Here is a 518,790-nt window from a genome sequence, read left to right as displayed (position 1 = left end):
TGGGAAGCTTTCTAGTTAAATTTGAAAAAGGCTTTGTGGGGGAAGAAAAGTAGAAATACTGGCAGAAAATAGAAGGGGAGACAAAAACACACCCCCTCCAAAGAATTACTGTAAAACTTAAAATAATTGATGCCAGTTAAAGTTTTTTGTTTTCACTCATTTAAAAACTAAATGAAACACCTCTTCTAGTTGCACAGGATACTCATTGCAAAAAGAAATAAACATGAATCAAATTTTTGAGTCAAGTTAACAATTACAGGGTGAAGTCTTTTTTCTCTAACAAAAATGCCAAAAACTTAATATCCTATAACCATAGAGGTCTATTGTACCAGGTGAATGTATAGACCTTTACTATATAGTGAATGATGTCAATTTTTAAATCTACATCAGGGGTTCCCAAACTTGGTTCAAGGCTTGTTCAGGGTAAGCCCCTGGTGGGCCATGAGACGCTTTGTTTACCTGAGCGTCCACAGGTATGGCCGCTAGCAGCTCCCAGTGGCTGCGGTTTGCCGTTCCTTGCCAATGGGAGCTGCAGGAAGCAGTGGCCTAGCCCGCGCTGCTTCTCGCAGCTCCCATTGGCCGGGAACAGTGAATCGCAGCCACTGGGAGCTGCGAGTGGCCGTACCTGCGGACGCTCAGGTAAACAAAGCGTCTCGCGGCCTGCCAGGGCCTTACCCTGAACAAGCCGCGAACCAAGTTTGGGAACCCCTGATCTATATGTATCAGCATCTCTAGGGGAAAGACAATGGACCCAAACTAATTCCTAGACAATTTGATCACACCAGATCAGTGGTGCTGGAACAATTTTTACAGTGGCAGTGCTGAAGGCAGAAACCATGTATTTGGGTTGTTGTTACTAATGCAAGCCAAGGGTGCAGCAGCACCCACACCAGTCCTAGTTCTAGCACCTACGCACCAGATATGAATTTGGCCCACTGTCTTCTCCTTTCTGAGCTGGCAGGTCAAGAAGGCAAATATTGTGTCTACAGACCTAGTATTCAAGACTTTTAAGTTAACAGATTAGAGCTTTGCTCTCCCTAATCATAGATGACAGAAGTACTGTAAGATGTTCAAGCTTCTTTCACAGTAATGTTCATCCAAGAAGGATTCTGCTGAGTTGCACCCATTTGGTCCTCTAAGGCATTGACACTTTGGGACTGTGCCATCTAATTTAGAAGCTGTGTTCCCATGGTAGATTGATGCAAGTAGGTTTTGCTGCCAAATTGCTCATGTAGCTGTTGAATGCTATTCCCTGATGTTTAGGGTCTGGCAGAAAGCAGAAGAGTGCATGTTTCTGAACTATCGTGTGAAAATGCCATCTTCCATTGCATAGGGTCTGAGAAAGTCCGGACCAGTTGCTTTGTTCATACTCTTGTGGCCTGATCTGTTCTCATTGAAGTCAATGACAAAAGGCCTCTGGACTTTTATGGGAGCAAACTCAGGACCTCTGTGTAAGGATTCCCCTCTAGTGGCCAGTGTACAGTGGTGGGGCATGTATGACTCATAACTGTGGGGTGCTCTTATAGATCATTCTGTCACTCCTCTACTGGTGGTTTAGAAGTTAGTAACCTGATCCCTTTCAAGTAGTGAATATATAAAACTTGTTGATCTGACTATTCGATGTCTTATTTATGGGCCTTGTCCGAGATCTTTGCTTTAGGCATTCTTATTACACTATATTTCAGCAGGCTTAATAAAAAATTGCACAAAATAATATGTATTTGGCAGTGTACTATGGGACATCTCACTGTGAGCACATGATACTGATTGTCCATGAGCTACATTGACTGTTTTGACCTATGAAGTCACAGGTGGTTTGGGGCTAGGCTATTCAAAAGTCTCCTTCTCTACCTATGCCACATATCCATAGCTGAGATCAGAAAAGAATCCTCAGGGAGAAGCAAAAGTGAACTCCTTGACTTTGGAATTATTTCCCTACCTTGACACCAAAAAGCCTAAGTTTGCTGGCCTTCAGGGTTTGCTGTGTTAATTAATTTCAAAACCCAACTATTTGTTCAGGCATTTGTGGAGGGATAATTTGTTTTGTTTTATTTTGTTTTGTTTTGTGAGGGATGGATTCTGGAGAAGGTGGGAAATATGTTTTCCTGATTTTTGTTGTATGTAGGTTTAAATATATTGCTGGGTGGTTATTTTTTTATTTTACATCCCTTCTTAAAAATATTACAAGCATCTATCATTTTGAGTAGTTTTTAAAAAAAATATTTTAATCAAAATAAATACATGAATTAAGATGTGTTATGCACCTACTCATTAACTGGATTGATTAGAAATAAGCTTTTTAAAATCCAGTGCAAAAGCAGCAAAAAAGCTGGATTTTGCCAGAGTTTACAAGAGTTAACAAACTACATTTTGATTGATTGTGTTTGACTATAATTTGTAGAGGAAGTTCTGAACACAGGCAAGTGAGATGCACTTTCAACTTTACAAAAAGAACAAAAACAATTCAGTTCTCCTGGAACCAAATAGTCATCTAATTACAATATTTTTACCAATTCAAAGGCAACTCTATATTTGTCCTAATCAGTCCTGATTAGCAGGATTCTTTATGATTTGCATACCGCCCAGAATTGCCTCCAGAACTACTGAACTTTGAAGGTTCACATGCTGAACGTTAAAATCTTCTGAGAACCAACACCATGGTTTTGGTATCCTTTTCTGATAGGGTATTTTCCTGATGGTGGCAACCTTTGAACCCCCATGCAGACATTGCTCTGTCACTCAAGATTGCCCCCTTCCCAGACTCATCTAGTCCTAAATATCAAGCAATAAAGCTCATGACATTCAAACCTGAAGAGCAAGAGTTTTTCACCAGCTGAATGTCAGTCATCTGGGGAAGAGTTTTAAAGCAGCTACAGCCCAAAGATATACAATAAGCTTTCCCTGGCTGACATCTGTTTTGGAGCTGAGACAGGAGTCTGCTTCTCCATTGCCTTGCACTGGCAGTCACTCCTGTGCAAAGAAAATGCAGAACAAATGCCAATGTGAGACCATAAAGACTTAGCTCAAGAAAAGGGAGTGGATTCATGCAGCCCAAAGACTGAACACCATTATTTAAAAAAATACTGATGAGAAAAATGACATACACATATACATGCACAACTCATAGCAAACCCATGTGAAGGGTTTTAGGAGGTAATTGCATGCATTCCCTATCCATCTCCCCTTCTAGGTACATTTTAAACATTTTAAAGGAGTTCTTGCAGATACCTCCAAGATGCAGAATGTGGATAAGGCCATTTACACAAAAGCTCCTTTAAAAAACTAAGGCGTTGTCTAGGCCATAGAATTGTGTTGATTATAAATGCTAATGTAAACATAAGTTAACTGGCAATTTCTACTTAACGCATAATTGGCAATCTATTAACTCTTGATACAATACAATCAAAAACTCTCCTCTAGAAAGGTCCTAAATAACAAGTATGGTAACAAACTTCATACAGCAGAATGCAGTGAAATCAGATATAGCAAAAATCTTATATTGAAGTAGAAAATTCCAAATTATTTCAATGTATTGTAATGTGCAAATTTCAATTCTGCTTATAGTGAACCTCCATTGAGAAGGCCACGTTCTGCTCATGGGTGTGTACATGCAGCACCTATTAGATTCATGCAAACATGCATCAAGAACAGACTTTAACCCATAGTGAAGTTCTGTTTAAATTTTGTTTAAAAAATCTTCACAGTATGTAGGTTCCAGGGAAATACGGTTAACATTTTCTGCAAAAACATCAGACTTATTTTGAAGGCAACATTTTACAATTCTGACTTTTGCTACTGCTTCTAAATGGTTTGATTTTTAGTCTAACCACTGGTGTTCACTTTCTCTCTCTCTCTTTAATAGTAGGTTTCTCTACCTAGAAATGGGATCTAGCGGGTGGGGCAGGCAGGGAGGGACAAAAGCTTTGGCTGTGAAGTATTCTTTAGAAGAGTGGGTGACTTTGCTTTTCCAACTTGCCAGTCACCATTAATTAACATGGCATCCCCTCTAAGTATATTGTCAGCACATATCCCTAAATTCAAATTAAAACAGTTGAAAGAAAAATCCAATTTAACTTCAAAAAAGCATAATTTTTCAAGTTGTACAGTATACTGTGTTTGTGTGCATAGGGAAAGATCCAAAGCCCATTGAAATTAATGGGAGTCTTTTGGATCAGGCCCCAAAACCTTTGGAAAATCCATTGTTTAACTATCTAATTTGTCTCTGCAAATCGTTTAGTTGGATGTCTAAATTCTGTCATTTATATCCACAATATGGCACCCATAATCAATTACGCTCAGTAATGTAGATGCAAATCTGTAAGTATAGGCATTCATCTTAAACTAGTGAAGGATTTCTGAAACCTTTGGGAAAATGGCCCTTGGACGAGCTAGAAATGGACTATCCAATTGCAGTCTCTCTCTCCTACCCCAGAGAACAGAGAAGAAAAGACACTGACTAGCTGTGCTCTGGGTTCAACTACAGCAAGGCTGCACTCCAAAGTCTGAGTCTGAGAGGTGATGAGCACCTGCAACTCCAGTGAGTATCCAGGAAAACTGCATATGTTCAGTACTTCCCCAGATAAGGCTCTAATTTTCCAGCCCTGGAATGTGCTGAAGAGATGCTCGAAAAGTGTGAGGCGGTCACCTTTCCAGAGACGCTGGGGTGGAGGCAGATCAGGGTATGTCTTCACTGCAGTCAAGTTGAGTGATGGGCACATGGATTAGCCTAGCCCCGGTGTGAGCAGCCACATTGCACAGCCATACAGGAGTTACTGTGTTCTCACTGGTACTACGCTCATTCCTGAGTGTTGTTTCAATTTCTGGGGCGTATCCCCATGGTTCTTTAAGCTGCAATAAATTGAGCTGCTCCATGATTCTTTCCCAGTGAACTGTAGAAGACCTTGTCTATCCTTCTGAGCCCCGGGGGGAGGAATTGTGGGAAGCCACTGGAATACTATCAGCACTTGAGTGGTTTAGCCTGTGTCCTCACAGCAAAATTAATAGGTTACTAGCCCAAGTGAAAGCTTCAATTGGTCTTTAGAATGCAACTACAGACAAGCCAGTTGGTCCAGGTTGAAATCACTGCCACGCTCGCATGAGAGAGTTTTGTGTGTGGATGGGAGTCAAATTAGGGGCGACTCCCGAGTAAGAGCCCAAATTAACTCTGCAGTGAAGATGCGTCTTTAGAGTAAACAAAGTGGGTTTTGCCTCTTGTTGTGAATCAAAAACATGATCTTTACCCCCTGAGGTAAACTGGGGCCTGCTCCTGCTCCACATAAAGTCAATGTGAGTAGGATTAGGCCCTTAGTTTACATGTTAGTGTTGCCTACTGTCTTTCAGATGTTACAGGCCTCCTCTCAGGTCCCTGCATATCATTACAACTCCTGGGGACATAACCAATCTGTTATAACCAGGAGTTTCAGTGCACTGGAGTTTGGTAAAACTGTACATCATTCTTACACAATAAGAAACACATGTAAGGAAAGAAAATTATTAAAATACTGCATACAGAGAAAAGAAGGAAATTTTCTCTTTTCAAAATGGTTACTCTTTTGCTTTTTCTTTACTGCAGGCTTCTTTACTTAAAAAAAAAATCAAAATACTCAAAGTATTTAGGAAATCATTTATAGTCTGATCCTGAGAGGTGCTGTGCGTCCACTATTCACCCTGCAAACTAAGTACGTTGCTTCTGCTGAGAATCTATCAAGCAGAGATGGCTAGGAAACTGAATTTCAGCTCAACAAAAAACATTCTGAGGTTTTGGAAAAGTTTTCAGCGCAACTTGGGACAAAATGCCAAAACCTCAAAATTTTTTGCAGAACTAAAATTCCACAAAACTTTTTTTCAGAGACATCACAGTGTTCCCACAGCAGGAATATTTTGGTGCTTCCAGAATGAAATATGCTCCCTGGGAGCCTGGAAGTTCTGGGAGCCCATGCACCATAGCAACCCACCTGGCAAGCTGCTGAGAAGCCTGGAAGCTGGCCAGCTGGGGTGTGGGCCAGGCCAGGGAACCAGCCACCCAAGAAGCTGGGGAGCTTGGGGAGTTGGCTAACAGGGGATCCCAGGAAGGTTGGGAGCCTGGCAGCCCATCTGGCAAGGTGCCATGGAGCTGAGAAGATCAGACTCCACAGCAGCCCATCTGTCAGGCTGCTGAGGAGCCATGTGCCTGAAGGGTTTGGGGGGCCCAGCACCTAAGCTCCCTGCTAGGTGAGGTGCTGAGGAGGCTCCCCAGCAACCTGCAGGTTTCCACGGAAAGTTTTATCGAAAGTTTTAACCATGTTCCCACAGAATGTTTCAGTTTCAACAAATCTGCATTACCAATTACCAGCTCTACTTTCAAGATCAAGCCCTTTGTACAGGCATAGCTACATAGTACATGATGCTTGTTCAGCATTAAGTTGCATTAACCCCAACCAAGCTTTTGGTTTGGTTTCATTTTATACAGCCTCTTCTAGTAAAAGTGCTGCGCTGTCACTGCTCTAAAGACAAATGTAAATTCTGCTCTCAGAGTATGTCTACACTATGAAATTAGGTCGAATTTATAGAAGTCGTTTTTTTAGAAATCGGTTTTATATATTCGAGTGTGTGTGTCCCCACAGAAAATGCTCTAAGTGCATTAAGTGGATTAACTCGGTGGAGTGCTTCCACAGTACCGAGGCTAGAGTCGACTTCTGGAGTGTTGCACTGTGGGTAGCTATCCCACAGTTCCTGCAGTCTCCGCTGCCCATTGGAATTCTGGGTTGAGATCCCAATGCCTGATGGGGCTAAAACATTGTCACGGGTGGTTCTGGGTACATATCGTCAGGCCCCCCTTCCCTCCCTCCCTCCCTCCATGAAAGCAAGGGCAGACAATCGTTTCACACCTTTTTTCCTGAGTTACCTTTGCAGACGCCATACCACGGCAAGCATGGAGCCTGCTCAGCTCACTGTCACCGTATGTCTCCTGGGTTCTGACAGACGCGGTACTGCATTGCTACACAGCAGCAGCAACCCATTGCCTTGTGGCAGCAGATGGTGCAATAGGACTGGTAGCCGTCATCGTCATGTCCGAGGTGCTCCTGGTTGCCTCTGTGAGGTCGATCAGGAGCGCCTGGGCAGACATAGGCGCAGGGACTAAATTTGGAGTGACTTGATCAGATCATTCTCTTTAGTCCTGCAGTCAGTCCTATTGAACCATCTTATGGTGAGCAGGCAGGTGATACGGATTGCTAGCAGTCCTATTGCATCATCTTCTGCTGGGCAGGCAAGGGATGAGGATGGCTAGCAGTCCTATTGTACCATCTTCTGCCAAGCAGCCATGAGATGTGGATGGCAAGCAGTCCTTCTGCACCGTCTGCTGCCAGCCAAAGATGTAAAAGATAGATGGAGTGTATCAAAACAAGAAATGGACCAGATTTGTTTTGTACTCATTTGCAAACCCCTCCCCTCCGCCCCCAGTCTAGGGGACTCATTCCTCTAGGTCACACTGCAGTCACTCACAGAGAAGGTGCAGCGAGGTAAATCTAGCCATGTATCAATCAGAGGCCAGACTAACCTCCTTGTTCCAATAAGAACAATAACTTAGGTGCACCATTTCTTATTGGAACCCTCCGTGAAGTACTGCCTGAAATACTCCTTGATGTAAAGCCACCCCCTTTGTTGATTTTAACTCCCTGTAAGCCAACCCTGTAAGCCATGTCATCAGTCGCCCCTCCCTGCGTCAGAGCAACGGCAAACAATCGTGTATCTGAGTTGAGAGTGCTGTCCAGAGCAGTCACAATGGAGCACTCTGGGAGAGCTCCCGGAGGCCAATACCGTCGAATTGTGTCCACAGTACCCCAAATTCGACCCGGCAAGGCCGATTTAAGCGCTAATCCACTTGCCAGGGTGGAGTAAGGAAATCGATTTTAAGAGCCCTTTAAGTCAAAATAAAGGGCTTCATCATGTGGACGGGTGCAGGTTTACATCGATTTAACGCTGCTAAATTTGACCTAAAGTCCTAGTGTAGACCAGGGCTCAGTTACATTCATGACACCTCAGTGATTTCCATGTGTTTGTACAGCTGCAACAAAGGACAAAATTTGGCCCACTAAATTGTTCCATTGCAATGTTGCAAATTACACTGGGCCATATTCTCTGTTGCCCTGTGCCTTTTGTATTCATTTACACCATTATAAAAGGAAATGCAATGTGAGTTTACTACACTACCAAATCAGAATAGCAGCATTTTACACAGGTGAGAAATGCAGGTATTTATCCAGATTCTAAACACCCATCCCACGCCACCCCACCCCAAAATTCTGGAGAATTTAGAATTGAAGCCATCCGTATTCAAAATAGTGTAAACTAAAATGCTGTTCAGAACATTTGGGGTGTTTGTTACACTCACATCTCATGAGTGTAAGTGTTTCATCTTGCCTTTGGTTAGATTGAAAGTTCCTTAAAGGAAGGACTGTGGGCCAGATATCTAGCAGGTGTAAATCAAATAGTTCCATTTACTTCAGGGGAGCTACGCTGATGTACAGCATCTAAGTATCCGGTCCTATGTCTTAATACATGTTTTTACAGCAAATCAGCAGAAGGGGGCCTTGGCTGAGGCACTTAGATGCTACTACAATACAAAAACCAAAATAATAAAAAATAAATTATTAAGAAGGTATAATTCACAATTATTTGTTGGAATGCACTTCTTAACTAAATCATTGTTTTCCCTACACTAGCATTTCACTCTATGCTACAGAGAGACTCACTAGTCATCAGGACTGCAATTGCTACATTGTTCTGATGCAATTCACAGTTATTAAGGTATACTAGTGAAATTCTGAGGGCAGAATTTGTGGAGAATAGCTTCATATACAGTAATATGTATGTAATAGCTTCATATATGCCAGATTTGCATTAGTATACTTGAGAGCAGAATTTGTTCCATTGACTTCAGTCGAGTCCCTCTGTGTTTGCACTAGTATAACAGAAATTTAACCTAGAATTTTTGCAAGAATGTGACTGAGGCAAGGCGAAAACATAGTTTAGTATAACAAGTATCGACAGAGAGGGTTTAAAAATAAAAAAACCCTTTTGTTTGATCTCATCTGAGTGATTTTTTGGATCATTTGCAATTGCAGTGGTAGGTAATAGAGCCTGATACACAGTTCCAAGCAAGGAAACACATTTGTTTATTTTGGAGAGTTTATGCCACTAGATAGAAAACTTACAGGAAGATTGAAAACATGCAACAGTGATTTACGTCTAAAGGGAAGAGAGAAAAGTCAAAGAAATGCCCTCATTTTAGACACAGCCAGATTGTCAGTTAATGTAAAGTTGCATACCTCCATTGAAAACAATGGAACAAATTCATGTTATATATCCATTCAAGTTAATGGAGCTGTGCTGATTTACATCATCTGGGGATCTTCTCCCTTCAGTTTGATCCATCAAAAAGACAAGATGAGTGAGCTAATATCTTTTATTGGACCAACTTTTGTTGACGAGAGAGAAAAGCTCTCGAGCTGAGCTTTGTGTAAGCTCAAAAGCTTGTCTTCCTCACCAACAGAAGTTGGTCCAATAAAATATATTACCTCACCCACCTTCTCTCTCTAATATCCTGGGACCAACATGGCTATAACAACATTGCATACCATCATTCATCATGGCATTACCGATTTTGTTGTCGTCGTTTTTTTGCTGATCTATTGCACTAGTTTAAAACTGGTCATATAGTGATGAATCAGATGATCTTTTCCTTAATTCTCAAGATTCAGTAGCTTCATTTTTCCCCAACCTCCTCAATATGTTTTTTGTGGATTGCATTATTCATTTGTTAAATATTTCTTTACACATTTCAGAGTAACAGCCGTGTTAGTCTGTATTCGCAAAAAGAAAAGGAGTACTTCTGGCACCTTAGAGACTAACCAATTTATTTGAGCATGAGCTTTCGTGAGCTGCTCACGAAAGCTCATGCTCAAATAAATTGGTTAGTCTCTAAGGTGCCAGAAGTACTCCTTTTCTTTACACATTGTGTAGTCCGAAGCACCAAGACCCTTCATGAGGGTTTCATCACTCTCTAGGAATTGCACATATAAGTCACTGACATCCAATATGGATTGTCGGATAGCTGCTGACATAATATGCAACAGAACAGGAATGGATAATATTTTACAACACTTCACTATTTTTAAAGCCTTTTTAAGGGGTTTTAGAAAATATACAGCAATTTCAAGTGAAAGGAACTATGGGCTAAGTACCCTATGAGTCATTGATATATAAGCACCCAGGATGAAATTTTCCAGAGAAAGAGTTAAAGATGCCATGCAGTAACTGCACTCAGAAAATTGTTAAGGGCACTGTATGCGTTAACACTCTGTTTTTTGTCTGGGTTCTTATACCTTCTGAATTTCCATTGTATCACTGATCTGTGGCACAAAAAGAAGGGTTAATTGGCCAGGCTGCTTTTCCAGACCATTTGGTCAGACAGAAATCTTGAACTAGGGATTTCCTATGTGTAAAATGCAGGGACTGAGGGAGGGAAAGAGGCACAAAATGTGTTTAAACAGCATGATTTGTCTGAGTTTGTAAAAGTCCTGAAGTGAGACAGAAGCCCAAGTCACCTGTTTCGTGGTATAAGGCAGTGGTATCTTATCTGAAGTTTCAGCAAAAGATTGTGGACTGATTGTGTGCAGTCTGTTACTGTCCCTGTTCAAGGAAACACAGTACATGAAGAAAATACCTGACTCAGCATCAGTAGGAAACTGTCCTACATAGCATCAAAGTCTGCTACCACTTGTAAAAGGGCAAATATATTTTAGTTGAATACACATGGGGCCAAATGCTGTCCATGTAGTTCCACTGGCCTTGAGTCTTCTCTCATCTACACCAATTTTGCACTCAGGTAATGCCAATGACTTCAGTGGAGTTACTCCTTATTTACACCAGTGGAAATGAAAGGGAGAAATCCTGTCCAGTGGAACTGCTCCTATGAGCAAAGCAAGAAGGATTTGGCCCCAATATTGTATTAATTTAACAGATTCCTCCTTTTATCTGACTAATTTTTCTGTTGAAAAGGGATAGTCTATTTCTGCGTACTTATCCCTCTAAATCTGTTTATTCCTTTAGCTGATACTCAGATCTTATTGTATGACTCATGTGAAACTAGACAGGATACTGTATTGTAAGGACAATCCTTCCATCAGGGAAGGGGAATGAATGAGATAATCCAATAGATTTTTCCCATCTCTAATATCTATGATACAAAGATCTTCGCTGTATTTCTTTAATTTCACTTGGCACATGGAACATTTATTCTTAAAAAGTATTCACTGAAATAATTAGCACATAAGAGGACCTCAAAATATTTATCCTCTTGACTTGGCTGTACAGAAGTGCCTCTTCCAACATCTGTAGATACAAGGAATGATGGAGGGACAAGGGATACAAACAGAAAACTATATTTGAAAAGGCATTGTGATCAGTAACATTACACATCTCAATAAACTGCATTTTGCTAATGACATTTGTGCACCTGTATCAATACAGTCAAGAACCTCCATAGACATAAGATAGCACACTAAGCAATGCCTATGATTTCCTATCACTTTCACACAGTATGTTATTTCAGAGTCTGAGGGCTACTCTCAGTTACACTTATGTAGCCCGATAGTTATTCTCTATTACTTCTTGTCTATAGCATCCAGAGCTGAATGAGAGGGAAAAATTAAATTTCTTTTACAGTTACTTTTCTTATCCGTCTTATTTTGTCCAGTGACTCCTGTAAAACCTGCTTTTTACAGGGACAGATATTTTTGAGGAAATGCTGTAAATGCAGAGATGAACAGTTTACCAAGAGATGAACAACTTTGTTGGGATATACAAATGCACATACAGTTCTTGAATAATTAGAATTAGGAATCAGTTCACAAACAAACATTTGGCCAGCCAAAGACCTCAGTAAAATAAAAATCCAGCTAATTCTTTTTAGCCAAAGAAGTGTTAATTTCATAGGTCCTTACATTTTCTTCCCACTTAAATGTCCATCTCCAATTACATAGCTTTTGTGGCCCTCAAATCTGTTCATTGGATAGCTGATCATCATCATTATTATTATTATTTGTGTTGCTCTTCCCTTAACATTCTGTATCTTCAAAGGCATCTGAATCTTGGAAAACCAAGGGCTGCAATGACAATTGGTTGATAGCATGAGGAGCCCCTCAAATTCGTGTATCCTTTGCATCACAAATGATGCACACTCCCATAGTATTTACTTGTATGTGCATCTGTCCTTAATAGGTAAATAGAAAGATGATGAGATGTATGGCCTTGTGATTAAGATGCAAGCCTAGGAGTCAGGAAGTCTGGGTTCTATTTTTAGTTCTGCCATAGACTTTACCATTTGACTTTAGGCAGGTCACTTAAATTATCTGTCCTTCACTTTCTCCATCTGGAAGAGTATGTCTCTGGCTTCTGACATTTGGTTTCATGGAGCAGAGAGGATTCCAGTAGGATGTGCACTTTTGAAAAGGATACAGTCAGGGTCTTGGCTAGGTCCTTAAGTGTTTCCCTCTTCCTGTGAGCATCACTTCCCTCTTTACTGGGATGAGTTGTTTTTCGCATCAGGTTCTTATTGTTTGAAAGCACTGTGTCATGTGTATGAAGGCATTGCTCATGCCAACTGAAAAGGGGTTGTGAAAATGTTTGTTGTTAGAATATGGGTTTCAATGTAGTCTGTGGCATTGCACAACCTCTCTTGGGGCTTTCATATATATGTTAGAAAGGAGAGTGGACAGGATTGACTCTTGTGGGTCTCCACACATAAGGGAGTTTGAGGACGAGGAGCTGCTGCTCACCTCCATTCTGCAGGATCTGTTTGAAAGGAGGCCCACTGAGTGTTATGCCATACATTCCCATTTGGTCTTGTATGTGGGCTTAGTAGCACTCTGTGATCAATAATGCTGAAAGCTACTCACTGGCATGAGCAGTCAGAACATTGGGGAGGGCTTAAACAACATTAATAGATTTGTGATCATCTATTCCAATCTCCTGCATAACTCAGGCCAAAGAACCTCATTAGTCATTTCTGTGTCAAGGCCATAGCTTCTGGTTGAGATTATATTCCCCAAAGGAGCCCATCTTTTAATGCTAGTAAATCCATCTCTATGACATGCCTGGGTCTCAATCCTGATCGTGTAAGGATCTAAGATGTTAAAGGAGACACAAAGTGATATAAGAGACACTTTTTCAATGAGTTGCCATGGCCACCATCAGAGACCACAGGACATTTGTCTGCCTCCAGTACTGGTGCTGTGAGGAACAGCTGTCGGGGGCAGAGGGAGGGGGAGCCAAATAGACAGATACTTCATAAAGGGGCTAGGGAGGGAGCAGATGTAAAACAGAAAGATTTTCGATATATGGAAGGTGGATGGTGATGGATTTGGTTGTGGAAGAGTATGGAGTTGATGGATTTTGGTGGGAAGGGAAACTATTGGATTGATGGATGGGGGGACAGGAAAGAAAATAATATTGGATACATGATTGCTTTTGATGAAGAAGAGTACCTTAACCAGGGAATATCACATGTACTGCTGTCCAAGGTAAAAGAAGTGAGGGAACCCCTCATGAAATTCTGACAGCACATCACTGTTGGTAGAGCTCTTTGAGATCCATGAATGGGTGATAGTAAAGGGTGCAAAGTGTTATTATAGAAATGGTGGTTGTTCTTCAGAAATAAAAACCTGCCCTTGATTCCCCTGTCCTCATACTACAATTACAGGGAGAGTATGATCATGGAAGGCAGAGTTTAGGACACCATGGGACATATTTAGCCTCCAGGCTGTACTTTGAGCACCCTCACATACATAATTAGTAGAGACTACTAATGTTTATTTAGGCCTTGTGGTTGTGAAATTAAGAACTAAAAGTTCTTTCTGGGTGGGAAATGGGCAAAGCAATCAAGATCTGCTCTTTCTTTCTCTCTTGCCTTTTCTCTCAACTTTCCTATAAAAGAAATAAAAACACTGTTATTAAATTCACTTACCTAACATTTTCTTCCTGGTAAAAATATACTAATACCAGGGTTGCTCTTTTATAGGCTTCAAGTCTGCCGTTACTTTCTTTCAAGATCACCTTCACTATTCTCACTGGTAGTTAGAAGACCTCATGATTTCACACAGGTTATGAGAGTTTACAGTCAATGGCAAGAAGGCAGCAGGGAATGAGCTTAGCTTGCTATTTTTCTTAATAGTTTTCCTTGATATGTAAATTTCTTGCTGCCACAAAGCATCTTAAAGAAAATTTAAAAACAGCTGACTTGCTTTGGCAGATTTTTTTTCTTTTGTCTACAGATTTTTTTCCTGATTTTTTTTTTTTTGTTCTCCTACCTCAAGGACCCAATATAATCTTATATCACTTCTTCACAGCCTTTGTTTTAACAGAGATATGACCCAGCTTTAGACAAAATCCCAGATCCAAACACCTCTGAACTTTGGGATGTGTGGGAGCTTTGGGAACAGTCAGAGATGTTTGGATCTGGGGTTTTGTGTAAGGTTCATTCTTCCGTTAAAAGGAAGGTGTTGAAGAACACTGGGGAGTGATATAAGGTGAACCGAACTTTGGGAAAGTTCAGCTCCACATTGGCATCTGAACTTTATGGCTAGGGTCTCTCTCTTTTTTAAAACTTCAATCCAATTGAACTGAGGTCTTAAAAATCATTGGGGAAAAAAATCTAACTTGTGGCATCAAATTCAGTTTTGAAGAGTATATGTAATTAAGAAAATTGAAAATGAAAATAATTTATGGTAAATAAAAGTGTAAGCATGGCAAAGGGGTATAAGTAAGTTATATTAAAATATTATCAGATAAAATCCTGTTCAGCTAATGATATCAACACAGTTTAAAGGGATGCAAGCCTAGCGTGACTTTTCAGTCAAGTGAAGAGATTCTGGTTTTAGTTTCTTTGATTTAAGGAGAAATTGGATATAGGCTGGCTGGTTTAGTAGCAACTTTATTAGATTTGGATAATAAGTGGTAACCAGATAGTAAAATATTATTTAATATTCATATTAATCTAGTGCCCAGAGGCCCACTGTGGTAGACACTATACCAGTGGTTATCAACCTATTTACCATAGTGAGCTGCATATACAACTCTCTGTGTGTTATGTGGGCTGCATCCACACAATATATATACTACCTCTATGGCCTTGAGGATGTCATATGGGCCACAGCTGTGTGTGATTGGGATGCTAGCATCCCATGTGTCACGGGTTGAGAACCACTCTACTGTACAAACACAGAAGATATGGTCCCTGCCCGAAGAATCTAAGAAGATAAGCAATGTACAAAGCGCAGCAAAGAGAAAGGGAGAGAGAGAGACCCCAATCCAATGTGAGTCTTTCCATTGACTTTAATGGGGTTTGTATCAGGCCCATATACATTTACTATTTCATTTGTTTAGACCTCAGTCCTGCAATTTACCATGTATGTGCACAGGAGTGCACCCAGATGCACTGAACTGTAGAACCGAGCACTCATTGGTAATGACCTAAATAAACCAGTATTGACTTTCTTTAATTGCCACTCTGCCACTTTCCTCAAATGCATCTCAGTCTAGCCATTATTCTTTTGCTGATTTCTTCTACATTTCATGGCAGAAGTGAGTCTTGATGAAAGATCTGAAATAAAAGGAAGGTAGTAACCTAATAGATTTGTTCAGGGATATAAGACACTTAAAGAGAACAACAAGCATATACTTTTTTCCCTCATTCACAAAAGCTCTGCTACCAGAGTTTAATATTAAATATTTAAAGTTTAAATATTAAACGCTCAATCTTTTAGACCCACGTCTTGGCTGAGGCACTTAAACCCTTGACTGAATGTGTGAGCTACAAAGATTTGCTTTGCAAAGCAGAGTGTTAGCTATGTGGGAGCTGGGCAAGAATGTGTCTTTTCTTTAGCAGAGCTTCAAGAACTAGATCTCATGAATACTTGAAATATTTTGTTTAGTATTTTATGAAGTCACATCAGGAATTTTCCCCCTCCTCTTCTCCTTAAGAGAGGCGGCTATTGTCTTTTCAAAGCACATTCCTTTCAGTGGTAAATTTGTAGTGATGAGAAAATCTGAAGAAAATTTGGAAATTTGGATCAATTAAGACTCTATTTTGGGGATTAAAGAGGGGCCCAAATCAGTACTCCAGAAATCTGGGAAACTCTGGCTCCAAATTGTGGGCATAAAAATGGAGTTCATCATTTAGAAATCTGGTACACGAGGTCCAGTTTTCAAACATGGGCATCAAAGATAGGTGGTTAATGACTAGGGCTCTTATGCCATATGGTAATTAATAAATAATAACAGATGCCCAAATCCCACATAGGAGGGATCCTCAATGAGTGACTAAGTACCAACATTAAGAGGTTAAGTGCAGATTTGAGCACTCAGATACAGGATTTGGGGCCCACAGTTGAAAGTTAGATTCCCTTTCTATGGGTGCAATCCTCCTGCCCTTTCTGAAGAAAAACACTTCCCCCCACCCTCCACCCCCACCCCAAGTATAAGGATGTTAATCTCAAACTCCTGGCTAAACTCCAACTGGTAATTGCATTCTGCCTTCCTAAAGTCCCCCTACCATTTTTCAACTGGATAAAATATTGCTACATAGCCTAAACGGTTGTGTAGTAGTGTTGTGTACAGTTAAACAAATGCACACAATTCCAAAGGTTATATCTTAGTGGTGGGTAAAGCAATTGCTCAGCACATAACATTTATAAGTGGCTGTGGAATCCTTTGGCCTGAAACAGGCTACATAACTGACATATCAATTAATATGTTTGCCTCTTTATTTAAGGCCATTTGTTCTTTCATATTATTGTCTTCATACTAGTGTGAATTGTTTTGTCACTATTGCCTTTTACAGATTGGGCGTGAATGATGACAACAAAATGACTTATGATTTATATGCTGTGTAATTTGAGCCATGTCAGTCCCAGGATATTAGTGAGACAAGGTGGGTGAGGTAATGTCATTTATTGGACCAGCTTCTGTTGGCAAGCGAGATCAGGTTTTGAGCAACACAGAGCTCTGTGTGGCTTGAAAGCTTGTCTCTCTCACCAACAGAAGCTGATCCAATAATAGACATTACCTCACCCATCTTGTCTCTTTGATGACCTATAGTTTATTTTAAAGCTTTACACTATGCTTGCAGATATATATAAACAAACACACATATTGTATATCATATATATATACACACACACACATATACAAACTGAGGAGTATTAATAATTTTTTATATATATATACATATATATATATATAAAGTAAAGCTGACAGAGCATTGTCATTGCAATACTCAAACTATTTTTAAAATGCAAGATCTGGGGGATCTTTTCAGAGGAAAATGGTTGGGGAATGCATGTTAGTTTTACAAAACCCCCAAATAGCTGGTGACCAACTAATACGCCTTGTGTTTATTGTTAGCTGACCCTATCTGAATTCTGGGAGGGTGACCTAAGCCCACTTAGGCCAAAAGCCCACACCCTCAATCAAGAAAGGGGCAACAGAGTCCAGAAAACAACAAAATGTCATGGACCACAAAGCAAAACCCAAAAACAGAAATGTGGTTCAAAAAACAGTGAATGGACAGCGAATGGGCAACTGAGCAGAAAACAGTGCCCTCTGCTCCACAAAAGAGTGTGAGGAGTTAGTCAATGCTGCCAAAAGAAGAACTCTTCTTGGATATGTGGGATAACTGGAGTGGGGAAATAATCCTTACAATCACAGAGAACCTCCCCATAGAGCTTCCTCTTCCTGGACTAGTAAGTGGCCATTATGGTCAATGCCAGGAAGAGACTGAGGACGAGGTCTCTTGATTTCATGGAGTCATGGATAGGGTGCGTAGATGAGTAGATGTGGGAAAAAGTGCAAGAGGTCCTGCAGGATCCAGAACACGGCCTGTTGCCCGGAACACTGGAGCAATGATCTCCTTCTTGCCGAAGGGGCAAGTGTCCAAGAATTGCACTATTGTGCTAAAGGAGTTGGCGGATGTGGTTGCAGAGCCATTGGCCATTATCTTTGAAAACTCATGGCGATCGGGGGACATCCCGGACGACTGGAAAAAGGCTAATGTAGTGCCCGTCTTTAAAAAAGGGAAGAAGGAGGATCCTGGGAACTACAGGCCAATCAGCCTCACCTCAGTCCCCGGAAAAATCATGGAGCAGGTCCTCAAGGAATCAATCCTGAAGCACTTACATGAGAGGAAAGTGATCAGGAACAGTCAGCATGGATTCACGAAGGGCTAGTCATGCCTGACTAATCTAATTGCTTTCTATGACAAGATAACTGGCTCTGTGGATGAGGGGAAAGTGGTAGACGTGTTGTTCCTTGACTTTAGCAAAGCTTTTGGCATGGTCTCCCACAGTATTCTTGCCAGCAAGTTAAAGAAGTATGGGCTGGATGAATGGACTATAAGGTGGATAGAAAGTTGACTAGATTGTTGGGCTTAATGGGTAGTGATCAATGGCTCCACGTCTAGTTGGCAGCCGGTATCAAGTGGAGTGCCCCAAGGGTCGGTCCTCAGGCTGGTTTTGTTCAATATCTTCATAAATGATCTGGAGGATGGTGTGGATTGCACCCTCAGCAAGTTTGCAGATGACACTAAACTGGGAAGAGAGGTAGATACGCTGGAGGGTAGAGATAGAATACAGAGGGCCCTAGACAAATTAGAGGATTGGGCCAAAAGAAATCTGATGAGGTTCAACAAGGACAAGTAAAGAGTCCTGCACTTAGGACAGAAGAATCCCATGCACCGCTACAGACTAGGGACCGAATGGCTCGGCAGCAGTTCGGCAGAAAAGGACCTAGGGGTTACAGTGGACAAGAAGCTGGATATGAGTCAACAGTGTGCCCTTGTTGCCAAGAAGGCCAATGGCATTTTGGGATGTATATGTAGGGGCATTGCCAGCAGATCGAGGGACGTGATCGTCCCCCTCTATTCGACATTGGTGAGACATCATCTGGAGTACTGTGACCAGTTTTGGGCCCCACACTACAAGAACGATGTGGAAAAATTGGAAAGAGTCCAGCAGAGGGCAACAAAAATGATTAGGGGACTGGAACACATGACTTATGAGGAGAGGCTGAGGGAACTGGGATTGTTTAGTCTGCAGAAGAGAAGAAGGAGAGGGGATTTGATAGCTGCTTTCAACTACCTGAAAGGCGGTTCCAAAAAGGATGGATCTAGACTGTTCTCAGTGGTAGCTGATGACAGAACAAGGAGTAATGGTCTCAAGTTGCAGTGTGGGAGGTTTAGGTTGGATATTAGGAAAAACTTTTTCACTAGGAGGGTGGTGAAACACTGGAATGTGTTACCTAGGAAGGTGGTGGAATCTCCTTCCTTAGATATTTTTAAGGTCAGGCTTGACAAAGCCCTGGCTGGGATGATTTAGTTGGGGATTGGTCCTGCTTTGAGAAGGGGGTTGGACTAGATGACCTCCTGAGGTCCCTTCCAACCCTGGTATTCTATGATTCTATGCACTAGCCACATGCCCATGCTCACAGCCCCATGGAGGAGCCACCAATATTTGTCCCCAGTGGGCTGTGGAACCAATATGGAATAGAGGCTGGCCCACTGGGCATCCTTACCCTCGCTAGGTGGAAGGACATCCTGTCACTTGGTGTCAGAGTGGGACAAAAGGGCACGGAAATGCACAGTATGGTGCACAAGTGCTTAGATATGGTCTCTGAATGCAGTCTAGAGATAGATCATCTGAAGATTGAGCAGCCTACTGAAATGTTGAGCTGGGGATGAGCAGGGGAGCTTATGTGCAGGGGCCCTGATTTTGAGCTCCAGAAGACGAGCCAGGTAGGGAGCACCCTTCTGCAGGACTCGCTCAAGGTATGCAAGAGAGGTACGGGAAGAATGGCCTTTGCCTCTTGGAGCATACAGAGGGAGACATGAAGTTGGTCCTCCCCATGCACTGGGCAAGTGCTATGGGGTCCACCCAATCCTACGGGCTGTAGTCCACAAGATCTCCAATTGTGGTGATAGCAGCCAGGACCAGCAGCTGGTGCTCCGAGGGGGTCTCCACCATCTGTGTATCATTGCCAGGTGAGAGTGACAAACCTATAGGCTGAAATCCTAGCCCCATTGATTGTAATAGCAAAACTCCCATTGACTTCAATGGGGTCAGGATTTCATCCACAGTACAGTAGCTACAGGGACGCAACTGAACAACAGACAAATGCCTGCTGCAAGCACTCATTATGAGTCCACTGAGTGACTTCAAGATTTGGCAATGCCATCAATTAGCCTTCATTATTTCATTTATGGCAGTGGTGGGCAATCTGCAGCCTGCGGACCGCATGCGGCCCATCAGGTAATCCACTGGCAGACCACCAGACTGTTTGTTCACATTTGCACGGCCGCGTGCAGCTCCCAGTGGCCGCGGTTCGCTGTTCCCAGCCAATGGGAGCTGCAGGAAGCGGATTACCCTAATGGTCAGTGTGCGGCCCATGGGCCAGAGATTGCCCACCACTGACTTCGGGCATGGAAGATTTTTGGAAACAGAATCAGTTAAAATTGTTACTTTTAATTTTGTTGTTGTTGTTAAAGTGTCTTGTCTTTTAATGGTCTGAGTTCTGATGCATTCTTAAGAGGCCTTTGTATCTGCATATTTATATCTAGTTTTTATAGACTGCATTCGCTAAGGGGAAAAAATATGTTTCCTCCTGAGACATAGAAGAATCTTGTGGATCTTGGCACCAGAGATGGCCAAGTTATTTTATACTTAGACAATAAATCTATTTTTCATGGATTTGTAACTTGGCTGTAAAAATATGCTTGCGGACTTGAAACTTGGCAGTCAAAGCCCTCACACCAGGAGAATATTTTTAGCAATATTTTTAAAGAGAAAAAAAGTGTTAATAACTCAGTTTTCAGGATTAAAAAGAAAATAAGAAGACAGAGAGATTGGTTTGGGCCAATTTTTTCTATTCATATAATTTTTTTTTTAAAATCTGCTTCCATTCTGACAGAGAAAGAAATTTGAGATCAGCAAGTCCCCTCCCTCTTTAAATTGATCACAGGCTGGGATGCTGGAACGTTATTTATAGTGGGGGTGTTGTGAGCCACTGAACCATACTGTAAACCCTGTGTATAATGGAAACCACTTCAAGCCAGGGGGTGTAGTAGCACTCCCAGCACCCCTGGTTCCAGCACCTATGTTCACAGGCCTCTTTCACATTCAAGAATAACTGTTTTACGTAATAATCCTTAAACATTGAAGCCTAGGTAATGTGAATTTTAATACTAATATTTTATGGCCATATCCTCAGCTCATATAAATTGGCATAGCTCCATTGAAAGCAAAGGAACTACATCAGTTTGTATTAGCTGAAGATCTGGCCAGTATGTGTATACAGTACCTTCCAACCTAAAGCATTTGTTAACACAATCATACACAAACAGAACCAATGAAATGCAGCTAGCTTTGAGAGGCGATCAACCAACCAGCATACACCATGCCATATAACAGCATGGGGAGGGGACATTTTGGCTCAGAACTCAGAGACAAACCAAAATTGCCATGAGATTTTTGATCTCCCACAGAATGTTAGTGTTAAGGTCTCATCCAAATCAGTTCCATGCAAACTACATGGACTCAGTTTGCCTACCTTGGAAGTATAAAGGGCCAAGTCAATCCTTCTAGGGTTTGAATTTTTGGTTCCACAGAGTCTAGGGGCCAAATTTAGAGGTGGATCTAACTGAATCTCAGCTGGTGTGATTTACATTCTGAGAGGTCAGAAGATGTGCAGAGCAGGAAAAGCAAACAGGAAGGTATAAGTAGATGTAAATTAAAGTAGGCCACCTCTTACTTTAACTTACATCTTCCTGTTATCTTTTTCTGCTACCCCCTTTTTATGGCCCCATCCTCAGGTCAGTTACACCAGCTTATACTCCGTTAGACTCAGTGTGACAAATGCAGGAGTGATGTGTAAGAAGATGCAAGATACACACACCTTAAGTAGATGCAAGTCCAAGTGCCATCCCCTGGACCTTAGCTTCATCCCCTTTGCATTGCTCTAGTAGCACAAAGGTGACAAAGAGCTGCCCTAAAATGGCATTGGGGGAGTCCTCTGACATAAAAGGAATATACATTTGGTGTAAAACTGGCACAGTCAGTTTTATGCCACCTGCTTCACCTCCCCCCATCCCCCCCCAGACATAGGGGCTGTTCTTAGGCTGGCTATTGATTGCTCACTGCCCTCCAGCAACCCCTAGCTGACAGAACAATCCCTAGGGGACCATTTTAGCTGGTGCAATATAGAGCAGCCTTTTGGCCCCTGGTCAGTCAAAGGATCAAGGGAGTAGAAAGGTAGCTTAAGCCGCGGCTACACTACCGTGGGATAAATGCTGCTGCGATCGATGCACCGGGGGTCTTTAGTGAAGAGCCACTAAATCAATGGCAGAGCGCTCTCCAGTCAACTCCAGTACTCCACCGGGAACGAGAGGAGTAAGGTAAATTGATGGAAAAACGTCTCCCTTTGACCCAGCGCAGTGTAGACACTGCAGTAAGTCAACTTAAGTTACGTGGACTCCAGGTACGTTATTCACATAGCAGGAATAGTGTAACGTAGGTCGACTTACTGCAGTAGTCTAGACATAGCCTTAGAATCATCTTCCTCTTGCCTCATGTCCTCTGCTGAGTGCAGCTCAGCTGAACCCAGGGACTCGGCCCTAAAAGGCTGACTGAGTTGGTGGCTGAGAGGCCAGAAGAAGGTGTATGTTACACCAGTTTTGACCCCCTAAAACTCACCTCTGAATTTGGCCCTTGATGTTTCACACCTGATGATTAGGATTCTAAGCTACCTGTCCAGCACCATCCTTGAAACTGTGTCATCATTGGTTCAAATCTCAATTTAGGTCACAAGCTGTAGGGCTTGGGGGCGATATTTTGGGGAAAGATGTCTCCAAGTGGTCTCTTTCCCTGTTCTTTGTTTAAAACACTTGGTGGTGGCAGCATACTGTTCAAGGACAAGGCAAAGTTTGTACCTTGTGGAAGTTTTTAACCTAAGCTGGTAAGAATAATCTTAGGGGGTCTTTCATGTGGGTCCCCCATCTGTACCCTAGAGTTCAGAGTGGGGAAGGAACCCTGACATGGTGGCAGAGCAGTGGGATAATTTTGAACCAGAGATCATTTTGAACCAAAAGCACAGACCTGAAGAGGTTTATTTTTAAACTGAGAGCAGCTAGAGGGTTTTCTGTCTATTTGCCTGGAGACAGAGGTGTTAGTTTTTTTACAAAGGGATTTTTCTTTTTTGAGCTGGAGTTTTCTCTACCTAAAGGCAGGGTAGTTAACCTCCTGCAGGGAAATTCACAAGTTTTTTTTTTTTCCCTAACTCTCAGGTATAGCTAGAGTTAAGCACAAGAAAGCAGGAAAATGACTACCAATGAAGCAGCTAATAAACTAGAGCTGGCCAGATTCGAAGCTGAAGAGAAACAAAAAGAGCATGATAGACAGATGGCCTTAAGGCGCTTGGAGATGAAGGCAGAAAAAGCCAGGGTGGAGGCAGAGGAAGCTGCCCACAAGAGAGCTATGGAGGCAGAAAAAGCCAGGGCGGAGGCAGAGGAAGCTGAGAAAGAAAAAGAGAGGAAGCATGCACTGGAGGTGGAGAAGGCAAGGGCTCAGCAGAATATACCAACCGACCCGAGCAATCCTTCTCCAGGTACCGCTTCCCATCCCAGAAAGCTCCCCACCTACAAGGCAGGCGATGATACCGAGGCCTTCTTAGAAAACTTCGAAAGGGCCTGCCTTGGGTACAGCATCTCTACAGACCAGTACATGGTAGAGCTGAGGCCTCAGCTCAGTGGACCCTTAGCAGAGGTGGCGGCTGAAATGCCTAAGGAACACATGAACAGTTATGAACTTTTTAAAACCCAGGTGAGAGTCAGAATGGGGCTAACACCCGAGCATTCCCGTCGGCGGTTCAGAGCCCTAAGGTGGAAACCAGACATGTCATTTACCTGACATGCCTACCACATTGTGAAAAATTGGGATGCCTGGATATCAGGAGCAAGTGTTAAATCTCCAGAAGAGTTGCCCTTCCTAATGCAAATGGAGCAGTTCTTAGAGGGTGTTCCTGAGGAAATAGAAGGGTACATCCTAGACGGAAAGCCCAAAACTGTAATCGAGGCAGGTGAGATTGGAGCCAAATGGGTGGAAGTGGCAGAAAAGAAAAAAACTAGTAGCAGTTGGGGTGAATATCAGAAGGGGCAACCCGAAACAAAACCCTATCACTGGGGGCAACCCAAGGCCCCACCAACATCCCAAGGAAAACCCCAGACACTTTATCATCCCACCACACCATTCTCCAGCAACCCACCTCACCCCAGTGACCAGTCAACTGGGTGATGTTTTAAATGTAATGAGCTGGGGCATGTGAAGGCCAACTGCCCCAAGAACCCCAACAGATTACAATTCATTGCACTGGGGTCACAACAAAGGTGCTCAGGCCCAGATGCCTCCCAGATACCTTTAGAGCGAAGGAAAACTGTGATTGTGTGTGGGAAGAAGGTTACAGCGTGGAGGGACCCTGGAGTGCAGGTGTCAGCTATCCATCAGTCCTTAGTGGACCCCAACTTAATCAACCCAGAGGCCCAAGTGACGATTCAACCCTTCAAGTCCAACTCTTTCGATTTGCCTGTTGCCAAGTTGCCTGTCCAGTACAAGGGCTGGTCAGGAATGTGGCCTTTTGCAGTCTATGATGATTATCCCATCCCATGCTGCTGAGGGAAGACTTGGCCAACCAGGTAAAGCTGGCCAAGAGGGTGGGAATGGTCACCCACAGCCACACTAAGCAAGCTTCCACACCTATCCCTGTTCCTGAGCCTTCCACCAGGGCCCTGTCTGTGTTACCAGAGACCCAGATGGAGGTGGTGGAACCGGATCGCCTGCCAATGACTGCAATGGTCACAGTGGATCCAGTCCCAGAGACCCAGCCAAAGTTAGTCCCTGAACTGAAACTGGCAAAGCAACCAGCACCAGAACCATTGCCAGCACTGAGTCCAGCACTTACAACCCCGTCTGGAGCTCCAACACCAGAGGGCACCACCGAGCCTGCACTGGCAGCAGCAAGGAGATGACCCTACACAAGAGGCTCAGCCAGAGCCTGAAATACCCCATAGTGCACCAGCGGAGAGCGGTGCACCATCAATGGAAACAGCCCCATCACCTGCATCGCTTCCAGAGGGACCAAGCCCAGGTCCACAATCCAGTGAGGAATGGATGTCTCCAGCATCAAGGGAACAGTTCCAGACCGAACAGGAAGCAGATGAAAGCCTCCAGAGAGCTTGGACGGAGGCACGGAGCAACCCACTGCCTCGCAACTCTTCTAATTGATCCCGGTTTGTTGTAGAAAGAGGACTTTTATACAAGGAAACTCTTTCTGGTGGGCACCAGGAAAACTGGCATCCTTAGAGACAGTTGATAGTTCCAACTAAGTACTGGGAAAAGTTCTGAGCTTAGCCCACTTTCATCCTAGTGGCCATGCTGTGGTGAACAGGACCAAAGACCATTTGGGGAGGTCATTCCACTGGGAGGAAATGGGCAAGGATGTTTCTGCCTATGTCCAATCTTGTGAGGTATGCCAAAGAGTGGGAAAACCCCAAGACCAGGTCAAAGCCCCTCTACAGCTACTCCCCATCATTGAGGTTCTATTTTGGTGAGTAGCTGTGGATATTCTGGGTCCTTTTCCGAAAAAGACACCCAGAGGAGTACATACTGACTTTCATGGATTTTGCCACCCAATGGCCAGAAGCAGTAGTTCTAAGCAACACCAGGGCTAAAAGTGTGTGCCAGGCACTAACAGACATTTTTGCCTGGGTAGGTTGGCCCTCCGACATCCTTCCAGATGCAGGAACTAATTTCTGGCAGGAACTATGGAAAGCCTTTGGGAAGCTCAGGCGGTAAATCATTTGGTTGCCACCCCTTACCGCCATCAAACAAATGGCCTGGTGGAGAAGTTTAATGGAATTTTGGGGGCCACGATACATAAATTTGTAAACAAGCACTCCAGTGATTGGGACCTAGTGTTGCAGCAGTTGCTCTTTGCCTACAGAGCTGTACCACATCCCAGTTTAGGGTTTTCACCATTTGAACTTGTATATGGCCACAAGGTTAAGGGGCCATTACAGTTGGTGAAGCAGCAATGGGAGGGGTTTACACCTTCTCCAGGAACTAACATTCTGGACTTTGTAACCAACCTATAAAACCACCTGCCGAACCTCTTTAGCCCGTGCTAAAGAAAACCTAAAAGATGCTCAAAAAGAGCAAAAAGCCTGGCATGATAAACATGCCAGAGAGCGTTCCTTCAAAGTAGGAGACCAGGTCATGGTCTTAAAGGCGCTCCAGGCCCATAAAATGGAAGCATCGTGGGAAGGGCCATTCATGGTCCAAGAGCACCTGGGAGCTGTTAATTATCTCATAGCATTCCCCAAATCCAACAAAAAGCCTAAGGTGTACCATATTAATTCTCTAAAGTCCTTTTATTCCAGAGAATTAAAGGTTTGTCAGTTTACAGCCCAGGGAGAAGATGGGGGAAGCAAAAGTGGATGGGAATCTGGGAGGCAGTGACCATGAGTTGGTTGAGTTCAGGATCCTGACACAGGGAAGAAAGGTAAGCAGCAGGATACGGACCCTGGACTTCAGGAAAGCAGACTTTGACTCCCTCAGGGAACGGATGGGTAGAATCCCCTGGGGGACTAACGTGAAGGGGAAAGGAGTCCAGGAGAGCTGGCTGTATTTCAAGGAATCCCTGTTGAGGTTACAGGGACAAACCATCCCGATGAGTCGAAAGAATAGTAAATATGGCAGGCGACCAGCTTGGCTTAACGGTGAAATCCTAGCGGATCTTAAACATAAAAAAGAAGCTCACAAGAAGTGGAAGGTTGGACATATGACCAGGGAAGAGTATAAAAATATTGCTCGGGCATGTAGGAATGAAATCAGGAGGGCCAAATCGCACCTGGAGCTGCAGCTAGCAAAAGATGTCAAGAGTAACAAGAAGGGTTTCTTCAGGTATGTTGGCAACAAGAAGAAAGCCAAGGAAACTGTGGGCCCCTTACTGAATGAGGGAGGCAACCTAGTGACAGAGGATGTGGAAAAAGCTAATGTGCTCAATGCCTTTTTTGCCTCTGTCTTCACTAACAAGGTCAGCTCCCAGACTGCTGCGCTGGGCAACACAGCATGGGGAGTAGGGGCTAGCCCTCTGTGGAGAAAGAGGTGGTTAGGGACTATTTAGAAAAGCTGGACGTGCACAAATCCATGGGGTCGGACGAGTTGCATCCGAGAGTGCTAAAGGAATTGGCGGCTGTGATTGCAGAGCCATTGGCCATTATCTTTGAAAACTTGTGGCGAACGGGGGAAGTCCCAGATGACTGGAAAAAGGCTAATGTAGTGCCAATCTTTAAAAAAGGGAAGAAGGTGGATCCTGGGAACTACAGGCCAGTCAGCCTCACCTCAGTCCCCGGAAAAATCATGGAGCAGGTCCTCAAGGAATCAATCCTGAAGCACTTACATGAGAGGAAAGTGATCAGGAACAGTCAGCATGGATTCACGAAGGGCTAGTCTTGCCTGACTAATCTAATCGCCTTCTATGATGAGATTACTGGTTCTGTGGATGAAGGGAAAGCAGTGGATGTATTGTTTCTTGACTTTAGCAAAGCTTTTGACACCGTCTCCCACAGTATTCTTGTCAGCAAGTTAAAGAAGTACGGGCTGGATGAATGCACTATAAGGTGGGTTGAAAGTTGACTAGATTGTCGGGCTCAACGGGTAGTGATCAATGGCTACATGTCTAGTTGGCAGCCGGTGTCAAGTGGAGTGCCCCAGGGGTCGGTCCTGGGGCCGGTTTTGTTCAATATCTTCATAAATGATCTGGAGGATGGTGTGGATTGCACTCTCAGCAAATTTGCGGATGATACTAAACTGGGAGGAGTGGTTGATACGCTGGAGGGCAGAGATAGGATAAAGAGGGACCTAGACAAATTGGAGGATTGGGCCAAAAGAAATCTGATGAGGTTCAACAAGGATAAGTGCAGGGTCCTGCACTTAGGACGGAAGAACCCAATGCACAGCTACAGACTAGGGACCGAAAGGCTAGGCAGCAGTTCTGCGGAAAAGGACCTAGGGGTGACAGTGGACGAGAAGCTGGATATGAGTCAGCAGTGTTCCCTTGTTGCCAAGAAGGCCAATAGCATTTTGGGATGTATAAGTAGGGGCATAGCAAGCAGATCAAGGGACGTGATCGTTCCCCTCTATTCGACATTGGTGAGGCCTCATCTAGAATACTGTGTCCAGTTTTGGGTCCCGCACTACAAGAAGGATGTGGATAAATTGGAGAGAGTCCAGCGAAGGGCAACAAAAATGATTAGGGGTCTGGAACACGTGACTTATGAGGAGAGGCTGAGGGAACTGGGATTGTTTAGTCTGCAGAAGAGAAGAATGAGGGGGGATTTGATAGCTGCTTTCAACTACCTGAGAGGTGGTTCCAGAGAGGATGGTTCTAGACTATTCTCAGTGGTAGAAGAGGACAGGACAAGGAGTAATGGTCTCAAGTTGCAGTGGGGGAGGTTTAGGTTGGATATTAGGAAGAACTTCTTCACTAGGAGGGTGGTGAAACACTGGAATGCATTACCTAGGGAGGTGGTAGAATCTCCTTCCTTAAAAGTTTTTAAGGTCAGGCTTGACAAAGCCCTGGCTGGGATGATTTAATTGGGGATTGGTCCTGCTTTGAGCAGGGGGTTGGACTAGATGACCTCCTGAGGTCCCTTCCAACCCTGATATTCTATGATTCTATGACACTTAGTGGCCTGAAGGTGTCTACTACGAAGGGAAAAGTGATGGTGGCGTGGAAGAGGTGAACCTCTCCATGACCCTTGGGCATATGCAGTGACAGCATATCCAGGAGCTGTGCACTAGCTACGTGCTGACTTTCTCAGCCACCTCAGGACTGACTGAACGGGCATACCACGCCATTGACACAGGTAATGCTCACCCAATTAGGGTCCAACCTTACCGGGTGTCTCCTCAAGCTAAAACTGCTATAGAACGGGAGATCCAGGATATGCTACAGATGGGTGTAATCCGCCCCTCCCGCAGTGCATGGCCATCTCCAGTGGTTCTAGTTCCCAAAGCAGATGGGGAGATATGTTTTTGCATGGACTACCGTAAGCTAAATGCTGTAACTCGCCCAGACAACTATCCAATGCCATACACGGATGAACTATTGGAGAAACTGGGATGGGCCCAGTTCATCTCTACCTTGGACTTAACCAAGGGGTACTGGCAGGTACCGCTAGATGAATCCGCCAAGGAAAGGTCAGCCTTCATCACACATGTCGGGCTGTATGAATTTAATGTGCTCCCTTTCGGGCTGCGGAATGCACCCGCCACCTTCCAAAAACTTGTAGATGGTCTCCTAGCGGGACTGGGAGAATATAGAGTCGCCTACCTTGACGATGTGGCCATATTTTCAGATTCCTGGGCAGAACCTGTCTGATTTTTCCATTGTTTCAAGATACAGGGGTTTGGGTCTTTGATGATTTTGTAACAAATTGGTTTGGATATTATTCTCATGCCTCTCCAGGAAAAGGGGTGTGTAGGGCTTAGGGGGATATTTTGGGGGGAAGACATCTCCAAGTGGTCTCTTTCCCTGTTCTTTGTTTAAAACGCTTGGTGGTGGCAGCATACTGTTCAAGGACAAGGCAAAGCTTGTACCTTGGGGAAGCTTTTAACCTCAGCTGGTAAGAATAATCGTAGGGGGTCTTTCATGCAGGTCCCCACATCTGTACCCTAGAGTTCAGAGTGGGGAAGGAACCCTGACACAAGCAAAAAGGCATCTGGTAGCTCATCCTATTTCCCATTTGTCTACATCACAAAACCACCAAACACTTGGGGTCAGCTGGCCAGGTCTACCTACAAGAAGTCCTTGAACAACCCTGGATGTCACAAGCCTGAAGTGAGAGGCATTAACAGAGTTGTGCGGGGAAGCTTGCATAGCACCTGCCTGCACTTGCAGCATCTAGCCCGGGGGTAGGGAAGGTGAAACTCTCCTATATGAAATGTGGTAGTGTAAGTGGCATTATATTTCCCTGGGTTCTTTTCTCTCTTGGGATGGGATCGATGTCGGCTCTTCAAACAAAAATAAAGTTGTGCAGAAAGTTGCTCCTGTGACAAGAAAATGACTTTGGTGGAGACACCTCGTAAATGATTTCAGCAGACCAGCACTGCCAAGAATATATCCTTTTCCAAAGTGTCAAGATGTTTTCACATCCCACTCAGAGTGGCAGACTTTTACAAGTTTCTATTAAAAGAAACCACTTCATCATTATACTAAACCGCAGCCCAAAATACAGTAGACTAACATGGATGATGACTGTGCAAGTTTGTAGGTTATTACTGATGGGTTTGGCTTCATGGAAAACAAAAAGGGGGGAGAGTAGCTATGGTAATTTCATCCTGCTTGTAATTAACAAGGTGACTAACTGCAAGGATGTTTATGCGAGCATCAGCATGGACCAGAAGCTACTGTTCTGCTAATGATCACCATTTAGGTGGAGAATTTCATAATCAAGCTGTTTAAGCTGGTGTCAGTGCTGCTGAAGGAGTTATCAGATTCTATCTCAGTACTTATAGAGTCCCCTGAACTGTAGTAGAGAAGCACCTACCAAGTATTTAAAAATAGAAATCAAATAACAATCTCCCTTTCTTCTTTGGCAGACTGTAGGAGAAATAGTTAGGTGTAGCTTACAGGTTTATTTGCATGTTGGTGGGTGGTGGGCGTTATTTGTCTACGTGTGTGGGGGAGGAGGAATTTAGCTTTCCCTCAATAAGTTGAAACAAATTTTGCATTTAGTTTTAAAAATGGTGACTTCTATGGCAATTTCACAAGGAGACTTCACCATGTATGCAGAAAGCAGCTCAATCGGTTGCCATGAATCCTCTTGGAAAGCATGGGTTCTCTAGGTTTTACCCAGAGGGCTAAGGTGTGGCCAGGACACCCTCTGGACTTTGTTACTGTTGTTATTCAACTGGTGGGGCTCTAACAACCTGAAGCACTTTTCACCTTCTCCATTCCCCTCCAGGGCAAAGCACACTACTTCTGATATGCTTCTATGTCCTGAGAATGGAAAAAAAGGGCAGAAATGCGGATACATTTTTTGCTAAGTTGTATGCTTAAAATCTGCGAGTGTAAATCTGCAGCAATATGATGAATCTATAGTTAAACACCTGGCACCCTCCCCGTTTTGGAGTATCCAGTGGTGCCTTGACTTATCCTGTCCTTGGGTCTAGCAACTGCTCTGTGCCAGATGCAAGGCAAGCTCCTCACTCTGCCTTTTACTTCTGTGATTATTAGTCTTCTTTTGGATGATCTTTTCACTGGTACCTTAATGACAAAAATACTTAGGACTTTACAAGTGTTTTTCATCTGTAGGGTGCTTTACTCGTGTTAGTTCATTAATTAATTCATCTTCACAATTTCCCCATAAGGTAGATAAGTAAGTAGAATTATTCCCATTCAACAGAAATGGCATGAGGCACAGGCTAAAAAGGAAAGCCTCAAGGCCACAGAAAGTCAATGTCAGAATACCTGGCTTCCACTCCTATCCTAAGACTACTAGACCATACCTCTCAAAGCGAACATCCTATGTAAGCAGCAAGAGACCTGAGACATCCCCACAAGGCTATTTGTTCACAGGCTCTGTCTCTGTAAGCACCCTTGACAACAGCTTTTGTTTTTTATTGTAGGTTAATAGAAAAAGTAAATAGCTCGTGGGAAGGAACAGATTCATGTTTATCTTTCTTTTATGTTCCACCATCTACTGTACCTGATACCAAACCAGACATCAAACAGGTGCTAGAGTCTTAAACTTTACTCACTAACAGTAAATGCTGACTCATAGTTACATGAACACACTATCTGCAGATCTTTTGGTACAGATGCAAGAATGCAAATGTCACATTAAAGAAAGACTGTCAGCCCTGTGGGTCTCTTAGCGAACAAAGTTTGACTGTAAAATGGATACTGATTTAATTTCTGTAGCAATTTTTTGAAATTATGCTGCTGCTACCCTGTATAAAAAACAATTAAGCTTCCCTCTACCACCCACACGGACCAATACCCAAAATAGAGCTTTATGGAGCAAATCTAATAATCCTCACTGGGCAAAATTCCCACCAGAGGCCATAGGCGCCGAACTTTCCTCTGCCCAGTGGGGGCTCGACCCCCCCGCCGGACCCCCCCCGACTCCTCCTCTTCCCACACCTGCACCGCTCTCTCCCCACCCCATTCTACCCCTTCCCCAAAGTCCCCGCCCCCTTCCCATCCCCATTCCACCCCTTCCCCAAAGTCCCTGCCCCTTCTCTGCCTCCTTCTCTGAGCACGCCATGTCCCCGCTCCTCCCCCTCCCTCCCCGAAAGTCCTAAGCGCCGCCAAATAGCTGTTAGGCGGCCGGGGGGAGGGGGTGTTGGGAAGCACTGGGAGGGAGGGAGGGGGAGGAGTGGGGACGCGGTGCACTGGGATGCAGTAGAAGGATGGGGGAGCTCGGCTTCCGGTGGGTGTGGAGCACCAGCTTTTTTTTCCCCATGGGTGCTCTAGCCCCGGAGCACCTGCAGAGTCGGCGTCTATGCCAGAGGCAATGAAAGTTTAGTCTGAGTAAAGACTGCATGATTTGGCTCAGAGTTTCCAAAGCCAGAGCTTGTGTGGTATATCAGAGGCAGATGGGCATGACAGCCAGGAACATAGGTTCACATTCAGATGCTCATTCTGTCCATAATGGGCTTTTTCAGGGTGCAAACATAGAGTTTTCTTATTTCTAGAGTACAAACTGAGCTATCAAGCCCTTCCCTCTCCATCTTGAAACAACCCCTACCCGCTTCCTTTATATAACTGGCAGCTGGACCCCAGCTGAAAAGGTTCTCCAGCATTTTAACCACTACCAGTCTGTTTTTCTATCCTGCAGGCTTGGTTGCCATATTGGGCTGAGGTTTGACCCTACCTGGCTGACCCTAGACCAGCTGACTGGAGAGAGTTATAAGATCTATGCAGCCATACTGCTATGTTGTCACAAGAGAGAGAATCAGTGATACACATTCAAGTTTAGGCATAATATTTTGCATTTTCATAATGCTTTGTGATCTTTCGCTGAGAAGTGTTTTTTATGAAGAGAATATTATCATTCCAATTTTAAAGATGGGGAAACAGATGCACAGGATTTAAATATGTTGCCTACATTCACATACCAAGTTAGTAGCAGAGCTGCAAATATATCCCAGGTCTCTCAGTTCCCACATTCTCGGCTGTAACCTGTAGACAACACTCCCTCCCATAAAAAATATGCAATAGAATCTACTCAATTTGAATGGCTTATTGTCATTACTTTAAAAGTTGAAAAAGAATGCTCTACATGGTAAAAATACAAGCACAAAAGCAATATAGAGTCTCACGTTCCATCTTTATGTCTTCTTTCTTTAAACTTTATACAGCAATTTCTTTATTACAAGAGGGATCTGCGAATTTAATACCTAATCCACACCTGGTTAAGCAACACTTAACTCTTCAACACCCACCAAATGCATTTCATCCGATGAAGTGAGCTGTAGCTCACGAAAGCTTACGCTCAAATAAATTGGTTAGTCTCTAAGGTGTCACAAGTACTCCTTTTCTTTTTTTGCGAATACAGACTAACACGGCTGTTACTCTGAAACCTTTCAATTACATGGAATTTATACTAATACTCTTCCAGTTAAGCAAGACTCACTATTATAATTATTAGGCTTAATCTATTCCCTAGGAGACAACCTAATTAAGTGATGTATTGATTAAGGTCATGTCTTCGTGTATAGCGCTACAGCAGCACACCTTCACCAACTAGGGTGCCCTAGCTATGCCATTATAGTCCCTGTAGTGTAGACATGGCCTTAGTAAAACAGAGAGCCTGCCAAACTTTGAGGTATTATGTTTCAGGGGTGGCAATGCAAAAAGAATTTTTGCCAGCTATGGCCCTCATCCTGCAATCTATAGCAGGCAGGCAATGACTTCAATAGGACTCGGTAGTGGTGAGGCAGTCGCCCCACATGCTACACATTGCAGTGCTGGAGCGAAAGATTGTACCCCCTGGCAGACCGGGGGATGATCTGATTCTGTCCTGTGATGATGATATCCTAAAGAATTCCTACTCACCAAAAGTATTTCCTTCCTTCTTTCTCTTCTTTATTTTTCAGATCTTTGGTCCCTCTCTCAGCACATTATGAGTCCCACTGGCTCCCCCATCTCGGGCTGTCACATAACAGCCACTACCTCTGCTTCTGTTTCCACGCTGCCGAATGTCTCTGAAGGCTATCCAAAGACCACATGGACATCCTGCTCTACAGAATCCTGCTCTCCTCCTTTAGTACTGCCATCTTGCATGTCGTGCAACAATCCTCCTCCTCTCTCATGGAGTCAATGTCATATATACAATAAACATATCAAGTAACTTGGCTGGGTGCTGGGAATCTCCAGAGAAGGAGTGGGGAGGAATCTGCCTCAAAAACATGGAGCAGATCTGTGGAGGCTACTCTACTGTTAGATGCTGAACTAGCCTCTATAGCAGGGGTGCCAAATTTACTGACCCTCCGAGCCGCATATGAATCTTCAGAAGTTCAGGAACCAGGCGTGCCTGCCAGGGCTTCTGCCCTGCAGTGTGGTGGTGGGGCTCAGGGCTTTTGCCCTTTGGGGAGGGGAGTCTCAGGGCTTCAGCCCCGTGAGGCATGCCTTCTGGGACTCGGGGCTTCTGCCCTGCAGCGGGATGGTGGAGCTAGGCTTCAGATCCACAGGAGGGGCCTGCCAGGACTGGGCAGGCCTACTGCGGCTCGGGGTTTCAGTCCCACAGGAAGAGCCTGCTAGGGCTCGGGGCTGAATCCCCACTCCTGCTGAAGCCCTGAGCCCCGGCAGGTGCCTTCCATGAGGCTGAAGCCCCATCACCCCATCGCAGGGCAGAAGCTCCAAGCTCTCCTCCCACCCCCTGTCTGGTAGGGGGAGAATGGTGGGGAGGAGCATGCTGGGCTCTGCGAGCCACACCTTAACTGTAAAAGAGCTTCATGCAGCTCGGGAGCCATGGTTTGGCCACCCCTGCTCTATAGCCTAATGGGTCCCTTTTATGGGACAGGAGAAAAACTGACAAAACGTTGGATTCTATGGCCGTAACAGCCAATTCAAACTCATTGTATCTGGCTGCAAGGGAAACCTTCTCACAGATAGACTCTAAGGGCAGGTCTACACTTCAAATGCTACCACTGTAGCACTTTAATGAAGATGCTCTAAACCGATGGGAGAGAGCTCTCCCATCAGCATACGAGAGCATCAGCATATGAGAGCATCAGCTCTCCCTCCACGAGAGGTCGTAGCTATGTTGGTGGGAGAAGCTCTCCTACCAACATAGTGCTGTCTACACCGGAATTTAGGTCAGAATAACTACGTCACTCAGGGGTGCAGATTATTCACACCTCTGAGCCACGTCATTATACCGAAGTAATTCTTTAGTGTAGTCCTGCCTATACCATTCAGGAGGGGTGTGTCCACTGCACAGCCTTCTGAAATTCTGTACCCACTTGTGCAGTGAAACTGCCCCAGTTCTGATGCCAGAGGAGCTGCTGCACCTGCACAGGAAGGGGGCAGACATCTGTGGCAGAAAAAGTTCTTCTAAACCCTCACAGGAAGGGTGTATTCCTGAATGAGCAAGTACTACCAGCGTGAGAATGCCCCTGCCAGCATAAGCTCTCACACATGGTATGTGCAATGTCATGGTGTGCAAAGGATGCGATTTTGATAACAAAATGGAATCCTCCATGTGGCAAAAATGCCAAAATACTGTTCTGGTTAATTCCACCCCAGCTCAAGGGATGGACCCCAGCATAACCCATGGAGGACTCCCCCAGGATTCTGGGAACCCAACTTTGGGAACCACTGAGCTAGATGCTAGTGGGTATGACTGTGCAAGAAAGCATCTCAGCAGATGTGTTCTCAGCAATAGCTTACATACTGTGCTGTACGTGTCTCTGAGGAAGTGCATGTTGGCTAGGACATTAGGGTTACCTTCTGACCCTGAGAAGTGCTACTGGAGAACAATCCATAGAAGAAGAACAATTTGCACTTTTAGTAGCAGTTTTCATAGATGGATGTCAAATCATTTTGCAGAATTGCTTAATTAAGGCTAAAACATGCTTGTCTGGTGGATGGTCTCCATTTTGCAGCTGGGGAAACTGAGGCACAGACATTTTGAGTCATTTGCCCAAGATAACACAGTAAATCAGCAACAGGCTAAGGAATAAGACCCAGAAGAGATGTGTCATAATGACAGGAATGGTCTGCTCTTTGCATTATTTTCTCACTACTTCATTGTTCAGTGAGGACTCCATTACAGAAACAGCTTAATTCAATTTGAAATTTTTAGTGTTAGAATGAAGTATCTAATATACCAGTCAGTATCTGCCTTTACTTATAACATGTAGTCTGTGATTTTGCTTCCACACTTTATTTCTCTGAATAAAAATCAGGGATTGATGGGCTTAGAATGTTCTGTTCGTGCACATGAGAACTCAAGGGTACGTAGTGACCATTAGAGCTGAACGGATAATGCATTTTTTAAATCTATTCATTCAAGTTGTTAAATGAATTTTCTTTGTCCATTTTCACACCCCTTTTGTGTTTGCTTTCTGCAGATATCTGAGATGTTGAGCAAATGTCATAGTTGTATACATCAAGTATTTGCAGAAAATGAATTTCAAAATTGAATGTGCAAGTATTCATGTTAGAAGTGCTTGCACACACTTCATCCAGTCAGTGAACAGAAATAACATCTTGATCAATCACAACTCAGTCATTGTGTTAGAGAAACACCATCTCAGTAAAACAAGATATTCTTTCTCCATGTATTAGCCCTTCCTCCACCCCACACATAGACATGTTCTCCCTGCTTTACAAAAGCTAATTTTCTCTAAGATTTAACAGCTTCTCTCCAGATTAAACAGTGATTCTCATTATTATTGTTTTGCTGTCACTGATAGGGTATATTGTAAGCACTGGGCCAAATTCAACCCTGGTGCAGTTCCACTTACTTCACAATTGAGCAATTCAAAAACAAAAAACCACCTTTTGCCAGTAACAGTCATGGTCCATGCAAATGATCATGAGTATGACACACTAAATATTCAAAACCAATTCTGTGGTTTAGTCTTGGGACTATCCAGGCACTGCAGGCCTCTATTACATTCTAGCCTGAATGTAGAGGACTGAAAGTCCTTGCTTTGAAAACCAATGAGAAAAGAGGTTTAGTAAGTCTTATCTGAGGAAGCAAGGACCTATTCTTGCAACTTTTACTTACATGATTTGTCAATGGAACTACTCAAGTAAGCAGGTTCAGGCAGCTTTTCATTTGGCAACTGTCATTCTGTTTTAAGGTGTCAGAATAAAAACCAGTCTCACAAATGGAATGGATTTGCTGCTTCCTACTCTTTCCATAGGTCTGAGAAGTCTACAACCAAAAGAGCCAGTTTCTCAGCTTGTGTAAATTAGCATAACGCCACTCCAGGTAATCTATATCAACTAAAGATCTGGCACGAAAACCGCCCTATATCCAGGAATCCAAAATACAATTTTGATACCTTAACCAATGCGATTCCCTATCCTTGAGAAATCCAGAACTATTGCTTTCTTTTATTGATAGCAACAAGAACCCAGGAAATGCTGAGACCATTAGCAAAGGAGTGCAAGTTACTATAGTTCACGGTGTGGTAGCATCCACCCTAACCTATCTAACAGGTTTTCTTTAACTGTAAAATAAATGAGTCCTAACATTAAAGAACACATTAAACAACAGCACTGCTGCTTTTTTATTTGGGAGAGCTTTTATTGTTTACTTTCACTGAAAATGCAGATGGAAAACTTATTTTTACTTGGGTAAACTCCTTATTATTTTCTCAGTGAAAGGTCTCTTCTAACTACCAATACTAATATTTGTTCACTGAGGGCCAGATTCTGCCACCCATGTCCTTGCTGAGTAGTACCTTAGTCCACAAGTAGAATCAATGGGGCTATTCACAGCTACTTACTCAGGTTGAGTATCTATCAGAATCCCGCACTGAATGAGCTACCTAGTCTTAAAGAAATACAACATTAGGGGAAATACAACTTGCAAAACTATATTTTATAGTTTGTTATAATGGACTTGAATATAATGTACTGGCAAATTTCATCCCAGTGTTTGAAATATGATATTTCACACTGGGGGAGCGTAGGTAGGGTTGTATTACTGATGCAGAAGGAGGACAAAGAAACAGTACTTCTGAATTCTACCCGCTGCCTGGCTCTCTGCCATTTATGTGCTGGGATACTTTGGGGGAGTCATATAGGACCACTTTCAAAACTGCTGTCTAATTTTGAGTTTCTCAATTTTTGGGCAACAAACTTTGAGTCATCCATTTTCCAACTTAGCTACCCAAAAACTTAAACACCCATGATGGGAGCCACTTTTGGCCAATATTTTCCCCGGCTTTCATATCTGAAAAAAAAGTGCAATATCATTATGTATTTAGCTCAGAATGGCAATGCCAGGATTAACTAGCATATGGGCTTGATCCTGCAAACCCCTACTTATATGAGTAGTCTTACTTATGGAAGGGGGACCATTTTGGGACTACTCACATGAGTAAGTGTTTGCACAATAGGATCCTATATTTATAAAGTGTTGTGAGATCATTGGATGAAGGGTCCTATATACATACAAAATATGACAATTATTTTTATTATTTTTGAGAAAACTAAACTAAAGAGATAGATAAACCATATCTTGGAATTAACTTATGTGGCAGAAACACAGATTTGCATTCTATTTAAAATCACATCTAGATTGCTTCAACTAAGCAAAGAGCATTCGCTCACAAAATTAATAGGTAAGAAGTTATGCACAGAAATCAAGATTCAGTTCCAGCAAAACACTAGTTCCAATACTAGATTTATTTTTCCCTTCTAATCAGCTGCACATATTGAAAAGATAGCAAAGTGCACATGAATCTGAGGTCACTTTACTAATCCCTAAGCAAATGTCTTTAGTGAGGTCTTATATCCTTACATGCAATACTTAGACTGCAAACCTTCCCTCTACACAGCTTGAATTTATTTCTAGAATTCAAGCTCTCATAAAGGAATAATTATAGTCCACAGATTTATAGTGCAAGGCTGCGAAAAGTCTCCCAGAATGGAAGAAGATGGGAGGAGTGTGGTTCCCAATGACAAGAATGTAGCACCCAACACACTGGATTCATAATTAACTTAATTGTTTTGAAAGCCTATCATGAAAACCACACCAAGGACTATCTCCACCAGGCAAATCTCATTTTTATATTGCCACTTTAAAGTATACCTGATTCTATTACAATTTGTTCACCCATTAGCGAGAAGCACAACCATCCCCATCCTTTCTCAGGAATCTCCACTGGCTCTCTCCTTGTCAGGATCCTGCCCTACAATTATCCTTGTTCTGCACAGGCCGTGCTCCAAATTCACTGATGTAAAGTAGACTTCCTTACATTCTGGCTTCTTTACGCTCAGATGCCCTTTGACCTACTTACATTGACTCTAATGATGTGTAAAGGAATGTAAGTTGGTGCAACTTGCATGCTGACGTAACAGAAGATTTAAGAAGGTGTAAGTTAAAGTAGTGTTGGTGGTGAGGGCTACTCTAAGAACTTCTCTGCACAGATTTTCTTCCAGTATAACTATTTTGGTTAGGTGGTCTGATGTTTTACTGAAATGGTTATACCAGTACAACCCCCAGATGGATGCAGTTGCCTTACAAAGGTGCCTTAGACCAGTACAGCTTGTTCCCTTTTCTATACAGGAATAGCTACACTGGTAATAAAGCACCTTTATACCTGTATAACTGTGTCCAGATTAAGCAGGTAGCATTGCTTTAACAATGCTGGTATAGTTAAAAGAGATACAACTTTTGGGTTTAGACAAGCCCTATCTTCTTCCTTCATGAAACACTGGCAGAGACTCAGACCTGGTGTACACTGTTACATAGTACACAGTTACATTGCTTTGAGGTATGAAAAATCCATACACCCCTGACCTAAGTAGTTCTGTTGCCCTTCCCCCAAGCATAGACGCCGCTATATGCATGGAAGAGCACTTCCATCAATGTAGCTAATGTCATTCGGAGCGGTGCTGTTCCTACACCATCAGAATCATAGAATCATAGAATCTCAGGGTTGGAAGGGACCTCAGGAGGTCATCTAGTCCAACCCCCTGCTCAAAAGCAGGACCCATACCCAATTAAATCATCCCAGCCAGGGCTTTGTCAAGCCTGACCTTAAAAACTTCTAAGGAAGGAGATTCCACCACCTCCCTAGGCAACGCATTCCAGTGTTTCACCACCCTCATAGTGAAAAAGTTTTTCCTAATATCCAACCTAAACCTCCCCCACTGCAACTTGAGACCATTACTCCTTGTCCTGTCCTCTTCGACCACTGAGAATAGTCTAGAACCATCCTCTCTGGAACTACCTCTCAGGTAGTTGAAAGCAGCTATCAAATCCCCCCTCATTCTTCTCTTCTGCAGACTAAACAATCCCAGTTCCCTCAGCCTCTCCTCATAAGTCACGTGTTCCAGACCCCTAATCATTTTTGTTGCCCTTCGCTGGACTCTCTCCAATTTATCCACATCCTTCTTGTAGTGTGAGGCCCAAAACTAGACACAGTATTCCAGATGAGGCCTCACCAATTTCGAATAGAGGGGAACGATCACGTCCCTCGATCTGCTTGCTATGCCCCTACTTATACATCCCAAAATGCCATTGGCCTTCTTGGCAACAAGGGCACACTGCTGGCTCATATCCAGCTTCTCGTCCACTGTCACCCCTAGGTTCTTTTCCGCAGAACTGTTGCCTAGCCATTCGGTCCCTAGTCTGTAGCACATGCATTGGGTTCTTCCGTCCTAAGTGCAGGACCCTGCACTTATCCTTATTGAACCTCATCAGATTTCTTTTGGCCCAATCCTCCAATTTGTCTAGGTCCCTCTGTATCCTATCCCTGCCCTCCAGCGTATCTACCACTCCTCCCAGTTTAGTATCATCCGCAAATTTGCTGAGAGTGCAATCCACACCATCCTCCAGATCGTTTATGAAGATATTGAACAAAACCGGCCCCAGGACCGACCCCTGGGGCACTCCACTTAACACCGGCTGCCAACTAGACATGGAGCCATTGATCACTACCTGTTGAGCCCAACAATCTAGCCAACTTTCTACCCACCTTATAGTGCATTCATCCAGCCCATACTTCTTTAACTTGCTGACAAGAATACTGTGGGAGACCGTGTCAAAAGCTTTGCTAAAGTCAAGATACAATACATCCACTGCTTTCCCTTCATCCACAGAACCAGCAATCTCATCATAGAAGGCGATTAGATTAGTCAGGCATGACCTTCCCTTGGTGAATCCATGCTGACTGTTCCTGATCACTTTCCTCTCATGTAAGTGCTTCAGGATTGATTCTTTGAGGACCTGCTCCATGATTTTTCCGGGGACTGAAGTGAGGCTTACTGGCCCGTAGTTCCCAGGATCCTCCTTCTTCCCTTTTTTAAAGATTGGCAATACATTAGCTTTTTTCCAGTCATCCGGGACTTCCCCCGTTCGCCACGAGTTTTCAAAGATAATGGCCAATGGCTCTGCAATCACAGCCGCCAGTTCCTTTAGCACTCTCGGATGCAACTCATCCGGCCCCATGGACTTGTGCACGTCCAGTTTTTCTAAATAGTCCCTAACCACCTCTTTCTCCACAGAGAGCTGGCCATCTATTCCCCATGTTGTGATGCCCAGCACAGCAATCTGGGAGCTGACCTTGTTCATGAAGACAGAGGCAAAAAAAGCATTGAGTACATTAGCTTTTTCCACATCCTCCGTCACTAGGTTGCCTCCCTCATTCATTAAGGGACCCACACTTTCCTTGGCTTTCTTCTTGTTGCCAACATACCTGAAGAAACCCTTCTTGTTACTCTTAACATCTCTCGCTAGCTGCAGCTCCAGGTGCGATTTGGCCCTCCTAATTTCATTCCTATATGCCCGAGCAATATTTTTATACTCTTCCCTGGTCATATGTCCAACCTTCCACTTCTTGTAAGCTTCTTTTTTATGCTTAAGATCTGCTAGGATTTCACCATTAAGCCAAGCTGGTCGCCTGCCATATTTACTATTCTTTCGACACAACGGGATGGTTTGTCCCTGTAACCTCAACAGGGATTCCTTGAAATACAGCCAGCTCTCCTGGACTCCTTTCCCCTTCATGTTAGTCCCCCGGGGATCCTGCCCATCCGTTCCCTGAGGGAGTCAAAGTCTGCTTTCCTGAAGTCCAGGGTCCGTATCCTGCTGCTTACCTTTCTTCCCTGTGTCAGGATCCTGAACTCAACCAACTCATGGTCACTGCCTCCCAGATTCCCGTCCACTTTTGCTTCCCCTACTAATTCTTCCCGGTTTGTGAGCAGCAGGTCAAGAAAAGCTCCCCCCCTAGTTGGCTCCTCTAGCACTTGCACCAGGAAATTGTCCCCTACGCTTTCCAAAAACTTCCTGGATTGTCTATGCACCGCTGTACTGCTCTCCCAGCAGATATCAGGGAAATTAAAGTCACCCATGAGAACCAGGGCATGCGATCTAGTAGCTTCCGCGAGCTGCCAGAAGAAAGCCTCATCCACCTCATCCCCCTAGTCCGGTGGTCTATAGCAGACTCCCACCACTACATCACTCCTGTTGCTCACACTTCTAAACTTAATCCAGAGACACTCAGGTTTTTCTGCAGTTTCGTACCGGAGCTCTGAGCAGTCATACTGCTCCCTTACATGCAGTGCTACTCCCCCACCTTTTCTGCCCTGCCTGTCCTTACTGAACAGTATATAACCATCCATGACAGTACTCCAGTCATGTGAGTTATCCCACCAAGTCTCTGTTATTCCAATCATGTCATAATTCCTTGACATCACCAGGACCTCCAGTTCTCCCTGCTTGTTTCCAAGGCTTTGTGCATTTGTATATAAGCACTTGAGATAACTTCAAGATAACTTGAGATAACTTTGAGAAAAACCCCTTCTGTTGGTATCGGCTGTGCCAGCATAGCTATGCTGGTAGAGTCTCCATTATGTAGACATATCCTCAGGCCTAGTCTGCATGAGAAAATTATAATGGTATAACTAAGCTGGTTAGGCATATGATTTTTAATGATATGATTAAACCAGTATAAGCCCTTGTGTGGACGTAATTATACTGGTATAGCTTACGCTAGTTCCCAAAGCAGTATAAGCATTTTTATACTAGTATAACTGCATCCGCACTAGAGGGGATCTACCACTTTAACTACACTGGTACAGTTAGCCGCAAAACTTTCAGGCTATGTCTACACTTAAGGGCTTACTGTGCAGCAGCGTTGCTGTAAGCTCTCTCATGTAGATGCCCTATGCAGATGTGAGAGAGCTCTCCCGTTGACCTAATTAAACCATCCCCAACAAACGGTGGCTACTATGCTGGTGGGAGAAGCTCTCCCACCGATGTAGCACTGTACACATTACCACTTAGTGGTAGCAGGCAAAACTTATGTCACTCTGGGATGTGTTTTTTTGCCTAAACGTGCACCACTAACTTACACCACCTCATGCATTAGTTGTAAATTTGGCTCCTTGTCTTTCTCTCTTCTCTGCAAAAGCCTTCTTATCAACAGCTGCATCAGGAACAAACAGCCTAAGTCTCTCTGCTTCCTTGACTCTGGCCACATTTACAACACTATGGACTTCCGCTATCACAGCTGTGTTGGTCAGGGGTGCAAAAAGTCATGATAGCTGTGCTGACAAAAGCCTGTAGCCTAGATCCAGCTACAGGGTTGTGGTTTTACTACACTCGTAGAAAGCTCAGCTTTGATGGTATAACTGTATCCAAGCTAGGAGCATTTTGCCAGTACAGTGTACTGGTATTTTTGTATTGGTAAAATGCTCCTGGTCTAGACATAGCCTGTAAGCTCCTTGGGGCAGGGACCAACCTTTTGTTCTGTTTGTACAGTGCCTAGCACAATGAGGTCCTGTACCATGACTAGGGCTCCTAGGCACTATGATAATTCAAGTAATAATAATCTCATTTAATCTCTTATATTAAAAGATCTCTTTTCTTCATCACCAGTACCTCATTACTTTAACTTTGTAAAGCAGTTCATTTTGGGGAGAGGGGTCTGATTTGTATTATATTAAAAACCACAACAGGTTCTAGGTGCATGATATTTGCTGGTGCTTATGGTGGTCACTTGAGAGAAATTTTACTCTACGTTGTTTTTCTTAAAGAGAAATCATCTTATAAAGAAGCTACGTAATTACCTATCTGCACAATTTCATCCACTTAAATGTTACAGCAGTTCTCTGTGCAATGTTACGAGACCCATATATGATGAAACTGCAAAGAATAATAAATATCAGAGTTCTAAAACTGAATTACCATTGTTATTCCCATTCAAGTAGATGCTAATTAGGGTGACCAGATGTCCCAATTTTATAGAGACAGTTCCGATTTTTGAGTCTTTTCCTTATATAGGCTTCTATTATCCCCCACCCTCTGTCCCGATTTTTCACATTTGCTGTCTGGTCACCCTAATGCTAATAGGGCTGAATAAAACAACACAAGTAAAGATTATTCTATCTAGAAGAACACAGTGCTGATTTATTCCTCCTTGTCTTGGGATGATCATAGCTGATACCTATAACAAATGAGAAAACAGGGATGCGGCCTCTCAGAATGCTCATGTAAAATGCATTGACCCATCACAATATCTGTGCATACCACTTCTTTAAAGGCTTGATCTAAAGCTCATTAAAATCAGTGTCAGTCTTTCCATTGATTGCAATGGGCTTGGATGCACAACAAGGCTGAGAAATTTGCACTCCTTTCATTTACTGGTTTGTTTGTAACATTCCCCACCCCCTTCTGATCCATTTCTATTTCATACTGGAAACTAATATAGTGCTCCAGTAAAACAGGGGTTAAGTGAATCTGTTCTGACAATACCAACCCACAGCCTAAGAAAATTACTTATCAAGAGCTAACAGAGGCTGTTTGGTGTTGTTTGAAGTCATGCAGACAGCGCTCAGAATAGATTTTTCAATTATCTAAGGCATGTCCTAATGAAAGACAGGGAAACACATCAGACTGTCTATTACGCCCCCAAGCCCATGCCCCCCTTCCCTGTATTTCCATTAGCAGCGCAATCAAACTGTCTTGCCAAGTGAGTGATGTGGTAGTTTTATTCAAAACAAGAGCAAAGACATTTTCAATAGCTATGCAGTTTGTGCTTGACAATGGGGAGGTGGGGAGACGAGAGAAAACATAGGAGAATGGAATGAATGTACAAATGAGAGGATAGATATATTTTTGAAATCTAGAAATATAAGCATGGGTGCTGGAACAATATTTATAGTGGGGGTGCTGAGAGCCATTGAACCAAACTGTAAAATCTGGTTCTAGAACCTATGAATCTAAAGCCCAATTTTTCAGTCAGGGAAAATTCCCATTGACTTCAATAGGATTGCAGGATCTGTGTCAAATATTCTGTCAGAAAGCATTGTTACTATAGAGATCTAGATCATGACTCCATAGTTCCCGTCATTTCTGGGCTCATTTCTGTCAACACTCACTCAGGTGAGTAGCTATATTGTAGCCAGGATGAATCATGTAGGAAAGGGCTTGCAGGATTGGGCTCAATTCACTATTGCCCAGCCCTGCACCTTGGGTAGTCATTTACACTGGTGGTGCAAAGTGACTGCACAATGCTGTCATCATGGGCGACGAAAGCTCCCTAAAAGTATGGGGGGGGGCCACTGGTGCCCGAACCATGACCTCGGCTCCCCCCTCCACCCCGGCGCCACCCCTACTGCCTGAGGGCCCACACACACACTGCCCCTCCCCACCAAGGATCCGGCCACACACTGCCCCGCTCCCTGCTTGCTCTTCTCCACCCTCTGCGCCTGTCACTCGCCCTTATGACCCATAAAAAGTGGGAGGCCATGGCCCCCTGGCTCTCCCATTCTGGTGCCCCTGGCTGTCATTCTACTCTGGTAATATTTTACAGCCACTTTGGACTGGTATAAATTATAATAATCATACCTAGCACTTTTCATCAACAGATCTCAAAGCACTTTACAGAGGAGGTTCGTATCATTATCCCCATTTTACAGATGCAGAAATTGAAGCACAGAAGTAACTAACCCAAGGGCAAGCAGCAGGTGAGGTCACAATGTACAGGGCAACAGTAAGTAACAAAATTTGTCACCCTTCTAACTGTCTCAAACAAACAAAACTTCTTTTGTCATGACATCGGTCATTCTTAGGTTTGCAGTTTAAAATAATCTAGACTTGCAAGCAGTTACTAATGTGGCTTTGCTATTTTGAATATATATATATATATATATATATATATATATATATATATATATATATGTATGCACACACATTCTTTACCTTTCTCTCTGGAGAATGTACCTTTCTCATAGGAATTAGAAGAGGTAGTGGCTCTGGCTCTCATATGTTGCCAGAGAAATCACTAACATGAAATTGTGCTACAAACATTTTAATTCAGTCTGGTCCCAATCCTGTGAGTTGCTCCTTCAACTCCCACTGGCTTCGGTGAGAACTGGGGCTGATTTGCACCAGTGAGAAGGTGCTCTGCACTTTGTGGGATCAGGCCCGCATGTGTGTATATATATATAAAACACACACACACAAAGATTTTTTAAAAAAATACTATGCAGCTTAAAAATATTATCACTGGATCATTTTACATACAGCAATAATTATCTCCACTGTAGCAAACTTTAACAAGCTATATGTTTTAACTTTAAAATATTATAGCTCAAAATGTTGAAACAAATGGGCCAAATCCAAGTGTGCCGGCTGGTGTATATTAGTGTTGCTCTAATGAAGTCAATGGATCTATGCTGATTTATACCAGATGAGCAGCTGATCTTACCCTTAAAAAAAAAAGAAGTATAGGGGATAACATTATAGCCAGCACCACTTTCATTTCAAAATGAGCATTTTCACTGAATGACAAAACACTACCTACAAGTACCAATAAACTATATACAGTAGAACTCTGATTTTATGAACAATATTTCTGCTGCCAAAATCATCTTTCTGCTGATGAATGTGACATCAGTCCTTCAGCCAATGTTCAAGTAGCTGTACAGGTTTGAAAGGACTGCGCTGCTGTAGCTCTTTAGTGAAGGCACTCCTACATCAACAGGAGAGCTTCTCCCATCGGCGTAGTTAATCCACCTCCCCAAGAGGCAGTAACACTATCTACATGGGGGTTAGGTCAGTATAACTACAGTATGTCAACTCAGGGGTGTGGATTTTTTACACTCCTAAGCAACGTTGTTATACTGATATAGCTCTGTAGTGTAGACCAGGCCCCAGGCCTGATCTACATTTAAAAATTAGATTTATCTGGTTTCAGAGTAACAGCCGTGTTAGTCTGTATTCGCAAAAAGAAAAGGAGTACTTGTGGCACCTTAGAGACTAACCAATTTATTAGAGCATAAGCTTTCGTGAGCTACAGCTCACTTCATCGGATGCATGCCGTGGGAACTGCAGCAGACTTTATTTGTACACAGAGAATATGAAAAAATACCTCCTCCCACCCCACTATCCTGCTGGTAATAGCTTATCTAAAGTGATCATCAGGTGGGCCATTTCCAGCACAAATCCAGGTTTTCTCACCCTCCACCCCCCCCCCCCCAAATTCACTCTCCTGCTGGTGATAGCCCATCCAAAGTGACAACTCTTTACACAATGTGCATGATAATAAAGTTGGGCCATTTCCTGCACAAATCCAGGTTCTCTCACCCCCTCACCCCGCTCCCAAAAACCACACACACAAACTCACTATCCTGCTGGTAATAGCTCATCCAAAGTGACCATTCTCCCTACAATGTGCATAATTAAGGTGGGCCATTTCCAGCACAAATCCAGGTTTTCTCACATCCCCCCCACCCCCATACACACACAAACTCACTCTCCTGCTGGTAATAGCTCATCCAAACTGACCACTCTCCAAGTTTAAATCCAAGAGGAGAGTGAGTTTGTGTATGTATGGGGGTGGGGGGGGGATGTGAGAAAACCTGGATTTGTGCTGGAAATGGCCCACCTTAATTATGCACATTGTAGGGAGAATGGTCACTTTGGATGAGCTATTACCAGCAGGATAGTGAGTTTGTGTGTGTGGTTTTTGGGAGGGGGGTGAGAGAACCTGGATTTGTGCAGGAAATGGCCCAACTTGATTATCATGCACATTGTGTAAAGAGTTGTCACTTTGGATGGGCTATCACCAGCAGGAGAGTGAATTTGTGTGGGGGGGTGGAGGGTGAGAAAACCTGGATTTGTGCTGGAAATGGCCCACCTGATGATCACTTTAGATAAGCTATTACCAGCAGGACAGTGGGGTGGGAGGAGGTATTTTTTCATATTCTCTGTGTATAAATAAAGTTTGCTGCAGTTTCCACGGCATGCATCCGATGAAGTGAGCTGTAGCTCACGAAAGCTCATGCTCAAATAAATTGGTTAGATTTATCTGGTTACTTTTTTTAGGGCATGACATTTTTCACAGCCCTGACTTCAACAGACTTATTGAGTGGCAGGCAAAAAGGATTTCTCAAAGCACAGACCACTAGGCAGAATGAAGAACAATGCCTCCAACTAATTCTTCCATTGACCTAGCTGTGACACTCTGTGCCCCAAAACAGCACCCTGGCACCCCTATATTCACCACTGTCATGTAATTAGGATATGTTTTGTATGAAGTATGCCTTGTGAGGTATCATTGTAAAAGTCTTGATCTGTTGAACATTAATATCCTGTTGGATTGTATATGCTGTCATTGTATATGAAGTTATGCTATGTGTGTGTTACTGAAATATGTTGTGAAGTTGGAAACACCCACAACCAGCCTTTCAGGTACAACGAAGAAGCTAGACAGTGCTAATGGCCCCATTAAAGGGAATCCACACTCCCAGAGACTATCTCAGGAATTGTCATGGAGCTCATAGAATCATAGAAGATTAGAGATGGAAGAGACCTCAGGAGGTCATCTAGCCCACCCCCCTGCTCAAAGCAGGACCAACCCCAACTAACTCATCCCAGCCAGGGCTTTGTCAAGCCCTGTTAAAAAACTCTAAAGATGGAGATTCCACCACCTCCCTAGGTAACCAATTCCAGTGCTTCACCACCCTCCTAGTAAAATAGTTTTTCCTAATATCCAACCTAGACCTCCCCCACTGCAACTTGAGACCATTGCTCCTTGTTCTGTCATCTGCCACCACTGAGAACAGCCTAGCTCCATCCTCTTTGGAACTCCCCTTTCAGGTAGTTGAAGGCTGCTATCAAATCCCCCCTCACTCTTCTCCTCTGCAGACTAAATAAGCCCAGTTCCCTCAGCCTCTCCTCATAAGTCATGGGCCCCAGCCCCCTAATAATTTTCATTGCCTTCTGCTGGCCTCTCTCCAATTTCTCCACATCCTTCCTGTAGTGGGGCCCCCAAAACTGGACACAATACTCCAGATGTGGCCTCACCAGTGCCAAATAGAGGGAATAATTATTTCCCATGATCTGCTAGCAATGCTCCTACTAATGCAGCCCAGTATGCCGTTAGCCTTCTTGGCAACAAGGGCACACAGTTGACTCATATCCAGTTTCTCATCCACTGTAATCCCCAAGTCGTTTTCTGCAGAACGGCCGCTTAGCCAGACCATTGCATGGGATTCTTCCATCCTAAGTGTAGAACTCTTCACTTGTCCTTGTTGAACCTCAGCAGATTTCTTTTGGCCCAATCCTCCAATTTGACCAGGTCACTCTGGACCCTATCCTCTCCCCCCAGCTTTGTGTTATACGCAAACTTGCTGAGGGTGCAATCCATCCCATCCTCCAGATAATGAATGAAGATATAGAACAAAACCGGCTCCAAGACCAACCCCTGGGGCACTCCGCTTGATACCGGCTGCCAACTAGACATCAAGCCGTTGATCACTACTCGTTGAGCCCGATGATCTAGACAGTTTTCTATCCACCTTATAGTCGATTCATCCAATCCCTACTTTTTTAACTTGCTGGCAAGAATACTGTGGGAGACCGTATCAAAAGTTTTGCTAAAGTCAAGGTATATCACATCCACCGCTTTCCCCATATCCACAGAGCCAGTTATCTCATCAAAAAAGGCAATCAGGTTGGTCTGGCTTGACCAGGCAATGAAGGATGCTTGGCCGGGGAGTGGGGAGGGAGGGGTGGGGGCAGACCCTCACGTTATAAGCAAAGAAGCTACAAAGAGGGGAAGTGACATTATCACTTGGCCTCCGTCCCCTAAAATACAACACCTGAAAACACCTGAGGAACAAAGACTGAACTGAGGAAGGAGGTCCCAGGCAGGACAGAAGAATTCCAGCCTGTGTACGCAAAAGCTGTAACCTGCTTCTACTAGCTAAGAGGGTGAGATACTGCTTGATTAAAATCCTATCTGGTTTATAAAGCCTAGATTGCATTTTGTTTTATTTCTTAGGTAATCTGCTGTGTTCTGTATGCTATTACTGATAATCACTTAAAATCTACCTTTCTGTAGTTAATAAATCTGTTTATACATTTTTACCTAAAACAGTGTGTTGTTTGAAGTGCAAAGGGAAATCTGCCAGGAATAGGGGCTGGTGCATTGTCTTCTCCATACTGAAGGAGGGGAGGACTGGGTAATAAACTAACACTGGTCAGGATTTGATTAGGGCAAAATGGTACAGCTCTGGGGTCCTAGGCTGTGGAGCTGGGGTGGGAACTGGCTGAAGCCTCTCTATTGTTAGTTCATGAGTGGCTGAGGAGAAGCATTTGTATAACTGCAGCTAGTTGTGTCCCTGCCTGCGTAAAGGTGTAAAGGTTTGTGTGAGTGCAGGACTGGGAGCGGTCTGCAGCTTGTAATAGCCTCACAGTGTGAGAGGGGCCCAGATTGGTATGTCAGAGAGCTCAGCAGTACCCCAGTTCCAGGTTGCACCCCAAGGAAGTCCATCACACTAGCTACCATCTTTCAGAGAACTGGATTAACTACTTGATGGAAAAAAGCCTTCCATCAGTGTAGGAAGTATTTACACCAGTAGTGGGCAACCTGTGGCCCCCACACTGCCCATCAGGGTAGTCCGCTGGCAGGCCGCCAGACGGTTTGTTTACATTTGCACAGCCGCCTGCAGCTCCCAGTGGCCGCGGTTTGCCATTCCCGGACAATGGGAGCTGTGGGAAGCGGTGGCCAGCACATACATCCCTGCGCTGCTTCCCACAACTCCCATTGGCCGGGAACAGTGAACTGTGAACTTTTCGATGTTATGAATTCTTCAATCCCCAGTTCTTTTGTAAAACAGGGGCTTTATTGTAGATATAAACTTACTATTCAAGCTAAACCTGATTCTCAGAGGTTTATACCAGGGTCCTTTAAAGTTGTATTGAGCCAAACCTGGCTGTTTGAGGCGTCTTCAGTAAATAAGGGTTAGCAGCCCTGATTTGCATTCTCCTGTACCACAGTTCTTAACATGATTTGTATGGCAACAGGTTGTGATGGCACCATCCACTAAATATTTTAAAATCACTTGTACATGCTTCTACAACATGTCTATTAAAATAACACATTTCTAGTGATTATTCATTGTAGTTCAATCATCCGTAAGGGTTACTTTATTTATTACAAAGCGTTCAGAGGTCAAAGAAAATTTTGCTATTGACTTCAATGGGAGCTGAGTCTGACGCTCACTGACAAAGCACAATGTCCATGGAAATGCCTTGTATGCTGTATGAAATGCAGTGGTCCTAATGGCCTGCTATTGGATTCAGAAAGCGTGCACCCATTGCTACCATTAGAATTATAATTCTGTTCCACTACTTTAAGAAGTGTTCTTAGTGAGAAGAGACTCAGGTTCATAGGAGGACTTAATAGTCCTCCAACTGAACATCAGTTTCCTGTAAAATGAAGGTTTAGGGCCTGATTCTCCATGCTCTTATAATTTGAGCAGTCATGTGCAAAGGTAGCATTTCCCAGCTATTTTGCACATGTCAGTGACTACACAAGGGGCAAGGTAATGGAGAATCACCTTTAATGCCTGATCATGGATGTCAAAGGCAATTGCAAGTGCTCATGCCTGTCAGGAGCAGGATGCTGGGGCCTGATCCCGCAAAGTGCAGAGCATCTCCTCACCGGTGGAAATCACTCCCAGTTCTCACCAAAGCCCATGGGAGCGCAACTCATGGGATTGGGCCCACAGTGAATTAAAATTGTTGTAGTACTATTTTGCATTAGTGATTTCTCTAGCAATATATGAGTGCCAGAGCCACTATCTCTTCTAATTCCTGTGAGAAAGGTACATTCTCCAGAGAGAAAGGTAAAGAATTAATTACATTGAGGGGGGAGTAATGGCCAAGATGTTTCCCTTCTGAGTGCCTAAAGTTAAGCTCCCATGTATCTTGGTTTGCAGCCTGGACTTCTTTTTGTGCTCTTCCCTAAATCAAGAATTGTACAACTAAAGCACTGTGCAACAGTGTCTTATTTAAAACTATGTAATAAAGCATGACACATTAGTTCTTGGCAGCAGCACCAGCAGCTTCAAGTTTGGTTTATTCACTGTGCTGACTTCTCTAGCCAATGTGTGCTTTTAAAGTTTCACTGCACAAATATGTGTCATGACATTGCCAGCTCTACTGATGGGATTTAATCTAATCATCCAGCAGTTTCATTCAAAAGATTCGCAAAAAGAAAAGGAGTACTTGTGGCACCTTAGAGACTAACCAATTTATTTGCGCATAAGCTTTCGTGAGCTACAGCTCACTTCATCGGATGTAACTCACGAAAGCTTATGCTCAAATAAATTGGTTAGTCTCTAAGGTGCCACAAGTCCTCCTTTTCTTTTTGCGAATACAGACTAACACGGCTGTTACTCTGAAACCATTCAGAAGATTTCCCCTTTTGCCTGTCCCTCCCCTGTGCTAATGGTGATCGCCACCCCCCCTCATCCAAATATTCTTAATACCTATTTCTTGTACCAAGCCTGTGGGTATCACCCACCTCAATCAGAAGGGCCGTATTACACCTATTACAAAAAATGCACAATGCTCTAAAACCATCTTCCTCTGCTCACTCAGGGAAATTTGTATTGCTTCTTTATTTGGCAAAGGGATGGAACAGACAATGCCTTTCATACCCGGATCCTACTTCAATTGGGAAGCGTTATGGGCGCGGAGGGAATTTAAATCCGCAGATTTTAAACTCCGTAGGAAGGATCTCCAGCCTCCTCGAAGTTTTGCACAACACTGAGTGCATCGGCAGCGTCTGACAGACACTAAAGTAACACGTTGACAAAAGAGACGGCGGCTCCATAAAGTTTCACCTTCCACCCACTGTTTCAGTAAATAGGTGGCAGCCGGTCCTACCACCCCACCCCGAAACAGTTAACAGGCCGAGTCCTGTTTCAAAGAGGCTGGGAAACCCCCGGGGGGGGGGCAATCTAGGGTTAGATTTTAAGTGCATTTCTTTTGGAAGATTTGAAGGGGGTTTTGTTTTGCTTTCCTGCCCGCGCTCTGGTTTCCAGCGAGGAAAGGGTTACAGGAGCAGCCCGGGAATTGCTTCTCTCTCCCAGCACTGGCGTGGGTGGGAAGAGCCAGGGTTCAGAGCAAAGGCACTAACCGCACCACCCCTCCCCCTCCCCAGCTGCACCAGCCCGGCAGCACGTGCGCCTGCCAGCGAGCTCCGGCTATGCCACCGCCACCACCCAGCTGAGCAAAGCGGAGACTCCCAAGGGCTCTTTAAATACCGTCTATAAATACTTCGGCGGAGGCCCGCGCCTGATTGGTCGCCACTTCCCGGCTGCTTTGCATACAGACCTCGCACAACTGGGCGGCGATCGAAGCGTCCCCGCTCCTTCCTCCCCCGCCCCCCCGGCCCAGCCGCACAGCTGGAGCCGCCGCCCTGGCTGCAGTAGCCGCCGCAGCCCGCAGAGCGCCCCGTGCCGCGGTTCGCAGCAGCGGGCGCGCGCGTGACTCCGCTGCAGGGGCCGGGCCGCGTCTGAAGTGTGGAGCCCTTTAGTCACGTGGAGGCGCCTTTCCCGGTTGGGTCCCCGCAACCTCCAGTTGTGCAAGCTCGGGGCGACCTCGATTCCGCCCAAAGAACGCGTGTGCGCCTTTGCCTTCTCCGCGCGGCAGTGGGTTGCGCCCACGGGTGAAAGGCATGAAGGAGGGAGAGAGTTAGGAACCCAAACCACCCCGACAGGGAGCCCGAACCAAAACCCAAGTTGCAAACGCTCCCTTCTACCCACCCACCCCCTTCTCTGGAGCAGTTAGGGGCCAAACTTTGGGCCGGATCCTCGACTGGGGTAAACGCCCATTTCCCCACCAAGGGGGCCGCTCTGCACTGTGTCTCTGTAGCAGGCCAGAACCAAATCTGCAAGATCTGAAAACTTTTAGAGACCTCAGCTCCAGCACCGGACTTCGTGTGAGTCAGGTCCATCGTCGCTGTAATGAATTACTTGACTTCACACATGCTCAGTGACGTATTTTTGGAATTCCTCAGGGGCGGGTGGGAAAGACAAACAAAGGTTTCCAAACTGTGGACGTCAATAGTGTGTTGTAATAATGTTCAGTAAATGACAATGCGAACCTCAGACAGAGAGGTGTCTGAGGGTTGAAGGGGGATGAGGAGGCAAGAAATACATTCCCAAGCTGGAAACTACTGCATATTTAATGCCAGATGATAAGCAAAAAGAAAAGGAGTACTTGTGGCACCTTAGAGACTAACACATTTATTTGAGCATAAGCTTTTGTGAGCTACAGCTCACTTCATCGGATGCATGCAGTGGAAAATACAGTGGGGAGATTTAGATACATAGAGAACATGAAACAATGGGTGTTACCATACACACTGTAACAAGAGTGATCACTTAAGGTGAGCTATTACCAGCGGGGGGGGGGGGGGGGCTTTTGCAGTGATAATCAAGGTGGGCCATTTCCAGCAGTTGACAAGAACATCTGAGGAACAGTGGGGGGAGTCCAGAAGAAGGTGAATTCTCTTAGCTCCTCACTCTCCACTTGGTAAATATTCCTTTCAAGAGAATGTTAAAACAGTCAGTGTCCTTGTGACCAGCCCTGCTACTACAGCAAGGGGTTAAGAACCACCCTACTTTAATTATATTTAGGCTTGGCAAAATTCAATTTTTATCTTTTTATAATTGAGGGCAAATATGAGTTTATTTATTGTCGACACAGCCTTGTCGCTAAAAGTCAGCATGTGTGAACGCTCTTTTGCTGTATTTTGTCTGCACTTTTGCCGACAAAATACTTCCAGCATCCAGCCTGGCGAGTGGCATAAGCTTTGTTAGCAGGAGAGCACTCCTGTCGACAAAGCCGCTTTCACACTGCTGCTTGCGTCGGCAAAACTTTTGTCTTTCGTGGGGGGGCTTTTTTAAGTACCCGCAAAAGACAAAAGTTTTGGCGACAACTGTGCAGTGTAAACATACCCCTGATGGCAAAGAGCAGTCAAATAGAATAGCAATGTCAACCATTAGAAAATTTGTGTATTCCGCTATGGGATGGGGGAAAAGGTCCTGGTCCAATGCCCACTGGACTTCAGTGTTGCTACCCTGATTTACGCCAGCAGAGGATCTGGCCTGAAAATGCAAGCTACTGTAAACTACATTTTTGCACTTTTTGACTTTTATATCCTGCTCTAATTGAAAACAGCTTATTTAAAAAAATATTAGCTGTCCTGCTTTTGTTCTGAAGTGTGAGGAAGATAGCCTGCCAGTTTATATAAATACACATGTATGCACACTGCAGATTCAGTTAGAAAGAGCTGCTGCTATCATCTCTTCTCTTTTGTTTTCCTTCACTTTTGTTGCTGGGAGTGGCTGTCAGTGTATTGTTTCAGGCTGGATCTGGCCACACATTTGGCAATTATCCTTTCACTTGTGTACAGAAAGGGCCGGACTCTGCTTTTACAGAGCACCCCAAACTCAGTTAACAAAAGTGGGAGTTTGGTATGCACAGGGAATGCAAGGTCAAGCGCTACAAGAGATTTGTAGAAATTTGATTGCAAGCGCCTTATGGGAATTACTACTTCAGGGGATGAATAAGCAGTGAGAGCCAAAGTCTCAATACGTGCACTTTCGTACAATTATTTTTGTAATAAAGACTGAAGTGAGGAAATACAGAAAATATACCTAATGACCCTATTCCAACTCTTTCCAAGAATGTTTTAAATACGTTTTTGCAAAACGTCAAAGGGTTTTTAAATAAGGCCATATAGAACTGCACTGATCAGCTTTCTATAGCTTGAACACAAATCATAAGCCCACATATGGTTATACATTCAGGCCAAAAGCAGTGGAAAAAAGTGAATGCATGAGACCTGGGTGGGGAAGAACATTTTCAAGAGATCTTTTCCAGTTATCTTAGAGGTTACAATGTTGGCCATTACTGTAAGTCAATACATTATCTAGGATTGTAATGGAGAGATCTTGCTATATGCTTGCTATATGCTGGGAAGCAATAATTTAACTGCAACCACGGCAACTTGGCATGCTGTTGAAGGGTTTGTTCTCAGAGGGGATGTGAGGGAGATGCAAATTAAATAAATAAAGACAGGTTTTAATGCTAATCAGAAGTGACACGTAATGGCTCTGGGTTGGGGAACCGTTTTATTTGCATGCCCAGAAAAAGAAACTGTACTCACCATTGAGCATAAGGCTGTATTCTTGTGATAAACTCCTAAAGTTAAGATCTTCCTTTGCATAGAATTCTTTTCGAATCTTTGTTGCAATACTGGTATGGGGAAATGGTGAGGAAAAAGGAGCCCAGAGCAGACTTTAACATCCCAAATTTTTAGTCTGCAACAGCAAATTATTATTTCTGGCTTTATATCCGGAAGAAATAGTATCTATTCATCAGAGGCTACTCATATGCTAGGTAAGCCAGAAATAATGATCTCAGTAAGTTGGACTTTGTAAATGCCTAGAGGTCTGACATTGCCCTATTTTTGGCATTAAATAACTTCTCCAAAAAATAGTGCAAGCCAAAAATCAGCATCAGATTGTTCAAATTGACTGATTAGTAACAAGTAAAATTATGCTCCCTCACAACTTGTGAAAGGACTTTGGATTTTAGTGGCAGAGTGCCCCCTACCTGTGAGAGGATTTCTTACTCGTCCCTGAAAAAATTAAAATTATGACCGATTAGAGAACAATACAACCCAGACGTCCCAAACAAGTCTGGCAGCCTGTTTCCTTTAGAATGTCTTGGGATGAGGTGTCTAATTTTGATGTGAACATTTAACTAAATGTAAACACGCCCTTCCCGCCAGTGAGGTCCTGTTGCAAACACTAGGAATACCATAAGTTAATGATTGGTGGTTGTAGGTTATTACAGCTTTAAAGTTATAGTTGTGTGTGTAAACGTTGGGTTTGTGAAAGGTGTTAGGTTAAGAGTCCTGGAGACTGAAGCCCTCTAGACTCAGTACAGCATGGACAGCAGCAGGACATGCTTCCCGCACACTGCCCTCCCAAAAGTGCTTTAACCTTTTCTGGGAGGGATTTTCTCAAAGGGTTATAGGGTGTCTCAGGCAGTCTCCAAGCCCATTCATTTCTTGCAAAAAGAAAAGGAGTACTTGTGGCACCTTAGAGACTAACCAATTTATTTGAGCATGAGCTTTCGTGAGCTACAGCTCACTTCATCGGATGCATGCCGTGGAAACTGCAGCAGACTTTATTTATACACAGAGAATATGAAAAAATACCTCCTCCCACCCCACTGTCCTGCTGGTAATAGCTTATCTAAAGTGATCATCAGGTGGGCCATTTCCAGCACAAATCCAGGTTTTCTCACCCTCCCCCCCCCCCCCCCACAAATTCACTCTCCTGCTGGTGATAGCCCATCCAAAGTGACAACTCTTTACACAATGTGCATGATAATAAAGTTGGGCCATTTCCTGCACAAATCCAGGTTCTCTCACCCCCTCACCCCCCTCCCAAAAACCACACACACAAACTCACTATCCTGCTGGTAATAGTTCATCCAAAGTGACCATTCTCCCTACAATGTGCATAATTAAGGTGGGCCATTTCCAGCACAAATCCAGGTTTTCTCACATCCCCCCCACCCCCATACACACACAAACTCACTCTCCTGCTGGTAATAGCTCATCTAAACTGACCACTCTCCAAGTTTAAATCCAAGTTAAACCAGAACATCTGGGGGGGGGGGGGGGTAGAAAAAAACAAGAGGAAATAGGCTACCTTGCATAATGACTTAGCACTCCCAGTCTCTATTTAAGCCTAAATTAATAGTATCCAATTTGCAAATGAATTCCAATTCAGCAGTTTCTCGCTGGAGTCTGGATTTGAAGTTTTTTTGTTTAAGATAGCGACCTTCATGTCTGTGATTGCGTGACCAGAGAGATTGAAGTGTTCTCCGACTGGTTTATGAATGTTATAATTCTTGACATCTGATTTGTGTCCATTTATTCTTTTACGTAGAGACTGTCCAGTTTGACCAATGTACATGGCAGAGGGGCATTGCTGGCACATGATGGCATATATCACATTGGTGGATGTGCAGGTATACGAGCCTCTGATAGTGTGGCTGATGTTATTAGGCCCTGTGATGGTGTCCCCCTGAATAGATATGTGAATTGGCAACGGGCTTTGTTGCAAGGATAAGTTCCTGGGTTAGTGGTTCTGTTGTGTGGTATGTGGTTGTTGGTGAGTATTTGCTTCAGGTTGCGGGGCTGTCTGTAGGCAAGGACTGGCCTGTCTCCCAAGATTTGTGAGAGTGTTGGGTCATCCTTTAGGATAGGTTGTAGATCCTTAATAACGCGTTGGAGGGGTTTTAGTTGGGGGCTGAAGGTGACGGCTAGTGGCGTTCTGTTATTTTCTTTGTTAGGCCTGTCCTGTAGTAGGTAACTTCTGGGAACTCTTCTGGCTCTATCAATCTGTTTCTTTACTTCAGCAGGTGGGTATTGTAGTTGTAAGAAAGCTTGACAGAGATCTTGTAGGTGTTTGTCTCTGTCTGAGGGGTTGGAGCAAATGCGGTTGTATCGCAGAGCTTGGCTGTAGACGATGGATCGTGTGGTGTGGTCAGGGTGAAAGCTGGAGGCATGCAGGTAGGAATAGCGGTCAGTAGGTTTCCGGTATAGGGTGACCATTGTTTGTGACCATTATGTGACCATTGTTTATTAGCACTGTAGTGTCCAGGAAGTGGATCTCTTGTGTGGACTGGACTAGGCTGAGGTTGGTGGTGGGATGGAAATTGTTGAAATCGTGGTGGAATTCCTCAAGGGCTTCTTTTCCATGGGTCCAGATGATGAAGATGTCATCAATATAGCGCAAGTAGAGTAGGGGCTTTAGGGGACGAGAGCTGAGGAAGCGTTGTTCTAAATCAGCCATAAAAATGTTGGCATACTGTGGGGCCATGCGGGGTACCCATAGCAGTGCCGCTGATCTGAAGGTATACATTGTCCCCAAATGTGAAATAGTTATGGGTAAGCACAAAGTCACAAAGTTCAGCCACCAGGTTAGCCGTGACATTATCGGGGATAGTGTTCTTGACAGCTTGTAGTCCATCTTTGTGTGGAATGTTGGTGTAGAGGGCTTCTACATCATAGTGGCCAGGATGGTGTTATCAGGAAGATCACCGATGGATTGAAGTTTCCTTAGGAAGTCAGTGGTGTCTTGAAGGTAGCTGGGAGTGCTGGTAGCGTAGGGCCTGAGGAGGGAGTCTACATAGCCAGACAATCCTGCTGTCAGGGGTGCCAATGCCTGAGATGATGGGGCGCCCAGGATTTCCAGGTTTATGGATCTTGGGTAGTAGATAGAATATCCCAGGTCGGGGTTCCAGGGGTGTGTCTGTGTGGATTTGATCTTGTGCTTTTTCAGGAAGTTTCTTGAGCAAATGCTGTAGTTGCTTTTGGTAACTCTCAGTGGGATCAGAGGGTAATGGCTTGTAGAAACTCGTGCTGGAGAGCTGCCGAGCAGCCTCTTGTTCATATTCCGACCTATTCATGATGACAACAGCACCTCCTTTGTCAGCCTTTTTGATTATGATGTCAGAGTTGTTTCTGAGGCTGTGGATGGCATTGTGTTCTGCACGGCTGAGGTTATGGGGCAAGTGATGCTGCTTTTCCACAATTTCAGCCCGTGCACGTCGGCGGAAGCACTCTATGTAGAAGTCCAGTCTGCTGTTTCGACCTTCAGGAGGAGTCCACCTAGAATCCCTCTTTCTGTAGTGTTGGTAGGGAGGTCTCTGTGGATTAGTATGTTGTTCAGAGGTATTTTGGAAATATTCCTTGAGTCGGAGACGTCGAAAATAGGATTCTAGGTCACCACAGAAACTGTATCATGTTCGTGGGGGTGGAGGGGCAGAAGGAAAGGCCCCGAGATAGAACAGCTGCTTCTGCTGGGCTGAGATTATAGTTGGATAGGTTAACAATATTGCTAGGTGGGTTGAGGGAACCATTGCTGTGGCCCCTTGTAGCATGTAGTAGTTTAGAAAGTTTAGTGTCCTTTTTCTTTTGTAGAGAAGCAAAGCGTGCGTTGTAAATGGCTTGTCTAGTTTTAGTAAAATCCAGCCACGAGGAAGTTTGTGTGGAAGGTTGTTTTTTTTATGAGAGTATCCATTTTTGAGAGCTCATTCTTAATCTTCCCTGTTTGCTGTAGAGGATGTTGATCAGGTGATTCCGCAGTTTCTTTGAGAGCGTGTGGCACAAGCTGTCAGCATAGTCTGTGTGGTATGTAGATTGTAATGGATTTTTTTACCTTCAGTCCTTTTGGTACGATGGTCCATCAGTTTGCATTTGGAAAGGAAGATGATGTCTGTCTGTAATCTGTACAAGTTTTTTCATGCAGTTGATAGATTTCCACTCCATATGGCTAAATGCAGTGCCTTGCATAATGACAGAGAGCTTGGACGGCGGCGGCACGGAGCAACCCACCGCCTCTCAGCTCTTCTAATCGATCCAGGTTTGTTGTAGAAAGAGGACTTTTATACAAGGAAACTCTTTCTGGGGGACACCAGGAAGACTGGCATCCTCAGAGACAGTTGGTAGTTCCAACTAAATACCGGGCCAAGCTCTTGAGCTTAGCCCATGATCACCCTAGTGGCCATGCTGGGGTGAACAGGACCAAAGACCGTTTGGGGGGGGTCATTCCACTGGGAGGGAATGGGCAAGGATGTTTCTACCTATGTCCAGTCTTGTGAGGTGTGCCAAAGAGTGGGAAAACCCCAAGACCAGGTCAAAGCCCCTCTCCAGCCACTCCCCATCATTGAAGTTCCATTTCAGCGAGTAGCTGTGGATATTCTGGGCCCTTTTCCGAAAAAGACAGCCAGAGGAAAGCAGTACATACTGACTTTCATGGATTTTGCCACCCGATGGCCGGAAGCAGTAGCTCTAAGCAACACCAGGGCTAAAAGTGTGTGCCAGGCACTAGCAGACATTTTTGCCAGGGTAGGTTGGCCCTCCGACATCCTCACAGATGCAGGGACTAATTTTAGAAGCCCTCTACACCAACATTCCACACAAAGATGGACTACAAGCCGTCAGGAACACTATCCCCGATAATGTCACGGCTAACCTGGTGGCTGAACTTTGTGACTTTGTCCTTACCGATAACTACTTCACATTTGGGGACAATGTATACCTTCAGATCAGCGGCACTGCTATGGGTACCCGCATGGCCCCACAGTATGCCAACATTTTTATGGCTGATTTAGAACAACGCTTCCTCAGCTCTCGTCCCCTAAAGCCCCTACTCTACTTGCGCTATATTGATGACATCTTCATCATCTGGACCCATGGAAAAGAAGCCCTTGAGGAATTCCACCATGATTTCAACAATTTCCATCCCACCACCAACCTCAGCCTGGTCCAGTCCACACAAGAGATTCACTTCCTGGACACTACAGTGCTAATAAACAATGGTCACATAAACACCACCCTATACCGGAAACCTACTGACCGCTATTCCTACCTGCATGCCTCCAGCTTTCACCCTGACCACACCACACGATCCATCGTCTACAGCCAAGCTCTGCGATACAACCGCATTTGCTCCAACCCCTCAGACAGAGACAAACACCTACAAGATCTCTGTCAAGCTTTCTTACAACTACAATACCCACCTGCTGAAGTAAAGAAACAGATTGATAGAGCCAGAAGAGTTCCCAGAAGTTACCTACTACAGGACAGGCCTAACAAAGAAAATAACAGAACGCCACTAGCCGTCACCTTCAGCCCCCAACTAAAACCCCTCCAACGCGTTATTAAGGATCTACAACCTATCCTAAAGGATGACCCAACACTCTCACAAATCTTGGGAGACAGGCCAGTCCTTGCCTACAGACAGCCCCGCAACCTGAAGCAAATACTCACCAACAACCACATACCACACCAACAGAACCACTAACCCAGGAACTTATCCTTGCAACAAAGCCCGTTACCAATTGTGCCCACATATCTATTCAGGGGACACCATCACAGGGCCCTAATAACATCAAACCACACTATCAGAGGCTCGTATACCTGCACATCCACCAATGTGATATATGCCATCATGTGCCCAGCAATGCCCCTCTGCATGTACATTGGTCAAACTGGACAGTCTCTACGTAAAAGAATAAATGGACACAAATCAGATGTCAAGAATTATAACATTCATAAACCAGTCGGAGAACACTTCAGTCTCTCTGGTCACGCAATCACAGACATGAAGGTCGCTATCTTAAAACAAAAAAAACTTCAAATCCAGACTCCAGCGAGAAACTGCTGAATTGGAATTCATTTGCAAATTGGATACTATTAATTTAGGCTTAAATAGAGACTGGGAGTGGCTAAGTCATTATGCAAGGTAGCCTATTTCACTCTTGTTTTTTCCTACCCCCCCACCCCCAGATATTCTGGTTTAACTTGGATTAAACTTGGAGAGTGGTCAGTTTGGATGAGCTATTACCAGCAGGAGAGTGAGTTTGTGTGTGTATGGGGGTGGGGGGGATGTGAGAAAACCTGGATTTGTGCTGGAAATGGCCCACCTTAATTATGCACATGTAGGGAGAATGGTCACTTTGGATGAACTATTACCAGCAGGATAGTGAGTTTGTGTGTGTGGTTTTGGGAGGGGGGTGAGGGGGTGAGAGAACCTGGATTTGTGCAGGAAATGGCCCAACTTTATTATCATGCACATTGTGTAAAGAGTTGTCACTTTGGATGGGCTATCACCAGCAGGAGAGTGAATTTGTGGGGGGGGGTGGAGGGTGAGAAAACCTGGATTTGTGCTGGAAATGGCCCACCTGATGATCACTTTAGATAAGCTATTACCAGCAGGACAGTGGGGTGGGTGGAGGTATTTTTTTCATATTCTCTGTGTATAAATAAAGTCTGCTGCAGTTTCCACGGCATGCATCCGATGAAGTGAGCTGTAGCTCACGAAAGCTCATGCTCAAATAAATTGGTTAGTCTCTAAGGTGCCACAAGTACTCCTTTTCTTTTTGCGAATACAGACTAACACGGCTGTTACTCTGAAACCTGGCATTCATTTCTTGGCATCTCTGCTGAGGCAGCCAACAAAGTTACTTATCAGTGCCATTTTTTGGTAGTTTATTTTACAAATACTTGTCTCCCAGGAGTGGAGCAAGGGTCTCAAACTCATTCACAGTCATTAAATGGTAATAAATTTCAGCCTTACTGTCATACGCTGAACTTGACCCAGCAACCTAGAGGTCAAAGGTATTTTGCTCAATTCCCAATAACAGAGCTGGTCAAAAAGGGAAAACTAATTTTACATAAATGTCAACTTTCGCACCCCTCCCTCCCCAAATATTTCATCAAAATTCAAAACACTTCAAACAACTTTTCCCAAGAATAACCACCCAGCCACAGGAACTGTAAAATTCTGTCCTACAGCCTTGAATTTGTGTAACTTATAAGTCTGCTTTGCATTTCTATCAGAACAGGGGTGGGTTTACATGGAAAAAACACTCCTGCATGTGCGCGATGCATTATAGTCTAAATCCAATTGTATTAAATCATTCCTGGATTTGAGTTTAACTCATTAGTCTCTGCACACAAGGATGTTACACGTGATCTCCCATCTTCCCCAAGAATGCTGTGGGTGTTATTATTGAAACCTGTGAGTGAGCCATACAATCAATCAGGTGGTAAGACCTTTTATCACGATTAGCTTTGCCATTCCATAAAGTTATATGAGCCTGATTCTCTATTGTGCAGTCATTCACTCTCGCATAAAGTGGGAGTCAACTGCCACTAAATCAGACGGGTGGCATTTTATACCTACTTTGCACAGGTATAAATGACTACCCAAAGTGCAGGGCAATGGAGAATCAGGTCTATGATCTTTAAATATTTATACCGTGCTCTTAGCCAAGGTCTGTCAAGCCCTACATTGCTTCTGGAGCATCTTTACTATTTTCCACTCTCTCTGGTATGCCAAAGTAGTCCAATTAATTTATGTACCGTTTTGAACATTTTAGAATGTCACATTCTCACTGAGGAACTAACTGTTGCTAACCAGATACAACTCTGACTCAAAACCTGGCACACTAAAAAATTAACCCTGAGTAGTTAGTTTTACATTTTTAGGGTCCCAGTTTGTCCTCTATCGTAGGACTGCGGCAGGGTTAATAGGAAGAGAGAGTGACTGAATTGCCTCAGCTTCCCACACCATCTTAGACCTGGTTCGCACACAGGAAGAGCTAAGTTGAACATTAGCTGCATCTGTGCTGACTCCTAAATGTAGACAATTGCAAGCTGGGTTTTGCACTGGGGGAGCTAACAAGGGATTACCCCAACTGAAAAAAGGACTAAATGTCACCTGAATTAGTATAAATTCCTGTGTGTCCTGTAATTTACTCTAAGGAGTCAGCACTGGTGCAGATGCTTCAATTGCCGTCCAACAACTGCAGAATTGTAACTATTTCCAAATAGAGACAAGGCCTAACTCATGCAAGACATACTGCTACCTCAGTCATTGAATGCATTTATTTATTAACTAACCAGTTTCATCCAGTGTCTATCATAAGCTTTATAATAATTAAAATATATAATAAAGAATAAATGACCCTAAAGACAAACTCATGCCTTACATTGATTTAAATATATAGCTATGCTGGAAGGCGCGAATGGTTGCATCAGCTGATTCTTGGATCCAAAGACCATCACAGACCTCAGTAAACGCAATGGATGTTCCAAGTACTCTTTCAGGCTCCGGAGAAGGAGAAATCAAGCCCCCTTATGTAGCAAACATAACTGCAGACAATGTGGGACCTGTCAAGGCAATAGGCTGCATGGCAGGTGAGAGCTAAGCCTGTAGGCTGAGGCGGGGTTCCTTGGTTGCAGGTGGAGGGCTAGGAGATTGGTTGTAGGCTGTGTGTGTGGGAGGATGAGGAGGAGTTGTGAGCATGAGCCATAGCAGAGATGGTGTGTCTTGTGCATATAGCTTGCTGCAGGAGCACACCGGGGCATTTCTAAGGAAGGAAACTGCATGTTGTCACTTGGTTATGCTGTGTTCAGGGAAACAGGCCTTTGTGTTCAGTTTTTGCAAATAGACAAGGTTGCACCAAGAATATAACTGACTGACTGACTTCTCTTCCAAATGGAAACAGTGCTGCAAGGCCTCAAACTTTGTCTAACTGCTTGGGGCAAAGGATAAAAATATGATCCAGTATCAAACCCTCTCCCCACCCCCCAGTACAAGTTAAACTGCCATAATACTGCAATAACCATCTTGGTGCACTAGCACGAGTGCAAACAACACCACTTCTGACCACATTATAACCTTACACTTGCCTTCATTTCAAAGGTTCAAAAGAAGAACCCTGTAGTGCCTGGATCCATTAATATGTATGTGCTTTAACCTGGATGGTGAAACAGTGGTGTACTGTTTAAGCTACACCTCCTGGTAGTCATACTGTTCTTAACAGTTTCAACCCCCATCCTCTATTTTTCTGTTCAAGGTAGTCTTGTATTTAACTGGAGCAGCAGATAGTTTGACACTGTCATTCTCACTGCTGAGTCATCTCCAGCCTATGTCACTCACAGTTCTGTTGGGGACACTGGGGCATGGCCACAGGGTAACTTGAGGAGATGGAAGACCACAAGTGTCGATGAAGCCCCCTCACACTAGGCCCAAGTGTCCTTGGCCCCCCCTCCCGCCTGGAGGCACTCGCAGCAGCTCTGCGTACTAGGCCCAAGTGTCCTTCCCCCCCCCCCCCCCCCGACTGGAGGCACTCACAGCAGTTATGCTGAGGATCTGCAACAATATGTTGCAGAGTCAGACTGCCTGAAACAAAGCAAGGCCAAACAGGGCAGATATGGAAGAACAATGCTGAATAAAGCAGCTTTATGTATGGTTTAAGAAATGATACAGAGCACAAGGGCACTAGCTGGGAATTGGATTGGCTGGCTATATGGATACTTAGGGCAGCTTGCTATTGGATAAGTATGCTGGGAAAAAGGATGTATAAAAACCTGTGTAACTTCCTACTCGGTGTGCAGGATTTGAGATTTTATTCTCCCTGTACCTTTTTGCAGCTGCAAATAAACTTTTCTGCTTCTCCACCCTGTTGTGATTATTGGGTGTAGCACACCGGGTAGCGAACCAACTCCAGGTGTTGTTTAGCCTCTCGGCACTGAGTGCCGGCAACAGTTCAAAGGTTTTCTTTTAAAGCAGCAACCTTGACCTCCACATTGGCAAACACCTGGTGCTTACACTTCCATTTAGCATCAATGCATTCTTCCAAAGCAACAAAACCCTTTTTTGGGAGAAGCAGGGGACTACAAAACTGTGTATGAAGTAACTTCTGGAGGCAAGTTCTAATGCTGCAAGTTTCCGGATGATAGAGGCAGAGCATGTACTGGAGACTGAGGCTAAATCGTCTACATTACCGCTTAAAGGGACATAAGTTACATCGCTCAGGGATGTAAAAAAATCACCCCCTGAGCGACATAACTTACATCTACTTAACGCAGTATCTACACCACCCTACGGCAGGGGGAGATGGTCTCCCGTGGACATAGCTTTTGCCTCTCTTGATGTGCATTAATTGAGTCAAGGGGAGAGGGCTCTCCCATTGATTTATTGAGTCTTCACCAGACCTGCTAAATTGATGCTGATACACCAATTGCAGTGGCGCTGATTTAGTGTGGTAGTGAAGACAAGCCCTGAGAGGTTGCAGTCGGTAAACCATCTGCAACGTCACCTGCCTGAAATACTAATATAGGTCTGCAAAAAGCTTTAAAATGCTTGTGGTTGCTTAATATACTCAGGAGGTTTTTGCATCCATCCCATGGCATATCCACAAAGCCACCTAAGAAACACAAATGTCTTCTTCAGAAAAAGTTTTTACAAACTTTTTAAGGGCAAATTCCTATCTGAAAGACCCAATACTGGCCATGGGACACCTCTGCCAAACAGCTTATTGTCCAAACACGAGCATGGCAACAGATACCATACCCAAAAAACCCTTTGTACATTCCAGTTTCAAATCTCTCTCTAGAGGTCTGCTGTCCTTGACTAACTGAAAATGTCTACCCCTTACTAGCCTCTGTTGCCTATACAGGAAGGGTACAATTCATTCCTGTACCTTGCACAAAGCGTATGCACCATTTAAGCCTCAAAATAGGCTTAAAGTGGAATTTAAGCAGAGCACAGATCTTGCATGGACCTCCTGCACAGATGTGAATTTCTCCCGGTCTGAACATTTGCTACTGTAGATTATCTGGAAGTAGAGGATGAGGAAGTGACTGCTTATTGTCTGTCAATCCAGGCCCTTCATGCTGGGTTACAAGAGCCAAGTGGTCAGTTGAAGATGGTGGGTCCAATCAGCCACACCAGGATCACGCTTTTGGAATACAAGAATACAAATACCATTTATTCGGAAACACAACCATCGAACAGCTTGGGAAAGGCTGCAGTCCAAGCAGTTTTATTTAGGGTTCAGTAAGAGATCTGCCATTTGACGTCTGTCACGTTTTGAGAAGGCTGTTTCTGTCAACATCGCTGCCTTCCATGGAGCCTGAATGTCTCTGGTTACATTTTTTATTGGCATTTTTCCCAGGGCCACCAATGCATTGTAGTTAGGATGGTGCGCCAGGCCTCTCTCAAACCCGAGAAGGAGCTATGTGCAAGTGTCACAGGGCAAACGTGCCCCATCCCCTTTTTGGGTGGGGTAAGGGTTGTTATAGCCCCTCAGCTAAGTTTGCATGATCACCCTTAGTCTTGGGGTAGTGTGGCCTAGGGGCCAAAGTCAAATATGGCTGCCCTCTCCCTGAGGGCCGTGTGGCCCAACTGCCAGAGTCAAATATGGCTGCCCTCCTTAGCAGGGCTGGGGGGCCCAATGGCCATACTCAGGGAAATGAGCAGCCACCTAGGGATGGGTGGGAGCTGGGATAGGGGGTCCCAGCCCATGGCCCTGGCAGCAGCAAGTGTGCTTGCCACTGAGTCAGTGGGGATCCAACCAAAACACGCTGATGCCACCCAGCCCAGTGACTAGTCCCCCTGGGCTACTTCCTACCTTGTTCCCTGCTGTGGTGGTCTAGGCGTCTCTCAGCTCCTCAGCCTGTGCAGCTCCCAGCAGTTCCAACCCTCCTTCGGCGTCTGCCTGGGACTTGGCGCCTCTGGCTTTCGTGGTCTGGGGCTTCAGCAGCTCTCTGGCTGGAGCCTGTGACATGAATCCTCCCTCCTTGGTAGTCAGCCCCAACTGAGCCGAGCTGCTCCTTTTTATACCTGGTTTTGAGCCGGAGCATGCCCAGCAGGGCTGAGGGGGCGTGGCCTCTTCGGCCTACAGGCTGGAGTTAACCCGTGCAGAATCAGTGTGGGACAAGCGTGCCCCTTCACAGCAAGGCTATGAAGAGCCAGGTGCTGCTTGCATACCACAAATTGAGCATCAACAAGCATCTTCCCTAGATCGCTCTCATGTTGGCCTCTTAAGGTATCTTGGTAAATCAAAGTTGCAGTGTTCAGACTGTCGATTCTACAGTTGAGCATGTTTTGGTGTGTATGTATGTACCATACAGACAGAGCCAAAGGGAAAGGTTCCAGGGCATTATGGAAGGCTCGTTTCTTTTCTCCGGCATTCAGTTAATTTGTTGCTTGTTTATAGTTGCTTTGCGTCTCACCTAACAGGTGGCCTATTAACGTTTCTTGGCAACAATTATAGTAGCAATATTTTCAGGTTTTACACCATTTATGTGTGTGGCAAATGTAATTTGTGGGTTTAAAATATTTGTAATTAGAGTGCTTGCTGCAGCTAGTGCAGTGATAAACAATATGGAAATATATAAACATGAATAATTCAATAAATGTACCCTTACAATGGATTTGCTTCTCTCTCTACTCTCGTTGTCGCCCTGTGGTCTTTGATTGCAAACCTAGGACTGCTAATCCTGGAAGCTGGCAGATTGTACAGCTGTGCACCTGCTGGGAAATTAAGGTGAATCAGAGTAAACTAAAGTCATTTTCTCTAACATAGAAAGGCATTCTATCATGTCAGCTTTTCCAATCCAGATATGCATGCTCTCAACTGCTCCCCCTACAATAAACACTCCACCCAGCCCTCAGATAACAATTACAAGCTATTACGTATCTCTATTTCTCTCTGTATTTTTGTTAACACCATCAGCTGAACTGATAACATGTTGCTTGTCTATGAAGTCCAACTATGCATACAATATGACGGGCTCTAAATTAGCTGTTCCCATTCCTGAAAGAGATCTTAGCGTTATCATCATGGATAATTCTCTGAAAACATCTGTTCAATGTGCAGCAGCAGTCAAAAAAGCTAACAGAATGTTAGGAACCATTAGGAAAGGGATAGCTAATAAAACAAAAAATATCATAATGCCACCATATAAATCCGTAGTACGCCCACACCTTGTATACTACACACAGTTCTGGTTCCCCCAGCTCAAAAAAGGCATATTAGAAGTGGAAAAGGTACAGAGAAGGGCAACAAAAATTAGTATAGGAGTGGAACAGCTTCCAGAGGAGGAGAAATTAAAAAGACCAGGACTGTGCAGCTTAGAAAAGAGAAGAGTAACAGGGTGTATGGTAGAGGTCTATACAATCATGACTGGTGTGGAGAAAGTGATTAAGGCAGTGATATTTTTCCCTTCACATAACAAAAGCGCTAGGGGTCACCCAATGAAATGAATAGACAACAGGTTTAAAACAAACATAAGTAAATACTTCTTGACACAACGCACAGTCAACCCGTGGAACTTGTTGCCAGGGGATGTTGTGAAGCAAAAAGTATAACTGAGTTCAGAAAAGAATTAGATAAGTTCATGGAGGTTAGGTCCATCAATGGCTATTAGCCAAGACAGTCAGGGACACTACCTCATGCCCTGGGTGTCCCTAAACTGCCAGCTGCCAGAAGCTGGGCCTGGATGACAGGGGATGGATCACTTGATAATTGCCCTGTTCTGTTCAGTCCCTCTGAAGCACCTGGCACTGGCCACTGTCAAAGATAGGATGCTTGGCTAGATGGACCATTAGTCTGACCCAGTGTGGCCATTTTTATGTTCTTGAAAAGTCCAGCCTCCTCTTGATCTAGTTTCAATAATTTGTCCAAGCTATATGGTGACTTTCAGTGACTCGGACTGTACATGCTGTGCTCCAGACCCTAAGTGTATGTCTACACTGATTAGACATCTGTGTCTGGCCTGTGCCAGCTGACTCGGGCTCATGGGGCTTGGGCTGCAGTGCTGTTTAATTGCGACATAGACATTCCAGCTCAGGCTGCAGCCTGAACACTCGGACCCTTCTACCTTACAAGGTCCTAGAACCTGGGCTCCAGCCCAAGCCTGCATGTCTACACCACAATTAAACAGCCCTGCAACCCAAGCCCCATAGCCCAGGCCAGCCGCAGGTTTTCAATTGCCATGTAGACATACCCTCAGGGAAGGATGCTGACTTCCAGCACCTTGTGGCGGACACAGAATGGAATGAGGTCACTCAGCGCCATAATTTTCAGCACAGTCTTAATGATCACATTAAGGATGAGCTGGCTTAGGAAAAGCCTCCGGCTAGCCTGGATACTTTTATCAATCTGTGCATTAAACTTGACAGCTGTCTATCTGAACGCTGCCAAGAAAGGAGAGTGACACGCCAAACCATGCCAGTTTTGACAGCCCCAACCAATAAATGTCCTGTCCCCACACCACAGCTCAAACCCATGCAGGTCAACATGAGCTGGAATGCCAGAGGGGAGAAGGCTTGATGCCAGGCAGGGGTCTCTGTCTCTATTATGGATAACCTGAGCATTTTGCTTTGTCCTGCCTGTGGAAGGCCCAACCCACACCTCGATTGGGCAATGCTCTGGCCATGAGAGAAGGGTCTGGGATGGGTGGATTTTCCTCCCTTCATTTTGACATGCAGAGCCTGCACCTCTCCACAGGGCCTCTCGTGGAGTCCAACCAGTGGCCCTTCTCCATGTTCTGCTTTATCTGCACGCCCTGCCATGCAGAAAGTCAGTCTAGAAGTGCTGGTCAATTCTGGCACCTCTAGTAACTTTATGGACTTGAAGTTCGCCCGAGCACATGGGATCCCGACACAGCACAAGGCCATTCCTGATCTTGTGGACTCCACTGACGGGTCCCTCCTCTCATCAGGCCCAGTCATATGAGAGACAGCACCCTTGGAAGTCCAACCATCAGAGCCATTGCAAAACCCTGCAGTTAGGCCTGGTTTGCTCCCCACCTTTCCTGGTCATTCTTGGCATCTCCTGGCTTGCTACACATGATCTGCATGTTCACTGGGAGTGGGCAAAATCTGGTTTTTCTCATCATTTTGCTGTCAGTCTTGTCTCCCCAAACCCAGTTCCGTGCCAGAGGCCATCATTAATTTAAACCTGAGGAACCCCAGCATGCGGGGAATTCTGGAATAGTGGGGATCATGTCAGGCAAACCTCTGTCAGCACCTCAGTTCCCCCCAGTAGCCCAGGCTGTACTGATGAAGTAAAGGGGTTTGGCAGAGGTGGTCAATAAGAAGAAGGATGATACATTGCTGCCACACCACTGCTACAATACCCCATTGACAACCAGCCAGGACCCAAGGTTCCTTTTGGACATATCTAATCCCTACCAGAGCTTGAGCTGCAGGCACCCCCAGAATACTTCTGAGAGAATCTGGAAATGTTCATCTGCCCATCCATGTCTCTGGCAAGCGCTCCAATATTCTTTGTGACCCAAAAAAAAAAAAAAAAAAAAACCAGCTTCCTGCACCCCTGCATAGACTATCCAGCATCAAATAAGGTAAACATCCAGAGTCAATACCCTCTGCCACTCAACACTGAGCTCTTTGAGAGACTTCACTCTGCTAAGATCTTTATCAAGCTGGACCTCCATGGTGCTTATAATGTGGTCCACATTGAGGAATGGGATGAGTGGAAGACTTCCATACCTGACAGGACACTCTGAGTATTTGGTAATGCTCTTCAGATTGTATAATGCCCCTCTTATGTTGCAACATTTCATCAGTGATACTTTTAGAGACATGTTGGATCAGTTCATCATGCTCTACCTTGACAATATCCTCATCTTCTCTGAGAACCCTCCACAACCAACATGCATGCCGTGTCTTGGAAAGGCTCCTAGAATCACCTTTATGCCTAGTTGGAGAAGTGTAAATTTGACCAGAGCACAATTGAGTTCCTGAGGTACATTGTTTTCCCTGAAGGGCTGACAGTGGAGCCAAATAAGTTACCTGCCATCTCCAAGTGGGCACTCCTGAGGGATGGGTGACGAGTACAACGATTCCTTGGTTTTGCCAACTTTTACTAGCATTTTATCAAGGGGTTTTCCCACCCTGTAGCCCCTACGATGGTGCTCCTCTGGGAGTCCGGTTTGTCTGGTCTCCTGAGACTCAAGCCACCTTTGACCAGCTAAAGAGAGCTTTCACCACAGCTCCCATCCTCATCTAGCCAGCCCTCTTCTCTCTCCATCTGGCCTGATACTGACTGCAAGTATTACAGGGCGGGGCTAGGTGGGCCCAAAGGCTCTCTTTAACCCCTTCTGTGCTGGTGGATGATTTCTCTGCTTCACCACAAAGGGTTCAAGAAAAAAACCCACCTGAACTGAATTTTCGTAAATTTCCTTCTACCCAAAATGAACTTTTGTGCTGAGCCCAAGCAAGCAAAACTCAATCCAAAACAAAATGTGAGTCAGAAAGTTAGAACGACCAAAAATGTGAGATTAAAATTGGTAGTGTAACCCAACTGGAACTATAGATTTTGTTACTAGTGGGAAATAAAAAATAGATAGGGCCAAATTCTGGTACTCCTGCTTATACTAAGTAGTACCTTGCTCTGCAAATCGCCCCACTGATTTCAATTGTCCCATGTGATTCACCGAGTAAGAGATTATCCAACATGCATAAGAGTGGCAGAATCTGGGCCATGGAATTACCTTGTTCACCACTGGACTGGAGGGCATGGATCTGCGTTCATGTTGCGCTCTCCGTCAGTACCTGGCCTGGGCAAGCTAATGATCCAGCCACTGGGCCAAATTTGGTGATGAATCCTGGTCACGTGCCACCTGACGAACATTGCGCACACGCTGAGAAGACCACTGTAATCATAGATTCACAGATTTAAAGGCTGGAAGGGACTATGACATAACTCAGAATAGAGAATTTCCCTTAGTACTTCCTGCATCAAGCCCAATAGCTAGAGGATCTCTTTTTTAGAAAGCTACCAAGAAAATAAAATGCAGCTACTCAAGAGTGCACAGAAACACTCTTATAGCCATAGGAGGAGTTTAAGTAATAGAAGGGTAATGGACCGACTTGGAATTTTCCCATAATACTCCTGCACTTGGGGGAATTTTTCATAGATTTTTGAGGCCAGAAGGGACCATTAGATTATGTAGTCTGACCTGCTGTCTAGCACAGACCATAGACTTTCAGCCACTTACTCTTGTACTGAGCCCAATAACTTGTGTTTGACTAACGCGTATCTTCCAGAAGGGCATCCAGGCTTGATCTGATGACATGAAAAGATGGAGAACCCACCACGTCCCTTGGTAGGTTGTTCCAATGATTAATTACCCTCACTGTTAAAAATTATAATGTAATCAGGAACTTGTTTACCCAAGATGTTGCCTTATCCACTAGACAAACTTTAATGGACTGTTCCTATCCAATGTACTGTAAAGCAGCAAAGTTCCTTCACAAAGAATAGTCTTTAAGTATAAATTGGATCGTGAGAGACATAATTCATATAAGACCTTAATTTTGCCAGGGGGTCTGATTAGTTCAAGATACAGATGGAATCTAAAAGTATAAGACCAAAGAGTGCATGTTATCATTTGTTCTAAAAACTCTTATGTGAAAACCCACGCAATGTGTGCTGATGGCTTATGTTTTACAGCAGAGTTTTTAGTTACCCTTTGGAAGCTATGACCGAGAAATGCCCCCATAAGATATCACAGATGGTTCTTTCCATGGACTGTTTGGCAGACATGCAGGAAAATTACACTGGAAAGTTGGCTCTCAGCGGGGCTTTGTACTAAGGCGTTAATGTATGGGTGGTAATGCTTCATAATGACATGATTTAAAAAAAATTATTTGTCAAATTATAAACCCAGTCGCAAGCTGGAAGCGTGAAATTTCACATCTTTATGAAAATGAAAGAGATGAACTAACAGATGTCACTGAAACTGGAGTGCGGCATCACACATTTAAATATAGCTCTTCTGACACATCCTTACTTGGCCACAAGAGTGCACTGTTGCCAGTGAAATGATGTAAAGCAAATTAACTAGCAATAACAACGAGGAGTCCTTGTTGCAGCTTAGAGACTAACAAATTTATTTGGGCATAAGCTTTCGTGGGCTAAAACCCACTTCATCATGATTCTCACTGAGGGGTGGGCAGGGAAACTGAGGAGAGAGCAGGGAAAGGGGCTAGTACAACCCCCGCCCCAGGTTCCAGTCTCCATCCCAGGGCCCAATCCCACAAGTGCCCCAAAGATTCTCGCTGCCTGCCTCCACTTGTAGGGCATCAATAGGTCCATAGCCTCTGGGAAGGAGAAGATCCTGTGATCCTTGAAACACATGCAGCTGGTGGAGAAAAAAAAAGGGACAGTGGTATTTAAAAAGACACATTTTATAGAATAATGGGTACACTCTTTCACGGTAAACCTTGCTGTTAACATTACATACATAGCACATGTGCTTTCGTTCCAAGGTCGCATTTTGCCTCCCCCCACCGCGTGGCTAGCCCCTCCCCGTGGCTAACAGCGGGGAACATTTCTGTTCAGGCACAGGCAAACAGCCCAGCAGGAACGGACACCTCTGAATGTCCCCTTAAGAAAAGCACCCTATTTCAACCAGGTGACCATGAATGAGATCACTCTCCTGAGGATAACACAGAGAGATAAAGAACGGATGTTGTTTGAATGCCAGCAAACATACACTGCAATGCTTTGTTCTACAGTGATTCCTGAGTACATGCTACTGGCCTGGAGTGGTAAAGTGTCCTACCATGGTGGACGGAATAAGGCTGCCTTCCCCAGAAACCTTTTGCAAAGGCTTTGGGAGTACATCCAGGAGAGCCGCGAATGCCAGGGCAAATTAATCATTAAACATGCTTACTTTTAAACCATGTATACTATTTTAAAAGGTACACTCACCAGAGGTCCCTTCTCCGCCTGGCGGGTCGAGGAGGCAGCCTTTGGTGGGTTCGGGGGGGTACTGGCTCCAGGTCCAGGGTGAGAAACAGTTCCTGGCTGTCGGGAAAAGTGGTTTCTCCGCTGGCTTGCTGTGAGCTATCTACAACTTCTTCATCATCATCATCATCTTCCTTGTCCCCAAAACCTGCTTCTGTGTTGCCTCCATCTCCTTTGAAGGAGTCAAACAACATGGTTGGGGTAGTGGTGGCTGAACCCCCTAAAATGGCATGCAGCTCATCATAGAAGCAGCATGTTTGGGGCTCTGACCCGGAGCAGCCGTTTGCCTCTCTGGTTTTCTGGTAGGCTTGCCTCAGCTCCTTAAGTTTCATGCAGCACTGCTTCGGATCCCTGTTATGGCCTCTGTCCTTCATGCCCTGGGAGATTTTGACAAATGTTTTGGTATTTCGAAAACTGGAACGGAGTTCTGATAGCATGGATTCCTCTCCCCATATAGCGATCAGATCCCGTACCTCCCATTCGGTCCATGCTGGAGCTCTTTTGCGATTTTGGGACTCCATCATGGTCACCTCTGCTGATGAGCTCTGCACTCACCTGCAGCTTGCCACGCTGGCCAAACTTTTGAAATTCAAAAGTTCGCGGGCCTTTTCCTGTCTACCTGGCCAGTGCATCTGAGTTGAGAGTGCTGTGCAGAGCGGTCACAATAGAGCACTCTGGGATAGCTCCCAGAGGCCAATACCATCTAATTGCGTCCACAGTACACCAAATTTGACCCGGCAAGGCCGATTTCAGCGTTAATCCCCTTGTCGGGATGGAGTAAGGAAATCGATTTTAAGAGCCCTTTAAGTTGAAAAAAAGGGCTTCGTTGTATGGATGGGTGCAGGGTTAAATCGACTTAACGCTGCTAAATTCGACCTCAATTCCTAGTGTAGACCAGGGCTCAGTCAGGCTCACAGGCATATTCTTCTTCCCCTCATCTGCCATGGGGTGAGGGAGCTGCTGATGGGATGGGGACAGTCTCTTTTCTTTAACCCTTTCAGGCACAGAGGGAAGCTGGCTTTCTTCCCCTTGTTCCTCCATGTGGCAATGGGAACTGGTGAGAGCCGTGCAACTGCCTACACTATTGAAAAGCCTGGATGACACCATCCTCTTGGCTGACACCAGCCCCTGCCTGCACGTACTATCTCAGCCATGAGAGAGGGGAAAAAAAGACTTGAAACAGCTTTTAATCAAGACGGGTCCCAAATTTAAAGTGAACCAAAACAATGAGCTCAAGAATTATCTTCTTTGGGGGCCTGCCTGGACAGGCTCCATCTGTTTAGAGCTCTTCTATTCTATTTAATGTCACATTAATGTCGCATCTGCCAGGATTGGGGTATCCACAGCCAAAAGTCTTGAGATTTTGGAGGTGGTACGGAGGCTGGAGAAATCCCCTCAAAGCCAAAGATTGAGGCAATATTTTGTATGCCTCCAAGTGGTGCAACAAACACAGGTACGGCTCAGGGCAAAGGCAGATTTAAGCCAGAGCACACAGCTAGGGGGATTCTGGACTGATCAGGGAACAAAACAGCTGAGTGTAAATCATGATATTGTTGTATGAAATATTGTTGTAGCCAGGTCAGTCCCAGACTATCAGAGAGGTGAGGTGGGTGAGGTAATAGCTTTTAGTGAACCAAATTCTGTTCTTGAGAGAGCCCAGCTTTTGAGCTACACAGAGCTCTTCTCAGGTCTGGGACTGAAGGAGAGCTTTGTGTAGCTCAAAAGCATGGGTCTCTCATAAACAGAAATTGGGCCACTAAAAGATATTACCTCACTCACCTTATCTCTCGTGTAAATAGGGTTGCCAACTTTCTAATGGCACAAAACCAAACACCCCTGCCCTGCCCCAAGGCCCTGTCCCTGCCCTTTCTCTGAGACTCCGCCCCCACTCACTCCACACCCCCCCGTCGCTCGCTCTCCCCCACCCTCACTCACTTTCACCGAGCTGGGGCAGAGGGTTGGGGTGCAGGAGGGGCATGAGGGCTCCAGCTGGGGGCACAGGGCCTGGGATGGGGCTGGGGATGAGGGGTTTGGGGTGTAGAAGAGGGCTCCGGGCTGGAGTAGGGATGTGGGAGGGGGTGAGGGCTCTGGGCTGGGGGTGCGGGCTCCAGGTGAAGCCAGAAATGAGGGGTTCAGAGTGCAGGAGAGGGCTCCAGGCTGGGACAGGAGGTTGGGATGGGGGGTTGAGGACTTCGGCTGGGGGTGCAGGCTCTGGGATGGGACCAGGAATAAGGGGTTTGGAGTGCAGGAGGGGACTCCAGGCTGGGGCCAAGGGGTTCAGGCTCTGGGGTGGGGCTGGGGATGAGGGGTTTGGGGTAAAGGAGGGGGCTCCGGGATGGGGCAGAGGGTTGGGGTGTGGGGTGATGGTGCGGGCTCTGGAAGGGATTTTTGGGTGCGGGAGGGGACTCTGGGATGGGGCAGGGGGTTGGGGGTTCGGGAGGGGGTTTGGGCTGCGAGGTTCCAGCAGCGCTTACCGCGGCTCCCAGGAAGTGGCTGCCAGGTCCCTGCAGCCCTAAGGCAGCTAGGGAGGCTCCGTTTGCTGCCCTCATGCCAATGGGAGCTGCAGAGCCGGCACTAGGGGTGGGGGCAAAGCGCAGAGCCAGAGCCACATGCGCCTAGGAGCCAGAAGGACATGGCGGCCGCTTCCAGGAGCCACGTGGAGCTAGGGCAGGCAGGGAGCCTGCCTTAGTCCCGGGCCCCTGTGGTGGTGCTGACCGGAGCCACCAGGGTCCTTTTTCGATTGGGTGTTCCGGTTGAAAACCAGAGCCTGGCAACCCTATATGTAAATTAGGCAGCCTCACAGCTGCTCTGGCCTATGCAGTGTCTATGCCAGGGAAATTCCACTGCAGGTAGGCAGTATTATGTCTCTCATACACTGTCATAACAGAGGATGCAGGCTGCCACAGAGGGCACCAAGAGTCAGGCAAAATTGGGTGGGTACTCTTGGGAAGCATCTGGTCTTCAGCACATTCTTCAGTCCAGGAGAAGAAGCTGGGTATATCTGGACCCTCTCAATGCTCTTTGTGCCTCTCTGCATTACTCCATTCAGTACTCCCATTTACCCGCTCATTTCTGCCTCATGTTAGTAATGACTGGGATGGTGCCCCCGGTGGCTGTTTTGGGTGTTCACATCACAGAGTGCCAGCAACCTTCAGGCAACTGGCAGCAGTAATCTACTAAAATCATAGAAGATCAAGGTTGGAAGGGACCTCAGGAGGTCATCTAGTCCAACCCCCTGCACAAAGCAGGACCAATCCCCAATTTTTTGGCCCAGATCCCTAAATGGCCCCCTCAAGGATTGAACTTACAACCCTGGGTTTAGCAGGCCAATGCTCAAACCACTGAGCTATCCCTCCCCCCAAGCTATCCCTCCCCCCATCTACCCTTGTCTCCACTGGAACAACATTACATGTGTGCTTTAGTGTGGTAAGCTGCCAAAAAGCTCTCTCTGCCTTACCAAGAATTACCAGCTCAAGCCAAGCCTCAGGATGTCTTCAACTCTTTCAGGTAAGAAATTACATTCTGTTCAGGTTCTTATCCCGCACCCATCCCCATGGTATCTTGGCACTTTCCAGGGATGTATGGTGTGACATGACTAGCATTGTATAATATATACAAGTAACATTATTATTACTGTTATTTTGAAATCATTGATTTAAAAAAATAGCCAAGGTGGGCCAATGAGTTCAGCTTTAAAAAATGACAAGAATATTACATGTATATAGCACCTGTTGTCCACAAGGATACCAAAGTGCCTTACAGACTTGATACACTAATCTACCAGAATATAGGCTCACAACTCTTTGGAGCAGGAGGTGCTGAATACTATGGCCAAAGGAAACTACAAAGGGAATTTTCAGAAGGCAAAATATAATTACCCATGTAGGCCGATTTTAATAAAAAGAAAAGGCAATCGTGCCTCCTTTTAGCAAAACTTTGGATAAAATGGAAGGAATCTTTTTATTTTTAACAGTAAATAGACCAGATCTTTAGCTGCTGTAAACTGGTGTAGCTCTGCACTGAAATCAACAGAGCTATCCTGATTTGCTGCTGCTGTTGCGGATCTGTCCTTTCAGACTCATTCCTGGAAACACTCTACTCTAATCTGGCTGGATAGAACATCCTGATGTTTCATCAATTTGCAAGAAAACTGCTGCCAGGACAGACACACATTCTGGCAGCGTTGATGAAAAAGAAAATTACTCTAAATCTCATTAACATACTTCATGTTATCCAAGTTGATTTGAAAAGCGTTTCCTAGGCTCCTCCGCTCAAAGAAACATTTTTTTCCTAGGAAGCGTCATTACTGCTTGCACTGTATTTGCAGACCAATTTTCTTTCAGAATAAAAAAGCAAACTGCAGTATGGATTACTGTAGGGATGATAGAAATTAGAGATGGAAACGACCCCTGAGGTCATTCTTGCCATTCCCTTCCAGTGCATGACTGTTCCCTACACTCAGTGCTTTGTCCTCTCTGGTTTGAAATGACTCATTGATAAGGTTTCCACCACTTCCTTTGGGAGATTATTCCACAGCCTACTCAACTTCAATGTTAGGATGTTTTTCTTGATATTCAGCCTAAATGTTTCTCTGTTCTGTTTCCTCCCTTTACCCTTAGTTACGGCTGGACCCACCCTAAACAATTTCTTTCCCTCCTTGGGTCCATATCATGTTTGTGCATATCAGGAAAAAATGTGGACAGGTTGCATTCTAGCTAGCAGAAATTAGGGTAAAGGTTCTGCCATGATGCTGTCATCAGGAGCACTGTGGGGGAGGAAGTAACGTCACACTGGTCGCTCATGTGTTTTGTGCACTCTGGGTTCAATCTACCACTCACTGTAATTAATCAGAGTTTATCCAGTAACTTCAAGGGGTACTGGATCAGGCTTTCTGTTAGAGAAGTGGGCCTTACAGAAAGGTGTAGCCAAGGCCAATTCCCTCCCACCATGCACTATCCTCCATAAACAGCATAAAACAAGCAAAGAGACAGTAGTGGAAAGGTGCCTAAGGCTCAACAAACCTGGTCAGCCTCCTCCTGGCCCTGGCTAAAGTGGCCATCTATAAAACCAGGGTGAGAAGGTTGGCCGATGGAGTCTCCTGTGACTGTGGGGCCTATTTCCGATCCTCCGTCCATTCACGTATCCGGGCAGAGTTCCTCTGGGCAGCGTCCACTGACTCCCTTGACGCCTTCGAGGAGCAGTGGGCGCTGTCCGGGGTTCTCTGCTCGGTGTCCCTGTCCAGTTCCCGTTTGACCCTTTGACCGCACTCCTGTCCCTGTTGTTCATTAGTTGTCCCCCATAATTATTTGGTTTTCCAGGTCCTGTGGACCCCCTCTTAGGCTGGGGGGGATCCTTTAGTACTTCCTGGATCCCAATAAGGCTCAATAATGAGCTAGTTTCCCCCACTCTGCACTTGAGAATGTCTTAGGACATGTCTACACTTACCTCCGTAGCGATCGATCCAAAGGGGGTTGTTTTATCGTGTCTAGTGAAGACGAGATAAATCGAGCCCCAGTGCTTTCCTGTCGACTCTGGTACTCCAAGGGGGCAAGAAGCACAGGTAGAGTCGACAGGGGAGCGTCAGCAGTCGACCTACCGCAGTGAAGACACCACGGTGAATAGATCTAAGTACATCATTTCAGCTACGTTATTCACCCCCAGTGTAGACCAGGCCTTACTGTAGCACCTACAAGCTCTAGCCATGGACCAGGAGGCACTGCACTAGGTGCTACACAAACATAGACGAAAAAGATGGTCCCTGCCCCAAAGAGCTTACAGTCTAAGTAGCCAACAGAGGCGCTGTCCTAGAGTCGCTGCTGGAGCTGAACGAAACTCAGCAATTGCAAACTGTACTTCACTGTGTTATTAGCTATGCTTTGCATGAGAAATGAACATGGTTGTAAAATGGTACCAGAGGCCACCTTGTAGGGATTAACTGGGTCTGTCCTGTCACTCTCTTCTTGACTCTCCTTTCCTTTCCCTTGCAGTAGCCTGTACTCTCTGTAGTAAGAACAGCACCAGGTAGTAAGTGTTTCCAGGTTCTGGCGCTTTGCAAGTAAGCAGATGTATTTTATTATAAAAAGTAGGAAGTTTTATGAGAAAAGACAAAATAAATCCCTCTAGATGAAATAATATATATTTTTAGAAATCATTTTCCAAGGCATTATTTATACATTGTAATAATAATTACTGAACAATAAAGATTTTAAAATTATGTTTATTGATTTCCATAAGACAGTAGTAATTTGACAGACCAAAAAAAGGCCAGACAAACCAGAGACTGTGAATACAGCATAATGAAAAGTACAGCGCAAGCAGATGTGACTTGAAGGCTGGGCACCAAACTTTTTCTTGATGTCTTTTGTGGAATTAACAAGGCATTCAAGTGGCTCACTCTGCACTACGGAAGTAGAGCAGGTTCTCTTTGATTAGCAGCTAAGCCAGTTTCCCAAAAATGGGTATCATATTTGAAAATGATTATGGGAAACCTGTCTCTAGGTCCTTTTTTCCAATTGCATTCATGCATCAATGCCTCAGTGTACAGGGTCTGATCCTGAGAGGTGCTCAGCACCTGCAATTCCCACTGATTTCAACATCAGCTCAGCATTTCCCAGCATCTGGCAAGAGGGTTTACTATGGTAAGGACAAACTCAGTGTTTAATGTTTATAAAAGGTAATAATAAGAAATGTTAATTGGCATGAAATAGCTGTTTCCTGATAGGTTGTGAGCCATGAACCTATGAAGATCATTGGTTATATGGAACTGGGAATCCTGGGATAGGTGTGGCTCTCTGATAATGTTCGGATAGATTGTTCTCTCCCAAGGTAAAACCCATGGGATTGAGCTCAGGAGAAGAAATTTCCATGAGCATCAAGTCACAGAGATCCCTCTACATTGTTCTATCAGGAGAAAGGAACTCCACAGAATATATAATATACAGCCTGGGGACTGTGTTACCTTTTCAGGAATCTCCGTAAGGTCAGACAGGGGATGACTGGTGTCACCACAGTCATGAGCCACCAACTCCTCCCCTAGCCCGCACCAGCCCCTCCTCTCCCCTGCATGGATCCTGGTCCTACAAAGCATCTTCTGAGGGTCCCTGGGGATGGACAGTGCTATTGAACTGCTTGAGTCCCCCCCATCCTTGGAGATCTGTTTGGGTCCTGTCCCTGAATAGATAACAGAGGATGAGCTGGGCTTTAGAATTAATATAGAACTTTTTGACATTCAAAATACTTTACAAACAAATAATTAAGACACCCTACTCCCTGTGAGGTGGGTAAGTAGCATTATCCCCATTTTACAGATGGGGAAATAGAGGCAAAGAGGGATAAAATGACTTGCCCAAGGCCACACAGAAAAATAAGTCTCAGAATCCCTGTGAAGGTTCAAGTAGAAATCCAATGAATGCTTGAAAAATGGATAACTGGTTTCTTTAATTCTCTTTGGTTCCGAGGCCCAAGACTTCATTCTGCAATGGGCTACTTTTCTTCATCTGCCTTGTATAATGCCAACAGACCCAGGTAATTTGTGGGCAGGATTGAACCTGGGACCACTGAAGCTTAGTGCATGAACCTCTACTGAATAAGCTAAAAGCCACATGGCTAATAGCCAAGGCTGTAGCAGACTCATCAATCCATAGCTGGGCTAGCTGCCACTAGAGGGGAACAAAGTGCCACACCAAGCAGGCATGGATTACACCCATGCAACTGCTCCTCCCAGACTCATCTGGGTATCCTCTCTGGGGCCTTCAAAGTAGGCTACCTTGTGAGACTCGGGGAGGTAAAATCTGAGGACCCAGATGCAAGTGGCTTAGAAAAATCTGACTTCAGAGGAAGAACGGGACCGGGAACTCATCACGTTATCCCAGACAATTTCAGCTGACTTTCCCCTCACCTCTGGGGGGTCCCAACTCACAGCTTGTGAACCTCTCTTCTTTGATTAAAAAATGAGGAGTACTTGTGGCACCTTAGAGACTAACACATTTATTTGGGCATAAACTTTCATGGGCTAAAACCCACTTCATCAGATGCATACAGTGGAAAATACAGTAGGAAGATATATATACACAGAAAACATGAAAAAATGGGTGTTGCCAGCTGTAACAAGACCAATTAATTAGGTGGGCTATTATCAGCAGGAGAAAAAAACCTTTTGTAGTGATAATCAGGATGGCCCATTTCAAGCAGTTGACAAGAAGGTGTGAGTAACAGTGTGTGGTGGGGGAATTAGCATGGGGAAATAGTTTTTACTCTGTGTAATGACCCATCCACTCCCAGTCTTTATTCAAGCCTAATTTAATGGTGTCCAGTTTGCACAGATTAACCATTACAATCTAAAGAGCCAGTAGGTCAGCATTGCTCCCCTGGGGATGCAGCCTCCAACTTCACAAACTCTTCCTTCATTTTCCACCATCTAGTAAACAGGAAACCAGACACTGCTCCTCTACGTCAGGCAATATCTTGCCACCAGGCTACTGAGAAAGGCTCTGGAAGGCTGTTTTTGGTGGGAGTTATTAATATATTCATAATTTGTGATTTTCTAATCCAGGCAGTGGGAAAATATCCCCAAATTTAGGTTAGATTTTAAAACAGTATACAAGAGATGGATGTCTGTGGAAGAAGTTTTGGGTAAGTTTCTCCCTGTTTTCACTGGAGATGGAAATGAAATGAAATTTGAATCCAAATATGCCAAATTTTGAGGACATTTGGATCTATATATGGATCCAAAATTTTAAAGCAGACTCCTATCCTTGTAATTGGCTGAATCAAAAGCCAGCATGTTAACATTCCCAAATCTGAAGCAAGTTAGGATCTGTCTTTTGCATCTAAAACTCATCTTTAGTTAACATGAATACTGTCCTGGGAGTAGATTTGACCAATGGAATCTTCTTACCAGGGCAGTCACAGTCTATCCTGTTTTGCCTACCCTGTTTTGATTCCATTATAGTATGATCCTTACCCACTGCTGGCCTCGAGGACACCTTTGTGGGCCAACTTTGCCTAACCATTTTCATATATCAACTGCCTCCACTGGATTTGATAGCTGTGTAAAAGGGGGGAAATAAATCATCACAGTATAAGAAATATTACATTGCAGATACTTTTAAACATCTTTTTCCCCTGTGCAACCAAAATAGGTGGTTATTTTTTAAAGGTATTTGCTTTGGTAGTTAAATGTTTCCCCCCCTTTAAAACACTGAATGATTATATAAATAATATGTAAAACATTATATATAGTATACACTCTCTCTATAATGTTTTACATATTATATACACCCTATTATCAGTCATTCCAAATATATAATCAATAAAAATGTAATGATAATAGTCAGTGAAACAAACTTTCTGGTACATATCAGTCTACATGGAAACAACATTTAAATTCTATAGTGTCACTCAACAACCTCGTCTCCTCATTCCCTGAAGCAATGACCCACATATTACTATTTTTGCTGCAGAGCATTAAGGAGCTCCCCCACCCTCCTTGTACACACACTCCTATTCATAGATCCTGTGTTAAGTGTTAGAGAAAGTGGTGGGTGTAAAAGAAGTCAGGGTTGGTAGACTGAAGATGTAAGGTGAATTGACAAAGTACTTCTGTAGAGCAGAGCCAGTGGGTGCAGGAGAACCTACGTACATCACTCCACCTAAATTAGGCTGCAAAAGAAAAACAAGATTCCTGGTAAGTTTTAGAGGTAGAGTAAGTGCATATAGTATTAAACCAATACTCTCTAAATTGCCCTTATTTAGTTAATTTAATTTTTCTTTCCCCTTAATGTTTGAAGGGCTCATGAATGGTGTAGGAGACTGAAGTCTTAGTTAGCCACAGAACGGATAGAGTAGCAATGCAAATATTCGCCATGGCAGTCAGCTGACCTGGAGAGATTATTCAACTGTCCATTCAGTTGCTGATCCTTCTGCTGAGAGTGCCGCAAGGGAGCCAGTTGGGAGGATTGTGTGAGTTCTGTGCACATTTGTTCACTAGGAACTGGACGAAGACCACCAACTCATTCACATTTTAGTCACTAGTGTTCTGAGAGAAATTCTGTGCAGCATCTTAGAAGTAATATTGGTAAATCTTAGTCTTTACCAATTCTTTGAGCCACCCAGTAACTCCCCTAGCTCCTTTCTTATAAAAGTGACACTAGACAATGGAATAAGTTGAAGGTCAATAGTTCAAAAGCCATTAGGCAAAATAATAATATATTATTAATATTAGTGGGTGACAAAAGTGACTAATAATTTTAGATATCTTGGAGAGACCTCATTTTCAGAAGGTGATGAGTGCCCATCTTTTGAAAATCAGACTCCTCTGAAGCGTCTCCAGATGAGTCCCCCAACACGGAGGCATCCAAAAAATCACTAGTCAATTTGAAAATTATTAATAAATATCGCAAAAACTAAAATGATCTGAACTGGGGAAAAACAATGGCATGTTTAAATGTACCAATATATTAAACTCTAACAAGATTATATATCAAATTAATGTATTGTTTTCCATACTGAAACTGGAAGGGGAACCGACATTTCTGCCAAAATTTTGTGCCAAGAGGCTGATATCATCATGACCTTGTAATCTATAACTGAACACCAGCTTCCAGTCAGTATACAAATATACCAATGACAAAGCCAAGGTGGCTAAGAAGCATTCTTTGATTGTTGCTTTAAATAATTATTTGGAAATTTAAAACCTAATTCTTGGACCCCTGAAAACAGGTGTGAAATCATTACAGTGATGGTGCTAATGCTAGAGCACTCACTAGGCATAGGATATAGAGCCTTGATTCAAACCCTGTTGAGGTCAATAGGAGTTCTTATATAGGCTTTGTGCTCAGGCTCTGTGTTCATTATTAGCAATAATGTTTGCAGACTTATACTGTGCTTCTTATTAGAAAGATTCCAAAAACCCCATCAGAGGCATGTTCTGTCCTTGGCTGTGCACATGTGGCTCCAATAGATTTCCAGAGGACAGGTCTGCATACACAAGGCAGAATATGGCTTTAAGTGATTGCCAGTCCCTGAGAAGCACTGCTTCTAACCTAGTGTACATACAACACATTCAGACCAACTTCAGCTCTCCACTATTTACTTAAAATGCACACTGTAAGAAACACAGATTTTTCACATCTGAAAAAATCTTGGTCACATGTCACTTTTTTGTACATACAGAGATGGGAGCTGAGTCAAGGACAGCTGCATGATCGCCTGGGAAAAAACATCCTCTGGAGGAATAAGAAAGAAATTGTATTTTGAAAGGAGGTGACCTAGTGGTTAGAGAAGATGAGTAGGTGTCAGGTGGAATCCTGAGGGCTATAACTGGCTCTGCCATTGATTTGCTGTGTGACCTTGGGAAAGTAGCACAATTTCTCTGTGCCTCAGTTTAATAATATCTAATTCATAAGGGCGTTTGTGAGACTAATTGTTAATTAATCTTGTTCCAGTGGTTTGAGATCCTCATATGAAAGGGGCAAAGAATTATTATTATAATCTGATCCCCAGGTCTGGTTATGTTTATGATCAATTACCTACCGGGATTAAAAAAAACAGTAACCAACAAACCTAAAACAAAACCACCCATTGGCAGGTATCTTGACATGCAGCTAATCTTTCATGGTCCCTTTCAGATATAGAATATTTTTAGACACAAACACACCTATTACATAACATTATAGAGTGGAAAGTATTCTCTTTTGTGAAATGTGCATCTTTTTATGTTGGGCTGTGGAATCCAAGACTGAATTTAGAAACATTGGAATTCTAATAGCAAGGCGAACCATTTGTCCAGCTAGTCCAGTATCCCATAGATGAGAGTGGCCAGTACCACTCCAGATGCTTCAAAGAAGGGTACAAGAAACACTATAGTGGACAATTATGGAATAACATCCTCATAGGATAGCTCTTGGCCTCAAATGCATATTGTAGAAATGCGTTCCTAAGATTAATTATGCATTGAGTGGAAGAGTTTCCTTTTATTTGTTTTTAATTTTAATTTTATTTAATGTCCCTTTGTTTCCTATATCAGGAGAAAGGGTAAATAGGAACACACAATTTACCTTCTCTATACCATAATTTATCTTGTCTCTCTCATGTTTCCTTTTATACATTTCTAAACCACAGTCCTAATCTTTTCAATTTAAAAGTTCTCATCTAATCATCTAAATTACCATCTCTGGACACATTTATTTCTGCAGTATTTTTTTTTTTAGATAAGATGACCAGGACTGAATACAGTATTCTAGCTGTGGTCATAACTTTGGTTTATCTACGAATGAAACCATAGCACTCTTGATTTAAAGAAAGTAACTAAGAAAGAAGTGTTTAAACAATAAACACCAGGAAAACACTGGAAATGGTTATTTGTATTTAACTATTTGTCTCATCTACATGGAGCAGTAGTGTAGATTGCGGGAGTGTGATTTCTGAAGTGCACTAACGCGTTGCAAATTAATTGATCTGTGTAGACCTAGATGGTGTGCACTAACAGTTCCTTAGTGTGCTTTAACATAGTGCTGTTTGAAACAGTGTTATGCTTATGTGCACTAAGGAATATTACAAAGAGATTACTCATTACACTGTATTACAAATAAAAAGCCCCCAAACAACTAGTTTTTGGACATCTACATAAAACTCAAAATTGCTAAAAATAACCCATCCCAAATGAAATTAATAAACCTCCCAAAATAGAATTCCTATTATTTTCTATCCACTTCCTTATATGTCCTAACATGATTTACCTTTTCGACTGCTGCTGTACATTAAGCAGAGATTTTCACTGAGCTGCCACAACAATGACTAAGTATTTTTCCTGACTGGTTACAATTAATTTAGAACTCAGCAATGGTTAAGGGCAGTTAACTTATTCCTTCCAAAGTTCATTATCTTGCATTTGACAACAGTAAATTTCATCTGCTATCATAATGTCTGTCTGCCTACATTTGTTAGATCCTTCTGAAATTCTTCAGTCTTCTCTAGTTTCATCTGGGCTAAATTATTGTGTCATCTGCAAAGGTAGTCACCTTATTGCTCTCCCTCTTTTCCATTTCATTAATAAACACCACGTTGTAGTACACAGATCCTTCAGGCACTCCACTGTTAATCTTTCACCACAGTAAAAATTTACTATTTAATCTGCATTTTGTTTTCTAACTCTTCATCAAATTTCTAACAGTACTTTACCTGTACTTTAATATATGTCTTACAATATGACCTAATAACAACTCAGAGGTATTGTATGGGAATACTTTTCAGTTAAATTCACAATGACATCACTTTTCATTTAAGCAAAAATTGACCCTGATGAGAGCCTCATGCCATTTAGATAAGATGCTTTTTAAATATTTCTAAGATTGGGTTGTACCAGACTCCATCCTTAAAATGACTGTGTCAAAGAGCACCATCAAAGCATCAGGCTGATGTTTCAAGATCATTATATTGTCACACAATACACTCAAAGAATAGTTCTGACATCTGCTGCAATTAGTAGATCACTCGTGCATACTTGGCTCCTTGCATCAGTGCTATATGTACTCCCTAGGAGTGCGTGTGGTGATGCATAGTGGAGTACACCCTGGGGAGGTAACCCAGTGTACAACCTGCCATCACCCACAACATTGCCAAAATGTCCCAAAAAGCAATGTATAGGTGGCAGAAAAGAGCTGTGCAGGGGTGACTGGGAGCAAGGGGTCAAGTTCCCGTCGTGCACCCTTTTCCATTCCATAGTTTTCACACCTTTTTTAAAATCCCACAATCCCATGTGGCGCTGTTCATCCTCTCTGACAGAAACATGGAGCCTTCGCAGCTCTGCACTATTACATCAACCGTGGCTTCAATGCTGTGCAGTGAGGTGTTGTTACTGCATCGCTGTAATGGTGTGCTTACAGCAGCGAGAGACAAATTTGAGTGTAGACACACGCACAACTAGGTTGACACAAGGTGACTTACATTGACCTAACTTCACAGTGTAGACCAGGTTTCAGTACTCCTAGCTCTAATGACCTCACTAAGGCCACTTGGCAGTGGGATAAGAGTAGGCTATAATCACAATGATATGGCTCACCTCCAAATTAAGATGTCAGGAAAAAGCCATTAGGGTAATTCTTGTAAAACTTGGGGTAACAGACATCAGCTTGATTGATGGATCTGACGCTGTAGAATAATTATCTCACTCTCCTGCCCAGTGGAGGAATCTACATGGACTACAAAAAGAACACAAAGGGACTTTCCATCAACAGATTGATGGATCTGATAGAATAATTATCTCACTCTCCTGCCCAGTGGAGGAATCTACATGGACTACAAAAAGAACACAAAGGGACTTTCCACAGGAGTAATTGCTCAGAGCAAATTGGCAGCTTTAAAAGGGAATCAGGTGGATTGCCTTTCTTCATTTTAGATTAAGGTTAAGAATGGAGTAGTCACCCTTTTATTAAATCTCTACGTGATAATGAACTGAAGGTAATGTATTCACAAAGATGATAACATCTTACATTACAGTTATGTAGACGCTTTTCATCGCAAAGGACCCCAAAGTACTTTACAAGCTATGGCTCAATCCTACAAAGTGTGGAGAACCTCCTGAGTGGAGAAAAGGACCTGGAATTCCCATGGGAATTGTGGTACCCCCACCCTCCACACCACCCAGGAGGTGGTCAGCACTTTGCAGGATCAGTCCTTTATAAATGCAACACCTTGTATGAGATAGTAAGAACAGAAGACTAGGTTCCAGATCCTCAGCTCGTGTAAATAAATTGCAGCCATTTACATCAGCTGAGAATTTGGTCCTAGGAGTCAGATTGCTGGATTTTATTCTCAGCTCTGCCACATGATCACTGGGCAATTCATTTAAACTCTCTGTGCCTCAGTTTCTCCATTTGTAAAATGGGGATTGTCACAAGGTGGCACTGCCCCCTTATGAAGGAAGAGGCCAGTGCATCTGTGACTGGTCCGCTGACTCCCAGTTGGGCTATATTGGAAGGAACATGGACAAATCAGGAAAGTGATTGAGAGAACAAACATGGGGCTTTCGCTGCACCCTAGAAAAGAGATACTGGCTACAAGTCAGGATGCCTGGGTCGTGGGAGAAGGAGACTCTGGAACAAGAGAAAGACCCAGGGGAGTGCCCCTGCGGCAACTATCCTGGGCAAAGGGCAGGAAGCTGGGAAAGAATCCAAGAGGGACATGAGATTTTATTAAGCCCAGGGTGGGTGGACATTGTTATTCCATTGTTTCAAGGAAGACTAGAGCCTGAAGAAAGTCAAGAGTGAAAAAGGTGACAGAGCATGAGGTGGTTTGAGTTACAGTATGGCACTTGAGTTTAAATCCTTGAGCCAGGTAATAATGAATTATCCCATAACGAGGGATCCTCTGCCCAGGATAGTGTTTGAGGAGTATTTGCAGTGACCTGGAGAAGGGGGGAAACTGAGACTGGGCACCTGCAGGCACCTTCCTGCCCGGAGGAGGCACTGGCAAGGGGCCTGACAAGTAACAGGGTTATTAATACTTCACAGAGTGATGTTAGGCTACAAACGTTCAATTCTTTTGTAATGCATAAATGTGTTAGTTTGCTTTTGTTTTGTCTTTAAGGATGACATTTTTAATCTCATCTGTTATCAATTACACTATACTCTTTTTACAACTCCTGTTGTATGCTAAACCTTGAGTGTAATGGAGAAGCTGCAAAGGAATGTAATTAAATTAGGAATCTTCTAACAGGCTGAGAATACATTGTAATTAGGTCCAAGCTGTGAAGTTCAGGAGCCTGCTACTGCTTCCATTGACTGAAGATGAAATGTCAATTCCACATCTGAATTTTCTCCAGTGTTCTGAGTTACAGAGTGAGCATCTGCAAAGTTTGGATCTGGAGCTGATCTTCTTTGATTTCGTGAGTGTTCTTACCTGGGGCTTTGGTTCAGGCTAGGGCTGTCAAGCAATTAAAAAAATTAATCACAATTAATCACACTGTTAAACAATAACAGAATACCATTTATTTTTGGATGTTTTCTACATTTTCAAATATATTGATTTCAATTACAACACAGAATACGAAGTGTACAGTGCTCACTTTATATTTATTTTTGATTACAAGTATTTGCACTATAAAAACCCCCAAAAGAAATAGTATTTTTCAATTCACCTAATAAAAGTACTGTAATGCAATCTCTTTATCATGAAAGTTGAATTTACAAATGTAGAATTATGTACAAAAATAACTGCATTCAAAAATAAAACAATGTAAACTTTTAGAGCTTGCAAGTCCACTCAGTCCTACTTCTTGTTCAGCCAATCACTCAGACAAACAAGTTTGTTTACATTTGCAGGAGATAATACTACCCGCTTCTTGTTTACAATGTCACATGAAAGTGAGAACAGGTGTTGGCATGGCAGTGTTGTAGCCGGCATTGCAAGATATTTACGTGCCAGATGTGCTAAAGATTCATAAAAAGAAAAGGAGTACTTGTGGCACCTTAGAGACTAACAAAGATTCATGTGTCCCCTCATGATTCAACCACCATTCCAAGGGACATGCATCCATGCTGGTGACGGGTTCTGCTCGATAACAATCCAAAGCAGCGTGGACCGACGCATGTTCATTTTCATTATCTGAGTCAGATGCCACCAGCAGAAGACTGATTTTCTTTTTTGGTGGTTTGGGTTCTGTAGTTTCCGCATTGGAGTGTTGCTCTTTTAAGACTTCTGAAAGCATGCTCTGCACCTCGTCCCTCTCAGATTTTGAAAGGCACTTCAGATTCTTAAACCTTGGGTCGAGTGCTGTAGCTATCTTTAGAAATCTCACATTGGTACCCTCTTTGCATTTTGTCAGATCTTCAGTGAAAATGTTCTTAAAATGAACAACATGTGCTGGGCCATCATCCGAGACTTCTAGAACATGAAATATATGGCAGAATGCAGGTAAAACAGAGCAGGGGACATACAGTTCTCCCCCAAGGAGTTCAGTCACAAATTTAATTAACGCATTATTTTTTTAAGGAGTGTCATCACCATGGAAGCATGTCCTCTGGAATGGTGGCCGAAGCATGAAGGGGCATATGAACATTTAGCATATATGACACCTAAATACTTTGCAATGCCAGCTACAAAAGTTCCATGCAAATGCCTGTTCTCACTTTCAGGTGACATTGTAAATAGGAAGAGGGCAGCATTATCTCCTGTAAATGTAAACAAACTTGTTTGTCTTAGCAATAGGCTGAACAAGAAGTAGGACTGAGTGGACTTGTAGGCTCTGAAGTTTTACATTGTTTTGTTTTTGAGTGCAGCTATGTAACAAAAAAAATCTACATTTGTAAGTTACACTTTCACGACAAAGAGATTGCACTTCAGTACTTGTATCAGTTGAATTGAAAAATACGGTTTCTTTTGTTTATAATTTTTACAGTGAAAAATATTTGTAAGAAAAATAATAACGTAAAGTGAGCACTGTACACTTTGTATTCTGGGTTGTAATTGAGATAAATATATTTGAAAATGTAGAAAAACATCCAAAATATTTAATACATTTCAATTGGTATTCCATTGTTTAACAATGCAATTAAAACTGTGATTAATCACAATTAATTTTTTATTACGATTAATTTTTTTGAGTTAATCGTGTGAGTTAACTGTGATTAGTTGACAACCCTAATTCAGGCTCATTTTAGGGATCTTGATTTCTTATAAAGCAGCCTTGAGGTGGCATAGACTTTTAAAAATATAGCTTTGATTTTATTTTTATTAGAGCTGGTGAAAAATTTTCCATCTGTACTGTTTTTCATTGGAAAATTGGATTTTCAACTAATTTTTTTTCCCATGAAAAGTGTTAACTTCCTGTGGAAAATTTCAATATTTCATCAAAAAAACCCCAAACATTAAAATATTTTTTATTGAAAATGACACCCCAGTGCATCATGGAAATTCTAGTTGATGCACCTTATGCTTCTGTATGGCTCTCTGGCCGGACTACATCTCCCAGGATGCATATTATCCAGGGACTCTTAGGAAGCAAAACAATTTTAAATACATCAGAAGCAGGAATCCTGCCAAACAACCAGTGAGGCCCACTGGACGATCAATGATGTCAAGGCCGTTGCAGAGAAGCTACATACATTCTTTGCATTGATCTTCACTGTAGAGGATGTGAGGGAGATTCCCACATCTCTCAGCCATTCTTTTTAGGTGTTACGACTCAAAAAAAGCGATCTAAGAGTCATTGAGAAGTCAAGGCTTCTCAAAACGTCCACTCAATGTGCAGCGGCAGTCAAAAAAGCTAACAGAATGTTGGGAACCATTAGGAAAGGGATAGAGAAAAAGACAGAAAATAGTATAATGCCGTTATATAAATCTCTGGTATGCCCACACCTTGAATACTGCGTGCAGTTCTGGTTGCCCCATCTCAAAAAAAGATATATTAAAATTGGAAAAGGCACAGAGAAGGGCAATAAAAATGATGAGGGGTAATGGAACAGTGTCCATATGAGGAGAGATGAAAAAGACTGGGACTGTTCAGCTTAGAAAAAAGAGACAATGGGGGGGGGGGGGGATAGGTTAAGGGTAGGTCCATCAGTGGCTATTAGCCAAGGTGGTCAAGGATCCAACCCCATGCTCTGGGTGTCCCTAAACCGCCAACTGCCAGAAGCTGGGGATGGATCACTCCATAATTGCCCTGCTCTGTTCATTCCCTTTGAAGCCTCTGGCACTGGCCACTGTTGGAAGACAGCACTAGTCTAGATGGACCATTGGTCTGACCCAGTATGGCCATTCTTATGTTATGACACACACCCCCTGTTCCAACCAGCTCTACTTTTTATCTTACTCCTGCAAGGGAAAAATAAAATAAATGTGAAAGTCTGACCTTAGGTGAAGGGTAAAGCTTCAGCATGCTGAGAAAGGTGGTGGACGTGGCATTGGGGGCTGGAAGGAGAGGTTCTGTACTGATTGTAAGAATTGTAAACCGGCCTTGTGCTGATCACCCAGTGTGAAGAATGTCCCTGGAAGAAGGAGTTTCAGGGTTCCTTTCCTATCCTCTTGTGTAAAGATGATATGATTAGCAGAAAATGACCTGCCTGAACCAAAACCACAGATGTAAGGCTCCCAAAACATGGGGAATGGCCAAGATATGAATCTGAATTTTGTAAATCAGTTTCGTCTCCTGAACAAGCTGATCCAGAAATGTGGACCTGAACATCCCAAACGCTGAGGTGCTTGAAACCTAAGTCAAAATTTTGCCATTAAGCCCATCTCTAATCTTTTAAAATAAAAGCTCCCTTTCTGCCAACAACATGATATAGACTGGGGCCCCACATTTTGTGGGTTTCCCAAAACTTAAGTGTCCCCAGACATCCTCCGCACAGACTCTTACTCTTAGGTCTCCCCTTCCCCTCACTCCAGTGAACTCTTTTCCTCCACTAGTAGTTCATCCGGTGTGCAAAATGTGGTATATGCAAATTTGTAATCTTTCGCTTCTTACATAGCATTGGCTCAATTGTCCATGACAAGAAAAATGGATGGAGGACCTTGAGGAGGTAAGTCATATACCAATTTCATCAGTATGCTCTGTTCACTGATAGCACACTGGGTCTCCTGGGATCTTTATGAAGCCCACAGATGGGAATTGCAGCTTGATTTCTCGAATCACTGCCTTTGGATAAGATCAAAACTTTCTCTGGAATGAGTTCCAGTGAGCTGTGACCCTAGGAATAAACTGTTTGTCTGTGTACACCTATTGCTTGTTCAATATATTTACTCCTCATGATTTGTGAGGCTTTTTTCATTGAGTTGGACACAGTGCTGTACAGCTGCATCACTGTGCAGATTGCACTGTGTGGTAGGGAAATAAATGGAAATCCTAAACCTTGGCATAGAAAAACTAGTTTGGTTCCAGACTTGCTGCAATTTACCTCCTTTCTTGCAAACACAGAAGGGGTTTTGGGCGTAACTCAAAGCCTTCTGCTACTCTTCTTGGTGGGTGTCAGATACAATAAAACTCTTTCAGAATGAAAGTGAAAGCCCTTAACGTACTGCTTTTGTATAGTTTCTAGGCGCATTTCAATATGTTTAAAAAATGAGTGAATAACTTAGTTCCTGTATGCCATTCGGTTCAGCTCACAAAGCCTCATCCTAAAAAACAGAGGCAAATTCTGAGGCTCCACAAACATCCCCCCTAAATAGGTATGCAGAGCAGATCTAATGTATGCCCATTTCATAGCTGACAGCAGCCCCAGGCAGGATCCTCTTCCCCATGCAAATGGTGCCCTTGCAAAATCTGTTGTGGGGAAACTGCAAAGGTGGGACCATTAGTTAGTTATGTAAAAACATGCAAACCCACACTTGATGTTGCTCTCACATGTTCCTCCATGACTTCTCCACAGATATTGACAGAAGCCAGAACACAAGAGTTAAATCTCCACCCTATGACCCTGACTGCTGGACATTGGTTTTCTATCTGCAACATCTGCCACAATTTTTTCCTTAAAAGGGAAAGTACAATCTCTCAACCCCAACATGGCTTCTTCTCTCCCCATTCCACTCATACTCATCATATCACTTAACAGCAAAAACAGTGCAAGTTATTAAAAAAAAAGTTTTGGCTCCTAGTATTTATTCCCCAGCCTGGTCTAACCCATTTCCCTTTCTTTCTGCCAAATCAAAGGCAATTTAAATAATTTACCTTCCCCCCCAAAGTGCTTTTATCTTCTGGGGTTTCAGCCAATTTTCCTGTCTACCTGCTCTCAAGCTAATTAAAAATAGCACTTACAAATTATCTCTGGAGGCTCACAAAACTTGAAACAAGTCTCTAAGGTATGAAATATAATCCAAAAATAACACTGGGAGTATATTCCAGAAATAACATCCCTGGAAACTTGGAGCCACATCCTTAGGTGGTATAAAGCGGCATAGGTCCATTTACCTATGGGTCCATTTACAGAGTTAGGCTCATTTACACCAGCTGAGGACTTGCATATTATTCAGTACTCATAAAAAGCGCTACACTGACTGCCCTGGGTACTGTAATCCTGTTTTATCAATAGAATACAAGCACCTGGAAGGAAAGACAGATGGACAGACATCAAGCCAAGCTTGTACACATTATCCTGCCCCACCAACGGCCTTCCGCTGGAATATGGGGAGGAATTCCTTTGAGAATAGCTCTACAGCTATTCATTCTTCAGCTTCTCTGGCAAGACTCTCAACACAGGTGGAAGGTGGGATTGGGGATGGGCGATCTGATTCAGAAAACGTAAGAAACTCTGGCACCTAGGCCACCTTTAGAATGAACTTCCTTTTAAAAAATTTATTTTAGGTTCTGAAGTGTTTTGATAACTTGGCACTTCTGAATTCTCATTAAAACAAGAGGGAAGAAAAAAATGCCACAAGGAGTGTGACCATTCTCCTGGCATTTCTCGCTGAATCTGAGGTCGCAAGAGGATCAGATGTGACATCCAAACTTGTGAGTGTTTATCTAACTTGAACATGAACTCTGAAGCTTTGGCTGTGCATCCATTGCTACTTGTCATGTGGGCAGATGTCCTCTCGGAACAAGACTGAGGCCATCATCTCATTTCATATAGAACACTGGAAAATAACAAAATGGTAACAGGCCATATCCACAGCCTTATTCCTGCCCCGCTCTGTGCCATTCTGCTGGATGACCAGCAGCCATCACTGGCCAGCTGGAGACTTCTGGATGGGGTAGAGCTGATACGGCCGGTTCTATACCACCCGCTTGCTGCCCCGATATAGGGAGCATTGCCAGGGAGAGTGGCTGTAGCTAGAGCATTGCTCTACCCTGGCAATTTTCAGCTGACATAAAGGATCGATCCCTGGGGGACTGTAACCCATGGGGCAAGCGACAGCAGACCTGAGGTAGCTCTGACTAGTGCCAGGGCTGCGTCCCAGAGACCAGCAGAGTACAAAGGTGTTGTTAAGCCATCTTTGAATTGCCAGGCCAGAGGATCAGGGACAAAGACTTGTAGCTACTATCACATGATTCAAACAGCTCTAGAGATGAAAGGCTCCATTGCCAATTCACTATTTTCTAAGGCATTCAGATAACCAGAAACTTGAATTTTTCAAAGTTACACCACTTCACTTGCCATGACAACCCCTCCTTTCATTGACCTCTGATGCTCTCTGCAAAGTTTAACACACACCTACACAACATCTCACTGGGAACCAGATTATGAAGTGCATGAGGTGAAGGTAGGGGAGCAAAGTAGTCGAATGAAGTTCTCTTATTCTGGGGCTGGTTCTCTGGCATGCTGTGATGCAATCTGTGGACTGGACTGCTCTAAGTTGTGCTGGCTGGCCATGGACACCAAGAGGCTGTCTGCCAGTCAGAGATTGCCAGAGTGCAGTACTGTCAAGCCACATCCCCTGCTTTCTCTGTCCGTAACTCCCTTTCTATTCAAACCAGCGACTCCCTCACACCAGGAGAATCCCGAGATGCAGAGATAGGGATGGTTTACATCCCCTTGGCACTGTCCTCCAGAGAACCTGTATCTATATCTCAGAGGATTCTAATCCAAGACAATCATACACATGCATCATCATTAGTATGCTAAGCCCTGTTCTAGCATATGTTATTACTTTGGTCACACATTTCAGCTGGAGAAATAGATCTACTCCAACTGGATGTAAATATTCATAGACTTTGTTTATTGCAGACTCACTAGAAGATATATGTGGAACTATCTATGTTATATGGACTATGCACCACATTGTTTAATAGGGATATAAAAATGCTCTAATTTACTGAAGCAGTGTAGCTGTGTGACACAAACACTAATCAAGCTGGTGATTCCCCTAGAGCCTGGTACAAATCACATCTCCTATTTCCCATATCTTTATTCAGCTCTTTTCTCCCCCATTTAGAAGCAGTCTTAGCACGGGTGAAAAGTGCTGGACAAACAGCCCTGGAGAATAAAGTTCTCTGTTCCTCTGCAGCGCAGTGGCCGTACAGTCTCACCCCAGCAATGTGACACCACATTATCCTCACCAACGAACAGCAGCATTATTTTCAAAGTGATCCAACCACACAAATCTGCATACAGGATTTTGTAAGACCCTACAAGAGCCATGAAATCCTGGCTGTGGTCTTTGGTTATTTCCTTTGGATGAGCAAGTCCACATAGCTTTTCTGGAAGCTTTTGAAGCTTTCTTCTCAGACCAGCTGAAAACAGGCAACATTCAGTTAGGTTTGTGCAACTGAAAAAAACTGAGCACCTCTGGGAGCTTGGGTCTCCTGAGGAGCAGGTCCAAATTGGGGACCATAAGTGGGTGTAGGAGACTTTGTCAAATACCATACTACATCTGACAGAGCCACAGAGCAGCCATGCTGTAACAGGGGCTATGATACCAGAGCACCCCCTCAAGCCAAGATGCAGCAGTGCTGGGGCTTGTCCACTCTAGCATCCCCTATTGTCAGCCAACCTGGTTCTGCAGCGTTCTGATTCTTTTGTAGCCCAGCCCTCCTGCCAGGGCACCTTTCAGTTCAATCCCCTTCCAGGCCAACAAAAGTCTAACTGAAAATCCAAACAAACATCCCAACAAATGGTTCTTCTATCCCTATTGGGCTACACTGAGGTTCCCTGGTCTTCACTCCTCCTCTCAGGCCTGCAGACTTCTTCTCTGGTCCGTAAGCTGAGCACTGTCTCCCAGGGCTTTCTCCTTGCAGACTCTTTTCTTCCTTGCAGGTTTCTCCCACTGTCTACCTGAGTGGTCTTCAAGTTATTGGAATACCACACTTCCCCTCCCCTGGGATTCCTGCAGCTTCTCCCAGGGACCTCCCTGCTTCTTACAGACCCTACCCCAGGGTCTTCCACAGGAACCTAACCTGCTCCCTGTAGGTCCTCTCCCTGCAGGAACCTCCTGTTTCTTGTATCCACTGCCATAGCTTTCTCACCACAACTGTTCTTTCTCAAGCATTTTTATGAGGCCCAGGATTCACCATGCTAACCCCTGAATCCATTATCCCACCCCCTCAGGTTGGCCCCATTTCCCGTTAAGGGCCAGTCGCCCTGTGATACACTTACAATATTACAACAGCACTCTTTTCCCCCTCCTCTGGAGGAACCAACTCTGGGGGCGAGAGGGTAGTTCAGATTCAATGTCCTTTCAGTCCTTGTCTGTCCAAATAGGTGCCAGTAATTACTAGCTGGGAGAATGTTTTTTGTCCACTGAGAACTGGACTGAGATCTGCCAAGTTATTTCACATGTGTATTTCTCATACACATGCCATGTGTATATGGCCAAGCACATTTTGGACATTATTGTAATTGAACAGCTATTGAACAGCTTTCTGTGCCACCATTTAAATCCCACTTAAAACCTAATTTGAGGACTTAAGTGAATATTAAGTTGTGCATATGCCTTCTGATAGGGTTTAAGTTGGACCTAAGGGAAGCATACACTTGGTGCTAACCAATTTATTTGAGCATCAGCTTTCGTGAGCTACAGCTCACTTCATCGGATGCATACTGTGGAAACTGCAGAAGACATTATATACACAGAGACCATGATACAATACCTCCTCCCTGTGTATATAATGTCTTCTGCAGTTTCCACAGTATGCATCCGATGAAGTGAGCTGTAGCTCACGAAAGCTTATGCTCAAATAAATTGGTTAGTCTCTAAGGTGCCACAAGTACTCCTTTTCTTTTTGCAAATACAGACTAACACGGCTGTTACTCTGAAACTTGGTGCTAGCTGTTTGCACAGGGGTGAAATTGTATTCTGGGTCTTTAAAAGAACTGGAAAATAGTATTTAAGGAAATATTTGATGGTATGTCTAATTTAGCATTTCCTTTGGACAAAACAGGTAGAAATGCCAAAAAAGTAAGCTCAGAACAAAACCAGTGAAATCATGGAAACAATGTCAGCTCACGGTGGTTTTGCAGTTATAGCGAGCGACGGCATCATGTCATCAAAGGAAACCACCAAGCATGTCATTTAGTGAAATGAAGCCTAGCTACAAGGCAAAATATTTGCCTTGCATTGTAAATGGTTTCAACAATTGTCTGTCTTCTTTGTCCTGAGGTCAGTACACAGCATGAGGTCTTGCTTGCTGAATCAGTGAAGCCCAGTCCTATAGGCTCATGAAGTAAAATCTTGATCTCCAGAGTTTCAGAGTAGCAGCCGTGTTAGTCTGTATCTGCAAAAAGAAAAGGAGTACTTGTGGCACCTTCGAAACTAACACATTTATTTGAGCATAAGCTTTCGTGAACTACAGCTCACTTCATCGGATGCATGCTGTAGCTCATGAAAGCTTATGCTCAAATAAATTGGTTAGTCTCTAAGGTGCCACTAGTACTCCTTTTCTTTTTGCAGATACAGACTAACATGGCTGCTACTCTGAAACCTGTCATTATGCAAAGCACTGAATTTAGCCGTATGGAGTAGAAATCTATCAACTTCAAGAAAAAACTCGTACAGACAGACATCATCTTCCTTTCCAAACGCAAACAGATGGACATCATACCAAAAGGACTGAAGGTGGCATGCATCCGATGAAGTGAGCTGTAGCTCACAAAAGCTTATGATCAGATAAATTTGTTAGTCTCTAAGGTGCCACAAGTACTCCTTTTCTTTTTGCTTTCCAGAGTGTGACTCAGTTTATTGCCTGGCACATTACCATCCCATTCATACTGGTTTTTATAAGCCTGCATTCTGGTTGAGGACACAATGTTCTGACCCTAAAGGCCATAGCTTCAAGTTTTCCAGACCCAAAGAATAGTTCTGTGTAGCTTGAAAGCTTGTCTCTTTCAACAATAGAAGTTGGTCCAGTAAAAGATATTACCTCACCCACCTTGTCTCTCTAATGTCTTCCCAATACATTTAGAGCAAGACTACAGCTGCTCTTTTGAAGAGGTGAAACTCTAATAGGCAATCTGCTTGATTTATGTACCATGAAGCATGACTACAGATGGGGAAGACTCTTATTCATTAGATAATGTATTTGAAATGATAAATCCAGCTTGGTTATTATAAGTTACCAAATGAAGAATAAAAGGACATTTTTGTTTTGGCCCACCTTTTGTCTTCTGTTTTCTAGGCTCAGGTGAATATTCCTCCCCAGCCCACAATTTTATTTTGTTTAAATAAATACTTCACATGATATAGCTGCATTTATATATACATGATATAGCTGCATGATATAGCTGCATTCAAGGTGCTTTACAAACATGCATTCACTTAGGCCTGGGCTTACTCAGCCAGCTCCAATTCTCCTTTCCTGATTGGAGCTGGCATGACAAAGGTCTGCCTCAGGGTTTCCTAGCCAGCACCTTGACACACACCTCCCCCCTTATGAACTGCCAGGTTCATCCTTCCTTGACATCTCCACCCCTGTCTGATGGGGTTCATCCAGGGAAGCCTCTCCCTCTCTTTTAGACAATCACCGGCATCATCTCCTGGAGATTCTTTCATTCTCCACCCACAAAAAGTACACTGGTTGGGGGTGGATGTCCCCTTAGCTCTGCTGCCACCCACAGGTCCTCACACCAATTGCACCCCTGCGGGCAACCCTTCTCCTTTATTCACTTTTCTTCCAATAGACAGTTGATGCCAATTCCAACCTCCTGCTGGACACCCTGGGCCTCGGGTTCTCCCAAGCCACCAAGTGAGGGCTCCGTTTCTTCTCCTGGGAGCTGCAGTGTGGGGAACTTCAGTTGCCCCTTTTCTTCTCTGCACCTCCTTCCCCTCTGTCTACCCTGTCCAGGCTCTGTTGTCTAGGGTTCTCATGTTCATTACCTCGAGGACCTTGCTGCTTTTCCTCTCTGGGGCTTCTCAGTGGAGGGGTCCCACTCCCTTCTTCAGGGAACCTTTCCTTTTCCCTCCGGGGGGAGGACCCCAGTCCATACCAAACACAACAGGGTATGGTAACCCCTCTACTACCCCGACCCACTTCCATTTAAAGCTGCTCCACACTTCTAGGGGCACCTGGGCCACCGGGCAGTATCTCCTGTCTCCGTGGATACACTCCAGGGCCATCTGTGCACATGGAATTATCCAGGGTGGTTTTATCAGCCCACTCTGGATAAGCAAGCAGGCTGAAGCTGTATCCACCAGGCCCCTACGGAGTTTCCTCCCCACCCTTACCGGGATGGTGGACAGCCTCTGCCCCTTTGTCCACCCTCTAGCATTAGTCCAGCTGGAAAATTTGGTCCACCCACATTCCATATCTGGGCAGTCCCCCTTTTTATGTCCTGGCTGCCCACACTGCTACCAAACAATCACACTGACTCTACTGGGAGCTCCTTGTGGTTCCTCCTTCTTCTTGGGGCCTTTCCCAGGAAGGGGTTCCCTCAGCTTCTTCCCCAACTCTCTGTCTTTATAGGGTCAGCCCTCCCTTCGGGGAATGTCTGCCTCCTGTGTACTCCTCAGTCAGCTTGACTGCTGCATTGACTGTATTTGGCTGATGTCGCCTGACCCAGACTCGGATATTCTCGGAGAGGCCCTGTAGCAATTGCTCTAGGATGAGGGCATCCATTATCTCCCCCACCATTTACTTCATTATCTCCCCCATCATCTCGGGCCTTAACCAACAGGTGGCCCAGTCCATCAGTCTCTAGGCAAATGCCCAGGGCTGCACAGCCCCCATCCATCAGGCTGACCAGAACTTTTGGCAGTATTTCTCCACCAACAGGCCCATCCGGTCTAGGATGGCAACCCTCACGGTCTCATAGTTCTGGGCTTGTTCCTCGCTCAAGGCCATGTAGGCCACTTGAGTTTCTTCCACCAGGCAGGGAACCAGCCGTAGGGCCCAGGTTGCCCTATCCCCATCTGGCGCCCATGGCTACCCACTTGAATGTACCAAGGAAGGCATCCGGGTCATCTGCTGGGCCCATTTTACAAAGTCCCAAGCCTGGCAGCCAGGTTCCATCCCCTACCGTGGGACTCACCATTTGCTGCAGGAGTTGCTGCTGCACACTGGCCTGCTCTCTTATAAAGTTCTGTAGGCTTTTCTGCTATTCTGCCTGCCAGGTTAGCAAGGCCTGTCTCTCAGCCTGGTGGGACTGCTGGAAAGCCTTGCAGGGCCTTCTGCATCTGCTCCTTCTGTTTGATGAGCCATTACAGGATTTCCTCCATCTCCAGGCTGCCAACCACATCCGTTGGCTCAAGTCCCGGACAAGTCCCCACATGTAACAGGATGCAGGTGGGCCCCTCTGTCTTCAGCCACTTCTGCACCCACAAACCAGCCAGAGACCTCTGCTTTGGTTCTATCACCAGTGCTCTTTATTTACAGTAGCAGTTCCCACCACCGTGTAGCTACAGACAGCGTCAGGCTTACAGCTTCAGGGACTGTTGGCTTCTAACACCCTAGCTCCTCCCTTTCCTCTCCTCACAGCTTCCTTCCTCCCAGCCTTTATGTAGCCCCTATGGATTTTTCCTTAAAGTCTTTAAAATAAATGACACTGATATACTCAGCTGATGCACACATCATATGTTCTTTGAAGTAAAAGCAGTTACATTGATTTACACCAGCTGAAGATCTGGTCCTGTGTGTTAAATTATATTACATTTATACAACCCTTTTAATCTTGAAGTACTCCAATGTGCTTTGGATACAGGAATCAATATACCCACGTATGAAATGTGCCTGCTTCTGGGATAGGGAACAGAAACTGCATAACAGCATACAGCAATGTAACACAGTATACAGAAAATCCATACAGCAATCATTGCAGTTGTTTGGGGTGCAGAAGGCTTGATGAGACAGATTAGAGAGTAGGTTTCAGAGTAACAGCCGTGTTAGTCTGTATTCGCAAAAAGAAAAGGAGTACTTGTGGCACCTTAGAGACTAACCAATTTATTTGAGCATGAGCTTTTGTGAGCTACAGCTCACTTCATCGGATGCATACCGTGGAAACTGCAGCAGACTTTATATACACACAGAGAATATGAAACAATACCTCCTCCCACCCCACTGTCCTGCTGGTAATAGCTTATCTAAAGTGATCATCAAGTTGGGCCATTTCCAGCACAAATCCAGGTTTTCTCACCCTCCACCCCCCCACACACAAATTCACTCTCCTGCTGGTAATAGCCCATCCAAAGTGACACCTCTCTACACAATGTACACGATAATCAAGTTGGGCCATTTCCTGCACAAATCCAGGTTCTCTCACCCCCTCACCCCCCTCCAAAAAACACACACACAAACTCACTCTCCTGCTGGTAATAGCTCATCCAAAGTGACCACTCTCCCTACAATGTGCATGATAATCAAGGTGGGCCATTTCCAGCACAAATTCAGGTTCTCTCACTCCCCCACCCCCATACACACACAAACTCACTCTCCTGCTGGTAATAGCTCATCCAAAGTGACCACTCTCCCTACAATGTGCATGGTAATCAAGGTGGGCCATGTCCAGCACAAATCCAGGCTCTCTCACCCCCCCCCGCCTTTTTTTCCGGGGACACACACACACACACACAAACTCACTCTCCTGCTGGCAATAGCTCATCCAAACTGACCACTCTCCAAGTTTAAATCCAAGTTAAACCAGAACGTCTGGGGGGAGGGGGGGGGGAGGAAAAAACAAGGGGAAATAGGCTACCTTGCATAATGACTTAGCCACTCCCAGTCTCTATTTAAGCCTAAATTAATAGTATCCAATTTGCAAATGAATTCCAATTCAGCAGTTTCTTGCTGGAGTCTGGATTTGAAGTTTTTTTGTTTTAAGATAGCGACCTTCATGTCTGTGATTGCGTGACCAGAGAGATTGAAGTGTTCTCCGACTGGTTTATGAATGTTATAATTCTTGACATCTGATTTGTGTCCATTTATTCTTTTACGTAGAGACTGTCCAGTTTGACCAATGTAAATGGCAGAGGGGCATTGCTGGCACATGATGGCATATATCACATTGGTGGATGTGCAGGTGAACGAGCCTCTGATAGTGTGGCTGATGTTATTAGGCCCTGTGATGGTGTCCCCTGAATAGATATGTGGGCACAGTTGGCAACGGGCTTTGTTGCAAGGATAAGTTCCTGGGTTAGTGGTTCTGTTGTGTGGTATGTGGTTGCTGGTGAGTATTTGCTTCAGGTTGCGGGGCTGTCTGTAGGCAAGGACTGGATTTGTGCTGGAAATGGCCCAACTTGATGATCACTTTAGATAAGCTATTACCAGCAGGACAGTGGGGTGGGAGGAGGTATTGTTTCATATTCTCTGTGTGTATATAAAGTCTGCTGCAGTTTCCATGGTATGCATCCGATGAAGTGAGCTGTAGCTCACGAAAGCTCATGCTCAAATAAATTGGTTAGTCTCTAAGGTGCCACAAGTACTCCTTTTCTTTTTATTAGAGAGTAGCAGACTTTTGGCCACTTTCCAGAAAATTAAAACCATCCATTTTAAAGGTTTACACAATTTCCGCCTTCCTCCTCCAAAGTTTTAGAAATGAAGTTTGAGATGAGGATATTTTTCTTTGGGAGAACATGGTAGATGGAAGAGTACTTGATAAATTATACCTATAAATGCTGATGGGAATTTTTTGCCTCTGCCTGAACTGATGAAACAGCAGAAGTCACTTGTATTTTTTACTGTACACAGGATATAAGACAGAATTATTGCAAGACAAAATACCTGATTTTTTTTCTGTTTTCACTTCAAACTAGAGATAAGCTCAAGCTGCAGAGCCTCAGTATGATGTACACATATTGAAGTCAAACAAGTGACACCAGCTAAGAATCTGGCCCCAGGTTTTGAAACCCTCAAATTTTGGAGCTGCTGACCTATCTCTGTTTCGAACTAAAAATATTCTGGCACAGAAAGCAAAGAGAATATCCTTCTGGGATCTCAGCATTCTATTCATTTAGCTCTTTGCCGTCTGGCCCCATGTAACTATCAGGGAGTTTGTGCACTATTTAAGATATTGAGCTCTGACCATCAGAGCGATTCCTAAAATGTGTTATTGTACGTAATGATCAGTTATGTGCTTATATAGGACACTTCCAATAAAGTACAAACTTTACAGAATTTGGAGGATTAGGAATTTTTTTTGAAGAGGAGAAGCTTTGGTTTGGGGACAAGGATCTTTGTAGAGGCTAAAGAGCTCAGAAGATGAATGATTAGGGGTATTTTTCAACCAGAAAGGAATAGTTGTTAATTTAAAGGTATACCAGAAGCAATAAATATGAATGGATTGTTGATGTGCATCCCAAGAAATTGATAAACCACAGACTTGTCATCTGTAGACTGCCTGGCTCCATATGAATGTTTACTATTATTAATTATTTATTATCTGTTTAGCATTGACACTGTACAAACTCAGGAAGACATAGTGGTACTTGCTTTCTCAAAAGCTTAATTCCACCCCTCCAAATCTGTTGCAAGTAACTTTTAAAATATAGAACTGGAAGTCAACAGACCTGGGATTCCATTTATTGCTCTGCCACACACTGCCTGATTACCTTGGGCCAGTCCATCTCACTGGGCAACAATCCTCATGAGGGTTCAATGCGATTAAATTTATCCATGCTTGTAAAACACATTGAGATCCTCAGATGTAAAGTATGCCTGGTCTGCTGAGTGGATGACTAGCTAATTCAGTATTGCCAACCTCTAAAAAGTTAAAAAAGCACAAGTCAGGTCCCCCAAATCATGAGATTTGTTTTAAACATTATGTTATTGTGGTTTTGATTTTTGAACTCCAATGCCAAAGCAACTCTCCCAAATTGATAGAGTAAGGTGATTTTGGCTTTCAATGCAGAAGCTCTCATTGGCTGCCTGATGCATACAGCTTCTCCCCATGCCCCAAAATACTAATTAATTCTGTGGACTCCTACTCCCATATCTGCCCATTCCCCATCTCAGCAATTAATTATACACCTCAACCCCCACATCAGCTTTGCTCCTCCAGTCCTACATCTGCCCCATGCCCCTCAGTGAACTATTGCTCTTCCTAGAACAGGGTGCCCTTTTCAGAGCTCGGGAAGTGGACAGTCAGCAGCAATTCCAGGAATACTTCACACTCTCTCTCCCTTCCCAAGCCAGAGCCGTCCTGAGCTGCAGGATCTTCTGCTCCTTCATCTCCCCTCCTTGGCTGAAAACTACTCTCGGCTCCTGAGGGGCAGGGAGAAGTGCTCTGCCTGCCTCCCATCAGCTCTGATTGGCTGCTCTTCCCCAAAGGTGGAAAAGTGGGGAAGGCAGCCAATCAGAGGGGGGTTTCCCCTAGGTAGGGCTGGAAATTGTGTGCGAGCTACAGCTTCTCCCACCATCCTGAGACTGTCTACAGCAAAGGCCAAAATACCATTGCTTATGATGAAACTGAAAGAGCAGACAACACTGCTAACCACTGCAAGTATCTGACTCTTGCTGCTGACTCTTACTTGATCCCTGCATCCATCTGTTGTGATTACATAATCTACATCGTGTTACCATGTAGTGCATAAAGGCTGAAGTGGTTACAAATTAAATAAGCAGCTACAATTTAACACAGCACAAGCTTAAAATAATAGAGTACTTGTTCTGTCCTATCTACAGGCTAGACGGGGGTGGACAAACTACAGCCCACGGGCCAGATCTAGCCTGTGAGCTGTTTTAAACCGGCCCATGAGCTCCAGCTGGGGTGCTGAGTTGGGGGCCGCACCACACGTAGGAGCCAGAGAAGGGACATGCCACTGCTGCTGGGAGCCACTTAAGGTAAGTGCTGTTCGAAGCCTGCACTCCTGAGCCTCTCCCCATGCCCCAACCCCCCGTCCCAGCCCTGATCCCCTTCCTGCTCTCCAAATCCCTTGATCCCAGCATGGAGCACTCTCTTGCATCCCAAACCTCTCATCCCCAGCCCCACCCCAGAGTCTGCACCCCCAGCCGAAAGCTGCACCCCTTCCCACACCCCTGCCCCAGTCCTGATCCCCCTCTGAACCCCTTGATCCCAACCCAGACCACCCTCCTACACCCCAAACTCCTTATCCCCAACCCCACCGCAGAGCCCGCACCCCCAACCACAGCCCTCACCCCTCTTGCACCCCAACGCCAATTTTGTGAGCATTCATGGCCCGCGATAAACAATTTCTATTCCCTGATGTGGCCCTCCAGCCAAAAAGTTTGCCCACCCCTGGGCTAGAGAGCTAGCATATCTGTAATAGCTCATTTTCATGTTGCAACATCATTATCCTAACTGCACCCACTGGATGAGCATCTCTGCTGCACTTCTAGGAGGATAGCTTTAAGCCACCTTTGCACCTTCCTGGACTCTGCTTGGGGGCTGGAGAGGCCCCTGAATTAATGTGAACAGCCCTGTCTAAGTTTTGGCAGGGCTGCCCGAGGGGCTGCAGCATTGCCCGGAAGCTCCATTAGTGCAGACCCCAAACATTCACCTTTGTGTCACAGGTTTGAATCTGGTTGGTAGTGACCGAAAGTTAGAGATGGTCAAATATTGCAAAGACAGTGTTCATGAATTCCTCTTGAATTCCAGAGAGCTGTTTGGTACAACCACTTTTATATTCCCTAGTTGCTGTTCCTGCACATTTGTATGCGTAGGTTTGGTTTGGGTTTTGTATCACCATGCAAATACCCATAGTCATATTGGACTAAGGCATCTGTGCACAAAACAAGTGTAATCACTATTCACCATTTGTTACTCATTGTTATCTCATTTAAAAAGTTTCAACTAACACATCAGGGCACAAAAACAATACCAGGTGATCTATAGGATCAGACAGACTCCATATACAATAACTAACTAAAATGAATAGCTGACAAACAACCCATAGCCTCAAATTTGTTTGTTAAAATATTCTGCAAATACCTATGAATGACTACTACATTCTCAAAATCCACAACAAATTCAGCAGCTCTGTTGAAATAATGGATTTAATGGCTGTTTGGTGGCCTTTGTAAATGATTATATAAGCTCAGTCCAGGTCTCCTTGGCCAGGTTTCTACATCAATAAAATCACTACACCCCCATCACTGTTTGGTACCTAAACCGATAGCCTCAGCAGAGGTACCAAGCAATGAAAGGACATGGAGATCAAAGTATAAAGAATGGGTTTAAGCTAGGAGTGGGCAAACTATGGTTCGCCAAATCTGGCCCACCAGCCATTTTAAGCCAGCCCTTGAGCTCCCACTGGGGAGCAGGGTCTGGGGCTTGCCCCGCTCTGGGGCTCCAGCTGGGGCGAAGGGTTGGGGGCCTCTCCACATGGCTCCCAGAAGCTGCAGCATGGCCCCCCTCTGGTGCTCCAGTGGGAGCTGCAGGGGTGATGCCTGTGGACAGAGCAGCATGCAGAGCCATCTGGCTGCACCTCCGCATAGGAGCTGGAGGAGAGACATGCCACTGCTTCCAGGAGCCGCTTGAGGTGTCGCCTGGAGCCTACACCCCTGAGCCTTTCCCTGCATCCAAAACCCCTGTCCCAGCCCTGATCCCCCTCCCACCATCCGAACCCCCTGAGTCCCAGCCCAGAGCACCCTCCTACACCCCAAACTCCTCATCCCCAGCCCTACCCCAGAGCCTGCACCCCCAGCTGGAGCCCTCACCCCCACCCTGCCACATCCCACTCCCCCAGCCCAGAGCCCCCTCCTGCTACCTAAACTCCTCATTTCTGGCCCCATCCCAGAGCCTGCACCCCCAGCCGGAGCCCTGCCCCCCTCCCACACCCCATCCCCAATTTTGTGAGCATTCATGGCCCGCCATACAATTTCTATTCCCTGATGTGGCCCTGAGGCCAAAAAGTTTGCCCACCCCTGGTTTAAGCACATTGGAGGGACAGTGAGAGGAAGCCTGCATTGCCACTTCTCAAGCTTCACCTGTTTTTTGGATAAATGTAAGTCTCCAGGATTGTGAGCTTGGAAATTCTGATAAACTCTAAAATTTGCGCTCACTGAAGTTTACCAAATATTGCAAATTAGGAAGATAAAAAACATGATTAAAATCATCAGTAATATTGCACCTCCAAAAGTACTTCCTTTATTTTGAAATGATAGTTTAGTTTTAATTATTTGAAATAATACTTCATAGATTGCCAGTGAATGTTCTGTGGCTGAGTTTTGTAAAAGTAATGAAGTAATAGGAGATCTGACCCCAGCACTCTTAAATCTTTATTGGCTGCCTTTTTTAGCAGAATTATCAAATCTGCAGATTAGCTAAGTGAGAACGAGCAAGGTTTTATTGCATTTAGACCTCATGTGAATTGCCCGTCGGCTGCAAAATTTGTGGATCTCTCCAGACACCTAGATAGACCTATGTGCAGTGATGCAGAGGAACTGATGGTCATGGCTCCTCCTAAACCAAAAAGGAACCAGTCTGCTGGCATGTAAATTTTAAAAGGTCACAGGAGTTTTTAAGAGCTGGGGGAAAGCCAACAGGTGCAAAGGAGCATGGGGTTTGGACAGAGACATATCTTAGGGGAGGATACAGTAAAGGGGGTAGTCTATATGCTACTAAAAAGGAGAGGATAGAAGTTGGTAAAGGACAGGTAGGACCTGAATGAAATAGTCAAATAAAAAAGAGTCCCCTTCAGTTCCATCACATGCCAGCAGACAACTAAATATTGACAAATTTTATAAGTACTTGTATACAAAGCTAGAAATCTAAATACTAAAATGGATGAGCTTGAGTGCCTGGTATTAAATGAGGATGTTGATATAATAGGCATCACAGAAACTCGGTGGAATGATGATAATCAATGGGACATAGTAATTACCAGGTTACAAAATATATAGGAATGACAGAGCTGGTCATGCTGATGGGGGAGTAGTTCTGTATGTGAAAGAAAGCATAGAATCAAATATAGTAAAAAACTTAAATGAATCAAATTGTACTGTAGAATCTGCATGAAGAGAAATTTCATTCTTGAATAATAAGAGTATACACAAGGACTATACTACAGAGAACCTGACAAGGATAGTGACAGTGACCATGAAATGCTCCAGGAGATTAGACAGGCTACAAAAATAGAAAACTCAATAATAATGGTGTATTTCAACTATCCCAACATTGATTGGGCACATGTCACCCCAGGACAGGACAGAGAGAGAAAATTTCTAGATCCCATTAATGACCGCTTCTTGGAGCAACTCGTCCTGGAACCCACAAGGGGAGAGGCAATTCTAGATTTAGGCCTAAGTAGAGCACAGGATCTGATCCAAGAGGTGAATACAACTGAACTGCTCAGTATTAGTGACCATATGTAATTACATTTAACATCCTTGTAGAGGAGAAAATACCAAATAAACCCAACAAACTAGTATTTAACTGCAAAAAGGAAAACTACACAAAAACGAGGAAGCTAAGTTAAATGGAAATTAAAAGAAACAGTCACAAGAGTGAAATACCTGCAAGCTGCATGGAAACTATTCAAAAACACCATAATAGAGTCTCAAACAAAATTTATTACCACTCCCCCACCCCAAAAGCAAACCAAAAAATGCCACCAGGGCTGAAGAACAGAGTAAAAGAGGCAGTGAGAGGCAAAAAGACGTCCTTTAAAAATTGGAAGTAAAATCCAACAGAGGAAAATAGAAAGGAGAATAAACCATGGCAAGACAAGTGTAAAGATATAATTAGGAAAAAAAGAATTTGAAGAGCAATTAACAAAACAGACAAAACTAATAGCGATTTTTTTTAAAGTACACCAGAAGCAGGAAGCCTGCCAGACCATCAGGGGGGCCACTGGGCGATCAGGGTGCTAAAGGAGCACTTGAGGAAGATAAGGCCATTGCGGAGAAGCTAAATGAATTCTTTGCCTCAGTCGTCACTGCAGATGATGTGAGGGAGATCCCTATATCCTGAGACATCTTTTTTAGGCAACAAATCTGAGAAACCGTCCCAGACTGAGGTATCAATAGAATAGGTTTCAGAACAAATTGATAGATTAAACAGTAATAAGTCAACAGGACCAGATGATATTCACCTAATAATTCTGAGGAACTCAAATATGAAACTACTAACTGGGGTATGTAAACTATTGCTTAAATCAGACGTATATATCAGATGACCGGAGGGTAGCTATTGTAGCACAGATTTTTAAAACAGGCTCCAAAGGCAATCCTGGCAATTATGGGCTGGTAAGCCTAACTTCAATATCAGGCAAACAAGTTGAAACTATAGTAAAGAACAAATTATCATAGATGAACATGATACACTGGGGGAAAGTCAACATGGCTTTAGTAAAGGGAAATCATGCTCACCAATCTATTAGAATTCTTTGAAGGGGTCAACAAACGTGTACAAGGGTGATCCAGTGGATATAGTGTACTTGGACTTTCAGGAAGTCTTTGAGACGGTCTCACATCAAAGACTCTTAAGCAAAGTAAGCAGTTATGTGATAAGAGGGAAGGATGGATCAGGAACTGGTTAAAAGATAGGAAACAAAGGGTATGAATATGTAGTCAATTTTCAGAGTGAAGAGAGGTAAATAGTAGGGACGCCAAAGGATCAGTACTGGGACCACTGCTGTTCAACATATTCATAAATGATCTGGCAAAAGGGGTAAACTGAGGTGGCAAAGTTTGCAGGGAATACAAAATTCCTCAAGATAATTAAGTCCAAAGCTGACTGCAAAGAGTTACAAAGGGATCTCACAAAACAGGGTGACTGGGCAACAAAATGGCAGATGAAATTCACTGTTGATAAGTGCAAAGTAATACACATTGGAAAACATAATCCCAGACATACATACAAAATGATGGCATCTAAATTAGCTGTTACCACTCAAGAAAGAGATCTTGGAGTCATTGTGGATAGCTCTCTGAAAACATCCGCTCAATGTGCATTGGCAGACAAAATAGCAAACAGAATGTTAGGAACCACTAGGAAAAGGCTAGGTAATAAAATATCATAATGCCACTATATAAATCCATGGTACGTCTGCACCTTGCATATTGCACGCAGTTCTAGTTGCCACATCTCAGAAAAGATATATTAGAACTGGAAAAGGTACAGAGAAAATAATTAGATGTATGGAATAATTTCTATATAAAGAGAGATTGAAAAGATTGGGACTTTTCATTTTAGAAAAGAGACGACTAAGGGGGGAATATAATAGAGGTCCATAAAATTATGAATGGTGTAGAGAAAGTGAATAAGAAAGCATTATTTATCCTTTTATATAACACAAGAACCCGGGGTCACTCAACCAAACTAATAGTCAATAGATTTAAAACAAACGTAAGGACACTATGAAACTTGAAACCACTATGAAACCACAGCACACTATGAAACTTGTTGCCAGGAGATGTTGTGAAGGCCAAAAGTATAATTGGGTTAAAACAAGAATTAAACAAAATCATGGAGGATAGGTCCATCAATGGCTATTACCTAAGATGGTCAGGGATGAAACACCGTGCTCTGGGTGTCCCTAAACCTACAACTTCCGGAAGCTGGGACTGGACAACCGGGATGGATCACTCAATAATTGCCCTGTTCTGTTCATTCCCTCTGAAGCTTCTGGTATAGGCCACTGTCAGAAGACAGGGTACTGGGCTAGATGAACCATTGATCTGACCCAGTCTGGCCATTCTTATGTTCTTAAGTAGATTAAGTTTGTTTAAACTGTAAAACTCAGTGTGTGTATAAACAATAAAACCAAAAATTAAATGCAAGTTACAAAAAATTGAGTAGGAAGTTACAATGCATCAATAAAAATTCAATTACCTCTATAAGCAGCACTTTGACTCAGTTGTATAAATACATACAGAGAATGTACAGTATGCCCTTGGACCTCCTGTTGTGTGAAGTGACTCTCTCTTCTGTGATTGGCACGCTTTGCCTCAAATCCCCGCTCTTGCAATTCCACAGGCTAAAGAAAGAGCTGTTGGCAATTTTTTAATCATCATTAGCCAGCATAATCATCTCTGCAGGGTCACTGTGCCAGCACCGATGTTACACACTGAAATGACACTCCTAAACATGCTCACTATTTCCAACATGCTCATGCGTACTGTTCCTGGACCTATTTGCTAAAACTAATTTCAAAGCCAATATAGATGGAAGCAGGATCTTTCCTAATGCTGAATCAAAGAAAAAGAAGCTGCCCTTTACCTAACCATTTGCAGTTGTTTGATTTCCACTTATATTTGACATATATTGTAAAATGGCACAACACATGCTGTGACAGCTGTATGGGAAGCGAACGACAACAGAACACGCTTAACACTAATTTCAGCTAATGGAACAAATCTATTCCCAGAATACATTTACCTCTCAGCTGTTCGACAGGTTTAAATTCAGTGTATGTTAGCAAAGGGTGAAACTATAGAGGATTGGGCACAGGTGCTGGCTTCCTCCGGGCCCCAGGGTGTGTGTGTGCGTGTGTGTGTGTGTGCAGGGCTCAAACCCACCCCCCATTAAAGTATTTCAGTGAACACTCCTTCCCCATTGTCAAAACACCCACGACCGTTATTAGGTTCCACTGTCAACTGTATTACATTCCTAGGTCATAGCCTTGTGAGCTACTGAATAGCAATCTGAACACCTCAGCTTTGTTCCTATAAGGTATGTCTACACAGCCGGTGGCAGCGAACCTCCCACCTCGAACCGACTGACTTGGGATAGTGCTAGCCCTCTAAAACTAGCTGTGTAGACAGCACATTGGGGTTGAGGCTTGGAGTGGAGCTTGGGCACTGAAGCCTACAGAGGGGGTGAGCTCAAGCCCCTGAACTCCAGCCTGAGCCACAAGGCTTGAACCCAGTTAACAGGACATGGTCAGTTCTACGCTACAACTTTGAACCAGACTCTAACCAGGTCAAGGGACAACTATATTGTCACCAGATTCAGATGCCTTGGCTACAGTTCGAGTGTCGATGGGGCCTAAGGATGACATCAGGCATGGACAAAGCCAATGGAATCTGCTTGCTTTCTTGAAATCAGTTTTCTTCCCAGCTACTTGATAGGACTGAAGATGTCGCTGAAAGAGTCTCCCATTTTTAAATGGTGAATTGGAACATGGAGTGATTTAGCTCCACTCAGGTTAAAAAAAAGGAATGCTTGTTAAGTGAAGGTGCCTGGGTATTCACTTGCCTGGACATAAGTATTAGTAAGAGATATGAAGGAACTGAGATGGAAGGAGAATTTGGTCTCTTTTTCCAGAATAGCCCTAACCTGCTCTTCAGTGCCTGTCTAAGACGGGGGTGGAGTGGAAGGAAAGAAAAGTGAAACATACACTAAGCATATCCTCACAGATCTGTATGATGACTCCATCTATTTTTTATTGCTTGAAATTAACTAAAGCTTATAAAAAAAGCAATCCTGATGGCACTTGAAACTGATTGCCATCTACCCACAGCACAGGTGGTAAGCAGGGTAAGTGTCTTCATGCTGTCCCACCAATGTGCCTCAACCCTGTCCAGGAGGGATCAGCTCTAAGGATGAGTAGATAGTTCATTCTCTACAGGGACGTCTGCACAGCAGCTGTGAGGCTACGCCCCAGACCAGGTAGACAGACATGCTTACTCTGCTTGAGCTAGCGTACTGAAAATAGCAGTGTGGCCACGGTGGCATGGGCAACAGCTTGAGCTAGCTGCTCAAATACAGACTTCCCTGACCCCTGGGGACGTACTCAGGCAATTAGACTGAGCCGCTGTGACCACACTGCTATGATTAGCGGGTAGCCTGAGCAGATCTAGTGTCTGTGTCTGTCTAGCCACACTGAGAAGCATCCTCCCAGCTGCTGTGTAGACATATCCCAGGTCTATTCCATCTTTGGCCCCATTACGGAGATTGCTACTTTAAGGTGGTGCTTTGAGATGTGCACACTTGTCCATTAGAAACTGGACTGAGGCTCACAACTCATTTGCAAACAGACTATAGCATAGCCGTAAGGTTGTAACAATCCTTGGTTATCATGACCTATGCTGGATTTGAATGGGTGGCATACAGGTGAAAGGCTCTACAGTCAATTACTGATCCATTGAGACAATGAACCCTCCCAGCTGGAGCTATTCAATCTTAATGCTAAGTGCAAATGAAACAGTTTAGGTAAGAAGGAAAAAAGAAATTGCGTTAAGCAGAACTTGAATGCTTCACCTTCTTGTCCAAACATATGAATCCGGGGTGCCATTTGTTATTTTATCACTCTGGCCAACCTAGTATGGAGGGAAGGGAAGAACAAGATAATATATCTGTGCTCAGACCTATTATGATGGATATTTATGTATGTGCTTAGAGGATGGGGGTGGGCACAATGACAATAGTGATAACAGTGGAAGTACTAAAATCAGTATTCATACAGCTATGTATGATTCCAACACTGGCCTCACTGTGATTATGGATACTTACTTATTTTATTCACCTAATTTTAATACACTATCATCTAGAAGTACATTTATAACGTTTTGAAGGTGTAGTTGGTGTGTGCATGCATATATAATACACACACAATATGCACTGTACCTTCTGTTTAGTTCAAACACTGATTAATTCAATCCTCTCTAGAGTCAATCAAGACTTCAGGAATCAAGTCACTTTTATGGAAAACAACATAATTTCCTCTTTTATTTCAATCTCTTTGGATAGGCTTGATTGAATTATTTAATTACTGTCAGAAAAAAATGTCATTTATTCAGTAGAGGGCCCTCCCTATGAAATCAAAGTATAAAGAGACAAATATCCATGCTGTTAAAGAGAGACTGAAACTTGCATTATTCAAATAATGTTATTGTCTTCCTACGTGCTACCATGCAATGTGCTAAGAAAGCTGTGATTTGTTCATTAGAGATCTCATGGGTAACCTAATCAGCTGCTTAAAGTATTTCAGTCAAAATCATAGGAATGGTTCTCATCAAAAATAAACAGAAAGCACATTGTCTGTGTAATATGGGAATTATGTGGGGAAAAAACACAGCATTTAAATCTTCTTTACATCCCAACAAAAGATGAATTGATTACTATTATTTATTATGGAGACTGTGGTAGCACCAAAAGGCTGCTGGGTGTTTTCCAAATACAGAGGAAGAGATAATCCATGCCCTGTAGAGAATAGGTCTCAACAGATTAAAAAAAGCCTTTCTCTGGGTATTGACAACATACTGTAGTTAGAAGCGGAGAACACTGGAAGTTTCATGAACAGGCCTGTTCTTCAGTCCAGTTTTTCAGATCCCAATGAAGTTTGCATAGTTCAAGTAACGAGTGGCTCATAATTGTCTGAGGTTATATATGTTGTGCTATCGATTTGCATGATACATTACAGACATGTAACAAGTCAAAACCCCTTTCTTATGTATCTTACATTCTAAATTAGTAAAACATCATCATTCGGAACGGCATCAGACAGTGGCAGGGGGATGCGCTGCACAAAGTCCACAACAGAGAATATGGGGGAAAGGAATAGAGCTTATTGGAGATCTAACAGTTTTTAAAGAAATCTGAACGTTTGATTGTTTTTGTTTCATTTTTTAAAAATTTCAAATATGGAAGGAGATAGCACTGAAGGAGAGATTAATGAGGAAAGGCAAAATGACACATAGCCTGCAGGACTCTATCACTCCGCAGGACTCTATCACTCCATCATTTTGAAAGTATCGGCTATGGGGGGGAAAAAAAGGCACTAATTCTGCAATTGGATCCATATGAGCCAGACCCTTGCACCTGCAGAGAGCCCCAGTGGGGCTTTGCATGAGAGGATGTAATTGCTGGATGGGGACCACAAATGGGAAATCCAGGGCCAGATTGCTTCTCTCCCCTTGCTTCCACAGAGCAGCTCTGGGGTAAGCCAGTCCTGTTTCCCATCCTCCGCTACTTACAGGGCCACAGAAGAATTCTGGGAAGACCTAGGAGCGCCCTCTTCACCATCCCATTCCACCCAATGGTCAGATGGCAGTGCTGGGTGAGCAACTGAACTTTTTGGCTCTGATTCTATTATCTGAGTAGCATCTTAACCTTTCAGTGCTTCCCCAACTCTAATGGCCACATAGCACTGAAGCAATCAAGCCCATTTGAGGAAGGTATATTTTTGTCATGAGAAAGTGTCTTTAAATGCAAATGTCCTTGATCACAGGAGATAGGATTGCATGGCACAATGCGCTATTGCAAAATGTGTTCCCATGAAAAGCAGAAACAGCTGCAGACGTGCTAGTGGCAAAGGGTGGAGAATGAAATTAGCACTTTCTAGGTTCTTCGGTAAGTACCAACCTAAAGAATGAGCAGACTTTTTTTTTTTGGATTAATGCCTTTTTTTCAATTAGAAAACACCTGAACCATACCATGGCCTCTGCTCCTGCTTGAGGAAGAAGATAATCTGAAGTCCCTCCCAGTGATCTCATCCTTTCCAAAATCAACAAGATTCCTTACAAGTTGCAGTCTCTCTCTCTAGAGCTGATGACTGAACCCCACACCCTGGGACATCTCATTGTTCATTAGATTTGCATTTCCTCCTCCTAAAGAAAAGTAAAATTGTAACACAAAGTAACATGTGAACAATTCTTTGTTAACTGGGCTGAATTAGGCAGGCAGATGGGATCCTGACCTCTGCATTTTCTTTCTTAGTGAATTTATGGCCGTTAAAAGGTGGTGTCAATGCAAGCTTCCCCATTCCATCCCAACAGTGGGTCTCTACCTTACCCTTGAGGAGCCTCTTCTCGAGGCCAGGGGGTACAGCAATTCACAGTCTCTCCCATTCTGTCTTTAGTCTGTCTACTGAGATGACAAACAAAGGAGGCTAGTTTGTTGCAAGAGGGACAGCTGTCCACTGGAAACAGACTATCAGTTCATTTCAATAGAGTCATCACATAGTCGCTCATTATCAGCCTGGGCTGGACTTGAACTGGTAATCAAGAGATGAAAGGCTCTGTGTGTCATTATCAAGTCACTTGAGTCATCTAACCCCCTAGTGAGAGCAGCTTTTCAAAAAATGAATATTTAGCAGAGGACGTATACTTTGAAAGCCTCTCTAAGGGACTTTGGGGGCTTGTCTAGGCAAGGAAATTTATCAGCATAATTATGCTGTTATCTTTAAATGGCTAAAGCGATACCAGTTTAACTCCCTAGCTGGACATTTTTATTCAAGAAGAAGAGTGCCTTTTCCCAGTTTAGCTGATGTCACTTTGGAACTGGTATAAGGTAAAGGCAGAAAAAGGCACTCTTATCCCACAATAAAAGTCTCCACATGGGGAGTTTCTCTGGTATAACTATAGCAATAGAATTATACTGGTAAATTTCCCTGTGTAGAAAAGCCTGTTATATGGGATCAACTCTCTAGGGCTTCTGAATTGTGTGCCTCCATTGAAGGCTATGCCAGAAGAGCTGAATCTTTGGTGCCTCTCAGAATTTCCTAGCTAGCTGGTGACATCACCATTGTACCATGCACATGCACCTGGGAGAGCATGGGCCTCATTTTTATTTACTCTAACAATGTGTTTTCACTGTGGTCACCACAAGCATAGGTGCTGGAACTAGGGGTGCTGGAGGTGCTGTTGCACCCCTGGATTGAAGTGGTTTCCACCATATACAGGGTTTAGTTTGGTTCGATGGTTCTCAGCACCTCCACTATACAAATTGTTCCAGCACCCCGAAAATAAGTGATCGGCGCCTAGGTTAGCCCAGTAGTGACCCCCCCCCCATGGCAAAGACACACAAGTTACTGTGTCCTCAGTGGTGCTGCACTCCCCCGTGTCACTAGGACTTCTGGGGGCATATCCCATGGCTTTTGGTGCTACAGTAAGTTGAACTGCTCTATGATTCTTTCCTAGTGAACTAAGAGAACTTGTCTGTCCTTCTGGGAAGGCAGTGGAGGATTATCAGCATTTGAGTGGCTAAACCAGTGCCCTGACTGCAAAGCAGGTGGGTTCCCAGCCCAAATGAAAGTCTCACTCTGGCTTTGGACTATAGCCTTAGCTACCCTGGTTGAAAGCACCAAACATAAGAGGTTTTTGTGTGTTGACAGGAAGGGAACTAGGAACAAAAGCCTGGGTTAACTCTGCAGTGAAGACATACTCTAAGGATCTGCCAGTGTAATGGGCTTTCAGTATAAATAAGAATCAGGTCTCATATCTCTGGCTGCAAATAAAGAAACCCCTACATTTCCAAAACATCACATAGGGTTATTTTTAACTGTGACAGTAAAGTTGAATTGCTCAGCTAAACCCTGAATGCTACTTAGAAAACCAAGAGATTAGAGACACAGATGTTTGGAAACAGTCTTTCTGGATAATCAGCTTCTTTGAATTCAAGTAGTATCTTGGCAAAAGCATGATTCATACTCAAAAGGACATTTTATCTAGTATTACTAATGCTAATACTTTGCACTTCTAAAGTGCCTTTCATCTGAGGCTATGAAAGCGCTTTTACAAACATTGATGAATCAAGCATCACAACACACTTTTGAGATATGCTTTATTGCCACCACTTTACAGAAGGGAAAACTGAGACACTGATATGTTTATTTACACAGGCCTATACCTAGTGGAAGAACCCTATACCATGTTAACAGTTAACAAGCAAGCACATCCAATCTTTTAAAAATTCCTCCAGGATTTCTTTTTCATTTCAGTGTAGTGTACATAGACTGGCTGTTGATAATAAACATTTTTACATCTGTGTAAATGCATCTAGCACTTTGCAGAACATTAACCATAATAGAGTTATAATAATTATTATTATTATAGACCTATAGAATATATATCATATATATAGCTCAGTATTCATTACCAGCCAAATCCCATAGACTGCAATGAGCTTTGACTCAGGTCTTAAGAAATGTGGGTCTGATACTGAAGCAACGTTTAGCATTTTCCTAGGTATCTCCTGCATTTACCTATTAGTTAAGTATTCTATATTGCAAAAAATCATGGAACTGATCTTTAGAAAAAGTTAGAGATGAACCCAAGCCAGGAAGTTTGGATTGGGAGCTTAACGTTCTCCCAGTTTGGGAATTTACAAATTTAGGGTCCTGGGATGGGTCCATTATACAGGGCTTGATTGTGAGTCTTTCTATAGGATAGTGTAAATATAGAGAGGTCTTAAAGTGGGTGAAAGTGTACAACCACTTCAAGGCCTCTTTACCCTACCAGAGCAGTGTAAACAGCCTTATTGTAAATGAGAATCAGACCCATACTCTCAAGCTGTGAATGCAAACTTCCTGCTAATACAGTGGTGTTTCTAATGGTCACATTATATAGATGTGATCAAGTTGCACTGTTTCAATACAGAGTCAGATCTGAGTCTTGAATGACTGGTTCTGATGTAGGCCTCTTAGAACACAAATAATAAAAAGAATTTTCAACAAAATTAAGTTTTTTGTTTCCTTTTCTTTATCTGAACCCTACTGTTCTTGCTTTATTGAAAAGGGAATTTGTCTTCATCTCTACTTACCCCTGCTGACCGGGTCAGCCTTCTACTTTTTCCATTAAAACTTCCTGTAGCTGTGTTTCTGCCCCGGCTGCTTCCTGCATACAGAGTGCCTGTTGGTGGGAACAAAAATTGTTTCCATACACTGATTTTAAAAGGAAAAATAAATCTCAAAAGTAATAAAGTCAACAACAAAAATCCTCATTTTCCTCTCAGTTTATGGAAAAAGGTTTAAATAAAAAGCACATTGTGATAAATCCATGGTCACCTAGACCTTCTTGGTTGTTACTAAGATGCAGGTAACTCAATTTCCCAAGAAGTTGGTGAAAACAAGTGAAGGGTGAACTTTAAATGATTTAGAGACTTGGTCATGCTTATCTAAACTGTCCAGCACTTTTGAGTTTGCAAAAGTGAATTGAAAATCTCATGAGAACAGCTCTTCCTATAGGCTGAAATCCTGACCCCATGGAAGTCAATGGGAGCTTTGACATCGATATCAGTAAGCTCAAGGTTTCACCCACAGTATTTACATCTGGGTCTGGTCAGAAACCAAAAGTAAAGAAATGGGAGAAAATGAATAATTATGAGAAAGTTTACTGATCTTTTTCAAAACTAAAAAAAGGGCTAATTTCAATTTGTGTGCACAGATTTGGGGGGACAGGGATGGGGGTGGAAGTCTTTATCCAAACCCATTCACCCACACAAAGTGAGAACTTTCTCTGGTATGCTGGACTCTCAGCAGTTGAGTCTATTTGCCAAGACCCAAATGTGGGACACAGTGTGGACTGTTAGCCAATATTACATATATGTTAGGCATACTACACACCACATTAAAAAGGTATTAGTGGCATGATATTAATAGAATATACATTACATATTGTGACAAGATGGCCAATGTTAGTCTGGTGGGTCCTGCACTTTTCTTAGCAGGGAGAAAAGATGCCACCCCTTGCCCCTGTTCTTGGGGCATCAATGGCCCTGCTAGTGGCCCGGGAAGGTGGTAAAGGAGGGAAGCAGGGGAGGGGTCTGGGTTTGCCCCTCACTCTGAGCCTCAGTCCTCTCAACCCCTGCAGGTTCTTACCCTCTTCCACCTTGGGTGGGCTACCTGCAGTCCTTAGATGCTGGGGAAGGGAGTCTCCCTCCCCTACTAGGGCAGCATCCCCCTTACTTTGGTTCTCTGATTTTCCAAGTCTCACAGCACACCTCCAAGCTCCAGCCCTCTCTCCTTCCTCCTCCTCTGTCTGCCTGGAGCAGGGGGGTTTTATTAGGTTCCTAACAGGGCCTTGATTGACTGCAGGTGCTCCAATTAACCTGCAGCCACCTTCCCTAGTCTACAGGGAACCACACCTTAATTAGCCTTGAGCGTATATATTTCCCCTCTAGCACTCTCCCACTGCTCCCTGGCCCTTCCGTACCATAATATAAATACTTGTTGGGAAATTATGTTACCTGACTGTATTATGCTCTACCCACAACTCTTGTTGCCCCATGTCCAATATCCCACAATACTTTGCAAAGCTGAAGTCAGCTTTGGAATTAGAAAATAGGACATTTGTCAAAGGTAAAATACATTAATGTTCTGCCCCAGTACAAGCCAGGAATACTAGTGTCCCTGAATGCAAGTATCCAAAACAAAGATAAGGAAGGTACAGAACAAGCAGTTAAGGATTGGTAGGAACTAGTGGGTTCAATTTTAGTGATGCATAAAAAGTTTTGTAACTTGTAAAATCATCCTACAAATACTACTAGTTGAAATGCATCTCTTTGAAGAACACCTTCTGTGCTAGGTGAACATGCTGTGAGAATTTGCTTCCCAAAAAGAGGGTGTGTATGTCTCCTTTTCTTATTGTACTGTTTCGTCTTTAGACAATACATTTGGCTAAATTCAATTATTTCATCTCGTGAACATTTTAAAGAACAAACTGCGAGAACAGTCAAACAATTGGCTATACCTTTGAGTCAACAGAACCAAATAGTCAAGACAGTAGTGCAGACGGATTAAGAGGAGGTGGTATTGAATTCTCTTTTATAAATGGCATTTTCACCTTCGCTTTTTGGTCGCTTTGTATTCCTGCTTCTAATACTTGACAGTAGAAGTGAGATAAATATTAAATCTATGCGGGATGGAGGCAATTTAGAGTTGCAACAGAAGCATGTTTAAAACAGACTTAACAGCATAATGAGGGCCAACAAATCTTTTCCTGAAAAGAGAAATGTATCGATATATCGATAATGGGAAGTGGTTGTTGTGTTATTACATCAATGCTGTTTAATGTTTAAACACTGGTTGGGAGTTTGTTTGCATGGTAAAAGCAGTTTTTAGAAAGGAAGGAAGGATGGAATATTTGCATAATACAGTTTGACATGTATTTAGGCCCCTGCTGTTGCCCCCTCGCATAGTAAAAGCCATTTTTTACTCTGATATTTCTGAGAATTTTCTTGTAGAGAACTTTCCAGTGGGAGAAAGGGGCTAGGCAGGAATGTGCCCTCTTCAGAATAGCTGCCCCAAATATCTGCATGTGACTTTGGTCATCCACACAAGGTCCTGTACTCCCACTGTGGGTCAGGATCCTGGAGGCTGCCTGCCCTTTCCTCTTGTAGGCGAAGCTCCATTGAAAATGACCTGCCAGAGAAACCCTCTGGGGGTCTCTGGTGTGGGAGGGGTCTATGAAAAGGTTAATACAGCATGAGCACCATGTTGAAGAAGTTCTGCTGCGCCAAAGGGTGGATGACGGGTATATTTCCAGTCCTGCCCCAGCCTGCCTCTCTTACCTTGGTCTGCTCTGACCCCATTTCCTTCCTATGCACAGACCCTAGCCTGCACAGAGAGAGCTCCGCACAGAGAGTCCCTGGGGGAGGGGTGGAAGAGTACCACAGAGGCACTCCAATACCCTTTCTTCGTAGACAAGGGGAGATCCACACATAAAGCGCCCCTCCATGGGGAGAGGTGGGTTAATCTGGGCCCAAACTCCAGAACATATCCCATGATCCCTGGTTGGTCAAAAGGAAGCACAGTGGGAGGAATCCGAAGTTAAGGGAGAGCTAACGAGGAAGAGGGCTTAGTTAGGTGAACGTATGTTGCTTTGTTGGGTTGGAGTGGTCATTTTTACACAGGTGAGTAATTCAAGATGGGGGGGAGGAGTTCAAACACAATCCTTTGAAAATTTGGGCAAAAAGGTATATTCAGAGGAACCACAGAGCATGATATTTGTTTTCTGCCTGTTGTTCCCTGTTTACGTAGGAGCATAGTATCCTTATTGCGTGATACCAGATGTTTTCCTTAATCAGGGAGCCAATTAAAAATAAACTGAATTTTATGCAATTAACATAAAATAAATGCAATGCATCTGGATTATACGCTGTGACTTTATACATTTCATACAACCAGTTCAGCCTGTGCACTGAACAACATTTGTGGAGGGAGAGATTTTCAAAGGCATAAATGGCTGTTTGGCACTCAGTTCCCCTTGGCTAAATGCCCTTTGTACCTTGAAAATACTAGAGTTTATTTTTGTGAGAAAAAGTCAATCAAAAGCATTTTCCCTCCCCCCGCAGTTATTATAATAAAGTATCAACTCATCTCTTGAAGACTTTGTGTGAAGAGTTTGTGGGAGCATCCGATGCTAGACAGGATTGCAGTCATGCTGGCTTTCCGTGTACAGCATACATTTTTTCAAATGCTCCACAGCTTTCGAATGTGCAGAAACTAACGTGGAGATTGTGTCCTTTTCCTCCTCACTGTCACATTCACTCTAGTTCGCTCTTTCCGTGTAGATGTCAGACTATCTCCACAACTGTCTCATCACAGAAATGGCAGTCTCCTTACTCACTGTTGTTGCAATCTACAATCCTTCACACATTCCCTATCAGAAACTGGGTCTGGTAGGAAGAAGCAAGTTTTTCACTTTATTTAGCTGAAGTTTCAACCTGAATTTTGTGTGTCTCCTCAATCTTTGGTCGAAGGCTGATCTCAGAGCCTGACAATACCCATGCTTTCTCTCCATAGAATCAGCTTTTTAATGACCCCATGGTTCTGCAAGACATGCCCAACACTTGTAAGTCTGATCGCTTGATGATTTCATAAAGTGGCACTTTCCTTTTATCATCCAAGTGCAGAGTTTTGTGGTCTTTATTTCATAACTCCATAGTATGCTTTGATTACAGCTGGCATGTTATATCAGGAGGCAGGAAAATGTGAAATACCATGAGTAGGGATGGCTCAATATAACAAGTATCAGGTTGCACTTCCAAGTTATCCAAGAGCAGAATTGCTTTTCAGAGGCAAACCTTACACTTGCAAACAGAGTTTCAACACAGATCAACTTATAAGAGTAGTAAATGGCAATGAGTGTGCCATTTGTTCAGGTCCTCTTCTGATATGTATAGTGGACCAGTCTGTTTCAATATGTTCACGTGAGAGAAGCACTCTCTAGGTCTCTCTGTCAGCAGGAGACAGAGTATGTGAGTGCCAAATCCCAGACTAGTGACAACCTTTTACTAGGTAAGTGACACCAATAAATACCAAGAAGCCTGTTTTATTGTCATTCTAAATTGGCTCATGTGACAGGCCATTATAGACATTCCATTGTCTGGCACAGGCATAGCCTAGCAACCTCATCAGCTGCTCTCATCTGTTTCCTGTACAATTTCAGCCACTTCATTCCATGTCTTTTTAAGACATGATTGCTGGTTCCTGACCATTCAGCTTCAAGCAAAACTGAAGTGCTTTCTCTTTAAGCAGGGGTCCTGAAAGAGCAGTTCCCTTCTTCTCTCTCATCAAAACCAAAGATTAAATCTTTGAATCATTCTCAGGATCATTTACTATTCATAATTTTATGTTCTTTGATCCTGGGGAGGAATCACAGGGCTAGAACAGAGCTGTGCTGATTTACATCAGCTGAGGATCTGGCCCAAAGTCTCTGCATTTTTTTCTTAATTTATGTATTCTTGAACTTCTTATGCCATATTTAATGTTCAGAATGTTCAGAATTTTTCCAAGGCTTTCCTCTATCTTGAGTTTCCAAGATAGGATCAAAGGACCCTGCTTTTTCTGGCACACCAAGGACACATAAATACAAATGGTTGCAGTCCCTTACAAGCAGTAAGCAATAAACAGACTGGACATTTTAAAAACAAACAGGCTGGCAATTTGCTTGGCAGGCAGGTAGACACACTGGCAGGTCATTGGATAATGAGGTTGAGATAGTGGAGTTTAGAAAATCAGGATTCTATTGCATTTGCAAAATAGCTGTACAGCCCCTCCAGTGCCTATGCATGAAACTGCATTCTTTTCTATAGTGTGCTTCCAGAGTGGCTATTTTTAAATGTATGGGCCTTTGCCCTCCTCAGCACCATAGTGAGATTGTGTGCTTCAGTTCGGGGTGATTGGCTTGAAACAGGGTGGGGCAGTTTCTGTGTTTCTTCATCTGAAGAGACAGTTTACAGTTTTGAAGGTTGGAAGTCTGTCCTCAAGGAATTAGAGATGACAAAGAAGACAGGCTTTCAAAACGCAAGTTAAGGTGCAGCGTGGCTGTCAGTCACATTGAATGATAGCATTTTGGAGAAATCGGGGTGCTGTAATTTGTGACTTGATGCTGACAGGAATGTTTGATTGATCTGGTGTGGTTAGTTGATCTGTCTGAGAAAACAATTAAGTTTCTTCCCCTATAGCTGTTGCCATAATAACTTGTTTAACCTTCACACTGTCATTATATATGCCCCTAGTACAGTTTATTCCAAAAGCGCAACAGTGTGTTTATATAACCTCATTTACAAGGGCACATTTTATCACACAGTCCTGTCTGCCACATGTCAGCATCCTACAATAAATGATATGGGTATGACTCGGCAACCGTTACTCATTTTAACTAGAACTTCCATGGGCAGTCCCACTGACTCCAAAAGTCACGGGAAAGCTCATGAGAGTAAGTGCTCCTCCAAGTGAGTGAGGGGTGGAGAACTGAGCCCTATGTGTTTGTGACAAAAGAGGAAAAATAACAGGGAATAAAAGATGATCCTGCTTCACTGGATAAAGATGAGGGGTGTGGGCAATGCATGGCTCCTTTTTAAAGAATGTGTGCGCAAAATCCTCTCCCTTCCCTCCCTCCCTCCCTACCCCTCGTTCTCCATTTTCCACTGAACGTTTAAGTAGTGTTTCTCAGCCACTGGCGACGTGAAAAAATTTGGATTGACAAAACTTGTGTTTGGCTGAGACTTCGAAGTGCTTGCTTTTCAACGCATGCCCTGGCTATTTGTAAACCCATTGAAAAGTTCACAGCTTAATATTTTGATTCAGAGCGAAATTCAGAAGCAGCAACAACAAAATAAGGAACCAGTGTGGCACTTTTCTGGGGAACAAGGGAGATACATTGAACTGTGTGATATAACTGAAATATAAAGAAAGTCCCTTTGGAACTTGTGAGCTGTGTCAGTAGCTGCTTTCCCCTCCCACGGGGGAGGCTGAAGGGAAAGAGGAGACACTTAGTGCATCAAGTGTATAGGAATATAATTAGGCAGATCAACAATATAAGCAGGAAATACATTACTCATCAGTCACATAAAGCAAGTTAGAGTTGAAGTGACAAAATTTGCAGTTGACAAAATTAATGAGGTGGGTCAATGTTAGAGAAAACTGAGAGAAACTGCAGAAGGAGCTAACAAAGCTAGGTGAATGGACAGCATGATGGCTGATGAAATTTGATGCTGATAAATTAACATTGCAATGAATAACTATTCATATACCTTACTGTATGGTAACTGAACTGTATATTAACCATAACCACTCAGGAACAAGACCTGGATGTCATTGTGGACTGCTTAATGAAACCTCTGTTCCATGTGCAGTGTCAGTCAAAAAGGGAAAATGTTAGGTTGCATAAGAAATAGGATGTAAGACAATACTGAAAATATTATAATGTGTCTGTGCAAATCTATGGTACACCCTTCCCTGGAATACTGTACTGTTATTATTATTAATATCTCAAAAGGGTGTAGCAGATATAGAAGTGGTTCAGAGATTGGTGACAAAAAGTATTAGCTATATGGAAAAATCTTCCATGTGAAGAAAGACTGAAAAGACTGTTGAGTTTAGGGAAGGGATGAGGAAGAGGGGACACACTAGATGTATACAAAATAATGAATGGTATATAGAAAGGAAATTTGGCATTCCTTTTTACCCTTCCTCCAAAACAAGGGACTTTCAAGGAAACTGCAAGGCAACAAATTTGAAACTGATAAAAGAAAAGACATTTTTACACATTATTATTGTATTCCCAGTACAGTAGCATCTAGGACTAGGGTCCCTTTGTACTAGGCATATTACATACACACAATAAAGAGACAGTCCCTGCCTCAAAGAGCTTATGGTTTTTATACACACAGTTAGCCTGTGGAACCCATTGCTAAGATATCATTGAGGCCAAGAGCTTGGCAGGATTTTTTTTAAAAGTACCAGATGTTTATATAATGTATAATGAAAACCGCCAGACTGTAAGCTCTATGGAGCAGGGACCATAGTGTTGTTCGTGTTTGTTCAGCACCCTACCACAATGGCTTTAAAAATCTCAGGTGAAACCTTCACCACTACCACTGGGAGACTATATTACAGACTACTAGAGCTTATTGGTAAGAAACATTCAGCCTAGAACTTCCTACGCTCAGTTTGGTCCCATTCCTCCTAGTTCTATTATCTGGAACCATGTCAGACACTTCTTCTCCCTCCTTGGTGTTATCTTTCCAAACATTTGGCAGTTATGTCTGTCCCTTGGTTGTCAAACGTATTTACTTCTGTGACAGATATGGGAATTTTCTGCAATATCTTTGGGAGATCTTACTGTATTAATTTTATGTATCACCATGGGCCATGGAGTGTATGTAATTCAATAGGGGAGGCTGCCCACAGCCCTCCAGGAATTAAGAACCATGGGAATGGGCAGAGTGATTAGGCAAATACACTCAGAATGCAACAGCTCTGAAGAGGTACCACCACCTGGACAGACCTGAATATACTGATTCAAACTGGATTCTCTAGAGACCAGCAAACAAAGACTCAGGGCCTGCTTTCTGATCCAGCAAATGGACAGGACCATCTGTCCAAGGTAGGCCCAAATCCTTCCTGGGAAGAGTTGGAAGGACTTGACCTATTCATGGGGGTCCTCGTTCTGAGCCAAGGTGGTTATGAACTGTTGTCTGGGGTTTGAATGACTGTTTACCTGCCAGAGCCCTTGTTGGTGTGAGGGGTGATCTCTTGTAACCTAATTAGAATGTATACAGGTTCTTTTGTTTTTAATATCTTCTCTGTGTAATGCTTTTAGCGTAAGAATAAATGTGCTTGCTTAGAAAGAGCTGTCTGGTAACTGTGGGCCATTATGCTGTTTATAGCCTCTGAGGAGAAGGCAAGTCAGGCGTGCTGACTAGCTGGGCTGTTCACAGTGCAGCCAGGAAACTGTGCAACCTAGAAAAACCCCAATCAAGAGAGGAGGAGAGAGAAAGGTATGTCTCTACTTAAGAAATGTGATGGCTGGGGGGGAGTTGGGGGGGAGGCCCGGAAGCCTAAGAGTGGATGCCCTTGCTGGACCACAGAGGGGGAAATACAGATGCAGTTGCCCTGAACTGTGACAACTTCTTAATCTTTCCTCATAAATCAATCTCTTCATACTCTTAATTACTTTGGCATTCTTGTCTGAATTCCTTCCAGTCTGTCAATAACTTCTTGGGTTTGAAATACCAGAGTTAAACACAGGATACTCACCAATGCTTAATTAACAACTCATAGTCAATACAAGTGTCTCTCTCTCACTGCATCTTGGTATTATGATTTTCTAAAAAAGAGTCAATCCTAACTGCAAACAACTCATATTAACAACAACAATAAACTCATGTAACGCTTATTTTTAAAAACCTATACATGCAGGATAAGTGTATGATATGAGTGATAACACATATACATTACTAATGCAGAACTACTGATCTTTTTCTTCCAGCAAATTTCAAAACATTTCTGCCTATTGAAAACAATATCTTGCATCTTGAACCTTCTACGAGCACTGCTCTCTAACTCACCTGGTGCTGGGTCAGGTTTTGCTGACTGACACCTGGACTGCCTGCATAGACTGCTGCCATCATTGCCCATGGTTAATGGTCTGAGCAGAGAAAAATGAGGATGTGTCGGAGAAGCTGGACTTCGGCACCAAGAATTCTGAGTAGGGAACAGGGTTGCTGGGATCTTTTTTTCTCTGTAAACAGAAATACAAATGATTCTATTCTGTATATTGTATATATCTTAATATATATGTATAGTACACATATTTTATATAACTTGAATTATAGGTGGAGCAGTAGCAGCACCTATATTAAGGCTAACATTTTATTATAATCCCTTATTTACAGTTGTTTATAATTTTGCCAAACTTTAACCCTTTGGGCTGAAATTTTCCATATTGACTCTTTGATTCAGGTTGAATTTCTTTGGAAATTTAAGCAAAACCTGTTCAACCATTTCCAAGAACAAGGCTAGTGAATACTAGTTAGTTTGGCCAATGTTAACATTTTTTGAATTGTCTTTTGAACAGCTCTAGCCACAGCTTGGAGCAGAAGGTTGAAATTTAGCAGAGGAATACTCCCGGGGGCAGAGAGGGGCCTTTTACTGTCCTCATTAAAAAATCTGACCTGGTTTGGTCAAATTATAAGCCACAGAAAATTGCAATTGGTACATGTAAAGTAGAACACATTTAACCCTTATCCTTTGAATTTCAAAACATTTCAAGTGCATTGCACATGTTCCCATTCTTCAGTGAGCATGCTGCAAGGATCTAACAACTAAATCTCTGGAGGCGACAGACAAAAATTGCCCATGCTGCTTTTCCCCTTCAAAATATCCTGTGGCCTAAATTAAGATGCATTGCGCTGGAGCAGGAAACTATGAGTTTTAGATCCACATTTTTCACAAACTAGTGTGAATAATTCTATGAACATCACAACCTTTAGACTATAAGCTCTTTGAGGCAGTGAATGTGTCTTTTCTGCCTGGATGTTGCCTGGCACACTTTTGTGTGCTCAGTGAGTGAATAATATATAATGAACTCAGGTTTTCTTGCAAAATGTCCTATTACTTCATTGACTGAAACTAGTGCTCTCTCGCACAGAACCTAAAACAAAGTTTGGTTTGGATTTTGTTTGAAGGTTCAGGTCAGTTCTTATTTTATCCTGCCCATTTCACCCATCCTATTAACAACTTTCTTTGCAAGACGCTCATTTTAAAAACTTTCTTTCCACAGCCAGCCCGGAATAGTGCTATATTATAATGTCAGAGTACAGTTAATAGATGGATGGTTACCTTTTAATGAAAACTGGTCCTCGTTCCTCAGTTTGACCTTGGACAGCCCCTTCCTGTTCTGTATCAATTATCACAGACTCTGGTTCCTTTTCCCATTCATCTCTTTGCATTTTTGTTGGCATAATTGGCTTTTTGCTGCTCTTAAGGTATTTATCATCTTCTTGCTCTTCCCATCCTTGCTTTCTGTTCCAGTGAATAGGTGTGTACCAAGCAACAGCCTGAAGAAAAAGATGCTACTCATTCAGTTACTTCATTTAACTAGCAAGTTTATTGTTTCTGTTACATAAGGAATAGTGTGTGCGGGGGTGAGAAAAGAGGCAAGGGAAGTAAAGGTTCTAAGATATTTTTGAGCTGACTATATTCAAAGGTGTGCGCCAGAGAATAATGGCAAGGCATCAAATCACAGCCATTGATTTGATCTTTAAAATCCATTTTCAGTTCTTAAAAGTATAGGTTGGATTCATAATGTAACAGCTTTGCAATTCAACTGCTTGACTTAAATGAAACAGACCTATTACCAATGCAATGGCAAGTTTGGCCAAACTAAGGAAGAAGAGAGGGGAAAACAGTATAAAAATTTGAATAAAAACCAGCTTGGATCAAGTAAATTAGATTAATACTGTAAAAGGGAGACTGGATAGTTTGGATGGTTTGAGGAAACTGGTCTCCAGGTCACTGGTTCAAGTCTGCCTCAGGCTAGAAATGGCCAAAAAAATCATTGCCACTGGATTACTTTTAGGATATGTCTACATAGCACAGTAAAACCTGCGGCTGGCCCATGTCAGCCAACTCGGGCTCACGGGGCTCAGGCTGTGGAGCTGTTTCATTGCTGTGTAGACACCTGGGCTCGGGCTGGAGCCTGGGCTCTAAAACCCTGCAGGATGGGAGGGTCCCAGAACCTGGACTCCAGCCTGAGCCTAAGCCCAAGCCCAAAGTCTACATAGCAGTGAAACAGCCCCACAGCTTGAGCCCCGTGAGCCTGAATCAGCAGACATGAGCCAGCTGTGGGTTTTAGTTTGCTGCTTAGACATACTCTAAGTCTGGTCTCAGTCTCATTTCTAAGTGGACAAAGGTCCACCTCACAAAACCCACCACAACTGCCAATATTGTTGGCAATTGCTAAAGGGTTTGCCCATGGACTGAATAGACATGGATAACTGAACTTCTCACCTCTATGGGGGGCTCTCTAGGTTAAGGAAGAAGCACACTGGCAAGGAGACCTGCAGAAAACTTGCACTGCCGGGGCCCATGTTGTACCTGTTCGATGCATAGTAGACCTTCGTACTGCAAGGCTGTCAATCTAGCCCCTTTCTTTAGTCCTCAAGGTCTCAGTAATTAACTCGTAAACTCACACAAGGTTCACAGCCAGGATCTACTCACATTATGTGATTTGCTCAGTTAGGGCTCATGGGCTCAATCCTGCAAAGTCCTCAGTACTGTGGCCCTGATCCAGCTAAGCACTTAAACTCATTTACCTTTCAGCACCTGAAAAGACCCATTACTGTCAACAGGATCTAGCACAAGTCCAGACTTCAAAAAGGTATGGAGGGGGGTGACACTGGGGGAAAACATTTGTCCAGTCCCACTTGCAAAGCGCAAGTATTCAATGTTACATTTTCAACGTACCCGGAACATTGAAGCTTAACAAACCCAAGACTCACATACCAGTACACCTGCCACTTTCTTGGGTTATTTGCTTGCCAAAACTTTGCATTCCATTGCTGCTCTTTACAATTATCCATACATCCGGCCATCCTTTTAAGAAGGATGAGTAGAAGAATTTAGCAATTCTATTAATTACATGACAAACAGCTCATAAGAATCAGAACACTCACTTGACCATTAGGTTCACAAAGAATGGTAGTGCACTCCGAGCCTGTTTTAAACCTATCTTGCTCCTTCCAAAGGAAATCTGATGGAGGTTTATGAAGCACTTTAGCATCTGCTGTCCATACCTGCAACAATCCAAAGGAAGTAGTCAGATATAGAGGGGATGGTCCTCAGTAAGAAGCAGCAGGTTTCCCTCTCTCAAGGCTTTTATCCATGAAATCAAAGCCAAAGGGACTGCATTTCAACATCTGTAGCAATGGCTTGGTTATACTTATTATCATCAAGACCTGCTCTAGTGGATTAATCAAGATAAATCTGAGGGCATATTCTTCAGGCACTAACCTTAAATTTTTTGGGGGGGGGGGTGTTAGCCAATGTTGCTGAGGATCAGATTAACCTCAATAGGAGGTTTCTTTTTATTTATGCTGGGTATTTTAACGGGCCTGCAACATAGGTCTTTACAATCCCAGTCCACGATTGATTTTGGAGCCTCCCAGCGTGGGAACAGGCAGTTCCAGTTGGGCAACAGTAATTTTTTCTCCTTTCGTTTTATACAGAAGATGTTAACAACATCATGCTCTGCAAACTGGATGCAATTATCTCACTATCTGTGGCCTTGATCACAATCGTAGCAGCAACAGGAACCACGATGTAAACATTTTTCTCGTGTAAAATGATCCTAATTTACTTTTGCTAGCAGCATTTCTAAAGGATTGACCTTCAGATCCACGATTTCAGTTCAGACCAATCTCTTTGTACTGAAAATTATGTTGCAGTATGGAGAGATCTTACAGAAGCAATACTTAGAGGGAAGAGTGGGAAATGGGGAAAATTCTTTATGATATCAGGCCAGAATCTTCAAACTTTCTGCAGAATTTTGAAAGCTGGGCTCCTTAATCCACATTTAGGCACCTAAATAAAAGTCCCCTGATTTTCAAAGGTGCTGAGCTCTTGCAGCTCCCGTTGAGTTCAGTGAGATTTGTGAGTGCTCAGACTTCTCAAAGTATGGATTTATGAGCCTGACTTCAAGCATTTTAAGTTTGAAATTTTGACCTTGCATTACAGTGGATGAAGAGCAACTGAGTTACAGAAGATAAACTCTTAGCTATCCCCTCTGAGTTCATTTGGCATATTCCTCTTCTGTACTCACGGTTACAGTAGAATTGGCCTTCATTCTGATCCTTGGTGGGAATCTGAATAGAGTTACTGGATGGCCGCTGACATTTTGCTGGAGTGTATACTCCCCAATGCCTTCCTCTTTATCAGGGGAACAGTTAAGGATCTTCACAAAATGACCACCTGAATGAACTTCTGCAATTTTTAAGTTGCCAATAGCACTAAATAATAAAAGTAGAATCAAAGATTTAAAAGCATTTCACAAATGAAATACACATGCCTTTAACTATAACAGCCTGCCCCCATGTCTGCATAATAAACATACTGTATGCAGACTATTTACAATAATAATAATCTGCACTTTACATAGACCCTTTCATCTGAAAGACTCAGTGTGCTTTACATATATCAACACAAACTAGCTATCTTACATATTTTTGGCCCCACATTACCATTGGAAATTGGTACTTTTTAAAAAAAATCATCATCATCTCAGTTTGCTATTTGTATTTTCTAAATGTATTTAGGTTAACATTTTTAAGGCTGACCACACAATCTGGCCATTAGAATTTATGGGAGTTGTGTGGCTAAATCCCCTTGTCAGTTCTGAAAATCTCAGTCATTGACTTCATCTATATATTTTCTCCCTCCTTTCTTGGATTTCCGCCTGTCCCTCATTTTCATTTTCCTTTGTGGAGGAAAGGGAAGCTGATATTATTAACCAATATCTAAGAAACAACACGTTAAAACAATTAAGACCTACTCTCTCTTTCATTTCAGAAATATAGCAAACAAGGGTCTGTGATTTATCTACAGAAAGCAAAGGAACTCCTTGAGTGAGCAGAGGAACACTTTATCTTCAGCAAGCACTGGAAAACAAATTTATCTCTGGAGCGTTCCTCTTCTAAGCAACTCACACATGTCAAGAAAGCTCTTTCTAAAATGCAGTTATGGACTATAATGCTCGTTACTTGTCTTATCAGACAAGTTGTGAAAGAAGTCCAAGGAATCCTCCACTTTTCCATCTGACATACACCATGATTTAGTTAATTGTTTAGCCCTTGTTGTAATGTCTTGTCAGTGTCTCCTGTCTTTGCCCTGGCTATGCATGCCTTCTTCTGTTTTGCTGATAAGTTTAATATGTAGGTGTTTGTGCCTGTATTCAAGCCTGGCCCTATAGCACAGATAGACATGGGTCTGTGTAAGGTGGCAAAATAATAACTGATGAGTGGCAAAAACCACTCACCCACCCACCCAGAAATTCATTCATGCCGCACAGTAGGGGTCATGCTTGCACATGACAGTGAGGCTGCCTGCAGTCTGCAGCACCTAGTGACAGATACGAAAGGGGTGGGGGAGCTGTCCATGATCTCCCCCAACAGGAACTAAGAATACATGCTTACTGATCGCAATGCTTACTGATCGCAATACTGTGCTATGCAGCATGTAGGAAACCCTCCCTTCCTCTCCCTTTGCTGCATCTTTGGGCCCTCTATTGAGTCCCTTCTCTCTCTGGGCAGAGAACAAGCATACAAGTCTGTTTGCTCCTCCCATCAACAGAGGGAGTCCTTTAGGGAGCTTCCCATGGAAAAAAGGGCCTGATTCTCTATGGTACCTTGCACAGTGAATCATGATTTAAACTGATGTAAAATGCTGTCCTTCTGGTCTGGTATCATTTATCATCATTATTTATTTGTATTACCGTAGTGCCTAGGAGCCCTAATCATGGACCACTGTGGTAAGTGCTATACAAACACAGAATGAGAAGATGTTCCCTGTGTTCTCACACTTGGCACAGGTGTAGATGATGACAAGTTGTGTGGCGAAAAAGACTTCAGTTGCAGCATGAGGATAAGAAGGATAAGCCATATTGCTTCCCCATGAGAAAATTTGTTAGAAGTGCCTCCCATTCCATCAAACAGAGGCTGCTACTGGAGGAAACAGGCCATGTGAAGAAACAAGAGAAAATCATGGATACCAGGACATATGGGGTAGCAAAAAAAAGGAGTTTTGAGCAGGACAGTGGCAGTGGACAGTAGGTGCTTGAGGAAGACTTGTTTCTAGACAAGACTTGAATCTGGACTTGTAGGTATAAGAAAGGTAAATAGGATAGGGGTGGGGTCAGAATATAATGGGGGCCTTTCTGACACAAGAATGGTGAAAAATGAAGAAGCAAGGGATAGGAAATGGGACTGTTGAGTGGTATGCCAGTACAAAGCTTCCAGCTCACTGGAGAATCTGGCCTTGTATTTTTAACTTAACAGTGTCCCTTTAATAGAAAACATCCCACCTTTTTCTAAGCCCAGAAGTCTTAACTTTTGAAAGGAAAGGTTTATGTTGGTACAATTACTATGACAGGAGAAATATAGGATGAAAGGTTTATTTAAATGGGTGCAAATGAAGGTCTATACATTTATTTGCCAGTGGACTTAGCTCTAGGTCTGGGACGGGGTAGAAATGGACTTGGGGAGGGGGGTATAAATATTGAAATTTGTCTAGGATTGCAAAATACCCTGTACATATTAGTGTCAGATATGCATCTGAGATATAAAGTTTGGATACAGATCCAAATTGTTTTAAAGTTTAGAGGATTGGCAATCTAGATTTGGTTTAGTTCAGCCCTAATTAGTGTATGCAGATGTACTTACTGCAAAATAGATATTGATGATTTACATTGTTTAGAGTGCTTCAACTCCATTTTTCTTACATTCAATAAAACACACAAAAACTTACTTGATTTAGAGGTAAGGTTGCTCAAGCGTGAACAGCAAGGAAATAGTTAAGATCACATCCAACACAATCCCAGTCTCCAAACATTAGCCCACTATTGTCATTATACTCTAGCACTTTTGGTGCAACAATACTACCACCTTAGCTGCATACATGAAAAAAAAAAAATGGGAAATCTCACTGCAGGGCACAACCTCAACTCCCAGCTTCCACCGCTCCATTATTTAATCATTTAGTAATGATTGCAACCGTACAATTGCAATCTTAGCATTGACGCATACCACACAGCAAATGAATTTAAAGTGAATTAAAAATTATAAAATCACACTGCTGATTAAAATATCTTAGTTTATCAAAAACAAAAACTTCTACCAAATTTCTGTGTACTAAATAATGTTACTGACATTGTGACTTCCATCAAAAAATATACACTACTAAACACAGCTATACAGAAATACTATTGAAATGTGTATATGCCACATTTCATGTCTATTCATAATATGTTATATAATACAATTATAAATCAACAGGCTGGAATTATGATTGTGCATATGATTGTGCGTAATTTCATTGGATGGGAACATCAAATTGCTAGGAACATAGGATTGGTAGGGACTTCTTGGGTCACCAAGTCTAGTCCCCTGCTAGCGCAGGCAGCCCCATTGTATAGGTGGGCACTGAGAGGGAGTATATTTTTAAAATTTCATGTGGGTGTGTGTGCTGTTGCAGTTGAGTGTCATGATGGTCGGTAATTAATCAACTGAGAATTTTTTAAAAATTGCCTATTTCATGCATTAAACAATTTTAACCACACACAAAGCAAACTGTCACCACATTTTACTCTTTATCTTCTACAGTTAGCAGAGCTAATGATTTCTCTTGCTTTCTGTGTGAGACGAGATGTGACAATCCCCCACTGGAAAATAGTTCTCACAATACAAGGAAATTCATGAAGGAGAAGGTAATCACTTATCTTTCTGTGTTTAGCTAGACTTATCCTGCCTATGCCCAGTCAAACAGTAGACATATCTCAGGATTTGGAAATGCTGTAGAATTCTGGAAACAATTTCAGCTTTCTAACTGGCTTTCAAAGCTATTTTTTTATAGCTATACTTGTAATGTCCTGAATTACACTGGTCTAGTGATAGAAACACAAGTGGTAAGTGCCATGGATTTAGGAAGACCTTATCTGCTAGAGAAATGGCTATAAAATCGAAAGCATTATAAAATTAATGAGTAAGAGAAAGCAGCAGGTAACATAGATTTGGAATTGAATAAAGCATTTGTTATAGAATCTTCTCAGAGTATTAGTTGTTCCAATTGTGGCTGCGTATGCAAAGTAAGGAGCAGGGAGGTAATAGATTCTCTTTGGACAGTTCTGTGGAGGAACCACCTGCAATATTGATCCTGATTCTCCTCTCACGTACACTAATGTAACTCCACGGACTAGAAAGAAGTTGCTCTTGATTTATGTTGGTGTAAGTGAGATCAGAATCAGGTGCACTGTGTTCATTTCTGGGCACTTAGGTAGCAGAAAAATATCAACATTTTGGAAGGAATTCTAGAAAGGTTCCAAACAAACGGATTCAGGGGCTGGCGGGATTGAGTTCTGAGAGAAGATTAAAGAGTTAAATACATATGGTTTAGCTAGTGAATCACCAAGGGGACAGGGAGACATGGTAAGAGAGCAGATATGTTTGAGGGCTGGGAATTAAAAGAAGGCAGAAGAATTACTTAGGTTGGTACAGGGGGGTTCAACTAAAAGCAATGGGATGACATTAAAAAAGGGAAAATTTAGGCTGAATATCAGGAAAAGCTTCCTAACATTAAGATGTCTGGGCCTTAAACATGATCTGTCCTGAACAAACCACTAGAAAATATACTGTACAGGACAATCCACATGCACTGGATGCACTGGACCTAATGGGGCAGATCCTCAGCTTGTGTCACTTATCCTAACTCCACTGCAGCTGATGAGCTGTGACAATTTACACCAACTGAAGATCTGGCCCAATAGGTCTTTCCCATCTCTAATATCTAAGATTCTAAATTAGAGATGGAAGGAAGATATACTGGGATAAAGAGTTTATCCCTCGGGCCAATATATTTTATGATACGGCTCTTAGTAGGTTAGAATAAATTTGGACTAACCTTGGCTAACCATCTAGGGCTCAGTTTATTCCCTGGGTTACTTCAGGTTCGGCTGGTCCAACCCAAAACTATGGGACCCCCCTCAAGCCACCTGCAACCCCAGCTCCACTCATGGGCGTGGAGCTATGAAAAATGAGCAGGTCAAGCCCAAGGGAGAGTGGGGCCAAACCAGCCAGGAGATGCAGAATTTCATTTCCTTTTCTGGGCAGCCTCCTAGAAGGGCCTCTCTAGAGCACTAACCAGAGTTTATTAGTGACCCTCCTGCAACAAAACTCTGAAAGAAGGATGGTGAATATAATTGCTGTACTCTCCCAACATCAGGGCTGTAAAGTAGGCAGATAGGCCTAGTGGTTTGCAAAGGGCCTGGTCCCCACACCAGCCAGAACCAGAAGATCAGGTGATGAGGTCAGGAACCATGGGTAAGATACAAGAAATCAGGCTGGGTCAAGAAACCAGGAGGTCAGGACCAGGACACAAGAGCAGGCAGCACCGGCTGAGTAGTCCAAAGCAGGGTGGAGCCCAGTTGTACAGATGACTTCCTGTTCCTCCTGGCTTAAGTAGGGGGAGTGAGACAATCAGGAGCTCTGGTATTTCACCAATCAGGACCCATGGTGGAGCCTCCTATTTGAGTTAGGTTTCAAGGAGTCCTGATTCTAGCTGATGCCAGTAAACCACTGGGTGGAGGGTTGGAGAGTGATGACTCCCTAGGAGCCCTGCAGACATGGTTTCAAAACCTGTAGGTCATGATAGCTAAGATCAATTCCACCTCTGGGGCAGCTGCCTGTGAAGGACTCAGTCTGACCTCTACACTTTTGGTGACTTATCTTCAGCAAACCTTCAAACCTTTGACATTCTCCTATGTCTTGTGGATAATTGCTTGGCCTTTCATTAAGTGCTGTCTTACTGCTTACCTAATGGAGATATTACAGAGGGCTGTAAAGGCACACCATCTCTGCCCTTCAGAAATAAATTGTAGGGAAGTTCCCCATAAAAACACAATTACAGAGTCTTACTGCTAAAACAAATGAAGTCTTTAGACATCTGATGGCTTAACGCTGCACCTGTACCTGGATGCAGAAGAGGTGTAGTCTTCAGCTGCTGACGGTGTCCTTCCCTGTCTCTCCAAGGGCCCGGGATGCTGGACATTCCTCTTTGAGTCAGTGAACAAAGAGCTGAAATAGTCCTGACCTTGTCCTAATGTATTCGTGTCAAGGCTGAGGGACCTAGACCTAGAACGGGACCACTTCGGTGACTCGGTATTAGTGCTGCCCTGAGCTGTTGAACAAGCAAGAGAGACAGACAACGAGTGATGTCATAGATACAAAACAACAAAATAAAAAAGAACCCAATATTTTTCATCGTTTATTTTTGTAACAAAAATTGCATAATCTCATTTCCTTCCTCTCCCTTGAGTTGTTAATGTAAAACGGTGCTCAATGAACCCTTCTCAGGAAGCTTTAAACCTATGGCTATAAAATGGAACACAGCTGGCAAAGTGAATATTTTGTTAGTGACATGTCGATTTATTACCTTAGTGGAATTATCTTGGGTAGCTCAAGAACAATAAATTATGCCACTGGCAGTATAAGTGTCATCCTGCAATTTCAGTGCTGCTATAAGGTGTAGCATCAGCTGTGAGTTGGGACTGAACATATTGAGCCTCTCTTCCACTTACAGGATGAATATGAAAATACCCTCTCCTCCTCTTTGGACTTTTCGCTGTCTGTGCAAAAGACCCCAAAACATGCATCCATGCACCACCTGGGCAACCCCACTCTCATTGAGACTGTAGGATCTGGAGCAGGGGAGAAGTGAATGCTGCTGGTGAACCCCTCTCTCACAAAGAGATCCCCTGGTCTCCCACCGAAGTCTCATCAGAAATCAGCTTCCCCCAGATCCTGTCAGTGCTTGTGACTCAGTCCTGCTTTTCAGCCCTCCCAGAGTTCTGGATCCCAAAGAGATGGGTTGGGGATGCCATGCCAGGTGGACTATCCCTATGCAGATCCTAGCCCGTGCTGAGCAGCCTCAACTCTTATTGTTTTCCATGGGAGTTAAAGCACCTGACAGGAGGTGCTCTGTACTCATAGGATCTGTCTCTTAGATGGCTAAAAGTCAAACCCTTCTTGATTTGGCAACATTACTGTGTCAGCAAAAGTAATAATGTTGCACGAATTAGCTTTTCCATTGTACTAGGAATGCTGGCTCCAATCAGGCATACTGATTTGCTTTTTCCAATGGGATTTTCTGATTGTAAAAACAAGATGTTTGAGTTTCTATTTTTCCATCTTACAGTGCATTATACCAAAGCGGTGACACAGGGCAGGCCCCCATTTCAATATCTTGTTTGTAGTTCCCGCCCTTGAGACTCTCTGTGGTAGAGTTCAAATGAAACAGCAGTTCCAGTCATTGGGCAATGAAACAGGGTCTCCTTGTCTTGGCCAGTGAAGAATTACTTGCAGCCAAATGTAATAACATCTGAGTAATAAGGAGGGTAAAAGCTACAGCACAGTGGCCTAAACAGAAAGCCATGGCAGGTGTGCAGCTTAATTGAGCGTGAATTTTGCAGAGGCTGAGTCTAACTAGGAGGCACAAAAGAATGAATGGTGTTCAGGGATTTGCCGGAGAAGAAATGGGGCAACGGCCAATGAGCTCCATAATCAGGAAGCTAGATGAGTTGTTGGACTCTGTTGCTCTGTGCATGCTAGAGTCTCTGTTAGATCAAATATTCAGAGCGGCAGAACGGGCAGCAGCAGAATGAGCAGACTGTGTTGAAGCTGGCTTTTAGTGATGTGTTAATAAGTTAGTTTGTTTCTTGTTTATAAGTTAGTTTGTTTCATCACATTGGTGGTGGCTTTTTCTGTGTTACTGAATACTGTGGGCAAAGGTTGGGCTTTTAAAAGGGGCCTAAGGGAGTTAGGCACCCAAATCCCACTAAAATCAATGGGATTCTTAGCCTAAAGTGAGGCACCTAGCCACAAGCCCCAAGTGTGAGAGGATGCAGAGTTGCACCCTCCCTGAGGACGATGAGGGACACTGCCCCAGAGGCAGACACAGTCTTCCCCCATGCTGCACTCTGTGAACAGGCGGTGCATCATTTGAATCAACTATTAGGCGGACATAGACTGCTTTCCCCAGCACGCTGGCTCCGCTCTGTAGCCTAGTGTGGTGGCTGGGCTGGACCACAGCCTTGGGTCTTCCCTACCCACTATCACCTCCCTGGGGGCAACAAGAATAAGCGTAGCTGGGACCACTATTATGGACTTCTCTTGAGCAGCCACTTTAGTGGAGGGAGGCTTCTTGTGCTTCCCTTGACCCTCAGTGTGGCTGAGCAAGGGCAGCACACAATCTGACTTTATGTAAAATGTTGCAGTTCATGTAACAATGCATGCAGCTCGCAAATACACCCAGAAGGTGGAAGATCTGGAATCAATATTTAAGTCGTGTGGTGGCCAGTCCAGAACAGACAAGGAATTATAACTAGAGCTGGTCCAGAATTTTTCATCAAACATTTTTTTCCACAGAAAATTTTGAAGTTGCTGAAACTTTTTATTTTTTTCATTGGGAAAAATCAAAGCAATTTTTTTTGTGTTTCAGGTCAACCCAAATTGAAACATTTTGGATTGCCGCACTGAATCAAAACGTTTCATTTCAGGTCAGTTTGACATTAATCTGCATCTGCCGAAACTGCCACAGTACCCCAAGGGAGTTGTAGTTTGGGTGCCTCATACCCCCATTTTTTCTTATGGGCTAGACTCCCTGGTTGGACTACATCTCCCTTGATGCACAGCTGTCTCCCCTCTTGCTGAACTGTCACCAGGCATCATGAGAGTCCTACAATCACCATGCATCATGGGAGATGTAGTCTGGCTGGGGACTCTGATCCATAGAGGACAGTGGGAACATTAGGCACCTGAACCACAACTCCCAGGAGGCACTGTGGCATTTCCGCCAGATGCAGTTCAATGTCAAACCAAGCCAAACAAAAACATTTTGATTCAGTTTGACAAACCAAAACGAAATGTTTAGATTCAGGACTGTCAAAACATTTCAGTGGAAATGAAACATCTTAACATTTACAGAATTGGTTGTTCCATGAAAAACTTCAGTATTTCAACTTCTTGTCCTAATTTAGGCTTAAAATTGTGTCAAAATATCAGAATTTCCCCACTGGATAGAAATTCCAATTTTTGACCAGCTCTAGTTATAACTGCATTCACAGAGCCATGCTATTACCCCACATTTGCAGGACTATATTACAGTTCCCTTAACATGATTGTAACATGGCTTGTTCTAGTCACCACAGATAAAAACAAAGAGTGCGATGACATGTCTGGGAACAACTATGTTGTAACTGGATTCCCAAATATGGTTCTAACCGCAGTGCAGAGAGAACATCTGTCGTAATAAAAACCAGGGTTGCCTATGCCTAACCTGCCTTCTCTGGACAAGCCACCTCTTCTTGAATGAATTCTTTCAAGGGTATAGCACAATTCTCTTTGCATTGTTATAACACAACTTGTTCTAGTTTACACAGGCAAAACTAAACCATGTAATAATGTAAACCACAAATATTTTGTAATTTGGATGTAATTGTATTGAAATGGCAGGGAAAAAAGGGACCCAGCTCAGATAAAATAGTAATACTCTCCACAATTTCAAGATGCCACCAGCCACCCCTGTAATCAAAACCAGATGATTAATCCCACCCACAGCAGGGATACAGGTTGCTTAGTTTGAAAGTTCTAATAGCTGCAGTGCATGTAAGGAAATCACTCCAACCACAGTAAGAAATCATCATGGGGCACAGCTGAAATATTAGTGAATAAGAGCATATAAAGTGCTGCCATCTTCTGTCCTAAATATGAGTTATAGAAGAGTTTTTGAGGGCTTACCTAAAACTCTCTTTTGTGTAGTCGGATCTGCTCTGGTGGATTTAGCCAGTGTGGGTGCTGCAGAAGCAGGCTGAAGTGATTGTGGTGAGAGTACATTCTCTGAAGGTTGGGGTGATGCATCTGTGATGGAATTTGAGGTAACAGGGGAGTGACCAGAGTTAGGTGCCAAATGGAAATGGGTTGCCTCCGTTCTGTATTAAAAACAGTGAAATTACATTCATTCACAATGAGTCCATGGAAATCCACATTCACTGCTCAGTGCCAGTGTATATATTGTACAACCTCATTTACTTCCAGGGGGCTGGCTGGGATGTAAAGTAGGGCAGAATCTGTTATAGGTACAAGAAACCTCAATATCAACCAGTAGAATAACATCCAGCCTGGTCCTCCTTTCAAGATGATTACTACTTGCTGATTATTGTTACAATTATTTCTTTACTTTTATTATCCTCTTTAATGTTGCATAAATTATCCAAAACATCCAGGAAGCACAACCCTCCTGTCAAGGTTCCTCCCCCACTCTGAACTCTAGGGTACAGATGTGGGGACCTGCATGAAAAACCTCCTAAGCTTATCTTTACCAGCTTAGGTCAAAACTTCCCCAAGGTACAAAATATTACACCCGTTATCCTTGGACTGGCCGCTACCACCACCAGACTAATACTGGTTACTGGGGAAGAGCTGTTTGGACGCGTCCTTCCCCCCAAAATACTTCCCAAAACCTTGCACCCCACTTCCTGGACAAGGTTTGGTAAAAAGCCTCACCAATTTGCCTAGGTGACTACAGACCCAGACCCTTGGATCTTACGAACAATGAACAATCCTCCCAACACTTGCACCCCCCCTTTCCTGGGAAATGTTGGATAAAAAGCCTCACCAATTTGCATAGGTGACCACAGACCCAAACCCTTGGATCTGAGAACAATGAAAAAGCATTCAGTTTTTTACAAGAAGACTTTTAATAAAAAATAGAAGTAAATAGAAATAAAGAAATCCCCCCTGTAATATCAGGATGGTAGATATCTTACAGGGTAATTAGATTCAAAAACATAGAGAACCCCTCTAGGCAAAACCTTAAGTTACAAAAAAGATACACAGACAGAAATAGTTATTCTATTCAGCACAATTCTTTTCTCAGCCATTTAAAGAAATCATAATCTAACACATACCTAGCTAGATTACTTACTAAAAGTTCTAAGACTCCATTCCTGGTCTATCCCTGGCAAGACCCAGCATACAGACAGACACAGACCCTTTGTTTCTCTCCCTCCTCCCAGCTTTTGAAAGTATCTTGTCTCCTCATTGGTCATTTTGGTCAGGTGCCAGCGAGGTTACCTTTAGCTTCTTAACCCTTTACAGGTGAGAGGAGCTTTCCCCTGGCCAGGAGGGATTTCAAAGGGGTTTACCCTTCCCTTTATATTTATGACACTGCATAAATTATCCAAAACATCCAGGAAGCACAACTCTCCCATTCAGGGCAATATGCTCATACATCTGACATATCTAGTACACCTTGGGGCCAATTTTGCTGTCACAACCTGACACAGTTCCACTCTCTGGATGGACACCAGTGTGTTGCAATGGGATCCAACCAGTGGGTCCTACGTGATGCTAAGCTCCTGGGGTCTGGGTAGTGTGCCTAGTTCTGGGTCTCTCAGGCATACTGCCAGGTGCAGAGTGTGTGTTTGACACCCTTCTCGGGCAGCAGTACCCCGGGGTCCTCCTGCCTAGACCCTAGAACTACTTCCACAGCCCTCCTGAGCCCCAAGTCACTTAGGATATCTCTACACGGCAATAAAAAAACTGCAATGAGTCTCAGAGCCCAGGTCAATTGACTTTGGCTCATAGCATTTTATCTGAGGGGCTAAAAATTGTAATGTAGACATTGAGACTTGGGCTGGACCCCAGGTTCTGAGACCCAGGCCCCACACCAGTTTCAGAGCCCGGGCTCCAGTCCAAGCCCAAACATTTACACTGCAATTTTTAACCCCACAAGCCCAAGACAGCTGATCTTGGCCAGCTGTGGCCATGCCATATGGATATTTTATTGCAGTGTAGATGTACCTATAGACACTTTCCCCTCCAGAATGGTAATGGGAGCTCTGGTTTCTACTTAACCCCTTCAGGGACACCATGGTAGTAAAGCAAGGAAGTAGGCTTAGCAAAGGAATTTCTTAAACACACACACTTTACTCTTAAAAAGCACAAAAGAGTTATGGATCCATGGAAAACAACAGCTCCTAGTCACAATCCCCCCAATCTCATCTACCTCCTTTTGGTTTTGGTCCAAATCCTTAGGGGAAGCTAAATCCATTCTGGCTCCACTCCTCCTTTTGGGTCATCTGTTTCTGGCCGTGAAAGGACTTCCTTTGTTTAGGAAGCAGATATCTTTAAAAAAGACTATCACCGTTTTGTAAGGTGGAGAAACTGCAGCTCTCCTAAGCATGGATTTAGACAGGGAGGGGAGAAGGATGGATTACAGCTCCTTCCCTCCAGGCAGATTTTTGTGTAGTGTCTCCATTCAAAGTCATTGGCCCTGCCAGCAGCAATCTCATTGTTTCACAAGGGCAGAGCCATTCACTGCTGATCTTTCATTGCTCTGTCACACTTTTCCAGACATAGCTTCCCAACCTCATGTCAAGTTCCTGCTACATAATGGGTGATCTCATTCACAATGATGGTTACAGTTACAAACAATGTCCATAAACCAAGTTTCAGAGTAACAGCCGCGTTAGTCTGTATTCGCAAAAAGAAAAGGAGGACTTGTGGCACCTTAGAGACTAACCAATTTATTTGAGCATAAGCTTTTGTGAGCTACGTGGAATTCTTATCTGGACAATCACATATTCCCAATATTCTCACACTCCTCTCACATACATTGGAGTAAATCAGGAGTTCTCACAGTTTTGTTTGACCCAAAATAATGTTTTTTGATTTGCTGAAATTTTTCATATTTGTTTCAACTTTGGTTCAACCCAAACTGATCCCCCCCAAATTTTTCGTAACTGCCAGCAAACTGAAAAACCAGTTATTCACCCACCTCTAATTGGGATGCCAACGAGGGTGCAGGGAAGAAAGGAAGTGAGGGAAGGTAGGGAGCATTTTACACTAACCTAATAGCTGGTGTAAGGTGTACACCCATTTTGTGAAGCCCAGGCAAAAACTATGCCTCTCTGAGGCACACTCTGATGCTCCTCCTGAAGCAGTGCTGCTCCGCACCACCCTTTAGGCAGAGCTGTAACACAGCTACCATCTAGCCCTAAGTGTCAACATTTAGCACAGCAATATATACAGCAGGGATGAGTCAGCACATGCCCTTGTGCACCTCTCCCAAAGAAACAATCCGCTTAAAGACAATGGGAAAAATTCTCTTCTTGTTTCTGCAAGTGTAAATCCTGAGTAACTCCACTGCCATCAGCAGGTTACACCAGATTTACACCAATGTAACAGACAGCAGAATTTGTTTAAGTAACTCTAGGAACCATGTGACGTTCCAACACATGGATGTTTCAAAACAAATATCTCAATTTGAAATCTTACCGTACGGTAGCATCGGTTGAAAACTACACAGGAAGAAAAAAGTGTGTGTGTATAAATAGCCCAGTGAAAACCTTTTTGATCCTGCCAACCCAGCTGAGGCTGATGTGATGTGACTCGAGCTTTCAGGCTACAGTTTCAGGAAAAGGGTTGCCCTGCCCTAAATGGGAAACCATCTGGGTTTCATTTGGCTGGAAGTTGATACACTTGCCCAGGCCATTTGTTTTATAAACACCACCTGCAGATGTATAAAACTGAAGCGTTTCAAAGTGAAATTAATTATCTACCGTCTATATCTCAGCAATATTGGTGTAAATCCAAAGTAATTCCAATAACTTCAGAAAGGTTACTCAGGGGCTTGCACAGGTGCAACTGCAAGCAGAATTTGGCCCAGAAGACTTGCTCACAGAAAACTTGCTCCAAGACAGACAACACTTCTTATTCTCCTAGCTAGTAAAGAAACCTCTGTGGCAGTGAATACCATCCACAGGGCTGAGACATAACAGTATTAGGCTTAGAACCATATAATGGAATCCTCTGTCCAGACAAAGCTTCTCTGGTTTTACTACTGGATTAAGTGGGAGGATATTAAAATATCCATCATGCTCCATCAGCGCTTAAGATGTAGAATGCGCTGACTGACTCTACTATAGTGTACTCTAAATCAGGGGAGGGCAAACTTTTTGGCCTGAGGGCCACACTGGGTTTTGGAAATTGTATAGTTAGAGTGTGCCCTGGCCCCCACCCCCATCTGCGCCCACCCCCTGCTTCTCGCCCCCTGACGGCCGCCCCCCACCCCCGGGACTCCTGCCCCATCCAACACCCCCATCTCCCTGTCCCCTGATCACCCCCGGAACCCCCGTCCCTGACTGCCCCCTGCCACCCCATCCAATCCCTCCTCTCATTCCTGAGGGCCCCTCTGGGACCCCTGCCCCATCCAACCACCCCCTCTCTCTGTCCCCTGACCGCCCCTGGATCCCCTACCTGCCCCCCACTGCCCCATCTAACCATCCCTTCTCCCTGTCCCCTGACTGCCCCTCGCCACCGCATCCACCCCCTGCCTCCTTCCTGACTGCCCCCCTGGAACTCCTGCCCCCATTCAACCCCCCTGTTCCCCGCCCTCTGACCACCCCAACCCCTATCCACACCCCCACCCCCTGACCACCACCCCGAACCCCCCTTCCCTCTATCCAACCCCACCCCCTCTTACTGCACTGCCTGGAGCACCGGTGACTGGTGGCGCTGCAGCCGTGCCGCCCAGCTGGAGCCAGCCACGCAGCACAGAGGACTGGGTCAGGTCGGGCTCTGCAGCTGCGCTGCCCCAGGAGCTCGCAGCCCCGCCACCCAGAGCATTGTGCCGGCGATGCAGTGAGCTGAGGCTGCAGGGGAGGGGGAACAGCAGGGGAGGGGCTGTGGGTAGTCTCCTGTGCTAGGAGCTCAGGGGCTGGGCAAGAGAGTCCCGCGGGCTGCCGTAGGTTGCCCACCTCTGCTCTAAATAAACAAACAGCACGCTGGGACCAAAGCAATCTGTCAGGCAGCCAAGATGTGTATTGTTTGGAATTTTTCATTACTCCTCCCCAAAAGAGAAGAGCTATTGAGGAAACACCTGCAGCCTGATGTTTTCTTAACTGAGAAAGAAGGGGGAAACTGAGGCAGCAGCAAGGCCTAAAGTCAGACTTTAAATCAAATTTTTGGATCTGGCCAGTCCAGAAGTTTGGGGAATGTTTAGATCCAGATGCAAAGTCTGTCTCACAGGCTCATATGTACTCTTGAAATAAAAATGCACCAAAGGTAACCAAAAGTAGATAGAAAAGGAGTACTTGTGGCACCTTAGAGACTAACCAATGTATTTGAGCATGAGCTTTCATGAGCTACAACTCACTTCATCGGATGCAAAAGTAGATAGTAGCTGATGTCCAGATCCTCAAAGGTAGGAGGCTTAGGCAAAATATAAGTGACAGAGATAAGTTTTAGGGAAGTTAATCAAGGGACATGTGTGCATTTACACTCCTACACTTCTAGTGGTTCCTCATATAACAATGTAAACAAGTGCTATATCATCTGGCATTTCTTTAAATAAATGGTGTCACTACAATTATGCCATTCTGTCCCCTGAGAATTCAGCCTCTGATATCTGTGGCACTTTTATGAAGGACTAAGAGCTATGATGATGGTCATGCTCTTTGGTTACCATACAAGTCACTAAAACCTGGGGCTGCAGTTACAAAGAAGGTTTAAAAAGTTTTGTTCAACAAAACTGGAGTATATGTAGTCATTAAATAGCCCTTGCTTAGTTAATGTTCCTACCCTTTTTCTCCTCCAAACGTGCTTTTAAGTGAACTGATCTCATTTTGCAGGGAAAGATTTTTCTCCTCAACAGCCTCCAGTGCTTTCATCTTGGCTAGAAGAAGCTCTTGTAATTCCTGAGAAAGAAAAAGCAGGAAATCAGGCAGTGAATATATTTGAAGTTGGTGGTTCAGTTATATAGATATATAATAGCCCTCACATATGAAATCATAAATATCTTAAATGTATCCCAACACAATACGATCCTTATATTTAGCCTTCCAACCTAAAGGATTCCCAAATGTTTTACAAACATAGCTATCTGATCTACATTTATAAATTGTACACAAGGATGCCTTTCTCTACCACTGAAATGAAATACTTAATGGGGTGGTTCATTTACTCATTAAGTCTTAAATTCAGCCGTTCGCAATCAGTCTCCAAAGCATTAGTGTTCATTACTTAGATTCTATTTAATTTTGCATTTTAAGTAGCGGCTGGATCATTTTATAATCAATAACAACAGCTGTAGTTAAACATGATGCATGAAAGGTAAAAGTATCATATTTCAGAGTATAAGCTGATTACTTCAGCAGTCAGGAGGGAAGTACTTACACACACACACACACACACACAAAGCTAGCAGTGTGTACATTTAAAAAAAAAACCTTCCAAAATAAAACTCACCATTGCACATACAATTTGCCCCATGGGGAGAGGATGAGGGAACAAACCAGAGAGGACAGAGGTTAGACACATCACTAGGGGCCACCAAATGAAATTAATGGATAGCAGGTTTAAAACAAATAAAAGGAAGTTCTTCTTCACTCAGTGCACAGTCAACCTGTGGAACTCCTTGCCGGAGGACGTTGTGAAGGCTAGGATTATAGCAGGATTTAAAAGAGAACTGGATAAATTCATGGAGGTTAAGTCCATTAATGGCTATTAGCCAGGATGGGTAAGGAATGGTGTCCCTAGCCTCTGTTTGTCAGAGGGTGGAGATGGATGGCAGGAGAGAGATCACTTAATTATTACCTGTTAGGTTCACTCCCTCTGGGGCACCTGGCATTGGCCACTGTCGGTAGACAGGATACTGGGCTGGATGGACCTTTGGTCTGACCCAGTATGGCCGTTCTTATGTTTTTATGTTCTTAATGTCCTATGGGAAGCTGCTAACATACGACAGTGATGAGAGCAGTATAAGAACTTCGATAGAATAGAATAGATACACCCCATGCGCAGCATTGCACAACTGGACCAGTGCATTATAGAAGATTTTTTTCCATGTGTTACTAAATTATGTGTTGGTCACTTCTGGAGAAGGATATGTGCCAATGATCTTACTGGGTAATGCAAATTCTATCTATCTGAAATCTCTTTTCTTAGTTTTTGTTTTGCACTGAAAACAAATTGAGCCAGGCATGCTTGGGAGAGTATTCTGCAGCCCCTGAACAGAGGTAAGAGCATTGGCGGGAAGCTCTGGGAGCACACTGTGGACAGGTAGGCTTTATACCATGCCCAATGCAGTCCAGTGCCTATCAGGCACAACTGACCCCTATGGTACTGTGTCAGCCTGAAAATATAACATTCAACACACTTTGACCTACAGTGGTGGTCACTGGGAGCCAACATTTATCAAGAGTTACCAGAAAGCTCCCTGTGAATGGGGGGAGAGGAGGTGTTAGAGAAGGAGAGAGGGGAGGTACTGAGACACATCAGGGAAGTGGGAGAAGAGGATTGAGGAAACTGGCCTCTGGCTGGGAAGGAAGATCCCAGTGGTTCCAAAAGCTCCCGGGGCCATTCCAGCCCCCCTGGGTCCCACTCCAGGCTCCCCAGCCTGATCCTAGGTCCTGTGGTGGCCACTCTAGCCCCTCTGGGTCCTGTTCTCACCTCCGCTCCCATCCCCAGGTATGTGCAAGTTTACAGAGGGACAGAGACCCCACACTATTTCCATTGCAGGAGCATTAGATCCCCCTTTCCCTGGTTCCACCACCAAAGCTGAGATACAGTAGAGTGTGTACCATGATCATAGTTGCTAGTCTAGACAGGGGATAATGGTCTACTATTGCGTTACACTAATGGAATCACTTCCTTAGTTCAAGTGGTAGAGGTCTGTACTTAGGTGCAGAAGGCCCTGGTAGGTGACCAGTGGTAGGGATCATTGCACAGTATTTCCTTGTACTTAGTATAGGAAATAACTGTGGCATTTCAACTACCACTGTGCAGGAACTATGAGCAAATGTTGATTTTTTATTGTCAGTATTTATTTTAGAGTGAAAATACCTTCCAAATGTCTGTAACACTGACAGTAACTGATTGACTTGCGAAAGTTAATTAAGTAAGGTATGATGACGACGTGCTAGAGGCTCTGTATTAAGTTTGTACACACAGTATAGGAATAATGAGAAACCATGTTTAGTTCCTCTAATAATCATGAATTCTTGACACATGATCCCATTAGTAATACTTTTAGGACCCACCATACCCAGAACTTTTTCACTTAAAAAAGCTGATATTCAAGAACATGACAGTTGCATCATTTCTGAGAAAAATCTGAAATTGCACGAGCTTGTATTGCTGCTGTTAGAAATTATGGGTCGGTTTCTCTTCATACCCTGGAGTAAATAAGGAGTAGTAATATTGAGATTTATTGAGTTCCACCACAGCAAAATCAGTATATGTCGGAAGAATCAGGCCCTGTGAATGCACAGTTAAATTTACCTAAATTTGGTAGATCTAGCTTTGCAATGTACAATATTTTGAAAATAAACAAGAACTCAGTAATAAAACTGACCTTTGACCAGTGTTGGGGACTAATAGTGGAAGTTTGATAACATAAAATCCAAAACCACCACAATAAACAGAATTAGTTGGGGTTAAAAATATTAGAAACACCAAACACAGAATCCTTCGTCATAGAAACAAGCACAAGGAATAAACTAAATACTGTAATCTAACTCATAAATACTGTCCAGGGGTCATGAATTTCATGTCTAAGGTCAATTTATCAAGCTACTCTAAAGAAAGTTCTGATGGGAATGATGCCATTTATGATCTAATTAAAAAATAGCCTATTATTCATACTTATCTTAGTCGTTCAGATCAACAACACTGAGTTAACCGGGGTAGCCTTAGGAAGAGTCAGCCCTGAGAATGTTTCCATTTTTTTCATTGTCGAAGGGTTTTTCCATCACTCCTCCCTCAACAGAATGAGAGCATGTCCACAAAGAACCTTCCCCTACACTGCTACTGCCAGGGCACACTCCTCTTCCTGTAGGAGGAGGAGTCCTGGGCCACCTCTGGCTCAGCTTTCAAGATTTAACAAGTAAGCCCTGTTCACAGTATTCACTATTGCGGGAACGTTTGAAACTTTCAAACCAGCTTTGCACTGCTGGCAGTTGGATTTCTCTGCTGATGGCTGACTTTCACAGAACGATGTATTTCCAGTTCTATTTACAAGTATTTTACAAAGAAGTAGACTATGTGGCTCGTGCAAAGGTATTAATTTAGTAAAAAGGCCACGAAGTGTTCTATCTGTGTCCATCGGTGCTGGAACTAGGGGTGCTGGGGCTTGAAGTGGTTTACCTCATATACAGGGTTCATATACAATGGTTCTCAGCACCCCCACTATACAAACTGTTCCAGCAATACCATCATCCTCCCTGTTACTCAGATCTGTATCCTGAATCATAGAATATTAGGGTTGGAAGAGACCTCAGGAGGTCATCTAGTCCAACCCCCTGCTCAAAGCAGGACCTACACCAACTAAATGAAGATCATCTTTGGCTATGTCTACTCTTATGGGGACATGTAGAGTACAGGCACTATACGTATAGCTACACATAACAGTGAAAGTCTCTTGCAATGGGTAGGGTAGGGAAGAAAGACTCCAGCAGCAGGGAGGAAGCAGGACACTACACTGCTAAAAACAGCAGAATACAGTGGGAGGCACTGCTTGAGTGTGTAGAGAAATCATGTTGGGTATATATCCTGGAGATTCATGCATTTCAGGCACTCTACTTTCCTAAGCAATGCCTTTCCGGCTACACTTCTATTTACACCTGTGTGAGCTGGGCATGCAGTGCCGTACTCTACATGCTGGCATAAGTGTAGATGTAACCGTAGACTCCACCATGTCCCCAGCCCTACACATTTAGGCCACTTCCATTTCTTTCCACTTTCTCTATAACATTTGTATGATCTTGTCGGGTTTTTTTTCTGTCTAAACAGCTGAAACTGTTTTCCAGACCCTTATCCCACTTCTCGATTACTGCAATATCACTCACTCTTGGCCTACCTAATACCATTATCAGCCCCATCAAGTCCATACAAAACTCTGCTACTTAGATCAGCTTCTTTGATCATCACTCTGACCCTGTCACCACCAACTGCAAATTGCTTCTGGACTCCTCCTTTTACAAGATTTTTGTCCTCCTTTTTCTAATCCTTCAGAACTCTGTCTCTCCATGCTCCTACGCTCTTCTCTCCTATTGTGTGGCTAGTCTCAACCTATTTGACCATCTCTCTTCCTTTGCAGCCACAGCAGGGAATGTGCTATTTTTATATAACATTGAATTTAAAAAAACCCAAACTTTATATGCTTTATCCTTCTCCTCTCCCCTCAGCTATTGCTAATCTTCTCAGATTGTAATGTTTTTGGGGCAGGAAGTGCACAACACATTGTTAGCCTATTGGAATAGAAATAAATAAATAAATAGAAGTAACTACCCAGAACCCTAGGGGCTAGGCAATCATTACAAATTCATGTTAGCTCAAAATGACATCCTCACCTAACAAAGTAAATGTCTCCCATGCCATCTACTCCTGGACCCTAATCAATCCCCAAAGGAAAAGCCTGGTAAACCTTCCAGTGGAATTAAAAGTTACCAAATCCAGTTTCTGTTAGCCCAGGCCTGTTGCCCAACCCATGTAAATAAGGAAGAGGTTAACTCAAACACCTAAATTGATAACCACAGCACCAGAATCACACTCAGAATCAGGTGGTCTCTAAGCACCTGATCCAAAGCCTGCTGAAGTCAATACAAGTCCTTCCACTGACTTAAGGTAAAATGGGTTATGTAATAGATGTTTAACTGTTATTAAACATTAAAATACTGCATATATAATTTGTAAAAAAGGCATGGAGCAGTTTAACCAGTACTTGGAAGATGGAAACCATTTTTCTCAAGAAAAATATATGTGATAAAAATTTATTCTGGTAAATATTTTAATTCCATTATGTGGTGCTAGAGTACATTATATGCTACCTAAAATTTCACAGAGATTTTTAAAAAGCTGACTGCCTATGAGAAACTACCTCTTAGGCATACCATATTTAAGACAATCAAGGATCTCAGTATCGGGAAGTGGCACATAGGTAAAGATGTAACTAACTTTCCATTATGGGATCAATTTGGACTACAGCTGGTGAGAAATTTTTCATGGAAAGTTTTCTACTGGAAAATGTTATTTTTGAGAAAACCATTTTTTGTGTGTGAAATTGTGATGAACTTCCTGCAAAATCAAAAAATGTTTGTTTAGCAACATTTGGTTTTAGGAAATTTCAAAATTTCCTTTGAAATGCAAATTTTCATTTAAAAAGTATCTTTGTTATTTGTATATATTTGTCTAAATTATTCCATGACATGTCAATAGTAGTAGTACATAATTACATGTCATGTGACATGTCATGTCATAATATGAAATGGTATTCTGTGTTACTACTGACATAATTTGAGATATTATGTAGATTCATGTGACATATTATGTAATAGTCTATATATCCATTAATTTATTTTACTGTTGTATTTTTTATTTGCATTTTTAAAATAATTAAGAACAGCTGCTACCTAATACAAATTGAAACATCTTACCACATTTTGTAGCTCAAAGTGTCACCTGTTTGTGTTGTAAGGAAACAGTTTGACAATTTGACACTTTCAACAAGAAAATAAGAGAAAGGGTCAAACTGTTTCCTTACAACACAATCAGGAGCCATCTTGATCCAGAACATAAGATGATGTGTTTCAATCTTTACAAAGTAGAAGCTGCCCTTAATTTTTTTTAATAAAATAAAAATAAAAAAGTAGACTAGAACAGACTACTTGGACTATATCATGTCACTAGACTATATCACTAGAACAGACTACTTGGACATAATTTCATGACATGTCACTAGTAGTCATAGAATCGTGGGACTGGAAGGGACCTCGAGAGGTCATCTAGTCCAGTCCCCTGCACTCAAGGCAGGACTAAGTATTATCTAGACCATCCCTGACAGGTGTTTGTCTAACCTGCTCTTAAAAATCTCCAATGACGGAGAGTCCACAAACTCCCTAGGCAATTTATTCCAGTGCTTAACCACCCTGACAGTTAGGAAGTTTTTCCTAATGTCCAGCCTAATGCATAAGATGACATCACATCATGACAAGTAATGTAATGTAAAATAATAAAAATACTAAAATGGAAAACCAATAACTATTAGAATAAAAATATGAAAGTTCAAAAACTTTCCCCAAACAAAAGTTTCAATTTTTTTTTCAGAATGTTCATTTCATTCTGAAATTTTTAAATATTTGGTTTTGCTCTGATTTAGAATAAAAACAAATTCTGAAATGACAACAATTCTCTTGAAACGGAAATTCTGAGTTTTGACTGACTTTAATTTTTATACCCTCCTTTTCCTAACTTTGCCAACGTTTAATCAATTTGCCTGAAATTTTACAAGAGTGATTTTATGCCAGGGTGGGATTATTTAGGAAATTTGAGGCAAGTCAGACTAGATACTTAGGAGCCATGAGAATTCAGATGACAAATTGTATCATTTCATGAACAGTTTCAAAGTTTTTGACTTGTATTATCATAAAAATGGCCTCGCCTAGAAACTCCAAGTTTGATTTTATCCGATAGCCTGACTTTAACTTATCTGACCACAAGCTTCCTGAAAATAGTCAAATATTCTGATGCTATATCTTCTGCCCTGCTCTGTTCACTTTCCACCACTCCAAGTAGCTCAAAGGCTACTTGAAAGCTACCTTGAAGAGTCAGCTAACAATTCCTCTTACATGGGGGAATTTCCAAGCTGTATACAGCTGGTGTAGGCAGCTCTATACCATAACAGCTGCAGCTGTATCCACTTTTGAGGAAGCACAAAATTGGCCTGGAGAGATTCTGCAACAAGCATAGCTTGGCACACACAAGGATCTGTTCCTTGAAATTACTTGATAAGATTTATGTGAACTTCAGAATGGCTGCACAGTTCTTTTCAGATATTACAATCAAGGCCTTACACAATCTACTGCACAACAATGTAGAACGCAAATCTTCAGCAAGGATCCCTTGTTTCTGCAGCTCTCCTCTGCAATGCCCTGGAAATTCTGTGGCAGCTTCAGTTAAATTTAAAAAAATAAGGGATTTGTTGACTTAAATGTGACGATGGACAATACAAGTAGTACAGTGTTCCTTGTGTCATTTATTTGTAAATAAAATATGAATTTAGTTGTTCTGCTCTTAAATAAGCATTTTCCGTGTGTGCTGCAGATTTTCATAATCACAGCACATAACTACATTCTTTAATGGACCAGGACATAAGCAGTTTGGCCTAGTGGTCACAGCTGGGCTGAGGCCTGCCCACCAGGGACAGTAGTCACCAGGCAGGAGCTGAAGGTATTGCAAGAGCGAGGTTCCATAAGCAGGAGTTAGGGTCAGAGTGAGGCCAGGGTCAAAGACCAGAGATCAGAGGCAGTATCAGGTTAGAATCAAGGCAGGAATCAGAGGCAGAGTCAGGCTGGAAATCAAGCAGAATCTGGCCTTTCAACAAGCCGAAGTCTGGATGGTTACCCAAATAAATTCCTAGGCCAATCCCTGGGGTAAAATAGGGGGCTTGGCCAATCAGAAGGTTACAGGGTATTGTGACTCTGAGTCTCTTGGGTGGCACTTCTTGCAGCACCTACTCTCCATAGTGCTCCCTCGATGTGGCTTTGTATGGTTGTCCAGTGGCACTGTGGGAATATCAGCTGTCCCAGGCTCTGCAGACCTGGATTCTAGGCTGTGAGTCCTTACACATTCTAGTAGCTACATGGCCAGGCAAAAGGTTCTGTCCACATCTATAGTTGCAGAAGGGCATTCTTGAGTGGGAGGTAGGGGACAGAGTGCACGGTCCTCATTTGGTGTGGTTACATCTCCACCCTGAACAGCAGCACATACATCCAGAAACCTCACACATAAATTATTACTGCTTAGAAAAGGAATACATTGTGTTGGAGGATGGGGAGAGATCTGTGCAGGTGGTAACTGCTAGTTAGAACAGATATGATGGTAATACTGATTTTGCTGTATATCACTCAGTGTATGCTATTTTTGTGGAACATTTTTAAAGGGGCAGAATTTGACACCTTCCTTGCAATTTATACGTTAAACCTCAGAATTCAGTACATTTTATTGAAATCTTCCAAGGAACAAATGGTCTGAATGTGAACAGAAAATTTCCCAAAGTTCAGTAGTGTTTAGATTCACAAGGGCTGGTTCAGAGCCACTGCTACAAAAGATTAATACAAAAGTTTGGGTTTTTTTTAAAGCCACTTTCCTCTTCTTACTTTTTATTTAATTATTATAATAATAATTATTATATTCTGAGAATGTGATTTAGTTCCATATTGTCTGAAAAGGACAGCAGAGGGCAGATGTGATCTTATAACAAATGAGATCTGACATAGAAGACAAAATTTTCCAGAATATAAGCTTTGGGTCATAGAGCCCCTAATTTAGCAGAAGTTCACACCCTTCTCAGAAATGTCTTTAATTGGACCCAGTAAATAGTATATACTCAAATGCTTTGCTCAATTGAGGCCTTAAATAGGAAGACAAGGGGCAGTTGGTGCTTCATGGAACAAGAGGGGTGCTGAATATACATTGTCTTATTGTTAATCTTGCAGAGCACACATGGAATTTTCTAAGATTTGGGTGAACTTTCTCATTCGAGGGTTGCTAAGGTAACTCCAGAATGCAGATCCAGCATTGCTGTAACTTAGTGCAAATCCTGATGTTTCTGAGGCAAAGTGTGGTGTTTACCTATGGCTAAGAAAGAAATTATGTTTGGGGACCTGCAAATCCAAAAGTGCCTCTTGGAGACATGAAGTTGGAAGATTCATTTCACCTTTCCTCCGTTTAGTATTTTAGATAATGATAAGGACCAGCTGGTGTTTTAGTGCAGTGTATTCTAGAGGGAGCAGCAGTGGATGCTTTAGTTAAGGTTGCATTTCTAACCTCCTGTTTTCCGTCACTTGCAACTTTCTCAAACCTTTGCCTTTCGAGCTCAATCATTATTATTATCACCTCAATCTGCCTTTTCTTTATTTGCATAATGGCACCCAAAATTTTATAAATAATACTGCATTAGAAACCTGTAAAGTTAGTAACCTTTTGGCACACGTTTTATTCCATTTACAGGTATTTGGGCCAAATTCTGGCATACACATATATGAGCAGCAGAAGGAAGATGGTTGTTCATATTCCAGCTCTTTTAAAAGTACAGTTGAAAGCCCATTATATAAGTTTGATATGACAGAAACAAAAGAAGGGCTTAATGAGCCACTGCCAAAGACTCAGGGAATATGATCGACATACATCTGCACATATACATATGTGGATAGCAAACCCCAACAATGAGCCTGGCGCACAGCTCCATGCAAAATGTATTCCTATTCCAACAGGAAATGAGTTACGCAAGACCCTCCCCTTTGGGCCTCTTCACAGCTAGGTCTTGGATGAATATTAATGCTCTAATGCACTGTGTTCATACACAGGTCTGGAGAGAATTAATGCTGGTGGGTTTTTTTTCCACTTGCTGTCCAAAATCTGGCTTCTTTCCCTTTAATGAGTACTCTCTTGTTACGGGAAATATATTTTTGCTTGGTACACATCAAATGTATTCAGCTATAGATCTTTACCAGGTTGATTTTTTTCTATTCTATTTTATTTTTTGCTCCAATGGAAACATTCTTTTGGTGAAGGTTCACTCATTTATCAGGTAGTCCCAGCATTGCTTCTTTTGGGCCTGGTTCTATTTCCACTGACTTCAGTGGGAGCAGTATGAAAATGGAAGCATCACCTGGTTGGACTGAAGTGGAAAGAAAGCAAAGGCATGGCACTTTCTTCAATTTCTCCTTCCTCTCCCAATGAGCTCCGGCCTTTAGTGCTCTCCATCTGGCTTTCAAAGAGGAAAAACTTACATGATCATTGCTGCTCTCAGTTCCAGCACTTGGGAAGCTAAGAGATCAAAATATACAGTGGGTATCCCGTGTGGCTAGTCTTTGCATGTCCCTTGTAGTGTCTCTGTTATCACCCAGTGTTTAAATCCAAGCTTGCAAACCCCTCTCGAGGATAATCCTGACTCAAGTAGTTCCACTGATGTCAGTTGTAAGTCACATGAACAAGGAGTATAGAATTGGATTGGTTAATCTGGAATGTTGTTTCATTCAGGGTTCACACTAATTTTTATGTAAAATAGTTTGGTAACAGCAGGACTTCAAGTTGCTCCTTAGTTGTGGTACTTATGGCAGTGGATGGTCAACAGTTATTTGAAAGTCTCTTCTCTGCACCCTCGCTAACAGGTAGGATTGAAAGTTTGGGCTGCTGACATTTTGATAGGCAATGGTGCCCTATCAGCACCAAACAGCCTTGGAAAGATGCAGTCCAACCACACCAGGAAGTTTTTACAAGGGTATTTCTTTGGGTTTAACCCTAAAAAGAGACTTTTTATTATTTTGAACAGAAAACGAACAACAAAATCTTGTTATGAACCACCTACAGACACAAGCCATTACATAGAGCAATTACAAAATAAAGGCTGGAATAAAACTGCATAAAAACTCTTGAGTTCAGGCTCTGAAGTCAGCTTGACACCTAGGCACAACGTCAAAGCACTGTCTACACAGCTACTTTTAGAGCACTAGCAAGAGCCCAGCTAGCCTGTCTGTCAACCCGGGCTGGGAGGCTCACTGCTGCAGCCTGTGTAGACATATCCCTAAAGGCCCCACGGAGATCAGGGCCCCATTTTGCTAGGCGCTGGAGAAACACATAGTAAGAGACAGTCTCTGCCCAGGAAATCCTACAACCTAAAGAGATAAAGCCTCCAAGGAGTGACCAGTGAAGGAGAGGCACAGAAAGGTGGGGTGGCTTGCCCGATATCAGTGGCAGAACCCGGAATAGAACCATCTCCTAACTCCTAGTCCAGTCCCTACCCACTAGACCATTATGCCTTCCTAGGTATAAGGCTGTGTTGTGGGTTTTTTCTTCCTTGCATCAAAAAAACATTATTAACTGGAGCATTAAGATTACAGCATGGAGCATTGTGCTAAATATTTGCTCTGGTGGAATCTAATGCTCATTTAGCCATCCAACAGTTGGAAACGTTTTCAAAAGGGCCTCAGAAAGGTCACTACAATTGAGCTGAGCACACAATTTTATGTGGAAAACTATTTGCATAAACAAAATCTGGTTTGCGTAAACAAATCTGGGAGTTCCACAGCCACCCACTTTGAATACACGCATACGCTTTTTCATGTGCAATTCAGTTTTCCAATGTCACACAAAGTGAAGCCATTGGGTTCTACTCCCAACTCTGCCACTGACATGTTGTGTCACTTAGGGAACATTTTTAAAAGCACCTCAGCAATTAAGGAGCCTAAGCCATGTTTTCAAAAGTGACAGATAATCAGGAGCCTAAGTGTCCTTGAAAATCACTCGGATTTAAGCTCCTGCGTGAGTTAGGCTCTTCTGAAAATATTAACCCTCACCTCTCTGTGTCCAAGCTCCCCCAGTGGTACAAAGATGATGATATTTACATTCCTTTGTAAAGCACTGTGAGACGTATGCATGAAAAATGTTATATAAACCTAAATTAGAAGCACAAAATTACAGCCAGTTTTTAAAAGCATGATTCTGTCTGTAATTTGTGTGTGTGTGTATATTTTCAGTTATGGTTTTGTTGCATTATCATGAATTGCCAAGTATGTTTTCAAATGACCTTTGTTTGAACTGCAAAAATGACATTTTAGAGGCACATTTGCTAGACTTAAGGATATATTCTGCAGTCAATGCACATGTATCATTAGCATTAACCCTTTGAAAACAATTGAGCTAAACAGGAGGAACAGGCTGGATAGAGAAATTGATTGATCAAGAAAGTCTTTTAAAATATCAACCTGACTGGCACTATGGAAAATGTAAGTATCCCAAGCATTGGTGAAAGTTACATGAATGCACTGAAAGGAAGAGAACATAGTAAAAGTTAGCACATTCATAGTACTTTTGAAGTGCTCAGTATTGGCCTGACTCTTCTTCCACTGAATGCTGAATTCAGTGGGAACCGAGTTAGCTCAATACCGAACACTTTAGAAAAACCCATCATAAATCCTCTCAACAGTATTATCACTATTTTACAGATCAAGAAACTAAAGCAGAGAGGTCAGGTCAGTAGGATTAGTTGTGTGAATGAGAACTACTTAGAGAAATAAGGTTTTGTAGGAGGAGAGAAGTTTTGTCTACCGCCCTCTCTCTTTGTCCCAAAGAACAGCTACCATGGAGGGGGAGATTATTGCTGGTTTCACCAGCATTAATTCTTGAGCAGACTTCTGTATGAAAATCCACCCGTGTCCGGGAGATTAGGCTGTAGAGAGTAGTTACTCCTCAGTTCTGTCCCCTCCCAACCATGGATCCCAAACATGCATAGAGTGGAGGGGCGTCCACAATGCTTGGGGCTAGAGGGAAGGAAGTAGTGGTGCTCTGGCTCTCCTCCTTCCACCTGTTTGAGTGCTTTTCTACCACATTTTGTTCCCCTCCATCGCATATATCAAGAAAATCATACACCCTACCATTTGTAAGAATTTAATTCTTCCAAATTTATAATATGTAACCTGACGGTGTCCTCTTGTCCGTTCCACAAATGGTTACAGAGCCCAGAAACCTTGAGCAGGGCTAGTTTTCAGAACATCAGCAATTATGAGATGGGCTTATTAGAAGAACGTGCTGATGTAATTTTATGTACATTGAAATAGGTGATTTTTAATCTTCTCTAGTTACTAGAATAAAATAAGGCCTATATAACTTCCTCTATCAGTGCTTCTTATTGCCTGTCTTTTTATGAAATTTTTCTCCTTAAAAATGGTTGATCAGCATAATACCTCCTTTGGTTTGCTAGGGATTGTGTTCTGTGTAATACACTCGGGCAAGATACTGTACTTTGACATTTCCTTTGTAAATTATTTTCATACAACCTGCTGTAAAATTTTGTTTGTTACATATTTCTAAGATGAGCTGGAGGCACAGAGTTTGGATTTGGAACTGAGCTTCCTTCAAAGTTGAGGGGTGTTTGGGTCCAGCGGCTTAATCCAGCCTATTCTAAAGAGCAGGAACAGTGTGGTTCAGTGAGTAGTGCATTGGACTGGGGATTAGAAGACCTCTATTCCCAGCTGTTCCTGATCAACTGTGTGGCACTGGACTGATTTCACCTCTTTGTCCCTGAGTTTCTCATTCTCATCGTAAAATGGAGGCTATGATAATTATATTTACCTTTCTTTATATAGCATTTCAATTTCTACAGATGAAAAGAGGTAAGTACAGTATTATTAAAAGGGCCATCTATGAATTTAGATCCAAATTCCTCCAGAATCTGGAGGTGCTCAGATCTGGGATTTTGATTTTTAAAAATCCTTGATTTTTAACTCTTGCAACTTGTGCATAGTTTGTTTTTTTTAGTTTAAAATGATTTGATACATTATAATAAATATTCAGTTCTGCAAGAAATAAGGATACCAGTTAGGGCAGTCATACCTATGCATAGATGAAACAAGAAATAAAATATTCAAGTCATACAGATATGCTCTATTTCTTCTTAAACAAATAATTCAATAAAATACAAGTAATAGCACAGATTATAAAATATCTATGGACAAGGGATATAATGCAATTAGATATTTCAGCAAGGCAAAGCTCATGAGACTAAATTGATATATTTACCAAAAATTCAATGGGCGGCCATGTCACAGCATATAGGGCTAGATGTTTACTGGACCTAACAAGCAGGAGAGATAGTAAGACCTCCCCACACCTTTTCGCAGTCATATTAAAGCTACCTGCATTGCAGTTCCGGGTCCCCAGTGGCATGTAACCCCTGTACTTCAGCAGCTTCTCCACAGCCATAGCCAACTGCCTTTTAGTTGGACATGAGCGTGGAAGTAAGCAAAACTCTTTTCAGGGCTGCAGTAAGTTACCCTCCTTCTTCCTTTACTCTGGAGCAAAAGGGCAGCACAAGAGGAATGATGATTGTCTGAACAATTCCTTCCCAGTGTTTCCCTCCCTGGGGAGCTTAATCCAAGTAGTGGCAAGTTATTAGGACATACAATGGAATGCATATAGGGTAAGTTATTAGGACATACAATGGAATACATATAGGGTACATACATACATATATACAAATAGACATTTGATGTCCACTTTTCAAGCACGTCTCTGATGGCATATACAGAATGTATAATACACAACTCATCACTTTAAATCTGAACTGCATCCTTTCATCCTTTAAAATGTAACTGAAGTTCAGTTGCCACAAAAGGGATGGATAATTATTATTGAATGCCATCAAGTAGGTGTTTTGCAAGCATGTAAAAAGAGAAGGTCCCTGCCTTGAGGAGTTTACAATCTAAGACGACGTCAGAGAAATGCAGGAGGGAGTAGAGATGTGACAAGAAACTGTGAATGTGCACACTGAACGAAGGCACATCCATTATTATATTTTAATTAATAAGGGGTCTGAATGCTTCCCTGAGTGGGAGGCTGGGGTTTGTAGACTTGTTGGAAGAGTTGTGTACCATCTTGAAGGAGGAGAGGGTAGGAAAGAGATTACAACAGGTTCTGCAGTGGTTCTTATCGCTCCTCTGAAGAGAAGCAGAATGTGCACTTTCTCTAGCGACTGCTGTTAAAGGTACTGTGTACTCAGAAGGCCTTGAGATTATGGAGCACAGCTGGGTGGGTTAGTTGAGTTCCTTGCCAAGTCTCCAAGGAAGTACTAGGTGCCTGTTCTGACTGGCTACTGTGTAGGTGTATGGGAGTGGCAAAAGAGGTTCCTTGCCAGAATGTTGCCCTTATGTGGTGAGCAAACCTCAAACAGTGTGATTTAGATAACCATAAAAACTTCTATCGGATAGGGAACATATGACAGATGGAACAAACTGGTTAAGGACAGAGTGAAAAGAGGCAGATGTGGGAGACCGAGAGAAAGGGAATTGGTCCTGGGGATGGGATTTGGTTGAGGTACATTCCTGTGGCTAGGAGTTGTGGAAGTATTATGGAAGAGGGAAGGGATCGGGTTTGTTATAGAGAAGGCTGAAGTGGGATGGGGGGGAAGGGGAAAGATTGAGCAAATAAAAATATGTATAAGCATATCGGAGATATCTTTAATTCCTCAGTGTTCCAAGAGTTAAAAAATGAAAAAGGTAGAAGAACTTTTTCAAACTCAAAGATTCTGATTCAGTTCAAGGTTTGTGTGAACCCATCTCTATCATGAATGTGGAGCAAAAACATCCAATCAGCCAAACTGTATAGTTTATGGATTTTTATCCTAGTGATCAAAGCTCAGAGGGCATTGTAAATAAGGTGAAATAAAACAAAATAAAATAATCTCCATAGGTTTACCTAGAAAACATCTGGAGTTTTGGCATCAAAATATAGAAATCTACAGGAATGAGAACACTATGTATTACTGTAAAATGTAGTAAGAAATATCACAGATAAATGAGAAGTTAAAGCCTCCTATATATCACAATAAGATGTTTCACCTCCTTTTGGTTGCAAGAGTTTCCATTACTCTGAAGTCTTGCCAAACATTTCATTGTTACCTTATTTGATGTACTTGGTTGTACTACCTTTCACTTTGTGGAGCAATGATTTAGTGTCTCTTAATTTAATTATGTAAAATATAACCAGATGTCCAGTCCTTTTAACATAAGAGAAAACCATATCAGAAACATGTGTTTTTTATGCATTTCAGCATAGACACTAAGATTTCATTCTCTCCCCAAAACATTCTTGCTTCTGAAAAAAAGCTTTCCTTTTATCTTTGACATAACATGCCACATTGGCAGGCAAAAGCATTTTGATCTTTTAGAGTCTGTCTACTCTTGTATTTAGACAAAGGATCCTTAATTTGGGGGTCTGGCTCTTGTCTTTCCACTGAGTTTTTCTTTTCTTTCACAATAGTGACATCATTCTTTGTATGCTGGACTGGTCTGGCCCACTTAGTTTAATGGGAGGTGGTTGAGGTAAGGTCCCCTCACAGATCTAGAATTAACCAAGCATAATGGTATGCTCCAGAGTGCATTGTTCGGTTAAGAGTTTAAACACACTGGTGGCATAATGACCTCAAGAGCAGAGGTTAAGAAACCTCCCAAAATTCAGCTTGGGTGGTGTTCAACTCAGCAGGGACACACACCTCCTCTGATCTAAATATTTAACTGGTTCCCTTCTCTTCATTCCTAGGATGAAGTATCAGTATGTTTAAATGATAACAGTGGAATATACAGGCATTAAACACCCACTGCAGAAAGACTGAAGATACAATTATTTCCAGGCAAGCAAAATCTCGAAAGCTGTCACTTTCCGATCCCTGATCAAAGCATGTTCAGGAGAGAGCGGTGTACAGCCATCATTACAGAGTGAATTGCAACTGCAGTAACTTTGTAGAGTTTCTGTGGTTTTTAAATTGTTTTTGTTTGTGCTTATTATATGTATTTGGCCAGTTTGAGCTTTTATTTGGACGGTTCATGCCTCAGCAATTTTATGATACCAAAAGAATGATCCCATTTAGGCTAAATCCTATAGGTATTTTTAAAATTTAATCAGGAACTCAGCCTAGAGGCTCTCCAACAAACAAGTCTTTACTGAAGTGCATTTTCCTAGACTTTATATAGTCATCAGAACCAAGCTGGCTGCAGAAAGATACCCCAGTCAACATGTGAGTCTTGCCTAGCCTGACATTAAAATCAACACTGATTTGTAAAGTCAATCCTGTTTCAGGGCAGTTCTTTTTTTAACTCAGTACAGTGTAGCCTGACTAAAAGCTTTCCTATAATAACTTTTTCTTCTTTTTTTAAGTGGATCACTGAGCCAACTGTTTCAAATATAATCACCATTATAGGAGCTGCTCACCTGTCTTTACTTGGCTAAACCCTGGATCTGCTGTGACTACAAACACTGCTCTCTATCAGAAGCATTGGTTATGTTACTTTCTCTAAAAGGAAGACTCCTGGGCCCAGATTTTCAAGAGCTCAGCACCCACAGACAGAGCCAGATTTTGAAGAGAACTCAGATCCTTTACAGGCATCTAAGCAAGAGCCAGATTTTCAAATGTGCTGAGCTCTTTTGGAAATATGGACATTCATTGCCCCAACTAGGAGCTGAGCACTTTTGAAAATCATGCCCCTGACCATGGATGCTGAGCACTTGCATTCTGGCCTGGGTAACTACAAAACTACAGATTTGTCTGACCCAAGAGTGTGGATCTTAGCACCCAGGGAAAAATTCAGATTAAAACCTTGCAGCTTGAGCCCACTTTTATGTAAAACCTTTCTGTGAACTCTCTCTAAGAACACAATGTCATCATCAAAGCTGCCTAGGGTTTTTTTGAGTGAACTTAATAGGATCTTCTCCATCAGATGGTACAGTTCTGGATCTCTCTGTAGCTTTAACGTTTTCTCTCCATTCACTACAACCGGAAAATTCAAATGTCTTTATATCTTCCATCTAAGTGCTTCCAACAGTTCATTTGCATTCATTCCCAAATTCCTTTTAAATCACAAAGACATTTTCAACTAGAGCACTGTATAAACCTTGAATGACTGGCTTTCACAGAAAGAGCCACAGGGCTGTGCAATCTCTAGAGGACCTTTTAACACCCCCTAACAGAACTCCAGTTTACCTTCAAACACAGTAAGGACTTCAGTTGCAAATGGACAACAACAAACATTGAGGCTGTCCTTTCTGGTGGCTGAAGAATGTGTGGGGAACATTGAGTTCTCTTTGACAAAGCAGAAGGACTCAATCCTGAACTGTGCTAAGTTCATGCTCAGTGGAGAAGAGGCAAAAGTGTCTCTACCCAGCGTTTGTGTCCCCTAATTCTTGTCACACTCAGGGGCTTAAATGGTGCTACCGACTGCTCTTCTAGTCAAGGATCAGACCGTGCACTCCGGCCCCTCCCCTTCTCCCACCCTGATATGCACCCTATACTGCATGTGGGGGAGTAACTGGCTACAGAGTGGCTCTTCCTCAGCTGCTTGCTTGTAGCTCTCTGAATCTCTGAAATCGTGCAAAGGGGACTTAGGGCTTGATGCAAAGCCCTCTGAAGTCAGTGGGAGTCTTTCCATCTACTTCAATGGGCATCGGATCAGGTCCCTAGTGCAGGCCAAGAGCCTCTCATCAGCCAATTGTATCGGTCAGAAGTGCTCACCATACCTGAATCAGCATGTTGTGCCTGGTCAGTACTGCCACGCTGTGTTCACAGAGGGATGAAATACGATTGCAGTGATGATGCCTAGAAACCTCCATTTTAGTTATTTTAGTTTCCTGGTGAAGTTTAAGATGTTGGTTTCAATCTAGAAAACAATCAGTGGTTTGGGACCACCTCTCTGCTCCTCTTTAATTCATATCAAAACAGGCATCTGAGCCGAATCCCAAGTTTCAACCGATCAAAATAACCATAGACTTCTCAACTCCACGCGTGCCAGACTCTTACCCTGTGTTCCAGCTATTCATTAACTTCAGTTTCTTGTATAAAATTAAAACTCCCCACTTTCTCTTATCAGAGGGATAGCCGTGTTAGTCCATATCCACAAAAACAATGAGCAGTCCGGTGGCATCTTAAAGACTAACAGATTTATTTGGGCAAGTCATGTTAATATAGACAGTTTAATTGCCTTGTAAATGGCAGTCAATTAACAGTTAGTGACAAAATTAAAAAGTAGTCAATTTAAAATTCACAAATTGAAAAACTAACAAATGGGAAATGGATTACTGAAAGTGGATAAGCCAACAATTGGCAAAGTAATGACAGTTTGACAAATTAACAGAACACTTCTGGATAGATGGATACACCTCCCTATTGGTAAATAGGGAGGTATGAATAATCGGAGTTCTGTAAGTATGATACTGATACATTAAAAGACAAAAGAAGGATTTCAGCCAATCAAAGCCCAGGGAAATCAAGCAGTGTCTTCTCATACTCTTCACTGAAATCCATACTGGCATGTGTTCAGTCACATCACCATTTCAACACCACACCACTCTATCAAATAGTTGCTCTAAACATACAATCATGGACTGTTTTTACCATGTACCTTTATGGAAAAAAACCCTAAAAAAATCAAATAGGGATGAATTCCATAGGATTCTACTGAATTAAACAGAGTTTGATAGAAATTACTAAAAGGTTTAGAAATTGAGAGAATTATATCTCACTGCTATAGAATTGTACAGGTTCGTATGCAAACTCCATTGAAAGATTATCATTCTCTACTAACGTCTGCAGAAGTACAGTCATTTTAACAGCACACAGTGCTTGATCTCTTCTCCAGATTAGCCAGATTTCCACCATCACCTACTTGGATATGATCTGACTATTTCACTTACAATTAAAATATAAGCAACTGAAAAGGCCTTTTGAATGAAAATGCTTAACTATAGCTCGACATTCATTCTGCCTGTAGCATTCTTGCAAAGTGGAATCTTGGGCTGCAGGAAAATCAAAATTAATTAAGACAATAGGAAGTTTACTGTCTCACAGCAGGTTAGAGATTCCTCTCATTCTGCCCCGTAACTTTACCGGTTGTTCAGCATAGCTTTGAGTTATGTCCACATTAGAATAATTTATTCACCGAAGCTTCCCCACTTTTTAAAAGTATTACTATGTTCTAAGTGATGGCACAAAACACACAGTAAGATATATGGTTCCATGTGGGACCATTGCTGGAGAATGCTGTACTACTTGTTATAAGGGGGCTAGTTCCTGCCTCAAAGTGCTAGAACTTAAAAGTTAAAAGGTGGCAACATAGATTAATTCCAAACCCTCTTAGGGCAAAAAAAGAAACAAAAAAGTTACTTTCTTTTACACTGTACTTTGTTGAAGCTTGTTTTGCCTTTTGGGATAATAGGAACCCTGTTCGTGAAGCTAGGGCATAGTCTTTGCGATAAGCAGCTGTTGCAATAATCTAATGCCTCAATATTTAGCTGGTCACAAAAAATGGTTCACTGGCTTCTATACTCCTCCATCAGGAATTATCATGTAAGTATAGTACATTTATTTTCATAGTTTTGTGTCAAGTGAAAAATGTAGTCCTTCCTGAGACATCCTCTCATCCAAAACACCTAGTTTTGCCTTCTTCACAAACAAAGAAAGGGTGTACTTTGTTTCTTCCCATAATTCCTAGCATTTCTTTCCTCCTCCCAATTCACTTTTCCACCTAGGACAAAAGCTTTTTCATATTAAGATCATAAGAACAGTCACGCTGGGTCAGACCCATGGTCCATCTAGCCCAGAGCCAGATGCTTCAGAGGGAATGAACAGAACAGGGCAATTTTGAGTGGATGAGGCTTTCTTCCAGCAACTAACGGAAGTTACTAGATTGCAGGCCCTGGTTCTCATGGGAGACTTCAATCACCGTGATATCTGCTGGGAGAGCACTATAGCGGTGCACAGACAATCCAGGAAGTTTTTGGAAAATGTAGGGGACAATTTCCTGGTGCAAGTGCTGGAGGAGCCAACTAGGGGGAGAGCTTTTCTTGACCTGCTGCTCACAAACCGGGAAGAATTAGTAGGGGAAGCAAAAGTGGATGGGAATCTGGGAGGCAGTGACCATGAGTTGGTCGAGTTCAGGATCCTGACACAGGGAAGAAAGGTAAGCAGCAGAATATGGACCCTGGACTTCAGGAAAGCAGACTTCGACTCCCTCAGGGAACTGATGGGTAGGATCCCCTGGGGGAATAACATGAGGGGGAAAGGTGTCCAGGAGAGCTGGCTGTATTTCAAAGAATCCCTATTGAGGTTACAGGGACAAACCATCCCGATGTGTCGAAAGAATAGTAAATATGGCAGGCGACCAGCTTGGCTTAACAGTGAAATCCTTGCGGATCTTAAACATAAAAAAGAAGCTTACAAGATGTGGAAGATTGGACAAATGACCAGGGAAGAGTATAAAAATGTTGCTCGGGCATGTAGGAATGAAATCAGGAGGGCAAAATCGCACCTGGAGCTGCAGCTAGCAAGAGATGTTAAGAGTAACAAGAAAGGTTTCTTCAGGTATGTTGGCAACAAGAAGAAAGCCAAGGAAAGTGTGGGCCCCTTACTGAATGAGGGAGGCAACCTAGTGACAGAGGATGTGGAAAAAGTAATGTACTCAATGCTTTTTTTGCCTCTGTCTTCACGAACAAGGTCAGCTCCCAGACTGCTGCGCTGGGCAACACAGCATGGGGAGTAGGTGGCCAGCCCTTTGTGGAGAAAGAAGTGGTTAGGGACTATTTAGAAAAGCTGGACGTGCACAAGTCCATGGGGCCGAATGCGTTGCATCCGAGAGTCCTAAAGGAGTTGGCGGCTGTGATTGCAGAGCCATTGGCCATTATCTTTGAAAACTCATGGCGATCGGGGGAAGTCCTGGACGACTGGAAAAAGGCTAATATAGTGCCCATCTTTAAAAAAGGGAAGAAGGAGGATCCTGGGAACTACAGGCCAGTCAGCCTCACCTCAGTCCCTGGAAAAATCATGGAGCAGGTCCTCAAGGAATCAATCCTGAAGCACTTACACGAGAGGAAAGTGATCAGGAACAGACAGCATGGATTCACCAAGGGAAGGTCATGCCTGACTAATCTAATTGCCTTCTATGATGAGATTACTGGTTCTGTGGATGAAGGGAAAGCAGTGGATGTATTGTTTCTTGACTTTAGCAAAGCTTTTGACACAGTCTCCCACAGTATTCTTGTCAGCAAGTTAAAGAAGTATGGGCTGGATGAATGCACTATAAGGTGGGTAGAAAGTTGGCTAGATTGTCGGGCTCAACGGATAGTGATCAATGGCTCCATGTCTGGATGGCAGCCGGTATCAAGTGGAGTGCCCCAAGGGTCGGTCCTGGGGCCGGTTTTGTTCAATATCTTCATAGATGATCTGGAGGATGGTGTGGATTGCACTCTCAGCAAATTTGCCGATGATACTAAACTAGGAGGAGTGGTAGATACAGTGGCAGGTAGGGATAGGATACAGAGGGACCTAGACAAATTGGAGGATTGGGCCAAAAGAAATCTGATGAGGTTCAACAAGGATAAGTGCAGGGTTCTGCACTTAGGACAGAAGAATAGGGACCGAATGGCTAGGCAGCAGTTCTGCGGAAAAGGACCTAGGGGTGACAGTGGACGAGAAGCTGGATATGAGTCAACAGTGTGCCCTTGTTGCCAAGAAGGCCAATGGTATTTTGGGATGTATAAGTAGGGGCATAGCCAGCAGATCGAGGGACGTGATCATTCCCCTCTATTCGAATTGGTGAGGCCTCATCTGGAGTACTGTGTCCAGTTTTGGGCCCCACACTACAAGAAGGATGTGGAAAAATTGGAGAGAATCCAGTGAAGGGCAACAAAAATGATTAGGGGTCTGGAACACATGACTTATGAGGAGAGGCTGAAGGAACTGGGACTGTTTAGTCTGCAGAAGAGAAGAGGGAGGGGGGATTTGATAGCTGCTTTCAACTACCTGAAAGGGGGTTCCAAAGAGGATGGCTCTAGACTGTTCTCAGTGGTAGCAGATGACAGAACAAGGAGTAATGGTCTCAAGTTGCAGTGGGGGAGAATTAGGTTGGATATTAGGAAAAACTTTTTCACTATGAGGGTGGTGAAACACTGGAATGTGTTACCTAGGGAGGTGGTGGAATCTCCTTCCCTAGAAGTTTTTAAGGTCAGGCTTGACAAAGCCCTGGCTGGGATGATTTAGTTTGGGATTGGTCCTGCTTTGAGTAGGGGGTTGGACTAGATGACCTCCTGAGGTCCATTCCAACCCTGATATTCTATGATTCTATGAGTGATCTATCCTATCGCCCAGTTCCAGCTCCTGGCAGCTGAAAATTTAGGGACATCCAGAGCATGGAACTGTGTCCCTGACTGTCCTGGCTAATAGCCACTGATGGACCTATTCTCCCTGAACTTATCTAATTCTTTTTTGAACCCAGTTACACGTTTGTCCCTCATAACATTCCATATGTTATTTCATTTTTTACATATATTTTTAAAAGGCTGCAAATGATTTCTAGAGCCCACATCCTGTGTATACACCTTATTTTACTCTAAACTAATTTCTAGGTGACTTATAAATGTAGGCCTAGATCCTGCTAAAACTTATGGCTGTGTTAGCTTTAAGCACAGAGTATAATGGGACTACTGACAAAGTTAAGCACACAAGCCTTTTTGGGATCCTACCATTTCTTTCACACATTATTTCCTGCAATGCACTGTCATTTTTTTAAAGTAAAATTATTTTTAAAGGAAGGCAGGATGGTCCTGTGGTTAATGTCCCGGACAGGGAACCAGGACTCCCAGATTCTATTTTCAGCTCTGTCACAGACTTGCTGCATATCCTTGGGCAAGTTACTTCAGTCGAAATTTTCTCATCACCTAAACAAGGGGCAAGATTTTTAGAAGTATTGAGCACTTGCAACTCCCCTTGAGTTTGATTTGGGACTGGGGGGACATATGGTTCCATGTGTAACAACTGAGTGTAGATTTCAGAATTTGGTCCCCAATGAGTGAGGTGTTCAGTTAAGGAGGGCTACAGCACTCCCTCCTCAAATTTTAACCAAGTCTCACCATCGTGGGTTTGAAAATTTGGACAGGGAGTTTCTCAAGCAGTCTTTTTCACAGCAGCTTGGCACATCCAGTCTTGGCTGTAACCTGGAATTGCAGGAACTTCAAAGTGAAAAATAATGCAAATAGGTTTAACCCAACTCTTTTAATTTCAGTTTACTAGGCAAAAGACAAAAACAAACCACCTACTCAAAAACAAAACAAAAAGATAATGTTGAAGTAAAAAGAAAACGGTACAGAGTTTAAGCATAGAAGTTTCTGGTTATCAGGGAAAAAGGTACAGATTATCAAGGGGTGTGAAATTCGGTTTAGGAACGGGTGGCATAAGGAATACATAATCTGCAATCTCCCCGATTGGGGGTAAAAGTTTAACCAGTCAAAGTAAGACATTGAGATATGGGGGTATGTTGTCCATATGTTGTCCATATGGGGGTATGTTGTCCATATGTCAGGTGTGGAGTATAATGAGTGGATACGATGATGGGGATGGATCTACCCTCATTTGGTGGGACAAACCACCTACTCAAAAACAAAACAAAAAGATACTAAACACCTTGTCTGTACCTGAGCTCTCCATGCTCTGACAATAGTTTAATTCACAATGCAAACAGAAATACCCCCCAGCAGCAGAACACAACAGCAAAGACACTGGCTGGTGTATTAACAGCAGCAAAACAAACCCAATCAAGACACCAAAAAATTGCTCAAAAAACCACCCAAATTCAGTTTCAGTTCCAGGTTTTGGGAAAGGTGCTGGGAAAGGCCTCTTTTTAAAATCCAAACCAGTACATCCGCTCCAAATCTGAACTGTTTTCCATTCTTCAACTTTTTAATTTAGCCCACAGCTGTCAGGTCAATTCAACTCCTCTATGATGTTCATTTGATGAAGACAGACTGCCAGTTTTGATACTTTCAAATATATTTAGCCTAGTTTTCTGACATGACTGTGATAGGATCTTGTTTTTTAAGTATTTCATGGTTTCTGAACGGCGTTTTTTCCGATCTTTTTTAGAAAAGCCCGCAGTCCAATAACGGTGATTTTAAGGATGACAACTAGTATATCAAAGATTTGTTTCTGTGCCTTTTTTTCACCAATTTTGGATGACACTACATAATTTAATCTGACTTTTCCATCCCTACCTTTTATGATCAGATTATCCAGAGTGTGTGTTCAGATCATCTCATGGATTTGGTGTAGATAATATCCACTCAAGGTCATTGTGGTTTCTGTTTGTTTGTTTTAAATATAACTTGATCTTTGTATGATTTTATCATATATAAAACATGCAGCCATATCACAGAATCAACAAAACAGACTATGTCCCCATCCTACCAGCTGGAAAATAAATACTTTGTTGGCGAATGGCAGGTGGGAAACAGCCTGAAAAGTACAAGCGGATACAATAAGTAACTACTGCACCACACAGAAAATGAAAAGTGAAGGTAAGGAGCAGTATGTGCTAGATTTAGCCAGCCTTACAGAAAATGAATAGTACTTCATCACCCAAGTAGTCCCATTCATAGGCACCGACTTCCCCTCTTTCCCCTGGGTGCTCGACCCCAACTCTGCCCCTGGCCCCACCCCCACTCCACCCCTTCCATGAGGCCCCACCCCCACCCCGCCTCTTCCCACCCCTGTCTCATCCCCATTCTATCCCTTCCCCAAAGTCCCCGCCCCAACTCCGCCCCCTCCCTGCCCCTATTCCAACTCCTTCCCCAAATCTCCGCTGCGGCCCCGTCTCTTCCCCGCCTCCTCCCCTGAGTGCACCACATTCCCTCTCCTCTCCCACCTCCCGGAGTGTGCTAACGCTGCCAAACAGCTGTTTGGCAGTGGCCGGGCGTGAAGCGCTGGGAGGTAGGCAGAGGAGCAAGGGCATGGCGTGCTCAGGGGAAGAGGAGGAGGCGGAGGAGGAGGAGGGAGTTAGGGGAGCTCAGCTGCCAATGAGTGCAGAGCACCCACTAATTTTTCCCCATGGGTGCTCCAGCCCTGGAGCACCCATGAAGTCGGCACCTATGGTCCCATTGATATCAGTAAGACTATTCACAGGGTAAGGTGCTGGATAACATGAGTAAGGCTTGCAGAAGCAGGCCTGATGATGCTATGCAATAAAAAATGCTGAGTCCATACCTATCTATCTATCTCAGGGTCTTGTATTGTTGCCCATCACCATAGCATATGAGGGGCTTCCACATAAAACAAGGGAAAAGGTCCGAGTGGACTTCATGGCGTCTCAGGCTCCTCTCCCTTTCTGGGCAACAGAAAGATCTGGGTGGGCCCTGGTTTTCTTTTCTTTTTGTGTTTATGTGAGGTGTGGGTATTTTGTTTTAGGTTGTGAATGCCATTCTGGTTATGATGGAGAAGCACTTTATCAAAGAGGAAGCTTTTGCAACATTTTCTAAAGGTGGTCAGACTCTGGGTTCAGCTAATTTCTTCTGGAAGTTTATTCCATAGCTAGATCCCGTCATTGGAAAATATTTTGTCCTCAGCTCTCATATGCATCACTTTCCCATTTAGTCTTCAACTAAAGAGTGGTTGGAAAAGCCCACAGCTCTCCAGTGATTTATTTGTTTGTTTTTACATTTATTCCAAAATGGCTGAACTAGAATGACTAAATCTTGCTTATCTGAAACTCCGCTCCTAGGTCTCATATGGAGACCATGAACAAGAGAGGATTTATAACCACTCAAGACACAAACTGAACAGCACACTGCTAAGCTATTATGTTGCCCAACAGAACAAATACATCCCTCAAAGTATTAGCTATATAATCCATCACAAAAGGGAGCATGAAAACACAGATGAAAATAAAACATCAATATAAAATAGTTCAAACCAACATTGAGGTAACCCAGTTTTCCAGTAGAAGAGAATCTCTTATTATTAAGTTCTCCTAAACAGTGATAGATTATTGTCATATAGGCCCCGATTCAGGGAACCACTTAAGCACACACTTAAATCTCATTAAAGTGAATGGGACTGAAGTACATGCTTGAAGTGAAGAATATGCTTAAGTGCTTCCCTGAATTGGGACCATAGTGTTTGATCTTCACCATTGAACTCAATGGGAGCTTTACCATGACTGCACTGAGCACATGCTTGAGCCTACAATGAAGTCAATAGGATTAAGAACGTCCTGCATAAACTTTCTTTTATGCAAAAGAAATTAAATACTTTACTACTCTTTTTCCAAGAAGCACACATCTAGAAAAGCTATCTGGAAAAAATCAGTCCCTTCCAGTACTCTTTTTTAGAATTACTGTAGGCTCTGGCTGGCCTTAAAAAGGTTTTATATCTAGACGCTATCAAACATTAAAACACTCCACCTTCCTAGGACTTAATAAAACAACATTCTTGGAAAAGAAGTGGGAATAAACTGTGGAGGCTATACACAAATTTACAGTTGCCAAAAATGTAAGAGAGACACAACTCTTTATTGTACACAGATGTTTTAGTTCACTTCATCTCTGCAACTCAGTACATAAAAACATGCTTAATAGTTGCAAGACACTGTATACATCAAGGCATTGCCTCCTTTTCCCAATCTATACAGGCATTTCCTCTCTCAATTTCGATTGTATTTCCCAGTAATCTGAAGAAGTGCACATTTGAGTACTAATCTGGGCAGAAACTGAGTCAACCTTCCCCATAACTAGTATCTTAGTTTTGTTAAGGAAAAAAAAAATTAAACCACCCAACTAAAGTTGATATGCCTGCTACACAGACCTGGGTTTCCCTTATCAAATATGTACCTCTGGAACAGTTTACTTTATCAGCAATACTTGACTAGTTTGGAAACAAATAGAAATGTGTACTAAATTATTTCAAGAAACTGAATATAGACCCATGTCTCTCATTTTCATAGATCACCTACAGCACTCTTCTCTTTTTTCCTCCTTAGCTCTGAATAACAGCATAGCAAAACATGAGGTTTGTGTGTCCGTGGCCCCTTATACACAGCGTAGCCTCTCGGAGCTCATCCGCAACGCCGCTACCCTTTCCACATTTAAGTCCATTTTAAAGGCCCACTTTTGCCAAGCTGCTTACAGCGAATTGAATTGACTTGACTATATGAATGGTATGTACGTTCTCTATTGTGGTTCCTCCTCCCTCCCCCCTTACCTCTGTCTATTTGTCTGTTATCAGATTGTGAGCTCCTCAGAGCAGTGCTCACTATCATGTGTTTGGAAAGTGCCCAGCATGTAGTGGGTGATACTGTAAATAATAGATAACTTTTTTTTAAAAAAAGAGAGAGAATATCTCTCTTTCGTTGCTTAATATTTCCGGTTTTCCTGACTTGAAACGCAGAACTGGAAGCACCCTTATAAATGGGCTACTAAAAGAGGGCTAGTTTCACAATTGCTTCTGTAAGGACTTCTGTTTCCTTTGATGAAATACTCTGGGAATCTCAACTGATATTGCTACTCTTCCTACAACTGCAGCACAATGAGAACATATTTTCCTGCTCCACTAATGAATACAAAATTTCAATAAGATAATCATTATCTAGGTACCAATCTCCCTAGGATCCACCTCGCCAGGAGTTCCACTAAAGTCAACAGAACTCTGCAGAAGCACAAGGGCCTGCCTGACACATCCAAGGGCAGAATCAGAGTGCTGGTCTCCAATCTTGCAAAGACTAATTCACACATTCAAACTTTATGCACCGGGAGTAGTCTCATTGAAATCAATGGAATTACTCCTAGTGTGTAAAGTTAAGTACAAGAGTACGTCTTTGCAGGATCAAGACCTTAGATTGTAACCTTGATTGTCTTCATATTTGTCTGTAAAGCAACCAACATATTGGAACCATTATAGCAATTGTCGCAAAGTTATAGTAAAGCCATTGGCCCTTTCTCCACCGATACAATTTGCATTTGGGGGAGCCTATGCCAGCAGGTTATATAGTACAATAATCTATTGTCAACTAAAATTGATAAGCATGTATTGAAATGTGTGTTATAAATTGCTATGCTGATCTAAGCAAAGTTTACAACACAGCCCAATATTGTTAGCATATAATTACTTTCAGACATTTCAAGGCCCTGAGCATGCCTATAGCTAGCCAAAAAGAAATGGGAGGCTTTGGGAAACTACAAGGAAGCATCAACATTAAATGGGAACGGGGGCAGGGAGGAAGAGAATGTGTCTAGAGGGGTCATCCCCCAAACTTTTAAAAACACAATGACAATAAAAGTAGATTTTAAAGCATTTGTACACATTCATTTTATATATTAAATAAGCAAGTTTGCTGAGTATTTATCTGGTAGTCTTTACCCAAATGAGCTGCCAGTAGGCAAATGATATTATATTAAATTACCAGTAGATGCCACACACAAAAAGCAAAGAGCACCAAATGCCCTTGCACGTTTTCCCAGACCCATACGCAGACAGTCTCCTCTCTCTGTAACCCATGCTATACGTTTCCATTTCCATTCCCACTGTTCCCCTTTCTACATTTTTAAGTCTTTCTCTGCCCCTCATTTTCTTTTCTCCATGATTCCAAATTTCTCCCTCCTTCCCCATCCCCTTCTACTGCTCTCTAATCCCTAAAATCCACTGACCTCATTCCCCAAATCAATACACTCTCCTCCCTAGCCATACTTTCCCCTTTCTCTACCCAGTTCATCTCTCTCTCCTTTTCTTCTCCATTTTTACATAACACAATCCACTCTTTCTTTCCATCCCTTTTCCCCCTGCTCAAGAACATATGTTTTGGATCTACCCCACTCTGCCCACCTATGCTGTCCCTCACTATCTCCCATAAATTCATCAATTCTGCATCACATTCTCTTTATAATCTGTGCTCCCTTTCCTGCAGTCCATTCCCCAATTCTATGTTTCTTTTGCTGGTTCACTTATTCTGCAACCCTCCTCCAATTTATTCGCTTCTCAACCTTCACCTCCTCATTATTCAATCTTCTGTTCTCACTTCCTCTCCCCAATCCATCAGTTCAATTACTGACTTCCTTTCCCTTCATTCTGTTCACTTCCTGATCCCCTCCATGATATTTCAATTCTCAAGCCCTTCAGTTCCCCAATTCACCTCTCCATAGTTTCACACAATTCATTGCCACCTTCTCACAATATATTCTCAGAACCCCTCCTTCTCTTCATCAGTATAATTCCAAGATCCTCACCCATACTTTATCAGTTCAATTTTTGTCAGCTTCCCCTCAATGTATTCAATTCTCAGCATCCCCACCCCACAATCAATTCAATGCTACTTTTGCTCCCCCTTTCCCAAGCCATCAGTTCTTAACCACTTTTTGATTCTTACCCCCTCCCTCAAATAATCAACACAGTGACTCCCTTCCCTACTGCTACACAGCCTCCTCATCTTCATTGCTGTGTAGCTGCCCGCTGAGCTTCTCTTGGGCCAGGTGCCTCTTCTTCAGACACTGCTCCCAAGAAAGGAAGATACTGCTATGCTCCCCTCCTGGTCCCATGAGGCTGGTCCTCTGGCTCCCAGCTCCTCCTCCTCCACTTCCAAGTCTGGTGACCACGTACATCAGGAAAAGAAGCTGGGCCCCTCCTGGCCAACACAGAGAGGACCAGCACCACCTGCCTGCTCAGAAATGGTGAAAGGGGTACCTGAGGGTGAATTGCAATACAAGGAGGTGGATTGCTGCGGGGGAGGGGGGAAGTAGGGAGGGCGAGGAGCAGTTGGTGGAGGGGGAGACTTCTGGGGGCAGTGGGGAAGGGAAAGAGTTGTGAGGAAGGGGCAGTCTGAGGAACAGAGGAAGGAATTGGACACTTGAGGAGGCAGTGAGTGGAGGAGCAGGGGCATGAGAGTAGGAGGGCATTGGGGAAGGCAGCATGGGGGGTGTATGGGGAGATTAAGGAAGTGGGGCAGAATAGGGGAGAGGATTGGTGGGGAAATGTCTCAAATATATTCTCTGTGGCTGCTGTGCCATGAGGCCTAGGGGAGGGGGAACTGATCCTGGGTTCCTGCTGGGGAGGAAAAACCGCTGTTGCCAGAGAGAAGGGCAGCTGAGCTCTTAGGGCAGCTTTGCTGAGCCAATGCCAGCTCAGTCAGCCAACATACTCTGCGGAGAAGGTGATGCCTCCACATCCCTCCCTGAAGTCACAGAAAGACATTAGAGTAGATTGAAACAGGAGAGAGAACTCCCACCACATCAAGCCAGGGAGAGGAAGGGGAACCTCCTCACTGCTCCCCCCTTACCTTTACCCCAGACAAAAGCCTAGTCCTAAACTGCTAGAAAGACGAGCTTGAGCAGGATGTTGGCTCTCCCTTTACTCCTGCTGTTGAGCTGGACAGCAGTTTGCTTTCCTTCCTCCTGCGCACAGAGAAGTTTGGTCTCACTCTTCAGTTTTGGGGGGAGGGATAGCTCAGTGGTTTGAGCATTGGCCTGCTAAACCCAGGGTTGTGAGTTCAATGCTTGAGGGGGCCATTTAGGGATCTGGGGCAAAAATTGGGGATTGGTCCTGCATTGAGCAGGGGGTTGGACTAGATGACCTCCTCAGGTCCCTTCCAACCCTGATATTCTATGATTCAGTTGCTGAGTCTGCATGAAATTCAGATAATTTGCCTATGCTAAAGTAGGCCCTACACTGAGTGGCTATGCATGTGTATTTAGAAGTCTTACTTTCTGAGGTGACAGGCTTTGGGGTTAAAAGTTAAACATGGAAACTCAGTTTTATGGATATAACATTGTCACATCATGTAGAACCTCATTAATCCACACTAATGACTGAGCAATCCATGTCAAGGTATTACCGAATTTTGCAAATTAAGTAGTAAGTGAACAAACAGGATTAAAAAAAATCAAGGCGAATGCATCACAGAATGCACTTGTTTGTTCGACAATTGTAGTTTTAATAATTGATGATGATACTTTGTCGTATCCTAGACAATGTTCCACAGTGTATATTGTGAAAGTAACGAAGTATCATGAAACCACACCAGAGGCTTCTGTTAAATGATTGTTGAGAAACAGAGAGAAACTGCTGGATATTCTGATCTTGCTTATATTGGTGTAAATGAGAAAGATTGGTCCACTGAGTCAACAAAGTTAAACTAATGTAAAAACAACAAGCAAGCTCAGAATACCCAGCAATGATGGGCTGTGTGGATTAGTGAAGTGTGATTTAGTGAGATTCTAATATAGTTCTAACCTAAGTAGTAAACTATTTCAAAATGCTAACATCATGGGTTTGTGATATAGATGCTTTTTCCCACAAAATGGATACATGTTCAAAATTCCCTGGCTAAAGAAACCTGAAGTAACTAGTGTTGTCAGTTTTTGTCTGACCCTATCCCCAAGAATCCGTACAGCACCTCTATGCCCTTCCCACCTTCGTACAATCTCACTCTTCCTTTTGCTGCTCCCCCTTGAAAGTAGTTGTAGTCACATCCAGACAGCATTTGCCCGATTTCTTCCTGTGATAATATGAATGATTAACTCGTCTGCATTTTTAAACCTGAAGCAGAAAGTTAATTTTCCAAAGATGGACTCTGCACAGGAGACTTTGTAACCCTCATTAATGCTATGAGTGGAAATGGAGAAAGAGTGGTAAGCTAAATTCCTCATATAACCTCCTGTGATAAGAATAGGGTATAACCCTGGCAACTTTACGTGCCCCTTCACCAGACCTGCTCCCCTTTCCACACATAAAGAGTTATGAGCATCACTCCCCAACTTTAATCCAAAAAGGAATTTTTTCTTAGGGCATTTTGACAAGGACCATAGGATTTTTCTGGCCTTCTCTGGTGGAGCATTTTGCAACGATCATTGAAGATGAGGGGGAAAAAACAATTTGGCCATCTAGTCCGCTCTCCTTCCAGTGCAGGATTGTTAAATGTAACTGTGACTGGGTGAATGGATGGGCCACACCGAGAATGCCACAATCAGAGCAGACTGTAAGAAATAGGGCAGATAATCCCCAAAACTGGTGGTTTATTCTATAAATTAGATTCACCAAACCAGTAACAAAACAGCTTCCGTAGCACCACGCTGGTTAACAAGCAGCCAAACATAGTACTCTTTAGGCATTTCTGTCCTAGGCTTCCATTTAAACAACCAAGTCTAATATAGTGAGAGGTTACTGAAAATCCTATTCACCACACTTAAAGTTCTACCAATCCCAAAGGATCAGACAGTCAGTCTTACTTTTCTAATGTGATGGATGTGCCCTCTCTCCCCCACCACAGCAGCCCCCGAGCTGGGGCTGGGAAGGAGGGCGGGGGGAGGTCTCATCCTGACAGCCATAGCCCTGGAGCTGGGGAAAGTCGCCTCTTTCTCTGGCCGCCGCAGCCCTGCACATCCCAAATTCCAGCTACCCCCTCTTCTCACCCCACTGCCCCATCCCACCTACCCCCTATTCCCCAAAAGGCCACCACCTCACCTTACATGTGCGTCTTCTCCAGGGTCCAGGCACCTAATTAGTGGAGCCCATGCCTGCGCGGCTCCACTAATTAGGTGGGCGGCCCTTCATTCTGTTGTGTGCGGCCGCTCAGGCTCGCACCTTAGAGGGAACTATCCACAGACCACCTGAATGGAGCTCGCGGTCCACTGGTGGTCTGCGGACCTCAGTTTGAGAACCATTGATCTATCCCATTCCTTCTCAAGCAGGAATGAGTGAGCTGCATTATCACTTTGTTATTTACCACACAGGTGTAAACATCTGAGGAAGGACGTTTATAATATTAACCTAAAAATCCAACTGGGTTGCGTAAACTCTTCATTCAAAAGCCCCAGCTCCGTGCATGTAGCAGAACAAGCCACTTTGCTTTCTTTTTTTGGCCAGCTGATATCACAAAGGGGATTCTTGCTCGATGACAACTATGTCAGATCATATCCATTTAGCAACATAGTCTGTCCTTTTCAAGAGCCAGACCCTGTCAGCACTTTGCTACTGCCACTGCTTATAAGCAGACAATTGGGTCTTGTTCAAATTCTCATTCACTGACTATGCGTCCTGTGAAAGTCACCTAGACTGGGGAGGGGCAATTGAGTGTGATTTTTCTATTTAAACAATGGCTTTTAAAAACTTTAATGAGACACACGTTGTCAAAAGAAACTGCTCCAACATTAATTATGACTGTTTTCCAAGCGCTGTTATTAGCCAGATTAAATTGTTCACGGGTCATTTTAAACAACACAAGAAACATTAAAATGTCTTTTAATGTTCTTCAGGAACATGTGAAAGACATGCGAGAAAAAAAAATGTAAGCTGTGCAGAGACTTTTGCTAATGACACACACAGCAACCATCCCGTGAGGGAGAGACTGACATATACACTAGCCAATGCAATTACATTATCAGGGTTATTTCCTTGCCAATGGATATTTTCTATGTCATTTGTGTTCACAAAAATAATCAGGATCCATAAATCATCTAAATTTATGGATATGTATTCTGCCATCTATGCATCCAGGAAGCAAAACCACATTACACCTAATATATGCATGTACATGGACTGAATTAACTTGGTTCAAAAAATCATGTATCTTCCCAGTTGCCCATTAATTTTTATAAAAAAATGGAGACTGTTATAAAAGATCACATTTTAATCCAATGATGGCCTATCTGCATCATTTTCAAGTTGTTTCTTGGTTGACTGTGTCTTAATAAAAAACAATTTCATGTTGTTGGGACTCAACATTTCTTATGCATCCCAAGAATTTATCACACATTCTATGTACACGTATCTGTGGATATTTTAAAGAGTCCCTCCCCCAATTCTCTCTTTTCATTAGAGGAGATGCCATAATACAGATAATATCTTCCATGTGGTAACACACCCATAACCTTCCTTATGTTGGCACAGCAACATACACTGATCACCACAGACAGGACAGAGATTCCCAGAGAGAATCCCAAGAGTCCTTGCAAATTATAATTTGGTTACTGTCGAGGGCTGTGACAGCCATCCCAGGTATCCAAGCACTGGCAATCATTGGAATGCAGGGTGTATATTATATTGCATCGGCCCAGCAGGTGTGATATTGTGCCTCACGAATGGCCAATGACTGCTGCTGCAAGGACGTTTGAAAAAAGGCCCATAATTAACTAGCTAATCATACAGTGCTATGTGTGAGATGTTGTGGGAGGCGGGGAACTTCCTGACACAACTGCAGATCAATATATTCTCTGATGCATGACATTTGGTGGACTTTTTCTTTTCAAAACTACAATTTATTACTAAAGATAAAATTATGGAACAAATAATTCATCAGTTTACACTGGCAGATTTCATCTATGGCAACTGCTCTCACCAGCCTTATGATGGGGTGCTCTGAGTGACTGGCGCTAAATACAGGCATGATCCAAAATCCACTGAAGTCAATAGAGAGAGAATTTGGATCGGGCCTCAAGTGAGCAGAGCACATGGCTTCTTTCAGAGTTTGTTATTAATACCATTCCATCAATTGTCCTGTAGGGAGCATGCTCATGAAGTAGTTCTCCCTCCACTCCCAGTTGCCCCAGATATTAAACATACGGGCAAAAATTTTCAAGCTTGGGTAGTTAAAGCGAGGCACCTTAAACACATGCTCTGAGTTTTCAAAGGTGCTGGTCTCCCACAACACCCTTTGATGTCCATAGGAGCTGCAGGTCCTCTGCATTCTGAACATCAAGCGACTTTCTTAAGTGTCTCAGTGTGGTTTTATGTGCCTTTGACACCCAAATCTTAAAACGCTGGCTATATTTTGTAGGGATAGGCAAATGCCCCAGAGACATATATTTGAAGATTCTATTTGGATAATACTGGGAATATGCATTTTTGAACAAAACACAAAAGTAAGAGGGGTAAAATAGAAAGGATGGAGTTCAGGGGAGAGAAAGCAGCAACACCACAAGGCCAGGTAAAGAGAAAGCAAACTGAGATTTTGTTTATTTTCTAATGTTTATTGCCGAGTGATGATTCAGAGTGTGGATCTAGTGAGAAATGACTGTAATATAACTGAGGTACATAGGACACATGATTAATTAGTCACAAACTGGCTGGAGTGCTCTTCTGAGCCTTGGATATTCTCCTCTAAGCCCCTTCTGTCTCCTTACCCCAGTCTGGCTAGCACACTCCTGAAAATCTGGTAGTTGAGTATTTTCCAATTCATATTTGCAGCTCACCAGACAGGCCAGACATTTGTGCTATTTGGGAAACACGTTATTCTGTTTGCCCAAGCCTAATTACTTTTCATTTTTCCCCTCTGTCCTGGGGGCGCAGAAGTCCTGAGTATATCGAAAACCCAGGGCCTGCTGCCCTGCAGTGCAAAATAATGCTGGTGAGCCAAAAGCCCAGCTTGAGGATACTTCTGCTGTCTCCAGGACACATACTTTAGAAATTCCGAACACATCAGACTAGTTATCAGCGACCAATACCTGGACAGAATGGATAGCTTGAGAGATTTGTGCATGCATATGTAATATACTAGTGGAGACACATTTTATGGTCCATATTCATCATTTATTGTGTGTGAGCTCCAAAAGTAACTAAGGTTCTCATGCTTCTGCTATAGGCATTATTGCACAATAGCAAATTGCCGAGGTGGGGAAGAAAAAAGAGTAAAGAGGCCACTTGTGATGTTGTTTAACACTTGGATTAGACTATCGGGAAGACTGTGTGTTCCAGTCTCCCTCTGGCCAGCTATGCTTTGACACTAAAGGCACCAAACCATATGAACACGTTTAATTTCCCAAATTTTTTTATCCTTTCCAAGACATTGGTAAAAATATGAATTGACTTTTCAATCGCTTTTGGGCTTACTTCACTGAAGGAACAGTATTGTGGAATAGGCTGCTGGCAACTATTTTAGTGTCTAGTCAAACCTATTTATGCTGAGACAGATTGTGGGGTCTTTTTGGTTTTGATTCCCCTCCCACACCCATATTTTCTGATTTCATGCTCCGGCTGTGATGGTTACGATAGAAAAGCAACAATATACACCAGCAGAGCCTCAATGTGACCCTCACCTCAAATGTTGAACTCCACATGGGGGCAGTTAATTTCATGTGTAATTTGTTTATGTCAGGCAATAATGCACATTCTCACAGGCCAGTCTCGTGTTAATAACAAGGCCACCAGTGGATTATGAGAATACTTTCCATGTGGTGATAACTGTGCTAATTAAGCAGACTTAAAAATCTATCAAGCACACTGGAATATTATAGTGCTACTTAAATGTTCAATAATGAAAATAATAATAATAAACTGACGAAGTGAGCAGCCTCAGAGAAACCACAGCCTCTCCTACACGCTTCTCTAAGGTGAGACAACACCAGTAGATCAGCAACACAGCCCCTGGCTTCTGCAGGACATGCTATAGCTTTGTTAACAAGCAAATTTTTAAACTGACCATTTATGTGACCAATTCTAGCTCTAACCAAGGGCCTAATCCAAAATCTAACAGGTATGACATAAAAATTGATCATATCAATCTCTTTTAGCTGATGTTACCTGCTTCTTAAATACCTTTATGGCTGAGCTGCAACAGGCCAATGCCTGGCAGGTGCTTGGCCAGCCCCCAGAGTGCCCTTGGATAGTAGACAGCTGCTTACCTATTTTTGATTACATAGAACATTTTAAAAGGGATTCCCCACTGGAAACGGAGAACTGGCTGCCTGTCCAAAGTTCCAGTGAACTCTGGGTTTTCCTTTCTATTGTTCAGGTATTGCTTTGGAACATGCAGCCATCAGCTGGTGTAGCCAACAGTAGAATGCCAATGTTTCAACACTGGAACAGGTGAGAGACTTACTTCAGGAGATAACTGCAGAATTAGTATTCAGTCCGTCTCTTGCTTTGCATTTCTGGATTCCAAAAAAAGCAGATATTGTAGCATTATTCTCAGCCATAAAGACGCAGTTTATTAGGTTTCCTCCCATACAGATCCTTCCAATTTTGAAATGCCACAATTAAATAAATGATAGAGTTATAAGAATAGCGTAGGTTTCAGAGTAACGGCCGTGTTAGTCTGTATTCGCAAAAAGAAAAGGAGTACTTGTGGCACCTTAGAGACTAACCCATTTATCTGAGCATGAGCTTTCGTGAGCTACAGCTCACTTTATCGGATGCATGCTGTGGAAGAATAGCATAGTAAGCTCATTTCTACTGAATTCAAAGAAGAGAAGTGTTTCAGAATCATGCTGCCAACTTTGTACAGACGTCCCTTCCAAGGTAGACCATGGCTACATCTACACCGTGAGTTAGAGGTGTGAGTCCCATGCTTGTGTGCACATACTTGCACTAGCTCTCCTCAAGCCAGCGTGAGGATAACTAGCAGTGAAGCTGCACTAGCATGGTTAGCGGCAGCAGAGGCAAAGCTTAGCCCTGCTGTGGAGTGAGTGGGTGGGCACTCCGTCTGGCTGCACCGTGCCTCCACCGCTGCTCTCTGTGCTGCCACGGCTACGCTGCCATTTGTATTCACGCTAGCTCGCTGAAAATTAGCGCGAGTATGTGTACGCGGAGCGTATCAGAAAAATCCTCGGCTGTTACCAACTGGCATAGCGCCATGAACTTCAGTGGCGCTACTCTGTACACCAGCTGATTATCTGGCCCCGGAGGCATTTGTTTGTAAATTTGGTATTTTTAAAAACAATAACAAAACTGCTCCAACTGTTCCTTTAAAAAACTTCAAATCCGTCCAGAAACGAAATTTGTATCAGAAATAAATTAAAACTACGTAATATTGTGTCAAGAGCTCTGCAGTGGTGTATGGTGCTTTAAATACAAATTTAATTTACACCTGTGTAAATGAGAAATCACTCTACTGAAGTTAATGGGACAGAGATTGAAGTCTGTCTCGGTGTCCCTACCTTGAAGAAATTGTAATCCAAGTCCCTCCCAAGGACAAGGCATTCTGCCATAACATTCAGTATTTGAAGAGTGGAAGAGCTATCCCAGTTTTATGGTTGATTTAACTGAGAGATTCATCCTCACTGGGTCATACTAAATATATATGCAGAACTAGTTAAAAGCCAACTCCCACTCTCAAGCATCTTCACAAAAGTCATCACATGAAATCTAAAGAGTTTTGTAGTAGGCATGTTACCTACTACTTTAGCGATAGTAGATTTGGTGGTTGGGGTTTCTCCATTACCCTAGGGAAGAGAGAAGGGTATTAAAAGCTTTAGCACACCCGTCTCCTGAGTCTGGAGCCCCATGTACACTTTTATCATCTTTTAAAAATATTTTTTAGTTTGCCACTAAGTGTAAGTTTAATTTTGTCAGATAGAAAAAGCAATTGGGACAGATGTCAATTTAGCTAAAACCATTTAAACCAGCTGAGGATCTGTCCCACTATCTGACTTGAGGTTGAACACACATCAGCATGCTGAATGGATCAGTGGCTGCAGTCTATGAAGGGAGCAAAGAAGTTCCTAGTTCCCAAAGGAGAATTTTAGCAGAGGTACTGCAATATGTACCTTTTTATACTTATTTAACAGGACAGCTGTAAACTAACCAAAGAGCAATGAAAATAAAGACTATACTCTCAGTCCTTAAAGGGACATGGAAACATTTTCTGTAGTATCTGGCTGGTGAATCTTGCCCATATGCTCAGGGTTTAGCTGATCGCCATATTTGGGGTCGGGAAGGAATTTTCCGCCAGGGCAGATTGGAAGAGGCCCTGGAGGATTTTCGCCTTCTTTTGTAGCATGGGGCACGGGTCACTTGCTGGAGGATTCTCTGCTCCTTGAAGTCTTTAAACCACGATTTGAGGACTTCAATAGCTCAGACAAAGGTGACAGGTTTTTCGCAGGAGTGGGTGGGTGAGATTCTGTGGCCTGCATTGTGCAGGAGGTCAGACTAGATGATCATAATGGTCCCTTCTGATCTTAGTATCTATGAATCTATTACTCTCTATAGAAAAGTGAGAAAAAAGTTATGGTAGAATATAAAGGACTCTAGTTCCCTCTCTTTCTGCTTCTTTCAAAACAAGACCCTGACAAGGTTTTATGAACCCCTGGATGTCTGTTAGGTTGGGCTAATGAATCATAGCAAATGCAAGAAATGTCAGCAGCAGTATGCATCACATTCTGTTCTCCTGCCATACATTTAAAAATATATAGTGGAATGGTAGACTCTAAAGTCACTCCTAGGTTTTGAAAGCAAAATTCCACTCTCCCTGGGTCTATGTATACCAAACCATTGGGACAAATGGAATCGCCTGACTAATCATATAAAACGGCCATGTTACATTTCAAAGTAGGTTGTACTTAGGAAATCTGCATCCCAACCAACTCACTGAGATCATTTAATAAGCTCTCTGATGCAGAACTGATGGGAAAATTGATATTAGCTGGGGGAAATAATTGGAAGAAATATCATTCTAGGTGGGCCCGTAGCCAGGAACTACAGAATGCCTCTTGTTGGTAAGTCATTATCCCCCTGGTTGCAGTTTTTTATTTATGCTCAGCTTGCACTTCTCTGGGTTTCTATAATGCCAAAATTGCCATGAATATGGTTCTTTCATTGCAGCCTGAGAGGCAAGATTGCAATTCACCAATATTTCTGTCATTTCAGCTAATATAATTAAGCTGATCTGCACTGTTTGCACAAGTGTTCATTGTGAATGATTTTTGTAAAATCTATTTCTTTTTGCCACAAAAACCAAAGAAAAGCAAAATGTAGTATAAATAAAGTGATGCTGTAAAGATAAAATACTCTTTTTTAAATCGGTTTACTAGGTAACTAACACCATAGTTCATTAAAACAGAACATATTTTTAAAATCCCATTTACTTTTCTCTACTTTGTTTCATTTCACTCCACTATGACAATGAAGCAAAAATTGTCATTTTTTATTTTATGGTTCTCTGCCACAGACAGAAAGTTGTTGTGTGTGAGCTTCCAGAACCACATGGGAGCGTTTAACCTCACTGACGTGCCAACCAAAAAGCCTGTTTTAACTGAACATTTGAATTAATGATTATTATTTATATAGCAGTAGATGCTAGGAGCCCCAATCACAGACCAGGACCCCATTGTGCTAGGTGCTGTACAAACACAGAACAAAATGACTGTTTCTCAAAGCCACAAAGAGCTTACAATTGGGTCTGATTCTCTTTTACACCAGGGGTCTGTCTACAGAGCAGCTGGGAGCATGGCTCCCAGCATACATAGACCGACACACATAAACTCTGCTTGAGGTAGCCTGCTAACATTAACAACGTGGCTGTGGCAGAATGGACAGCAACTCGACGAGGGCGTCGAACGGGATTGTAATCGGGTGGCTACCCTGAGCCATCATGGCCACACAGCTATTTTTAGCGTGCTGGCTTGAGGAGAGCTAACACATCAGACTACCCACCCTGGGATGCACCCTCGCAGCTGCAGTGTAGACATACCCTATGTCTCCTTTACACTGCTCTAGCAGTTAAAAATGGTCTTAAAGTGTGCATAAATGTCAGTTGTACCAGAGCAGTGTAAAACAGCCTTAGTCTAATGAGAATCAGGTCTATTAGCTTTAAAGATTTTTTTTAACCAAGCCTTAAATTTCAGCTTGTGACGGTATCTTAAGAATTCTCTCCTGGATGGAGAATGATCTAGTGATTGAACTGGGGGATTGGGAATCAGGAAACCTGCGGGGGAAAGAGAGAGAATCAATCCCCAGGATTGGATAGCGGAGGCAGGAGTTCTGTGGTGACTTCTAAGACCACAACTGATATTGCTTTGCAGGGATGTAGTGAGGTTTACTTAATCCATGTTTGTAATGCACTTTCTGGTCCTTGGATGGAATGTAAATTATGATGTTAAATCCAAGACAATAAGTGACACCACAGAAGCAAAGTGAACCATTAGAAAACCCAACCCATATGTCATGGTGACAGAAACAGAAGATGAGCCACTAAAAATACAGAGGAAAAACATTTCAAAAATGGTAAACAGAGAGGGAAAAAGAGCTGGAAAAATCCATAGTTGAAACATCATAATAGGACTCTGTCCAAATGTTAGATCATGAAACCTCTGAAAAAGAACTATTTTTACTTGCTTTAAGCTCTTTTTATTAACAACATTCCAGCAAACAGATGAACTGTTTCATCCATTGTATCAAATAAGCTCCACTACCAATTAAATCAACCTACGCACTGTTTACAAAGTCATATAGTGGTTGCTGTTAGAAGCAAGAGGGAAATGGTGCTGAAAGTACAGTAGGATCCCTGTCACCCCAGAGCTCTCTCTGAATGTGACACAGTGTAGGCTGCCAACACTCAGATGCATCCTAGACACGGAAAGGGCCTCTAGGCATTAATTTAATACAAATAATTAATAAATTATAATGTCAAAGGCCACATTTTTCCTGTAGGGTGGGGGACCTGCTTCATGGGTTTAGCCTATTGCCCTTTTTAAGTTAAATGGGGCTAAGTGGCGACTGAGAAACACTTCATCTTTCTTTGCTTTCCCACACCCACTATGGGGTAGTTTCTCAGATCTTCTAGTTGCTTCTGTTGTGTTCATAGACAATGGACCTTTGAGAGAACAGAGCAGTCTAGGTTAAGGTTAGGGGACTGAAACAGTTATTGTGTGTATGGTACAGTCTGATCTCTGGGATAGGAAACAATTTTTAGCCAGTATTTTTGAAAAATGTTTCTGTAAACACATTTATGCTGGCTGATGGAGATGGGACACAACTTTGTTAATAGCACTGTAGAAACAACATTGGCAGAAACTGTTTCTATAAATTATGTTTAGCCACCATTTCTTACCCTCCAAGGGAGTCAACAGATACATTCCATCACAGTGAATTGCTGAGTAAAAGCTGTGCTTACTCTAAGCTATATCCAGAAATGAACATATGCCACAAAGTACAGAGCCAAATTTCTCTAAAATTTGAATGTTTGGATCCAGAGTTTTTGTTCAGTCCGATTTGTACATATATTTCAACATAATAGCTTCCCTACAATTCTTCCATTTTTTCCTCTGGCACTGAAAATGAAACATACTGGCATGCTGATCGCTGAGTTGCAAGCATCACCCAATACTGCACTTTAGAGAGCTATGTTCTTGCCCATGACTGTGCAGGTGCTTAAGGAGGGCCAATGCACAATGTATGAGGAGAGCGATGCAGGATGTTGCAAATAAACAGTAACTAACCATAATGCATAAAAGTGCAGCAGCCTGGTATGTTATTGCCACAGTACATACAGCATGAACACAAGGGCCGAGGCTTTAGGGAAAAGGGCTGCAGCTAGCTCAAAAAATGGCAAGCTCCGATGTTATCAGAGGCAAACACATACACACACACACACAAACCAACAGCAGAAAGCACATTACTCTTGAGGAAAGCAGCAGTCACAACACCCTGTGCAGGCATTTGGGTGTATTGCCAGAATTTGGCCCACAGAATCAATCTCAAATACAGCTGACCTGCAATTGAGCCTCAGTTGTGACTCAGGAGAGTCATTTATAAATAGAAATAGAGTTTTGTAGATAATGTAAGTCTATTGTCACCAAAGGCCAGTTTGTACAATATATATTTATTTGCGTTATTCAATACCAAGGCAGCTAATACCAGGCCAAAAATCTGAACAGATTGCTTGCCATATTCAAGACCGACAGCAGATAACTGGACTGAAGGAAATGCAATCAATCTTGATTTCAACACTACAGTAGCGGATAACAGCCACAGCTGTTTTGGATGTGACAGAATGTATGAGAGCACATAATGTAACCTGCTGTAAATAGAGGTGGGCCTAAATCAGAACTTCAAATATGACCCCATTTCTGCCCTCCTAATATCGGTGGGCAGAGTTCTGAATTTAAACTTCAGATTTGAACCTTCTGTGGTTGTGATTCCAGGTCAGACTCAAAACTAGATGGAGCCTATTTTCCAGATCCTGTTCAAAGGAGACATGAGAATGGAAATTTCACAAGCACAGCTAATCTCACAAGTTTTAATGAACTATGACTTCTGCCATTTTTTAGCTGAAATCTCATTAATATGTCAAATCTGAACCTGGACACAAGTTCTGGTTCAGCAATGAACCTGAATTTCAATCCTTACCCCAAATCTAATCTGAATAATACAAACATCTCCTTAACCCACCTTGGGGGGGAAGGAAGGGGGGAGGGAAAAGAGAAAAGAAACCTGTTTGTTGCAGCTTAGAGACTTGGGCGCATAGGGCACATTGATTTTTATCTACTTTTACATCAGTGTAAACCTGAAGCAACTCCATTTACATCAATGTAATTACACCAAGATACATCAAAGAGACAGATTCAGGCCATCAGGACTCGCTGCCAAATTTAATGGCATGATTTAAAAGAGAAAGAGAGAGAGAAACAAAGTCTTACCATTAAGGTTCTATTAATCCAGCAGTGCCTTGGGCAGTACATACCGGTTTACAAACATTTGGATTACCTAGACAATTTTAATGGGGTTTCTCCTTGGAAATGGAGAACCCATTGTCTGTTCAAAATTTCAATGAACTCTGGGACTTCCTTTCTTCAACTCTTCATGTATTGCTTTGGAACACACAAGAATTTATTGGTGTCATCAGCAGCAAAGCGATGAATTCCATAGCTTCAGCACAGAGTATAGGCTTACTTTAGGAGATAACACTTGCAGTATTATTATTTAGCCCATCTATGTTTGTGTTTTTTGATTCTGACAAGCAATATTGTTGCAGCATTCTCTGCAATTAAGAGGGAATTTAATAGGTTTCCTCCCACAATGATTTTTTCTAATTCTGCTATGCAAGATTAAATAAATAAGATTGTAGTTGTTGCACAGTACATTTATTTTACTTGATTAAAGGAGAAGGCTTTCAGTTTGGGAGTTTGGACAGTGTAGCAATATTAGAACACAGATCCTGAGCATCAGCTACTCTTGGCATACGCAAATGATGAGTAAAAGGAACCATTTGTTTTTCCATTTAATGTGTAACTTTCAGATGTGAATGAAGTATGGTGTTTATGGTTGTGTTGTAGTGTGGTGGGGGGAAAACAGACACTGGGGGACAATTTTTTTTTAAAATATGGAGCATTTACGCTTTTCCTCTGAAAAAGCCGGTGAATATTTACAAGTAAAAATAGCCAAGAAAATCCAATTCTTCTTCTTCAAAGAGTTGCTGTGCTAAATGTGGGGATTAAATGAAATAATTAAAATGTGCACAGAGATATTTTAGTCATAAGAACATAAGAACGGCCGCACTGGGTTAGACCAATGGATCATCTAACACCGTATCCTGTCTTTCAACAATGGTCAGTGCCAGGTGTTTCAGAGGGAATGAACAGAACAGGGCAGTGATCCATCCTGTTTTCTACTCCCAGCTTCTGGCTGTCAGAGGCTAAGGACACCTAGAGTATGGGTTACATACCTGACCATCTTAGGTAATAGCCATTGATGGACCTCACTTCCATGAACTTACCTAATTCTTTTTGAAGTTATAGTTTTGGTCTTCACAACATCCTCTGGCATCAAGTTCCACAGGTTGACTGTGCGTTGTGTGGAGAAATACTTCCTTTTCCTTGTTTTCCTTAGTAATTTCATTGTGTGACCCCTGGTTCTTATCTTGTATGTTATTATTCACTTTCTCCAGACCATTCACGATATTACAGACCTCAATCACATTCCCCTTAGTCATCTATTTTCCAGTCTTTTTAATTTTTCCTCATATGGAAGCTGTTCCATACCCCCTAATCATTTTTGTTGCCATTCTCTGTACCTTTTCCAATTCTAATATATCTTTTTTGAGATGGTGCAACCAGCACTGCACACAGTATTCAAGGTATGGGCATACTGTGGATTTATATAGTGACATGATGATATTTACTGTCTTCTGATCCATCCCTTTACTAATGGTTCCTAACATTCTGTTAGCTTTCTCGACTGCCACTGCACACAGAGTGGATATTTTCAGAGAAATATCAATAATGATTCCAAGATCTCTTTCTTGAGTGGTAACAGCTAATTTACATCCCATCATTTTGTATGTACAGTTGAGATTATGTTGTCCAATGTACATTGCTTTGCATTTATCAATATTGAATTTCATCTGCCATTTTGTTGCCCAATCATCCAGTTTTGCGAGATCCCTTTGTAACTTTTCACAGTCAGCTTTGGATTTAACTATCCTGAGTAATTCTGTATCACCTGCAAACTTTGCCATCTCACTGTTTACCCCTTTTTCCAGATCTTTTATGAATATGTTGAATGGCACTGGTCCTGGTAGAGATCCCTGGCGGACTCCACTATTTCCATCCCTCCATTCTGAAAACTGACCGTTTATTCCTACCCTTTGTTTCCTGTCTTTTAAGCAGTTACTGATCCAGAAGAGGACCTTCTCTCCTATGCCGTGACTGCTTACTTTTGCTTAAGAGCCTTTGGTAAGGGACCTTGTCAAAGGCTTTTTGAAAGTCCAAGTACACTATATCCACTGGATCACCCTTGTGCATGTTTGTTGACCTGCCTCCAAGAATTGAATAAAAAATTGAATGCAACTATTTCACTGGCAGTTTTGCATAGAAATTTCAATTTTTCAAAGAAAAAAATGTAAATGTAAATTTCATTTTGAATTATTCTCATGGAACAAATCTGAAAGGTTGCAGAAATCTAATTGGTTTTGCAAAGCATTTTGATTTCAGAAAAACAGCATTTTCTTACAAGAGGCTTAAATTGCTGTAATGAATAACAACCTCCAGAGTGATATTGTAATGATTAGAGTAGCAAATGCTATAATTGAGATTGAAAAGTAACTTTCATTATTAATGAGTTTTAATTACAGATCATTGATGCTTACAGACTGTCCAATTCATGTTTAAAGTTAAGCACATGCTTCAATGCTTTGCTGAAATGAAACCATAGTGTTGGAGAAGTAAAATAATTAATGACGTAATATAATAATGTTAATTAAATGCAGCCACATTGGTATTATTTAGCATCTTGATCAACATGTGAGATGATCTAAAAGCCTATCTCAGTTTCAGTCAGTGTCCTGTACTGCATATTGTCTCAAACTTTTCATTCCATCTCTGGCTGCCAAAGAATCCAGAAGTAGGTAAATAAACCACCCATAACAGCATACCTCAAAAAGACTCTGGCTGAGATCTTTATTCAGCTTCTAGCGCTCACAGCTCTACAACAGTTAGCTGAGAGATGACCTAAAGCCTGGCAAAGTCGAAGCTTTGTTAATTTTCAAATGCTCTGGATGTTTAGAGATCTTTACTAGTCCCTGCTGACCAAAGCTAGCTCCTACAGACCTTCTGGGTCTTTCCCATTCATTGCGTAATTGCAACAATCCACCTGCTCCAAAGACATTTCATTAACTGTGGTGCAGTACAAGCACAAATAAGTTTCTATTATAAATTTGTTTTATGATGTTTAGATAGAGGCCAACACACTAACCTGTAGTTATTCTGCCTACACAGTTCTGCAGACAATAGTATGTACCGGAAAATTCCAGCAATTCCTTCCCTCAAGTTACAATAATCTTGCCACCAATTTATCCTCTATCCATCACCAATCTCATTGTCATTTTACAGATGGCAATAGCATACATGTTGGTCACACCACCTTTCCAAACCCTTTGGCGTCTGATGAAAATATAATATGCATAATTAAAAAGTCACTTTGTTTTGGCATGCAAATTCATTACTTTTCTTACATAAAAATGCACAAAGGCACAAATGTTTCATGACAACTAAAATAACTGTTCATTGTTTAAAACTTGGAACATGCTCAATTATACGTTTCTCTGCTTTATTTTTTAATAGTCAGCACCTAAACATCTCCAGGCTATATTAATATGCAGTATTTGGGAATTTAGAAAATGAGAGTTTACAGTTTTTGACAGATTTCACCCAGATCCCATAATGTTTGCCAACATTACATCCCCTAAATTAATTCTGTTATAGATATGCAAAAGCAACTGACATGATTTTCTTCTATTAAAAACATAGCAAACTGGAAGCTGCTGCTTTGGTTTGGATGCTGACTCCAACAACTTAGTTCAGGGCCTGTCATCGTTTATTTTTAAGGCATAACTCAAATGCAGAAATATCTTGCCACATTAGGGTTTCTTTCTCCAGGTACACGAAATCAGATCCTCATTTGAGCTGTTCAAATGGGAGGGAAATCGGAGAGGTGAGGAGATCTTTGGAAAGTTGTTAGATAAAGTGGATTTTTTAACCCTTTATGGTCAATTATGAAGATTATATATTAAAACTTGGCAGTTATGGATAGCTCCCCAGTGATTCCATCAACTGACAAAAGAAAACAACTGCACACTTATCAAGAAAAACTATCCAGAAATGTACTATAATAGCTTCATTAGATGAATAAATACCGACTAAATAAGACTAAAGTGGAGGGAGGTTGGGAACAGTACATCACCCATGCTCTTCAATATAAATCAGGGGCAAAATTTCAAGCTGCGGAGTCAATAGTACTACTCATATGCTTAAATTTAAGCACCTGAAGAAGTATTTGTAGTACTGGGACTTTAGTGATTAGTTTATGTTCTCAAGGACATCTTTCTTCTTGCAAAAGCAGCATTAGAGCTTACTTTTGAAAACATGCACATTGAAATCAATCCTGCATTGGGTACACATTGGAATTTAGATTCGAGTAACTTTAGTTTGTCAAATATTTAACAAAGTTATCATCTAGAAGCTAGGAGATGTCCAAAGCAATGTGCTGGCTTGCAGCCAAAAGGGTATTTGCGTAAGGTCACTAAACTCTGCCCCCACCTCTTGTCTAGGGTTACTTTCCCAGTGTCCCAATTAACTCGCTGACATGAGGAGGTGTATTAAACAATTAAGACATTTATATCTTCAGCCTATACAGAAGTTTGCCTACCAGTTCCTCATCACATGGCACTTTCTTACATCATGTTTTTGAGAGATATCTACTTGTGGTTATCAACAAATTGGTACAAGACATATAAACTAAACAAGACCCCAAGATCAAGGTGCCAACTGTAGCTAATATGATGGAACTCCTAATTGGAGAAGTGTGTCCCCTGGGATGGAGTAGGGGAGTCACTGATCCCTACAAAAGATGCTAATCATCTGGAAGGAATTGAGGGGTGGCTCTTGCATCAATACAACACCTGGAGTTGCATCCTGCTCTCTTCCGTGGACTGGCCACCCAAAGAAGGAGAGGTGAAAGACTCCGACCACTAGCTAAGCCAAGCCTGAAGTCTACAGCACAGAGAGAAAAGACCAAAAGTCTCCCCCCCAAATACAAACACACACACACACGAAAGAGCTTCAAGTTACAGCTTATCAATACAGAGATCCCTTCTGTAAAGCAATTTGAGAATGCTTAAATCACTCCAACACCCATTAGTGTGTATGAATGCTTTGTGTGTCACTAACTATTCCCCAAAGTGGACCCAATACCTAAGTCTGCTATCTATACCATAAGAGATATCTGCCTTAAACCAGTGTCATTCTAAAACTGCTAAAAATGCGGGATTTTAGAAACCATTCTGGATCTGTGTAGGAAGACAACCAGAAAGATGCAGGTATGGTGTTAAAGCGGGAGGAGCAATAGACTAAATAAATTAAAGCTTGATATGATTTCCATGAACAGTAATGCATAACAGGAGAGAGCAGCCAGAGGAGGAAGTTCCCAGGAAATCAGTTTAAGAACTGTACTTCCTTACAACGAAGGCAAGTAACAGTCTCTGCCTTTAAAAGTCTCTTAGCTAAATGGCACAAATCAATGGGAATGGTTTCTCCCCTCAACCTTCCTTTAAAATCCCGAGAGAATTGTTTTCCTTAACTTGTTCATGATAATTAGATGTAATTACTAATTGTAGTAGCTGACAATCCAGACAGACTGAACCATTGGTTTACTGATTATATTTCAATTATAATTTTAATTTGACTATTGCATGGTACCATTGTAAATTAGGTTAGGTAAAATATAAATTAAACTAGTTAGTGACATATTTCGCTTAACTTATATTTGTTCTTATAACTGCTTGCTTCATCTTTTCATGCATTTATAAAAAGATATACTGAACTGGTTCATCTCTCAAAAGTTCAATGCAGACAAAGTAGCCTATGGAGTGGAAAAAGGTGAAACCATTAACAATCATTCCTGAGCCTAATCTACATTTTAATTACTTAAAATAACACCCTAGTATTCCTACACATTTCTAGGTCCCCGAATTCTGCAAGGGACCACGGCCAAGGTTTCTGTGCATCCCAACAGCCAGCTCTGGTTGTCTCTCTCACTGGGGATTGCTATTTTAGTTATTTTTCTCAGCAGTGACTCTTCTTCTAATGATGCAAAGTGAGACTGAAGGTTATCAGCTTCCCAGGAGGAATACTTGAAATCAAAAAGATGCAAGCTGTTGGAAGCTACAATCTATCATTTAAATTATAGTTGAGGTTGCCTGACACTTTACGTTGTAAGATCTTATTTTTGGTTGCTTATAATTTGGCCAAACATTAGCCATTCAGGGTGAAATTTTCCATCCTGGGCATCTGCCTCAGGCTATTTTTGGAAAGTTTCAGCAAAAATGGTTCAGCAATTTCCGCGAACAAGATTATGGGGAAAAATTCAGTATTTTGCCCATCTTAAAAAAATGTTACCACTATTTCATTGAGAAGCTTTCGCACCTCCATGCTTTGGAGGAAGGACTTGAATTTTAGCTGGGGTTGGGAAAACTCTGTAGTATCAGGATCTACCTTTTGTTTGTATCAGTTAACATCTTGTATCCAGAAAGGAGCGAATGAGGATCTGAATAAAGTGTCATCACAGTGGATCACTTCACCTGGTTTGTCCAAGCCTACCCTACCACTGAAAAAATCAGGCAACACTATGAAAAGGTCTTCAATTACTTTGTTTTAAAAGTTGGCTTCACCAAAAGGATTCATCATGATAAAGGGGCAGGGTTTGAAAATAACTTATCCACAAGGCACAGAAATAGGTACTTGGCATAGCATGGGACAACTGTGAGGTCAACTCCGCATGCCAAGTACCTATTTCTGTACCTCATCCTGTTTTCTATCCAAGACTGATATTATATTGGTAAATGAAGTTCTATTGACTTATGGCATGGATATCATTCTAGACTGAATGTTTTATAGTTCTGGATAATTTATGTTGTTTATTTAGCAGATGTGTTTTCTAAATGGCTTGTCATACGCCTAGTGATTTTCAGTTGTACGAATATACCACTGATCATGCAGAAACTGTTATTTTCATAAGATATCAATATGGGGGAATTTCAGCTGTGCAGAATTGGCCATTCTATTGGAACTAGAACTGCCATAGTAACTGCCACAGTAACTTCCTGCTTGATTGGCAAGATACACCAAAGAGAAATCCGGAAGTTTCCATCATCGGTACCAGAACTTGTGAAAGAAAATCAAGACAAAGATGCACTCAAGAACTACTGGAGCTTGTACACTACTGCTAATGAGTCAGATGGATGGATGAATGTATTTTGAGTTAACAGAAATGTCAGGTCAATATTACATTGACAAGGGGGGAATGTGGCACTCCTAAGGGAATGCCAGGGGTATATTTACCTGCACCCTGTCCCTTTAAGGATTGGTGCTCTGCTGGAGGGATCAAAAGAGACAGAGCTCTGGGGAGCAGAGGGTGGTTGCAGCAGCAGTGTGGTGTGCTCCAGAGAGAGAGAGAGACAGTAGCAATTGTCCTTATGCATGCTAGGAGTGCATTTGGGGAGGGTGGGGGGTTGGATTCTAAGTTTATTAAAATGCTCCTGTTTTGAACTCTCTCCAGTCTGGGAGTGTAACACACGCATTCAAAAGTTGGGAAAGGCCAGACTTTAGATTGCCCATGTAACCTTAATTCTACCCTCTTGTGCATATGTATTTTAAGACAGTCTTTTTACATGATCACATATCATTCTTTTCACAGAACCCTTTCCTCATTTAGTGCACAGGATAGTCCTGCTCTGGGACTTAATCAGGGTTGTGTAGTCAGGCCCGCCGACAGAGGGGGCAAAGGGGGCAATTGCCCAGGGATCCAGGTGATTTAAAAGGGCCCAGGGGCCCCTGGCTGCTGCTGCAGTAGCAGCAGCGGCGGCCAGGAGCCCTGGGCCCTTTTAAATTGCCTGGGCGGGCCACGGGGCTCCTAGGCGCACACGGGTGATACCGGCAGCAGCTAAGGCAGCCGGGCAGACATGTGGAAGCCCTGGTCATGCCCATTTACTGTTCTGCCCTGGAGCCCAGAATTGTTGTTGGCGGCCCTGTGTGTAGTAAATGAGGGTGTTGCCTGTAGGACTCCTGCCTTATTTGTTGCACAAGGTGGAAGGTGTGAGTAAGTGAAGCAGAGTTTGCAGGAAGATAAATGATAGTTAAGGCAGTTTATGGCTGCCCGGGAGAATGACTTCTACCCCTAACTGTACCACAGAGTTCCTGTGTGATGCTGGGCAAGTCACTTAAATCCGTCTTTTCACAGATGGCTACTAATTGTGTGTTCTTCACTTTGTGGGTGCCCAACTTGAAACCATTGTGCTGAGCACTCACAGCTGCAACTGAAATCAATAGAAGGTGTACTCTGAATATACAAAGTGCTGTATAATGCTAAGTACCCAAGAAATTAGGCCGTGGGGGTCTCAGAGTGGGCATCCAAAATTAGTGGATACTTTTGACCTCAATGTTAGTGCCTCAATTGCCCATTTGTAAAAAGGGGATAATACCAACCCCTCAACTCAAAAGTGTATTAAAAATAAATGAATTACTATTTGTGAGGCACTCAGATACTGGAGTGATTAGTGCCCTAGAAAAGAGTATGAGGAAATTAATTCTGTCTTCAGAGCAGGGTTTTAATAGTACACAGTAATTAAGGCCTGGGGCCACACACTGAACAATTAAAAAAAAAAGGAGTACTTGTGGCACCTTAGAGACTAACAAATATATCTGAGCATCTTGCTTGGATTTTTATCCAACTTTCCATATCTTTGATACTAACTGTTGCAGAGCACGCATGTGTGGAATTTAACGTAGAGTTGTTTTAAAACTACATAATTCACAATTTTTACAAAGTTCCCTGTATTTAGTAAGTCAAATTTGGCCTTCGGTTACACCACTGATGGTGGGGTTTTGTTCGGTTTCAAACTTGATGGCATGTCTACTTTGTAAAAACAGCTGTCTGGGGAAACAGTTACAACATGATTATCTCCAATGTATTTTAAGCATGATTTAGTTTTGCTGTGTAAATTAGACTTAACTATGCCTCTGAAAAGTACTACAGCCAAGAGAATGGTTCAAGGTCTGTCATTTTGGCCATAGGCTGCAGCATGATTCACAGGCTGGGTTAGAACATAGTTAGGTCTCCTCTACACTGCGATAAGAAATTGTGCTTTTATTCCTGGGTTTCTCAAACTGGGGGTCCTGACCCCTTAAGGGGTCATGAGGTTATTATATGGGGGACACACGAGCTGTCAGCCTCCACCCCCAAACCGCACTTCACCTCCAGCATTTATAATAGTGTTAAATATAAAATGAAGTGTTTTAATTTATAAAGGGGGTCACACTCAGAGGCTTGCTGTGTGAAAGGGGTCACCAATATAAAACTTAGAGAACCACTATTTTATTGTGACCAGGCACAACAGGCTGTAAGCAATCCCCATGACACAGTTTGTTTTTACAGGGACAGGTTCTGTAGCATAAGTAGATTCTGCTCTTCACAGCAGGGTATGGGGGACTTTCAAGAAGCCAGTTGTTTCTCTTCTCCAGCCCTCACCCTGGCCTAAGTTTGAGCCGCACAAACTGGGGGCTACTGCAAATTGGGAACATAAACCAGCTGGGGATTGTTAAAAGGCCACTCCTCTGCTACCCCCCATAAAGTTCCCCACAAGGAGAGAAGAGTAGGAGTTGGCTCTGCCTATTCTATGCCCCCCTGCTGATTTCTCCATGCTGAGGGCATTCTCAGCAGGTGAGTTAGGGGAGGGTTCTGCTCCAGAAGCTGATTAGGGCAGAGAATCTGCCCGATAGTGTGGATCACAGTCAAGATACCCGATGGTCTTTTAATCAAGGTCATGTTTATTCTCTACAATGCACTATGAAAATAACAGCCAAAGAATATGCCTCCAAAAAGTCGGTGAGAAATGGAGAATTTATCCTAAGTCCTAATTATTAACTGAAAACATAACTGCCTTTATAGGGGAGACCACGGCACATTTAAAAAAAATATACAGGGAAACTAAATGGAAAATCTCCATCTGCCTCTAAGAGTTCCCTTTATAGTGGCACGGGAGTGCAATTACCAGCAAAATGACAGACACTGACCTCTAGCCTGGCCTCCAGGGCCCCAATGTGCTGTTGGCTCCCCCTGTGTTCCGACTGCAGCTTTTCAATGAATGCACTGTTGTTGGCCTCTTCAGAGAGGAGCTGTTTGAGGATAAGAAAGATTCTTTGTGAGTGCAGGGGGGAAATAGTCCAACAAAGAGACTGTAAAGGAATAATTAGCTTCTTTATATACCATCTCCAGCAGGCTGCCAAACCTGCTTGCTGTCGCACTACAGCAAAACAATAGCCCTTTTCCAGTTCAACCTGCACCATTGCCCAGTCCCATACCTGCAACTATTGCTTACTTGCTGTACTCTGAAGAACACCTTCATATTATTATGAAGGGGATAAGACCACCACCCTACACTTATTATCATATATGCACATGCAAAAATATGTTACGGTATTGCCAAAACTCAGGACATTATCAGTATGTATTTCTATTACATCTGAAGTCCCCAATCAGGATCAGGCCTTCATTGTGCTGAATGCTGCAGATATACAAAATCAGGGACAGTCTATGCCCTAAAGAGTTTAATTCAATGTTGAGGCTGAAATTTTGCCTTTACCCCTCTCTGGTATTCCTAGATAGGAGTAAGGGAGATTAAAAAAGGGGACTTTATAACTCTCAAGTGTTCCTTTTCCTAGGAATGAGAGGATGAGAGCTACTCGGGCAACACTAAAATGCTGCAGTACTTGTCTTTTTAAAAAATTATTATTAAATAGGAGTTCAATGGCATTCACCCAGCAGGGCAAGATATTCTCTGCAGGCCAGGTGGAATTTTATGAGTCTCCAACTGTACATTTTGCCAACTGTGACAGACAGTCATGAGGGGTTTGCTTTTCACATGCACTTGATCACCAAGTAAAGGCTGGCACCATCTGCACATGCACAGATCTTGATGTTAACCCAAAAGACGACTCCAATAGTCTGTGGGGATAGTACCAACCCAACACCTAGTTTCCTAAACCCAAGTGGCCCCCTAGTTAATGTCCTAGCCTGTATAACCACAAGAGTTTGAAAGGTAAATGTTATATTGTCTGAGTGTGAGAAGGAGGGCTGTAGTTAGAGCAGAGGGCTGGGCATTAGGATTCTTGGCTCAGACATTGGGTCATTTATGTCTGCTCTGTCCCCTAAGCTCCTGATCTCATCTGGAGGAAGGGTGAGCTAGCAGTGGATAATCATTAGGACATCAGTCCATGCAGATGCTGCAGACTACTAGAGAACGGCCAGTATCATGCAACCATGCTGTACAACACAGTTTTGAGGCTTCCCACCTTGGAGTATCCACTACAACAAATTTGTTCTTTGGGCTCTGGCCCCTGGGCCAGTGGGATGCTGCAGCAGCTCCCACCTCAGCTATATGTAAATATTGTTTAATAATTAATGTAGACACTGACTGAAGCAACATTTTTCCAGAACATCTGGCCAAATCCTAAACTCACTGCCTAATTTCTTCCTGCAGTTTTAATTGGTTAAGATGTTATTCTTCACTTCTGGTTCTGAATTATTCGGAAGAGTGCCTGCGTGATGTTACTGAGTGACTATACTACTGCATTACACTCCTGAAGTGTTAAGTGATCCCTGCATATACAACATGTAAAGTTCTTTGAGACACTGCAGGATGAAAAGCATTGTATAAATACAGGTTATTAACAACAACATTATAAAATTCAGCGATTCATTTACAACATGTGCCTCATAGTCAGTATAAATCAGGTTATAATATATAAAACAAATCACATGCTAGCTGAATATTTGTTTTATTTTACAATAGACAGTATATTAAACTTTCCCTCTTACATTTGCATAATCAATCTGAATAGAGTCTTCTAGTCCATTCACACTTGGATGACTATGTTTTGCTAGCTTATGGCATGTGTTTAGCATAGGGGTGGGGGAGAAGTAAAATTAAGATTTGATACAAAACTGCAAAAGAAAATTATAAAGTGAATGTTTCCTGATCTGTAGGAGGATAATTAACAGATCTCACTTAACTCACAGATTTATTCAGTGATTATACCTTTCAATATTGACACGTTGCTGCTGAATTTTTACTTTTTGGGTGGTTTTTTTTCAATATATTATATGAAATCTGGGGGCACACAGTTTCCCCATATAACATCTCACAGCATAGACATCTTATAATGTTTCATCCTACCACAGACATCACCACGGTGTCATCAGGGACGAGTCATCCCTATTATATAGCCACAAGTACTCCTGTTCTTTTTTTGGTTAAGGTGAAAATTCTCCCATGTGCGGAAGGTCAGCAAAAGACCTAGGCAGAGCCTACATCCTCAAAGAGTGGGATATAAGTGGTGACTAGACACTCTGGATGGGGTGAATATAGGGTTGCCAATTTTGGTTGGCTGTGTTCCTGGAGGTTTCATCACATGATATAATCTTTCATTAAAGATTAATCTTTAATCCCTGGAGATTCCAGAACAATCCTGGAGGGCTGGCAACCCTAGGCAAATTTCATCTTTTGGTGTCATCTCCAAATTTCACATGCATGGAGATATAATTCAGAATGCAACCAAACTTTGCTGTCAAAGTGTCAGAAACAGTGGGGGATGAGGCAAAAAATGTCTTATTCTCAAAGTCTCATACACTTATGACTTGATACATTACTTTATACACACACAGACACAACGTTACTATATATAAAGTAACAGAACAACATATTTGTAGTAAATCATTTTGTAAAGCACTTTGGGTCCTTCTGCATGAAAGGCACTTGGTAAATGGAAGATAATCATACATAGTATTCAGAAAGTATCCTTTATGGGTGTGGTTATTGTATTATCTGATGACACTCATTCATTGTTTCTCATTTAATTATGAATCATGCAAGCCCAACAACTACATTTCATTGTTTCCAAAACAGCTCTAATCTCCATACACAGGACAGGGTTTAATACAAGCCCTAATCATTGCTACCACAGGGCAAATCTTCACAATGAAGTGAAATGCAAATGATTTGGCTGTTGTAAACAAAACACGCTGCAAGGTTTTCCAGAACTTCGGTTGCATAATGTTAATACAGTGCTCATGATCTTAATTTAAAAAATAATCCCTTGAAAATTAATTGCCACTAGACATTAATTGTCACTATGTTAATTAAGCATTTAAACCAATTAAGCCCAAGGTGAAGTTGAGGGCAATAAACTCCATAAATGTTTAGTATAAAGTCTTAGTACTGCAATATTTTTTTTTTAAAAAAAGCTTTCTTTTTGGGAGACTGGATGGCTCAAGGGATTGATAATAACAGAACTAACCCACTGTTCAAATCCAGCCCAGGTCAGCAGTAATCACATGACTTTTGTGTGTCCTTTGAGTTGTTGATCTAGACCTTGATAGAGACATCAAAAATTACCTCTCTTTTCTAAGCAAGCTATCTGGGAAACAAGCATAACAAAAATCTCCAGCATTGCTTGTCTGTCACCAACAACACAGATGCCTCAGGGCATGGTACAGAGAAACTACTTGTTGCTCTGGTGGCTGACTTCCACCTCTCTACAAACAAACCCAGTGTAGAAGGGCTCACCCTGCTTGTGCTCTGCAGTATTTGATCACTAGATACTCCTGTCCTACCTCCAAATGCTTGCTGGGGTGAACACAAATGGCTGAGGTCCTTCCTCTCTGACAGAGCCCAGAGAGTCATTATGGGTTACTGTTTCCACACCTCCAAAGTCCTTACTTGCAAAGTCGTGTGAGGCTCAGTTCTCTCCCCCATATTATTCAAGGTCTATAGTTGTCCCGATGGCTCATAGTGAGAATGCACAACAAGCTGATGTTCCAGCAGCCCTCAGACAACACCAAGCTCTTCATCTCCTTTATAACAAACCAACAGCACCATCTCCCAGCTTTCTCAAAGCCTAACCAAAATAAGCAATTGCGTGAAGAGCACCCAGCTAAACCTGCATCCTGGCAGGCAAGACAGAAGTGAGGCTGGAAGGATGACAGACGTGCCCACACCATCTGAGCTTCAGGATCATACAAGTCCCAAAACTTGAAGAAAAACTCAGCCCAAAGTGTCAAGTTTTCCTTTGTTTTGAGTTGAAACCAAAGTTTTGATCTGAACTGTTTACTTGGCTCAGGCTTGCAGAAAACTATCCAACTTATCTAATGTGTTATATCTGTAGAGGACCCACCATTAAAATGTAACTAAAGTTTGCCAGCACACTGGTAAATCTAACATAAGTTTTGGGTTTACAACATCTTGCACTTCGGAAGCCTCCAATTTTACCACCATCTAACCTTTCCTATCCCAAACATTGTTATTTCAGAGCGTCTGTGCTTCTTAAGTCATCGCAATATCACTGGCCGTAATGGAACAGGCCAGGGGTGCTGGTAAAGTCCCATTTCCCTTTCAAAACAAAATTAAAGCGCTGGGAACTACAGTTATAAGCAGCAAATTTGGATCTGAACATTCCCATTCAAGTCCAGAAATTGGGTGTAGGAACAATGAACCAATCAAGTGCTTTATACTATATTAGAGGAACAGCTTTATGAGTCATGCTTTATTGGGTATCATCATTGCTTTGTATTTCTTAATTCTTGCCATCAGAAGCACTGATTGCAAGGCAAGCTATATGGGGCAGATGGGTGGGTGGTGCAGTACGTGGTTAAAAAGACCTTGGAACTCACAGGATGTTAATGATTGGCCAATTATTCTGTGACTAAAGGATAGCTGCTAGTTGGAACACATTTAGGTCTGAACATAAGTCTCTGTAATAATTTCAATTAATTTTTAAGAATGCAGGATTGTCTTGTCTAAAGCCAAAAACATAAATACTTTAATGAGCGTTTATAATGTAATATATCTCTGAGTTCTGCTGCAGTAATTGGAATCTTCCTACAAGACGTCCTTGTAAACAGCAATATTATTTCCATGTAAGGTTTCTGGTTTACTTTTTGACCTGGTAAAGAATGTTTTTTCTAGTCTGGCTGGCTGTTTTTTCACTGAAATATAAAATAGGAATAATGATGTAGGCTTGACTACGCATTTAAATTGAATAATTTGCAATAATGCTCCAAAATGCCACTGGGATAGAAGTCAAAGGACTGTTTGCAAAAACAGTTGCTTCTTTTTTTAAAATTAGTTTCTGAAAAATAAATGCAGCATGTTGCTAGATGGCTCAAGAGATTGATAAGGGGATAGAGAGCCTTTCATCTCTAAGTCAGCATCTCAAATGTAGCCTGCACTGGTAGTGACTGAAAGTTGTTACTACGGCAGGGTGGATCTGTGGCCTTTGTAAAATGTAAACATGATAATCCTCATCTAATGGGAGAAGTCCTTTTTTTTCTACAAAATTTGATTTTTAAAAAAATAATTCCATTGCTGAGAAAAAAATATATTGTACATATCCAGTCTTTTGTTCATGGACACTCCAAATAAAAACAGCCTCCTCAGTTTTAGTAATAACTGGAAACAGCAGCTGTTTCTCAGCGTACATTTCTGCTGTGGTAGTCTGCTGCAGATGTACATACGTGAAAGTAAACAGATGGGCTGATCTTACTGGCTTCCGCTATATCAGAAACAAGACAAGATATTTTACCCAGTATGAATGGGACCAGAGAAGCAGAGATATATTTTTAATAAGGATGAATCTCCCGGTTCAGCAACATTAAGAACTGCTTGGGGTTTAAGATAAAATCAAAATTTCTCTCAGCTCTCTGCCTTCACATATTTATAAGAATGGATTAACAAGCTCTCTGTTTTAAGTTTTGAAATATTTGAATGCATTTCTCTCTCTGAGGGCTTGTCTAGATGAACAGTTAGTGTGTGGCAAACGAGAGTGTGAATCTACCCTGCACTACCCTGCTGTGCCCTAACTGGCCACGTGGACCCTGCTACTGTGTGCTACAAGTTCCCCCGTGCACACTGATATACTCCCCCTTTAAAGCAGGCTAGATCAAAATATAGGAAGCAATTTTTAGTGCATGGTAGCAGGGTCAGCACGGACAGTTAATGAGCAGCAGGCAAGGGCACTCTAGATTTACACCACAGCTTGCTGCACTAACGGTTTGTGTAGACAAGTCCTGAGGCCAGGACCAAATGCTTCAGAGGAAGGTGAAAGGAGGAAGAGGTGTTGGGTCCTTGATGAATGAGAAAATTTCCAGCACACACTTGCACACAAGAGCTTTGGATAATCATCCGAACTCTTAGATGTGCTAAGAGATTTCCAGACAGAAAAGAAGGCATGGTCTCTGTCCTGAGAAGGTCATAGTTTAAAGGCAGCCAAGGAGATAAACAGAGAAAAGGATGAAGGGATATAACATATAAGCAGACCGCTCAAGGAGGTGACTGGCTACATCTTAGTTATATGAAGATACTGATTGGACACATCTATGTTGACTCAATGAGTAGTTGTATTGTTTGTTTTTAAATTAGGATATATAAACAATTCCCAGTTATTCCCCAAGCTTGTCAGAATCTGTCATCTAGTTCTCCCATAGCTAACACAGCCGGACTTGAATGCGAAGAGGGTAGTGGCCTCATATGTGAGGCAGGGGGTGCCATGTGTAGGGGTGGCACGGAAAATGGCAGAGAGATAGTTGTGTGAAAAGAGGACAGATGAAGCTGGTCTCACTGGAAGAGCGGAGGGGACTGGGGCAACACCAAATGGGACCAGGGCCAGGGCTGAGACACACTAGCAGTGTGACATGGGCAGAGCTTGTATTACCACTGCTTGCACTCTCCTGCATCTGTCCTGTGGAGGGAGGATCTCAGGGGCCTTCAGTTTGGCATTTTTCACAAGCACTGAATTGTTTTGAAATTTAAGAGGAAAAACTGTCAGTGATGTCTCTTTAAAAAGGGTATACAAGGCGCTGTCACTTGTGAAAAGGTGTCAATCTGTTTTGTGGGCACCTGGAATGTTAGTTGCAGAACAAAAGCTCTCCTACCTATTGGGGTACTCCTGGTCTTTGGCAGTAAATGGAATTCTTCCTGAGCTCTCTGCTGGGACACAGAGAAAAACCTCAGCATATCTTCATAGGCATCATTAACCTCTCCTTTTAAACAGGAAAGAGAGCCTCCGTTTCACACGTGATGTAATAAACATGGAGGACAAACAGAAGAGCTCAAGCAAGACAATTAGAATATTATAACTCGTATTACCTTTCTAAATGTCCTTGAAACACTGTGTTTAAAATCACAGTGAAGGGTAATAGAGATCAGAGAGAGAGGGAAGGAGCTCAGCTAATTCCAGGCATGCTCTGTTAAATGCTCTTTGGGATAAAAATGGCTTATAGTCCATGCAGTATACTTTCCTTGGATAAGGACCATCACACATGGCAATTAAAAGCAATCAGAGTCCCTTAAGGGTCTGAATACATTTTTAAAACATTTCCTTTATTCTCTACTACATGCTTAAAAAAATCAGGCAAAAATCATTTTTATGCAGAGTGGCATTTATTTACATTTAGCACCTGAAGAGATTAGATATGGCTTTAATGGCAGTTATTACCGCTCCATAAACAGCCATTAAAAGCATATTTAAAGCGACACTCTCAAGACTGACTGACAGGTCCAGAATTTCCATGTGCAATATACACTGCTCTCTCCTGAATACAGGAGAGGTAATGGCCTCTCACCATGGAGGCTGTGACTTACACTGGGGATCCCAGCCATCAGTGGGCAGCCGCTAGTGCAAACCCCTAGTATAGTCAGGCCAAATCAACAATAACCATAAATTGCACTCGGACAGCTCACCCCTGCTTGATACTGGGATAAAGTGCACTGGTGCCAGTCAAGGCTTATAGCAGCTTTGCCTGTCTAGGCTAAGGTTTTGCACTGATGGATCTATACTGGTGACTGAAATACCCAGTGCAGACAAGGGCTCTTGGTACAAATTTTCATTATTCTTCCCCAGGACCTTATGATAAACACAGAGCGCTAGCAGCAATAGGGCATGTGCATTGCACACTGTAGTCTACCCTGTCCCTATGTTTCCTGTTAGACACAGTCATAGTGGCACAGGGTGAAGGATTATTTCCCCTTGAATTTGGGGAAAAGACAAGGGACGTACAAGATGTTTCTAAACCAACGAAAGAAGAATTAATGCTGCCAACTTTACCAATGACTTTCAGAGTCTGAAATCGTACTTGACTTCAGAATGTTGCCACATGATACCTTTGCATACTAACATTTTTAAAACATACACTGACTTTTTAGGAATCTTCACACTCAAAAAAGACAAAGATTTTGGTTCTACTGTCTAAGCCCAGCATTTTCCTCCTCTGTTTCATACAGTTTGAGTCATGGATTTCCACACTGACATTTAAATGGGCAGCTTGAGGCTGAAAACACAAGGGCATATATTTTGCACCTCAAAGAACGGATGCAAGCTGCTTTATATATGTATTGTTGACTTATTAACTTACAAAAATGCCCTTCACATGAAAGGAAGGCTAAACAATATTAAGGCACATAGTTCAACTTAAAATCAGTATTGGGAGACTCCCACCCACTATTAATCTAACATATCACCCCTGTAAACCTCTCCTCAAGCAGAGATTAGGAGAACAGCTTTAGGGGTTCTGGAATTTCTTTGCCTTCTTTTTAATGCTTTGTTAGTTTAAATTCTACCACAAGTTGTTTTGGGTGCTGAACTGATAACTACAAGATTTATGACCAAAGCTCCAATGCTAGGCAAAAGTATGATGCCTTCAATTGCCAAGAAGACAATTTCTATATCATCTGCTATCTTGCATATGTGTGTGTGCTTTTCACCACAGCAAATTGTGAAGCTTTAGAGTTCACTAAGATGAATCTCCTTTTATAAGACTTTTCCACCCTATGGCTAAATTACAGATCCTTAAAATATTTCAACACCAAGAACTTTCTCCATGATTAAGCCTTGGGAGTTGGCAGCTGAATAACTGAATTTAGTCTTCCTGTAAATGTCATTGGGATTGTCAGCCTAGGAACCAGAAATCTGTACTTATAGATATACCAAGGACAATAGTGGTGAAGTTTGCATTTCACTGCTGCATAAATACGCCTCAACATCAGGTGACTGTTCGACTTATAAGTATTCAGTCCTTGCCCTCTTTATTGACAAGGGTGATACATTTGCCAAATTTGGTGGTGGTGGTTTTTTGTTTTTGTTTTTTTGAGATATGGACATTTCAGGCTGGATGCAGCAGCAGCTCAGAAGGAAGAATGTCACCTACCTGAATTGTCTGGGACACTAAAGCCAAAAGATTCATTTCACATGGGTCAGGAGAAAGCCACTTGAAAGCAACAACATTTAGTCAATACCCATCTAAGTAGGAGAAAATCACTGTCATGGATTTTATCCATTCACCCACGTGAAATTAACAAGAGTGGCATTAGCTGATAGCCAGGATAACACTGCAGCCAGGATAGCCACGCCACCCAAACCGATGCTCTTGTTGGGTCTCCCAAGCAAGGGAGAGGTGGGCTCAGTTACTGGAATATAGATCTCCTCGGTGTGCAGGAAGTGACACTGATGATTCATGTAGGTTACTGTCTTTCTTCTGAGTTGCTGCTGAACCAGCACTCCAGCTGGTGTTGGTACGTATTGTGCTGCAAGAAGGGCCACCTTTCAGAAGGAATACAAAACCAACTACATGAGCACCAGCTGTGAAGAAGAACTAAGGCTTTCAACCTATATCAACCAAGTGGTTGGGCTTGGTGCAGGAGAGTTCCATGGTGTATGAGGAGATGGGTAGGAGAAGGCATTCTCCCACTTCCACTACTGTGTGGCCTCTATTGCAGCCCTTAAGCTGCAAAAGCTCCTACAGCTCCTCCGTAGGGGTCTATGTGGCCATCTGACTAGAGTAGAAATGGATCTACTGGCCCTATTCTCAGTCTTCCTATAGCTTCCACTTGCTTCATTGTCGACACATCTTTCCACAGACACATACGGGAGCACCGATAAAGCTGTGCTTCACTGCGTGCAGGAGACGCAAACTCTGCATGCAGGCTCCTCAGTTACATTAATTTAGGCATGCCTTTTGCTTCTGGGGCCTTGGATGGCCTTGGAGGATGGAATAGGATTTACCCTGATGATCCCATGACTTCTTATGGAAGAACAGAGATAGTAGCCCCAGTGTCCTGGCCAAGTTTCAGATTTGGTAATCACATTCTGCTTTCAAACATTCCCTTGTACTTTCAATTGGTTGGGATTTTTATCACTTCTGATCTCATCTCTCCTATAGTGTTGCTGTACGCAGCTAAACACTTGCTAAGTTCCACTACAGAGGTGGGTCAATTTCAACTAGCATGTGAAATGAGCCGTTTTTATGTATGTACGTACACAATGTAAGAGTTAGTTTGTGCCGTCAGGTCCAGCTCTGAGTAAGAAGTGTGAAAACAGTACTAGCCCTGGAGCAGACCTAGGAGACATTGTGCCTTAGATACCCCTCAGACACAACTTTGTCCCTGGCTTAAGGGGAGAGAGAAGGGTGGCCCTGGACCAATAGTAAAGTGTAACATTCCCAACACAAGCCCAGCTGTGCTTGCTGGCACGTTGTGGGGGTGGGGAAGGGAATGAAGCCATCACCTATTTTCTTGACCACCGGTTCAGTAGAGGGAAACAGCAGATCATACAACACTGGCTTGGATCCAAAGTGTGTACAGCCCACCAGATGTGTAAGGGGAGTTCTTAGCCCTGTGTAGACATGTAATCCAGATCAGAATCTAGGGCAACAAAAATGATTAGGGGTATGGAACAGCTTCCGTATGAGGAGAAAATAAGATTGGGACTTTTCATCTTGGAAAAGAGACGACTAAGGGGGGATATGATAGAGGTCTATAAAATCATGACCGGTGTGGAGAAAGTAGATAAGGAAGTGTTGTTTACTACTTCTCATCACACAGGAATTAGGGGTTATCAAATGAAATTAATAGGCAGCTGGTTTAAAACAAACAAAAGGAAGTATTTCTTGACACAAGGCACAGTCAACCTGTGGAACTCTTTGCCAGAGGATGTTGTGAAGGCCAAGACTATAACAGGTTAAAAAAAGAACGAGATAAGTTCATGGAGGATAGGTCCATCAATGGCTATTAGCCAGGCTGTGCAGAGATGGTATCCCTATCCTCTGTTTGCCAGAAGCTGGGAATGGGCGACAGGGGATGGATCACTTGATGATTAACTCTTCTGTTCATTCCCTCTGGGGCACTGGCATTGGCCACTGTCGGAAGACAGGATACTGGGCTAGATGGACCTTTGGTCTAATCCAGTATGGCCATTGTTATGCTCTTATGTTCTAGCCCTATGTTCATAAATTACTCATATATGGCTATCACCTAATTTTATTCACTGTAAAGAAATACATACTTCAGGGGCTTTAGATTGCAATAATATTTACCACTTAGTCATTCCCTTAATTCCTTCAAGCTTATACCATTGATGAAAAATCATTATTCTCTCTCTCATACACACACACTCCCCTCCCCTACCTATTGGTATAATGTTAAATAGCATACCGTACAGTTGTTTAATTCTTTCTTTACATAGCAGGTCAAATACTGAATAGGACTCATTTTCAGGAGCCATAGTTAGCAAGAAAAGAGACTATATTGGTGGATAATGGCAGTAGTACCGAATGCTGTGTGAATAATTGCATATTTGGTATTCATGAGATAAATATCATAAAGATAAATTAAATAGATGCTTTGTTCCCAATGAATTGCCATGATTCAAATAAAGCCATCAGTTGTGAGATAGGTTAGATGCATGTGTGTGAAAAATAGCTGCTAAGGTAATACAAATCAGTCTGTTACTACAAAATTTAATTTAGCTTTGCCCTCAGTCCTGAGTTGCCTAGAGACTGGAAAATAGCAAAAGCCCTCAAGATATTTTCTCCTTTTCTTTTTTGTTCCCTTTTCCAATGATTTTGTTTTAACCACCTCAGTCATGATGAAGTCTGTCTCCTAAAAAACAGTCATAAAAGCTATTCAGTATGTGACTGACTCACAAAAGCCGAGTACAAACAAGGGACTATAAAAATATTCTAGTGCCCTTTCTATACTAGGACTAAAACTGTTCTTTGGTTCAGGATAGCTAATATGGCTTAGCCAGCCCAACATGGCAGTTTAAACATGGACTGGCTCGGAGTTTGGTCCCTGTTAAACATGGATTGGCCCAATACACACATTTTAGCCTCCGCCAGTTTTAATGTAAAGTGGGTTTAAAATTGGTTCTTGTAACAAACTTATGCTTGTCTACATGACAGGTTACTGCACACCAAGCCATGCTATGAATCTACAGCGGACCAGCTTGCCACACAGTAACATCCCATGTAGACACTGCTACAGAGCAGTAAAAATCCTTGACTCCACCACTGTTATTAATATTTGTGTTACCGTAGTGCCTTGAGGGTCCACAGAAGATCAGGGCCTCATTGTGCTAGGCACTAGAGGAGTGTGGAGGACAGGAATTCCATTTCATGAAGAATTTCAGATTTTGAAATTACCCACGAAGGAAAATTCCAGAAAAAAAACTCAGATTGAAATGTTTCAATCAATTTGAAAGTATAAAAAAAAATTTAAAAAATGAAAAGGCAATTCAAAACAAAAAAAAATAGAAACGTTTCCTTCTGAAAATGTTGAAACAGGATCATGCAGCATTGTTTAAACTTCCTCCTCAGTGTTTCTCTGATATGAAATTTTGATGGAATGGACTTGCCATTGGTTCAGAAAATGGTTCAGAGCGGTTTTTCTGACCAGCTCTTCTAGGCACTGTTCAAACACACAGTCCATAACCCAAAAAGCTAACAATCTAAATGGACATGACAGACTAAGAATGGTCTTAAGTAACTGTCTCAAGGTCACATAGCAAGACCATGGCAAAGCTGGGAATAGAACCCAAGTCTGACTCCCAAGCCGGTGCCTTTGTCCATTCAACCACATTACGCCTTGGTGGTAGCAACACTGAAGCACTAGTGGAGACAGCTCCTCAGCACTTCAACCCCCCAGTCACGTAACCCTGCTCAGAGTAAACCTAGATGACACAGTGGTTAAAACAACTATGAGCAGCAATGAAGATTTGTCATGGAGATCTTCCCCCTTCTCCCCCCATTACAAATATCACAGATGCACAGGGATGGGAGTGGGGAAGGGGGCGAGGAAATCAGAGTGATGGCTTTGCTCCCCTCTTGCAAATCCCAATTCTTCTACCCTGGCTGCCAGAACTTCCTGGATTCATTAGCTGCTGATGGCCAACCTTTCTTCCACTTCCACACCAGTAACTTTGTGTACACTTCTAACAAAACACCACTGGTTCCTGCTATTGCACGAGAGGAATAGAAACCAGTAACCAAGAACTCCACAATGCCAGTGGAAAGGTAGGGCTCTAGCAGCTATAGCCTAGGAAAAGGAAGTGTGAGGGGAAGGGTAGGGGATCACAGTAAATAAATTATTAAAGAATAATGTCATATACTGGTTAAACTCCACTACCTGACTCTGAAAGTTACAACAAACATAAATAACTAACTAATATTCAGGTTATTATTATCACCGAGAAAGGATATCCTGAGATCTATAACCATTTGGTAAGAGGAGGAGCAAACACCCAATATATTGCAAGGAAATGATAACCTTTTGATGTAGGCTACTTTTCTTTCAAGAGTGATCAAAACGCAACATAAGAAAGAATTGGAAAGGAGTGGATTTTAAATTGCTAGCATATTCCAAGCAGGAGCTTCCGAATATGAAAGAGATACTATAATAGCTCCCTTTTTTTTAAACGAAAACAACTGATATATCAAACTAAATTCCTGTGGTCAGATGGCTGAATTCGTTTCTGAGACAAAGTTTGCAAAGATTAAGCAAGTAGCTTCTTGAATGCAGCTTTACCTAGAAAAAACTGTACCAATTACAACTCCTGTGCTTTAGAAGATAGCCCCTCTTAAGCCAATTATCCATTAAACAGCTTTGTCTATGAAATTCACAGCTGCAAAGAAATTTAGCTACAGCATTATCCCAGAGCATCCAATTTAAAAAGGAAATTATTAGTTGCTCTCTTAGATAGCATGTCATCATGGTCCTGCAATGGAAAACAATCTGGGCAAATCAAAATTAGCCTAGTTTTCAAAGAAAAGACAATCTCTCCAAACTTAGCCTTCTTTTTCAAAATGGCCATAAATTGCTAAAACAAGAATCCAAATGTCCAACTGCAGGCCCAGACATATCAGTTATTTGGTAATTACTTTCCAGTACTATGCGATCTTTGACTAAAATTCCTCATTTTTAAACAGAATTAATGTTTAATAATAGTATGCATATTATATAGGGGAAATATGCATGCCTCACTAGCCTCGCTAGCACTAGCCTCGCTAGCCAGTGCTGTCTGAGTCTCATTGTTATAAGCCCCAAATACCCATACATTTTAAAAAGGAAGAAAATAAAACAGAAAGTAGAACATGTTCATATCCAGTGACCTGAAAGATCTGTGTACTGAATGCTTGACTGAAGGCTTCTGATTTTATTATGAGAGAAATAAGATATTCAAAAGTTTTAGAAATTATTCAGCCTGGGTGGTTTGGAAAGCAAGTTCCTTTCCCCCCAGGATAACACACTGTTCCTTCAATTCATACATAGTCAGACTAAAGCATGAAACTGGGTTTAGAAAAACACTGAAAAAATGTGTTTTTCAAAATGTCCACCACCAAGAGCAGTTTCTGTTCTTGTTAGTCTTCTATATGTTTTTCAGTGAATTTGATGCCAGTAAAAATCACAGTCCTGGTGGATTCAGAGGGCTAGAGGTTGAAGTTGATCCAGCAGGGGCAGCCAGATGTACCATAGAGATGACCATGGTAAAGGCATTGGAATGGGACTCAGGAGAACAGAGTTCCATTCCCAGCTCTGCCACAGACTTACTGGGAGACCTTTGGCAAGTGACTTGGTCTCTGGGCTTCAATTCCCCATCTACAAAATGGAGCTACTACTAATTCCAATCTCCCATCCTTTGTCTATCAGCAATTTAGAGTGTACGGGAAAGGACTGCCTCTTATGCGTTTGTACAATACCTAGCACAATGGGGCCGTGATCCTCAATGGGGCTTTTAGACTCTGTTGTAATATAAACAACAACGACCAGATACCGATGTTAATTACAGTTTTATTTTTTATCTATTAAAAAGCAAGTTTCTAGCCCCTTTCTTTGCAGCAATTGTATTATAAATGTAAGGTGCTTGCTAGGGTTTAATGTTTATCGTAATGATTCTTCCTGAAATTCATAGATTATTCTCAGTCCCCACCATACCCACCCAGAGCTGGCCTTTGGGGCCCAAAAACCTGTGGATGTTGGGTGGCTTTTCTGAATTTTGGGAAGATCTTAAACTTATTAGTGACTGTGGATGGGTCTCCTGGGCTATGACTGATGGTGCACCATAAATTACTATTATTTAACATTTGTATTATCAGGGTCCCAATTAAGTGGATTCTGCTGCAGTCATGTAAAAGTGTGTTACTCTACAGACTGTAGTGTAGTGTAACATTAGTATCTTTTTGAATGTGTTAGCATGTGTCAAGGTTCCTTCCCCACTCTGAACTCTAGGGTAAAGATGTGGGAACCTGCATGAAAGACCCCCCAAGCTTATTCTTACCAGCTTAGGTTAAAAACTTCCCCAAGGTACAAACTTTGCCTAGTCCTTGAACCCTATGCTGCCACCACCAAGCGTTTTAAACAAAGAACAGGGAAAGAGCCCACTTGGAGACGTCTTCCCTCAAAATATCCCCCCAAGCCATACACCCCCTTTCTTGGGGAAGTCTTGATAAGAATCCTCACCAATTGGTACAGGTGAACACAGACCCCAACCCTTGGATCTTAAGAACAATGAAAAATCAATCAGGTTCTTAAAAGAAGAATTTTAATTAAAGAAAAGGTAAAAGAATCACCTCTGTAAAATCAGGATGGTAAATACCTTACTGGGTAATCAGATTCAAAACAGAGAGAAACCCTCTAGGCAAAACCTTAAGTTACAAAAAGACACAAAAACAGGAATATACATTTCATCCAGCACAGCTTATTTTACCAGCCATTAAACAAAAGGAAATCTAACACATTTCTAGCTATATTACTTACTAACTTAACAGGAGTTGGAAGGCTGCATTCCTGATCTGTTCCCAGCAAAAGCATCACACAGACAGACAGACCCTTTGTTCCCCCGCCTGCCCCCCCCAGCTTTGAAAGTATCTTGTCCCCTCATTGGTCATTTTGGGTCAGGTTACCCAGCGAGGTTACCTTAGCTTCTTAACCCTTTACAGGTGAAAGGGTTTTGCCTCTGGCCAGGAGGGATTTTATAGCACTGTATACAGAAAGGTGGTTACCCTTCCCTTTATATTTATGACAGCATGTTACCAGTACAGAGCCCAATTTACTAACAAGGAGAGCATCCTCCAAATCCCACAGCTGGATGCTCAAATTGGCATTTACAGAGCTTACTATTAAAATGTTACCACAGAACCATATCTGGAATACCACAGCCACACAGAATAGGAAAACAACAGTGATAACTCCGCAGTATAACTTGGTAAATGTTTATATTGTAATGGAAACCACTGTATGTTCATAAATGTCCATTTTACTTAAATACTTGTTGATTTGAGCATCCATATGCTAAGTATGAATATCCAATTAGGAATTTAACATTTAAAAATTAAGCCCACAGTTCACACAAGTCTTTCTTTTAGGACTTCTTTGTTCAATTAACTATTAATCAGCAAGCATACATTATGGAAAAGCTCTAATATAATAAAGGCATTTGATTAATTACACCAAGCTTCTAGGTGGCAGAAGAACCTTGCTAGTTCATTTACATTTGCTTTATACACCCCAGTTTCTTACCTATGCCCCTTATTAGCTCCTTAGTTTTAAATAAATTTTTTTTCTTGTAACTGAAAATGGCAATCCAATTGAAAAAACTAAAATAAAAGTCTTGTTCTGGCAGCGCAACTGGATTGTCTGATTGATGGCTATGATAAAGCAGTATGTGCACCAACCAGTACATGCTAAGTGGTTAGTCTCTCTTGGTTTCATCTGAGTCATCTTTTTATAGTCCCTTTATGATTAGTTTTTGAATAGGATTTCTGCAAGGTTTTCAAACTTTGAGGTATTCAAATCAAATGGAAAGATACTAGGGCAAGGTAGTATACTATGTGAAATTATTAAATCTATTGTCCTGGGGGTGAAAAGGGATACAGCAGCATCAGAAAATTTCTCTCACAGCTGAAAGGAAAACTGAATTGTAATATAAAAATACTCTACCCCTTGCATCTCACTACAAAGGAGAGTAAACCAATGAAAAAACACTAAGTGTGTTCAGGAAATTACCAGCTTGATGACTACTGTTACAGGAGCTGAATGAATAAGTCACAACAAATAATTTATCCAATTAATTTAGCCTCTTTTCAGCACACAGACTAGCCACAAATCACAAATTCTTTGAATTTACTGATTAGAGTTTATTTAGCCAATTTGTTTTAAACAAATTTTACAGTATGGACTGATTGTGAACAGTTTGCTTGTGAGTATTTGATATTCAGAATTGCAGTTGTGTTGCTTATGTTGTGATTGGTCACAAGTTCCAGGGTATTGATTCAGTTTCCCCAACTGGAGTGTGCAGGAAGTGAGGGGAAAACATGTGCATATATAAAATTCAGTGACTGCCAATATTTGCGTAAGCAAGTTTTAAATTTGTTTTATGTGCTCCCTAGAATCAGCAACTGGATTCTGGATGCTGGAAACTGAACACCAAAGGGATATAGGCAAGGCCAAAGCAAGGACATATAAAACAGTCGTGGAAAAGTGTAAGCAGTATTCGGCCAGTTCTACCCAGGAAACTGGGAATTCAGCTCCAAAGCCCACTGAAGACAATGAAAGCCTTTCAATTGATTTCAGTGAGCTTTGGACCAGGCTTATTTGGATGCATGATGATCCACTGTTAGATTAGCTAAATTATAAATAAAAATTTTTTTCCTTACAGAAACATTGCAAGTCTCCTACATGCATAATTAAGTCAAATGCTGAGTTTGTTTCCTTATCTACACCGATAGACTGCACCTTCCCACCCACCGTCATGGCTCTTAGTAAGACAAACCTGCCCTATTCTGTATGTATGGAGATACTGAAACAGCAGCAGTCACACCTAAAGAAACATCTCTGAAAATTCATAATAAGTATAGATAAGAATCTAAACCAAGACCCTAGATCTGAAAACCCCGACGCTTTTGAAAAGTTCAGATTGGCATCTGATGTCACAAACACTGAGACACATAAGAACGGCCATACTAGGTCAGAGCAAAGGACCATCTAGCCCCGTATCCTGTCTTCTGACAGTGGCCAATGCCAGGTGCCCCAGAGGGAATGAACAGAACAGACAATCATCAAGTGATCCGTCCCGTCGCCCATCCCCAGCTTCTGGCAAACAGAGGCTAGGGACACCATCCCTGCCCATCTGGCATGCTTAACTGAAGTCAGTGGGATTATTCAGTTGTCAAACTAAGCACATGCATTAGCGTTTTCAGGATCAGGGCTTGGTGGCATTCACACCTTCAAAGTAAATACTTAAATTAGAATATAGATATAAAATAAATTACATTTTAATTAAATATTAGAAATAGATACCCATGTAGGGCATCAATAAATATAGCTTAGTACGGATTCATTTAATTATCTGTGCTGTGTCTGAAGGATTTTGGCACTCAAATCTCATTGAAATGCAATGGTTTGTAAACTCTATGGAGTAAAAAACATCTTTTTTTTTTTCTGTTTGTAGAGCACATGGCACAATGGTGCCCTGCTTCATTACTGGGGCTCCTCGGCACTACCAAAACACAAATAAATAATACATGGGAGTCTGGCACCCAGCTCTTTCAGGCTCCTTTGAAAATACCAGCCCTAAGGGATAACTGCTCAATGCAGCTTTCTTTGAAAGTGTCCTATTGCACCTTGGAGTCCCAGTCAGAACCTGTAACTTTAGATTCTTACCACTAATTTCAGCACAAGCCCCTAGTGTTTCAGTGTTTTCTTTTGAAGACGACATTCAGAAACATCAGTCATATTAATTAATAGGTGTCATTATAATTAATATAGTGTTACCCTTTAGATAATGAATATGCAACAGTAGAAAACACTAACACCAAAACAAAGATAAGGAAAAAAAGATATGAATTTTTGAAGAAAATTTTGCTGGTTCCCCTTCTCCACTGGCCTCCCATAAAGAGCGTTCTTTCCTATATTACCTAACATGCAATACAATACACAGGATGACAATATGCTTTCCAGGGAGAGTAAATCCTGTGCTAAGGAAAAAGTTTGGGGAATTGGGTGGTTCAGTAGTAGGATATGGAGTTCTATGCCTCTATATCACCAGTTTAGATTATCTCAAGTCAGTTCACATCAGAAGACTATTTGGTGACGTATATGAAATGAGTTAATGGCTACAGTCCATTTATCAGATGTTCACATCAAACAGCCACTAATACATATAGCAATCCTGGGCACTCTTATTGGCAATTTTAGTACAGAAGCTAAGTATGGCAAATGAGCTACCGGCAGGGCCACAACCAGAGCAGGGTGAGCGGGACAGCCGCCGAGGGCGCAAAGCCACAGCGGTAGAGATGTAAGGGTGGCAATACACCATGACGTAAGGGAGGCATGGTATAATGTATTGCCACCCTTACTTCTGCACTGCTGCTGATGGTGGTGGTGCCCTCAGAACTGGGAGCCAGGCCAGCAGTTGCCACTCTCCAGCTGCCCAGGCCCCCTTGCCTGTACTGAAGATCTCATGTGCCTCTGCACGTGAAAAGCTAGGAAAGTGTTTCCTTAGCAATGGTCTTCACCACCACAAACCAAGTTGTACTAAAACGGCCCTTGAAATTCACCAGCGAGGTGACACATGCTGTGGGGTGAGAAACTTTTACTGCAGAGTGAAGACTAACTAAATAGTTATCAAGATGCCTCCAGAAAGGCCACCTGGAGCCAAATTTAGAAATCAGAAGATGGGGAGAGGAGAGGAAGCATGTAAGCTTTCTCAGTAGTGGCAGAATTGGCTGACAAAGGTCACCAACTCAGGTGGTAGAAGCCTGGCAGCAAGTCAAGTTCAGTCACAGAGCAGGAGGAGCAGAACGCCATCAAGGTAACAGCTGCGGCAGGCACTAATTTTAAAAACAAGAGTTACGAAACCAATATGGACACTCCACTCCATAGCAATATCAGTGTCAGTGTAAACAATTTTTCTGAAACAAATTTGAGAATGACACTGCTTCATTGGGACTTAATGTTAACGATCTACATTCTTGGCCAAACGGACAAACTGAGGTGTTGTTTAGAGGAAGATGGACCAGAGCAACAGAAAGATGAAGATTTCACTCTGTCAACCTCTAGTGACAGGAGGTGATTTAGTCTTGACTGGTTCATTAAAAATCTACCTAATGGAGAAACAGTAGAGTACAAATGGGTTATGTATTCAGAGACACAGAGAGCTGTGTTTTGTTTCCCCTGCACACTCTTTGGAAAGAAATCACCATCCACTCCAAGCATCTGCATTGCAAATCCTAAGAGAGGCTTCTTTGATTGGAAGCATTTTAACCCCAGAATAGGAGAACATGAGAACTCACCAGAGCATTGTCAAAGTTATTTAAGTTGGAGGTTTTTAAAGATAAAACTTGGTACTGGAATTGACAGTGGATTTCAAAGTGCTCTCTGTGGAAAAGGAGAAGTGGCGTACAGTCTTTAAAATAATCCTTGATGCAATTATTTTCTGCACCAAGAACAATCTAGCTCTTTGGGGCTCTAATGACATAATTGGCCAATCCAATGCAGGAATATTCCTCAGTTTGCTTGAAATGATTAGCCACTACAATCCTGAGTTAGCGGTTCATATTTCAAATCACAAGAAGGGAATAGTTTCCTATTTTTCACCAGCAATTCAAAATGAGTTTTTAAACTGTCTTGGCAACACTGCGAAACAAGAATTAATTAGCAGAATCAAAGAGGCTAAGTACTATTCTATGATCTTTGATTGCATTCCGGACACGGCACACAAGGAAAAGCTCTGTGAAATAATCAGGTGTGTTAGAATTGCTGACGACCAATGCAGCATTGAAGAGAGTTTTGTAGATTTTATTAAAATGACTGATAAGACAGGCAGCGGTCTCTCTGTGGAAATAGAACAGAAGCTCTGAAATGAAGGATTAGACTCATGGCAGCGATACGACAGTGGAGCAAACATGGCTGGAAAGTATAGTGGTGTGAAGACGAGACTGAAACAATGAACAATCTGGCTAGATTTGTTTCATGTGCAGCACATTCACTGAATTTAGTAGGAGTTTATGCAGCTGGTTCCTCTGTGGGCATGGTATCATTTTTTGGAACTGTTCAGAGACTGTTTGTTTTGTTAGTTCCATAAGCAGATGAGAAGTCTTAACCAATATTCTTAAAATCACGCTCAAAGGTCACAGTGACACCAGGTGGTCGTCAAAAGCCCGTGCTATCAAGGCCTTAAGTCAACAACTGCCAGGTGCTCTCCAGGCATTGCATGAACTATCCGAACAGACTTCATGTCTAGAAATAGTTTCAACAGCCAAGAGCCTTATGCTGCAAATTAATTTCAAGTTCATATGCACTCTACTTACGTGGGACTGAATTTTAAGTAATATTGACTATGTCAGTCTAGCTTTGCAAAGCAAAGGATTATCTGTTGACCAAGCTGGAAAACTGATAAATGGACTGTGGAATGGACTGCAACATGTGTGTGATGAAGGGGTTGATGCAGTAATGGATCCATGCTCAATCCATGGATCTTTCTTCAGAATTTCCTAAAGAGAGGAATAGGAAGATAAGACGACTGGACTCCGATGAAGCCCAAGACAAAGATTTCAATATCACACTGAGCAAGTTTTCAAAACACAATTTGATAAAGCTATTGACACGCTGAATGTGCAACTTCAGTGGTGATGAGAGACACTGTCTGAGATCTCCTCACCGAGCCTGCCCTCTCAAACATGCCTCTTAGTCAAATGAAAAAGTGTGCGACCGACTTGGCAATGAAATACCTAAAGGAACAAGTTCCACGCTGTTGCCATCCTCCCAGATTGCTGTACAGCAACTCCACAGACACTTTAGAACCTCATCCACCAGTGGTGTCTGAGTACTGCATATTCCAATAGTGAGAGAGGCTTGCATATTTTTTTTACTCTCCCTGTCACAGTAGCATCTTGTGGCATCAGAGCTTCAATAAGCTGAAACTGGTGAAGAACTTTTGAGGTCTTCAATTGGACAAAAACGTCTCTGTAACACACTTAACAAGCTCAATCAACTTTAATGCTGTGGTAGATGACTGTGTAAGTGTGAAGTCCAGGAGAGCTCTTCTGTAAACAGCTAAAAAAGAATTCTATAAAATGAATTAGTTACAGATTGACTCATTAACGACATATTTTCTTTTAGTTAACTGTATAAACAGAAATGCATATTCGTTTTGAATATGCTTCATGCCATTCAGTCATTGCAGTATCCATGTTTATGATATGATTATTTTCAGTCCTTGGTTTTTTTCCTAGCAATCTATGAGTTCACTTAAAGACTATATAGGAGGATACTATAGGGATGTTAAAGGATTGTGTAAGAATTAATATGACACCTAAAAGAATCATATAGTAGCTTTTATTGTCTACATACTGCGCCCATACGCAAAAATAAACTCATTATCATTATTCTATAATATACTAACTCACATGGTCTCAAAAATGGTAGGGGCACAAATATGCTTGCTCGCTCAGGGCACTAAAATGCCTAGTTATGGCTCAGGTTACCGGACTGACTCCTTTAAGCATTCCCTTCAGAATGGAGCTGCAGCACATCTGCCGCGCAGAGCAGGGAAGCCTGCCCTACGGTACTTTTGCTACAGCTGCTCTATGGACATATAATAGAGGATTTCAGTCCTAACAGCCCAAATTCAAGCTCTGTTTTCAGGATGTGAACAAGCAATCTCCCAGTCAATCTCAGTATACCTCTCAATAGTCTCAGGTTTCATGGGACTGCCCCTCTTTGACCCACAAAACCCCACTATACTAGGTTGAAGTGGCTCCTGTCCCACAGGGCTTGCTGGGCTCAACTCCCCACTCCACATATTGTAACCTACATGGGGTGGCAGCCAATGGGCCAAATTTCAGTGAGTGATACAGCATTTTAGCACACAAAGTCACAGCGCCACTCACTCAAATTTGGCCCATTCTTGCCCCTCCCCCCAGTCAAGGGAGTTGGGCTATACCTAAACAGATCTGCGCCCCCATGCACCAGAGGCCAGGTTACAATGCCTGGAGTGAGGAAACGAGTCCCTGTAGGACATGAGCGGCCACTGTGGGACGCAGGGCAAGCTTGTTCTGCAACTCCCTCTGGCCTCCCACCCCTGGACTTGTCATGACTGAAATGTCGGGAGGTATGTCTCAGTATCATTTTCTCCAAAATACTCTAAGAAACTGCAATGTGGATTATAATTCTGCTCTTCTGTAAGCTCTGCTGTAAAAGTAACCACAGTAGAGAATATACCTCAGTAACCATTGAAAGACTTGCCAGAAACAGACAGGAGTGGAGGAGCTTCGTCACTGCCCTAAACATCAGAGGCGTAATGGGAACATGATGATGATGATGATGATGATGATGATTTATTTATTCATTCTCCAATCATTCAGAACTCTAGGCACTTTGCAATATTAAATACCTATAAATGTATGTGCACGCATCTGTACACACACACAAGCTACAGCTCCAACATAGCTGCTAACTGAACAGCCCCTTACAACAATAATGCTGATCAAGAGCTCTCAGACTTAACTTTATTATTATTATTATTTGTAGTACATTTGTGAGGTGCTTTCAGTAAGATCAAACATAGGAATCTCCCTATGTCAGAGGAAGTTTTGTAATTGAAATGTTCGTAAACCCACCCACCTTCCTGGAATTCATGATTTTCAGTTCAGAGTGCAGACCCACTTCTGCACACAATTATGCACATATTCAAACTTTAAGAATGCAAGCAAGCAACGTCTTTGGGACTGGAGTCTTTGAGCTCTGATGTCAGTGGGACTCCTCACATGCCAAAAAGTATGTGCTTAAGTGCTTTGCTGAATCAGGGCCTTCAGTAGAACTACGCGTGTGAGAAAATGTAAAAGTGCGCATACGTTTGCAGGTTTGGGGCCTTCGATATATGAAATAATGGACCAATTTAATTCCTGGCATAACTTCACTGAAGTCTGAAGAATTACACTAGTGATGAATTTGTCCTATTGTGGTTAATGTAGGATTCTTTTTAAAGTAATTTACCAGATAATCATATTTGATCAGACTGACACAGTGTAGGCACAGGCAACAGGGTACTTACATTTTCTATGAACAATTACCAACTCATAAATAATCATAATTATTCGATTAATATTTGATCACTGAAGCTTAAGAAATACTCCTCTGCTTTCTAAACAAGTTAAAATTGGTGATGGGAGGGCAATTGTCAAGATGATAAAAAGTTATTAAACTGTAAAGACTGCTCCAGACTACAAGCATTGCATTATCAGAGTGCTAGAAACAGTTTAACCCAGACCTTTGAAAGAGAAATGGAGATGGTAAATACCAGAAGGCAAAAGAAAAGACAAAGGTTTTCAAACTAACAATGTTATATACTCATTTAGTTACGGCTGCTGCGCACAGTGTACTGCGATGAGGGGAACTAGAGAATGAGTCAGGTTTCAGGAGAAACTCAGCTTGATGGAGCGCCAACGCTTCAGGAACGGAATCCGGGTCCAGGCTGCTTGGATGTAAAAACTCTAGAGCATTGATATGAAATCCGGGCCACTCAGCATACTCAATAAAGATGTCTTTTCTACAGCTCCATATGCCTGTTGCATCTCTTATTGCTAAAGACACACACAGCGTCTTCTAAAGGATGGACAAACAACAAAATCTAAGTTTACAAGGCAAAAGGTCTGTGGAAAAAATAATATGTGATCATGTAATTAAAGGTTTCAGAGTAGCAGCCGCGTTAGTCTGTATTCGCAAAAAGAAAAGGAGGACTTGTGGCACCTTAGAGACTAACCAATTTATTTGAGCATGAGCTTTCGTGAGCTACAGCTCACTTCATCGGATGTAATTAAAGACTATCATAGTGCTTACGCACGAGGAGGCTGGAATTAAGGTTGCACAGGCAACTTTTGAGTGCTTCACTTTGCATCCAACATTCTGTTGGCTGTAGGATACATTTGTTTCAATTACTGAATAACAGAACTGATGACACAAAACTAAATGGGGCTCCACTGCTTTAACTGATTAGAATCTGTACACCGAGTATGTGTCACGGGGACTATAAATACGTACCAGGTGCTTCCCTAAAGTTGGTGTTTTCTTTAGAAAAGCCAAGCTGAGAAGCAAAACTAAGCGCTCGTCTGCACTACAGGTTACGTGGGTATAACGTACGTTGCTGAGGGGTGTGAGTAAGCCACCCCCTGAGCGACGTAAGTGACACCAACGAGAGCTTTCCCATCAGCATAAAGTGTCTTCACCAGGTGCGCTACGGCAGCCCAGCTGCACTGCTGTCGCTGTTCTGCTGCAGTGCTTCTAGTTTAGAGTAGCCCTCCATCTTCCCAATGTTAGGGCTCACAGGGCTCGGCCCCTGACCCAGTCTGTATCACAGCAATTTCCAGCCAATATACTGCAGCGGCTCAGGCCTGAGCACCTCTTGCAAGATGACGACCACCTTCAACTCCTGGTGAAGCTAATCTGAGCTGGGGGCTCTCTGCATTTCCCAGGAGCAGGCCCATTGGTACTCTACCGCAGCTTTGTATTGCAGGAGAGAGACCCTGTTTAGAAGTACGTCTAGACAAAGAGTTTTGGGAACCAGCTGTGTTTATGTAAAGACGGTGGAAGGAAATAGTCCCTATAACAGTTCATGTGAATGAACAACAAACTCAGAGGGACTGGTATTAACTCAGAGCTGGTTCTAATGGGCATTTTAGATGCTTAGTCAGACCTGTGGTACATGTGCATGTGCGTACACATATTAAAGATGCAAACAGAAGGTAGTAAGGTGGCAAGGGCTGAGAGGGCTTGTTAAAGTATGTATTGCAGACATTTTTGGCACCGGATATTTCTTGTACTTGTTACAGAAACCTCAGAGGAGGAACACTGAAACCTGAGCAATACATTTAAATAATGAATCACAGTGCTTTAATGGGCTTCTTCGCTATGGAAGCTCTAACTGCAAAAGGATATTAAACCATGATTCTGATCTTGGTGTTTACTTCCTCTTATTTTCAAAAGCTTTGTTTTTTGTAGGATATATAAACAAAATAAATGGAGACCCTGGGGATTCCTGAGGGCTAGTCTAACTTTCCAAGCAAATATGCTTACTACAGGAACAAAGGATTAGATTAACACCTGTTTAAAAACCGGAACATGCCCACTGGGCTCAGGGAGCTCTGCCAGACTGTAGTGATGGGCGAGATGTAGCCATCTCTAGTTACTGTTGAGATCTAAGGCTATGGCTACACTACAGAGCTCACCACGGCACAGCCGCAGCGCTGCTAGTTCAGAAGCTCTAAGCCGACGCAAGAGAGAGCTCTCCCATCAACTTAATTACTCCAGGCCCCGTGAGCCGGCAGTAGGTATGTAGTGCTTGATCTGAAGGCCGACAGAGGCAGATGCACACATTGCGGTGTATCTTGGAAACCGTGCTGCTGCCATCAGTGCACAAATGTTCCGTAGAGATGTTTTCAGCATGTGAAGTGGGCCTGCATAACTCAATGGCGAAGTGAGCTTTAAGTGGACTAAATCCTTATTCAGTCTTCACTCAGTTCTCACTCAGTTCAAATTCCCATTGACTTCACTGGGAGGCAACTAACCAGTTGACTAAAATACATGGAGCAGATTGTGACTGGTTCCTGTGAGGTGCACAAGCATGTAAGTGGGAGGGAAAAACCCCTCCCTTCCTTGGAGCCCCTCACCTTCACTTTGTCCAGCCACCGGGCATAGTGTTGCCTCTGATCTTCCTGAAGCACAAGGACTGGGTCCCTCCTAATATCCCTGGGCCACAAGAAACCCCAGATGTGATAGTGAGAGGTAAGCCCATGCCCTCCTTCCATGTTACCCACTGGCCAGCGGAGGTGGTTGGGTGTGCAGGATGTAGTACACTGGGCCCCCTGAAGGGATACAGCAGTAGTTCTGATACCCCTGAACCCCTGCGAGGGAGTCCGAATTTATCTCAGAGCTCCAGGGAGGTGCAGTTCGACATTCATGTTCAAGGTGGACCACTGCCTGTAAGGTACAAATGAATTCTAGGTAAAAACTTCAGGATGTGGCCCTGAAGTCCCTGCATATCAGTTCTGTTGGTGGCAAATCGTATAATTTGATTGTGATGCTGGAAGATGTGAATGGCTGCCATCAAGTATGTCTTTGATCTATAGAGCAATCGCAGACCTGGTTAATGTCAAAGTTAAAGAGGGACTTAACCCTCTTTCTTTCAGGCTGAATGGAAGGAACAATTAAATGCCTCTTGGTATAGTAATAGATGAAACTAAAGGAAGCCACCACCCAAGACAAGAGCCACATGGCAAGGCTGGTCAGAAGCTAAATTATGTGGGCAGAGGGGACTCCGTGGGACCGACTGAAAACCTAGGGCTGGGGGATCAATTGGTTGCAAGCTGCAGGTTGTTGGCTTTCTGCCTGAGGACAGTGAGAGAAGCAGTAGTGAACATGGTCCTAGAAGGAAGATGAGAGACAGACCTTCTTTTGGGCACAGTTCTGACTGGAACAGCAGACTTGGATTTCTGAACAAGGAAACTGCCTCCTGTTTGTTTCTGCTGTATTCAGGGACACAGGAGTTTGTGTACATTCCTTGTATATAGAAAGGATTGCATCAAAGCAATACCCATCTCATATAATTAATTTCTTCTCCCACTGGAAATAACCTAGGAAAGCCCTGAATATTGGTTAACCGCTTGGGCCAAAAAAGGGAAAAATATATAGAAAATGGTACAGGATAAGCCACCAGCAGAAGAGTGGTTAAGAGAAAAGAAAGATGACAGAGCATATGAAAGGCCACTATATCTTTATGGCACCACACAATGTAAAGGCCTATGAGGAAATACAAAGACCCTTTTCAGATCTTATCAAACAGGATAAGCATATTAGTGCTTCTAATTATAAACTCACATACAACAAACATCCTAGATAAGCAAACATGGGGAAAGATTTGCTACAGTCAACATTATTTATCAATATGCTCACAGGAGGTTATTAGTTTTGGGGGTCAAAGTAAAGTGGAATGCAGGAGAATCACAGCTCTACCTCCCCAGGTTAAGGAGCACAACATTCCTTCCCTGGGTTTCCCCTCCTCTATATTGGCTGATGAAGGGAGGGCATACCAGCCTGGAGATTCTGATGTTGCAACACTGGGAGGAACAGGAGAATTTCATGAGCTCCCATCCTTCATACCAGTGGCTGCAGCAGCATCTGCTGAGAAAAGAAGAGATGTCCCCTATTCGCCTCTTCTATAGAAAGGCTTGTCCCCTCACCAACCTCCTAGTCCATCCAAGAGGGATGAACCACCCCAATGCCAGGGAAGAGGGGAAATAGAAAAGGGAGCACCTCCTGGCTTACTCCTCCTCTCTAGGGTTAAAGATCATCAATATGTAGCATCAGTAGAGCTGTGCAAATAACTGAGGTTTTGGTTTGCTGGCAGTTTAAAAAAAATGTTTCAAGTTGACCTGAAAACAAAATTTTTGATGAATCAAAAAGTCGAACACATTTCATATTGGGTCAAATGGAACATTTTGTTCAACCTGAAAATAAATGTTTCATTTTGATTTTGAGCTGTTTTTTTTATATTTACATTTTTTACAAATGTAGGAAACTGATGGAATAGAGCATGGAGACAAAGAGGTGTGGGGGCAGTGAATGAATTTAGATGAAGGAAAAGGGAGAAAAGGCAGTAGAGTGGAGTGACTAACAGAAAGGAAGAGAAAGAACCGAAAACTTGGAAGATATAGTGAGCAAAAAATTAAATGGTGGTATAGAGCATTGCAATGCACGTATTTGATATAGATGTCAGGGAACATGACTGAGTAGAAGGAAGCTGGAGATTTGGGCTTCATATGGGTGGTATGCAGAGAAACTCAATATTCCTATGGATGAAAAAATGTGTGCACGGGGGCGGGGGGGGGGAACCTGCTCCGGTTTTATAAAGTGGGGCCTGCTGGGCTCAACGGTTTGGGCTCATTGATATTTTAACAGAACACACCATGCCCGAGGCAGATTTCAGTTGAATGCTCTCTCTCTTCCGGACTTTATTAAAATCTTTTAAAATGAAGGAAACTGCCGTGTGTGGTTTGACATTTTGTAAAGGAAGGACCCACTGGGATGTGCCAGCTTCAAGCACTGCATACAAAGAACATAGAGATGTGCTCCTGGTCATTTCGGGAACATTACCTGTGGTTTGTCATAGCTATAAGAGGGATTTTAAATGCACTCTGTAATGCAATTTCCCAGCAGTCTGCTTACTTTCGACTTCTTCTGCACATGCATGAATAGCTTTCGAAAGCATGGTGCATGTCTTTACAGAGGTGTAATATGTATATATTTTCTCAAAACAGGATGCACAGTGTCATGTGTAGTTCAGTGGCTACGGTGCTGGACTGTGAGCCAAGAGACCAGGGTTCTATTCCTGGTTCTGCCACTGACCTGCTGTATGACTTTGGTGAAGTCATTTAACATTTTTGTGCCTCAGTTTTTTCCCCTCCCATCTGGATAAGAGTAAAAGATAATGATCCATTACCCTTCACTTCTAGTGCTTTGAGATCTATAGATGACAAGTATTATGCTTTACCACTAGGACTACAACAGGCTACACGTGTATATCCAAGAAAAAATGGTGTGCTAGTCTATCGTTCTTTGAGAAATAGTATGTGACCACATATAAAGCTCTAAATCATAACGCATATGCAAAAGAGAGCAAGGTTAAGGTTAAAAATTTGTTCTCTTCTCCCCATTCTGTTGCTGAGGGAGCCACATCACCAGATGATGATGCAAAGCCAAAACACCTCATGACCATCACAATGAACACTTGGTGAGCTCCCCCTCCCACTTTGACCTATTCAACTACTGCTTGGCACCTTAGGTGATGATTTTATACCTCTGCAAATTGAATGCAAACAAGGTGTAGCATGCTACCATTTCACAGTATTTTACACCCACTTTGGCACAGATGTAAATGACTACAAAAGATGTAAGGAAGCAGAGAAGTAAGCCCCTTATATTTAATTTTAAAGAAAACATACAGGAAGTCAGTAGCTATCCACAGGAAATTCAGTGGGTTTAATATAGATGCATTACCATTTATGAAATACAGAAACAGAGGTACTTCATAAAATTAGGATCTAGATTTCATACACTCTCCAAGTTCAGGGGGGATTTGAATTCAGGATTATGGTTTAGCTCCATATTTAGAGGTATGATTATACTATGTGTATTTAAATGAAAAGCTACAATAATAATAATAAGCTAAAGGAAAAGAAGTAAGTCCAATCCCGGGGTTTGTGTCTTTGCACAGCTTCCTTTTGGAGGCCAGGAATTGCACACTGCCTGGATGAATATTAGCAAGGCCTCACAAAACTCACCCGCCCGCCCAGTTCCTTTTTAGATAGAGACAAAAAGATAAAACACCAAAGTCTCTCAACACCATCTTGAAATTACAGCTCCCTCATAGCTGAGATCTGCTGCAGCCATATGCCTTTTCTGAACAGCTCTGCCCAATCATCATGATTTCACTGAGGCTGCCACCTCTCCAGGGCAAGTGGTTCTTTGTCCTCCCAGCTGAGCATCATCCTTTAAGGCACAACCCAATGTTATTCCATGGGGAACGTAGAACAGCATATCTTCTTTTCCAACTGAGATGAAAATTAAAGGCTGCTGCTTATTTACCAGACTTAGTAGACCTTACACAGCTCAAAAAGACTGCACTGGCACTTGCTGAAAGGAGGCGGGGGAGAAATCATCTGGATAGCAGGAAATGTCTATTATAAATAAACCAGGCAAAAATACGTATTCTCACCCTGACTAAACATTTTACGCCGAGCAAGGCATCTGCTTTGTGGATTTTGACCAAAATCACATCTGCATCCTGGATAAAAACGCTCTGCCATAAAGGAGACATGATCATCATTTCCTCTAACTTTCACACTGAATGTTTTAAAAATTAGCCCAAAAGCTAAACTCTGTCAGACTTCTGAGAAGTCTAATACCCAAATGCTTAGAGTGGGACAGAACGTCATTTTACCTAGCACCTTTCCTGCTCATTATGTTTAATTTTAAACAGTTCATTAAATCCAAAATTAGCTACCATAGTTCTGGTTTCAGAGTAACAGCCGTGTTAGTCTGTATTCGCAAAAAGAAAAGGAGTACTAGTGGCACCTTAAAGACTAACCAATTTATTTGAGCATAAGCTTTCGTGAGCTACAGCTCACTTCATCGGATGCATTCCATGAAGTGAGCTGTAGCTCACGAAAGCTTATGCTCAAATAAATTGGTTAGTCTCTAAGGTGCCACAAGTCCTCCTTTTCTTTCTGCCATAGTTCTGTAGATTGTCACATGCCTTTCTCTGCAATCACCTTCCTGTCTTTAATGTACATGAGGGGACTGACTCTGCAATCCTTATGCATGTTGGGTAGTGACACTGATTTCAGTAGAATTATTCACATGAGAAAATGCTATTCAGTTTAAGGACTGCAAAGGTGACCACTAGAAGGAGTGTTCCTCCCTGATAATTTGGCTGTACAAGGAAACTTTCAAATGTTGCTCACAGTTACACCAGTGCAATTGCACTGATTTTAGTGCTATTGGTACCGGGATAACAGAGAGAAAAATTTAGCCCAGAGAGTCTTTGCTATACAATGCAAATTATTTATTATGTTAACTATATCACAATAACAACCTCACATGACAAATCTTCCCCAACACACCCCAATAAGTTGCAACACTAGGACTTCCTGTAAATCCTGATGCTAATGCTAATCTTAAAGGTAGTAATGACACAATACTTTATAATTATAACATAGCACTAAATGAGAAAGGATGGCCCAGCAGCTAGGGCACTAGCCCGCTGTTCAGGAAACCCAGGCTCAATTCCCTGCTCTGCCACAGACTTATTGTGTGACCTTGGTCAAGTCACTTTGTCTTTCTGTGCCTCTGTTTCTCAGCTGTAAAACAGGGACAATAGCACTTTCTTTACTTCACAGAGGTAGTGTGAGGAAAAATATATTACAGATTGTGAAGTGGTAATGGGTAAACTCAGTATCCGAACATCCCTTCATGCAATGATGTGACATTGCAGGTCTCATTCTACTCTAGCGTCCCCTATTGCTTGTTCTGTTTCTGCAGATGTCTGCAGCTTCCACGGCCCAGCCCTTCAGACAGGTCACCTTTCACATTCAACTCCCTGCCAAAAGCACAACTAGAAGTCCAGACAAACAAAAGGTTCTTCTGCCTCTCTTGGGTTACGCTTCAGCCCACCTTCTGGGCTCCGTGCTTGACCCCTCTGAAGTTCCCTGCTCTTTGTCCCTCCTTGCGGACCCTGCAGGCTGATTCTTTTCTCTTTCAGTGTAGCACCTCCACCCAGGGCTCTCCCCGGAGAGGCCCTTTTTTCCTGGCAGGTTCCCACTGCCTCCCCTCTCCCGGGGTACTTTGGCAGCTTCTCTCAGGGACCCTCCTGCTTCCTATAGATGCTACCTCAGTGTGTCTAACAGGAGCCTAATCTCCTTCCTGCAGCTCCTCTCTTTGCTGAGTTCATTCAGCCCTTTCTTATGAGGCCCAGGTGTTCGTCAGGCAACCACCTGACCCCATTTGCCCCACCCCCTCACACTGGGAGGCTGCTAACTGTGGCACGGGTGAGTCTGGCCCCATTTCTGCTTAAAGGGGTCAGTCATCCTGTGACAGAGGTGGCTCAGATACTATGGTAAGAGGGGCCATAGACATTCCTAAGACAAACAGATATCTATAGATATGCGGTGGAGGCCACATGATTCACTATGAACATCCAGGCACTAGGAATGCAAACATGACCAGTATTTAATCTAGAGAATAGGTGACAGAGAGTTATCTGGGGAAATGAAGTCCTTACAAGTGACAGAAGAGCAGGAACACCCTCTGCAGTGAACAATGGATGCACCAAATTATACCAAGTAGCATGTTTTGTATTTATATAGTGTAGCCCATAGGGCTAGCTTGTCTTTATTATATTCACTGCTTTGCATTATATTCAGCAGTAATGCAAGGAACCTACAGGCCTGAATCCTGTAAGATGTTAGCTTCAGCAAGTTAGCATAAGGCTTGAGGCCTATAAACTTTGAACAGATAAATGGCCCAATGGAAAACCCCAAGTACTGGAGAGCTGGATATAGAGTGTTTAAGACAAATTTCTCACCACATGAACAACCAACCACAAGGGTGTCCAAGAGTCCAACCATAAAAGAGTCATGGCAATGAATTGACATACGAAACAGGTACATGAGCTACCTCTGCAGATACCTAACCACAAGAGGACCACGGTAACGAATTGATGTATATGATAATAAGTTGAAATCACTGATATACTAACTTACAGGAGAAGGACACACCAACATTAGTAAGGTGAGGAAATACAAATAAGGAAAAGGGGGAAAATCCCTACTGAATATGCATCAAACATGGTGGCGTCAGCGTATCATATAATAAAAGTTGCATTCCAGCCTAGGGGCAGTAGGAGAAAGAGATGTAATCCTTGGGAGGTGCCAGAATGATGGCCACTCGTGATGATGGGGAAGGTGATGAAGAAGATGATGGCTAACATTTCAGGTTGTTCTACCAAGGATGATGTGAGTATATGGATGTGCAGATGTACATTCTATAGTATCTTTATCTACGTTACTGAGTTGGGGCATTTGCAACTGTGCTAAATGTATTAATAAACTATTTGTAAATATAGAGGAATACCTACAGTGAGTGTTGCAAATGTGCATCGGGGTTCCCAACTATATAATAATTGGAATGATACTAGACCTGAATAATATTTGGGACGAGAACCTCTCAACCCTCAAAGTGATAACTGGGGATTCTTAAGTAATTAATAAAATATATGTATATAGTCTATAGATCGGATTACAATAAAAAAAATCTGTACAAACCAGGATAAAGATCATCTTTAACAGGAATGGTTTAGCAATATTCAGAATGGGGAATTAACTGCATCAGAGGAATGGCCCCTTAAATTTAAACATTGGGTGTAAATAAAGCAACCACATCTTCCCTGTGTGAGCCTACGTTCCCCAGTGGTGAGACCACGCAACTTGGAAAGGATGCACTGAGGTCCCTGGCTCTCAGCCTGGATGTCATCGGATAAAACATTTCCTCATCCCTTCGGCCTTCATCACTGCAGGAAAAGAGGACGGGGGGCTCTTTCGAAACCAGATCCTACATAAGAACTTAACTTTTCTGCTTGTATAAATTACACACAAAGGCCACAGCCCTGAAATTGGAACCAGGCAGGTGGACCTTTATGCCCATTGGGAGCACCACTGACTTCAAGATTAGCCCTTAAATATATGCAAGAGGCTACCATTACATTCTCTTAGGGTGTAAAAGCTCTGTAGAAAGTGAAGTAGGGTGAACAAGGAGCATACCAAGTTCAAGCACATTTTCATTTTGCTTTAGCCTACTGGGAATTACACTGCATTTTGCTGCAGTCATTTCAATTGTAACTTTACTAGCATTGCCACATGTTACATCCTCAACCAGTCCAGGAGAGTGCACGAACACTCAAATGCCTTCCCTTTCCAAAACATATTTAAAAATTAGTAGTGAGGAGGGTACATTAGCCTGAATAACTTTAGCAAGGCCAACAGGCTAAGAAAGAATGGGCTTGGCACTTATTCTGCAATTCTTAGAGTGTCTTGCCCAAAGTCACATGTCAGAACTCAATAGCTTCTGGTTTCTGTTCCTGTGCTCTGTACTCTCTTTGAGATTTCCCCAACTTCTTGCGTGAGAATGCCAGATCCCCTCTGATTTCTGGACCAAAGAGAAATTTGGAAAAGCTTCAGACTTTTTGCATCTGTATCCAAAATGAACCTCTGAACCTTTGGATGGTCCATCTGCCACTAATAAAAAGTTATTGTAAACGGAACCTAATGCTGCTCCTTTCCTTAAAGGAAATTATACTTCATGTCAACAAGTCCAGTCTCCATCATAATTGATATTTCACTCATTGTAGGTTATGCAAGCATGCTCACTGTCAGCTGTATGATCTTTCATCTCTAACAGCTGAGGGAGAATGACTATAGAATGACGCCATGATATTTCTGTTCCCGTTGAGCATCAAGAAGTCTGCAGCCACACTCTTTCATCTCCTCCTTCAAATCCTCTTTTTACTGCATTCTCATAGCACCTCTAAAACAGTCATTGTACAAATAAAACAATCAAATCTCAATGTCAGCCAGGTGACAAGGAAAACAGACACAACATACTATATAAGATGAGAGAAAACAGAAGTTTAAACAGAGGACAGGGTTGGGAGTCCCTATTGGTCCCTGGGAAAAACTCTGAGTCCACTCCCTTGTAAATCTGATAGTCTGGTAACCTCTGAAGGGACTTAAACTTCAATACATTAAGTATTTGATAAAACAAACAAACAAGTCACATATCCCCCACTGAGCCTCTTCTCCCCTGCCTTGCCACACTTCTCTTGGCATAAAGTTGTGATAGTAAGGGGAAGAGAAGAATGAAAAGTCCTCAGTGGGATAAGAAGAGAGGAAAGGATCTACCAGAAAAATAAGAAAGCAGCTGAAAAGTGTAGACACATTCCATCCCCTACCTTGCTTTCTACCGTCTGATGGGAGATCACTTCTTTCTTAGGGCTTCTCCACACTTTCTGGGGGATTGATGAGCAGCAATTGATGCATCGGTGGTAGACCCACTAAATCAACCACAGATCATTCCCCTTCGACTCCTGTGCTCCACCAGATTGAGAAGAGTAGGGGGAGTTGATGGAAGAGTGTCTCCCGTTGACATTGCGTAGTGTGGACCCCACGTAGTGTGGACCCCGCGTAGTTCTAAGCTACGTTGATTTGAGTTATGCTATTCACATAACTCAAATTGCATAGCTTAGATCGAATATCTCCTGTAGTGTATACAAGGCCTTAGAGTCTACAGTCTGGAAGGAAGCCTTTGTTGATACCTGCTCCTAGTACTGTTGCTCCTGCTATTGTTCCCATGTCCCTATTGATAGTAAATGCCTTTCAAGTGGAAGTGGAAAAGTTGTTTCTTTGGCAGATTTTAACATTCACATGGCCTACAAATAGCAGATTTTGCTGACAATGGGAACACTCTTTCTCTGCCTCATAGAAATACACTTCCTTTTGGTACTCAATTACTTTCTCTTTCAGATCTAATCTTGTGACATAGTAGTACGGGTACATTTTTGGTGGCAGGTGTGAAAGTGTTCCACTGCAACAAGTTCTGTAGTCCTTTTGTGCCTGGTAATGTAACAAACTTAACCCTATTTGCAGTTCTTTTCTATAATCTTACTTGATACTCACTGTAATTCAGTGTGAGTGTCACCAGAATACTCTGGTTGCTTTGATTTGCCAGAATGGGGTAAAACATCTGGAGTCTTTTGGTGAATCGGGCCCATTGGGTTGTATTAAGCACCAAGTAAGATTCTGGTTAAGTGAACTTTATGGCTGCTCTGCATTACTGGAGCAGCAAAAAAACATCCGGGACATAACTGTGTGAACCCAGCCCTCTATGAACAGTCCTTCTATATATTTAAAATGTATAATGCATTATATATACTATTATCTCACAATGCTCAGCAGTTACAACGATTAGTGTTGTAACATTCTACAATAAGAAAGTGAGAAGTGGTGGGAAACAGATGACAAGATGAAGTGAATGGCTGGCATTACTGAGCATTAAGAAATTGGCTAACCAATTGCACAAGTATCACACTGTGACAGTTATTTCCTATTTTAAATATAAGGAAATAGCGCTGGTATTTATGGTACTGCTGTGTAGCAACTCTTTGTAAATATTAACTTTTTAATGGTGACCACTATATGTGGCCAGCATAGAACATGAAGGGAATAGGCTGATTTCGTAAAAGGAATGGAAAGCCAGGTGTGGAAGCAAATGGACTGTTGCAGTTAGATGGGATAGCAGCATACGGTCATTCATTGAAAGGGGAGTATGGAAAGCATAGAAGGCCAGGAAGTGGCATGTATTTTTGTCAAATTGAACTGTACCTTTTTAAAAGGTATAAAAGGCGAAGCTTCTGCTCCCATTTGAATTTTGAACGTAACTATGTCTGTGTAATTCCTATCCAGAGGCTTGTGCTCAGCTGCAGTTAATTATTTTTTCTTTGAAATGCATAGAACATATGCACCCTAACATATGAAAAATGTGCAGAAATAGTGCAAGTATATTTGACTGAAGGCACTACATTAGAGTTTTAAAAAGTGCCTAGGACCTTGCACGATCAAGCCTGGTCTGAGTAATTCCCATTTACTTCAATGAGAATTACTCATACCTATGGTGACCCCAGTACCTCTGGGAGGTATTAACATTGGGCTTGTTGTTGATTAGGGATCCAAAGAGCAACAGAAACCCATCTCTTTAAATATCTCCAGGCTTAGCTCAGAAAAAAAAATGCAGAGAATCTTTTAAACATGTTTCTTTGGTTCTGGATTCTCTCTCTCTCTGAAATTGCATTCAGGTAAAACTATTGCTGAGAATTAATACTGGTTGAATTCAGGTTTTATTCACCCTGAACCCAACAAGCCAATGCTAGTGAGTTCATGTTGTGACCCACAGACCTCTTGATGCCAAATGACACATGGCATAAAGGGTGCATAAGGATTACAGTGATCCCCTGGCTCTCGTATTTACATTCTAGCTCACCAAAGAGAGTCATGTAATGTCTCTAATGACAGTTCATATCATACAGGTCCTCAAGCATTGTGAAGTGCATGTATGGGTGATATTTAAGGAGCTATATATCTCTCCAAAATATGTTCTTAAAGCATGTAAGGTGACATGCCCTACAATGGTTCCACAAGACAGGAGATAAATGTTTATCTCTCTGGCTACATGTAAATGAAGTATTGCAAGCTTTGAAATGGTAACCTATTAACATATTGAATCAAATACTAACGGAAGGATGTGAAATCAACACGGAAGACGCACACAGGAAAAAACAAGCTGCAGGGGTTTATCCTGTTTGCAAACTAAAACAATGGTTTGGAAGAATATTTCAAGAGGTTGTAGATGAACCACCAGTTATTCCTTCAATCTGCAAGGACAAACTGCCAGCAAGCTTTATCTTATGAGAAGGGTCTCAAAACCAAACTGGCTGAAAATATTGGGGAAAGAACACAGGACAAGAACATCAGATGCATCCGATGAAGTGAGCTGTAGCTCACGAAAGCTTATGCTCAAATAAATTGGTTAGTCTCTAAGGTGCCACTAGTACTCCTTTTCTTTTTGTTAAGCTTAGTCTCTAGAAAGTGTGTTATGATTTTGTTTTATATGAAATCATTGATTCTCATCTCTCACACCAGTTTTTGTTTGAATCTCTATTCCTTCTTAGATAAATGACCTTTTTTTATAATGGAACTCAAGTGCTGTATGTGATACAGGAGAGGGAGTTTAAGGTAAAACTGGTAAACTGTGGTACTTTGGGAACGGGGATCTGGGATTTCTGTGAGTGTCCAGTGATCAGGAGATGCCTACCACAGGGGGACACTTTGAAGAGACTCAAGGGCTGGGGTACATCTGTTGTCAACCTAAAAAATGAAGACAGAGCTGATGTAGCCCAGAGGAGAGTGGCAGATGGGATAGTTGTTTTGGGGAGCTAACACCCCAACTAGTTCAAGCAAGACTCCCTTGTGCTGGAGGCAGGAGATAACAAGGTGACTCAGATGTGGGTGCCCCAAGAATTATCACATGTACTCCCAAGTGAGCCAAGAAAGAACTGATCTGTCAGCACTGAACCATAGCTAGTTGTCTGATCAGCTGCTTATGGGTGTGGCACTGTAACTGAGTGAATACATACATTATAAAGAAAAAGACAGGACAGGGTTTTTGACTGCAAAACAACAACAACAACATTGTTATGGAACAGATTCAGTCCTGGTGTAAAAGGATTCAGCTCCACTGGATTTCATTGGAGTTACACCATTTACACATGAGAGCTGAACTTGGCCCAAAAAAATCACAAGTAGAGGAGAAAGGATCTTCAGTAATTGAGGTTTGAGTGAACAGTCTATTAAAAATCTTGGAGAATTCTTTGGTATAACGTTGCTGTATTTCTGAATGCTCATGTTATTTTATTCAGTTGAATTTTCAAAGCAGCATGTTCTCCTTTAACAAATTGTCAAATAATTTTGTACCCTACTGTGTGAAGAAATTAGTCAGGCCTTTTTATCAGGTTGGCAATATCTGACGAGATAATATAATGCCCCTGGCACTATAAAATATTAAATATTGTGGATTAAGTTCTTGATAAAAGAGCAATAGAAAGTAGCATTTGATTAAAACTGTGCCCTTAAAATAGCTCTTTTAAATCATTTAATTAAAAAATTAAATTGCATTTGAATTGCTTGATTACTGTTTAATAACAGCACAGTGTACATCTAAGCCACTGCTGGAAAAAACAATTTTATCACTAGGAAAGTGTCATAAGTTTAGAAGTTTTGACTCAAAAACCTTCTAATTCTAAGACTTCTGCAGTCTTCATTTTAGAGAGCCAATTCCTTCTTTATATTAAGAATGCATTTTAAAAGTAAAAAGAAAGGTAATTTTGATGGTCTGGATGGAAATCTATCTTGATAGTGCCCCTATAAAATATTCAGGCATTCTGTTCTATTCTTGGCCTGTAGGGACAATGTTTATGGCACTGATCTCCTGTCCCTGAGGAACTCAGCCTCAGTGCCACCTCCCCCACACACAGATTAAAAACCCTGTTCCATATATAAATAGCATTTGTGTCTCCCACAGTGGCAGTAACAGGGTCATGAAAAGAACAAGGGACTTTGAAAAAAATGTTGGTAATGTTCTAAACCAGATGGTCAGTCTGAGCCATCAGGACTTTGAACAATTTCACAGTCATAGGATTTTAAAAATTGTAAATGTCATGATTTCAGCTATTTAAATCTGAAATTTCATTGTGTTGTAATTGTAGGGGTCTTGACACAAAAAGGAGTTGTGGGGGAGTCACAAGGTTATTGTAAGTGGTGGTGGGGTTTGTGGTACTGCTACCCTTACTTCTGCACTGCTGCTGGCAGCGACGTTGCCTTCAGAGCTGGGCAGCTGGAGAGCGGCAGCTGCTGGCCTGGAGCCCAGCTCTGAAGGTAGCACCGCCATGAGCAAAATTAAGGATGACCTGGTATGGTATTGCCACCCTTACTTCTGCACTGCTTCTGGCAGGGCACTGCCTTCAGAGCTGGGTGAAGTAAGGGAGTCAATACCACAACTGCCCTAAAATAATCTTGGAAATCCCTTTTGGGTCAGAACCCCCAGTTTGAGAAACGTTGGTCTCCCCCATGAAATCTGTATAGTATAGGGTAAAAGCACACTGTCATAAATATAAAGGGAAGAGTAAACCCCTTTAAAATCCCTCCTGGCCAGAGGAAAACTCCTCTCACCTGTAAAGGGTTAAGAAGCTAAAGGTAACCTCGCTGGCACCTGACCAAAATGACCAATGAGGAGACAAGATACTTTCAAAAGCTGGGAGGAGGGAGAGAAACAAAGGGTCTCTGTCTTTCGATATGCTGCTTTTGCTGGGGATAGACCAGGAATGGAATCTTAGAACTTTTAGTAAGTAATCTAGCTAGGTATGTGTTAGATTATGATTTCTTTAAATGGCTGAGAAAAGAATTGTGCTGAATAGAATAACTATTTCTGTCTGTGTATCTTTTTTGTAACTTAAGGTTTTGCCTAGAGGGATTCTCTATGTTTTGAATCTAATTACCCTGTAAGGTATCTACCATCGTGATTTTACAGAGGGGTACATTTTACAGATTTCTTTACTTCTATTTACTCCTATTTCTATTAAAAATCTTCTTGTAAGAAAACTGAATGCTTTTTCATTGTTCTCAGGTCCCAGGGTTTGGGTCTGTGGTCACCTATGCAAATTGGTGAGGCTTTTTATCCAACATGTCCCAGGAAAGGGGGGGGGTGCAAGTGTTGGGAGGATTGTTCATTGTTCTTAAGATCCAAGGGTCTGGGTCTGTAGTCACCTAGGCAAATTGGTGAGGCTTTTTACCAAACCTTGTCCAGGAAGTGGGGTACAAGGTTTTGGGAAGTATTTTGGGGGGAAAGACGTTTCCAAACAGCTCTTCCCCAGTAACCAGTATTTGTTTGGTGGTGGTAGCGGCCAATCCAAGGACAAAGGGTGGAATATTTTGTACCTTGGGGAAGTTTTTGACCTAAGCTGGTAAAGATAAGCTTAGGAGGTTTTCATGCAGGTCCCCACATCTGTACCCTAGAGTTCAGAGTGGGGGAGGAACCTTGACACACACAAAAGACCAGATTTCACAGGGGAAGACCACATTTCATGGTCTGACACACATTTTTCATGGCCATGAATTTGGTAGGGCCCTAGTTATGGGTCTATTACAGGCGTGGTGGGGGGTGAGGTTCTGTAGCCTGCAATGTGCAGGCGGTCAGACTACATGATCACAATGATCCCTTCTGACCTCAGAGTCTAGGGGTATGTCTACACTACGAAATTAGGTTGAATTTATAGAAGTCGTTTTTTTAGAAATCGGTTTTATATATTCGAGTGTGTGTGTCCCCACAGAAAATGCTCTAAGTGCATTAAGTGCATTAACTCGGCGGAGCACTTCCACAGTACCGAGGCTAGAGTCGACTTCCAGAGTGTTGCACTGTGGGTAGCTATCCCACGGTTCCCGCAGTCTCTGGGTTGAGACCCAATGCCTGATGGGGCTAAAACATTGCTGCGGGTGGTTCTGGGTACATATCGTCAGGTCCCCATTCCTTCCCTCCCTCCGTGAAAGCAAGGGCAGACAATCGTTTCGCGCCTTTTTTCCTGAGTTACCTGTGCAGACGCCATACCACGGCAAGCATGGAGCCTGCTCAGGTAACTGTCACCCTATGACTCCTGGGTGCTGGCAGACGTGGTACTGCATTGCTACACAGCAGCATCAACCCATTGCCTTGTGGCAGCAGACAGTACAGTATGACTGGTAGCCGTCATCATCATGTCCGAGGTGCTCCTGGCCACGTTGGCCAGGAGCGCCTGGGCAGACATGGGCGCAGGGACTAAATTTGGAGTGACTTGACCAGGTCATTCTCTTTAGTCCTGCAGTCAGTCCTATTGAACCATCTTATGGTGAGCAGGCAGGTGATACAGATTGCTAGCAGTCCTACTGTACCATCTTCTGCCAGGCAGGCAAGAGATGAGGATGGCTAGCAGTCCTACTGCACCGTCTTCTGCCGAGCAGCCATGAGATGTGGATGACTTGCAGTCCTTCTGCACCCGTCTGCTGCCAGCCAAAGATGTAAAAGATAGATGGAGTGGATCAAAACAAGAAATAGACCAGATTTGTTTTGTACTCATTTGCTTCCCCTGCTGCCCCGTCTAGGGGACTCATTCCTCTACGTCATACTGCAGTAACTCACAGAGAAGGTGCAGCGAGGTAAATCTAGCCATGTATCAATCAGAGGCCAGACCAACCTGCTTGTTCCAATAAGAACAATTACTTAGGTGCACCATTTCTTATTGGAACCCTCCGTGAAGTCCTGCCTGAAATACTCATTGATGTAAAGCCACCCCGTTTGTTGATTTTAATTCCCTGTAAGCCAACCCTGTAAGCCAAGTCGTCAGTCGCCCCTCCCTCCATCAGAGCAACGGCAGATAATCGTTCCGCGCCTTTTTTCTGTACGGACGCCATACCAAGGCAAGCATGGATGCCGCTCAGCTCACTTTGGCAATTAGGAGCACATTAAACACCACACGCATTATCCAGCAGTATATGCAGCACCAGAACCTGGCAGAGCGATACCTGGCAAGGAGGCGACGTCAGCGCGGTCACATGAGTGATCAGGACATGGACACAGATGCATCATGGTGCTAATGGGGCAGGTTCATGCTGTGGAATGCCAATTCTGGGCTCAGAAAACAAGCACAGACTGGTGGGACCGCATAGTGTTGCAGGTCTGGGACGATTCCCAGTGGCTGCGAAACTTTTGCATGAGTAAGGGCACTTTCATGGAACTTTGTGACTTGCTTTTCCCTGCCCTGAAGCGCATGAATACCAAGATGAGAGCAGCCCTCACAGTTGAGAAGTGAGTGGTGATAGCCCTGTGGAAGCTTGCAAGGTCAGACAGCTACTGGGCAGTTGGGAATCAATTTGGAGTGGGCAAATCTACTGTGGGGGCTGCTGTGATGCAAGTAGCCCATGCAATCAAAGATCTGCTGATACCAAGGGTAGTGACCCTGGGAAATGTGCAGGTCATAGTGGATGGCTTTGCTGCAATGGGATTCCCCAACTGTGATGGGGCCATAGACGGAACCCATATCCCTATCTTGGCACCGGAGCACCAAGCCGCCGAGTACATAAACCACAAGGGGTACTTTTCAATAGTGCTGCAAGCTCTGGTGGATCACAAGAGACGTTTCACCAACATCAATGTGGGATGGCTGGGAAAGGTACATGACGCTCGCATCTTCAGGAATTCTGGTCTGTTTCAAAAGCTGCAGGAAGGGACTTTATTCCCAGACCAGAAAATAACTGTTGGGGATGTTGAAATGCCTATATGTATCCTTGGGGACCCAGCCTACCCCTTAATGCCATGGCTCATGAAGCCATACACAGGCACCCTGGGCAGTAGTCAGGAGCTGTTCAACTACAGGCTGAGCAAGTGCAGAATGGTGGTAGAATGTGCATTTGGACGTTTAAAGGCGCGTTGGTGCAGTTTACTGACTCGCTTAGACCTCAGCGAAACCAATATTCCCACTGTTATTACTGCTTGCTGTGTGCTCCACAATATCTGTGAGAGTAAGGGGGAGACGTTTATGGCGGGGTGGGAGGTCGAGGCAAATCACCTGGCTGCTGGTTACGCGCAGCCAGACACCAGGGCAGTTAGAAGAGCACAGGAGGGCGCGGTACGCATCAGAGAAGCTTTGAAAACCAGTTTCATGACTGGCCAGGCTACGGTGTGAAAGTTCTGTTTGTTTCTCCTTGATGAAACCCCCCGCCCCTTGGTTCACTCTACTTCCCTGTAAGCTAACCACCCTTCCCTCCTCCCTTCGATCACTGCTTGCAGAGGCAATAAAGTCATTGTTGCTTCACATTCATGCATTCTTTAATCATTCATCACACAAATAAGGGGATGATTACCAAGGTAGCCCAGGAGGGGTGGTGGAGGAGGGAAGGAAAATGCCACACAGCATTTTAAAAGTTTACAACTTTAGAATTTATTGAATGCCAGCCTTCTGTTTTTTGGGCAATCCTCTGTGGTGGAGTGGCTGGTTGGCCGGAGGCCCCCGCACCGTGTTCTTGGGCATCTGGGTGTGGAGGCTATGGAACTTGGGGAGGAGGGCAGTTGGTTACACAGGGGCTGTAGTGGCAGTCTGTGCTCCAGCTGCCTTTGCTGCAGCTCAACCATACACTGGAGCATACTGGTTTGATCCTCCAGCAGCCTCAGCATTGAATCCTGCCTCCTCTCATCATGCTGCCGCCACATTTGAGCTTCAGACCTGTCTTCAGCCCGCCACTTACCCTCTTCAGCCTGCCACCTCTCCTCCCGGTCATTTTGTGCTTTCCTGCACTCTGACATTATTTGCCTCCACGCATTCGTCTGTGCTTTGTCAGTGTGGGAGGACAGCATGAGCTCAGAGAACATTTCATCACGAGTGCGTTTTTTTTTCTTTCTAATCTTCACTAGGCTCTGGGAAGGAGAAGATCCTGTGATCATTGAAACACATGCAGCTGGTGGAGGAAAAAAAAAGGGACAGCAGTATTTAAAAAGACACATTTTATAAAAGTGGCTACACTCTTTCAGGGTAAACCTTGCTGTTAACATTACATACATAGCACATGTGCTTTCATTACAAGGTTGCATTTTGCCTCCCCCCTCCCTGTGGCTAACAGCGGGGAACATTTCTGTTTAGCCACAGGCAAACAGCCCAGCAGGAATAGGTTCCTCTGAGTGTCCCCTGAAGAAAAGCACTCTATTTCAACCAGGTGACCATGAATGATATCTCACTCTCCTGAGGATAACACAGAGAGATAAAGAACGGATGTTGTTTGAACGCCAGCAAACATACACTGCAATGCTTTGTTGTACAATGATTCCCGAGTACGTGTTACTGGTCTGGAGTGGTAAACTGTCCTACCATGGAGGACGCAATAAGGCTGCCCTCCCCAGAAGCCTTTTGCAAAGGCTTTGGGAGTACATCCAGGAGAGCCGCGAATGCCAGGGCAAATTAATCCTTTCATATGCTTGCTTTTAAACCATGTATAGTATTTTAAAAGGTACACTCACCGGATGTCCCTTCTCTGCATGCCGGGTCCAGGAGGCAGTCTTGGGTGGGTTCGGGAGGTACTGGCTCCAGGTCCAGGGTGAGACACAGTTCCTGGCTGTCGGGAAAACCTGTTTCTGTGCTTGCTTGCTGTGAGCTATCTTCTTCATCCCCAAAACCTGCTTCCGTGTTGCCTCCATCTCCATTGAAGGAGTCAAACAACACGGCTGTGGTAGTGGTGGTTGAACCCCCTAAAATGGCATGCAGCTCATCATAGAAGTGACATGTTTGGGGCTCTGACCCGGAGCGGCCATTCGCTTCTCTGGTTTTCTGGTAGGCTTGCCTCAGCTCCTTAAGTTTCACGCGGCACTGCTTTGGGTCCCTGTTATGGCCTCTGTCCTTCATGCTCTGGGAGATTTTCACAAAGGTTTTGGCATTTCAAAAACTGGAACGGAGTTCTGATAGCACGGATTCCTCTCCCCATACAGCAATCAGATCCCGTACCTCCCGTTCAGTCCATGCTGGAGCTCTTTTGCTATTCTGGGATTCCATCATGGTCACCTCTGCTGATGAGCTCTGCATGGTCACCTGCAGCTTGCCACGTTGGCCAAACTTTTGAAATTCAAAAGTTCGTGGGCCTTTTCCTGTCTACCTGGCCAGTGCATCTGAGTTGAGAGTGCTGTCCAGAGCGGTCACAATGGAGCACTCTGGGATAGCTCCCGGAGGCCAATACCGTTAAATTGTGTCCACAATACCCCAAATTCAACCCGGCAAGGCCGGTTTAAGCGCTAATCCACTTGTCAGGGGTGGAGTAAGGAAATCGATTTTAAGAGCCCTTTAAGTCGAAATAAAGGGCTTCATCGTGTGGATCGGTGCAGGTTTACATCGATTTAACGCTGCTAAATTGTTAACGCTACTAAAGTCCTAGTGTAGACCAGGGCTAGAAGAGGTATTCCACAGCAGCATGCACTTGACAGTCCGCAGATATTGTACACACTGGAACCACATAAGACTTCATGGTCATTGGCGAGACGAAAACTCTTTCAGAAAGGCATACACCTTTCACTGGAACTAAAGGAGAACCTACCTCCATGGTAGCAGCATTAGGGTTTACATGCCCTGTAGGCTAGCCACTGAAGGGTAACAATCACCCTCAAGATGCTTTGACTTTCAAAGTAGTAGGGCCTCCTGGTGGTGATATGGGAATATCAGCTGTCCTAGGCTCTATAGACCTAGGTTCTAATCTCACAGATCCTTGGGTTACTGCCCCACCCCAATTTCAGGGGTGTCCTTTCTGCCGGAAGCTGGGAATGGATCACTCCCTGTTCTGTTTGTTCCCTCCGAAGCATCTGGCATTAGCCACTGTTGGAAGACATGAATGGGCATATGAATGTTTAGCACATCTGGCACGTAAATATCTTGTGACACCGGCTACAACAGTGCCATGCAAACACCTGTTGTCACTTTCAGGTGACATTGTAAACAAGAAGTGGGCAGCATTATCTCCTGAAAATGTAAACAAACTTGTTTTCTGAGTGATTGGCTGAACAGGAAGTAGGACTGACTGGACATATAGGCTCTAAAATTTTACATTGTTTTATTTTTGACTGCAGGTTTTTTTTGTACATAATTCTACATTTGTAAGTTCAACTTTCATGTTAAAGAGATTGCACCACAGTACTTGTATTAGGTGAACTGAAAAATATTTCTTTTGTTATTTACAGTGAAAATATTTGTAATCAAAAATATAAAGTGAGCATTGTACACTTTGTATTCTTTGTGGTAATGAAAATCAATATATTTGAAAATGTAGAAAACATCCAAAAATATTTAAATAAATGGTATTCTATTATTCTTTAACAGTGTGATTAATCACAATTAGTTTTTTAAATTGCTTTACAGCCCTCATTGCAAATGATTTACAATCTTACACCATATAACCCAATTTAGCAGCCTGTGGTTAACTGATGGTGGGTCATTTCTGCAACCAGCAACCTCACCACGCATTGCTTCCCCCCACTCACCAGCTGCCTTGTTTTTGTGAAGGTACCCAATGTCTCCAAAACCCTTCTGATAAATTGGGTTATATGATATAGGGCCTTCTTCAACCAACCATTCAAATACATTTACCTCTAGTGAGGAATAGACCCACTGCTTAACAGCACATAACACTACAATATTTTAATTAAAGCTGGAAGAGAAGATAGTATCCAATTAAAAATACAAGAGGCGATTTAGTTAAACTAGCCATAACTAAACAGATTTACATGAAGTGATATGTATAAATATAATGGGATTTGGGAGAAACCAAGAAGATCTTCAGATTGCATGGGGGAAAAAAAAAAAGTCTGCAACTCTGCTCCTACTTCTGCTGTCTGAACTACCCAGGACTTTTTTCTTTCTCAAATGCCAGTGTTGCAATCACATGTGCTGCTAGAATGGATCAGAGTTCAAGTTTGCAGGTAACCCACTCCAGGATGTAACTTAACGCAGTATTTGTTTTTCCTAGAGGAAATAACAAACCAAGTCATAAAATGCAGGAAAGGTTATGCCTTCAGGCACTCAAGTCGAAGCAAGCATTGTTGAATATTAGCCAGCCAGGGTCAAAAAAAAAAAAAAACATAATAAAATCTGGGCTAAAACATTTTTGTTTTCCAACTAAACCAGATATATTTTTAAAACTGCAACTAAAGCTCAGTTATTTTTCAGACTAACTATAATGATTGACCCTTAATCAGAGCTATGATTTAACAATTATACTGCTGTGCAAAGACATTAGGGAGAGTATAATCATGATGAAAAATTAACCTACAAAAACATCAACATGGGCAGAGAACATTGTTGGATTTCAAATACTATCGTGAAATGGCAGATGGTGTCTTTTTAACTTATACACAGCCACATTTTCATAAATGTTCACTCACTTTTGGTGCCTTAATTTTGGGTCCGCAATTTGAGACAAATTCTGCCTTATTTTTGAGGTGTGGAAGACCTGCAACTCCCTTAAAAAAGGATGATTACTTTTAAAATTATTCTCTATAAACCAAATAGTCCTGGAATTACTATGCGTTATGGAATGGATCCTGCGCCAGTTGAAGTCAAAGGCAAGCCATGAAGAAATAAGACCCAAAGGACATTGCATTAAATTATTAGATGACTTTCTGCATTACAAAAACTGATGTAAAGAGTGAGTTTTGAGTTGCTGAGAGTTCATGGAAAAGATGATCCAAAGCCAAAACCATGCATCTGACCACTCCCCCTGCCCCCCAACCCCCCGCAATACATAGCTTCAGAAATGTGGTTAAAACAGGATCCTGGTCTGAACTAATTTGCTTTTAGTTGGGAAAACCAAGAAGTGACCAATGATATTTTGTGAAACCAAACCACCTAACTTTGTTCACCTGCATGCAGATTATGTTGGTCGCTATTTTGTACTAAGCTCGTGGTCAGCTGTTCTTGGTTGCAAAGGGTCAGAAAGCTGCAACTCCCAGAATGACCTGCGGGAATCTTCACCTTTCTGCCACTGGGGGTAGGAGGAAAGAGGTTACTGTGTTTGGGTTAGGGAAAGAGCGTACTCAATGAATTTTCAGTGTGTTAAAATGATGCAAACACTAAGCCAGTCTACACTACAAAATTACTTCAGTATAGCTGAGTCACTCAGGGGTGTGAATAATCCACACCCCTGAGTGACATAATTATACTAACCTAAGCGCTCCCGCTGATGTAGCTGCTGCCTCTCGCAGAGGTAGAGTTATGAAGTTAACAGGAGAGCTCTCTCCCATCAGCTTAGAGCATCTTCACTAGAAGAGCTACTGTAAATTTGTAGATTTCAGAGTAGCAGCCGTGTTAGTCTGTATCCGCAAAAAGAACAGGAGTACTTGTGGCACCTTAGAGACTAACCAATTTATTTGAGCATAAGCTTTTGTGGGCTAAAACCCACTTCACTGGATTTGTAGACGTGCCCTAAAGCTGTTTTGGTACTCTAAGGCCTCTAGACCAACTCTTTCAGATTCCAGAGGAGGCTTTTGGAACAGCCCAAGGAAAGATTTCTTCCCAGAGAATCCATCCCAGGTTTTTAATAAGTGCAGTGTATGTTGAGAAAGGATTTTAGTGTAGTCTACTGTGTGTAAATCCTCAGGCAGTGCAGACATGATAAATAAAGCTCATAGTTATGTACCTTAAGACTGCATCTTAGTGCCTTGGCTTAAGGAGCTCCTAGTCATTCAGCATATATAAAAAACAAGTCCTAAGACTGTTACGCTTGTTGTATCTACAAAGATCAACAGAACAAAACAGGCACAGACACATTTTGAGCCAGATCCCCAGGTGGTGTAAATGAGCCTTGTTGCACTGACTTCAATAGCTATGCTGATTTACACCAGCTGAGAATCTGGCTCTCCATGTTTATCTAACCCCAGAAGATAGTTTTACAGTGCTGGGCCTGCTGCCATGTCATAATTTCTTTATTTATGGAGTTTTGTGGTGTGTTGCTTTTGTAATGACTACTTGGAACAATTTTTTAAAAGAAAATATGGTTTTGCACAGCTTAGTGGGCTTTTATTATTTGTATCTTTTTGATTCCACTTCCTAAATAAGAGATGGCCCCATACACAGTGCACTAGTTGGCGAGGTGTTCCCTCCCCCACTTATGGCATTCAGCATGAATTAAATGAAGTGTTCTATGCAATTAAACCAATTAAAAAGACAGATAGAGAACGCAATGTCTTTTTATGATGAAACAAACTCCTTTTATTCCTCATATTAAATCAAGGTCATTGTGGAGATTGCATTTTTGAAACTGAAACAGTGGAGTTATGACAAACAGGGAAAATAAAACCATGCTGCTCAGCATGTGAAAAAGTTGCCAAGACATGGTACTTCAATTCCTCCCCCTCCCACCCGTGTGCAAAACAAAGACCTAGGTGATGATTGAGAAGGAAATAATAAGCAAGGGAGGATAAAAATAAAAGAAGCCTAAGGACTTGTCTACACAGTGTCTTAGTCCACACTAGCGGGGTGTCAATTCTAGCATGCACTAGTGTGCTGTGCACTAAGGGTATCGCTACACAGCAAATAAAAACCTGCTGCCGACCCATGCCAGCTGACTTGGGCTCCCAGTTGTGGGGCTATTTCACTGCAGTGTAGATTTCTGTTTCTAGGACCCTGTGAGGCAGGAGGGTCCTAGAACGTTGTCTCTACCCCAAGCCCAGAAGTCTACACAGCAATTAAACAGCCCCTTAGCCAGAGCACTGTGAGCCCGAGTCAGCAGTGTAGACATATCCAAACTGGCCCACGTGGAACCTGCTGGTGTGCACTAAAAGTTCCCTAGTGCATGTTAACAGAGGACTGTGTGAAAAGGGCTTACATTCATGCCCACTAGGGAACTTTTAGTGCACACCAGCTGGGACCACATGGGCCAGTTAGTGCACAACACACTAGAATGTACCCCTCATGTGCAATGTGTTGGATTCAATTCAAGGGGTTTCAATGTGAACCATTTCTATAGTTGCAGACTATATCCCTTTTGCTTCAATTTTGAATTAATCCAAAGCCACACAGGAAGCAGAACTTCTAAGCTTTGCTTGGCTCTCTATCTGTAACCGCAGCTCAGCTCAAACACTCTCAAAACTAGGCCCGTGAACACAAGTGTTTTGGATGCATCTGCACTACAATCACAAGGTGCGATGGCGGCTCGTGTAGACATACCAGAGCTAGCTTTGATCTGGCCAGCTCAGGTCCTGGAGCAGCAATGCCACAGCAAGCTGAGTTTCAGCTCAAGCTTAACTCCCCGAGTAATTACCAAGGGTTCTGGGTGGGCTTGTACAGCCTCTGCTGAAGCCTGGTTCTGCTGCAACTTCACTACTCTGGTGCCTGTAACCAAATGCAAAAGTCGCTCAGAGTTTCCAATATAGTTCAATGCAGCAAGGATCAATGTCCATCTCGGAGTTGCTGTTTTATCTGAGCAGGTAGGAAGACAGATACACATACACATAGAGAGACATATCCATAGGCATCCATAGGAAGATCTACGGGATATAATTACATTTCATCTGCCCTGCAGGAAAGTTCTTGCTCTGCTGGGATAATCCCACTGAATACCAGTGAATTCCCGTAAAAGACATTTTCTTCCCACAGGACCAGTGGAATTTCATGACTCAAGTACTGTAGATCGATCGAAAACATGTCACATCCAGGGCAATTGTGGAGCTCTCTCTTCTCACACAGCTTTGTAAGTCTATTTTTGGAAAGATAGGAAACACAACTGATGTACCACACAAACCGTGATACAATGCAGTCAAATGGTATGGGATGAATCAGCTGCTCAATTGATTACAGGGAGGGGCAAAGCTACAAAATTTAGACCCAGGTCCAATTTCCAAGACATCCTCCCAGTCCCTCTCCCCACCTGAGTTCAAGGGTGTTTGGATTAAAAGGTTTTCATTTGAGCCTATCCCTACTTGTTCAGCAATAGTTAAACAAGAGAGGTCCCCACTAAAAGCCTGTCATACGGTCCAACATAGATCCACTGAAGTATAAGAGTAAATCCCATATACATCACTAAGCACTACTGCAATAGACAATCCAATGAATAAAAAAAAAGAGACGCTTGCAGACCCAATTAACAAACGTGCACAGATACCTACAGGGATGTAGTCAGAGTTCATTTCAGGGAGGCAGAGGAGCTCAAAATTCACATTTTGCCTTATTCCTTTTTATTCACAGACCTGCAGGAATTCATTCTGTCCAGATGATGATACTGTGGACTTTTCTTTTTAAGCGAGCACTTGTCTGTGATAGTCAGTGGCAAATGCAAGAGAAGTAGCCGACTCTGGCTCTTCCTTTAGCTTTCAATATCTAGTCAAAGGAACAGGGAAATCAACGGATCCTAAATTTACTGAAATTATTTACAAAACAAGTTCATTAAAATAGCATTTCTCTTTGAGAACCTAGTGGTAGCATTCTGGGCAGACACTAATGAAATCTGGGTTTAGAACTTGATGCAAAGTCCACTGAAAACAATGGAAAGGCTCTCATTGACTTCAATGAACTTTGGCTCAATCCCTTACAAAAGAAACTATAGCTCTGGTACAGACAAACAAACAATTACATGGAGTATAGATGTATTTAGTTATCAACAGGTCTGAGTACTGGTAGCAGCAGGGTAAGATAACACAAACCTCTGGTACCACAGTTTTGTATGACCTATGACAAGTGGGGAAAGACAACGATGCCTTAAACCCTACAAAGCAGTGATGGTAACATCAGTAGCAAAGCCAAGTCTATATGTTCACAGAGAAACCTCAGCCTATTTAAATAGGACTGCGGGGAGTTGATTTTGATAAACACAGCACTCCTTGTGACTTGTCCATGTCTACATTGGTGAGTTAGTTCTGGTAAGCACCATGTCATCCAAATCAATTCTCTACATGATGTTTAAATCCAATTACTTTACCTATCAAAAGAAGCTCTCACAGACAATAGATCTTATGGATTTTTGTACTCTCCTTGTCTGCAGAGAGGTATATCTCACTTTCCATTTCAACCAGAGTGTCAATCACCACACACAAACAGCTAGTAACAGCTCTTATGGGGGCTTTCTACTTCCTTAGCCCCTTGGCATAGCTGTAATGCTTAATTAATGCTCAGGAGTCAGGAGGAATAGCATAGCATTTTTTATTAACTGCAGGTGCGCTGTCAGCATCTGCTCAAGTTTCTGAAAACATGTAATAAATAATAATAATGCCTAGCTCTTATATGGTGCTTTTCATCAGTGGATCACAAATGCTTTACAAATGAGATCGGTATCATTATCCCCTACTTTAAAGGTGGAGAAACAGAGTCACAGGGAGGTTAAAGTGACTTGCCAGAGGTCACCCAGCAGACAAGTGGCAGAATCAGAAACAGAACCCAGGTGTATTCAGTCCAATCTGATGCTCTATCCAGTAGGCAACACTGCCTCTTTTATATACAACTAGTTTATACAGGGCATGCTCAGAGGCTTAGCACTGGGCTAAGCATAGTCAGTTTAGCAGGGAAAACACATGATACCTACCCTTTGAAGATAACTGGCTGTTTCTTTAGTATGAAAGCAGCCCTGGTTTCTCTCCAAGAGTTGAAGCAGCTGAAGTCCTGATTGGAGAAGAGAAGAGTGAGGGCCCATCTGCACCCTGGCCTTCAGCTAGTAGGGTACAACAGCCATACCACGAACTCCTTGCTGAGAAAGTGAAGCTATGCTTCACAGTGAGGGAAAGGAGTTTGATATTTGGTGAACTCCAGTTACAACTATAGTCTCCATCTTCCAATTTATATTGTAGGAGGAAGATTTAATTAGTGGTATAAACTATAAATGTCTGCACAAAATGGAAATGTTGGTTTTTGTACAGCCTTTTTACTTGATTGTGAATTATTATTATTTCTGTTAATCTCATTAATTTAGATATATTTGCCGGGGGGCAGGGAGGGAGAAAAATGCTTTAAATAAAACAAACATGCTAAGCATACATTAGTCACTAAGAAATTCCTTTCACTTGACTCTGTCGGGTTTTTTTCTGCAGTGCTTACGCCAGCTCACTTGGTTTTCGGGAATCAGCAGAATGTGGAGAAGGGAACATCACTGACACAAAGCCCAAAATGCCTGTCTGCAGCCGGATTTCTGTCCACAGTCACAAGAACTCACAGGCCCCGTTAGAAAGCAGCAGTCCTGGTCTGTCATTTCATTCCCACAATGCCCTACATCATGTCAGGGCATTAAATGTTCGGAAGATGGTTATGTCATCATTCCATGCTTGTGAGCAGTTACCAACAATAGGTTGCCTTTGAAAAATGCACTATTAAAGAATAGATTCTTTGAGAGCTCAACTCTATTAGCTTGGCCATCCAAATACGGCCCCACATTGCTTCTTTTAGCACTGTGGTACTGGAGCAATCACTTACTTAATGTCTCACGCATACAGATTTATGGCTGTATTTGCTAACCCCATAAGTAGTAAGGGGAAAAAAAATAGAACGTAAGATTTTGTTGGAAACAAGTAAAGGTCATTTGTCTCATTGAATCGTGTCCTTTCATGGTACTCCTGTTCCCTCAGGGATATTTCTAATTGTTTCTTGATTATTCTAGCATTTTGCCTCTAACATTGCTGAGCAGCTATTCTAGGTCTTATTAGCTTCTTCATGCAAGAGCTAGTACCAAACTCTCTTCTAAACAAACTCAAAGTGAGGCTTCAGCAACTAAAATATGATCTGATTCTCAAGGTGCTGTGCCATCAGCCACAGAACTATACTGGTATTTCAGTAAACACAAAGATCACTGAGCTGGGGGGACATTCATCTGTGACAAGAGAATGATACAAGCTGTGTGGATGTAACAAACATAGACTGAAGAGGTAATATTCACACAATGACAAACTTTCACAAAATGTAGCTCTCATGGCATGGTGACAGTCAACAGGGTGATGGATCAACTAAGAAAATCCAGGGCTTACACATATAAAGACTTTTTGGACACAAATGTCTGTTTTCTTCCTGGGCCTCTGTAGCAATGCGCGACTCACCCCAGCGACACCTCCTACTGACTGTCTGGGAATTAGCTCATTTTCCAGCTCCAGAGCGCCCTCTGCAGGCCGGTGTTGTCACCACCGCTGGCCCCCCTTGTCCCTTCTGGGCTCCAGTGCTGTTTTGTCTGGGGGTTCTGCCCCAGCAGTATCCCCTCAGTCTCTGGGTCTCCCCTCCCTGGGGAACTCCCAGCCCCCTAATCCCACCTTGCCTCAGTGCCTACTGCCAGTCATCATTTAGCCCCTGCTCACTGGGGCCGACTGCAGCCTGTAATGACCACTCATTGTTGGCAACGGGGGGTAGGACCTGCTGCCTCTGCCTAGCCCCAGGCTGCCCCTTTGCAGCCCCAGCACCTGGGGCTGCAAAGCACAAGGCCCTGCAGCCTGGGGGGGTTGTCAGGCTGGAGCTCCCTAGCCCCTCTTGCCTTTCCCCCAGCACTCCCCTACCTCAGGTCCCTGCTCAGTTCCCAGACAGCCAGGTCCTTCCCTCTCAAAAGCTAGAGAGAGAGTCCTAAGAACCTGGCTCACTGGCCTTTTATAGGGCCAGCGGCAAACTGATTGGGGTATGGCCCCAGCTATGGCTGCCTTCCCCAATCAGCTGAGGCTTGCTGCTTTCTTCAGCAGTAGCCCTCTCGCATCCCCAGCACTCTCCCAGGGCTGGTTTCAAGCCCTTTCAGCCCCGGAGCAGGTCACCACCCTGGTATAGCCTCATGCTCAGTACTTTGGTAATATCTCAGGCACAACAACTTCTGAGTTAGTTTGGCCTACAGACTGTATTCATCTTGTGGAGTTTCTACCACCCTGACAAGTTGAAAGGATGAGCTTCCATAGCTGGAGTACAGCCAGTTATCTACACTGACCTGGGTGTACTCCACAGCTACCTTACCCTAAGTGCACCTTCCTCCACAGCTGGGCAGACCTAAGATTAGGCCCTCCCACCAGGTGGAATAACACTGTTCCATTTCATTAACAGCATCATACTCACCCACAGAAAAGATAATCAGCACAGACCTTGATCCTGCAAACACTTATGCAGGTGTCTCACTTCAAGCGGATTTCAGGGAAACTAGTCAAGCCCGTAAAGTGAAGCACATGCATTAAGTGTGTGCAGGACTGGGGCCAGAGATTCTCCGATATTGTGATAAGTCACATGTTTTATGCGCAGGAACTACTGAAGGAACTTACATGAACCAAACAGAGAGCTTTTCCCATCCTCCACCAGGAGAAAGAGTTTTGTGCTGCCTTATTTGGAGCCTTACAGACTCTCTTTGTTATGGAAAATTTACACCACTAGATGCAGCATTATAGGGGGTACATACCTTTCTGAGGCTATGTCTACACTAGCACTTTTCTTGGTAAAACTTTTGTTGGTCAGGGGTGTGAAAAAACACCCCTCTGACCGACAAACGTTTCATCGACCAAAGCGCTGGTGCGCACAGTGCTATGTCAGCGGGAGATGTTCTCTCGCTGCTTCTTAGGTGTGGTTTAATTATGCCAGTGGGAGAGCTCTCTCCCGCAGGCATAGAGCAGCTAGCTACACAGGAGACCTTACAGAGGCACAGCTGCCGCGATACAGATGGGCCACTAAAAGGTCTGTAATGTAGACATGGTGTGTAGTGTAAACATAATGCGCTAAGAAACGGAAGCAACTATTTACCAGAAAAGATCCAATGGTGAAAAAACTTATCCTGCATATCTGGTCAGCGTTCTCGAATATTACATTTCATTATTATTTTATTTATTTTTTTTATATTATTACTGCCTAGAAGCCAAAACTGAGATCAGTCCCACTGTGGTAGGCTCTGTATAGGCACATATTAAGAAACAGTCTCCCTTCAGGACAGCTTCTAGTCTAAGCAGATGAAGAGTAGGAGAGGAAACAGAGACACAGAGTAGTTAAGTGATTTGTTCAAGGTCAATGACAGAGCTGGGAATAAAACACACTTCTAATGCTGCCAGACCAGTCCTGTGCCCTCCCCACTAGACCACGCCAACGCCCCCAGAGTTTTAATACTTTTGGTTGAATGAGACAACATTTACGCTAAATTTATCCCGGCCGTGTTTATAGGCAGTTGCTCATGCATGAAAATAATTTCCTCCTTGGAGAAGGCTGTCATGGCACTGGCTTTCTTTGCTTGAACTGGATGCCCTCATTTCCTCATGTGTTTTATTGTGAAAGCCAGCTGTATCTGTTTACTGGCAATGCATATGCCAAAAGATTTCTAATTTTAAACTTCATTTTTTTACGTCATTCAAGGAAGCCTGTAATTATAAACTGGATATTTAACCTAAAGATAAGTACAGTATGTTTTCAGGCTCTTTAAGACATCATACATATTTATAACATCACAGAAGGCCTCTCTTGGATAAACACATCTCAAGGTTCCCCTCTTCAGCCTTTAAAAAAAACATATTTATATTGTTTTTAAATGAGTAACCAATTCAAGAGATGGAATAGTTCCTTTGAGTAAATATATAGTAGACAGATTTATTTATTTCAATTACAGAAGGTGCCTGGTGGTATCCACTGTAGTAAAGACTGCAAAGCTTCCCCTCTACTCAACATGAGAAAAGGTGGTGGATCATGTTCTCTGGTCTTCAACCTGCAAAGTGCTAAGCACTCTGGTCCAATGCAGCAAAACAGACAAGCATGTGCATAAAGCGATGTACATGAGGAGTCCCGCTGATGTCAATGGGATTGTTCATGCACTTAAATTTAGGCCAGTGTTTAAGACCTGGTCTACACTACGAGTTTATGTCAGATTTAGCAGCATTAAATCCGAATTAACACTGCACCCGTCCACACAACGAAGCCATTTTTTCAACATAAAGGGCTCTTAAAACTGATTTCTGTACTCCTCCCCAATGAGGGGATTAGCACTGAAATCGTCATCACCATTTCGAATAAGGGTTAGTGTGGACGCAATTCGAAGGTATTGGCCTCCGGGAGCTATCCCACAGTGCACCATTGTGACCGCTTTGGACAGTACTCTGAACTCGGATGCACTGGCCAGGTGTACAGGAAAAGCCCCAGGAACTTTTGAATCTCATTTCCTGTTTGGCCAGGCGAGCTCATCAGCACAGGTGACCATGCAGAGCTCATCAGCACAGGTAACCATGCAGTCCCAGAATCAAAAAAGAGCTCCAGCATGGACCAAACGGGAGGTACTGGATCTGATCGCTGTATGGGAAGAGGAATCCATGTTATCAGAACTACATTCCAAAAGACGAAATGCCAAAACATTTCAAAAAATCTCAGAGGCTATGAGGGACAGAGGCTACATCAGGGATGCAACACAGTGCCGCGTGAAACTTAAGGAGCTCAGACAAGCGTACCAGAAAACCAAAGAATCAAACAGATGCTACGGGACAGAGCCCCAGACATGCCGCTTCTACGCTGAGCTGCATGCAATTCTAGGGGGGGCCGCCACCACTACCCCACCCCTGTCCGTGGACTCCGATGATGGGGTACTCTCTGCCATGGCTGAGGATTTTGCAGATGAGGAGAAGGAGGACGAGCGTGGGGAGAGCACACAGCACACCGTTCTCCCCGACAGCCAGGATCTTTTATCACCCTGACTGAAATACCCTCCCAACCCAACGAAGCTGGAGAAGGGACGCCTGGTGACTGTACCTCTTTAAATATAATACGTGTTATAAAAGCAAGTGTTTTTTAATGATTAAGTACCCCTGAGGACTTGGGATGCATTCGTGGCCAGTATTGCTACTGGAAAAGTCTGTTAACGTGTCTGGGGATGGAGCGGAAATCCTCCAGGAACATCTCCATGAAGCTCTCCTGGAGGTACTCTAAAAGCCTTTGCAGAAGGTTTCTGGGGACAGCAGCCTTATTCCATCCTCCATGGTAAGACACTTTACCACGCCATGCTAGTAGCAAGTAATCTGGTATCATTGCATGACAAAGCCTGGCAGTGTATGGTCCCGGTGTTTGCTGGCATTCAAGCAACATCCATTCTTTATCTCTCTGTGTTATCCTCAGGAGAGTGATATCGTTCATGGTAACCTGGTTGAAATAGGGGAATTTAATTAAGGGGACATTCAGAGGTGCCCGTTCCTACTGGGCTGTTTGACTGTGGCTGAAAAGAAATCCTCCCCGCAGTTAGCCACGCGGGGGAGGGGTGGGAGCGGCACTGACGCTGAGCTGTTCGCGTTTGGCTAGCAGGGATCTTCCCTGATACCAGCCAGGCGGTGGGGGGAGGGGAAAAGCGATCATCCGAGAGAATTAGATGGGGGGAGGGGTTAGTTTGGTGTCTGCTGCTGCACGTTACCAGGAAAACTGCAGCACTAAATGGCCAACTCAACATGCTTTGCTTGGTATGGGAAAGGAGGGGGCTGCTGTTATGAAGGTTGCAGAAGCCAAAAGACTATGGCTTACCGTGGCCTCCTGCAAGCCGAATTCTGTTGCCCGGCCCTGCGTGTGTGATCTCTAACACCAAAGCCGTAGGCACTCAATATAAGATGCAAAATTCGACCTTGTACCAAAATCACATGTGCTATGTAATGTAAACACTGTTGTTCACTGTGGAAGAGTATAGCCATTGTTCTGTCAAATGTATCTTTTTAAATACTTCACTCCCTTTTTTTTCCTCCAGCAGCTGCAAATGTTTCAAGCCTCCCTCCTCCATCCCAAAGGCTATCTCAGATAAGGCGGCAAAAAAACCGCACGCACAATGACATGTTCTCTGAGCTCATGCAGTCATCTGGCACTGACAGAGCTGTGTGGAGGGACACAATAGCAGAGTACAGGTCAGTGGCCAATGAATGTGAGGAGAGGTGACGGCAGAAAGATCAGAGGAGGCATGAGGCAACACTGGGGCTACTGCGGGATCAAACGGACATGCTGTGGCGTCTGGCGGAGGTTCATGAACAGCAGCAGGATCACAGACTTCTGCTGCAGCCCCTGCTTAACCGCCCTCTGTCCTCTCCAAGTTCCATAGCCTCCTCACCCAGACATCCAAGAACACGGGGAGGGAGGCTCCTGGCACCCAACCACTCCTCCCCAGTGGACAGCCTAAGCAACAGAAGGCTGGCATTCAACATGTTTTAAAGTGGCCTTTTCCTTTTTTCCTTCCCTCCTCCCCTCCTCCAACACCCCACCTGGGCTACCTTGTGAGTTATCTCCCTATTTTTATAATCAATTAATAAAGAATACATGTTTTTTAAAGGATAGTGACTTTATTTCCTTTGCAAGCAAGCTGTGATTGAAGGGTGGAGGGTGGGTGGCTTACAGTGAATTTAGAGGCAACCAAGGGGGTGGGTTTTCATCAAGGAGGAACAAACAGAAGTGTCACACAGTACCCTGACCAGTCATGAAACTGGTTTTCAAAGCTTCTCTGATGCGTACCGCGCCCTCCTGTGCTCTTCTAACTGCCCTGGTGTCTGGCTGCACATATTCAGCGGCCAGGCAATTTGCATCAACCTCCCACCCCGCCATAAGCGTCTCCCCCTTACTCTCACAGAGATTGTGGAGCACACAGCAAACAGTAATAACAATGAGAATATTGGTTTCACTGAGGTCTAGCCAAGTCAGTAAACTGCGCCAGCGACCCTTTAAACATTCAAATGCACACTCTACCACCATTCTGTACTTGCTCAGCCTATAGTTGAACAGCTCCTGACTACTGTCCAGGTGCCTGTGTACGGCTTCAAGAGCCAGGGCATTAAGGGGTAGGCTGGGTCCCCAAGGATAACTATAGGCATTTCAACATCCCCAACAGTTATTTTCTGGTCTGGGAAGTAAATCCCTTCCTGCAGCCATTTAAACAGACCAGAGTTCCTGAAGACGCGAGCGTCATGAACCTTTCCCGGCCATCCCATGTTGATGTTGGTGAAACTTGCAGCACCATTGAAAAGTACCCCTTGAGGCTTATGTACTGGCTGCCCTGGTGGTCCGGTCCCAAGATAGGGATATGCGTTCCGTCTATAGCCCCACCACAGTTAGGGAATCCCATTGCAGCAAAGCCATCTAATATGACCTGCACATTTCCCAGAGTCACTACCTTTGACAGCAGCAGCTCAATGATTGCGTTGGCTACTTGCATCACAGCAACCCCCACAGTAGATTTGCCCACTCCAAATTGATTACCGACTGACCAGTAGCTGTCTGGCGTTACAAGCTTCCACAGGGCTATTGCCACTCTCTTGTGAACTGTGAGGGCTGCTCTCATCTTGGTATTCTTGCACTTCAGGGCAGGGGAAAACAAGTCACAAAGTTCCATGAAAGTGCCCTTACTCATGCAAAAGTTTCAGAGCCATTGGGAATCATCCCAGACCTGCAACACTATGTGGTCCCACCACTCTGTGCTTGTTTCCCGGGCCCAGAATCGGCGTTCCACGTCATGAGCCTGCCCCAGTAACACCATGATCTCCAAATTGCGGGGTAACACAGTTTTAGAGAAAAGTGTATTCATGTCCTCATCACTGCGCTGCCGTCACCTCCTTGCCTGGTTTTTCAGGTGCTGGTTCTGCATACACTGCACGATAACGCACAAGGTGTTTACAATGGTCATAACTGCTGCGGTGAGCTGAACGGGCTCCATGCTTGCCGTGCTATGGCATCTGCTCCTGCTCGGGCAATCCAGGGAAAAGGGCACGAAACAATTGTTTGCTTTTGCTCTGACAGAGGGAGAGTCGACTGACAACATGGCTTACAGGTTTGGCTTAAAGGGAATTAAAATCAACAAAGGGGGTGGCTTTGCGAGAAACAGAATGGCCCCCTCAAGGATAGAACTCAAAACCTCAAGGATAGAACTCAAAACTGGGTTTAGCAGGCCGTTGATTTCACAGAGGGAGGGAGGAGAAAATGAATACAAAACAAATCTGGTCTATTTCTTGTTTTGATCCACTTCATCTATCTTTATACATCTTGCTGGCAGCAGACTGCAGCACGACCGCTAGCCATCGTCATCTCCTGGGTGCTCGGCAGAAGACGGTGCAGTATGACTGCTGGCCATCATCTTCTCCTGGCTGCTGATTAAAAGACAGTGCACTGCCGGTAGGACTCAATCACCATGAGATGAAACTTAAAAGGGAAATGACCTGGCTGAGCCACTCCCATGTTTGCCCAGGTGCCACTGACCTCATCGAGGTCAGTTAAAAGAGCACCCTGGACTACGTCCATGATGGCTACCAGTCATACTGCACTGTCTGCTGCCAAAAGGCAATAAGCTGCTGCTGTGTAGCAATGCAGTACCTCATCTGCCAGCACCCAGGAGACATACGGTGATGGTTAGCTGAGCGGGCTCCATGCTTGCCGTGGTATGGCGTCTGCACAGTAACTCAGGAAAAAAGACGCGAAAAGATTGTCTGCCGTTGGTTTCACGGAGGGAGGGGGGAAGGGGGCCTGACGATATGTGTCCAGAACCACCCGTGACAATGTTTTAGCCCCATCAGGCACTGGGATTTCTACCCAGAATTCAAATGGGCGGCGGAGACTGCGGGAACTGTGGGATAGCCACTCACAGTGCAACGCTCCGGAAGTCAACGGTTGCCTCGGTACTGTGGACACACTCCACCAACTACATGCACTGAGAGCATTTGTGCGGGGGGACACACAATCGACTGTATAAAACCGCTTTCTACAAAACTGACTTTTATAAATTCGACCTAATTTTGTAGTGTAGACAAGGCCTAAGTGTTTCTGTGGATTGGGCTAAAGTGCTCAGGCACTTGCAGGATTGAGCCCTAAAAGAGGATTCGTGTAGCTAGCACAATTCTGATTCCATTGTGGCCCCCTCTTTCAAGTTAAAAAGTTTCTTGTTGGAAGCACCTCTGTTTCATCAGTAATTTGCCCACAAGGTGAGAGGGAGCTTCACTGCGATCATGAGATGACCAGAATTATCTTTAAAACCATCAGATGACCACTGTACATGGATTCCACAAAAAGAATATGTCATGGTCTCAAGTATCTTCATTCAGCTAATGGCACTGTTGTCCCTCTCAAAGAGAACTGCTACCTATGCATAGATGGGGTCCCACTGGGTCCTCTTGCTAGGATCCCCCTGGGTGAAGCAAAGTAGGACTGCAAGAATCAGCTCTGCTATTAGACAGCACTGGAAATCGGAGTGTGAGTGCTATTGTTTTAATGTATTTTATCAGTGTCGGTAACTTGATTGGAACTCCGTGAATTAAGCTTATAGGTCCTCAAATATGTTTCTCCCTTTTTACTGGTTTCTCCATAAGAGAGGAGAACATGGGTTGTGTCATGGAGAATGATTCCACACTCAAAAAGGAGTTAAGATAAACATTATAGTCATTAGAGGTGGTTGAGAGATGATTTCTTTTCTACAAAAATGTCAAGTTTTTAAATCTGAAAACTGGACACTTTACATTTGTTGGTCTTAGCTACCAAAACCTAAGAAATTCTCTTTTCTCTATGAAAAGCAAAATATGTCACTCAAACCCAAAACATTTTAATGAAAAAATTCATTTTGACAAACCCCTATTTTTTAACCCAAAAAAACCTTTTTCATTTTAAAAATTCCCACCAGCTCTAATAATCATGCTTTTTGACATTTCATACAACTTGCTTTATTAGACTATAAAAAGGGGGGAAAGCCAGTAGCACTGTGTAGCTGCAATAGCCAGCTGGAATAGCTGTCAGAAATGTTCTGGATGTCAACATATGGTCAAACAAGAGGTTCACCGGGGAGCCGTCATTCATTCCGAGAATAAAGCTCTCCAACACCCAGCAGCAACACAGAGGGTCCCTGCAACATCAATCAGGAAGTGGAAGGGTGGAAAATACAAGATGATATCTTGAAACACAAGAGAGGGGTAGAGAACCACAGATGAAATTACAGGCTCCTTGGTCTATTAATAATACCTCTGCTCAAAAATACAGATGAAAACTCATGTCTTATCTGTACTGTATTGGCTCACTTAAGGCTCAACAATGTCAGGCTGACACAGATATTTCGTTGCCCAGCCTCCCTCAGAAGAGATGTTGATATCCTGCATCAAGGGCAGCTTGTAACTGCATCATTCCAGAAGCAGAACCAGGAACAAACTGTGACTCAGAGCCACAAATTATCATAGTACTTCAGTTCCTTCAAATATATTTCTAATTGTTTCTTGATAATTCCGGTATTTTGCCTCAGTAACATTTCTGAACAGCTATCCCATGTCTTTTATTAGCTTCTTATTGAAAGAGCTAGGACCACAAACTCATTCCCTTGCTCCTCTTTCTCTGGGGGGAAGAAAGATGGGAGAGTAACCTGCTACTACCCTTGGCCAACAACAAATTTTTTCAGTCTATGCCAGCTCAGGTTGAGCTGTTCAGTGTGGAGAGTGGGACTCAAGACTACACCCATTCCCTGTCCCTGTCTGCCCACCTGTGATGCCTTCTCTCACCCTCCGCTGTGATCAGTGATCTAGATAGTCTGCACAGGTGTGTAAGATGAGACATAAAGAGAGGGAAAAATCACTATTGTGATCACAATTTTAGATTTTAATTATCATCTAACAAGTAAGGAAATTCTAGTACCTAGGAGAGAGTCTATCATTCTCTACATACATTTTATTTATGTCAGTCACCATAGGATTTAAGCAACCGAGTTTCTTTCAGCTTCAACACTTTCCGTGGTTGGCCTACAGGGTATTCTGCTCCTTACCCTTAGGAGTTGTAGATACACAAATGTGTGTGGGGTAGAGGGGCACCTCTGTTGCACCAATAGCTAAGTCTTTCATTGAAGTTTCAAATAACGAGGAGGTTCATCCTATTTAGTTACACAGCATGACATTGTTCACTGAGAATGCCTTGTCTTTAGCTTTGACAAGTCGTCATCTGACTACAACAGCTGCACTGTACCTGCTGATCACAGTATTCTAGGAGTGATTTAAAAAGAAAATTGATAGTAAATCAGTGGGTATTTTGTTATGGCCTTTTGTAACTTATCTGAATTAGAAACTGGAGGCTAGGTTTCTTTGGCTACTTTATGTATTTAGCTGCGGGATAAAAATCCACAACAAAATTCAATCCCAATATTTTTTCTCTGTGATGTGTGCTGTCCTGTTCAGTTCTAACCATGACAGGATTTGTCATCTCACGACATGTAGTGTGAACTTTCTGCATTTCATTTGTTTTGCCAGCTACTTGTAGTTTTATGTTGCAGGTTTTCTTACTGCTGCAGATGTGTCCAATTCTTCAACGCTAGCTATAAATTATACTATATTTGGCATGGCAGAAATGGGATGCAGTCTCGTTAAGGTACAAGAGATCATCTGTTGCTTTGCTATACAAATCTGTTTTTAGTTTTTGCTATGAATATATAACAATACATCCTGGAAAGGGAGAAAGATGCAGCATCACTGCAAGTGCATTTGATGGGAAGGCCTATGTTGTTGATAAATAACATGAATTCATCAATTACCTCTTGGAAGTTAGTCCATGTAAGGAAAGTATTATTGTATTTCCTACATACTAATAGTTTATATTTGGAAGTCATATTACCTCCAGGAAAGTGTTCACACAGGACAGGGTCAGGAGTTCCCATAGCTGTACCTTGCATCTGCAGATTCTCTCCTGCCATTTCCCATTGAATATGAAGTGGTTATGGGTACAAATAAGATGTGCTAAACTGGTGACCATGTTTCCTAGAATCATAGGACTGGAAGGCACCTCGAGAGGTCATGTAGTCCAGTCCCCTGCACTCATGGCAGGACTAAGTATTATCTAGGCCATCCCTGACAGGTGTCTGTCTAACTTGCTCTTAAAAATCTCCAGTGATGGAGAGTCCACAACCTCCGTAGGCAATTTATTATAGTGCTTAACCACCCTGACAGTTAGCAAGTTTTTCCTAATGTCCAACCTAAACCGCCCTTGTTGCAATTTAAGCCCATTGCTTCTTGTCCTATCCTCAGAGGTTAAGAACAATTTTTCTCCCTCCTCCTTGTAACAATCTTTTATGTACTTGAAAACTGTTATCATGTCCCCTCTCAGACTTCTCTTTTCCAGACTAAACAAACCCATTTTTTTCAATCTTCCCTCAAAGGTCATGTCTTCTAAACCTTCTGTGGACTTTCTCCAATTTGTCCACATCCTTCCAGAAACGTAGCACCCAGAACTGGACACAATACTCCAGTTGAGGCCTAATCAGCGCAGAGTAGAGCGGAAGAATTACTTCTCATGACTTGCTTACAACACTTCTGCTAATACATCCCAGAATGATGATTGCTTTTTTTGCAATAGTGTTACATTGTTGACTCATATTTATCTTGTGTTCCACTATGACCCCGAGATCTCTTTCCACAGTACTCCTTCCTCGATAGTCATTTCCTATTTTGATTGTATGCAACTGATTGTTCCTTCCTAAGTGGAATACTTTACATTTGTCGTTATTGAATTTCATCCTATTTATTTCAGATCCTTTCTCCAGTTTGTCCTGATCAGTTTGAATTAAATCCTATCCTCCAAAACACTTGCAACCACTCCCAGTTTGATATCATCCACAAACTTTATACGTGTACTCTCTATGCCATTATCTAAATCACTGATGAAGATATTCAACAGAAACAGACCCAGAACTGATCCCTGCGGGACCCTACTCGTTATGCCCTTCCAGCATGACTGTGAACCACTGATAACTTCTCTCTGAGAATGGTTTTCCAACCAGTTTAGCTCCCACCTTATAGTAGCTCCATCTAGATTGCATTTCCCTAGTTTGTATATGAGAAGGCCATGCGAGACAGTATCAAAATCTTTACTAAAGTCAAGATATACCACGTCTACCGCTTCCCCCCTATCCACAAGTCTTGTTACCCAGTCAAAGAAAGCTATCAGGTTGGTTTGACATGATTTGTTCTTGACAAATCCATGCTGACTGTTACTTATCACTTTGTATTTGGCTATTTTAAAGTCCTTTTGTTAAAAACAAGTTAATGTGCAAAGGCTATCTTCATGAAAGACTTTGGTATAACGAGAAGTAGCATTAAAAATAACTAATGCCCCAATCCTGCCTCATGCTGGCAGACCCTTGCATTTGCATGGAGTTCCACAGCCTTCAGCAGGGCACCTCAATGGCTTAACCAGCAGGAGTCCACCTGCATGAAGCAGCTTGCAGGACTAATGCCTAAAAGGGTGCGCTCAAAGTTGTAATGGTTATTTAGATCTTCAGTTCTCTCTCTCTCTCCTGAGGAAATCGCTGGTTTTTCCTAATGTATAAGGGAACTTTCTGAACAAGGGAATACAGATGTAAAGCAATAAAATATTACACACACACACACATATATATATATATACACACACACACACACACATACACCTACCTGTACCATATGGTAACAAACCACATCTATATCAGTGTATGTGATTGATAGATAAGATGGATAAAAATGGAATGGAAAGAAAAGACAGATATAATATTGAATAAATACTGAATGTTTGGTTTGAACTTTAGCTTTATCTTTTTGGAGAGGAAGCTGTGTCAATTATGTATCCATGGCTTTTTGTTTGTTTGTTTGCTTGTTTGTTTAACTGATATAGGTAGCTAGATACAATGGTAGGTGCATTTTCTATATACAGTGTTTATATATATTAGCACACACAAGTCATGTCAATGTCATGTTAATACAATGAAGAAATGCAAAAGGTAAGAATCTTACAAGAACAGTTCACAGCTTAAGGACTTTTCAACTTTAAACGAGAAATCACAAATCTAAGAGTTTGAGCCTTAAAATCTATCAACTACACCCAGAAAAGTTTTGAACACCAGAATTTTTTTTTAAGCTTAATACTTTCATGGGGATGGGCAAGCCAGCTCAGATATGATGGAAACCAGTCCAAACTCAAAATCAGACCTGAATCCAACTGATTAGCGGGTTTTAAAGAAATAAATAAAATGATTCTTTCCCCATTTAATTCTCACATGCCTCTACTTCCTTGTTCTGGTTAGTAAGAGTAACAAGATACCAACATAAAGACTGGTCATGTATTTCCTGGTTTCTAGCAAGTAAAAATTACTATTAGAAATCTTGCAGGAGGGTCCAGACTGACAGATTTCCGGCCCAATCCCTAGACAAGGGGTGGAATTCCCCCCGCCCCCGCCAAAAAAAAACAAAAAAAACCAACAACTTCTCCCCAGCTAAGAATATAAGAGCTATTAGTTCAATACATAAATTAAGTTGTGCAGAGCATGCAAAAAAACCTTAAAAAGCTTTAGGCTGTTATTAGGAATGTACATTTTCTGCTTTTACCATATCATCTTCTACAAAGGCAACACTTACTGACTGGAGGTTATCCATTCTGATGAGCCAACGATTTCTCTCTACATGAATCAAGGTCTATAGGAGTTTATTGCCTTTGAAATGTCTACATTTCATTTGAAGGTGCAACCTATATCAAGTGATCTGATTTTACTGTGACATCACATTCACTGTGATATCAGAGCATAGCAACAAATTTGTCCACAAAAGATACTGCTACACTACATTACATACTGTATTAACATGGCAGCTGTATTAACAAGGCAAAAAGTTTTTTTTCTTTAAAAAACAATAAAAGAGAATCCATGTATGTTTTGATACATGTTCATTAAAATGAAAAATATATTTCATGGTTCTTTTAATCAGTCTATCTATCTATAGATAGGCTTCTCTCATATTTCCAATGTAAAAAAAATAATAAAAACACAAAACAAAAAACATTCCCACAATCTGAAGCATGAGGTTAGACTGTCTTCTCAACCACAAATCAAAAGGTAGCAAAAAACATACAAAGGATTTAGCCTTTGACAGTGTCCAGGCAAACCCCATTTTTACTTAGTAAGGACCCAATCCTGGTCATCCAAAGATCACTCATACCTGCTATAACCTTTCACTACCCTCTGCTCACCTGGAGTACACTCACAACATCCACTGAATTAAAACACCATACAACAACTCCTTAGTCAACACAAATCATATGCTCCACAATAATCTCCTTTGATTTAATTTACACGCACTCTGGGTTAGCCTTTCTCACAACCTTTAACCCATTGGGGTACCTCTTGTCCAGCTTTCTTTCCTTAAATTATGTCACCTATCTGCTGCAATGGACCCAAGTGTCTGACAGATTGACCCTCTTCAAAAGGATCCAAACCCCGAAGTCAAAGGAAAGACTCTTACTGACTTCAGTGGCCTTGGGATCACATCCAAAATGACAGTCACATGCTTTTTCCTCCCTTTGATCCTCTGGGATCATAGGGGGAAGGGAACTTGCATGGCACAGAATGGGGTTTCTTGCCACTTTTTTATTCTGGCATGTCTAAAAGAAGAGCACTGGAAGGAAAAAGCTGGGAATACCATTCCTTCAAGTACACGGGAAGGTTCTCATTGAATGGTATAGTTTCTCTTGCCCTGGGTGTCTGAGTGTAAGAGATCTTAGGAATGTTTCTTAGCTTTCCTCTCTCATGAAATGGCTTCTAAATATTTTCTTAACATGCTGTGGTTAACAGAATAGCTCAATAGCAGTATGACTGTTGCAGAGACGCGATATGCATACGAAACATGGATCTACCACTTCAAGATGCAGTAGTAACAGGAACATGCCCTGTGATCATCTTCCATTCTTCTACACTTCAGCTAATTTAACCACAAAGAAGCTGAAAAAGAAGGACAAGCCGTGTAGATCTACACAACAGATCAAGAGAACTCCAGTTACTGCAGAGTAACCTTCCTTTCTTCATTATAAAATTGCCTCTGCAGATCCCCAGTTCTAACAGACTGGCAAGCCGTAGACAACACCCAGAGTAAATGGTGAGTGCTTCATTATACAGAAAGTGAAGGAGTGCCCTTCTGATATAAACATCTGATGGCTCCTGAATCAAAAAAGTAGTGTGGTCAGGCTACAAGAGACAATTCTAGTAGGATAAAAGGTATTCTGACAATAAAAACAGCTGGTGTGGTCCTTATCTGAAAGGATATACACACAAGATTGCTACCCATCTCACAATTTCTTTAATATTCTTTCCCTTCAAAGGACACTATTCACAGAAAAGCAATGGAAATACGGTCTTTGTCCAGTTCCTTTGCAATGGTCTCCTCTTTTGCCTTTGATTAAGAAATCTAGCTTTCTAAAAAGATGCTATTCTCTTTGGATAGCTGCCTCTGATTGCTTTTGACTGTTGCTAGGAACTGTGGAAGTGCATGTGCATTCCACAATGACACACTGGAAAGCATTTCAGAGTCTAGTGAAGGACTGAGGAGCAAGCTATCTGAAATAGTTAAGTATTTTATCAGTAGCATTGAAGTACAGTATCAGAAATCTCATTTCCGAGCTATGCAGTAAGCACAGGGTCCTCAGGCTTGATGGGCATCCAGTGTATGATTTCTAATGGAGTCTGAGTGTAAACTGGAGAAAGAACAGCTGACACCCTTACTATAAAACTATTCTTGGAAACAAAGCAATTCACAAATCTCAGCGAGATGGATTTTGCAGCCTTGATATTTATAGTGAGAATAGTTAGTGGGGGGAAGGGAGTTGTTGGTTGTGTTTGTTTGTACCCATCATGTATAATAGCTTTATCACAGACCAAGTTTTTAAAAGCACAGATGTATTAAGCTTATGAGAATTCTCTAGTAGTCTTTTTGTCATTTTAAATTGGACTGTATTGGTTTGCCAGATGTACATTGGTGCTAAAATGAATGTATAATAAATGTTTGAAAATTAGCTTCTATATCTCTGCTCTATCCTAAAAAAACAAACAAACGGAAAAAAAAACCTACCAGTACAAATAAGAATGCAACATTAGTTTTGGAATGGAAGCCCTAAATTATACTTCATTCAGCAATTGGGAAAAACAGTTCAGTTCAGTGGGACGGAAATAATACTTTGCATTTATATAAGTGCCTTCTGATCAAACCAAAAAATTAAATGTGTTCCATTGCTGAGGACTTATCCAGACTAGGATACACAGTGTATTTTTAAAACATGCTCATTAATATGTTTTAACTACCATGTTTTTACAATACTCATTTTATGCTTATCTAGACACAACTTACAAGTTAGATATTTATCACTATTTTACTGACAAGGAAACAGAGATGAAGCGTTTTGTCCATTGTTACATAGGAAGTGTATGGGAAAGGTAGGAACAGAAGCCAGATCTCTAGTTTCTGACTAAGTCTTTTAGCACAGCGCTGAGCATTAGTGACAAGTTCATTATGTCATGGAGGGACCGTACTTGATTGTGTGGGGCCAGATTCTCCCAAGACAACAGTACCCACATCTTCCATTGTGACATTTACAGCTAGATTTTCAAACAAGCTCTCTCAGGTGCTGAGCTCTCTCAGAAACCTGGCTACTTATTTTGGCTGGATATACATTATAAATGAATACACGACACAAATAAAAAACTAAACATTTGAATATTTTGAATGTGTTATATACATACATAGCTCTGTAACAGTGTGGAAGTTTAAGGACCCTGCACAGAAATGGAAGACTCTTTTGCAAAGTTGTCTTGTCAGGTGTTAGAACTATCCATAGATATGCAGAGTTACAGTTGCTGACTCTCTCTGATGTCCTATGAGCTGGTCCTATTTATTCCAACCCAGGTATAAAAGAAAACTTGAGCTCCTCTAGGAGGTGGAGGGGACTCGAGCAAAGACAAAGAGGTCCCGGAGGAGAAAAAGCCTACATGGAATAGCCAAGCTCAAGAGACAGCTTACTTTGAGAATTATGTTACATTGTTATTTGAGTTAATAAAAATGAACCCCAGAATGGAAGTAATTTTGGACCACATCCAATATGTGTCTCCTCTGTGATTTGAACAGAATGGTAACTCTAGCTACTTATAAGCACCTTTTACCTAAAAAGGTCCTAAAAGGCTTTACACACTTCATAGTCAGGACTCACTTCACCCACCACTATAATACAGCCATAGCTGGGGCAAAATGCAGCAGTTGTTTAACAGCACTAAAAGTTTAGGAATACAACTGAGGAAGAATACAGTATCCAATTACAGCTGTAGAATAAATGTAGGTAGGTGGAGTGTAATGGCTCTCATCACAACTGGCTCAGAACACTGGCATTAATATCCAAAGTCTTATACAAACAGCAACATATTTAAAGACCATAAGGGATCAGGACTTCAGTTTTCCATCTCACCCAAAAGACACTTTCTCCAACAGTTCAATGCTCCATACTATCCCACTACAGCTTGGAGTGAATACTGACTCAGGGACAAATTCACCTCCACCAACACTGAACTCAGAGTGGGGACTGAGAGGATGAGGGCTTGTGATGCTGACAGTCATGGTTATAGAGGATAGCTGTCCAAACCACAGTCCTTCACAACTGGCTCTAACTGATATCTCCATAGAAAGGCCAAAGACTGAATAAGGGACAGAGATTAAATTATCCTTTTATCCTCCCACTCAGGATTAAGGTTCATTGGCAGAATGGCTAAGCTTTGCAACTCCTCTGCCTATTTTGTTACCATTGTGAGGACAGAGAAAGGAACTGATTCTCAAGGCACCTTTACAGTGCAGTCAATTCACTTAAAATACTCAAACCTGTTGGCAAATGTTGCTACATAACATAATACAAACAAGCTTGTAAGCTTGTAAGCTTCCAGCTCTCATTTGTTTTTGGGGGCTGGAGTGTCATTATCATTAGAAACAAAGAGCACTTCATGGGAATTTAGCAACACTGTTTGCATAGGTTTATATTGTAACAAACAATTTTTTCATTATTATTATTGTGTCAAATCTACCAGAACGTAATTTGGTGAATCAGTATTCCACAGTGGTGAAATGTGTTTTATTGTTTACAGTAATAAAAGCATTTTTCCCCCTAGCTATGTGAAGGCCAAGTGCCACTTGTATTTTAAATATTTACACAATATTCCTACTTTAAAAAAGAAAATTAAAATTGTATCAGCCCTAATTTAAAAAAAATTCTATCTCCCCTTTTAGATTATTTGATGGTTCAGCAATCAAAGAAATGCATGAGCAAATTGCAGTTGAATGCTTTCCAAAAACCTGTATGACTGAGAATGCTAAGCTTTTCAGGATGCATTCAAATAAATAGCATTATGATGTTAGCCACACAGTAAATTATACTCAGTGGTGTGCAGAAGAAAACTTCTCCACACAAAGCCACTGAGATATAACAACTGAGCAGTGGTTTAACCCACTTCCAGTTTTCAAAAATCCATAGCACCTCTATTATATTTATATTGATCTCACCTTCTTCTGTAATGCCATAACTTCAACTGTCACCATATCAACTCGCTGGTTCAGGCGCCGGTTCTCCTCTTGCATTTTCCCCAGCATGACTCGATCAGTGTGTAACCTTATTTGTAACTCCAGAAACTGAGGAAGAACACAGGGACTTGTTAGACAAAGCAACTTACATGATTATTAAAACAGGAATCAAATGCTAAAGTCGATTAGGCAATGAACCACACAGTAGGATTAGCAAAATTTCTTACACACAGCATGATTTGAAGTTGTCCCAGTCTCTATTGCTCCCCCCCCCCACAAAAGTTCTTTATATTAATATTAATCTAAAGACTCATTAAAAATAAGTCTGGAAAGTATCTAAGGAGCAAGCTAGATACACATCAGTTTGTTTTAATCTACTTTTACATTGCACTGCATTTTACCAGAAATTCATTCTTTCAGCAACTTAATTAATTCATAAATCTTATAATTGCACGCATAAGACATGGGATTTTTATTCATATACTATTTGTTTAGCCTTTACTGCTTTTTTCCCAAATGTGTTTTCCCATAAACATGGGATCTGGGCATCTTGGTGAGCTACACAATTATGAATGCAACACAGTAGGTATGAATTATTATGGGTTTTTTCATGTTTTCCCATGCACAAAGAGCAACCATGTACTCCAGTCTCAATTACTTAGATTAAATTAAGAAAGTCAACAAAAGAAATAACAAGTGTAAAATCTCCGTGCAACAGTGCAGTGTGTGTGAGACACCCTTTGTAATAACAGCCCCCGTGAACAGAAAGACTGGAGAACCTCTCACAGCAGCAAGGCTCCTTAGAAATGTAAAGATGCAGTATGCAAAAAAGGATGCAAGTTACAGAAGCTACATGCACCCCAGGCTTCCACTTTCAGCTTACAGTATTTTTATCTTGAATTAGAATTCTCTTGGTTGTGTTTGGTGTAATAGCTATGAGTCCAAAGGTGTTATGGAATATGATCAGTGTTTATTAGGATAAAATTCAACTACCTGAGCAGGAAAGTGCTCTACTATAAAGTGCTCTAATTTGGTCTGAACCAGTTTACAATGGTTTTCACAGAACTCCACCCATAAAATTCTGTGTTAATTGACAGGCAATGTATCATCTAAACAAAATTTCACTCAGTGCTCCAGGAATCTGAAGGCAGGACACTTGCCTAGCGACTTCTGAGAGTTGGATTTTACAAACAGATCCTTTCACAAATGCCAGATACACGACAATGACCCACAGAGAGATAGCCAGCTCAAATCCAGTCTCATAGGGCTCAGATATAGCCTGCAAGCAGGAGGCCAAAGCTCTGCCAGGGCAGAGTAGATATGAGTACCAGTCCTGCTGCCCTATTCATGGAGCAGTTTTTGCATCAGCCTTAGATGAGGTGTGTGCCTAGATACTCTTCTGACTGAAGGGTAACATTGCAAGAGCACAGCAATCTTAAGGAAAGGTGGTTTATGTGAGGGAAAAGAAATGCTGGTCCAGGAGGAAGCTCTCACCCTTTTAAACATTGTGAAGGTTGACTTACACGTCACATGCGTAACATTTATTCTTTAGCTCCTGAAAGGCCAATAAAAAAACAATGCTCTAGCCAACTGGTCACAATCAGGGGTCCACCCCATATAGTCACCTGAGGGATTTCCTGGACTGTCACTGAGGAGAAGAGATAGGGTGGTAGGGTCTTAATTTTGTTGGAGTAAATGGGCCCAGAGAGTCAAAAGTGTTAACACAACCCTGTCATTGTGCTAACACTAAACAGTCAAACATGATTTTGGGTTTTGAGTGCCGAGAACTCAGCCTGCTCAGTACCATGGCAAACACACTAGAAAATTAATGCCAAAGTTTGGGAGTTTATTGATCAGGATACACAAGCAAAATTAAAAAAATCAGAACAAGAGAAAGTATTCTGGAATTAAAATTGAGTGATTATGCAAAACAAAAAAAACTTGTCCAAGTCCCTTTCTCAGAGAGCAGTTGATGGTTAGAGTCTCTTATTTTGTCAGGCAATCCTTCTGGTTAGAGAAGACAGAGTAGTTCTCTTGTTCAATTCTGAGTTGTGAATGATAGTCACTGTGATGATTCTTGCGGTATGCAGCACTGAGAGTCACCTTGTTACCCCTGCCTCCAGTGTGAGGGAGTCTGGCTTATGCTTAGCTGCGTGTCAGCTCCCCAACCATCCTGTTACCACTCAAGCACTCTCCTTTGGGCTATGCCAGCCCTTACTTTGCCTTGCTGTTTAACAATAGATACACGCCCATCCCTGAGTCCCTCTGAATCATTCCCTAGTGATATTCTTTCTTTGTAATGACTGGAGGGGTGTTAATGGGCCTCTCGTTAATAGGGTGTCACTTTGAATGGTCCCTTGAAATATGTCAATCATTTATGCTAAACAATGTGTTCCTCCTTGTATTTAGCTGTGACACTTAGAGTAAATTTCCCAGAAGAAGAGCTCCGTGTAAGCTTGAAAGCTTGTCTCTCTAACCAACAGAAGTTGGTCCAAAAGAAGATATTACCTCACCCACCTTGTCTCTCTAAGATCCTGGGACTGGCATGGCTACAACTACACTACATGCAACTCAGGATCAGCACTTTTGCATGATTCAACTGAGGATCAGCTTAATAATATTAAGCTTTGCTTAATACCACAGCACTGAGATATATTTATAGTTAAAGCAAGAATAAGTTTATCATCAAAGATTCAAGTGATAGTGAGTAAGGATATTGGCAACAAATAGTTACATGTAAAACAAAATCATAAGATGACTTCTAGACACTAAACTTAACTAACAGGTTAATCTCCTGTCCAAAATCCTCTGGATCATTTTCAACCAAGAGTAGTTGTGATCCCTTTCTCATGAATGTAAACTCATTGTCTGTTTACTTCCTAGGTGCAGAATGAGGAGGTATCTTCTTTGCCTCCTACATATACCCCAAATTTCGCTGTCTGTACTTGGAGCTAGTATAACCTGTGGGGTTTGTTTCCCCCGTATGTTGCTTCCCTTTTGAGTTCATATCTCTTCCTTACCATCAGACTTCAATGGGCATCCATTGTATTATCTTAATTTTTACATCCCAACAGAGAGATACATTTATTTCCTCCTGTCTGGAGGAAAATCAGTCTTTCACCTCTGCTGGTGACTAATACCTTGATACAGGTTATAAGAACATATTTTCAGTATATATACACATAACTCCTTACACAGTATCTGTACATATGTTGCGCAATTATACTAATTACCAGTGTGATAACACCTGTCAGTTGCAACCTCACCTGACATTCTTCAGTGAACCAGAATGCACACACAAGAACCAAGAAATAACTGTACCCCTTTGTACACCCTTGTCAATTGGCATTAAAAAGTTCTTGGGCTACAAGTCACTTTCCCAGATTTTCACAAAACAGACAGACTAAAGGTGAAAACAGATAGGATAGTAAAGGTGGTGAAAATATGGCTTTTTGTTGATGTTCTCGGGCAGCTCATCAGACACAGACAGATGCGTTGACCTGACAGGTAAACCACAAAACTTGCAACTCAGGCTCACTTTTCCAGTCTGGGACATCATTTGGCTGGTCTGGTCTGGTCTGGTCTGGTCTGGTCAGGACCTGTGCTTTACTGGTCTCTCTGAGTCTGGGTACAGCTAGCTGGGGCAACTCATCCCATCATGCTGGTGCTGTGTGGTGGCTGCTCTCAGGATCAGGAGAAAAGCCGAAATAAACAGAGAGACAGTGGGGGGACAAACACATGAGGGAAGGGAAGACAGAGCAGGGTGTCATGTGATAGCTCCATGCTGAGGTCTTGTTGGGACAGCAGTGACGATCAGGTGTGTTGAGGTCTGGGTATCATCAGATCCAGTGGTCCTCAAGGTTCACGAACAAAAGACAGAGTCCCTGGAGTGAGCAGAAGTCAACCTTCCCCCCTCCTCCAGAAATCCCTTCGCCAGTCTGCTCTCCCTCCAAGTCTCCTTTTTTAAGGAAGCCCAAAAGGGCTGATGGGCAGAATAACCCATCTTCTTGTTATTCTTCTTCCCACTTAGGCATAATTTCTGACACACCAATTTTGGTACTTTGACTTCTGGTCCCACACTCCTCTTGTTTACCAGGCATGATATCAACACAGTCCTTGAGTTTTATCAGGAAACGTCTTGTGTGGACTAACCCAGTCTTTTTTTCTCCCTTTTGTACCTTTTCCAATGTTATAGGTGATTGGTGCACTTTACGAACCTTTATCCACTTTCCTACAGTTGAGTCCACAACTGAGGTAGGCCTGACGGGCTCCAATTATTAAAAGAGTGGGCACAAATTTCAGCTGCTTGAAAAGTGCCAACATCTAATCCTTGGACACTGAGGGGTGCCATATAGGGGTTTGTTTTCCAAATCAAGTCAGTAGTGATGAGTGTGCAGTGAAATGGGTGTTCTCAGTTCTGTTCCTATTAGACAGATGTCTACATCACATTGACAACCTCAGCACAGAGCACAAGGAGTGAATGGTCATGGAGACTGAACTATCCACCAGGATCCCTAAAGGTCAGGTTTGAGGCACACTGGCTTGTGCTCTTCTCTTCTAACTATGCTTTGAAACAGAGGGGATTCAATCCAAGGACCTGTTCTTCCAACTTCACCAGCAATATATTCACATACATGTACATTTTTATTATTATTATTATAGTAAAGAAAAATCACACCGTCATGTTTATCTAACAACAGTAGTTAAGACAGGCATGACTAATTCCATACATCTTCAATCCATTATGGATACTCCCATATATGAATAATTGAAAAGCTCTCATCTTTACTGGAGTTAACAGAAAACATGCAACACAATCCATTTTTAGAAACAAATTCTATGCACTAAGGAATATGCTTTACCACATTTGTACTAAGCCCATGTTTTAAAATGTGGGTGTGTAGAACAACATCATCTTCCTGCCAATATGTAGTTTGATGATAAATTGTGGTTTTTATTTAATAAAAGTATATAATTATCTGTAATGAAGAAGTGGCTGATGTGAATGTGAATTTTGGCCTTCTTTATCCCTTTGGAGCCTTTGATGAAAGGCACTATGAAAGTGCAAAGTATTATTATTCAAAACCATATCCAAAAATGTATTACAATGCTAACAATTAAAGCATGAAGATAAGAAGCTACAGCAGAGTTTTTTCTGTACTAAAATAAACCCTCTCTTCTCAAAGGTTTTAATATACAGTCACAAATCCTGCTCAAATTTAAGATCCAGCCTGTCTAAAAGAAGTTATGTACTGAAGTTTATGGGCAGAAGTGTGTTATTTTATTGGTGGTTGAAAAGTTGTCTATCAGCCGCTGTAATTATATTCTCCCAATTTTATTGTAACTTTTGGGGGAAAATTGCCAATTTATATATATAAAATGCTGTTTACAAACGGTTTATCCACCACAAGACTCATTTATTTTATCAGAAAGAAGATGCAGAGGGGCATTAAGGTTAAGATTATTTAATGTGCAATATTATGGTCCCAATCATACCATAACCCATTATATAGCTATGTTAACTTTGAATCTTTTGCCTGATGCAAGTGCATTGTGTATAGGGAATCTAACTAGGTAATATGGTTAAAATCTATGGTTAAAACTGCATGGAAAATGACAACACCTGGGTTTTATTTTCACAGTTCACTGTCTTGTTACATGACCCTCTTTATTTATTTGTAGATCAAATGAAATAATACTTCCCAAACTCAAGCAGCAGGGTTGTGAAAGTTAATACAATAATATCTGTATAAAGTGTCTTGGGAACTCTAGATGAAAGTGCAAAGTATTTCCAAAACTAAATGGGTTTCAAGCCTGAGGTGATAGGACTTTTTAAGCAGTTCAGCGTTGATAGTTAGGTATTTCACTGCAAATCCTGTAACCTTCTTTAAAAATAGATATTGGCCCCGATTTTTTGGTCTAGCCAAGGAGCGTTCAGCACAAATCCAAAGGAGTACGGGAAAGGTGGTTCTATGCCCCTTTTGGGCCTTCTTGTTCCTGGCAGCCAGTTACAAATCAGATCAGTCCCCATTATGACAGCAATCTAAAAACTGCTCTAATCTAATGAACAGTCTCCAGAGGCTATTATGGATCCTTTATACAAGAGATGGCCCGGAAACCCCACCTTTTCCCTGCTGTGCCCAATGACAGCCAGAAAAAAGCAGGTGGAGGTAAGAGCCACTACAGCAGCTGTATACCACTAAAGAACTAACTATTCAGGAGGAATTCTCCAGTGGTCACTTCATCTGGCTTTAAGGCTGTTTTGTGCCACCAGAGCACTGCAAAGAATCTCTAATGAACTGGTGAATCAGGCCGAGAAAATGTTTAACTGCAAGAAACAATGGAAAGTAGACAAATCCTCACTTCCCTTGGCAATACTCTCTCACAGTCTCTATTCCTCCCAAACGGAGCAATGCTTTCAACACTCTCTTGTCAGTTATTTCCTGAAATGCTCTTCCACATGTTCATAAGCATTTGAAACAAGCATAAGGAAGGAGAAATATTATAGTCTCATTATAGTTGTCTCAGTGTCTGTAGCAGAACTGTATGTTGGTAAGCTATACTAGTATATAGTTAAACCACTGTACTATTACGATTCAACCTGATCCTATAATGTAGTAGGATTTGGGTTTCAGATAATAAACCCTCTGCCTCAATCCTGGTTAAGGTAGAATACATGGGGGACAGACGCCAGTCAGAGTGGGGCTCTCTGTAGCCAGTGGTGTCAACACTGTAAGGAATGGTGACTCAGTTAAAGTAAGAAGCCTATCCAAATTCCTGTGTATCTAGAATAATTCTGTGCTAAAATAAGAACCTGTACATGTGGGGTGACCTTCACCCCAGGGCAGGCAGCTCACACAAGAACCAATGCACCACTTAAATTCCGTAGGGCTTGGATTAGGCCATCTGCAATGAAGTGAATTTCAGGTTTGGTGAATAAAAAGAAATGCTCTTTTTGTGTTGTGCTACGTTCCTCAGTCTTCAGGACTCAATTTAATTTTGCTAGCAATCTCCTGTATTCCCAGTGCTAATATTTGGGTTTGAGGAAGAGCTTTCTTCTTCACACACCAGTTTCTCCATCTGCTCGATCCTCAAGTGAAGTAATAATCCTATATTTGTGACATCAGTTTGTTGCTATGGAAACAATATAACTTCTCTTTCAATGGTATGCAGTGAGTGTAAAGCGCATACAGAAAGGGATGGATAAGGCTTCACGGGACTGAGGAGAGCCTCGCTTAGAGGCAGAAAGAGAAAAATAGTGTACAAAGATGGAATAAATGAAAAAACCGAAGAGTAAAAGCCAGGAGATAGGTCAAAGGTGGCTTAAAACATCATTTGCGCTTGTCATATTCTCAGGGCATCCAGGGGCTTGCTTGCTTGGTCCCCAGCCTAAGTTAGAGTGGCCTTAAGACTGCCCCAGGACCCAAAAGAATAGCTGGTACACTGTTTTCCATATCCTCCTCCCTTCCCAACACACTCCTTCTGACTCCTGACATGCCCCATACATTGGATGACGTGAAAGGGGCTCAGGAACCCTGTTAGGCCATGGGTATTCCTCAGTGGGATGATCTGCCTGCTGCACAACCTGTTTACGTGACAGAGTAGCATAAAGAGGCCATAGTGGAATAGAGAATCAGGGTCAGAGGATTTTCACTGGTGTTTGACAGTCTAATTTGGCCTGCAGATTTGGAATTACCAGCAGTGATGCATAAGACAGAGAAGAGAACACAGCTTGAGTTTCAGCTCCCAGGGTGAGCCTGCAGCAGCAGCATTTAGAAAAAAAACATCTCTTTATTTGTGAGCTGAACAATTTTGTTCTAACAGCCAATGAAAGTCAACAAACATGGGACTTATGATGCTTTTTTTAAAAAAACCCAACCAGAATCACTCTGGGGAAGAGAGGAAGTGATTCATTAGCTCAGGGTGAAAGAGGTAGGGACAGGAAGGGGTTCCAGAGAGAGGAAGCAGCCTAAACTTATGCAGCATATCACTCATATGCTCCTCATTAGTGACCCAGATTTACTAGCATCCCACAAACATTAAATGTTGGATCCCTTTTCTTGCTGTAAATTATTGATATTAGTAAGGATGAGGTTATAGAAAATGTGAGCTATGGTAAAGAAATTCATGTCCCTTAACTCTTTGTGTAGTACACTAATATTCTTGTGCCCTTTATTCCATATTATGTTCTACATTTTGGCCTTCCTAGGTCAAGGACCATTAAAGAATGAACCCCCATTAAGGGAAGTCCTTGAAAAGGGGTTGAGATTAGAGCAAAGCAAGTGAGTGGGACGCAGCTGGATAGCAAGTTTTAATTAGAGCTGGTCAAATAATACTTCAATGAAAAGTAATTTTTTCCTACAACAAATGAATCCCATTTCCCATCTAACTTTTGTTTTAATATTAGTCACTGTTTCTATAGCACTATTGGTGTGCGTGCACTTTACCATTTTATGCAGGAAGACATAAAATGCTGAATATCTGCCCCATCCTTACAGCTAGAAAGATTTCCCTAATATCTAATCTCAATCTCCTTTGCTAACTCTGCAGCAAGGGAGATTTAGGTCAGATATTAGGAAAAACTTTCTAACTATAAGGATAGTTAAGCATTGGAATAGGCTTCCAAGGGAAGTTGTGGAATCCTCATCACTGGAGGACAGGTTGGACAACACCTGTCAGGGATTGTCTAGGTTTACTTGGTCCTGCCTCAACACAGGGGACTGGACTTCCAGCCCCACATTTCTATGATTCTATAGCTCAGGGCATACAGCAATGTTTAACTAAAGGGGGCACTAGGGAGGAACTTTCCCAGCGGGTTGGTTATACCACAGACTACAGCAGGGTTTCTTTCATGTTCCACTAAAGCAACTTATACTGGACACTGTCAGAGACAGGCTATCAGATTCAATAGACCATTGCTCTGATCCATTATGGCAATCCCTATGTTCCTGTGCAACCAAGGTATACTGATCATGGCTCTATATTTAAGTATTATACAGTACATCTGCAAGAGTTCTCCAGAAATTCCTTCATTCAAGACATTTCATTGGACACTACAAGCCAGATTCTGCTCTTACTTATACCACTGTAAATTAGGAGTAACTCAATTTAAATTATTAGAGTTATATTGGCATATATCTAGTGAGAGAGCAGAATCAGGCCCTATCCTCTGAGGGTAATTGTGAAAGTATTCTGAACTACTGAAAAGCAATAACAAACCCATTACATTAACAGATCTAGTAGAGCGTCAAACAGCCTGCCAAGGAAAGAGGTGGAAACTCTACTTGGTAGGAAAAGACCCCATTTAAAACACTGTATAGGAAAACTCCTGCACTAATGCAGTAAATGATCTGATAGATCTTCCTTTCTCTCTGACTTATGATGAGATCTTGGGGTGAAATCCAGACCAGTGAGGGGCTGTGTCACCATCTGCCCTACAATCTTGGGTGCCTCACAATGCTTTGCTGCTGCAGCTCCCTCCTGGGCCTCTCACAAACAGTCTTCCAGCATGTAGGTCACACCCTGAGTATCTGTGTATAGCTGCAGCCTGCCAGCTACACATCAGCCACATTCTGACTTCCAGCAGCCTTAGTTACTACTTACAGGGTGACCCCAACACACTCCCAGTTTTGGATTTTCCCAAAAAACTCAGCCCTCTCCTGGATAGTCCAGATATATTAGGTCTGTTGCCTATAATAAGATAATCAACACTGGATTAGTATTAAAGAATAAAACAAGTTTATTTAACTACAGAGAAAGGTTTTAAGTGAGTACAACTAATGAGGCATTAAAGTCAGAAATGATTACAAGAAAAATAAAGAAAATGCTTTCTGAACTTAAACTAGACTTGGTTCAAGGTGAAATCCCTTACCACATTTCCAAAAACATTGCTGATCTGCTCCCAAAGTCAAAAGGCTGTTTCTTTTGTCTTGATAGGTGAAAAGAGAGATAGATAGGGAGAGATAACTTGGAGTGTTTTTGCCCCTCATTTTTATAGTCCAGTCCCCTTTGAGATGCATTTTTCTGAAGATTACCTCCCAAAGCAAAGTTTATTCAAACTGTAAAGGAGGCGGCCTGGTGTCTAGTAGTGAAAGAGGTCCTATGCTGTTTCTTTTCACCTCTGTTTGCTGAAATGCAGATTTTCTTGTCTCCTGTCTTCCCTCTCTCACTGCCTGAGGACCCTATTTACAACTTATGTGTAAACTGAGGTAAACACACATTCCTTTCTTTCAGACCTGCTTAACTGGTTCTGCCTAATTGGGACTATGTGGGTTTGAACATGTGCCACCAACATCATTTGGGCGAATTCATAACTTTACAGATAATGTTGCTACACACATTCCACCATGATATTATTGACCAGCAAGTTTTTAGTTTTCAAATGATACCTTGCAAGATATATTTGCAGACAGATTATTACAATAGTGTGTAGGATGTGAATACAGGGGTGCATTGCATTACATGGATATGTTATTCCTGAAAGAGACAGAAAGAAAAATGAGAGAAGAGGGAAAAGGAGTGGAAATTGTGGGCCAGATTCTGTCCCAAACTATGTTGAGTAGCACAATACTCTGCAACTAACCCCACTGGAATCAATAGGGCTACTCACTGAGGATGGGTTCTACATATTGAGAGCAACAGAAGCAGAATCTGGACTCAGCAAGTAGTCACTGATACAAAGGCTGGCTTCAGTTTCATGGTAAAGGAAGATTGATTCTAGATTCTGCTTTACATTTATAGTTGGGAATACACCAGTATATATATTCTTTAACTCTGTCCATTAACATGCCTACAACTAACACATATTTACTCTGTGTGTGTATATTTTATATATAGATAGAATTAATTATATACTGACAGTAAATGTGCGGTAGTCGTAGGCATGTTAACAGACAGCGTTAAAGAATGATATGGTGAATTACCATCTGGCAATGCTCATGATGTTCGCAGGGCCAGAAAGGGCAATGACACAAATTGGGCCTGATTCAGCAAGGTATTAAACTTGTGCATAATTAGGGGCATGGAGAGCTGTCCCACAGAAGTTAGTGGGACTGCTCACATGCTTAAAATTAGGCACAGGCTTAACTACCTTACTGAAGCAGGGTCATTAGTCCTACAGCATCTGGCTCTAATGTGTTTAATTTCTTTGCACGCAGACACAACACACCATACACCTCTCCTGCCCTCTGAGCACCAGAAGGTTGATCATAGATCAAAGTGAAAAGCTCAACCTGTGGAATTAGAGGTGTAACGACTGAAAGTTTCTAATGGAGAGTACAAGAGTTAGGTGAAAAAAAAGAAAGAAAGGGGCCTCTTCCCTATTGTATTCACGTTTTACTGATCTCATCATAGTAGGCTTAAACGAGTGAAAATGGTGAATTCTCTGTAACTTTAAGTTTTTAAATAATGATTTGAGGACTTCAGTAACTCAGCCAGAAGTTATGGGTCTATTACAGCAGTGGGTGGGTGATGTTCTGTGGCCTGCAATGTTCAGGAGGTCAAACTAGATGATCATGATGGTCCCTTCTGGCCTTAAAGTCTATGAAGCAGGGTTTTCTTTCAAGATCTGAACTCCTCCGATCTCTGTGTGCTCATCGCTAATTGCAGGTTGGAGTTTTTCAGCCCAAGGAGTAATACTTGAGAGATGGTCTTCACCAGACCTCAAAGACAAAGAAATAAGCAAAGATAAATGAAGTCTCTGTTTCCCTCCTTCTTTATCCAGCTCTCTGTGAAAGTGTCACAAGAAATTCAGTGTTTTTGTTGCTTTGGAGTTTTTTTGTGCTGTGAAAGAAAGGTTGCACTAGGGAGACTGGATGGTTCAGGGGTTTAATATTGTGGGCCTTTCCCCTCCAGATTAAAGATAGAAATATAGCTCAACAGTGACTTAAAGTCACTATCATCAACAGCTGGTCTATAGACTATGTGAAACGAGCTGCTAGTCTCAGTCCTGTTCCTAGTGAACAGGTGTCCCTATCAAAATAAAGCTTTACAACTGGCACTGATCAGCGTGGTTTTGTTGGTAGCCTCAGAGAAGCCAAAGATTAAATAAGTGAGATAGAAATTCTCTCTTACCCAGAGAGGTAGTTTCTGAAGGTCAGGGCTGAGCCATACTAGTGGGGAAGCTTCCAATACTCATGCCTGTGCTATACGCACAAATTACCTCTGTCAATCCTACGCATTTAACCGGCACTAATTTAACTAATCTAAATCCTCAGATGTGCTAGAACTGACTTGCCATCACTGAAGGTGGAAGGCAAAGGGGATTATAAGCCACCTTTCTGTTGGCTGAGGGCCAACCCGTCCCCTAGCACAAGTTAGAGCAGCCCAGCTGCTCTAATTCACACAAGCCTGCGGTGACCCCATTACATTAGTGAGGATTGTCAGAGCACAGTGTGTGCTGGCTCCATGCTCTCCAGGCTCTAAAATGCCTCCTCTTGCCCCTGGATTTGTTTTGGGGGACTTTTCATGATCTTTAAAGGACATGGGTTCTGGGCCTAAGAGCGGAAGCATGTTCTCACAGTTAAACATGGGCTCTGACACATTTGCCATTTGACTTTGGACAAGTCATTTAACCTCTGCATCTCAGTTTCCCTACCTACAAATATATGCACAGTACTACTTAGCTACCCCCAAGGGATGTTGGGAGGCTTAATACATTTATGTCTGTGAAGGGTTTGGGAATCCTTGAATGAAAGGTACTAGAGAAATGCCAAATACTCTTCTAATACTCAGACAAGTCGCTCTCTGATTTCAGAGGGACTTTGGTTACATAAAGACTGGATGCTCACCCCCGTACTGTGTGACCCATTACAAATTGACATTTACTGCTTTGCAGTCTTTACATTTACCAAAGTTCATAGTATTTGCAGTATTCTACCAACCTGACTAAAATGTCCCAGATTTAGGACAAAAGAAACAGCACAAACCTAAACCTCTGGCCTGATTCTCTTCTCACTCACACTAGCGTGAAGCAGGAGTAACTTCAGTGAAATCAATTGAGCTACCTCAGTGTAAAATACTTTCAAGGAAAAGGAGAATAAATTCCCATTTCTTACAATAGGTCCAATTAGCAGGCCTAGAAGCAGTATATAGTCTCTTACTACCCAAAGTACCCTTATAATCTTCAGAACCCAAAGTTAATAATGAATTCTTGGGAATGAAAAGCTGGGTCAGAGTATGTCTCTTCTTTACCTTGACTTCTAGCATTATTGGACTTGCACTATATTAAGCTTCCATTTATAAATATTCTATGTAGGATTAAAAGATTAATTGATGTTATTAAGTAGTGAACTGTTAAGAATCCAACAGCTCAATAGCTTACATATAACCATCTATGACACATACTATTCATGTCTGTAACATGCTTATAACAACATCTATTAATCCTTTATAAATGAACCGGAATATAAAGTGTGACCACATTATTCTTAGGTATCAAGTTCTTAAAAACATCCTGCCTTTTCTCTTAAGAGACACACATTTAGAACATACATTATAATTCTGCTACTTCAATTTCATATGTTTAACTGCTCTGTCAAATATTTGTACCCTGCTTGACAGAATTTATTGCTTGCCCTTGTAACTAACTAGCTTATTGATCCTTTCTTAAACTTCTTCCTTCACAGCCATTTGGGTTCCTACACGAAGTGAAACTGTTCCTCTGGCTGCTAGTTCAGATTAACAAATGACATAGATGTTTAACAGTGTCAGTGCCACGCGCCCTTACTTTCAGATAAGGATATCTGAGGTCAGTGGGGCTGACATGCTTTTGTAGCAGAGTTTTAATTGTTTCTTCGAAAGGTTTTGGCCATCTGTATCTGTGTGATATACCAACACCAAGTCAGACACTTGATTTCCGCACCACTAGATCCTCAAACAAGATAGGGTTTCTGTTTATTGCATCTAAACCCAGTTTAAGCACTGCTGTGTTCCCACCATTTTTCTCATGTACACAGAGAACATCCAGTTGACACTCCTCCCTCTTCTTGGCTGCCCTTGACTTACTTACAATCCAATACGTACACATTCTCCATTTCAATAGGAATCTGTGATCAGAATGGATTTTGGTGATATTGGGTCAGATTTCTTTCTGCCTTTCACCAGTCCCCAACGTAGTATTAAAAGCAGCTGACTACCACTACGGAAGAGCCACTGTTGACTTAGGCAACTGAATCAATATCCACTGAAGTCAGCGGAAAGACTCCCATTGACTTAAATGGGCTTTGGATCAGGGCCCTATCCATTACTCCAAAAGGACTGTGTGTTTTCCACAGAGGTGTTACTGCTGCCTCCACAGTGAACTCTGTATCATTTCCCAGAGTTAAACTGTTGCCTTTGCCAAACTTTTAATCTTCAAAAACACAAATGTATAAATCTAAAAAAGCAGGAACTAAAATATTGCAAAAATCTGGAAGTCAAAGCCTTGGCAGAGTTGCCACTGTGGCTCTCTTGCAGGATGATGTAGTAGGTGGAGGGGGAGTGAGGATGAAGAGAAAAAGTGAGACACAGAAGGATTTTGTATTATTCAGTGGACAAACAAACTGATAGAATCCTGAACTTTCCTGAATGTTTTTCCTAAACCTGGCCTACCATTCCACGGGCCAGAATGCAAGGGAGCGTTAAAGAGACAGTACTCTCAAGCCATGAGGATAGGTGGGCATGCCCTGTGTCATCACATGCTTTGGTTTTTGTTTTTGTTTTGTTTATTTTAATTTATGAGTTCAGGTTCAGGTGAATTCTAATAATATAACCTTAAATCCTATAAAAATGCCAGAAAAGTTATAAGAAAAAATAGTCCAAAACACTTTATTTTCTTAAATGAAGCAAAGCTTCTATTATGTATTTTAAAAAAACACGTATGTATTCTCTGTAGTTAATTAATGTTTTAGGAAAGCAACCTAGACTCATAAGAACTCTATAAATATTTAAATAAGGGTTCTTTTACACAGAGTAAATATTACCTTTATTGTTTTTACTACAGAGACTAGTGTTGGAAGTGTTCTGATCTTACCAGGGAATCTATTGACTTTGTGAGTTAATAGACAATACAATATTAAGTACACATTTACAGTTTGTCAGGAAGAGGACACCCACTGATCAGAAACACTGTGTAAAGAAGAGCTTTTGATGAACTGTGATCATATGCCTCCTCCGTTTTTCCCCAACTGAAGCAATGTGTCATGGTTCCCGCAGAGACCCAAACCCACTCCCATTAAAGTAAATAAAGGGTGGAATTTTTAAAAGGGCCCAAGGCCCAGATTTTTTAAAAAAGTATTTAGGTACCTAATCCTAATTGATTGCAATGGAAGTTAGGTGCCTGAATACCTTGCAAAATCAGGGCCTAATTGACTTAAGAGCACAAGTCCCGTTGACTATCAGTCAATGAGGAACTTTAGAAAATCCCCATTGAAAATTCCACTTGATTTCAGTTGGACCAGGAATAAGTCCAGGGCTCATTTGTTAGTTAATTTTTTTTATTAAATCTTCTACTTAGAATTCTACGTAGCAGAAAAAGCCAAAAGTAGAATAAAACTCTGGTTCACACTTTACACTAAAGGTACATTTATTAGTAGTTTATTATGGGTTAATAAATAATTAATAGACATTAGAAACATGTTGCAGGCGCAGGTAATGCTTGTAACCATCTATAATGCGTACACAAGCAGGTGGTGTTATAGTTGGTTATAAGCAACTTATTGACCTGTTGGACTGTATAACCATATATAACAATTGATTAACCATTTATTAAAACATTATGTATTAATCCTTTTTAAACTATTTATAAAATGAATACTTAATATAAAGTGTGACCAAGTTTATTTTTAAAATTTAGCAAGCTCATGAACTAAAACATAGAAACACAAATTGCTGATATTCAACTTATATGGATTCTACAGAGTTGTTAGCACTGTATACACATTTCAAGAGCCCCTCATTCCAAACAGTGTTACTCTGTGCCCTGAAAGATCTGAACATAAAATCAGACCCTGTAACCAGACCCTGTAGTTAAGGTCACTGCAGTACTCAGGCTGAAATTGACTGCACGAAGGCAAGGGTTATGATCATAGCCAGTCAAAAAAGCCAGCTCGGTGAAAGCTTTGAACAGGCCCACAAATCAAGAACTGATAGCACTGAAACTGTTATTTGTGACATGTAGCAAAAAAGGTTCTGATCTATTCCCTCACATCCATTCTCTATTAGACCATAGTTCAAATCAAAGGAATTCAGCTGTGAAAAAATTCTACAGCATCACACATTTGAAGCATGTTATTGGTTAACATATGGCAATTACAGAAGAGCATTATACTCTGCTTAATTTCACATTCACTACCTGCTTTTACAACCACTCTGCAAAATAAAAGTTTGGAGGGTTGGTTTTCTTGTGGGTTCTAGAGTGTGTGTCTCTCTGTCTCTCCCCGACCCCTCATTCCCACTACACTAGACATGGGCCAAATTCTAAACGTTCAAAGTTCCATATGGATAACCACCACAAAACGTCCACAGTCATCTAAAGTAACCAAACCTCTTGTAGCTACAGTTTAGAACAGGGGTCTCAAACACACAGCCCACGGAGTTATTTGCTGCGGCCCACCAAGCTCCCCGCGCCCGCTGCCCCCCCTTAGCTTAGCGCTTTCCAGGAGGGATGGGGGAGGAGCGGGGAGCTGCATGCTCAGGGGAGGATGCAGAGAAGAGGCAGGGCAGGGGTGGGAATTTGGGGAAGCAGTTGGAATAGGGGCAGGGAGGGGGTGGAGTTGGGGTGGGGACTTTGGGGAAGGAGTGGGAAGAGGCGGGGCAGGGGCAAGGCTTCATGGAAGGGGTGGAGTGAGGGTGTGGCCGGGGGAGTGGGGTGTCACTGATGCGGCCCTTAGGCCAATGTACTAGTCCTCATGTGGCCCTCCTGGTGATTTGAGTTTGAGATCCCTGGTTTAGAGGTAAAATCTTTGGAGCACCCAGGGAGATTTCCAGTACTTCATGCTTCTGACTGGGCTAGAAATACTGTCCAACAACCTCTCTAGATAGTATTTTAGCACATTCATTTCTGATCCTGGTTGGAATTACAAAGTAAAGATGCCCACAAAAAAAGAAAGGGAAAATGTTTCTGACCCTTTAGAACCTTAAAAGATTGTTTCAGATCCAGTATGAGTTTTGAGAGAAAGTTTGTGACAATTTAATGCATTTTTTTATACTGAAAGCTCTTCCCTGTTTCTTACCCATAAATCTCAAGTGCTAATGGCCAGACTTAAACTCCAAGTCTCAGCACCTCAAACAGTGGGAAGTTTGGATCTGGACTTTACATCTTGGGCCCAGTTTCTAAGCTTTGATCCTGCAATGAGCAGACCCGTTCAGTAGCCTGGAGACCCAATCACTTCAGTGAGGTACCATGTGTACACAGGGGTCTTCCTGTGCAGGATCAGGGGCCTAGTTTGATATAATAGAAAAGTATTCAGGAGTTCAGGCACTATTTTACATGTACCTACTATTATAACTTGGTTATCTGATATTCTGATTCAGGATTTTCTTATTCTAATCAATGAAATTTGAAACAAAATGGAGACTATGTTAGCTTTAAGAGGAATTGCTTGTTTGTTAACACAATTGCTGCTCTGCTAATCTGCTATTAATGGAAAGGAATAAGCAAACCGACAATGAAATGAAAGAATGATTCTAATTTTTCTTAGAAATTCTATAGTTTGGAAAAGCAAGACCCATTTTGTGCTTCTGTTAGCAAAATAAGCTGCATATCACTCATTAATTTCTAGAAGAATCTGTGGATTTCTGAGAAGCATCCCTCTTTTGACAGGGCATATTTCTGGTCCCTCAGATACATGGCCTAGCCAACTGGATACATTATGCTGATTACAACTTTGACCCTATCCTGATCACGGCTATGTTTTGCCAGCTTTAGATGAAGGTATTTTTGTTTCAGTTTTTGTAAATAGGATATTCAGCAAGGATAATTTGCTATTTGATGTTCTCAAAACAAAATTAGCCTTGGGGGGAAAAAGGCACAAATAATGAGCTTTACTTTAGTGTCAGTGCATTGTCCAGATTTTTTCCCCCTGGAATCTAGTGTACAACAGGAGCTCGTGCTGGCGCAAAGTTAAGAGGATTTCAGTTCTGATGAGAATGAATTTGATTACATTGACAATACAGGAAAGAAGAAAACATCTTTACTGTTGATCTACTTGCACACTCTGTCCTTTCAATTCAGTCAGTGGTAACGTATTACTCAAAATAAACACTGCATGCAAAGTGTGTAATGGGAAAGATCATAATGGACAATAGGGAATGTGAAGAGGTGAGAAAATGAGCCCTTTGGAATGCTACCAAGGGTTAAAACAGTTTGGAGAAACATTAGAGAGAGAAAGTGTGCACTGCAGAGAATGTGAGAAAGATTCTCACACCTGAGCCATTCTTTTTAGGTGACAAATCTCAGGAACTGTCCCAGACTGAGGTATCAACGGAAGTGGTTTTGGAACAAATTGATAAATTCAACAGTAATAAGTCACGAGGAGCAGATGGTATTCACCCAAGAGTTCTGAAGGAACTCAAATATGACACTGCAGAACTACTGGGGTATGTAACCTATCATTTAAATCAGCTTTTGTACCGGATGACTGGAGGGTAACTAATGTAACGCCTATTTTTTAAAATGGCTCCAGAGGCAGTCCTCTCAATTTCAGGCCAGTAAGCCTAACTTTAGTACCAGGCAAACTGATTGAAACTATACTAAAGAACAGAATTATCAGACACATAGATGAACATGATGTATTGGGGAAGAGTCAACATGGCTTTTGTAAAGGGAAATCACACCTCACCAATCTATTAGAATTCTTTGAGGGTGTCAACAAGCATGTGGATTAGGGCAATGGTTCTCAACCGGGGTACCCCTACCCCTGGGGGTACGCAGAGGTCTTCCAGGGGGTATCAACTCACCTAGATATTTGCCTAGTTTTACAACAGGCTACATAAAAAGCACTAGCGAAGTCAGTACAAACTGAAATTTCATACAATGACTTGTTTATACTGCTCTATGTACTATACACTGAAATGTAAGTACAATATTTATATTCCCATTCATTTATTTTATAATTATATGGTAAAAATGAGAAAGTAAGCAATTTTTCAGTTCCAGTGTGCTGTGACCCTTTTGTATTTTTAGGTCTGATTTTGCATGCAAGTGGTTTTAAGTGAGGTGAGACCTGGGGTACTCAAGACAAATCCAACTCCTGAAAGGGGTACAGGAGTCTGGAAAGGGTGAGAGCCACTGGACTAGTAGATATAGTGTACTTGGACTTTCAGAAAGCCTTTAACAAGATTCCATACCAAAGGCTCTTAAACAAAGTAAACTGTCCTGGGATAAGAGAGAAGGTCCTCTCATGGATCAGTAACTGGTTAAAAGATAGGAAACAAAGGGTAGGAATAGAGAGTCAGTTTTCACAGGGGAGAGAGGTAAATAGCAGGGTCTTCCAAGGATCTCTACTGGGACCAGTGCTGTTCAACTTATTCATAAACAATCTGGAAAGAGGGGTAAAGAGTGAGGAGGCAACGTTTGCAGATTATACAAAATTTCTCAAGATAGTTAAATTCAAAGCTGACTGCAAGGAGTTACAAAGGGATTTCACTAAACTGGGTGACTGGGTAACAAACTGGCAGATGAAATTCAATGTTGATAACTGCAGAGTAATGCACAATGGAAAACGTAATCCCAACTATACATACAAAATGATGAGGTCTAAATTAGCTATTACAACTCAAGAAAGAGATGTTAGCATCATCGTGGTTAATTATCTGAAAACACCTGCTCAGTGTGCAGCGGCAGCCAAAAAAGCTAACAATGTTAGGAACCATTAGGAAAGGATAGATAATAAACCGGAAAATATCATAATGCCACTATTTAAATCCATGGTACACCCACACCTTGGCTCTCATCCACTATGACAAGGGGTGTGAGTATGGGTAGCAAAGGCCAAGAAAATGGGAGAGTGGCTGGAATTTTCTTATACTCTAGCAATCTTTGGTTACCAAAATGGCCTGTTGGTGCTCTGTGCCGCTGGTGCAATTTAGAGCAGCCCTCAGGCTTCTCAGTAGTGTACTGAAATAAAGTGTCAGCTGTCAGGGAGCAATGCCAAGCACCAAATGGCTGGTCTTGAGGATCTGGCCTCATATATACACTCTGAGGTGCAAAGGACACTTTCTTTTGTCCAAGAAAAGTCAAAATGAGCGTTTTTCAAAAGTAGACCTTGGAAAACAGCTTAGAAACTTTGGAGGAGATATTCAAAATTACAAGTAGGAGTTAGACACTTAGTCAAACACCTAACTGCCTTTTGTCTTTAGTGAAGGAGTCAGTACCACAATCCATTATGTATACTGTAAGGGAAAATCCTCCTGGCCTCATTGAGGTTGAAGAGAGTCTTGCTATTGGCTTCAATGGGGCCAGGATTTCACCCTTTACATTTTCTTAACAAGTAAAAAAAAATTCACCCTGGCCCAATTCATTTCCTCTGGCACTGTATTGTTATGTTTGTTTAAGCAGAATGCTCATTAGTTTTGTTCCTTCTCTTTTTTTAAGGCTATGTTATTAAACTCTTTTCACTTAGGGGAAAAGTCTAACTTTTTGGATAAGCTGTAACTGTAGCTAGTAGCCTAAAGGGAGAAAAGCCCCCTTGTGAACCTTGCAAATACTGTATATTAACTCTTGTAAAGTAGACAAATGAAAGAGGGAACACATGTTCTATATTATACGCTTACATTTTGATGGTAGGCTGTTGCAGTTTCCTCTTGGATTTGTTTCACCTCCGCTTCATTGGCTTCTCGAATTTTCTGAACTTTTGCCATTGAATCTGAGTCCCCATTGCTGAATTCATGGAGTTTTCCTTCTAGTTGGAGTATGAGAACTTCTGACCACGCAAGCCTCTGTCTCATCTGTTTGGATTCCTATCATTGTTTTAGAAGAAGAATTAATTGGATTCTCTCAGGGGAGAGGTCACAAAAATTAGACTTAAAAAACCGTAAGAGCATTTCTTTACAGTGAAAAAGAAATAATTTGTGTCCTTAAAAGATACAAGATATTGAAAATAAGCCAGTAAATGAATTTTGATAATACTGCTAGTTAATTGCCAAGTACTTTTAAGGGAGTAACTTATAACAAACTTATTTTCCCTGATTCCATGATGAATTGTTAAAAAAGCCAGTATAGAAAAATGCATGTTTCCTTGGACTTTTCTGTTTCACTTGTGCCAATTTCAGAGAACAGAAAAATACCCTAAACTTTTCAACCACAACCTATTTCGCAGTTCCCACAGAGGAAATACATACATATAAGTCACTTTATGTTTTTTATACAGACACATCTTACCTTTTAAGTAAGTAGCTGTAAAAGTTAATGATACACTTTAACCACTACTAATGAAAAGCACAATCACTAACATCTAATTAAAATGCTTATTTCTTACTATATCCACATCTTCTGCCTCCTGTCCTAGAGTCATTACATTCAGAAGAAGTGATGGCTGCCGCAACACACATGCCAGTCTGCATTAGTCTTATCAACTTGATGCTTTGGGAAAATAATGGAGGGATGATATCACATATCACACCATCAGCTTAATCTGCACTGTTCATAGTGCTGCAAATTATAGCACAGCTCACAGTCTCATTTCCACAGTCCATTTTGTTAATAAGTGAGAAAAAAAAAAAGCACCAAAGAGGAAGTCTGGGGTCTAAGCCACCAAAAAAAAAAAAAAAAAAGAATAGAATAGGTTGGGTTTCTGAAATAACTTGTGGATGTCATTTTTTACAATATCATTTTTGTTTGTGCAATGACAAAGTGGTAATACTCTAAGAATTAACACCCTTTAATATCAAGCTTCTGTTATTACTGTTTTATTTGAAAACACACCCTAAGCAACACTTCTTAGCCCAAGATGCAGCAGAATTTAGATTCTATTCTATGGAAAAAGGTTTTATCCTTTATTACTGTACATATCAGACACAACTGACATGAATATTACATTCAGTATGATTGGGTTGAAGGAATACTGCTCTATCATCCTCAAAGAGATGAAACTGAATTGTAGGTCATAACTTATGCTTCAAATGGAATCACACTCCAGAGCGATGAGAAGTACTAGCAGAGTCTCAAAGAGCTTAAGTACTCTGCATGCACAGTATCAGCAGCTAATCCCAGAGGCATGGAAAACGGTGGGTTCGAGGCCAGTGTTAAAAAGAGGGCAAATATTGGTTCGAAGTCCATGACTGATGAGATTCACAAAGTTCTTGCAATGCACATGTGTTGCTGGATGGTTAGATCAAACAGTTCTGTTTTCGATGTGTTCATCTCATCAAGAGCTGCTTTACAAGAAAAAAGCAGGAGCAAGGAATGGGAGGACAAACTAGCAAATCTAGAAGTGACCTCAGCTAATACTTCAGATGGACCTGAACTGTGACATTTGAATCTGCATCCAAAAACCTCCCCCGAAGTTCAGATGTAAGGTTTTGGGCTCTCCCATTATAAAGATAGAGTCCATCTGGGAAATTTGGATTCAGATCTGATCCCTATCATCCCCCTCTCACACACACACACACGTATGCATTCAGTATGGGGTGTTTGGATTCAGAGTTTTAGTTCAGGTCCATCTCTTATTCACCCAGAAATAATCAGACTCAAGAGAGAAGTTTAGCAAAATCAAGAACGATTTTCCTTTTAAAGCCTGAGGCAATGTTCTTACTTTTTTAAGTTTCTTCCCCACCCGATCCTTCCCCCTACATGTTAATTCACCTCGTTGCATGCTTGCAAATGAGATGAAAAGAAAAATCATCATTCAATAGTCACAGCATCAACTCACCAGGGGAAATAACAAAGGCACGGGAACTAGGGAAGGAAATGTTTATATACGCAGTGGAACAGCCAAGAAAACTAACTAATCAGAAGGCAGAGAAAACAAGAAAACCCAAAAACACTTGGTTCAGCCAACTACAAACTGGCCAAGACTGTCAACCTGCAGCAGGTGCCAAGGGCTCCTCTGGCAACCAGCCAGCTAGGCAAAAGAGAGTTGCTTTTTTGTTCCTTTCCATTCTTTAAGGGGTTCTACCACACTGTATACAGAAAGGCTACCACTCTTAGCTAAGGTGAGACCTGTTGCTCCTTAAATTCTAAATTTCCCTCCATTGGGCAACAATGCCCAAGGCCAGTGCATCTAATCCCCACTGTCAGCCACTGTTCAATCCCCAGGGCAATAGTTTTCTGTGATACCCTTCTATCACGGGGTATGTGTGGCTTATGCTTGTTCCTCAAATACATCTGCTGGCTTGTCTAAATCAACCATGGTTTGTACGCCTGGATCAAAGCAGATCTCCAAATGGTCCCCAGGGCTGAAAAGTTATTGCGGCTGACAGACAACTGGACAATTCCACCCTTTCATTTACATTTTAAAATCTCACTCAGTGATGCGACCTCCTCTCACTACCACTCTGAATACTTCCTTGGGTCCAAATTGCACCTTCAGAATATGAGAAGGCAAAAATCTAGCCATTCATGGAGAAACACCTATCCTACTACAAACAGAATAACTCAGGGAGAACACCATGGAGGATGTTTATCTCCAGTCTTTTTTTTTGGGGGGGGGGGGTGTTTGCATGCATTAGAATAGATGGTACACAGGAGAACCAGGGCTCAGCCAGTGTCATGCACCTGAATGGCATGCTCCCTGTAGAAAGATGGAATGCACTAACCATGCTAACTGGGCCATCATCTTAATGCTCAAAGAAGCACAAGAGCTGTATTTTGGCCAGTTCCTGCTCAGATGACCAAGGCTTGGTGAGATAAGGCTTTTCTGAATCCACTTCCCCCACAATGCACCTGCACCGGGGGAGCCCATCATGCATGAGGGAGAGCAATGACGTTTTATCTAACTGCTCATTATGGTGGCAGCATTAAGACCCACTTGAATTTCTACCTTTCAGAAATTAGAGCCCCTCCTTCACTCTGCAGCGATGCTAAAATGAATATTCCCCTGCTCAGTACAGTACTCATGCCAATGTAGTGGGAGTCAATGCAATAGCAGACAAGCTGCATTACGTAACAAGTGAAGACTCTTGTATAAATAATACAGGAGAAGAGAAAATATAGTAACAGTGTGTAAATTGGTGGAGCCTTTGCTTGGATGCACTGGTACTAGAGGGTACTGGTATTTAGAACAGAGTACAGTACAGCCATACAATCTTGGCAATGTATGAAAGAGAAAGGGTGGTGCTGTTTCCAGCTGGTTTCCAAGAGGAGTACAAGCTGTTGCTCTTGTGCCTGCTTTTTGGTTCTATAGATCATCCACATCAACCCTATATATCTATTGAATAAATTCTGGTGTTAAGCACATTGTTGCACAGAGCTTATCATTGCCACGCTTACAATAAGACCACAGAATGTGCCATTGTGGAACAGTTCCATTGTCCAATAAGTCCTTTCACCTGAGAGGTAGGGAATCCCTGCTCAAGCCCCTTCTCCTCAGCAGGCAGATGAGGGAGTTGAACCAAGCTCTCCAACATCCAATTGTGTGCTCTAACCTAGGGGTTCTCAGACTTATTTGATGCCACCCCTGTTCCTTGCATCTGTAGTAGCTCATGTCCAGGGTTACCATATTTCAGGTTCCCAAAAAGAGGACAGTAGCAGAAGTGCAGGGGGAGGGAGGGCGGGGCGGGGAGATCTAGGGAGGGCAGAAGAGAGCTGGAGGGGGGTATAGTTAGGGGTACTGGAGGGATGTGTGTGTACTTGAGGGGGTACCCTGTGTATGGGGGGGTACTCACTGGAGTGAGGGGGCAGCATTGCTCCCTATCACAGTGGCAGGTTGGCTGGTGCAAGCCCAAGATGCAGCACCATTCATCAGTCAGTACCTCCCTATGGGACCCCCCCCGCCAGAGCTAGGAGCCGAGGTCTGGGTGGGGGGCAGGGATCTGACAGCTGCGGGTGCCAGGGAATGGACCAATCACCTACAGATACACGGAGGGACAAATTGGGGCTCTTTCTGAGCTTCAACAACTGCTCTGCAAAAATCCAAGACATTGCCCGGTATTTGAAAGATCTGCCTGCATAGAAGTCAGAGAATCAAGAAAGAGGCTATTGTGACATTGCACCCCATATTTTTCATAGTGATATTATTGATATGATTATGGCATAATTATGATGCATTTTGTACAAGATGGATCGTGTAAGGTTTCATTGGAAACGTTATGATTTGCTGAATCTGATTATCCTATTTGTATGCATGTAACATTTTTGTATCTGAAGTTATGAATATTGACTATGTATCTGTATTTCACATGTAGTGACACCCACTAGGCAAGATGCTTCCAGTTTAAATAGCTGGTTGCAAAGGGCCCATTCAGGGTAATGGGTCATTAGGGAAAACAATAGGCCTTAGGAGAAGCTTATCCCATACCTAGCGAGCTATCCTGAGAATGCTCCTGACAGCCTATGGATAATGGCTGCTATGACTCTGCAAGGCCATGTGACCAGCCCACATGACTCTGGATTCCATTTTGGGTACCTGTATTTTTCCACAAACTGGGCTGGGAACTGTTTTTGGAACAAAGGGTTCCCACCATATGCTAAAGCTAGATCAGGCAGGGAGTGACATCATCTGTTATTCTGCACTCCCCCACAACTCAACGCCTGAGAGATGCTCCAAAAGAAAAAGACTTGGAACAGGGGAGAGGATCCCAAGCTGCAAAGCTTAAGAATCTGAAATCCTGCTTGCATCATCAGCCAGGGGGAGAATTTGCTATCCCATCTTTCTAGCATCATAGGCTTAGTTTGCAGTGTTGTTTATTTAGTAGGTAATCTGCTTTGATCCGTTTGCTATCACTTACAATCACTTAAAGTCTATCTTTTCATAGTTAATAAACTTGTTTTATATTTTATCCTAAACCAGCATGCCTTTAAATGAAGTGTTTCAGGAAAAATCTCAGCTTGGTTACTACAAGTATGCATATTCCTCTCTACCTTGAGGGAGGGGCAGACATACTGTGTTTACGCTGTGCAGATCCTTGTGTAGTTCAAGATGATATAATTTTGGCTTTCTATTCCAGAGGGAGGTGCATGCCTGGGGAGCTGGGAAACTGGTTGGGGTCTGCTGTTTGCACTCACGTAGCCCAGTTTGGGTGCATGGCGGCACCTGCGGTCGTATTGGGTGATAACAGGGCCTGGGTGAGGCTGGCTGTGTCCCCAACACAGGTGGGTGTCCTAGAGAAGCACTGCAGTTCCTACAGCTCCCAGACTGCACCCCAAGGGGGATAATCTGTCACCGCTGTTACCTGGACATCTGGTAACCCCCCTCTGGGTGCCTGGCCAGCAGCTGCCAGTCTCCAGTTGCCCAGCTTTGAAGGCAGAGCACGAGCGGCAGCTGCTGGCCAGAGGGCCCAGCTTTGTAGGCAGTGCTGCCACCAGCAGCAGTGCAGAAGTAAGGGTGGCCCGGTATGAAGGCAGAGCGGAGAGTGGCAGCTCCTGGCTGGGCGCCCAGCTCTGACTGTGGGCAGTAGGTTTCCCCCTGCCCAAAGCTTCTCACACATACTCAGAATATATTCCATGCCCCACCCCACGGGGGCACAACTCCCAGTTTGAGAGCCTCTGCTCTAACCAATGGGTGAAAGGTTATAAGGGAGGCCACCTCTTGCTTACAAGAAACATCTTAAGCACCTAAGCCACATAACTCCAGGAGAGGATTTCCAGCTATGTGAAGCAGAGATAGCCTTCTCCCTGTAGCCCAGACTTAGTCACCAAACTCTGGGCAAGGGGCAGGGTTTAGGACAAACCCTCTTGTCAGCATCTCCCACTGACTAGCCTAGACAGCTTCCTGCCCAGCTTGCAGACTCATGCTATGAGACTAAAAATAGCAGGGTAGATATTTGAGCTTGGGCTGTCATTCAGACTCTGAGACCCACCCCATAGTGTAAGTCTGAGTCAGCTGACCCACACTCTGAGATTCAGTGTTGGTAGAGGTTTGCCGTGTAGATGTACTCTGAGGCACCTCCCATCAAAATGCATTATATAGGAACCTAGGCACCTAACACAGGGTTTATAGATCCCATTGTTCCAGGGATTTTCTAGGTGCCTTTAAGTTCCTTTGTCACTCTCAGACTAAGGTCAGTCAGACAGTCTGTGGTGGAAGAGAGAAATTAACTCAGCTCTCCAGAGTCTTAGGCTGGCACCTTAACCACTGGGCAATGCTGCCTCTCTTTTGTCTGCGCTCAGAGGAATTCCAATCAAACATCTCTCCCAATTGTCATGGGGTTCTCACAACACATATTTTGCTGGCCTCAGAGTGTGACCACCAACTCTTGTTGGTGGCCGCTCTGACAATTTTTCCTAAAATACTTTATTTGTTTGTCCTAAAGTTAATTAATATGCCCATATACATGTCCAAATCCTTGTAATTTATTTATTTCTGTTTCTTTGTTTGTTTGTTTTTTTGCAGACTCAATAATAAAAATAATGTACAGTTGTCTCTATTCTTTACTGGACCTAAACAGAATAGAAACAAATAATGTGCTTTGCATGTTCTTGTCTTCTTTTGTAATTGTTTCTTTTGCTTTTTGGTTGCTTTTTTTTTTAATATAAAGACTTGCTAGTTACTAAATCTGCGTCTGTGAAAAGTGATATTTGAATGTTTTTTAACACCCCTTTTCACAGTAGCAGACTTGCTAGCTAGCTGGGAGGCTGCGAAAAGTGATATTAACAAATATACAAATATCACTTTTCACAACAGACTTATTCAGCCCTGGCAAGCCAGGTTAAAAATTGAGCCCTGGATGGGGAGGTAGGTAGGGAAGCAGTGGGAGCCAGCTGCAATGGGATGGGTGGGTGAGGGGCCAGGAGAGGCAGTGAGGTCCACAGGCGATGGGGTGTTAGTGAGCCTGGGGCCAGAGCCCAGGGACTGGACCTCTGCAGCCGTGTAGCTGAACCCCGGGGCCAGAGGACACAGCAGGGACAAGGAGCAATGGGGGTTGGTAAGCCTGGGGACGGCACCCGCTGCCGCATGACTGGGGCTCGGGCCCAGAGCCCATGGTCCTGCGTCCAGACTCTGAAACGCTGCAGCCACCACCTGCCACCCCAAGGCTGAAGCCAGAAGCCTGAGCTCCACTGCCCTCAGGAAGGTGGGGAACCCACAACAGCTGCCTGCTTCTCTAGTGTTTGTGGCTCCAAAGGGGGGCAGAGCCCCACCCCTGGGGAGGGGCCATTGCTTTACGCTCCCCTCGCATTCACCATCCAGGAGGCTGTGGCCACATGAAAAGCCCCTGGTGGCCGCATTTGAGAAGCACTGGTCTAGATCAGCAAGGTAGTTGCTGTGTTACATAAAGGACTTCTTACTGCTGCTCCTTGTCTGAGCAAAGGCGTATTTCCAACACATAACACACATGAATCAGTGTCTTATCTCCATGGGTGGGAAAGATGTTGGTTGCCCCCTTGATGCCTACAAGCCAGAGAGAGCTATGGGGCTTCCCTTTTATTGTTTAGTTAGTATAACAAACAAGCCGGAAAGAGAAAATTCATACTTCCGTTTCAAAAAATAAAAATAGCAAACCCAGACACCCGCAGCCAAGAGAGGCATACTAATGAATCAGCTAGGTATCTCTCACCAAATCAGTTCCCTGCCATTGCAGAGGCCCCAGGTTGCTTCTTGGTCCCTTCTGTTCTCTGCCTGTGGCACACAATAGTTTAGTCTTCTGAAAGCTGTACTACTATAGTCTAATCCATTTTACTGATCTTAATACAGGGGTAACTGGGTGGGGTTTAGTGGCTTGGGATACACAGGAGATCAGACTGGATAATCTGGTGGTCCCTTCTAGCCTTAAACTTTATGACTGCTTACCCCAATAAGATCCACATTTTTTGCTCAGAATGTGTGACATGAATTGCCTTTTGCAGCTGCTGGCATTTTATGGGCCTCACCTCTACCTCCTTTTGGCTTCAGCTAATCAGCTCCTATTGGCTAATCTATGCTTTGTTTAAAAAAAAACAAAAAACACACACACAACACTCCTAAAGGTATGTCTTCACTACCCTCCGGATCGGCGGGCAGCGATTGATCCAGCGGGGAATCGATTTATCGCATCTACTCTAGATGTGATAAATCAACCCCCCAAGCGCTCTCCCGTCAACTCCTGTACTCCAGCACCACGAGAGGCACAGACAGAGTCAACAGGGGAGCGGCAGCAGTCAACCTAACACAGTGAAGACACCACGGTAAGTCGATCTAAGTACGTCGACTTCAGCTACGTTATTCACGTAGCTGAAGTTCTGTAACTTAGATCGATCCCCCCCCCGCCCCCGTGTAGACCAGGGCTAAGAGATGTCACTTATCTTCTCCACTTCTCTACTGCCTGTCTCAGCTGACATTTCACAGTAACCATGCTGTGGTTTAAATCAGCATGCTGGAGTACAGGGAGGAAAGTCAATACATTACAATGGGGATTTCAATCCTCTGCTTCCTCACAGCAACTCACACTTCAGCACAACAGGAAGTGATTTGCCTACCTTCACACAGAGGATTTGATTCCCCTTTCACTTGGTGTAATCATGTAAGCCTGGCAGCAGGAGAGCAAAACACGACCACAATTAAATTCTCCAGTCACTTAAACCAGTAGCAGCATTTTATGCCCACCTTTGCTCTCCTAGAAATGACCACATAAGGTGTGAGGTAGTGAAGAATCAGGGCCAGGAAAACTGAGACAGAGCCAGGAATATGATCCGGGTTTCTGACTCTAACCAAAGACCATCCTTCCTGGCCAAAGCAAGAAGATGAAAAGAAAATATATACATAGAGATGATATGGACATCAGCGTAGTTAAGCTACTGTGATACACAAGGAAGAAGGCACTACAGAGCACAAACACTACTTGCTAGGGCTTTCAGTAATGCAGAGATCCAGCTGACTCACATGGCAGGGTTGGTGGGAAAATCCTGAAGCTGGCTCTATATGCAAACAAGCTTTTGGGCAGTGGTGAACTTCCATCATCTTTGGAATTATGGAGACCTGGCCCTATAAACATTCACAGACACCAGCTTCCCAAGCGTGCTCGAGTAAAGAGTAGCCCATGTTAATCCATTGCTGGAGGAAGGACAATTCTGTAGGCACTTTAGCAGTCTGATTAGGAGATGCTGAATAGGCTTCTAAAGCACCATTTAGGAGCAGGGTTATTAGCCTCACCTGTAAACAATTTTCTTTTTGATGCTCTAGCTGGTGTTTGAGTTGCAGTATCTGGTCCTGTAATTTCAGTCGCTGGGAAAATTCCTCTTCATACCTAAAGTAGTCCAGGATAAAGAGAAAGATCTGTTGCTGTTGTTCTTTCACAAGGTATCAGTCCAAATCAAAGTGGTTATGAAACACGAACTATTAGCACATCCACTGGGGAGACTGCGGTGGGGGATGATCCACAGGAGGATGAAGAGCCAGACACATTCCTCTGCCTCCCCTGTTCAGAGGTTACAGACAGCTGGCGTGATCTGTGGGGCTGACTATGGCTTGCACAGCCTTAACTGGGTCCTGTTACAAAGGCCACATGGGACATTGCTAGGGGACGCAATCACCAAGACAAGTTTGCACCCTAGCCCTGCTCCCTCTGGCCTGCCTCCACCGAGACCACCACCTGCCCTGGGGGAAGCAAAAGACTATTCTGGAGAGGCATGAAGACAGCACTGCACCTGACATGCAGGCCCTTTGTGTCGAAGTTATTCACTGAGGGTAGAGATTATGCCCGTCCTACTTGCCTTTTTGCCAGCCTGGCTAATACAAAGGAGCCCTAGTGCAACTACCGTGGTATCCTGGCTCTGTTGAAATCAACAGGATCCTTTTCACTGTCTTTCGTGGGGTCAGGGCTTTTCCCAGTGCGTCTGGCCTGAAGTGCCTGGACTATACAAGGATCTCACAGCTTTTAGTGATGAATTTGCTTTGGAAAAGAGTAGTAGTTTTACGATAAATGGAGATGTATAAATAGCATAAATGTTAGAAAAACGCTGCTTATTGAAAAAGGGACAATTACTTTGCAATTTGGCTGAAGCATCTTCAATATGCAGAGAGAGAGAGAGAGAGAGAGAGCAACCAGAAGTTGCAAGTAAGTCTTTGGGATCCCATCTTTGTTTTATAATAAGCATGTGAAAAGTGCTTGCTTTGGTAATGGAGTAGTCAGGGCATTCTTAAATTACTGGCTTATTCTCCCTGAATAGTTTTAAATATTCTCCTGATTCATGTTTTCCCTTTCTCTCTGCTGTCAGCAATGGTGGGGTTTGTTTATTTATTTATTTATTGAGGCAAACAGCCCTCGTGTAGACAAGGCTTTCTACTTCCCGGCCAAGCACTAGTTAATGAGACTACTTTTATTTGCAGAATTGGGAGCCCATGTTAGGAACCAATTTAGACTGAATCATGCTGAAAGGATAAGTTTAGACCAGTGGTTTTCAAACTTTTTTTCTGGGGATCCAGTTGAAGAAAATTGTTGATGCCCACGACCCAACGGAGCTGGGGATGAGGGGTTCAGGATGTGGGAGGCAGCTCTGGGCTGGGGCAGGGGGTTGGGGTGCAGGAGGGGGGCAGGGCTCTGGGCTAGGGGTGCAGGCTCTGGGCTGGGGCCAGGGATGAGGGGTTTGGAGTGCATGAGGGGTTCTGGGTTTGGGGGGGCTCAGGACTGGGGCAGGGGGTTGGGGTGCAGGAAAGGATCATGGCTCTGGGCAGGGGGTGCAGGCTCTGGAGTGGGGCTGAGGACGAGGGCGTTGGGGTGCAGGAAAGCGTTCCAGGTTTGGGGGGGTTCAGGGCTGGTGCAGGGAATTGGGGCACGGGGTTGGGGCATGGACTTACTGCTCCCAGTCAGCGGCACAGCCGGGGTACACCGTGGATTGCACTGCCTCCCAGAAGCGGCCAGCAGCAGGTCCGGCTCCTAGGAGGAGGCTCACGCCAGCAGGCACTGCCCCCCCCGCCCCCCGCAGTTCCCATTGGCCAGTTCATGGGGCTTGGGGTGGGGGTAGCACACAGAACCCCGTGGCCCACCTGCCTAGAAGCCAGGCCTGCCGCTGGCCACTTCCAGGGCACAGCGTGGTGTTGGAAAAAGTAGGCACTAGTCTGCCTTAACTGGGTAGCACTGCTGATGGGACTTTTAACGTCCAGGTCGGTGGTGCTGACCACAGCAAGGCGACCTGGTACTGGGTCACGACCCATGGTTTGAAAAACATTGGTCTAGAACCCATGTATGAGTCTAGAACCCAGAGTTGAAGAGCCTGGGAGAGCCCCAGGGAGCACTGTGGAGATCACACACCAAAGGAAGTACTGCCCAAAGGGTCCAGAGTGACAGCAGCCTGTGGCCTTCTGATTGGCCAATCACAATATTTAACCCTGGAGGGTAACCAAGGAAGTTGTCTGGGAATCACAAAGACTTCTGGCCTGCTGTGAGTCCAGACCTCATCTTGTTTTCTAATCTTGTCTCTGTCCCCATCCTGACTCTGGCCTCCTGATTCCAGCCTGGTAGCTGTCTCTGATCTCCAGTCTCTGGCCATACCCTGACTCTGACCTGTGTTGATTGATGCTGGCTCTAGCAATTACCCAATCCCTGCTCACTGACTACCACTTTGTGGCCATCCTTGACTTGTAGACACCAGCCCAGCTATGACCACCAGACCACACCTGCTACACCTGGTTCCTTACATATATCTAAACCCAGTTTAAGTATAGTTCCTTAGTTCAGATGGAACCCAGTGGGATCAGGTCCTCAGTCATTAGACTCTAGCTCTGCTTTTTGTATATAATGTGAGGGAGTCAAAATGTATCCAGGAACAAGTTACATATTATGACTAGAAATAACTAATAAAATCTTCTGTTAGTTTTTTAACATTTCTTGTAGTTATATCCATAAAACTATTGTTACAGGCTCGGTTAAGTTATATTTATGCACCAAATTAAGCTGTCGAAACAAATCCAGCCTGTGTGTAAATTGTACGTCTACTGACTTCCTTGAATTTGGCCCAAGATGTTTCATGACTTAATTGGAAGGTTTGTCTTAATAAAGACTGTGGAAGGCTGTGTCATATATGTGATATTTAACACAGAGAAAGAGGATGATTGCTTAAGATAGTTCAGGAAGTGATTTAGATGCACATGGCATTTTACTGACAAATAAAATTAGCAATTAGAGTTGGTTGAAAATTTTCTGTTGAAACTTTGTGGGGCTTTAACTAAATGTAAGTTATCACGAAAAAGGTCTGTTTTCCTCAAAATATTTTGATTTCTATGTTGGATAACTGAAAACTTTTGACAAAAATTATTCTTCTTTCCTGCCCCCAGTTTTTTGGCTGAATTGTTTTCAGTTTTCAGCAGTTTTTGGTCACAACTGAAACATTTTAACTTTTCAGGATTTCTGTTTTTCAACAATAATAAAAACTGACATCTTCTGTAGGACGACATTTTTTTTTCTGATCTGTTCTTTTGGCAGGTCCCATCCTTCAGGAGTTCAGTCAGCCTGGACTGAAGCTAAACAAGGAAAAGTGAGTTTTCTGTCTACCCTAAATCAAGGTTTTTGGGGTGGACAAAAAACAAAGTCCTAACCCTGACAAAGTAAAAGCAATTCAAGAACTGAATGCATCAACGTATGTACCAGAACTGATACGTGGCCTAGGTTAGTAAATTATCTCAGACAATACCAACAAGACCTTTCTACAGCAACAAAAACAACTAAATGAACTATTAAAGTCCAACACATCATGACCATGGGTGCTAAATCAAGAAATTGACTTCAAAAAAGGTAAAAGAAATTATCTGAAGAGCTGCAGTTCTCAAATACTGTGATATGAACAAGTCCACAAGGATGAGTACAGATGCAAGCAGCTATGGCCTAGGTGGTATATTATGGCAACAACGTGGATCTGAGTGGAAGTTGAATTTTGCTCTGAACACTCACAGAAGCAGAAAAATGTACACAGTGAGTGAAAAGGAGTGCCTGGCAAGCCTACTGGCATGTGAGAACTTTTACATATATCTGTATGGGCTGGATTCTTTTGCACTGATAAGAGACCATAAACCTCTTGTAACCCTCTTCACTGAAAAAGACCTTGGTCAAGCCACGCTGAGATGCCAACATCTTTTGATCAGGTTAATGCAATTTAACCCAGTTGCTCATTATGTTCCTGGGAAAAATCTGGTAGCAGCAGATGCTCTACCATGGAGTCAGTATCTCACTCAACTACCTGCGAGCTCAAAGATGATGTAAAGGTGTATGTTGATGCTACAAATGCATACAGACCAGTGTCAGAAAAGAAACTACACCCGTTACAAAAAGCAACGTCAACAGACACACAGCTTCAAGGAGTTCTAAGTTACATTAGGGCCGGCTGGTTACGTGGTTGTTGCGAAGTATTTTTCCAGGTTAGGGAGGACCATGATGGGCTTTTAGCTTTTTAAAAAAAATCTATGTTTAAAATAAATGTTCAAGAAAACCGAAAGTTAAATCAGAGAATTTAAAATTTATTTTTAAAATGACAATGGAGAGCCTCCACGTTAAGGCTGTCGTTGCTCCAACTCAGACCTCGGCAAGAGTCTCATCCCATGTGTTTTATTAACTAGGCAGAAAGGGCTAAATGACAACCTTAGGGCTAAATCCTGCAGGTTTTACTCAAGCCAAGCTCCCATTGACTCCACTGGGAATCCTGCATGACAGAGGACTTCAAGGTTTATCCTTGAAGCATGGATTTCCATGCTACCAACACTATAATTCAGAATGTAGTCGCCATTATTGATGGTGGACCATTTCTACATACCATTATTTATCATTTTTATATTATATTATTTATGTATTATTATGGTAGTACTTAGAGGCCCCATTGTGCTAGGTGCTGTACAAGCACATAGTAAGAGACAGTCCCTGCTCCAGAATGTTTACAGTCTAAATGGATAGAAAAGACCAGTGGTTCTCAACCCGTGGCCTGCGGGGCCTCTTATGGCCCAATCAGCACAGAGCTGTGGCCCATGTGACATTCTCAGAGCCATATAGGTAGTACTGGATGCAGCCCACAATGGTAAATACATTGAGAGCCACTGGAGCAGACAAAGGGTGGGAGGGGAAGCAGGTGAAGTTATTTGCCTAAGGTTACATGTAGTGGCAGAGCTAAGAATAGAACTGAAGCTGCCTGACTTACAGACCCGTGCCCCATCCAAAGAACACACTGTCTTCCACAGGACCAAAAAACAAGGTGAATCTCTTTTTCTACATTTAATTAGACATAGGGGATAGCAAACTGTTCAACTTCTCAATCCTACATTTATCAAGATTTTGCGTCCAGCCTGCGGAAAAGCTCCCACTCGGTGCTTTTTTTTCATATTTTCAGGTGCTAAACTGGCCAGTTTTTATCTTGTAAGATAGCCTTGGTTCTTTGAAGTGATAACATCTGTGATCAAAATCTTGTACAGATAACCATGTTGTGTTTTTGCAATTACATTCTGTTTGCTTGTTGTTAACAACCCATGCAATTTCTAGTTTCCCATAACAAATGTAAGGATAATTATCACGTAATCTGCTGGGTACAAATTTAATTAATCCATGAAAAATAGTAATAAGTATCAATTAAATACCAAGTACTGTAGGTTTGTCTTAGGTACCCATGTGATAGGATAAATGGACATGCAATTATGATAGCTATATTTCTTTGATAGTGGCTATCAGAGCCTTTATAGCCTGGATGTTGTTTATTTTGGGACCTCAACTCATAATGGGCTTCCAACATGCAGGACAATTTCAAATTTAACATGGGAATGAGGGGCGTATTACTATCTAAGAGTGAAATTAGCCTGTGTGGGACTAAGATGTGCGTACTGATGGCCCTGTGCACTGGGATAAATTGCACCCTAAAATGCATTGATCAGTGCTCTTCTTTTAGGTGCTTTTTAGCTCTTAGGTAGGGCGAAGATCAATGTGCTCTCCACTGACTTGCTGCTAGAAAAGCCCCAGCTTCCAAGTCTCTGGTCTGTCACCAGGCTTAACAGTGGGAAAGGGGGAGACCACAAATATTCACTGATTCTCTTCACTGGTGCTATGGCATGGGCTGTTGGAAAAGGGAAGATTATCTGGCCCTCAACAGCTCCTGATTGAGTGAGAGGGAGAGAGTTAATAGTGGAAAGGGGATGGGAAAAGAGAAAATGGTGAGAATTTTTTAGGGGGAAAGGACAAATTGCAAAGATGGGGGACCCCACTAAATAGTCACAGTGGAAGCCCCTAAATATCCTAATGCCAGCCACCCTGAAGCTGGCACACAATGTGAGTCTACTTATCTCCATGTACTTCCATTAATACAATGCAGGGCTGTAAGTAGCACTTTTCTGATTTACATCCATTCTTCCCTCTGTTGGAGCACTACAGTTTGATAGGGAAATATAAGGACACTTAAAACATACAATGAGGTCCGGTGCTTTCAATTAGGTATAGAGGCAAAAAGTCAAAGGATGTCAGGTCATGTGACTCTCTTACTGGGGAAAGGAGAGGATGTGAAAGCCCAGTGCTCCATGCCCGACCACACACGCAAAGCAATTCCTTGATCATTGCATCCACTGATCGTAGATGAATGGCTGCTGCTCATATTGAGAGGCACACAAGAAGCAGCCAGAACAGTCTATTGAACAGTTAATCACGGGAGCCGCAACAATTTTCCGAGCTCCTTTGACTGCTGCTATGTCACATTATTCTAAATTGCTTCTCATCAAAGTTTGCGGAGCAGAATACAGCCATTAAGTCTGGCAGCAAAGCAGCTCATCTGAATTTGTCACGCTCATGAGCTCTGCTCAGCTATTTTAAATAAACCTGGGTTACACTGCAGTTGACATTTGCTAGTTGAGGACAAGCACCACAGGGTGCTCAGTGTGTTTTGTACAGACAATAAAAGCTCTGAGAGCCAGGAAAACCCTTTGGGGGGTCAACTTGCCAAGCTCCTGAGTTTAACCATGGCTCAAATGAAGGAACAAGAGAAACTTCCAGGACATTTTCTGCCTTTTTAATCCATTTTTTATTGTGTTTTTTACTTTTTACATTGAAATTATTCTCAAAAGAGTTATGCTCTCTCTAAAGCAGTACATGCCTTACAAAAACAGTATGTTATCCAAAGCACCACTCCTGTAATAAGAGTGAGATTTGGCTCTCCTTATGAGCCAAATCCTGTCATGTGAGAAGTCTCATTGATATTGCATCACAGAACTCAGTAGTGCTACCAAATAAGATTTGCTCTGATGTATTTAGAATAGTGTGGATTACATCTAGGACTATGCTTGGCTGCTTTGTGCCTCCATGCCAGAAAGCCAGCTTAAATGGCTACAAGAGAAGTACACTTGCATACAGGGAAATCTCTGGGTAATATAAGGCCAGTGAATCAGCATCACTTCATGCATCCGATGAAGTGAGCTGTAGCTCACAAAAGCTCATGCTCAAATAAATTGGTTAGTCTCTAAGGTGCCACAAGTCCTCCTTTTCTTTTAGTGAATCAGCAGTCCATCTTTTTTCTGTCAGTGTAGCAGCTATAACCACAAGAAAGTGGGTGTGGCCAGAGCATCACTGCACTCCAGCTATTCCCAACTGCAAAAACAACCTCTGAGGATAGTGCCAAAGTCTGCTCTAATTCATGCCAGAGACTATCAGCCCTGAGAGGGTCTTAGAATTCTAGGGCTGCTAAGCTGCAATACAGCCACCATTGCCCTCCTTCTCCTGAGATGTAGCAAAAACAGCTTGGATGCAGCTGAATGTCTGGGCTTGTACCTTTAAATATGCATTGCTCTTTGATACAAGACTAAGAGATATAGCTATTTGTGAATACAACAGAAATAGCCAGAGGTAAGAAAGGAGAAACGTGCAAATTTCTGCCCAAAACCTAAACTTAGTTTCTTACTTTCTTTGAGATATCAGGATGTTTTTATTTAGCTCCTCAAGCTCTTTCATGGCTAGATCCAGCTGTACTGAGGATAATGTCCTTTGGGTTTTCAGCTCTTGCAAATCTATTTCCTTTTGGGCCATGAGAAGTTTTAAATTCTTTAAGTCCTCGTCTTTCTTCAGGAGTATGGTATCCAGCTCCTCCTGTCTGAGCACACACAAAATATCAGTCAGATCCAAAAAATAAAGATTTATTCCGCTTCCATTTTTAGAAAAATGAAAATTAAACTGTAATAAATTGAACCAAAGAAACACAAAATAGGGCCAGATTCTGGCTGCTCCTACTCAGGTGCACAATGGGGGGCAGACAACACATGGAGCTTTCTCCCCCAACCCCAACTCCCAAAACCTTGCACATCTGTTCAGCACAAAAAGAATACCTCCAGCCACTGCCACTACTTAAATGGGTCTGCTTTCCAAAATGCAGACTTTTCAATACCATATTATTTATAGGCAAGGTTGGTAGCACTACCTATTATTAAGGTTGCCCAACACTTCCCATTATAAGAACCTGTTTTCACTTGCTTATAACTTTGCCAAACATTAACTGTTTGGACTCAAATTTTCCATGCTGGGTATTCTACCTTAGGTTGAATTTTTTTTTTCAGCCAAAATAGTTCAGCTATTTCTGAGAACAAGGCGAGGGGAAAATATACTTTGGAGCACGGACTTGAAATTTGGCAGGATTGGCCTTTATGTCAAGAATGTGCATTTTGCCTTCCTCAAGAAAATCTACTCAAATTATAAACTTTTGAAATTTGCAGTTCACACATATTCAGTAGAGACTTGTTAAAATTTTGCAGCTTCATTACTTGAAGGTTCTGCCCACACTAAGCATCCTAATGAACTCCCCTTCATTACACAGCCCTGGTTCATCCCCAGAGCAGGTACGCCCTGTGCAGAGAAAAAGGACAAAATGTGGAAAAAATAGTATGTGATCATGTAATTAAATGCATCATAATGCATATGCACAATGGAGCTGATTAAAGTTGCACAGGCAACCTTAATTCTGGCATTTCTTAACTTTTGGATTCTTGATTTTGAAACCTTATTATTAATACTGTTTTAACATGGCTTGTGTGCAATATTTTAAAATAAGTTGACAAAACTGCTGTTATTGTTGCTTAAATTGTTAACTCAGGATTCGGGGGAGGGGGGTTGTTCTTTTTGATACAGTACATAAAATCCATTAAGTTATTCTGGTATATCCACATGCGTGCAATCAGTCCGTGCTGTTTTCTTGACCCCAGTTTGGGCTCCTAAACTGTAGTCTCAGTGAGTGCTATTAAACAATACAGTACAGTAGAATCTTGTCATTTCTCATTCCGTTAATCTACAAGGCCAATAATTCTCATACAAGAAGTGTGGTCTTATCCTACTTCTCTGCAAAGATTTAATTGCATACACAAAGCAAAGCATGGAGGGCAAAGTTACTTTTGTGCAGTGGGCCAGCACAAGGCCTGTCTGTCACTTAAATCCCCATTAAACCCCTATTTTTACATAAATTAGATGCGATGGTGATGGTGTTACAGACCTGATTGAGTTCCCGTAGTGGACAGTCACCAGTCTGTTGTAATTGGTCCCAACCTCTGGATCCCATGTTTCCAAGCCAGTGGGTCTGGCCAGCATCTAGTCACAGTCTCTAGCTCTAAGGCGCAGACTCCCCGTCTGCCACCCTTACCTAAGATGTGGGACTCTAGGGTCCAACTGCCCTAGACCCTGAAGTCAGTGCTCTGACCTCCCAGTTGCTTTTGCATGCTTTCACCAGAGTTCCATCTCTGTGGGCAATTTAACCCCTCGGGGATCATGTGGCAGGTAAAGCAAGGAACACAGGCTTTGCACAAGGGCTTCTAAAACCATAGTAACATTGACTCTTAAAGCATACAAGAGTTCAGATCATTGGGCAAAACAACAAATGCCTTTACACACTCCCCACTGTGTCTATGCTCAGACCTTCTTCTGAGCCATTGGACCCACTCCGTGTTCAGGTGGGTAGGCCCCTCCTGCCTTCTACTGCTGGCAATGGTCAGACTCTGAAGAAGAGGGAGACTGGAACTGATCCTGCCTTTAAATAAGGTTTCTGCCCCCTTTGCCATGTGACCAAATGGTCGGCTTCAGACCTTTGTCAGGTGTCTTGCCAGGAAGTTCCAGACTCCCCTACAGTCCAAACTGGGTTTCCTTCAGCCTGATCAGTCTCTGTAGCAAACCATTGTCCTAGGGTGGATCCTTGTGATTAGGAAGAAAATCATTGTTGATCACTCTTGTGTTAGTCTATTCAAAGAGGTGTCAAGCATTACAATAAGCTACTTTGGGTTGTCCTTGACATCTCTAGATACTGTTGCCAACTGTTGTGATTTTAGCACATCTTGCATGTTTTTCTTAAAGCCCCAGCTCCTGGAATAAAGACATTTCATAAGAATCTCAGTTGTATTTGGGAAAAACAGAAAACCAAAGAAGAAAAAAAAATAGTACATTTCTAGTCCTCACAGAGCTGAGAAAAGCTTGGAAATGTGAAGCTAGTGCACCCTAAAGCCTCAGAAACCACTATGTGAAGAATGCAACATTTATTATTTGTTTTTAAATTTCACTGTTTCTGGAGGCTTGATTCATGGTTTTTGATTCTTGAATGCCTGAGGTTGGCAAAATTGGATATCACAAGTTCCTTAGGGCAGGGAATTTCTTTTATTGAACTGTAAAATGCCACACCCACCTTATTGCTCTCTTTAAATAAGAAAACCAACTTTCCATCAGAACTCTGTATTCAGTGCAGAAGCAAACAAACCTGCTTTGGGATCTGGTTTCCATTTGAGGATTCTTGTATCTGATGATTTCAGTTCTCATCTCGCCACAATTGCTCACTTCTAGTTGTTCCTGAGGTGCAGGCATCTCCTTCTTTACATATATGGCAGAAATGGCAGCCATCCCATCTTTAAATGGTGAGCCCCAGATGACAGATCAATCTACATGGTAAAAGATGGAAGAAATGGCCACTTGTAACTGTTTTGCCAGCTCAAAAACTGGTCATGCTGTAATCAACCTCCTTCCCAAGGTTTCCTATTTCAGACCTGACCCTGCAATAACAAAGCTCCCATTGACTTCAGTAGTGTAGGATAAGGCTTGCCTTCCTTCTGCCCCACATTAAAATCCTACAATTTTGTTTTGCCTTTGTCACTTAGGCCCACATTTGTAAAACCATGTACACAACTTTACAAAACTGGAACTTATTCACTTGTGTATTGAATTTGTAAAATGAAAAACCCATCTCTCAGACTCAAGATGATGGACTCTGGACTGCTCTGAAACACCCATACAACCCCATTCACTGAGAATGCAGTAGGATCCAGGAAGCAACCCTGCTATTGCTCTTTTATGGCTTGTGGGAAGGGTTATTTCTCTGTGATTCTGCAAAACCACCCTTTATCAAGTGCACTTTATACAAACTCAGCATGGAGTCTGGGATTTGACCTTTCATTAATATGAGGCAATAGCCTCTGGTACCATCTAACCAGATCAAAAATTACCTAGCAATCAAAATCAGTTTCCCACTGTAGAATGGAGCACTATTTTCTTGTTCGTGTTGTTGTTCTAATTCATTTCTAAGGCTAACTCACTTTCTCTTGAGTGTGGGAGGATAGAACTTCTTCTCTGATGCAGAACAGCTGCTGCAACTCATTGGCTCATATGAGATGCCATAAAACCAGTAAAGTGATGCTACATTTCAGACTATGGTTAGTATTATTTTTATTACCGTAGAACGTAGGGGCCCTATCAAGACTAGGGCACCATCATGCTAGGCACTATACAGGCATACAGTAAGAGATGGACTCTGTCCCAAATAAATTACAATCCAAATAGACAAAAGACGGACAATAGCTGGGAGAGAAAAGAAGTATTATTGTCCCCATTTTATGGATGGAAAACTGAGGAACTATGTGGAAGGGTTTTCATCAGTAATTAACGTAAATGAATCTCATTGCTTTGGACTGCAACCTTAGAAGATGAAAATGCAGCAGAAACAAAACAAAACAAGACTGAAATCTACAGGCAGATCCTCAACCAGTGTAACTAAGTGCGACTCCAGTGGAGCTGCATCAGTTCATATCAGATGAGGCTCTGGCCCCATATCTTCATTGGTAGGCACCCCAGGGTGAAATTCACCCCATGCAGAAAGGTCTGTGTCCTGCTTGAGCGTCACTTAAGCCTTCAAAATGGTGCATGGACCCTTGGTACTAAGAGAATTTCATCACACAATAACAGTAAATCAATATCTACATCTTTATATAGTTATCTAACAACTAGGGCTGTCCATTAATCACAGTTAACTCACGCGATTAACTCAAAAAAATTAATCATGATCAAAAAAATTAATAGCAATTAGTCACAGTTTTAATCGCACTATTAAACAAAAGACTACCAATTGAAATTTATTAAATATTTTGGATGTTTTCTACATTTTCATATATATATTGTAGTCTGTGTTGTAATTGAAATCAAAATGTATATTGTTTTTATAACAAATATTTGCACTGTAAAATGATAAACAAAAGAAATAGTATTTTTCAATTCACCTCATACAAGTACTGTAGTGCAATCTCTTTGTTGTGAAAGTGCAACTTACAAATGTTGATTTTTTTTGTTACATAACTGTACTCAAAAACAAAACAATGTAAAACTTTAGTGCCTACAAGTCCACTCAGTCCTACTTCTTGTTCAGCCAATCACTAATACAAACAAGTTTGTTTACATTTACAGGAGATAATGCTGCCCTCTTCTTATTTACAATGTCACCAGAAAGTGAGAACAGGCATTCACATGGGACTTTTGTAGCCAGCATTGCACGGTATTTACATGCCAGATATGCTAAATATTCATATGCCCCTTCATGCTTCTGTCATCATTCAGGAGGACAAGCTTCCATGCTGATGACACTTGTTAAAAAAATGTGTTAATTAAATTTGTGACTGAACTCATTGGGGGGAGAATTGTACATCCCCTCCTCTGTTATACCTGAATTCTGCCATCTGTTTCATGTTATAGCAGTCTCAGATGGTGACCCAGCACATGCTGTTCATTTTTAGAACACTTTCACTGCAGATTTCACAAAACGCAAAGAAGGTACCTGTGATGGTGCCCCACATAAGGCTTTATGGAAATATGCTTATGAATGTATATATATATATATATATATGACACAACTGGAATATGTTTTATGCTACATATGTTATGTAACACATCTCTGTGAAGGTTAAGATCTACTGAATCTATTCATCCTATTTGTATGCATGTATCATTTTTGTATTCAAAGTTATGAATATTGGCTGCGTACTGGCTTGATTTCTAAGTAGCCTTATTTCAGAGTAGCAGCCGTGTTAGTCTGCATTAGCAAAAAGAAAAGGAGGACTTGTGGCACCTTAGAGACTAACAAATTTATTTGAGCATAAGCTTTCGTGAGCTACAGCTCACTTCATCAGATGCATTCAGTGGAAAATACAGTGCTGAGATTTATATACATAGAGAACATGAAACAATGGGTGTTACCATACACACTGTTACCAGAGTGATCACTTAAGGTGAGATATTACTAGCAGGGGAGCGGGGGGGGGGGGGGGGGAAATGGGGCAGGAACCTTTTGTAGTGATAATCAAGGTGGGTCATTTCCAGAAGTTGACAAGAACGTCTGAGGAACGGTGGGGGGTGCGGAATAAACATGGAGAAATAGTTTTACTGGGAGTGGATGGGTCATTACACAAAGTCAAACTATTTCCCCATGTTTATTCCACCCCCACCGTTTCTCAGATGTTCTTGTCAACTGCTGGAAATGGCCCACCTTGATTATCACTACAAAAGCTTCCCCCCCCCAACCCCGCCGGTAATATCTCACCTTAAGTGATCACTCTCGTTACAGTGTGTATGGTAACACCCATTATTTCATGTTCTCTATGTATATAAATCTCCCCACTGTATTTTCCACTGAATGCATCCGATGAAGTGAGCTGTAGCTCACAAAAGCTTATGCTCAAATAAATTGGTTAGTCGCTAAAGTGCCACAAGTACTGCTTTTCTTTTTAAGTAGCCTTAGTAAGCATTTGGTCAGCTTCTTGAGAAAGGAATGTGCAAGTTAAATGCCCAATAAAGAAGCACTTAACAGACAATGGATCTTGAAGATGCCAATCCACATCTGAGTTTTCCCAGGAATATGGCTTGGCTGGTAAGAAACTCAGTCATACATGGACATGTGACTTGTCCATGTGACTCCAAAACTCCATTTTGTAGCTGGATTCTACACAGGGGGAGGGGGAGGTGGCCACCCACAGGAGAAAGTCTATTTAAACCCCTGAGAGACCCCTCCATTTTGGTCTTCAGCTGGCTAAAGAGAGAGCCTCTCTACCCCCCAAGGATACCTGAAAGAAACTGGAATAAAGGACAGTAACTACAGGGGGTGTGAGCAGGGGCAGCAGGTTTGTAGAAATTTTGGTGGTGCCCAGAACACCGAAAACCCTCCCCCCCCCAAACTCCCCACACACACCTGCCTTAGGCTCTGGGAGGGAGTTTGCGGGGGGGGGGGGGTGAGGGGGTCTGGGGTTCAGGCAATTGGGGTGCATGAGGGGATGGGGATGCAGGCTCTGAGAGGGAGTTTGGGTGCAGGGGGTGTGAGGGGTTGGGGTCTGGGAGGGAGTTTGGTGGGGGATGGGGTCTGGGGTGCAGGCTCTGGGATGGAGTTTGGGTGCAGTCTCTACGTTGGGGCAGGGGATTGGGGTGCAGGAGGGGTGCAGGCTCTAGGCTGGGGCAGGGGATTGGGGTGCAGGCTCTAGAAGGAAATTTGGGTGCAGAAGCGGTGAGAGGTTGGGCTCTGGGAGGGAATTTGGGTCGGGGAGGGGTTCTGGAGTGCAGGCTCTGGGAACAAGTTTGGGTGCTGGGTGCAAGCTCGGGGCAGAGGGCGGGGGTGCATGTGCAGCCTCTGGGAGGGAGTTTGGGGACAAAAGTAGGTGCAGGGAAGGGGTGGGAATGCAAGAGGGAGTTGGGGGAGGGGTGCAGGATGGAGGTGCAGGAGGGGGTGAAGGGTGCAGCCTCTGGAAGGGAGTTTGGGGGTGAGAAGGGGTGTGGGGTGTGGGTGCAGGAGGAAATTTGGGGGCTGAAGGGGGTGTTTGCGGAGTGGGTGTGGGTGCAGGCTCTGGAAGTGGATGGGGGGTTTGATGCTTACCTGGGGCACCCCCTCCGGCAGCGGCTCCTAGGTGGGGCAAGCTGGGGGGTCTCCTCACACTTCTGTCTCCAGGCACCGCCCCTGCAGCTTCCCATTGGCCGCAGGGGTGTTTGGGGCGGGGGCAGCGTGCAGCGGCACAACCCCCTCACCTGCCGGCAGCACATGTGGAACGAAGCCGCTCAGCCCCACTGCACTGCTGGGTGATGGCCTGAGCCCCCAGGCTGTTTTAAATTGCCCGGGGGAAGCAGGTGGGGCCGGGGGAAGCGCGGGGGGAGTGTGTGAGGAGTGGAGAGGTGAGAAACTTTGCTGGAGCCAGGCCCCTGGGACAGGAATATTCCTGGTGCCTGGGCACCACGGGCCCATAGAATTTGCTGCCCATGGGTGTGAGTGATTGCTGGACCCAGATTAGAAGGAGATTAGTCTGTAGTTACTGGAACTGGTGATGTTTTTTATCTGTATTCAGTTTTATTACTGTATTAGGCTTAGATTTGCATGTTTTATTTTATTGTACTTGGTAATTCACTTTGTTCTGTCTGTTACTATCTGGAACCACTTAGGATTTAAGTTCTGTATTTAATAAAATCACTTTTTACTTATTAATTAACCTCAAGTATGTATTAATACCTGGGGGGGGGCAAATAGCTATCTATATCTCTCTATCAGTATTATAGAGGGTGAACAATTTATGAGTTTAACCTGTATAAGCTTTATAAAGGGTAAAACAGATTTATTTGGGGTTTGGACCCCATTGGGGGTTGGGCATCTGAGTGTTAAAGACAGGAACACTTCTTAAGTTGCTTTCAGTTAAGTCTGCAGCTTTGGGGCATGTGGTTCAGACCCTGGGTGTGTGCTGGAGCAGACTGGCGTGTCTGGCTCTACAAGACAGGGTGCTGGAGTCCCAAGCTGGCAGGGAAAGCGGGGGCAGAAGTAGTCTTGGCACGTCAGTTGGCAGCCCCAAGGGGATTTCTGTGATCCAACCCATCCCAGTACCAATATGAGATTTCTAAAGTTAGCTACAGCACTTGACCCAAGATTTAAGAATCTGAAGTGCCTTCCAAAATCTGAGATGGACAAGGTAGGGAGCATGCTTTCAGAAGTCTTAAAAGAGCAACACTCTAATACGGAAACTACAGAACCCGAACCACCAAAAAGGAAAATCAATCTTCTGCTGGTGGCATCTGACCCAGATAATGGAAATGAACATGCGTCGGTTCGCACAGCGTTGGATGGTTTTCGAGCGGAACCCATCATCAACATGGACACATGTCCCCTGAAATGGTGGTTGAAGCATGTGCATCTGGCATGTAAAGATCTTGAGACGCCGGATACACAGCACCATGAGAACACCTGTTCTCACTTTCAGGTAACATTGTAAACAAGAAGCGGGCAGCAGCATCTCCTGCAAATGTAAACAAACTTGTTTGTCTGAGTGATTGGCTGAACAAGAAGAAGGACTGAGTGGACTTGTAAGCTCTAAAATTTTACATTGTTTTAGTTTTGAATGCAGTATTTTTGTATATAATTCTATGTTTGTAAGTTCAACTTTCATGATAAAGAGATTGCACTAGAGTGTTTGTATTAGGTGAATTGAAAAATACTATTTCTTTTCTCTTTACAGTGCAAACACTTGTAATCAAAAATAAATATAAAGTGAGCATTGTACACAACACATTCTGTGTTGTAATTGAAATCAATATATTTGAAAATGTAAAAAACATCCAAAATATTTAAATAAATGGTATTCTGTTATTGTTTAACAGTGCAATTAACTGCGATTAATTTTTTTAATCACTTGACAGCCCTACTAACAACCTGACCCTGGCACTTCTACGAAACTTAGAACTTCGTGATGAACCAGAAAATCGATGTAGATTGTAGAATTGCCCAAGACAGACAGAAAGCTGCCAAAGCTACTACTTTGGCAGTACAATAAGTAGCTTTTAATATAATTGCAACTCTTCCCTTCTCAAATGCCCAATCTGATTGACCAATTACAGTGTTTGATTCTCTGAGAAACAACCTATCATTAACTGTCCTTTGTTCTAATCTCACTGGTCTTTCACGGCAGCCTCTGGTGAAAGAACTGTTATGTGAGATCTCATTCTCCACAATAAAATATTCTGATTGTTTGCAATAAATAGGAATGGGTTCATAAGGAGAATAATGAATTCATTACCAGTCCTTTATCAACCATTTATTGACTGTCAAGATACATTAAGCACCCTTACTTTATACTTGGCCCTGAGCTTATTCTTAGCTGACATATACTAGTGTGTTAAGAAACCACCACTCAGTACATTGTTAAGTGACAAATGGTTTCAATAACCATGAATTGTATAATGCATTATTTTGCTATAAATGACATTTTATCATTATAAATATCTTTCATAGGAGGTGATGGTGATCACATTGACTACATAATCAATCAGCACTGAAAAAGGAGAACAAAGCCCTGTATTTTACATAACTACACTCCATGTCCCTTGCTGCTCTTGTATGTTATTCTTCCCCTTACATTCTAGAAAGACTACTGGAGTGAAATCCTGGTCCCATTGAAGTCAATGGGAGTTTTTCTGTCAACTTTAATGGGATCAGGATTTCACCACAATGATGCTTAACGGAATACATGCGATCTCATCTATTTTTTTGGTTTCGTCTAACCTTCTTGCTATATGGGGCTAATCAATATATCAGCAGTTTTCAGCATCTAAAGTGATTGCCATTAAAGAGTCAATATCCAAATTCAGTTTCCTTCTCCAGGCATGCCATCTCTACAAGCTACAAGGAGTAGGGTGGGACAATGGAGAATCTGCTTCAGTGGCTCTCTTAGGGTGATCCTCCCGCGGCATGCTAAGTGTACTTCAGGAAATCTTTGCGCTGGTGGAAAAATGCAAAGCTGTTTACGTGCAGCCCAGGCTCTGGCCTGTAAAACTTTGATGGCAAAAGAAACTGTAAAGACGATACTGTAGAAAGTGTACCCATTCTCTCTCAATAACTTTTGTATCCCATTTTCTTAGTTTTACAAGTCCCCAAAGGAGATTCTACTCTGTTATGCTAGTGTAAATCCACAGTCTGTATTTTTTCAAAGGAAGTTGACAAGAACTATGTACAGTATTATAGGTGTGTTCTTGGATTTACTGTTGCTGTACAAAACACTTGTCAGCACAGTGTAAATTGGTACCGTGAAACACGTGGCGCTTGCTCAGTAATAATTTATGAATACAGTATGTGACGGGGTTGTTGAAAGGTTCAGTGTATGAATATAGTGAGTTAATTCACAGCAAGATTGTCAGGAAATGGAATCAGGAAGAAGGACAATAGCCCAGATAACAGCTTCTCAGCAAACACCTAGAACTTAATGTTACTACTCACAGCTCTTACTGAGCTGCCCAGATCAGTTTAACCAGGCTCAGAAAACAGAGGAGAACAATAGGACTTGAGGCCTGATTTAAAGTCTCACTCTCAGAGAAGAGGTAATGAAGGGGAACCCAGACTTCAGAGGATGGGGTATCTGGGAACTTAGATGTGTCTATTGTCTACGAGGAATGGCAAGCCTAATAGGTAAGAGAGATGTGTGTTGACCTCGGTTATTTTAAAAACCTTTTCTCCTATGTTATGCTTTGGATGGGATGTACTCTCCACACTGGCCCTGAAAGGTAAATTAGGCCCAGTTAACTGCCCAGACTGCATGTGGAGGAGGAGCCAGGGAGCAGGAATTGATTAATTAGACTTGAGGCTCAGCTAGGCAGGGACAGATGGGGCTTATATAACCCAAGAAGCTAGCAACAGAAGGGGACTGCAGGAAGGTAGGCTGTAGGCACTCCCTGGGAGGAGGGAAGTATGTTGGGACTATAGAGGGTAGTCCACAGTTGCTCCCTGGGAGGAGGGAGTTGGAAGGCTGGCAAACCCAAAGGGGGAGGTGGGGAAACCAGGAAGGTAGGAGGGTGCTCAGGGAAATAGCAGCAAAGAATAGCAATGCAGGTCTTGGCTGCTATCCGGAGGGCCCCTGTGCTGGAACCCAGAGTAGAGGGTTGGCCCAGGTTCCCCTACCAGCCACTAGGGATGTGGCACAGACCAGGCAGAGGACAATGGACTGCCTGGGATGATTTGTCCTGGAAAGACTTTGATACACCAGAAGGGGGGAACACGTATGGTGACCCAGCCGGAGAGTCGAGTCATGAAGAGGAGGCTGCAGTTCCTGGAGCGAGAGGGGTCCGCGGGACAAGAGGATTACAGATGACGATACCACCAGAGGCGGGTGCAACACCTGGCAGAGCTAATCCCGAGGATGGCCAGAAGGAGGCAACCAATAGTGTGAGCACACCCTGTGGCATTCCCACTGTTAAAATTAAACAATACTTTGTTTTAAGAAGGCTCTTTTGCCATTATATTCTCTAGTGGTCACAGAATCCCAAAGGGAGGATCTGCAGGTACCAGAACCCAGGCAGACCTGTTGGGATAAGTGCACTTAATCCACAGGGAGCTGTAGCCTGACACATGGTCAAAGAGAGGGAGAATTGTGTGACTTCACGCCAGGGAGGTAAAGATCAAGGCTCAACACCCTCAGAGAGACCAGAGAATGGGTCAGAGGTTCAGCCAGCCCTTTAACCATGACATGGTACAATAACCTTCCTGGTTTTAGTATACACATCTCAAAAGACAAGTGGCCCTTTTGCAGTTACACTGCATTGTCAACAGTAGTTAATCCACAATTAGCCTGTCTCTCTCTTCATATGCTGCATTCTAAATAATGCTCCCTTAATTTATATCTAGGTTTAGATTTTCCCCCCTCCAAGATGTATCTTTTTCACTTGTTTATACTAATATTTTCTCTCACTTTGACCCAATGAATATTATCCAGATCTAGCCATATTTGTAAATACCTTGCACATTTCAGTATCTTTCATCCAAGGATCTCAAAGGTTTTTTTAAAGTATTATTTAATGAAGCCTCACAACACCCCCAGCTGGAAAAGATAGTGTTATTACCATTTAATAGAGCAGCAAATGATAGATCAAGGGTGGGATTTTCAAAGAAGTCCAAGAGATTTAGGCATCCAATTTCCACTAGAAAAAAATGAATGGAAGTTGAGCACCTAAATCCCAGCCTAAATGACTTGCTTAAGGTTGCACAGCAATTGTGATAGTATCAGAGCTGGGGAAAGAATGCATGTCCTGACTCCCCGTTCGCTATGCTAAGCCCTGCAATATATTGTATATTTCTTATAGCTTCCAGTCTCCCACACATTTGATCAATATCAATTTAAATTCCTCCTTGCAATCCTTAATGAAACCTGTTGTATGACATCTGAACATGATACTGACACCTGAAGTTTTACTCAGTTTATTTCTTTAATCATTCATGAAAAGCTGGATATAATGATAAGCTTTGTAACAGAAAAATATATAACGATTACTGGTGAGATAAAGGAAAGAGGAGGAAAATCTTTAGTCAATATTCCCTGGGGAAAAAGCATCAAAAATAAATATTATCTTCACAGATGGAATACACTGAGTAGCTGACACAGCTTGTTGACAGGTAATTATTTAAAAAATGGTAAAGAACTATTCCCTCCATTTATTGAAGCACTGTCTTCTTCTTGGGTATGTTCTCTAATCAATGACAAACTGAGAAATGCAATCCAACTTAATTAAAACTATTAGCTAAATAGCAGAGACTCACATTCAAAATATGGTTCTTATCTTGCTGTGACAGGCTTTGTGTCCTAGCAAATCCTTTTGCACATAACAGTGGACAAAATTTTTTTTAGAAACCTAATTATATCAGCCCTGATTCCAGTGAGGCAGAAGAAGCCACAACAATAAATCATGTCAGTGTACGGAATGTGCCTTTCCAGTATTCAGCATCTAGAACATTAAATAAGCAGTGGATCATGTCAATACAAAGTATTCCTAATGCACAAAAAGCTGGAATCTACACACTTGACAGGAAGGGTCTGTTATTTGCATTGATACTGAAGCAGCTGAAGTATCAAAATGAGACCAAACCACTTTTCTTTTATATCAAACCATCTTTAATGCAGCCAGAATTCTTACTATATAAGTGCCTGTATACCCTAGAGCTGGCTATAGACTTCAATTCATTAACTTGATTCCCCTTTGCCACTTCCTTATATTGCCTCCTCTAGGCACATGCTGGCTAGATAGTAGGGGAGGAAAACACGTAATAAGTAATATTCCTCACACTCTTGTGTACCTCCATATCATTCTGCAGTACATTGCTTTCTGGGATATGCTGAAGATGAGAGCTATATTTGTCAACAGATATCATGCAATTACAACAGCAGCCTGCTGTCCTAAGTACCAGGAAAACTCATATCTGATATCATTTCATGTGACTGTTGGCAAACGCTGATTTTTGGCCACTGTAAAGCCAGGGTATGTGAAAAGAAGCAATAGAAAACAGGGGATAAGGTGCTGAACTGGGTGTCAGGAAACCTGGGTTCTGTTCTTGGCTCTGCCATTGATCTTGGGCAAACAAGTGCTGCTCTGTGTGCCTTAGCTTCACCCTCTGTAAAATAGGGGGTAAGGATTAGAGCAGGCTGAAAGCTTTTCAGCCAGAAAACAGCCCTTTGGCAAAATGGAAATTTCAGCAAAAACATTTCCATTGTAGAAATTTGTCAGGTTTTTGCTTTTTGTTCCGTTTTTCTCAGCAAAATCCCAAAATATTCTACCCAAATGACTTTTTTCTTCACTTTCTTAAAAATTCTTAGCAAAAATAAAGTACATTTCTTTGACCAGCCCTAATGAGGATACTTGCTTTTCACTGTAAAGCATGTTGAAATCCATAGATGTAAAACACAGCACAAGTGCCAGGTATTATTACAGAACAAGTCTCTACCTACACTCCAGATTGGATCACGTTTAAGCACTATGCTTACACGTGGTAGTCTCCTGTCTGCTATAAACCAGTTTGGGCAGATATGTGGGGAGAAGATCAAATTGTGTTAAAACCAAGTTAAGGAGTCACACTTTCCAATTTTGCTTCCATTTACACAGATAAGACTAAACCTAGCTGTGTCATGGTCAGGTCACTATTTAAGTACATTGCTTAACCACAGTAAAATTTGTAGTGTAGGTGCATGATGCCCCAACCCCAGATGATAAGAAGAAGAAGATGACTAGAAGCACCTGTTCCCTCTAGTCAAGGAAAGTTTACTAGACCCCCTGCTTGCAAAAATTCATGTTTAAACACAGTTGTTGCTAGCTGCTATTTCAGCTGTGGTGGAGGTCCTGAAAGAAATGGAAGTGCAAAGCCCATCAAAAACAATTAATGGAAATCATTTAAAAATTGCCTTCCTATTCCACCACAGAAATAATGGCCTTGCAGTGAACTAAAGATCACAGCAAATACGGTGACATTAAAGACATTTATTTGAATTCTAGGACCACAGACTGTTTATTTGTGTATCCACCAGAGTTGGGGAGCAGAGACAAGGGGATCTTTGCAATGTATCATAACTTGATTCCATCTCCCAGGATAATTTTAATGTGCTGGGGGCGGGGGGTGGGGGAACAGGGACAAGGGGATAAATATCCAACTGCAAGCCCTAGGGAATGTGTTTGGATCAGACAGGATAAATCATTTTGATAATGTTGCCTCCGCTTACTGTTCCCTGTAATAGGGCTATTATTTCCAAATGGGCTTTCAAAATAACAGTGGAGATGAGTGCCCATCAAACATCTGCAGGAAGCCTTGGGGATGCTAACTGAAAGCTGTGTCACAGCCATTGTCTGACTCGTCAGTCAAGGAAATATACATGTTGATGAATGCGCACAAGCATCAATCTCCATCACCATTACATACAAACACAAACAATAGTGGAAATGAAGCACTTAAACCCAGCTGCGTACATTACTTTGGCCATATTCATGATGTCTTTTCTAAAATAGATCATGCTGTGTGACTTTTCTAAACCTGTCAATAGAACAAATAATAGTCTGAACCATCCTAGAGGCTCTAATTGCTCTGAACTGTGTCCAAATACACAAGAAAAAATATTTATCTTTCAAAGTATATATCATTAACAGGAATTATTCATGGGGGGGGGATAGTGTTTGTTTGTTTGACATGAATCAGTTCCTTTGGTGTTTGCAAAACAAGGCAAGATCGTTTTGTATGGATAGACTGTCATTATAGCTGAATAAACATATTGTTCTGCATTCATTTTTAAATGAGATTATAATGCTGCCAATATAATCAGCTGCTGCTTTTGGTTCACTCTTGTCTGATCACTATTTTGTACTAAAAAAAAGTTTAAATTGAAACTATCAGATGGTAACAATACTGCCACCTCCTTTTCTTCCATTGCGTCGTATGTTATCAGAGCTCATGATAGGAAGGAAAGTAGGACTTGTGGCACCTTAGAGACTAACCAATTTATTTGAGCATAAGCTTTCGTGAGCTACAGCTCACTTCGTCGGATGCATAAAGTGGAAAGTACAGTGAGGAGATTTTATATATACACACAGACCATGAAAAAATATACATTGTAAGGAGAGTGATCACTTAAGATGAGCTATTACCAGCAGGAGAGTGGGGTGGGGGGAGAGAAAACCTTTTGAAGTGATAATCAAGGTGGGCCATTTCCAGGAGTTAACAAGAACGTCTGAGGAACAGTGCGGGGAGGGGCGAGGAATAAAAAAGGAGAAATAGTTTCACTTAGTATAATGACTCAACCACTCCCAGTCTCTATTCAAGCCTAAGTTAATTGTATCCAATTTGCAAATTAATTCCAATTCAGCAGTCTCTCATTGGAATCTGTTTTCGAAGTTTTTTTGTTGAAGGATAGTCACTTTGAGATCAGAAATCGAGCGTCCAGAGCGATTGAAGTGTTCTCTGACTGGTTTATGAATGTTATAATTCTTGACATCTGATTTGTGTCCATTTATTCTTTTATGTAGAGACTGTCCAGTTTGATCAATGTACATGGCAGAGGGGCATTGCTGGCACATGATGGCATATATCACATTGGTAGATGTGAAGGTGAACGAGCCTCTGATAGTGTGGCTGATGTGATTAGGCCCTATGATGGTGTCCCCTGAATAGATATGTAGGCACAGTTGGCAACCTCAGCCTGGACCAGTCCACACAAGAGATCTGCTTCCTGGACACTACAGTGCTAATAAGTGATGGTCACATAAACACCACCCTATACCGGAAACCTACTGACCGCTATTCCTACCTACATGCCTCCAGCTTTCACCCAGACCACACCACACGATCCATTGTCTACAGCCAAGCTCTAAGATACAACCGCATTTGGTCCAACCCCTCAGACAGAGACAAACACCTACAAGATCTCTATCAAGCATTTTTACAACTACAATACCCACCTGCTGAAGTGAAGAAACATATTGACAGAGCCAGAAGAGTACCCAGAAGCCACCTACTACAGGACAGGCCCAGCAAAGAAAATAACAGAACGCCACTAGCCGTCACCTTCAGCCCCCATCTAGAATCTCTCCAATGCATTATCAAGGATCTACAACCTATCCTGAAGGATGACCCATCACTCTCACAAATCTTGGGAGACAGGCCAGTCTTTGCCTACAGACAGCCCCCCAACCTAAAGCAAATACTCACCAGCAACCACACAACAGAACCACTAACCCAGGAACCTATCATTTCAACAAAGCCCGTTGCCAATTGTGCCCACATATCTATTCAGGGGACACCATCATAGGGCCTAATCACATCAGCCACACTATCAGAGGCTCGCTCACCTGCACATCTACCAATGTGATATATGCCATCATGTGCCAGCAATGCCCCTCTGCCATGTACATTGGGCAAACTGGACAGTCTCTACGTAAAAGAATAAATGGACACAAATCAGATGTCAAGAATTATAACATTCATAAACCAGTCGGAGAACACTTCAATCTCTCTGGACACTCGATTTCTGATCTCAAAGTGACTATCCTTCAACAAAAAAACTTCGAAAACAGACTCCAATGAGAGACTGCTGAATTGGAATTAATTTGCAAATTGGATACAATTAACTTAGGCTTGAATAGAGACTGGGAGTGGTTGAGTCATTATACTAAGTGAAACTATTTCTCCTTTTTTATTCCTCGCCCCTCCCCGCACTGTTCCTCAGACGTTCTTGTTAACTCCTGGAAATGTGCTGGAAATGGCCCACCTTGATTATCACTTCAAAAGGTTTTCTCTCCCCCCACCCCACTCTCCTGCTGGTAATAGCTCATCTTAAGTGATCACTCTCCTTACAATGTATATTTTTTCATGGTCTGTGTGTATATATAAAATCTTCTCACTGTACTTTCCACTTTATGCATCTGATGAAGTGAGCTGTAGCTCAGGAAAGCTCATGCTCAAATAAATTGGTTAGTCTCTAAGGTGCCACAAGTACTCCTTTTCTTTTTGCGAATACAGACTAACATGGCTGCTACTCTGAAACCTGTCATGATAGGAAGCAGTTCTTCTTAATTCAGCTATTTTGCACCATCTATCTCACTTTTCTGTTTGATGGTCTGGCACTTTCTGTTCCACATTAAACCATTGCAAACATTGGCAGGTATGGTTGAAATGTTATAAATATGGACAATTGGGGAATGCCCCATTTTTCTTCTTAGCGTATGGACAACGTGCATCAAGTGGCATGTGACCAGGATTCATCACTGAATTTGGTCTGCTGGCTGAATCATCAGCTTCCCCAGCTTGGGCCGGGTACTGACGGGAGTGCCACATGAATGATGATCCATGCCCCCAATGCCCCATTGATACCCCCTTGGAAATCCATTAGAATACAAGCTCTTTATCGAAGGGCAGGATAGGAAATATTTAGTAAGAAATAGGGACGGTCCTTCCTAAATGATGCTCATCCTGCAGGCTTTACTTAGCTGAGAAAATACAAGTATATTTGCAATAGCATAGTGGCTTCCGTCCAACACCCTCGCTGATGTTATTACCTGTTGCCATTCAGAAGGCCCAATCCTGTTTCCACTGAAGTCAGTGGCAAAACTCCCATGGATTTACACAGGAGCAGGCCCTGAGTCAGTTTCCTCAGTAAAAGGTGATGTACTCTCCATGAAAATATGTTGCATTCCTAAAGCAGCTTCCCTCTGAGGGTCTCAAAACATTTTACAAACATTACTTACACTTCATAATGCAATTGTAAGACAGAAAAGGAATATATGGGGATCACGTCCATCAATTTCATCCTCTGTCCCCCTACTACCCCATTATACACACTCAAATATAGACCCCTCCAATGTGGAACGTAACAGCTCTTCAAGAACCACAGTAACAATGGCATAACAATTTACAGACGTCCAAGGTCCTCACCTGCCCGCAGCCTGCCCATTCCTTCACCTATCTACCACAGACATCTTTTCTAACTCTCCTTCCCTCCCCAACACCCATGTCACAAAAGCTGAAACAAGATTCCTGTGAGGCCCAAAGCTCTTTCTTTACCTTCCTCTAGGGGACACTAGAGTGTTACTCCCTAGCACTTCCTGTCTCTGTTAATGCCAGAGCGGGGTGGCCAACCTGTGGCTCCGCAGCCACATGTGGCTCTTCAGAAGTTAATATGCAGCTCCTTGTATAGGCATCGACTCCGGGGCTGGAGCTACAGCTGCCAACTTTCCAATGTGCTCACTGCTCAACCCCTGGCTCTGCCACGGGCCCTGCCCCCACTCCACCCCTTCCCGCCCCCTCTCCTGAGCCTGCTGTGCCCTCCCTCCTCCCCCTTCCACCCACAGCCTCCTGCACGCCATAAAACAGCTGATCTGGAGGTGCGGGGAGGGAGGGGGAGGTGCTGATCAGCGGGGCTGCTGATGGGTGGGAGGCGCTGGGAGCAGGGGGAATTGGGTGCTGCTGATGTGTTACTGTGGCTCTTTGACAACGTACATCGGTAAATTCTGGCTCCTCCTCAGGCTCAGGCTGGCCACCCCTGTGCTAGATTTTCTGCTCGGCCTCGCAAGGAGAGGGCTCTAGGGTGTTGATCTAGCAGCTGGGATCTATAAGCCACATTTTTTTCATGCAGCCACATTCCCAGTGCTTGCCTAGGAGCTAGCACAGGAGTTGCTTTGCCCATTCAGAATTTCCACTACACACTGAGATGATCCTTTCAGCCAGCTACCTAGCTTTACGTCCCCTGTCTGCTGGGACTGTGGTGAAAAGTGGCTCAGGATCTAGGCACGAAAACAAAATGCTAAATGCAACATGAAACCTTCAGTAGTCCACCCCCACCCCTGCCTTTTTCTCTTACTCTATGAATACAATACTAGCTTTTAATTAATAAAATACTTGGGAGACTCAAATCAGAGAAAACTAGTTCAAGCCGATATTATGAGTTGCTCTTTTATTGAAGTAAAAGCTGGAGATACTTTATATCACAGCAGAGGGGAAGAAAGGCATGAAGTGAAGAATTGGCAAGATTTTATTTTTAACTGGAGTGTTCCTAACCTTGGATGGTCTTTGGCCTTCAAGTAATGGTGAATTAGCAATCAGAGGTGTCAAAACTACTGTACAGTTGAATCAGCTTGTGATAAAATAGGGCTGCTTTGAAAATAGAGTGTTATTAAATGTTAAACTGAAGAGTTTTTCGCATGGTCTCATGACTCCTGATTTCTGAGAGCTGGGAATTGTTTTAGCCATAGGTGTTTGGTGCATGACAACTCAGGCTGTTTGTATTAACTTGATGTGCTTTTCTTTATCATTGCTATTTTTAGAGCTCTGTGAATACTTTATAGTCCCGGAGTATGAATTATATTTGTTTGCTTTGTGTGGCTACCCAGACCAGGTGGGATTTTTAAAAGTGCCTAAATCTGTTGGGGCTCTTAATCAATTAGGCATATTAGTAAATCTTGCCCACAGTGAAGCTGTTCTGGCACAAAAGTTACTGGAAGAGACATAACTTTAGCATACATGAGTATTTGCAAAAGTGTCTCTGGCACGGGCATGCAATCAGGAAACAGATTTAGTGCCTTGGGCCAGATTCTGTGCTGTCTCTCAGGAGACACATCACAAAAGGTACAGCCCAAGAGAGGGATGGGAGGGAAAAGGTGGCTCTAGACTTCTTCATATCTCCCAGATTCTGGGCTGCTCCTATGACTAGGATAGCCCTAAGTGTAAACTACAGCAGTTCCAGGGGCTTCTCTAATTTATGGCAGGCTTATCTGGCTGACTGTAGGCTGTTTTACAAGGATTATGGGTGCACAGACCACTAGCCATTCCCTCTCCTGTCTCCAGCTCACCCATATACCAGGGGCTGTGAGAAAGTAGTGTAGGGTCACATATGCCAGCCTGATTCTAGTCCTGCACTGGGGAATTCCCCCAGGGTCGTCTCTGTTCTCTTTCCACTACTGGAGCAGTGAAGAGGGACCATAATGGGGGCTGGAATTTGGCCTCAGTATTGGATCTGACCAGTCATAACTAAGCAGCACAGCCTGAATGACAAGTCCCTGCAGAGAAGAATTCATGATCAATTCACAGCCTTAAGAATAAATATTGCCACAGAATTCAATTCTTTTCACATAATAAATTTGAGGAAATCCTGATCTGTTCAGCGATGCCATGAGACAAAAGAGGGGAAATTCATCAGATACATTTTTCTTTGCAAAATATTCACTCAGACCTAGTTATTGTGCTATTCAACCCTGGAAGGAGAGGATTGTTGTGGGAATGCCAGCACACACACCCCCTCCCACCGCCAGAGGTTCTGCTGGGGAAATGCAGCTTTAACTTAGGCTGAGAACCAACTAATGGAGGCTGCCCAGCTAATGGGCACTGATTGGATCAGTGTGTTTCCCAGACCTTGTTTCCTCCAACAGTGACTCCAACCACTTTTGGTGCTCTGCCCGCTGTCTTCTGTAGAGGCCACGGCGGGATGGAGTTTATGGGTGGCGCATGCTCCTACATGCCAACTAAGTGTGAATTTACCACTGCTGGGAGCCCACAACCTGAGCTGTGCTTAATAAAAGGGAAGCTTGCTGTGCATCAACTGTCCACATAAACAAGCCCTCTGTTGTGTGACTTAAGGAAAGTCACTCCACATTCACACCAGTGCATCTTGCTGTGACCGGAGCACAGATGAACCTATGCCCCAAGTGCAGATGTGGATCTGAACTTCCCCAAAGTCCTGGGGTTGTTTGTACTGGAGTTTTGGTCCATATGTTATTTATTTCTAATACAGTAGCACATAGACACCCAAGTCAGGATCAGGGTCTACACTGTAATGAACAGTCCCTGCCTCGTACTATTCTGCATGAGTAAACCTGGGAGAATCAAGAACTAAAGCTGAACTTTCTAAACTTGGGGGCTTTAGTTTAGTTTAGGGATTTATGTGACCCTTTTCAGTTTTGCTTCATGTCAGTTTGCACCCCTAGGAATTTAGAATCTGATTTGAACAAAAAAAAAAAAAACCAAAGTGAAACTCAGCTAAAATCACTTAATTTCACCTGGTTCAAGGTTAAACATTATGAAACAACTGCCTTTTGCGTGGTTTTCACCCAAACTCATAACTGGATGCAAGGTCACTCAAAACCTGGCACTGGTTCCCGTTAGGTTCATGAACCTTGCCAAACCTGGCCAAATTTTGGCTCTGTAACCTGGTCTGGTTTTGGCTGTTGATACAATTGCTTCCTCCATTCTATTCTAACACAACAGCTTTAAATGTAACCCTATATTTGCTTTTATGTGCTCAGCCAATAAATTATACTTTTCCTAACTATTAGATTTGCTTCACTTCTCCCTCCTCCTTTCTTCTTGAAGTTCTGTGGGGATTTTCCTTGGTTTTGTGTGAGGAGTGCAGAGGCTGTAAGTGGATTAAGGAAAAGTAGCTCTTTGATGTACCAGTATAATACAAATTAGGATTTCCTATATCTTTATTCCTTTATCCTTCATCACTATACATATGTCACCTTATTTTTAAAGTCTATTAGTAAAGCAGGGAGAAAACTAAATTCTTTCCAAATCTTCTCAACATGCAATGCATTGAAAGGTATCATTTGCCAAGGAATTGGTATTGTTTACTTCCCCCAATAACAAGAGAAACTAAAAAGCTACTGAGAGGAAAGCGTTAAAGCACGGGCCTGGGCTTCAAGAGATGGGGCTTCAATTGCAGGCTCTGCCAGGACTTTCTGTATGACCTGGAGCAAGTCATTTCCTCTCTTTATTCCCATTTTACAGATGGAGAACTGAGGCCCAATCACCACCCTTTGTCTGTATAGTCTACTTAAACTGTAAAATCTTCCAGGCAGGACTCTCTCATACATGTTTTTGCAGTGCCTAACCTACCAGGAATCTGATCTTGGTTAGGACCCCTAGATGCTTGTGTAATACAAATAAATTCTACTGTCAAATTGTTTAGATCTTAAATTTGGCCAGTAATTGGCTGAAAAGTATATTTTATCCTATTAATTCCTTTTTGGGTAATCTTCCACTCTGTCACCAAGAAATCCAAAAACCACAAAAACCAATATTTAATACCTACACAGAAACAAAGTTGTGTGCTCCCCTTTCAGGCCCTATAGCAGTAGTTCAACACTTACCAAAGCAAAGGTAACTTCATTAAAGGTGCTGATGCACAAATGCAGACAAACATATCAAATGATAGGCCAGATCCTCAGCTGGGGTAAATCAGTGCAGTGTCTTCATGCCCCTTGCCCCCTCCATTTGTTAAATTTTTGAATACCAAACCACAGTTGAGACTAGAAATTTGAAGTCAGTGATCTGATTTCCACATACAGAACACCTGAAACATTTTACTTCAAACATTCTATTTTCCCTTTTGTTGCTAACAACAAAAACAGCCCCCCAAGCCTGGCACCCCAGGTGGTTGCCTGGGTTGACTGCCCCTAAATCTGACCCTGAGTGTAGCTCCATTGACTTCAGGAAAGCTAAACCGATTTGTACCAGGGAAAGCAATGACTCTTGTTGAATTCAAGATGCATGATCAAAACCAGGTTAAAATAATAAGTAGCTCTTACACAGCACTTTTCATACATAGATTTCAAAGCGCTTTACAATTGAGGTATCATTATCTCCATTTTACAAATGAGGAAACTGAGACACAAAAAAGTGACACGACTTGCCCAAAGTCACATGGCAAGCCAGGGAGCCAGGAACTGAACACAGGTCATCTGAGTCCCATGCTCTATTCACTAGGCAACATTGTCTCAATCACTGATTTCCAAATGGAAACGCTTTCCTCTTGCGTGGGAGTGCATGTTAGAAGTGATCAGGGCAGAGAGTTTGCTGCAACAGTTGCATTGCTGGATACTTTTCTACCATGACTTCTGTGCTGCACCAGATGTTAAGTCACACTCTATCAATACAGTTTGTGGTTTTGCTAATGAATTAATGAAAGGAGGAAATTATTTTTAGATCTTGAATAAGCGTGAGAGAGCTTTAAAACTTTGCAGAAATTTTCACCTTTTACATTAGCGAAAATCATTCTTCCATTTCTTGATCTACAATATATGTGTGTGTCAAGCCAAGCCAGTGATGAACTCTGACTTGACTTCTTTGAAAAATGTCACGTTTCTTACAAAAGGGCACTAGGAGAATTGGAAAAATAACCACTGGACCAGATCATGCCTTCAGGAAAGTGCCACAAAGGGTGTGAACATAGCTGAGTTTCCACAAAAATGGGCCAGATTTTGTTGGGAGAAGAAGTGCTGTAATGCAGCAGCATCCATTTCCCTCCCACCCGACAGAGGCCACTTCCCTACGTTTGGAACTCAGGAAAGATGTGGAGCTGAAGCATAGTCACTCTCTGTTGCATGCTCCCTTTTGAAACCTTGTAGATTTCATAGAGTCATAGAATCATAGAATATCAGGGTTGGAAGGGACCTCAGGAGGTCATCTAGTCCAACCCCCTGCTCAAAGCAGGACCGATCCCGAATTTTTGCCCCAGATCCCAAATGGCCCCCTCAAGGATTGAACTCACAACCCTGGGTTTGCAGAAGATAAAGGTGAGCCTGTTATCTCTTTAAATTAACCCTACCCTTTCCCCCATCAGCCTCCTGCAGTCAAAGACAAAAGGTTTGGTGCAGACAGCTAAGGGAAAGTACACCATGGAATCCAGAATGCACTGATGTTTGGACCTTGCTGGGTTGGAGTGTTACCGCCCCTCTCCCACTTTGTCAAGCTGTAAAACTATACCCAGCCCTTGTTGGGATGATTGCCTGCGAATGCTGCACATTGTTTTCTGGCCCTTCCTCGTGAAAGGTATGAATTGGCCCCATGCACATAATGCATGTGTGAGTGTAATTGTTTGTGTTTTCCTATTCTTTGTTGCCATGCACCTTGCACCAGTATGAAGTGGGTGTAAGATGCTCCTAAGTAAGAATGGAAGCATTTTATACAAGTATTGCACTGATGCAAATGACTACCCAGCATACCTAGAAATAGAGAATCAGGCCCAGTATACTGCATGTTATATGCAAGCCCTCTTACCCTGCTGAGGTGTGGAAGGAATTATACAAACAAATAGATACAAATGACTAAACCAGTTAATAAAACTAGGAAATTAAAAATGCAAGCACTATAAAATATCCATGTCTGCAGATTTTCAAGTGGAGAAACACTGCTGCAGACTGCAAGTGATACTGGGTAGGACTGAAGTTCTCAGCATGTAGCTTTCCTCCATAACATAATCAAGCATATCTCAAAGGAGCAAGAGTTTAATCTTCTGATCATTAGTTTTAATGCTGGCTCTGGGTATCTTCCTCCTCTAAGTTACAGCAACTGGATACAACCAAGCTGTAGGAGCTTTAAATTAATCCTGGAATTTGCTGTTCTCTTTTAGTTATCCTTCAGACATTACATAATACTTACTTCTGGAAGTTCCTGCATGTTAAATCTTCCCGATGCCAGGAATTCTCAGCGGAACATCAATGTACTAATAACCATGTCTCACATCATGCTTGATCCCTGTGATTAACTCAGCCAGATTTGTTGTTGGTTGCCAGAGGCAACTAATTTTGATTGATGGTTGCCATGAACTTACCACTGGAAGGGTGGAGCTTGTGCTCTACTGTTTCCCTGGGCACTGCAAACCACAAGAGGTGCTGGCAGAAAACAGGCAAACTAGAACAGCAACTGCTTATAAAGAAATTTACTTAGACCCCCATTCCTGCAGACACTTACATATGTCGGTAACTTTATGTATGTGAGTAATATTCACATGCCTAAGTGTTTGCAGGTTCCTGGCTATAGTATATGAAAGTTTGTATGGTATAGTTTTTAACAAGTTTGTTATAATTCTGCTTACACAGACCAAAAAAAAAAAAATCAAAAAAATCACAGGACGTAAAATTACTTCCCATGTGCAATAATAAAAAAAATCTGCTGTCTTTTCTCACTGTCCTACATTAAAGAGTGATTGTGATAAGACAAATCCCTTCTTTAAATATTTATCAGAGGAAAAGTAACATGACATGCAAGAGATTTGCATGGAACTTGTTTATCAGTTCTGGAGACATGCCTTTATCAGGCATTCTGTGACTCATAACACAATTTTCTCATTCTAGTTCTAATATATGGTATGGTATGAAAGGCTTCCAGTATGCATTTGAAACGTTTTTCCACATGGATTTATTTTACTAGCATTTTTCTGTCTCATGCTTGTTTGTGCCTTTAAGACTTGCTTTACATTTTATAGGATTTTATTCAGTGTAGACGAAAAGCATATGTATTCCCACTCCTCTCTCATTATAATGCTACTTTTTTGAAGCAAAGCATATTGTGTGTGCTAAAGAGGTGTTATTATAACAAAGTTAGTAACTGGAAGCTTTCAAAGACGTGTTGATGAATCATTGGGAAACTGAACAACAAAATTTGTCCAGCTTTACTCTGTGCTCATTCAAATCTTGGTCTCTGCCAAAAAACATGAAAACTATTTCATTATATGAAGGACTTGTAGTACTGCCTATTATTAAGGTTGCCCGATGCCGCCCATTAGAAAGCTCTATTTTCCGTTGCTTACAACTTTCCCAACCTTTAACTTTTTCTACAGTAATTTTATATGCTGGGTGTCTGCCGCAGGCTGAAAAGTTTTGGAAAATGTCAGTCCAAAAGGTTCAGCCTCTTTTAAGAACAAGGCCAGGGGGCAAACACATTAGGGGTTTTTTGGGTCAACTTCTTCTTTGAGAAGCTCTAGCACCCCTATACTTTGGGGAAAGCTTCAAATTTGGTGGGGGGGGGGTTCACCTTTGCATCAGGAATCTGCCTTTTGCCATCCCTGTGAAAATCCACTCAAATTTGGCCAAGTTATAAATCTTTGAAAAATTGCAGATTTCACCTGCTGAATAGATACTTGCCAGAACTTCACAGCTTAATTCACAGAAGATTCCGTCTACACTGAAGATACTCCAGTCTAGGGCTGAGCATGACTTTCCCTTCAATTTTCTTGGCTGCTCAGATCTGGGTCCAGGCACAGGAACTGAGCGCAGGGAGCCTCTCTCTCCTGTTTTCTCAATACTCCCCCCACCACCCTGCTGATGCCCAGGCAGTGTGGAAGAGGAAGGCACCTGAAACAAATGAAGAGTGGAAAAGAGCCAAATGTGGAAGGTGGGGGGAAGAGCTAGATTGGGACAAAGAGCCCGAGGAGGAAGACTGGCATGGGAGACTGACGGAGGGGGAGGAAATGGAAACTGGGACTGGAAGTTGGGGGAGACCAGGACTGCTGGGGCAAGGAGACTAGGACTGGCAGCTGGGCAGGAAAATGGGGGAAGGGACTGGGAGTCAGTGGATAAGATTAAGATTGGACAAACAACTGACAGGGAAACTGGGACTGTAAACTTTTTTGGGGAGGGGGGGAAAGGAGGTGAGGAGAGGGGGAACAGATCTGATGAAGAACCATAGTTCCTGGCCAAATGGACTGTGAGAAGAAGCTGGGTGAAGGATGGACCTTGAGATTGGATGAGGAGTCTAGGAAGGGAGACTAGGCCTGGGATCCAGTGGTGAGGGGAATGTGGTTGCTGGGCATATAACTGGAGGCCGGGGCAGGGAGAGAGAGATCAGATGGGGAGCCAGGAGGGAGGAAACAGACTGTCTGGGTAAGGAAACTGAGACTGGGAGCAGGGGTGGGGGGAGTCAGAAAGGGGAAACTAGGACTGGCTGGGGAAGGAGACTGGGATGAGAAGCCTAAGGAGTGGAGACTGGCATTGGCTAGGTGAGGGGAATCAGACTGGGACAAGGAGCCAGGGGTGGGGAAGAGACAGGACTGGGGCATAGACAGATTGGAAGAGACAGGGCAGAATGGGTCATGTTTCGGGAAAGTGGGCAGAAAAGTCTGTATCTACTACAGCACATTCCTCTCCAGGGCCTGAAAAGGAACCAAAGATTCCCGAGTCTCACCATTCCACCGCAGTCAGCAAATGTCTGTGAAAAGCCACTGGCAAAGCACCTCATCCCTCTGAAGTGATGGGCCACAAAAGGATTGACAGCCTACTAGCAGTATCAGTGACTTTGTTAGTTCACATGGCAGAGATCTGTGTGGCAGATCTAAAGGTTCCAACCCTGCTGATGAAACATGTGGGTGTCAATATGATGACACATGATGCAATTAGTTTTTTTCAGTTTACTTTTTTAAAAACTGAGGAAGTCTCATACACATACAACATGAACTATGTTAGAAGAACATTAAGTTTCCAAAATCAAGCACTCAAAAGTTGGGAAATGCCAGAATTGAGGTTGCCTGTGTAACCTTAATCCCTGCCCCCTATTGGTGTAGGCACTGTGATACAGTCTTTAATTGAATGAACACAAGCTGTTTTCCACAGGACCCATTCTTGGTTGGCCTCTAAACCCGACCATGATAAGTAATAGTTGTGGGGAATGACATACTGTGATTTCCTAAGAGATTCTTCTCATTGTTCTGTCTCATTGTATCAGATTAATAGCCATCACTTTCTTCTGCAGTCTTTTATGGCTTGTCTGCAAAGATTATTTTTCTAACAACCTTATTAACTATTGATTTCTACTATGTAGCATTCCAATTTGAGACCTTCACTTCATAAATTAATAGATTTCAAGTCCAGCAGGAACACTGTAATCATTTAGTCTGACCTCCTGCATAACACAGGCCAGAGAACCTCACCTAGTAATTTCTGCATCAAGCTCATAATATTTGTTTTGAGCTACAGCATATCTTTTAGAAAGACATCCAGCCTTGATTGAAAGATGGTGAATCCTCAGATTCAGATGTTTTCTACCAGAAACACAGGACCTTACTTTCAGTGTTCACAATCACTAGCCTTCCATAAACTACCTCAAATTATCCATCTGGAATAAACAAGATTTCAACGCCTAATCCTGCAGTCCCGACTCAAGCAAAAGGAGATGAAGAGGACTTTTTGACCAAGCAAGGAGCATTAATGGGAGTTTTGCCTGAACTGCCCATTGGAACATTCTATATAGATATTTTCAGAATGCTGCTACACTTTTCTCCATGTGTCAACTCTAGTAATTTATACCACCAGTAAGTATAGAAATGAATCATTATAACTTTCAGCTATTCACATCTTTCAAGCTAATAATGAACCTGACCAGCCTTGCTTTATGCAAATTAAGATAGTAAATGTATATATTGTGTTTTAATTGTATGATAATTTCAGACATATTAACGCTTTTTTTATTCACTTTCATTTCCTTTTAGCCAATTTAATTTATTAATCAACTGTTTTGAAATATAACCCAGCCATAGTGTATTGATTTCCATTTCACCTCATACTTCACTGAGTTTTTCACATTGTAAGTGGCAGCTAATGCCTGTAGGTTTTGTGCTGGACTGAGTCTCTTCATCTCATACCTCACTGAGTCCCTCCTTCCCATTGTTCTGAGCAGCCTGTTGACTGCTGTTTCTCAGCATACCATAAGCCTCTCTCATTTGTATTTTATTAGATAATATATCATGCTGTAGCTAAAATATTCAGAGTAGCCTTTCGCTGCACAATTTCAAAACCTAAGGCATTCATCTTTGCACAGTCATAGCTCAGAGAGTTACTCTGGATAGTTGATTAGTGAGTCAAGAGGTTTATTATAAGACAAACAACATACCCAGGTAAAAACTATAAACACATAGCAAACTGGTTATGGTCATTCTTCTTTCCTGTACCAAGAGTAACACAAACTTTAAAGCTGTGTTTAATAGTCCCTTCCTGACTCTATCTCCTTGTTTGTCATTCTTCCAACCTTTGATAATAAATAAATATGAGCCCAAATCAGCCCACCATATTTGAGTACACCCAAAATCCAAACTCAGTTCTGGATTTGAAGTTTGCAAATGAGCTTGTATAATATTCTATTAGGATGTTTTGATTGTCATGGCCAGACTGCTTCCCTTCCTTCTTAATCCATGTCCTCTATGCTGTTAAACAAGAGACAAGTGGAGATAAAGTTATGAAACAAGTGTATCTGTAATACTAAAGATTCTTAAAGCAATCTGGTAAGGATTTTTTTTTAAAGTTTGGGTTTATGGTGTATAAACTGAAAGTGCTTAATTATTTTCTTCTTAGAAATATCAGGACTTCAGCATTATCAATACTAAACTTTCAAAAATCACTGTCTTAAAAATAATGAGATTTTCAAAATAATGCATTTGGATCCTGTTTATTTGCTTTCTGGCCTTTGAGCCTTTAGGGTTTGTGTTTTCCAGCTTTTCTCAAAAAACATGAGGGCTAAAAACTTCTTTAAAAAGAAAAAAGAAAGCTGAGATTCTGGTATATTCACATGATGCCAGGGTTTAGGGTTTTAAGAAAAAATAATCAATTATCATGACATTCAGGATAAAACCACAACCCTGGGAACATCAACTCTGGTACCCCTCTCCCCGCCTTTTGCAGGAGAACCTACTATCCCAGAAGTTGTAACTCCCTCCTATATTTAATGTAAGGAGTGGGATGTTGAATCATTAACACTGAGATCTTCTAATATCTACGGTAGAGTCATTGAAGTTAAACACAAACAAGACACAGAATTTCAAACAGTCTGGCTAGAATTCCTCTCCACTATCAATTGCTCAACATTCACTCTCCTGATGTCGTCATTTCACTAGTTCTCCAGGCACCTGACATTCTTCTAGGCTAGACAAGACCTGAATTTGCAGTGCAAAAATACAAGCAGAAAATACCTTTAAAAATATGTTGGGCCTTCTTTATGCATGAAGAAAAGACAAAAAGGGTGCAAACTTTTCTCCTCATCTTTAAAACTTAATTAACACAGGAAATGTCTTGTGAATGGCCGTTCAAAGTCTTTGGAGAACATGCTCCCCTTATTAATTATTCAGATAGTCTTCAGAAGAATGTTCCAGGTCCTCAAAGGTATTTAGGTGCCTAGCTCCCATTGAAGTCAAAGGGAGTTAGGTGGCTAAATACCTTTGAAGATCTGGGCCAAGAATTTATCTAAAGATTCTCGGTGGAACTTTCAAAAGTGTCTAAGTGATTTAGGAGCAAATGGGACTTGTGCCCTGAATCACTCAGGCACTTAAAAATATCTTACCCTCTGACATCTCCATTTATTCAGGTTGTCCCAATTTTTTCCCTGCTTACTACTTTCCTTCACCTAATTATTAGGATTTTAGTGATTTTTCATGGCCGAGGATCAGTTACATTGCCAAAAAACTGATGCATGGAATCTGTGTCCATATGTTACCGGAAAGATGCCTTGCAGACATTTCTTTAGGTTTTACAGAATCAGGCTGTCACAGAATAAAACAGAGGAATCATAAAGACTAGCTCTTGTGTAGCAGTGTACAGCTTCAAGCACTTCACTTCAACCACCCTAAATTAGTCCCTACAGCATGCTTAAATTAGGAATGTCAGTAATTTACAGATCGGAAAACTGAGGAAAAGAGGTCAAGTGACTGTCCAAGGCCACAAATGCAGATCCAGGAGTGCAATTCAAATCCTGTGCTCAGACCAAATGCTCACATTAAAATTAACAAAAATGTTCTAAGTTAGGGAAAGATTTCAGTTTCAAAGTCCCAAGAGATTATTCAGAAGAACCATGTAATTTACTTTAAATTCTACAAAAATACCTTGAAATTCACAAGATGTGAATATTGTTCTCGTGTCCTTCTTATGCTATGTTGCTAAATACAAGATGATGTGCTTTAGAAGCAATTAGGGTTCTCGTTAAAATATTGTGCAAGAGTAAACCAAGAAATTCTTGAATAAAGATGAATTCTTGTTAAATATGTGGGAGGAAATTATTCCTTGCATGGAAATGCCCACAGGAAGAGAGGGGTTACTCAAACACTGAGTCAGAGTCTGAAGTCATGCTGTCATTGGCTGACTGCCTGAGTTCGAACACTAAACCACCCTGCAAGGTGTGGTGCAGCACAAGATCCTACTGGAAAGCCCATCTAAAACTACTCAGGCTAGGGGAGTGTCTATCACCTAGTTGTGTCCATACCACCAAGCTGACATGCCTCAACCAAGTTGTGGTTCCAGCCATGTCTTGCTCTCACAGATGGTTTTCCATGAACTTGGGGAGGTGAGGAGATAATGCTTGTTGGACTCTGCTTTCCTTCCCATACTTAGCTAGATTTGATATTTGGCACAAGTATCATCCTTATTCAGCAAGCAAAAAGGGAAACGTATTCTCATTTATCAAAGCCTGATAAATAAGTTTTCCCCATATTCCTTCTTTCACCCTATTTCCTCATTGCCTGGTCCTGCACCTGTGCAGGAGAAATCAGTACAGAGGTTCCCCACCCGCAGGAAAAGCTTAGCTTCTCTGAAGATACCATATCAACTGAGTTCCCATTCATGGCCCTCAGCCCACTAGTGAGAGACAGGCTGGAGTTTCCTCAGCTGTCCGAAGCAGCTGACCCACCTCATGGTGAGACCAATTGACAGTGCCTCTTCTCAGTGCCGTCTAGAACACTCAGCCTCAGTTCCTTCCTAACCATGGTCAGCTAATGAACTTCCTGTCAGAAATGCCTCTAATTAGGCCATTTCCAGCTCTCTGCCACACCTGTGGAATGGTGCTTGATTTGAACAGCATTTCTTGAACCCATCATTTGTTGCTTTCCCATTTAGTATCCCCAGGCCCCAGACTAGTTCTTTGCAGCAGCGATGCCTCCATTAGTGGTTTTTTGTTTTTGTTTTGTTTTTGTTTTTTGCTGTGTGGCTGAAGTCATATTTGATTTCTCAGCCCTTTTTTGAGGCAAGGAGGGTTTTTCAGCCAAGGCAGTTAACCTGTGTTGATTATTCTGGTGCATTGAGGATTACTGGCCTAATTTCTCTTTGACATCCATGTTCCTTCAGCATACATCTGTAGCCTCACTGCTTGGCCAACAGAGCTGCTTTGCTGGCACTTTGTGCATCCACAGTCTTCCTCATTAATGAAGTATAAATTTTCCCATTCCAGTTATTAGCATCTGGGCCTTCTCCCGGAACAGAGATTGTTTTTGTATTCTCAGGTTCAATCTTATGAAGCTGCTGCCCATACCATTTCCTTACTGGTGATGCATGGTCTGGGAAGACTGCCATCTTCTTTATACTTTGGCAATAGGCATTCATCCTGTGCACTCTGGGGATGCCATCATGATTCCCAATGGCGCATTTCAACTATTAGGGTAAAAATCTTATTAAGTGATGCCTTGTGATGGGAGTATTTGTATTGGAAATCTCCCTCAAATCTTCTGGAAGCCAGGCATTCAATCAATAACCTGAGAGGTATTTGTATTTGTTCTTTATATATTGTTAGATTGTAAGCTCCTCAGTACAGGCAGAACCGTCCCTTGGGTAGGGCGAATCGGAGCGACCACTCCAGGCCCCATGCTTTGGGGCCCCCCACACTTCAATAAAATTGGGACTGTCCCAATATTTAGCCTTTTATGCTGCGTCACGACCGATGTGTGATTGGGACTCCATTTGTCCCGATATTCAGGTGAGGAGGTGGGCAGGGAGATGGGGCAGGAGGCAGGTGGGTGGGCGAGTGAGGTGACAAGGCAAATGGGGAGGCAAGCGGCAGGTGGGTGGGTGGATGGTGAGGAGGAGCGTGGGGGTTGGGTGGACAGGGGGGCACGCTGGATGGACGGCCGAGGAGACTAGCGAGGAGGCAAGCGGCGGGCAGGCGAGTGAGGAGGCGCGTGGCGGGCGGGCGGGCAGGTGGGGGGGGTGGAGGCAGGTGGGTGGACAGATGGCAAGGAGGAGAGTGGCAGATGGGGGGCGCACCAGGTGGACGGAGAGGAGACTAGTGGGGAGGCGAGTGGTGGGCAGGTGGGTGAGGAGGCAAGTGGCAGTAGAGCAGATGGGAGGGGGTCAGGAGGAAGGCGGGCAGATGGGATGGGCGCGCCGGGTGGGCAGCGAGGAGACTAGTGGGGAGGCGAGCGGCAGGCAGGCGGGTGAGGAGGTGAGTGGCAGGCAGGAGTGGGGTGTGGAGGCTGGTGGGCAGGCAGATGAGGTGGGTGCACCGGGCGAACAACGAGGAGACTAGCGGGGAGGCTGATTTATCCCAGGCCCCACACCCGCCTAGGGATGGCCTTGGGTACAGGAGTTGATTCTCTCCCTAAGTCTGGACAATACTTAGCACAACGATAGCCTAATTCTGATTGGAGTTACTGAGGCATTACTGTAATATATTCGGTAAGTAGATCTAGCCACATTAATGTATTTATTAAATTTATTTTTGATTTGTGAATTGTAAATTCCCCCAAAAGATGACATTTCAGAGGCAACAAAGCTATTAATGAATTGGGGTTGAATTTGGCAAACAGTTTTGGCTGAAAAAAATGAAAAAAAAATAGGAAACTTGAAATGATTTGTTTCAACATTTTCAAAACAAAACATTTTGATTTTTCCTTTTGCAATGACACTTGTTTCAAAAATTTTAAATATTTAAGCATTAAAAAACCCCAAAAATAAAACATTTTCTTTCAGGTCAAATGAAACATTTTATTTGAACCAGAATAAATTTTTTTTCAGGTTTTTCCTTCACTGAGAATACCAACAAATTTCTGTTTCTGATTGACCTGAAACATCCCCCCGTCCCCTCCGAATTCAGTCACCAAACCAAACCAAATTTGTGCTCAGCTCTAACTGTAATATGACCATTGTTTAATGTTCAGAGAGCTTCCCCTTTCTTAGCTCCCTCCATGTCCGAGTCTTTTTATATGTCACCTTCTCAAATTACAGTTACCAGTTTTCTGGATCCCATTCTCCTTGTGAATGTAGTGGCACTGCATGTTGATAATGTGACCATCCTACTATCTATACTACTATTGCGTGGCTTTACCAACTTGGCTGATCATGGCAGGGCCTCCAAATTCTTACTGGGATTTCTGGCAGATTTCATATCTTCTAAGGAATAAAAATATTGCTTGTTACTACACTAGGATGTGTTTAACAACTGCATTAACCCCACAGACTGAACAGAAATGTAACATCTAAGTTGATGGTATCTCTTTAAGGAAATCAACCAAAGAACAAATATGTTTTACGTAATTCCCCAGTAGATTATAGTTACATCCATCTTGGATTGCCTCACTGCCCTGTCTCCAGCTGACAGGAAATCTCCTTTTATTTAAAGGTGTGGGATACAGAGAACAGTTACAACCTCTCTGTTACTTTTACTTAGCTACACCCATCACAAAATGTAATTTAGTCTGCTTACTCCCCTCTGTGCTATTTTGCTGTTATTTTGTTAATAAATGTAATTCTGGAGTTACATACTGTACGCTCACTCATTCTTACTGCCTCACAAAAACCATTGCTAATTTAAAGGTCACAAAACGGCCCCCAACCTCAGGCAGCATGTGGCCCCAAATGTATTATAAGTTGCAGGAAACTCATAACAGATCCCATTTCATTTATCAATGTAAATTCCACAGCTAGTAACAGTTATGGATATAATGGTGTGTGAGGAAAATACTGGGCATTTGTTCGGAGGCCTGTTTAGTTTGCTGGAATCTACTAAGGAGTTTAATTTTTCATACCCTTCATTAAAAGGGACCACAGGGAGGAGAAGGCATGAGTAAGCAGTGCCTTAAATATATTACAGATGTGTGGAGTTTGCTTTGGGAACCATAGTCAGAAATCATTTGGCCATAGCTGTCTGACTCTCACATTAGATTCCAGTGTAGTATTCCTTACATGAAGCAATTCCTCTAAGTTACATGCAGATAGGGTCATGAAGGGTGCACGTACATGGCAGATATGAAGGATGCATGCTTATAAGAGCGGGCCTTTCAAGAATCAGTGGAAAATGCATATTTTCTCAGAAGACCTTGGAAAACTAATGCTGATCTGGGGAACGTGTGTGTGTGAGAGAGAGTGAGAGAGAGAGAATAGAAATCAGGAACATGTAAATATGTACATTAACTCAGCAGTGAAGTTGTACTTGCAGTATGTACACTACAGTAGCAATTAGCCCAAAACATATGTTTGACCTCTGTAGCGGGGTGGTCACCCCGCTCCGTCCCTGAAGCGGTTAAAGGCAGTCCTAGAGAGGGCTGCAGAAGAGAATGGGATTAAGAACAGCTGAGGGAAGCTGACTATGTAGCTGACCACAGCTGTGGCCAGCTCAATCAGGGCCCTGCTGGTTCTTATAAGAGGGCTGTGGGCCAGAAGCTGGGAGAGTCTCACTCTAGCCCTGGAGTGGGAAGGGCTAGCTGCGTAGGAGCAAGGTACCAGAGCTTGAGCAGTGCTGGGGAAGGGCAAAAAGAGAGCTCCAGCCTGGTAAACCTGCAGGCCTTGGTAAAGGCCCAGAAAGGTACTGAGACTCCAGAGGGGCAGCCTGGGAATAGGCAGAAGCAGCTGGTCCTAACCCATGCCAATGATGAGTGGCCATTACAGACTGCAGTCTGCCCCAGTCAGTGGAGGTTAGATGATGCCTGGCAGTAGCCACTGAGGCAAGGTGAGGTTGGGGGTTCTCCTGGGAGGGGAGACCCAGAGTATGGGGATACTGCTGGGGCAGAACCCCAGGGTAAAGGGCACTGGGGTCTGGAAGGGGCATGGGGGGCCAGTGGCAAGCAAGACACTGGCCTGCAGAGGGCGCTCAGAAGACTGGAAAGAGCTAATTCCCAGTTGACCAGCAGGAGATACCATGCTGGTGAGTTGTTGCCCCGCTACAACCTCTCAGCTCATTTTCTTTATTTGCCTCCCATGTAATAAAATATATTAACATATGTTTTGACTCCAAAGTCATATTGTAGAATCCTACTGTCACCTAAGAACCCCTCAGTGCCAACTGGCAAGGGGGTTACAGGAATCTCCTGATTCTAGTATGTACATTCTGGCTCACCAAGGAATACCATGTGAGGTCTTAAATGAAAGCCAGGGCCACACTGGTCATTACATATAGTTCACAATGGTATTACAGATACTCTGTAAGGAGTTATGAGTGTATACTAAATATGTGTTAAGGACTGTATCAAGGCAGGGTTAATAAACAGGTTTTCTAACAGGGAAGAAATGTTTGTGCACCCCTCTCCTTGTTGAGAAGCATTGTAAGCTAACACAACTGATACCCATTTACACAGAAAGTCCAATAGAGGTGTGAAGTCCACAGGAAAGAGCACACGGGGAAAAAACAAGCGGTGGGTGGTTATACTGACTCTGAACAGACAATGAACTTTAGGGAATATAAGTACAAGACTAAGAGAACATGCCCTTATCCTCCAATGAGGAAGTAAAGGGGCAGTAGTGCGATGACATTCATGAAAAGGAGATCACAACCAGCCTTGGTTGAAATGCCACAAATGACTTTGGGGGTGAGGAGACCTTATTTAGACACAAGGTTATACAAGGAGCTGATCCACAGTTGAATCTCACAAGCTGGTATGTACACTGTTCCCTTGGGGATAGCAGACCTGGTATTTTTGTGAGTGTTTAGTGAATAAAGGGCTGGACGCTACAGGAGAATGCTTCAAAGGAGCTCAGGGACTGGGGTACACCTATTTTTAACCTGTGGGGCAAAATAAGGACTGGCATTCCCAAGAGAAGAGTGCTTGAGTGGTTCACAAGCTGGTGGTGCCAGGGACCCGACACCAGCTGAGCACAAGTCTCCTTCATGCTGGAGGCAGGGGAGTAACAAGGTGACTGCAGTCCTGGGTATCCCAAGAACCCTCCCACTTACCCAGAGAAAAAGTCACTGTGGGTGAAATTCATGCCTGTCCAGAGGGGCAGCATAATGCCTATATATTACTCAAGCCCTCAAAATAAGGCTTAAGAAGGTGCATAGGCCTTGTGCTGGCCCTCTACACAGGGTGAATCCTACCCTGAGCGAACATTGTACTCAATCCAGGAAATCACTGCTGAGTCTTCTACGATGGAATTTTATGGACTATTGCTACGCTGTCTTCAATCCAGCAATTAACTATGCCTTAAGGGGAAAATTAATCCAGGCAAGAAAATCCTGCGCACAACCCTCCATATCACTGAATATACTCCTCATGTCAGTGCAAAATGGGGTTGCGATGGAGTAGCTACACAGAAGTGTCGCTTTTCATGGAGGAAATTCTATGCTGGTCATGAAGAGGTCAACAAGCTTGAAATAGTGATAGTGGCCTTATAGATTACTGAAGGGACTTTGGTCTTCCAACTCCTTCAGAATTTCCACACACAACACAGTCGTTCAAGCCATTGCTGATGTGCATGCGACTTTAACCCTACATCAGAGAACAATACATTAGAGCTGCAACCATGATGATAACTTGTTACTTAAAGGAAAGGAGCGCTGTCTAGCAATTTTAAGCCAGGTGTGCACCTGTATCCCACACCTGGTTTCTGAGGTTGTACTCTTGACTCTGCCATCAACCTGTTATGTGACCCTGGGCAAGTCACTTAATCTCTCTGTGCCTCACCTTCCCATCTGTCGAACTGAGATAACCTTATTAACCTCATATGGGCATTGTAAGGTTTAACTAATGAGTATCTGCAATTCAGTCTGAGATACAGATTAGAGCCAGCTTCAGAACCCCACTCACAAAACATCCGGAGACAAACTGTCTTGGGAAGAGATCCCTCTTTTGGTAAAAGAGGTCAGTTTAGAGCCGGAACCAAGTAAACTTTCTTCATAAAGGATCCTCAGAAAATAGACTTTATACCAAGAAACAAATCACATACAAAACATGTACATTTTAAAACCCTCTCACATAGCATATCAGAGTTGGAAGGGACCTCAGGAAGTCATCTTAGTCCAACTCCCTGCTCAAAGCAGGAACAATCCCCATTTTTGGCCCCAGATCCCTAAATGGCCCCCTCAAGGATTAAACTCACAACCCTGGGTTTAGCAGGCCAATGCTCAAACCCCTGAGCTATCCCTCCCCCCTTCTCATAGCTGGGAAGCAGAGAAGAATTTCTCTCTAAACGGATACCTTTATATTCCATTTGCCTCTGTATATCTCCTCTTAGGAACTGGGTCCAGCTGTTCTTACTACTTTCCACTTCAGCACCTGCAGGAAGTACTCCTCCAAGTCTTAGGTTACACACCTCAGTAAGTCTTAGTAAGGGAAACTGAGATGGAGAAGCCATACCCCTTAGCACCTCCTTTTTGTGTACCAAAGGTCTGTAATATACATCACAGAGAACCTTGAATGAATTGTATTATTTATGTGCAAAGTCTTTATTACTTTACAAGCTGCATTTAATTAGCATAGATAAACAGAATGATAACCTTACAACAGATAAACGGATTTATTAGTCTTTCAAAACAAAACAAACTCACTAGTTAGTCAAGAGATCCCTTTACAAAATACTTTACAAAAATAAATTAATTTTATTCAAGATCTTCTTACTTAAATTTTTACTCAGTATTATGATCCGGAAGAAGTCTGAACTTACTACCTGAACTATGGTTAAATTTGTAACAGCATTTGCCATTTTTTTCTAAAGGCTTTCACTACAGTCAAACAGAAATGGCAGAAAAAGATTATACTGTCTTCTGATTTAAGTGCGAAGAGTGACACAAACTAAGTGAAAAGAAAAACAGAGGTTTAGAGGTTATTTGCTATCACTGTTTGAATGAAGAAAAAGAGGGACTATAAGCAATTTAGTGTGTGTTTATTGCTTTCCACCTGGATACATTGTTTGTCTTATTATAAATGTCTTGACTTACTGCCCAATCATCCAAACCTAGCTTTCAGCTGTGATAGTTCAGGAAGGAAAGATTAATATGTCCTGTATTGATTCAAGTAACAGAGGCCAAATCCTGGTTGTCTAGCGTGCCTAAATTTCCCACTGAAGTCAGGGGACATTTTGGGTGCATAAAATCACATGATGCTTTTGCACTGGAGCCCCAAAATTGCTATCAGTTCATGTTTCAGACTCTTATCTGAAGCCGAAGTGTTTAGAAAAACAGCAATAATTTTACACCTTTTTTTTTTTGCCATTTTCTAATTGGCTCTACTCATATCTAACCTGCTGTGCACCGCCATCACAAACCCCACCAAGACATTACTACTTTCTAAGGTTCTTCTTTCCCTTGAATTTCTGTCATCTGATGTGGAAAATAAAATCACAATGTAAAAAAGAGAGATGGGAAGCAGGAAACCAAATTTTAAGGAAAATCATTTACACAGGAGAGTACCAGGTAAATGTATGCCCTTTAAAAAATAACAATCTGTTCTTTCCAAAGCTATTCCCACTTTCTCTATTTCTGTCTCCCCTAATAAATTAAAATACATTGTGTTCAAGACATTGAAATATTCATCATTTTGCTCACTGGAGTGTTGTATTTCAGGCTATATGTGAGGGGGGAAAAACTTTTGCACTGTTTTTGTTTTCTTGGAAAAGGAAACTGTGAACCAGTTCTTCATAGGGTGTGAAGCACCATAGCTCACTTGGAGCTCTGACCGTCCATGCCTGGTCAGAATGTGGTCCTGGGCCTTAAAAAAATATATTATCCTCCAAGCATTAAAGCATCTAGGCTTTCATGTAAGAGCAGGATGCTGGTCTTCTGCTAAATAAAAAAAATAAATTAAAAGTATGTCTAAATAGCCTTTCTGGTTTTATTTTCAGAGGGGTTGGTGAATTCAGAGGGGTTGCTTACCTTCGGTATTGGTAAGTGGCAGATCATTTCAGGCATGAGTTACCTCCTGCCTACACTCATTATTTAATTTATTATCTAATTCCTTATTCTAGGGAATTCCTGGACAGACTGGAAGCTGTTTTGGGGCAGGGGACAGTTATTTTGTAAGTGTGTACAGCACTTACACAATGGGACCCTGATCAGAGCTTTTACATGTTACCACAGTAATTATAATAAATAATAGGTAGTAAATCCCCTTCCACCTGAGTTATGCAGCTCAGAGCCTTAGTGCTAAAATAATCCTTCCCCCTGTGCAGCCACGAGGGGAAGTTGAATAGGTCATAGCCTGTTCGTCATATCCAATGTCATGGCACCACATGTGTACTCAATTGTCTGTATAGTCCCATCTGTGAGGAGCAAGATCACGAAAAGATGTCAGGTGCAGGTTAGCTCTGAAGTCTTGGCATGATGCTTGGCCCTTTTTTCACTCAGGTTTTTGTATCTATCTTCCTTTACAAAAGGACAGATCCAAATGTGGAGCAACTATGTCTTTGAAGTTATCCATGTTTATGCTGCATGAGGTGAGATTCTGCTTAATGATGTCTTTGAAACATTTTCACTAACCTCCCCTCTAGCCAGGGGTACTGGCACAATTTTTATAGCCGGGGTGGGGGCTGATGATGGAAACCATGTATTTGGTGTTTGGTACTACTACTTCAAGCCAGGGGGTGCGGCAGTACCCCTAGTTTGAGCACCACTGCCTCTAGAGCCTTCCGGGCTTCAGCTCGCCATACAAAACTTTCTTCGGCAGTCTATCATCACCCATTCTCAAAACACAACTTACAGTGAGCTTTGATCATTGCCTTGATGCTGGTTGTCTTTGCTCTTTCAAGGATGTTAACATTTGAACTTGTCTCACTGGTGGACCTTCAGAACAGAGTGAAGACAGTGCATGGGAAATTTTTCAAGTTGCTTAATGTGTCTGCAGCATATGGTCTGTTTCACACCCATATAAAAGGGCTGCTATCACTGTGGCATTGAACAGCATCAATTTTGTTGACCGTTTGATGGCATGCTAGTTGAGTATCCTAGGAAGAAATATTCTGCAGGCCTTGCTTGCCTTTTGTATTCCATTTGATATTTCTTGATCTAGGGAACTGTCACTTGAGATGGTATTGCCAACGTATGCAAAGCAGTTGAGGAGGCTCTTTAGCGCTATACCACTGAGGTAACATTTGTCTCAATGTAACAGCCGTGTTAGTCTGTCTTTGCAAAAAGAAAAGGAGTACTTGTGGCACCTTAGAGACTAACCAATTTATTTGAGCTTGAGCTTTCGTGAGCTACAGCTCACTTCATCGGATGCATACCGTGGAAACTGCAGTAGACATTATATACACACAGAGACCATGAAACAATACCCCCTCCCACCCCACTGTCCTGCTGGTAATAGCTTATCTAAAGTGATCATCAAGTTGGGCCATTTCCAGCACAAATCCAGGTTTTCTCACCCTCCGCCCCCCCACACACAAACTCACTCTCCTGCTGGTAATAGCCCATCCAAAGTGACCACTCTCTTCACAATGTGTAGGATAATCAAGGTGGGTCATTTCCAGCACAAATCCAGGTTCTCTCACTCCCTCACCCCCCCAAGGTTTTTTGGAGGGGGGTGAGGGAGTGAGAGAACCTGGATTTGTGCTGGAAATGACCCACCTTGATTATCCTACACATTGTGAAGAGAGTGGTCACTTTGGATGGGCTATTACCAGCAGGAGAGTGAGTTTGTGTGGGGGGGGGGGGGGGAGGGTGAGAAAACCTGGATTTGTGCTGGAAATGGCCCAACTTGATGATCACTTTAGATAAGCTATTACCAGCAGGACAGTGGGGTGGGAGGGGGTATTGTTTCATGGTCTCTGTGTGTATATAATGTCTACTGCAGTTTCCACGGTATGCATCCGATGAAGTGAGCTGTAGCTCACGAAAGCTCACGCTCAAATAAATTGGTTAGTCTCTAAGGTGCCACAAGTACTCCTTTTCTATTTGTCTCAGTGGTAATGGTTGATGGGGCTGGTTAGAGGACTTCATTTTTTTCCAGGCTGATATTGAGTCCAAACTGTTTAGTTGCCTCTGAGTACCTGTAGGTCCGACTTTCACTCTGGCTAAGTAGTAAGCAAAAAAGGCTTCACATGAGTTCCTCAAGAGCTTGTCTTTGCAATAAGCCTCTGGAGATAACAGTTTGTCAGTTGGGTACCTTATCTAGATGCCCTTTTGAAGATTGTATGCTGTGTAATTCAGAACTGCTGCAAAGAAAGGACCAGAAAAAGGCAGGTGCCAGCACCCAGCCTTATTTCACCCTGATTAGATACAGGAAATGGCTTAAAAGGCTACCATCGGAGAATATTTAACCAGTCACGTCTTCATGGAGTTGACAGACAATGTTAAATTTGGTGGGGCAGCCAAACTTTTCTAAAATTATCCAGAGGCCATTTCTTCTCATGGTACCAAATCTTCTTTTTTTAGGTCTATGAAGACCGCATTCAGTGCCATGTTTTGTTCAATACATTTTTCCTGAATGTTCTCACAATGTAAATGACATCTGTGGTGCTCCATCGTGATCTAAATCTATATTGAACCACTGGTAGAAACTTCTGATACTGTTTCAACAAGCTAATTGATGAAAACATGGATGAGGATTTTAAAGTATTTGCCTGGTTTACTGCCAGTCAGCTAATGCAAAGCACTCTCCCTTGTACTGGGATACTGGAGGATGCACCCAGCATTCTGTCCACTAACATAATTCCCAAGAGTTTGAGTGTCACCTGGGCAGGGAGCAGTCTGTGGGACGAGATTAGTCTTTGGCAGCATCAGACGTTCTGTAACTGCTCCTGAACGAGAAGTACCTCTTGGGAATGGAGCACAGTTCTTATGGCTGCTAGGCTTAGTTTGTGTCAAATTTTAAAGTTATTGAGAAGTGGGTTTTGTTTGAGATTATCAAGAGGTTCAGTGCTGTCAAGGGGCTAAAGAATATAACATAGGTGTCTGGAATCTTGGCTTCCATTCCCAGCCCTGTCACTGATTTGCTGTGTGACTTTAAGCAAGTCCTGAGGCCAATATTGCCACTAGCAGGAGGCATCCAAAAATCTGTGGCTGGTCTTAACAACTGGGCTATCAACCTTTATGTGTGTGTTCACCCACCTGAAAAACTGACACAACATTGACCTACCTCATAAGGATGTAAAGATTTTTTTTATATTTATATTTTAAAAGATCTTCAAGGCCTTCCAGTGAAAAGTGCTATTTTAATGCAAAGTTTCCTTATTGCTCAATACCCAGTCAATGATATATTACTAAAAAATATTGCTTATACAGTAACTCCTCACATAAAGTTGTCCCGGTTAACGTTGTTTTGTTGCTGATCAATTAGGGAATATGCTCATTTAAAGTTGTGCAATGCTCCCTTATAACATTGTTTGGCAGCCACCTGCTTTGTCCACTGCTTGCAGGAAGAGCAGCCCGTTGCAGCTAGCTGCTTGGGGCTTGGAACCAGGGCGGACCAGCAGCCCCCCATCAGCTCCCCACTCCCCTAAGTTCCCTGTGCAACAGCTGCCCAGCAGGCTACCAGTTGCCAGCAGTTCAGCTGTCCCTCTCCCACTGCCATGTGCTGCTCCTTCCCTCTGCCTTGGAGCTGCTTCCGGGAGCCTCCTGCTTGCTGTGCAGGGGAGAGGAGAAGAGGGGGGCTAATGGCAGGGTGTCCCCCTACTCCTGCCCCCCCGCTTACCCCCTCTTCATATAAAGCAGGGCGGGGACACGACAGGGCTTAGGATGGAGAGAGCTTGCTGGCCACAGCTGCTGTCTCAACTTCCTGATCTTTTTAAATGCAATGTACTTAGAGTGGTGTCAGAGTACTTAAAGGGGCAATGAGCATCTCTCTCTCTCTCTCCCCCCCACACACACAGGGTGTGTGTCTCTCTCTGCCATGCTGTCTCCCCTCCCTCCATTTGTGCTGCCTTGTAGAGTGTGAGGCTACATTAACAACAACGTGTTAACCTTTGAGGGCTCAGCCAAGTGCTAGTTCATCATTTAGCAGGAAGGCATTCCCTGGGAAATATCCCACCCTCTTCCACTCTCTAACTTCACCACCTCAACCAAGCTTCACAATCATCATTGCTGTGTACAGTATTAAATTGTTTAAAACTTATACTCTGTGTGTGTGTGTGTGTGTATGTGTATGTATAGATATATATTATATAGTGTCTTTTGTCTGAAAAATTTCACTGGAACCTAACCTCCCCTGTTTACATTAATTCTTATGGGGAAATTGGATTTGCTTAACATCATTTCACTTAACATCGCATTTTTCAGGAACATAACTACAACGTTAAGGGAGGAGTTACTGTATATAATATAAACAGTTATTTAGGGCCCAGATCCCCAAATGCATTTAGGCACTTAACTCCTATTGATTTAAATAGGAGTTAGGCACCTAATGTTATGAACTGGGATGTAGGTTGTCTGGCCTAGTAGTCAGATCTAGTGGGTGGCACAAGCATCCAGTTTGGTGAATGAAGCCAATGCTCAGCACCAGAGTCAACTGCCAGTTACCAGAGCCAGGGGTAAAGCCGGAGTCAGAACCAGGAATCGAAGCTGAGGTCAGATACCAAATGCCAGCGTCAGAGTCAGAGCCGGAGCCAGGACTGATGACAGGATTGGAGGTAAGGTGTAAGGGCAAGAGCTGGAGGAAAGGCAAGAATCACAGAGGCAGCAGGAACAAGGTAGGAACAGGATCAAAGACAGGGGAAAGGCAGGAGCAGAGCAGGAATCAGAAACAGGGTCGGGTGCAGGAGGCAGGCATACGCAGGGTCCAATACAGCCACAACAGGAAATCACATTGTTGCTCAGACAAACTTCCTGTTCCCCTTCTGGCTTAAATAGTTTAGTTGGACCAATCACTGGAGATGGATGATCCGTCAATCAGAGCTCCAGAGGGTGGTGCCCCGGCTGAGGATATAGTCCTACTAGCTTCTCAGTCCACCAAGTTCCAGCAGATGCAGTAGCTGACTGGGACTCCAGGTCTGGGTTCAAGACCTGGGACACCTATGGGGATCTGGGCCCAGGTGTTTTATAGAAATGTATGGAGACAAGCTACATGCCCCAAAGAGCTTAACATCTAAAGCCTTCGTCTTGTGATGAGAAGTATATATTAGGGCTGTCGATTAATCACAGTTAATTCATGAGATTAACTCAAAAAAATTAATCAATTAAAAAGATGAATTGGTTTTAATCACACTGTTAAACAATAGAATACCAATTGAAATTTATTAAATATTGTGGATGTTTTTCTACATTTTCATATATATTTTATTCTGTGTTGTACTTGAAATCAAAGTGTATATTTTTTATTACAAATATTTGCACTGTAAAAATGATCAACAAAAGAAATAGTATTTTTCAATTCACCTCATACAAGTACTGTAGTGCAATCTTTGTTGTGAAAGTGCAACTTACAAATGTAGATTTTTTTGTTAGATAATTGCACTCAAAAACAAAATAATGTAAAACTTAAGCGCCTACAATTTCATTCAGTCCTACTTGTTGTTCAGTCAATCGTTAAGACAAACAAGTTTTGTTTACATTTACAGGAGATAATGCTGCCCTCTTCTCACTTTCTGGTGACATTGTAAATAAGCCGGCATTTGCATGGCACTTTTGTAGCCAGCATTGCAAGGTATTTACGTGCCGGATATGCTAAACATTCATATGCCCCTTCATGCTTCAGCCACCATTCCAAAGGACATGCTTCCTTGCTGATGACACTTGTTAAAAAAATGTGTTAATTAAATTTGTGACTGAATTTGTTGGGGGGAGAATTGTATGTCCCCTGCTCTGTTATACCTGAATTCTGCCATATATTTCATGTTATAGCAGTCTCAGATGGTGACCCAGCACATGTTGTTCATTTTAAGAACATTTTCACTGCAGATTTCATAAAACGCAAAGAAGGTATCAGCGTGAGATTTCTAAAGATAGCTACAACACTCGACCCAAGGTTTAAGAATTTGAAGTGCCTTCCAAAACCTGAGAGGGACAAGGTATGGAGCATGCTTTCAGAAGTCTTAAAAGAGCAACATTCTGATGCGGAAATTACAGAACCCAAACCACCAAAAAGGAAAAATCAACCTTCTGCTGGTGGCATCTGACTCAGATAATGAAAATGAACATGCGTTGGTTCACACTGCTTTGGCTGTTATCGAGCGGAACCCATCATCGAAATGGATGCATGTCCCCTGCCCTGGAATGGTGGTTGAAGTATGAAGGGAGATATGAACCTTTAGCACATCTGGTACGTAAATATCTTACAATGCCAGCTACAACAGTGTCATGTGAATGCTTGCTCTCACTTTCAGAGGACATTGTAAACAAGAAGGGGTAGCATTATCTCCTGTAAATGTAAACAAATTTGTTTGTCAGTGATTGGCTGAACAAGAAATAAGACTGAGTGGACTTGTAGGCTCTAAAGTTTTACACTGTTTTATTTTTGAAAGCAGTTTTTTTGTACATAATTCTACATTTGTAAATTCAACTTTCATGATAGAGATTTCACTACAGTACTTGTATTTGGTGAATTGAAAAATACTATTTCTTTTGTATTTTTACAGAGCAAATACTTGTAATCAAAAATAAATATAAAGTGAGCACTGTATACTTTGTGTTCTGTGTTGTAACTGAAATCAATATATTTGAAAATGTAGAAATCACCCCAAAATATTTAAATAAATGGTATTCTATTATTGTTTAATAGTGCGATTGTGATTTTTATTTTAATTGCTTGACAGCCCTAGTATATATGTGAACAAGTGTAGGGTGTTGCTTGTACATCTCTCTTAGCAGGATTGGGGCTTAAAGAGACACTACGTAAACGAAGGGCTGGGATTGAGAAAAGCAGTATGACTGACACTTTTAATTGGACACATCCAGTTTAAAATGTACAAAGGTTAACCTGCTCATATACCCGCTTTGTTTCTTTGGTCATCTTGTTCTTATCTGCTTGAAATGAACAACAACAAAAAGCCCCTCAAAACACATTTTCTGGGATAGGCAGTGGGGAGAAAAAGAGCTTTTCACAGCTCTGATTTCCAGTAACTTAAAAGGCATCGAGTAACCCAATTATCCTAAAATAGTCATCCAATTTGTTTCTCTGTGGGAAAGCTTGGCATGCTTAAGTCATAAGGACCAAGAAATTAGCTCTTTGTTGAATGTCCTCTCATATTTCCCAACTGACAGAGCGCAAAAGCGAGGAACAAACCTGAGAAAGGGACATTTTAAAAACAACAGGGAAACTGTTTTCAAAAGACGAATTAACCTGCTGAAACCATGTTAAATGCAGTTCTTTGCAAAGCCAACAATTTATGTTTTTGGCAGATTTGCTCAGCAAGAACTAACATATCTGCAAAATATTCTTGAATATGTGGGTCTGGTGAAGTTTTATATTCATTCCTAAACTTTTCATGAAATCCATGAAAATTCATGATTACTTTTCCCATGCAAAATTCTTAATTTTGAAATATTAGCAGTAACACCTTGTTCCAATCTTATTTTATTTTGGATCATACGATTTTTTTAAAATACACAAAATGAAAGAGGGCCTATCTTGTGCCCTATGGTCCTGATTCAGGAAATCATCCCTACACAGGTTGCATTAGAAACAGTTTGATCAGAAACCATGTTTAAACCAAGTTTTAATATGGTTCCTTAACAAGGTCACAAGACTTTATTGGATCAAATAGGACACTTTAAACTCCATTGTTTTACACCATTTGCTATCTTTGTTTAAGACTCACTTGTTCTCAGTTTCCAAAAAAGGAGAATTTTATCCTGTGCACCTGAGATTTTCAGTGTTATTTACATGTTGCTTTCTTTGATTAGAGGTTTGGCTTAGGACCTGGTCCTGCTCCTAAATGAAGACCATAAGCTATTCTGCTCTCAGTTGCACCATGAAGACTACTCTGTTCAGAGTTATTCCTGGGGAAGTCAACGGTGAGGGTTTTTTTGGATTTATACCTGTGAAATGGAGAACAGAACGGGGTCTTATAACTCCGATGAATGTGGGGGCAAGCCCTTGGTGACTGAGGGTAAAAATTTTCAGAAAACACCTACTTGATTTAGGAGCCTAAGGTCCCTTAGTCAAAACTGACTGGGGTATTTAGACATCAGCTTCAACAGGAGATACTCACATCAGAATATCTCATGGCCCAGTGGTTCAGGCACTCACCGGAAGGGTGGCAGATCCCTGTTCAAATCCCTTCTTCCTCTCAGGTGCAGGGAAGATTTGAAGCAGCTGTCTCCCACATCCCAGGTGAGTACCTTAGCCACTGGGGGAAACACTATGGGGAAAAACAGCATAAGCTCCTAAAGCCAAGAGAGGGTTTGCAACTGGGACTCCCAAGCAGAGCGAAGTGCCTCTTTCCAGCCTGGACTTAAGCTCTGAACTCCCTAAGAGTGCTGGAGCTTGAGACACACCCCTCACCCTGGCATTTCCCACTAGCTAGTTTAGGCAGCTACCTAGCCCACTGGTTTTTTGTGAATCCCATTCTGAGGACACCTCTCTCTCTCCATTCATTGTATAGGGAGCTGAGGCACCTAACTCGGGCTTTGTGAATCCCAGTGATTTTCAAGGCGCCTAGCAGTTAGCCATGATGCTTAGTGTCCCCCACACCTACATTTCTTTGTGAACAAATCAAAATCACAGCTAGAATAATGAGATGTATGCTAAATGGTGGTGGTTAGTGAGCTTAGTAAGGGGCGCATTCTTGTCTTTTTAAAGTCTGTTGGCACTTAAAGGAAAGGTAAGTGCCCAAAGAGAGATGGGATACTCTACCTGGGTGTCAAGACCAGCCTTTTCTACTCCTATCGTTAAATAGAAGGAGTGGGTCCTCGGGATCCAGCTAGATGAGAGGGGGATTCTCTTATGGAAAAAGGGGTCTCACTATGGAAAAGACTGAGAACCATTGGTCTAGCAGACCAAATAGTCTCTGAAGCCTCTTCATAGAATATGCAGGAACTTTTTGTCTTGATGGCCTGGACAGATAAGGGCACTAATTGCCCAGCATCAAGCTACCACACTGCTACACTAAAGCTCTTGTTTATTTCAAGTGAAAGTTTCTAATATGCCAAGTTGCAAAGTTATTACTTGTCTTTTAGTGCCAGTTCAATTCAGCTATTTCTGTGCCAGCTATTTGGCTGCTTCTAATTCTTGGAATCCTCTCCCACCTGCCTCTCATCTTGATCTGAAAGAAAAGACTGATTTCATGTAGCTCCATCTTAAAATGATTTCTGAGTCCTAAAGTACCTTTAGAGTATTGTCATTCTTTAACCTGTCTGACTCCTCCAGAGCAAATTGATTGTGGAGTTAATGCAGGGATGCTGATTGCTCTTACTTGACAACTGTACATACTTTATCACAGCTACAATGTCACTTTCTTGCCTTTAAATTGCTTTAAAATTATACTGACACAGGGTTCAGCAAAAAAGGTAATGCAGAATACATAAAATCTACAGGCAGATTATTCCCTTATTAAACAAACTACAGTTAGATTTCCAAAGCATGCCCAGGATTGTGAGGCCCTCCCCCCAAATTATGAGATTCTGGGGGCTCCTTTTATTTGCCTTCTGGTTTTTGAGCCTCTATGGTTAGCATTGTCCCACTTTGCTCCGCAACCATGAGGGCTAAAAACTTGCTTTTTTTAATTAAATCTGAGATTCTCATGTAGTCATCTGATTACAGGAGCTGGGGCTTCCAGAAAAATGCCAAATATTGCAAAATTTTAAAAAAATTAGGAGTTGCCAATATTGGGTACCTTACTGTTGTTGATGTTGCCTTTTAAGCAGGCCTATGAAAACTTTAAAAGGTTATCAGTAGGTATTTCCTCAGTTCTAATTACTTGATGGCTAGGGAATAGGAAATAAAACCTTTACTAGAAATACTCCACACTTCTGTAGAACCTTCCATCCACAAATCTCAAAGTGCTTTTCAGATATAATTGTATTTAACTTCAGAACAGCTTTCTGAGATATCTTTATCTCCATTCCACAGGTGGGTAAACTGAGGCACAGAACCATGATATGACTTGTCCAAGGTCACACAGGGATAGAACCAAGATCTCCTGACTCCCTTTCCTGTGATTTATCCAGAAGACTATGTGTTGGGTTCATGAATGTCTTGCTTGACAGAACTGGAAGTCACTAAGATAAAGAGTATACTCTTTTTGACAAATTTATTTTTGAACACTTCTTTAGAGTCTCTGGGCAAAATTTAACCCCAGTGTTGTTCCAGGGAAGCCCAAGGGAGTTGCATAAAGACTTAATTTAGCCTTCTCTATTTGTTTGTTAATAGGTTTCAGAGTAGCAGCCGTGTTAGTCTGTATTCGCAAAAAGAAAAGGAGTACTTGTGGCACCTTAGAGGTACCACAAGTACTCCTTTTCTTTTTGTCTTTTAATAGTAACTAGAGAAACGTAGATGTTATTTACACTCCTAGAATAATATGTGCTTCTCACTTCCTTCCCACTCCCTTTCAATCCTTCTTTCACTTGACTTCTCCTCCTTCAAATCCCAACTTAACACTCACTTGCATAAGGCCTATCAGTGCTTTTTCACCACCTGTGGAGAAGCTATTGTTCCCCTACTTAAAAAAACCCACTTCTGTAGCACATACTACTAGCTCTTTGGGGCAGGAACTGTGTCTTTATGTGTTTGTATAGCACCTACCACAACGGGGCCCTGATCCTTGACTGGGACTCTTTGGTGCTACAGTTAATACAAATAATTAACAATAATAATATGGGATGGTTCTCTCTCTTAATCATCTAGGGCCAGATCATCAGGTGGTGTAAATCGATTGACACCAGCTAAATATTTGGTTCAGACCATTTTGTGTCTGCTCTGGGCCCAGACTTAAATACCGCAAAGTCTCTGAATGCATTTGATACCTCCTAAAGCCAATGGCAGTTGAGGGCATTTAGCAATTTGCAGTGCCAATCTTTTAGACTAGAAGTTCCTTGGGGAAGGGACTGTATTTTCCTCTTCATTTGCTGCAACACGTGGCTAATGATCAATAGTAAACAACAAAGCTAGAGTTGGAAAATGTGGAGGAGCAACAATAAAGAATTATTGCTCTCCAGGCTTCAAACTAAATACTAATTAGAGAATAATAAAACTAAGAAGAAAGAGCTTGAAGAATGCACTTAAGAATTGTAATTTAATGCTAGCATATTTCCCTAGTGTTTTAGACAGCATCTACAATTTAAAATAACCCTCAAAATGTTCCTGTTAAAACTGAGCAAATCTGCAGCAAATAAACTACTCAAAACAATTAGCCTGTTTTAATACTTGTTGGATATCTGCAAGCAGGTAGGACTTGCTCAGATTTATTCACTACAGCCTCAGTTCACCAAGGTACTTAGGACCATGCATAACTTTGATCACATAAGTAGTGCCTATGGCCTCAATCCACAGAAGTATTTAGGCTCCTAACTTCCATTGATTTCAATATAAATTAGGAGCCTAAATACCTCTGAGGACCTAGGCCAATGTGCTTACAAATATGCACATGGTTAAATTTAACTTGTTGAATCAGGGCCTATTTGAATGTACTCAAGACCTTTTTTGCTAGTATTTTTACTCTGTGGATTGATCACGAACAGTTTAGTAGTAATTTATTTGATACTCACAATCTGTGTTGATTACTTGTAATCGGTCACATAATGTTTCTGTTCTGTGATTGACTGAAGCTAACTTATAATCAGGACAAGAGTTTGAAGAAGCCGCTGGGGCTTTGAACTTCTCAGCAAGAGATATTGTGAAGGGCAGAAGTAGCAGGAGAGTTAAAGATTAGCTCAAGGAGAGCAGGAGATTAGGAAATTTTAGAGAATTGTATACCCTTCATTTCTGGCCCACACTGCCATTATTAGAAAAAGTAGGATAATATAAAATAAATTGGCTGGGTGAAGAGTTTCCATTAAATTTCCTCCTCCTCACATTTGTACCATGTGTGTGTCTGGGTATAATGTACATGGGCCTAATTTCAAAGGTACATTCCTGGATATTTTCTGGATACTTTAATTGCCTCTTTGCCAAAACTCTGCCAAGGAGTTTTAGGAACCCTGCTGCCCTACTGTGTCAAGCTGTGTCCCATTCCATAAAAAATATACTTACCTAAATCTTCAGGTGTGCCAAAGCTCCCCTTAATGCATCTGAGGAAGGAGAGGCATAGGTGATTGAGGATAGCAGGAGAAAAGTTTGGTCCCTGGCACAAGTTAGAGAAGCCCCAGGACTGACAGGTCAAGGTTTCAGGAGAGCAGCACACTCTGCCTCATCTCCTTCTATCCCCTCCCATCTCTGGAATGTCCTTGCCATGTCTCTTACACTAGTGGGACCAGGACTTGTGGTGTACAACCAGCTATACCAGCATTATGCCATCTAATAATACAATGAAATCCCCAGCTGCCATACATATTAGGGCAACTCTCTCTGTCCTTGTTGTGCTGCCAGCATGGCCAAAGGGGATGGAGCTGGGGTTGAGGATATGGAGCACCAATTCCAGCATGAATACATCAGCATACAAGTTTAAGTTCACTTCCCCTGGCATTCATGCTGTTAAAATACAGCCTCTGAACTTTTCATGGAAAGTGATCTAAAAGGGGCATAAACATGGGCGAAGCAAATTCACACAAGAGTATTTCAATTTAAATAAATGTTATTCAAATTAGAAGAAAAAGCTTCATGCTTTGTTTTTGGTGGTATTCAACTAGTGCTAATTCCAATAGTATTTGAAAGAAGTGCCCTTTCTTATATGTTCTACATCCACAGAGAGCAATTCTAGGAGTTTTCTTACACATAATCCATGATACTGTTGCCACTCATCAGAAGTATTATTTACTGGGATGAAAGAACTATAGACCCTGGAATGCAATATATAAATGCAGATAAATTCTAAATAGTCAGAATAGAAACTTCTTCCAATCCTTTTTCTAGGGAAAGTGAAGGGGAGATAATTTGAGTTAATTAATTATGACCCCTTAACATTTTTCAAATAATGTGATTTTACTGAATAATAAACAGCAGTTCATGGAATTATAGAGAGTATAATGCTGTGAAAATGTCTTTTGCAGATTTCATAGATTCAGTTCACGAAAATGAAGGAGTCTTACTTGAACTTTTTTTTCTTTTATAAATATGTCCCTGCTAGTTCACATTTTGTGATAATTTTTGTCAGATAATTGCAGCCATTTTTTCCACTCTGTTTCACATAAATGTTAACAGCTAATGTGGGCCCCACTCCTGCAAACATTTAATCATCCCAATTCATAGGAAAGATTGGAAGTATAGTAAAAGACCACCTGGACTTAACCAGGAGATCTTCAGTGACCTGAAACTCAAAAAAGAGTCGCACAAAAAGTGGAAACTAGGTCAAACTACAGAGGATGATTTTTAAAAAACAACACAAGCATGTAGGAACAAAATTAGAAAGGAACAAAAATGAGATTAAACTACCTAGGGACATAAAGGGTAACAAAATATTTTACAAATACATTAGAAGCAAGAGGAAGACCAAGGACCTGGTAGGCCATTACTCAATGAGCAGAGAAAGACGATAGCAGAAAATGCAGCAACGGCCAAAGTTTAAAATAACTTTTTCATTTCAGTTTTCACCAAAAAGGTTAGCAGTGATCGGACGACTAACATAATGAACATCAGTGTAAATGGGGTAAGATCTGAGGCTAAACTAGTAAAAAGAACAAGTTAAAAACAACTTTGACAAGTTAGACATCTTTGTTATGCTACTCCAGCAACGTGAATAAGGTAGCTGGAGTCAACGTAGGCTTCATTGACCTACCGCAGTGTTTTCACCACTCTTCATTGATGGCAGACACTCTCCGGACAACTTACCTTACTTTTATCGGAGAGCTGGAATACCAGGGTCGACTGGAGAGCACTCTGCCGTTGATTTAGCAGGTCTTCACTAGACCCACTAAATCAGTGGTCTCCAACCTTTTTATGCCCAAGATCACATTTTGAATTTAAGGACAACCCAGGATCTACCCTGCCCCTTCCCTGAGGCCCCGCCCCTTTCATGGAGCCCCACCCTGTTCACTCCATTCCCCCCACTCCCCAGTCACTTGCTCTCCCACACCCTCACTCACTTTCACCGGGCTGGGGCAAGGGGTTGGGGTGCAGGTGGGGATGCGGGCTCTGGGAGGGAGTTTGGAGGCAGGGAGGGGGCTCCAGGATGGGGCAGGGTGTTGAAATGCAGGAGGGGGTGTGAGGTGCTGGCTCTGGGAGGGGGGCCAGGGCTGGTGCAGGGGGAACAGGCTACAGGAGAGGGTATGGGGTGCTGGCTCCGAGATGGGGTACAGGGTGCAGGAAAGGGTATGGGGGGCCGGCTCCAGGAGGCTGCAGGTTGGGTGGTGGAAGAGAAATGCTGGTCCAGCAGAGCTGGGCCTGCTGTACTCATGCTACTCCTGGTCTGAATGCTGCAGAGCCATTCAGAACCTGCCCATTGAAGGGGGTGGCACTTACCTTGGGCAGTCCCAGCCCCACACTGCTCCCAGAAAGGGCCAACACACCCCTGCGGCCTCTGCAGGGGACCATGTGGCTCTGCGCGCTGCCCCTCTGTGCAGGCACAACCCCTGCAGCTCCCCTTGGCCACAGTTCCCCATTTCTGGCCAATGGGAGCTGCGCAGGTGGTGCTTGCAGGCAGGAGCAGCACGTGGAGACCCCTGCCCCCCATCCCCTGGGGCTGTGAGGGCATGCTGGCCACTTCCAGGAGTGGCGTGGGGCCGGGGCAGGCAGGGAGCCTGCCTTAGTGGCAGCCCCGCTACACCGCCGGAGATCGCGATCCACTGGGACAGTCTCCAGCATTGACCAGTCGATCGCACTCAACTGATCGGTGACCGCTGTGCCAAATTGACACCTGCTGCAATAGTCAATCTCCCCAATAGTGAAGACAAGCTCCAAGACTGCAGGGCCAGATGCAATACATCCTAGAATACTTAGGGAACTGGCAGAAGACATCTCTGAGAAATTAACTTTGAGAACTCATGTGTAGTACGGGAGAGATTCCAGAGGACTGAAAAAGGGCAAATATAGTACTTATCTATTAAAAGAGGAGTAAGGACAACCCAGGGAATTACAAACCAGTCAGTTTACCTTCAACACCCTGAAAGATGATAGAGCAAATAATCAAAAAATCAATTTGTGAGCACCTAGAAGACAATAAGGTGATAAGTAACAATCAACATGGATTTGTTAAGAACAAATCATGTCAAACCAACCTAATATCTTTCTTTGACAGGGTAACAAGCCTGTGGATGGGGGGGAAGCAGTAGATGTCATATATCTTGACTCTAGTAAGGCTTTTGATACTGTCTCACTTACCTCATGATAAGAAAACTAGGGAAATATAGCCTAGATGAACTTACTATAAGGTGAGTGCACAACCAGTTGGAGAATCATACTCTGAGAGTATGGTTCACAGGCAAACTGGAAGGACATTTCAATTGGGGTCCCACAGGGATCTGTCCTGGGTCTGATTCGATTCAATATCTTCATAAATGATTTGAATAATGTCAGAAAGGGTACACTTATAAAGTTTGTGGATGATACCAAGCTGGGTGGGGTTACAAGTGCTTTGGAGGACAGGGTTAGAATTCAATATGGTCTTGACAAACTGGAGAAATGGTCTGAAATAAAAAGGATGAAATTCAATAAGGACAAATGCAAAGTATTACACTTCGGAAGGAATAATCAATTGCACACATACAAAATGGGAAATGACTGCCTAGAAAGGAGTACTGCAGAAAACAATCTGGGGGATATAGTGGCTCACAAAGTAAATATGAGTCAACAATGTAATACTGTTACAAAAAAAGCTATCATCATTCTGGGATGTATTAGCAGGAGTGTTGTAAGCAAGAAATGAGAAGTAATTATTTGACTTCACTCAGAATTGATAAGGCCTCAACTGGAGTACTGTGTCCAGTCCTGATTACCACACTTTGGGAAAGATGTGAACAAATTGGAGAAAGTCCAGAGGAGAGCAACAAAAATGATTAAAGGTCTAGAAAACATAACCTATGAGGAAAGACTGGAAAAACTGGGTTAATTTAGTCTGGAGAAGAGAAGTCTTGGGGTGGGGGGGGCATGGTAATAGTCTTCAAGTATGTAGAAGGTACTTTTACTGATGAGGAGTGTGATAAATTGTTCTCCAGATCCACTGAGGACAGGAAAGAAGAAATGGGCTTAAATTGCAGCAAGGGAGATTTAGGTTAGACATCAGGAAAAACCTCCTAACTGTTAATGTAGTTAAGTATTGGAATAAATTACCAAGGGAGGCTGTGGAATCTCTGTCACTGAAGGTTTTTTAAGAACAGGTTAGACAAACACCTGTCAGAGATGGTCTACATAATACTTAGTCCTGTCTCAGTGCAGGGGACTGGATTAGATGACCTATCAAGCTCCCTTCCAGTCCTACATTTCTATGATTCTATGTGTGTAACTTTACGCATATGAAAGTCCTGTTAACTGCTAACTTCAAGTCCCATTGCATATACATATGCTTAACTGTTTGCAGGATTGGGAGACTTATACCACAATACGTAGTCTCATAAACAAGCATACATTGTCTGTACTATTTTTTCTTATTTTGTAATTTACTTATCCTAACAAAAATTGTCCATATCTTATCAAGGGTGTAATTTGATTAAGCTATATATTTTTGTCAGTTTTTAAGTTGTAGTTGTTCGTAATTTGCTCATATGGATATATTTAGTGTCTCTGATTTTCCTTTTCTTTTCATTGAATATACATACCCATTAATTCATTTGAAAGAGCTAAATGTTCCCTGGCTTTCCTCAAAGAAACTCACCTTTTGTTCTTAGATATTAGCAAGAAACTGTTTTTTAGCAATCACTCTCCCTTTACCATCCAATAAAAAGACCTGAGTAAACCATTTTTCCTCCAGTAAATATCTTGAAGTAAGTATGACCATGATTCAGCAAAGCACTTAAGCATGTGATTAGCTTTTATGCATGTTCTTCTGTTCCATTGACTTAAATCAGACGTAAGTACATGCTTAAAAGAAGCACGTGTATGTAAGTGCTTTGCTGAATCAGTGTCTGCATTTTTCCAATCCAAAAATACAGAGGGAAGATGGATTGAAGCCAAATTCAACAGATTAATCTGAATTGCATGTAATGTACTGAGCCACTATGTTTCCAGCAAAGTAGATCCCTTGTCCTTTGCCACTTTAGCTGAAAAAATAACTTCATTGCTTGTTATGCCACAGAATGTTGGTGGATATTTTTACATATTTCTTAGCCCTATTCTTGACAGTCTGTCTTAAACCCAATTTTCTTCTTTTCTTTCCCAGCTGTTCTTGTCACCTCCAGTTCAGGAACTAAGCATATCAAATCACAGATGGTTAATCAATGCCAATAAGAAGGTTTCATTTTTTCCTCTTCCCATCACCACATCTTCCAAAGATTTCCCTTTTTACTCTGAAAAATAATTGCTGAAAAATATGTTAGATGCCTCTATTGGACATATTGGCTTATCAGGCCATGCACACGTGATTCTGAAAATTCCGTGCATGCCACCTTGATTTAGCAGGAATTTGTGCTACTTTCCTCCCCTTTACAATTAAATTGGGGGAGGGATGTGGGGGAAGAGTGAGAATATAGTCAAAACAGTTACATTGTCTTTCTACTAGCAAACAAGCCTCCTAAAACAAGCAGATGAAACAAAAGTCAATATTGGTGAACATTGTATACTGAATATATAACATTTGATATCCTGAATATATCAAAATATTTTGAAATCTCTCTAGTATGGCCATGAGTTACTTAAATGTAACAGGGTTTTTTTTAAGTAAACTTCTACCAAAAGATGTGGAATTATAAGTCCAAGAAGGGTATGATTTAACTTTGAGAAAGAAGACAGAAAACTAGTTTTGGATATGAAATCTAATTGTTTAAAATGTTTCAGGCTCCAGTTCTGTTGACCTTTTGAAGTGGTAAACAATAGAAATGTAATGACTCATCATGTGACTGTTTTTAGTAAGTAATACAATTTTTAAACAAGGATTTTCTTCAGCTAACAACAATTGGTTTCCCAAAACTTCTTTCCTTTTCATATATAAATTCCTGTGAACCCTGCATTCTGAGAAATAGTCTTGTATCTTCAGCCAGCCAGTATTTCAACTCCTGTTCTGCTTGCATGTTTTAGGAAGGAAGGGAGGAGTGGTATTCTGAATGCTGTACTTTTTGCAATCTTTATAAGAATAGCTGGCCAACTAACTTGCAACAATTTATTTGGCAAATTTTAAGCTTTTTTTTCCTGTTTGTGAATTTTCTGCAATCAGAATGTGACATATTAATTTATTCACTTTTCTTAGTTGTAGAAATGCTTTGTGCAAACAAATCTCATCTTGTGGACTGATTGCAAACTGTTTGCCACCAGTATTTCTTTTCCTGCAAGTATCCTGTTGGGACGGTCTATATTTGCAACTCCTTATGGGCAAAGGATATGATTGGTCACCTACATCACATAGCATTGTTTCTTCTCCCTGATTGGATGGCATAATCTTTGTAAACTTTTTCAATTACTGCCCAAAGCAAATTTCATTTTGTGATGAAATGCATGTCAGATACAGGGCCAGGGTTTGCTTTCTGTAAACAATTCATATGAACAAACTTTAATTTGCAGAAATATTTACAAAAAACAGCAGGGAAGGTCAAAACTGAATCCTGCTTAGACAGAGCTTGAGAAATTTACAAGACATCTACTAGCCAGAGGACTAATCCTATTAGGCACAGGTAGATAGGAAAGCCAGGGAGCGGGCTCCACCAAGAAAGTCCAGGTTCTCTTGGTGAAGAATCCAGTTCTCTCATCACCAGCCACTGGATGCTGGGATTTCTTTTATGGTGCCATCCCTCGACCTACTTAGGAGCTCTATTTTTTGTATTAGCATATAGATGGGTTATAATTTTGATCTACAATCCCTTAATTGACGGAGCTTTTTGTTTCCCCCCTCAAATTCAGAGCCTCCTAACTGCACTGGGGACAGGTCTTTGCTATTTAACCTATTAGTCTGTTTTCTGGGTCCTCCTCCCCAGTGAACAACTTTTGTTGCTTATGTTAACTTTCTCCAGCAGCAGCATTAGTATGAAACTGGCATGATTCTTCACAGTTCCACCACTCCCCATCCAGCTTTGTACATCAGCTGTGAAACTGACCAGACCTGGAGCTGCCCAACTACAAACTCCAGAAGATGGCACTGTATCATGTTAACTTTCCAAATGTGACCAGAATGTATCTTCACAACCATAAAGGCTAGAAATGTATTTATTTACAAGTATTGAATAAGATGCCAAGGAACAACTTAATGGGATAATTTTGGTTGTTGAGTTTAGTGTACAGATGCCAGGTGGTGTAGGTGGCCCGTGATAGGCAGGAGGTCAGACAAGATTATCTGGTAATCCCTTGTGGCCTTAAACTCTGTGACTATGATTCCAATATTATGGAGCTATGTTCATTTACACCAGCTAAGGACATGACCATAGTCCAACAGCAAATATAACAATTCTACATTTTCATTTCAAGATGTGTGTATTCATAAATTCATATCTAGAACAGAGGGGCATGGATCAGTGTTCACGTCACACTCCCAATTGGTACCTGGCCCAAGCTGGGGAAGCTAATGATCCTACCAGCAGACCAAATTCGGAGATCAATCCTGGTCATATGCCACCTGAGGCACATTGCACTTACGCTAGGAAGACTTGAAAAAAAGTAATCATATTAATGTAGAGAACCAACTGAAAAATACAACAATTGTTGAGACAGTTGTCAGGAATAGAGACGAGCACATCTCTAAGCACGAGTAGAGCTTTCTGTGGGATCTCCAAAGCTTGTTCTTGCTCTCGCTCTCTCTCTCCCTAAAGCAACAATTTATAATCCTGGCTATCAATGACATTTTCAAAACAGAAGAAAACTTTCTTTTATAACATGCTGATTTATGAAGAGCTGAGCACTCAGAACTCCAGCTGAAGTGAATGAGAGATGCAGGTGCTCAACATTTCTGACAATCATGCCCTAAATCCATAAAAGCATGACAAATTGTTCATTTTACCAATCAAATAGAGCACTACCTTTACCAGCCCACATCTGGCCCTTTAGTCAAATGAATGCCCCTTCCCCTCTCTCTCTTAAGAGCAGAGAAGGGACTGGAGGAAAGTTAGGGACTAGAAGTGATGACCACATGAATACCAAGATATCTGTGCTTCAGCAGGAGCTTATGGCTTTGCCATATGTTGTTATCATTGTTGTTTATGAAGTGTCCACAATGTGCTCAGTGAGATACAGGACATAAAAGGAATAGGAAGAGATTATAATCTAAACCCCTGACTTTACAAGTATTTATGCATGTGCTTAGTTTTAAGCATGTGAATAGTCCCATAAAGCTCCTTACAGCAACTGACTTCAGTGGGGATCTATGCAGGTGCAGAACTCTGTCTGCTTGGAGTCAGTTGAAAGACTGGGGCCTCAGAGGCAGACGGCAACAGAACCAGACACTCTTAGTCTACAGGAGTAACCTGGAGTATTGCTAAAAGGTGAACAGGAGGAATCTCAAACAAAACAAAAGTAAAAGAACCTTCATGAAATATCCCTATTTTAAATTTTCAAATAGTTAAAATCTTTTTAGAAATTTCCCCAGGCCCCAGCTGAGTTGGTCTTGAGGATGTACATGTATATACATACACTAAAGCTGGAAAAAATTGGTCATTAAAAACTTTTTTGGACAAAAATGGTCTATTTTGGTTTTGTTTGGTTTTGAGTTTTTTTGGAACACAAATTTTTATTTTATTTTTCAAAATTTCCAGGTTTTTTCCCATTTGCAAAAACGAGAAACTATCAAAAAAGTCAAAACTTTTTTGGCTTTTGGAAACCAAAAATGACCATCAAACATGTTGATTTTCGTTTTTTTTTTTTTTTTTAATATTTCTGCCAAAAAAAAAAAGTGCGTTTCAAAGTTTTAGAGAAAATATTCACCATTCCCTATCTCTCTCTCTCTCTCTCTGTGGTGGTATAACGGGACTCCGCCTAGAGAAAGAATATATTAAGTCCCAACTGGCCACGGTCTATAACGAGGGGAACCAAAAATCCGCAAGCGTTTACGGGTGGTCAGAATCGATAGCTTCCGCGCAGGGTGAATGACAAACAAAACCTAAGACAGACAAACCAAAGAGCATGCAGCTGAGCAACGCGTCGTTGACCGCTCTTCCTGACCTGTTATCTCCCATGGGGAATCGCATGCTCGCCTCCTTCCTTCCTTCCTTCCTCCCGGCTCCTCGCCCGGCTGGTGCCGATGCAGACGGCGGACTCCCAGAAGCGTTGGGAGGGCAGAGGCAGCGCATCCCTGAGTTTCACACGCCTGTTCTGGGGGGCTGGCACGGGGGAGTCTCTTTTTAGGGGTTCTCCTTCAGGCCAGGTTTTAAACCCTCTCAGGGGGGAGGATGCTACACACACACACACACACACACACACGCCCGTGTGCTGCAGTCTGGCACTTCCAACCCTCTTCCCCCCCCCCCCCCCCGCGGGGACATCTCCCTCCCTGCGGGGCGCCGGGCGGGCAGCCCCCGGGGATGTCGGGGGACGGGGCTGGGGCTGGGCTTGGCGGCGGCGGCTGCTTTAAGAGCTCCCACAATGCCGCGCTGGTGCCCCAGTTCCCGTTACACTCTCGCTCCCGGCCGGGAGCGGCCGCCGCCGCCGCCTCGGTGCGGTCACAGGAGCCAGGGCGCCGCTGTGCGAGGCAGCGGCTCGGAGGCAGCCCCCGGCCCGGCCCGGCCCCCCCCCCACAGGGGAGGAGCTGGGTGCCCGGGCCCCAGCAACGCCGGGACAGGGGGAGGGGGCAGCAGCCGCCCCACACTCCGCAGCCCGCCGGCGGCAGCGCCTGAGCGGCGCTCTCCCGCTCCAGCCCCCTGCCGGCTGCGCTTGGGATCCCCCGCCCCCTTCCCGGGCTATTTGGCCGCTGCGGAGGAGCGGGCTGCCCGCACTTGGGGTTGCTGCCTGTCCGGAGGAGCCGGTGCGGGGAAAGTGCCGACTTGCCAGCCGCCGCGGGGCTTTGCCATGGCCGAGCTGTAAGTGCAAACTTCGGAGTGGTTTTTTCCGGGAGAGCCCCCCGCTCCGGCAGCCGCTCTCGGGCTCTCTCTTTGCTCCGCTCTCTTCCTCCCCTGCCAGGAGCCCTCTCGCTCCCTTCTTACTGGGCAGTTTTCCTCTCTGTGTTTTCCTGCCTCCTCTTCCTCTCGCTTTCTGTTGCATCCACACCCCCCCCCCCCATTCCTTCCTCTTCTGCGTTTTTTCAGTTCCCTTCGTATTTCCCCTTCTTTTCTTTGGCAGTTTTTCTCGCTCTCCCTTTTTTTTCCGAATCCCCCTATCTCTTCCTCTTTCTTTTTTCTTCTTCAATTTTTCATGTTTCAGAATTTTTCATCTCCCTTTTTCCGTCTTGCCATCCCCAACTTTCCCCTCCTCTTTGCAGTTCTACCTTCAGCCCTTATTATTTACTGTTTCCGTTTGCATTTCCCCGTCTCCCTGGTTTTCTCCTTCCCGTTTCTCTTCCTTCCTTGTACGTTTCCTCTCCCCTCCTATTTCACCTTTGCCTGCCTCCTTGCAGTTTTGTCCCCTCCCCCGTCCCTCTTGTATCTTCTGTCTCTTATAGCAGCCGCATACAAGTCTTAAAAAGTAAGAGGTATTTTTCTGTGTCCTTGAGACGAGAGGTTAGACACCACTTTTCCTGAGCAGAGGAATCTCTGGCTCCTTTTTACTTTCTTTCTTTCTTGAATGGAAATTAGGAAGTTGTTGTTTTGTTTTTTTGGCAACGTGGACTGTTTTTTGTTTTTCCTGTCCAGGCAGTGATGGGTTTGTTTGATGGTTAATCTTTCTTATTCCTCTCCCCTGCCCCCTCTCTCTGCTAGTAGAGGGGGAGGGAAAGATTATAAGTAAATCTGTTTTGCCAGCAGGGAATGGATCACATTTTAGGAACAGCGTGAGGAAAGCTTGAGTGACTCATGTACAAGAACAAGGCTTGGAACTTTAAGGGATAAGGAGATGGATTTTGGTCCCTAGTTTATGCAGTAGTGAAGATTGTTGTAAAGATCTGTGGCTATTAGTGATTTCTTGTTATGGAATACATTTTTAAATTTTTTTTTGTCATATTCCTGTGTGCTAACTCCTTTTGCTTCTCAGTTAAATGTCATTTTGATGGGGATCAACAGAGCCACATGTTAAATTGCAGGTCAGTATTACCCTTGGATTTGATCAGTGTTGTAAATATGAAGGAGATCGAGGGTACACATTTTGGCATGCTCTGTAGAATCACACCTGTCACATCTTGCATTTGGACCCTTGCAAAGATGTCAAAGCTTGACATAATAATAACAAAAACCACTAGACGGTAATTACATCCAGGACAAAGTGTGCTGTACTGTGGGTTATGAAGTCTGGTTTGTGCTTTACTGTATTCTGCACGGTCCATAGGCAGCACCTCTAGTTAAAATTAAGTATGCACTGAACTGTAGAGAGAGAGTAAACCAATTATCTATTGATTTCTATGAAGATACCTGGTTAAAGATTTTTTTAGTTGATTGTGTTATATGACTAACATAGAGAACACTAACCTGGTGGTCTGATTATATTATTTTAGCAAAAATGTGTATAATTCATGAATAAAATGCTAACTACTTTACCTAGAATTGAACCAGTCAGTTTTAATCTTGGTTATGTTGCATTAACCCACTGTATATATTTTCAGAAAATGCCATTACAAATTGATCTGTTGCCTCCCGTCTCATTTTTTGTGGGTAAAGGGGTAGGGGAGTGGGTCAATGTTTTCAGCAATTAAATTTTGTTTAGCTTTAAAATGTTATTACCAAATAGGTAAGACTTGACATTTTAAAAAATTACTAAGCCATAAAAAAACAATCTTGTCAATGAAAGACAGCACAATGATTCTGTCCCTGGGGAACAGAAATGATTCTGTCTCATTCACAGAGTTGTTCTGAAAAGACATACTACTCAATAACAAAATAATTTGTATAATGCAGTCTCTACAGCTATATAAGAACCTGTAAATCCACTTCCTCCCTCCCCCAAAAGAAAAAAACAATCCCTATTGAAGCTGACCCTGCTTATTTAAACTAGTCAGCTAATAAAAAGATGGTTCTTTGGCTGTACAGAGCATGCTGGAGACGAAAAGAAAAACTCTGAATGGGTTCATAGAAGACAGATCAGGAACATAGCAAATGCTGTTGGCAACAAGCTTGTGAATCTTTTAGAACTATGTATTGGACTTAATTCATTGGTGGTTTCCCCAGTAATCTGAAAGAGCATGGATTCTGTTTCTACTTCTGCCTTGAATGGCAGTGGGAGCTTTACATACAGTACCCATCTGGTCTACCCATCTGTACCTGAGAATGATGGTGCTGAGCTTTTCATTCATGTCTGTAAATTACTCTAAGGTCATTTGTTGAAAGCGACTATGTGTAAATGTGTCAGTATATTTGCTTAAAAAGGACAGTGCCTTAGAATACTAGTTGAGGAACCATATTTGTTAGAATATTCCATGTGTGTTCATGCACTATATTGTTTTTTATAAAGCTGCAAAGTAGAAAAATTCCTGATGCACACAATTTATTTTATGTTTTGAAAGTAATATACCGTACATAAGCTGATGGGAATTTAGTGTTGGCTTGAGACATTTGGAGACAGAAGTTCTTTTTATTCACAGAGCAGGCATGGCTTTGACATATCAGTATATACTTCCTCATAATACCGCAGCTGTGTATCTCAAACCTGACCTGAAGGAATAGTTCCATTCTTATTTCTTAGCTTCTTTGCAGACACCGCAGAAAGGAGACCAATTAGTCCAAATTGCAGTGTAGAGAAATGTCCGCTAGGAACTGGACTGTGCCATCAACTCTGATGCATACAACTTCTGATCTTATTTGCTTTTGTAATATCTACAAACAGCATGGCGAACCATAAGCATTTAAAAATTGAGTCATGTCCCAAAAATCATGAGATTGGCTTGAAAATCATGAGATTAAAAAAACACACAAACATTTGGGGTTCTTTGTATCGCCTTCTGGTTTCTGAGCATTCAGGGTGCACTGAAGAGTCCAGGCTGTAATCTCAAATATTTGCTTTTCAGCAAGGTTTAGGATCAGTCATAATATAGATTCTGATGATGTAGTGTTTGGAGAACTAGTTACAGGAGTGAAATTTTTGCAGCATCAGGCCACAATATTGTATGGATGGAACACCTTTAGACTTGAGTGCACGTTAGCTGTAGGGATGACTAAATTGCTTGCTGTCAGAACCCCAAATTCTACCTGGACAGTTAGACCATAGTATTCAGACTGAGGCACCCAAATAAAAGTGGCCAGACTTTCAGTCAGAGGTCTAACATTGAGTATCCACAACTGAAAATTTTGCCCATAACTAACTCAGAACTATTTTTCCAGTTGGTGAAAGGAAATTGACACTAAGAGGAGTTTGCCTAAATCTTTTGTGCATTGGCAGAATATATGGTTCTTTCTACAGGCCTATGTCAAGTTGTATGATAGTCCTGTGATACTCTTGGTTGTTAGATGTTGAGAGCACAGAATTTGCTCTAGATGGGACAGGAAAATGGGATTATCTACAGCCTATGAAGTGAATATTCGGTGAATCCCCCACAGTAATTACAGCTCCATCAGTCTGTAGTGCTTTCATTCATATCATTGTAAGTTTTCAGTTTTATGTTGCCACAAATAAGTGAAGACTTTGTTTGGAATTTGCCTGTGAGGATTTAAGCAGCAGTTCACTTCTGTAGGAAACACTTCCGTTAATTTTAAGGAAAAAATTGATTGATGCATTTTATATGCATAATGCATTCCTGTAATCAGGTCACCTTTTAATTTAGCTTGTCTTGTTTACTCTAATATTGTGTTAGAAAAAGGGATTATTCCCAACAAAAGAAATCTCAATTCTTCCTACAGTCCAGGATTATTGAACAAAATGTCTTGTTGTTCAGTATTGTCGTTGCACTCAATGTTGTATGATAACACATGTTGTTCAGCTGTTGTTGATTCCTCAGTGGCATAGACTTCAAAGGAAGGCAGTGAAATAGAGCCATGGCAAGAGAAAAAAGAGTTTAGTTTCAATGGTCTGTACCATCCAGCTGTTTAAGTACTTTACAGAACTATCAGAGACTGTTCAGGCATCCAGTTAGGGCTGACAAGCAATTACATCTGGAAATGGAACCTACTTTGGAGGACCACCTAGAGGGAAGCTAGCATTTAAACATTCCCTATTTTATCAGTGCTAAGATCTTCAAAATCCCTTTTCAGTAAAGAAGGATGAGGCTCTTTGTCAAGGATGCCTTTTGATATAATATTGACTTTACCTAATTCCTGGTGGTATTGTGCTCTATTTTATTTATGTAAAAATTTTGTTCTTTATTTTACATGGCATTATTATAATGAGAACAGAAGAAGAAGAGAAACAGGCCATGTAGGGATGCCCTCTCCTTTCATAATTGAAATGATTGATTATACATATATTTTGTTAATACTAGAATTGTATTTATATAATACTCTTATTGGCTAAGTATCCCAAATGCTTGAAAAAATCATATATGGATTTAAAAATCAAACAATATTAATGAAAATCCTCATAAAACCAACACATTCTGCCAAAGACCTTGTGAAACAAAAAGTCCTTTTAAACCTTAATAATTACAGCTAATTCTTTTATCGTCCTCAAGTTTGAGCATGGAGGATATATTTCCTCTTTGTGTGTTTTTTTCTCTGTTGAATTGTATAAGCTACATATTTATCAAATATATTTTCTCTATCAATTTGTCTGTCTGTCTATTGCAGTGCTGCTAACCCCAAGATTTTATCTTGAGTTTTGTGATTTTTATTTGGTGTTTCACTTAAATTCCCCATTCCTGGAATCAACTGATTACGTGAGAATCTCTGATTTAATTTAAAAATAACTTTCTAGCTCTCATGGTTTCACAGTAAAGCTTGAAAATGTGACCCAGGTTCACCCTAAAAGTTCAGAAATCAAAAGGCCAAGAGAGAGAACCCAAAATATATTAAAAATATCATGTTTTTGGGGGCCTGACTCATAATTTTTGAGAGACAAGGTGGATGAGCTAATATCTTTTATCAGATCAACTTCTGTTGGTGAAAGTGTCCTGGGACCAACGTGGCTACAACTACACTTCATAATTTTTGAACATTTGGGGTCAGCAACATTGAAGTTGTAACCTATTCACATTACTTATTTGTCTGTAGAGGGTCCAGTCTCCTGCTCTTAGTGCTAATGGGAATTGTGTGCGCATTGATGGGAGAACAGACTCAGTAAAGAAGGTACTTTGGTTCCCAAGACTTTTATGATACTTTTTTTTATGAACGTGTAATACCAAAATAAACTCCATACCATGCAGGTAACTCTGAATGTTATTGGCCTTTGCCTTTTTTTGTTGACTTCCTGATTTAGGATTTTCATGTGACTTTTATCCCTTGAGTGTGTGGTTCCTTCTTTTAAGTGGCTGCTATAGTGAAGTTCTCTCTCTAGTGTTTTAAGATAGCAGGATTTAGCATTTGCTTCAGAATTTTAATTGTATCTTTATTTCCCTGTTGCTCTTTTGAGTGAATATAGATGTATAGATACCGTTCTTTTCTGCCTGAATTTTCTTTGCCTTTGCCCCAAGGTTCAAATTGGTAGTCTGAATTCATTTATAGGGCAAATGTATTGTTCTGATAGTTGTACCACAAATAACCTTGTGTATTATTAGCCCTTTCATTGCAACAATACTTAACATGTATTGTTTCTGACAGACACCTCTATTATGACTCTGGATCATCCAGTTCTGAAGTGTCTGGGGCAGTTTCAATGCTGTCTTTCACATTTGGAAGTTTAAAGTACTGCATTTCTTCAACTGAATTGAAAGGAAATTAGAGAATAATATCTTCTGGTCATTAGACTTTTAAATCACTTAACTGTGTTTCAGACTTCTATTTTTAAAGGGGATTTAGAATCTCCCCAGAAACCTTCCCCTGCCCTTTAAATGTTGGCTTTATAATTAAATTCAGCTGTTCTCTAAAGCTGTGGGAGGTGAGGGGCAGGGGAAACTTCCACGTGCAAAAAGTGTATACAAAAAAAGATCACTGGATTGGGACTTGAGACACTTAGGTTCTATTCCCAGTGCTGCCATTGGATTACTGCGTGACCGAGAACAAGTCGCTTCACATTTGTATACTTCAGTTTCCCCATATGTAAAATGTGGATAATGATACCGATACTTTGTAAACTTCTTTGAGATCTACTGATGAAAAGTACTATATAAGAGGTGGGTATTAATCCTTAGTTCCAAATAATGAGTAGATTTTTCTCGACGTTTTGATGGTGGTGGTGATTTAAGATTGAACATTAAAAAATAACACCCATACAAAAGCTTTGAGTGCCTTGACAATAATTAGGCTTACAATAACTACCCAGCAGCATTAATACTTATGTACAGAGAATTTAACCATACCAGCCAGCAGCATTAAATAATTAGAGATAACAATTTACCTTAGCTAGCAGATAACAAAAATGGAAAAACTCTAGAAAAGCTTCACATTCCCAAATCATACCCAGTTACATACCCTCGTACAGCACACAAAGGAGATTTTGGAGTGAGAAGCAGTGTTATTCATCACTCTAGGCTTAAGCAGAGGATATAACAGTAAATTATCCAGTGTGTACATACATGTCACATGTCATATTCCTGGGGACGAAAGGTTGGAAAAAGGCCAGAGTTAATAGTTTTTTTTTTTTTTTTAAAGTAGTTAACAATCTAGATAGGAGTTGTTTAAATGTGCTATTAGTTAATGTTGCTAGCCATACAAACGTAATGCTAATATCTATAGCGAGTAATATTTATTAACACTAGTACCTTGAGTAATTAGCATTCAAATAGAAACGTGGCAGGAAAAGAGTGTCTTTGCACTTGCCAGTCAGAAAGTGACTTTTTTTAAAAAAAACGCCTTACTCATCAGTGCTGCTCCCTGTGTGTATCATATCTGCTTTCGTTGGGCCTATTCCAAGTCCCCCTGAAGTCAATGGAAGACTTTTCATTGATTTCACTGGGAGTCAGATCAGGCCTTTACTAAGTAAATCACTTCTGTGATGTGGATTGGACACCCTGCGCAGGCCATGTGTTTCAAGTACTGATGAGCAAAGAAACTAATGGAGAACAGCAGCTGAGTGTTGTGCAATGCTTCCACCTCACTGTTGAATTTGAGAGAGGCGATCTGATTTTGTGGTGAAACCCTTTGCTAGAAACATTGTTCAAACTCCAGAACTGTAGGTAAACCAAGGATGAATTAGCAAGAGTTTACAGAATAATCTGACTGGAAATTACTGTGTTTTTAACAATTATTTCTGGCATATGCTTTCATTCCAATAACTAATAAGATAGCAGCAAGCTGTTTAACTCTTGCTACACAAAATTAACTTTCATTTTGGCTTTAGACTGTAAGTGACAGAATATGCTAAACCTGGTTGTGCTTTGCTTCTCCGAAAAAAGAACTTTGGGGCAAATTATAAAATAGGTAAATATTTGCACCCTTATTGCAGTGCTATGTTCTGAGGCTCTTGGTATCCCTGAAAGCTTAACAAGCTGTTTTTCATTTGCTTGCTCTCTTTGCATAAAACAGGAAGCAAAAAGTACATTCTGAAATTGATTAGAGCAGTGGTTCTCAAACTGTGGGTTGGGACCCCAAAGTCTTGCGACCCCTTTTGAATGAGGTCGCGAGACCTGGCTTAGATTTGCTGGGGTCCAGGGCTGAAGCCCGAACCTCACCACTCATAGCCAAAGCCAGAAGGTGTCAGGGCTCAGGTTGCAGGCCCCTGCCTGGGGCTGAAGCCCTTGAGCTTCAGTTTTGGCCCCCCTGCCCAGAGTGGGGGGGCTCAGGCTTTCACCTCCCCACCTGGAGCAATAGGACTTGGGCGGGCTCAGGCTTTGGTCCCTCCTCCTAGGGTCCTGAAGTAATTTTTGTTATTAGAAGGGGGGTCCGGTGCAATGAAGTTTGAAACTATGATCTAATCCAGGGGTTTTCAAAGACGGGTCTATGGTAAATAGTTTTGTGAAGTCAGTCAGTGTGACACAACCTCAGGAATCTTGCCACAGAACTTGGACTGTAGTACCACAGGGTTCCAGTGGTCCTTGATCTTCTAGAAAGGTGAAGAACTTTTAATTCCTAATTCCAATTCTCATCACGCTCTGCTAGGGATTGACCAAGCAGCGTAAGGAAGAAGGAGGAGATCCATTTTTATACCTGTAGACTTGAAATAAAAGAAATCCCTTTATATTCGGAAATATCCAAGTGGCATTTTGTTTCACATCTGATTTTTTTTTTTTTTTTGGGCTGGGACTAGAAGTTTCAAAATACCACAACTACAACATTCATTGTAGTATTTTCAGATGGGAGGTATCCTATGAGAGATTTCCAGCTCAGTCTTGTAGACATAAATGGGCAAGAGGTTTTGTGCGCTTATCTGATCCCTTTCAGGTTTGCAATTGTATTCTCTCTGTCAAACTGCTGACCTCAATATCTGAGCATCTTCAATTGTTGTTATTACTGTTGTTTGTATTACAGTAGCACCAAGAGGCCCCAGGTCACACAGCAGGTTGTAGCAGAATCAAAAATAGAATTCAGGTCTCCCAGATGTGTGCCCCATTCATTAGCCCACACTGTGTTCCACTTTCTTTATCCTTTGTACATCTCCTTTCCCACATATCTTCCAGGTTTCTGTTATCAGATTACTTATTTCCTGTATAGTCTACCTTTTGCAATGTATGCTGAATCTTCTTAACCTTCACTGTTGATTCCACATTGCACCTGCTATTGTTCTGTTAACACTTTTAATTAGTAGACTGTTGGTGTGCTCAGTGCATTAAGCAGCACAGTCAATCCTTTCTACTCTGGTGTATCCTGAACTTTTTGCAATTTCTTTTACTAGGAGATGTACATAATATATATGGATAATCTCTTGAGCACCTCTTTTGTCCTGGTCCTGACTTCCTCCACTATATGTTCTCTCTTCTTCCTCTGAGGAGACTGGTTTGTTTCTAGAAGATTCTCCTTTGAAAAAACTCAAGAAAAGAACATTTTAGCAATTTTTTTCTCTTAGGTCCTTCACTGACCTTTTGTGTACTTGACAAAATTATGTTTTTCATTTTTCTGCAGTTTTCCTTTCATTCTCACCTTTTTAATTTTTTCAGATGACTTCTTGTAAGTGTTAACTCGCTCTGTTTTACAAATCCATACATGGTATTGTGCCCTTTTGCCTTGAATTAATTTTAATTTAGTACAAAAATTACTATGGTGTATAAATATTTTCTGTATATATTACTTTACATGCCACACAATAATATTTAATTGATCAATAATGGTGGGTAAGAAACAGCATAAATTTCCACTTTCACCTCCCCCAAATTAATCCTAGATCTTGAGAATTAACCCTATATCAGAGTGAAGAGCATTTTAATTGAAGCTGTTTTGCAACCTCAGTTGTAGGATATGCTAATAAAAACAGATGAAAAATACATATCATAGAGTGACAAATGCAGAAGAAAATGGAAAATGGATGGGTTGGATTTCAGTATAGGGGAAAAATAAAATAGCAAATGAGATACTCATGGTATGTGGCAAAAAGTTATGACGATTATTCATATCAAAATCATTGTTGCATAAATAGTGGTTCTTTCCCGCACATTCCCCTTCTAAGTGCCAGGAATTAAAAAAAAAAAAAAAAACATAAAATAAACTAACATCAAAATTCAGTTGCCAACATCTCCTTCTCCTCAGATAAAACAAGAACTACTCTAAGAATAAATGTCTACGTTGTTTTAAGAACTCTAAGGAATTCTTCCCACTTACTGATATCAATTACTGAACCTCAACTCTGTCAAAAAATTCAAGCATTCTCCTTGGAAAATAGTCCTGAAAACAACTCTTAAAAAACTGAATATTTTAGCTAAGCACTTTCCTGTGTGTTTTATTTACAGCTGTGAACAATGGAAAAATAAGAATCAGTTTCATCTGCTCTTATTTGTCCCTAGGACTTGGAATACCTGTAAATCCTAAACTACAATAAAAGATTGATACAGACCTTAATTATACTAACAAAATAACGGTGTGTGACTATACGGTTCATAGGACTGGGAATGGAAGAATCTGTTAAGTTGTTCACCTCTAGGTTACTAGTTCAGATGCTACCTAGGTCAATATAATGACCAAAACTTGTTACCATTTGATTGCTGTCCTGCTCTCAATGTCAGATGAGTTGGTCTCATTCAAGTTTATAGATTACAGAAAATGCCACAATTGTTTCATATTGATTCTTATATTGGTAGCCTCAGGAGAGAGGCATGGAAAATGAAATGTACTTTATTCATGCTGAAAAATTGAGCGTCAGACTTGATTTATGGAGAAGTAACAAATATTCTCCATTTAATAATCCCCATGTTACTGAGCTATGTACCTGCTCCCAGATCTGTCTACCACGCCTGTGATGCTTTTGTATCTCAGTCTGCTTCAATGTGAGACTGCTTGTATGGACAGTTTCCATTGGTTTGCATCAGTCTCATGCTCATGATTCTTGGGACAACAGGTTTATCAGGTAAACATGACTTAAAATCTTGGACCTAAAAAAGCTAACTACGTTTTTTCTCTAGCAACTGACACTTTTCAGGAAAGATTGAAAAGACAAGTCTTTGCTATGTCTGAATAACAATGACAAGTTTTGCCCTTTCACTGAATTACACACCTTTATACGTGAGTAAGATTTATTATTCCCCCAAATCATCATAGACATTAATTGAACTGATCACATGCTTAAGGTTCAACACATGTGAAAGTGTTTGCAGGATCATCCGTCTCAAACACATGGCTTCCGATTTGCTTGGGAACTGCTCTTTCATCCTGTCAAAGAGACAAGGTGGGTAAGGTGATATTTTTTTATTCAACCAACTTCTGGTGGTGAGAGAGACAAGTTTTCGTGCTTACACAGAGGTCGTCTTCAGCTTTGTGTAAGTTCGTTAGCTAGTCTCTCTCTCTCACCAGCAGAAATTTGTCCAATAAAAGATATTAAGTCACCCACCTTGTCTCTCTAATATCTTAGGACCAACATGGCTATAACAATACTGCATTCTTTCAGCCTGTTTGTTGAAATTGTTCCTTTAATCTAATTGCTTGTCTCCACTTTTGTAATATCATAAAATATTTATTTTAATGTGTGAGTAGGGCAAAAGTGGATGACTAGATTTTGTGTGTGAGATGTTGGTATGAATAATTAAATATATGCATTCAGGGAATGCTTTCAGCTCTATTGATACGCTCTTTAGATTTTTCACCCCTGAATGTGTCTGTTACAGACAGTGTCATTAGAGAACAGAGTACTTTCTGACCTGCTGTTATCTGAGAGATTGTACAAGTATTTCAGATGTCTTGAACAACTTGTATTTTGCTTTGGATGACATGATTTCAAATGAACCTCTCCTTTATTTGCCAGCATAACCAGTGTGAGTGAAATAGCATACAATTATGTACTGTTTATAAGAGAGTAAATTTCTTTCTCTTGCTCATGTTTGCATGAAGCCATGCAGCAGAAACCTTTTTACTTGCAATGTGAATGCAAAGAGAAGTAGAACAAGAAGAGAGGTTTACTCTGTGATGGCCAGGATATCTCACCCTCACTAATTTATTTGAGCATAAGCTTTTGTGAGCGACAGCTCACTTCATCGGATGCAACAGCTGTAGCTCACGAAAGCTTATGCACAAATAAATTGGTTAGTCTCTAAGGTTCCACTAGTACTCCTTTTCTTTTTGTGAATACAGACTAACACGGCTGCTACTCTGAAACCTGTCACCCTCACTGTGTTCCTGTCTGTTTATGGCAGGAGGTTACTCTAGCTCTAAGGTGAAGGGGGTGAAAATGATGCCACAACTTGACAACTGATGGGTTCTCTCCTCTTTTCCCCATCTTTAATTTGGATCTTGTTTCTTAAATAAATCAGCATACTGCATGTAGCTCAGGCTCTGGCTACGGGGCTAAAAATAGCATTGTAGACATTCAGGCTTGGGCTGGAGTCTGGGCTTTGAGACTATCCCTCTTGCTGGGTTTCAAAGCCTGAGCCCAAATGTGTACACTGCTATTTATAGCCTGTAGTGTGCACTCTGCAAGGCTGATTCAGTTGACTTGAGCTTTGAGACTCACTGTTGTGGGTCTTTTTTGCAGTGTAGTCCAACGGGACTTGCCAAGGCCACAAGGAGTGTGTGTGACAGAACTGGGATCTGAAGCCTCATCTCTTGAGTCCTTGTGCAATGACTTAACTGCAAGGCCTTCTTTTCTTTCCTTATCCTCTGTTATAAAGTGTACAGTTGACCCAGTGTTTACCGACAGTAGACTGAAATGGTTTTTGCCTGTCTACTGTTGCATGCTAAGTGTTAGAAGATGCAAACACCTAATGTTTAAACTATGGGATAGGGAGAGTCTTTTCATTCTGTCTGTACAGTGGCATCGTAGTCCATGACTGGTGTTCCATGCACTGCCACAATATAAATGATAATTAGCACTATAGAAAAATCATGTAAATGGTCAGCTGACCTGACCATAGCCATCTGCAAAAGTTGTGCTGGGAAGTGGGAGGAAATGTGAATCTGTTAAATACTTTTCAACTGTTCAGTGAAAGCAGATGCATTAAACTAATGAGACAAACTTCAAGGCATCTTGTACTTGGATAAGGAGTGGAAATAAAATAACACTCATTTAGAGCAAGGAGGAGATGTGCTCTGTATTCATAACAGTAACTATTTTCCTTTCAAATTGGCAGAACTTTGAGGAGAAATAAGTCAAGTACCTTCATGGGCTATGGAAAGTTACAATAAAACAGGCAGTGTTCCAAAGCACTGTGTGAGACCCCTGCCCAGGTAAACAAAACCAAGAACAATATTGAAACAGGTGATGAAACAGGAGACGTATGCCTTGTACTTGCAAAACAGCTTAATAATAGTGGCAAAAGATAGTTGCCAAATTTCAGTCTCTTCCCCCACCCCCAAAAATTGGACCACTTCTCACAGATCCTAAATAAATGTTAAAACCTTAATTTCCTGATCGTTAGTTGATTCCAGTTGTGTAACTACCACCTCTTTCATCTCTCTGTGTGTCCTGTACTGCTCATCGCTTCAGTATTTGAGCACTGAGCCACAGTTTTATGTATATACATTTATTGGTTTTGACTTTTGGTTAACTATATTAGTCTACAGGACCAATCCTTGACAAAGGCACATTCAAGCCAAATGAGAGATCATATCAGCAACAAATTCTAGCAAGTGTTCTCTGAAATAAAGTAGAACTTTGCAAACATAAACATGGCTAACTTGTACTTTTGCACATATAAATGGTGGTCTCTTTCTGACTTTTACCAAATATTTAATGGTAGAGTGCTGGTATGAGTTCACAAATTACTAAGATTGTTGTTGTTTACAAAATATTTGACAGTAAATAAACTACAACTGTCAGTCTTGTGATTCGGTTGTTCAGTGACCTAGCACATGTGAATTAACACAAATGTGCTAATTTGCCATCAGTGTCCCTACCATTAGACCAAATTAAGGAGGTTGTTCTTTATATTACTGCATTGTTAGCTCACCTTGTTGATCCTAGCTATTGCTGTGTGTGTAAGTAACACCATTGTATTTGCCAATCATTGTAGTAGCTAGGCACCAACTCCCTGTGCTGAAACTTCTGCATTATTTTTCCTGTGAGATGCAGTGCCTTAAGGACTAGTAACCAAATCCTCAGTTTTATTTTGTATTGTGTGTATTCCTATACAAAATGGAATTTGAGAATAATCTTAGAGTATAAGAATTCTGTTTTTATTATGCAAAGCTACTATCCATAGACCTCCCTTTTTAAAAGGGCAGTGTGAGTACTCCCATGTTAGACTGACTTCTGTAAACTAGTTTTTAATAAAGAAAATCTGACTTTCACTAATTATTGAGGCACTGTAGTTAACCTTAACATTTGAACTTAAGACTCAACCGAACACCCAATAAAGTCAACTGGAGTCTTTCCATTAATCTTCATGGACATTAGATTGAGTCTTTAAATCAGGGATTAAACCTCTTTCTATATAAATAATACAGTATACTCTGCCTAATCTTGTCCAACCCTTACTCTTTGAATGCAAACTAAAATGCTATTCCTGCAATAAATTCCGTGCAGGCATAGAAGTCTGCCCATACAGAGCTCATTGCGAGACTGAGTCCTTGATTTCCTGAGAATTGTCAAATGGATCTGTTTGTTAGCTTTTACTATAAACACGTTAGTGTCCCCTTTTAAGAACTGTAGTGGTCTTTCTTTTTTAAAATTCTTCTAACAATTGAGTTTCTGATTCGAGATTTGAAAACTGACTTGATGCTAGGTTGTATTACAATCTAACATGTAGGCTACTTTTTATATTGTTTGTTTTTATTTATTAATGCTGTCAGTCATAGCTATTTCTACCAATATTGTAAAAATGGTTCCTTAATATTTTCATCAAATATTTGTCATCTAAAGGATGCTCCAGAATGTAAACCTTCACTTAAGAATTATGCTTTTTATTCTGTTCTGTATAGGTTCTTATATGGAGCTTATCATCTGACAGACTGACCTCCATGGTTGTGGAGTAACTTTGAAAATGTAAAAAGAATTTAACAGATGCAGTATTTTCCAAAGACTACAGGTGGCCTAAAACAATCACTCTGAGAAGTGTGAATTGTTTCTGATTCCCTTCAATTGCGTGGTTCATTCTGTAACCTAAAGATTACAGATTATGACCCTGTTCTTCTAACCCTTACTCAGATGTTTAACTTTATTCATGTGAATAGCCCTATTGAAGTCAAGGTTAAGCACATTCAGGGTCCACATGTCAGTATTATTTCTATGGTTATGGTTTTAGCAGAAAAATCTGGTTTGTGACTGTCAAGGTTCCTCCCCCACTCTGAACTCTAGGGTACAGATGTGGGGACCTGCATGAAAAACCTCCTAAGCTTATCTTTACCAGCTTAGGTCATAACTTCCTCAAGGTACAAAATATTCCACCCGTTGTCCTTGGACTGGCCGCTACCACCGCCAAACTAATACTGGTTACTGGGGAAGAGCTGTTTGGACGCGTCCTTGCCCCCAAAATACTTCCCAAAACCTTGCACCCCACTTCCTGGACAAGGTTTGGTAAAAAGCCTCACCAATTTACCTAGGTGACTACAGACCCAGACCCTTGGATCTTAAGAACAATGAACAATCCTCCCAACACTTGCACCCCCCCTTTCGTGGGAAATGTTGGATAAAAAGCCTCACCAATTTGCATAGGTGACCACAGACCCAAACCCTTGGATCTGAGAACAATGAAAAAGCATTCAGTTTCTTACAAGAAGACTTTTAATAAAAATAGAAGTAAATAGAAATAAAGAAATCCCCCCTGTAAAATCAGGATGGTAGATATCTTGCAGGGTAATTAGATTCAAAAACATAGAGAACCCCTCTAGGCAAAACCTTAAGTTACAAAAAAGATACACAGACAGAAATAGTTATTCTATTCAGCACAATTCTTTTCTCAGCCATTTAAAGAAATCATAATCTAACACATACCTAGCTAGATTACTTACTAAAAGTTCTAAGACTCCTGGTCTATCCCCGGCAAAGACCAGCATATAGACAGACAGAGACCCTTTGTTTCTCTCCCTCCTCCCAGCTTTTGAAAGTATCTTGTCTCCTCATTGGTCATTTTGGTCAGGTGCCAGCGAGGTTACCTTTAGCTTCTTAACCCTTTACAGGTGAGAGGAGCTTTCCCCTGGCCAGGAGGGATTTCAAGGGGGTTTACCCTTCCCTTTATATTTATGACAGTGACACATGGATTTATTGTAGTATTTGAAAAATGCATTTGATGACTAATGGGTTGTGTGACACATAAGTTTGCATCAGAAGTTTTGAGGTCTGAAACCTTAGATGACAGAACTTAACCTGCAATTGACATGAAATCCCCAAATCCAAGACTTGGGCTATTTTTGAATTTTATTGATGTGCACATTTTTATTTTTAAGAGCTCTGCTAATCATGACTCCTCAGATATTTATCCAATAACATTTTTTCTCTGTAGGAAAACATTTTAGAGGGGGATATGGTGGCATAATTGATTTTGTAGTAATTATTTCAACAGAGGGAATGGATTGTATGTTGTATTTTTCAGAAAAAGATACCCCAGAGAAGCAGACAGTGCATTCTTCTTTAAAAGGACTGTCACTCCTTCACAGGCTAACACGTAAACAAGCTCTTGTATCCAGAGGTCTGTCTCCTGGATCTTCGGAAGCTTACAGGAGGGGATTTGTGTTCTTACAGCCTTCCTAAGAGCTTCAGGAGAACTTCTCTACTGGGCAATTCCTAGGTGTACAGGTCAGGCTCTCCTCTCCTGGTTCACCTGCAGAAACCTTGGGGTTTGCTGCCCCCCTCTCCAGTACCTTCCCAGCTCTGCCCTGTCCAATGTGACTTGCGCTGCCTCTGTGCATCGTGGGTGGTAACATTGAATTTAAAGTGACTGTTAGAGTGTGAATGGCTTGATGGTAGAACTAATGCCTAGAGATTGGCATTGTATAGGATGTAAATGTTGCCTTACCTTATGATTCCTTGGTTAAGTTTTGGTATTGTGTGTGGGGGGAAATAGTTGAGCAGCCTTAATTCTAAGTTAACTAAGTCTTGTTTTTTCATTTAAAAATAAAAAAGAGCTTTATATTAAATGAGCTGCTTGCACAGCATTAGCAGGTACATGGTCAAAGAATAGCTTTAGGTGTTGGGTTACATATAACTCCAATAATTAGCAGTGTTTTGGCATATGATTTATGAACAAACATACACACTTTCTGTAAGATACGCTAACATAACAAAAGTTGAGGTTTTAAAGTACTGAAGTATCTGTACACATCCATATAACTGAAAGGAGGGGGAGAGTAAACAGCTGTTCGAATATCTCTGTCTGTATGGTATCTTCTGTAGACCAGTGAGCAGGGCAAACTAACAAAGCTAATCCTTTTTGTTACATCAGGTGCTACATATGTGTGCTACTTGAAGTGCACTAGTTTTGTTTGTGCTTGTACATCATAGCCTGAATCCACTGTAAACTAGTGGAAGTGGGGGCAGTTTAGAAGCAGGCTGATAACACATTGTAATGTAGATTTTGGCACCCATGTGATTTGTATGGAATGAAATCCGAGTTGGTTGATTTTGCTGAAGTGAAAGCATTGATGTTTGGCTTATCATTCTGACAGCTCAGCTGATGCTTTCCTTTCAATCCAGAATTGTGCTCTACCTTCTTTGTTCTGATAGACCTTCCATTGACCCTTTGATAAGTTATTTATGAAGAGGTGTTTTCACTTAGGATTAGGCATTTGCTTTGACTTAGTAAATACACTAAATGCATTTTCATTAACAAAGAATATGCAGTGCAAAACTTTAAAAAATGCATTGGTGCTTGGTTTATCGTGTTGACACTTCAGAATATGTTGGAAATATACAAAACATTGAACTGTATTATATTTTGCCTCTCCTCTAGTTAATAATAATAATTAACACTGCCCCGCAAAAAGTAAATAATAGGAACTGCATGGTAGCAGAGTATGTAAGCTTTTATCTTTAGGTTACTGGTTCAGATCTGGCCCAAGTTCATGATGTCTGAAATTAATATTTGGTGTCCTGTGTTTTGAATTCTTAAAGGTTTCAGGTCCATTTCCTAGAAGAGAAGTGTGCACATCACAACTGGCTGTAATTGGATCCCCTTATTGGCAGTTTCATGAAGGGGGCCAAGAATTTAATAGATATTTAGGGTAAATTACACTCTCTCACTCTTACAAATGGTCTTTCCAAGTTAAGGTTGAGGTACATAAGCTTCCCCTCAGTACACAACCAAAACTTCTATTGCCTATGGTGTTCCTTCTCTGTTGATAACTGGAGGACTTCTAAGGCTGTCAGCTCATCCCCTCCCGTGGGCACCATAGTATGTTGGTTAAAAGTTTTTCATGTAGGAGGAACCCTTCCTCCACCTCCAATTTTTAAAATAATTCTCAAATATTCCAGGAACTGAAATTCTTCATAGTGGGTGATATTTTGCTTCTATGCAGCATCAGACAAGAGCTTGTGTATTTAGGAGTGTTTGATATAAATTATCACGCATTGAAATTCCCTACAAATGATTTAGGTGGACTTTTTTCCTCTGCTTTTCCTTGCTTTATTTAATACATGTATTAATTACACTAAAAGAAAAGGAGTACTTGTGGCACCTTAGAGACTAACCAATTTATTTGAGCATAAGCTTTCGTGAGCTACAGCTCACTTCATCGGATGCTTGGTTAGTCTCTAAGGTGCCACAAGTACTCCTTTTCTTTTTGCGAATACAGACTAACACGGCTGTTACTCTGAAACCTGTCATTAATTACACTGTATCTAATATAGGCTGCCTGTATTGGCATTATATATTTTAATCAAAAGAAGAACAAGGAGGAGCAGTTTAAACCCCAGTACTTCATGCATAAATACAACCTAATTAATTCCATAATAAAGAGTCAAAAATATGGACACTTCCATAGAACAGAAGCAACAAGACCAGTTTCGTAAGCAGGTGTGCTGCATGCTTGACCGAGGCTGCAGACGAGAAGGCAATTGCTAATAATGGATCCAGAATTTCAGGTCTGCTTATTCAGACACTAGTTCCTTTGTAAAAAGCAACACCCACTCTGTTATTCATTGTGCAGGTTAGACTGTTTCACAATCTCATGTGACAGCCAAGTCTGTCTTTTACCCATGGTATCTTTTGCAGTTATGGACATGTCTCACTCCTTAGACAACAAATTTTGGCCTTTTACAGCCATGGACTACAAAGCAGTAATAGAACAGATATTTTAAACAAAATTATGGGACTATCTGATTGATGCCATGTGATTAGTTCTGTGTTGTGAGAACTCGGTTATGAAATTAATTTTTCTAATGGAACTGCGGGCTGGGATAGAATTTGTTAATAAAAGTAATGACACACAACTTTGAGAGAATGTAATTTTCATGTGACCTTTGTGGATTGGTTAATCTTTCAGATGGAAATTCACCCTCTTTATCCTTTTACATATGCACACGTTTAGTGACTTCAGAATTATGCTAGAGAAAAGTGACACTAGAGCAAGCAAATCAAACTAAATGATTCATTTTTGCATTCCCTCCCCCATTTGTCTATAGAAAATGTAAGTCAGCAGAAAATTTTGGAAGTGTGGAATGGAAGACTTGGGGCTCCTACTTTTAAAAATCTTGGCCCAGGTTAGGCTCCAAATCTATAGTTAGCCCCTCTGGTGGGGTTTACAGACCCCATGCTAAGGCTAAGGGAGTGGTAGAGCAGTATTGGGGCAAGAAGGCCCTGCCCCTCAGCAGCTGCAGAGCATCCTCCACATGGAGGACCTGCTTAAAAGGGAACTCTGACAGTGAAATGGGGGTGGGAGAGCCCCAGAAGTGGCAGCCTGATTGCCTTCCTGCAGTCTGAGCGATCTACAGGGGGTTGTCTGGACTGTGAGTAAGACCCAACCATGTGGAGAGGGCCTGACCCCTTTTCCCCCTAACCAGTTCCCCTGATAAAGGGGAACAACCAGGACCGGCTCTAGGCACCAGCAAAGCAAGCATGGGCTTGGGGTGGCACAATTCCAGGGGTGGCATTCCAGCCATCCCCAGCTGATTATCTGATCTGTTGAGACTGTGTGAGCAACCTTCTGCTGACAGGGAAGCAAAAGGCTGGGACAGTGCTCCAAAATGAAGAGAGTACAGGGGAGGTAGGAAGCCGGTCTGGTGCATCAACTAAGAGGGTTCTGAGACTCTCCCCACCTCTTTCTCCCTTGGGCACCTTGGCTGGGACCTGATGAAGGGGGAGGCCTTGGTTCTTCCTACCCTTCCCTCCTCCTCCATCCAACTGAGAGAATGCGCAGAGGATTGCGGGATGACATCCTATAACTCACCAGGCCCTCTGACTGTCCAGCAAGGCCACCCCAAGATGGACGTCCCAAGACAACTGTTCAGCTGTAGCCTGCCAGGCCTCCAGTGAAGCCCACTACGGGCACCTAAATAAGTAGCGTGATCTTCAGAAGTGCTGAGCATCCAGCAGGTCTCACAGACCTCAGTGGGAGATGCCTATCTTAAGGTTCCCAATGCTAAAACTCTTGGCTCTGCATTTCTGGGTTAGAAAGCAGCAGATAAGTGTATTTTATAGAGCCTAAAATGTTAATCTTCAGGGGAAAAAAGGCATTGGGAAGATGAAATACTCTGGCACCCTCTACTGATATTCATAGTTATTGGCATTGGTAATACTGAGGTGCATGCTTCCACTTTCCTTCTCTAAATGACAGGTAACTGGTGCTTTTAGCTGCTGTTGGGGTCACGAAGAGCAGCTGCTTTCCAGCATTCTGATCTCTTGCAGATCCTGTAAATGGCCAAGGTTTGATGCATTTGATGGTCTAAACTAGCTCCTAGCATAGGCTGTCAAGCTGGCTGGTTTATTTCACTAAAAGTTAATCTAGAATCCAAGAAAAGAGACTAGCTTTGGAAATTTAAGAGAGTGATTTTCAAAAGCACTCCGCATTGATCTAACTCTGTTGAAATCCATGGTAAAACTCCTTTGGAGTTCAATAGGAGCGAAGTTATCCCAGTGTTGAGTGCTTGGGAAGTCCCACCCTAAAAGTACAACGTAATGGAAAAATGACTTAGAATTAAAAGATGCCATAACAAGCTGGATTGCAGTGCATTGCAAATGGTTTTTTTCAATGTATGTGCTGCTGAAAAAACATGCCAGTTAGCTTAAATTTGCCTATCGTTTCACTTGATTTTTTGAGGCACTTGTGCATATGTCCTTCTAGAGAAGGTAATAATAAGTGCTATAGGTTCTGTGGCTTTACCTTTGTAAGAAGATATAGACCCTGTACTTCCTTCTTTGAGCAAAATTGACTGGTATGGGGGTACCCAATGATATCTTGAAATATTGTCAGGGTCCACAGCTGAAGGAATGGGAGGTGGCTTATAAATGTTTGCAGTAAAGTTCTGGAAGTTGGAGAGAGTCAGGTGGAGGGTACTTGTTATTGGGGGTGGCGGGGAAGTGGACTAGTTGATATGACACCAGGGTTTGGAGAACCCAAATTACTGTTCCAAGCACAGGCACTCAGGGAAGCAAAGGCAATGTGTAGGAAACCAGTACAGAGGGAGCTGGATCCTACATATAACTCTAAGTAGAGAAGCAGCGCCAGAGGATCTCAGTACTCTGGTGATCTAGCTCCAGGTACTCATGGGTTACTTTTTAGGCCAGCTTCAGCCATTTATGATTCAGTTTTTCATTTTCAAAGAAGCATTTTCATTTTCTTGTTGACAGACTACTACAAGACAAATGTATCCATTAATATAAAGGCACACTTCTCTGAAATAGACTACTTGATTAAAAATATCCATTAATAGTTTTTGTTAGGGTTTATAAGTGGCATTTAACTGACTTTTTTTAATGTAGCTTTAAACAACTGGGCATCCTTGCTATTCTTTCCCATTCACAGATGTGTAAAGAGAAGCCCATGTCTTTTCAAGTTACATTAGATGTTTCAAGATATATGTATCATGTTGCCTATGGAACCCTATTTCTTTTTCAATGTACATTTTTCACTTAAGAATTTTACATACTCTTTGTGACAATTGATGTACATCAGTTGTACAGCTTGCATTGTTTTTGGCAATCTTCTTAAAGGAGCTAAATTAAGATCTCTGTCTGACCTACAGCTGTTGGGATCTTATTTAAAAAAACCCTTCAGGCATATCCAGCTTCTTATGCTTTGTAGATTTATTTTTAATGGCTATTCTCTCACAATGCTAATTAGTTTAAAAGATATAATAAATATGCTTACCATTCTCTTTAGGACTCTTTTGTGCTAATCAGATAAAATCAGACCAAAGAGACTAGAAAATCAAGACTGTAATTTACTTCCTTGCTGGGAAGGTTATATGTTCTAGAAAGATGGTGCCTTTGCCCTTTTGAAAACATATCTGTCGTGTATCTTTCAGGTGTAAAACAAATCTATGTTGGCATTCTATTTGTTCTGGGTCTATCTGTCTAAATGCTACAGAACAGATGGTTAATTTGAAAACAAGGGTATTAAGACTGGGTAACTAAGTCTAATCCACTAAAAACAGCGTAGCTAGAACAGACTTCTGTGGTCAGAAAAGCTGCTGGGGAGTTTTTTATTTAATATTAAAGTAAAATTCAGTGCTATATGTAACTGCAAATTTATTTGACCAGAGCCCTTCAGATTTTCACTGCTCTGGTAGCTTATGCCCTGTAACACTAACCTGCTTCCATAAAGTTTATCTTTAGGGGTTTGGTGTGGGGGAGGAGAAAAGATTAGTCAAAATCCCTCGCTCGTCTAGACTTGCTCATGTGGTCCAGGGATTTACAAATAATTAATCATAAATTGGGGGAAAGCTTGTTGACACAAAATTTGCTTTGAGGTAGGTTGGTACCTAACGGTTCTCTCCAACTTACAAAACTAAGTTGTTGTTGTTGTGTGTGTTTGTTTTTTTTTTCCTTCTGAGTAACCTATTCAAGTTGTCATTGAAATGAAAAGTAGAAATAAACAAAATGTAAACTCTGGGAAGACACAGCCCTGGATTCACAGGCATATGAATTGTAATAGTAATTATTTTACATACTAATATAGATTTGAAGACCCAAACTGACCATTAGGATAACTGATCTGCTGCCTAACACAGAATAGAACATAGAATTTCACTGAGTTATCCCTACATTGAACCCAATAACTTAAAGATCTATATTTCCCTTGCACAGCAATACAAATGTTAAAGCACTTGTTCTGCATCCCAGGTAAGAGGCAACCAAATGCAATGCTCTGTTATATTAAGCTGGCTCATAAAGGCGGATGGTCTTGCCATGTTCTGTGCTAACAGTGTGGCCTAATCCTGAGAAGTGCTGAGCATCTGCAGTGCTTGCAGATGTCAGTGGGAGTTGTAGATGGTCAGCACCTTTCAGTATCAGGCCTATTTTAGGGCGCTATTGCAAACTTGGTTATCCCACGTACTAAAAATGCACAGAATATTTTGTGTTCTTAAACAAAACTTCTGTACTTTGTTATTTGCACTTGTAGAATATAAGTCAAACAATAGTGTATTTAGTGGAGTAATTATACCAAATGTCGGTGTGTGCGATGTGTAATTTTAAACTGTGATGAACCTGAAGGCAATCATCTGGAAGTGCAGATAGTGGTAAAAAGCTCATACCTAGAAAAGTGTTGGATATCTATTAAGTGCTTTTAAATTGTATATTTAATTTTTCAGAATTTGTGATCTGTTCATTAGTACTTATGAAAGGTGTCAGAATGATGTGTGAAAACTGAAGCACTCTATCCATTAGAACATAAGAACAGCCATACTAGGTCAGACCAAAGGTCCATCTAGCCTAGTATCTTGTCTTCTGGCAGAGGCCTATGCCACGTGCCCCAGAGGAAATGAATAGAACGGGTAATCATCAAGTGATCCATCCCCTTTCCCAGTCTGTTCTCAGCTTCTGGCAAACGGAGGTTAGGGACGCCATCCCCACCCATCCTGGCTAATAGCCATTGATGGACCGATCCTCCATGAATTCATTTAGTTCTTTTTTGAACCCTGTTATAGTCTTGGCCTTCACAACATCCTCTGGCAAGGAGTTCCACAGGTTGACTGTGCGTTGTGTGAAGAAATACTTCCTTTTGTTTGTTTTTTTAAACCTGCTGCCTATTAATTTAATTTGGTGGTCCTAGTTCTTCTGTTATAAAAAGGAGTAAATAACACTTCCTTATTTACTTTCTCCACACCAGTCATGATTTTAGACCTCTATCATATCCCCCCTTAGTCGTCTCTTTTCCAAGCTGAAAAGTCCCAGTCTTATTAATCTCTCCTCATACGGCAGCCATTCCATACCCCTAATAATTTTTGTTGCCCTTTTCTGAAACTTTTCCACTTCCAATGTTTTTTGAGATGGGGCGACCACATCTGCACGCAGTATCCAAGGCTGTGTTTCAGTGACAAATGTAGACTAGTTACAAACCTGTCTACAATACCCTGACTCTTCTGAAGGTAGCTGTTTTGAGGGTGCTATTTCATTTTTTCTTCTTACCCCCCACAGTCCCTTAACTAGTATTATAGACTTCAGGAACTGTAGCAACCTGCATTGCACTTGACAGGAACAGTTTGCATGGGACATCGGAAAGTAAGTCTGACTCTGTCTGTCTGCAAATGGCTGGCATGCAAGCTACAGTTGTAACACCTCTGTAAATAGTTCTCTTAATAAAGAGCCCATTTAGTTTTAGAACCATGGAGTCTTGTTATTACCCAGCACATGGTAGGTGAACTAGAAGCCAGACACACTGTTTGCAAAGTGGTATTTCAGTTGTCAATGAGCAACTTGCAGATGAAATTGACAAGGCAGAGTTCTTAAACTTGCAGCTACCGGCTTCTGTTTCCATTTCTGAGGAAACATCAGATAGGTGAAACCAGGATAAGCATTTTCAGCTTTTGCTTAAGAGTGTTTCATGGATATATTTCATGATTTAAAAAATTTCCAGAGTTCTGCTGTCACTATGCAACTCTGGCTACCAGTGAGCAGTTAGCAATAAAAACAACTGGGTCATAATGTGTTTTAGTGCCTTTATGTCTAGTGTTACTAGTAACAAGGTGACTTTCAGTTTACCACTGTTCGAATGTGCAGTGTAATATGAATGGAATGCTAGCTGCTTATAACACATGTAGGTATTGCCCTCTCAGTGCTCCGGAATCTGCCAATTAAAACACAGTAGTATTTCTAGAATATCACTGGTTGTCTAGTATCATCATGGCAAGTTTGATGCTATTGCTTTATCATTTGTGAGACGATGCCCATCTCTGAGTGTAAATGGTAACAATAATGAATTGGTGGGTCAGAGCTCTTATTAATTTAGCTGCTACTTGTCATTTTACTCCTAATTCCCAGGGAAATGGATGTGGGATCAAAAAATACAAGGAATGTAGGGTTTTGTTTTAGGCTTTGAAATCTTTGTTTTTAAAGATCCAAAGTCCATTTCCATGGAAATGGAAAGTTTATTCTGTCACTTGTCAGCTGCAGCAGCTGGCTGCCTGCCTGTAGAAAACTTAGTGTTGTTTTTCTACACTGTACCTATAGGCTTTCAGCATCACAGTCTAGTAATGTTCGTATAGCAGTGCTACATGTTTTAGTGGAGGCCTGGAAGGGTACCTGAAATGCTTTCATTGCTATTTTTCTCCTTTGTTTTCGTGAAGTGCAAATCTGGTATCTAAATATTCAGAGTTTTTTGCCAAGTAATCACCTATTTGTATTTTTCTGGTAAGTTCTGTTTGATCCTTACATTACACGTGTGTGCGTGCATGTATGTATGTACATGTACATATATTACTGTTTCTACTCCTCTTGTCTCTTTTCCGAAAGCCTTTGGTTCAGTTTAACCGTATGACTCTTTGCCTTCCCTGACCAAACAGATCTGATACCACTAAGTACTGATGTAAAATGCAGATACTGAAGAAGGGCTCTGTGTAAGCTCAAAAGCTTCTCTCTTGCCAACAGAATTTGGTCCAATAAAATGTACTACCCTCACTCACCTTGTCTTTCTAATACCCTGGGACGCACCTGGCTACAGCTACACTGCATGCTAGTACACAGTGGCAGAAATGGTTTTATCTGCACCAAGTGGGTAACACCAAAAGCAGGTGACAGAAATCTATCTTCCAGAAGAAGCAGCATAGGAAATCTTCCCTTTAGAAGGCTCCTACAGTGGAATGGTGGATATGTTCTCTGGGATATCCATAGAGAATATTGTTGTATTCTGTTAATGATAAAACTTTGTTGTACAGGGCAAGTGTTGACTGGAGAAACTTGGCAGGCTCTCATTTACAGATGAGTGACTCTGTTAGTTTTGTGGGTAAGGTCGCTATTCTAATCTCTTCTTCAGGTTCAGGATTGTCACATGACCAGTTGCCACTGCTCACTTTTTTTCCAGTTACCTTGGAATGCTTTATCTGTGACCTCTGCTGTCACTTTAAGATGCATTTGTGCCCATGAAAGCCATTATAGTTACTGTTTTGAAAGTAATTAACCATTACATATGGGGGAGGAAGGAAGGGTATAATATGTAAAATATATAGGGAATATTACAGTGAAGTTGATGCAAAAGGTAAAATGATAAAAGTTTTAGTGGTGATCATTGTACAGACAATGCTAGTCTACTTATCTGTAGCAAGTACCTCCATTTTTGGGTGGGATAGTGATGTGGTGAATGGGAGTTCTCACTGGACAGTTTCATTTAAATCCTTAGCACCTATGGCAATATCAGGGACTATCCATGTAGAACCCCAGTGAAACCAGTGCAGACACAGTGATCTCCCTACATGGAGCTCATTGCAGGACTGAGGTGTTAAATTCTTAATTCTTCAGGATCGAGACTATCCTGTGAAAATGAGGGTAGGATGTGACTGTTTTTTAAATGTGAGCAATTTATAAATACAAGCCAGCTTTCAAAGAGTGTTCCCCTTACTTTTATTTGCCCAATGGTATGACAATTTGAAAGGTGAGAAACCACTTACATTTTCAAATAAATGCCATTTCTTATTTAATTGTGATTGGCATCTTTTTAGTTAGCTTACAGGAAGGTGCCACCTTGCTTTTAAAAACATGAGATTAGGATAACTCTAGAACAGTATTTTATAGGTATTTTAACACGAAGGTGTCTTCCACAGTTTAGGCAAGCAAATGCCATTTGTGATTTTAAGATTTAATTTTACACAAATATCAGTTTAGTCATAGGAAGTGCATCCTACCTTTTGAAATTTGCAGTCTGGTAGTTTGAATGGAAAAATGTAGGGGGCAGTGGACAATATTTAATGTAGTGTCAGATGAAGGCCCTGATCCTGCAAAGAGAATCATGCTGAGATAGATCATGGTTCCCACATGGAGCACCAGTGAAGTCATTGGCGTGCTGAATGGACACGGATGTCTGCCTGGGCTCTCTATTTCTCTTTACTGTCGTGGGGCTCAAATTACTTATTCTATGGACTGTTTTTACTTTGTGTCAGTGAACTTTATGTATCTGAGATTGTTCTCTTCGTTTCCCATGTGAGGTACAGGTTTCTCATTCATTTCGTACTGTCGGACTGGCTTTTTCACCCCTTCAGTTAATCCCAATTTCATTTTGCCTATTGGTTTAGCTGCAGTGCAGCACACTTCTGCAGCCTTTAGAAAGGGCTCCAAATATTGTCAAGCCATGCTGCCCTCAGAATATGGCGTGTTGCTTCTGTGATGCTGTCAGCCGTCACCAGCTGGGGGAAGGAAACTCAAGGTCGGTTCTGGAACACTAAGGACTTACATTGTCATATGCACAAACTAATTAGAACTCCAAAGTACTCAGGCATAAAAATGCAAATTTTTAGTATGAAATGATAGCAAAACAATGGGAGTTTTGGCAGGTGCATTTTTCATAGGATTTTGGGTGTGGGATTGGGATAGAAAGAGCAGAAAAAAATGTAAGTGAATAAGTGTGTTACTACCTGTAAAGATTAATTGTAGCCAAGAAATCATGGCTTTTATTATGAAGAAATTGCATTGTAGGTTTAAAATATATGTACATATTAATTATCTGGCAGTTAGTTATTTTTATTCTCACTCCAGCAGTCATTAAGTCTGAAATGTAGTGGAAAGTAAGCTTATAAAAAAGCAGATTAGTCATTGTGTGCACACTCAATATATTTTGGATACCTGCAAGTACTTCCTAAGTAACTGACATACTTGTAATCACTCCTGACTGTTGTGACGCTTCTACTTTAGTCATGCCTGGAAGTCCCACTTCTACAGACAATATAGTCCTGGCCCTTTTAACATTCCACCTCTCTTGTGAGGTTTTCCTGCCTTGCAGATGAATTCAGTTGAATAACACTGAGCTCCTGAATAGAGCTTATACAATGCATAAAATGTCTTTCCTGCATGACAAGATGCTTTTAAGGGCCAGGACCCTGATGTCTGTGACTACTGTCATGATGGCCTTTTATGGTGCAGTGAGGATGCATTTTTCTGTTCGCTTCTCATGACCTGTTGCAAAAGTGAAAATGAATTTGTCCCTCTTCTGGTCACTGATATGCATTTTTTCCATATTACAGAATGACCAGGTAGTTTAGCACAACTGGCATCTCCAGTCAAGAATTCTATTTGTAATATGTATGTTGCACATTAGAATTGAGCTGTATGGATAGAACTGTAAGATATGCTTATACAGTGTGAGTTCAAAATATCTCCAGGCCTTGTTATTGGTCTTTCACTTCAGTGAACACTAAATTCATCCACTCAAAAAGAAATAATTAGGATAAAATTAATTAGTATTATGATTTGGAGGAGTTGCTCCTGACTGCGTGAAACATGAGATTCTACACAGTTTGTAAGTAGCTATTCATTGATATCATAGTTCATCTGCTAAGTTTAGACCTAGCAAAGTTAAATATCATTGCAACAACATCATTAAATAGAAAGTGAAATGACATTTTATTTTCAATTTTGCCACATAATCAATGGATACAAAAACTACTAACGTACACTTGTAATTGTACTAGGTTTCTGGTGTCACTGGTAAACTTCTTGCTTACTAAAAGTAGTTGGTTCTGTCACCTACTGTTAGGGGTAAATTATTCATCCATGTAATTCTCAACTAGCTCTGATTTCTGTACCAGTAATTGTCTGACCTAGCCCATGTCCTAATTGCTTTTAGTAGCATTGAGGGGTTTTGTTGCAAATTAGGTAACACTTCAGTCTCTAATCCTTACAGTTGAAAGTGATATAACTCACTAGAATCTGTGGTATCCTCCAAAACTAATTTATGAAAATATTTAATCCTAAACTTTTCAGTACTAGGAATTAATATTTTCCTGCCCGAGAACTATTACCAGCAATGTGCATGCCAGGAACCAGCAGCACATATGAACTGACAAATATACGGCCTTGTATAATACTTGTCATGGCGCTGACAGTGAAGAAAAACTCAAGCCAGTTTGTCAGCTTGAAAACTGATATATTAGCAAGACTGGGGCTGTGTAAAGATTCTGTTTCCCACTGTTTAGTGGGACTTAAATATTTATTGACCCTTCTTTATTTTTAATATTTTAGGATTTATATTTGATTACTCTTGGCTTTTTTGTATGTGGTAAAATGTCTTCTCAGATTTTGCTATACTTGAGAGCAGATATAAAACCGGGAAGCTCTTGCTAGTTCTCTCTAGGAGCTGTAGCAGGCATTTGTATGTATTCAGGACATTACATATAATTGCAAGTCTTGCACTCTTCCTTCCAAGCAGCAAAAACTGTGTTCTTATTTTTTTTGCCCCTCCTAGTTACAGCTCTTCTGTCAGTGAGCATTAGAGTAGTCTATTCACACCTAGGATCAAAGACACTTGTGTGTTGGCTCTTTGACTCATTAGCTCCCATAACTTCACACTCATGGGATTTACACAGATCTATAAATCACATTATTAAAATAGCCTTTAGTCAGCTGTTCAACAGAGGGAGTCAATTTTAATTATTATTTTAGTACTTCAGAATAAATGAAGCTGTGTTTTTTAAATCATAACTTTTTTCCACCGAGACTATACAAACAGTTTTCAATACGTAAATGCATATGGTCTTGGGGCAAATGTGCATTTCTGAGCTTGTATGATAATGGCTAACAGAATCAACAAGTGTGCCAAATGACTCCTTTCCAGAACTTCCCAATGGCTGTTCAATGATATACTGTCCTATTGGAATTTAATTTGAACACTATATGTGAAAGAAAGCTGAGAGATAAATATAGTAAAAATGTTAAATGACTCAAACTGTACCATAGAATCTCTCTGGGTAGAAATTACATGCTTGACTAGGGTATGGCAGTAGGAATGTACTACCAACCACCTGATGAGGGAGATTAGAGAGGCTACAAAAATATCCCTCGATTGACTGGGTACATGTCCCCTCATGGTGGGATGCAGAGAGAAAATTTCTAGATTCCATTGATGACTGCTTCTTGGAGAAACTAGTCCTAGAACCCACAAGGGGAGAGGCAATTGTTGATTTAGTCCTAAGTGGAGCACAGCAACTGGTCCAAGAGGTGAATGTAGCTGAACTGCTCAGTAGCAGCAACCATAATGTAATTACATTTAACATCCTTGTAGGAGGGGAAATACTGAAGAAACCCATCACAGTCACATTTAACGTCAGAAAGGAGAACTACATAAAAATGAGGAAGCTAGTTAAATGAAAATTAAAAGGAATAGGCACGAGTGAAATGCCTGCAAGCTGCATGGTAACTATATTAAAATACCATAATAGACGCTCAAACTGAATATGTAACCAAATTGGGAGGGAGGGGAGGGGCAGATAGTAAAAGTACCATAAAAATGCCACCATGGCTAAGCAACTGAGTAAAAGAGACAATGGGAGGAAAAAAAGATATCCTTTAAGAACTGAAAGAAAAATCCTACTAAGGAAACCAAAATAGGAGCATAAACTCTGGCAAGTCAAGTGTAAAAGTATAATTAGGCAGGACAAAAAATAAATTGAAGGTCAACTAGCAAAGACACAAACAAACCAGCAATTTTTTTAAGTACATCAAAAATAGGAGGCCTGCCAAATCAGTGTGGTCACTGGACACTTGAGGTACTAAAGGAGCACTCAAGGAAGATAAGGCCATTGCGGAGAAGCTAAATAAATTCTTTGCATTGGCCCTTTGGTCTGACCCAGTATGGCCATTCTTATGTCCTTAATCTTCACAGTATAATCTCTTTCTCTCTAAAATGATAACCTCTGTTGTTTGAGCTGTTCATCCCCTCTCTTTAAGGTACATTGGTCTGTGATTCTGGTTTTCTTCTATAACCTTTCCCCTTCCACTGACCATTTGGGAAAATAATCCTAAAGTTGGTTTGAAGGCAGCAGACTGAGGGCCAATAAACACTGATTCCATACTTGTTAGAGAAGACTTAGTTCAATGTGTGTCTGATGTAAGCACAGCATTGGATTATGTGCAGACTCCTTCCTTCCCTCCGCTTTAATTGAAAGTAGAGTAATTCATCTGTCCCTATTTTCCCCAACAACAGCTACAACAAAGCTTTAGTCATGAATGGATGATGATGAACAGGTCTTAGTTCTATAATCAATGTCACCATACTGTAACCCTAGTCTGCAGTGTATCCAATGAGCTATCTGGATGCACTCCTCCACTGGCTGCATCTAAAGTGATTTTCACAATGACCCCCAAATTCATTTTCAAGAAGGGTATTTTGTGCTTCTCCAGTCAGCATAGCTATTGTTGCCAATTTAGGTTTAATGCCACTTATTTTGTATTCCATTTTAAGGTTTAATGGGAGGCCCTCCAGAATAAAACACTTATAATGAGGTGTGTGTATGTTGTCAAAGACAATTCTTTTGTACAACCTTGAGTAGGGTTCTGATGTCTTCCAAGAAAGGCAACTTGGTGAGATAGGAATGCATGTTTTCTGCAATGTTAGTAGTCATGGAAACCTGCATTAAAGCACTTCCTGGGATACTAAGGCTGAAGAATTTCTTTGATGGTAAACATTCCAATTGCTTTCCTCCTCCTCTATTACTCAGAAGAGAGACCTCCCTATAACCTAACACTAGCGTTTCACAATGTGGGGAAAAATTGGTTTAAACTTTCACAAAAATATTGCAGGATTCTCAGTGTGTTCTCTGTGTTGTCATTTCGCAGTGTGTGCTAACCAGAGTGACTTCAGATTAGAGTTTATGATATTGGTTTATACATATGGCTTAAAATTTAATGTGTTTTCCCATCCTTCATTTTTAACTACTTGTTTTAACAGTGTTATTAACAGCTAGATAAAATATTGAGAGGCAGAATTCTGGTTAGACCTATTGCTTCCTTCCAAGTTTTTCTGTTGATGGGGAAACTTGATTACTTTTTTGTGAGTAAATTTTGTACTGGATTAAGTTGAACTAATGGCTGTGATTAGAGAGAGACTCTGTGTACAGATGTTACGGTACAAATTCTCCATATACTGCTGCCAACACACCACAAACCTGACCTGTACCAAGCCTGCTGCTATGGTCTACTACCCCTTTTTTGCGTGAAACATCCATTGATAACAAATTTTCTGGAATTATGTGCAGACATACACGTCATGTCTGTATTTCAGCTATGAAATAATGTGCAGTGGATCACTGTACTCCTAAATGTACATTAGGTTCTTCTATGCAGAATCACAGCAGTATTAGGAAATAATGTATTAAAGCAAAGAAACGCACACCAATTTGCGGTGTGACTAATGTTGGATAGCAAACAGTCTGGACAAGAAATTTCCTACAGCAAAGATGAATGGGGTTGGAAAGTTGTTCTGAATTATTACCTCCAAAATTGATCATGGGCAATCTTAAAAATAATTTAACCATCTAATATGTTGAGTAAGGCTTAGACCCTTGGAACTAAAATCATCCCCAAGTGAGGTTGTTAACCAACTTGACCACGACTCCGAGCACTAGTTCAAAAATGAAGCGATCCATTATGTTTTGAATAGGACACATCAAGGAAAACTATGATGTTAAATTTAGCATATACATCTCCAAGAGTTTAAAACTGAATGAATAATTAACTCCATAGCTCTGATGATTCAAAAGATTTTTTTTATCTTGGATTTTGAATTCTTACAGATGTAAATTAAATGGTCTTCCAAGGATTTAAACGTTAGCAATTTGTGTTCATCCTGGACCTTGATTATCTATCATTTGTTAATCTGCAATATGTCCTTTCCACTCCTATTATAATATTTGTGATGTAATGTTCTATTGTTGTTGTTAGAATATTTTGGTTTAGTTTCTTTGCCCATATCTTAAAAACACAATATTTTACTGATGAAAATAAATTAACAGTAATTCCATAAAATATGTTGCAGAACTCTGATTACTTTTATACAAACAATAGTTGTTTTTAATCTGCAGAACAGAATGTGCTATCCATATTATAGTTTGACACATACAAAATAATGTCACAAGGAACTCTTTCAAGAAGGATTAAAAATTAGTGAAACACATGTCTAGAATTGTTTTAAATTTATTTTAAAAAATTCAGATACTCGTTATCTACAAGAATGAGCGTAGCTATTATTAAGTGTCCCATGTCACACAACTAGAAACGATATTAAGTGCTTGTGCTGGTTTAAAAAAAAAAATTCTCCACAAAAAGAATAGTTATTTTTCTCAATTAATTAGGCATCAAATGTAAGCCGTAGTTACAAATGCTCATTGTAGGCTTCTTAATCTGCATTATTTTTGCATGTAACCTTAAGACTCTGCTTTTTCTTCCAAGACTCTGGTCTGGTGAACTTTTAATTCATCTTTTGAAAAAGCTTCAATTTATAGTATAATGGACTTCCCCTCCCTCACTAGCTAGGTTGCTGATGTGTGTGGTTTGAGAGAGGCTAGGACAGGGGTGGGCAAACTTTTTGGCCTGAGGGCCACATCAGGGTGCGAAACTGTGTGGAGGGCCAGGTAGGGAAAGTTGTCTCCCCAGACAGCCTTGCCCCCCCGCCCCCATCCGCTCCCTCCCACTTACCACCCCCGACTGCCCCCTCAGAACTCCCAACCCATCCAACACCCCCCCCCCGCTCTTTGTCCCCTGACCGCCCCCTCAGGACCTCGCCCCCAACTCCTATTCACACCCCTGCCCCCTGACAGACCCCCTGGGACTCCCATGCCTATCCAACCTCCCCCGTTCCCTGACTGCCCCACCACCTTACCATGCAGCTCAGAGCAGCAGGAGCTCGCAGCCCTGCCACCGAGCCAGAGCCAGCTGCGCTGTCCGTGCAGCGGCAGGGGAGCGGGGACAGCAGGGGAGGGGGCTAGCCTCCCCAGCCAGGAACTCAGGGGCCGGACAGGAGGGCCATAGTTTGCCCATCTCTGGGCTACAAGAATGGAAAGTGAAACAAAGTGTCCTTTTGGGGAGAGGCTTTTCCTATCTCTAGGAGAGAGAGGCACAAGGGTGAACATACAAGGGTGAACATACAGTGTTGTGTGAGGGATCTGGCTACAGTAGCTTTATTGGATTTTTGAAAATATGGTCTTATCTATTTGGGATTGGTCTTATCTATTTACAGTCTGTATAACTTTTTCCTCTCCATGTAAGCATACTCTGGTAGAGACAGGAAGAATATGCAACCTTCACCCTTCCATTGTCAATGTCGTTTTTTTTTTTTTTTTTTAAATGCGGGCAAGAAATTTTGCATTTTGTCAGTCCTCAGACTTTAATCTGAGGAGAAGACGCTTCTCCCCGACTCCCACCCCTGGCATGCTGCCAAGGATCTCCTGGATGCTATAAGATTTGACTCTTTTCTGTCACATAAAACAGTGGTCAGATAGTTATCCTTATAGTGCTGCTTTTTCCCTTCATGGAGTTCTGAACGCCTGTTGTGTACATTAATAAAATCACTGTCAAACTCTTTCTGCAAATTCACTTCCCTCATAGAATCATAAAATGTAGTCCTGGAAGGGACCTTGAAAGGTCTTCAGGTCCAGCCCCCTGTGCTAAGGCAAGACAAAGTAAACCTGGGCCTTCCTCTGAGCAGGGTCTGTCCAAGCTGTTCTTAAAAGCTTCTGAAAGTATGGATTCTACTATCTCCCTTGGAAGGCTATTCCAGAGCTTAACTACTCTCAGCGTTCGAGAAAGTTTTCCCTAATATCTGATCTGAATCTCCCTTACTGCAGATTAATCCCATTACTTCGTGTCCTACCTTCAGTGAACATGGAGAACAATTGATTGGCATCCTCTTTATAACAGTCCTTAAGATATTTGAAGATTATCTGGTCCCTCCTCAGTCATCTTTTCTTAGGTTAAAAAAGCTGGTCATGCTTAACCTTTTCTTCTTAGGTCAGGTTTTCTAAACCTTTTATCATTTTTGTTACCCTCCTCTGGACTTTATCCACATCTTTCCTAATTGTGACACAGAACTCCAGCTGAGGCATCACAAGTGCCGAGTAGAGAAGGACACTTTCCTCCTAGATCTTACACACAACGCTCCTGTTAAAACACCCCAGCCTGATATAACCCTTCTTCACAACTGCATCACATAGCTGATTCATGTTTAAATTTGTGATCCATGCTAACCCACACATCCTTTGCAGTAGTACTACTGCCTAGCCAGTTTTCCCCATTTTGTAGTTATGCATTTGTTTTTTTTCCTAAATGAAGTACTTTGCACTTTTCTCTATTGAATTTTATCTTGTTGATTTGAGACCAATTCTCTAATTTATCAAATTCAGTTTGAATTATAATCCTGTTCTCCAAAGTGCTTTCAACCCCTCCCATCTTGGTGTTATCCACAACTTTTATAAGCATACTCTCCACTCCATTATACAAGTTAATAATGAAAATATTGAACACACAATCTCAATCCTTTTGACAATGATTCATGCTCAGATGCCAACCCTCAGGTTTTTTTATATATTTTATATATATATACACACACACACACACATTGAATCCTGGGAAAATTACCTACCTCAAACTCCCTCTTCTTTCCCTTGTTTGATGTTGTAATTTCTCTCCATCATATCTTGGATATATAACCTTGATTATAAGCCCTTCATGGAAGGGGCTGTTTCATTTTCTAGGTAAGAGTGTGCAAATCTATGGTGCTGTATAGAAATGATTTAAAAATTATTGGCATTACCTTTTTATCTAACCTCTTCAAGTCTATTTTTAGCTATTAGTTGACTTTCTGTAATGTCCAGCCTTCTGTTGTTTATGGTAGTTTTTCTTTACAGCCTTTTTAGATAAGGCAGACTGCTTGAAGACTCTTATCAGTAGTTTGTGCTTTAATCTAGAGACCATCAATCTTTCTTTAGTTTGTTGCATAAGAATTCCCTGTACTGTTAAATTTATAAGAGACTGTTTCAATAATGTAGTTTCCAGCAATGATGGAAATCCTGTTAGTCCTATTTTGGCCACATCTACAGTATGAAAATAAAATATTTTTTTAATCCAGAAAATTCTCCATTAAAATAAGAGTGCTTCAGTATCTTGGCAAGAGGACAGGTTGCTTCGAAAAAGTGAGGTGCTGCTAGTAATCTTTTTATCAATATCCCTGACTTTTTCACACACTGTAAATTCTCTGGGCCATGCATTCACAGGAAGTAGCTAACAATGAAGGAAATAAGGGGCAGCCTTGTCCAGTACCACATTTCAGTCCAGTACAACATTTCAGCCCAAAACCCCCACAGACAAGAACTAGCCGCTCAGTGTTTTGCAGACAGAATTCACTTGGGCCCCATTTCCCTTGTCCTTACTCAAGCGAAATATATTTATATGAGGGGTCCCACTGAGATAAGGGACTTGATTGTATGCACAAGCACTGTTTGATGTGAATAAGGATGACAGAAACTGGGTCTTCAAGGATCATAAGAACGGCCATGCTGGGTCAGACCAAAGGCCCATCCAGCCCAGTATCCTGTCTGCCAACAGTGGCCAATGTCAGGTGCCCCACAGGGAGTGAATCTAACAGGTAATGATCAAATGATCTCTCTCCTGCCATCCATCTCCACCCTCTGACAAACAGAGGCTAGGGACACCATTCCTTACCCATTCTGGCTAATAGCCATTAATGGACTTAACCTCCATAAATTTATCTCGTTCTCTTTTAAACCCGTTATAGTCCTAGCCTTCACAACGTCCTCGGGCAAGCAGTTCCACAGGTTGACTGTGCACTGTGTGAAGAAGAACTTCCTTTTATTTGTTTTAAACCTGCTACCCATTGATTTTATTTGGTGGCCCCTAGTTCTTATATTATGGGAACAAGTAAAGAACTTTTCCTTATTCACTTTCTCCACACCACTCATGGTTTTATTTACCTCTATCATATCCCCCCTTAGTCTTCTCTTTTCCAAGCTAAAATGTCCTAGCCTCTTTAATCTCTCCTCATATGAGACCCGTTTCAAACCCCTAATCATTTTAGTTGCCCTTCTCTGAACCCTTTCAAATGGTACATGGTTCTCTTTATATGGCATTTCTCCCTACAGTATGCTTGTTTTTGTTGGCATAGAGGCCAGTCTACTGTGCAGAGCATCCACTTGGCAGAACCAGGATCATATCAAAGAGCATTATTGGCCTCCTAGCTGGTCTACTGACTGGCTACTACTGGCTGGCTAGACATGGTGTGAGACAGACACTTCACCTGGCAATTTAAAATATAGAGAAGCCTTAACATAAGACAACTGATGCTAGAGCTCATTCAAGACTCTCTTACACATTGGCCATTCCTCAGTGTAGTGATAGTTACAGAAGAACAGAGCAGAGCATGGAAAAATGAAGTCTTTGGTTTTTATTTGTTATGCTATCCTGTGCAAGGAGAATACATAAGCACTGCAGCTGAATTTCATATTGCATTTGTGTCTTGCAGCTAACATACTATAAAAGCTATAGGTAGGTGCTTTTATTACTCTTTGGGGTTGAATAAAATTTTCATTTCTATTGATGTATTTTCACTCTCCACTAGATAAAAGGATTATGGCTGAAATTTGACATCTTCCTATGACTAAGAAGACCATAGCTGGTAAACATTTTCAAAACTGTTGGTTTTAATTTAAACAATTAGTATTTCATTAATTTATTGAAAACTTTCCCACATCTCCCAGCTATAAAATCAAATTTTTGCTTAGTTTTGAGTTTGTATTAGGAATTTTAAAAAGGATTTGAAAGTGATATAGTTGTTAGAATTGGTTTGGGTTTGAAATTAGGCAAAATGAGTTTGCTCGTCTGTAATATGGATGGGTTTAAAAGTTTGACTGCAATTCAAATGTAGTTTTAGCCAAGTTCTGTTACAGGGAGACCATCTGAAAAGGAAGTGGCATAGAGTGAAAGCGAAAGGACAGAGAGAAACAAATACAGAGACTCCGGGAAAATGAACAGAGATTTTTCGAATGAAAAAATAGTGTATGTATGGCACTTTTAAGGTCCCAGTCACGCAATGAGGCAGGCTCTTCTTGGGCACAGGTGTCTGCACGAGCTCATTGCCCAATCTGGGACTGAAGTAATTTATGGGTACGGGGCAAAGGAGCAGTGTTCTGACCAGCCCTCTTCTTGGATAGAAATGTTTTTAATTAGATCATCCATAGGTATGGTAAACACAAACATAGGGTTGGCATAAGGAAAAGGGGTTAATGACAAACCAGTTCTATGACCCCCCCCCCAATATTTGAGATCATAAAACTTCAAGTTTTAACTGGGGAAGCTCATGATACAGCAAAATACCATGACATAGATCTGCATAACTCTTGGGTTTGATTAATACAATGTGGGGTGGAACTAAAACACTTTCACATCCTGCATCATTCATGTATTAAACACAGTCTGTTTTTAATACATGAATGATGCAGGATGATAAAATGAAAATTTCTTCATGAAAATGCCCCAGCATCCTTGGTTGACTCAAGGGATTGCAATATGCTTCTTTCTTGAAAGAAGGAAAACCCCAATAACGGAGTGTGTATAGTTAGGAAAGAGCGAAAAGGAATTGGATCTGATTTATGATAGAATAGACAGGTCTGGGTACCTTATACCCAGAGAGGTTTTTCCTCTTGGAATGGAGCATTGAAGGGGCTCAAGCACCTTAAAATCAAGGAAAGGCTTCCACTGATGTCAGTGGACTTTTGGCTCAGGTCCTAAGAACTGAGCCTTCCCTGGGATCATTCCATATATTTTATTAATGCAGAGAGTTAAGTGTGGTCCTGTCAAGTGCCCTTGTAATTCAAGTGCTGCTTTCAATCCAGGAAAAAGTATAACATGGGAGTTTTTAAGGTAACAATGTTACCTAACTTCACAGTTCTAGTTAAAAGCTTTGGGCTGGGATGATCAACAAGATCTGCAGTCCAAACAGCCTTTAACAAGAAGCAAGTGCGGGCCTCACGTGAGCTAAGCTTAGGTGGCTGAGTTCTGGGGCTGTCAAAGTTACCAAATTGCTTCCTCCTGATAAATTCCCCTTACCTTCTATGGGAACAGGATTGGGCATCTGTATGGAAAAGTTATCTGGGTGACAGACTTTTCAGAACCGAGAAGGAGAAACCAAATGTAACGAGGCAGGTCTAAAGTTCTTGGGGTCTTGTGTAGCAGATGGGCACCGAGCAGAGGAATAGTGAATCAGACCATTAATGTTAGCAATAATGACTAAAAATGCTTGATGCATATTGGAGCAAGGTATTGAATGTAATTAAAATATCTGTGCCAGCCAAACTTCTGCAGATGGTTTCCTAATTGATAGACCTGTCTTCACTTATTTATTGTCATAGTTTTGTCAGTTAGTAAATTTTAAAATAGGTTTATTCAATAGTGATAGTAAAATGGTTGCTAGTGATCTGAAAAATGTCTTGTAGAGAGGAGCCTTGCTTTTTGTCTGGGATCCAGGAGTTGCCCATCCATCCCCAAGATTTTATTTTAACTGTTCTGCTTGATAGCAAGAATGTCCCAGAAGTGAATGTAATCATTAGCAAACATCTTGAAAATGTAAGTGATCGCCAAATATTTTGGGACCAAGCTAACTCTTTCTAAAATAGACAACATAACTAAAAATATAGCTCTGATCATTCAGTTTCAAGAAAAAGAAGCATACTATAACTTCACATATTCTGTACCTGTGCCAATTATGGGCAAATATCCAAAGGTTCACAGGGTCAGTTGCTTATGCAAGCCTTACTGAATAGGCAAAATTGAGTGATTCATGTGCTATTTCAATAATCCTGCTCCCTTTATCCCTCCTCATCTCTTTTGTACAGGACCCTCACTTATTGTGTTATGTTTGAATTTAGATTGTAAGCTCTTTCCTTGTTTCTGTGCAGCACCTAGCACACTTTTGGGTTATCAGAAGTCAAGATAATTTTGCTTCTGGTTGTTGTTGTTGTTGGAATTGGGAGATGCCAAAAAGTTGCGGGGGGAGGGAGGAGGAATGCAAACCTTAGAGCTTAAAACCAGTTTATTATTTAAACTACTTCTTAGCATATGTGTGACATGCCTCATGATCATCACCGAATTTGGTCTGCTAAACCAGTTTGTTTATTGTGTGTGCGCACATGTGCATAGATCTCAAATTGAAATATATTTATGTACAGTAACAATCACAGTAGAATCCTATTGAATTAAAACTCTCAAGAGGCATTTGAAACCTTTGGAAAAATCAGCCTTATTAGTGCAGCCCTTTTAGGAGAACAAGCCTGTCCCCAGACCTAGCTGGCCCTTGTACAGAGTATTGGCTGATGCAGTCCTCTTCAGCCAGCCTGTCTTAGAAAAGCTGACTGGCAGCTATTTGCTATGCTGCAGGTTTGAAGAACCCAGAGAGCAGTGAAGAGTATATTTTACCCCTGAATTGTACATAGAGCACAAAATGAAGGACATGAGCACAAAATGTGTGACTGCCAGTGGTTCAGAGTGTGAACTATGTGCTTTAGAAAAGGGTTATGCTGATTTGGCTGTTATGCTGCCATTCTAGAACTATACTATGCATTGTTTTGCTTATGATATGTTTTTGAAAAAAAATGTTCTGTACCGGTAGTACAACGTTACACTGGCTCTGTGTGGACTTGAATTCAGTAGAGTACTGTTTTAAGGGGGTTCTGGGGTTGTGCTTTGGTTTTGATTTTCTAGAATTGTACCGTAACTCCACGTGCCACCACTCCAAGTCATTTCCCTCTTCCTGTAGACCTTGTAACACTGATATCTAGAGGTTCCTTTCCATCGATACAACACAGAACCAGCTTGAGCCCCCACCCAGTAACCTGGGAAAATTACACACCACCCCTGGGAGCCTAAGAGGCAATACTTCCCCACTTGCAAGCACAGAGTCCTTGATCCTTGATCTCTGCCTTTGCTAGTTGGAATTGTAATAGCCACTCTGTTATTTAATGTGTTTTGGCAATACTTGCTTTGAAATAATCCGTGGCAGAGGTGTGCTTGATGTATTGTTTGTAGGTGGTTTTGCCATTCTGAGAATTTAAAATCAGTCACTACTCACTTTTCCATTGAAATCAATAGGAACCTTCATGAGTAAGACCACATGATTTGGCCCTTGTTCTGATTACATTATGTCCACATTACGTACTTATAGGGCCCCTCTGATCATAATATCTGAACGCCTCACAATTTTTAATGTACATGTTCTCACAACACCCCTGTGAAGTAGGGAAATACTATTGTCCCCATTGTACAGATGAGAAACTGAGGAACAGAGAGACTAACGTGCCCAGATCACATTTGTTGTCTGTGGGCAAGTAGGGGCTTGAACCCAGGTCTCCCAAGGCCTAGTCTAGTGCCATAACCAATGGACCATCCTTCCCATCTCTTATGCCTTTTATACATACCTCTTGTCTCCTGGGGTAGTTTTGGAGATATTGCATCTGCAATAGCTCAAAAGTGGCAAGCTAGATGTTGATACTGAATGGCGTTAGCGGGAAAATTATAAATTTGCAACTTCATCCAGCCAACACACAGACTCTGTTTGGTAGAATGGATGTTTTTAATCTAAGTTGTCATTTTTGCCCAGGTGACTTCTCAGTGGTCTGTGAGATGGTGTGTAACCTCAATGCTTGCTAATTGAAATCATGAATGAATATAGGCTATTCTTCAGTGTTTCTTTGAAACAGGGTCAGGAGGCTTGTTAGGATCCTTTAGTCTTCTAAATAATCCGTTTTTGAAGATCTGTATTGAACTACAAGCTGCTGCTTTGGATTCCCTGTAGACCCTTCCACATAACTATGGGGGCTTGAAGGGTCTGTGATAATACATCATGCATTTCAGGAAGCATATTTGTTGCACTGAAGAAATGAAGTTTTCCATACAGTGATTTTAGTGCTATTTACAGTATGCTCACCTCATTGGTGTGCACATAAAGCGTTTTAACTTCTAGCTACAGAAGCATGACTAACTGCTGTAGTGAGTGGGCACTTCCCACAGATTACTGGTGTAATGTACTTCATTTACAGTGCTATTTTGGGGAGTTCCAAGGATGTGTGTGTTCTAATTCATGAAGTTGCTAATGAAGTCTGAGATCAGTGTAATAAAGGTGTGACAGGCTAAGCTGTTGCTTTCTGTGCTCTTGAGCTTTTGTATTCTGTTAACTTTGAGGTTTTTTGAACCTGGGAGAAAAAACGACAGTTTGTCAGTCTGCCTGAGAGAGCTGGGATGGGGCGTTTAAAATTAAGTAACGAGGAGTCTGAATAATTGTCTACAAAGGGTTCAAAATTTAATACTCAGCAGGAACAAGTGTCTAATCCAACATCATCTACTTTTTTTTCCCTAGCACTGAATTGATTTTAAGATGAGGTAACTTAAATTTACCAGTTGCAAAAAGCCAGACAGGATCTCCTAATTTTGGCTGGGGCGTTCCTAAAGAAATCAAGGAAGGGTATGACCTCTTGATATTCAGGCTTAGTAATATCTCAGAATAAGCTGTGCTGTATATTTGCATATTGTTACTTTATTGTACAATAATTTCTGCTGGCATTGCCAAACTATTAAACACTCTGCAGTAATGCAGTTCCTATACAATCCGTGTTGTTTTCGTGTACCTTCTATTGTGTTTTGCCCTGGTAAACAGTGTTAACTGGTTATGAAAGCACGATTCCTCTCCCCCACCTCCACAACTTTAATTTATCTGAAAAGCATAACATCGCATTGTGAGACAAAAGCACCTGGATTTTTTGGATCTTTAGACACAGTTTAAATAACTTTAAAATTCTCGTTGTAGCTGAATTTACATATCAGTCATTTTTTAGGACCAGGAGTTTGAGATGGGAAAAGATTTATCGGATCATGCCCATCCTCCTGTAAGAGGTAAGGGATACTTTCTGTTTCAGGGTATTGTATCAGCAGGTATTCTTTCCACGCACAAAAATTGGCACATTGAGAAAAATAAGTTAAAGATATGTTGTCAGATGCTTATCATGGAAACTTTTGCTATTTCTGACTTTTCTTCAAATTTAACCTTGTGCTTAAGTTAATGTCCTCTTTTATTTTTAGGATTTTTTTTTCCTTGGATAGAATTATTTTCCTAGAGATTTAAGCCTGATTCTGGTGGATATCAGGTGTCACCAATTCCCTTTGATTTTGGTAGTAGACAGAAGTGTTTCACAGCACCTAGGGTTAAGTCCTAATATGTGACTTGAGATAATACAAGTTGTGAATTTTGATGTAATAATACCTAAGTGATAGACATCGTTGAATGGCCTACTGCCATCCAGTAAGGTGTGCCATTATTAGACACTAATACTCACCCTGTTGGGTATTACTGCTTAATTGTAAACCCAAGGGAATGCTGAGTGAAGTGCTGTGTTCCTATTGGTTACAGCTGGCTTTTAAGTGCTAGGAAAAGACCAGTACTGTAAACAGAATCCTGTGTCCATGGCAACATATTTCAAGTTTTGCAGCACCATAAAAAGGTGAATAGCTTTTTACTTCTAAATAAATGTCAAAATTTATAATAGCAATTGCTTCCAGGTTGAGCATTTCCTGGCAGCTGGTCACCAACTGAGTCTCAGCTCCTCCAGAAGTCCATTAACTACCAGGAAATGTCTAACCAGAAGTCATTATTACTTAACTATTTATTCCTGAAAGTCTTGTAGGAATCCGAGCTACTTTCTAAAAGACTTGTTTTTAATGTAAATGTTCGGTAAGGTAAAATTATATTGTTTAGTGCTGATGGGGGAAAGTCTGTAGAAAAACAAATTTAAGATCAATTTTAGCTTTGCGTATCGAGTTTACACAGGCACAGATAATACTTGGGATATTCCTATTGTCCTTGGTTTATAAAATCCATGTTTAGTATTTTGAGACTTGACTATACAAGAACTTATTTTAGTATTTATTGTTAGAGAATATTCAAAATTTGTTGCATTCTCTAGGCCTCTAAGAATTGGAAATGAGCAGATTTAAATTTAAAAATATAAAATCTCTAATCAAGTTGAGATTAGAAGATATTAATAAGCAACTAGATATGTCAGTTTGCATTCCAAACATTTTGCCTTGGCTCCCGCTTGTTAAAGGCTCATGGGTATGCCAGATATTTAGACAATATGTCCAACAACAAGCTAAGGAGGACTTTTACAGTTCTCTATTTTCGATCTGTGCAGTCAGCTTACTTAGAAAGCCAAGATAATGCCATTGAGAAGTGTAACCCTCTCTGTCCAGGCGGCTCTGGGCAGGTGGAAGACCTACCTCATTACTTACTATATTGTAATTTGTGTTGTCCTTGAGGTCAAAATGGCTTTCCGGTAATTTTTGTTCCAAATACCTTTTTCTACGATCTCTCAGAAAATTGAACATTTATTAGGAACTGGCAGTGTATCTGTGATCTGATTGGTTGCCCTGTTGCATGGTCAGCTACTAAATTAAAGAAAAGGCAGGTAGAATGGTGATATCTAGATATATGGTTTAATAGATTTGTTCTTTTTTAATTTGTAATTGTGTTTTAATATTTTAAAACTCTGGATTTAATTAAGTTTTATTGTAATCTATTTTGGTTTTGGCACACCAACAAATGGCTAAGTTGCTATTAATAAACGTAGCTTATACCAAAATAGTTAGGTCAAGGTGTGATTTTTTTTTTTTTTAATTTTCATTCATTAATTCATTCATTTATTTAAATGGATAGTTTATTCCAGTCTAACCCTGTCTGTGGATACTCTTATTCCGTATATGAGTGGCTTCTTTTGGTTTTAGTTAAACCCCTTCCCATGTTACATAAACTAAACCAAAAAAAGCCAAAGGAAAAGGAGTACGAGCTGTAGCTCATGAAAGCTTATGCTCAAATAAATTTGTTAGTCTCTAAGGTGCCACAAGTACTCCTTTTCTTTTTGGGAATACAGACTGACATGGCTGCTACTCTGAAACCAAAAAAAGCTAGTGTTTCTTGTTTGGGAAGGGGTTTATTCAAAACCAAAAAAGCCACTCTTCTATTGGAATAAGAGTGTCCACACAGGAGGTTAGACCACTACAATTACAATAAGGTCACTGGAGCAGCAAGAGGGAATACAGTGGGGGAAGCTGCTCAACATCTTAGATAATAGTGCAAAAATGCAAGGAGTATTGGGAAATATACAGGAAGAACTCTGGATGTCTTCATACATAAGCTAAATTGATTTAATTGGTGTCTTGGTGAGATAAATCTCATGACTCCAATATTGATAGAGGGGTACAGCTTATTCATGAAGGACAGACAAAAAAAGGGAGGAGGTGTTGCACTAGACATCAATAAAGTATACATTCGCTCATTCTGAGGTCTAGAAGGGGATGGGAGGTAGACCAGTAGAAAGTCTGTGGATGAAGATAAAAGGTGGGGAAAAAGAGGCAACATCTCAGTAGGTGTCTACTATACTCCTAACTTTCTAACTACAAGGATAGCTAAGTACTAGACTAGTGCGGAATCCCCATCATTGAAGGTTTTAAAGAACAGATGAGATGAACACCAGTCAGAGATGGTGTAGGCATACTTGGTCCTGCCTCAGTGCAGCGGGATGGACTAGATGGTCTCTTGAAGTCCCTTCCACCTCTACATTTCTATGATTCTATAGTTGGTAAAAAAAAATTTCCCATGCAGATAATGCTTTAGAGGTTTTTTCCTGCCTACATCAAATGCTTCATGGGAGAAAAGGGGGGTTGAGAAGTCAGTCCGCCACTGAACAAATCCTTTTAGAAATTTAACCTTGAATTTCACTTTCCTTCAGAATACAGTGATGTATTTAATCTGAGAAATTATTTTAAAAATTGTAATAGTACAATAATTTGATCTTGTAGGTCAAATTCGGACATGATGGTGTAATTGTTTACACTGGGTGTGAATTTGTCCAACATTGTTACCTCTTTTTTGTTAATTTTTTTAGAAGGGGGGGTATCTAAAGGGAAACGTTGGCACAAGAATAAACTGGACATGAATAAGTTTAGGATGGAAATTAGTAGAAGGTAGGTCTAACTGGAGGAGTGAGATTCTGGAACAGCCTCACGTAAGGGTAGTCGGGACAAACACCCTAACTAGTTTTAAGATTGATCTTGAGGAGTTTATCAATAGAGGATTATGTGATGGGGTTTCCTGTGAGATCAGGTGATTGGATTCAATGACCCAAGAGGTCACTTCCATTCCTATGTTCTGTGTTCCTAATGAAATCACGAATGATTCCTCTGCATCTTCATATAGCAGGAAAATCCATTTTGTCATCTTCAGGATGAATTTGAGTTATGACAACAAATGCTTCTAGTTAGAGTTAAAAATTTGGGGGACAGTAGAGGTAGAATCTTGAACCAGAGCAGCTATTTAATATGCATATTTTGGCAGCCTTTGCTGACCTCAGCTGTTTCAAGAATTCAGGACTGGCCTTAACATGAGGCGAACTGAGGCAGCCGCCTCAGGTGCCAGACTGTGGGGGGGGGGGGGGGGCGCCACTAGGACCCAGAGTATAGAAAATTGTGTCTGCTGCTGGTGCATATGTATTCTCTCATCTCTTGATGCACAGAGATGGTCGAGTGTTGTGCTGGAGGAAGGAGGACACGAGACATAACAGGCTGGCAGGAGAAAAGGTGAGAGGGAAGAACAGAGAGCAGCAGGAGCTACAGGGAGAGAGAGGAGGAGCAGCCTCTTATGTACCTCTCTAGCACCTCCAGGAGCCTGGACTGATTAATACCAGCTTCTCAGGGAGCTTCCTGTTTCCTGCTGCTTCCCTGAACCCACTTGAGGAGAGAGAACAGGCATTCAGCTGAAGTAGTAGGAGCCAGTTAGGCCCTTAAGACGCTGATATCTTCTCTCACTCAGGCCCTGCTACCGGCCTGCTTATTTGTCCCCTTCAACTGAGTGTTGAGAGCCACTATAGCTGGCACAGAACAGCAGTCATCAGTGAAAGAAGAAAATGCCCCTCTGGGGCAGCATTCAGAAGAAAAGAAAGCAAAGGAAGCTTTTCTATCTAAGGAGGAAGGAGCTCTCCTAAGATACATGGACACACATGTTCATGGTGAGCCTTCTGGCCCCAGTGAGGATGTGAGTGGTGAGGAGATGCCTGATCTTCGAGTTAGTCAGAGTACAGGTGACCTGGCAGCTACTGCAGCATCCATATCTCCATCTCAAATGGATGTAACCATGCACATTCCTGAAGAAAAGTTTAGACCAGAGAAGAGTGTGGTGGAGGCGCAAGAAACCACTGCTGCTGAGTTCAGTTCCTTAAATCTAGATGATCCAGGACTTCAGCAATAGCCTGAAGGACTTCCTTGTACTGCATGGGCCACAGCAAGTGAAAAATTTCATGTTCCTCAAAGACAATGAAAATAGAAGTTTCCATCCAACACATTACTGGAGTGAAATCCCCAATGGTGACAAAGTGAAGAGACCATGGCTTATGTACTCAAAAACCCAGAATGCTACATACTGTTTTTGTTGCAAACTCTTCCAGTCTAATGTTCCATCCACATTGGGTTCTACAGGAACAAAGGACTGGAAAAATCTGGCATGCCATGAGAAGGCAGCAAATCACCAGAGAGCATTCCGTAGGTGGAAAGAGCTTGAGATGAGACGGTTAAAGGCCACCACAGATGATCATCATCAAGAGAAGATTGCATCAGAGTCTCTTTACTGGCAAAATGTTCTGAAAAGGCTCATTGCCATTGTGAGAATGCTCGCTACCCAAAACCTAGCACTGCGTGGCACTTCAGATCAGCTGTATGTGCCAAACAATGGAAACATCCTTAAAATTGTGGAGCTCATGGTTGAGTTTGATGCTGTACTCCAGGAACATCTAAGTAGACTCACCACCCAAGAAATATGTACACACCACTACCTTGGAAAAACAATTCAAAATGAGATCATACAGTTACTGGCAACAAAAGTCAAACAGAAGATTGTGGCAGATCTGAAGTCAGCAAGATATTACTCTGTTTTTCTGGACTACACACCTGACATCAGCCCTAGATTCATAGATACTAAGGTCAGAAGGGACCATTATGATCATCTGGTCCTACCTCCTGCACAACGCAGGCCACAGAATCTCACCCACCCACTCCTGTGAAAAACCTCTCACCTATGTCTGAGCTATTGAAGTCCTCAGATCATTGTTTAAAGACTTCAAGGAGCAGAGAATCCTCCAACAAGTGACCTGTGCCCCATACTACAGAGATTCCTCCTCTTCCAATCTGCCCTGGAGGAAAATTGCCATATCTGGGGTCGGGAAGGAATCAGCTAAACCCTGAGCATATGGGCAAGATTCACCAGCCAGATACCCAGGAAAGAATTTTCTGTAGTAACTCAGATCCCATCCCATCATAGGCCATCGGGCCTATTACCATGAATATTTAAAGATCAATTAATTACCAAAATCCTGTTATCCCATCATACCATCTCCTCCATAAACTTATCAAGTTTAATCTTAAATAGGTCTTTTGCCCCCACTGCTTCCCTTGGAAGGCTATTCCAAAACTTCACTCCTCTAATGGTTAGAAACCTTCGTCTAATTTCAAGTCTAAACTTCCCAATGACCAGTTTATATTCATTTGTTCTTGTGTCCACATTGGTACTGAGCTTAAATAATTCCTTTCCCTCTCCGGTATTTATCCCTCTGATATATTTATAGAGAGCAATCATATCTCCCCTCAACCTTCTTTTTGTTAGGCTAAACAAGCCAAGCTCCTTGAGTCTCCTTTCATAAGACAGGTTTTCCATTCCTCGGATCATCCTAGTAGCCCTTCTCTGTACCTGTCCCAGTTTGAATTCATTCTTTTTAAACATGGGAGATCAGAACTGCTCACAGTATTCCAGGTGAGGTCTCAGCAGTGCCTCGTATAATGGTACTAAAACCTCCTTATCTCTACTGGAAATACCTCGCCTGATGCATTCCAAGACCCCATTAGCTTTTTTCACGGCCATATCACATTGGCGGCTCATAGTAATCCTATGATCAACCAATACTCCGAGGTCCTTCTCCTCCTCCGTTACTTCTAATTGATGCATTCCCAGCTTATAACTAAAATTCTTTTTATTAATCCCTAAATGCATAACCTTACACTTCTCACTATTAAATTTCATCCTATTACTCCAGTTTACAAGGTCATCCAAATCTTCCTGTATGATTTCCCGGTCCTTCTCTAAATTGGCAATACCTCCCAGCTTTGTATCCTCCGCAAACTTTTTATTATCACACTCCCACTTTTTGTGTTGAGGTCAGTAATAACAAGATTAAATAAGATTTGGTCCCCAAACTGATCCCTGAGGAACTCCACTGGTAACCTTCCTCCAGCCTGACAGTTCACCTTTCAGTAGGACCTGTTGTAGTCTCCCTGTTAACCAATTCCTTATCCACCTTTCACTTTTCATATTGATCCCCATCTTTTCCAATTTAACTAATAATTCCCCATGTGGCAGGGTATCAAATGCCTTACTGAAATCTGGGTAAATTAGATCCACTGCATTTCCTTTGTCTAAAAAATCTGTTACTTTCTCAAAGAAGGAGATTAGGTTGGTTTGGCATGATCTACCTTTTGTGAAACCATGCTGTATTTTGTCCCATTTACCATTGACCTCAATGTCCTTAACTACTTTCTCCTTCAAAATTTTTTCCAAGACCTTGCATATGACAGATGTCAAACTAACAGGCCTGTAGTTACCCAGATCACTTTGGAACAAATGACTTTAATGGTGCATTTTTGTAACAACAACTGAACCTAGTGAAAATGTCCCTGCAATGGTGACTGTCAGCATTTTCTAGAATTTATTGACATTGATGATACTACAGGAGCTGGTAGGACAAATGTGCTTCTTAAAAAGCTGGAAGATATGGGAATTGCAATAGCTGACATGAGAGGTCAGGGCTATGATAATGGTGCCAACATGAGAGGAAAGAACAGAGGAGTGCAGACACGGATCCGAGAGTTAAACCCTCGAGCTTTTTTTGTCCCATGCAGTTCTCATCCAATGAACTTGGTGGTCAGTGATGCAGCATCAGCTTCTAGTGAAGCTGCTGAATTTTTGAATTACATTTAAAGCATCTATGTATCTTTCTCTGCATCAACTCATTGATAGCAAATTTTGAAGCAACATCTGGGAACGTCCTCTCTGACACTGAAACCACTGAGTGCCACATGATCGGACAGTTGAGTGGAGGTGATAAAGCCTATCAAACACCAAATTGGGAAGATAGATGATGCCATACATAGTTGCCATTATGGAGGATAATGCTATGACAGGAACTGTTTATGGGAGAACAGTGGCAGAGGGAAAAGGAATCACCAGACACATACATAACTTCAAATTTTTGTGTGGCTTAGTGTTGTAGCATGCCACACTGTTTGAAATGTTGTAAGCAAGAGACTCCAAGGTGTTGACCTTGATATATCTGGAGCAATGGAACAACTGGACAAAGCAAAGTCAGACCTACAGTCTTACCAGTCAGATGAGGGATTTCAAAACATTCTGAAGAGCGCACAGAAGTTGGCAGAGAAACTTCACACTGCAGCTATTTTCCCACCATTCAAGAATACAAGAGTCACCGAAGAAGATGACATTTTGATTACAAGGCATGGGATAATCCCATAAGAGACCCCAAACAACAATTCAAAGTTGAATTCTTTAACCAGGTGCTAGATTGTGCAATACAGTCAGTTGAACGTTTCATGCAGCTCAAGGAACACAGCAGTATATTTGCGATGTTGTATGATATTCCAAAACTCCTCACTATACCTGAAGAAGACCTATACCAGCGATGCAGGGCACTAGAGACAGTGTCGTCACATGATGACATGCACGATATTGATGCAAGTGATTTAGGTGATGAATTGAAAGCCCTTTCAAGATACATTTCAGCAGGATCAACTCCAAAGGCTGTTCTGGAATATATGTGCATAAATAAGATGACCACCTTCTTTCTAAATGCTTTTGTTGCTCTGCGCATACTTCTAACACTTCCGGTAACAGTTTCCAGTGGAGAACGCAGCTTCTCCAAGCTGAAGTTAATAAAACCACATCTACACTCCACAATGACACAGGAGAGGCTGGTCGGCCTTGCAACCATCTCAATAGAGCATGAGCTGGCCCAGACTGTGGACCTTCAGGAAGCAGTTCAAATCTTTGCAACCAAGAAGGCACGGAAAGCACCACTTTGATTATTCAAACAGATAAAAATGCCAGTGTTTTACTACAAAAACAACAAGGAGTCGGTAAAAACCCCACAAAAGCTTATGCTCAAATAAATCCATTCGTCTTTAGGGTGCCACTGGACTCCTTGTTGTTTTTGTGGATACAGACTAACACTGCTACCCCATAACACTTGACACCATGCAGGCTGTTTACTATGTAGAAAAGAAAAGTAACTTTCAAATGCCTGAACAGCAAATGTAAAGTGTTTAACATTTTTGAACAAGGCATTTTAAGTTGTTAGTTCTCCTTTATTGGGGTAGGTAGCAGAGCAGTACAATGAGAGGAGTAGAACAGGAAAAAAGCAGAACTGAGACCTTTCAAAGTTTTGGCCCAAGCGAGGGGGCATGGGGGCGTTATTTGAGCTCCTTGCCTCAGATGCCCATATGTTGTGGGCCGGCCCTGTAACCATTGGATGTTTGACTTGGCGGTTCTTAAGGCTATTTGAATAATTTTACAGCTGGCTTTCATTTACCTCTTTCAGTGACTCATTGCTAATCCAAGTGTGTTTCTTTTGGTGGCACTTGGCTTTGTAAAGAATGAAATAGAAAATTAAACCTCCAAACAAAATTTAATGTGAGGTTAGAAAATTGTATTAAAAGCAAATTTATGCACTTTGGAAACATTCATTCACTTGTATAGAAACAGAATTAGGAAATGGTAAATCTTTATAGCAAACCCCTTAAAACCTGCCATGTTTAAAAAAAAAGGGGGGGGGGTGAGGAAGGTAATTGGCATGGGGCTGGTGAAGGATTGGGAAAAACCCCATCTCTAACAAGGGCTAACCTTTTTGTTGAAGAAAATTATGTTGCACGTTTTCAAAAGATTTGAGGTCCAGCCTCCCTCTCTGCAGGTGCAATTTGGGACCCTATTTTTGTAGCCACAATATAAATAGCAGCTGCATATTTTAGTACTTTCACCTTTAATTACCTTATGTGTGCTTGCAATTAGAGGCATTTGCAGTTCATTTTACAGGAGCTGAGTATTTGGCAGAACAAATGGCACAAAGAGAGACTGCCATCTGGAAGATGAGTGGAATGTTTTAGCCATGTTGGTCCCAGGATATTACAGAGACCAGGTGGGTGAGGTGATATCTTCTTTTATTGGACCAACTTCTGCTGGTGAGAGAGACAGGCTTTTGAGCTTACCCAGACCTGAAGAAGAGCTCTGTGTAATCTTGAAAGCCTAGTTCTCTCACCAGCAGAAGGTGGTCCAGTAAAAGATATTACCTCACCCACCTTGTCTCTCTAATTTGGAAGATGTGTCCTAATATACCAGGTTAGATATTTCTCTGAAGAAGTTTCCAGATGTAAGCAAGAAAGGATTTCTTTTTTCTTTAACTGCAACTACTCTTTCATACTTATGTGTAAAATAGTCTTATTTAATGACTCAGTAAATATCTTCAGTGGTCTTAATGTTTCACTTTTCAATTAATAGACAGCTTTAAAAGAAGCATGGCTTTGTTGTTGTACCTGAGAACACTTCTTAGTGCTTTTTGTTCTCGTTTTACCTTTTTGCTTATAGATACAAGGAATGTTTTTATAAACTATATCGATTTTTAGACTTTGAATGCCATGCGTATAAATGTGCTCTAGGAAAGAGTGGGGACTAATCTATGGGAACATTAGGCCCGGTCCTCAGCCGGTGGAAATAGGGGTATATCAGCTGTCAGTTTTGCCCGTTGTCTATGCAATTATTTAAATTTTAGCTGAATAATGGGGGGAAAAGAAAAATTAAACATCAGAAGAAATGATGTAATAACCTGGTTAAAAAATAGTGCATACAATTATTTCTGACTTTCTTAGAAAAAAAGTTGTAATTATTGATTGGCCATCCTGTTGCAGTCAACATACTATACCTGGTTCTTTTGGGAAAACTTGATCAGAAATAACGAAAGAAGAGCCTAGAGTATTGGTAATTGAATGTAGAACCCTTTGACCTTGACCATTTCAACCTTAATACATCTGGAAAAATATGTTGTTGTGTGATGTATCCTTTGGTAATAGATTGGTCAGTTCCTAATAGTCATGTGTCTGCATCAGAAGAAACGCTAATTGGTTTCGTTTAGCTCCTGGAATAAAATGGAGACTTGAACTATCCTCATATCGAGACGTGGTGGGCAGCCAGAGAGCAGCAGCTGCTGGCTGGGCCCCCAGCTCTGAAGGTAGCGCAGAGATAAGGGTGGCATGGTATGAGCACATCCGTGAAACTTGTTGTTCAGGCCTTGACCAACCCGCAAAAAATCTGTGATTTCTCCACGATTTAAGTAGAACCCTAGAAATAGGCTGTAAATCTGACAGCACAGAAGTAAACGTGGCAATCACCATGACCCCTCTACAATAGGTTTGCAACCCCTTCTTGGGTCAGGAGGACCCCCAGTTTGAGAGAAACTGTATACTTTTGTATAGTTCTATCCTATAGTATAGGGTAAAAGTACATAAGACCAAATTTCATGGTTCATGAATTTGGTAGGGCCCTATCTATTTCCCTCTCCATCCAGTATACGTCAAGGAAGCAAAAGTGGTGGTAATCAGAAGCTATCCCAGGCTGAGTGTGTCATATCGTGCCCATGTTCTGTTCAAGTGTCACTGCGTGTGCTCTGTCATTGTAGCCATTTTCTTTGTTAACCTTTATATGATCTTGCACTAAACCATGTTTAATATCTAAGCAGTATTATTTGTGAATAAAAAAATGCAAGCAGGAGGGAATAGAAAAAAGCGTGTTGTTTATCTCCCCTTTGTTGCCTCTACCAGTGTGTGCCGGAGCTGCAGTCATTCAAAGAGTGCATTCAGTTTTTGATACTAGAAGTAAAAGTGTCTGATGGTGGAGAACTATATGAAACATTTTAACTTTTATGTGAACAATTAAGAAAAAGCTTTGATGATCTAGTACATAACTACAAAGGCAAAGTCCTGAACTGCATGTGAGAGTTCCATCATAATGGGAAGGAAAAAAGAAGTGAATGCAGCTCTTTGGAAATGGCACAATCCATGTCTGTCTTGCCTCTTCCTGTTAATACTTGGAATTGTATTTCTTATGTGCTTTCTTATTATGAACTACGTATCTGCCTATATTACAGGAAGGGAGGCTGGAAACGAAGCACCATAAAGCAGGTCTGAATCCAGGCCTGCCAAATTTGATCTCTGGGCAGAGTCGTCCCTTGGGTAGGGCGAATTGGGACAACCGCTCGAGGCCCCGCGGGCCGGTGTGCTTGGCTGCTACGGTCCGTCCCGGAAGAGATGAATATGTCACATTTGCCCCACACCCCTATAGGGATGGCCCTGTCTCTGAGAATCATTTTGCTTTGTTGAGATGAGAACCCCCTGGTGCTTTGAATTGACTGGGTCAGAGAGAAATGTAGGCAGATCTGGACTTTCACATTACCCATGAAACTGGAATTTTTAAGCTATTTAATGTACTGTTCAACTTTTCTGTTTCTTGGTTATCTGTGAACTAAAATAACCATTTTCAATTTTATCCAACAAATCTGTAGATTCTGCAAGAACTATACATTTCTGGTTTGTTTTTTGTTCGTCTTGCTATGGTCTCTGAGGTGAAGTGCATGGCCATGTTCATGCAAACACATAGTAAATGGGCAGTTGACTGCTCATAGATTCATAGATATTAAGCTCAGAAGGGACCACGATTTAATAAAATGAAATAAGTAGACTTTTTAAAATTAATATATTAATTTAAAAACACTGGCAGTTTAGCCATTGCCCTGCCACTGTCATTTGAGTATATAAACATTATAACTTAGTGGCTGTACTGAAGAAAAATTCACCCCAGTTTAGCCTTTCAGGCCATCCAGACCTGCAAGGGAATAACTGTGCCATTTCACACGTGTATTTTTTCTTTTCTTTTTTGTGAGAAGTGGCCCAAGATAGATAAAATCTGTTGAACAGAAATGAATGTCCTCCATTTCCCAAGATGACAGTTTAAGATTTTTTTTTTAATATGACAGATTTCTTGGCATGACTACAAATTATCATTAGGTGAAAGTGGAAATTACTGTTGTCTGGCAATGTCTCAAAAGTGAAGAATCATTTCTTTAAGAATTAAATGTCAGTTACATTTGAGGGAACTCATGGCGTTATTGGAGTCTGTGTATTGTAAACACAATCTGTGCATTTACACTACTGCTGTTCTCACATTACAGCTACTCACATGCTGACTAGGGTATTCGTGTAGTGCCAGAGAAAAAGGCATGGTTTGTTCCCATATGCACCAGTTTTTACAATGATGTAGCTACCAGTGTAAGTAAAAGGAGAATCCGTTCCAGGGTACTGTATTCATTTACTCTTGAGTGGGTTAGTGGGTGTTTTTAAAGAGATCATCATATGTGTGATATGAGTGTTCACAAAAAGTGCTTTGAGATCTTTTTGGATGAAGTTATAGAATTGCAAATCTATGTAGATAATATTTTCTCATTCTATAGTTAAAGGAACATATTTTAGTTTGTCACTGGCTTTTTTAAAGATATCTTACTTCAGTTAAATAAAATTAAACTAATTTAGACATTCCTTTTGATAAGACGCAAATGTTAGTGGTTAGACCAGGGGACCTTGGAATGAGGAGGCCCAAAGTCTGTCCTAACCTCTGCCACTTATTTACTGGATTTACTTGTGCAAGTCACTTAACCTTACTGTACCTCCATTTCTCTATCTGAAAAGTGGAGTTAATGAAATCTAGCTCCTTTAAAAAAAAAAAAACTACAAAAACCAGTTGTGATAGTTTATGCATATTTCTTCAATGCCATTGCAATACAAGCTATGTATTGCTTTATCTTATTCTGCCATAGATGTACACAGTGATATGAACACCAGCAACCGGCAACACTGCATGATGAAAGATGACTATCCCATATCTTCCTAGAATATCATGAGGAGAGACTGCTTTGCACGTTCTCCAACTGGTGTCATGGAGGATTATCTCAGGGTTTGGACCATGAATATACATCTGCAGCAACGTAGGTAGACGAAAACAATGGTCTCTATGCAGCCCATGTCCAAGTTATTCCAAAGCAACCTGGGGATGGGAAGTATGAGGGGGATCAGTACCTAGGGCTGAGCTCAGGCAGTTTATGGATGTGCTGTAACAGTGTGTGTGTGGCACATGTGTATCTTTTTAACTCTGGCAAACTTACAATGATGGGTTTTAGAGATTCAGAGCTTGACTACCCAAAGGATACACCTTTTAGAAACACAGAGAAGATCTCTTCATTTGCAAGAACAAGAATACAAATATAGGAAAATGAAGTTTCTATCTATGCTGAGCTCCCTAATTATACTATAGTCGTCTTGGTTTATTTGTGTGGTTCTTTTAGAATGCTTGTTTAAACAACCTAACAAATATAAATAAATAAAAATCCCACGTTTAACTGATTAGTCTTTTGTTTCGAGTTCATTCCATTTAAAATTTAAAGTTTATTTTCTAATCCATATTTACCAAAGAGTTTTCCCCTCTGGTCTCAACAATAATTAGAGCTGTATTACCTTAATGTAAGTCCACTGCTATTTGACCCAATGGAAGCAGGTGCCTTTCACACATACCTCCCCCCCAAAAAAAAATTTGTATAAAATTGTAACGGCGATGGCGGTCTTTTACATCAAGTAGATTTTGCTTAACTCTTCCTTTCAATACGTCTGACATGGTCTTTCCAGTGTTCAACATGTTTTAAGTATGCTGAAATAGAGGATGGAGAAGCCTGTATAAACATCCTATATGGAAGACTAACTGTAATGAGTATTGGACTTGGAAATGCCAATTGTGGTCCAGTTTCTTTCCTTCCTAAGACAGTTGCATCGAAATATTAGTAGTGACTAGAAAGTAAGATGTCATGTCTCCCCTGCCTAATACAGAGATGTGAATTAAAAACCTGTCACTCCACTCATTCCAGTAAATGTTAAAGTTCCTGATTTGGAAGCTCTGGACATTCATAAATTCCATGGCCAAATATAGGACCACTGTGATCATATAATCTAACCTCCTCCTGTATAACGCAGGCCATATAACTTCTCTAAAATTCTTACACCATATCTTTTTTTAAAAAAAACATCCAATCTTGATTTAAAAGTTGTCTGTGATGGAGACTCCACCACAGCCCTTGGTAAGTTGTTCCAATAGTTAATTACTCTCACTGTTAAAACGTCTGCCTTGTTTCCAGTATGAATTTGTCTAGTTTCGACCTTGAGCCACTGGAGTGTATTATACCTTTCTCTGCTAGACTGAAGAGTCCATTATTAAATATTTATTCACTGTATAGATACATTAAGCTGTTCTAGCCAAAATGATGAACTAGAAAGAGTAATAACATAAACAGGAATTTTTAGATACTTTGCATTTAAGATTTCAAATACCATGGTAATGGGCACATTAGAAATGGCTGGGCTGATTAAAAAATGGAATTAAAACACATAGGTTATTCATGTAATGTTGATGATCCTTCAATCATTGGTGTGCAGCAAGTATAACAAAACCTATTTAGAAATTTTAAGTTAATTTAGTAATCTTGTTACGTGCTGGATTGGCTACCTTAGAATATGAATACATCCACAGACTAGGTCCAGCAAAGGCAGCAGCAGGTTGAGCTTCCCTATCTTGCTCTAACAATGTACCTCGTTCCTAACCTGGAACAACCATCTCCACATCAGTAAGAGGATATAATTCCTTCTCCATAGCAATTCAGATCCCCACCCTTTCGTTGATATGGTTTTGTGATACAGAAGCTTCCCCCTGCGACCCTCTCTCCCAGGCAATGGAAACTAGGCAGAGATAACACTGTTCTCACAATAAGCTAATACAGCTATTATATGATCACTTTTTTGATCACTACTAATAATGTGGGGATGATTAGTACCAAATAACCTGGATAGGAAAGTCTCCCCAACCTGTCCCACTCAATCTTTCCCTTGCTATCCTGCCCAAAACCAAACATACCCTTCCAGCACCACCAACCCACGACGTTTGTAGACTTATGGCTGTACGAAGATGTGATGGTTTTTCTTCTATTGGATGACCTAGAGTCTAATAATGAGCAACCTTAGATGTCACTTGATTACTATGGTCTTCCAGAATTGTCATTAGCTTGACAGACATTCAGCCTAACATCATGCAACTTCCATTCTCCTATACAACTGACTAAAGCTCTGACCCTGTATAGACAGTGTCTCCTTAGAGATAATGACTTGGTCTTCTGCAATTCCTGCGCCTATATTTTTCCCTCTGTGGTTAATTGCTGCTTAACTTCAACAAAGACAAAAAGGGCTTTCATTTAAAAGTTCCTACTTGTCATCAAGAATCCTGCTTTCCTGTATTTATACAAAAAACGTTTCTCAAAAGTCAACTGTTTCTAAAATTTCTTTCAAACCTCAGTTTTCCAAAAGGTCTCTTTCAGTGTCAAAAACTGCTCCTTGTTCAATTTGAACTGCCCTTAACAAGGGATTAATTCAGTTTCAATAGTCAGACACATAATTTTGGCCATTATCCTGTAAACTATAGAACAACTACAGAGTGAATAAAGGGTGATTTTTAAGGTCAGAAAGAGTTACTATAAACCCAGTCCTGCTTTCATTTGAAACTGTAAAAATTTAGCCCTTGACTTCATGATATAGCTATTGGGCTGCCATTTAGTAGCAAATAACAAGAACGGAAGAAGAGGAAATAGGAGGGAGAAAAGATGAGCACACATACGAAGAATAATATCTCATATGGTCCAAATTCCTACCTCCTGTCATGGAAGCAGTTGAAAGTATCACATTAGTATATGTGTGCACATCTTTTGTCCGTCCTATTGTCTCCTGCAGTGTTCTTGTGGATGTGAATGATGAAATGGAGAGGAGGAGGCACAAGCTTTGCCCAAAGATGGCATCCTGCTGAGAAGGCCAGTGCTCCGCCTCTTCTGGGAAATGGGATGTTGCTGCGATTTCAGGATGTTGTCGATGAACCTTGTTTGGGGGCCTCTATTTTGCATCTTGCCTTCAGTAAGGGGAAAAAGTGTGTTCTTGCCATATGTTAGCTAACATTAGTTTGTAGCTAGGTGTCTGGTTGATTCTGATGCATTTTGCAGTGATGTGCAAGCCAGTGGAGATATCCAGAAGGAAATAATGTCACAAGTTGGCAAGGCAGCTGCTACATTCACCAACTTAAGATTGTTATAAAAAAATCTACTACGTAAAGACCAAACTACAAATGTTCATCTGAAATGTTATTTCCATGTTCACATATGGATATGAAAGCTAAAAATCCATGAGAGGTATAGACAGATGTCTAAACGCCTTTGGAAGCTAATGTCTCTAGGTCAACAGGAATGAATTTATAACAAATGCCAAGGCTTATCAGAAAGTTCAACAACTCCTTATCTCCAAAGTTATCCAGCAAAGAAGATGAAAATATCTGAGATGTGTGTGGAATGACGCCAGAGTATTTGCCATGACATCCATGCCATTTGTTTGTAGTGGTGTTGTAGCCATGTTGGTCCCAGGATATTACTGAGACAAGGTGGGTGAGGTGATATCTTTTATTGGACCAACTTCTGTGGGTGAGACAGACAAGATTTCGAGCTAAAGAAGAACTCTGTGTATCTCAAAAGCTCGTCTCTCTCACCAACAGAAGTTGGTCCAATTAAAAGATATTACCTCACCCACCTTGACAGGCATGCTATTTGGCAGCTGAAGGAACATATGAAAAGGGCCAACTGAAAGAATCACTCCATTGAACAGTACTGAGAGAGAGAGAACTCTTATGGATCTTAGCGACATAGAGGACCTGCAAACAGCAGCACGGAATACACAGTGGTGGTGGAACCTTGTTCATGCCCTAAGCAAAGTTTGATAGTGCAGGAAGGATTCAGACTGAGAAGATGCTACAAGAGAGAAACTTTCTTTTTTTGTCTCCCCTCTTCTTTCTTGCTCCACTGCCCCGAGCCTCTTGGTTGCTGTGAATGCACTACTGTATTTCCATTCCCCACACACCCACCCAGAAAGTGTCTCCTCCATGAATAAATACAGTGTCACTGGTAGCTTTTCCCAGCATCAGCAGCATGAAACTGACGTGATTCTTGAAGGTTTTGCTACTGGGTTCTGAATAGCAAAGTTGAAACTGATCAGAGTCCTGTTAATTTCACCCTACTCTAGCTTGGCAAAGCAAAGGGCAGCATCATAGGCACTGGACTAGTTTCCTTCTCCTTATGTTGAGAAAGTGACAGCTATGAGAGCTAGAAACTGAATTGTTTGAAATAAGATCTTACTCTTTTTAATTCTTTAAAAGTTTAAATTATTGGCTTACCAAAAGAAACTTCCTGGTCTCCACTGATGAGAGCTTTTTTCAATTCCTGTTTATGTAATCTGTTAAGGTTATATTGTAGCTTAACTATTTCTATGCCGTGTAAAGTGATTACACTTCAGAAGTTTGGTCATAATGAGGGCTAAGTTCTACTGAATGTGTATTGCTCTGCTAAGATCCTTTGAGCAACTAGCAGGGAGGATTGGGAAATGCTTTGTTTTTGAAATAGCTGCACAGCACCAAAAGTATTTTGCCTCTTGGAAGTGATATCTGTGTTCTTTATTGCATTTCTTATAGAGGAGCACCTAACACATACCACAACTGATGCTACTTTGAAGAAAAGTGGCACTTCTGACTGCATATCTTCCAAACTAGACTGATGGGTTTACATGCTGAACCTCACGTCCAAGGGGCAGCCATACTTTTAGTGGATTATTTTGTTTTTCCTCTCAGGCTCTAGGATACTTAGTAGGCAACTGCATCCTCTGTGGCTCTCTCTGTTGGGTGTGGGGGTGGGGTGTGTGTATATTATATACAGTATATATAAAATACACAAAAAAATGGGTTTTTATTTCTTCCTTCTTCATGGATAGAATGATTACTCTTCCCATTCTTGCTTTTATTAGCCTAGAGATCTAAATCAAATTAGATATCCCAGCCTACTGAACCAGTCCACTGCTTCTGTCCTTTTTGTAGTCTAAAGCTTAGGTGCGTCCTTTGTAAAACTACGCTCGTGTCGATTGATTGCTGGATTCCATCATAAGATCCTCACTTATGTATGTTTTCTCAGAGGTTGCATAGTATTACAGAGAAGTAAGTTGATCTTGATATCTGTTTTTCCCTCTGGCCTTCCTACTTTGTTGGTAGTATATGCATACTATGTGGGTTGTGTAGTAATTCCCGTCTGTGCCTGGCCCCATACCAGGAAGCACTGGGAGTTAGGAGCCTAGAAGGTTAGTGTGCGAGAGCAGATACAATTTCAGCATTTTTGCTTGGACTTCTTTTTTCTTACCAGAATCCTTTTTGTCACAAGATGTCTAGCTCTCTGGAAATTGGTATAGCAAGTGATCTTTCTTTCCCAGCTATAGCTTGATTGGTGGATTTATTGTTATAAAGATCCTGTCAGGAAGTGATTTGATTTGAGGACACAAAGCTGTTGGTGGTGGTTGCTGCAAAACTGGATTTACAAAAGAAGTGTTCTCTAAGGACAGAATGTGGTGTTGATGGATTGGACTTTCCCCATACCTCTCCCCACTCAAAACCTTTTTTGTGAGGTTTTGAATAAGCCCTTTTCAGGGGTTAGTGCTCAAGTGGAGCTAAAATAAATATCATTCTGGCTGTGGCCGCAGGTTAGCCATCAGTCCGAAGTGATGGATCAGCATCACAGCCACTACATTTTTAGGTAAAAATTGGCCGTTTTTTCCTTTTGAGTGCTAAACTAGACTGATGGCGCAGTTAACAGGAAGAATTTCAATTAATACTTGTTTTGACCTTCCTTGACAGTCTCTACCATTGTCTTCATTTACAGTAAATTGATGGATTGTCTTGAAGCTGATTTCTGACAGCTTTTTCCAGAGCAGATGTACATTTTCAGATAAACTGAGACACTGTGGTACATTGCAGTTTTATTTATATCCCTATTAATAAGCCTTAGCATCAGTGCACATAGGTTTTGATAAGAGGTATTGGTGCCCTAGTGTTGATGATTCACACTGATAGTTAGGGTTGGTGCTTGACTCAGTAGCTGTAATTTGACATACAAAATAGAAGCTGGACATAATTTTTTTTTATTATTATTGTGATGTGTCCCCATAAGGTACAAAATTCAAGGCATCACTTCACAAGAATTTATTCTGAAAATCCCGCATGAGTCTATAAAGTCAGCTTTCTATTATTGTGATAGACTATATTTGTTAATAAGTAGGAGGGGAGTTTGTGTTCTGTAGGCAGTTTGTTTGTAATTTATGTCAGGGGCATCTGGAGCTTTGGAGAGGAGGCCACTTTCCATTCTTTGTATAAATTTGCATAAATAAAATGAAGTTTTGTGCTTGAATTGTGTATGAAATCATTAAAAATTGGTGTGCAACTCAGGATGCAGATTTATTGTACCATAAATACATTTCAGATGTAGAATGAAAATCAGTTACCTCCTGCACTTAGCCTTTTCAGGAGATGGGAGAACATGGAATTTTGGCAATGGGAGGCTGTACAGTGATATTTACACTCGACCAAATATTAACAGAAGAACAAACTGATATTTAAACAGTAACTGAACTGATTGTTAGAAGAAGGGAAAAAAACAAACCTGCAGGTATGCATGAGCTGTTGGGGAAAATACAAAACCAGTATATATTTCACCAACTAATTCATTTCTTCCCAGCAAATGCCTAGAATAAACCAATTTGTTGCAACATTATCAGTCTTTTCTATTTAATGATTTTGTTTCTACTCCTTCTGGTACCAGCGTCCCATTTTGACACCAATGTTGCCCCTCTGCCAAGCCGTAGCCGATATTTGAGGCCTGGCAGGCTGGCTTACCAGTGGATGAGAAATAAGTGATGTGGAGTGTAGTCTTATCTATAGTTGTGGCTTATTTTAACCAATTACCCACTCCAAGGTGAGGATTCACACCTACTTTAATCTGTGAGAGTTCAGCTCCCAAAATTACTACTACTGTAGAGAGGTGATAAATAGAAGGGGGACCACATAGTGCACAACAGAGACTGCATAGTGCTCTTTTTGTATAATTATTACTTTTATTATCCATCTAAACAGTACACACACTGCAATCTGGTAAAGGCGAGAGAGACACACCAACACAGAATATGTAACATTTGCATTACTCACACCGTGCTAGTGTTCATCCTCGCCATCGTCCTCACCACCAGTGGTTGTCATCCTGGCATCTCCCAACCCCCACCAAGGCATGCAGGCCAGGATACAGATTTTTATACTGTGTTATGCTGACACCCACTGGGGTTCATACATATTTATGAAGGTTTTAACTCTTTTTCCTTATTTAAACTTTCACACCCCACTTTGTTTGGGGTGCCCCATTTTTCATAAGCTAACTCATTAGTTCCCCTTGTACTCATTAACATTTGTCACCTTGTCACCATAGGAACAGGCGATGACTTTAAGGAAGTCAGTAACGTCGCCTTGGCTACCAATAGTCATCTTGTGATGTTATACTGATCTCTCATAGACACTATTATCCAAACTCAGTAGTTATTTTCAGAACATCAGTATATCACAAACATAGACACAAGCTCAGCAGGTTTATTATTTACTTTGTTAACTTACCTGAAGTCCTAAGGTCTACTTTGATTAAAGTGAATATTTTATAGGCCTGAGGCCAATAGGCCCTATGTTATATTTATTAATACTTATATTTTCATCTTCATATCCTAAATATACCTGACATCTTTTATCCTTGGCTACAGGACTCCTGTAGACAGGTATATTTAGGATATAAAGGTGAAATATAAGTGAAGGAACAAATATGGACACAGTGTAGAATCAAGCACGTGGGTTTATTACATACAGCACTGACGGAGTGTCACCTCGCTTATTAGGCTCAGAGACACTGCCAAACTATTGATTACAATGATTTATATGGATTTTCTATGGGCAGAGGGAAATGACTGGGTAGGCAGTCCCAAACCCCTGGATAGATCTAGCAGCAAGAGAAGATAAGCACAGTTGCCAATGGTCAAAAGCTTACATAATGTCTCCACCCATGGTTTCAGGTTAACACATAACCCTTAATTACTACACAGGTGTTTTCCATTAAACAATATATAGTGTGTTAGTATAAAATATATATGTTGAATTCTGTGTTTGTTTCATTTGCATGTATATATGAGTAAGCAGTTACTCAAATGTATAATTAGAAATGGGGATGAAGGCAACCATTCTGAAATATGTGCATACTGGCTCATGAAGAGAGCTCACTCTTGGAGGTAGTTTTCTACTTTTCAGTGGGTCATTTGTTGGTAGAAGTTGTACATTAAGAGCAGTATCATAACTGGTATATAATTCAACATATAATACTCCCATGTTTTAAGGTTCATTACTTAATATATGCTTAAACAAGACTACTAGGTCTATTAGATGTCTAATACTTCCATCTGAGGCTCACTCTATTGCCTCTCATGGCTCTCTGGTTTTCCTAGCCTATTACACTCTATATCTCCCTCTGCCCCACAAAATCTGTAGCAACTCCCCTTTTTGGAACTTCTGCAGCAGAGATTTGCTCAACTTCCTGTATAGTGGTAGCTCCTCCAAACTTTCATGATACAGCTCTCCCATTCCCTGCTGTGAGAGCCTCTCCTGAACCCCTGCCCTTTCGCATAATCTAGGGTAACCTAAACAAATATCCCTTTCACTAATCAGCCATTTTGATGGATCCCCTTTGACCTTTCTTCTTTTTTGTAAAATCTTGGCAAAAACCCTTCATGGCCCTTTGAATGGGATTCCAGTGCTTTTCCTAGCCAGTCTTGTTCTTTAGAATCAGCTACCATCTCCCTTCCTTAGGGAAACTTTCCCACCAGCTATCTCTTTGGACTGACATTAAGTTTTCCTTTAGTTGCACTTTTTTTGTCTATCTCCTACTCCACATTTACTGATACTCTGTACCAACGTTTCAGGCCTTGGGAGTCTTCCTGACTGCATTATTAAAGCCCTAACATCAGTCAATGCATATTTAAAAAGAAAAAAAACACACTTTGTAATGAATCTTCTCTTTTATGCATAACAATCCTGCCTGATTTTTCTCCAGTCTGCTTATGCCAAGCATCTGCTTCCACACTCTCTCTCCCACACTGCAACCACATCCCTAATTTTTAAAAAAAAATTGAACTGTCATATAGTTTGGCTCTCCTGGAGAAATCTGACCCTCCCAGAGCCAATCAGCATCTCATCTCCTATCACTCAGGCAAACTGACAGGCTGTTTAACTTCTCCTACTGGTACATGGTTTATCTGCTGTTTGGATCTAAATAATTTGTAAGAGATACATTTGCTTTGATGTCTATAAATGTCTTTACCGGCTGTGAAAGGTGCCTTATCTCTTGTGCCCAAATAGGAACAGCAATCAATGTAACTGGTAAGGAAAAACCAGCATGAAAACGTAGAGGTTTTTACACTTAATGAATGCTGCCTTGTGAACAAAAATAAAGTATACAGCCTGAGAGACTGGCTGAGAATGAGGTGGCCTAGAACTTCAGCATTTATTGGACATCTTAATTTGTACCTTTTTAGAACGAAATAACTATCCTCATAAGGGTTTAATGTGTAGTCCTTGTGATCTATAACTTGGTATATGATTGATTAGTTTTGTATTTTAACAGGACATGCCACATTCCAATTTCTTTGCCATACTCGCATGGGTCATCCACTTATTTAATCTGTATGTCTAGCTCTGATTGACAGGTAACTTGGGGGAAGGCAGTGTGTCTTGTCACAATAAAGTAACTTCCTACGGAAAATGGGGAGGGGCTCAAAGGCAAGGAAAGATTTTTTCCTTTAGATCCCCATCAATATATTAAAAACTCCTGTTTAGCATTAAGGGTAATAGATGTTAAAGTAATTTTAAGAGGGTCTCTGGAAAGGATTTAAAAATAACCATCTATAAATATGCGCTACTTGATGGCTGTGACTTGCTATAAAACAGTGTTTGTAAACGTAATGTTATTGTAGAAATATAGTAAACACTGATGTTATAATTAATATCAGTGTGAAAGGGATGTTTATTTGTCTTAGTTTTTAACCAACAGTTGAGATCTGTGTTGCATTGTGTCTGGTTTTTGTTCCTTATTTGCATTATGTCATTGGCCTGGATGAACCAATCTGCCAATATCTCAAGGGAATTATGGGTATATAGTCCTAGTGCCCTTGGAAATTTTACATCTGGAACTTCTCCAGATTTTGGATTATTTCACAAGCTTTTTTTTAAGAAAATAATTTCACCCCCTAGTTAGAATTTAGCATTAGTAGACTCTCGTGACTACCTATATGGTGTCTGTTTAATTTTCATGCTGTTCTAGAAAGCTGTTGAATTACTATGTACCACTTTTACTTATTTATAGCAGTAAAATGTGACCCAATGGGATTCTTTTAACAAATTAAAACGCACTTGTATTAGATTTCATTTTATCCCAGAGATGATGATATTTTTCTGGTTTTTAAAAAAGACAATTTTACACTGAACAAACTTAACTTAGTCCACTAAACTACATTTGGCTGTTTTTTCCTGGTTAGGTCAGTCAGTGGGGTGGCAATTTTGCTGTAGTGTGGTACAAATAGTCTAATACTTAGCCAAGCCCAAGAAGGATTGGACCTGCTTCTTTGACATACAGCCCTATGTGGGTGATGAAGGGTGACATTTCCTTGGCTGGGTCATCTAGCGGCACTTTCCAGTACCCCTTAGTTAAGTCTATGGTGTAGATGAATTGAGCACAGCCCAGTTTCTCTAACAGCTCATCTGCACATGGCATTGGATAGCTTTCTGGGCGAGTTACATCATTTATCTTACAGTAGTCCATGCAAAAGCGGATTTCCCCATCTGGTTTGGGAACCAGAACCACTGGAGAGGCCCATGCACTCTGAGGGGTGGATTACAGCCATCTGTAACATGTCCTTAATCTCCCTTTCTATTGTGGTTTTGACTTGAGGAGCCATTCAGTAGAGTTGGGCTCTCATTGGGCGAGCATCACCTGTGTCAATAGAGTGGTATGCACGTTCTGCCTGTTCTGGGGTGGCTGAAAACATTGGCGCGAAGCTGGTGCACAACTCCTGTATTTGCTGTTGTTTACGCTCAAGGGTTGTGGAAAGGCTCACCTCTTCTTCGCCACCGTTGCTTTTCCCTTCCATAGTAGACTCCTTCAGGCCACTCAGCATCGTTGTCTCTCTCTTGGGCTGGAAACTGGAGAACCTTGATTTCTCGGGAATAAAAGGGCTTTAGAGAATTAACATGGTCTACTTTAGGTTTTAGGGTATGGTCTGGGAATGCTATGAGGTAATTAACAGCTCCCAGGCACTCTTGGACCATAAACGGCCCCTCCCATGACTCTTCCATCTTATTGGCCTCAAGTACTTTCAGGACCATGATTTGGTCACCTACTCTGAAAGAATGCCCTGTGGCATGTTTATCATACCAGGCCTTTTGCTCTTGTTGAGTACTCTGTAGGTTTTCTCAAGCAAGGCCTAGAGAGTCTTTGAGGGTGTTTTGCAGTTTGGTTACAAAGTCCAAAACGTTAGTTCTTGGAGAAGATGTAACCCCCTCCCATTGGTGCTTCACCAGCTGTAATGGCCCCTTAACTTCGTGGCCATAAACAAGTCCAAAGGGTGAAAACCCCAAACTGGGATGTGGTACAACCCTGTAGGTAAAGAGCAACTGCTGCAACACTAGGTTCCAATCATTGGAGTGCTTATTTCTGAATTTACATATCATGGCCCCCAAAGTTCCATTAAACTTCTCCACTGGGCCATTCGTTTGGTGGTGGTAAGGGTGGCAATCAAGTGGTTCACCCCATGAGCTTCCCAAAGATGTTTCATGGTCCCCGCCAGGAAGTTAGTTCCCGAATCAATAAGGATATCGGAGGGCCAATCTACTCTGGCAAAAATGTCTGCCAATGCCTGGCTCATGCCTTTAGCCCTGGCGTTGCTTAGAGCTACTGCTTCCGGCCATCAGGTGGTAAAATCCATGAAGGTCAGTATGTACTGCTTTCCTCTGGGTGTCGTCTTAGGGAAAGGACCCAGAATATCCACAGCTACACGCTGAAAGGGAACCTCAATTATGGAGACTGGCTGGAGAGAGAACTTGACCTGGTCTTGGGGCTTTCCCACCCTCTGGCACATCTCACAAGAGCGGACATAGGTAGAAACATCCTTGCCCATTCCCTCCCAGTGGAATGACTTTCCCAAACGGTCTTTGGTCCTATTCACCCCAGCATGGCCAATAGGGTTATCATGGACCTCAAGAGCTTTCCCCAATACTTAGTTGGAACTACCAACTGTCTCTGAGGATGCCAGTCCTCCTTGTACCCACCAGAAAGGGTTTCCTTGTATAAGACCCTCCTTCTACACCAAACCTGGACCTATTAGAAGAGCTGAGAGGTGGTGGGTCATTCCGTGCTGCTATCCAAGCTCCCTTGAGGCTTTCATCCATTTCCTGCTCTGCCTCAGCTCTAGGAATTATTTTGGGGAAGTTCTAAGGCCCTATGCAGGAGGTCAGATTAGATAATCACCATGGCCTTGGAATCTATTAATCTAACATCTTTCTCTAAATTGAAAAAAGTGCCTAGGGACCTTTAACGAATAAAAGTGGTCATGACCTCAGTTTAAATTTTATTTCAAAGCATGACTCTTCGGCAGTACTCTGCCCACTAACATTCTAGAACGCTGATTCATTATTGACTCAGGAGGAAGAGAACTATTGAATCACTGATACCACTTCCTGCAATAGTCTGATTTTTCCATCTACTTAGATGGTAGAGCTACTAACCAGTTCTCTACTTAGCTCCTAAAAACTGACAAGATTACAGCACCGGAAATAGGATATTACATTTGCTTAGAGGCTAGAGAAGGAACGAAGAATTAGATTTATGGGATCAGTGACACATTCCATGTGCTCAAAATTGGCATGAACATTAAGATTCCACCCTTCTGCATCAACAAGTGGAGATAGGGAGTTTCTTTTAGTTGTTGTTTTCAGCACATTTCATTCCTATTTGCTGTTGCAGCAAACACTATTGCTATAAACTCAGGCAGTGCTCTTGATTTTTCCAGGACCCCTCTCCATCAGCGTTTTGGAAAGCTGTTTTGCACAGGCTGCAGACGTTTTTGACTGGTGAACTCTCCAGCTCTTTCTTTCCATTACAATTCAGCTCATAGTTCTCATAGTTTGTTGGATCTCTTGTTCAGCTCCAGCAGCACCCTTTAAAGTGGGCAAATTACCAAGAGCCATCCCATTTTACAAAGGATGGCCTTATTCTTCTGAGAATCCGACTGAGCCCAGTGCCCACTGACTCAAAGTGCTCTGTACAGCCTTGTTAACATTCAACCCTGCTGGCATATTTGCTCACTATACATGAGGCCCTTTTTGGTAAACAGGCTTGTATTTATTCTCTATTTGAAAATCGTCACTTGGATCATTTAATGCAGCAGAACTTCATCTCTCTGAATGTAGGGGTGTCTCATCACACTTCTGTTTGTGGGACTTATGATAAGTTCCTCTGATTCTCATCTTCACTTTGCTGCTGGCATCCACAGAGAAGAATGAAGAGGTGGGTGAGTTCCAAGCTAACCTAAAAAGGTGTCTGGAGAGTGGAGTATTCCCCCCCTCCCCCCACCGCCCCCTTTCTGCTGCCCTGGAAGTTAGGGCTGGTGTAGGGAATAATCAGAAAGGAAACTTAAGTGTTACCTCTAGCTTTTTCAGTGTTTCTAACAAATATTTCAGCATTGCTATGCATACCTGCCTCACTTCTCTTCTTTTGGGCTACAGCTGCATGGAAAAGAAAATCAGGATTCCTTTTATGACAATGTTATCCCTGGAACCCAACTCTTGGATTTTACTTCATTTTTCTGAATACTGTACAAGATAGTTTGTCATCTTTTTCTCCCTCCCCCCCCCCCTCTTCAGAGTAGAACAAAACACAATGTGCCTTTTATTCCTGCACGGTCTGTGTTGTAGCTTTTTAATGACCTTGCACTTGTTCAAACTGGTGAGAGAGCATAGCTGTAGAATATCATGATAAAAGCATCTCTTTTCTCCATTTCCTTGCTTGTAGCCCTTGTCACAATGACTGAGTGCTTGCTTTCCCCTCTCATCATTTAATGCAAAACTGCTGAAGTGCAGAGCTGCACATGCAAATATAATAAATTATTTGCAATTGTATAGTGCCTTCCATTCAAGGCTCTCAAAGCAACTTACAAATATTAATGAATTTATCCTGAACACCATACTGAAATAGGCAAGTATATCTTCCAGCGTGCAGATGATGGTACAGAGAAGGTTGAAATTTTCAAAAGCGACTAGTGATTTTTGGAGTGCCTCAATTTTGGGTGCCCAACTTGAGACCCCCCCTAAAAGAGGCCTTGTTTTCAGCAGGTGCTGAAAACCCACCCTCTGAAAATTAGACTGTTTTAAAGTGTCTCCGGCTGGCCACCTAACACCCAAAGTAGTGAGTCACCTCCTAATAAGAATTTTGGCCAAGGTGTCTTGCAGAAGTGTGTCTCATGAAATCTGGCAGAGCTGGGAATAGAACTAGAATCTCTTGACTGTAATTCCTGTGTTTAACCACCAGGCTTGTTCTCCTCCAAGCCCGAAACTTCTCTTCAGAGGGACAACTGATTCTTTCCCTAGGTTGCTCTAGGGTGTTTTTTCCCTGTCTTTAGATAACCACCACAGGTCTGTTGTGGTGGTGGTTGTTTTGGGTTTTTTGGCGGGGCGGGGGGGAGAAATTGCAGGTTTCCTGTTCCCCTAGTAGGCAGTTTAAGGGCAGGAAACAGCATGAACCTACTGCTGTCAGCTGTAGATCAAGCCTGGATCAGATGCCCCCACCCCCCTCCAATCCCTGCAAGTTGTTCCTGGTTTGTAGTTTCATTATGTTGAACAAGTGTACTGCAAAAGGCTTAAAATGATAAACTTCCTGCAGTTGGTCAAATGTTAAACTAGATTTACAAGGCAGAGGTAGATTTTTATCAGAAAAAAAAGCATAAGCACCAATGAATGGCTTTTGATTGACTTCTGCAGTTGCTGTAAAGTTGTAATGCAAAGTGTCACTTACTGTTCTTGAAACAGGTATGGGGGGGCAGGTGTGTGATTGGGTGTTGCCCTTGAAGATAAAACAGGTTTTGGATGTGTTGCTGGGTAATGGGAAGGGGGGGGGGGATACTAAAAATGTGATCATTAATGTATCTCTAGATGGTGGTTTGGAGTTTGCAGTCATTCTCATTTTCCTGCTAAGTGCCAAAGTGAAAATTTAAAGGTGGGAAGACTGAGACAGAATGCATCTGGAAACATGTGGAGGGGGAGTGGACACAGAAATAGACCACAGGAAGAAGAGATCACTCTAAGAAAATGTACTACATGCAAAGGAAGGCAAGATCAGAATGTATACAGACTGTTGTACTGCAAAAACATCTGAACAATTTTTTTTATATTTTCAAATAGAACCTTTTAACATTAGACATTTTTGTCACGGAGCAGTGAAAAGAATGAAACTAGTATCCTTCCTATGAAATCATACTTTTATTTATAGTTTATTTAGCTGATCTTTTATAGTTTAGCTTAGCTTCAGTTATTCCACTGATCTATCGACTGCTGGGAAATTATGCTTAATTATTGCAGTAGCCAGATACAGTAAAATGTGATGCCAGCTTCATTGTATGCAGCTATTAAAAATGCTTAGAGCAAAAGCTATATGTGTATTACACACACCATCTATGGCAAGGGGTCAAAGCTCAACTTCTTAATGTTTTGTATAAACCCGTATGAAAACTTAGCTATAGTCTTTCTCACAACCTGCGCTTGCATGTTGTATTGATTTTAAACTCATTGAAATGCACCTTAGTCACTCTTAGCCTAGCTTGAGGGAAGACTGGACATTTAGAGGAGTGTCAATCTGAGTACAAAGAAGGGGAGTACTTGTGGCACCTTAGAGACTAACCAATTTATTTGAGCATAAGCTTTCGTGAGCTACAGCTCACGAAAGCTTATGCTCAAATAAATTGGTTAGTCTCTAAGGTGCCACAAGTACTCCTTTTCTTTTTGCGAATACAGACTAACACGGCTGTTACTCTGAAATCTGAGTACAATCTTGGTTTTTGTCCTCTTCAATTTAACTGTTCCATATTTCTCAATCACTAAAAAGAAAGGCTTTATGTTGTTTGAAAACTGGGATTCCAGGCTTTGGGGGCATAAAGCACTGGTTCCAAGCTCTAGCTGTTTTCCGGATAGCACCAAAATAACATGAGTAAAAGTGAGAAGAAAAAGGTCAGATGGGAATCAGAATGAGGCAAGCTTAAAGTCTAATACCTTGCAGATTTCAGGTCTAGAAAGACTTTTGTAGATTACAAATAATTTTATAACCAATACACTCAAAACTCAAGTCAGAAAGGAAAACACATGGATTCCTACATATTTTTTTTCACTTCACTCTAAGCAATCCTGTCTTTCTACTTTTAAAAGTGTAAAATTGCTCCTATACATGGCAAAAAGTTTGCTTATTTTTCAACAGCACACAGTTGTGTCCACCTTTTGGGGGTTGTTTTTGTACAACTTCACAGAGGGAAGCCTTGTCACAAGAACTTATCATATTCACATGTTAGAAGGTCTGATAGCAATCTGTAGGAAGACTATCCTGTTCAAGAACAAATATCCATTTTGGTTTCTAAAATGGTGTGTTGTTTCTCCATTAAAAACAAAATACAGAGCATGTCACTATGTACCAATTCTTTTTAGCATTGCCTTTGAAGAGGGGTGAGAGTGGGTGGGTGAGGTGAGTGAGAGTGAGCAAATGTACAAAAGAATAATGTAACATAGTTGCATTTTTAGTATGTTGTAAAGAAGGGATGAGTCAGAACATAATAAGGGAGGCTTTTTTTTATTCTTCACAAGATGAGAAAAAGATTATATTACGCAAAAGAATAAATGGACACAAATCTGACATCAGGAATCAGAACATTCAAAAAACCAGTAGGAGAACACTTCAATCTCTCTGGTCACTCAATAACATACTTAAAAGTGGCAATTCTTCAAGAAGAAAAACTTCAAAAACACTCCAATGTGAAACTGCAGAACTGGAATTAATTTGCAAACTGGACACCATCAAATTAGGCCTGAATAAAGACTGGGAGTGGATGGGTCATTACAAAACCTAATTTCCCCTTACTAATTTCCCCCCTACTGTTACTCTCACCTTTTTGTCAACTGTTTGAAATGGGCCACCCTCATTACCACTCCAAAAGTGATTTTTTTTCCTCCCTTGGTATTCTACTGTTAATTGAATTGTCTCATTAGACTGACCCCCCCCCACTTGGTAAGGCTACTCCTGTCTTTTCATGTACTATGTATATATACTTGCCTACTGTATTTTCCACTCCATGCATCTGATGAAGTGGGTTCTAGCCCACGAAAGCTTATGCCCAAATAAATTTCTTAGTCTCTAAGGTGCCACAAGGACTCCTCATTGTTACTACAGAAGTATAATTTATAAACCTTGTCCCTTATCCCCGCAAAGAATTTTGCAGACATGAGTTCATCTGTTAAAAAGTTACGCACATGCATACATTTTGGAGTTACCTTTGTGCTAATGAGTTGGAAATATGATTAGGCACACTATGATGATATCTTCACAGGCTATGCAGGAAAGGTTGGGAAACAGTATGGAAATAAAAATAGCTTGACAAGGAACCCTGTATTTCTGCCTTGGTGCTTTATGTATGTGGGTGGGAGAGGAGAAATAGACCCTACTACATAAAGAAGCCCACTGTTTGTTCACATACTGGTGGTGTAAATTCCCTTAAATTTTTTTTTAGATCGCTGATTATGTTCGACAAATTTGAGTATGAGGACTGGGTCATGTTTTTATTACAGTGATTTATACTCCAGATCAGTCCAATGGAGAAAATAGGGATTTCTGATAAAATTGTAATAGCAAACTAAATCTGCCCCAAGCTGACAGTGACTGCTGGCTGTGGCAGCAAGCAAGAATGGGCTATATCCAAGTGCATGTCAAAAGAGAAAATAAGTGAATTTCAGTAATAGTAATGTGTAAGGTGTTGCAGTTCTGTCAGTCAGGGGAGGCAAAGGGAAAATGCAAAGAGGTCTTTCCTGGCACTGTTTGATTACAACCAGGGCCGGCTCTAGGTGTTTTGCCGCCCCAAGCGCTCAGCAAAAAAAAAAAAAAAGCCGGAGTGCAGCTGAAATGGTGGGGGGGAAAGGCACGGGGGGGGGGGGCTAGAGTGCCGCCCCTTGAGAAGCGCCGCCCCTTGAGAAGCACCGTCCCAAGCACGTGCTTGGTTTGCTGGTGCCTAGAGCCAGCCCTGCCCAGAAAAGCTCCCCTTTGTCCCCTTTTCCTAAATGCACTCTGGTCACTTCACCAGGCAGTTTAAGGAATACGTCCCCTTTTATGTTTCTGGTCACTTTCACATGGATCAAGTCCTGCTTTTTGTGCCCTTGTTCTTATTATCTGTTGTCCCAGTTTTGTTTGAACAAAATAGCCAGTAAGCAGCTTTTACTTAAATCCTACCTCAGAGCAGGAGCATTCAAAACAATGCCTGAAGTCTTGCCAACTTTCATGATTTTATTGCAAGTCTTGTGATATTTCTTAAAGTCCCAGCTCCTGGAGATGTGTGGCTACAGGAGTATTTCAGCTTTCATTGAACCAAAAAAAAAAAAAAACTTTTGTATCCATCGTGGTTGCAGAGAAAAGTTTGAAAATGTGACGACCTAATGGCCCAAAACCCACTAGGAAAATAAAAACCCCAGATTTCATAGTTATAGATTCATAGTTGTTTTTATTCTCATTATTTTTAAGTGAAACTCATGATATTTTGGGGACCTGAGTTGATATTTGAATGCATGGGGTTAGCAAGACTGATTGTCACAAGGGCATGTAATGTTTCTAGAAATGAGACATACGGTTTGTTAGAAAAGGGGTTTATACTCTGAGAATTCAAGAATTTTTGTTTTTGCAGAAATCTAATGTATAGAACACAGTTGTCAGTTGAAAACACATCACTTTTTAAAAAAGGCAAAAGGACATCATATACTTATGAATGCCAGAACCAGTCAGAAAACTATACTATCACTTCTTGATTTACATGTACCCTATGGGCCTGATTCTTTTCACGCTGGCTTTAAACCGATATGATTCCACTGGCTTCAGTGATTTACATAGGTGTAAATGAGGTGAGTCAGGTCCTGCATGTGTGCATTTCAAATCCAATAAAGCAATTTGTCCTAGTGCTTTGTCACTAGCAGGTTTTTTGTGCATACCTTTGGCACATGTTGGTAGTCACCAACCATCTGAGAAATGTGCCAATAACTTATTGATAAACAGGTCATCTTGGTATAGTCTGTTGCTATCAAAACATGGCTCTTAAATTTTTTTATGTTTGTAAATGATCTTTGGAAGGGTTTTGCATTGTCTGCTTGCTCTGAAAAAAAATTCAAAGTAGGAAGCTAAGAGTATAGTAGATAGGGGGAAAAACTCTCATCCTTTTGCCTAATCTCAATATGTATTTTCTGATGTTTTTCCCCTGGCCTCTTCTTGCCTACATGCATGCTCTCCCTCTTCTATGAAGTTCCTTTGACAATGTGAACTCTTCTGCTCTCCCCAGTGTTCTGGCTCCATTTTCAGCAGCAGCTTGTGGCCCATCATTTAGCTGACTCTTTATTTCTAAATTCAGAAGCTGTTCCAATAAACAGTATCCAAAACAAAATGCCTCAAACAGCACAACTACACAATCTCACAATAATTATACATCATCATTTCTCAATGATGTTTAAAGCCACTTAACATCTTAAAGTAGAAATATCTCTCAGAAGGGGGAGCAAAGAAAACCAAGTTTGTTAATTATTGCTCTATCTTTAGCCCATAAAGATCTAACAACACTGTAATCAACAGCACAAAGGGGTTTTTAAAAAAAAAAAAAAAAAAATGTTAGCCACAGGGCCTCAAAATTGCATCAGTTGAAAATCTCTAATTCAGTCACTTTCAAGACTTTTAAGTGTTCTTCTTTAACGACACTGGAGCAATCAGAGGCTCTTTACAGTCGTCATAATCACAAAGTATATTCTGTTGTCTTTTTAAAAAGTAGAGTTTTGCAGTGCACAAAACTTCTTTGCAAAAAAACAACCCACAACACCAAACAATTCTTGATCAATGCATTCTAAGTAGCAATAATTTTCACCTTGTGGCCTTAGAAAGATATGGCTGTTATCCTTATATAAAACTCTCTCTTCCATACTTGTTGCATAAATATTTCCCTGTCTGCAATTGATGTAAAAGCTATGATTACACTCGAGGGAAAACTTGACCTTGCAGATTTAGATGACAGTGACACTTATTTTGATATCCTGAATACCTTTATTATCCAGAGAGAGGTCAAAAGCAGCTATAGAATTGTTTAAATCAAGAACTTTCTCCTCCTCTGGATACTTCAGAAAATGTCAGTATTCTAATGTGGAATGTTTTATTATACAGCAAACTAAATATTTCTGAAGAGTATATAAGAAAAGCATCTCCGATTAATGCATCAATAAATGGTTCAGGTTCCAGTTCATTTTTTCTCTTTTAAAAAAACTTTAAATCAATTCTTCTTTTGTTTTTCACTCTAACTTTGTTATTGAATCTCTAAATTAAACACAGCAGATTTTTGTCTCCAATCCCTGAATTGTAAGAAATATGGTTTTCAAAGAGACTGTACGTGTAAGAGGAATAGAAGATTAGGGAAATCTGAAAGCTTTGTCAATGAGCCAAACAGGTTTGAATTCTGTGGTTCTGAATGGAGAACTAGACATAAGGGAATGTCTCCTTATATTTTGTATAGATTCCCTAGGTGTTGCTGCAGATTCTACTGTAATGTATTTTTCCATAGTCGTCCAATTTTTATCCGGTTTTCTTTTTACCAACATTTTAACTTGTAAAGTTTTGAGTCTAATGATGGGGGACATATAGACTCCTTAAGCATTGCACTAGGAGGCTTAGCTAAAGAAGGGGGGGGCAGAATCTGTATTGTGAACAGTTGGAAAATTTAGAAATCTTAGACAATAGGCACATAAATAAAATGAGCTATAAATTGTATAAAACACCCAGACCCTTCCTAAAAAGTTTTTCTTTTTTGTTTTCAATTTTTCAGTGCAAATTGCTTGAGAGACTAGCAGATAGTGGATTAGACTGGGAGCTAGTAGGACCTGGGTTCTATTCTTGGCTGTACCATTTTTCTGCTCTGTGACCTTAGGTAAGTCACTTCACCTCTTTTGTGCCTCCGTTTTCCCCTCCCACCCATTTTCTATCTAGTGTATTTAAATTCTGAACTCTGGGGCGGGGACTGTTACTTATTGTACATGTTCATACAGCACAATCAGAGTCTGATCTTAGTTGGGGCCTCAAAGTGATACTTTAAAACAAATATTGTATTACAAAAAGAAAAGGAGGACTTGTGGCACCTTAGAGACTAACCAATTTATTTGAGCATGAGCTTTCGTGAGCTACAGCTCACTTCATCAGATGTTTACCGTGGAAACTGCAGCAGTAACCCTGACAGCAGTGGCAAAGAAATTATGACAGAGAGTAACATTTGTCTTATTGATGGATGTGCCACTAAAGCCTTGTCTACATGGGAAAGTTTCACAAGTTATACAGGTATAATTAAGCCATTGTAGTTATACCAGCATAAGTCCATGTGTGGGCACTCTCCTTCCTCAATAAGATTAGCTTTTTCCCGGTTAGTTTAAACTGCTTCCAAAGCAACAAGCTGAACTGCAGAAAGGCACTAACATAATGGAATCTGAGTATCCACAATGGGGTTATACCAGTATAGCAATAATACTTCAAATTCATGTTTTACCTTATATTAGTATAACTGTCCTCTGTAAACAAGCCCTAACTCACTCAGGCAAATCACTTAAACGCTTTGTCTCAGATTTCCTGTCTAAGTGGGTATAAAATACCCATCTACATGATTACCTGTGGATTAATTTTTGTAAAGTGCTCTGGAATCTTTGAAACAAACTGTATATGATGTAGTAGGTAGTCATCTCCCTTAAAGATCATTTTCTAAAATTGCCATGTATCATATAAGACATCACCAACTTAAACTAAAAATTTAGCCATGGGTTTATTTCTTTGTAAACTTGTATATATTGTTCTGGTGCTTAATTTACTGGTTAAGATCTGAGAAGAGCTTGGGAAATCTGTGGTGCTTTACTTTCAGTTCCTCTGTTTGTTTTTCATTATGTTCATTTCATCATTTCATTAAGGATTTGTAAGTCTGTAGATACTTCATCCCACACATGTGTGGGTTGAATCATGACATTTGGCCTAAGCTGATTAATTTGCCTGTTAAATGAGGGAAATTCGGTGCTTATTTCATAGGGTATAAGAGATAAAAATATATATTGGCAGTGATTTATGCTAAATTGATAGCTTTTGTTTAGAACTGAATTAGGTTTTCCCCACTAATTACTTTCCCATCTTTTCTCCTATGTCCATTTTAGTTTTCATTTTGTGGTGGCCAGCTGACACCTCTGCACAGTGTAGCAGTTACAACCTGTTGCCTTCAGTGGCATTTTTCAGGGAAAGCTGTGTTCTGTCTGGAGTCATGAAGTTTCAGTTTAATTTTTTATGATAACTGAATACCGAGTCTGTAAGTTGTACAGTGGAGAGACTGTACAATCTCTCTGGTTCAAGAAAAATTCCTGTAATCTGTATTCAGGTATTGCACTGGACCAATTTTAAGTATTTCACTTAAATACTCGGTTAAACTCGGCTAATAGGACAATTTTAGCTTTACTCCATATGTTTTTGCAGTGATCTAACACTAATGCCATAGGACATAACTAGGTTAAGAAAGCTCCATTGTAGTCTTCATAAGCTCTGTGTTAATGTTGATCTGTTCATGCTGTGCTACTTGAGTAGAAGTTTTAAGGTGAATCTGTTTTTCTTCTATGAAGTGTGTAAAGCACTTCACTGAGTGGCAGGTTTCTTCATTTGTCTAAAGGCTTACAGAGCACTTTAGTACTTGCCTGGTGAAAAGACAAGCACTTTCTACCACTGCTCTTGCAGCAAGACACATCCCTTATGTTTGACTTTGATAATGACAGCTTCGAAGTTAAAACTAACCTTAGATCAGATTTTAAGGTTGGATTTCAAGGCTGAGTCCCATTGCTTAGTAAAGCACATGAAGGGCAGCTTGACCTCTGGCAGGCCATTTTTAAAAAAGTCAACATATTGTAGTGTCTGGACAGAAACTACCAATTGTATTGTACTGAATCTCTGTGCCAAGAGCTACATTTCCTCTAGTATTGCAACATCACAAGGAAAATTGGCAGCGAAAGCAATAAATCTTAACAATACCAGAGGTCTATTAGCATCACAGAACTGAAGGCTTAATTGTTCTAGCTGCCCCCTGGTTATTAAAGTCAAAGTTTAATAAAGTAGATGGTCACTTTTGGTCACTTTTCATTAGATCCCTCTGGTTGAGTATTATCACAAGAGGGAATGCACTCTTAATGAAGAATTCAGTATGTTTTTTGAACCAGGGATTAAAATTGCTGTAGGTAAGATATACTGTCTGTTCATCAAGTTGCCTAGTTAAAATGTGTTTTGTTACATTTTTATGTTGATAGGAATGTAGAGGTGACACTAAATTTCCCAAGAATGTGTTCTAAACTGATTAAAGTGAAATTTCTGAGCATGTTATTTTGTGTGGGCTTTTCAAAATTTGCTAATCCCTGTTTATTCTTTTTGGTATATGCAAAAATATTGAAAATCTAAACTGATTCTCAAAATAAGTGAGGCTCAGTGTTTGATTTTAAACTTCAACACCTGGTATATATCGGTTTCCTTTTTAGCATTCCTGAAAGTTGCTTGTGATACTTGTATGCTATTTAAACTCTGAATCCCTTTTCTCTTTGGGATGGTTTTAAAAATATGTAAAAATTAATGCTGCTCCTATCCATTTTAACTGCTTTCATTTATCTACCTACTGGTATGGTCCCGATTACACTGTAATCAGAGTTCCTCACAGTGTTTAATATTTGTATCCTAGCAATACCCTTGGGAGATAGGAGAATGCTATTATCCCCATTTTAGAGATGGGAAACTAAGGCACAGAGAGACTTAGTGGCTTGCCCTAGGTCACTCAAGAAGGCGCAGTAGTGGAGCAAGGACATGAACCCAGGTTTCCCAAGTCTTTCCGTGGCTTAGTCCTGTTTCAAATGAATAATTACCATCTATTCCTGAAAGATGTAAGAGGAAAGTTCCTGACTTAGAAATTTAGTTCTTCACCAACTACAATTCTGTAGAATGATTTGTCAGTTTTTATATTATCAGGTGCCATGACAAATACTAATTATTTTTATAATACTTTAGTGTAAATATAGGAAGTTACAAATATTACTGTATCTGTGCTGAAATTTGTTTGAGCAATTCAGGTGCCTAGATACTTACTGTTCACTAAAAGACTGCATTAATCTAAATTATTTTTGGCTAGAAAAAAGATAGAGGTGTGTGTGTTAGAATTCTTAGCTTTCGGTACAAAGTTTAGAACCTCATACTCCTGTATGGGTTTGCATCCATAACATCAAAATTCAAAGGGTGACTGTATATGGAGAGACACATTAGAAAAGAGGCTAGACTAGAATCTGGGCTTTTTTCCTACAGGTTTCCTTTGAGCGTTTATCTTTTTAATGTATGTTTTGATAGAGTGCAGCGGTTATTGTGTGGCTGACAGTGGATTATGGTATTGTTTGTTTAGGATTCAGAAGACTGGTATTAAATTGCTGGTTGTCAGCAAAGTGCAGAATATACCACATGGTGTTTGCACATGGAAACAATATGACCGTAGGCCCAGCCAGCACTGGAATTCAGTTAAAGTGATACTGTTCTCTCTAGCTTTTATATTTCTGTGAGGAGACCTAAACACCAGGACTATGTATTGAAGCTTTTGAATGTGGCCTTATGCTGCAGTTTGAGAATTTTAACTTTGTGAACTCATAAACTTCAGTTATGACTTCACAATATCATTTTTAGGTCTTTATGGATATGCAGTTTAAAAACAATACAACAAATAAAATGCACTATCAACTTAAATTCTTCTGAAATGTTACTAAATTAAACCCACTGGCCCTACCTGTTGGTTCGTGTAGCAACTAGGATGTCACCAATCAATTTCACTAAGTGAAACAACTGTAAATAAATGGACAAATCAGACTTCAACCTCAACTGTTTTTTTTTAATTAAGGGTCTTTTTCTTCTGTGGGTTACTCCCATATAGGGGAGTGGAACTCATCTGTTTCCATGCATGGAATTTCTCTCATCCTTCCATTGGGTGGGGAGGGAAAAAGCTTGACCACCTACATAGTATGTAAATCCCACACCAAAAACAACTTCCCTTGCCACAGAACTTCTGTATCCTCCAGCAGAGATTCTCTGGGAGGGAAAACAAGAGCTTTAAGTTTGCCTTGCATATACCTCCCTGCAATTTGTGTGCAGCAGTGAATTCTTGTTTTCATTTTTCCTAAAAAAAGAAAAACAAAAATAATAAAAACAAAAAAGTACTGTCAGCTGTGTTGCATTGCCCATGTTGAGGTTTTTAAAATGCTGAACAATTCCCTTGGCAATGATGTCAGTGTTTCAGGTTGAAGTTCAAGCAGTCCAGCATGCCTAAAAGAGAGTTGTACTTCAATTCCAGTGATGATGAAAACACATTAATGATTATTTGAATCATCGCTGTGGGCTTCAGGGCCGGAGAAGAGCTCTCCTTTGAGAGCTAGGACTTAATCTTTCCTTCCAAAATGTAGGTGAACTAGCTTAATTTTTTAACTCCTTTAACAAAACAGCTAGAAGGGCTGCTCCCTACTAAATCAGGACATACATTGTAGGGAGCAGAGAGCATTGAGAGAGCCTTGTTTGGTTTTTGGGAAAGGCTTACATGCTCTTCCCATGACCAATGATAGGCTGCCTTGGAATCCTAACTTTTTTCAGTTCCCTAGATTCAGATTGATCAAATCACTAAACCCATGCAATTACATCTATTCAGAAAATGGCCATTTCTAAATGGTAGTAACTTTCTCAAAGAACTTACACATGGGATACCATATGTGCACAATTTACTTTTTATGCAAAATTGTTTTGCTCCATATTATCATTATTTTTGCTCATTATCGTTATATTTGCTCCATATTATCATTACCATTATTTGTATCTTGGTAGCCCATGGGGTCTCAGTCATGGGCTAGCGCCCCACTATGCTAGGTTCTGTACAAACACATAATAAAATGATTTTCCCTGCCCTAAGTTTACAATCCAAGTATAATGTTAGAGACAACAGATGGATCCAACAGACATAGAGGGGTTGCACAAGGAGACATTGAGGCAAAACTGGTCAGCATGAAAAGTAGTGGTCCTAGCCCACGAGCTGCCCAAACAGTGTTGAGGTTTTTGTATGCATTGCATCAGATGAGGGATTTAAAGGAGGACAATAAGGTGGCTTAGCTGATGTTTATGTGCAGTTCCTCCCATGTGTAGGAGGCAGCATGAGAAATGCAATGGTGCCAGTTGAAATTAACACATGGGAAATTAACACATGGGTGATGAAAGCTGGCATTGGTGGCAGAGCAGAGATAGGGAGTCAATGTCTGGAGAGTGTAGGCCAGATAAGTAGGCTGGGGCATATGGAGTGAAGGGCCTTAAAATGAAGATGAGTGGCTTGTGGCTGATGCAGTGGAGAAAGGAGGGAGCTGCTGGAGAGATTCAGTGAGAGTGACACAGTTGAAATGAAGACCTGAGTGAGTCAGAATGTTTTCATCCAAATGTTTTTCTAATGAAAAATGTCCTTTGGCAAAACTGAAATTTTCTGTAGGAAAACTTCAATTTTGCTATAAAATGTTGATTTTTTTTCCAGCAGGGAAAATTGAAATGACAACTCCTCCAGCTGCCCACTAGGGAGGATCTAGTCAAAGTTCTGAGTCCAAAGAAGCAGAATGGTGGAGTGACCATCAGCCTTATCCCCTCACTCTGGGAGGTAGAGTGGAGCAGCCAGGCTCCTTGCCTCTCCAGCAGATGCTAGAAGGTTCTTGGCAATTTCGCAAAAGAGTATTTGAGTTCCCATCTCTTTGTATTGCATTTGGGTTAAAAGCCTAACTCCATATCTCCCAGCCTGGAGTTGAAGTACCTAGGAGTACCTAACCTATTGCCCTATATTATGACTTTACTGCATGTAAATTTGCCATGATGTAAAAACTCAATTTAAAAAATCTTAACAATTGCCTAGAGATGCGAAATACTTAATTGATGCAGGTGACCCTTATAAATAGGGGATGGAAAAGCACAGAGAAGTTTGTTCTTTTTGTCCTGGGGGAATTGTGAAAGTAAGTACAGTCAACAAAACAAACTTTAGAAAGAGAACTTTTTCCCCTTTCTCCTCCCTGCCTATTCACTTTATTTCACTGATGTTGTTTCAGGTCAGTTTGTTTTCAAAACTCCCTTGTGGAAATAAATTATATCCCGGTTTGCCCTGTTATACAGGCATACCCTGAGGCCTTTTCTCTTAAGGGCTTCTGAGTTGGTAACTTGGGGCTTCTTAGAGGATTGCCTATTTAAGGAATGATGTGACCTTCTAACGCTGAAGAAAATTGTCAAGAGTCTGTCACCATTTTAAAATCCGTGGTATGCTGGTTGAGCTTTAAATGCCTTGCTTTGTTTCTGTTTCATAAACATCATTTATTTGCATTGAGATAATTTCTCCTTTTTTAATAGTCACGTGTGCAGTAAACCATACACTTAATTGACTTTAAAACTTCTAAGCCAATTCCTTTAAAACAAATAAATACTTCATTTGTAAGGCCTAATTTTTTTTTCTTTTTTTAGATATCTTCAGAAAAAGCATTAAGGATGAGATGTCAGTTCATTCCACACCTGTAACTTTCTACAAAATTATAGTGCCTTGCATGGTGTCAAGTATCAGGGAGTAGCCGTGTTAGTCCGTACCAACAAAAACAACAAGGAGTCCGGTGGCACCTTTAAAGACTAACAGATTTATTAGGGCATAAGCTTTTGTGGGTAAAAAACCCACTTCTTCAGATACCCACATCTTCACATACATCTGAAGAAGTGGGTTTTTTACCCATGAAAGCTTATGCCCTAATAAATCTGTTAGTCTTTAAGGTGCCACCAGACTCCTTGTTTTTTTTAAAAAATATAGTGGTTCAGGGTGACATTTTCTTTGTTTGCAAAAAGAAAAGGAGTACTTGTGGCACCTTAGAGACTAACCAATTTATTTGAGCATAAGCTTTCGTGAGCTACAGCTCATTTCATCAGCATCCGATGAAGTGAGCTGTAGCTCACGAAAGCTTATGCTCAAATAAATTGGTTAGTCTCTAAGGTGCCACAAGTACTCCTTTTCTTTTTGCAAATACAGACTAACACGGCTGTTACTCTGAAACCTGTCATTTTCTTTGTTTGGGTCTCAGCCTTAGAAGTAGGGGAGGTGTGGTTAGGGGTTCTGTGGCTTTTTTAAGCTTAATCAATTTGCATTAATCTTTTATGTTAGAGGATGAAAACTTTTTTTTTCCACCTGTTAATTTTTTTCAGATGCTCTTTTCCTCTTGACTGAAAACTGCTAGAAATGAAGAACTTGGCAGGTACTGCATGTGTTCCTGAATGAACAGTAAAGAATTGACTTAACTTCACAGAAAGAAGGGTTAAACTACTTATTGTTGAAATTGAGTTGGTTATTTCATTAGTGCTTTGGTCGAAATGCAGGCAATTATTGTGGACAAATGTCTTCACTCAAATTCCTGACAAGGTCTTAAGCAATTGCAGGCAACATGTACAGGGGATATTGTGAACTGTGAACAAACAGGAATTTTCTGCCTTAACTAATGTTTTGTGAAGCCCATTAAGAAAATAACCTGCTCTCGTACAGCAATGGGAAGAAACACCATTATGAATTGAGGATATTTGGAGGGATAAACTTGTGGCATCATGGGAATTTTGAAGCAGTTTGCATAGATTGTAGTTCAGTTGTCTCTTATAAATCTTTGTGCTATGATAGAATTTGTTCCCTAGACTCGGCTTTTTTTTTTTAATACCAAGCCATTCTATTCTAGATCACATTAAATTGTACAAATATGGACCATGTGCATAAGCACTTCCAGAAGTTACCTCCATTGAAAGTTGCCATTTTTCAGTAGCGTTGCATTTGCTACATAGGTTCAGTAAATTCTCCGTAAGTAAGGGACAAAGGAAGTGAGATTTTAGGGGCCCAGGCGGTCACCACAATGTAATGAATTTATCTGTTGACTTGACGTGGAATGACTCATACTGGAATTGATATTAAGTATATGTGTGATTGGTTGGGTAGTTGTGTAGTTAGCACTGGAAGAAAGGTTTGGACTGATACCTCTGGAGAGTGACATCTTCTGTCCACTAAACAGGTGAAACCCAGATAGCATCAGTATAAGCTTCCCTATGTTACACAAGCAACACATCCCATCCCAGATCTGCAGGGCTGATGTACAAAGATGAGATGTTTACTTCCCATGCCCATTCAATCCTTGATCTCTACTTAGACTGCCAATTAAAACCAGTTGTACCAATGATTTTGTAATATGGGCACCTGGAATGTGGACTGATGCTGCCAGTTTGTTTCATACAGAACAACAATCCCTCATCAGATAGTTACTACCAAACTGAGCCAGATTCAAAGTGGTGACTCAGGACGTGAAAGTTTTCAGATCCTGTTTAGTAGGAGTCCTCACCTGAGTCTGAGCCAAACACGTATAAAAATAAGTTTAATGGGATCATTTTGGAGAGATGCAATAAATGTATGGAATACTTTTTTTTTAATGGTCTGGTACCTATCTTTGTGCTTTAGATTGTCTACTTCAAGACTCTGTGCTGCACTGAGATCTGGTGCAGTAGATGGAAATTACAATCACTGAGGCTCAGTGGTATGTCCGAGTTAAGCCTATAGCCTGAAAACCTTTCACCTTTGTGCCTGAGGTCAGGAGTGATCTTAGAATAGAGCATTTTTCATATTTAGGCTTGACAGAGGAAGGAACTTAGCTCCAGATTGTTTTTGTTCTTGTTGGATTAAGTGTATATATGGGGGGGGGGTTGTTTTGTTTTTATTTTAAGGAATGTTACAAATGCTAAAATTCCATTCCTAATAGTGGCAAAATAAAACGAGGGAATTATAGGCCATTTGTTCCATTAGTATACCTTCCGTTTTGTTTCCTTGCAATCAATTTTGTGATGCTTCCAGGGTACTCTGAGATGCGTCAGTGTGCCAAGCCTCATTGCACCTTGACTCCTACTTTTGAAGCACTGAAGCAAGGTTGAAATGAGCTGCTTTTGAAACTATTAACAATACAAAGTATTGACCAAATACAATGGCAACGGGTAGGGCTTGGTTCTGAATAGGCAGATGGACTTAAAATTTGCTCTGCAATCGTGAGGCTTTAAAGCCATCCTGCAGAGAATCTCACTTCATGGTCAGCTTGATTCAGACCTGAGTGGAGTTGCAGCTCAGCACTAGGTAACACTGTAGCCAATCACCTGCCAGTAGGAGTGAGAGGGAGGGGTCAACAAATATGCCCTACATCCTAGCACTGCTGCATCTGTTCCAGCAGCATCTTCATAGGGTAGGAAGAGCTAGACATGCTGGTGGGGTCTTCAGCTTATTCATAAGAGATCATGAGGACACAGTAGGGAAATTACTACAGGCTCCATCTTTCCCACTAACACCAGGAATGCAGTAAAGAAGGGGAAGAGACAACACTGAGTTAAAGCATCTGATCAGCAGGCTTCAGTTTACATGGCCAGCTGGGGATTGGCTGTATCTGCAAAGCTTTCTTTCTCAAGGGAGAGGGAAGGAAAAATCATGTACTAGGAGAGGGCCAAGAATGAAAAATAGGGACCAGAGGGGGGATAGAAGGAGCTGGAGGTAATAAGATGGAGTGGGGGAGCGGATATGTGAATAAAGAAAGACAAATCCCGAGGTTGTGGGTTAGGGTGGGAACTGAAGAGACAGAAATTAAAATATTGAAAGAAATTGTGTAAAATTTAGGGTGGGAGGAGGGTTTGAGTGTTTCAGTTACCAATCCAGCTGACTATGGCAATCCATGCCCCCCTCATCCAAAAACGAAAAATTCTCCCTACACAGTTGTAAAGGGGAGATTCTGCCTTCTCCCTATCTCTACAACAGAAAAATAAAATTGAAACCTAATGAGAGAGAGGAAATCTTCTATGATATCAGGAAGAATTTTATTAGTGCAGGTTTGATGTGGATTCTGTTCTGAGGCAACGCTTCATTTCCTCAATTCCGTGCAGCACCATTAAGGATGCCGAACAAGTTAAGACCACAATGATGCAGCCAACTGTTGCTAGATTGCTACTTCTGATGTTCCCTGGATGCAAATCAGCTAAATATCTTGTATCAGAAACAACAAGTTTTGGGTTGGCCTCTTTCCTTGTCTGGAGTTGAGACTCCCTGAAGGTGTTTATTGCTAGGGAACACCTCTTTCAGTTAAGGGAGAGTTCAGATACATTTTTATATCAGGGTTTTCTGGCACTGCTACAGCCAACATTTCCTTTGTCCTGATCCTGCATGACTTCTGAATGAAACTGATTTTATCTTGGCATGGACATGAGTTAGGCCTCTGAGCAGTGCTTAATTTGTAATGAAAGAGGTGCCAGGGCTCAACCAATTTTTTTTTACTTTCATAACTGACACGGCAAGCCCAGAGGTGCCAGGGATATGAACTGCCAAGCCTAGAGGTGCTGGGGCTAAGACCTGGGAGAAATTAAGCACTGCCTGCAAGGCAAGGTCCATCATTTCTCCCCATCTACCCTACGCCACCCACCCCACCCTTGTCTTCAGGGATTCCTTAGGCAATGCTGATAGTCTGAGACCTTCTTAAGTTGTTGAAAGGGATGATAAGCTGAGCTCTCTTGTGACCCACCAAAAATGTGGAGGCTTGATGTACCTTCCATAGGCAAGTATTTTCATTTTCATGTCCAAAGCTAGCACAGGCAGATGAGGCGCTACATAAAATTATGTAAAAGAACCAAGTAAAACATCGCAGAAAAGAGACCTCATAGTTGGTCTCCTGAGTCAAATGTGTAATCAAAAAGGATTTTACTGGTGGGAGAGAGAGAACCTTACAGGATCTTTCCCATTCACCATATTGTGCAGGAGGCTTAGCTAAATATTAGCTGCCTTGTTCCTAATGGCACGTTCTCCATTCCTAGTTGTTTGGAAAATTTTACTTTCTTCCTGGATACCAGAAATTCCTTGCTGGGGGAACAGTCTCTTCCTTCCCTGTCCATCAGTGGTAATGCCATACCCTTGTAGATGCTTATATATTATTTCTAAAGGAGCTGGTCAGACTCTCTTGCCCGTAACCTAGCCTAGATGTCGGAGAGGATTAAGGCAAGGTATTTGGGATCTAGATTCTGATGCAGTAGAATGTCACTGAGTAGCAGAAGGCACTGCCCACAGCTGACTGGTGGTGTGGAACCTGGGGGTTGGGGGAGGAGGAGTTGTGTTCTGGTTCTGGTCAAATCATTTAGGTCAAGTCGCACATGGGCACAAGAAGGTGCAGCTTTGAGTGAGGCAAGAAATAAAGTTTTTTTGGAGACATGAGAAATGGAGAAGAAAGATTTGGTAAACTCTTGACCAATATAGTGCTAATCTGCTCTGACCTAGTAATGAAGTTATTTATATAGCCTGAGTGGTGTGCTAGTTGCTTTACAGTTAAGAAAAAGACCAGGGGTGTGCTACTGAAGTCGGCAGGAATTCTGCCATTGATTTCAATAGAACCAGGACTTCACCCCAATCCCAGTCCAGAAATGCCTTCAATCTAAATGGACGATGTAGAGATGAGGGATGGTATGAAACTGCCATGTTAATTTAAAATTATCAGAAATGATTAACTCTTCTGGGGCTTTTATAGGTATTTATTATGAATTACTTTCCACAGCAACTGAAAGAGTGGAACAGAGAAGGCACAAAATTAGGATACCTATTCCAATGAGCTTGCAGTCTTTAGCGTAGTTGTGCAGGTGACAAACCAGCAGTGAAGGGAAGCTGTGGGGTAGAGGGTAACAATAATATAGTTAGTGTACCCACATATAGTGGCACTTCATTTTTTTTCCTTTAGAAAATAAGAGAATATGAAGATCTAAGAAAGAATGGGACAAAGGGGGGACTTAAAGGAAAGGGTTTGAGCATGATGAATCAAAATAATTGAGGAGATCTAGATACATAAGCCCAATTGGAAGAAGGCACAGAAAAGAGATGAAGACGGTGTAGCTTTGTGATTGTCAAACTTGAAAAGGTTTGTCTCAGGTTAAGATGAAGCTGAACCAAAATCCTGGACCTAAAACATACAAGAACTTTAGGGCATTTCTGATGAGAGCCATACTATGTCTCATGCCCACCAAATAAGCTTCAAAGCTCCTTTGGTTTAGAAATATTATTGAACAATGAGTCATCCTTACAGCTCTTTCCAATCCTTGCTAAAACCAGGAACTAGGGCAACATGTTACAGATTTTTATTTTATTAGTTGAATTATATTCAAATTTACAAGGTAGTTGAAGTTAAGTTTCCATTTAGTGTAAGAGGTCCAAGCTAGTTCTTATTCTTATCCAGTAATAGTTAAGGTGACTAATGTATATGCTATGCAAGGCAAGAGTTATGATCTGTGTTTGGAAAGTATCTAACACATTTTGAGGACTAACTCCAGTGTAAAAAAATATATATATATTTTATTTTGTTACCAGCACATACCTCTCTGAGAAGGCAGAAAAACCAATAACTGGACAATATTAAGAGTTTTCTGGCAACAAAAATGACTTGAATAAATGTGAGGTGGGAGCGGGAACAAATTGTAATAGAAAAGGTAATCTAGCCTCATTAGTGAGTGGATCTTCTGGGAAGAGAGAGAGTTATAAAGGCCAAAAGATTTTTTTCCTTTCTCAAACATTCCTGTAAACTTTTTATAGTACAGTCTTATAATCCAGATTCATTCCACATTACATTAAATTGATAACAGTTTTTAGCTTTATTTGGAAGCATGTAATATATATTCTGAAATCACTACATCAGACCGTAATGTCTGAAGTCCGTGTGTGTTCCATTTGGCAGATATTAGGAAGCCTGACATATTAATGTCTTTGGTAATCATTCAGTTCTTGCCTTCGATCCTGTGTCTGGGCACTGATGCCATGCTGATTGAAGCACATACAATAAACTGCTTTTGTTGTTTTGCTTTCCTTTTCCTGTTTGTTCCAGTAAGGTTATTTTGCCCTTTTAAATTTCAAATGTCAGTATTTTTCTTTAACTTAAACTACTGCAAAAGAGATTTTATTGTTCAGAACATTTTGCTTTTTTGAAGCAGGAAGTGACTGCAATATTCTACTAAATAATTTAATTTTTTTCAGATAAAGGCATTCAGAAAATGGAAGTGCAAAACCGTGTGTTACACTGAATGCAGGACTGTTCATTATGTATGCTGACTGCATGGTGGCGGGGGGAAGCACTGTCTTGCTAAATTAAAATAATACTTTGGATGTTGACAGACAGAAAAACAATTAGGGCTGTTGGATGCTTTGATGTGTGTGTTGTCACATAGAGAGATGGCTTGTTTTGTGCCAGTAAATCTGAACTGTCCAACTCTCAGCAGTATATTAAATTAATTAGCAAAGTTCTTTACATTTTCACTTGGAATGTGAAGTCTGTTTATTTGCAAAGACAGCCTTTCGAAGAATAAACAATTAAAGGTGACTGATGGGACCTTTTATGAGGCTTTTCAGTCATAGTGTTATATTATGGGCCAATAAAAGACCTGCTTAGTTGGTTGGTACATGGCAGTAGTCTTAACCAGATGAGCAATTGCAGTATTTGTATTCGTAATACTTGCATATGCAGGTTGTGTTTGAAATACAATCTTATGTGTGGGAAGTATATTTGTTTAAACTGTTAAATCCCCCTGTGGATTAATTTTACACGATGCTTACTGAAAAGAATGTTAGTGTGTGTGAAGTAGAATTCTTAAGAGTCTTGACATATATTACTTTGAGTTTAAAGAGTTGAACATATTTGAGATCTGCTTTTATTCATACATTTGGAATCAAATATTCACTCGTCCTTGTTTTTTGTTTTTTGAAATATGTATTTCACACAGTTGTTTGTGTACGCTGGACAGACTTCACAGCCGAGTCCCTCGATGTTGCTTCAAAAGGGCCTGAATCACAGACTTGAGTGGGAACTAGTTCAGGCCCTATTTGCATGTTGGGGGGGCAAAGGGAGTCCTTTGTTGGCTCTGAGTCACACCCTCCCTAATGAGGATCAGTATGCCTCCTGAACAGCACTTCAGATACCTCCCAGTGGTAGCAACAAGATGCTGGGTTTAAAACTGAATAATCTCTTCTATATTATAACTATTGGGATGGACTCCTATTTTGTTACATATAGAAGCTGATGAATGTTTGCATCCTAAGAAGAATGCAATTCATTTTACAAACTTTAAACTGTGAACTATTTAGTATTTACTTTGAGTTTTTTCTGCCCCAATTCTGCCTGCAAGCACAATTGTACTAAATCCATCAGCATCATCAAATTCCAGCTGTTTGTGCAACCAGGCCCTTTTTTTCATCTTTTGCTAATCTCCTCTAAGTAACTTTCAGATCTTTTTTTCTTTGTCCCTGTGTTGTCCACTTTCTTGATACTTTAAAAAGTCTTCTCTTGTTTGATCACCTTTTATCTATGTGGGATTACACAAATATTTCAGTTTCCTTTGCTGAATTAACTTGGTTTATTTTTCTCCATCTGTTTATATAATTCAGCTGTCATTTACGATTTAAAAGGCAAACCAACATCGCTAGTATCATATCTTAAGCCATCTAGGTAATGCTTCCCTGGAGTTTACTTTGAAGTCTTTGAAATTCAACATCTTCACTGTCCTGGCAAGAAATTAACTTTTTGTGGGACATGATCCAGACAGATTTGTTTCAGCTCGTGCTTGCTCTCTCTCTCACACACACTCACAACCTTGGAAAGCTGAACTGTTGCAAAACCACATTTATTCAGAGCTATAGTTAGTTTGAAACTAAAGCTGACAACCCTTGCATAGTTTGACTGTTACTAATGAGGGGGTAGGTCTATACTGGCAGCTTATCACAAGGAATGGGCAAGGAACAAACTGTTCTTATGAGGTGCTCACAAATTAGTTCTCCCAACTTTTTTGTTTGCTGTTCCTGTACTTCAGTTCAATTCTTTCAAATGCCAGCATAGTGATGAATTTGGGAATACATTTTATATTGCATTTCTGTTTACTCAGAATTAAATTTTAAAATTGAAGAGGAGTATCTTTTTTTTTTTCTCTTGGGAAGTTTGTTTTTAATGTTGGATGTGGTGGTGATAGAATGCAATGGGCCAGTTCTTCAGCTGGAGTAACCTGGCATATTTTTACTGAAGGCAATGGAAATACACTGAATTGTGCCAGCTGCAGATCGATGCAATTTGTCTCTGTTTTGGTAATATATTCAATGCAGTATATGTGAAAGGTTCAGTATATGTGAAAGTGTCTTCCCAATGTCCATTCTTCCAGATCGGGAGCAAGTGAGATGCGAAGGTAGTTCAATGTCCATAGACTCAAAGACTTGAAGGTCAGACAGGAGCATCATGATCATCTAGTGTGACCTCCTGCACATTGCAGTCCACAGAACCTCACCCACCCACTCCTGTAATAGACCCATAATCTCTGGCTGAGTTACTGGAGTCTTCAGAACATGATTTAAAGACTTCCAGTTACAGAGATTTTTACTACTGGCCGGGTAGGGTTGCAAGGTGTCCGATTTTCGACCGGAGCACCCAGTCGAAAAGGGACCCTGGCAGCTCCAGTCAGCACCACTGACCAGGCCGTTAAATGTCTGGTTGGCGGTGCAGTGGGGCTAAGGTAGGCTGCCTGCCTGCTGTGGCCCGGAAGCAGCGGCATGTCCTCCCTCTGGCTCCTACGCGTACGGACAGCCAGAGGTCTCCACAGGCTGCCCCTGCTCCAAGTGCCGGCTCTGTAGCTCCCATTGGCCAGGAACCATGTCCAATGGGAGCAGCGGGGGTGGTGCCTGCAGACAGGGCAGCACACAGAGCCACCTGGCCGCGGCTCTGTATAGGAGCTGGAGTGGGGACATGGTGCTGTTTCTGGGAGCTGCCTGAGGTAAGCTCGCTCTCGCTCTCTTTCTTTCCCACACCCCCAACCCCCTGTCCCTACCCTAATCCTCCTACCGCCTTCTAAACTCCTTGATCCCAGCCCAGTGCGCCCTGATCCCCCTCCAAACCCCTCAGTTCCAGCCCAGAGCACACTTCTGCACCCACAGCCAGAGCCCTCACGTCCTCCATGTCCCAGTCCAGAGCCCCCTCCCACACCCTCAATCTGTCATTTCTGGCCCACCCCAGAACCTGCAGCCCTGCCCAGAGCCCATACTGCCTCCCACTCTCCAACACCCTGCCTCAGCCCAGAGATGCCGGAGGAGGGGCCAGGCAGGGGTGTTCGGTTTTGTGCGAGTAGAAAATTGATGGGCCACATGCCATTGTAGGCAGGGTCATCATACCATCCCCTCCATAAACTTATCAAGCTCAGTCTCTAAGCCAGTTAGGTTTTTTGCCCCCCACTTGGAAGACTGTCCAGAACTTCATTCCTCTGGTGGTTAGAAACCTTCAATTATTTTTCAACCCTAAACTATTTTAGACCAGTTTATGTCCACTTGTTCTTATGTCCACATTGGTGCTTAACTTAAACTCTTCCCCCTCCTTCGTATTTATCCCTCTGATGTATTTATAGAGAGCAGTCCTATCTCCCCTCAGCCTTCTTTGGTTAGGCTAAACAAGCCAAGCTCTTTGAGTCTCCTCTCATAAGGTTGGTTTTCCATTCCTTGGATCATCCTAGTAGCCCTTTTCTGCTCCTGTTCCAGTTTGAATTTATCTTTCTTAAACATGGAAGATCAGAATTCCAGATGAGGTCTTACCAGTGCCTAGTATTATGGTACTAATATTTCCCTGTCTCTACTGGAAATACCTCTCCTGAAGTATCTTAGGACTGCATGAGCCTTTTTCATGGCCACATCACATTGACAGCTTAGTCATCCTATAATCAACCAATACGTCCAGGTCTTTCTCCTCCTCTGTCACTTTCAAATAATAAGCCCTCAGTTTATAGCAAAAAATCTTGTTGTTAGTCTCTAAATGTATGACCTTTCACTTTGCACTATTAAATTTCATCCCATTTCTATTACTCCAGTTTACAAGGTCATCCAGATCTTCTTGTATGATATTCCAGTCCTCCTCCGTATTGGCAACACTTCCCAACTTTGTGTCATCCGCACATTTTATTAGCACAGGCTCATCTTTGTGTGTGCCAAGATCAGTAATAAAAATGTTAAATAAGATTGATCCCAAGACCAATCCCTGAGGAACTCCTCTAGTAACCTCCCTCCAGCCTGACAGTTCTCCTTTCATTATGACCCGTTGTAGTCACCTCTTTAACCAGCTCCTTATCCATCTTTCAATTCTCCTATTAATCCCCATCTTCTCCAATGTAACTATTAATTTCCCATGTGGAACTGTATCTGAAATCCAGGTAGATTAGATTTACTGCATTTCCTTTGTCTAAAAAAATCAGTTATCTTCTCAATGAAGGAGATCAAGTTGGTCTGGCACGATTTACCTTTTGTAGAACCATGTTGTATTTTATCCCAATTACCATTCACCTATATGCTCTTAACTACTTTCTCTTTCAAAATTTGTTCCAGGACTTTGCATACAATTGAGGTCAAACTAACAGGCCTGTAGTTTCTTAAAAGTAGGAACTGTATTAGCAATTCTCCAGTCATGGGTACGACCCCTGAGTTTACAGATTCATTCATAATCCTTGCTATTGGACTTGCAATTTCATGTGCCAGTTCCTTCAGTATTCTTGGATGGAGGTTATCTGGGCCACCTGATTTAGTCCCATTAAGCTGTGTCTGTTTCCATGTCTGTTTGGTCTCTTTGCTGAGTCTGCCATCAATGATGCAAGGTAACAGTGGGTTTTATGGTGTGGATGCTTCTGCAGTAGGAACTGAACAGTGATCACCAAATTGCTTCATGAAGTGAGTAGGGCTAGAATTTTCAAAGTATCCTAAGAGTTAAGCACCCACATTCCACTGCATTCAATTTCAAAAGGGAAGAGGTGGGGTCTGAAGCCCACTCTAGGAGCAATCAGTTGGAACCCACTACCTATTTAAGCTACTGAACTAGTGCCAAAAGATTCTGCAATGAGTTACCAATACTTTGAGAGATCCAATCAATGTATTAGGGCCTTTTTATTTTATTTCTCATTTTTATTTTAGGAATTACTTTCTGCCCATTTCTCAAAATGTTGAGTTTTCTGTTTGTAAATACTTGCCAAGTACTATATGGCAGGCAAAAAACTTGCATGAAACCTTAAACTTTATTACTTTAGAGTAAATTGATGTTGCTGAGGGAAAAGAGGAGAGCGAGTAAAGAGACACTGGTAAAAATTAAAATCATATTTTTAAAAAAACTGTTAGTAAAGCTGCAGGTTATTAAAACCATATGAATTTTTAAAATGGGGTTTACTCTCCCTTATTTCTGCTAGGTTTTTTAATTTTTATTTTGTATGTGTATGAAATTTTCTCATCTTGAACAGGAATTAGCGGTTTCATTTTCTTGTTCTTGAGACCTACCACAGTGCTGCTGTGCTAGGGTTTCCAGCCCTAAAAGAGAATGCAGAAATGCCCTCAAAATGAGTTATTTAAAATAAAAATTACATCTCATTCCATGTTACAAAACCTAACTCGGTTTAAAATGTTTGACTTTGAAGAAGGCCTCCCCCAACCCCATACATGTTAAGTAAATTGTTTGTAATATAACTTGTCAATGCCTTACACTAAAAGGCAGCATTATTTTCTTTTCCAGCTGATTACTAGAAGTCAGCCTCGTCGTCTTTGGTGTAGCTGTAAACATGACTTGACATCCTGATGACTACATTCATGGCTCTTGGATGATCTGGTGCACCATGGAGCTCAAAGTATGGGTAGATGGAGTCCAGAGAATCGTTTGTGGGGTCACTGAAGTCACAACTTGCCAGGAGGTGGTGATAGCCCTGGCTCAGGCTATAGGTATGCAAAAGGATTATTTGGATTGGTGGGAATGAATTGGTGTGATGTATTTTATTAAACCAGATGGAAGATAGCCTAGTCTCCTGAGGGTTGTAATACTCTAGTTTAATTTTGGTTGTTGGGTTTAGTGTGGGGGTGGTGTTGGTGGCCTGTGATATACAGAAGATCAGACTTGATGATCTGCTGGTCCCTTTCTAGACTTAAACTTTGAGTATCCCTCTTCTAAGCCCCTTTGGGTTTGACTAAAATATATAGCTATGGTGAGTCACTGGAAATTTGCAAAAAGGAAATGTATGCACATATCTGCAAACTTTTTAGTTCTGCATAAAGTTACTCTCCAGCTAATAACATGCTGCTCTTTAAAAACGGCAAAGAGTCCTATGACACGTTATAGACTAACAGACATATTGAAGCATAAGCTTTCGTGGCTTATGCTCCAATACGCCTGTTAGTCTATAAGGTGCCACAGGACTCTTTGCCGTTTTTACAGATCCAGACTAACACGGCTACCCCTCTGATGCTGCTCTTTGTTTTAGTTTGTAAATACAGCCCACGTGTTTTCTTTAAGAGGCTTTAAGGACTAAACTGTCAGTGCTGGTTGCTAAGTACCAAGGAAAAACTGAGCTAGCATAAAATAACTAGATGTCTGTTTTACAAGCTGGTGATATTCATTGAAATTATATACATTGCAAGTATTCCTAGCTGCCCATCAACAGAGTGTAGTCTCTTCAGTTCTTCTCTTCTTAATGTTACCCTTTCATTAGCATTGTGTGGTGGTAGGTGTGTCTTGAATATCTGCTTAAGAAGTGTGTTTAGCGTTCTGGTTGCTATTTGCTAAAACAGCTTGTGTAGACATCATTCACTCGAGTACTTGCAGGGTATGTCTATCCTGGACACTAAGCCCAGGCTCGGACTTAGATTTTAGCCCCTCCTTCCATCTACACACACATCAGTCTGACCCAGGTCAGCAAGCACTCAAGATCCAGGTCCTAGGGGCTGGGTCAGAGCCTGAGTCCCATTGTGACTCAGGTCCAAGCGCTGTCATTTTGCAGCGTGGCCACAGATCTGACCACAGACCCAAGTCAGAATGTCTGCATAGTGCAGCATGGATGAGTTAGCTGGGCTGTGAGACCAGAGTCCAGCTATTGTAAGCCCAGGTTTACAGTGCTCTGTTGACACTCAAGCACGGACTTAGAAACACCGAGTTCACAAGCCTGAGTCCCACAGACCCAGGCTTAATTTGCAGTGCAGACATACCCACAGTGGCCAACTATTGGTGTTGCCAGACTCTGTTCTCAAATTTTGTAGGGTTTTAAAAAAATAGTTACAAAGTCTTGGAGCGCACTCAAGCAAGAAAACCCATGCCATGGAGAACCTCTGCTGACACCACCTCAGCAGAACAATGATGGGCTGAGAGCAGCAAAGGTCCTCTGCCCCCCACACAGAGTCCACTGTTGAGGGTTTTGGCAAGAGACCCCACAAAACCAGCAGCTTTGAATTCACAACCCTTTGGGATGAATAGAGCAGTTCACACCTCTCAAAGCTATGGCTTCTCTGCAAAGTCCAGCAAACATTGGTGCATCAATTACACTTGGGTCGTGTTTTCTTTGTAACAGTGAGAGCTAGAAATATACTTTATTAGAATTTTAGATTACTTTGACTCTAGGAGCTGGGGCACAGGCACATTCCTGTAACACCTATCCCCTAATCTGGCCCTCTTAGCCAGAGACCCACCTCTAGAGCTTTTTTCAGCTCTCACTATATTTCCCCCACCAACCAACCCTTTCTCTCATGATCCAACATCTTCCCTATGCTTCTAGAGCCTACTGAAGGACATCAAGCCTGTTTGATGATAATGGTTTGGTGTGTCACCCACACGCAGCACAATTTGCATTCTGCATGTACATCTTTGAAGTGAAGTCATTTATGTACTAAACTTGTATGACTTAGGCATTCGAGCCATCAAGCCAGGCATTTTAGACGAGGCTATCAGGTACCAAAATGGAAAGGGCTACTAACCCTTTAGGAGAACAGTGTATCACTGTCTGCCTCCCCTAGGCCTTCTGTAAAGCCTGCCATGAATTTTAAGATAGATTGTGCATTCTACTGGATAAAATGACATCTTTTTTTTTTAAACTCGCACAACAAGGGGAATAATCATCTCTGCCAGCAGCAAGTTAAGCACTCCCTTATGTGCATTCATACAAATTGATTTGTCCATCCATGCAGCTTGTCAGGTGGCTTAGTCATCAGTAGCATCTGTCAGAGGGGCTTAAAAAAATTATAGCCACTTATAAGCCATCAGTGCCTTAGGAAAGCCCTCATCTGGCATTTTGCGGTAGATATGAGCCAGTCGCTATTGGCCTCCACCTTGGCTGGTTCTGATCTTAAATTTTTAATGGTGCAGAGTCTGTGTCCTATGTAAGTCACACTGGCCATGCCAAGCTAATAACCATCTGTCTCAGGGGCTGCTATTGGCATGTTTCCAAAGCTTTGCAGATACTCTTTGTTTTTCCATTTCTAATTGTACATGAGTATGTGATTGTCTTAAATTAAAAACCGTTCCAAAGCTGCACAGACCCATTAACCTGTTTATTGACCAACCTGGAATGTAGCAGGTACATCATTCATGCCAAAACAACACCAGGAGCCCTTGCAACCATCAGACTGATTTTCAGTAGGATCGTCTGATGAAAGCACTGGCCAGTGGTAACTGCCATTACCCCCTTAAAGTCATTCATAGCTCACGAATGGTCTCAAATACAATACAGCTGCCTCTTTTTCCTCACAGTACTGAAGAAATAATTTTACAACAGGTTTTTAAAAGGGCACTTGGGGAGGTTACAAAGGGGCCACTCTGCTTTTGATTCTGCACTTTGTTTCTGTTCTTCGCTACATCACTCATTCTTCCCTTTCTCCTCCCTCCTTTTTCTTGGCTTGTGCTTTTGTACTTACTTACTCAACTTTTTCCCCTCTTTGTCTCTTGCTCTGGAACTGCCAGTCTCACCTCTGTGTAGCAGGATCTGACATGCTTTCTTCTTCTCACACAAGCAGCATCCCTCCAGCTCAGTCTCTGTCTGGCACTTTTCCACATGTATCTCTTTCCGCTCCAGTCGAATGGCTGCACTTCCTTTGTACACGAATGACTCCTGCTGTTTTGGCTCACTGAATAAGTGGTTCTCTGATTCCTGGACTGACTTTCTGTCCCAAACTCTTATTGTGTGTTAAACACCATTTGTTGATTTCTCCATTTCTTGCTGTGCTGAGTGGACTTCTACCAATCTCTTATTGGCCAAACAACCAACAATGACAGGCAGAAACACCATCTCTCCCTGAACCCATAGAAGTTTTACAAGATTCTTTATTTTACCTAAATTTCACTGGTGTCTAAACTGCTTCTCTTCATTGTTTTAATCAGTTTCATATCAACATCTTCCCCGTGATGGTGCTCATTTGTTGCTGCAGACAGAGAAGCCTGAGCAGTAATATTTTGACACCAGAACTAACTCAGGCAGTCATCACTCACTCTAGGGACCCTAATCTTAAACCCTAACCTTGATGCTTGCCTTCATAACCTCTTCCCTTGACAGTGGCCAGTTGGTGCTGTAGGTCTTTAAAAGTTATCACATTACAGGCAAAGAAATGCCATCAATCTGAGTGTTAGGCGTCACTTCACTCGACCAGTAAAGACTGGTGAAAACCTCCTCATCTCAGGAAGGAATGGAAAAATCACCAGAAGTTGCTTACCCCTCAGTAAAGGTTTTGGATGGGAAAGTGCCAGATAGAGACTGAGGTGGACACCATTCAAAACAATTGACCGATGATAGTTTATATCAGGTGAGGACCTGCTCCCTGGCTACTTGGGGCCTGATCCTGTGGCAATTAGTAAGAGTTCTGCCACTAACATACTTTGATGTAGGATAAGTCTTTTAACCTGCGCCTTACAAGTTTGTGGCCCTTTCTGTTGGCCCTTCCATGGAAAGCGCATTTCTATCTTGTGTCCATCGAGATTGCATTTCTGATGGATGTAACTGCTCAGATATGTTGTGGAAAACAGCAGACTTTTCATGTAGAATCCCATTTGTTCCCCGTCTGTATGTAGGTGTAAATAGAATACGATACTGCTCAAAGTTTTTACTCAAATTAGATTTCAGTTTCCATCTCACGTGGAAGTCAGGTTTTTTTGGTTTTTTTACATCTGGAGTTCTCCTTGGCCTTTAAAGAAACATGAAAAGTGCACAAATTTTGAACTAAATAGCAACGCTGATTTAAAAAAAAACCATCAGGGAGATCATTATGGCTGAAGGAATACCACTTTTTCAGATAATACGTTTTCCTATAGCTGTGTCTTGAAAGGAGCTGGAAATGATTTAGCTGGAGGAGATGATCTACACTCTTCAGTAAAGAAGTAGAACTACCAAGTTGTGTGTGTGCCTCTACTGAAAAAAAAACTTCCCACTGGAATATTGAGGAACAATTATGTTACACTGTACAGGTTTCATCTAGTACTATATGATTGTTACAAGGTGAGGAAAACTTAACCATGCTGGATGAGTCAGAGAAACACAATTTCCATAAAGAGAGAGAGGTTGGGGTTTTTTTTCTCCAAAAGGTAAAATTAAAAACAAGCAGCTTACAGTTTAAATGGAAAAGTAGGAAGTCTCACTATGAAATGGAACTTTTTGCCAGGAGATGTGAGCTGCTTTTTCCATTGTACTCATCATTGTCTAGTTTTATTATTAATAATAATAATTAATAAAAAATGTCCTGCTAGTTTTCTGCTTCTTACCAGGACTAGTACTTCCAATGTTGTTCTGCGAAGGGTCTTATGAACATTTCACCAGTGCAGCTTCTGATAAAGAGAATCTTCTTTTAATTCCCCTTTTTTTAATGTTGAAAAGTACAAGCTAAGTTTTTTAAAAAGGAACTTAGAGGTGAAAACATGTCTGTAATATTTGTATTACAGCAGTGTTTCGAATCCCCAGACAGATCAGGACCCCACTGTACTAAGTACTATCCAGTCACAGGCCCCAGTCCTTCATTGTGGTACAAGTGAGCACAGTTGTCCACCTGTCCAGATCGCATTGCAAGTTTGGGGCTGTAGAATAAAAATGATCCCTATCTGAAAGAACGTAGTGTGACCTTCCTAGCTGATTAGAATGGGAAGCCTTAGGTGGATACTAGTAATCTTTCTTTAGTGTTTTTCCATTCAGAACTCCTCTCCCTACCCTGCTAAAATATGACCTATCCTCCAGAGGAAGAACAATGAATATTACTGTCATCAGTGCACTTGTCCTGTTTTTCAGTAGTGATTTCCTCTGACTCCTACCCCCTATAACCACCCATTGCATTAGCTATGATTTCCATCCCCTCCAGGGAGTAAATGGGTCCTTAATAGTCAAAACAATAATGTATGTTTGTTTCATGGAAACAGAATATTTCAGTCTCCAGAAGGTTAAGTTTGAATTTCTAACCAAAGCCCTTTTATGTTTTTTCTTCTATCCTAGCCACAGTTTCCTGTGGAAAATAATTAAAATGACAGAATTGCTTTAAATAGGGATGTTTTTTGCTGATATTCTGCTACAGCTAAACATGGGCCCATTGAACAAGAAACACAGCTGTCTCTTCAAAAAAAAAAAAATGCAGTCCATCAAAGCAATATTTTATTGGCTTCCTGGAGTGTATTTGTTTCTTTGTGAAAGAGAGATGGACTCATGAAGAAAGAGCGAAGATTTGTTAAAGTTGTTCCAAACCTGCATTACAGCATTTTATGGCTTAGCTAGGATTAGATCTGGGAAATCACATAAATGCTACCTTTTTGGCAAATAATTTCCATTGAAGAAAACACCAGAGTTGGCTGTGGAACACACCTGTTGTAAAAGCTCCAAGATGAAACTGAGTTGCACCAAATCGACAGTGGATTAGAAAAAAGGAGCACATTATTGCTTGAGTTTGGGTTTAAAAAAAATCAAAGTGCAAACTCAGGTTTGTTATTACAGAAACACTGAAGTAATCATGTAGTATAAAGTAGTACAGCTTAAAACTTGCATATGTTACTTCTAGAGAGAACAGGTGGGTGAAGTGATATCTTTTTATTGGAGTAACTTCTGTTGGTGGAAGACAAACTTTCAAGTTACATAGAGCTCTTCAGGTCTTTTATAGCTCAAAAGCTTGTGTCCTGCACTAACAGAAGTTGGTCCAATAAAAGATATCACCTCACCCACCTTGTGTCAGTAATACCCTGGGACCAACACGGCTACAAAAACACTGCAAATTAAATATGTAACTTTTGACATTCTTTGCAGTTTCTAAAGACAGAGTTAATAATAGAATAGACGTATAAGATAGCAGTGAGATGGGATGACCCCACAACTTTGTGTTTTAGAATCTGGGATATTGACTTGCTCAAATAAGTTTTCTGACTCTTTTTTCCACAGACCTAATAACACTGTCATCATATAAAATAAATTGTTTTTTGCTGCTCCTCTTAATAAGGTGGAGTGTCTTGTCTAGTAGTAGAGAATGCAACTGTGAGCCAAACTTGTTTTATCATCGAATCTGCCATGACTTGCTCTCTGATCTTGGGCAAGCTGCTTATTCAAACATCTTCTGTCTGGCTTTACCCATCTGTAAAATTGTTATATCATGTGTAAGGCTTAATGTTTGTGTGGCATTTTGAGATGCTCAGATGGAAGGTAATAGAGGAGTGCAAAGTATTTTATAGTAAAATAATAGCTTGCCTGAATATAGGGGTATTACCTTGTGCTCACACTTTCCTATTGAAGGAGGTCATCATAAGTTCAGGGCTTGTCTATATGGCAAGTTACCATGTAGCAAGGTGGGGTGTGAATCTACAGCACATCAGCTTGCTGTACAGGATTATCCTGTATGGACACTGCTACAGTCCACTGAAAGTCCCAGAGTGCATCTTGGTGTACAGTAGCATTCTAGGACTTCTGCTGTGCTGTAGCAGTGTCCACATGGGACATTACTGTGCAGCAAAGTGGTGCACTGTACATTCGCACCTTGGCTTGCCGCACTGTAACTTGTCATATAGATAAGCCCTAGTCACGTAAATACTTTTGCCCTGTGAATAACTTTACTCACTTTTACCCATTGAATTTAATAGGACTGTTTACATCAGTATAGTTGAGAGTCTGTGTTTGGTTTTTATAAGACTAGGATCTAAATCTGATTTCCATTACTTTCTGAGATCATGGGAGCACATAGTAATTTAAACTCTCTAGTCTTTACTTTTACTTTTTTTGATTCTTTTAATCATTCTTGGCATTTAATGGAAAACGAGTTCTCAGGTAACCAGAATCATGCCTTTAAATTGCTTAAGCCTCTGTCGCTTAGTGGATCAAATGTCAGCTTCATAGTACAAAGGTATTGAGTTCAAACCTTAAATTTTTATTAAAATTACTCGCAATTATTTTTCCATCAATGCCATTAGAGCTTTAGCGTTGCTACTTTTGCTAAATCAAACAAAATCTAACCTAAAATGTTTCACACCTTTTAAAAAAAAAAGTTGATTAAAAGTACAGTTCAGCCAGTGTAATCTCTCTAAAAACAGCCATGTTAGAAAACAGCCTTTTAAATTGTCATGATATATAAGACAGAGTTAAATTTCTCTCTTCTATCTCTTTCTTGGGGTTAGAATGTCACATGTGAGAGATCCAAATAGATAGTAAAGGGACCAGATTAGTCCTATTTGTGTCTTACATTAGATATGTAATGGCTCTCTTTTCTAGCTGTTTTTATAGCGGTCACATCTTGACTAGCAATTGCCAGATTGGACCAGAGCCAAGGTCCATCGAGTCCACTGTTTTTGTCTTTGACTATGGCCAGTGCCACGTGTCAGAATGAAGTGGAAGAACCGGGATGGTAGACACCTTACACCTATGGAATAACCTGACAACCAGGAAAACTTCCTCTAATCCCCAGCAGTTAGAATTTGGTTTAAGTCCTGAAGAATGAGAGTTTATATTCCTTCCAAACTCTTGGAGGCTATTAATCCTGACTGTTGTAACTCTGGATATTGTTGTTATCTCTTTTTGAATCCTAATAAGTGTTATATTATGCCAGTGAGTTCCAAAAGCTGAGTGTATATTGCAAGGGAGAAGTACTACTTTTGTGAGTTGAAAATTTGCTGTTTTTTATTCTAGGGAATGTCCCCTTGTCCTTTTGTATGATGAGAGAAGGTGAACAGAAGAACCTGCTCTACCTTCTCTATACTATTCATGGTTTGGGCCTCACAGAATGAATCTCTTCATTTCTAACTGGGACGCTCTGGGATTTTTATTTGTTCTTCTGCCCCATGTCACTGTCTCTCTTTGCCCAACCCATTAGCGTGTCATTCTTACCCTGGATCTTTAGGTCTTGTTTGTTTGTTTGTTTGTCTCCTTGCTTTACCCTACCACCAAAAACCCACCTTATTGATTGCACCTCTCCCTCTTTCTATATAATTTGTCCTGCTTCTCAGGGTTTTTTCTCCTTCTTTCCCTTCTCTCATTCCTTGTTCATATTACCATCTCTTCTTGATCCTTCTTGTCTTGTGCTGGTTGGCTTATGAAGACTGGGGATGGTGAAGTCACTGATTTTCTTTTCCGAAAGTCTCACATTCTTTCTCTCGATTCCTTCACTTACCTTTCTGTCTTTTTGTCCTCCGCTGCAGTAAGGGCCCCCTACTAATCCCAAGATCTACCAATGAAAACTTGTGTCAGGGTCAAGAGAAGAGCCAATATCTTGGCATGTTAGGAATCCAGACTGAGGCACAAGCACAGTGCTCTTTTTCACACCTCACATCTCATAGTACAAGAGTAGATGTTGCTTCTGCAATGGGAGGTGCAGTGGGAGGGAGAGAAGCCTGGCTTGATCTGGTACACAAGCACAGCAAGGCTATTAAAGGGACATTATTATTTGTATTACTATAGTGTCTTGGAGCTCTAGTTATGGAGCAGGACCCCGCTGTGTATAAACAGAGCAAAAAGATGATTTCTGAGGGCTTACGAAGAAGGCAGGAGCACAGGTGACTAAATGTCCTTGTATTTAGTTCAAATTTGGACCATCCCATTGAAATCATATTCTGTGCTTTCATTATCATTGCTACTGATACTGTTTATTATTTGTATTGTGGTAATAACTAGAGGCCCTAGCCCAATTGCACTGAGCAGACATATAACAAATGCAGATGGTCTCTGCCCAAAAGAGCTCAGGGTGTGTGTATCACACATTGTTGGGCAGTGCAATTGTGAAAATGTGTTGTTTGATTTTAAATGCAGTATTGGTGGTCAGTTGTATTACAGACCCAGCAAAGGTATTTCATGGGAGTGGAAATGGTACCACTTTTACTTTGAACTTCCACTGGTTTTTAACTAACAGAAATAATCCTGTGTGGGATGATTGTAACCGAAGTGCTAAACTTAAACAGAGGGTTTAAAATGATCACTGTTAAATAGGACCAGAAGCCTGCTCATTTTTAATTATAAACTATAGTCATGAAGTATAATCTACAAATCCACATTTTTCAGGTTAGTTTAAAAAAGACCTTAATTCCACAGTAACTGTATTTCATTAGTTTAATCATAGTTCCATGTAACTGTCTCTCTCTTATACCCTAAAACTTAGGTCAATGCCAGACCAGCAGTAGAGTGGCCTGCCATGCAAGGTGCTGGTGTTTAGGTCCTGACCCTCCAGTGTAGCAGTGGCTGGCACAGCTCACTTGTTAAAGCTAACTCTGGCTGTCTGAAAAAGGGATGTCTATGAGCTATAGAAGGAGCTTGGGCCAAACCTCTATACATGATCTTGCCAATTTTTTTTAAAAAAAAATACAAGCTCATACTTTCAGTCAATGGAAGTAATTTTATATTAAAACTGCAAAGTACAGTCCTTATTACACTGTGTACTTCTGATGGAAGTGTAACAATATTAGGCTACTAGTGGAAAAATTGTTGGCTTATGTAGGGGACCTGCATTTATCACTAGCTTCTCCTGAATTGCTGCTTGTCTGAAGGGAAATTGTGTAGTACAGGACTTCTGACTCCTTTTCTATCAATAATGAACTTACTATATCATTTGTTCCTCGATGGACAAATCATTTTCATTGGCACATTGACCCAGCAGACATGTACAAAAATAAGACTATTCTAAGATGCTACACATGTACCTCAGTGAGTAGAGAAAAATGTGTAATTGTATTGTTTGGGATGTAGTAAGCAGGAATTGTAAATAAAGATTGTATCATGATAGATATGCACAAGGGGTCAGTGTTAAAATAGTGCATGCAACCTTAGCTTTTGACATTTTATGCCTTTTGATGCTTAACTGTACAACTTTAATGTTCTCTCAACATCATTTTTTGTACGGATTTGTGTGATTAGATATCTAAACTGCACAATTCAGAAAGAAACACTATGTCTTACTGAGTCACGAGTTGCTGGCATGGAACATATGCTGCAAGAAACAGAACACAGTGAATTTTTCTTTAACCTGAGAACCGCTGGTCTTTATTAGGAATGAAAGCAGCTTGTCTTTCTTTGCTAATGCTGGCAGATTACAAACAACAATTTAGCTTTAAAGGTTTCTGATTCTGAAACGTTCTGAGGTTTGTTTTAAATGAACTTTGGTTGCATTTTTACTTGTGAATTAGCATTCTCATAACTAGAGTTAGAGGTTTGTTTACAGCAAAGAGGATTAATCTATACCATAAGTGGCCTGGAGAACAAACCAAAAAATATTTACCTGGGATAAAAGGTTATTTTGTTTTAGAGCGGCACTGGATTCAAAGCATGGTTGTTGCACTATATAAAATCACTAACTCTGCAATCTGGGCCACAGTTTTTTGTGTTGAGTTGGGACCATTAAGTTTGTTGTTTTTAAGATTGTATGTTGACCTTGAACCATAACCCAAGATACGAACAGCTATGTTTTTGTCCAGCACCTCAGTAAATATCCTTCTTGCATTTTCTTTTGAGAGTGCCATGTTTATCCCCTTATTTTATCTTGTTCTCATGTTGCTTTACTGTAGTGCATTTAGTAGCAAACTGAATGGAAACTGCATGCTAAGCACTCACCCAGTGGGCTGCTGTTTAGATTTACAAGGTTTATTTGAACCTGGCTCTTTGACACAAAATAACATTCGTAGCATTACTGTGACTGTAAGATAAAAGAGCTATGAGCGTTTAGGATTAACAACATAGAGTGCAAAGCTACAACCTTTGCTCTGAGATCCTGGAACATGTTTTTCCTCTCCTGGATTTGTAGTGTTTAATTTGCCGTGGTGAACTGCATTAGGCTTGATTTACCAATAGTGACATGGATGCTTAGTACAAACTCTTAAGATACTGCATGTTAAATGTAGAATAGTTTGGGTTGGCAAATCTACAACTGTGTCTCTTGGCACATTGGCTCTTTTTCAGCTACTTTATTCCTATAAACATTAAAACTGATTCCAAGAATTTCAGCCAAATAGATTGGTACACTGATAGAATTTCTTCCAGTGCTTATCTTGAGTCACTATAAAGAGGTTTTTAGTTTTGAATTTGACCTGCGGTTTCCATTTTTACTTGCCTCATTTTGTCCATCTCTTTCATGGGGGTGGGAACAGTGGGTAGTCTTTACTTACATACTCTCTCCTCTCTGAGGAAATGTATTGAGACCTATTCTTCCCTTCCCTCTTGCTAACTGGCTAAATATTATTAATATGACTATATGCAATGTTGTTGTAGCCATGTCAGACCCAGGGTATTAAGGAGACAAATTGAATGAGGGAATATCTTTTATTGGACCAACTTCTGTTGGTGAGAGAGACCAGCTTCTGAGGTTACACAGAGCTCTTCTTTGGTGTGGGCTACCTTAAGAAGAGCTCTGTGTAGGATCAAAAGCTTGTCTCTCTCACCAACAGATGGTGATCCAATAACTGATCTTACATCCACCTTGTCTTGTTAATATGACTAGTCAGCTCTAGTTTTCTCTCTTCTAGTCAATCCCTCTCAAGCTAATGTTTAGTTCCTGGGCATAGTGAAGTGGGAGCTCCCAAAGTGATACAGAAGTAATAATTTCAGACGCTTTATCTATATGCTGTAAAGCATGATTTCCAAGGATGATCTGATGATATCAACTAGTTGACCTACAACAGCACTCTGTGTGTGTGCATCCTAAAAATTCTATCTGAGGGTGCTGTCTTGAGAAAATGTAATTGCAAGCCAGAGGCAAATCTACACAAGATTAAAATACCTTTTGATGTTTGGAAAGTAGTAGTGGTTTGGGGGATGGTTATCTTTGCTTTGGATCTCCCCAAATGGCTCTCTCATGGACTTCTTCTGATATAACCTTAACTCCCCATCTGTCTCTTAAATAAGGGTATGTCTATACAGCCCCATGGCAACGAGCCTCTGAATCAAGGTAGACGGGCTCAGACTAGCTCTCCAAAAAATCTGTGTAGACAGTGCTTTGAAGTTGTAGCTTGGGTTGGAACTCAGGTTCTGAAGCCTCCTGGGCTGGGAGGCTTACCCCCACAGGCTGTGTAGACATACCCTTAGTGTGTACAAAGCTGAAAAAGGGAAGAAATTCTATCCCATAGATATCCATTGTTCACATTTACCTGGGATAAGGAACTATTACAATTGCTTCGAAAAAGGAGAAATTTTAAAAAGACTTGCATTTCAGGCACTTATTAAGTGATGAACTCCAGCACTGCCTAGCTCATTCTGATTTCCCTTTAAGAATGTGTTTGAGAGGTTGTATTAAGAGAGCATGTGATTACATTTTTCTGATAACTAATAGTTATGGAGCTTGTCACAAACTATTGCACAGCATGCTTGGAAAGCAGTTAGACTCTCTCCCAGTTCTTTTTTTTAAATATAATGCTACTTTTTTAATATAATATTTTGTAGCCATGTTACACTGTTCACTCAAATTTAGCTTGTGATCCACTCTGACCCCAAGATCCCTTTCCATAGTACTCCTTTACTTTTCAATAAATCAGTCTTCACAAGGTAGGGGGAGTTCAGTTTTATTTTTCCCTACCTGTGAAGACTGATTTATTTTAAAATAACAATAGTGTTTAAAAAATAATGCGGCGCGGGAGTGGGGAGAAGAAGACTAACATGTTGGCTTCATATGCAGTATTATAGATCGGCTTGGAAGGATTAAATTTGTATTGGTAAATGTCGGTGAATATCAGTTTCACCACACACGCACACCAACTGATGGGGGGGGGGGGAAATTTCTGTAGAGCTAATTGAAATTTAAGGATAAGCAGTATTTTTCCTACTTTGCCTGAGAAAATATTTGAGTCTGATTTAAGGATATTTACTTTATATGTTTTGACATGTGATGTTGACAGTTTGTGTTTGATTATAAAGCTTTAACTTTTTGAATCTCAATATCTAAATAATTGGCTGATCTCCTACCTATTTTCTAGCCCCTTCCATAATTTCATGCAACTGTGAACATTTTAATCAATAAAAATGGGGAAATGATTACAAATAAATATGAATATCCATTGAATTTATAAAAAATAAAAATCTAATTCTGTTGAATCTAATTATAGAGGAATGCAAGGAGGAGATGACCCTGGGTCATGAATAAATATGTAAGGGATAATTTGGTGACAGCAAAAACATAATTTATTTTCTCTATTGAAAATATAACCACATTACATTGTAAAGCCAGCTGCTTGGATAGAGGTCAGAGATCGTCACAGCAATCGTAAAAGGATTCAACATATCGGAGCATTTTTCTGAATCCTCTGAAGCCCAAAAAAAGATCTGATTGGTCGCTGCTATGTAAATTTTCTGAGCCAGGTATCCGCAATCACCAAGTTTGGCATCCTCTAGTGGTGTCTCTTTAGCCTCATCTACTGTATTGAAGTCTGGACATGGTTGTCAGCAATCACATTAATTAACACAATACTGATCATGGCTTAGACTAGAATAATGCTGTGTCAGCATCGTCTTGGTTAACTAAGGATTTAATTGTGGGTTATGGTCTTTATAACAGTGGCTCCTATCTGATGACTTTTTGTCCAGGTGAAAACACAGAATTTAATTTTGCAAATTATGTAGGTGGAGAGAGAAAATATCCTTAGAAACTTTTCTAGTCTCTGATTTGTCATTTTCTAATAATAAACTCTCATCTTTTCCCATTGCTAGAATTCAGAGTTAATTGGGTCACTGTTATAATGTAGACTAAGTGGCTTGCTATATTGAAATGCAAAGTGAAAATATGATTTCTTGTCCTACAGCTTCCATGAGGTATTATGTTTCAAATCACATATTCAAAGGAAATCCAGTACTAATTTGTTCATTTACTCTTGTATGCTAACAGAACTTGTCTTAGCACAATTCATGACTAAAAAGAGTCGGGGTACCCACTGTATTACTTTGCGCAAAATTTTTCAAAATAGATGTTATTGCCTTCACTTAAAACCTGTTCTAGTATAGTAGATTACTGTTTTCTTCTGTGTTGGAAAGCACTTTGCTCGTTATGGGTGCAATTGCAATCTAAATAATAGATTAATGCTGTGTAGACGAATAATTTTTAAAGCATTGTATTGGAGGTACATACAAAAAAAGATCTATGCTAATCCTGTTGTAATTTAGAGTTGTACATCTACCTCCCATATACCACTTCTTAAACGTACTCTCTAAAATCAGTGGGAGACTAATGCTCTGACACTGAACTTGGGATATTGAGTTTGATCCAGGAACTACTGGATGAGATTCTATCGTGTGTGTTGTTCAGGAAATCAGACTAGATTATCGTAATGGTTCCTCCTAGCCTTAAAATGTATGATTGGATTATTTAGACTATGCAGCACTCTTATAACTTGTCAGTATATATCCTTAGCCAATAGTTCCCTCTGTTGGACTGTTTTAGGTATTACACATGCAATTTTCACCTTTCTCATTATTCTTTCTCCCCTAGGTCGTACTGGAAGATACACATTGATAGAAAAATGGAGAGATACAGAGAGGCATTTGGCACCTCATGAAAATCCTATAATTTCATTGAACAAATGGGGACAGTATGCAAGTGATGTGCAGTTAATATTACGCCGCACAGGGCCATCTCTCAGCGAGAGGCCGACTTCAGACAGTGTTGCTCGAATACCTGAAAGAACTTTGTACCGACAAAGCTTACCTCCATTAGCCAAGCTAAGGCCTCAGAATGACAAATTAATAAAAAGGAGAGAGCCAAAAAGGAAATCTTTGACCTTCACTGGGGGTGCAAAAGGGTTAATGGACATTTTTGGGAAAGGTAAAGAATCTGAGTTCAAGCAAAAGGTGCTCAACTATAAAACAACAGCTGAAGAGTTGAAAAAACTGATCCACCTCCAGACTGAGAAGCTTCAGTCCATTGAGAAGCAGCTGGACTCAAACGAGGCTGAAATCAGGTACTGGGAACAGAAGTATAATTCCAGCCTGGAAGAGGAAATTATCAAACTCGAACAGAAAATCAAAAGAAATGAAGTAGAGATTGAAGAGGAAGAGTTCTGGGAAAATGAACTGCAGATTGAGCAAGAGAATGAGAAGCAGTTGAAGGAACAACTCCTGGAGATCAGGCAAAGAATCCTGGAGTGTGAGAGCAAGTTAAAAGACTATATGGCTCAAATCCACAGAATGGAGAGTGGCCTTGAAGCAGAGAAGTTGCACCGGGAAGTTCAGGAGTCACAGGTGAATGAAGAAGAAGTCAAAGAGAAGATTGAGAAGATGAAAAGTGAAATTGATATTCAGGGCCAACAGAGTCTGAGGCTAGAAAATGGCATTAAAGCTGTAGAAAGGTCATTGGGCCAAGCCACCAAAAGATTACAGGTAAGAACATTTTTTTCTGCCTGGGGAAAGATAGCAGGTTTAAGTTTTAATTAGTCAAAGATCTGACAGAGCTGGTTAGAAAAACGGGGGAAATCTTCCATGATGATGTTTGTGAAAAATTTGTCTGTCTTTTCTCCATCAGAAATTTTCAGAATTTGCAATTTTTGGACCAGCCAGTCCTAATCCCATGACATAAGTGATTGTCTCATTCCCCTGCCCCTTAGTCCCTCAGGTTAGATAAAGATTTTTGTGTGCTTGCTCTTTAAATATTCAGAGGGACTCAATTACTTGAGGAATTAGTGCTGAATGCAACACAGAACATTTCACCTCTAGTTGCAGGTTCAGTGGCAGGCAGTAGGGTTGCCAGGTGTCCAATTTTCAACCAGAACACCCGGTCGAAAAGGGACCCTGTCTGCTCCGGTCAGTAGTGCTGACCGGTCGGGACATTAAAAGTCTGATTGGCACAGGGCTGGCAGGCTCCCTACCTAGCTTCATGCGGCTCTCCAGAAGTGGCGACATGTCCCTGCAGCCCCTAGGCAGAGGCGCTGCCAGGGGGGCTCCACACGCTGCCCCTGCCCTGAGCGCTGGCTCCGCAGCTCCCATTGGCCGGGAACCGTGGCCAATGGGAGCTACGGGGGTGGCGCCTGCGGGCAGAGGCAGCACCCAGAGCCATCTGCCTAGGAGCCAAGGGACCTGCCAGCAGCTTCCTGGGAGTTGCCTGAGATAGCAGCCACCCAGAACCTGTGCCCCAGCCCTGAGCCCCCTCCTGTACCCCCTGCCCCTCCCCAGAGCCTGTACCTCCTCCCACACTTCAACTCCCTACCTCAGCCAAGAGCCCCCCCCACACTCCCAAGAACCCCTCAGCTCCAGCCCAGAGCCTCCTCCTGGAACCCAAACCCCTCATCCCTAGCCCCACCCCAGAGCCCACACCCCTAGCCTTGGAGAAAGGGCAGGGCCTGGGCGGGGCCACAGAAGAGATGGGGGCAAGAGCGTTCGGTTTTGTGCAATTAGAAATTTGGCAACCATAATTGGTAGTGACCCAAAGTCATTACCATCTTTTGGCTGTTCAGTGACCTGTGTGAAATCACGGAGTGGTCTGAGTTCCTAGTGGATGAATGTCCACATCCAGCATAGCCACTTTTACCACCATATTTGGTATTCTGATTTGGCTGTATTGGCAGAGGCCTGGACCCTCCTCTTACACTAGGAATAGGCCCTTTTTAAAAGTCAGCATTTTGAGTTACATTGGGATAATGAAGGTTGAAGCTTGCACTACCTGTCTGTCCTTTGCCTTTTTGAGGCTGAACTTCTGTCTGTCTAGTGCTGCTCTCCAGAATCTTCCATGAGCATAGTATTTAGAAAAAAGATACAGATCCAAAAGTAGTATCAGAATGGGTGTGTTAAAGTAACAGGTTATAAAACAATTGTTTGGAGACTAGCTCTTCCTTTTTCCTACCTGACTTGTTTGAGTTCAAGATTCTGTTTTCTGTCTACCTCAAGCAATTATAGAGCCCATGTCACTGGAGAATTAAGTCACTGTTTTTTATTTCCTGCAAAAGTTAATAGTGTCACTTGGACCTAAGTAGAGCATGAAATAATGAATATAAATGGAAATCCAGTTTGTAGCAAATAGTGGCAAGGGGGGATACAATGACACTGGGAAGCAAATTTCCCTATTCCTGGTATGTCTAATATCCCAGGCACCCTAGAATTAAGGCACTCAGTTTCAGTTGGTTATAGCACTGTTATTTATTTTAATATCCTGTACTAAACTGCTGCTGCATTCCACGGTAGCTGAGTAGTGTGAAGTGATTCTGCTGTCACTATGTAAAGGACTTGGGGATCCTTAGAATCACAGGTTCCAGTACCGTATCAATTTAAGCTGTTTTTACTAAATAAAAATATGGTTAATATGGGCATCTGAAAAAAACACATGAAAACTCTAAGCATATATGTTTAGCCACCCATCCCCAGCCTCTAGTGACATTACAAATTATCCTTTTAGTTACTGTGATACCCGGAGAACCCCCTTTTCATTTATTTATTTTAGTTAAATAACAATGCTGATAACATCCACTGAGGCACACTCAGTTCAGACTCCCATTCTCACGTGCTCTGGCTGTCGCAAGCAAATTCCTATTAAGCTAAATTTTCAGCGCTTGTTCTCAAACTAAAGATTTTTTTTTCCAGAAAGTTTGAGCAAAATCAGTTCAGCTGTGTTTGAGTTATGCAAGGGAGAAGAGGATATTATATGTTTCTCTATAATCTCAGATTGAAGTGTTAGTGCTCACATAACTAACTGATTTGAAATTAGAAATTTTAAATGTGGCTTGTTTTTTATGGTCTTTGCTGAATAATAAGGAAGGGAAGAAAATTGGTTCAGTAGTTCTAAGGGTATGAACATGTAAAGTCAGCATTTTCATGTATGCATGTGAGAATTTCCTAATCACTCTTCTCCTTCTGTATTTTTAAGGACCTTTTTAAGGACCTTCAGTCAAGCATGTGCTGTGATTTAGCAATTTTCCTTTCTTTCCTTGCCATTGGCATTTTTAGAAAAGGAGATTTAAAATGCAAAAAAAAGAGCATTGATGCAACATTAGGTGTGAGACCTCAAGGGACAAATTTCAAAAGCTCTTAAGTGATTTAGGAGCTTAATTCGATGGGACTTAGATACTTTTGAAAATTTTACCCTCCAACACTCAGAAGTCAGGAAATTCCAAAGGCTGAGGTTATTCACACTGTTGGTATTGCCACTTGCATGTTTTTAATGTCTTCTGATCCTCTTCCTTTTGTTCAATGAATGCCTCAGTGCATTACTGTTTTTGTGTATTTTATAGGATAGAGTAAACAAATACAGAGTTAACATTGAGGGGGGAATATCCATTTTTGGAATTTCCTGACACTTGAGTGCATGTTTTCAGAATGTAAGATATTAATGCAAGCTGAGACAAAATAGATTCTGAAGAATTTTGGCAAAAATCTGAGGACTTATTTTCTTAAAACCAGAGCAATCTCTGAAATGTACTTGCTAGACACTGTACACACCCATAGCAAGAAGCAGTCCTTGCCCAGAAATGCTTACAGTTGAAATATGCAAGACAAAGGGTACAGAGAAAGGAAGTATCCTCGCCATTTTACGGATGGGAAACTCAGGCACGGAGGTATTAAGTGACTTGCCCAAATTATACAAGAAATCTGTGGCAGAACCACAAATTGGAGCCAGACTTTCAGGGTTCTGGCCAGTGCCTTAAACAAAAGGTTAGCATCTGTAGCATTCAGGATATGGATTATCAGGGCCTCTTGCTGCTATTGTGCTACGTTTCTGTTCAGGTGACTTGAGTAGTGTCTGAGAGAGGACAAGGAAGCAAGTATCTGATAACTGCTAACAAGTAGATAAGTGCACATGACTCAGTATCATTTTACTTTTATAAGTTATGCAGCAAACCATCTTTCAAAAAAACAATATCTAAAAAACTAGTAACTTTCTATTTACCCATCAAAGAAAAAAAATTACTTGCCCCAGAGACAAATGGATGGATAGAATTTTGAACGGCTGTTCCAGACTTACCCACCTCTAAACAGACTTATTTTCCCCCTTTCTGTTTAGGACAGAGAACAAGAACTGGAGCAGCTAACAAAGGAGCTAAGACAAGTAAATCTCCAACAATTTATCCAGCAAACAGGAACAAAGGTCACAGTGCTTCCAGCAGACCCTGTTGAAGTGGAGGCTTCTCTCACACAGCTCGAAAGAGGTACAAAATTGAAAGTTTTGTAAGGGAAAAAAAATACTCTTCTCTCTTCCTTTAACACTAATACACTAAACATCAAATGAACTCTTTTTATATTGAGGGACTAGCAGATAATGATAACTAAGTAGCAAGAGTATGCTATGCAGGTTCTCCTTTCATACATTAAAAAAATCTCACACACACACACACACCGCCCTCTGAAATATGCTCATGCAACTTATGGTTGTGCCAGTGATGCAACCACTGTTGTACCTAGCAGGTAACTGAGCTTCTGCTGTGACAGCCCTGCAAGTCCTCCCTGGACCTTCATCTCAGCCCAAACCTTCTACTTTTCAAAAATCTTCTGCAAACACTCCTTTTTCCAAGGCCTTTATTGTCAACCCTCATGTAGAGCCCTTCTGCTAATGATGCCATGGTGTTTCTTTTAGGAGGGCGGGGAGTTGGTAGTTTGGGTGCATATCTACATGCATCCTACTGTATGTGTGCACTGTCTGGGGGTGTGTGTGCGGGGGGGGTATATTTTCAAAGCCAACTAACAAACAACTCACATTAAAATGAGTGGCAGTTGTGTGTCTAAATGTCAACCGTTCTACAGTCACCTGTGTATCTATTCTATGTAAGGTTTCAGAGTAGCAGCCGTGTTAGTCTGTATCCGCAAAAAGAAAAGGAGTACTTGTGGCACCTTAGAGACTAACCAGTTTATTTGAGCACCAGCTTTCGTGAGCTACAGCTCACTTCATTGGATGCATGCAGTAGAAAATACAGTGGGGAGATTTTATATACACAGAGAACATGAAACAATGGGTGTTACCATACACACTGTAACGAGAGTGATCACTTAAGGTGAGCTATTACCAGCAGGAGAGGAGGGGGCAGGGGGAAAACCTTTTGTAGTGATAATCAAGGTGGGCCATTTCCAGCAGTTGACAAGAACGTCTGAGGAACAGTGGCGGTGGGGGGATAAACATGGGGAAATAGTTTTACTTTGTGTAATGACACATCCACTCCCAGTCCTTATTCAAGCCTAATTTAATGGTGTCCAGTCTGCAAATTAATCTGTTTTTGAAGTTTTTTTGTTGAATTGCCACTTTTAGGTCTGTAATTGAGTGACCAGAGAGATTGAAGTGTTCTCCGACTGGATTTTGAATGTTATAATTCTTGACGTCTGATTTGTGTCCATTTATTCTTTTACGTAGAGACTGTCTGGTTTGTCCAATGTACATGGCAGAGGGGCATTGCTGGCACATGATGGCATATATCACACTGATAGCTGTGCAGGTGAACGAGCCCCCTGATGGCGTGGCTGTAAATGTATTCTATGTAAATGGCTATGGTTGTGCTGCACCCAAGTACACTGGTACACCAGGGAATAAGCGTGTTCTCTAAATGTTACGAATAATATTTAGTAATTATTAAGGAAATCAGACTAATTATCATCTTTTTTGTGTAGAGACAACATTTCAGTCTGGGTCCCTGAAACGCCCAGGTTCATCAAGGCAGCTCCCCAGTAATCTTCGAATTCTACAGAATCCACTGTCGTCTGGTTTTAACCCTGAGGGCATTTATGTATAACAATATATACCTCTTCTGGAGAGGACCTATGAAGGTACCATGGACAGTAGAAGTTCCTTCCTTTCTGATTCTACCAACGATGAATGAAAGAAGCTTTTCCTCTTTAAGCCACCACATGTTGCGTTTCTTCATTCTACACACCACGTGGAGCCATACCCCCTGCACTGATGCAAAAGAACAAAGGAACTGTGTAGCTACCCAGCTGGCAATGTTGAAGTTACTGTCCAATAACTATTGATGCAAAAGCCTTCATTTGTATTATTGCTACTTCAGAAGCATTTAGAAAAGTATTACTCGATGTATAGGCATAAATAAAACACTGACTGAGCAGAGTGAAGGAACCTGTTTGCAACTGGTTTAAGGTTTAATTTATTCCATGCAATCCATGGTGGTGTGAATGTTGACCTTTACGGTGTTTATTTTATTATTTTAAACTTGTGACTAATTATATAATATCGTATTTCTCAGTCTGACCAGATGACTTTTTTGTGTGTATAAATGTCCAGTGTTTCATCACATTAACAGTTCACAAACACAGGAGTGTTGTGGGGGTGCTGTATCTTTAAAATAGTCTCGAACCACTGATTTTGTTTCGTTGTGGATTATGATGCATCATCACATTCATTGCTACCTTCTTAGGCTTGAAGGGTGAGTTTGTGGGATTAGCTTCCTATTGATTCTGCCTTGAATGAATCATTAAAAGATATTATGGAATTTAAAGCTGGCTTGGTAAGGATATTTCCAGCATATGATTGAGGATGCACTAGTTAGACAGTATTTTATTCTATAGAATGTATATTTGAGATATTGTGCTACACTGTGTATGCCTTTTGAGAAACAATATAAGGGGTCTTCATCATATGTCTTACTAAAAGGGGGTGTGAGGCTTCTCAGTGTGTGGCTTTTTGACTTTTTTTTCACCAGCAATGACAGTGTTCTTATTTTCCTGTAAATGTTGCTGTTCTTTTAAAAAAAAAAAAAAAAATCCACACACACCATTTAGCAAAATGATATTTAAAAGAGCTGGGGTGATATCCTGGTCCCATTGAAATCAATAGCAAAATTCCCATTGACGTCATTGGGGCCAGGATTTCATTCCTGCTCCCCAAAATTTTATGGAACATGTTTTTCTTTAGATATGCAAGATTATTTCTGTTCAGGGTTTTATAGAGCATGTATTTTACAAGAGAGAGGTAGAAGATAGACTTTCACAGATTCACTTGTAGACTTCCATTTATTTTTACAATATTTTGAGGTCACCTAATACAACCAAAAATAAAACAAGGTTTAGATAAAGTGGCTCCCCAGCAGAATGTAAAAGTAAACACTTCCAAATAAAGTGCGGTTATGATGCTAGGCCCTGGTCCTGCACTCGGATCAATGCAGTGGACACAGTCCTGAGTCTGTGCAGAACACCATGGGCATCAGTGGAACTCCTTCTTGCCGACCTGAGGGGTCCACCTGCATGGATCGGATTACAGACTCTGGGCCTTATGTATTGCATTTGGACTGCCCATTATAACAGCACCAGATATTGCCATTGCATGCCTGCAGATCCCTTTGACTTCAGTGGGAGCCATGCCTGTGCATCCAGAGCAGAATTTAGCCCTTCGGGTCCCCAGAAATCAAAATCTAGAGGGAGAATCCTGATTCCATTGAAGTCAATGGCAGAACTTCTTTTGACTTTAGTAGGATCAGGATTTCATACCTGGTGAGTAAAAACCCAAGCTTTAATAATTAAAGAATAATACTTTAGAAATCTTTTTATTTTTAAAATATACATGCTCCTGCTTGGATTTACTTGTGCCCAGATAAATACTAAATTAATTTTCCTATTTAAAAAAAGACCAGGAATTTCCACATCAAAATGGTAAATCAAAGTTTGAAGGATACAGCATGAGATGAAGGAATCACCATTAAATGGAATTTTTTGCATTTCTCTTTTATTAATAGCATCAGAAATACTAAAAATGCTGCTGTATTTAGACTAACAGCAACTTCAAATGAGGCTGTGAAGAACACTCAGTTCAAAAATAGTCAGCATCCATGTCTCTTTACTTGTGAACAAACTGGTAAATGTGCTGCTCTGGCCTAAAAAAATCTTTGCCACGCTCAGTTTTTCATATCAGTTATTGATGATTCTGTGCTCATGTATGTTTGTGCTCATAACTTTTTCTTATATAAAAATGTATTTGTTAATATAAAACACAAATAATTTGGAGATTATACTGTGTCCAAGGGGCATATATGCCTTACTTTCCAGGTCCAGTTTTGCCAAACAAATGGCCCAATCTGGTAGGATACTTAGTATCCTCAACTCCCTTTGAAGTCGACTGGAGTTCAGGCAGTCGGCACTTTGCAGTATCGGGCCCAAATTGCGTTGCATAGCAAAGAACCTATGTCACTTAATCACAAAGAAAAGTTTGATCAAATCTTTTCTGCATACTGATATAGAGGATTGTTAAAGCAGATAAATGTACTTATCCTGTTATGCAGTAAGGGTCTGAGCCAGCTCCCATTGATTTCCATGAGTGCTAAGATCATAAGAATGGTGTGTCTTATTGTGCTTTAAGTGGGTGGGTGAGAAAACTCAGGGTTTTGAATGGCTCAAGATATTTTTCCAGTAATAAAATTTGGAGCCTTTCCCCTTAATTTACTGGTTTAAATTTAGCATAGTTGGGTGGTGACTGCTGTTTGGCAGAGAGGTCAAGCAGTAAGTGGGTTTGGAGACTAGCATTCCATCTTCTGCCCTCCCCAGGTTAAAGCTGGAGAATATCATCAGGGCACCTGAGGAGCTTTCACTGCTTCTGTTCACCAGGAGGGTAAACAGAACAGTTGGTGCTCCAGAGCTGCTGTTAGTAAAACAGTACATTCACTGAAATGTTTTTAAAAATTTGAGAAAATCCCTTTATTTTCCATCTTCTTGACGTGTTGAACTTTACATGGTCCTATGTTTGTGCCGTGTCTGTAGATTAACTAAAAAAATGGCATGCCCTAGAGTTGTGTGTTTTTATTATATTATTCGATTCAATCACAGCATCATAAAGAATTAAGAGTTTCACTCCATATCAACATGTGACCCTTTTGAAATGTAGATTTTTTTATCATGCTTCCATTTTCAAAAGCGTTTTCAAACCTGGTCTAAGGGGCATGAGTAGAACAAAAACAGCATGTACTTTAACAGGTGCCAGATTCTATCCTGGCCAGCGTAATAAATATAGATTTTTGTTTTCATTAACTAGTTCAATATGCAACTATCTGTTTTCCTCAAAGTGCACAGAACATTTATATGAAAGACTCCTATTATTGCTAATGGAAATTAACTGTGTGAATCCCTCACGTTGTCACTCACAAGTGTAGGAAGGGAGATAAATGGAAAAATAGAGTAAGATTTAGGATACAATTTTCAAAAAAAAGTAAATCTCATTGAAAGATCATAATGGCTCATATGTCACTCAAGCATTTTTTAAAATGATACCCATCTTCTGAAACTTGAAAGCGAACATTCCATCACTACCCTAGCTTACAGAATCTGCAAATATTACTTTTCTTTGTGATTAAGAGAAGACCTTTTAGAGAAAGGAAAACCTCTAATTGGGGCTAACTGCCTTTTAAAAAAAAAAAAAGCACACTATGTATTGCATTATGGTGAATTGGGATTATATGTGTGGGGAAAAAATTGATCCTGTGATTTTTAGTGAACTGAAGTATACAGTTTCCCAGTGTGCGTTACTTAGAATGAATTGGGCCTTAATTATCTATGTAAATAGCAAAACTTTATTCATTTTTTTCCAGAAAATAATCTTTAACGGCCTGTACGGTATTAAAATAAGTGTCAAAGTGTTACTTTTATATTATGCCTCTTTTTTTTTTTTTGGAACGTTGAAACATGCATGTTTGTTTTATTTGCTACAGTATTTTAATGTTTTGGATGAAGGCCATCAGCTGTATGGAGATGACAAAACAATCATTCTATCTATTTATTCAGTATTGCTGCTTATCGTTTTCAAAATAAAGCTTTCAGTGCCAATACAGTGCCTGATTGAAAGCTGCAATAGCTCTCTTCAGGCGCTTCGTTATGTTTGTAGAAACCAAAATAAGTGCAGGTGCTGCCCTTGTGTATAGAATGTTCAAACACAAGAAAGCTAATGGCAATAACTGTGTGTGCATGTGTGTACTATTTATGTAAACACACACAGTACATGCACTTAAGCCCAGTTTAGTAATGCACTTAAGCATATGCTTAAATCCATCCCTGTTCAGCACATTGCTGAAGCAGATGCTGATTAGGGCTAGTCATTAAACTGACAGTCATAAAGGGCATGATTCAAAATTCATTGAAATCAATGCGACTTAAGCACATGCTTAAGCACACACACGCTTTGCTGAATTATAGCCTTAAAAAGTTCATTCTGGTTCGAGAGATAACAGTTCTAGTGATGATTCCTCATTTTATGTATAGTTGGTATCTCTGAAACCTTTATTATTCCCACAAATAGAATGAATTTAAGTGTGCCCACTCTATAGAATACAGAGGAGGAAGATTTGAAGAATATGTTTACAACCCAGATGCAGCTTCGGTCTGAACATAATCACACAGTGATTAAGAGATTTGAGTTGCTGAAGCTTTAAACAGGAGAGGCAATGCTCATTAACTGTGAAGACAAAAATGACCATTTTTAGTACTGCTTTGCTTTAACTGCAAGATGGAAATCTGTATTATATGTAATTATATTAGTTTCTCTTTTGACTGTCATTTAAAAAGCTTATATTTTCTGATTATTTTCATGAATTGTTATTCAGTGCTATGAAGAAAAATATTGGATATTCTCCAGTACAATAAATCTTCCCTGAATCATTGGGTCTCTACAATCCGTGGTTTGTTGGCATGCATTGTACATCTCACACTAACACACTGCAGTTGTCACAGTTTTTGTGCATTGAAGAATATCTGGTATGAAAGGAAGACAGGATAGCATACCGCACATATATCTAAAAGGCTTTCAGAAATGTTTATTCTAAATTCATTAACTATGTCAACATAACTGAAGTTGTGTTGGACATAAGCTGAGCATCTGGGCTCTCTATTTATTCGCCTAAAGAGGGAATTTACCCCAAGGGGGGAGAGAGAAAAGGAGCGGACCACTGGTCTGAGTACAGTGAGGAGGCTTGTACCAGAGGGTGTATGCCTATCAGAACTCCAAGCGGGTAGACTAGACCTGTAACAGGAGGGTGGAGATTGTAGAAAGCTGGTGATGCATTCAAATTTAAGCCTACAGGGCAGCTAGGAGTCACTACAATTAAACCAGGTGGCTTTCCCGTGTTTTGCCATCAGGTTTTCCACACTGATACCATTATTGTTAGGGGCCTACTAAATTCACGGCCCATTTTGGTCAATTTCACGGTCACAGGATTGTAAAAATTGTAAATTTCATGGTTTCAGCTATTTAAATATGAAATTTCATGGTATTGTAATTGTAGGGGTCCTGACCCAAACGAGTTGTGGAGGGTTGCAAGGTTATTGTAGGGACGGTTGTGGAAGTGCTATCCTTACTTCTGTGTTGGCAGCAGCGCTGCCTTCAGAGCTGGACAGCTGGAGAGCGGTGGCTGCTGGCCGGGAGCCCAGCTCTGAAGGCAGAGCTGCTGCTAGCAGCAGCACAGAAGTAAGGATGGCCTGGTATGGTATTGACACCCTTACTTCTGCGCTGCTGCCTGCAGAGCTGGGCCCTCAGTCAGCAGCTGCCACTCTGGCTGCCCAGCTCTGAAGGCAGCAATGCAGAAGTATGGTATGGTAATGCCGCCCTTACTTCTGTGCTGCTGCTGGTCAGGTGCTGCCTTCAGAGCTGGACACTCGGCCAACAGCCGCCACTCTCCAGCCGCCTAGCTCTGAAGGCAGTGCAGAAGTAAGGGTGGCAATCCTGCGACCTGACCTAAAATAACCTTGTGACCTCCCTGCAACTCTTTTGGATCAGAACCCCCAGTTTGAGAAATGCTGGTCTCCCCTGTGAAATCTGTATAGTGTACAGTAAAAGCACATAAAAGACCAGATTTCAGTCTGTGACGTGTTTTTCATGGCTGTGAATTTGATAGGGCCCTAATTATTGTAGTATCCAAGTTGCCCTTTTTAATGTGGAAAACAATCTGATTTTACATGCAAGTCTCCTTTCTATTCTTGTAGTTTTGTTTTTTTTAAGACCACTGTTCTCACCCCCAGCCTCAGAGCAGCAGAGGATTTCTGAACCCCACCCAGCCTGCTGCCCTGCAGAGCTGTTTCACTCCTCCAAAGGCAGGAAAGAATGTGGGCCCCAAATGCAATGACTGCAGAATAGCAGCACTGGGCAGCACAATTGGGATTGTGCAGCATCTGAGAAATGAGAGCAATGTGACCCCTTAGGACACTGGTGTTTACTGAGCAATTGGTTATTACACAGTAGTAGCCGCTTCAGTGAGGTAGAAGGAATGATACTAATAATATACATTGATTATTATATAAAACTTTTTAAGCACATGTAGTTCTTTTGGTGGGTAAAATTATACATTTGTTTCACAAGTATGCTGTGCATCTTTTACAAGAGTGAGGCCCTCAGTTATCAGCGGAGCTAGTAACAAGTCAAGCTTTGGAGAAACAATTGAGTTTGGTATCTGTTTGATTTTTTACAATATTTCTCTCCATTCCCTGAGCCAGGGGAGTCTGAGCATCCCATCTGGTATAGCAGTAAATGAGCTGCACTTCTCTAGTTGAGAGGACAATCAGACCTCAGCAGTTCCAGAACCTCACTGCCACCCGACAATCTGCAGCTATACGCAAACCACAGCATGAATTTTCAGGGGCCTGTACTGAAGGAGGCACCATCCTTTGTTTAGCTTATATGTAAACCAGCACGCTATCAGCATGGGAAGATCCCATCTCATGACATGAAGAGAATACCCAATGTGGCTGTTTCCATTCTTTAATTCTGCATCAAAAAATAAAGTGGTTTAACGGGTGTGTGTGTGTGTGTGTGTGTGTGTGGCTTTGCTGAGCTAGTGAGTGCTACTGCATGTCATTAGACCAGTGACATGCTTTATCATTTCATTAGCTCTCCTATGGGAAAGAGACCTTTGAAAAGACATGTTCCTATTTCTGCTTAGGCATCCTAAATATTATAGCGAGTACGGTGGTACTGATTTAACTGTTTTACAGTAGTATACAATTGGTAAACTTTTTGCTTTCCTTGTCCTTCAGCATATTACTTCTAACATCTATTGTCACATTCTGGGGTGCAATTCAGACCAGTGAGAGGTTGTCACTGCTTATATTATAACCCTAAGTGCCCCTACATGCTGTTTCTACTTATGGCTTCTTGCCCAGGACATACATACAGCCCGCAGTCAGCATGCACTCTGTGTTCTGTCTGCTGTACAACACTGATTCAACACTTGGAATCCAACAGCCTGCCAGCAGTTATCACAGACCCATTCTGGTCTTACCAGACTTAGTTAATGGGAGCAGGTAACACCAATACACACACAAACCACTTTAAAGCCCTCTCCTGCAACATTCAGAGGGATAAGAAGATTCATTTGCTCCTTGAAGAGAGAAAACCCACCAGTTTGCCATAGTAACTGGAGTTAACATTCACTTTAATTCAAACACAGCACTGGTCATTGAGCTTAATAGTAAAACAAGTTTATTAACAAAAGAAGACAGGCTTTTAAATTAATTCAAGTATAAGAGAAAGTTAGGGTCACAAGCAAATAAAAGTGAAAACCTGCATCTAAAAGTCTAAAACTTAATCTAGCAAGATACAGGCTTTGTTCAAGATGGCTTTTCTCACCCACATGTTCTTCCTCCTACTGGTGTTTGCTAAAATGCAAGTTGTTCTGTTCCCTGCAATCTCCTCCTCCTCCTCCCCCTGTCTTGATGGTCCTGCTTACTGCATATACGTAAATTGAGGTAAACACCCACTCCTTTGTTTAGGACAGATCCATTTACCAACTTTACCTAGGCAAGGCCATCTGGTCTTGAACATATGCTAGTGACTTTCTACAGGGGAATTCAGACCTTTGCATATAATGTTGCTATATACATTTTACCATGATGTGACTGACCCGCAAGTTGTTAGTTTTCAAATGATACCGCTCAAGGCATACTTTGTACAAAGATGATTACATGAGTGTGCAGGCTGTGAATGCACAGTGCTTTGGGCCATATCTAGATGGGGTCAGGCCATTCATCTTTTGGTTACAGCAAGGGCCCTGAAAAATGGAAGGTTGCACAAGTCACTTACCTTCTCTGTACCTCTGTTTCCCTGTCTGACACGGGAGACGGCCTTGTAGATGAGCGGTGCAATGTAATTGCAAAAGATCAATCTCTAAGGAGATTGATGGGCCACTGTAAGGACCTGATCCAGTCCCATCCCCGTCCCCCCGGCAAAGCCACCATGCAACTTTCAGATCTGGATGGAGGAAGCAGCTGATGGACAGTTATTCCCCTTCTGTCTGCCAGTAAGGGTGAAGCCCTGATAGGAGACACAGGGAAACTGAACCACCCGCATTTCTCTTCTGCAGTGTATGACTGGCTTGCAAAGTGAGGCGTCTGTCCTTGCAAACTGGACTCTCCTTCATCCCCTGCTGGAAAAGAAGTTACTGGTTGGACCCCTTCTTGGAAAGCTCAAGAAGGTATAGGGGTCATCTCCATCAATTACATCTTCCATGCTCCCTGGGATTAGTAATTAAGGGAAGGATTTTTAACTGTGCTTAAAAGCCAAAGCCAAACTTGGCCTTAAGTTCCAGAGTTTTCATTGATATTGTTTATACTTTGCCCTGATTACATTGCTCCGTATTCGAAGTAGCAACATCAAAGGTCGTGCTCTTTACCACTAAGAAGATCAATGTGTTGGAAGTGGCTTCTAACAACTCTCTTGTCCATGCTCCAGGTGGGAGGATTGTTTGTTTCTACTATCAAATACATGTTTCAGCCTATTGAATGCTGTGAGGGCTATTTCACAATCCTCCTTGGCAGCTTAGCACTATTTTAATAGTTGTGAAAAGTGCTGGTTGATACTTTGAGAAAATGATTCAAGTTTTCCACATACAAATCATCACATTTTCAATGAACCTCTAGTTCTAAAGCTTTCCTAAACTTTAACGCAAAACTTCCTTTCACCTTAAACATTTTACCAATTGCTTCTGCCTTGGATAAATAGGGGTATGTCTATGCTAGAAACGCCACCACTGAAGCTGTGCCACTGTAATGTGGTCACATACTATAGCACTGGAAGGTAGTCTTCTATTGATGAAGTAAATCCACTTCTCTGAGAGGCAGTAGCTAGGTCAACAGAAGAACTCTTAGGCTTTGGGTGTCTTAATTACATCTCACATGGCGTGAAATTTTTCACAGCCCTGAGCAAGGTCGTTAAGCTGACCTAACTAAGTGGTTACCAAATTGATTTTAATTTTTGTTTAAAAGGTGGAAAATGTGGATGCTTCAACTGCCAGGAACTTGTCTGATAAGATTCAACTTAAGGTGGATTTCAGTGGGTGAGATAAAACTACCTCTTCTGAAAACCCCAAAGGAAAATATGGGAACAGTGATACACCCATAACTACACTGTGTTGCTGTCATCTTACTCTAACTAACCTCTGTCATCACTTCAGACATTGCCATGGAGCTTATGGATCCATTCACAGTAGTGCACAGTGAGAGCAAGGTGCTGCCTAAATTAAAAGGGTAACGCCTTATTCACTTTGCACTGGTGTAAATTACTGCATAAGATACAGGGCAATAGGGAATCCGGCCCTCCGCCTCTGGGAAGTTGAATTATTGCAATTGCACCAAGACTTACACAAGAGGGCAGTCCTACCTTCCGGCATTCCTACAGCAGCACGTCCATGCCACTGCAGTAGAACAACAGACAGTTTTTCTCGTCACGGAGCCTGTGCCACAAAAGACAGAAAGCTACAGCTATTACATATTCTAATACTTACAGATGGTGGCAAACTAACAGTGCTGGAGACTGAAGTCCTTTGTTTTAGCCACAGAAAACATACAGCAGAAGCATCACCAATGCAAACACTGAGTTTAACAGAGTTTAAGGCCAGAAGGGACTATCAGATCATCTCGCCTGCTCTTTTGCATACCACGGGCTATTACCTTTCATCTATGTACCCTAAAGCCCGAAGACTTTAGTTAGACCAAACCAGTTCATCCCTGAGAAAACCAAACTGTGTGCCAAAAAGAGAGACTAATGTTTTGTTGATGTCTGAGGTCCCTGCAGTGGCACTGGTTAAGTGAGATATGCCCAGGTGATCCTGGCAAGTGACACGCATCCCATGTTGCAGAAGAAGGCGAAAAAAATCTCAAGGTTCCTGCCAGCCTGACTTAAGGGCTAATTCCATCCTGACCCTAAAATCAGGGAGTAAGGCACAGCAGTCACATAGCTAGAAAGGATTCCCCATCTCACCTCACAGCACTAGTCCATCCCATCCAGTGTCCCATCTCTAACTACCGCCACTCTGTAGTGTTTTAAAGGAAGGTGGGAGGGGAAAAAACCATGACAATATATCTGTCCATTGGAGAAAAAATTCCTTCCTGCCCCCAGCAGGCAACTAATTGAAGACCTGAAGCATGAGATTTGATGCTAGATATCTTAATGCAGCACCACAGATGTTATGAGCATGGGCAGTGCATGAACCGCTGGCTGGGGGAGGCTAGTCCCCAGCCACACCCCTTCCACTCGAGGTCCCACCCCTGCCAGAGTTGAGCCCCCTCTTCTGCCCCGCCCCCACCCGAGCCTGGAGCCAACCCCCCCCACACACTGCAGCCACCGGCCCAGTCCCACGGCCCCAAAGGAGTGTTGGGAGGGTGGGTGGTGCAGGCCCCCAGCCTCCCCAGCCACGGAGTGCAGGAAGGCGGGCGGCGCGTGGCCCTAGCCCTAGCGGTGCGCTGGAGGGGGGGGTGGGAGGGCTGGAGCCAGGGGACTGGAGCCGCACGCGGGGAGCAATCACAGCAGGGCGTGGGGTCACCGCTGGCTGTTTGCGGAGGCAGAGCCTCCCCCAGCCTATATGACCTGCCGCCCATGGTTATGAGCATGTTGAGGGCAATGCAGGTGATCCCATTCTCCCCTCGTCCCATGAAGGAAAGGGATCCTGATCCCTTAATCAGGTGGCAGGCCTATTCAGAGAGAACAGCAAAAGCCAAAGCCTAAGTGACTAGAGGGGCTAGTGAATAGGAGCAGCAAACAGAAGTTTTGTGAGGGGTGTGACAGCCAGATACACTTACCATTCTGTAAACTTAGGCCAATCAACACCCAGCCACCCCCCAAACAAAAAACGCTGCAGGAGTGAAAACAATGCCGGCAGAAGGCCAGCAGCAGAGTGGGGGGCTATCCAGTTTATTGCAGCATGTATGATTACCTGCCTTGTGGGCAGGCAGCATGTGTGTGCATTCGGTGCAAGGAGCCAATGGCCTCAGAGCTACAGTACAGGCTCATGAGACCAGAGTGGCTGAACTGGAGAAGCTAAGGGTGACAGAGAGGTACATAGATGAGGCTTTCTGGGACACAGTAGGGTGGTCCCACCCCCAGTCTGACAGCCTCCGTGCTGTTGAGGAGGATGGAATCTCAGAGGAGAGCATCAAGCTGAAGCGAAGGGAAATGCAGGCTCACCAACAGCAATTCTGGGCCCCAGGGTAGAACAGTCAATGGGCCCCTAGAAAGAGGTGGCTGAGGTTTGATTCATGCAGGGCAGGCTGGTGCAGAGCCCCACACTGCTCCTGGCCCGGCGTGGCGTTGCCACATGGGTGCGGAGCTGGACCACGCACGGCGGCTGGTGCACATACGCACAAGCCGCGCCCGCGGGCCGCCTGACATTTGGGCGGTGCTGCGTCTGCGCTGGCTGGTGCCCAGTGAGCTGCTAGGTACACTCTTCCAGCACGGCCAGGGCTTCCACATGCCCGCCTGGCTGCTTTCACCACCACTGAGCATAGGCACCGACTCCACGGAAAAAATTGTGGGTGCTGAACCTTCCTCACCCCCCCAGCGCCTCTTGCCCACTGGCGAGCCCCACAGATCAGCGCCTCCCCCTCCCTCCCAGTGCCTACCACCTGCCGTGGATCAGCTGTTTCCATCTTCCATCTGGAGGCGCTGGGGGGGAGAGGGGAAGGAGCAAGGGCATAGCATGCTCGGGGGAGGGGGGCGGAACTGGGCAGGGGTGGGAAGAGGGGGAGTGTGGGGTGGAGTGAGGGCGGGGCCTGGGCAGAGCTGGGGGGAGCACCCCCGGCAGATTAGAAACTCGGCCCCAGCCGTGCGTGCCTAGGAGCCCTGCGGTGGCCAGGGGTACCCAGGCCCTTTTAAATTGCCTGGCCCCTGGGCAATTGCCCCCTTTGTCCCCCCCCCAACCCCTCACCGTCAGCAGGCCTGGTTGGCAACTTCCTTCCAGATTATGTCAGGGTCAGACATACCCCTCTCACACTGTGGATAGCCCTCCTGGGGAGGGAACCCCAGTTACAAGGAAGAGCCAGGCAATAATAATGGGGGATTCGATAATTACAAAAGTAGATAGTTGGGTTTGTAAGGACCTGGAGACATGCATGGTGAACTGCCAGCTGGGTGCAAAGGTTGCAGAGCTTTCGAGACATCTAGACAGATTTATGTGCAGTGCTGGGGAGGAGCCGGTGGTTGTGGTACATGTAGGTACCAATGACATAGGGAAGGATAGGAGAGAGGCCCTGGAAGCTAAACTTAGGTTGCTAGATAAGAGATTAAAGCCTAGAACCTCCATGGCAGCATTCTCTGAAATTCTTACAGTTCCATGCACTGGGCCAGATAGACAGGCAGAGCTGCAGGGTCTCACTGCGGGGATGAGAAGATGGCGTAAGAAGGAGGGGTTTAGGTTTATTAGGAAAGGAGGAGCCTATACAGGCAGGCTGGGCTCCACCTAAATTAAAATGGAACCAGATTGTTGGCATGTAAAATTAAAAAGGTCACAGAGGAGTTTTTAAACTCAGGGCTGGGGGAAAGCGGACAGGTGTGGAGGAGCACACTGTTTGGACAGAGACATCTCTTAGCGGATGATCTATTAATGGGAATTCTCTATATCCTAGTAAAGAGGAGAGGGTAGAAGTTGATGAAGTACAGGTAGGAACTGATGAGAAACAGTCAAATGAAAAAGTCCCGTTCAATTACATCATGAAGGCAGACAACTAAATATTGATAAATTTTATAAGTGCTTGTATAAAAAAATGCTAGAAGTCTGAATACTAAGATGAGTGAATTTGAGTGCCTGGAATTATCTGAGGATATTGATATAATAGGCATCACAGAAACTTGGTAGAACTGTGATAATCAATGGGACACAGTAATACCAGGGTACAAAATAAATAGGAAGTAGATCGCACTGGTGGGATAGAGGCTCTGTAAGTGAAAGAAAGCACAGAGTCAAATACTGTAAAAATCTTAAGTGAATCAAACTGTACCACAGAATCTCTATGGGTAGAAATGTCATGCTTGAATAATAAGAGTACAGCAGTAGGAATATGCTACCAGTCACCTGACCAGGATGGTGATTGTGAATTGTTCAGGGAGATTAGGGAGGCTATAAAAATAAAAAATTCAGTAACAATGGGGGATTTCAACACTCTGCATATTGACTGGGTACATCTTCCCTCAAGACAGGATGCAGAGATGAAATTTCTAGATGCCATTAATAACTGTTTCTTGGAGCCACTAGTCCTGGAACCCACCAAGGGAGACGGAATTCTTGATTTAGTCCTAAGTGGTGCATAGGATCTGGTCCAAGAGGTGAATATAGCTGAACAGCTCAGCGATAGCAACTATAATTTCATTAAATTTAACATCCTTGTAGGGGGGATAATACCAAAAGAACCTACCATAGAAGCATTTAACTTCAAAAAGAGAACTGCACAAAAATGAGGAAGTCAGTTACATGGAAATTAAAAGGTACAGTCACAAAAATGAAATGCCTGCAAGCTGCACGATAACTTTTTAAAAACACAATAGAGGCTCAAATGAAATGTATACCCAAAACAAAACAAAAAAAAGGAAGAGAACTAAAAAAAATGACAGACAGCTGCTTCATTATGTAAGGATTTCATGCAAAAAACACATGCCTCACACCTGTGCATTGACCACTGTCTTAACTGGGCTCACTAATGTGTTTACTGGCTAGGACTGAATATGCAACTCTGCTCCTAGATAAAAGGATGAGACATCTGTCAAACAAGAGATAACCACCATCAGAGAGAGACTGTTACCACATGAACTGCCCACTCGACCATGGGAAATTTACCTTCACGGACTTATTTACCTTCAATGAAAAGCAATACTTGATTACAGTAGACTACTATTCAAACTTTTGAGAGGTAGTTGTTCTGCCTGATACAAGAAGCAAGTCAGCAATTGGCAAGGAGATGGCCCACTTTGTGAGATATGACATTCTGAACTCTGTGTTCACCAATGACGGACCCCAATTTGCCCTGGAAGAATGCAAGACTTTTTCATGCCCATTGGAGTTTGACCCCCACACCTCCTCCCCAGCATACCCACAGAGTAATGGTAAAGTGGAATCAGACAAGGCTGTGTCTTGTGGTTCAGAGCCATTGTTAGCATTTTTGGCGCACAGAAATACCCTATCACAGGTATGCCGTAACAGTCCAGCACAAGCTCTGATGGTATAAAGGACCAAAACCCTGCTACCAATGAGGGGAGCCCTGTTGTAGCCAGGCGGATGGAGATACCACTGAAAGGAGATGGCCAGCAATCAGAGAAAGGAGGCACTAGAGTACAAAAGCTCAGCCATGGATCGTCCAGCTATGGGCAGCAGGTACCATAGGCTGGGGGACACTGTGCCTCCCCAGACAGCCAGACATGGCCCTGCTCATGCTCCACCCCCAGTTCCCCGCTCCTGTTTCCCGCTCTGTGTGCAGCAGCTCCAGTCCCACCGCTCCATGGGGGGCGGGGGGGCTGCAGCCGCCTTCTGCCTGCCCTTCCGGCGTTCCGGGACTAGGGGGGGCTGCAGCCATGTGCTGCCCACCCTCCTGGTGCTCTGGGGCTGTGGTGGAGGGGAGGGCTGTGGCCATGAGCCTCTGGCCCTCCTGGAGCTCCAGGGCTGGGGGGACTAGCCTGGGGCGGGGGGCAGTGGCTGTGGTGGGGGGGTGCTCTGGGCTCCGGCGGGGGGCACAGAAGGGGCAGGGCCTCAGGTGGAAGGGTCGGGGCTGGGGGATAGGCTCCCAAAGCCAGTGGTTCAAGCACCGCCCATGCATCTAGCCCTGGAGATAGACTCTCTTTCGAGAATCCAGCTATTAGAGAAACACCAGAAAGAATGGACCACAGGTGTCGTGAGTGCTGCAGCGGGGTGACTATGCAAGAGGGTCAAGGGATTCAAAGGAACAGGAGGCTCTTATGAGCCAGCAAACACAAACACCCAGACAAAGTCTACAAAGATCATCACAGAATGAAGAGACAGAGAACTATCTTCAGGTCAAACCCAGAGTGAGGGGAGATACTCCACAAAGACATAGTTTGCTGGACTCAGAGACAGCTGACAGAGAAGGGTCAATCCTGGTGTGGTCACCCACTGAGGAGACCAAATTGTCTCAAAGATTATGTAACCAGCTGAGTATCTGGTAAAGACAAAACTCCAATTTGGCTATGTGGTAGCAACTACTAGCAAAAGGGACTTGAGGTGGGGGGGGTCTGACCTTTAATTATTTGTTTTGAATGTTTATATTAAAATATTTGTAAAATACGGATGATCAATGGAACTGGCATCAGAGGGCTCATGTTCCCTGGAGGGACTGTTATTGAGAGGACACCAGAAAAAATGGGAAGTGGAGGCGTTGTCAGGAAGCCAGAGAGTCACATGGACAAAGCAATGCACAGGGTTTAATAAAGTTCCACTTGTTCAGCTTAACCTGTATTCAGCTTCAGCCTTTGCTTTTGCCACAACATTGCACTCACAGCTCAGGTTGAGGCGATTATCTTCGATGACCACTAATTCCTAGCTCTGTCACACAGACTTCCTGCGTGACCTTGGACAAATTACGTAAGCCCTTTGTGCCTGAGTTCCACATCTGTAAAGTGGAAATAATAATACTTCCTTTTCCCCACCCTTTGACTTGTCTGTTCAGACTACATGATCTTTGGGAAATGCATTCTCTCTTACTATTTGTTTGTACAGTGTTTAGCATAATGGGGCCCTGATTTAGCTGCTCCTATTATACAAATAATAATAGATTCTTTCGTTCTACCCAAGGGTTTTACAGGATGTCACTCTGATCTGGTCTTCTCTGACAATGGGAAGAAGACGCTAGCATGATATGGAAAAAGAGGGGTCTCAGAGTATCAGTGGCTTTTTTTTTTACTTTTCAAAAAAATAAGATATCTAAATGTGTAAAAATAATTAAAGGAACAAAAACATAAGAACAGCCTGCTCTTCTTACAAAGCGATTTTGTTATGCCAGGCAACTTCCCACAACTTGCAGCGTGCAACTAATCAACGATTGCCTGAACATTCTGAAGTTTACTTCCTGGTCCAAAATGTTCCAGTGTTTCCAGGAGGCTGACAATATTGTGACAAAGTGCAAGGAACCAGTGACATGCCACGACAGGCCAGCATTTTATGGTACTCCATAGAAACCTAATTGCATTTCAGTATTATGGTGTGAAGAGAGAGGCTATGTGCAGAGCTGAAATTATTGGGGGGGGGGAGAAGGGGTTCTTTGATTCTGAGTAAGGAAAGATATGGACTCATTTGTTCCCAGTAATCTTTGTTACCTTACAACCACCCCAGTGAGAGTTATTTCCACTGCAGTCAGAACGAGTACTGCTCATATCAACCACATGTAAAGACTCAAGTCTGATTCTCAAGTCTGGGGACAAAGGCAGCCATAAGCCACCTTTGCACTCCCCCACTTTCTTGGGCTGGCCAGTGCCACATTTGGCCCAAATTACAGGGTAGAGCATTTGTCACGTATCCTGCCAGCCACCCACTAGAACTGCTGTGAAGGGAATCCAGGCTTCTGCTGCTCTGGCATTTCATGCTTCTGGACCCACTGCAGCACCGGTTCATTCCTTGGCCACTTTGGCACATTTCCTGGGCACTGTCAGTCTTGTACCCCTTCTCAAAAATGGGGCTTAGCCCACGTGCCCTAAGACCCTTAGAGAGGGCTACCCCCCAAGATACCCCAGTAACTTAAACAGACCCCTCCTCCAGAACTCCATTCACAAGGCGTGAAGTTTCTGGTTTACAGTTTATTTGGCTCAGGAGCACAGGGCAGTTATGAAGCAGTTAACAGACACACACACTTTGCACAGTCTAATGCCTTTTACACTTAATCATGTAAAGCACAGGAGAGAACAGATCATACAAAACAAACACTAAACACATGTCCCTGCCTAGTTTCCTCACCACTCCAGGGCATTCTTTGGGCTGGAGCCCAAATGCCTTAGGCTGTCCAAAGTCCATCAGGGTTCAAGAAAGCAGGCAGGGTCACCCTACGCAATGAGGCTTCTACATGCTGGCTGACCTCTCCCTCCTGAAGCCCTTCACCCAGCTTCTATGACCTTGCTCTCTCATGCCCCATGCTTCCTTTTCCTGCCTGCCACCCCTTGTTCCTGTGTGTTTCTTTATTTAAACTCCTTCTGGTCACCTGGCCTCTTTTGTTCTGCTCCTGGTAAGTTTTCACTGCTCCCACCTTCCCCTCTCTCTCCCCAAAGGAATCAGCTACACCGTTTGTTTTTTTCCCTAAGGATGCAGTTGCTTTTTGCATAACCTTTGCAAGGGCTACGTACCATTGCTCACCTCAGTTACGTCCCTTTGTATCTGTTGATGTGTACTAGCTACAGGACTGCCAGCAATGGTGGAGCCACTTACACAGAGGCACTCATGATACAAAACTTTTTTCATAATACAACTTCACAATAGCAATCCAAATGAAGTTGTACCACCATTCACAATTAGTCACAGCATTTTACACTCACTTGGCACACATGTGGATGACTACACAAGGAGCCAGGCAGTGGAGAATCACGGAATCGGGCCCAGTGCGTTTTTTTCATGTCCTATTTCATAGTGTTCCTTTTATTCTAGTTTCTTCCTCCTGTGTTACATAAGCGAGCGCACATAATGAGCTACCTGCTGCTGAGCACATTTGGCTCCCCTTTCAGTCAAATGTGGACGCTGCATCTCTCAAGGTGTGGCCCCACATGTGTGATTATACTCACCGCATGCCTTAGGAGTATTGTAAGGGCACAAGACCACAAAATACAAGGGCCTCCAGCTGCCTGAGAAGTGGGAGGAGCCAATGGGATTGTTTTAGTAAGTGTTTTTGTTACTTGTTTTAACAGCTGCCTAGAAAGTCCTGAGTTGAGGCAAGTTTCTTCTTTCACAATCCCCTTTTTATTCACATTGAATAAGGCTTCTATAGCTGATTGAGCCAGTGCTCCCACAACACTTTAAATACGTTCACTGAATCATTCTCACAAGCCTGTGAAAGTATTATTATCCCCATTTGGAAGCTGTGGAAACTGAGGCACAGAGCTGTGCAGGGCCTTCCTGTACCCATCATCTTCTTTGACCATCCATCGCCATGCCTATTTTCTATCTCTCTCCCTATATCTGGAACTGTCTTCCTCCTCCAGGACACCAAGGTGTCTAGCTCCTCCTAACAACTAATGTTTTACAGACTGACAAAGCTTTAAAAATATACCCCACCTGATCAGACCGGTGGCCCATCTAGTACAGTATCCTAGGTCCAACAGTGTAGGAATATAGGCTCACATTCGACCTGCATGGCTATGGTTTTTAGATTGAGTTTGGATCTTGATGTGAGTGGTAGGCCCAAAGCATGTAAAAGGATGAGATCGTGAGAAACAACGTTATTTGTGTTAAATTTGTAGTGACATTTAAAGTACCAGTGTTATCTCCTTTAAGGTTTGGGTTGAAGTAACAGAAATAAAGAAAACATGATTAACTGGGCACAAAGTTTAGTAAATAATTGGTTAGAAATGCTCAGTCCAGTAGCTGGGGAGAAATATGGCCAACAGAGATAAGACGGAAACCTTGAGAAGAAAGAGGACCAACCATGAATCGTCTCTTAAACAAGCCAGGGGAAAAGGTTCAGCTCTAAACCTCTCTCCGCAGGCTTTAGCTAAAGTACAATGCCCAGCAATATCATCACTTGTTTGTTATAGTGCATACAAACCCAGGTTTTCCTAGTAGGTTCTTTCTCAGAGCTTTTCCTTACCCCTCTAGAGTCACATCATGATGGGAAGAGATCTCCCTGGCCTGATCTGGTCATGAGTATGTTGGCCAATGCTTATAACTCTGTTGTTGCTAGGGTATAGAATACAGGCCTGTGTATATGCTTATGTTTGTACTTGGGGTGTAATTAACACCATGGCCTTTGAACTCTTAAAGGAATGCTCGTGTAGAAACTGAGTGGTGATAAACTTTAATACACTTACTAGGAAAATAATTTCCAAGAAACAGTGGCCAGCACCAGATGCTTCAGAGGGAGGTGTAAGGTACCCTGCAATAGGCAGCTGTGGAGCAGCCGATCCCCAGGGGAAGTTTCTTCCTAACCCCTCAGTTAGAGGTTGAATCATGCCCTTTAGCAGTCGGGTCTATATCTTTTCCAGACTAAACATATTCAGTCCAAAAATTTTGACTCTTAATATGATATCCCTCCCTTTGCATTCATTGGACTAGATATGTCTGGTGAAGCCAGTAGTTTGCTATATAAGATGCAATTGGTCCATTATTTCTTGTATAAGGCTCTAGCCTGCAAGATGATGAGTGTCCTTCACGCCTGATGACTTAAGTACTTTGACTTCTGTGAGCCTGGGGGGAGTTCAGCTCCCCAAAGGGTCAAGCCTATCAATTACAAGCTCTTTGGGCCAGCATCACTACAGTTACCCATTTGACTGCATCCTCAAATTTGTAGAAAGTGGAAAAGAATATTAACCTATTGTTCCCTGTTAGGGAATTATAACAAACAAGGTATGACATGGCTGTTAGTGAATTTACTCTATGCTGGCAAAATACATTTCCCAAACACAGTTTCTTTCTAAAGTACAAGCATCTCTCCTACCACCTCACAAAAACAAACACACTCTTGTTTCCTCAGGCTTTGGTCAGTTAAAGACATTTTATTTTGGTCTATCGGTCATTAGAACTGAAGCAGCCTGGCATTATTTCATATATAATATTATGGTAGCATCTAGGCACTCTAACCAAGATCAGGGCCCCACTGTGCTAGGCACTGTACACAGACATAGCAAGAGTCAGTCCCTTCCCCGAGAGCTTGCGACATAAACTGACAAGCCAGGCAAAGTTTGGGAGAGAGAAGATTCTATTATCCCCCCTTTTTACAGAGAGATTAAGTGACTTACCTAAAATGGAACAGGAAGTTTTTGATAGAAAAAAATCGGTTCCGTTTCTGACTCTGAGTCCCAGTTCAATTCATAAAGTTATGAATATGTGTAAGTTTTTGCCTTATTGAAAAAAATGTCTGTGCATGCTTAGTACTTGATTCTTCATCGAATCAAAACAACGTTCCTCTGCAACACTAGAAGGTACCATAGATTCCAAAACCAGACTAGATCTTTGTGATAATCTAATCTGACTAACACAGACCATACAAAACCTTCTCAAAATAATTCCTAGAAAAATATCCACTCCTTCCTGTGGATTATTGCTCCGCCATATTTCATTTTTCAGCCTCCAGCCACACTGATGCTAATCCAGGTCACAAGAATAGAGAAATGTGCATTTCATTCTTCCAGGCTTCTCATGTTCAGAAATGGCAGAACTCCTTTTGTTTCAACTTCCCCTCAGAATTTCACCATTGGGCAGAAACATGTCATGGAAAAATTTAGGCCAAAAGGTGAACGTTTCGGAAAGTTGTAAGTGGCTGAAAATAAAGGGTCATATTAGAAGCCAGAATCAAAGCTTCATTGTAAGAATCCTCTACTGCTTCCACAAGAATACACAAGCATACACTTTTCTGGGATTTTTTCTTAAATCTTATTAGCGAACATTTGGTCATGTGACTAAATGTGGACTTACGTTTTTGGCCTCCCAAGCGGACACCGTTACAGGCTGGGAGGGCAACAGTGTTTGATTCATATAATCCCTGTGATTGCCAGAGAAGCCCTGCCACAACAGCGGCACTCTTACGTCGGCCTTACAGCTTCCCGTCTACTCATGCTTGCCGGGAACAATCTGCCATGGGCAGTGAGAAGATGTGCCCTTGCCCAAAGCTGCCTTTCATGAGACAGGCTGACAGAGAGGAGGTTCCACATGTCCCTCCATCCTCCCCACCGTGAATTTCCCCCATAGGAAGAAACACCAGCCAACTCCAAATATCCATAGTGGGGAAAGGCCTTGATAACTCTTACTAAGGACAGGAGCTGGCCTCAACACCCAGGGCTCATTTCCAGTGACCATTCCAACAGGGGAGGTGGAAGAACCCCAAAGCTTCCCTCCAATATTACTTCTGAGTGAAAGAGGTGGGCTCTGAAGATTGTCCCTGCCTTTTCCCCCTCAGAATGCTCTTGCTTTAGGTAAAGGGGGAAAAGTATCATACTCCTCTTCCTTTAGGTACTCTCCTGTCAGTGAGACTTGAGAGAGAAGAACCTGAAGCCTTCTCCGCTCCCCCACCACCATAAGTAACCAGGGATAAATAAGAATCCTCACCAAATTAATAAAACAGGCTTTGAGAATAATATCAGAGAAAAAATATCTGCCAATAAAAACAGTTCCCTTCATTGTGGTATATTAGTTCTTCAACTGATAGTCTCAAGAGCTATGTACCTCTGAGTCAATATTTTCTGTTCCTGAAAGCAGCCAGTCCATACTTACATAATATTACACTATAACCTTGTTTGAAATACATTTTGTGAGTCTCTTGAATGCCATGGCCCTGGATCCAACTCACTTTAAACCCTGAGAGCTACCTCCAGGCAATGTATCATCTCCCATAATCTGTGATGACATTGCTGGAGTTGTTGGACATACAGACACATCCAAAGGCCATGAGTGCCACTTCACTACATGTAAATAGGATGTCCAGTAGTGCTTTAAGGGATCAAGGCAAATTCAGGTCTCCTTAATGAATCATCAAAGAATAAAGCGTACATTTGACTACCCAAAACTGACTTGTATCATTGGTTTGTCTGTCTAATGGGATTTCAGAACTGATGTCCTGTCTCCCCTAAATGGACCTTGGAATCTTCCCTCAGGGCATGTTGCCCCACTGACCTGTCCCAGAATTGCATCCAGCACAACCACCACTACTGTGGCCTGCATGCTGTGAAACCAGTTGGTTGCTAACCTTCCTACCCCAAAGTTGTGTGTGTTACAATGATGCTATACAGAGGCCAGTCCTACAGTGATTACACGAGTGAGCTGCTGAATTCAGTGGGAAGTAAAATTATTTGTGTAAGTGTTGGCAGGATTGGACCCACTTTTGGGATGAGTCACTATTGTAGCTATAAATGTAAATTATTGTTATACAGTCTGCCATCAGAAGAGTTGCTTGCTTCTTCAGTAGCATCTGTACTCACTCTCCATTGGCACATCAATAGCTGATAAGATTTGAGGTAACTACTTGGCCACGGCACTGGACTGCAAGCCAGGAGACATGGGCTCTATTCCTGGCTCTGCCACTGACCTGCCAGG

General features: G+C 42.0%; 3 protein-coding genes and 1 pseudogene across 17 annotated transcripts; 2 read left to right on the top strand and 2 right to left on the bottom strand.

Moving 5' to 3' along the window:
- Positions 1-82,077: 82,077 nt before the first annotated feature.
- LMNTD1 (lamin tail domain containing 1) lies at positions 82,078-377,990 on the bottom strand. Of its 12 annotated transcripts, none has more exons than XR_012155635.1 (17): positions 377,687-377,990; positions 318,964-319,141; positions 316,141-316,329; positions 308,444-308,537; positions 298,995-299,180; positions 278,226-278,351; positions 204,958-205,059; positions 150,919-151,034; positions 145,075-145,265; positions 141,250-141,457; positions 135,336-135,522; positions 134,191-134,310; positions 132,356-132,573; positions 131,083-131,255; positions 122,047-122,135; positions 114,397-114,553; positions 85,385-85,468 (listed from the first exon to the last, which is right to left on the bottom strand). XR_012155635.1 is itself a non-coding variant. In XM_073317668.1 (16 exons), exons 2-16 carry the CDS (start codon positions 319,101-319,103, stop codon positions 85,328-85,330), a joined length of 2,280 nt encoding a protein of 759 aa, XP_073173769.1. In that variant the 5' UTR covers positions 319,104-319,141; positions 377,687-377,990; the 3' UTR covers positions 82,078-85,327. The 12 variants fall into 12 exon arrangements, 9 of the variants coding, with proteins under 9 accessions (XP_073173769.1, XP_073173779.1, XP_073173795.1 ...); XR_012155637.1 differs by lacking the exon at positions 114,397-114,553 and adding an exon at positions 89,868-90,006; XR_012155636.1 differs by lacking the exon at positions 85,385-85,468 and adding an exon at positions 94,664-94,866.
- LOC140900472 (uncharacterized) lies at positions 249,420-251,734 on the bottom strand. The gene is made up of 2 exons (XM_073317800.1): positions 250,515-251,734; positions 249,420-249,958 (listed from the first exon to the last, which is right to left on the bottom strand). Exons 1-2 carry the CDS (start codon positions 250,894-250,896, stop codon positions 249,438-249,440), a joined length of 903 nt encoding a protein of 300 aa, XP_073173901.1. The 5' UTR covers positions 250,897-251,734; the 3' UTR covers positions 249,420-249,437.
- On the top strand, positions 263,068-265,107 carry LOC140906161 (uncharacterized; annotated as a pseudogene).
- A 176-nt stretch (positions 377,991-378,166) lies between the features above and the next one.
- Positions 378,167-500,941, top strand: RASSF8 (Ras association domain family member 8). 4 transcript variants are annotated; one of them, XM_073317772.1, is made up of 7 exons: positions 378,167-378,540; positions 455,919-456,020; positions 463,376-463,425; positions 474,766-474,968; positions 489,900-490,786; positions 494,394-494,538; positions 495,986-500,941. In XM_073317772.1, the coding sequence occupies exons 4-7, from the start codon at positions 474,851-474,853 to the stop codon at positions 496,105-496,107; spliced, it is 1,272 nt and encodes a 423-aa protein (XP_073173873.1). In that variant the 5' UTR covers positions 378,167-378,540; positions 455,919-456,020; positions 463,376-463,425; positions 474,766-474,850; the 3' UTR covers positions 496,108-500,941. The 4 variants fall into 4 exon arrangements, with proteins under 4 accessions (XP_073173873.1, XP_073173890.1, XP_073173881.1 ...); XM_073317789.1 differs by lacking the exon at positions 455,919-456,020; XM_073317780.1 differs by lacking the exon at positions 463,376-463,425.
- The last annotated feature ends 17,849 nt before the right edge of the window (positions 500,942-518,790 follow it).

This window comes from Lepidochelys kempii, chromosome 1, assembly GCF_965140265.1.
Source record: "Lepidochelys kempii isolate rLepKem1 chromosome 1, rLepKem1.hap2, whole genome shotgun sequence".
NCBI classification, from domain to species: Eukaryota; Metazoa; Chordata; order Testudines; family Cheloniidae; genus Lepidochelys; species Lepidochelys kempii.
The sequence above is the reverse complement of the archived record's forward strand: the minus strand, read 5'-3'. Positions and strand labels throughout refer to the sequence as shown.

What these genes read in the sequence shown, in the direction of transcription:
- LOC140900472 (XM_073317800.1), bottom strand. Translation starts at nt 250,896, where the DNA reads ATGAAGGACAGAGGCCATAACAGGGACCCAAAGCAGTGCCGCGTGAAA. An exon ending in ATGCAGAGAAGGGACATCCG is followed by an intron (nt 249,959 to 250,514) that starts GTGAGTGTACCT and finishes TTCCTCCACCAG; the next exon opens with CTGCATGTGTTTCAATGATC.
- RASSF8 (XM_073317764.1), top strand. Translation starts at nt 474,851, where the DNA reads ATGATCTGGTGCACCATGGAGCTCAAAGTATGGGTAGATGGAGTCCAG. An exon ending in AAGCCACCAAAAGATTACAG is followed by an intron (nt 490,787 to 494,393) that starts GTAAGAACATTT and finishes CTTTCTGTTTAG; the next exon opens with GACAGAGAACAAGAACTGGA. An exon ending in TCTCACACAGCTCGAAAGAG is followed by an intron (nt 494,539 to 495,985) that starts GTACAAAATTGA and finishes TTTTTTGTGTAG; the next exon opens with AGACAACATTTCAGTCTGGG.
- LMNTD1 (XM_073317668.1), bottom strand. Translation starts at nt 319,103, where the DNA reads ATGGCTGCCATTTCTGCCATATATGTAAAGAAGGAGATGCCTGCACCT. An exon ending in TACACCTCTTCTGCATCCAG is followed by an intron (nt 135,523 to 141,249) that starts GTACAGGTGCAG and finishes TTTATTATTTAG; the next exon opens with TGCTATTGGCAACTTAAAAA. An exon ending in AGGCCAATTCTACTGTAACC is followed by an intron (nt 134,311 to 135,335) that starts GTGAGTACAGAA and finishes GGATTGTTGCAG; the next exon opens with GTATGGACAGCAGATGCTAA.